The 504146-nt window shown below is 44.2% G+C and overlaps 1 protein-coding gene and 1 pseudogene across 2 annotated transcripts; both read right to left on the minus strand.

Annotated features, from left to right (window-relative positions):
- Positions 1-5388: 5388 nt before the first annotated feature.
- scube1 (signal peptide, CUB domain, EGF-like 1) lies at positions 5389-419164 on the minus strand. 2 transcript variants are annotated; one of them, XM_070901674.1, is made up of 23 exons: positions 419015-419164; positions 415052-415174; positions 347479-347604; positions 270224-270358; positions 163540-163665; positions 157051-157167; positions 149092-149181; positions 133046-133162; positions 112863-112985; positions 74244-74360; positions 73267-73389; positions 65677-65796; positions 61843-61935; positions 57850-57966; positions 49172-49330; positions 41161-41364; positions 39829-39990; positions 34533-34700; positions 19171-19332; positions 14568-14765; positions 13385-13537; positions 6942-7021; positions 5389-6836 (listed from the first exon to the last, which is right to left on the minus strand). In XM_070901674.1, the coding sequence occupies exons 1-23, from the start codon at positions 419100-419102 to the stop codon at positions 6684-6686; spliced, it is 3054 nt and encodes a 1017-aa protein (XP_070757775.1). In that variant the 5' UTR covers positions 419103-419164; the 3' UTR covers positions 5389-6683. The 2 variants fall into 2 exon arrangements, with proteins under 2 accessions (XP_070757775.1, XP_070757776.1); XM_070901675.1 differs by lacking the exon at positions 149092-149181.
- Positions 384332-384570, minus strand: LOC139226069 (U2 spliceosomal RNA; annotated as a pseudogene).
- Positions 419165-504146: the final 84982 nt, after the last annotated feature.

A 504146-nucleotide genomic window follows, 5' to 3' on the forward strand; every position in this document is an offset into this window, starting at 1 on the left:
AATGGGGATGTTCACTGAAGCAGTTAATGCCCACGTGCAGCAAGACCTGGACAACATCCAAGCTTGGGCTGTTATTTGGCAAGTAATATTTGTGCCAGGCAATGACCATCTCCAACAAGAGAGAGCATAATCACCTCCCCTTGACATTCAATGGCATTACCATCGCCGAGTCTTCCACCATCAATGACATCCTCGGGGTCACCATTGATTAGAAGCTCAACTGGAACAGCCATATAAATGCTGTGGCTACTAGAGTAAGTTAGAGGCTGGGTATTCTGCGGAGAGTGCCTCATCTCACTCCCTAAAGTCTCTCCACCATCTACAAGGCACAAATCAGGAGTGTGATGGAATACTCTCCACTTGCCTGGATGGGTGCAGCTGAACATTACTCTAAGACGTTTGACACCATCCAAGACAAAGCAGACTGCTTGATCGGTATTGCATTCACTAGCCTAAACATCCACCATCAGCGTACCAAGGTTGCAGGGTGTACTATCTACAGGATACACAGCAGCAAGTCGCCATAACCTCTTCGGCAGCAACACCCAAACCTGTGACCTCCATCAGTTGGAAGCACAAGGGCAGCAGATGCTTGCAAACACCAACAATGCCAAGACCCTCTCCAAGTTGCATACATCCCAACTTGGACATATATAACCGTTCCTTCATTCTCTCAGGATCCTGGAACTCTCTACCTAATCACATTGTGGGATACCTTCACCACATGGACCACAGTGAATCATAGAATCATAGAAATTTACAGCACAGAAGGAGGCCCTTCAGCCCATTTTGGCTGTGCCGGATGAAAAAGAACTGTCCAGCCTAATCCCACTTTTCTGCTCTTGGTTCGTAGCCTTGCAGTTTACGGGACTTCAAATGCATATCCAAGTACTTTTTAAATGTGATGAGGATTTCTGCCTCTACCACCCTTTCAGGCAGTGAGTTCCAGATCCCCACCACCTTCTGGGTGAAAAAGGTTCTCCTCAAGTCCCCTCTAATCCTTCTTCCAATTACTTTAAATCTATGCCTCCGGGTTGTTGACCCCTCTGCTAAGCACAATAGGTACTTCCTATTCACTCTATCTAGGCCCCTCATAATTTTATACACCTCAATTAAGTATCCCCTCAGCCTCCTCTGTTCCAAAGAAAACAACCACAGCCTATCCAATCATTCCTTATAGCTAAAATTCTCCAGTCCTAGCAAGATCCGCGTAAATTTCCTCTGTACCCTCTCTAGTGCAATCATATCTTTCCTGTAATGTGGTAACCAGAATGGTACACTAGCTGTGGCCTAACTAGTGTTGTATACAGTTCAAGCATGACCTCCCAGCACTTCTATTCTATGCTCGGCTAATAAAGGAAAGTATCCCAGAAGTCTCTTAAACACCTTATCTATGTGTACTGCTACCTTCAGGGATCTGTGGACATGCACTCTAAGGTCTCTCTGTTCCTCTACACTTCTCTGTATCCTACCATTTATTGTGTATTCCTTTACCTTTTTAGCCCTCCCCAAATGCATTACCTCACACTTCTCTGGACTGAATTCCATTTGCCACATTTCTGCCTACCTGACCAGTCCATTGATCCCTTCCTGCAGTCTACAGCTTTCTTCCTCACTCTCAACCACAGGGCCAATTTTTGCATCATCTGCAAACTTCTTAATCATGTCCCCCTACATTGAAGTCTAAATCATTAATATAAACCACAAAAAGCAGGGACCTAGTATTGAGCGGAACCCTGCTGGAAACAGCATTCCAGTCACAAAAACATCCGTTGATCATTACCCTTTGCTTCCTGCCACTGAGTCAATTTTGGATCCAACTTGCCACTTTCCCTTGGATTCCATGGGCTTTTACTTTTCTCGACCAGGCTAACATCCCCAGCATTGAAGCATTGACCACATTTGACGGTCTATAGTACATTCCCATCAGTATGATTGCCCCTTTTTCATTCTTCACTTCAACCCATTTGGCCTCATTTGATGATCCTTCTAACATATCATCCCTCCTTACAGCTGTAATGGTTTCTTTAGCCAATTTGTGACACCCCTCCTTTTTTATCCCCGCTCTATCTCATCTGAAAACCCTGTAACCATAAATATTGAGCTGCCATTCCTGCCCTTCTTTCAGCCACGTTTCAGTAATAGCTATGATATCATACTTCCACATGTCTATCTGTGGCCTCAGCAAATCTGCCTTATTCACTAGAATCCTGGCATTGAAGTATATACCATTAAGCACTGCCAAAGCCATTTGTTGTCTATTTTCTAGCTTTTGTTTCCTCTGCCTTCTAAATTCACGTACTAATTTTCTGCCTTCCATTTCCAGCTTTGCTTCTCTCCCTTCTGAATCTACGCTTAGGTTCCCAACCACCTAGCAAGCTAATTTAAACCCTCCCCAACAGCACTAGCAAACCTCCCCGTGATGATATTAGTCCTGGCTCTGTTGAGGTGCAACCCATCCAGCTTGTACAGGTTCCACCTTCCCCACTGCCTCAGGAATCTAACGCCCTCCATCCTGTATCATCTCTACAGTTACGCATTCGTCTGCTCTATCCTCCTATTTCTGTTCTCACTAGCACGTGGCACCGGAGATTACTACCTTTGAGGTCCTGCTTATTAATCTCTTTTCTAGCTCCCTAAAATCTGCCTGCAGGACCTCATTCCTCTTTTTACCTATGTCATTTGTACCACGATATTTGGTGGTTCAAGAAGTAGGCCCACCACCAAGCTCTCGAGTGCAACTAGGGATGGGCAATAAATGCCAGCCTTGCCAACGACACCAAATCCTGATGAATTATTTTTTTTAAATCAAAAGAAACCCAGAAAATGCTGGAAAGATACATCTAGTCTGTCAGCTCCTGTACAGAGAAGCAGACACTGATTGGCAAGGTCTTTTACAGAACTGAATAAAATAGAAGAACCACGTGTAAAAGTCAAAAATCTGGTGTTCTACTTATTATCACAAAGAAATAGTAACTGAACTTAAATTATGGGCTCATTAAATATAAAATTAAATATATTTGAAATTATCCAATACTGAGAACTCTGTAACAAAGTACTTTGAAATACAGACAGTTGATTAGACTGAATTAAATATTTGAAAAAGAAAAGTTTAAAAAGGAATGAAGAAAGAGCAGGGGAGTAGCTAAGTGGATGGCTCTTTCAGAGAGCCAGCGTGGGTTCAACTGGCCCAATGACCTTGTGTGCTTTAAAATTCTATGCTTCTGTGGTGTATCATTTTGCGTTTCATCCCTGCTATTTAGGTCTGCCTGTACTTGATTGCACTTTGATTCATTCACAGGGTTGCAACCCTATAACTGGCCATTAGGAGATAGGATCATACATTTATTCATTCATTGTAAACCAGTGTCCCAGATAATATATTCTGCATTACATTGCACAAATCAATGTCTTCCACTCACTATGAGCAAAACTACAAGACATCCACTACTTTAGATCTAGCTTCACACAAGGTGCACAGTGACAGTCGGTTTTCAATTGTGTACCATGATACTTCTAAACTAAACATGCAAAAGGTGAGAAAATTGCTATATTCTTGTTGGTTTTTTGTGATGTGGTAAATGGTCGGTGTGGGGTGGGAGGGTTCTTCGAGTGTGAAGAATTGGGGAATGGGGTTCTGACCACATTGCGAAGAGTTTTTGGGGGTGTGGTGTCCAGGTTTGAGGGAATCGTAAAATATGAAAGTATTTGGAAGACAGGTTTGTTGGTCTGTAAGCAGTATGGAATATTTTTGTGAGGTTTGTAAGCATCGATAGGAACAGGTTATGGGATGGGGAGGCACCGGGGACATGATTTATTCCAAAAACAATGCTGAGATTTGTGTCATTGTGTCACATGTTTGGTAAACACAGCAAAAAAGTTTTCCAAACACTTTTTTCGTGAAAACTTTGAATCATCCCTGTGCTGCACGCAGAAAGTATGGATCAATCAGATACAAGTGGCGGTCTGTTTCTGATAAGAAAATCTATCCCTTTAGGAATGAGATTCCACTTCTCCAGCAATACTTAGCGATGAGGCAGATCAAAACCTCAGACATAGTCCCAAGGCTGCCTGCCCAGGTTATAGAAATGGAAAGAGAAACATATTACCTATTTGGCATGTCAATACTTAGAAGCACGCTGACCACAGCTGCAGCAGTCATTAGAATATCAGCATTTTATATTCAGTAGAGAATTTTGTAAGTTTCAAATTCTTACTGTAATTACCTTCCATAACTTTCTCTTTAAGTGAGTGCTGTTTTAGCTGTCCATCACCAGATCTGGCTGGACCCATCAAGCAGTTTCAGGCCTAGCTCTCTGCTAAAATAGCTCACTACTCCAGGAGCATACTGGACAGCAAAGATAACCAGTTTCTTTTCTGCACCAGCAATTGTCTCTTTCTTCTTCAAACCCTTCTTTCTTGCCCCTACAACCTCGCCTCCAACAACAATTACAACACGCTCCCACGCTCTCAATGCTTCCAATGTAAAATTCTCATGCTCATGTTTAAATCCCTTTATGGCCATGAATCTCCCTATCTCTGAAATCTGCTCCAGCCCTACAATGCCCCAAGAACAGATTAAACCAGAACATCCCTGATGTAAGAAAGAATGAACAAAAGTTTAGGGAAAATACAAGTCTGAGCATACTGAACAACGTACAATGCTTTACCCACACAGCTCAGAGGATATTCTAACTTGTGGTATTGATATAAGTAACCATTAGTGTGAATGGTAAAAGTTTCCATTTTAAACAAGATCCTTAAATGATGATGAGTGTGCATATTTCAACTTTTACATTTTAATTATAAAAGTCTACAATGAATTACTATAAAATCAGGCACCAAGTGCATGTTCTAATGCCGCTTTTATGTATGGGATACAGTTCTGCTGAACAATTATGAAATGGGAAGCTGTATAGATGCATGTGAAATTACACACTGGATAAACACTGTCCACTAGTCCTCCAATTTATATTAAAACACTCAATTACTTTAGCTTTTTTAAGTAATCTTTGTAGTTTATTATGAAAATGATTAAACAGACAAAATCCTTTACGTGCCTCCTTTTGAGCTTCTAACATAGAAAATAAAACTAAATAGAGAGAAGACAAGGTAGTCAAAGTAAAATGGGTAGAGCTATAGGTTACATTTACAACGGTTTACAGTGATAAAACTGGCAGTATTAACACAACTGTGTGGATCTCTTACTGTAAGTCTATGACCATTGCCATTTATATAAAGTAACAAAATCTTATTGCAGTTTATACAGTTTGCAGTTTAACTTTTTTTCTATCTACCACGGTAAATATTAACTTAATTTCATATGGAAAAAATTGCCAACATTTGTACATAATTTACATATTGGTAATAAAGCTTATAAAGCAGCATCTACAAGTTTTTTTTTTAGCTTAGGTAAAGTATCAATCAGACCCAGTAACCTAAGAATGGGAGAAAAATAACACAAGAATCTGTAAAACACTTCCAGTTCTGTACAGATAATGAAACTTCAGACCAACAGGATGCCCTGCCTATTCCAGTTAGTAAATCAGCCAGTAGCTTTGCTACCATTACAGCAACTAAATCAGTAGCATAAATACACAAGAGAATGCATCGCTTTTTTAGAAAAAAACAGGGTGTATCCAATTAACATCACCTCTTCATCTATTCAGCTAAAAACAACCAATATGGCTGTACCAAAAAGAGCTGAGACTGTCTACACTGATTTTCTTTATAAGGGGAAGGATTGCCAATCATTCAAGCACAACATTCTGCATTAAGCAATCTATGGTGTTATCAGAAAATATATGGGGAATCATTTATTCTCCTCTAACACCGCTCCCCCCCCCAAGAAATGATAAAAGTAAACGTTAAAATTCTGTGTGAATTTTGTAAAATGTTCTTTTCTTTTATAAAAAAAGAACATTATTATATAAAGAATAAAGTTTGTGCACCTACATCAGAGGTAAGCAAGATTATATTCTCTTTGATCACTCAGTATGGGAGATTAGTATAGCTGCTCCAATTCTGATTTATCTCTGAAGGACAGTTACGAGTCTATACAATTCAAATAGTACTTTAGGTAAGACATAAACCTAAGGAGAATACAATTTAGATTTTTTTTCTAAATTGTTTCAAATACAAACTTCAAGTGCAATTAAAATTCCAAATATTAGTTACATCTTTTTTCTTTATTTCTATTGCATCATTTTGATACTTTTGCAGGTAGTTGCCAATTTCTGATATTTTCCAACATGCTGAAAGAATGTTTTTATTCTACGGGATCTTATTTTTTTTCCCTGTAGAAGAGACCGAAATGAAATTATTTTTAATAGAGGTTATTGACTATTAGAATCAACTGTTCTTTGAACACATAACAAAAGGCAGAAAGATCCTGTGGTGCACAAATTTACAGCCAAAGTTGAATGCACGCAAGGCTTCCTCTATTCTTTCTGCTTTCAAAGGAATATCAACTCCAAGCAGGATGTCTGCTTGTACAACATTATAGCACATCTTTAGTAAAGGTTCTTCACGAAGGAAGAGTGGAAAGAACGTTTAAAGTAAACCTGAAGACTATTAAACAGAACCTTGAATTTTAAGGAGAAAGTGTGACACCAGTGTTGAAGGAAGGGATGCCTCTTTATTCAGAATGCAATAGAACATGTTAAACATCTCCAGCAGCAAAACTACTTGTACGGCCTTAGGAATCTGGACACTTTGGACCGCAGCAGCTTTATAAATGATCTGGGAAACATTTCTTTTGACTCTTGTGCTGTATACTTGAAGTAATTTTGAGGATGTGCCAATACATCAAAGAGTGCTTTGATCAATTTCTTATCCTATATTAAAAATATAATTAAGAAAAACACTCTCATTAGAATTGATAACTTTAAATTTCTACAGCAGAAACATAAGAACAAATGTCAATTTAATGACAAGCTTACTTTAAGAATTTCTTGGTGATTCTCTGAAGCATACAAACGCCCATCTCTGACAATATCTTCTATTAACTGCTGGTAGTCCTCTGATCAAGAAAAAAGAACAATTACGTAGCAACATCCTACTTCAATTTGGATCAATGTTTTTTGAATAGATATTATTTACAACTTCTAATTTAAAAAAAATCATAATATTGCATTGACAGTATCTTTTTTGGGCGGGTTTTTAGTCAATATTGCTTTGAAACTAGCTGGCTGACATCAGCTAACTTATCACAGACAGCGATTGAACAAAGAATCATCTTGGTCTGAATGGCTCAGTATGACACTAGGTAAATTCCAGTAGCAACCTTGATTCTCTGCTCACCCCACCACAAGTTAGATAATAATTGTCATATATACCGTAGGAGATAAGATCCATTGAAGGTAAAATATAATCACAGAGTTGGTGCTAGTCATGTGATCATAGTTACCTTCCAGCTTAAATCTTGTTCTGTAGGATTGTGGCCTGGGAACTTGCAGTCCTGATGGTGGCGAACCGGCAGCATTCACTGTCATTTCACCTTTGAAACTGACTGCAACTTCAGGATTTAACGCATTCGCGGCCTAACGGGGATATCCTGAGATTGTGACCTGTCATCCACTGCTCATCCACAGGCTGCACTGTGGACCCCCAGAGCCGGCAGTTAGTGAAATCACTGATCTGACAAAATCTTCCAAACAAATATCACTGTTAGAAACCCCTTAAAAAGTTAGACTCATTCAAATGAGATATAACAGGGTTTCTAACAATGAGCTAAGTAGTAACTACTGATAAATAATCATTCCAGCCTTGAAAAACTAGTTTTATATTGGTGGAATGTCAAATTTCTCAATTGAGTTAAAATTGATTAGATTTTAAAATTAATTAAAAAAAACATTTTTTTTAAGTTTATTCATGATATTTCAGCTTCTACTTTGACTCAGTGTATGTAAAAAAAAATCTTTATTTTGCTCTCTGTAATTTTTTTTTAAGTGATTATTAGCACTTTCTATTTCCTGGTTCTCGGTCTGAGAATTCCGTAATGTGATTGGCTGCTTAAATACCCCTTGTTGATGTCACAGCAGCATGCACAATGGAATTCCCACTAAACTGCACTGTTCTCAACTGAACATCAAAAAAGCTGAACTTTTCGCCACGGAGATTGCGAGAAGCTTACTTTGGGGCTAGTGGCGAACACTTTTGCTTCAGTGCTGATCGCAAGTTACATGTCCTTTTTCCTGTATCTAATACTGCTGCTAAAACTGGGCAATTGATTACATTTGATCATCTGCTTTCAATTCTCACCTCCCTCAAACACTCCAGAACTTTGGAGGATATTTAAAAACTGATGTCAAGGCAGTTCAGTCATGGGAAGTTCCTGACTGTTCTCCAACACAATAGTGGTGCGGCCCCCTGACCTGCGACAGAACACCTCCGCAGGTTGGGAAGTATACGAGCTGGAGCGACGGGCCCTGGAGCATCGTGGCCCCCCGACCTGCGAGAGAACACAGCCGCAGGTGGGGCAGTATACAGACTGGAGCGACGGGCCCTGGAGCATCGTGGCCCCCCCGACCTGCGAGAGAACACAGCCGCAGGTTGGGAAGTATACAGACTGGAGCGACGGGCCCTGGAGCATCGTGGCCCCCCGACCTGCGAGAGAACACAGCCGCAGGTTGGGAAGTATACGAGCTGGAGCGACGGGCCCTGGAGCATCGTGGCCCCCCGACCTGCGAGAGAACACAGCCGCAGGTTGGGAAGTATACAGACTGGAGCGACGGGCCCTGGAGCATCGTGGCCCCCCGACCTGCGAGAGAACACAGCCGCAGGTGGGGCAGTATACAGACTGGAGCGACGGGCCCTGGAGCATCGTGGCCCCCCGACCTGCGAGAGAACACAGCCGCAGGTGGGGCAGTATACAGACTGGAGCGACGGGCCCTGGAGCATCGTGGCCCCCCGACCTGCGAGAGAACACAGCCGCAGGTGGGGCAGTATACAGACTGGAGCGGCATACCACTACAACTTCCAGCGCAAACTGCTCCAAGTGTGCGACGGCTTTGAGGTGGGCAATTGAGTGACATCATCAGGACCCAGGTCGCCGTTTGGAGGGTGGGTAGGAAGCATCAGTGGGGCCCAGGCACAGAGGAGGAGTGGGAAGGACATGGCGGAGGTGCGGCGAGTGATCGAGGCGGTGGATGATGAGGGATCATGGCTGAGATTCGGTGGGGGATCGTGGCGGAGGTCCGGTGAATGTTTGGTGCGGAGGTGTGGTGGGAGATCGTGACGGAGGTGCGGCAAATGTTTGTGGTGGAGGAGCGGCGAGAGATCGTGGCGGAGGTTTGGCGAGTGTTTGGTGGTGGAGGAGCGCTGAGAGATCGTGGTAGAGATGCGGCGAATGTTTGTGGCAGAGGAGCGGCGAGAGATCGTGGAGGAGGTGCCGCAAATGAGGGTACGGGGCCCAGAAGAATCAAGAGCCCAGGGGCAGGACAGGCCAGCCCACACTGCATATGTGTGCACACTTGGTCTGTGCAGCAGAGCAGGTCTCCAGTTGTCCTGGTTAATCCTTGTCACTGGATAAAGGTCTAGCTCTGTCAAGCCTGTGTGGTGGCTGATGTGCAACGGTCACCACAGGTTAAAAAATCCATGCACAGGCATCTTCCACCCCTTCAACTGGAGTTCAGGCCTGGAACAGCGGGTCCTTCATTGAAACATCTGTGAACTCTCGTGGAAGCAAGTCATTCTCGTTCAAGGGACCGCCTATGATAATCATGATGATGATGTTGCAGGCAAAAACAGTTCCAAGCTCTACTTGAATGCAGGAACATATCTTGGGGATTCAGAAGCACCTTTTTGCTCTTTGAGCACACATTACCATCTGCTCCCATGCCTCAATCAATGCTGATGTTAGAACATGAGAGGGGTGCCTCTCCCTTTAAATTCTTCAAGGGTATATGCTCAAAAAATGTTTGTATTGAATTTTGTGTTACAGATGCCAGAAACAAGGAATGAGCTTAATTGCACGTTTTAAAAATAAAAAAAAAATGATTGCAGTTTACCTCTGAATGCTTGCTCCTTTTTTCTCCTCTAATTTTTATTTTGCCTTTTCCACTTTCTATTTCAGGTACAGGTGAAGCCTAGCACCACCAAATAAATAGTAAAGGTCCCTCTACTCTAGCCCAGCGATGTGCTTCAACTCCAACTTGAAAACAACACCTCCCATTGTGACATTTTTTCAATTGTCAAATTAGTTGTTTGCTATAAGCATATTTTCACCACTGGAAACAGGATAGAGACTGGCAAATTCATTTCATACAAGAACCTTACAGCCAGCAGACAGGAGACTTTCATCCCATTATTCTGAGCTGGATATGAAACCAGAGGTGAAAGTCTAGTATCTAACTCTCAACACTACCCAGAGCTCCCCTCATAATCCTACTTTTTGACATGCTTTGTTTTTTAAAATCTCTTTTATAACTATAAATACTTTTGTTGGAAGTTCTCAGCAGGTAGGGTGGCACCTGTGAAGAGAGAGGTAGTTGATGTTTCGGGCCGATGGCCTTTCCTTAGAGCTGGAGAGGGTTGGAGATGTGGCGGGTTTTGTGCAAGTACAGAGGCAGCGCCTTTTCCTGCCTCTCTGCTTGCTTGGAGCCTGTCGCATCGCTTGCTGTTTCTAGTTCTGATGGGCTGTCGACCTGAAGCATTGACTCTGTTTCTCTTCACACATGCTACCTGACCTGCTGAGCACTTCCAGCATTTTCTGCTTTTATTTCAGATTTCCAGCATCCGCAGTATTTTGTTTTTGAATTAATGTTTATTCGTCTATTGACTTGGTTGCACACTGTTTTTCCCCCCTCTTATCAAACAAAGTCAGTGATGCTTTCTGGGTAACAGTAATTGAGGCGTAACCTAGTCGATACCAGCTCTGAGTTTTTAACCATACGTCTAATGTCTTCGATGCTTTTTAGTGATATTTTGCAAAGCTTTACAATTTTGAGCTAGTTTGTGAATGAATTTTACCTCATAACTTCTATAAAAATAAGACACTACCTTATAACTTCTTAAAATATTCTACCTTATAACTTCTTTAAAAATAAGACAAGCTGAATTTGGAAATCCTAGCTTTGAAAGAATTCTAGCCTTCAAGGGCTGACCCTGGATAAGTAACTTTATTAACTTCTTAAAACAGGACAGTTGTTGAAATAAGCATTCAACTGAATGGTCTAATCTGGATTGTACCTATCGCATAAACAAGACCAAATTCTTGGGACTATGGATAAGTCACGTTATGTAACAAACACTCAAGTGCCAATCACACAAATAAATGACATCTACTCTTTGAACATAGATGATAAACTCACAATAGCCATGTATTGATACAGCAGTTATTAATGCAAGGGTCAGGTAAAAAATAACTAGTGATAATTAACTCGAACAACAAAAGACACTTGTGAAAAACAACCGAAAGGGGTATAAATGTTGAAAGCTCGAATGAGAAATTTAGATTTGCATAAGTGTCTCTCGGCTATCAGAGCTAGGCAGAAGGCATCGTGCCTGCTCTGTGGTCTTCCACTTCTCGGGGATTGAAGGTAACTGCTACCTTGATAATTGATGGATATCCTGCTTAAACAATTTTAAGAACTGTAATACTGTAATGAAGTTGAGATTTAAAAGTAAGATTTTCTGCTAGAAATAAGATTGTAATTTTTATCTTTTTTAGAAATGTTAAAGTTGCGATTGACTGACTCACTAGTTCTTTAAATAAACCTCTATATATGTTAGAATTGTCTCTCATAGTCTTCTGTATCAATAACTCACGTACATTACTGAGGAGACCCCCCCCCCCGGACCCTTACAATATACGGGACCTTACAATCTGGCTAAAACTTGCTAAAATGTGCTATCTGGAGGACGGTAACATTCTCAGGTTACCGAAGAGAGTTGACAAAGGCAGTCAGCGCAACCTCTACCACACCAAGAATTGTCACACAGTGCAGGAAGAGATTCAATGATCTTACAATGTTGGCCAAGGTAAGTCAAGGCACTTTTGCCAATACACATCCTCCATTCATAGCACCTTCACGCACCTTACCTTTAATACTCTTTCTCTGTCAGCACCTGGATGTTAGGGATACTCAAACATGCAAGCTCCATCATTTTTCAAGGACGCATGACTTAAAGGGACAATGCTCCTCCGAACCATATGATGCACATACTCATTAGGGGAAGTACCTATGCCAGTCCCATGCTGATGATAGTGTTCTCTCCTTCCAAAGGAAATGCTCACCAATAACCATTGCCAAAAAAATGCAAACAGAAAAAGGAGCACCAGCAGTAAAAGCTCCGAGTAAGCATGAAGAGGAGCTGTTAGACATCATAGGCAGACAGACTGGAAAGGTATGGTAAAAGGCAAAGTTTGAGGCAAGGTGGTGAGGGAAGATCAGAAAAGGCTTGAGAATACTCATCAATAGGCACTGTCAGCTTTGTGCACTCTCTCAAAATATTGCAATGTTCACACTTGAGCTGCTATTTCTGTAGGGGGATCTGTGATGGTGTCCACAAATCAACAAGCTCTTCTGTTTTTTAGAACATAGCTGGTGCCTTGCAGGAAGAGGCTGCCCACTCAGATCACCACCAGGCACTTCCAGATCTGAACCAGATCTGAATCTGCTGACACATCCTCAACAACTCTGCCATTGCATCTCACCTGCTCCATGAGCAGCCCAGAGACACCCACTGAGGAAAAAGCAGTTAGAGTTGGAAGCACAGAGCACTAATGAGCATGAGGATCTGAGAGAGAGTGTTGTTCCTCTGTGGAAGGTGGAGAAATAGCCGTCCTCAGCTGAGGAGTCTAGGAGCCCAGTGCTCAAAAGTACTATGATCAGAAGCATCAATCTCATGTTGGAGACAGTGAGATGGTTTCCATGCATACATTTGAGATGATGAACTAATGGGGGGAGTATCTGTGCAGCAGAGATCAGCCATAAGTGGAATAGTGTACAGCGCTATCTTGATTTCCATCATTTTAATGAACAACATATTTATTCTTATATAGCAATATTTAGAATGATCAGTATAATTATCGTAATGCAGTGGTGCAGTGTACTGCTCTTCCATGGGATAGATATGGCCAGAGTTTGTTCCTGGTTCCTAACCTTGGGGATGCATCGATATACATTCTCAAAAAAGAGAGCGACAAATAGTTACCACTAGAAGTTATTCTCGTGCACCCCTATTAAGTACTACAGAGGCTTTGCCTCAGATTGACTGCTTTCTCTCACAGTTTGAAGAATGGTGCATAGTTTGGGAGATGCATTTAAAATGAATGGTTTAAAAAGAGAATTGATCCAGTCAAAGTAGAAGGTAAACTTCTTCTAACCACAAGAATAGAAAGGCAGGACATCTTTGAAGTATTAGGTCCCTGTTTCCTTACCATCATACGTAACATATGGAACTTGAAATCCTTTGGCACTGTTCCCCTCATTAGCTTTAAATTGAATCCATAGTTTCCGAGATCTTGAGGTAAATGCTATTGGTCGTTCATAGGTCTGGCAAGTTTCGTAGGTTGTGATAGATGTTGGTGAAGCTGTAAATGAAATAGTGAATAATACAATATAAATTGAGAACTTTCCAAAATCTTAGTTGTTTTCAGTGCACACATCTTTTTTATTTTAAGAACGTTATCACTTTGAGGATCAGAATTCCATTTAGCAGGCACCAAGTGCACATATCATTAAATGGAACCACAAATGGAACTTAAAACTTGTTTTTTTACTTTTTTAAGCTTTTACCTTGGTAGCAGGATGATCACGGTGGCGATGCATATACCTGAGCCTTGCCTACCAATTAGTCACATAGGTTAAGCAGTGTATGGTCCAGCAGACCTCTGATACAAATTTTAGCCTAGTTTTATTTTGAGGAGCATATTTAGAATCTCCTGCCACTTCAATTTGTGCTTTAAAATTCAAACTTTGGAGGACCTAAATTTTACACAGTACTCAACATGATACTCTGCTGAGGAAAAAATGCCTGCTGCAGATCAGTCAATAGCAATGAGAAGAATATTAACTTCTATTCCAGAGTTCATGTGCTCACTGACAAGTCAATGGCAGACAGCAGCTAACAGTATTTCCAGGTGTGTACCCACCCTGAAACAGTAGCTCTTCAAATGATGGGAGAGAGTGAATGATTATAAACAATGAGCTCTTCACAGCGATGTGCTTCTCCCCACCCTATATGATAATGTATGTGAAAGATTTGAAGGGAGAGCTCTGAATTGAAATTATCTCCCTACACACTTTCTTCCCCTTTTCAGTTAGATGTGCTGCTTCTTATTTCTTTGGTGGCTTATGACCTTTTAATAAAAACGAGGAAAATGGGTACTAAAAGAATGAAGAATATAATGGTGTGAAAAGATGCAGAAACTGGGGATCACAAAGAAACAAGGCAATGCAAACAGAATAAAGACAGGATGTGAGGAGGGGGCAACAACTTGAATGGTATTGGCCAATGTATGTATCAAAATATCTGTAACTAATATCATTGTTAACAAATGGTGTTATATAAATTTGGATACAACATTTAAGTAAGAGTAAATGGAGTATGTGGTTACTTACAACTTTTTCTCATCACTAAAACATCTCCACACTCATCTTCCATTGGTAAGAAGATCTCTGGCACAACAATGAGGATTCTTCTCTTTGGTGGTGGATTTATATTCCAAATACACTCCACATTGGAAGGATAGTCTCCAGGATAGTTGGGTGACTCAATGAAGCCTGTATAGTCTCCAAGATTGCCTCCACATTGCTGGTCTTTATGTAAATATTATAAGGCAATAAGATGAACTATTTATTTTTCATACATATGCAAAATAAATCAGCTTAGTGAAATATCCCAAGTGTCAAACAGTTGAATTAAACATTTGTCATCTTTTGAAAGTCAAGAGTCAACTAATGACTCTGGTCTTAAGCTGCTGCTAAACTGATAACTTCGCAGTAGGTCATGCAAGTTCCAAAAATACTAGGGGACCGAGGGTTTAGCGAAAAGGAGGAACTGAGGGAAATCTTTATTAGTCAGGAAATGGTGTTGGGGAAATTGATGGGATTGAAGGCCAATAAATCCCCAGGGCCTGATAGTCTGCATCCCAGAGTACTTAAAGAAATGGCCCTAGAAATAGTAGATGCATTGGTGGTCATTTTCCAACATTCCATGGACTCTGGATCAGTTCCTATGGATTGGAGGGTAGCTAATGTAACACCACTGTTTAAAAAATGAGGGAGAGAAAAAACAGGGAATTATAGACCGGTTAACCTGACATCGGTAGTGGGGAAAATGCTGCAATCAATTATTAAAGATGTAATAGTAGCGCATTTGGAAAGCAGTGATAGGATCGTTCCAAGTCAGCATGGATTTATGAAAGGAAAATCATGCTTGACAATACGTCTAGAATTTTTTGAAGATGTAACTAGTAGAATGGATAAGGGAGAACCAGTGGATGTGGTGTATTTGGACTTTCAAAAGGCTTTTGACAAGGTCCCACACAAGAGATTAGTGTGCAAAATGAAGGCACATGGGATTGGGCGTTGTGTATAGAGAACTGGTTGGCGGACAGCAAGCAAAGAGTGGGAATAAACGGATCCTTTTCAGAATGGCAGGCAGTGACTATTGGGATACCGCAAGGTTCAGTGTTGGGACCCCAGCTATTTACAATATATATTAATGATTTAGACGAAGGAATTGAATTTAATATCTCCAAGTTTGCAGATGACACTAAGCTGGGTGGCAGTGTGAACTGTGAGGAAGATGCTAAGAGGCTGCAGGGTGACTTGGACAGGTTAGGTGAGTAGGCAAATGCATAGCAGATGCAGTATAATGTGGATAAATGTGAAGTTATCCACTTTGGTGGCAAAAACAGGAAGGCAGATTATTATCTGAATGGTGACAGATTAGTAAAAGGGCAGGTGCAACGAGGCCTGGGTGTCATGGTACATCAGTAATTGAAAGTAGGCATGCAGGTACAGCAGGCAGTAAAGAAAGCAAATGGCATGTTGGCCTTCATAGCGAGAGGATTTGAGTATAGGAGCAGGGAGGTCTTACTATAGTTGTACAGGGCCTTGGTGAGACCACATCTTGAGTATTGTGTGCAGTTTTGGTCTCCTAATCTGCGGAAGGACATTCTTGCCATTGAGCGAGTGCAGCGAAGGTTCACCAGACTGATTCCCGGGATGGCAGGAGTGACATATGAGGAGAGACTGGATCGACTAGGCTTATATTCACTGGAATTTAGAAGAATGAGAGGGGATCTCATAGAAACATATCAAATTCTGACGGGATTGGACAGGTTAGATGCAGGAAGAATGTTCCCGATGTTGGGGATGTCCAGCACCAGGGGTCACAGTTTAAGGATAAGGGGAAATCCATCTAGGACTGAGATGAGGAGAAATTTTTTCACCCAGAGAATTGTGAACCTGTGGAATTCTCTACCACAGAAAGTTGTTGAGTCCAGTTCGTTGGATATATTCAAAAGGGAGTTAGATGTGGCCCTTACAGATAAAGGGATCAAGGGATATGGAAAGAAGGCAGGAGTGGGGTACTGAAGTTGCATGATCAGCCATGATCATATTGAATGGTGGTGCAGGCTCGAAGGGCCAAATGGCCTGCACCTATTTTCTATTTCTATGTTTCTATGTGTGAGTCCTTGTGTCAGTTTGGCTCAGTTGCCAGCACTGTCCCTTCAGAGCCAAAGGATTGTGGTTTCAAGTTCCACTCTCGGAGTTTGAGCTCATAATCTGGACTGACACTGAATGAATTAAAGGTGTGGTTTTTCTTAGGTGGTATTAAAACAGAATCGCTGTCGGCCCAGTGTAATGTATAAATCTGTGAGCATACTCACAGATGCATACATTACACTCAGTTACTCTAGTCGCTCCAGATAACTGAAACCCCTCATCCCTGGTTCCATTCTACTCAAGTGGATAGTAAAGAGTCCACGGCGATTGTTAAAGAGCAGGAAATTTCTCCTTCAATTATCACCGCCATCAAAATCAGATTAATTGGTCATTGATATCATTGCTATCTATGGAGCCTTGATGTATCCACAGTGGGTTCCACATTTGCCTATAGAACAAGCGATTGCACTTCACAAACGTAACTGATGAAGGGTTTTGAGACTTTTCTCAGAGTTGTGATAAGAAACTTTATAAATGTAAGTCTTCCTGCAGATAGTAAATGTCAGTGGGCTATTTGATTATATAAAGTACTCCAGATGATCATAACCTGGAGAAACCCAATATCCATATGTGCACCTTCCAACGGGGATCACTTGTTAATGTTCAGGAAGAGGCATCTTGTGTTTTTTAAAACCACCCTCGTTGCCCATCCTTCAGTCCATGTGCAACAATGCCAATTTTAGGAGCCTAACTGCTACCCAGTGAGATCAGCTAATTAAGAGCCGAGTAGGGACTCAACCTGGGAGATTTCTTGCCGGTATGGCTCAGTAACACACTGGACCATTTATTCACTAAGCCAATGTGACAATACAGTATTAAAGGACAGCTCAACCCTGTTTAAAAGGGATTTATATTTCAATAAATTACAACAGCAGGACTGTGAAATATATGGTGTGTGGTAGAGAAACCCAGGGGGTGAAATTGCCCCTGCAGTCAACCAAAACGGATGACAGTGAATGGGCAGGCTATTATACACGCTGCCCGATTTTCTTTTCCATTGAAGTCAATGTGCTACAGTGCTGTCATGTCTGTATGCAAGCTGCACACAAGACTTTTATTTTTAAATAGAGTCCTAAAATGAACACAATTTTACATCTTAAAAACATTATTTTCTGTTGTTTTGAGAATTTTCAGAATACTCCAATCTTTGAGTCTTCTGTTTTAGACTATTGCAAGATCATTTTGTCTTACTCAGCAACTATTTGTCTTAACTCACGCTTCTGCGCATGTGTCTCCTGATGCAAGCGCGGAAGCAAGTTAGGACAAATAGTCTCTGACTCCACCGCCCCCCCAGCACAATTTGCACTAACCCTTTTCTGCGCATGCATTGGAACCGGCCCCGAACACTATGCCGCCTGCTGAGTCGCCGACCACCGAGCCCCGAGCTCCCCGCTGGGCCTTCGAGCCCCGAGCCTGGGGGAGAGCAGTGGGCAGAGAAAGCCAGTGGGAGAGAGAGAGAAAGAGAGAGAGAGGGCCCGGTTTGGGGTGGGAGTTGGGGTGGGGGGGAAGGGGAAAGAAGAAAGAGCCTGTTTGTAGGGATGGTGGGGGGGGCAGAGTCTGTTGCGGGGGAGGGGGTTGTTGTTGGAGAGAGAGCCTGGTTTGGGGGGGGGGGGGGAGGGAGCCTGGTTGGGGGAGGGGGGGGAAGAGAGAGAGCCTGCTTGGGGGGAGAGAGAGAGAGCCTGATTGGGGGAGGGAGAGAGAGCCTGGTTGGGGGAGGGGGAAGAGAGAGAGCCTGGTTGTGGGGAGGGGGGGAGAGAGAGCATGTTGGGAGGGGAGGGGAGGGGAGAGAGAGCCTGCTTGGGGGGAGAGAGAGAGAGCCTGGTTGGGGGGAGGGAGAGAGAGCCTGTTTGGGGGGAGGAGGGTGGGTGGTAGAGCCTGTTCAGGGTGGGAGGGGGAAGAGAGCCTGTTTTGCGGGGGGGAGAGAGAGATGGGGTATGGGAAGGGGGGGGGGTGGGGGGAGAGGGAACTCAGGGAAGACCAATCACATTCTTCAAAATCCCCTTTACACCCACACCCAACATCGTTGGAGTGGATGAAATCCAGAAGTCACAACATTGACACTTCATACCCAATAAACCTGTTAACAATCTGCACACAATGCCTCATCTATGGCACAGAGAGGGTGAGCACTTGCGCTTGGGTAAGGGACTAAGGCTTGGGGAGGGATGCACTTGCTCTGGGATAAGGAGGGACTTCAGCTGGGGAGGGATGTGTCCTTTCTGACTTCTAAAGTCCAAATGGATCATGTTACAATGTGCAAAGTTAGGCTGAGCGGTTTCATTTACACATTCCAGAGAAACTTCAGGGTGTGGCTTATCCTCCAAGGGGAGCAATCAGCAATAGGTCATGTGATAATTTAGAACCAATCAGGAAAACGGCTGCAATTCAGTTGGTACAAATAAACACATCCTTTGTTTTAATGCAGTGAACCAATGTTTTAAACAAGACCCTGAGAATACTATTTCCTCATATATTGGCATGTACTTACTTTTACATTGAGTGACATTTGTGGAACCATCAAAATCTGTAGTTGTGTTTCCAGGACAGGTAATGCAGTAGTTCTGGCCAAACTCTGGCTGATAAGTTGCAACTGGACATCTTATGCATCTGTGTGTGGTGGAGTTGTAATAGTGACCAGGAGAACAATGAACTGTGGAAAGGTTTATGAACGGTAAAAACATTTTCACTAAACGATGAATTATATATATTTACGAAAGTCACAGAACTTTTATACATAACATAACATTTTATTTTTTAAATAACAAAATAAAATCTCAGTAATTGAACCAGGAAATATTCAGGATGGCATTAAAGGTTCCCTGTTGTGATGCTCCATATTGCATGTGAACAAGACTAAGATTTGTATAAATCAAACATAGAATAGAGAATAATTTTTGCCAGAGTGCAATTACCAGACAGTATCCTCGATCAAGGGATTCAGCTATTGTATACAACAACAAATTGCATCTATCTAGCAGCTTTTAATGTGGAAAAAACTTCACAAGGTGCTTCGGTGATGCAAGGAAAAGTGAATGCCAAACCAAACAAGTAGATATTAGGAGGGGTGACTAAAAGCTTGGTCGAAGAGGTCGGTTTTAAGGAGAGTCTTAAAGGAGAGGGAGTTGGCAAAGCAGAGGCTATTCCTTGAGGACTAAGCGGCTGATTGCGTAGCCACTAATGGTGAGGCAAAGGGATGGTCACAAGGCCACAGTCAGAGGAACAGGTGGTGGGGGGCGAAAGATTTGTACGGCTGGAGTTGATTATGAAGCTAGGGAAAGGAGAGGTTATGAAGGGATTTATACACCAGGATGCAAATTTTAAATCTGAGCCATTGGGGGACTGAGAGCCAATATAGTCAGGGAGGACAGGGTTGATGGATGAGGGAGATTTGATAGAGAATAGGATGAGGGCAGCAGAGTATTAGATGAACTGAATTATGGAGGGTGGAGGATGGCAGGCAGGCTGGCCAGCAGAGTATTAGAATAGCCGAGACTGGAGGTGACAAAGGCATGGATGAGAGTGTCAACAACAGATGAGCTGAGTCAATGGGGAAGGCGTGTGGTTGTTATGGAGGTAAAAGTAGATAGTCCTTGTGATGGAGAGAATATGGGATCAGAAATTCAGCTTGTGGTCGAATAGAACGCCAAGGTTGTGAACAGTCTGTTACGACCTGAGAGGGCAATGGAATCTTGGCAAGGGTACGGAGTTTGTGGTAGATGGCGGGTGCCAAAGATGGCTTTGAGCTTATCAATGATTAGCTGGAGGAATGTGCAATTCATCCAAGACTGGGGCCTTGAGTTTCCAATAGGCTGGTATTTCCAGCACAATTCGCCCCAAATTAGCCAACTCAGTGCAAATGATCGAGGAATTTCAAGTGCAAATTATGTCCAGCATAAATCGAGTTCCCACGATCTCTTGCACTAATTTAAAAAACATCGCGCTGGAAGCCGGACCCACCCTTAGATCGAATTAAACACCATTGTGAGTTTCCGCTAATTGCACCCATTTGTAGGCCTTCGAGGAGGCTCTTAAAGTTAAGCTGTTTTTTTTTAGGCGCAAGGACACTATAAGACATGTTTTAAAAGCATTTATATATATGTATATATATTTTTGTTTACTAAGAAATTGACTACTGTACACCAGTGTAACTAATAAATGGTCCTGTACAGTTTTGTAAAGTCATTTTCAGTCATTTAAAAATTGAATTACACACAGGAGGTGGACTAGAGACTTATTTTTTGTGATAAACCCATTTTCAGCTGTATTAATAAAACTGTGTCTGGTTACCACTCTTCAATATATCAAGAGATATTTTTTAATGCAAAATTAAATCAAAAATATATCGTCTAAAATCTGCCCAATTGTGCTGGTTCATAAAAGATTTTAAGTTTGATGATATGCAAATGTGTAGAGCAGAAACATCAGAAATCAACATAAAAAAGCAGATGATCTGGTGGTTATCACATTGCTGTTTGTGGGATCTTGCAGTGTGCATATTTACTGCTGCTTTTCCTACATTACAACAGTGACTCAACTTAAATAAGTGGCTGTAAAGTGCTTTGGGAAATCTGGTGGTCGTGAAAGGCGCTATATAAATGCAAGTCTTTCTTTTTTCCTTTCAAAAAAACTTCTTAAAACTAGTGCAATTTCGGGTGCAATTTGTGCAGGGATCACTGATTGCCCCCAACTCAACTGTTTTGGCATCTCCTGCACAAACAGGCACTGGAATCATTGCATAAAATACAGACAGTTGGCAACCATAAACATGATAATAGTTTTTTCTGAATATGTTCTTCCCAGATGATGACATAGCAGACCTAATCTACGCTGCCAAGGCATAGCCAAGCCACTGTGCAACTGATGAATTTACTAACTGATTTACTAACTCATTGGAACCATTCGATTAGATCAGGGCTGATCTGTATCTTTACATTTACCTTCCTTGGTTCCATAACCCTCAATACCCCCTAACAAAAATATTGTTTTGGTATTTTCAGTTGACCTAGCCTCAACAGCTTTTTGGGGGGAGAGTTCCAGATTTCCCCTACCCTTTGTGTGAAGAAGTGCTTCCTGACATGCCTGATGACCTAGCTCTAATTTTAAGGTTATGCCCCCTGTTCTGGACTCCCCCACCAGAAGAAATAGTTTATCTCTATCTACCTAGTCAAATCTTTTAATCATCTTAAACATGTCAAGTATATTACCCCTTAAGTTCTACACTCAAGGGAATACAGGACTAGTCTATGCAACCTATCTCCATAATTTAACTCTTTTAGCCCTAGTATTATTCTGGTGAATCTGTGCTGCACCCCCCTCCAAGGCCAATATATCTTTCCTGAGGTGCGGTGCCTAAAACTGAAAGCAGTAATTCAGATGAGGTCTGACCAAAGCTCTGTACAATTAAAGCACAACTTCCTCCCCTTTGTAATCCAGCCCCCTGAAGATAAGGGCCAACATTCCATTAGCCTTTTTGATTGTCTTTTGTACCTGTTCACTAGTTTTTATTGACTTCTCTGCATGGAGCCCTAAATCTCTCTGCTCCTCCGCAGTTCCAAACTTCCCACTATTTAGAAAATACTCTCATCTATATTTCTTGGGTGTAAAGTGGATGACCTCGCACTTTCCCATGTTGAACTCCATCTGATATTTTTGCTCAAACACTTAATCTATCAGTGGCCATTTGCAACTTTCTGCTCCTATCTACGCTATTTACTGCACCAGCTAACTTATTGGGCTCAATTTTTCCCAAAGCTGTTTTTTAGCGTACTTGAAGAGTTATGCCCGTTTTTTGGGGGCCCAAGTACGCCAAAAAAAAAATCATCCCAGTTTCCCCATTTGAATCCTTCACTTTGGCGCCACCTAGCCAGTCGTTAAGTTTTGGGGGTGGAGCCCAAGGTCTGCGCCAAAAAGATCGGGTCGTCATGGTAACCAGGGACACCATGCGGGCTGAGACTGGAAAGTGAAATATACAGCCAGCTCGCAGCAATCTGCACAAGCACATTACAGCAGCTTACTGTGATATATTCACAGAGCACAGCACACACAGCTTCCTAACATGGCAGGCAGCTCTCTCGGAATTCTCCGGAAATCTGCCTGGGCTGTTTATTATTAACCCTGCAGTTGCACAATATGTCCACATTCACAGTGTGGAGCTACAAACCTTACAAGCTTACAGACATTACACATCTCCCTCCTTAATGAAGAAGTTATTATAACAAACATCATACATAACTTTCATGTTTATATATAACACAGGATATAAACTTATTTTTTTTCCATATTTACAAATTTAACTTTGCCACTTGTTTTCTGTTTCGAAGAGGATACCTTCGCTCTCGATCAGAACCTTCCAAACATGGTGTCGATTTCACACTCATTCAAGGTTCATCCTGAGGAACGTTTTTCTCCACAGAATTTCCTTGATTTTTATTTGAATTCACTCTAACTTCAGACTCTTCGTTTTCCTGACTCGGACTCAGACTTTCATTCTGATTCTCTCCTGGATTTGTTTCCAGTACATTGGATTTAGGATTTGCTACTGGTATATCAAAACTCTCTGATGAGTCAGAAATAATTGAATCATTCCCACCTTCAACTCCTTCCATGTCTGTAGGTAAAATATGATCAATATGAACAAACCTAACCTGTCCATTATCAAACATCTTTACCAAATATGTGCGAGGACCACATATCTTCACCACTCTTCCTGGTAACCACTTTAACCATTTATGGTGATGGTTCTTCACTCTCACCTTCTGGTTTAATTTCACACTTCTCTCTTTTACTCTACCTCTATCCTGATTTTCTGTCTTAATTGTGTCTCTTCTACGGACTGTGCCAAATTTAGCTTTAACAACGAGAATCTGGTTTGAGGCTGTCATTTGAGAAACAACTCTGCTGGTGTTCTACCAGTAGTTGTATGAGGAGTATTTCGATATGTAATCAAAAAATTAGCCAATTTGTGATCCAATGACAACTGTTGTTTCCTTGGATTTGAATCTAACATTTGTTTAATGAGGGCACGTTTTACAATTTGTACAGTGCGCTCTGCTGCACCATTCGAAGCAGGATGGTATGGTGGAACCTTGGTATGTTTCACACCATTTTTGCTCGTGAATTGTGCAAATTCTTCTGAACGAACTTGTGGTCAATTATCCGAAACAATTTCTTCAGGGAGGCCAAATGAAGAAAATAATTATCGTAAAATGTCCAATGCTTTACTTGTTATTTTCCATGTTACATTAGAAACACCTCAACCCACTTCGAATGGCTATCAATCACAATGAACAATTGTTGTCCTTCTAACTCAGCAAAATCAATATGTAGCCTTTGCCACACTCTGGGAGGCCATTTCCATGGCTGTAATGGTACTGGTGGTGGTTGCTTGCTTACTGATTGACATGTCGTACACTGACTCACGAGGTACTCGATATCTTTATCAAGACCTGGCCACCATAAATAACTGTGTGCAAAACTCTTGGTCAAGCACATTCCCAGGTGCTGGTCATGGAGATCTACGAATAATTTGGACCTGAATTTATTTGGTATAACCATTCTTACACCCCACATGATACAATCTTTATCGACTGATAATTTATTCCCACAAATGAAGAATGGATGTGTATCTTTGTCTATTACTTGGTTTGGCCATCCATTTGCAATATACTCATACACCTTTGACATCACTGGGTCACGTTTGGTTGCTCTACCAATCTCTTCAGCTGTGACTGGCAGTTCATCAATGTATGAAAAATAAAACACTTCTTCCCTATCGGGTGTAACTTGTGATGGGGAAGGCAATCAGCATTATTGTGATCAGCTAATCGTCTGTATTCAATATGATATGTAGATGCTGACAAAATTAAAGCCCATCTCTGCATTTGGGCTGCAGCTAATGTTAGAACTGGGGACTTTGGATGGAGAATTGCTGTTAGGGGTAACGATGGTAAACTTACGACCATACAAGTATTTGTGAAACTTCTTGTTCCCAAAAATTAATGCCAAAGCTTCCCTTTCAATTTGAGTATAATTACTCTCACTGGCACTGAGAGTGCGTGAAGCAAAAGCAATTGGTCTCTCCTCCTCACTACTTAATACATGAGAGATTACTGCCCCAACTCCATATGTAGAGGCATCACATGCTAGCTTAATCTCTTTAGATATGTCATAGTGAACTAACATGATGCTCTCTACTGATTTGCTTTTACACTCCTTGAATGCTGTATCGAACATAAGAACATAAGAACATAAGAATTAGGAGAACAGGAGTAGGCCATCTAGCCCCTCGAGCCTGCTCCGCCATTCAAAAAGATCATGGCTGATCTGGCCGTGGACTCAGCTCCACTTACCCGCCTGCTCCCCGTAACCCTTCATTCCCTTATTGGTTAAAAATCTATCTATCTGTGAATTGAATTCATTCAATGAGCTAGCCTCAGCTGCTTCCTTGGGCAGAGAATTCCAGATTCACAACCCTCTGGGAGAAGAGATTCCTTCTCAACTCGGTTTTAAATTGGCTCCCCCGTATTTTGAGGCTGCGCCCACTAGTTCTAGTCTCCCCAACCAGTGGAAACAACCTCTCTGCCTCTATCTTGTCTATCCCTTTCATTATTTTAAATGTTAATAAGATCACCCCTCATCCTTCTGAACTCCAACGAGTAAAGACACAGTCTACTCAATCTATCATCATAAGGTAACCCCCTCATCTCCGGAATCAGCCTAGTGAATCGTCTCTGTACCCCCTCCAAAGCTAGTATATCCTTCCTTAAGAAAGGTGACCAAAACTGCACACAGTACTCCAGGTGCGGCCTCACCAATACCCTATACAGTTGCAGCAGGACCTCCCTGCTTTTGTACTCCATCCCTCTCGCAATGAAGGCCAACATTCCATTCGCCTTCCTGATTACCTGCTGCACCTGCAAACTAACTTTTTGGGATTCATGCACAAGGACCCCCAGGTCCCTCTGCACCACAGCATGTTGTAATTTCTCCCCATTCAAATAATATTCCCTTTTACTGTGTTTTTTCCCAAGGTGGATGAGTTCACATTTTCCGACATTGTATTCCATCTGCCAAACCTTAGCCCATTCGCTTAACCTATCTAAATCTCTTTGCAGCCTCTCTGTGTCCTCTACACAACCCGCTTTCCCACTAATCTTTGTGTCATCTGCAAATTTTGTTACACTACACTCTGTCCCCTCTTCCAGGTCATCTATGTATATTGTAAACAGTTGTGGTCCCAGCACCGATCCCTGTGGCACACCACTAACCACCGATTTCCAACCCAAAAAGGACCCATTTATCCCGACTCTCTGCTTTCTGTTAGCCAGCCAATTCTCTATCCATGCTAATACATTTCCTCTGACTCCGTGTACCTTTATCTTCTGCAGTAACCTTTTGTGTGCACCTTATCGAATGCCTTTTGGAAATCTAAATACACCACATCCATCGGTACACCTCTATTCACCATGCTCGTTAAATCCTCAAAGAATTCCAGTAAATTAGTTAAACATGATTTCCCCTTCATGAATCCATGTTGCGTCTGCTTGATTGCACTATTCCTATCTAGATGTCCCGCTATTTCTTCCTTAATGATAGCTTCAAGCATTTTCCCCACTACAGATGTTAAACTAACCGGCCCTATAGTTACCTGCCTTTTGTCTGCCCCCTTTTTTAAACAGAGGCGTTACATTAGCTGCTTTCCAATCCGCTGGTACCTCCCCAGAGTCCAGAGAATTTGGTAGATTATAACGAATGCATCTGCTATAACTTCCGCCATCTCTTTTAATACCCTGGGATGCATTTCATCAGGACCAGGGGACTTGTCTACCTTGAGTCCCATTAGCCTGTCCAGCACTACCCCCCTAGTGATGGCGATTATCTCAAGGTCCTCCCTTCCCACATTCCCGTGACCAGCAATTTTTGGCATGGTTTTTGTGTCTTCCATTGTGAAGACCAAAGCAAAATAATTGTTTAAGGTCTCAGCTATTTCCACATTTCCCATTATTAAATCCCCCTTCTCATCTTCTAAAGGACCAACATTTACTTTAGTCACTCTCTTCCGTTTTATATATCGGTAAAAGCTTTTACTATCTGTTTTTATGTTTTGCGCAAGTTTACTTTTGTAATCTATCTTTCCTTTCTTTATTGCTTTTTTAGTAATTTTTTGCCGTGGTTTAAAATTTTCCCAATCTTCTAGTTTCTCACTAATCTTGGCCACCTTATACGCATTGGTTTTTAATTTGATAATCTCCTTTATTTCCTTGGTTATCCACGGCTGGTTATCCCTTCTCCTACCGCCCGTCTTTTTAACTGAAATATATTTTTGTTGAGCACTATGAAAGAGCTCCTTAAAAGTCCTCCACTGTTCCTCAATTGTGCCACTGTTTAGTCTGTGTTCCCAGTCTACTTTAGCCAACTCTGCCCTCATCCCACTGTAGTCCCCTTTGTTTAAGCATAGTACGCTCGTTTGAGACACTACTTCCTCACCCTCAATCTGTATTACAAATTCAACCATACTGTGATCATCGCATTCTTTTGACCACTTCCAATCGACCTGTTTTTTCAAAAGTTCATTCAGTGGATGTAATACTGTAGCCAAATTTGGTAGGAACTTCCCATAATAGTTCAAAAGACCCAAGAATGAACGAAGATCAGTGACATTCCTAGGATTGGGTGCATTTCTAATTGCATCCAATTTTTCCATGGTTGGACGTAAACCATCTTTGTCTACTCTGTACCCTAAGTACTCCACTGAGTTTTTAAATAACTCACACTTATGAGCAGATACTCGTATTCTGTGCTTCTCTAGCCATTTGAGGACTTCATTCAATATGTTATTATGAATTTGCCTATTTGGTGCTGAAATTAGTATGTCATCCAACTAACATACTACCCCTTCAATACCTTGCAAAATCTGGTTCATCACCCCTTGGAATATGGCAGGGGTGGAAGACACTCCAAACGGTAGCCTATTAAATTGATATAGGCCTAGATGAGTATTTATAGTCAAACATGACTTGGACTCCTCATCTAATTCAACCTGTAAGTAGGCATTCGTAAGATCCAGTTTTGAGAAGATCTGACCACCTGTCAGTGTTGTGAACAAATCTTCTATATTTGGCAATGTATTGGGGACATTATCCTCTAGAACCTGGTTTACGGTTACTTTATAATCACCACACAATCTTATCTTACCATCGGACTTCGGTACAACAACAATGGGTGTAGTCCAATTACATCGATCTATCTTACAAATAATGTTCTGGCTCTAGTCTTTTGAGTTCTTGCTCAACTTTCTCCTTGAGTGCATATGGTATGGAATGTGGCTTGTAGTAAACCGATCTAGTGTCCTTCTGTACCCTAACACTCGCCTTGAAGCCGTGGATTGGACTGCCCGTTTTGCAGAACACCTTCGGATACTGCTTGATAACCTCATCCGTTGATGAAGATCTCACTTCCACACAGAAAATCTCACTCCAATCCAGCTTCAGTGAGCTCAACTAATTTCTTCCTAGTAAGGCAGGCTTGTCTCCTTTCACTACTATTAGAGGCAAGTTCTGAAATTGAACTTTATATTTCACCAGTACGGTAATACGACCTACCACAGGAATTTTCTGTCCCGAGTAGCCTCGCAGCTCTATCTTGGATTTCTCCAGTTGAAAATCACGCAATTTGTCGAGGTACAGTGACTCCGGTACTACACTCACGGATGCACCCGTGTCAATTTCCATTGGTACCTTGAATCCCACAACATCTATGTGGATTTTGATGCTTTCCGAATCGCTGTCCATTAACCTCGTGCTCCTGATGATGTTTAACTCTAACATCTCCTCGTCCTGTTGTTGTTCTTCCATGCTATGTAATCTCTTGGGATTTCTAATCATAGCTTTGAACACTGGACTCATAGCTTTAAAAACTGTTTTACCCTTCAGTCGGCATGCCTTCGCAATATGCCCAGTCTTTCTGCAGAAGAAACACTCTGCCTTCACGTGTGGACAACTTTGAGCAATGTGTTGTCTCAGGCACCTATAGCACGACTTCGATGCTCTGGTAGAATTTCCAGTTTCAGAGACTTTCTGCCATGCCCGTCTTTTACTATGAACCTGCAGGTGATTTACCTCGGTTGACTGACGACCGCAATCATTATTTAATTCTCGGGAATATTGTTCGGCCATGCTCATCGACCTCGCTGTCTGACAAGCAATCTCAAAAGTCAAGTCATCCATCATCAATAACTTCCTTATGATCGCATCAGTTTTCACCCCACAAACAAATCTATCCCATAATGCTCGGTTTTGACAGTTTTCAAAATTACAGTGCATCGATAGCTTTTTTAATGCTACGATGTAATCACTGATACTTTCATCAGCCTTTTGATTCCGAATCCAAAACGATAGCTTTCATCAATTTCTAACGGTTTGGAGTTATAGTGCTGCTCCAGCTTCGTTAAAATCTCTTTAAGCGTTGTGTCCTTTGGCTCGTCAGGCACAAGCAGATTTACAAGGATTTCGTATCATGTCGGACCCGCCTCCGATAAGAAAATCGCTTTCTTACGTTCCAACACAGCCCGGTTCGGGACTGCATTGTCTGGAACTTCGATTATGTTATTTGCAGTGAAATACATTTCTAGCCGATCCACATATGCTTTAAAACGTTCCCGGTCGTGTCTATCCCAATATCCCAATACACCTGCCATTTTAATCTCTAGCTGTTCACACCATGTGCTGTATTTTACCTCGGATTTTGTAGCTTTTTTCCAAAGACAGAAACTTTCAAAGTCTCTCTGTTGGCTGGCTGAATCCTTCATCAACAAAATTTAAGCTTTAAATCATCCGAAAAATCCCATCTCAATCGCAAAATGTGATATATTCACAGAGCACAGCACACACAGCTTCCTAACATGGCAGGCAGCTCTCTCGGAAGTCTCCGGAAATCTGCCTGGGCCGTTTATTATTAACCCTGCACTTGCAGTACACAATATGTCCACATCCACAGTGTGGAGCTACAAGCATCACAAGCTTACAGACATTACACTTACCAAGCACATTGAACATTGCAGCAACTTACCTCCATTAAATTATTAAAGTTCCCCCTCCGCCGATGCCAGTCCCGGTCCCCGCTCCTATCTCTGGCCGAATGGCCTCCTCCCTCCCGGTCCTGGTACCCGCTCCTATCTCTGGCCGAATGGCCTCCTCCCTCCCGGTCCTGGTACCCGCACCTATCCCTGGCCAAATGGCCTCCCGGTCCCGGTCCCTGCACCTATCCCTGGCCGAATGGCCTTCTCCCCTCCCAGTACCTGTTCCTAACCCTGGCTGAATGGCCTCCCGGTCCTCGCACTTATCCCTGGCTAAATGGCCTTCCAGTCCCCACACCTATCCCAGGCCAAACGGCCTCCTCACTCCCAGTCCCCGCTCCTAACTATGCCCGAAAGGCTTCCCCTGCCCCCCCACTCTTAACTCTCCTGCTGCTACTGTCCGGGCATCTGCTGCACTGATTTACTTACCAGTGCCGATTTTCTTAACTCACCAGAAGGTTTTTCTACAGAGGCAACATATGCCGGCCTCAGAAAAATTGGAGTAAATCGGAGTTGGCCAAACTTGCCTAACTGGCCAGAATTGGCGCAGGTGTCAGGTTATGTCCCCTATGACTCAAAAAAAAACTAACCTAAAAAAATCATAACTAACTGAGTTATGCTGGCATACATTGATTGGGGAAACTTGTATTTTTTAAACTTAGATCAAAAAAAGTGACGCATGCCAAAAAAACGGCGCAAATCACTGGGAAAAATTGAGCCCATTATTGTCAACATAAACTCTCTAATCACCCTGGAAGATTAGTGACATTTATAGAAGCTAAGCCTCAGTTCCTTCGGTATCAATATACATGTGTTTATTTTTAAACTGCAGCAGAATAAATTTGTGCATTTACTGTCAGCGATTCCTAACACTGCAAGAAATACAGAAACAAAGATTCCTAACACCATGCAAGACCTTCTCCGCAATCCCACCCAAAACCTAGGGAACGGTAGCATAGTGGTAATGTTACTGGACTAGTAATCCTGAGGCTGGGATGGATAATCCGGAGTTCAAATCTCACCACGGCAGCTGGGGAATTTTAATTCAATAAATTAAATAATTCTAGAATAAATAAAAGCTAGTGTCAGCAATAGTAACCCTGAAACTATCGGATTATCAGAAAAATCCACTTGGTTCACTAATGTCCTTTAGGGAAGGATATCTGCCACCCTTACCCTACACGTAACTCCAGATCAACAGCACTGCACTTGACTCTGAAATGGCAGCTCACTTTGGGCAATAAATGCTGGCTTTGCCACATCCCATGAATGACTAAAAAAAACATGACAGGATTCAGATGGTGAGCCCACCCCAGGTGCGTGGAACTGTTGAGCCTGAAGCTAGGAAACGCAACTTTGAGCTGAGAGGAGCCCATGGAGTGAATTATATAAGGGAAGGGAGCTAATCAGAGGTGAGTATTGGAAATTGGTTTGAGATCTAGTATGTGCATTGAGTTAGACACTGGCCTTTTACCTCTGGGGCTGTGTTCAAATCCAGTCCGGACTGATGAGTTGTAGGTCTCATCGATCCATTGGCAGTCAAGGTCCTCGTCAAATGAGTTTGGGCAGTCTTAGTCCAGAATGGGCATGGCTCCGCAGCACAAAATTATCCCTAATTTGAATCTAATTGGCGATGGCCAAAGGATGGTTGGTATGGGAAATGGAAAAAATGCCACATTGGTGCAGTAGATGGTGCTGTTCTGAGGCTGGGGTTAAAGCACATTGTCAGAGCAGAGTGGAGGGAGCTTTGCTCTGCATCTGGCTATTTCATTCCCATCCTTGCCTTGATTAGCACAAGTTAAAAATTAAAAAATAGGAAGTTTAAGCATGACATTCTGAGGGGGGATGGTGAACAGCCAGAAGTCATGATCCATAATGGTACCAACGATGTAGGTAGAAAGAGGGATGAGGTCTTGCAGGCAGATTTTAAGGAGCAGTGGTAATATGATTTATGGTAATTGAGTAAATTAAATTGTGGTTTATTAGTTAGTGATATTCCCAGACTTCAATTCTGTGTTTTGTGCATATTGGTGAGGAAACTGTAATCCGTGTCCTTGTTAACTAGTAAAGGGGAATTTTAACTCTTAATTTTTTATATCCCAGGATACAGAGGGAATGTTAAGGACTGCATGTATTGTAGTGGCAGTTGGGGGTATATGTATATTGTAGTGTTGGGAGGGTAATGGGTTCGGGGTGGGGGGGAGGGAGGGGGAATGGGATGGAGGAGTATTGATGGGAAGGTGCATTGCTTTCGAAAAATCAGAAAAGGAATTGTAGGATGTCAAAGCATTGGGAGGGGCAATCATAGTGTCTGAGGGCACTGGGAAGAAGCCATCAGGCTTTACTAGGAGTGGAAGAGTGGCATTGGGGTATGGCAGCACTGTAGGATTTCCTGGAGTTTGGAACAGGGGTCAAGAGTGTGGGAGCAATGAGAAGGTAAAGTGGGATAGGATGGTGCTGGGAGGGTACATATAGGGTGTGTCAGCAATGGGATGAGATGGCATGTTGATGTATGGAGTGAGAAAATAGCGATGTGGGTTTGCTCAGGTGTGGGAGGAAAGGCATATTGGGAGAGTATGGGAACATTAAGAGCTGGTAGAAAGGATTATGCAAGAAGGGAAAAGGCAAGGGTACTCCGAGTGGAGTGGCCACTCAGTATGTTTCTTGAAAGGGATTCTCAAGCAATAACTTGGGCTGCCTGTATTATTTACAGTACAGCTGAGTATTTTTTTAAGCAACCTCCACCCTCAACATTGCCATTTCAATGAGTGGAAAACTGTGATTGGGTGCACCAATCTTCACAATAGATATTTAGATTAGCACTCGCATTGCACAAAGCTCAGTGCCATGAACACTACATCATAATCTCTGCCTCAGTGTTCAAGTGAAACATTTGTATTCAGAGAGGACGAGGTCATTCTGCAGTTTATGATGCAAGCGTGAGGTTACTGTGTGATAGATGGAGGGTGACGATTGGAGAGTTTGGGTCAAGTGTTGAGGGTTACAAAAACAGGGGAGGAAGCAGGAAAGGGGATTCTTGGGGTTTAGGAGTATAGGATGAGTTTCAGGACATGCGGAAATTTGACAGGGTTTATAGTTGTGGGAGTTGCGTAAAAGGTGCAATTGGTAATTGGAGCACTGGGCATGAATTACATTATATGTGAGTAGTAAGAAAGGCATCCTAGAGTCTGGAAGCAGTGGATGGGAGGGTAGTACCAGAATTTGGAGAAGTCGGGGTAGGATATAAGATGGAGGAGGGGGTTGTGGAATGTGATATTAATGAGATGATGGGGTACAGAAGTATTGAGAATGTGCAGTGCTGCACAAGTACCGCCCCCCCCTCTTGCACTCCAGGATGGAAGTGGAGCGCTTTAGAAAACGGCAATTTAAAAAAAAAGCTTTGTTCTGATTTCCTTGATCATTGGATTCTTTCGCCTGGTGGAAAAAGGGTTCCAAGGCGTTTTGAAAACATTAGCCTGGCTAATGTTAAAAGCTAATGCCCACGCTCCCGAATTTCTCCCCCTTTATGTTTATCCGAAGCTTTCAAAATGTTATTCAATTTTTAATTTGGAACAAAAGAAAAGGTACTGAAATTAGGATGAGGAAGACATTGGGCTGAATTTTCCGTGGTGGTAGTCACTGGCCACACCGGACCTGCCAAATTTTGGCCATTCTGTCCCTAAATGTGTCATGTGCATCCCTCTCTCACTGTCTTTGACTTATGCTGTTTCACCTAAAAAGCAAAATGTTACTATATGTGAAACTTTACCTGATCACTTCTTTCTGTAGCTTGTTTACAAAGAATTTTGAAAAAGTTGAAGGAATTCAAAAATCCTTTTCTACATGAAGAGATATACTCTTCCACTTGTTCATCAGTTTGCCACTTCCCTGACAGATTCCTACTGATGCATGATGGTAAATTCTGTCCATGCACAAAACACACCATCTATCTGAAGCCAACAGAGATAGCTTTGGGTCAAAATGTAATCATCTTATTTTGAAATGTTTAATAACTTTGTTTTTATACTGTGTTTTTTTAATCCATATTCATCAGGCTGAAAAAAATTGCAGAGAGAAACATTTTCGTAATGTGTTTTGAGTGTTCAGTCTCTTTAATTTATAGATTCTTCTGACCAGTCATTCAAGATTGGTTGTTTACATATCCTTTGTCGTTTTTCACTGATAGTTTACTAGTCATTTTCCAGCCATTGTGCTCACTCTTGATTTCGAAATTCCCTTTATCCCCAGTCCTATTTACTGCAATTTTACATTCACCTAATCAACAAAGTAAGACACCTGAAGAGACTCCCAAAGCAAGCGCTCTACTCGGAACTCCTTCACAGCAAACGAGCCAAAGGTGGACAGCAGAAATGCTACAAGTACACCCTCAAAGCCTCCCTGATAAAGTGCAACATCCCCACTAACACCTGGGAGTCCCTGGCCAAAGACCGCCCTAAGTGGAAGAAGTGCATCCAAGAGGGCGCTGAGCATCTCGAGTCTCAACACCGAGAGCATGTAGAAATCAAGCGCAGGCAGCAGAAAGAACATGTGGCAAACCAGTCCCACCCACCCCTTCCCTCAACGATTATCTGTCCCACTTGTGACAGAGTCTGTGGCTCTCGTATTGGACTGTTCAGCCACCAAAGAACTCACTTCAGGAGTGGAAACAAGTCTTCCTCGATTCCAAGGGACTGCCTATGATGATGATGATGATTACATGACAGCAGTGTGCACAATCATACTGTTTTTATATTATGGATAATAATGGCTGGATTTACCTTTTGTTTCACAATCTTGAAATGAGACTGCTGCTTCGTATTTCGTCATCAATCCACCACCACAGTAAAAGCATTGCGTTCGGCCTGGTTCTGGTTGGAATGTGCCGAATGGACATGATCTACAGGGCCTGAATCCATCGGAGGAGAAATGCCCAGAAGAGCACTGGCCTGAAAGAAGGTATGGAAAATTTGCTAAACTTTTTTTGTAGTTGCAAATTTCAAAGGAACACACAAGTAAATGGGCTATGATATTCTGTGAAAAGTTACAATGCTGCAAAGGAACTATGTAATGCAATAGATTAAACATTTCCTGCTACAAAGAAGGGTTGGGCAATGTTAGTTAAAGATCATAATTAAATTGTGTTTGGATAGAACAATAACTACATTCTGAAGAATCCACCACACAAAATTGCCTTTAACTTCACATGTAACCCCTCTCAGTGAGAGAGGTTGTAAAGAAAAGCCCTATATTGTATCCAATTCTTTCTATACCTGGCTTTCAACCTTCTGATACCAAAAGAGACTTTGCTTGCATTTTAAAACCAGAAATTTGAGTGATTGGTATAAGAAGAGTTGCGTACTTGCTGGGTCCAAATATGTTCATCATTCACCTCGATTAGCAAAAATGTTAAATATTAATAGATAACCAGTTACATCCTCCTTATTTTACTAGCCTTGGGCTTGCCATGATGTCAGACACATATTGACACTAACTGTAAATGTAACTTAGATGTGAACTTGTCCAAAAAGTAACTTAGAGAACAGCGTGGTAATGCTCAACACAAATGCTGCCAAAGTGAAGCAAGGTTCAGGAGCTGCTCCACTGAAAAATCCGAGAACGTTTTAAACTTCATTTTCAATCCTTTTACTGGTATTGGAGAGCTGGTGGGGTCGTTGACTCTCGCCAAGATTAAACCTGCACCAGGATTATGCTGCTGGGTGGAGCTCTGTGAATGTTTTCAGGAACAAATCCATAGAACTCTCCTTTTTCCTGGCTACAGATTGGTGCAAACTATAATTTGAGCCTGCTGGTCCTGTAATTACTTTAATCAATTGCAGGTCTAAAAATGCTACCTGTAGGAGCATGCCCTTAGATACACTGGACAAACTTTTGGCACTTCAAGTGATTTGAATTATGCATGGTGCTCAAAATTTTGATTTAGGATTTAATGCATCCAGGGCAGAAAGTGCTCAGATCCCACATAACTCAATCATTGCCGGTCAGTGACAAATCTACAAGATACTTCGTCTGAGTGCTGAACCACAGCATTTCCTCATTAAACTAACAATGGGGGAAGATGTCTGTTTACAAATAAAGGGTTTAGCATTTTGTTACACAAATTACATCAAAGAAATCTTACCCCAATATAGAAACATAGAAGCATAGAAAATAGGTGCAGGAGCAGGCCATTCAGCCCTTCTAGCCTGCACCGCCATTCAATGAGTTCATGGCTGAACATGAAACTTCAGTACCCCCTTCCTGCTTTCTCGCCATAACCCTTGATCCCCCGAGTAGTAAGGACTTCATCTAACTCCCTTTTGAATATATTTAGTGAATTGGCCTCAACTACTTTCTGTGGTAGAGAATTCCACAGGTTCACCACTCTCTGGGTGAAGAAATTTCTCCTCATCTCGGTCCTAAATGGCTTACCCCTTATCCTCAGACTGTGACCCCTGGTTCTGGACTTCCCCAACATTGGGAACATTCTTCCTGCATCTAACCTGTCTAAACCCGTCAGAATTTTAAACATTTCTATGAGGTCCCCTCTCATTCTTCTGAACTCCAGTGAATACAAGCCCAGTTGATCCAGTCTTTCTTGATAGGTCAGTCCCGCCATCCCGGGAATCAGTCTGGTGAATCTTCGCTGCACTCCCTCAATAGCAAGAATGTCCTTCCTCAAGTTAGGAGACCAAAACTGTACACAATACTCCAGGTGTGGCCTCACCAAGGCCCTGTACAACTGTAGCAACACCTCCCTGCCCCTGTATTCAAATCCCCTCGCTATGAAGGCCAACATGCCATTTGCTTTCTTAACCGCCTGCTGTACCTGCATGCTAACCTTCAATGACTGATGTACCATGACACCCAGGTCTCGTTGCACCTTCCCTTTTCCTAATCTGTCACCATTCAGATAATAGTCTATCTCTCTTTTTTTACCACCAAAGTGGATAACCTCACATTTATCCACATTATACTTCATCTGCCATGCATTTGCCCACTCACCTAACCTATCCAAGTCACTCTGCAGCCTAATAGCATCCTCCTCGCAGCTCACACTGCCACCCAACTTAGTGTCATCCGCAAATTTGGAGATACTGCATTTAATCCCCTCGTCTAAATCATTAATGTACAATGTAAACAGCTGGGGCCCCAGCACAGAACCTTGCGGCACCCCACTAGTCACTGCCTGCCATTCTGAAAAGTACCCGTTTACTCCTACTCTTTGCTTCCTGTCTGACAACCAGTTCTCAATCCACGTCAGCACACTACCCCCAATCCCATGTGCTTGAAATTTGCACATTAATCTCTTGTGTGGGACCTTGTCGAAAGCCTTCTGAAAGTCCAAATATACCACATCAACTGGTTCTCCTTTGTCCACTTTACTGGAAACATCCTCAAAAAATTCCAGAAGATTTGTCAAGCATGATTTCCCTTTCACAAATCCATGCTGACTTGGACCTATCATGTCACCATTTTCCAGATGCACTGCTATGACATCCTTAATAATTGATTCCATCATTTTACCCACTACTCTTAGCAATCTGTCTTTCACTTTTCCCAATCTGAGGGGCCAAGTTTTGGCCTGAGTTGCTCCTGTTTTTTTGGAGCAACTGGTTTAGAATGGAATATCTTAGAAATTTGAATTCTCGGCATTTAGTTTGCTCCAGCTCTAGTCAGTTCGAACAGTTTCACTTTGGAACAGAATTTTTTTTTCAAAAGGGGGCGTGTACGGCCACTTACACCTGTTTTCAAAGTTTAGGCAGTGAAAACTTACTCCAAACTAACTTAGAATGGAGTAAGTGAAGATTTTTGTACGTTCGAAAAAACCTTGTCTCCACTTTAGAAAATCAGGCGTAGGTTACAAATTAGTCGTAGTGAATGCGGGGGGGGGGGTTTAAAGGGAAGTTTACAAACATTAAACACTTCAGTTTTACAAATAAAGAGCCATCATCAATAATAAATGATAAATACATCAAATAAATCAACCAATAAATCAATCAAAAAAAATTAATAAAAAATAAAAAAATTTTTAAAAATCAATAAATAAAACATTTTCTACTTACCGACTGCAGCACCAGGAGTCCTCCAACAGCGTGCTGGGACGACCTCCCCCAGTGTGTCTCTGTCAGTGTCTCTATCTCTCTGTCTGTCTGTGTGTGTGTCTCTCACTCTCTGTCTGTCAGTGTCTGTGTTTCTGACAGCAAAGGGAGGGTGAGAAGGGGGGTGGGAGGGGGAGGGGAGAAGTGGGGTGGGAGGGGGAGGGGGAGAAGGGGGGTGGGGGGAGAGGGGGAGGAAGGAGGAGGGAGGTAGAGGGGGGTGGGGGGGAGGAGGAGGTGGGAGGGGAGGAGGAGTGGGGGGGTGGGGGAGGAGGTGGGGGGGTGGGGGAGGAGGGGTGAGGAGAAGAGGGGAGGAGAAGGGGGGGGAGGAGGAGAGGGGGGGAGAGGGGGTGAAGGGAGAGAGGATGGAGGGAGGGAAGGAGAGAGGATGGAGGGAAGGAGAGAGGAGGGAGGAAAGGAGAGAGGAGGGAGGAGAGGAGGGAGGGAGGGAAGGAGAGAGGAGGGGGAGGGAAGAAGAGAGGGAGGGAAGGAGAGAGGGGGGATGGAGGGAAGGAGAGAGGAGGGAGGGAGGGAAGGAGAGAGGAGGGAGGGAGGGAAGGAAGGAGGGAGGGAGGGAAGGAAGGAGGGAGGGAGGGAAGGGGAGAGGGAGGAAGGAGAGAAGGAGGAAGGAGAGAGGGGGGAAGGAGAGAGGAGGGAGGGAGGGAAGGAGAGAGGAGGGAGGGAGGGAAGGAAGGAGAGAGGAGGGAGGGAGGGAAGGAGAGAGGGGGGTGGGGAAGGCCCAAGACTTCGGGCTGGATTTACAGGTAGGTGACATCGGGTCTTGGGGGGGGGGGGGTCGCGGTGCTCCGGGGGGGGGGGGGGGGGGGAGTGTTGCGGAGGGGGGTGGGAAGCGGAGGTTGGGTCGCCGGGGGGGGGGGGGGCAGAGGGAAGCACAGATTGTTGCGGAGGTCCGGTGGGGGAGGGGGAAGAGTCGCGGATGTCCGGGGGGGGGGGGGAAGAGTCGTGGAGTGCGGGTCGTTAGGGGGGGTGGCGGGGGGAGGGTCGCCGGTTGGGGGGGGGGGGGCGGAGGGAAGCAGAGGTCGAGTCGCGGAGTTCCGGGGGGGGGGGGGGTGGGGGGAAGAGCGGAGGTCGGGTCGGGTCCGGTCGGGTGGGAGGAGCCTTATCGACGCAGCCCCAGTGAGGCCATTCGGCCAGGGCTAGGGGCTGTGTGCTTCGGGCCCCTCCCACAGTTTTGGGCACCTGGAGCTACTGCACATGCGCGCCCACTATAGCGCGCATGTGCAGAGGTCCGGCACTGTTTCCCTCCCTCCTCTCCTTCCCTCCCTCCATCCTCTCTCCCTTCACCCCCTCTCCCCCTCTCGCCTCCCCCCCCCCTTCTCCTCCCCTGGCTCCGCCCCTTACAGCTCGTGCTGCGCCGCACCCAGCTCCAGAGGACCTGCAGGGAGCCGGAGAATAGGTAAGTTTTTTTTAGGCGCACTTTCTGGCGCAGCCCGAAACTTGAGCCCTGAGTGAGTAGAGTCCTCACACATTTATATATTGCACTCAACCTGCTGTGACTCTATCTGTTTATTGTGCTTTCTTTTTACACATACTGGCTACACAGTAGCCAGCCATCCTCAAGTATTGTAGTTCCTTTACAGACAATAAATCATCAAAATTATCTGCACTAAATGTGGAATTAATGTTTGTATTAGTCAAAGTTTGTATTAAAAGGCTGACTTTTATATCTTATTACAAGATTGCTCACCTTAGATATTTTTCTGAATAAAGTGACCTGTGTGAGTGAAGATCTGATGTCACTTTTGTAGCTATTGGGAGATGTGGGGATATAAGGACAGAAGAAGGTGGGGGGAATAGATCTCTTATACAACAGTAAGTATGTTAATGCAATAAAAACTGACTATCAAGTCATCTTTAAAGAAAATAAAATGACAATTCCAACAAAAATTGCATTGAGGTTCTTGACTTCGAACGATTGAGCTGCATGCACAATTATAAGCAAAAGGTAGGAACTCACCTCCGCACTCAGACATGTTCCGAGCCCCAGCTATTCCTTGTCCATCGTTGCTTGGACATGGCTCACAGGACAGCTGCCCTTTCGTATCTTGGTAGGTTCCAGGAGGACACAGGAGACACTGGTTGTGCTCTCCGCTATAGTAGCGGCCTGTTTCACAGCTGACTGGATGAACAAGATAAGCCTTGTGAGTGAGTGGAAAGCCTGCATATTCTATCTTGTGTTGTTTCATGATTCATTGTCTCATAATATACACAGGATATCTTCATACTGTGAACCAAAATAAATCCCAGCCGTCACTGCTGAATAAATCACACCATTTGGTTTTGGGAACCTGCTGTCTGACTGTATTTGGCATGAGACCCACTGCTCATTTAAAAAAATTCAAACTATGGATTAAAATGCCCCAAAGATCCGAACATAGGTGGAATTTGTTTGCAATGCATTTTGGGTTGCAGGTGGTTCCAAGAAACCATTGGTATGATGGATTTGACATTATCACAATTACTCAATGTGTCAGACTTGAAAGAGGATCTAATGTCTAGATTTATTTTACTCTTGTTTCAGGGGAATAATAATCCAAAACTTGCATTGATTTCACACAGTTCATGAACAAGGTTGATACCATTTTACTTTTATGCCCAATAATTGACCAAAAATATACCTTTCATAAATATGATATTCCAGAGAATTAGCAGAATTTCAAAAATATAGAAATATTTTTTAAATCTTCAAATAATTGTCCATAGCAAGACATAGGAGGATTTCAGCTTTCATCAGTTATTAATCTAATCTGGTTAAAGACCAGATTTTGATCATAAGGAACCTTAACATCTAAAGTACTAAGAAAAGTTTAAAACAGTGATTGAATAAAATGAATAAAACAGTTTTCATTAACTAATTAGAGGCTTCATTTTGAAATCTCACAGTTGTAAGGCCTCCTATTATACTGAATTGAACAAAAGTCATAAGTCTTGAAATCCCACAGGGTTCTCCTGATCCACCGCCCCAACAATGGTGGAAGATCAGCGGAACCTCCAGAGAAATAGTATAAAATGGGATTCCACTGAAGTTACAGCAGTAGATCCAGAGAACGCCACAGCATTTCCATGTGATGGCCTTAATTCATATCTGCTGTTTTGAAGTTACTGAACAAACACTACCTAAATAAAATAATTCAACCCTCACCACAAACAAAATCAAACACAAGCCACCATCATAAACTCAATTTGTATGTGTAAACCATTTTAAATAATAGATTTTCAGTGTCCCCCAGTTGAATTGGGAATTGGAATCTCTTTATAATGGTCTGCACAATCTTGGAATAATACTTACTGCACTTCCCATCCTGGAGCACCTGACCTGTGCTGCATGTTTCCTGATTTTCATGCATTTTTGCAGGTTTCTGGGCAACTTCGTATTCTGTCCCAGAGAACTGAATATAGAACTGTTGTTTATTAATCGACTTCCTTAATGTTTTAATTGCCGTCTGAAGCTTTTGTTCCATCCTCTTGCGCACACATTCCATGTTACAAGAGTCTAAGAAGGAAAGCAATGTAGAATCCTTCATTAATGGTTGAATTATCTTAAACTAATATTTATTTTTAAACAGTTTATTTTTCCATCTATCAGAATACCAATTCTGAAATCTTGACCAAAGAGTACACTTTATTTAAGCAAAAAGAATCCTGGCAATTGCTAAACCGTATTTAAGTGAAATTGCAAAATTTCACCTCCCTCTCACACCACACACCCTGTTTAAAAGGGTAGGGTGAGAGACGTTCGATTTTCAGGCCTGTCAGTGCGAGAGGTGCCAGGGATTTTGTGCTCTTCTTCAAAGCTTCCCTCTCCCTCTATAGGAACACCTCTGCTCCAACCAGTGCTTCCACTTTCTGGCTGGACAGAGATTAGGAAATCACTATATAGATGGATGCTTGTGAGAATGACCTAGTAGCCTACCTTGATGCAATATCAAAAGAATAATGGGAGAGATTATGAGAATGTATTTTTTTTTAAACACAGAAGAATGCCTTACTAGGAACAGTCGTGGATATGATTAGGTTAAGTAAAATGGGAGGTGGCTCAAGTAGAGCATAAACATCGGCATAGACCAGTTGGCCAAATGGCCTGTTTCTTTGCTGTAAATTCTATGTGATTCTATGCAAGTCCATAATAGCTTTTACAAGGAAAGTGGATACACATTTGTAAAGGAAACATTTAAACGGGTACAGGGAAAGAGCAGGGAATGGGGCTGAGTGAGTAGTTTTTTCAGAGCTGTCATAGGTGTAATGAGCTGAATGTCAAATTTTTGTAATGTAAAACTCCATGATTGTGGTACTTTGGTACATCAAGTCACTGTGCCACTGCCTGGCTGAAAGGCTCCACCCTATTTTAAAAATAGTTTACTCCAAATGACTTGAACTTTGTATTAAGGGTATTGCATTTGCCCTTCCCCCATTGTTCAGGAGATACCAGGGCCTAGAATTTCTGTTCAACATTGCATTCTTGTTGGTGTCACTGCTGGTGCTAATCTACTCTGAAAATGTAAGCGGCGGATGTTGTGATCACACTGCCCACACAGTTACAGCAGCAAGAGGCTTGAACCATCTTGGTGGTCAGGCCCGATTACAACAACAACTTGCATTTATATAGTGCTAAAATGTAGTAAAACACCCCAAGGCACTTCACAGGAGTGTTATCAAACAAAAATTGACACTGAGACACATAAGGAGATATTAGAGCAGATGACCGAAAGCTTGGTCAAAGAGGTAGGTTTTAAGGAGTGTCTTAAAGGAGAATTGAGAGGTAGATAGGTGGGGAGGTTTAGGGAGTGAATTCCAGAGCTGAGGGCCCAGGTAGCTGAAAGCATGGTCGCCAATGGTGGAGCGATTAAAATTGGGGATGCGCAAGAGGCCAGAATTGGAGGAGCGCAGTTTAGCATGTAGCCATTAAGCTGCAAGCACCAAACACGAGGCAGCTGACTGATCAGGAAGGGCAGGAAATCAGCACTTCTATTCCTCCTGGCACTACAAAAAGGAAAGAAAAATAAATTTCAGCCATTTTTGGAAAGGCCTGCAGCAGTCCCTTTATAAACCGCTGGTTAGGATACGTCATGCCAAGCCACGCCACACCACGCCACACCATCTCAAGGACCAATGAACAGGGTGTCTGTGGCGCCATGCAAATCATGGCATGAGAATATTCTCGGGGGTTGTACAATGGTTGTACACAGGCCTCGGGTAGCCACTGGGTGGGACTTAAAAATAAATAAACATGTATGCCACTACTCTGTTTTTCAGCAAAAGTCATCTGCAAATCGGCCCCCATAAATCTTATTTTCACTATCTTTTGGTATTTGGGCTAAGTTAGGTTGAAATCAGTGTACAGTTCAATTAATGAACAATAGGAACAGTTGATTTTGCCCATCAAACCTGCTCTGCCATCTTTGTTAACGATAGCAGCTTTAATCCCAATTCCCTGCCTTTTCTCCATATCCTTTAATACCCTTACTTCCCAAGTAATTAGTCATCTCTTTTTAACACTTCAATTGACTTTGCCATATTGTGAAGAAGCTTTTCCTAAATTTACTTTTAAATAGCTCAGCTTGAATTTTAACATTATGTCCCCGTGTTCTGGATTCTCCTACTGGAGTGAACAGTCACTCTCTATCTATCCTATCAAATCCCTTCATTATTTTAAACATCCTACAATCAGATAAATCCTTAACCTTCTCATTTCCAGTTTTTCATAATAATTCAGTTCCTTGATCCCAGATATCATTCTAGTGAATTGTCGCTGGCCTTCCTCCAAGGCCAGTATTTGTTCCTAAAGTGGGGTGTCTATAGCGGAGCACAATGGGGTATGGTTTTTCATTTCTCAACTCCCAGCATAGTATGCAGTTTCACCTGCCAGAAATGCATCATGGTGAATCGCCCAGGCGCTGCCCGTGATTTCTGTCCATTAAAATTAATGGATAAAAATCAAGGGCTGAACCCTCGCCATTTTCCAAGAATTTGTTTCTGATAGGTGAGGCTCCACACCAGCACAGTGAAAGCTATGCCCTAACATTCCAAAAATGTGCTCTCTCCCATGCTCTGTATAAGTGAATGCTCTGTGCCAGCAAATGCTCTGTGCCCATGCAGTTACACTTTTTAGCTTTCATATTTTCTTGTGATGAATTCCATTAACCTTTTACATTAAATGTAAGAGAGCTGAGTATATCTGAAATAACAAAGACTTTTGTTTAACTAAGCTGTTATTTCTTAAACAAATTTCTGATATGGATTAACATGGGAAATTCAGTTGATATTATGTACAGTTGGATAAAAATAGATGATCTGGTCATCATCTCATTGCTGTTTGTGAGATCTTGCTGAGCACAAGTTGGTTGACATGTGTAGAGAGAAAAGATTGTGGCATCTCAGGTGTGTGTCCTTCATTAGAATGCCTGTCTTTTCTCTTTCAGCATTTTGAGTTTCTATATTTATATAAATGCCAGGCTTGTCAACAGGGGGAGCTGGAGATCTACTTAGTGAACATTTGTGAGAACTTCCGATAGTCTGACTGCAAAACAGTTCTGAATTATCAATTTAAGCTCGTTTGAACACCCCCGCCCTCCCCTCCGGCCTGGGACGCTAATTACAACATGCCAAACCATTACCCTGCCAAACAAAAATGCAGAGATAGCCTATACAATTGGATGTCGTTTCACAATCAGTTAGGTGACTCAATGGACTGACAGGTGTGTTTTCAGTATGAGCATACCTTTATGCCCAGGCTAAATCAAAACTTCATTTTAAAACTACACATTTTCAGATTCTCTTTCTTTCTCATCACTTCTTCATATTTAAAAAAAAACAAAATCTAACTGAATCTTCTTGTACCAAATCCTTCGCACTTACCCATTAGCTCTATTGTAGTCACAGGGGAGTTTAGACCTGCAATAAAGTGAATCTCAGGGAATAATCAATTAGCAGGTCACTATTCATATTTGCCAGTATGAGGCTTCAGTTGAAACCTGTGATTCTAATGTGTTGATAATGGTAGATATTGACCTTAAATGCGGCAGAAACCCTCATCACATTTAAAAAGTACTTGGATGTGCACATGAAGTGCTGTAACCTACAGGGCTACGGAACAAGAGCTGGAAAGTGGTATTCAGCTGGATAGCTCTTTTTCAGTCGGCACAGACACAATGTCGGCACAATGGGCCGAATGGCCTCCTTCTGTGCCGTAAATTTCTATGACAGAAAATAGATCTGTTAACACATAGATGTTGCAACATGAGGTAACTAGCCTGAATCAAATTTGCAGCTCATCATTATTAAGGATAAACTGATATGTTCTGCAAAAAGTAAAGAACTTGCTTGTGCCAAGAATTTATCTTCTCACTTTTGCTAATTAAACTCAGTCATGCAAAATGGCAAACTATAGTTAAAGCAAAGAAGCAACCTGCCTCTCAAGTATATCAAGGAGATGGACATGTAAGGGACTAGCTTGAGGTGCCCATTTATATTTCACTATGTGATGGTAATCTCAATGTACTAACAGCAATGTGTCCAATGTCAGTCGGGTAAGTGATTGACTAGTAAAATATGAACAGGTAATATATGGTGGGCTCCAGATCAGTCAACATTAGGGGGAGATGGGCTGAGCACCACTGCATTAAGATCTAAAATGTCCAATCCTGTAGGGTCTTTTCTCTCCATTTCTTTCAGTAAACTTGTGAATGAGAAACACTGTGGTGACATGGCCCAGCTTGGTTCCCCCTTGAAGCTTGCCTGCCCCTTAATATTGATATCACTGATTTTTCCCTTCCAATCAGCACAAGCTTTGCACTTGCAGTTTACGTCTTCTGAACTCCTGAAATGCATTTATCCCAAATGCATATAATATTTCAATAGTAAAGTATTAACAGTACACAATAAGAGCAAACTTTAATGGGTAGCTAATTGCACAGCTGTAACCATGTAGATATGAGAAATTGAAGTAAAATGTAAATCAGTTCTTTCTGTACTTTCAGTAGGTCATTAAGATGTTCTAAGGGGCGTCTGTGACTGCAGGCTATTATGAGTGATGGAGCATTGATTTAGTGTTTGCATTTTTAGATTTATTTTTAACGATAAAACACCAGTGACCACCACATGAACATTCAGACATTTGCTTTAAAAATCTACTGGAAAAAGTAGCAAATTAATGCCAGCCATGTTGTAGCCAACAGGTCAGGTAACTATATCTGCGGTAGCGTGAACTTCATGCAATAATTCATTGGAACAGATCCAAGCAAAAAACCATAGAGTATGGTCAGACTTTTTTTTTAAACATCCCCCGTTTTGTTAAAATTTACCATGCAAACCAAGTTTTATTGGGGGTGGGGAAAGAGGAAGGAACAGAAAAGAAAACATGAAAGCTCACTTCTCTCTGCTTTCCCCTTTGGACACCTCTACAAAAAGAAAAATGTAAAAAGGCAAGCTCCAGGTAGGACCTTAAGGACAAGAGTACAAGGTCACCTCCCAACAATGGAGTGCACAGCAGCTGGAAGGAAGAAAAAAACTTTCCTGTCAGCAAAAAAAGGTTTGATCAACGATTTAGTGTGACAGAAATGAATGGGGAGAAAAGCCCATGCAATGAGCAAAATTACTCTCGAGCGGAACTTGCTCCTCAAGACTTGGCCTTTTAGTGGAGAAAGGTATTATTATGATGCCCGCTCCAGGCTGAAATCTTGGAGCGCTATCTCGACATCTCAAGATTTTGACATTTGAAAAGAGTGTTCTTAAAAAAGACGCTGCAGATTGCTTTTAAGCAGCTTATTGAAAAGCTTGAGAATGACTGTTTCCAGCGTACAGTGAACCACCTGGTAATCACACTAATGCATTCTATGTGATGGATTTTCAAGTTACAGAAAGTTAAGAAGGAGCACAACAATTAGTTTCTGGATGTACAGACACCTCACAAATCCATCTTTGCATTCTGGTTTTCTTTTTCTATCCATATTAACTATTCAATGTTGATTGCATCACTCACACATCTTCATGCCCCAGCCACTTATTCTGGTTGTATCACTATTGTTGAAACGCATACATATTGTAAGATATCTGATTGTGTGTCGTGTGATCCTTGAAAATCAGGTTGTGTGAGATTGACCTCTTTTTGTCTTAATTATTTCAATTATATGTGAACAACAAAGCAGTAAGAGTAAATGAAAAGTCATTTGGAATCTTTAAGATTTAAAATACTGATAATATTTGGCAAAGGGCAAGGCTCTGGAAAGTAATTCATTTAGGGAGGAGTGTAGCATCCACATGTTGTGAGGAGGCAGCATGAGGCGAGGATTGGATATAAAATAATAATCTTTTCACCCTATTCCTCCCTCCTTCTGTGAAGGTGCTGACTCTTGTTGGCACAAGTTCTCCAATGAGACTGACAGCCCTCTGGTATCTCACCCAAGTGGCCATTTATTTGTAAGCCTAGACAAGTGTTAGCAGGCTATTCAACCATGGAGTGTCACAGCCAGGCCTGATCCCGTCTTTGTCCAATGTCCTTCCAAGTGCACTTTCCAGCATGGGTCCCTGGATAGCAATAAGAACAGGACCACTGTTTGGCACTTTGCTTGCTTTTTCTCTCTTCAGCCGAAATTGGCAAAAGAGGGGCCTATCTGGACATCCAGGCTGGAGTTGGCGGCTGCACTCTTGAAGATTAATGGGGTGGAAGCTTTTTTTAAGTGATCCCCTGACCAATCTGACCACCTTTCTGGGAGAGGGGCTCCCTTTTTCCCCCGCCCCAAGGGAGCCAGCTTCTATCAGCATTTCCATCAGTTTGGCTGAGGATGGGGCAGGGGCGGGGGGAATGCAAATGTGCTGTTGAAAGCCTGCTCCTGGAGGCTCCTTCCCCCCTCACTCTGTGGCAGCGTACCATAGTCGACGTGTTCCTGATGTACCTGCTGCTATTGTGCCCCTGTGGATTTTCTAGGACCTACATTTGAATTTATTTTTTTGTTGCAGGAATATGCCCAGTTTTAAAAACATTATTGTGAATGTTATAATTAAGATGTGGGTCATTAATGCTCGGAATTTTTGGCAATGCAATGTCAGCATCCAAGCAACCCCTGGTTAAAGATAGCATGATTAGATAAAGATAAAACTCTGCCCCAAATATATGCCTAAACCAGTAGAGCACCTTTATTGGACTCTGACAACATTTTCCATTTCCCATACAGATATTTTATGGCCTCTAAGTGAGAATGCCCATTTGGTTCACTTTTTTACTGTGATCCCATGTCTATTTGGACCTGGATTGAGACCAAAGTCGATGTGTTGGTTTCAAAGGCTTTCACAGAACAGAAGGACAATCAGTTTTGAAATATTACTATTAATTTGTTCCTACTGCATCAATGTCCACATATGACCCTTAAAAACAACATTCTTCTGGCTTATTTTCAGCAACTAGATTGACATATTTGTACCTTTTGAATGCCCTGTGCTTTTTGTGTTTGTTTTTGTGGACAATCACATGTGAAAAATATTAATAAATTGCCTATTGTTTTTCTAAAAAGTAATTTATGTCATGAAGTTACTCTTTCTTAAAAAGGAAGGAAAACCTAGAGTAGTTTTTGCCTTTTGTTTTATTTCATTTGCATTATAATTTGAACAATTTTCTGAGGATCTCTCCCTGTTAAGTCACTCCAGTGATGTCAGTTATGGGGATCGCCCCCCCCCCCACGAGTCTCAAAGCATTTCCATTGAGAACATCAGAGTGTAAAACTTCAAACTGGCCCGAAGGCTGCTCTGGAGCCATCTGACCCCAGAAATAACACTTCAGGCTGGGATTACAAAAAGAGTTTGCCCCTCCCCACCCCAGGATGCAGCAGAGGCACTCTGGCTCACTTGGGCACTTCCCGACAAGGGCTGGGGGAAAGAAACCCTACCTGCATATGATGAATAATGGACAAGTAAAATCCCTCTGGTCCATTCAGTTTGTCCCACACAAATTGCGATACCTTGTGCATCACAATGTATACACACCCTATCCCACCCAAAACCATGTCATCCTGGAAGAGGTGAAAAACCCAATAAAAAACCCAAGCTGATTTGGGGGAAAAAAAGCTGGGAATTCCCCTGAGAAAAAAACTTGAGGGCCTCCTCGGCAGAGAATTAAAGTTTTCAAAAAAAACCCCCATCAGACTTCAGTTTATAATTTTCTTGTATAAAAAAGAAAGTACTTTGAATAAAATCTATTTCTCTGAACTTGCCTTCCCCATCAAATTTAATGATCTCTACACTAAGAGCCAAAAGGAGCCAGGTAGCATGATCCATTGTTGATGAGCCTGACGGTTTAAGCAGCTACTGACCTGTCACCTCCTCAGACTTCATTTCGACCTCAAACTCTGCTGTAATGTGCGACACCTCCTTAGATGGGGACTTGCGTCCACGCCTCCTCTTTTTGGAAGAATCACACTTCAGGTTCACAAAGGTCACTTGGCAGTTGTCTGTGCATGGGAAGTGACCTCCTTTGTGTAAAGGAAATTGAAGTGAAAAAAAGAGATATCATAGAACAAGCAACAGCACATACAAGACAAATGTAATAAAGAGGTACTGGGTATTTTGAATTTATAAACTAGAACACACATGGTAATGTACTGTGAGCCTGCCATAATCCTTTCATTGGTTCTCTGTAATAGTGCAATGTCCCTATAGAAGGATCTATGTGGAATATAAAAAATATTTATCCGAATCAAATATCACATTAGATTCTTGACCTGTGACCAAATCCAACCATATAAGTTAGTATTATCTATATTGGTGGCAATTTAAAAGTTATTCTGAATGGTTACTAGAATATAATTCATAAAACTTGTGTAAAGGAATATCAGTAGATTTTTTTTCATGTTTCCATAGAAATTATAAAATGATGGTGGCAAGATCAAGGAATTTTATCTCACTCAGGCTACAAAAATATTTATTGAAAGGTTCTTCTTTCCTTCACCCTCCACTGGACTTTTTTATGCTTGAAGATGTGGGATGTTCACAAAGAAGAATTTCAGGCACCTAAAATTAGCTTCAGGCATAGCATAGCTAGATACAGAGTAAAGGTCCTGCCACACTGTACTACTCTCTGACATTTTCCATAGCAGCCATCCTGTGGTCTTTCTGAGCAAGACTGACAATCTAATACCAGCAAAGGGGCCATGTGTGTTGTTGGCTCATAGCTACTAGAAATTGGGCTGAGAATACTTAAAACTCATTTCACACGGACTGTTTATAGCTAACAGACAGACTAGACTCTAATCGCATCAGTCAGGTTGGATGTGCTCCAAGTCACAAGTCCCCTAAAGTTCTCTTTTTTAAAAAATGTAACATTTTACAACACTTGTTTTCTGCTCAGACTAACCTAAGGTCATCACGTGTCAGCCTTACTGACTATGACATTCAAAAAAGTACAGGGCATTATATTCTCTTACAACTTGCTGTGAAATAGATTGCATATTAGTATAAATTGCCGGGTACAATCATGGGAACCTGCTGCCTGATTGAAATGGAACTACCATCACTGCTCTTAATTTTAGTTAAAACTAAGGAATTATTGATGATTGAAATGGTCTGGAGTGTACTCCAAGGCTGCAATGTCTCTCAGAGTTCAGATGAGTTTTGCTGACACAATGCAAACAGCTTGGCATGTGCAATTTGATATACCACTTATCAAATTTAGACAGCAAGGGTAGCAATGAAGAAAATTTTGAAGAAATGGAATGAATTCCAATCACTAAGTAAACAATGAATAACACACCATTTATATAAACAGGAATATGCTGCTAAATAAAACTGATCATATTGCAATCCCGGTCAGCCAATTCCTTATATTTACCGGTCTCACATCAGTACTACCATCAACTATCTTGTATTGCTCTTATGCAGTGGAGCACCAAGAGAAGTCAAATTAAAGTTTTGATGTTATAGGAGAATAGCATTACGAAGAACATATTGGGCAGCGAGTTTATAGAATAGCTGGCTGGCAGTCAGGCACATGGCAGTAATTGAGTTAAATGCTTATGACAAATAATGTTCTTTTACAGTATAGAGACAGTAGCGTTTGCGAATAAAGCTCAAAGCTTTATTATTCATGCTCTTTTTGAAGAGAGGTCAGTATTGTTCTTCAGTGAATTTTTTAAATAACTTAGGTGCAAGGATAATACAGATAAAGGTGACATTGTACCTGAAGGCATACATATGTTTGGCATTATACTAATACCTGAAGGAGAGGGGTGGACTTTGTTATGCAGTCACACAGGATACAGGAAAATAATAGGTAGAAGCCAGTAATTACACATTAAGGCAGTAACTCAATCTCGAAGTTCTGCAGATGTTTAGAAACACTTATCACAATTGCCTGACTGAATTACTGCCTTGTAACTCACTACCAGACATCATTCGCATTACTGTAAGTAGGAAAATGGCTCAGAAAGCAATAGCTTAACAACTAAATTGCAGAGGTTAACTTTGAATAAAATTTATAAAAGTACATTTTAAAATGCTACATCAATGAACAAAAACGATTTGGAAAGTACAATTTGAATCTAACCAAACAGTCAGTGACTCTTATAACTGTTATAATACAATGATATGCTATTAGCAGCAGCATTTATTTAATTGATTGTGTCTGATGCATTTAGACTCTGAAAATGGTTACCACAATGTACGGAAAATGTGCACTCCAAATTCTTCAAACGACAGAACAGTCCTATTCGTGTAATGATTCAATTGGGAGGCTTTTATTGAAGTTGAAAGATTTATCATATTTTCAGATCTGCATATAATGGATGCTTTGTAACTCAACAAGGGCCGGAATTTACTGAAAAAATAGCAGTGTGTGAACAATGTAATGTGTTATTAATGTGCAAATCGGCCAGCAACTTGTGGTGAGGAAGACATACACCACAATAGCGAATCGCCACATATTGCACCATTCTGCCATTAGTTTCACGAATATGCCATCTCGCCCTTAACCTCCTTGCAAGTTTCATGAAACTGTATTTGCACCTTAATTGGTCATTAAACTCACCACAGAAAGTGAAGTCTAGTAATTAATAGTGCAAGTACCCTTTTAACAGCGGAATAATTGTTAATGACTGCCAATCAACCTCTCTGACCCAGAAAGTGAACAATTAAAATTATGGAGTCACATTCCTTCAGGTAGTGAATTGTTGTTGGGCATTTGAAAAATGTCAAATTTAATTTTTTTTTCTTTTCCTTTGTCTTTTTCCTCTCTCAATCCAATCTTTCTTTCCCTCTCTTTATTTCTCTTCCTGAACTTGATTGTCATTGTATTCACTCACTCTAATTCACCCTGCTTCTCAGTCCTTCCTCTGATTATTTCTCAATCCTTAAATCTCATTGATTAAGGAGATATCGTGTTCACCAAGGTCCCAGATACCCTGTTGCCCTCGATCCACCATTACCAGTTTGCATGTCTAGCAACTTACAGGGCAAAACATATTTTGAGCTGAAGGGTGCAGGACAAAGTCCAACGAACTGAGCAAGTCACGGGATCTTCCGCTCCAGAAAATTTCAGCCCATTGTCTTTGTAAAAAAAGGGTTTTACTTACCTTTTTCTTGTTTTGGGTAAAATCAGAAGAATGTCCATCATATTCTTTACAATAGTGGGCCAGAATTTGCTGTAGCAGAGCATCTAATGGTGTCTGCCATTAGTTAGACTTGCACCTGCACCCTTTAGTTCAAGACATTTTGCAAGGTAAGTTGCTGAAAGTATGAGCAGGGCATCTGGGAAACAGAGCATCTGGGACCTGAATGAACAGGGCAACCAACAGGGTGTGTCCTCAACCAATGTGATTTAAGGATTGGGAAATAAACACAGGAAGGACTGAGAAGGAGGGTGAATTAAAGAGGGTGAATTCAATGTTAAATCACGTACAGATAGAGAAATAAAGAAAGGGAAAGAAATATTGGATTGAGAGAGAAAAATGAGACAGAAAGGAAAAGTAAGAAAAAAATTAAATTTTAAATTTTAAATTTTTCATTAACAATTATCATATTGTTAAAAGGATACTTATGCTTATAATGACAATATTTAATTTTCTGTGGTGAGTTTAATGGGCTTAAGTGAGAGATGCCGTTTTTGTGAAGCTAATGGCGGAGTGGCACAAATTGGACAGCAACATTTGGATTCACATTTAACTGCACATCTGCTCCTCGCTTGAAGTTGTTGTACCATTTACCCATAAATAACGATGAGAGTCATTAACCTTGTCATTACTTTGACAGCAAATTCGGGCCCAATGTCATACTTAAGATTTGATCTTTTATTTATGATGTGCAGACAAATGAAAATGCTTTTACATGGATTTCAATTTTGCAGAGGAAAACCATGGCAGGGCTACATAAATGGTTGGATTTTCGGCTTTTAAGATTTCGGTTAATGATGGCGGTGCAGTCCTGATACCACTTGGAAAAAGTTTGCGCCTTCGTCTGCAAAATTTGGCAGAAAGTGAGATTCAATGATCGGGGGGTGCAAAATCAGGCGTAACACACCCGAGTTTTTCCGCTGAAAATCGTGGCATTTAGAAAACTCTACATTTTGCGCCTGCGCAGACGCGTTCAAATCTTCCTGGGCGCAGGCAAAACTTTAGGGTGCGGCAATTTCCTTTGCGCATGCACAGATGCACTGGTCCACTTCCTTCATAGTGGGAGACATGGCGCAGCAGGAAGGAAGACAGAGAGCATGCCTCTTCTCTGCAGTGGCTGCTGAGGCATTAGTGCAGGCCATAGAGAGGAGGTGGCCTGCACTGCATCTAGTGGATGGAAGGAGGCCCGTGCCCAGTGTGTTCAAAAGGATATGGAAGGAGATAGCCCAGGAGGTGTCAGGGGCAGACACGGTGGTTAGAACGGCCACCAATGCCGCAATAAGTACCCTTCACATTTATGTAGCCCTGCCATGGTTGCAAGATCAGTGTCTCACACAATGTTAAGTCTTTGATGGAGCGACCCCTTCTCTATGTGTTCCAGACCATGGTGTGGGTTGTTGAAGCCACCTGAAAGCTGCAGGCTCACTTCTCCAGCCAGGCCCTCTGCATTCAGGATGCACATATTCCCTTGTCCTGCTAATCATTGTCAACCATCCTCGCACATTCCTCTCATTGTTGATATGCGTTGTCCAAATGTCACCCATAGCTGCTATGCTACCTATTCTCACCTCCTCCCAGTTTTTCCACATGCTCAGTCACCAGCCACACAGATTGAACTGAAAACATTTGTACTTCCGCACAGTGGCAGCTATTGAACTATGGAAGACACATGTGGCACAAGAGAAGGTGGACACTTACTCAACCCTTCTTCTTGCTCTTATTGAGGCAGAGTTATCGCACAATCGGAAGGAGCAGCATCACACCGGAGGCGGACAGTCTGAATCTGCAGGAGCTGACAGAGGTGGAGCAGAGAGTGTTGGCCCACATGGGCACCCCAGCTCACGCGGTGTCCGGCGGCGAGGCCGAGCCCCCTACAGGTAGTGATGGTATGTGAGTGGCATTTGCGATTGATGTGACTTCTTTGACCCCTAATATCAAATGGTCTAGCCCTTTTACATATAGATATCCAATGCCACCTTTCACTTTTCTGCCTGCCCCTTCCCCTGCTACTAACCACATGTCTGTTGCTTTGTGCTTACATATGACCAGCCAGAAGCGCAGCAGCCTTCCCATGAGCCGTTGACATCTGGCTACGTGGGAGATGACAATGGAGGGGAGGATAGTGTGCTCCCTGAGCTTGGGACTTCATCAGTCCCACCGTGTGGGGACACAACATCGGAGGAGCAGGGTAATTTCAAGGTGTTTGGCGGCTCTGAGGCTCCTGGCCTCAGTGGCCTGTAGCAGCATCCAGCGGGAGGGGAAGCTCAGAGGCCCGCTCCCCGGAGAGTAAGTCGGGACAGTAGTCCTGCTCAGAGATAGGCAGACGTGGACCTGGGCTTGGTGGCTATGTCCATGGAGAACAGGGAAATGCACCACAAACTCAAGGGTGCATTGGGTAGGGTCCCGCTTAGCATAGACACACTTGCTGTGAGCATGGCGGAGGCCACCTCACGTATTGCCCGTGCATCTGAGGACTCTAGCGAGCCCATCCTTCCCCGCTCACAGAGGTACATGGGCTCCAGCAGCAACAGTGGAGTCCCAGCGGGGATGGCGCATGCCATGGGTGACGTGGTAGCAACGATCGCATCGCAGGCACAAGCTACACTCCAGCTAGGTGATGTCATGCGATCACTGACTGATGCCATCCTCTCTGTTCCCCACTGTGATGGTGCTGAAGCAGGCCAGCAAGTTGTGATCACACATTGTGCTCCAGATGTTGAAGTTCAGCCCCGAGTATCAGTGATCCCCAGGAAATGGAAGGTGCTGTCCTTCCTCAAGATGACAGCATTCCGGCTCCCATCACTGATTCTCCGACCTTGCACCTAGCGCGGTCCACTCCTGATCCATCAGAGACTGCTGCCGCCGATGCTGAGGCGCAGCAGTCTGCGGCTGGGAATACCGGGCCCAGAGCTGGTCCACGGCATTGTTGTAGGCCGTCCACACTGTCTGGCCACTAATATAGCAGCCTTCAAGCAGCCTTGCTGTAAGCACTGAGGCCTCATTGAGGAGGAGCAGTAGGCATGCGAGTGGATAAAGGGTAGGGAGAGCAAAGCTCACGGCAAGTCTGATTCAGAGATTAAAGTGCAGGACAACATTGTGGAGATGCCCTGATTTTTCTTTATGCCGCCTGTAAATAGGTAAGAGGAATTAATGTACTTCATTGTTGTTGAGTGCGTTACAACAGAACGTTGTATATTATATGGTTTTTTTTGGTGAGTGGAGTGTTTGTTTATTCCAGTGAAATGTGACTTTGACCCTTAGCCATTGGTGTCTTGTGTATCCTTCCAAAGTTCACCGGAGATGTGTCTTTATGGTGGCACATAGCGTAGCCAGTATTAACTCCATCCTTTAGCTTCCTCCATTCAAGAGAACCAATCCATTATGAGCTGGCGATGTGCGGCTCTTGGTCTGGCAGCATCTCCACGCTGCCTCCCCCATGGATGGGGTGACTGTCCATGTGGGGCTTCGCCAGGTTCCTCTTCATCATCCTCCTCCTCCTCCTCCTGAGGTGGGGCTGCAATCCCCACTGACAATGCCTGGCCCCTCATGATGGCCAAGTTGTGCAGCATGCAGCACACCACAATGAATTCAGATACCTGTTGAGGGGAGTATTGAAGGCTACCTCCAGAGCGGTCCAGGCATCGGAATCGCTGCTTGAGCTCCCCAATTGTCTGTTCGATGATGTTGCAGGTGGCTGCATGGCTCTCATTGTAGCGCTGCTCTGCTTCTGTGGTGGAGTTGCGGAGGGGTGTCACGTACCCTTTGTCCCCGATCAGCCAGCTGCACCGTTCCCTTGGTGGCTGAAACAATCATGAGACACTGCTCTCACACAAGTTGAAAGCATCATGTGCGTTCCCTGGATAGCGGGCATTCATTGCAAGGATGCGCTGTGTGTGGTCACACACCAGCTGCACGTTTAGAGAATGGTATCCCTTTGGTTTCCGAATACCTCTGCGTTGAGTAATGGTGCTCACAAGGCCACGTGTGTGTAGTCAATGGCTCCTTGAATCCTCGGGAATCCCGCAATTCTGCCAAACACATATGCCCACTTATTCTGGCTCTCCCTGCTCATTGGGAACTTTATGAAGTCCATTCTACGGGTGTACAGAGCCGTTATGACATGGTAAAGGCAGCGCGTGCTGTGGATTGAGAGGTGCTGCAGCCTGGAAGAAGCCAGAGGTATAGAAGGCCAGCACCACAGTCACCTTCACTGCGATGGGCAGTGCAATCCTGTTGGCGCTGGTAGACTGTAGGTCTCTCTGTAGGAGATGGCATATCTCTGTCAGCACTTCCTTTTGGAAACGCAGCTTTCTCACACACTGCTCCTCAGAGAGCTGGAGGTATGAGAGTTGATGCCTGTAAACCCATGGAGGGGGGGGCGGGGTAAGCCCTCCTCCCCAGATGTCTTCGGCCTCTCCTCATCTGTGGTCAAGAGCCCTTCTTCTATCCTGACACCGTCTAGCAATAGCATAGAACATGATACGCTGGTGAACTAGTAATGCCCCATTAAATTATTTCACTGAAATTGTAAGGACACTGTAATGGCAGATAAAACTACTGCTTTCAAGTTAGAACTTCACGCAGCAGCAGTCAATGTGACCTGCAATTTAGGATCCTCCTCCTTCAATTTAAATACGCGGCAAATGCCGTCTAGTGGTCCGTGGGACCGCCTGGTTTTACAGGCGTCACTTAGGGCCCAATTTTGCAGCCGGAGCACTAGCGGAGAGTTGCACGCCGATTGACATCATGATCTAATTGAAACGAGAGGACAGGATAGTAAGTTTTTGCGCTGCCGCAAATCCTGAGCCGAATTTGCCAGCCAGGTGGTAAAATCTGGCCACCCACCGTAACGCCTTCAGATACCCTCTTCCGCCCCTCCAGAGTGCTACCAGAGGCGCAAGGGAGCCAAAAATCCAGCCCTATGATTTTAAACATCTCCTGATTTTGTAAAAGAATAACTTGATTAATATGTTTTAAGTAGCCAAGCATTGAAATCAATACCTTCATCACTAGAGAGATAATTAAGTGATTTTTAGCTGAAATATTGTGAATCCATAGTAATGGATGATGCTGTACTGGGGGAATTAGGATTGGCAGGGCCACATGTGCATTCCATTATTTTTATTCATTCACTATTTTTATTGACGATTAAGCTATTGCTTCCTTTTATATTTTTGATTTCAAAAATCACTCCAGCCTCAGTCAATATTTGACAGATAATTATAAATTCTGCCTTTGAATTAAACTAGTGGGTTCTCAATGACAAAAAGATATTGGATTGTGTCAGTACCTGTATGATCCTGGTTTATCCCTATACAGGTACATGGTTAAACTTATCAGTACAAGAATGACTCAATCACTATTCCTATTAATACAAGACTATAACATACCTGATATAGTTTGTTTCAGGTTATCCTTAATCTTTTCCTTATTGCGTGGTCGAAGATGGCATTTCGCATCCTTGATCTTGAACCTAGCTTTTTGTTTTATTGGAGGTGCTAAAGGGTCTGAAACAAACAATGGATGTCTTCAGAATCAGAGGACATAGGTTTAAATTAACATGACTGAATTGAAACTTTTGTTGTCCCACAGCATTGCAAAGATGTGGACAGACTTCCAGCAGCAGCTGTTATGTTAGTTCGTGTTATGTCTTTAGATGCTCTGATAATGACTCCACGAGGCAAAGTATTGTACTTCGACTGTAGTGACCTTAGTCCATTTACTATAACTTCAGAGTGAGGATACCACATGGTGGACTCCCTTTTAAACCTGGGTATCTGTGGTATACAGGTGACCCCTGGGCCTCCACCAGTTGCACCCTCTGGTGGTGCCAGCATGGTGTATACAGTGTGAACCTTGTTGATGGTACCTCCGGTAAACAAGTCTCCATCTTATGCAACTATACAGTGACTACACAGAGAGTATATCTATAGTATATATGTATAACAGTTAGCTCTTGCACATACAAGTGGGATAAATAATATGGTTGAGAATGGGATTGGAGGTTATAGTAGGGCTAAGTATAGTCTTAGATGATCAAGTACTTCATGGGAAACAATGGTCCTCTGCTGCTGAGACCATTGGGCAAAGAATATCTGTGAAAAACAGTAAGCCAAGGATGAATAGAATCATATAAATTCAAACGGAGAAAGAGGCCATTATAGCTCATTGAACCTGTGCCATTGCGAGCTCCACACTAGCTAGCTAAAATAGCCCCATTTTCCTGCTCTTTCCCCAATACTTTAATATTTTTTCTTCAAGTATTCATCAAATTACCTCTTGAATATTCCTCAATTACTTTTGGGGTCGGGAGTATTTATGCAGAACTTTCCCTCAGCAGATTAAACAGGAAGATAAAGCCCACAATACATAGATTGTATATGATTTGTGGGAAGGATTGGATGGTGGACTATGTAGTCTTTCTTTTTGTGTGTGTACGCTTCTTCATGCACATCTTCAAAACTTACCAGCAAATACTGTGCGCAGCATTGTACTTGGAAAAATCTAAAGAAAGGCCTTTAAATGGAAATCCTTTCATTGAAGCATCTTACAAGATCCCCTATCAGCATTCTTGTGGTGAACAAGTAATTGTATATCCTTGTGTATTAAAATCAAAACCACCGAAGGGGTAGTTTGGGGGAAGAAGAGGGAAAGTTTGCAAAGTGGTACGCATTCAGTCTGATTTACCATCAATCTTTGTGGTGTATTTTATGGTGCAGGCTTTTCCTGACTATTCCAACAAATATGCTAATCCGCAAAACTAGGTTAGTATCTTGCAATCATTCTGAAGTATCCATTGTTCTTCACATTTTGAACAATGCACACCGCATTGTCCATCCTAATGCAATAAGTCCACACATCCATTGTGTCTGTATATCATTTTGCAAAATTGTCATTGGTTTGCTTAAATGTTTGGGCTTTTGATGAGTTTGTGTGTAACATGTCCTGCCACTTAGTTTATATCACTATAAATTGTCACTTTCATAACCAAGAAAATCTTGCAGATTCCACTCCAAACCTCTTCAGCATGGTTTTCACACTGGTGGGGTGCCAATACTTATTCCACGTAGTTGTGGACCTGCTCTTTTATTAGAATGAACTTTAATGTCCTCAATGTTCTTAGGGACACAAAGTGCATTGTGTGAGCAGGAGGAATCTCACTTTCCAGCCATGCTTCTGGATGGTAAAATTCTTCAGGGGGGTCAATGCGACAGATCTCTGCCTGCTACCTGGAGTAAGAGTGTCGATTCACACCAGGTTAGGTGTAAATTCTACAGATCTCATATTCCTGGAGCCTATCATGCACCTGTAAACATTGCATTAATCAGATTAATTTACCTCAGTAGCATGAATGAACATTCGTCCACTCAAGTGATTGGAGTAGCAACTTCACATTTCGAGACAGGCACACGCATCATAGTCATCATCATAGGCAGTCCCTCGGAATTGAGGAAGACTTGCTTCATTGAAGGTTGCAGGTACAGCAGGCGGTTAAGAAAGCAATTGGCATGTTGGCCTTCATAGCGAGGGGATTTGAGTACAGGGGCAGGGAGGTGTTACTACAATTGTACAGGGCCTTGGTGAGGCCACACCTGGAGTATTGTGTACAGTTTTGGTCTCCTAACTTGAGGAAGGACATACTTGCTATTGAGGGAATGCAGCAAAGGTTCACCAGACTGATTCCCGGGATGGCGGGACTGACATATCAAGAAAGACTGGATCAACTGGGCTTGTATTCACTGGAGTTCAGAAGAATGAGAGGGGATCTCATAGAAACGTTTAAAATTCTGATGGGTTTAGACAGGTTAGATGCAGGAAGAATGTTCCCAATGTTGGGGAAGTCCAGAACCAGGGGTCACAGTCTAAGGATGAGGGGTAAGCCATTTAGGACCGAGATGAGGAGAAACTTCTTCACCCAGAGAATGGTGACCCTGTGGAATTCTCTACCACAGAAAGTTGTTGAGGCCAATTCACTAAATATATTCAAAAAGGAGTTAGATGTAGTCCTTACTACTAGGGGGATCAAGGGGTATGGCGAGAAAGCAGGAATGGGGTACTGAAGTTGCATGTTCCACCATGAACTCATTCAATGGCGGTGCAGGCTCGAAGGGTCGAATGGCCTACTCCTGCACCTATTTTCTATGTTTCTATGTTGCTATGAGTTCTTTGGTGGCTGAACAGTCCAATACGAGAGACACAGACTCTGTCACAGGTGGGACAGATAGTCGCTGAGGGAAGGAGCGGGTGAGACTGGCTTGCCGCATGCTCCTTCCGCTGTCTGCACTTGATTTCTGCATGCTCTCGGCTCTCGAGGTGCTCAACGCCCTCTCGGATGCACTTCCTCCACTTAGGGCAGTCTTAGGCCAGGGACTCCCAGGTGTCAGTGGGCATGTTGCACTTTATCAGGGAGACTTTGAGGGTGTCCTTGTAGCGTTTCCGCTGCCCACCTTTGGCTCGTTTGCCGTGAAGGAGCTCCGAGTAGAGCACTTGCTTTGGGAGTCTCATGTTTGGCATGTGAACTATGCAGCTTGCCCAGCAGAGCTGATTGTGTATGGTCAGTGATTCAATGCTGGGGATGTTGGCCTGGACGAGGACACTGATGTTGGTGTGCCTGTCCTCTCAGGGGATTTGTAGGATCTTGCGGAGACATCGGTGGTGATATTTCTGCTGTACGTGGTCCACGTTTCTGAGCCATACAGGAGGGCAGGTATTACTACAGCCCTGTGGACCATGAGCTTGGTGGCAGTTTTGAGGGCCTGGTCTTCAAACATTCTTTTCCTCAGGTGGCCGAAGGCTGCACTGGTGCACTGGAGGCGGTGTTGGATCTCGTCGTTGATGCCTGCTCTTGTTGAAAGGTGGCTCCCGAGATATGGGAAGTGGTCCACACTGTCCAGGGCCGCGCCATGGATCTTGATGACTGGGGGTCAGTGCTGTGCAGTGAGGACAGGCTGGTGGAGGGCCTTTGTCTTAAGGATGTTTAGCGTAAGGCCCATGCTTTCGTACGCCTCAGTAAATACGTCGACATTAGTTCAGACAATACCAAGTTCCAAGGGTTTGGGAATATTGAATGTTGAAGAGTTGGTGCCAATATTATGGGTTTGTAATCTTTAGTTTATAGTACTGAGAGAAGTGCATTTTTACTTCTGTTAAAAAGGCTGGAGTTTTGCGGCCACTATGGTTCTGTGGTATTTATTTTAAAGTCCAAAAGTTAAGTAAAACAATAAAATCTTAAGTATTGAGAGACTGAAATTGAAAAACAGAAATGCCATTCCAACTCAGTTAGATGAACAATGAGGTTAATGAAAACTGAGGAGTGAAACATTACCTACCCAGTGGTATACTGCATTACTTTATTTCAGACTGACCCTGTTTGAAAAGTTTACCTGCACAGCTGGGTAGAGTTGCATTTCGCTTCTGTGAGGATTTTGTTGGCTGTATTGGAACTCCACAGCTAAAAGTATAGCTGTTTTCAGAATCTAAATGAAGACAAAGATTGTATATTACAGTAAGATGGATAGTAGAAATGAAAGCCCCTTTTTTCCAGCAGATGCATAAATGAAACTTGAACTTTATTTACCTTTCCAATTTATTAAGTTTAATTGCTACTTGCCTTGCTACTGCTGCCCCTCCTACAATCAGTGGGTCCCTCCATATTTCTCCATTCAAAATAAGGACCCCGGGTAACATTTCTCCAGCCCCACAACAATTTTCTGTCAGGCTATTCACAAAGGTACACACTACTTTATTCCACTTCCCCTGTCCTCTACTGCAGAAAAGCACCTCACATTCACTCCTTGCCTTTCCAGATTGTCCTGTGAGATTGGGAACTCACTGTATGGGGAAGTGCAAGGAGAACTGGCTTCCCATCATCAGCATATCCACCCGGGGTGACTTTCCCACCAATATTTTCAACATAGTTTCGCTGGGGTCCTAAAACCGAGAGGCAGTGTACACTTACTTTACACAAAAACCCCTTTTGAAGCCATTACCGTAATGACCACTACCTTATCAGCCAATTTCCATGTTCAGTGAATACTTAATATATCCTCATCTTCATATTGTTGCCTCTATTTAAGATAGGGTTTGTTCAATATAACTGAGTTGATCATATTAAGGATTTGATTGGTATGAAAGAATGTAAGTCTGTGTGTACTGGCCGCAAATCACTCACAGAAACAGCTGTGTGATCACTATCTGTTTCCATTGAACAAGCGCAACCTCATTTTCATTCTGTGTCCCAATTGGTTGTGCCAATATCTTCTCGTTGGTCCATAAACTTGCTGCACCATCAGCTTACACAAGCTTTAATTCAAATTGTTATGATCTGGTGTGCATTGCTTGAAAGAGTGGTGGAAACAGATTCAATGGTAACCTTCAAAATGGAATTGGATATATGCTTGAATAGAAAAAAATTGCAGGGTTTTGATGAAAGAGTAGGGGAGTGGGACTAATTGGTAGCTCTTTCAAAGAACCTGTACAGTCACGATGAGCAAAATGGCCTCCTTCTGTGCCATATGATTTCTAAATACAAGACTGAAGAAAACATTATAGAGTATTTTCACATTATTATTGTGAAATCTGTGCTTCAATTAAAATTGGAGAATGTCACCTACTTGAAAGAAATTGAAATATATTGCAGAACCGTGTTATTAGAAACATCCCCATGTTTTGCTCTAAACTTAGTAGAATCTTTATTGTAGACAGTAGAGATCTTCAGCCTCATTAATTACCTTGCTAATCCTCTCGAACTCGTAATAACTAGGTTTGGCAGTGCTTGAATCCCATTTAAAACTCTGTTCAAGTGCAGCAAGTCAACAAACATTTTAGATTTTTCTAAAGTATATTTATATAGTGGTAAGTGCTAACATTGCATTGTACGCGTGTTGCTTCTAGTTATATGTCTGGTTTGACTGGTAATGTAAATAAGATACTATAGAAGATAGAAGAGCATATGACATCTTCTTGTTATTCTATAAAAAGAAATAACAAGTTCACTGGCAGTGGGGTTGTTATTTGACATGTGAATATATAGCTGGTTCGACTCAATGTTTATGTAAAGAACTTCTGCGTATTCATGGTATTTTCTCTACTTATTCCATAAATAACTATCAATTTCTCTCTCCATATAGATGTTATTTCACACATGTACATTGTCACTGGATCAGCAGTAGTGTTTTGCTTCACAATACATTTTAGATACTTTTCTTAAACAGATGACTGTTGCCAACGAACTGGAAGCTGCGCAGAAGCGTACTGTGCACCCCAGCAACCAGAAGCCCCGCTCCCTTCCTGGTTTTCTCACCATCCCACTCTCTTCCTGGTTTTCTCACCAGCACACTCCCTTCCCGGCTTTTTCTCACCAGCCCACTCCCTTCCTGGTTTTCTCACCAGCCCATTCCCTTCCCAACTGTCTCACCAGCTCGCTCCCTTTCTGGTTTTCTCACCAGCCCGCTCCCTTCCTGGTTTTTCTCACCATCCCACTCTCTTCCTGGTTTTCTCACCAGCCCATTCCCTTCCTGGTTTTCTCACCATCCCACTCTCTTCCTGGTTTTCTCACCAGCTCGCTCCCTTCCTGGTTTTCTCACCAACCTGCTTCATTCCTGGTTTTCTCACCAGCCAATTCCCTTCCTGGTTTTCTCACCAGCCCGCTCCCTTCCTGGCTTTTTAAAAAACATTTTTAACGAACCTACTCCCGTGACGAACTGGCTGCACGCATGCGCAGAATTCTTCCAGTTCATTGGCACTAGTCGCATCCTTTCTTAAATTCTACCCAGAAATGCTGGGACATTCAATAAAATCAAACATCTTGACTACGTCAGCAGGTGCAGGGGTCCTTTTTAAAAAGAAATTGGTGAATGGATGGAAATTACCACACATTTGTGAATTTGGAGCTTTGTACTTGTGGACAAGTTGCCATAATACTCCACTAAAGTGAGGCTGTGTGTGTTTATAGCACAAGTGCTATTAAATCCCACTTGATGCTCTTATTGGTATCTTGCACAAGTGCCACAGTCAAAAGAAAAGGCTGAGGATGGCAAACTCAGATCTATGGGAGCAGAGAATTAAGCCATTGAACAGCCAGCCATTGGTGGAGGAGAAATGTAGCCAGTCGGGGTTGGACCAGAAGGGATTAGCAGCCAACGGATAGGTTGGTATGAGAAATGCATCCAGGGTGCAGGATGCGGGGGGAACAGAGGGGAAGAGAGATGAAATCTTGTCCATTAGTGGAATGGGAGTGGAGTTAAAATTAAACATGGGGAGGGCTGAGGGCTGATATCTTAGATTTTGTTTGGAAGGGGGCTGGTTGAGGGTCAAAACATTGCCTGGGTGGGATGGGAGCTGAAATATTTACCAGGGGTTGTGGTGAGGACTAAAGACTAGTTCAATGTGTGTTTGTGTGTGTGGGGGTGGGAGTGGGAGGGGGGAGCGGGTGACGGGTGAAATAGTTTCTTTGTGGTGGGCAGGCAGTTGACAGCCAGAATCCTGCTTAGTGGAGGGGTTGCTGAGCTAAAAAAAACTTGCTTCACGGAGGGGTGAGGCAATAATCTTGCTCAGTGTAGGGCAGTGAAACCTTGCTCAGTTGGAGGAGGGAGGGAAGGGGGTTCAGAGTTGTGATTCCAGTTTGCTTGTTTGGGGTTGTTATGTTTTTCCCAACCTCGCTGTGACATTCATCACATGACTTTCTGCATCACCCAAAAGTGCAATACTAAATAACTGTTGAGACCACTCACTATATTTAAAAATTAATAGATTAAGATGTGCAGAATCCATGATGTAATGTCAACCTGGTGCAGTTTCTATTGGATGCATTGTATTTATAAAACTGGTGGAGTGGATATTCCAACACACACGAATTCATCATTTGTATGTTATTTAGTAAGATACATTCTTACTGCAAATATTTCATTCTCTAAAGCCTCTATTCATCAAGTATCATCTTACATATTTCCCACATCCCCATTTAACATTTAATAAATTAAATACATATTAAATAAACTTGAAAACTTGCAGTTTGTGTCAACAGATTTACTGTGTTACTGTGTCAAATAAGAACATCAGAAACAGGAGCAGGAATAGGCCATTAGGCCCCTTGAGCCTGCTCCGCCATCCATTAAGATCATGGCTGATCTGTTTCTCCCGCTTCACCAAAAACATTCTAAATCATACCCACTTCCCCACCATGGTGTTTGCACAATCCTTAAAAACAGAGTACTGACCTGCCACAAAGAGGGCCTTTGATGGACAGGACAGAGAGCAGCTCTCTACTCCTCCACTCTTACTGCAGATCAGCTGGACTTTGCGTGCAGTCTTTGCATTTCGGAGACATTTCACCGCCTCTGAGGGAGAGTGAGTTATTGATTACATACAAAGGATTAAACAGTAATCACATCAGTTACCATAGCAGATCGTGACTTTTATTGCAGTTAGAAAGATTCAGAAACAAAACATATCACCTCGTTTAGTGGTAACTAGGTCTGCCATTAGAGGGATTAAAGCCATATACGTGCAAAAGATACAAGTATCCATTCCGGATTAAAAGATAATGCCATAGTTACATCCCTGAATAACATCATGATATGACAACAACTTGTATTTATGTAGCACCTTTAATGTAGTAAAATGCCACAAGGTGCTTCATAGGAGCGTTATCATACAAAATTTTACACCAAGCCACGTACAGAGATATTAGGGGAGGTGACCAAAGAGGTTGGTTTTAAGGAGTGTCTTCAAGGAGGAGAGAGAGGTAGAGAGGCAGAGACGTTTAAGGTGAGAATTCCAAAGCTTAGGGCCTAGGCAGCTGAAGGCATGGCCGCCAATGAAGTTTTCAGAGGGTTGTAGGGCTGGAGGAGGATACTGAGATAGGGAGGTGCGAGGCTATAGAGGGTTATGTAAACACGGATGAGAATTTTAAAGTAGAGGTGTTGTGGATTGGGAGCCAATGTAGGTCAGCGGGCACAGGGGTGATAGGTGAACAGGACTTGGTGCAAGTTAGGACACGGGCTGCAGAGCTTTGCATGAGCTGAAGTTTATGAAGAGTGGAAAATGAGAGACTGGCCAGGGAGATTTCCCCTACCTCAGCGGGTCTGTGGCGGGCGATGTCGGTCGCGGGTCCTAGCCTCGCTGCTGGCTCCAGCCAGCTGTCCAAAATTATTTTCCCCTGATTGGGCTTATTAAGCTTGCCCAGCGCATTTGCTAGCCAATTGAAGGAAGCGGGTCGATGACATCATTTGATGACGCATCATCAGCCAGTTTCCTTAAAGAGACCATGCGCAAATTAATTTTGACAGTTGTGCTGTCAGTATTCTACAGCATTGAGCTGCTGCAAACACTGACATGCACTGTACAAAGGTGCACGCCTGCACTCATGTTCTCCCAAGAATCCCATGCTTATGGAGGGAGTCACAGCACGCAGGAAGGTTCTCTTTCCTTCCAATGGGCAGAAGAGACCTCCCCAGAAGACCAATGCAGCCAAGTTCCACATTGCACAGGAGGACACAAGCAGGGATGTCGTCAGAAGCACCAGCCTGCAGTGGCGCAAACATTTCAATGACCTCAGTAGATCATGAAATGTTACTGCAATGCCACACTTAACTTCATCCTGCTGTGCCACTCATCACATCCCCATCACTTTGCATTCATCACCCTACTCCTGCACATCCTTACCCACACCAACTTACCTTGTACCTCCACCCATCCCTCTCTATCTACATTATCACTTTCCCATCTCATTAGGCACCCCTCACACTCACCCTCATCCTAGTCCAATCATACCAACCAGCAACACACAAGGGTGTTTTATGCAATGTTCATTTAAAGTTTCTGTTAATGTGCTGTCAAACATTGAAATCTTTTTTTTTTTGAGCACTTTGTGTTCTTGGACATATCTGTGTGCACCTTTGGAAGTGGCTTAGTGAGTTGTCGTGAATGGTGAGACATAACGGTACCCCCTGCAATAGTGATGAGTGTGAAAGGAATGGCTTGGGCATTGTAGTGTTTATGGTGTTGGTGGTGCCAACCTGGCGCATCAAGTGGCAGCCAGGGTGTACAGCGTCAAGTGAAGTAAAACACGCCGGGGTGGCGGCCATCCCTGGCAGCAATGTGATATCAGCTGCTGATGCCCTCTGTCCTGTGCAGCATCAGTTGATTGTGGAGTTGTTGGTGCTGCTGGTATTGGGACTGATCATGGTCGGATTCTGAGGCTCAAGGTAAGGTAATTTCAAGGGGATCGATGCTGTTGTAATAGATGGCAGGTGAACTGTCAGTGGTGAGAGAGGTTGTTCCAATGAGGTGACACTGGATAGAGAGTTTACTCCAAACACTTGCAACCTGCATAAAACTCAATCTGTCTTCCAAATGCAGTAAGCAACAGCTTCTGAGCTTGGAAAGTGAACAGCTGTAAGATGGGAGATTTTATAGCACATTTTAAGCTGTCAAGTAATGAGATGATTCTATGGTCATACAACTATCAACCTCCGCAGTGTGGACCCCATGGGCAACCTCATAAAATGTTAAGGTAAGCTCAAAATACTTCTTCATTGGTTGTTAACAAGGTCATAATGACCTGAATTGCTTTCCCTGCCGCTGCGTGTCGGACCTGTTCAATGCTGACAGACCCGACATCTGGGAAAGGCGTGTGGTGGCGGGTTGACAGCGGGGTCCTAACCAGCTGTCAAAAAAAATTCCCACCTAACCCACCACCGAATGCGCCCGCTGACCCACCGAAAAATTCCCACCAATGGCATCGGTTTTTCTAATATTTAATTGGAGGAAATTTCTGCTCATCCAATACTGGATGTCGGACAAGCAATGTGACGAATTAGATGCAGTGGAGTGGTCAAGAGAGGCGGTGGTGAGGCAGAGCTGGGTGTCATCAGTATATATGTGGAATGTGACGTTATGGTTTCAGATGCATTGTGTGGTACGGTAGCATAGTTATGTTATGTTACTGGGCTAGTAATTCGGAGGCCTGGACTAATCTGGAGACATGAGTATAAATCCCACCATGGCAGCTGGGGAATTTAAATTCAGTTAATTGAATAAAAATCTGAAACATAAAAAGTTAGTGACTATGAAACTGCCGGATTGTCGTAAAAACCCATCTGGCTCACTAATATCCTTTAGGGAAGGAAATCTGCCACATTTACCTGGTCTGGCCTATAGGTGACTCCAAACCCACAGCAAAGTGGTTGACTTTTAACTGCCCTCTGAAATGGCGACTCACTCCCACCTTCTCAAGGGCAATTAGGGATCGGCTATAAATGATTACCTCACCAGCGATGCTCACATTCCAGGAACGAATATTTTTTTAAATGATGTTGCTGAGGGGCAGTATGTAGATGAGAAATAGGAGGGGGGCCAAGGATAGATCCTTGGTGGACGGTGTGGGAGCAGGAAGAGAAGCTGCTGTAATACAAATAGGTTTTGGGGCAAAATTAGTAAATTCTAATAAAAGTAAGGTGCACAGACTGCTTAAGGGGGCAACAGACACCAGCAAACCCAAGAAGTATCTACAACAGGCCTGAATTTATAACAATTCTGTTGATTCTAAATGGAGAAAATTGTTGGTGAATGTTTTATAATGCAGCTATATGGAATAGAATGCGTTACAATTATTCAGTTGAAGGGACAGACTTTTGCAAAGTTGTTAACAATGGATTTCGAACCAGTTTCATATCTTTGGGATTCAACAGTCCAACTTTAGTTAGTGAGTGAATGTAACTTAGCCAATTGAATTCTGCTTTATAGCATGTGGTACAATAAGTGATGGCTGATATGCTAATAGACAGGAAATCTGAAAGCTGTGCAAACTATTGTATGCTGTTTAAAAGTACAGAGGGATGCCTTTCATGTACCTCACTTCCTGTTTTTCTTCATACGCCATCAATTTCTCCACAACACATATTTGTTTAAAAGCCACATATTACACGTCATCTTAGAATATTGACAATACACTGTGATGCCAACGACCTATCCATGCAGTTCCAGGAAAACAAGGGACGTGACATTTGGCATGCGAGTCAGCAAAGGTGCCTGACAATCAGTGCAAAAATAACAAAGTGAAATTAACTAGGCAATGGACTTCCCAAACAAATATATGGTGCTCATAAAAGATGAGCAAAAAAAATGAAACCAGAACAATTAGAGGGAGGAGCATGAACCTTTGCTTGTTAAAATAATCGGCAAATTACATAATTCAATCAATTTTATAGGCTTGTTGATCCATTTCTCCCTATAACCACACTGTTCGCAACCTTGGTGTCATATTTGACCCTGAAATGACCACATATTCGCATCATAACTGAAACCACCTATTTCCACCTCCATAACATCGCCCGTCTCCATCCCTGCCTCAGCTCATCCGCTGCTGAAACCCTCATCCATGCCTTCGTTATCTCTAGACTTGACTATTCCAACGCACTCCTGGCTGGCCTCCCACACTCTAGCTACATAAACTAGAGATGATCCAAAACTTGGCTGCCCATGTCCTAAGTCGCACCAAAGCAATGCCTTGATTTCAAAATTCTCATCCTTGTTTTCAAATCCCTCCGTGGCCTCGCCCCTCCCTATCCCTGTAATCTCCGCCAGCCCCACAACCCCCGAGAGGATTCACTCCTCTAATTCTACCCTCTTGAGCATCCCTGATTATAATCACTCAACCAATGGTGGCCGTGCCTTCTGTTACCTAGGCCCTAAGCTCTGGAATTCCCTGCTTAAACCTCTCCGCCTCGCTACTTCTCTTTACTCCTTCAAGACGTTCCTTAAAACGTACCTCTTTGACCAAGTTTTTGGTCACTGCCCTAATTTCTCCTTATGCGGCTCGGTGTCAAAATTGTTTATCTCATAATACTCCTGTGAAGTACCTTGGGACATTTCACTACGCTAAAGGCGCTATATAAATACAAGTTGCTGTTGATGTTATAAAGCCAAAGATTTGGGATTATAAATGCTTTACTCTGTGCAGTAAGGTTGTGTGTATACAATAATGAAAACATGCTTGAAATTCCTGATTCCTTGGTATTTTGTAGATCTATTTCATTTCACTACCTCTTTTATTAAAACATAGGGCATATTTGTGCTGCTCAAGGTGAGGGACACTTGTGCAAGGAAATGTAACACTTCTTAATTTGAGTATTTAATATCAAGTATTTCATGTATAGCATGGTGAAATGCCTAGTGAAAGTCCCTCTACGCTGTTCAAACAATGTGTCTCAGCCCCAGCACTGGCAGAACACCTCACTATACCAATGTGGCAATTTCTATTTCCCAACCGGCCATCTGACAATTAGTGCTAAATTAGGAGCACAATTGTGCCGGGTTGGGACTGTCCTAACTCATTTCACAGTACAGTAAGAGGAGACAGCTATTAAAATAGAAATAAAAAGTGTTTGGAAAACACAGAAAATTGATCGGTATCTGAAAAATAAAGATAGATCAACTAATCAGATGGAACCCTTCTTCCAGATTAATATGATCCCCTTTTAGAACTGAGGGAAACAAGGAGGGAAGGGAAAACAATCTAAATCAAGAGCACAAAAACAATCATTATTTCAGAAAGTGCGAGGTTATGGGCATAATAGCCTGCAAATGGATTTTGAAATGCAGTAAAGAGGTGTGAAGGCATTGGAAATAACCAAAGGGTGAGTTATACAGCTCCAAGGTGAAAGGGAAAGAGGTGGAATTCAAATGTAGAATCTAGCAGAAAAGACAGTATAGAAGAAAATTCAGATGTAAAGTGTTTTTTTGGCACATTTGCATTTCTGTTGAGCTGTGAGAGAGCGACACTCAAGTGGATGACCACAATCGCCACACTTTTCACTCCTTTTTTTTTTACTGTAACAATGCACTGTCCAGCCCTGTTTATGTGCCAAATGAAAGAGCTACTTGTTCTCCATGCCTCTGAAATTGATGGCTGAAAAGTCAGGTCGTAGGTGCAGTCTGAGATGTGGAGTTCATTTCATTTATGTTTATGTTCGCTCAGTGGCAAGAACACTGTGTTGTTGCTGCCAGGGACAGGCAATCAATTAAACAATAACTAGTATTTGAAACCAGAGGGTTGAATAAGATATATGAGAAATTCATACTACTCTGAGTTTGATTTGAACTGAACCCCAGGTCCCTGAGATGAAATCCACTACAGCTGTACAACTTTTGAGACTGAACATATCAGTGCAGCTTGTAAACTTTTACAACATACTTTGTGTTTAGGAATTGGACCATCAATCACGACACACTTTTCTTTTTTCCTCTTTCTCTTAAAGCTGTGCGAGATGACATAATACAATAGCTGACCATTGCCATCAGCCTACACTCTCGCGCAATGACGTACAGTACATTCTACTAGAAACTGTCATTCCCAATAATCCGCTCAGGTGAGAATTAGATCAGGCTCGTCAGTGATGCTCCCCATAGGCAAATAATCTGCCAGCTCTCACTGTTTAGACTCAGATGTTAATAACACCTATGTCAGGCGGAAGAACTGAAGAGCTAATGGAATTGCACCCCTGCATGATTTAACACCTGCAGGACGAGAGGGCTAAGATGAGAAAATGTTAGTCTGCTATAGGTAGCAGATTGGAATGCAGGATGCAGGTTCATGCTCACCATTTCCTGATCTTGTTTGTGCCATTAAGGGGAGGTGCTCTGCACAGCTCAGGCATTTCCCAACGGGAAAATAACTTTAGAAGTTTTATAGACCAAGACAGCTTTCATGCACCTCACAGAAGTCTAGGGGCACCACTATTAGTCTTTTATTCCTATACAAATTTCTAAACGAAATAAATAAAACTCAGAGAGCTGGAGGTATGAGTGTTGGTGTCTATAAACCCATGGGGGGGTAAGCCCTCATCCCCAGACGTCTTCCGCCTCGCATCTGTGGGCCGACATGGCCAAGAGCCCTTCTTCTAGCTTGACACTGCCTGGCAATAGCATGGAGCATGATATGCTGGTGAACTATTACTGTCCCCATTAAATGTTCTCACTCACCTTGTAAGGACACTGTAATGGCAAATAAAAGTGCCATTTGCAAGTCAGAGCTTCACGCAGCATGATGTGCGCAACCACTGCAGTCAATGTGACCTGCGATATAGGATCCTCATCCCTCCATTTAAATATGCTGCCAATACCGCCTGCTGCACCCTGAGAACGCCTGGTTTTTCAGACATTTCCCGGGGCGGGCGTTAAGTGAGGCATTAGAGACGAAATTTGCATCTGGGGCACTAGCGCAGCATTGCACGAGGATTGATGTCATTATCTCAGTGAAACTCGAGAGTGGGGCGGTAAGTTTTTCCGCCGCCGCAATCTATGAGCCAAATATGCCGGTCGGACGGTAAAAGCTGTATGTTCGCCATTACGCCTAGAAAAGCGACCTGAAAATCCAGCCCAAAAAGTCTTTTTTTGTATTTACAAAATGGTTAAAAAAAAATGAGCATTTTATTTATCCTCAGTTTTCTACTTGCTCCACTGGAGCCTCCCTTAGCCATGAATAGAAATTAATAATGCTTCAGTGGTTTTGTGTCTATATTCTACTTGAACAATTTCTGCTCAAAAAAGTGTCAAGACCACTATTATGGAACTAGTGAAGCTGTCCCAGCATCCGTTTGGTATGATGCTCCTGGAAATGTTAAACTAAAAGTAATGAATTTGATTTAGGAAATGTATCCATGTATAAACAAATATTCCAGTGATACCTTTAACTAAAAAGGCCATAAAGTAGTTAAGACACAACATTCCTTTTTAATATGGACTCTGATCAAGTTAACTTTAAAAGACGCCCACCTAATCTTGTTCATTTTAAAAATCCTACTTACCAGCACAATCCTTCTTATTCCAATGCAATTTTTTCCCTGGAGGGCACACGCACTCAAAACTTCCCATCGTATTAATACAACTATAGTCACAGCTCCCGTTGTTAATACTGCATTCATCGATATCTGAGAAGATAAAAGAATTGCATTTCAGTGACTAGAATTCATACCTGAGGTGAGAGAGAAGCAGTACCATTTTATTACTTACATATGTGCTTGATGTATTTAGTCTGTTACTTGATGATTCAGTGATACCAAGTAACAAGCCGCACATCACTGTGCATTTAGAGGCAACTGGACCAGCACAAAATAATTTAAGTATGGGATACTGAAGTGACAAACTTGAATAGAGAAACAATATGGCCTCCACAAATTCCAACTTATCCAAAATGTAGCTGCCTGTATCCAGGCCCACGTTAAGTTCCACTTGGGCCTTTCTCTCCTCTCTCCTCTCCTTCCCCTGATCTGGCCATGTCCCTTTCATCTCTCCAGTCAGGTATTTGACACACTGCCAGGCCAGCCCCCCCCCCCTCAAAATCCCTACTCCTCTGCCTTCCATCTCACCTGCTACTGAGTCAGACTTGAATCCCCTCTGTGCCTCTCTCTGCATTCTCCGATGGGCCCATCATGGCACCTGTCACTGCCTTAAGAGCACTAATCCAAACATCTCCATCCTGCTCTCTCACTAGTGTTGATCACTGACAAAGCCATCTCTGACCACTTTCTTCCAATTGTCACTAGCCCATTTCCCTGCCCCCTTCTAACCCCACTTCCTTCTGTATGCACAACACAGAGAACTCGTTTGCAAGTTGCTTACAACCGCACTCTCAAACTCTGCACTGGCTAGCCTTTGGTCCTCCATTCACCACAATATTTCAATCTTTACTTCAGTATTCATAAACATTTGGATGATACCTTATACTAATCATTGCAGTTTCAGTCCATGTGAATTATAATGCCACCCATCGCATTGAACAAACCTCCACAATGTGTCAGTCCATATAAAGTATAGCCTTTATGGCACAAGCATTCGAAGCTTCCTGGATAATTGATGCATATGTGGTCACAAGTCCTTTCAAAGGAACACTCATCGATATCTAAAATTGGGGGAGAAAAGAAATGTTACCATACAGATTTTTAAAACTTCCTGTCAGATACCTTGGTGCATCTCATAAAGAAACCATAAGACTAACACTTGCTCAATTTTCAAGTAGTGTACAATGAACAGGAGGAAATTATTGGCATTTGGGATACTCACAACAGCAATGTCAATTTTCTATACAAAGCTGGTCATAGAATAAGCAGAACTTCAGTGGGATCAGTGAGACTGAAATGCACTGTACATCAGAATAAGAAATGTCATACTGGTTTTGTCAGTTCACTGGCATCCACTAAGGAGTGCTATTAAACTTGTTTTTTTCAAACCCTGTGCATACAAAATGTTCAAGTCCGAAGGAGAAAAGCCTTATAGAATCTCAATAGTTTTACATTTAACAGCATTAGCATCTTCAGCTGCTCTTGATGCAGAAATGAACAAGCAAATTAGCACAACATATGGAAATGACCGAGTATTCGAAGCCCTGCTGCGGTTGATTGAAAATCCAAGACAAGACAATGGGAGAAAATTATATCCTCAGCTGGTAACTGTGGGCATTGTGCTAAATGGTTCCAATTGGATGGGATTCCTTCTTGTGAACTGTATAATACTTTGCAATTGCCAAATCACATTCTTACTGCTAAAAATAGAAAATGGTGGAAAGGTCGATCAGCATCTGAAAGTTGATGATTTAGGTGCCAACCTGCATTCTCATGAAAGGCGCACAGAAAGCATCAACTTTTCTCCTTCAGGTGCTGACTTACCCACTGTCCAGAATTTGTCTTCATTTGTAACAGTCAGGAGATTTTTGTTTTTACTCACGCACTAAATGATATCGCAGATAGTTGTCTTCCAGCTAAAACTAGAGAGATGTGACAGTTTCTGTCGTATCCAGCATAATAAACGTGTATGTAGACATTGAGTATAAGTAAAGTGACCCATTGGGCAAAGCATTCCTATGTATATAAAGTTTGCGCACAAAAACAACCCAGATCATATATGTAGAATACAAGTGGATTTCTTAGCTCATTGTTCTGTTCTCAGTATTCTGGTGTTTGTCTGAATGAAAATGAAATGCTATTGTTGGGGAAGTTTCTCATTACATCCTGGGACTGATGCAATATAGTAGATGTTCTCTTAAATGGTCATTTTGATGCCTACAAACCCGTGATTTTTCACTGAAATAGGTATGGTCCTCCCGTGTCCTCTGATAGCCCAGGAGGTAGATTTTATCACCTGAAATACCAGGAAGGTTTTGGGTTTGGTTTTCAGTCACATTTCCAACAAAGTTACGGTGTCGGAATGGAACCAGCCCCAATAAAATTCCCATCCAATGTTGTATTTAAAGCAACTAGTCAACTTTATTTCAAAATTCAAGCTTCCAATAACAGGTATGCAGTGACTGGGCGAAATGCCGTGGATTAGCATACTGTCCTTTCACGCTTTGGTTCTGGGTTTGAATATAGATCAGACTGATGGGACAGGGGAATTTTAACAAACGCTGCCTGGCAGATAAACTAACTGCAAAGACTTACTGCCCCATTCTCTGTCGATTCCCACCTGCCACCAATTAAAACAGAACCCTTTTATTTAAGGTGGTTGAGCTGCCTGCCCTGGTTTCCTAACCAAGAGTTAAAACCCACTCCTCTCTGCAGATTCCAAGTGAAACGGGTTTGCATAGGCTGGGACACTTTGTAGTTTGTGTTGTTTGTTAACATTCAAGTATTCAGATTTTGGCACAAATTGGCACTGAATTGCCAAACACACTCAGATCTGGTGTTTAAATGGAAATAAAAATCACAGTGGTGCAGTGTAATTGAGTTGAAGAACATTGGTTGAGGCAGATTAGAAGGAGCTTTACTTTGCATCTGGTTGAGTTATGGATGACCTGGGAGTACTTTGTCCACACTGAGTGCTCAACATCAAAAAGGTTTTTGTTTCCCAGCAGTGCTGTCCCTCAGCTTAACTAACACAAAATAAATTATACTGGATGTAAGCAAAGGAAATACCTGAAGTTACTACCGATTACATTTAAGAGAAATTACAGCATTTTTTCATGTAATCCCAAGCAATATAAAGAGCACATTCGTACTGATTCAAAATTTCAATGACTAGTAACTTACTCTTTAAGACACTTCAGTCAATAAAACCAGCTACTTAGCACTTTCTGGTCAATTCCCCCAGCAGCAACCAATAAATCAACTCCGTGCTGCTTTGCTCAAAATATCCATCAATTTACAAAGCTAGCAGAACAGAATAAAATATTATTAATGGCAAACTGTGTCTGGAGTTAATTACAGAGCAAACTCCCGTAGTGAGTGGTGTGGGTGTTAATGCCCATGAGAAACAGACTGCTGATACTGCACTGCTTTGTCTGGTAGCAGCTGCTCCCAATAAAGTTGCCCAAGGGGGAAGAAACCACTATTAAGTCCAAAACCCCGCTCCTAGTTCCTGTGGTTTTTCTTTGCCCTATCTAAACCAATTACATTAATTATAGAAATGCACATCATGGGATTAAACAGAGGATGCATTTGGGAGGAAAACTAACAGAGCCAGATATTGGATGAGCATTATTAACTGTTCAGAGGTAGCTATTGTATTTTTTGAATTAATTACATGCTATTCATTTAATGGCAAAATGTGAAAAATCTACAACTGAAAGGGAAATTACATTTGCACAATGAATAGTAATAGACAGTATGACGGTGTCGAATAAGTTTTCAGTGTTTACAATTCAGTGTTAGTGTTATGTATAACTCCATACCCGTGGTCACTAGGTGGCGCATTTGTGCTCATCCCTACTCCTCTAACCAAGCTAAAAATGTGCTCCAATCTCTGCTCAACAGATACATTGTGGCTTCAAATCACCTCACTGAAACTTGAGGTACAAACTAATTTTTCACTCCCCTGACAGTTTAAGTCTGCCTGCTCCAGTATCAGCCCTGGCAAAAAATCTCCCTATGAGCATGCCCTCCTACTCGGGCTCTCTGCACCTGTGTGCCCACTCCCCATTTCCTACCATCAGTCTGGCCTCCTGCTCAGGACTCTCCTGGACATCCTCTGCTCTCCTGCAAAAAGCATAGGCCTCACTTTGCCTTCTCACTCAGACCTGCTCACTGCTCTGTTGTGATAACTGCGGCCTTCCACCCAGGCTTGCTCAGGTGCTTCTTGCTGCACTTCAATCTGCTGCTATGGGCACATTCAGCTCTCTTTGTCTGCCTGCTGAGTGCACTCTCTAACTGAGCTTCTTTTGCCCATTTCCTGCTCTCCTGCTAGTTCCTCCCACTTGGACTTGCTTGCCCATACACCCTACAGGCCTGTGAGTGTGGCCTCTCTCTTGACATCTGGTGTTCATTCTCCTTGCCCATTGCTGACAAAATAGCCTATAAATGTGGAGTCCTTTTCAGGCCACAGTGTGCCCTTCCCAAAAATTTATAAATATCCTCACAATTTAAAAGAACTGCAGCCTGTCCAAGGCTTTGCTTCCTCTGAAAATGCCACCTCAAATTTGGTCCCTGTGCTAGTCTCATTCCCCAGCACTTTTCAATTCCTTGAAAATGTAAAATTACTGCACTCCTACAAATATTGCGACTCTCCTAAAAATGCTCACTTAATTTGGGGGATTAGGCCCTACATTTCTCATTACCCACGCACTCTGTGCTCCAGTGGCATGCATGCCCAAACACCTCTTTGCCATGACCCCTGATTTTATAAAAAATCTTGCATAGGGTTCATAATCCATTGAAAACTCCAATGTAAACATTTCCTACAGGAATTGCAATGGTAAAATGTATCGATGATCTGTCGCACCACTATGTAGCACTAGTATTCCCAATGATAAGTGATAACACCGAACTGCAATTATTATTTTCATATTACTAAATGGTGCACTCCTGGGAATTCCAATGTTACATGACAACACTGACCTGTAACCATTACCCATCAATCCATTAGGTAGTGCTGTATTATCTGATCCTCAAAGAATCAGTAAAAAATCCCACAATATCATTTAATAAAAATGGAATTTGACTTATTCAAGCACTGGAAATCACTGACTCTGATGTTATCCCCTATCAGGCATAAACAACCCTATTGGTTAAAACCCTGTATTTTCCAACTCACTGAGAATAATGCCAGCGGAGATGTAATTTTGCGATTATAATCTAATCTCGGGATTTGTTTAACTTATAGCATCAATGGGCAACCCTTCCTCAACCTCAAAGTATCGATTACTGTATTTAAATCTGGGACACCAAAGACTTAACAATTTAAAAAAGATTTTGTGCTCATGTTTTGATATGGAAACCAAAAATGGACATTGTATCATTAAATGATTAATTAAACAATTTTTCATTCCAAACAACGATATAGTTTAGATTTTAAAAGAATTTTTTGATTTGGAGCCATCTCTTTTCTGCTAGTATGGTACGCAGAGGAGTAAAATCCAGTAACAAATACAATGCTGTATCAACACCAATCAGACTTCATCAGGCACACTGATTTAAGCTAATAAATTAGATCTCCAGTGTGGACCCAAATCAATAGAGATGACTTCTCTTTACTGCTCTTCTGCCTTTGTAACTCCTCTAAAAAAATAAATGAGTTCACTTTTTATTTAACATGTACACAAAAAATGCAATAGCGTATATGTAAAAATGTTCATGCTCATGCAGCTATGATTTTAACAGGGATGCTAATGACAAGGCTCTCTCTTCATGTACTTTGTCAGTAGCAATATACTTATTTTTCAAACTATTTCAATTTTGCCCCAAAAGCTGTGTGTGGGGTGGGGCGGGGGGGGGTTGGTGGGGGTGGTGGAGGGGTGGAGATTAATTGACAGTGTCGGTATAACCTAAGAAAATCTTGGTTAATAGGGGAAAGCAGTACACTGAAATGTAAGATGTGGGGTGAGTTCAAAATCTTCCTTAACCAATGCACTGAGATTCCTCCCAGCCATGTAGAGGTGATGAATGAAGGCCACAGGAATAGAAAGCCACCTGAGCTGATCACACACACCTCTCAGTGACTGGATTATGAAAACCAGTGGTAGAGGCCTAGGAGTAGGTCATTCCCAAACCACTTTGTCAGCTCAGATTGGTGCTTGGCATGGGTAGATCTCAAGAAAGGGGATGGGTAGGGAATAAACAAGAATGAAAGACCTTGCATTTATATAGAGCCTTTCATGTCCCAAAGACATCTTAAGACACTTTACACCCAAATAATTACTTTTGAAGTGTAGTCACTTTGTTACATAGGCAAAAACACCAGTCAATTTGCGCACAACAAAGTCATATAAACAGCAATGAGCTACTGGTCAGATAATCTTTGGTGGCTTTGGTTGAGGGATAGATGCTGGCCAGGACACTGGCAGAACTTCCATGCTCTTTGAATAGTGCCATTCCCATTCACCTGAAAATGCAGATGGGAACGCCATTTAACATCTAATCCAAAAAATAAAATGCAATCCAAAATGAATCATCATCTTTGCAAGGTGGGAGGCTAAAAGGAGAAATTGGAGAATGAAAAAAAAAGAAAAACCGCGTTGGCCACATCAGAAACATACACAACAAAAATAGCTTGTAATTTGCCTTGCCTTGTAGTGGTTGGTCAATATGTCTGTAGAGATATCCAAATATGTTTTGGAAAATATGGCATGTTGCCTCTTATTTCCACCACACAACTGCAAGAAACAGAAACCACATCTGAAGAGCTCCACAGCGAGTATGCACACTCTCACCACACATAAACCGTGAGTGTTGGTTTATAGTATCCTCCTGAGGCCTGTTTGTCCTATCATTAAATTCAAATTCAAACCAGATTTTTTTGAATGCCCAGCGCTATGTTGTTTGAAGAAAGTTCAAAATATCTTTGGATCACAACTTGTTGCTTTGTAAATTCATATCAGCCAACATTTAATTCGATGTAAACTCAGATTTTCACTTACATAACATCTCTGGTTTGTGTCAAGGTTTTCTGTGAAGTGTATTTTTTTTTCTTGTCAAGATGAAGGATCTCAGTGCTAGGAGATCGAGCTCTTTTTTTCACTTTTGTCATAGTGTTCAATTAACCCCACAAACAAAGCAAAGGCCCCATGCTCTGTGCAGCCAAATGCTATAAGCCAGTGGTATAGGAAAGAGTATACAATGTGTACAGGCCTATTTTGAAGGAGAGCCCTGATGAGCCAGATCCCTATTTACTGTTCTCCTGGCTTCTTCAGAAAAATTACATTTTTCTGTGAATGGTTTCGGCCTTATAATTTGTTGTTGCTGCTGTTGGGTTTTGTGTTCATGCCCGAGTATAAACAGGGCTACAAGCAACAAAAAATGGAAATATACACACTCTTTCTAAAGCTGCCCCCACTCGTCCAGCAGTATGTTTATCTAGGTGGGTCTGGGGTATGCTCTATACAAAATAATTGAATTTTAACTTTAAAAATGATATATTCTTACTACACTTTTCTACTTCACATTTCATATGTTATAAAATATAAACACAGAACAAATAAATGACATTGAAATTTATCCATATTCAACAAGCCAACTACATCAACACTTTCCCATAATCTACTCGAATAACCATTACACCTCTTCCAAGGCATTCCTATCGTCTTCTCAGGAATACAATTACAACATCTAGGCTGCAGCAGTCATCGTGTTAGAGCTTGGTTTAACATATGTGAATTGAATGCATCTTCATTTCTGTCTTATTTCATCTCTCGAAATGATGCTACTTCCAGTGCCCCAAAGTCCCACTGCAACCCCAGTGAGTGCCTGAGTTTAGTTGCATGGATTGAGGAAAGCACAGCACAGATGTTAGCTGCTTTAGAATGGCGGAGAGAAAGAGAAAATCAAAGATTGATCCTTGTTTTCAAATTCCTTTGTAAAGTATTTGCTTCGTGGGTTCTTTGCTTAAGAATTCATAGCAACACATTGCTTCCAAGAACTAGTTGGTTTATTGACAAAGGTTTAACAATCACACTACACATTACCAGTTTATCCACTAGGCTTACAACTGCATACCTCATCGTGGATGACCTGGATCAACAGACTGGGGTTTTATTGAATCCACGTGACTGGCTAAGCCACAGCTCTACAAGCCTGTGAGCATATTCACAGGTGCATACATTACACCCTGTATGGCCTCACCCCTCTATATCTCTGCAACCTCCTCCAGCTCTACAACCCTCTGAGATCTCTGCCAATCCCTGATTTTAATTGCTCCAACATTGATGACTATGTCGTCAGTTGCCTAGGCTCTAAGCTCTGGACTTCCCTCCCTAAACCCCTCCATCTCCCTCTCCTCCTTTTAAGACACTCCTTAAAACCTACCTCTTTCCTGTCTTAATATCTCATGTGGTTCAGTGTTAAATACCATTTGATAATGCTCCTTTAAATGTTTTGGATGTTTTGCCTTGGATGTTTTACTACTTTAAAGACGCTATATAAATGCAAGTAGTTGTTGTTGTTGTAAGTGCCAGTTCAAAGCAGACGACAGATATTTGGAAAGGGACAGCTGGGTAGAATATGGTCTCTCAATCAGAAATCAATGTATTAGACCTGGGCTGGGGGCTGGTAGTGAAGGAAGAACTAAAAAGGAGAAAAAATAGGAAATCTTAAGATGACAGCATGGTATGGGCTAGAATTAATGATGCCGCAGGTTCAACACTGCAACAGGATATAGAGCTCATTAAAATACATAGTAACAGCTGAAAATGAGATTAATGTGGGTGATCCAGCAGATTATATGTTAGAGTAGGGGACAGAGATCTGATTAAAGTCAGGTATTAGAAATGCTCATATAGTTTTACAAGTGCTCGCAGGAACAGTTATAAACAGGGGTAATCATCCGCAAATAAAATGCCCACGTACTTGGTGGAGACTCGCACTCCTGGGCCTCTCCGGCTACCCATGTGTAGAGACCCACGTATCTCAGGGGCGCATGCGGTTCACAAGCGCCCTGGGATCATGTGGACCAGCCCAACCAATAAAAGAAGGGAGTCCCCATTCATTGAGATGCCGTATGTACGGAAACCCCATCAGCATGAATGGGAATACCCCAAAAAAATACATCTACACATCAAATACATTTTTAAAAATTACATATTTAAAATGAATTAAAATGCCATTTAATACGATATTATTTTTTTTTGAAAAATAAATTAAATATTTTAAAGAGGCTAAAAGTAAGCTTACCTTATTGTATAGGTTTTTTAATGTATAAATGATTGCTAAAAATGTATTATGTTTTTTTAAACTCTTGCATTAGTAAAAGCAGATCTTACACCTGCTTTATCAGGCGTAAGAATTTCACGGGCATTAACTGGGCAGAAGTTGGGCAAATAGTCGGCCCACAGATGCCCTTTTCCCGCGGATACAGATGATCTGGCAAGAAGATTCTTGACAGGTCACAAGTTCTGGGTTTTCATGCCTTTACGGGCACGTGCGCACCTCGTACGCGCCCATAGGGGCCGCAAGTTACGGCCCAATGTATCATGCATACTAGGATCTGCATAAATAGCAGTCATTTCTTCAGATTTTTCCAATTTTGATGAGAAAACTACTTGATTGCACCATCTGATAACACAACCATGATCAATTTGAGAGGAACTGTATGGGCAAACCAATACTCCTTCTCCAAGTCATGTTACCGTAGGCAGTTTAAATCCATTTCCTCACTGCTGAAAATTTATGAAATTTGTTAACAATTGTAAGTTTATTTTCAAACTGAGTTTACTCAAGGTTCCTGGCACTCATTCTCAATCTCATCAATTTCAAATAGTACATGATCCTGCACAGAATCAGAAACACATGAAAAACTAAATGTTAGGAGGTGAAAACATCAAAATCAAAATAATGTAACCAAGAGTTACAGTTCAATTTATATTATTAAACTGGTCATTTATTTAATTGCTTTTTGTGAGACCTTGCTATGCACATATTGGCTGTCGCGTTTCCTATATTACAACAGTGACTATGCTTCAAAAGGTAATTTGTTAGTTGTAAAATGCTTAGTGATGTACTGAGGTTGTGACAGGTGCTATATAAATGCAAGTTCTTTCTTTTACTTTCCCTCCAATACTGTTCTGTTCTTAGAGGCTCTCTTCCCCTCTAAACCTTCCCCAGTTCATACAGCCAATCTCCCTACCCTAGTTTTCCACTTTAACACCTCCACTTCACAGAGTCATTCTTTCCCTCTCTTTTGCTTGCACAAATTGGCTGCTGTGTTTCCTACATTATCACGGTGACTACACTTCAAAAGTACTTCATTAAGTAAAATGCTATAAAAATTCTTTCTCTCTTTCTCCTAAGTCTTTTATACTTAATTCACACTGTGCAACCTGGTGCCAAAACACTGATGCCATTTAAAGAGGTTGCTTCCTTGGTGGTTAGTAGAATTATCACCAGTAAATACTGCTTGCACCAAATGAACATGACTTCCATTAAAATTAATGGATCTGCTCATTGTACTGTAGAACTGACAAGATGATTTGAACTGACCCACGGTGTAAAGTAGGGGATGTGAAGAACTTCACTTATCATTAATTTAACATAATTACTTTTTAAATGTAATTGTTTTGTTTTGGTTAGGCAAAAGAGGAATTGAATGCTGCTGAACCATTGTGAATATCAGAGCATGGAATATTGATCTCTTTTTCCAGGTTATTCCTTTATGGTATTACAGAATCGTATAGAATCATACAACCTTCCAGCACAAAAGACCGTTCGGCCCATCATGCCTATGTGGGTCCTTTGAAAGAGCTATCCAATTAATTCCACACCCTTGCTCTTTCCCCATAGCCTTGAAATTTTCTCCCCTTCAAGAATTTATCTATTTCCATTTTGAAAGTTACAATTGAATCTACTTCCATCACCCTTTCATGCAAAACAAAAAAGAGGTGCCAACCTGGAGAAGCTGCAACACAGGACTACATGCCTGCTAAACAATGGAAGCAGCCTGCTATAGACAGAGCTAAGCAATCCCACAACCAACAGATGAGATCAAAGTCTGCAGTGCTGCCACATCCAGTTGTGAATGGTGGTGGACCATTAAACAATTGATGGGAGGAGGAGGCTCCACGAACAATCCCATCCTCAGTGATGGCGGTGTCCAGCACATGAGTGCGAAAGACAAGGCTGAAGTTTTTCAGTCAGAAATGCCAAGTGGATTATCCATCTTGGCCTCCTCCTGAGGTCCCCACCATCACAGAAGCCTGTCTTCAGCCAATTTGATTCACTCCATATGAAGAAACAACTGAGTGCACTGGATACAGCAAAGGCTATGGGCCCCGACAATATCCCGACTATCGTGCTGAAGAGTGATGCTCTAACAACACTGAAGAAGCTTGACACCATCCAAAACAAAGTAGCCCGATTGATTTGCATCCTATCCACCACCTTAAACATCCACTCCCTCCACCATTGGCGCACCGTGGCTGCAGGGTGCACCATCTACAAGATGCACTGCAACAACTCGCAAAGGCTTCTTCGACAGCACCTCCTAAACCCAGGACCTACCACCTCGAAGGATGAGGGCAGCAGGCGCATGGGAGCACCATCACCTGTAAGTTCCCCTCCAAGTCACACAGCGTCCTCACTTGGAAATATATCGCCATTCCTTCATTGTTGTTGGGTCAAAATCCTGGAACTCCCTTCCTAACAGCACTGTGGGAGTATCTTCACCACGCAGACTGCAGCTGTTCAAGAAGACGGCTCACCACCACCTTCTCAAGGGCAATTAGGGATGGGCAATAAATGCTGGTCTTGCCAGTGATGCCCACATCCCAGGAACTATTTTTTTTAAATTCCTGATCATAACTCGCTGCATAAAAAAAAATCTCATCTCACCTTTGGCTCTTTGGCTAATTATTACTGCCAAATAACAGTATCTACAAGTAGATAGGATCTACTGTAGTTATTGGAGTTGTTAGCTGGGTCAAATATTTGTATATCCACTTACAGTGGCAAACTGAGATCAGATCTGTTCCAAAACTCAGCCCTTTATTTGCCACAGAAGCCTGCCAGAACTATGAGTTCCAAGTTGGTGCCAGTGTAAACCAGACCCTGTCTCAGGCTGATGCCCATTTTGATGTATGCCAGCATAAACAGCCACCAAACCTGATGACTTGTATTCTCCCCACCCTTCCCAGCCACTGGCAATTCTCCCACTTCTTCCAGCTCACTGCATCCTTAACACCAACCTCTGTCCCCACTTCTCAGGTTTGCCTTGGCAGTGGGATTTCAAGAAAAGGTATTGCATAGCAGGAATAAAACAACCACATAAACGGTACAGATGCAGTAACCCTGCCCTGTTTATTTGATTACTGAGCTCAGACTATGGTGTGGTTCTCAGCACAAAGTGTTGCTTCAATATTCCACTCAGTCGGAATTTGCAGAGCAGAATTCTAGTTTGACCAAACTTGCTGACCTGCCCTGAACAGAAACATCAAAGTAGTTAACTCCTAATATTTTAAACCAACAGATGATCTATCCGTGCTGCTTACTGTTCAGTTCTGGCACCATTTTTTAAATAAAACTGCAGCTGAGATCAAAGATTGCCGAGTGTGCATGTGACAAGATTTTTGCAACTGTGTGTGATATGTGGCAATATCTTATGCCACTGTCTGATGCTAACATGATTTCCACCTTTCCTTCAAACTGAATAATCAGCAGCCTATTGAAAAATGTTTATTTTGTGCTTTAAAAAGCTAAAAATTAAAATCTGGGTTGCGTGCTAAGTTGTAATGGATCTTCTGGTGTAACAAAGCTACATTTGTCACTTTCAAAGACTGTGGTTCAAAGGACATCCCCGAGACACTGAAGTTGTATTCATTCCCAACATCCTCCAATCAATCATAGCTACAGTAAAATTATTACATGTCAATGATGTGAGGGCACATTATTTGACAAATGAGGAAGCTCTTGAAACCACTAAAATTACTTGAGGCTGAGTTAAATGAAAGAAGCCTTTAATTAACAATATGTTTGAGTTTAAATCTGCAGAGTTTGTGCTGCAGCTATACGGGGCTCTGGTCAAACCACACCTGGCGTTGTATGTATAGTTCTGGTCGCTGTGACATAAGGGGGCCCTCCAGGCCCGAGAGGTGATACGGAGGAAAGCCACAAGATTAATCCCCAATGTTAGAGAAATGGCCAGATAAACTGGGGCTCTTCAACAACTTGTATTAATATAGTGCTTCTCACATGCAAGCAATGTTTCAGGGTGTCTTTCGGGTGAGACGTTAAACACAGGCCCAGCCTGCCGTCTCAGGTGGGCAACAACAACTTAATTTATATACCGTCTTTAAGATAGCAAAATGCCCCAAGGTGCTTCACAGGAGCGTTATGAAACAAAATTTGACATCAAGCCACATAACCAGATATTAGGGCAGAAAAGCGTGGTTTTAAGGAGCATCTTAAAGGAGGAAAGAGTTAGAGAGGCGAAGAGTTTTAGGGAGGGAATTCCAGAGCTTAGGGCATTGGCAGTTGAAGGCATGGTCAATGGTGGAGTGATTAAAATAATCAGAATTGTAGGGCTGGCGGAGATTAGAGAGATAGGGAGGGACGAGGCCATGGAGGGATTTGAAAACAAGGATGAGAATTTTAAAATCAAGCCAATGCTTAACTGGGAGCCAATGTAAATCAGCAAGAACAGGAATGATGGGTGAACAGGACTTCATGTGTGTTAAGACATGGGCAGCAGAGTTTTGGATGACTTCAAGTTTATAGGGGGTAGAACGTGGGTGGGCGGCCAGGAGTGTGTTGGAATAGTCAAGCCTGGAGGTAAACAAAGGCATGGATGAGGGTTTCAGTAGCAGATGAGCTGTGATAGGGGTGGAGTCTGACGATGTTTAGAGGTGGAAATAGGCGGTCTTAATGGTGCAGGTATGTGGTCGGTAGCTCATCCCGGGGTCAAGTATGACACCAAGGTTGCAAACTGTCTGGTTCAACCTCAAACCGTCACCAGGGAAAGGGTTGGAGTCAGTGGCTAAAGAATGGAGTTTGTGGCAGAAACCGAAGAAATTGGCTTCGGTCTTCCCAATATTTAGTGGGATGAAATTTCTGCCCATCCAGTACTGGATGTCGGACAATTTAGAGACAGTGGAGGGTTGAGAGAGGTGGTGGTGAGGCAGAACTGGGTGTCGTCAATGTACATGTGGAAACTGACACTGTTTTTTTGGCTGATGCCACCGAGGGGCAGCATTTGGATGAGAAATAAGAGAGGCCAAGGATAGATCTTTGGGGAACACAAAAGATAACGGTGCCGGAGTGGGAAGAGAAGCCATTGTCAGTGATTCTCTGTCTACAACAGGATAGATAAGAATGGAACCAGGCGAGTGCAGTCCCACCCAGCTGCATGATGGTAGAGAGGCACTGGAGGAGGATAGTGTGGTCAACCATGTCAAAGATCCCATGGCACTATTTTGAAGAAGAGCAGGGGAGTTCTCCCCGGTGTCCTAGCCAATAGTTATTTCTCAACCAAAATCACTAGAACAGATGAGATAGTCATTATTATGTTGCTGTTTGTGGGACCTTGATTGCTGTGTTTGCTACATTACAACAGTGATTTGTAGACTTCAAAAAGTATTTCATTGGTCCTTCCCCCTGCTACCGCCAGAGCAATCTGGCAGCTTGGCGGGCGGGAGGACACTTACATGCCTTGCGCGCTAGCGGATGTCAGCAGGCGGTTCCCAGTGGTCCTCCCACCCGCCCCGGTAGCGGGAGGCCTAGAGAAAACTGGCACCGAGGGAAGACCGCCCAGAAAACTCGGTGGCAGTCAGCGGCAGCGGGCGGCAACGGGTGGTGAGTGCACCAAGTTCGGGGCCTATAGATAAATGCAAATCTTTTTTTCTTTAGGGTGCTTTATAAGGAGGAAAAGGACCTGGTGGATACTGAGCACAGGGGAAAGGGATGCAGCTGAGTAGCTAGGATAGATAAATAAAGGCTCATTTGATGTGGAAATTATTGAAAGCAGGGTGGAAGATGGCAGGTTTGAGGGAACTGGTTCGAGAATTTCGAAGTATAGAAGCGTAGTAGCTGAATGACTCACCAAAGAATGAGTGTGGGGCAGGGAGAAATCTCGTGTTAGAGCAATGGAGGGTGCCCGCACACATGTAAGGCAGGAGGCAATCATCCGAAAACGGTACCATAGTGGTTATGTTACTGGACTAATAATCCAGAGGCCTGAACTAATCCATAGACATAAGTTCAAATCCCGCCATGGCAGCTGGAGAATTTATATTCAGTTAATTGAATAAATCTAGAATAAAAAGCTAGCATCAGTAATTGTGACCATGGGCTAGAATTTGCATTGCATTGCCGCCCGGTTTCTCAGCGGTATTGGTCGTTTTGGACGAGAACCGGGTCGGCGAAAATGTCCACAGCTGAGTTCCGCCGGCAGTTTCGAAGTATCGCTGGGGAGCGGACCACCGGTGTGCACCATCCATAGATTGTCATTGCCCGATTTTTGGCTCAGCGGTGACCCATAGGTAAGTATAAAAAAAACACTCACGAGAAGCAGCGGAGCTGGGCGGTAGGTCAGTAGCCCTGCAAAAAAAGGTAAGTAAATGGGTTTTTACTAATTATTTTTAAATTCTCTTGCAGTGATTTAAGTGAAAAGGGTCCCGAGAAAGTTTTTCTGATTTATTTTACGTCTTTTGAAAAAATATTTTAGTGTTTTTCTCCTCCTAGGCCCAACCCGCAGCCTCGGTGTGAATTTTAGTAATTATCACCCTTTTTTTTTAAGAATCGCCCAATTGGCCCAAGATTCCATTTTCTGCCGAGAATCGGGGTGTAAGGTCTATTTTTTTCGCTGGGTGGATTTAAAAATTTTTTTAATGGAATTTTTCACCGGTGATAATTTGAGAATCTTAGCGGTATTTTGGTTGGCAATCTGACGATGGCGGATTTTTTTGAAATTCTAGCCCCATGAAACTAGCGGATTGTCGTAAAAACCCACCTGGTTCGCTAATGTCCTTTAGGGAAGGAAATCTGCCGCCCTTACCTTGTCTGGCCTGTATGTGACTCCAGACCCCACAGCAATGACTTTTAATTGCCCTCTGAAATGGTCTAGCAAGCCACTCAGTTATACCAAACCACGAATAAGAACAGCCGTTCAAGAAAGCGGCTCACCACCACCTTCTTAAGGGCAATTAGGGATGGGCAGTAAGTGGCCCACATCCCATGAACGAATAAATTAAAAAAATCATGAAGATAGGATTGGCTGAGACCACGAAGGGATTTGGAGGAAAAAAAAGACAAGAATTTTGAAATTACACGCTGGAGCATGGGGTGACAGTGAAGCTAGTGAAGGGGTGGCGGGAGTGTAGGATTTAGTACATGCAAGGATGTGGGCTGCAGTGATTTAGATCAGCTCACGCTTACGGAGGGCTGAGGCCAGCTAGAAGCGTACTGGTGAAAGTAAGCCCAAAGTGCCGTAGGACCCTGATTTGCATATTTACGCAGTCTCCCGCCTATTTTGGGTGGTAGTGTTGGGCACCCACTTAAAGGCCTGTCTGAATATTTCAGGTGGTCCCCTCCAAATCTTCCTCTGCCAATTACCTATTTGTCAGATGAGTAACAGGCTGCTGACAGTTGCAAATCTACGCCCCCCACCCCCCCCCCCCCCCCCCCCATTTTCATCTCTAATAGTGGCAGTTTTCAGTCAGAGAGGGTGAGACAGTGGATTTTGCAGCACGCAGCTAAATGCCTGAACCAGCTTGGCCAGGAATCATCAAGCTAATAAGTGGTCTTCAGTTTTAGGGCCCATGTCCAGCAAAAAAAGGCAGCTGCATATTCATTATTTTAGCTCTCAAGGAATGTAGGGAAAAATATAGCTAACTGTGATATAGCTAACTCATTCATCGACCCTATGTAAGTAAAACCCATCTATTGGTTTGAAGCCTGCAACTCAGTTTGGTAAAAATGTTTATCCTGTCTACCATTCATAAAGATAAGTGAATTCATATTGACAGCAGGTGATATAGTCCAGTGTGCAAAGCAAGGGTTTGCTATTATAATCATGCTATTGTTCGTTTAGACATTGGACGGTAAAAGTGAATTCTGGATGGTAGGGGATGTGAGGTGTGCTTTTGGGTGTGACCAGTATCAAAACCTTATATGGCTCAGTTTGGTTGATGTTCAATTTTTTTTGTGTGTGAAAATGAGCTTTCTCAATTCTTTAAGAATTGTAAATGATGGAAAAACCTCAAAGCTGAGCTCTTATCTCACTCTTGCCTATTGGCTACAACAAATCAATTTTAGCAGTTTGGTTAGGGGTTCAAATCCAATGATACGCTCAGCTCATTTCAAACATCCTCCAGCTGATTCGTTAAGATTTATTGCATTTTGTTTCTATAGACTTTTTGATTTTGTGAAAGTAATTTGTTTTTAACTCTGCATTTGAAATTTTACAAAGTTTGCCAAAATAAATCTTTAAGTATAGAATTTTTATTTAATCTTAGTGACAATTGTATGTGTAGATTTTAGTCGTCAAGTTTTTTTTTCTGAGGATGTTATGAGAAAAATCAATGTACTGTACTAAGAGGTTTAAGATCAAACTCAGAATTTCTGACTTTAATATTAGTTTTGGCTGTTGTGAATGCAAACTTGTTTGTGAGGCTGTACTCAAATTTTCTGCAATGGGATGGATTCAGTCCACAAACTAGAGGAAAACAAATAAATAAAGTTTTGCCGGCATTCATGCAGTCACGATAATTTTCTTTGACAACATGCACATGATTTCTTTAAAAAAAACAGATGGTTTTAAACAAACATATTCCTGAGTTTTTAGCTTCAAGAAACATTTGCTGTCACAGTAAATTAAGTCAATGAACTTCAAAAAGCATAAATTAAATTAGCAGTTTAGTTAATAGTACAGGTATTACATATGGGTGGGGTGGGAGTTATCTTATATATTGATTAGGATAGTATCTTCACAAATGCTTTACAGATTCTCAGACAGGATCAATTTATGATTAGGCAATTTCATTTAATTTAGCTGTCACCATATAAATGATGCAGGAATGATTGTGAAATGAATAGCACAGTGTTTAGAAGTTTCAAATCAACTAAGTGCAACTATTTCGCTGTATGCAATTGCAAAAGTGAAATTCAATGATGCATGGATTTACTTTACTGACTATTTTATTTATTTATTTTTGCTTGAGTGTCAGAAAAGGAACCGGTCGTTGGCATAGGCAACGCTGTTTCTACATCACTGCTTGCCAGATCCCTTCACATCTGTTTAATATAAATACATTGGACATTCTCTTGTGTTACTTTAATCTCATAAAGTTCAGTCTTGTGATGCCTACTTTAACAGAAAAATAAACTAATAAAGCTTAAAAGAAACATACATTCATTCAAGACTGAACTGTATTGATTAAAATTATATAACTTGGAAAACATCTCATCATCATTATTTATTTTTAAACATATCAAACTGTTAATTATGATTGGGCAGCTGATTATGCTAAATATGCTAAATGCAGAATCAAGGTCAGGGAGTATTCGGTTTGATTCCTATTTTGTGCTAAATTGGACAATTTCAATCTATGGTGAGGGCATTATAATTGGCCTCAAGGAGAAGAGTAGTCAGCCTGGATTCCCATTCTTAATGTACTGTAAAGTGTGTGTTAATGGACATTGGGTCCAGTATCAGGCTTGGCAGTGATGCTTCTGCTCCTATGGTTGCATAGCCTGCTGACACTATCTAAGTTCACTTATAGAATGTCAACCTTGGCTCAGTGCTAGCCTCTGAGAAAGAAGGCCATGCATTCAAACCCCACTCCAGAGAGTTGAGCACATAATCTAGGTTGATACTTCAGCGCAGTACTGAGGGAATGCTGTACTATTGGAGATGCCATCTTTTAGATGAAATGTTAAACCAAAGCCCTGCCTACCCTATGAAGTGGATGTAAAGATCCTATGGCACTATTCAAAGACAAACAGGAAATTACTGGTGTCTTGGCCAATTTTTATCCCTCAACCGATATCACAAAAACAGATTATCTAGTCACTTATCTCACTGCTGTTTGTGAGACCTTGCTGAATTAAAATTGACTGTCACATTTCCCTACATTACAACAGTGACTATGCTTCAAAGTACTTAACTGGGATGTCCTGAAGTCAAGAAAATTGCACTGGATGAAATATGGCCAAAGTCCATTGACCAGTATCCCAGTGGAACCCATCATTTTAGGAGAAAAGGAGGCTTGAGCACTTTAACAAAAAACTTCCTAAACTTTTATATCAATATTAGAAGACTATTTCCAGTAGTTTTCCAAACATGATTCAAAACCAAGTTTAGTCTTTAGAGAAAATGAGGTTAAAGAGTAGGGAAATAACTGGACCAAGGCATGCCGATGTAACTGAGTCTCAATCTAAAGTCAACATTCTACCCTATTTTTAGAATCTCATTACAAATTCTTATGCGCGCACTTATAATGGAAACTGCCTGTGTAAACTGGCTATGTTGTAATTATACCCTGGCAGCAGTGTTTTATTTTCATTCATAGAGTTGCTTGTACCGTGATGTTAGTTCCTGGAAAACAATTACTCAGAGAAGCCTACTCCTATGTCACAAGCCTGAAAATAAATTTGGAGTACAAATAAAAAGCAGAAACTGCAAATAGTGAAAATCTTAAACAAAAATGAAAAACATTGAAAATGCACAGATCATTTGTATAGAGTTACAAGTTAGTGGTTCTAGTATATCCAAACTGTTGAGCTGCCTTTTCTCTTTATAGAAGTCTGGTTACATACTTCCAGCATTTTCTGCTTTTAGCTGAATTTGAAGTATTTGGTTAGAGCTTACATCATCAGTTTGCTATTTCTTCTGCAAATACCTTGGTTCCTCCTGATTGGCTGCTATCCATGTCAATCATGGGGTGCCCTGGACTCAGTACTGGGGACACTGCTGTTTCTAATTTAGACTTGGACTCTGACACTCAATGTATAGTTGCTTAAATATGCAGATGATATCAAATTAGGAACAGCAGTGGAATCAGAGGAGGCAGCGTAGAAATTGCAGAATAAGCAAAACAAAATATGTGAGTGGGCTGAACAATGGCAATATAATACACAGACAAATGTAAAGTAATGCACGTAGAAAAAAATAATGGTCAATACGTGCTCCATTAATGGAGTTGAAATAACTAAGGATGAGATTGAAAGAGACCTAGGAGCTTGAGTAGACTTGATGCTCAACATACCCAACCAATAGAAAGCAGCAATCAACAAAACCAATAGAATGTTGAACAACATAGCCAAAATAGTAGAATACAAGAAGGATTTCTCTTCACACTGTACAGTACTCTGGTCAGATTGACTAACTGAAATTTCCAATGAACCAACCCCCCCAAAAATACTTTAATCCTTATTTCATTGTCTCTGAACACATCTCCCACAACACATACTTACCACAGTCTTGGGCATTTTATTGAACACCATGACCTGGAGTTTCCCCTTTGGATGCAATCGGATGTTAGAGTCAAAAATGCGCTCAATGTACCCAATCATTTTGTTGATGTCAAATTACACTCAAGTGTGCTCCCAATCTCATTAGAATATGCCTAAACTTAAAATGGGCGCAAATCGGTATAAATCAGCATTAGCAATCAGGGCCTAAGGAAATGCTAAACACATAGCAGTATATATTTCTGCTTTGAGTCTTCAAATTTAAGAGCTAGAAATTGCCCTTTGCCCCAGTTGTGGCGGTAACCTTCCGGGGCTTCCTGCGCTGGCCCAGAAGTCCCGCCCCGACACAGAATTGGGCCATACGCCCCTCAAAGGAAACGGATGCTCCACGTAGCGCAGACACGCTACAACGCCGCTCCCCTTCCATTAAAAGGGAAGGCCATTGCACACTCTGCAGGCCCTTTAGTGGCCTCCACTGGGTTACCAGGGATGCGATCGACTGGGCCAGCAGCCCGGCATCCAAAACGGAGTGCTGGGCTGCATGGTGGCAGCCCGGTCGTCGCGAGGGCCCCCATTACTGGCCGACCCAAGAGTTGGCCGACAAATAAAGATGGAGGCTGGGGCGCTAATGACCTCCCCTTTAAGGGGTGCTCGCACAGCAGATGTTCGCCAGCTTCACGATCCGCGGGGCGTTAAGGGGCGCGCACGGCAATGATGTAATTGGCAGTTGCGTGCCACTCTGGGGCGCTATTCACGGGATGTGGCACTTCTGGGACAGCGTCCCTCAAACCTCCGGAGCAATTCCCAGGGAGGCGGTAGCTTCCCCCTCTCCCGGGCAAAAACGCCATTGCGCATCGTTACCGCCCCCCTCCCCCCCCGAGGTGCTAATGGGGCTATAAAAAGGGGCAATGTTGTCACATATGTTTCAACTCATTTAACCATCAATTGGGGAAACATTTCAATTTTTACTGTGACTTATACTTATACCATAAAAATGCATTGAAAGAAACAGAAAATAAGAGTAGATCTCAGTGAGGATAGTTTCTTTAAAAATGGTCAATAAACTGCAATTAAAATACCAGAAAATGACTGTTTCCCGCTGTGTCTGAAAATCTGGTTGCAATGAGAACTCCAAATTAGAGGATACTTGCATTTGAGAACCAGGGGCATGGCCAGTTTTGTGGGTGGAGATTCATTAGGAAGGATGTAAAACATCAAGGAGATTTAATAACATGGGTATTTCACTTACGGCCAAAGTTCTGTGATCTTTTAAACCAGATTTGCGCCCAGATTATAACAACAACAACATGTATTAACGTAGTAAAACATCCCAAGACGCTTCACAAGAGAGTTATCAAGCAAAGTTTGACACCGAGCCACATAAGGAGATATTAAGACAGATGACCAAAAGCTTGGTCAAAGAGGTAGGTTTTAAGGAGCATCTTAAAGGAGGAACATAAGAACATAAGAATTAGGAACAGGAGTAGGCCATCTAGCCCCTCGAGCCTGCTCCGCCATTCAACAAGATCATGGCTGATCTGGCCGTGGACTCAGCTCCACTTACCCGCCCGCTCCCTGTAACCCTTAATTTCCTTATTGGTTAAAAATCTATCTATCTGTGACTTGAATACATTCAATCAGCTAGCCTCAGCTGCTTCCTTGGGCAGAGAATTCCACAGATTCACAACCCTCTGGGAGAAGAAATTCCTTCTCAACTCAGTTTTAAATGGGCTCCCCCGTATTTTGAGGTTGTGCCCCCTAGTTCTAGTCTCCCCGACCAGTGGAAAAAACCTCTCTGCCTCTATCTTGTCTATCCCTTTCATTATTTAAAATGTTTCTAGAAGATCCCCCCTCATCCTTCTGAACTCCAACGAATAAAGACCCAGTCTACTCAATCTATCATCATAAGGTAACCCCCTCATCTCCGGAATCAGCCTCGTGAATCATCTCTGTACCCCCTCCAAAGCTAGTATATCCTTCCTTAAATAAGGTGACCAAAACGGCACGCAGTACTCCAGGTGTGGCCTCACCAATACCCTATACAGTTGCAGAAGGACCTCCCTGCTTTTGTACCTCTCGCAATGAAGGCCAACATTCCATTTGCCTTCCTGATTACCTGCTGCACCTGCAAACTAACATTTTGGGATTCAGGCACAAGGACCCCCAGGTCCCTCTGCACCGCAGCATGTTGTAATTTCTCCCCATTCAAATAATATTCCCTTTTACTGTTTTTTTTCCCAAGGTGGATGACCTTACACTTTCCGACATTGTATTCCATCTGCCAAACATTAGCCCATTCACTTAACCTATCTAAATCTCCTTGCAGCCTTTCTGTGTCCTCTACACAACCTGCTTTCCCACTAATCTTTGTGCCATCTGCAAATTTTGTTACACTACACTCTGTCCCCTCTTCCATGTCATCTATGTATATTGTAAACAGTTGTGGTCCCAGCACTGATCCCTGTGGCACACCACTAACCACCGATTTCCAACCCGAAAAGGACCCATTTATTCCGACTCTCTGCTTTCTGTTCGCCAGCCAATTCTCTATCCATGCTAATACATTTCCTCTGACTCCACGTACCCTTATCTTCTGCAGTAACCTTTTGTGTGGCACCTTATCGAATGCCTTTTGGAAATCTAAATACACCACATCCATCGGTACACCTCTATCCACCATGCTCGTTATATCCTCAAAGAATTCAAGTAAATTAGTTAAACATGATTTCCCCTTCATGAATCCATGCTGCGTCTGCTTGATTGCACTATTCCTATCTAGATGTCCTGCTATTTCTTCCTTAATGATAGTTTCAAGCATTTTCCCCACTACAGATGTTAAACTAACCGGCCTATAGTTACCTGCCTTTTGTCTGCCCCCTTTTTTAAACAGAGGCGTTAGATTAGCTGCTTTCCAATCCGCTGGTACCTCCCCAGATTCCAGAGACTTTTGGTAGATTATAACTAATGCATCTGCTATAACTTCTGCCATCTCTTTTAATACCCTGGGATGCATTTCATCAGGACCAGGGGACTTGTCTACCTTGAGTCCCATTAGCCTGTCCAGCACTACCCCCCTAGTGATAGTGATTGTCTCAAGGTCCTCCCTTCCCACATTCCTGTGACCAGCAATTTTTGGCATGGTTTTTGTGTCTTCCATTGTGAAGACCGAAGCAAAATAATTGTTTAAGGTCTCAGCCATTTCCACATTTCCCATTATTAAATCCCCCTTCTCATCTTCTAAGGAACCAACATTTACTTTAGAGGAGCATGAGGTAGAGAGGTGGAGAGTTTATGGGAGGGAACTCCAGAGTTTGGGACCTAGGCAGCTGAAGGCCTGACTGGTAATGGTAGAGCAATTAAAATCAGGGATGCGCAAATGGTCAGAATTGGAGGATCACAGATATCTCAGAAGAACGTTGGGTTGCAGGAGGTTACATAGATAGGGATGGGTGAGGCCGTGGAGGGATTTGAAAACTAAGATGAGAGTTTTAAAATTGACTCGTTGTCGGACCGGGAATCAATGTAGGTCTGCGAGCATAGGGGTGATGGGTGACTGGGACTTGGTGCGAGTTAGGACACAGGCAGAGATTTGGATGAGCTCAAGTTTATGGAGGGTGGAGGCCGGCCCGGAGAGCACTGGAATAGTTAAGTCTAGAGGTAAAAAAGTCATGGTTGAGGATTTCAGGAGCGGAGGAGCTGAGGCAGGGGCGGAAATGGGCGATGTTATGGAGGTGGAGGTAGGCAGTCTTGGTGATGTAGCGGATATGTGTTCGGAAACTCATCTCGGGGTAAAATATGACACCAAGATTGAGATCCAGCCTCAGACAGATGCCAGGAAGAGGATGGAGTCAAAGACTAGCGATCGGAGTTTGTGTCGGGGACCAAAGACAATGGCTTGGGTCTTTCTAATATTTAGTTGGAGGTAATTTCTGCTCATCCAGTACTGGATGTTGGACAAGCAGTGTGACAAATCAGAGACAGTGGAAGGGTCGAGAGAGGTGGTGGTAGTGAGGGAGAGCTCAATGTCATCAGCATACATGTGGAACCGGATGTAATTTCGGATGATGTCGCCGAGGGGCAGCATGTAGATGAGAAATAACAAGGATAGATCCTTGGGGGACTCCAGAGGGAGCGGGAAGAGAAGCCATTGCAACTGATTCTCTGGCTACCACTACAGGTGTATCTGGGCACAAATGTGGAGGTAACTCCAGGCCCATGTCCTTTGACTCACCACAAGCAACATCACAGGAGATCTGCTAGTATGTGGACATTTTCAAAGACAAAGAATAGCACATGTTGTGTGTCATACTTCTTACAAAAGACAAATTATGGTAACTATTGCAGAAATCCATTGATTGCACCACATGCTCAGGGCCAGATCAGATTACACTTAACTATTCTGATTAGGCAGTCTTTTTATATAAAAAAATTAAGTTAGATCTCTACACTCTCAGTAATCATGATTTATCATTGCAAGTCTGGGTGGTGGCAAAAACCGGGCGATAACTAATCGGCAGCCTGCTTTACACCAAACCCGATTTTCTTTTCCATTGAAGTCACTCAGGCACGGTATGAAACAGGCTACTTATTCACGCTTGCCTGGTTTGCACAAAGACCAATTTCTCCCCCAGCAATTTTGGACCATGCTTAATGATTGCCATGTGTCTTACTGGATGTAACATGGAGCATCACTGTCACAATTAAACTCAGATTTTCATCGTCTGACTTTGTGCAAATATACATGCAAAAATAAAGTGAAATCTGGTGTTGTAAGCTTGTCTAAAGTATCATTTATTTCTGAACGTACAACTCTGCTCTGCAAATAAAGATTTTCTTGAGAGTAGATCTGAATGTTCAGGTAAAAAAGTGTTTTTGGGAGCACAACTATTTACAATATTGAAGGAGTTGGCTTAATTTAGTATTTTAAAAAGAATCATCCTGTCGCCAACAGGAGCAGACCCGAGTAGGCATTACATGACCACCTAATGAAAAAATATCTCGACAATGACAATTAATCGCAATATCCATCTTTTCATCACAGTCTGCTCTAAATCATCTCGTCATGTACTCTGCAGGACCTCAATGTTACAACAGCATTGCTAAATATCTATAGCAGCCTGCACTAAAACACTTGTTTAATTTCAAAGGTGATGAATGCCATATTCCAGAAGCACTGGAACTTGGCCACAGCTGGGGTTGTGAGCCAAAAGCATTTAGTACATTATTGTACCTAAGGGAGCAATACGTATTCCTTCCTGAGAATGTTGCTTCTTTTCCAAGAGTCCATAATGTTACTGGGATAACAGTGAAGTTTATTAATGAAAATCATGAAAAATGGGACATTTCTCAGTAATGTTAATTACCATTATCAGTAAATTCACTTTAGCTGTTATGTTTCCTGATCAAGCAGAATATCCTCAGGTCAGTTTACTTTGAATGGGAGTCAATAAGTTTTTGCACCTTTCCAGCTGCTAACTGAAGCGTGTGGTAAAGCACAGTCTGCTTATTGTTGGCATTTTCCATTGACCAACAAACTGGATTTGAATAAGCAGTTAATTTAGTTAGTACCAGAACTGCAAAAACACTTAACCCTTTCCTTCCAGCTGTTATATCAATGTTGATCATTAGACATTGGGCTGCTTCTCAAATGGTATTTATTTTCCTCCTTTCTTTTCTAATGAAGGTTTTGGCCATACTTACTGTATTTAATCTAATCCAGCAATCCGGTTTTCATATCTGGGGAGATGCAAGCACAATTTCATCACTGACTTCTGGTGAGTTAATATTTAAAAATATCACGTCCAAGAAACCTGAATGTATTAATTCACTCCTCCCTTGAGTAATATGTAATCGCAATGTAAACTGGCTTAAGAAATGTAAATGTACATATAGACACTTGCTAACTCAAAGAATATAATTTAATTATTAGCACAGATGCCTCGTGTAGACTATATTTGACTGTGGGGTTCAGAGTTGATATGACATGCATCAGTTAGTTTAATGCTGCAGCAGGGAAGAATAAGCAATACCCATCCTGCTATGGCTGCTCAGGTAGAATTGTTTTCTTTGGGGGGTGGGGGGCCTTGTTGAGAAGAATTCAGACGGATAGAAGAACTCTTAATTCTTTGTCTTTTTAAAGGAAAAAATGGTATTGATGTTTATACATCACACCTGGTATATATTATGCCTTGTAAGAATAGCTTAAAGAAAAACAATTTTATTAAATTGGGGGGAGGATTCATGGGGCAAAGATTCTCTCCATGCGCTATGTGCAACAAAATTGTAAACTAATTTGTAGAATAGGTTTAAAAGAAGAACAAAGATTTATGAAGCACCGGTCATGACCTCAGGATATTTCAAAGCACTTTACAGCCAATGAAGCACTTTTGAAGTGTAGTCACTGTTATAATGTAGGTAATGTGGCAGCCAATTTGCGCACAGCCAGAGCTCCCACAAACAGCAATGAGATAATGACCAGATCATTTTTTTATGATGTTGGTGGAGGGATATATATTAGCCAGGTCACCAGGGAGAACTCCCCTGCTCTTTGTTGAAATAGTGCTATGGGATCTTTTACGTCCACCTGAAAGGGCAGATGGGGCCTCAGTTTAATGCCTTATCTGAAAGACAGCACCTCTGACAGTGCAGTATTCATTCAGTACTGCACTGGAATGTCAGCCTAGATTTTATGTTCAAGTCTTTGGAGTGGGACTTGAACCCACAACCTTCTGACTCAGAGGTGAGAGTGCGACCCACTGAGCCATGGCTGACACAAGTCTGTATCAATGCCAAGAAACAAGGAAAGGAAATATAATGAAAAAAAGACTTAAACGGCAAAAGCATTAAGGAGGAAAGCAAGGCAGATGAACAAAGGCAGGAAAGAAAATTAGCCTTTGTACAAGAGCTTGCAGTAAATATTCTTCGGCAAAAAGAGATCATGACAATGCAGTGTCCAAATAAATGAGAACAGTTTGTTTTCACCAGTGGTAGAAAAGGTATAACGGGAAATATCTGTGCAGTTAATTTTTCACTCTAACTCTTAGCTTTGCAAAAAATGTAATCCTGTAATAAAAAGTACTGGTTGGTTGTCTGTAGTCAATGAGAAAAATGTACAGTAATATATAATGTGCTGTATTCCATTGGTGAACAAACTCTCGTCTGACTATAGTAACAGTCACATGGTGCAATATACAGCAGCTCTGATCTCACAATCATCTTTATTACCCTTTCACTTACATTACACCATCCTTACCATACTCAGTATATTAGCTATAGAACAATAAATTTTAAAATAAGTTGAAAATAGTTTTATATTGTAAAATGTAACAAATTTCTATCTGAAGGAGCTAATTCATTCTTCAGATTTTGCAATAGTTTTGCGTTTTATTCTCATCATTTATGATGCAAATATGAAGGACAGAATTACTGCCTTGTAACTCAGCTCCAGCCATCTATTATCCTCTGTTACATGAAGGGGAGAGTGACATACAAAGTTGAATTACTTCAGCAATGGGCTTTAGCTACATTTCAAACAGAAAAATGGTCAAGATCAATAAACATGATAAAACACCACATAATGAGATATATTTGTGAGGTTAATAATTCACAGTAACCCTTAACTTTGCAAACTATAATCACACAATAAAAAGTGCTGATTGCTTGTAATCAATGGTAAAAGCTTTATGATTTGTTTGATTTCAATGCAACGGTTCCCCAAAATGCAGTAGCAGAGTTAGCCTGCAGTACTTTTAAGGACGCGTTTATTTGTATTGCCAACATGGCCAACATGCTCCACCCTTTGTTTCTGATTGGTCACCTTGGAGGATAAGCCACACCCTGAAGTTTCACAGGAACGTGTCACTGGAACCGCCCATCCCAAGGTCTCACTGACTTTGCAAATTGTAACTCGATCCATTTTGACTTCCTGAAGCGACAGAGTACAGAACTCCCCAGAAGACAGCAAGGACCAGCCAAAGTGCCTTACCCCAGTCCAAGTGCATCCTTCGACCCCCACTCCCACCTACCATAGATGGGGCAGGCACTGTATATGGATTGTAAACAGGTTTATTGGATATGAAGTGAATAGTGACAGTGTCGTGACTTCTGGATATCATCCATTTCAATGATGTCCCTTGTAGGGGGTTGGAAGAATGTGCTATGTCTTCCCTGAATTCCCTCTCTCCCCTCCGACCACAATGCCACCCCCGCCCCCCCCCGCTCCGTGTCTCTCTCTCTCCCTCAGTCTCTCTCCCCGCCCTTAGCCTCTCACTCTCACTCTCCCCACAGCACTCTGTCTCCCCCACCAGCTCCCCCCCCAGCTCTCTCTCTCTCTCTCCCCCCCCAAGCTCGCTCTCTCTCTCTCCCACCCCCAAGCTCCCTCTCTTACACTCCTCCCCACCCCGCCCTGCCATCGCCACCAGCGGGAGGCTCGGGGCTCGCAGCTTAGTGGGAGGCTTGGTCAGTGGTCGGTCGGCAGGGCAGGCTTGCAGAGGAGCAGCAACAACATGGTCGGACTGATCGCAGGGTCTCACTTCTGGTTCGGGGCCCCAATTCTCTCTTTCCCCCAGTCTCTCTCTCTCCGCTGCCCCCCCCAGCCTCTCTCTCGCCATCGGACCCAGGCCCACCGCCATTGGCTGCCTCCATCGACCACCTCTCGCCACCATTGGGCCCAGGCCTGCCGGGTGGGGGGACGGAAGAGAGTCGGGGCTTCAGTCCTGCTGCTCGCACCTGCAGCATGGAATGATTTGGGCCGGGATGGGGGCGGAGCTTGACAGGGGCGGGGCTTGTCGCCTGTCAGTCAAAAAAGTGTAGTACAAATAGTTAGTCCCTACTTTTAACTACCAGTAAAGATATTTGGTTCAGCCAGAAAGAAGAAATAATTTAGATTTATATAGAACCTTTCACTTCCTCAGTATGTCTCAAAATGCATTATAGACAATGAATTCCTTTTTGAAGTGATGTGCAGGCAAAATGTGTGCTCAGCATAGTCCAACAAACAGCAATGACATAAATAACCAGTTAATCTGTTTTTTCTGGTACAGGTGTGGGAAAAAGTGTTTTCCACTTTTTCTTCAAATATTACTATGGGTCATTTACATGCACACGAGATGGGAGACTGGGTCTCAGTTTAACATCGCATTCAAAAGCTGGTACCTCTCAGTCCTGCACTGACATATTAGCCCAGATTATGCGTTCGAGAGCAGGGCTTAAATCTGAACTTTCTGATGCAGGCAAGAGTGTTACCACTGAGCCAAGACCAACAATGAAATGATACATTGAGGTGAATTTATATTTGACATGCTTAGCACTTGCAAAGTTAATATTTTATCTTTGAAATGCAATACCTGGCTAACAATTATGAGCAGTAAATAAAAACCAGAGCTGGAGCCAAACAAATATCAAGCCATTCGCTTGGAGCCAATCATAGTTGCCAAAGTATTTTGTCAAGATGACTTGTTATTTCATTGCAAAGATTTGGAAAAAGATTTAGAGCTAAGAATTTAACATATGAGTTCTGTCCACTTGTTTAACTCATAAGCAAGGAGCAGAACCTAAACCTACCAAGCGGTTTCGACCCTGAACAGTGATTGCATTTTACTGATGGGGTCAATTCAGCAATCCTTGGTTTGACATCGAGAGCCAATAAAAGTTTCAGCTGGAGCCAGAATTGGCCCCATGGCTCCAGTCTCCCACTTGGCTGACAGAGTGAATTGCAAAGATACCTTTCTCTCTATTTTGGTCTCACAGTAAACACAAATCAATTGTATAATTTCAAAACTTATATGCAGTAAGTAAAAAAATGTAGACATTTACAAGAAAAATCCTTCACAGACTTAACTTCAAAGACATTTCTCGTCTAATGACATTATTGCTTATAGGGCTCATTAACTTGCACAACAGATTTGAATATCAAAACTTCACTCACATAATATTAGAGTAACTCATTCTGTTCTAAAAGATGCTGCTGAGCATTACTTCCAGGGGCCGAAATTGGTCGCCGGTAAGGCCCGCCCATTTCTCGGCGGTCCCCAGGTGGCACGTACCTTTTTGTCGAGTCCTGTCGGGAGCCACTTTTGGCTCCGTCGTGTGAGTGGCAGCGGAAGTCAGCGGGCAGGAGCGGTCGGTGTCAGCGGTGTGCGGCAGTTGCAGGCCTCTCCATTCGGGGATCTTTGGAGGCCCTCCAATGCGCATGCGCGAGATTTGGCAATTTCTTTGTGTGTAGTTCATCCGCCCGCCCACCCACTTCTCCTCAGAGGCAGATTAACATAGAAACATAGAAACATAGAAAATAGGTGCAGGAGTAGGCCATTCGGCCCTTCTAGCCTGCACCGCCATTCAATGAGTTCATGGCTGAACATTCAACTTCAGTACCCCCTTCCTGCTTTCTCGCCATACCCCTTGATCCCCCGAGTAGTAAGGACCTCATCTAACTCCTTTTTGAATATATTTAGTGAATTGGCCTCAACAACTTTCTGTGGTAGAGAATTCCACAGGTTCACCACTCTCTGGGTGAAGAGGTTCCTCCGCATCTCGGTCCTAAATGGCTTACCCCTTATCCTTAGACTGTGACCTCTGGTTCTGGACTTCCCCAACATTGGGAACATTCTTCCTGCATCTAACCTGTCTAACCCCGTCAGAATTTTAAATGTTTCTATGAGGTCCCCTCTCATTCTTCTGAACTCCAGTGAATACAAGCCCAGTTGATCCAGTCTTTCTTGATAGGTCAGTCCAGCCATCCCGGGAATCAGTCTGGTGAACCTTCGCTGCACTCCCTCAATAGCAAGAATGTCCTTCCTCAAGTTAGGAGACCAAAACTGTACACAATACTCCAGGTGTGGCCTCACCAATGCCCTGTACAACTGTAGCAACACCTCCCTGCCCCTGTACTCAAATCCCCTTGCTATGAAGGCCAACATGCCATTTGCTTTCTTACCGCCTGCTGCACCTGCATGCCAACCTTCAATGACTGATGTACCACGACACCCAGGTCTCTTTGCACCTCCCCTTTTCCTAATCTGTCACCATTCAGATAATAGTCTGTCTCTCTGTTTTTAGCACCAAAGTGGATAACCTCACATTTATCCACATTATACTTCATCTGCCATGCATTTGCCCACTCACCTAACCTATCCAAGTCGCTCTGCAGCCTCACAGCATCCTCCTCGCAGCTCACACTGCCACCCAACTTAGTGTCATCCGCAAATTTGGAGATACTACATTTAATCCCCTCATCTAAATCATTAATGTACAGTGTAAACAGCTGGGGCCCCAGCACAGAACCTTGCGGTACCCCACTAGTCACTGCCTGCCATTCTGAAAAGTACCCATTTACTCCTACTCTTTGCTTCCTGTCTGCCAACCAGTTCTCAATCCATGTCTGCACACTACCCCCAATCCCATGTGCTCTAACTTTGCACATCAATCTCTTGTGTGGGACCTTGTCGAACGCCTTCTGAAATTCCAAATATACCACATCAACTGGTTCTCCCTTGTCCACTCTACTGGAAACATCCTCAAAAAATTCCAGAAGATTTGTCAAGCATGATTTCCCTTTCACAAATCCATGCTGACTTGGACCTATCATGTCACCTCTTTCCAAATGCACTGCTATGACATCCTTAATAATTGATTCCATCATTTTACCCACTACCGATGTCAGGCTGACCGGTCTATAATTCCCTGTTTTCTCTCTCCCTCCTTTTTTAAAAAGTGGGGTTACATTGGCTACCCTCCACTCCATAGGAACTGATCCCGAGTCAATGGAATGTTGGAAAATGACTGTCAATGCATCCACTATTTCCAAGGCCACCTCCTTAAGTACTGTGGGATGCAGTCCATCAGGCCCTGGGGATTTATCGGCCTTCAATCCCATCAATTTCCCCAACACAATTTCCCGGATAATAAGGATTTCCCTCAGTTCCTCCTCCTTACTAGACCCCCCGACCCCTTTTATGACCGGAAGGTTGTTTGTGTCCTCCTTCGTGAATACCGAACCAAAGTACTTGTTCAATTGGTCCGCCATTTCTTTGTTCCCCGTTATGACTTCCCCTGATTCTGACTGCAGGGGACCTACGTTTGTCTTTACTAACCTTTTTCTCTTTACATATCTATAGAAAGTTTTGCAATCCGTCTTAATGTTCCCTGCAAGCTTCTTCTCGTACTCCATTTTCCCTGCCCTAATCAAACCCTTTGTCCTCCTCTGCTGAGTTCTAAATTTATCCCAGTCCCCAGGTTCGCTGCTATTTCTGGCCAATTTGTATGCCATTTCCTTGGCTTTAATACTATCCCTGATTTCCCTTGATAGCCACGGTTGAGCCACCTTCCCTTTTTTATTTTTATGCCAGACAGGAATGTACAATTGTTGTAGTTCATCCATGCGGTCTCTAAATGTCTGCCATTGCCCATCCACAGTCAACCCCTTAAGTATCATTCGCCAATCCATCCCAGCCAATTCACGCCTCATACCTTCAAAGTTAGCCTTCTTTAAGTTCTGGACCGTGGTCTCTGAATTAACTGTTTCATTCTCCATCCTAATGCAGAATTCCACCATATTATGGTCACTCTTCCCCAAGGGGCCTCGCACAACGAGATTGCTAATTAATCTTCTCTCATTACATAACACCCAGTCTAAGATGGCCTCCCCCCTAGTTGGTTCCTCGACATATTGGTCTAAAAAACCATCCCTTATGCACTCCAGGAAATCCTCCTCCACCGTATTGCTTCCAGTTTGGTTAGCCCAATCTATGTGCATATTAAAGTCACCCATTATAACTGCTGCACCTTTATTGCATGCACCCCTAATTTCCTGTTTGATGCCCTCCCGAACATCACTACTACTGTTTGGAGGTCTGTACACAACTCCCACTAACGTTTTTTGCCCTTTGGTGTTCTGTAGCTCTACCCATATAGATTCCACATCATCCAAGCTAATGTCCTTCCTAACTATTGCCTTAATCTCCTCCTTAACCAGCAATGCTACCCCACCTCCTTTTCCTTTTATTCTATCCTTCCTGAATGTTGAATACCCCTGGATGTTGAGTTCCCAGCCCTGATCATCCTGGAGCCACGTCTCCGTAATCCCAATCACATCATATTTGTTAACATCTATTTGCACAGTTAATTCATCCACCTTATTGCGGATACTCCTTGCATTAAGACACAAAGCCTTTAGGCTTGTTTTTTTAACACCCTCTGTCCTTTTAGAATTTTGCTGTACAATGGTCCTTTTTGTTCTTTGCCTTGGGTTTCTCTGCCCTCCACTTTTCCTCATCTCCTTTCTGTCTTTTGCTTTTGCCTCCTTTTTGTTTTCCTCTATCTCCCTGCATTGGTTCCCATCCCCCTGCCATATTAGTTTAACTCCTCCCCAACAGCACTAGCAAACACTCCCCCGAGGACATTGGTTCCGATTCTGCCCAGGTGCAGACTGTCCGGATTGTACTGGTCCCACCTCCCCCAGAACCGGTTCCAATGCCCCAGGAATTTGAATCCCTCCCTGCTGCACCATTGCTCAAGCCACGTATTCATCTGAGCTATCCTGCGATTCCTACTCTGACTAGCACGTGGCACTGGTAGCAATCCCGAGATTACTACTTTTGAGGTCCTACTTTTTAATTTAGCTCCTAGCTCCTTAAATTGATTTCGTAGGACCTCATCCCTTTTTTTACCTATGTCGTTGGTACCAACGTGCACCACGACAATTGGCTGTTCTCCCTCCCTTTTTAGAATGTCCTGCACCCGCTCCGAGACATCCTTGACCCTTGCACCAGGGAGGCAACATACCATCCTGGAGTCTCGGTTGCGGCCGTAGAAAAGCCTATCTATACCCCTTACAATTGAATCCCCTATCACTATCGCTCCCCCACTCTTTTTCCTGCCCCCCGAGCATCCCCCGGAACCTCGACCGGTGAATTTGGACTCTGGAACTTGCTCAGCAAGCCTCTACCACCCCAATACCAATGCATTTGGAGGGCGATCGGTGAGATCATGTCCGCAATGGGCAATGCTGAGCAGGATGGGGACCAATGCCGGAAACGATGGAACGATTTGGTGGTGGCAGCAAGAGTGAGTAAAAATTTATTTGCCTCCTCCTGTCTAACGCCAAAAGGTTGTGCGCCAGATGTATGTGTGTGTGGGAGTGTGTGTGGCGGGAATCAGCAAAGGGGCTAAAGGCTGCAACATTTCTTTGTAGAGAAGAAAAGAGCATTCAAGGCATCTAGCCTGAGTGTGATGGGAGGGGGAACAGCAGAGGTGGCTGAATTGAGCAGGCTGGAGGAGCGTGCATTGGCATTGGTGGGTGATTGCCGCCGTGCAACCACAAAGGTAGATGCAGATCCGGTGCCACAGCATGGTAAGGTTATTCTAATCTCCGGTATGAGCGATGCTCATGGCATGAAAGGACATGCAATGTTAAGGCCCGTTATTGTTGTGCCCATGTCGAGATGGAACTCCTTGCTGGCAGAATGTGAGATGGCACAGCTCACATCTCAGTTTGATCAGCATGCCGCCCGCCCCCTCCCCTCCCACCCCGCACCCCCATTACAGACTGAAATGTTGTCCTCTACTTGCAGATGATGACTCGGACAGCATGGATCAAGGCACATCATCGATCTCTGGCCTTCAGAGAAGCCGTCAGGCCCCAACATCTCCCACCCCGACCTTGCCCCCAGCTCAAGACAGCGGATCCTTCCTCCACCCCCCGCTCCCCTCCCTGATCACCCATTTCCACCACTCCCACCTCCACCACCCAGAGCCATGAAGAAGAGGAGAGAGAGGTGGGAGAAGGGCCTGTCTTTGTGGCCCTTGAGTTCGAGGAGCCAGAACAGGATGATAACAGTCTCCTGTCATGTGAGCCAGCTATCCGCAGAACCTCAGCGTTGGGCTCTGAGTTCCTGGGGCTTGGAATGGACTCCACACTGGTGAGCTCTATCAATCGCAGAGGCCGTGGTACAAAGGCAAGCAAGGCACTAGAATCCACTAGGAGTGAGCAACCACCTGAGGATGCAGCATGGCTCTCTGCAATTCAGGAGATGGTCCAGCTATCATGGACGAGTGTGCAGATAGGTTGCGATATGCTCCAGACCATGGCTGGGATTGCTGGCAGCATTGCCACCTTCACACAGCAGCATGATGACAGGATGGACCGGCTCATTACTGTGTTGGAGCGTACAACCGAGACCATTGAGGCGATGAGGCAAGAGATGGCTTTTGGACGCGTAGTGCTAGCCCCCAACCCCACACCCTCAAGGCAGACAGATCCGGAGGAGCAGGAGATCCCGGCATCTTAGGTCATGCCCCCTGCCTTCTCACCAAGACGCACACATCTGCAAAGATCCTGCTGCTCTCCTGCACAACCTCGCCAACCAGAGGCAGTGAGGGGTAGGGGAGTGGCACGTCATGGTGTAGGCGGGACGAGGAAGAGGAGCTTGCGCATCGCTTCAAGGGGTGGGGGGGGAAAGAGAGGTGGTGATGCCGGGTAGAGGGGTGGGTGTTGGTGGTGTAAGTGTTTGTAAATATAATAATGTTATGTAACCTTTGTTATTGTGCACTTGTAAATACACTTACATTGTTGACCCTCTCTTGGTGAGTGTGTGATTTTAACGTCATGTGTGGTGCCTTGTGAGAAACACACATCTGTCCCTCAGGTCATCTGCTTTATCAGGAATATCTTCCCATCCACATATGACTGCACTGTATAATGGGTATGGTCATCAGGCCATCGCAACAGGACAAGGGTTACCAATGCAGCAAGGCTGCCATTCAATTACTCTCACTTTACCTACTTGCAGGGCAGACCTTAAGGCTTGCACTTCAACCCTCTTTTTCCGAAGTCAAACATGGTGGCGTGCCACTCCTGAGATGATATGGTCATCAGTTACATTGCAGTACATTAAATGTATTTCCCGTGTTCCATACCTCATGTACCTCTTCTGACTATAAGTTGCAGCGATGCGCCATTTCAACATCTCCTACCTCTCGCTTATTCAGCCTGACATAATCCCATACCCTTTGCGCAGTCACAATATGCGCCTAAATATGTTCCGCATTAAATGCTCTCATAACTCTTGTAAGGCATCTCCACTGAGCCTTTACCATCTTTCGCTACACATTGTCACTTCGACCACCACACCTTCCCTTCAACGGAGAAACATATCTGAACCCTTTCTGTGCGGGTTAAGGTCCATCACATTACTCTTTATGGGCCCAAGTTTCCACATGATAAAAAACGGGCGCCCCTCCGAGCTGGGCGCCCGTTTTTCGCGCCGAAAACGGCGCCGGAAAAAAACCGCACGATTCTGGAGTGCCCTGCAGCTCCATGTCTGCTTGGTGCGGTGCCCAGGGGGGCAGAGCCTACACTCGCGCTGATTTTGTAAGTGGGAGGGGGCGGGTACCATTTAAATTCGTTTTTTTCCTGCCGGCAACCCTGCGCGTGCGTGTTGGAGCGTTCGTGCACGCGCAGTGTGAAGGAAACATTGGCATTCGGCCATTTTTGTAGTTCTTTGTAGCTGTTTAATTTTTGAACATTTTTTAATAAAAGCACATTGCCATCAGCACATCAGCACTGAGGCTTCTTGCAGCAGTGAGAAGGCTGCAGGAAGCCTCAGAAGTTGAGGCAGCCGTTTCCCGATGGCCTCCCCCCCCTGCCGTCGGGAAATGGCTGCTCAACTTCTGAGGCTTCCTGCAGCCTTCTCACTGTCTCCCTCCTCCCCCCCCTGCCCGCCGTCGGAAACGGCTTCCTCCCCCCCCCCCCGCTGCGTTCGGTCGGTCAGTCGGGCCCGCACTCCCTCCCTCCCCCCCCCCCCCCCCCTGCCCGCCGTCTGGAACGGCTCCTCCCCCCCCCCGCTGCGTTCGGTCGGTCGGTCGGGCCCGCACTCCCTCCCGCCGTCTGGAACGGCTCCCCCCCGCCCCCGCTGCCGTCGGGAACAAACGGCTGCCTCAACTTGTGAGGCTTCCTGCAGCATTCTCTCTGGCTGAAGCACTTTCACACAGGTAGGAAGATGGTTTATTTAATCTTTTCTTTGCTTATAAATTTTTATTCAGGTTGGATTTATTTGTATAATATTTGTATAAGTATAAATAAGGATTTATTATAGAATTTAATGACCTCCCCCCCCCCCACCTCGTTCCCAACGCCTAATTTGTAACCTGCGCCTGATTTTTTAATGTGTAGACAAGGTTTTTTCAGTTCTACAAAAATCTTCACTTGCTCCATTCTAAGTTAGTTTGGAGTACGTTTTCACTGTGGAAACTTTCAAATCAGGTGTCAGTGGCCGGACACGCCCCCTTTTGAAGAAAAAATTCTGTTCCAAAGTGAAACTGTTCTAACTGACTAGAACTGCAGAAAAAAAAATGTGGAGAATTGCGATTTCTAAGATAGTCCGTTCTCCACCAGTTGCTCCTAAAAATCAGGCGCAAATCATGTGGAAACTTGGGCCCTATATGTTGTGAGGGTTATTCGCTCTGTCAGATTTCTTACATCTCTCAGAATAGACTTAGGATCGTCACCACAACAAGGCACGCTGGGTACAGATCTTTTGTGATGAATCAGAACAGATTTTATGAAGTAGTTTCCTTGCAGTACAAAGAAAAACACATTAACAAGGTGATAGTAACAACCTATTCGTTGAAACCTCAACAGCAGGCCACTGAGTCACCGCGGTGCTTGTCTCTTGCTGTGTTCTATTGACCGTAGTCTTTCCTCAGTATGCTCTGTAATCGCACTGCCCCTAAAGTCGAATAGCTGTAACTTTATACCCTTTTCCCATACAAATGTTGTCAGAGCTTACAATAGATCATTCTAACCCTCCCACCCGCTATGTTATATGTAGTGCTTCCCTGAGAATTTCTTGAGGGACTGTGTCACAGAATTATTTAATCAGCCTGGATGGACAAAATGTGACATGCTGAAGACTTTTCACTTATTCATAATTATTTTGCCTTCGCCATTGGGCTTCTCAATGAAGCTCTTTCAGCAAGGTCAAAGAAAAAAAGTTTCCATCAGCCTAGACACATTTCAGTCGCTTTCACATCCAAATTAAACATGACCATCAGCAATAAAGTAAAGCAACATCCACCTAACTTTTTTCCCAGCAGTCCCACTCATCTGCACAATAGCCGCGATGTTTAGCGCTGCAGCACTCAGAGCCCTTCTCCCTGCTGCCTGACTCACGGCCAGGTCAGACCTGATTTTTGCGAGCGATCCTTCTGGCGGGCGACCAGTCGATGTGAGGCCAGCACCCTTGACCAAAATGGGAGATTTGCAGCATGCGGCATGGGCGGGCAGCACGACGGCATGCCGGCGGATCCCTCTGTGACCAATCTCCTGCCGGACGGAGCGTGGACTGCAGATGGGCGGTTCCGGAGGAACTGCCCAGAAAAATTACATTTGTGGCGGACCCTCGGCGGCTGCGGGTGCAGCCTCCACCAATTTCGGCCCCCCCAGAGTCTGATGTCAGGGAGATCCTGAAGGTAGATTGCCACTGGTTCTGACTGTCAAAATCAGGGTGAAAGCACCCCAAAATTCGTGGGAAAAACTTACCGACCTCTTCCTGCTCCCACTCTAGCTGGTTCCATCCTGGTACCATACTGCATGGCTGGAGCCCCTGCCAGTTTCAGACAGTAGGCCCTTTTAATATGAAAATCAGGGTCCATCAATGGAAAAGGAAATCTGACAGGGTGTATAATGGACGGCTGATCATCTACTGCCAGTTTTCCGCCCAGCCATGAAAGTTCAAATCTAACCTCTTGCTGTCTTTTTGTCAAAATGCCAACATAAATATTTCCTTTGAATTCCAAACTAAAATAAACCATCAGTTTATATTCTCGAGTTGTACATGTCACAATTAATACAGGTGTTAGAAATCTCATAGTATGCACCTGGCTATATCCTGCTGCTCAAATTATGGCAAAGATGAACTGTTAAGTTCTTTAGAAACTTAATGTAAGCAAACAAGCATCATTTATCTCTGGGGTTGAACACTGGTTTCCAGGGGTAGAATCACCACCTTAGATGTTTGTTAAGTCACCTCATTTTTGACAGCCATGAGCGAACAAGACAAGTCAGGCAAAACATAATGTGGATGGAAACTTACCTTGGCATGATCGCTCATCTGTCAGCAGCTTGTAGCCTTTTCGACAGCTGCACTCAAAGCTTCCAACCGTATTCCTACAGAAATGGTCACATCCGCCGTTATTTATTAGACACTCATCAATATCTGTGAGGAAAGAAAGAATAAAAGCTCAGTTTGGAAATGATTAATATCATGTTCTGATACTCACTCAGAGAGTTGTTAAACTGTGGAATTCTCTACCACAGAGAGTTGTTGATGCCAGTCCGTTAGATATATTCAAAAGGGAGTTAGATATGGCCCTTACGGCTAAAGGGATCAAGGGGTATGGTGAGAAAGCAGGAAAGGGGTACTGAGGTGAATGATCAGCCATGATTTTATTGAATGGTGGTGCAGGCTCGAAGGGCCGAATGGTCTACTCCTGCACCTATTTTCTATGTTTCTATGTTTCTATACAGGTGCATGTGCGACATTTGAATCAGTGGTGATATTCTGACCCTAGGCTGAAAAAAAATGTTCATTTTACACGTTTCTTCCCCATCCATTATTTACAGATGTAACAATTATATTGTATGAGGCTGCTAATTTCCACTGCTGTGAAGATTTCAACACACCAGCATTGACGATTATTCAGAAATCATGATCATGTTTACTTCCAATTCAAGGCAAATTGCTAATTATTAAAGAGAGCATTTTTTTTTTAATGAGAGGATTCTTCTGCTTTCTGACTGAAGGTAATACTGCTGTTAGTGTTTAAAATGGAGTTCACTTTCCAGTTGTACAGTGACTTCTGGAATCTCATGGGGTGTTATTAAAGCATGATTTATGAGATCTGACAAAATATCTTCCAAAGAATACAAAGTATAAAAAACAATCTGACGTGCATTGTTCTTGCTACGATAATATTGGCAGACTTTTCCTTTCTGATCGTCTCTCTGTGGTAATAGCTCACTAACAATGAGAGATGTTTGGATTGCTTCCTATGCTCTGAAGGCACAGATTTCTTCCCCCACTCCAGTCCTAAAAGAGCTCTCGCAGCATTATTGAGATACATTGGCTCCAGGCACCCAAAAAGTCTGTGACTCATGGTATTTAAATGGGGAGTTAGAAACTGCTTTCTGTGTCAACTGATCAGAAAAAAAAACATATATCTTTACATACTTTTGTGTCACATATGGTCTACAAATCAGACGTTATTTACTGATGTAAAAAAAAGCAATGCCAAGCACAGCTTGTTCACAGATATTTGGAAGTTTGACATTTAACATATATAATTAAATGATCATTTCAGTCTGTCCAGTATGTATGAGGCAATATCTGACTCCCAGACTGATTAAACACCAAGGGCTGGAAATTCGGCAATTTTGCGACCAGGTTTTGGTGCTATTTCACCTTTTTTAACGAAAACCCGGTTGGCAGAAATTTCAGTGAAGTTTTGCGTCTGCGGTTTTCAAATACCGTTGGAGAGAAGACCACTGCTGTGCAAAACTCAAAATATCGCTTTCGCAAACATTTGGCTCTGTGCGTACCCGTATTTTGCGCGAAAAAGACTGACAGGGAAAAAGCTGCATGGCAGCCCTTGGAGCAGCGGTAAGTATGAAGACCTGCAAAAAAGGTAAGTTAAAGTTTTTATTTTTAAAATTATTTTGCGGCGATAAGTGTCTTGTAAATGTTTAGTGAATTTTTTTTGTTTTTTCCAATTTATTTTTAGGTGTTTTTCCACCCTCCCTAGGCCCAACTCACAGAGATATCGGCCTCGGACTAAAGTTGCCCAAATTTGTGGTTTGTGCCGCGAATCCTCGTGCAACGCCGATTTTTACCACTGCGCAAATTAAACCTTGAATTTATGGCCTCATAGCGATAGCAATGTGATAAAGGTAATTTTCTGACTTCTCACTCCTCTCTTGCGAGTGAAATAGAATATCTAGAAGGACAAGGGCAGCAAGTGCATGGGGACACCTTCACCTCCAAGTTCCCTTCCAAATCGCACATCCTGATTTGGACATACATCACCATTCCTTCATCACCGTTGGGCCAAAATTCTGCAACTCCCTAACCTAATAGAATTGTGGGAGTACCTGCACCACACGGACTGTAGCAGTTCAAGATGCCGCCTCACCACCACCTTGTCAAGGGCAATTATTGATGGGCATTAAATGCCAGCCTTGCCAGCGATGCCCACATCCCAAGAATGAATATTTGTTTTAAATATGTCCAATAAAAGCTGGAATCCCATTTGTGGCTGCAATATTTGAGGAATAAAAGTGAAACATATTGGCAATTCATTAACAAAATCTACTCCATATGGCCACACTACATATTCATAGCAAGCCCATTAAAACACATCTTTTAGCTCCTGCAAGAGCACAGTTGACAAATGCACCAAATAGTTAAGTACTAAACCACTTACATGGTAGAGCACAGAAGGATACAGGATTGATCCTTGGTCTGTGCTGAGTTAGCTGATCTCAGCTGAGACAGCAATGTTCACTACACTGACCTATGTCAGGGGTGTCCAACCCCCATCCCTAGCATCACTTGCAGTCTCCCCTGCCGCCGAGTCTTGGCAATGAGAATGGCTATTCAAGCTAGGTAGACAGTGCCCATGGGATACTCCATCAGCACAGTCTTGGTTTCAGAAGAGAAGGGAACAAAAAGAGAAGAAAATTGTGAGTTGAGAACTTCTTAAATGAGCGTAAATTAACATATCTACATTGAAATTAGAAACAAAGAAACATAGAAAAGAGGTGCAGGAGTAGACCATTCGGCCCCTCGAACCTACACCACCATTCAATAAGATCATGGCTGATCATTCCCTCAGTACTCCTTTCCTGATTTCTTTCCATACCCCGTGATCCCTTTAGCTGTAAGGGCCATATCTAACTCCCTCTTGAATATATCCAATGAACTGGCATCAACAACTCTCTGAGGTAGGGAATTCCACAGGTTAACAACTCTCTGAGTGAAGAAGTTTCTCCTCATCTCAGTCCTAAATGGCCTACCCCTTATCCTAAGACTATGTCCCCTGGTTCTGGACTTCCCCAACATCGGGAACATTCTTCCCGCATCCAATCTGTCCAGTCCCGTCAGAATCTTATAAGTTTCTATGAGATCCCCTCTCATCCTTCTAAGCTCCAGTGTATAAAGGCCCAGTTGATCCAGTCTCTCCTCATATATCAGTCCCGCCATCCCGGGAATCAGTCTGGTGAACCTTCGCTGCACTCCCTCAATAGCAAGAACGTCCTTCCTCAGATTAGTGTATTACTTTATCCCTGCACTGAGCTAAACCGAAACAATGTAGTTTTATGTTCTGTTGGCAGAATGAGTCCATGCCATAGTGATTTTCAATTAATGTTTCTGAGTCAAACTATGCAGGACATATTAACAATGTGACAAATAAGTCAAGCAATTGATAGAACTGTGGGAACTTAGCCTAAAGTGGTTTGATTCGAGTGAGGAATGTCAATTGCAGCAGCAATGTTTTTGATCCTATCTGTATACATGATGGAGAAGGGACTTTTTGGTTGTTGTGTGAAAGCTCAATTAATGTGCAGCTTATTGAAACTGCATTAGTTTAGCTCAGCCCTGACCAATCGGAATTAATGTGACATTAGAAGTGCATTCAATTGGGTAAAGATTGGGATTTGTGGACCTTTTCTCCCCAAAAGACTAATAAAGCCAACAGAGAGAAAATAATGTAACTTCATAAAACCATTTAGATAGACAAAATTACCTTGTGTACCACAAAACAATAATTGGAATTAGATATAATTTTCATTATCATGGTATTTAATACTTAAGTAAATGATCAAAGTTATTTACTGATTGCTTTCCCTTCAATTAATCTTACAGCAATAGAATATTTTGATCTCATTGGTGAATTGAATGGAATGCATGTAAAAGGCTGTTTAGAATTGGATAACTACTGTATTGTAGCTAGGTTCATGACAAAAGAGCAATCTAATGCTGTGCTTTTCTAATAATTCTTTAAGGTGACCTCAATGCTCCCCCGATTTGGTTTGGTAAAGTAAACAAGTTCAAGAACTTTGGAGAGCAAAGGGAGGTTGGAGATGGGCAGTAGTTTGCATGGACAGAGGGGTCGAGGGTGTGTTTTTGAGGAGGGGGTGATGACGGTGGTTGTGAAAGCGAGAGAGACACTTGCTGAGAAGCAGGACTCTAATGCCCGTTAGGGAAGGAAATCTGCTGTCCTTACCCGGTCTGGCCTATACATGACCCGAGTGCCACACAAATATGGTTGGCTCTTAACCTCCCTCTGAAATGGCCCAGCAAGCCACTTAGTTGGGTATCAAACCACTACAAAGAATACAACTGCGATCTGGGCATTGAATTAGGACACACAAAAGCATACCCAGCCCTGTTGATCCTGAAAAATCCTCCTCACTAACATCTCGGGACTTGTGCCAAAGTTGGGAGAGCTGTCCCACAACCTAGTCAAGTAAAAACCTGACATAGGTATGACTCTGTGAGTATGTCTATCATCCAATGTTCCAGATTCTTCCATTATCATCCCTGGATATGTCCTGTCTCGCCAGTAGGACAACCCACCAGAGATGGGTGCAAAGTGGTATACAGTCAGGTGGCAGAGGCCCTGTGAATCCTCATTGACGCTAGACCCCATGAAGTCTCATAGCTTCAAGCCAAATATGGGCAAAGAAACCTCCTGCTAACTACCACCTATAACTCTCTCTCAGCTGATAAATCAGTACTTCTCCATCTTGGAAGAAGCACTGAGGGTAGCAAGGGCACAGAATATACTCTGGTTGGGGGACTTCAACGTCCATCACTAAGACTAACTCTGTAGCACTACCACTGACCTAGCTGAAAGAAATAGCTGTCAGGCTGGGCTTTCAGCAGATGATGAGAGAAGCAACACGAGAGAAAAACCAACTTGACCTCACCCACATCAATTTACCTTTCACAGATGCACCTGTCCATGATGGTATTGGTAGGAGTGACCAACACTCAGTCCTTGGAGACCAAGTCCCACATTCACAATGAAGACACCCTCCATTGTGTCACATGGCACTACCACCACGTTAAGTGGGATAGATTAACAACAGATCTAGCAGCTCAAAATTGGGCATCAATGAGGTGCTGTGGAGCATAAGCAGCAGCAGAATTATGTTCCATCACAATTGATAACCTCATGGCCCAGCATATTCCTCATTCCTTCATCAACCCAGATGATCAAGCCTGCTTCAAGGAGTGTACAGGTGCATGCAGGAAGCAGCACCAGGCTTACATGAAAATGAGGTGCCAACCTGGGGATGCTGAATCACAGGACCACATGCATGCTAAACAGTGGAAGCAGCATGCGATAGACAGAGCTAAGGAATCCCACAACCAACGGGTCAGATCAAAGCTCTGCAGTCTTGCCACATCTAGTCGCAAATGGTGTTGGACAATTAAGTATCTACTAGGTAAAGGAGGCTCCATCAACATCCCCATCATCAGCACATCAGTGCCAAAGAGAAGGCTGAAGTGTTCACAACCATCTTCCACCACAAGTGCCGAGTGAATGATTCTTCTCGGCCTCCTCCTGAGGTTGCCACCATCACAGAAGCCAATTCGATTCACTTCACATGATATCAAGAAACAACCAAGCACATTGGACACAACAAAGTCTATGGGCCTCGATAACATTTAGATGTAATGTTGAAGACATGTGCTCCAGAACTAGCCATGCCTCCAGCCAAGCTGTTTCAGTACAGCTACAACACTGGCATCTACTCAATGTGGAAAATTGCTCAGATAAATCATGTCCGCAACAAACAGAACAAATCCAATTCCCAATTATTGCCTAATCAGACTACTCTCAATCATCCGCAAAGTGATGGAAGGAATCATCAAAAGTGCTATTAAGTGACACTTACTTACCAATAACCTATCTGTTCACTGACGCTCAGTTTGGGTTCTTCCAGACATTACAGCCTTGGTGCAAACATGAGTATGAGAGCTGCATTGTAGAGAAGAGGTGGGAATGACTGCCCTCGACATCAATGTAGCATTTGACAGAGTGTGGCATCAAAGAGCCTTAGTAAAACTAAAGTCAATGGGGATCATGGGAAAACTCTTCAGTAGCTGGAGTCATACCTGGCATAAATGAAGATTGTTGTGGTTTCTGGAGATTAAATATATCAGCCCAGTGCATCCCCTGTAGGAGTTCCTCAAGGCGATGTCCTAGGCCCAACTATCTTCAGCTGCTTCAGCAATAAATTTCCCTCCATCATAAGGTCAGAAGTGGGGCTGCTTTCTAATGAATGCACAATATCCAGCTCCATTTGCATTTCCTCAGATAGTTAAGCAGTCCATGCCCGTATGCAGCAAGACCTGGACAACATCCAGGCTTGGGCTGATAAGTGGGAAGTAACATTCGCACCACACAAGTACCAGGCAGTGACCATCTCCAGCACCCCATTCACCACCTTAAACATCCACTCCCTCCACCACCGACATAATGTGCTTACACTATCTACAGGATACACTGCAGCAACTTGCCAAGGCTTCTTTGGCAGTACCTCTCAAACTTACAATCTCCATCACCTAAAAGGACAAGGGGTGCAGGTGCATAGAAACATCATCATCTCCAAGTTGCACTGCAAATCACATACCATCCTGACTTGGACATATCGCTCTTCCTTCATTACCATTGGGTAAAAGTCCTGGCACTCCCTACCTAACAACATTGTGGGAGTAACTTTACCACATGGACTGGAGCAGTTCAAGAAGGCCCAACATCATTTTCTCAAGGGCAACTAGGGAAGAGCAACAATTACTGGCCTTGCCAGTGATGCCCATATCCCAAGAATGAATTTTATTAAAAAATTTACAATGTTATCTAGCATGGGGTCCAAGAAAGGTGATCAGTAGTTTAGTGGCAATGGGGTCAAACAGAACCTCATGGTGAATCTCATGGACAAAATGAATTCGGACAGACCTCTCGGGGGCAGTAATCCCAACTGTGTGGCCTCGGTTATCGCCCCCGAATGGGGCATTACTGAATTGCAACCCCTTTGCTGCAATTGTACAGGGCTTTGGTGAGACCACACCTGAAGTATTGTGCAGAGTTTTAGTCTCCTTACCTAAGGAAGGATATACTTGCCTTAGAGGTGGTGCAATGAAGGTTCACTAGATTGATCCCAGGCATCCTAAGAAGAGAGATTGAGTAGATTGGGCCTGTACTCTCTGAAATTTTGAATAATGAGAGGTGTCCTCTGAAACATATGATTGTGAGGTGGATTGCCAGGATAGATGCTGAGAGATTGTTTCCCCTGGCTGGAGTGTCTAGAACTAGAGGTCATCGTCTCAGGATAAGGAGTCAGCCTTTTAAGACTGAGATGAGGAGGAATTTCTTCACTCAGAGGGTTGTGAATCTTTGGAATTCTCTGCCACAAAGAGCTGTGGATGTTGAGTCATTGAGTATATTCAAGGCTGAGATGGATAGATTTTTGGACTCAAATGAAGGGATATGGGGATAGGGCAGGAAAGGGAGTTGAGGTCAAAGATCAGCCATAATCTTATTGAATGGAGGAGCAATCTCGAGAGGCCGTATGGCCTACTCCTGCTCCTAATTCTTATGTTCTTATGTTCTTATGTAGACATAGACAGACTGATGAAATGGACAGACACATGGCAGATGAAATTTAACACAGAAGTGTTAAGTGATACATTTTGGTCTGAAGAATGAGGAGAGGCAATGTAAACTAAATGGTGCAAAGCAGATTTACTAGAATGGTACCTGGGATGAGGAACTTTAATTATGTGGAGTGACTGGAGAAGCTGGGATTATTCTCTTTAGAGCAGAGAAGGTTAAGAGGAGGTGTTCAAAATCATTAATAGTTTTGATAGAGTAAATAAGGAGAAACTATTTCCAGTGGCAGAAGGGTTGGTAACCTGAGCACACAAAGTGATTGGCAAAAGAAGCAGAGGCGACATGAACTCATTGAATGGCGGTGCAGGCTAGAAGGGCCGAATAGCCTACTCCTGCACCTATTTTCTATGTTTCTATGAGAAAACATTTTGCCACACAGCGAGTTGGTATGGATCTGGAATGCACTGCCTGAAAAGATAGTGGAAGCAGATTCAATAGTAACTTTCAAAAGGGAATTGGATAAATACTTGAAGGGGACAAATTTGCAGGACTATAAGGAAAGAGCAAGGGAGTGGGACTAGTTGGCTAGCTCTACTTAAGAGCTGTCACAGGCACAATGAGGCGAAAAAATGGGCAAATGGCTTCTTTCTATGCTGTATGATTCTATGAAAAAAAACAAAAGGATAGGTTGGGAGAATTGTTTTTTTTAATATATAGAGGTTTATTCGGAATGCCATACCAGAAACAGTCATGAAAGCAGGATGCATATTGGCTTTTAAAAGGGAAGTAGATAAATATTTGAAAAAGATTTAAACGGGTAAAGGGAAAGGGCACGGGAGCGGAACTAAGTGAATCGTGCTTTCCGAGGGCCAGCACAACTGAAATGGTCCAAATAGCCTCTTTCTGGGTTGTAAAATTGTATAGGGGAGAATTCCTGCAACATTCTCCCAATCTTCTGCTGCAACATCAGCGAAAGATCGGCAGAACCCCCGGGGAAACAGCAGAAATGGCCATTTATAATTGTGCACGTGCACATGTACAAAGTGCATTGATAATCTGTAGGGGTTGACTGATGGGTCTGAGCACAGGTGACCTGATCAAAGATGGTGGACCTGATACCAAATGCCACATCAGAGGCACCTACAAAACCCTTTTCCAGGGAGAGTTTGATGACTCTGATTGCTTTGGTAGCAGGTTATTTACATTGAGAAGTGTAGCATAAAGAGAGCCTTAATGTAGCATCATAAAAGCCACTGGAAAAAAATATATCTTGGGTTCCAAAACACAGACGTTTGACCCCATCAAACCAAGAGGCCAATGCCTTTACTTTACAGCTCTGACTTTCAAGCATACCAGAAGGATATTTGAACCTCGGTTCTCCCAGCTCGGGGCATAAATGCTGCACAATTTTCAAAAATGACTTGTTTGCTGACTTTGTTAGGCATGCATGGAAAAACAATTTGTTCCCGTGTTTAATTCAGAAGTCACTGGGGTTATAGACTTGCATCACAGATTATGGTGGTAATCCTTACTTGATTGGCATCCTGTGTTCTCAATGATGAAGTCTGTACAAGAGATTCCACTTTAGATCAGTATCAACACCTTTCAGGCACAAACCAGTCAAGGGCAAAATCGTTAAAGGAATGGGTCAGAGGAGCTGCCCAGATGATTTACAGTCAGCAGCATATTTAACAGTGAACTCATCAGTAATGAACATTTGAGCAGACATTTTTTAATCATGTAGTAACAGGTAGATTACATTTGTAAGTTGCTGAACTGAAACAACTGCTTTTACAAAAGAAGAAAATGAGTATAACAGCGTCTGACAAAACAAGAATAGAAAAAGTCTTAAAGAAACCCATGTCCCAAATTCCTCCCCAACCCAGTGCAGTGGTACAAAGGCAAAATGGATCAATAGTACAAAAATAAGTGTTGCACTGTCATGGCCGTTGAAAAGAAAGAACTTCTATTTATATAGTATGTTACCATGTCGCTCAGAAATATCTCAAAATACTTTATAGAGAAGAAATTGCATTATACAGTTACTATAGTTAGGTGCATAAATGTGATGGACATTTTGTGCACAGTAAAGTCCTACAAACAGCAATGAAATGAATGACTGCTTGATCTGTTTTTGGTGGGATTGGCTGAGAGAAAAATGTATGCCAAGACATGAGGTTTCCTGCTGTTCTTAAAATAGTACTATGGTGGTGACCAGCAATCACCACCAATAAGGTCTGTGGTTTAAGTGGCATACAATTTTCCCCTTCTTGTTGAGAGACAGACAGCAGAAGTGATACCCAAAGACTATTCATACAGCTACATGCAAATTGGGGGCGGGCGCAAAAAAGGAACTTTAGACATTTAAAAGTTGAAAATAATGTTCACTCCCGACCACAAACACTGCACTAAATCTTAATGGTAAATGGCTAAGAAGCTAAGCAAAGATTCACAAATGTACAACAAGCAACATTTGCATATGCAGATGCTGCCAGAAAAAATGAATCTTAGTCGATGTTCCACCTAATAACGACATTGCTAAGAGCTGAAATTCCTGTCTTTGCAAGAAGAAAGTAGTGGCTAAAAAGATAATAATCTCAAATCATTTAAACAAAAATGTTGTCCAATTATCACTGCTAGTCTGTTTTACGTCAGCAGTTTCCTAAGGGTCAAATACCAATTTTTACTCATATCTTTCCTTGCTAAAATTAGACAGGAATTTCAGCCACTATGTTGTGAACAAATTAACCAAGTGTGATAATGCCCACGAGAGGGCAGAATGCCAACATAACTGGGGGATGAATTCCTTCAGGTCACAAAGTCTAATAGCTATTAAGTAAACACTGAGTGAGGTCAGAGTTTGACTGCTCTTGAGGTTTAAGGTCACAAACTCTGGTTTTCGTTCTCTTTACTGCACTTCAATACTGTAGTTGCTGACTGTACATTATCTAACTACACAGCTGTAATTAATTAGAATATTTGGAGTGCTTTCAAACAACCACCATTAATAATTTTAACTTGATTTCCCAAACGGCACGGGACTCTGCAGTTTGCAGTTAGGTATTCTGTTTCTTCATGTTGCAGTGAAAGTTTGAACTGGATTGATTTTTCAGGACCAGAGAGGTTGCACAGCAGTAATTGTCACTTATCACACTGTTAAAAACTCACTTACTCCTGAATGCACCAGTCCTAACTTTTTCAGGTGCTTTTAGTGTGGAATTAGTGGGCAAGTGCAGCAAGTTGCAGTCATTTCAATGCTAAGTCTATCGGTAAGGACAGCTCTTAAACCTCAACAGCACACCCTGCAGAGGAGCGGGGCATCTCTGACAGAAAGGTTTGGATTCCGTGTTTAACTGCGCATGTGTGGACGCCAGAAATTGCTATCCTATTTATCCTATTACAACAATGAACGCTGATGCATTCACCATTATTATTACAGCAAAATCTGGGTCACTATGTCTTTTGCACATGCACTTACATACTCTTCTGCAATCTTTTCAAAGGTGAACTGATATGCTTGGTGAGACAAGGCCAACACACCTGATTTTTCATGGTGAGATTTCAGGGGAGAATATAATGCTGCACCACTGACAAGTGTGAGTCTCATTAACGACTGACTTGCGTTCAAATTAGCTGAATTTCCTGACTTCAGGCAGGGCTCCACCACAGTGCACACCTTGCCAATCTAAATGGCTGCATTGGAGATCCTGGGGGCCTGGCCTGCTTAAGTAGGTTTCTGAAAGGTAGATTAATGTTGGGTAGTGTCACATTTTGGGGTTTCTTGTATCCTTATTACTCTCTCTTCTTTTAGGGTTCAATGTTTCAGACTACACCCTATCAACTGCTTTCAATGGCTTTGATATCTAGGTAAAATTTGCATTTCCAGATATTGAGCAGAGAAGCTTTACCAGATTATCTCTGGTTCTATCCCATGCCCTTGCAAGATTCTCCTGATCTTTGGAAGGTGGCAGAATAACACTTCACTAGACCTTGTTTCAGGCTTTAACTGCCAAAAAAATCTATTAAACAATAATAAAAGAAGCAAATATTAGTAACATTAACATATTTTTACAATAGTTAAGCCTAATTAGCCCCTGTATAATAGAAAATAAATAATGTACAACTTCTATGTTAAATATACTGTAATTAATTTTCTTACATAGTGGTTGTTTTTTTCCCGATTTAAACATAGAAACATAGAAAATAGTTGCAGGAGTAGGCCATTCGGCCCTTCGAGCCTGCACCACCATTCAATAAGATCATGGCTGATCATTCACCTCAGTACTCCTTTCCTGCTTTCTCTCCATACCCCTTGATCCCTTTAGCCGTAAGGGCCACATCTAACACCCTCTTGAATATATCCAACGAACTGGCATCAACAACTCTCTGTGGTAGGGAATTCCACAGGTTAACAACTCTCTGAGTGAAGAAGTTTCTCCTCATCTCAGTCCTAAATGGCTTACCCCTTATCCTTAAACTGTGTCCCCTGGTTCTGGACTTCCCCAACATCGGGAACATTCTTCCTGTATCTAACCTGTCCAGTGCCATCAGAATTTTATATGTTTCTATGAGAGCCCCTTTCATTCTTCTAAACTCCAGTGGATACAAGCTCAGTTGATCCAGTCTCTCCTCATATGTCAGTCCTCCCATCCCGGGAATCAATCTGGTGAACCTTCGCTGCACTCCCTCAACAGCAAGAACGTCCTTCCTCAGATTAGGAGACCAAAACTGAATACAATATTCCAGGTAAGGCCTCACCAAGGCCCTGTACAATTGCAATAAGACCTCCCTGCTCTGATACTCAAAACCCCTAGCTATGAAGGCCAACATACCTTTTGCCTTTTTCACCGCCTGCTGTACCTGCATGGCAACTTTCAATGACTGATGTACCATGACACCCAGGTCTCGTTGCACCTCCCCTTTTCCTAATCTGCTGCCATTCAGATAATATTCTGCCTTTGTGTTTTTGCACCCATAGTGGATAACCTCACACTTATCCACATTATACTGCATCTGCCAAGCATTTGCCCACTCACCTAACCTGTCCAAGTCACCCTGCAGCCTCTTAGCGTCCTCACAGCGCACACCGCCACTCAGTTTAGTGTCATCTGCAAACTTGGAGATATTACACTCAATTCCTTCATCTAAATCATTAATGTATATTGTAAATAGCTGGGGTCCCAGCACTGATCCCTGTAGCACCCCACTAGTCACTGCCTGCCATTCTGAAAAGGACCCGTTTATCCCCACTTTCTGCTTCCTGTCTGCCAACCAGTTCTCTATCCACATCAGTACATTACCCCCAATACCATGTGCTTTAATTTTGCACACCAATCTCTTGTGTGGGACTTTGTCAAAAGCCTTTTGAAAGTCCAAATATACCACATCCACTGGTTCTCCCTTGTCCACTCTACTAGTTATATCCTCAAAAAATTCCAAAAGATTTGTCAAGCATGATTTCCCTTTCATATATCCATGCTGACTTGGACCAATCCTGTCACTGCTTTCCAAATGCGCTGTTATTTCATCTTTAATAATTGATTCCAACATTTTCCCCACTACTGATGTCAGGCTAACCAGTCTATAATTGCCCGTTTTTTTCTCTCCCTCCTTTTTTAAAAAGTGGTGTTACATTAGCTATCCTCCAGTCCATAGGAACTGATCCAGAGTCGATAAACTGTTGGAAAATGATCACCAATGCATCCACTATTTCTAGAGCCACTTCCTTAAGTACTCTGGGATGCAGACTATCAGGTCCCAGGGATTTATCGGCCTTCAATCCCATCAATTTCCATAACACAATTTCCCGCCTAATAAGGATATCCTTCAGTTCCTCCTTCTCACTAGACCCTCGGCTCCCTAGTATTTCCGGAAGGTTATTTGTGTCTTCCTTCGTGAAGACAGAACCAAAGTATTTGTTCAACTGGTCTGTCATTTCTTTGTTCCCCATTATAAATTCACCTAAATCTGACTGCAAGGGACCTACGTTTGTCTTCACTAATCTTTTTCTCTTCACATATCTATAGAAGCTTTAGCAGTCAGTTTTTATGTTCCCGGCAAGCTTCCTCTCATACTCTATTTCCCCCCCCTAATTAAACCCTTTGTCCTCCTCTGCTGAATTCCAAATTTCTCCCAATTTATATGCCTCTTCCTTGGATTTAACACTATCCTTAATTTCCCTTGTTAGCCACGGTTGAGCCACCTTCCCCGTTTTATTTTTTATTCCAGACAGGGATGTACAATTGTTGAAGTTAATCCATGTGATCTTTAAATGTTTGCCATTGCCTATCCACCGTCAACCTTCTAAGTATCATTTGCCTATCTATTCTAGCCAATTCACGTCTCATTTGAAAAAGACAGGCTTTGAAATGATGACTGGATCTTCAGGAATCTAAATATTGGTTCCGTTTAAAAAGATCTAGCTAACACATATTTGAACCAATCACAGGATCTCGAGGGGTTTGGTACCTCCCTTGGAGCTGTTTTCTGTCAAACTAATTTTTGCAACAAAATTTAACAAAAGGGTCTGGAACACTCTTCTATAAGTGAAGTGGTTTTTAACCTCTTAGGTACAGTTGTAAAATTCAGGACGTCAATATTATGCTAAATCTTAGATAAGAATGCTTCATTTTTATGGAGATTTTTTTTGTTTGCATTTTCTGGTAGATTTGCTGCATTTTGCCTCAGGCATTGGTTGGCTTTGTTGAACACTCCACCAATTTTGCTTCCGTCTCCCTCCCCCCTCCCCCCTCCACCTCGTCAGCCCTGTTAATACTTTCCTTCATAATTCTTGGTTGCTGCTATCATTTAAACAGCGCCATATAAAGTGGGGTGTATAAGAATTTCTTTGGTAGTTTCAAAAACACTGCATAAAGAAGACAAGTTAATGAAGGACTAACAAATACAGGTACAATAAAACCAGAGACATTTTGTCTACACCCATCACTACCCTAGGATCTGTGTTTATAGAACCTGCCACATTTACTTGGACATGTCAGAGAAGACCTGATTGCTGTCTGTGCTTCACAAGAGTAGCTGTCACAGGCTTCACGACAACCTGCAGACAACATCTGGAACAGGATTGACTCTTCCCATAAAAGGGAAGGTTGCTACAGTATCAAGCATTTATGCTACTGAACTTTTCTACACCATTAAGGGGAGCAATTTGAAGTACACACGGGTATCAAGCATGTGACAAACAAGAGCAACATGTTCACTATATAAAGAAAGCAAGAGCTGGACAGGATACTGAGCTTTCATCAGATGGCAGCAGTTCCTTGAAAGTAAATCATTTGGGGCATTGGAGCTCATCATATCAACTCTATGACCTACATAAACAGAAAGGGTTTGCACTCAATTAATGTTCAGGTGGTATCCGAACAACAACTTACTATTATATAGCGCATGTAACATGGCAAAACATCTCAAGTATACATAAATATCATTATGTCATTGGCCATGACCCAGAAAACTGCCATGATACTTTCATTGTGCAGCAGGCCACAGCATCTACAATTATCTGAAGGAGAAGAAATACTAGTCTGGGTGTTCCAACAGATATTATTTCAAAAAAATACCAATTTGAAAAAATAAAATACTGGATAGGTGGCTCTTAGGGTGGGCAAGAAATCCAACGGTTTCTCTTTGGAGTCGAGCCAGCAGTAATAGCATAAGGAAGCAGGCAATCGGGCAGGGGCAGTGCGTAGTAAGATGGGAAGATTTTGGTGGGGCTAGGAGGAACATTCATGCTCCTTCTTGGCCCTACAAAAGTCAGTGCCACAGCATTTTTTGAACAATTTTTGGAGAAGCCTACAGCAGTCCTTTTAAAGACTGCTGGCTTGGCCACTCAATGCTCAGCCCCATTGTGGCTTGTTCTGCTCAGTGAAACACCAAAATTGCACCAGGGTCCTATAGATTTATATCTTTAAGTAGGCACCTGCATGTTTCAGATGGGAGTGCTGCTCACCTATTTCCTGGCCAGCCCCAAAATTGTGGCAGAGTATATGAACCGGGCAGTAAGTGCTGCTCATGATTTCTGGCCCAGCACCACCTCAGTCCCACCTAAAATCACTGACAAAAAACAGCCCAAGTATGTGCCAAAGTACTGTGATTGTATACAGTGTTCCAAATGGAACCTTCCAGGCTGCTATACCACATTGCTAAATAATGTGAGTCAACAACATTCATACATTTCTTTAAAATCTGTTAAATAAAGTGTTGAAGTTGATGTTCATGAAATGAATGAATCATTTTGATTTAGAGATAGAAATTGAATTCCAGTTATAAAAGAAATTCTATGAAAAGACTATTTAGCATTTAAAATAAAACAAAATCATTTTGGGGCTGTATTAGCTCCTGTTCACAAAAAAGGGGGAAATACTCTTTTTCTTTGTAACTTCTGAAATAATACAAACACACAGTGGATAATTTTCAACTTCACCATCTGGGTGGTAACTCAGAGTGAATCATCTGCCCACGGTAATCGATGGGTCGAAAATCGGGCGTGCTCCACAATGGACCTCACCACCAGCTTGCTCCCAGGCAGCCAGCTTGTAAATTACTCCCATGGTTTCGTCATTTGTATTCCTTGTAATATTTTAAGAAGTCATTTATTTTTTTAAAGTAGTAATGTTCAAATAAAAGACCCAAACTGTCTTTTTCCTTCAGCTGCTAGGAATTGACGCGTGGTCTTTGTTTGATACAGTTCTGAACACTTGATGTTAATCTCGTCTTTCTTGCACTAAACCTCACCTAAATCTCCCTGAATAGATCTTTACAGACACAAACCCAGCTTGAAAGATTTACGCTCTGCTTGCCTTTCCTAAAGAGATTATCCAAGACAAGCCCTGGGAAGATTTATCCTGTACGACTGCAGAACGCTAGCTGATGTAATTTGTCATCAGCTTTGGGTTTCAGGTGGGGTGGTGGCACATTTAGTCCTGCAATTTCTGCTCTTAATGCTATGAAGAGAAAAAAGCACTCAGCGAAGTGTTGACGGAATGCAATGTTAAACACAATCTAATCTCTGCCAGAAACAGGTGCCTACAAAAGGTCTAGCCTGTGTACAATAGGAATTGGTATATGATCACAGAAAAGCCTCGGACAGGTCTGTACATATCAGTAACAGAAATTTCCATTGTATCACTCTCATGTTTTCTTTGTTACATCTTCAATTTCCTGAAATAACATGCTTTGAAATTTTGATTGAGTGCGTCACATGTGCATTTAAATGTAAACAGTTTCCCTTTGGACAAATCTATTCAGATATTTTTTTCTTAAACTGATCAACAGAAGTAGACTGAATATGGATTCCGGGCAGTAATCCAAACTGTCTGAATACGATCTGTTCGGAATAACTGGATCAGGATTGAACTTTTGTCACAAAAGGTTCAGTCTAATGTGAAATTCTTATTATATTTTGTCATTTATATATTTGATGGTAATATTTGAATAAGATTTCAGCCTTCTCACTACAATTTCACAAGAAGACAGTGGTAAGCATGTGATGGCATTTTTGTTAAACAAGGACAGAACCAGAGGATAAATGGGGCTGGTGGGTAACACAAATTAAGTAATTGTGCTCACTAGGGAGGCGAATCAAGAACCAGGACTGGCTGAAGAATGAAGACCAGGAATGGGACTACCTAATGTGTGGAGGTACTTTGTGAATAAATTGCAAACTGGTGCTGATTTCAGATGAGGCCAGCACTCAGTGTTGTCAGGCTCCTAATGTTAGGATTTTCCTCCATGATCTTGCCAAAATCAAGCGGGACTATAGTGAAGAATGAATGAAAATATATGTGTTGAGGCCCATTGCCATCATATTGCCCTGATCAGGATTTCAATGCCCCCAGCTCCTGCTGAGACTGCTGCTGCTGGTTACTCCTTCCCAGCCTGCTCCATGCAAATAGCAGCAGGGGTCGGGGCCTAATCCTAACCCTAACCCTGTAGGACTTCCCTCTTGCCTACCCCACATAGGGTTGCCATGTGGAAGATTGTAGTAGGCCCTGGATAGCAACTGTAATGGTCCTGTGTTCCCTATTGGAGGAAGAAGGTCATGTAGCAGCCTCCTGTCCCTCCAATCTGGCCCCCAAAGACTTAGCCTGGTTGATCCATTCCCAAGTTTTCACCATCACTTCCTTTAGCCAGCAGACAGGAAAATCAAGCACCAGCAAATTTGACTTTTGACCTGCAGGGAGACAACCTTCGCATTCAAGGCAACCTAAACTGGAAACTGAACTGAATGGTAATTGAAACTCCACCCATCATTATATAAGTTCATAAAGTAGACTCAGAAATAGCAAAACCATCAATATCTTTGCTATATAAATGAGCTGCTAATGCCAACAGAAGAAATAGAATCAGAAATATAATTTGGCTTTGGTTCAGTTCTCTGGATGGATTAATAACTTGCCACAGTATTAACCCATCCAGATCTGAAGGTGTTTTTAAAAAAGATAAAATATTTATTTTCCTGCACTTTGAATAGCTGTTATCATTAAAATCAAAAAAGGTACTGGGAGGGTGAAATTGGGTATTGCCCCGTTTGGGGAGTTAACTTTTAAAAGTTTGAAAAATTAACAGCAGGTGCTAATCATTTCAAACTTTTAAAAAGTTCGGCGTTTGCGCTCCAAGAAGGAAGTGGAGGGCGAAATCAAGCACTTTACTTCCTTCCTGGGGCACAATGGGCAGCAGGCAGGGCAGTGAGTGGAGCAGTGTTGAAAGGGTCCTTTCCTCCCTGAAAGGGAAGGGCCATCACTGCAGGCTCTGCAAAGGAAAAATGACTTACCTTCTCCACGACGGCAGCTGCGATCCCGCGCAATCAGCCCGGCACTCCAGCAGGGTGCTAGGCTGATCGATCGTGGGCAGGAACCCGTGAAAAAAATGACAAGAGAGAAGGTCATTTCTAAAAAAAAACTTACCTCGCCATCTCACCTTTAAGCATCGCCCCCGAAGTGGCCGGATCCCCGATGAACGCCGCCTGCAGCTGTCAGTTTTGGCCCTGCGATGCTGCAGGGGGTGGAACGCAATTTTGGGTCCGGGGCGCTGCGCATGGTGATGACGTCATGATTTACGCGCGAAGGAGATCGGGGTGCAATGCCATATCGCCGCCGCAAAACTCCCGCCGAATAAAGCGGGAGTCGCTGATCCGGCCGCGCCCGGTTGCAAAACTATTTGCGCCCCATTATCACCTCTGGGGGCACTAACGGGTGGTGCAAAGGAGCCCAATTTCGCCCCCCAGACGTTCATTTGAACCATATCTGAGAATACAGACTAGAACAGTGTCAGTAATCCTCAACATACCAATGAAGGGGAGACAAAATGGACCAAGATTTCCTATTTCCCTTCCCCTCTCTGTCCACCAGTAAAGTAGGGGAGGAGTGATGATGCATTTTATCTCTGGTGCTGGACACCCATCCTCATTTTCTAGTCTGCCTAAGATGAGGTCATGAAATGTTGATGAATAATATTTGCTGTTGGCGATCAAAGGAAATGTATTTCATGACAAGGGTACTGATTTTACAATGCACATTTGATTTGTATCCTAAGCAATATTTCTGAATTAGAACTTCTCACCAAAAGGTGGTTTATTTTTGGTGTGGTTTGTTGCACCTGCCAAGATGCCAACAACTATTTCTCAGAGCCTGGCACACCTATCTGGAAATTATCATGGAAACTGCCTTCTCAGGGTATAAGGCCAGTCAATAGGTAAACCTAAAGTTGTGCTATCTGTTGCAGGGATACCTGCAGCATAGGGCTGTCGCATCCAGTGACATCCGGGTCAGCTGTTGTCTAAACCTTGCTTCCATCTCCCTGCGGGCACCATCCTCACAACCATCTCAGGCAGCACTATTTCCAGCAAACAGGACACCATTGTTGGGCTGTTTTGTTATTTGCCTGCAGACTCGTGCCTGCACCCTTCCCTTTATTTTTGCCTGTTGCTTCTTAGTTCCCTGCCTGTTCAGCCATGAGTGAGGCATCTAGTGATGCCTTTCAGGCTTTGCAAAAGCTTTCTGAAGTTTCATCTCCCTGTTGTGAAATTCTTTTTCAATTGTTCTCATTGCTTTAAATTTCACTTACACACAATTTTCCAGTTCCATCACTGGCGTGCCTGAATCTGCACCTGATGCTATGCAAATATGCTGGCCTTGGAAAACTGGATGTCAGGGTACATTTCCATTTCAATCTGTCTAAAACCCATTCTTGCATAAACTACACCAAATACAGAAAATCCACGATTTGGCCTTGAAATTAGCATGCTGCCAAGGAGTCACTTTCTCATCGTGAACTCTGCCTGAATACCAAGATCAAAAGGAGCAATAAGCGTTATCATTTTAACAAAAAAAAGTTCCTCTGGTTCCATTTACTGCTTTGCAATAATCGGTAAAGTTATATAAATGTTTCTTTACAATTTTGTGTGAACTATTTCAGGTAGTTAACAGATCTTTAATCTTCTGAAGGAACATTCAAATGCTGTTGCCATGCCAACTACAGCTGTATTGTGCGCAGTTTACATGTCTGAATATTTACATTTTTTGAGTGCTGAAAAACCATTGAAGGCTGATGATGCATTACAAAGCAAACAGGAACTGACCTTTGCATGTTTTCCCATCAGGCTGCAGTGTGAATCCAACAGGACAACTGCACCGGACTCCTGTTGCGGTGTCTTTGCATGTACGATCGCAGCCTCCATTATTCACAGCACAAGTTTCTGTCAGGAATAAATTCAACATGGAACGCATCTTTGAGCTTCAGCAATATCAGATTGTCTTGTACTTCAAAACACACATGATAATAAAAATTTCATTACCGTTTAACCCTTGGAAGTCTCATCATTAAAAAAATGAAGTGATTTTTATCTAAAAAAACTAAGTTAGAAGGAAAATGCTCTGTGTGATGTACAATGCATTAGAGTTTTATTTCTTTAAGATTTTTTTTTCCTGCTTTTCTTGAAAATGCTGACTCATACTGGAGTACAGTTCCACAGGTGCTCAGGTACCTGACTCAAGAGGACATTGTTCATCTGTAACACTTGACAGTGGGACCAGTCTGATCCCATCACCATCAAAAGTCCACACACAAATAACTGCCAGCAGGGACCTTGAGATAAAGATTAGAGATTAGAGTAGGACTTCAGCTAATTACCTTCATAGCCCAGGAGCACTGATCCCAGTTGTAATGTACTACTGCCTTCCAGCCCAAATGAGCTAACTCATGAAATACTGGAATCAAACCAGAGACCTTCCATGTGTACCTTGATTCTGCACTGAGCAATGCTTTTACAAAATGAGCCATCAAAGGAGCTTTATTATTTTTTTTCTTAATCAACAAAACTATTGAAATTTATTCTTGATAGATGCTAGAAAGCATGATTGTACATTGCATACCTTAAAGGAAATTCAGTAGCTGGCCTTATGGGTAGAATAGAATTAATACCCATAAATGGCACAATTGCACTATGGAACTGAATTAATGTTTTCAGTGGCAGTTTAAGTAATTTGTACCCATGTGTACAGGGAGGGCGGGATCCAGCTAATACACTTCCTACCTGAATTTGATATTGTTTAAAACAATGAAAGAAATGTCAATTCTATGACGGTGGCAAAATCCCTGCTGGAAGACTATCAAATTCTCACATTGGTTTTCAAATGTGGCAGGATATCTTAAAACTCTCCAGTGCATTTTTGGTAAAATTAAAATACATGAAAGCCTGATTTAAAATGAAGTGTTGGAGTGGGGGTGGAATGACCCCATGTTTAAGATAAGTATGGGGAGCCATGGTTTCCTGTCCTTTTGTGAAAAATTATGACTTTGGCACCAAGGGCCTTCATTGTACCATAATTTAAATATTTAAAGTCGTATTATGCAAAAAAAGTTCTCTATTTGAAAGAAGCTCTTAAGAGTTCCAAACTATCGGCTGAGCTATGAACCCTTATAAAATATGCCATTTCGCATCAAATAGACTAACTAATGATTCTCAACAGTTAAAGAACATTCCAAGATATCTAATAGATGCACTATTCCAGCTGGTGATGCTCTGAAATGTATTTTATTTGAAACATTTCTCTGAGGGATTACATATTTTTTATAAACTTAAATTGAATTTCTTCTCTTTCTCTCCCCACCATGAAATTCAAGACTATATTATTTCATTGCATTTTTTTTTACTATTCGTTCATGGGATGTGGGCGTCATTGGCAAAGGCCAGCATTTATTGTCCATCCCTAATTGCCCTTGAGAAGGCGGTGGTGATCCGTCTTCTTGAATCGCTATAGTCCATGTTGTGAACGTACTCTCAGTGCTGTTACGGAGGGAGTTCCAGGTTTTAACCCAGTGACGATGAAGGAACGGTGATATACTTCCAAGTCAGGATGGTGTGTGACTTAGAGGTGGAGGAATTCCCATGCGCCTGCTGTCTTGTCCTTCTAGATGGTAGAGGTCCTGGGTTTGGGAGGTGCTGCCGAAACCCATATATATTAAGCAAAGGGCGCTAATCATGGAGGATAATTCTGTCATTTATTAAGTAAACTCCAGGCTCACATGCAAGTTGTCAGCAAATTAGAATGTGTGCTGCTGGAACAGGAATGAATAGAGACCGTCATCCTGTAAAAAGAATATTCTTCAATTTTATTCATAATACAATTCTACACACAACATAGCAATGAGGAGTGTTAAAAGCTTTACCATGGGCAAAAAGGAGGTGGCTGCAGGGACGGAGGACTTCAACTTAAACTGATTTGTCACTGAGTATTCTGGAGTTGAAGTCAGCCTCACAGTGGACAGACGTCAGGACTTAATTAAGCATTTGATGCGGGGCAAGCCTGGTACACAATACTACATTTGGATTTCTAAAACATCAAGGTAATGGACATGATGCAAACTGCGCTGTGTAGGACCTACCCGAAGGCAGAAGTCCATTGCATACCAGATGGGGACATTCTGACACTGGGACGACACTGCTGGAAGCCAGGACAAAAACATATACTCATTTTGCAGGGCTCACTATAAATGGGTTTCAAACAGACGAGCAGCTGCTGCTGAAGTTCTGCACTTCCAACTGATGGAACCAGCATCCATATTGTGTATCCTCACTGTGGCCAATAGGATCGTGGCAATGTACTCATACATTTTATGGTGAGCCTGTTGCACAGCGTTCTGCTCGTGAGAAACACCTGGGGCTAGAACATCCACTTTTGAGCTTATCGTCCAAAATTGGGCGTTATTTCTGACGTGGGCTTTAAAAAAAGGTTTTCAGATCGCTGGCTTCTCGTCCATTCTTAAAACAACTAGTTTGCATTTTTGAAAATGGGCGTTACTGCGAGCGATATCTGCCGTAAAGTGTGGCCATCCTTAGCAACGGCATGGCAATGCTCGATTCTCGCGATTCAGGAGGTCAAGGGTCATCATGACATGCGCAGAAAAGAAGGCAGAGAGAGAGGGAGCTCAGAGGCACTGAAAGCGTATGTGGCTGTAGTGTGTGCTTGTTTGGCTGTTGTGGGAGGAACGACGGAGATTCACCAGCAGCAAAAAGCCCACTAAGCACCAAGAAAGAGTTTTTGTCCAACAAATAACATATAAAATGGAAGGGATGGAGGAGACCCTGGAGCTGGTAGCCAGGAACACTGGTGGCAGAGGGCTCCCAGTGATCTCGGAGCGCCGCACTGCATCCCAAGGTGACGCACCTACATTGCCAACCACACGAGAGCCAGCAGCAACATTTTGCTTATGGCTCAGAGCATGCTCCCACCTCGGGACCGTCCTCTCCCGTATCTATCCAAGCAGCGCTTTGGCCGTCACTGCCCTCCCCCCAATGAAACATCACCTGAGGACCTCCTCAGCCAGGCGACTTGGAGTCAGGAGGGTAACGGGAAGGAGTAGAGGTGGGGAGGAGAAATGAAGGGGGGGGGGGGGAAAGGATTGGTTTGTACAAAACTACTGATCATTTCAGACTAATGTTCAGTTTAAATGTTTTTTATTTAACAAAACCTTGCAGCACATTGGCTCAGATAGCTGCACCATTACACGCTGGTGATTCCTGAACATAAAAGGGTATAATCACACTTAAATTCAATCAACTTAAACTTTAACTGTCACCAAGGTGATGCCCACCATTGATGTATGACCTGCACACTCAGCAGTGTGTGAGCCTTGTACATAACACCAAAGTTCTTTCAAGCAAAGCGATCATTGATGAGCTCCTGACGTAAGGTTCTTGCAGCTATCATGCCACCATGGGCCCTTTCATGCAGTCTACAGGGGGGCGGGGGCATGGCTTCAGCATCAGTCTGATTGTCTGGCCCGATGTCAGCGTCCGCCTCCTCATCCTCTCTCTGGTGAGGTGGACTGTCAGACTCATCAGGCAATTCTTATCCCCTCCTGATAGCCAAGTTGTGTAGCATGGAGCACACCACCACGAATTGAGCTACCTGCTCAGGGTGGTATTGGAGCTCATCTCCTGAGTGGTCCAGGCATCTGAAGCACTGCTTCAGCACACCAATGGTTTTCTCCACGATATTGCGAGTTGCTCTGTGGCTCTTCTTGTATCTCTTCACCGCCTCGGTGTGGGTGTCACGCAGGGGGGTCATCAGCCAGGTGGTGAGGCCATATCCTTTGTACCCAAGCATCCAGCATTGACCTTGTGGCTGATTATTAAACAAGTCAGATACAGTGCTCTCACGCAGGATGTGCGCATTATGGATGCTGCCCGGAAATTGCGCATTCACTGCTAGTATAATTTACTGGTGGTCGACAATCAGCTGGACATTCAGGGAGTGGAATCCCTTGTGGTTCCTGAAAACCTCAGCATCCTGAAAAGGTACCCGCATCGCGATGTGCGTACAATCTATTGCTCCCTGCACCTTGGGGAAGTTTGCAATTCTGGAGAATCCTAGAGCCCTCTCACTCTGTGCCTCCCTGGTCATAGGGAAGCTGATCAAGTCCCTCCTGCATGCATACAGGGCTTTAGTGACTGTCTAATGCAGCAATGTGTGGCATGCTGAGAAAGTCCGCAAATGTCGCCAGCTGTGGCCTGAAAAGAACCCGAGGCATAGAACGACAGTGCCATGGTGACTTTGACCTCGACGGACAGTGCAGTTCTGATGGGGCTGGCAGGCTGCAGATCTGCCCTTATCAGCTGGCGTATCTCAGTGATAACCTCTTTGTGGAAGCGCAGTCTCCGAAGGCAGATGGTGTCGGGCAAGTCGAAGTAAGAATGCTTCTCCTTGTACTTGCGGGGGTTGTAACGTCTGGTCCTCCTCATCTATCTGTCACTTTGTACATTGGTCACATAATGCAGTGCAGCATTCCTTCAGTGATGTTGAGTCTGCTGCATATATTTGGTCACCAAGAGATGGTGAGAAAGGACAGGCCTCATTGCAGTAACTCTCTGTTTGCCACCGATTGCACACAAACAAGGAATGTCCCGACGAACATACCTCTTCAATTCCAATCGATCACAGTGTGGTCAAGATGTTTTTAGAGATGTTCACATCAACTCCAACGACCTGTAGAGTACATCCGAACTCCGCCGAGGTTGAAGCACAGCAGCCTTTTAAAGGACGCGACATGTGATCTACAACATGGCGTCCATAACGCTGTGATTCGTTCTAGTTAGTTCCACTTTTTGTGGCTGGTTTTTTGAGCAAGCGATATTGTGGACGAAATGTGTGCGAGGTGGTGAAATTGACAATGGGCAATCTCCATGGCCGCTAGTTTGGGTAAATATGCTCTTTACGACAAAAAACAGTGGGCGGGCGTTAATATTGAATCTCTGCGTTAATTCAGTGCGGAAATTAGTGGCTGGGCGATGTTATGGGCATTGATTTCGCCCATTCTGATGATTCCGCCCAAAAAAAGTGGGTGGGCCGTGTTATTTTTACCCGACGTTAAGCACATTGGGAAAGTAACGCTCGGCGATAAGTTTCCGAAAAATTCCCATCAGTTTCCATTTTGTGCCAAAATGGGCGATATATGGGTGTTATACATAATTTCAGCAGTAAAATGGGCGTTAAGTGGGCATTAAGCAGGCAAAAAAAGTGAAGGTTCTAGCCCCTGGTACCCGTTGTTGATTCAATGAAAGCTCAAATCCATGCTTGTAAATTGTCTAACAGTCAACTCGTTACTGTGTTCCCTGTGGGATGGAAGGTAAGCAGCTTCTCTTCTGGGTCAAGTTGGCGTCAAGATTACATGATTGGTGACAGCAGTTTGCAACCAAGTTAATTCTCTGTGACAGAGTTAGTAATCCAATACGTGAACCAGGCAGGTTTGTAGTAATCCAGGGCATTATTAATGATTGGAACTGGCGGGGTACCTGTCACTAATTGCTGGGATTCTTTTCACTTGCTTGCAGATAATCCTGATAGCCAATGCCCAATGGTTAGAGTGGTCCCAGCTGGACAAACAGTGGAAAGCTTTTTAGTGCTCTGTACTGGGAAACTGTGTGCCTTTAGCTGGTTAAACTCCAACAGTAATCCTGCATGCATTTAGAGGTCACAAAGCCAATTGCTGCCTATGCTTAGAGTGTGTCCCTATGGGGAGAAAGCATGCACTTTGCATTGGACAGACAAAAATTCTACTAGTGTAGATATCTCAGCTTCTTGGTTTGGAGACTTTTAAAGATGGTGATGGGTTCCCAAGCACATCAGATACCCGACTAACCAAAAAGGGAAGATGAGAAAAAAAGGATTTGATACAAACTTTGTGAGTCTGTTATCAATATAGGCTCAATGAGGCACATTTCACTTGTATTTGATGTACAATCTGCCATGTTACCAGTTTCAATTCATGGATTAAAGTGGCTAAGGAGGCCTAAAGCCTCAGTGATGCACCTCAACAGAAAAGTTCTCTACTCGACATCAGAGTGGGAAGAGCTACAAGAAATAATTCACACTCGGACTATTACGAGAGAGAGAGCTTATCATGATAGTGCCAAAATAGGACTAACCAAGCATTTAATGTTGAGGTAAAAACTACAAAGTAATCCATTTTCACCTGGTTCAACAGACTGTGAAAGAGTAGGTAACAATTTATATGATGAAGGCAGTTATCACACCAAAATGTTAATACCAGAATGTGAATTGTAACCTCCAAACGTAGATTATCCAAGATTGTTGAAGTGGAACTACACATAGATGAATCTATGCATCTTGTCACACAATAACATGAAAAATGCCATTCCCAGAAAGAAAATCAAGGGAAAGCTAAAAGAGCCAACATAAAATTAGATAATTAAAATAATACAAGGTACAATTGGATGGACATTGCCTGAACCAACATCTAGAAATCCCGGTAGTGTCCAATTATGTGTGGACATGTGTGCTATAAACTAAGCAAAGAGAGATATGACTCACCTCGCTACTTGAAATTGTGCAAATAGTGCTTACCAATAATATACTCTTCGATACTCATTTTGGGTTCTGCCAGAACTGCTTAACTCGAGACTCTATCACGGCATTGATTCGGACATGGACGCAAGAGCTGAATATCAGAGGAGATGCAAGAGTAGCTACTCTCGACAGCATTTGACTAACAATGTGACCAAGGCACTGAAGTCAATGTTTTGAATAGGAAAGTGACTAGAGTGAAAGGAAGATGGCTGTGATTGCCGGAGGTCAGTATTCACAGCCCCAGACATCACTCCAGGAGTTCCTCAGGAAAGTGTGCTTGACCCAACCATCTTCAGCTGCTTCTCTGTTATTTGCCGATGATTCCATGGTGTTCAGCTATTGCTCAATAATGAAGTAACATATGAAAGTAGGACCAGGATAATATCCAGGCTTTAGTGACAAGTGGCAAATAATATTCACACCACACAGGTGCCAGGTAAAGACCTTCTCAAACAAAAGAAAACCCTGTCATCTGATCTTGACCTTCAGTATCACCAGCATTGCCGAGTTCCCCACCATCAACATCTTGGGGAGTTATCATTGATCACGTTGAACTGAACTAGCCATATCAACAAGGGCAGGGCTGAATTCTGTGTACTCCATGACACATGGCACATCTCTTGACCCCCTCAAAGCCTCTCCATCATCTACAAGGCTCAAAACAGGAATTTGATGGAATACTCATCACTTACATGAACGAGTGCAGCCACAATAACACTCAAGAAGCTTATCATCATCCAGGATAGATCAGTTAATTTGATCAATGTCCGTACCACAGGGCTCAGTATTGACTCCCTCCACCACCAGCACACTGTCTACAGTAGGTACTCACCAAGGTTTCTTTGACAGCAGTCTCCTCCCCTGCAACCTCAACCAAGGAAGACATGAGCAGGAATGCTGGGGGAACAACGCACCTCCATGTCCCCCTCCAAGGGACATCCTGATTTGGACATGCATCACCATTTCTTTTTCATTGCTGGGTCAATATTTGGAAGTTCCTAACACCATTGTGGGAGCACCATCAGCACAAGGACTGCAGCAGTTCAAGGAGTTGCCCACCACAATCATCTCAGGGCAACTAGAGTTGGGCAATAAATGCAGCCTTGCCAGCCTCAACAACATCTTGAGAACAAATTTGATTTTTTAAAAAACGAAATAGATCTTGAGCATTCTCCAAATTAGATCTTGGGGTCCTTCATTGAAACATCTGTGAACTCATCTGGAAGCAAGTCATCCTTGTTCGAGGGACGGCCTATGATGATGATTCCGCTTGCCATTGGATTGGAAAGAAATTGCATTTTCTTGATTTCAGGTCATTCCAAAGTGTTTCATAGCCAATTAAGTACTTTTTGAAATGTAGTTACTATTGTAATGTAGGGAAACACAGCAGCCAATTTGCACACAGCAAGATCCCACAAACAACAATGCGATAACTGACCAAATAATCTGTTTGTTTTTTTAAAGTGATGTTGGTTGAGGGAAAAATATTGGCCAGGTCACGAGGAGAACTCTCCCGCTCTTCTTGAAATATGCCACGGGATCTTTTACATCCACCTGAGAGGACAGACAGGATCTCATCTCAGCTGAAAGACTGCACCTCTGACTGTTTCAGTACTGCACTGAAGTGTCAGCCTGGATTATATGCTCATGTCTCTGAAGTGAGGCTTGAAGCCATAACCTTCTTTCAGAGATCAGAGTGCTACCATTGAGTCAAGGTTGATACTGGTTTTTTCCTCACCAGATTGAAATCAGGCCAGAGAGCTGTTATACCATAACATTTTTCATACGTTGTTCTCAAACAGTATTAAAAAAAACTGAAATTTAGGGTCTCATCTGCAGCCACAACATTCCACAAAGTTATCCAACATGCAACATAAGGCATTTCAACAGACTAAAGTGTGGCAATGCTGAGCAAAACATAATGCTCAATTAAGGATCTTGATGAAAATACAAAACGAAAAAGGTCTGATGTCTACTCATCCAAAGTCAGGAGTACCTCCATTGTTTGATTTTGTATTTGGAGAAAATGGTGTATCAACAGACCCAAAGAATATATCCAGAAGGCACCTCCAACACAAAACACTGCTGAGGTAAGGGTTTTATCCCTAACCTCGCTACAATAACAGAACTACTGGGCAAAGTCGTACTGAAAGATACAAAACTCCAATGGGAAGTCAAACAAAGCAAAGCTTTACAGCATTTCAAAGACATAGGGAGGGAATTTTTCGGGGGATCAGCGGACACATTCGGTGGTGGGTCGGGTGGGGAAAACAAAATTTTGACAGTGGGTTGGGACCCCGCCGCCACAGGCCTTTCCCAGATGTCGGGTCTGTCAGCGCTGAACAGACCTGACACGTAGTGGCAGGGGAGGCAATTCAGGTCATTATGACCTTCTTAATAGTCCATTAATAATGTTGAGCTCACCTTTAGATTTTACGAGGTTGCCCACGGGTTCCACGCTGCTTGGGGATCACGTTAGGTGAGCAGATCGGGAGTGTATGACCATGGAATCATCTTTTAACTTGACAGCTGCAAATGTGCTATAAAATCTCCCATCTCACAGCTGTTCACTTTCCAAGCTCAGAAGCTGTTGCTTACTGCATTTGGAAGACAGATTGAGCTTTATGCAGGTTGCAAGTGTTGCAAGTTTGGAGTAAACTCTCTATCTAGTGTCACCTCTTTGGAACAACCTCTCTCACCACTGACAGATCACTTCTGTCATCTCAAGTTCACCTGCCATCTATTTCATCGGCATCGTAGCCCTTGAAAAAATCTCACCTTGGTCATAAGAAACATAAGAAATAGGAGCAGGAGTAGGCCATTTGACCCCTCGAGCCTGCTCCGCCATTAATAAGATTATGGCTGATCTGATCATGGACTCAGTTCCACTTCTCTGCCCGCTCTCCATAACCCTTTATTCCCTTATCGCTCAAAAATCTGTCTATCTCCGCCTTATATTCAATGACCCAGCCTCCACAGCTCTCTGGGGTAGAGAATTCCACATATTTATAAACCTCAGAGAAGAAATTCCTCCTTATCTTAGTTTTAAATGGGCGGCCCCTTATTCTGAGACTGTGCCCCTTAGTTTTAGTTTTCCCTATGAGTGGAAATATCCTCTCTGCATCCAACTTCTCGAGCCCTCTCATTATCTTATATGTCTCGATAAGATCACCTCTCATTCTTCTGAACTCCAATGAGTATAGTCCCAACCTACTCAACCTATCTTCATAAGTCAACCCCCTCATCTCCGGAATCAAGCTAGTGAACCTTCTCTGAACAGCCTCCAATGCAAATATACCTTTCCTTAGGTCCTCAGAATCCCACCATGATAAGCCCTATCAGCTGCAGCACCAGGCACACCAACAGCACCAAGAACAACACCAACCTTCTCCCCAATCAACTGATGTTGCACAGGACAGAGGGCATCAGCATCCGACCACATTGCTGCCCGGGACACCAGCAATGGCCTCACCATGGCCAGATTTATTTCACTTGGCGCTGTACACCCTGGCTGTCACATGATGTATCACTCAACACCAACACCATAAAGGATCCCAAAATGCCCAAGCCATTCCTTTCACACTCATCACCATTGCGAGGGGTACCGTTATGTCTCACCATTCACTACAACTCACTAAGCCACTTCCAAAGGTGGACACAGATCTGTCAAATAACGCAAAATGTTCAAATTAAAGGTTTCAATGTTTGACACTACATTAACAGAAAGTTTACATGAACATTGCATAAAATACCCAAGTACCTACCCCTGTGTGTTGTTAGTTGGTTTGATTGCACTAGGGTGTGGGTGAGTGTGAGAGGTGGCTAGTGAGATGGGGAAGTGATAATGTAGATAGAGAGGAATGGATGGAGGTGCAAGGTAAGTTGGTGTGAGTAAGGATTTGCAGGAGTAGGGTAGGAAATGTAGAGTGATAGGGATGTGATGAGTGGCAAAGGAGGATGAGGTTGAGTGTTGCTTTGCAGTAACATTTTGTGATCAACTAAGATCATTGAATGGTTTGCTTCACTGCAGCCAGGTCCTCTTGACAACATCCCTGCTTGTGTTCTCCTGTGCAATGTGCAACCTGGCTTTATTGGTCTCCTGGGGAGGTCTCTTCCAACCCTTGGAAGGGAATAGAACCTCCCTGCATGGTGTGATTCCCTTCATCAGCACATGGAGGGAGTCGTGGGAGAGACTTGGTGCAGCTGTGCACCATTGTGCAGTGCGTGTCAGTGTTTGCAGCACCTCAATGCTGAAGAACACTGACAGCACAACTGTCAAAATAAATTTGCGCATAGTCCTTTTAAAGAAACCGGCTGCTGATGCGTTATCAAATGACATCATCAGACCCGCTTCCTTCACTTGGCCGGCAAACGCGCTGGGCGGGCTTAACAAACCCCATCAGGGGAAAATCATTCTACACAATGGGCTAGAGCCAGTAGCAGGGTCGGGACCCGCCACTAACATTGCCCGCCACGGACCAGCTGAAATAAGGGAAATCGCACCCATGGTTTCTAATGAATACCACTGTGTCAAACTTTGGTGCTGAGAAATTCACAGCACTGTAGGTGGATGGAAATCCTCTGGCCTTGCGGCATCACTAACTTAGTTTGATAAGACTGGGAATGGAAGAACCAACAGTTACACTTGTCATTTATTAACTCCTACAGAACAGAGGTGGTTAAGATGGGGGGAGGGGGAATGGTGGAGAGGGTGGGGGGGCAGGTCTAATAAAAGTTTTAAAGTATTGAGAGAGTAAGGTGAAAAATTTCCGTTGGTGGCAAGTCAACAACAAGGGACACTGACTCAGGATTACCATTGGAAAAAATGAAGAGGGAAGTCATTTTTCCCCCACATAGGGGTTTTTTATTAAAACCTGGAATGTTTTACCACAAGTAGCTACTAAGGCAGAAACTTTATCACTGTAAAGAAATTTTGGATAAGGATTTGACCAAGAATGGAAAGAGGAGAGGGAACTAAGATTAGAGTTGCCAGCTTTAATTGAAGAGCCAGCACCAGCACTGGTAAGATGAGCTGAATGTATTCCTTTTATACTTCAAATTTTATGGAGCTGAGATTCTGATCAGTTGGCTCCACCGGCATATGTGTGGCTGAGCAGATCACAAGTTCGCTGTTGCAGGAAGACACAGGTCCTGTACCCAATTGTAGGGATGGAGTCACCTGCGTAACCCCGAGTGTGCAACCTGTGCCTGGCAGGGGGGCATCAGTGGTGCCTGAACCTTTGGAAGGAAAATCAATGCCATGCTGTATAAACCGTCACATCCAAACATATGTCCCAATGCTTCCCTACAATCAACAGTGTCAGCCTAAAAAACAAGTTTTATATTCATGTCATCTAACATTGTAGCATCAGCTACAACAACACTCTGCGCACAAAAATTTCAGACAGAAGGCTTCCTAAATATTTCTCACGCTGGTGTGAGCAACTCGTGCCAGTTTGAAGTGCTCTTCTACTTACTTTAATCCTTCTATGAGGTGCTGCCCCCAGTGACTGCAACGTAACAGGAGGGAGACTGATGTGGCTCATTCAAGGGCTCACAAGTGAGGTGCTCATAATCAGCGAGCTCTAGGAGCTTGTGCATGAACGGGCTCAGCTGCAGACTGGGACAACTTGCCACCTGCTATGGCAGTCTGACCCCAGTTTGCTTTCTAGCACCAGGGAAAGCATTCGATCGGGGAGAACTGTTACAAGTTAACAGAAGTGTTGCCATCATGAGAGATGGCATGGTGGCATTGTATTCTGTTCCAATGGCATGGCTGCCCCTGCTACTCAGCTGTAGCTCAACACACCAACTGATTTGCAGAAGAGTAGACTCTAGATCAATGAATAAATGCAGCAACTGAAATGTTGTAAAATTCGTGTTTTCTTTTCAGTTTTATTGAGAACACAGTTCGACACTTTCCCCCTCCAATTCTTTATGCATAAACACATATGTTTCTATCAAGTGAAAGAGTTGGAAGTACAGAGCATTTTAATATTCTTTTTCATGTTGCATCCATTAAGAATTTTGAGCCTGCTTGGGTCAAATAATGGTCTGAGACCTGTCGCTACAATATGTGGTAACACTGATTGACTGTCGACTCAGAAGTACCCATTATCAAATCAAATGGAACTTCTATTCTCTTCATGCTTGGGACCTCTCTCAGTCCGAGACTTGTGTATTATTACCAATTAGTGTTGAATTCAAGACATAACTCATTTCTCATCTGACCCGTGAAGGCTAAGAAAAAGAGAAAACCTTTATCCCTTTGGCCAGACTCAATTCATGCCTTGATTCAGAGGTGAAAGGAGAGTGCACAAATGCACTGTGCTACTCAATTTCTTATTCCTTTAAATCTGTCACAGCACAAATTTCAAAATTATAACAGATGGGTTTTTATCTTCTTTCAAATCATACTACAGCCATCTAGTAGATGTCAGGCATTTTACAAAGACACAGTGATTGCAATGACCACAAAAAGAGGTCTAACCACTTTCATTCCTAATGTCAGGATTCTGAAATTAAAATGATGATTCTTAAGAGGGCTATAATATTTGAAAGACGAATTTTGATCGTTTCTCACTATTCTCAAATAATGACAATGGAAACCTCACAAATTAACCTTAACTAACTAGCAGGTTTAGCAGAGTGACAAGGCTTTGGCAAAGCCCTTTGTTTCAATACCATAGAAAAATGAAAAACGGGAAAAAAACTTGCCGAGTGTCAAAATGTTACCTTCAGAAATAGTTAATACCACTAAACTAATTTGTTTAATGGAGACTAAAGTGCATACATCAATTTGACAAGACTGTACAGTCTGCGCTTGCTGAATTACATGCAAGAGGCATCTGGGTTTTGTCCACTTTAAATGTTTCTTCAACTAAAAAGAGTTTAGAATGAGTGGGAGGACACAATTAAGGTCACTGAACTCACTACAAGCTGTGTCATTGAAATTTCCCAGTATTAACAGAACATTCCAGTTTTTAAAGTGACTCACCATACAGTGACAGAGAAAGTGAGCCTGATGCCCTATTCATGGGCTGGCAACAGAAACACACGGCTGCAGCAGCTCTGGGAAACTAATTTGGTCGCTGGTTTTACTGCAGCATCTTAACTTAAAAAGCAAAATATAAATGTTTTAGATTTTACTCCAAGCTGGAAAACTTAAACGATTTGTCTGCAAATAGACTGCCTGGTTGTTGTTGTTTGAATGAACAGTTGACAGCATTTTAAGAGTCTGAGTAGATGTGAAAACTACTGCAGCAGGTACAGGTCTTAAACAAGATGCCCTCGTTCTTTTAAAGCTGGAATTATATGCTGAGTCTGTACAAGCTACAATAATTATCTTTGGGAGAAAGTACCATTAACTACTTATGAAGTCCAACAGTGGAGATCTATGCAAAAGTTGATATTTGGTGCTTTTGTGGAAAAAGGCCAGGTTTTTAATAAAAAGACCCAACAACACCTTTTTCCTCACTGCACATAGACATGCCTAGTTTCACAAGTATAAGCTATCTGAAAGCGAGGGGTACTCTCAAGGAAGGCAAAAAGTAGAAATCACATCATTTGGGAAAGAATGACTGCTGTCGCTTACGATTCATCTGCACTTTGTTTTCACCACATTCTGGATAACAAAAAACCGTGTTATTTCAATTCCACAGAGAACAGTAAAGGCATATGCAAAACTTGACACTGTGCTGCTTCCCAGTACAGTGCTGCTGTCGTTAGGAATGCAGTAAATAAGGCTAAACATAGAGCACAGTCTCTTGAACTGCAGGGAAAATATACAAAGAAACATTTTAAAAGCTATGTCTGAAATCTGGAAGCGGTTCAATAGAATCATTTTTCAGATTGTAGGCTGCTAAATCTTTGTTTGCAAACAAGAGACAGCATGATCAGAAGGAAGTGATGAGGTCAGATCCTTACTGCTGACATTTAGTTACGTCAGAACTCATGCAGAGAGGTTTTCCCATTCCTAGGATGATGAAATAGTGGAAAGTTTAATTAATTCTGTTATCAAGATCTTGGGGCCAGAGAAAATTCAAAAAGGTTGATTATTGTAAAAATCCAAGATCCATTTTGTCTGCTGGCAGCCCAGTTTGCAGATCCTTCAGCACTGTCCACAGAACTCCCAACAACACTCTGGGGTTTAAAATGGCCACGAGCTACAGGAGCAGCTTTGTAGCCTAAACAAGTGCACCCCAAGTGTTCAAATCTATTGTTTTTCACATAACCAGCATAAGTACCAAAGCATAAATCTGATACTTGGGAGTGATATCACAGTTGTTTTTAATTTGTAGTATAATGGAGAATGCCGTAAGTTAATTTATAGTTACTTCTTTGAATTTCATACTGCGACCATGACAATGCATCCATGCTAGCAGAAGAACCTAGGAAGTATGTAGTTTCATGCAAAGACTTTATTTGTTGTGGCTTGTGAATATTTGACACAAAAAAAATCCAAATATTAAAACTTAGGTTATGGTTACTGGTAATTCTGGAAAGCACAAATTGCAGATGCATAAATAAAAGTAACTACTTGATTGACAGGTGAAGGACATAATAACATTTGCAATGGAAAAGGTCAGACCCTGTTGGCTGACCAGCTGCTGATGCATTGCTTGAGGATTGCCATCATCATATGGTGCATAATAAACTCATTGTTTTATTTTATGAATTTTGGGCAAAGAAGTTCATTGTTTAAAATCACAACATGATAATACTGCAGTCGTCATCTACTTGGACTCTTACTGGCCGTGTCCTTCTGTCAGTCAAGCAGATGTATCCATAAGCCTTGAGGCTCAATTGAATACAACTGAATGTTTCAAGTACATCAGAGAAGTGAAATTGTGATTTTAGAAAAGGAGGCCACAAATTATACTCATTTTTCATCCCGTTAAAAAAAATTCTGAAAATAAAATTTAGGACCATTATCTTAGTACAGATTGTGCATGTTCAAAGCTTTGCAACGACCCATTCCTCTTTGATGTAACTTTCCGTTTTGTGTTTGGGAGGATTTTAGAGTGGAAATAACAATTATAGATGGAATTGCTTAAAAGCCCAGTAATTAGCATCTTTTTGGTGGGGAGGGGGAAGGCACAACAGGAAACAGGAAAATAAATAAGCAAGCCACATTTGTTAAGTAGGGTGGAGATGAGAAACCTTTTAATTTGTGACCTTACCACAAAGATGATGTATGAAAAAAACAACAGACACAAGCGTTAGCACAACAAAGGAAGTGGAAGAAAAGGTTTACCCATGTGCAGCCGCCGTTTCACCCGCTTGTCCACATCAGCTACTGACGTGGCATTGTACTCAGAGCTCTCAATTGCAGCCTCATCCTTCTCTAAAACACAAGTAAGGGGACAAACATGGAGCAGTCGATTAACCAGGAGCCCAATCTTTCTGCCGCCTACGACAGCTGCTTGGCATTGACTAACCAAACAAAAAAAAAAAGAAATCAAGAAGTAAGCCATGAAGCACTAAATCCTTGTTAGAGTGTTAATCCTGTTTGGAGTCTGAAGGAAATCTAAAATATAAAGAAGGAAAAGATAGATTCTTAAAACTACTGCAAAAGAAAACTAAAAGATTATTTTTCGGAAAATTGTCCAGAAACTAAGCATTATAACAAGTTTGAAATGGTGACATAGAAAATAGGAAAATGAATGGCAATGCAAAAATATCATGAGATAATGGAGATAAAAGAGTTCATGATTTTTGAAGACTAATATTGGTCATCAAGAAGTCTTGCAGGGAGAGACACAGAATGCAAGGACCCGGTGATGGATGGACATGGGAAGACAATAATCTTCCAAAGTAACACAAAGTGGGAAAATGGGGGGTAACCAGTCTGCATGCAAACAGGAAAACATCAATCAGGGGCAGCGCTGGTTGCCTGCTTGTCTATGGAACACATCACAACTGGCTAAACAGTCAGGACTAGAAACAATGTTCCAAGGATCGGCCTCGGCAAGAATTGACGTGCAGTCAGTGGGAGTAAGTACATAGAAATGTTAGCAACACAGCCATTAAGGTTAGTCTCTTGTTGATGTGCAAGGGTCTTAGAGAAAGAGAGAGAGAGAGATTATGGAGAGAGAAGTTAACACGCAACATTAGAATATAAATTAAATTGGATTAGACTTATTAATTACATTAGGAAAATAATTCAAAGGCAGAAAAGGAAGGAATGAAGAAGTTAAAACAGGTTCCCTCCCAGTCATTCGGTGGAGGAACACACAGATTCAGTAGGGTTGTACAAATGATGATGCAATAAATAAGAACAGAATGGTGAGAAATTGTAACAATGTAGTAAAGTTCTAGTACTTACACATGCAGCAAATGCAATAAGAAGAAAGGCAAATATAAATAGGCTAGATTTTATTTCAAAAATTAGAAGGCTGCAGTTTTAAGGGTGACATTGCAGAGCATTTGCAATCTTTCAGTGATGTCACAATTCCACATCACTTCAGATGGCAAACATTAATGAGCTGGATGAGTTCGGAAAAGTGTTTCAGTGGCACCACTATATGGTTTATCAAGACTGAGATTTTTTGTTTTATATATATATATATAGAGAGAGAGAGAGAAACTAGTTTCTCCATGGGATCAGGCTGCAATAGAGGCTTCATTTTGTGTTTTTTTTTGTTTAAAAGAGTCACTTATATATCAAAATCAACAATGCTCAGACAAGACAGGCAATCAGGAACCATCACCAGAAAGCAGAGGAAATAAAAGCTTTCCTGAAGGAGGAATTAAATACAGAGAAGTTGGCACAGGCAGTTAAAGTAACATGGATCATATGACCAAGAAACAGTAACCTCCAAGACTGTCAACATTAGCTGACTTTGTGTGTTATCTTACAACATACATAGGAAATTTCAAGCTTTGTGAGGAACAATAAGGACAGAGCAACACACAGAATGTGTATATTTTACCAACATCGGGTTAAAATACAACATTCTTTTTGTTCTCCGTGAAACAACACTTATTCAAAAAAAGTTACATCCTGAACATGAAGATATTGCAAGCAGACACAAAAATGTAATTGAAAAAGGTAAAAAGCACCTAATAAATGACATGGCTAATATACTCCTGTTATGATGCACAGCAAAGCTCCAAATGATGTCCTTAGGCTATTGAGATAAACGCAGCTAAGCTGGACAGATGACATATATTTTCTATAAAATATACACAATCAAATAAAACTTACCTTTGCTGAATTTCAAAGTACTGCATTTAGTTCGATGCCAAAACGATTTCTCTTAAAATAATGCAACTAAGGCATGTTCTAAGTGAAGGCAAACACATTGCGGGCAGGCAGTCTTGGCTCTGAGCAATAATCATGGAGGTGATACACTCCACTGTCACTGAAACATGGTCCTTAGGAGTTGAGCATGTTGCTTGTTATGAGGTGCATGCAATGGTTAATGTTCCAAACCGCACATCAGAAAATGTAATATTAAAAACTTTAGGATCCAGCATACAGCATAACGAAGAGTTATATAATGAGCATAGGGTATAATAGCAAAAACTGGTTAAATATGAGCATAGCTTTAAGTCAGAGCCTTCACATTCTTAAGAGCGTAAACCAAAGCATTCTTTGCATTGGTAGCATATCATTAACATGTCAGACATAATATGGCACATAAAATGATGTTAATAGAATTCAATATAAAGCAGAAAATGATCTTACCTTGCAAAAATGATTGTAGATACGAATCCATAATCCTTTTGCCATTAACATTTCGTCCTGCTCCCCACCACACCGTCCCTCCCTCACTGCCCTCCACAACATCATCTCCTCCCTCCGCCCCCACAACACCATCACCCCACCCCACCACCCCCCACAACACCATCATCCCCTCCACCTCACCCCCACCCCCACAACACCATCCCCCCCTCACCCCCACCCCCACAACATCATCTCCCCCCCTGCCCCCACAACACCATCAACCCCCCACCCCCCCGCTCCACCCCACCACCTGCCCCACAGCCCCGTCCCCACAACACCAACCTCGCCCCCCCCGCCAGTGGCCATGTTTGGTGCAGTAATTAAGACAATTTAGTTTTGCTGTGAACCTTCTTGTGAAAAATGCTATGTGAACTTTTGGTCCAAGTAACAATTTTGTATTTGTAGCTTGCAGGTTTGATGACCAAATAATCATGAACTACAGAAAATATTACCAATTGCTTCTGGGAGCAATTGGGAGCATGTAATGGTCTGGTGCCTGTAGAAAACTAAGGAACAGATGACTTCAATGTATATTCTTAGCACAGCCTGATTAATATCTGGAATGGTCTTTCAGGTAGGATAGTGGAGGCAAGAACTCTGGAATCACTCAAGAGGTCGTTAGATACTGTGATGAGGGAATAGTAGGTTTCTACAGAACTTTAAGCTATATGAACTGATTGGCTTCCCTGATCTACATTTAACTGTGAACTGTCTCATGTTAGAATATTCTCACCACAGAACGTCAGTTATTAATAGTAACAATAATAGGCAGATCATTTAGAAAGTGCTGAGATGTTAATGTAATTGAGAACATTTAGAAGGGAAGTATTAATGCTTTATGTTTTAATGGTTTTGTCTCTAGATTCGTTTCAAAGGTTTCCATGTCAAATCACATCTGTAATGGCACATTTTCTTTTCTTGTTACAATAGTCAATATGGTTTGTAAATATGGCATCAATCTATTTCTTGCGTTGCATTATACTTGAGTAAAAACTGCAATTAGTTATTTTTAGCAATACTTATAAATCAAGTGAACATCAAAATACTTCATGACAGAAATATTCGGTCATGAATTTATAAATTCACACATCACATTACTTTTCAGTGATCATGGTTCTTGTAATTGTCCCAGAGTTCTTTGAGCTGTAAGCCTTTTATGCTGGTTTTAATTATCATTGACTAATGCTTCAACTGAAAAATTAAAAATGAGGTTGCTTGTTTGTAAAATAACAAACTTACATTAAATGTTCCATGGTTTCCTCGTAAATGATCTTGCAAGACAGTTTGGTAGGTTTGTAAACAGGTATGTGCAATAACATAACTAGTAATGCTTAATTTATTGATATAACAGTGATTGCATTTTCTAGACACTGAAGACTTGAAATTACTGTTGCCGATGAATGGCCCGGATTTTGCTATAATAATAACGGTGAGTCTGTCAATCCTAGCAGTTATTACAGGGTAAATCTGACAGCAACTTCTGGTGGCCGCACATGCCCAGTTAAATGCGAAAATCAAGCAGTTGCTGTCAGAGATATCCTGCTCCTCCACAGGGGGCGCTGTTGTGGTCCTCACTGATAGACTGCACTGAAATCACTATAATGGTGTGAACTTGGGGTACTTACTCACTAGTTCTGCACTATAAACGGCTGAAAAAGTTATGGCTGGTACATTTAGGAGTAAGTGAGTTTTTTTATGGCATAATAAGAGATAATTACTGCTGAATAATCTCTCTGGCCCTGAAAAATTAATTTTACAAATGTGGAGTTTCATTCTCTCAAAATCAAATTAACGTTCCAGATTTTTAAAAAATAACATTTAAAATAATGTTTTTTTTACTTTTTCTGTTTGTCTCTTTTATCTCGCTCCTTTAATCCTATCTGTATTATCCCATCTGTACTTCCAAATCTTTAGTTTGCTTTCTCAACATCAGTTAAATGTAATTTAGATTTCCAGCTTTATACTTTCTGGTTTAGACTCAGCGGGGTAGAAATTCACCTCCGCCCAAAACGGGGCGCACCTACCACTTTTGAAGTGTTCTGGCCACAGCAATGGATGTGGCGGCCTATCCATCAAAATTCAGCTCTTTGTGGGTTTTTTTCCAGCAGGGCAGAAGTGGCCTCATCATGGAGGTGGAAGTGGGTGTGGAGCGGAGTGGCCATCACTAGCGGGGTGGAAGTGGGGGTGGGACTGAGTGGCCACCGCTGTCAGCATCAGCGCCGCACTGATGATATCATCGTGCTGGCACGTCACATGTCTCTCCCCTTCAGTTAAAGGAAACGGCTGCTGCTGCATTCATTTTAGTTAGATCCACTGCGCCACCAGGGAAGGTTTCGGCGCCCAAGAGGGGGTGCCAGGCTGCCTGTTGGCAGCCCGGCCGAACTCATAATTGTCGGCTCGACCTGGCAGTCGGTCGACAAAAAATAAAACAGCAGCGCCACCTCCCCTTTAAGGGCAACCGTGCCGCCATTTCATAGAGTGTGCACCGACAACAAAAGCTGTAGGGGGCACCGGCTGACGGTGGCGCCGCTCCGGCAAGGCAATTTCAGATAAGGGGCAATTTCGGTCGGGCAATTTTGCGAGGGGGTCTCCGCCAGATGGTAAGGGGTCGACGCGTGCATGTGGGAAAATGGCCGGAGCGGTCCCGGACACCGCTCCGCTCCTGAGGAAGGGCAATTTACAAAATGGCAGCCTCTCCAAGGAGGGTTGGCGGCCATTCCACGCCGCCCCATGGCCCGCCACTTTCAGGCTGTCGGAAGGGGCAATTTCAGCCCCAGCATGTTTCAGTGAGGATTCGTTAATCTGATTGGTTGAAGAGCCTTGCTGTTACTTGGCCTGCTTACAGATGCCACAGATCCCCTGCAGAGTGTGCGTGCTGGAAAAGATACCAGGAATTGGAAATCTCTGCTGACAAGCCCGCGAATAGTCTGTGGGCAGTTGTCAGCGAGATGAATGGTAAAAGCCGTTCCTTTGCGGCTGAGCGCAAAATCCGGGCCAATGTGTCTACATGACATTCCTCTGGTACATTAAATAAGGCAATGGCTCATTTAAAATGCAGACAGAGGAATGTCATACAAATGTGTTAAGCATTCATCTGCTAATATAGGATTACCAACAGTAATTTCTAGCCTTTAGTGTTCCCCACCATCTCGCACCCTCCCTCCCCCCCAAAAGAAAACATGATACGCTGCACTGTTCTGAAATGCTAAATCTTATAAAGGGCTCGTTGAACTAAGAGTATTATGGTACAGTTTTCCCTTATTACTGTACTTCAGAACTGTTGGTTACAAGCAGACTGAGAGCAATGATTTTGTACAGAATTTTCCTGTGACACCACAAATTTCCATTCAAGTGAATAGGGAAAGTGGTTTCCATTCATAACATCATAAAGTTAGCATCCAGCATTTCCACAAGTGAAACCTCACCTATCAGAAAATAATAAAAATATTGTAAATGCTGTTGGTGGTACAGGGCATACTCATCTTAGGAGTCAAAATGACTGACCCTCTGTGAAGTTTTTTCCAAGTCTGCCCAAGGAGATATCCTGGCCAATAAGTCTCTCGCACAAAGTGCTCTTTTAATCAAATATTTCATATCCAACAAGTCTTCATTTGTTTATCCAGTTTTAAAGTTATTTTTCTCAGTCGTTTAGTACTTCTAACCGAGTCTGCAGAAGGGGATCATTGAAATTCCCATTTATAATGCAAAATTTGTAGGAGTAAATTCCCTGTTGGCCCCACTCAAGGGTGAGCATGGTCATTAAACTGTTGGTACTGTGCTAACTCATCAGCAAGGTATGGTTTTCATTCTGAGTGTTGTATGAAATGGGCACTTAGTACAACAACACGGTGAGTCTTTCATCTCCAGGAAACTCCAATGATATTATTGCACTGCTATCCTGTGTGTCATGCCTTCACAGTTAGATACTAAATATTTCTGGGTCTGCAACAGAATGAAGGCCTTATGGAATTTAGACTTGGGGCATGCGATTGCAAGTCACTGAATATCAATACAAGTACTGCAGAGCTTGGACTTGTACCCACAGTGAATCTGCTAGATTCACTCCAGACATAAAAATACCTTGAGAAAGCATATCAGATTCAATCAAGGTACAGGCTAAGTGCTGCACATTAGATCTATACCCAGAGGTGGCCCAATAGGATCACTCCATCCACAAGCACAAATGTACTACTAGCTCTTGCCCACTCACCCTTCAAAAATAAAATATTTGATAATCAAAACAAAAAACGTTGGAAATGCAAGGTGGATAGAGAGATAGAGACAGAAAGACTTGCATTTATATAGCGTATTTCACAAACTCAGGATGTCCCAAAGCACATTACAATCAATGAAGTACCTTTAAAGAGTAGTCATTGTTGTAATGTAGGAAATGCGGCAGCAAGTAGGTGCACATCAAGGTCCCACAAGCAGCAAGGAAATAAATGACAAGGTTATCTGTTTTAGGTTCTGCTTGAGGGATAAATGTTGGCCAGGATACTGAGAGGACTCTATTGCTCTTCTTCAGATAGTGTGGTGGGATCTTCAACCTCCACCTGAGGCGGCAAACGGGGCTTCAGTTAAATGTCTCAATTAAAAGGCAGCACCTCTGACAGTGCAGTGCACTCTCAGTACTCAGCCTAGATTATGGATCAAGTCTCTGGAGTGGACATGAAACCCACAACCTTCTGATTTAGAGATGACTGCTACACCAAGGCTAACATTTTAAGTGAAACCCTCCATTCATTTAAGATATATTGGTATATGAGGTAGGGACTTTTCATGAGTAATAACTATACAGGTACATTGGTCACTCTTCCCAATCCTCCCCACGCACACCCCTCCCCATCAGTCATGTCCCATTATGCAGGTTGGAGTAGTACCTTCAAGTACCCTAAAAGTAGCACTGTAAATCAACTTAAAGCACACAGAGATGTGAAACAAACTGTTAACCTATATTTGATGTGGAACCCTTCAGTTCAAGTAAGTTAAATTTTACTCCAGTAAGAAAAATTAAACATGGTTAGATACAAACATACCAGTCAGCTTGCGAGGAATCCATGTTATAGGATTAGTATAAACCAATGTGGCTTAAATTTAGTTTATTTTAAAGTCAGAGATCATACATTAACAGTACACGAATGAGAATTTTTCAAAAAATGTGATGCAACATGGAATGATCCTACTTGCTTTAATTGCCATATAGCACAATATGAAAACGTTCCAACATTAGAGCTAGTTTGCTGTTGGAAGACTAATGGGCATCCATTTGAAACTTTAGCAAAAGAGGTCGATACTCAGACTCCCATGAAATATAGCAGCAAAATTACATTACCTGTTAGATTTGCTCATGCAATTGGCAACACAAACTAAAAGAGACTGCACTCCTACAGCATTTATTCAGCAAGCCAGGCTCTTACTCAGTTCATACTGTAGCAAGTTGTCTATCAGTCAGATCTTTAACACATGCAGTAGATCTTCACTTACCAATGCATGTTTTCCCATCTGAATGCAGAGCGTATTTCTGGTGACAGCCGCACACTGGTCCATTGTCTGTGTCATCGCAGGTATGCTGACAGCCCCCATTTCCATAGTTACAGGTTACTGTTACACAGAAAGTGTAGGAAGGCAAAAATGTAAACTCAGAACTCTATTATATAGCTCATTTCACAGATCCATATCTCTTTATAGTTGTATTATACAACCATCGAAAGAGAGACATGATGAAATACATAATTCATGCTTTGAGTGCTGATGTTAATTTGACTTCTGAATGATGAATAAATATCCCTAGTTGTGAACGGAATAAACTTGGGAATTGTTGCCGACTGTTGAGAACTACACATTGTATTTATACTACAGACTATTTAATATTTCAGATTCTTTCCCCAATTTGAAGTGGAGGGGTGGTGAGGTGTGATTTGCAGTATATAAAGAGTGGCTAATGTTTCCTAGAACATGTAGGGCTGCCAACTTTAGCCAAGTCAAAAACTGGATCAGAACAGTGGCAGAGCAAGTATGGGATCATGGCTTAAGTTCTGATATTTGCTTTGCTGTTGATCCAAATTAATTGCTGCCAATTATGATTAATGCTCCCACATAACCAGACACAGGGGAGAAAATTATCTTTTTAAAACCTGCCTTTTGATGTGCAACTTGCATTTTAGGAATTTGTGGACTGCCTACAAAACATAGGACTGTCTGGTCCAAATTGAACATAATGCAATCCTTCTGTAGATCATGTGATGCACACTCCTGATGTTAAATTGGCAAGTCTATGGAATATTGGCTAGATTTGTCCACTTATTAGAAACATTTCAAGCCTCCAGTCCAAAGTAGCAAGATCAGCATTCCTGGAGTGGCAAAGCATCCTGCAAAGAGATATATTCTCATGCTCCATCTTGAGTGGCATCACTGGGTAATGAAATCAGGCGATGTAGGCATCATGTCTTGGCTGGATAATGATGTTCTAGAGAGGTAAATGTTGCTGGTGCTGCTCTGTAACTTTATATTTTCTCTGTTTCACTCCTTCAGACGTCCTTGTATTGTTTGCTACCTCCAATTTGTGTGAACCACCTACTCCCAGGCTCTTGGCAATGCTGGTCTGTATGCACCCAATAGAAGGTGAACAAAATATGGCTCATAATGACTTTCCCTTCCTCCAGGAAAACATCGGTGGGGAGATTTTACAAATGCACACTCCTTGCACCGAGCTTAACCTGTCGGGAATGCATCTCGGGAAATCATGCAGATGCCTCCCACAAACTTTCCATCAATTAAAATGAAATTGAATGGATAGAAAGTCATGGGAGGCACATGCTGCCCTGTGCTGTACTCCTATCCAGTGACACTCTGTGCCAGGAGTATGCATGCATAAAACTTAACTTTGATCCCTACTCATGGCACCTTGAGAGCATGGCTCAGAACAGGAATTTATCATGTGGAGTATCCTACTGCTCCAAGCTGTACGGTTTTGCAGAATACCACCTAGATAACATTTACTAAATGGTTAGTAAACTGTGGTTAGAACAAATGTTAATATGTTACATTTTGTTTCAAAACAGAGAAATAAAAAGTAAATTAACCCTCAAATGACTGAATAATTTTTAGTTTCTAAGAAATATGTATGTATTTCCATCACACATGTATATATATTCTCATATACATACAGATACATACATACATGGCCCATGGCATTTTACAGATGTCGTCGTCATTCTATGATGTCAAGAACAAGTATGGTCTTTGGGGAAGGATGGTTAGAGGGCAGGGGATATTTGGAACAGGGCACAAAGTCATAACACTGTTCCAATTTTAAAATCATACATGATGTGCTTATTCTTATATATTTGCATTATAAATTCTTATGTCCACAATTATAATGGAAATGGCCTATGTAAACTTGCACACAGTAATTACACCTTTCCACCAGCGGTGGTGTTACAGCCTAGATTATGTACTCAGGTACTGGAATGAGGCTTGAATCCACGATCTTCTGGCTCAGAGTGACTGCTACTACTGAGTCAAGCGGATATTTTTTATTCTTGTATATGGCTCAGAGAATCTACTGGAGCCCTTAAAGAGTTCAAGTAGAAGCTACAAATTGTAAACAAAAATATGTTGTTAAATATAAGTCAAGAAGACTGTACAGTGCGTTAGAAGATCATAGCATGGCAAGGAATTGGGGTGATGTCAAAAACCACAAGCAAAAGTCTTGAGTGATTTAAGACATTGGCAGGGATTTTCCCCTTTGCAATTTCAGCAGGGCGAACATTCTGGGGTCAGGATAATTGAAGTATGGTAAGAGCACTCCTGGGGGGATTCCAAACTCCATTGGGGAGTTCTCGGAGGATGGGGGAAAATTCAAAATGGGCGCAGAAAGATTTGAATAAGTAGCATTGCATGGTTGCAGCCTACAATTGACTGCATAGACTAAGGTGGCCTTTTAATTTCTAATAGCTCCCTTCCTGGCACTGTAGCAATCCTAGATGCCCAGAAAGAAGAAAAAGAACAACTTATATTTATATAGTGCCTTTAACATAATAAAACATCGCAAGGCACTTCACAGGAGTGTTATTAAAAAAAAATTGATACCAAGCTGTATAAGGAGATGTTAGGGCAGATCACCAAAAGCTTGGTTGAAGAGGAAGGTTTTAAGGAGCGCTTAAAGGAGGAAAGAGAAGTGGAGAGGTGGAGAGATTTAGGGAGGTAATTCCAGAGCTTAGAATCTAGGCAACTGAAGGTGTTCCTAATACCTAGCATTGCTCAGGCGCAACTAATGGGAAATATGTTGGATGATGTATTCCCATTATTTGTACACCATTAGAATGCATCTACCCATTTTAGGCAGATGCGTTCTACAACCCCATCACTTCTGCTGGAAAATTCTGGAAGTGACAGATGTGAGTTGGAGGTCAGCTCCTGAAGAATTTCTTGCCCACATTCACTGGAGTTATGCCGGTGGGCTGACGTAATTTAACCGAAAATTCTGCCCATCATTTCAACCAAGAAGTGTGTAACTCCTTGGGGAACATTCTTCATAATATGCAGAAATTAAGTAATTTCTTACTTTTTTCCATTGTAGTTTTTTATCGTTAGGTTTGCTGTGACTGATAGGTTTATTTTACTGTACAATGCTGGGGAATACCTGTATCACAAATTCTGTACATTATAGATTTTTGTATTAAGCCTTCAATCACAGGCCCATTTTACAAACTGAAAATGAGCTCACCCGTAATACCAATGGATTATGGGTTACTGGGTTTACTGAAGGCTATAATTTTGGAAAGAAAAATAAATGTCTACCCAAGGGCTCAGTTGAAAAAGGAAATGTTTAATTAAGCCATGCAGACTAGAAGGTCCCAGTTTCAATTTCTAAACTGCTGAGTTAGATGAATTCAGTCACGGTGACAGTAGGGACTCTACAATTGGCCTCCATGCCTTAGATTAGAAAGAGGAAATTCAGTCGGCAGTCTGGTTCCCAGTACCCATTACACATTCATGAAGTTTGAATGAAGACTGGATTGGGCTGAGCTATAATGCCCCATGATTGAATTGAACAATCTGCTAGCATTTCCTCCTTAAGAAATAAAGATACAGGTATTGGGTTGGCAATAGAGGTCTTTGGCAGCCTGCTTATTCTAGATTCAATGGCATCACTGTATCTGGCAGCATACCAAGAATGGAATTTGCTATGATCAATCAACAAAGTCTCAAGTTTTTAAAATTCATTCACAGGATGTAGGCGTCGCTGACAAGGCCAGCATTTATTGCTCATCCCTAATTGCCCTTGAGAAGGTGGTGGTGAGTCGCCTTCTTGAACCGCTGCAGTCTGTGTGACGAAGGTATTCTTATTATACTTTGTAGTGGCTTTCTAGGCCATTTCAGAGGGCACATTGCTGTGGGTCTGGAGTCACATATAGGCCAGACTGGGTAAGGACGCCAGATTTCCTTCCCTAAAGGAATTTAAATTGTGGTGGGATTTGAACTCATTTCTCCGATCATTAGTTCAGGCCTCTGGATTACTAGTCCAGTAATGTAACCAGAATGCTACCATTCCAGAGGTTGATGACCACCTGCACAATGTATGAGTACCAAAGGGCGACAGCCCCCTTGGAACTGTACCCCAGCACATGGCCCAAAATTTCCTTGGACCTGCTCCCACTCTGCCGCCGTGACATCACCGGAAGTATGACGTGAGTAAACACGAGTTTGCATTGAACTTGTGGTGAAGTTACGGCAGTGAAGCGGGAGCGCCTCAGAGGAAATTCCCGGTCTGTCTGCAGGAGAGGAGAAAGGGTGAGAATTGGTAAAAAAAAATGGGAATCTTTCCCAATTGAATGGAGGGGAAAGAAGGAGAATGCTAATTTATGGACTAGAGAAAGTGTGTCACACTTCAGGAAGAATCTCTCAGCATGTTCTGTAACATAACAAAAATTACGAGTAATAAGTGGCCTCCAGTTTGGCCAATTTAGCTGTTGTATTAAACAACAGTTGCATGGTTTTTAAAATTACATTCTGTTTACAATCAAAATCAATTCTAAAAGGTTAAGTTAGCCAAACATTTCACTTCCTTTCTTTTCAAAATCAATTTTGAGGTTAAATAAATCTCTGATCGCTACAACCCCCGATCGAACAATCGCTGCACTGGAATGGGTAGGCCCAAGGCCCACCTGACATTGAGCTGCATAAACCTCTTGGGAACACCAAAGGCAGCTCACCGGCAAAGAGGATTTCAATTTCGGGCCACTGTATTGCTGGCAGTGGCCCTCTGGTGGGTCCTGGGAAAGGGATGACTGCAGCAAGCGGGCAGGGAATGGGTGCAGCAAGTGGGCAGGGGATAGGTGCAGCAAGTGAGAGGGTGCCTGGCACCGGCTGCATTTAGGAAAGCCCAATTTTACAAAGAGGCCCTAAAACAGGCGTTCGGCCTCCTATTTGCATTTGTTTAGGGACTAAGGTCTGCTTTAGCCATGGGTCCTGGATGCTGCGTTTGTTGTCTTTACCAGAAACTCGGATGGACTCCCCCTATTTTCAGGTATTTCCACTCCCAGGCTGTCAGTTGGTGCCCAGCATTCCATCAGTGCTGGTAAACATGGCCTCACCAGGCAGAAATGTCCAACAATGGCAGAAATGAAGCCGGTCTGTGGGTTCTGACCCCTGAAAGCTGGAGGGGAATCCTTCCACATTTTAAAGTGACATCCTGACCTAAGTGGCCAGAAAGGCTGATGGAATTCTCTTCAGGTGGGAGGGAAAATCTGCACTCTCCAGCCATCCAATTATGGTGGCGTTTCCAGAGTCGCGGAGAGAGAATGCCGCAGATGTGCCTCCAAATTACCCAAAGGCTTGCTCTGGAAGGCCCTTGATCCTGACCCCATGAAACTCGGTGAGGTCAGCAGCAGAATTCAACAGCAAGTGTGATCCCAGCCCAACTGTCGAATCGTGCCCCGCTGAATTTTCTGGTCTACCTTTCTAAATAGTTAAGTTGTAAAATAAGGAGTGTATTGAAAGGTTTGCGCAATTTTGTTTTTTTTAAATAAGTGAAAGCGAACCCATTCATATAAAGAATGGAAACAAAATATTTGACATGTAGTTTTTGCAAAATTTCACCCATTTGTTTGTGCCACAAGCATGTGAATAAACAGTATAGGATCCTAGAAAGCTATACCACAGAACGAGGCCATTTGGCCTGTCGTGTCTGTGCTGGTTCTTTGAAAGAGCTGTAGTGATAATCCCACTCTCCTGTTTTCTGTCCATAACCCAGTAAGTTCCTCATCCGCAAGTACCTGTGCAACTCCCCTTTAAAATTATTTATAGAATCAGCTTCCACCACCTTTTCAGGTAGAGCGTCTCCCTTCTAGATCTTTTGCCAATGATTTTAAGTCATTGATCTCTGGTTATTGACTCACTCGCAAGAGGGAATAGTCTTTATATATTCTATCAAAACCTCTCATCATCTTGAAAACCTCGATTAGGTCACCTCTTAACCTTCTCTGTTCCAAGGAGAAATGTTCTAACTTTTCCAACCTCTCCTCATAACTGAAGTCTTTCATCCTTGGTATCATCCTGGTAAATCTCCTCTGTTCCCTCTCTGGACTGGCTAATATTAAATCTCCACTATTATTGCATACAGATGCTACTTTAGAAGCTTTTGTTTTGATTGGGGATTAACAAAGTTCTAAAAAGACAAATGGTTGAAACAATTTGTTTTGATAAGTTTCACACTCACTGTCTGGGCCCTCACATGCAGAATGGGCACTGAGGGGAGATTCTGGAGTTGAGCTCGTTCCTGTGGACCAAACCCTAGCAAGAGTCAATGCTTTTGGGACAGGAAAGCAGCTATAATACACACGAGACTGGAGGAGTTCGAGTACAAAACAGGATTTACTGCATTTTGAGAGGAAAAATAAGGAAAACCCAAAAACGCTGTGTGTCTTCAGAGAAAAGGGAAGATATCCCTCAGCGTCTACAGCTACCTACATGTGCAGTCCCTCTGGTTTTTGGCGAGCTCAAAGCCAGGCCTGCATTCACAGGCCACCCCACCCTTCGGTGTCTCTCGGCAAATATGTGCACATCCATGATCTTTGTTCATACAGTTCATGCCCTCTGTAAAGAAAGCACAGTAGAGGAAGAGAAGAAAAACAATTAGATTACAAATTCAACATATGTAAAGACTTCACCATTCTGTAACTGTCATTGCTACCTCTTGGCTAAAGTCCATCTACTGCTACTAAATATACAATTCTGATTACAATATAACTCTTCCAAACTTATTTTACAGCAAAAGTGAAATATTGGATACAACTATGGTCAATCGTAAAAAATATCAGTTAATCATACATTTCCTTTCCTTTTCTAATTAATACTCATTTTTTTAACTCTGGCCGTGCTCGCATCTCTTTTACCAAGGTAGACAGGCATGTATTTTCATGCTCGCAGACACTTGCTAATGCTACCTTCAGTGATTACTTGGTGACACAGGGTGCACCCCAGGCAGGATATCCTGGTTTGATTCCTCACTGCTCTCTACAGAGAGATCCCAAAGATTCCACCTGTACCTTCCTATCTGCAGAAGCTCAGATCAACGTGGAACATAGTTAACAATTGAACTTCCAACCTTTCCACCCCATATACATAGTGTTGCCCCATGGACATTGGGCCAATCATACTTATAACGCATTTCTGCATGAACTGAAACACAGCTATTCCCGTGCGAATCATTTTTACGAGCTAAATAATTCATTCTTGTCAAATTTATGTGTGCACTATTTTCACAAAGACATTAATCCATTGGACAAAGTAAAAGGAAAGGTGGGACAGCAGAGAAGTGGGGATGGAGGAGGCCGAGGTGGCTGAGCAGATGGCCCCAATCTTGAATGAGTTGTCATCCATGCGATCTTCGGGTCTACTATGAGAGGTGAATAAGGAAAGAGTGGAAAGAAGTAGGCATAGGTAGTGGTGGAGAAGTGGAGTGTGGAGTTCTCTTTTCTTTCCAGAATGAGCTTGCAATAAGAGGAGAATAATAGATACATCGAGTGATTTCTAGTCAATAACTTCAAGCAAGGGCTGAAGGAATTGTTTTAAAATTCTGAAGCTTTGTTCTTGCTTTTGCTGGCATCAGCTGAGGCCTTGGTGATTTTAAACCTGTGCTTTGCACTGCCTATTCTAGCAAAACTGGCTGTGGGGGATTCTGTGGAGTTGTCATGTAGAGACTCAACAACTTGCATTTGTACAACATCTTTAATGTAGGAAAGCCCCCAACGTGCTTCACGGGACCATAATCGGACAAAAGTTGACACCAAGCCAAAGAAAGAGATATTAGGAGAGGTGACTAAAAGCTTGGTGAAAGAAGTAGGTTTTAAGAAGAGTCTTAAAGGAGGAGAGAGGTGGAGAGGCAGATAGGTTTAGTGAGGGAATTCCAGAGAGGGAATTCCAGAGCTTAGGGCCTAGATGATTGAAGGCATGGCCACCAATGATAGGGCATGAATGGAGAATGCACAAGATGCCAGAGTTGGAGGAATGCAGAGTTCTCAGAGGATTGTTGAGCTAGAGATAGGGAGGGATGAGGGCTGCTATGGAGGGATTTGAGCATGAGTAAGAGAATTTTAAATTTGAGGCATTGCAGGACTGGGAGCCAACATAGGTCAGTGAGTACAGGAGTTATATGGACAAGCAAGACTTGGTGTGAGTTAGGATATGGGCAGCAGAATTTTGGTGAGCTCAAGTTTATGGAGGATGGAAGATGGGAGGCCTGCCACGAGAGCATTGTAATAGTCGAGTCCGGACATAGCTTTTGCTATGATGAAGGTTTCAGCAGTGGATGGGCTGAGGCAGAGATGGATGTGGGCAATGTTATGGAGGTGGAAGTTGGCGGTTTTTGTAATGGAGGGGCTATGGCATCAGAAGCTCAGTTGCTAACAGTCCGATTCAGCCTGAGACAGTGGCCGGGGAGAGGGATGGAATTGATGGTGATAAAACAGAGTTTGTGATGCCGCCAGAAGACAATGACTTTAGTTTTCCCAATGTTTAGTTGAAGGAAATTGCAGCTCATCCAGGACTGGATATCAGACCAGTGTGCTGACAATGTAGAAGGGTCGAGAGGCGGTGGTGAGGTAGAGCTGGGTGTCGTCAGCATACATATGGTATCTAACGTCATGTGTTTGGATGATGTCACCAAGGGACAACATATTGATGAGAAATAGTAGGTGCCAAGGATAAATCCTTGGTTCAAAAGTTACTGAAATGGAGTACTGAAAATGCAGAACTTTTTATTATTTTGGAGCAATTTATGCTTTAACAAATGGTGTATTGTAGTCATAATTTTTTGCTTGTGTTTCTACTTCTGTGCAATTATTTTATTTATAAGTAAATTGGAATAGAAGGTTTATCCTGAGCAACACTCCTTTCAAAATGCACAGGAGCAAGTGGCGATGGCCACCTCCTCTCCAGTGCAAGGTACCACGACAAAAGGGTAATTGCTAATTCTGTGTCATTTCATCCCATTCAGTTTGTGCGGCAGGCTGCTAGCATCAGTTCAAAGGTGATCCAAGTCCTTTTATGGAAGATGCCCATTTGCTGTGGAAGAGAGTTAACAATGTTTGGAGAAAACTCAAATTGTAACGGAAACATTACAATTTAAGAAAACACAGAACATGAACAAAAATCATTTGGCCCATCAACCCTTTTCTTTCCACAGACCATGTACAATCTGTTGTTTCATGGATTACCGAAACCTATTAATCACCTGAAGAAGTGTTCAGCAAAGTCTTGAGCTGCCCCTGCAGGGTGATATAAAACAAAACTCCAGAACATGTATCTAACCTTATTACAACATTATTCATCTTTGCGAATTAAACATATTTATCTACATTAGTAAATTGGCATTGCCCATGATCAGTTGATGAATACAAGTTTTTTTAATATTCACGATCATGACAGAATTGAAAGAGAGACTTCAGAAACTCATTCCACAACAACATCAGCAATAGCCAGAGTCTGTAACTAGGAACGTAGGAACTGCTAGACAAAAAAAGACCAAGGTCCATCTAGTTTGTCTTCTACCATCCTGGTAGTCACCAATGATAATGATAATGGAGTTGACTAATTATGGCAATCAATCTCTATCAATTAGTCTACAACAGACCCAAAATGACATCAGGGAAACTGCATCACAGTTCACATACAGGATTTCCAATGTATAGGCAGTTTCAATGTTAAATGTTGACTAAAAATCGTAACAGAAAGTTGGACAGAAAATGCACAAAATTTTTAATAATATAGATATGGGGAGGAAAATTCGGATGAACGCCTCCGACCCGTAATTTTTTAATGAAAATATCTGGTGGTCACGGAGGAATCTACGATTGCGGTCAGGGGCCTTCATTCGCAGTGCAGCATTCCCTGTACGTACTGAAATGCTGGAGTTGCGTGGGCCTGGACCACCAATCACTAGGTAGTATTCTCATTACTCATCCCTTTTTGGTGTGGAAGCGGGTCATCCTCGATACGAGGGACTGCCTAATACTATATATTCTCATTGATAAAAATGGGAACTCCGTTTTATCAAGTTCCCATTACTATCAATGAGAAAAATGTCCTAAAACAAGAAACACAGCATAATAAAATTTTAAAAATCTCATTTAAAATTAATTGAAATTAAATATAATTAAATGTTTTAGAAAAATATGTATTTTTGGACATATGTGTTTTAATAAGGTTAAAAAATAAACTTACCTTAATGGACAGGGTTTTTGACATAAAAATGATTAGATTTAATTTTTATTTGTTTTAAAACTCTTACGCTGGTAAAAGTAAGCTATGCGTCTGTTTTTACCAGATGTAAAAGATTGAAGGACATTCACTGGGCATGCGAGGATGTCCTTCTCCCGGGGATGCGTTCGATCCGTCAAGAGAAATCTTGACAGATCGGTAAAGCCGACTTTTGGCATATGCGCATCACGCCCCGAAAACTACCTTTTGGGAGGCCTTGCCGGGTCCACGTGTACTTTGTACAGACCCAGCGAAGCCGGAATTTTCAGCACATTGTAAATGATCCTACGGCAGCAATTTAAATACATTTTTCATACTTGTGATTAGTGTGGAAAATTTAACCACAGCTTTCCATATGTTCAGATTTCCCATATGCACTAAAAAAACTTCTGTAAATGTGATTGTGCAAGCTGTAATTTGGAAATGTCATTGCCTAGATATTTATCCTAAATCCTTACTCTCTTCTTATGACTTTAGCCTTGTTTTAACACCTTAGTTAAAACAGCAGATAAAGAAATTTCTTATAGACGTTCACACACTAGTATTTGCACAGTGTGTTACCTCAAGGCCTTTGTTGCCAACACTGCTTTGAGCATGTGGATGTAATTTATATTATTATTCATTTTAATTTCTGTGTTAGCAAAGTGTTCAGGTAAAATTTGTACAATTTGGCATGTTAAGCGATATTTCAGCATTGACTTTTCATTTTTTTCTCTTTTGCAGTAATAAATAAGGAAAGGATTCATCACGAGTCCCTTGCAAACTGCAGCAGCTTTCCGATGCAGCAAATAGATTACACTTTAGTACTCAGTATGCTGAGACTTCCCATAGTAACGTTACTCAGCATGGACTTTCTGGACAGATTGCATACATGAATATCTGGTAACAGTTTAGGTGCAAAGCCATAATGTGCTATTGGTGTGCCATTAAGAACTTGGAAAATTATTTAAAGCTACAGCAGCTTATTTGTATCTGCCATTGTCTTTTCATTATCAAAGCTGTAATAACGGGGTTGATTTTAACTCAGGGTGGGATCAGTGCATTGGGGGCCCAAAATGGATGGTGCAGCTGGAAGTCTGAAAGTTTGTGAGGCTGGCTGATTTTAATGACTGGGCCTCGTGGTAATATCTGTAATCGAAGCCAGCAGGAATACTATCAAGGCCAGCAGGCGGGAGTGAGAATTTGAACGTGAGGCGATTAAATGGTCTCCGGCAGAAGGCAAGTACATGAGAAGGTTTCCCAAAAGATGCCAGTGTAAGGAGGGGAGGCAAAACAATTACTTTCAAGGCCCAGAGGATATGTTCAGTTCTCCTCGTCCACAAGGAATAAAAAATATTTATGTCTTGGCCTATTCTGGCCACTCTCCGACATCCCATCAGGTTTCTCTGTTGGGTTTGACTCCGCACGAACTTTCCGTGCATTATTACCAAGCAATATAAATGTAGTGCAAAATCTGACATCAGCTTGGCAGTATTTGTGCGTAAAAGAAACAAGAAACTCAAGTGCATGAATGAGACTGGTGAACACCTCAAAACAGATAACAATGTGTAAAGATTGCTTCCTGAACCAGTGAAAGGGATTTGTTTGACCCCCACAAAACTCGTAACAACCTGCTCAGTTGAGAGATCATTTTCTAGATTCTAAAGGCTGAAAAACTATCTGTGCATAATGATGGCTCAACTCTTTCTAAACTATGTTAATAATCTTCACAGGTAACAAAGCTTCACTAATATAACGAACAAATGGTCAGCAAATTCATTGGAAGGAATGCCCAAAGATAGTCAGCATTCGCGATCTAAAATACTTAGATCATTAATATCTTCTTGGGAAGGTGATATCTTGAATTATGCTGTTCAGAATAGTGTATTTCACATTGTTCTTCAGTGATCTTCAATATCCATGGCACCAAATTTTATAAACATGTTTCAATTTCAGGAATGACAACCTACATCAGAATCAGAAAGAGCAGAGTGCACCTCAGTCACGGGCTCATTTTTCATGAAGGAAGACCATGGTTATAAATACTGATCAGATGTCTAATAAAGGGAGTGGCTGTTTAACAGGTACATGGGTCAAGAAGAAATATAATGACTCTTTCCCCAACTCTCATATGTGAAGGTGTGCGTGTGCATGCATGTGTGACAGAAATGGAAGAGAGTGGGGCTGCTTGTAATTCACTCATCACCATTCATTGAGCCAGGAATCAACCTGCAACCTAATCAATGTGCCTCAGAGAAGGTCAATAAGTATTTAATGTTATTTTTAAATTATGTGCTGACGTTTATGCTGAGTTTCCTCATTAATAATGCTAAACTACATTAACAATTTCTACAGTTCAGGTACAAAGCCATAATGTTGGTGTGCCATTAACAATTTGAAAATTATTTAAAGCTATAACAGTCATACAATATTACAAAACAGACTGTCCCACTTAGAACTAACCTTTTATTCCTCTAAATATTTAGCACTCTTGGTGTCTTCTAAACTAAACCAAACTCACTTTTATTTATATAATGCCACATCACATCTCTCAGAAATGTCTCAAAATTGTTTCATGCAGCAAATTAAATTGAAGTACGACTGTTAGGTACAGAAACACAGCTGCTGTTTTGCACAAGCAACATTTCACAAACAGCAGTGAAGTGAATGACCAGTTCATCCGTTTTGATGAGCTCTATTAGTTGATGGAGAAATGATGGCCAAGACACTCTGGGGTAGAGCTTCCGCTGGTTGCGTTGGTATTTTGCAAAAGATCAAGGAATTTCAAGCGCAAATTGGGATTCCGCAATCTTTTGCGCTGGTTTAATGCGCTGGAAACTGGCCCGCCCACAAAACTGGCCACACCCCCAGATCGCATTAATGACCATGACGAGTTGCTACTAATTGTGCCCATTTGCGGACCTAAGCTGTTATTTTCTTTTAGGCGGAAAAGCACTAATACGCACCTTTTAAAAGCTTTTCAATATTTAAAACAATTAATTTACTAAGAAACTGATTATTGTTCAACAATGAAACTAGTAAATGCTTCATTATAGTTTATTAAAGTTATTTTCAGTTACTCACAGGTGGTAGTAAAAATGCTTATTTTTTTGTAATAAACCCATTTCAAGCTGCGTTAATGAAACTGTAGCAGGTTACCACTCTTAAATACATCGAGGAATAATTTTTAATGCAATTTAATAAAAAAATATGTTCTAAAACGATTGTGCACAAAGCGGAAACTCTACTCCTCTGTACTTCTTTAAATAGTGCAATAGAATCTTTAATGCCACCTCATGTTACTGCACTTTTACAGTCTCCCTTGCTACAATGAAACATACCCTTCGGCATTATCATTAGATATGGCAGGGTCAAGGCATTACAGGACTCAGCCAGGAGTTGGCAGTGGGGCAGATGGTCAATCGTGTGTGGATCATCACCACAGTCGCACATCACTGAGTTACTGAGTTGTAACCCCACTCCTGCATCGTTACCTTTGAACGACCAGTGCCAGTGCACAAGTGGTTGAGGTCTTACTAAATTGGCTATACTTCAGAGGCTTCAGCTGGGAGAGACCCATCTGAACTATGGGAACAAAGAGATGGAACCTCAGCTTAATGTATTATCCAAAAAGGTAGTGGGGGAAATGGACATTTTCCTGCCGCCTATATTAAAAACAGGTAGCTACCAATTGAAAATGGGGGTAGGGGATACTTCAACCCACTTCACTGACACCCAAGGCCCAACTGATTCAATGTTCAGGCAGGCCTGGAAATGAGCAAGCAGTGTAACGTCTGAAACAGGTGGAAGTCTGCTTAAATATGCAAATGCAGCAACTTTGCCAGTTAGTAGACCCAGATTGCAATTTTCAGGTACAAATGGGTGGAGTACTGGACCCCAGAAGACCACTCACAAAATGGCACAGGAAACTCTTGCTGGGACCACAAAAAAACCTCTGGCACATTGCTAACCTGTCCAAGGCCCCCTTTCACTAGAATCACTGACCCCACCCCAGGCTCTAATTATCAATGTAACTATTTGCACTGCACATTTTTTGACAGACAGGCGACAAGCCCCCGTCAAGCTCCGCACCCCCCACCCTTCACGGCCCAAATCATTCCATGCACATGGTGCCAAGAAGCAGGGACCTGAGGCTCCGATTCTCCCCCACCGCCCCCCCATCGCCGGCCTGGGTCCGAGAGAGTTAGGCCTGAGCCTGAGAGCGGTCGACATGGGTCTGATAGCGAGAGAGAGACTGGTGGGGAGAGAAAGATTGGGGGTGGGGTGGGGAGGTGGGGAAAGAGAGAGAGAGAGATGCTGGGGAGGGAGAGAGAGAGGCTGGGGAGAGAGAGAGAGAGGCTGGGGGAGAGAGAGTGAGAGGCTGGGAGGGAGAGAGTGAGAGGCTGGGGGGAGGGCGAGAGAGAGAGAGAGAGAGAGGCTGGGGGAGGGGGGGAGAGAGAGAAAGGCTGGGGGAGAGAGAGAGGCTGGGGGTGAGAGAGGGGCTGGGGGTGAGAGAGATACTGGGGGTGATAGAGATACTGGGGGTGAGAGAGAGACTGGGGGTGAGAGAGATACTGGGGGTGAGAGAGATACTGGGGGTGAGAGAGAGACTGGGGGTGAGAGACTGGGGGTGAGAGAGAGACTGGGGGTGAGAGAGAGACTGGGGGTGAGAGAGAGACTGGGGGTGAGAGAGAGGCTGGGGGTGAGAGAGAGACTGGGGGAGAGAGAGAGGCTGGGGGTGAGAGAGGGGCTGGGGGTGAGAGAGATACTGGGGGTGAGAGAGATACTGGGGGTGAGAGAGAGACTGGGGGTGAGAGACTGGGGGTGAGAGAGAGACTGGGGGTGAGAGAGAGACTGGGGGTGAGAGAGAGGCTGGCGGGGGGGGAGAGTGAGAAAGGCTGTGAGAGAGAGAGAGGCTGGGGGTGAGAGAGGGGCTGGGGGTGAGAGAGATACTGGGGGTGAGAGAGATACTGGGGGTGAGAGAGATACTGGGGGTGAGAGAGAGACTGGGGGTGAGAGACTGGGGGTGAGAGAGAGACTGGGGGTGAGAGAGAGACTGGGGGTGAGAGAGAGGCTGGCGGGGGGGTGAGAGTGAGAAAGGCTGTGAGAGAGAGAGAGGCTGGGGGTGAGAGAGAGGCTGGGGGTAAGAGAGGGGCTGGGGGTGAGAGAAAGGCTGCGGGTGAGAGAGGGGTTGCGGGCGAGAGAGGGGCTGGGGGTGAGAGAGGGGCTGGGGGTGAGAGGGGTTGCAGGCGAGAGCGGGGCTGGGGATGAGAGAGGGGCTGGGGGTGAGAAAGGGACTGCGGGCGAGAGAGGGGCTGGGGGTGAGAGAGGGGCTGTGGGTGAGAGGGGTTGCAGGCGAGAGCGGGGCTGGGGATGAGAGAGGGGCTGGGGGTGAGAAAGGGACTGCGGGCGAGAGAGGGGCTGGGGGTGAGAGAAAGGCTGCGGGTGAGAGAGGGGTTGCGGGCGAGAGAGGGGCTGGGGGTGAGAGAGGGGCTGTGGGTGAGAGGGGTTGCAGGCGAGAGCGGGGCTGGGGATGAGAGAGGGGCTGCGGGCGAGAGAGGGGCTGCGGGCGAGAGAGGGGCTGGGGGTGAGAGAGGGGCTGGGGGTGAGAAAGGGACTGCGGGCGAGAGAGGGGCTGGGGGTGAGAGAAGGGCTGCGGGCGAGAGAGGGGCTGCGGGCGAGAGAGGGGCTGGGGGTGAGAGAGGGGCTGGGGGTGAGAGAGGGGCTGGGGGTGAGAGAGGGGCTGGGGGTGAGAGAGGGGCTGGGGTGAGAAAGGGACTGCGGGCGAGAGAGGGGCTGCGGGCGAGAGAGGGGCTGGGGGTGAGAGAGGGGCTGGGGGTGAGAAAGGGACTGCGGGCGAGAGAGGGGCTGGGGGTGAGAGAGGGGCTGGGGGTGAGAAAGGGACTGCGGGTGAGAGAGGGGCTGGGGGTGAGAGAGGGGCTGGAGGTGAGGGCTGGGGGTGAGAGAGGGGCTGGGGGTGAGAGAGGGGCTGGGGGTGAGAGAGGGACTGCAGGTGAGAGAGGGGCTGGGGTGAGAGTGGGGCTGCGGGCGAGAGAGGGGCTGCGGGCGAGAGAGGGGCTGGGGGTGAGAGAGGGGCTGGAGGTGAGGGCTGGGGGTGAGAGAGGGGCTGGGGGTGAGAGAGGGACTGCAGGTGAGAGAGGGACTGCAGGTGAGAGAGGGGCTGGGGGTGAGAGAGGGGCTGGGGGTGAGAGAGGGGCTGGGGGTGAGAGAGGGGCTGGAGGTGAGGGCTGGGGGTGAGAGAGGGGCTGGGGGTGAGAGAGGGGCTGGGGGTGAGAGAGGGGCTGGAGGTGAGGGCTGGGGGTGAGAGAGGGGCTGGGGGTGAGAGAGGGACTGCAGGTGAGAGAGGGGCTGGGGTGAGAGTGGGGCTGCGGGCGAGAGAGGGGCTGCGGGCGAGAGAGGGGCTGGGGGTGAGAGAGGGGCTGGAGGTGAGGGCTGGGGGTGAGAGAGGGGCTGGGGGTGAGAGAGGGACTGCAGGTGAGAGAGGGACTGCAGGTGAGAGAGGGGCTGGGGGTGAGAGAGGGGCTGGGGGTGAGAGAGGGGCTGGGGGTGAGAGAGGGACTGCAGGTGAGAGAGGGGCTGGGGGTGAGAGAGGGGCTGGGGGTGAGAGAGGGGCTGCGGGTGAGAGAGGGGCTGGGGGTGAGAGAGGGGCTGGGGGTGAGAGAGGGGCTGGGGGTGAGTGAGGGACTGGGGGTGAGAGAGGGGCTGCGGGTGAGAGAGGGGCTGGGGGTGAGAGAGGGGCTGCGGGCGAGAGAGGGGCTGGGGGTGAGAGAGGGGCTGGGGTGAGAGAGGGACTGCAGGTGAGAGAGGGGCTGGGGGTGAGAGAGGGGCTGGGGGTGAGAGAGGGGCTGGGGGTGAGAGAGGGGCTGGGGGTGAGTGAGGGACTGGGGGTGAGAGAGGGGCTGGGAGAGAGAGAAAGACAGAGGTGGTGTGGTGTTGGGTTTTGGGGGGCGGGGGGGGAGAGGTGGGGAAGACAGATCACGCTCTTCCAACCCCCTACAAACGACATCATTGGATTGGATAATATCCAGAAATCACAACATTGTCACGATTCACTTCATACCCAATAAACTTGTTAACAATCCGCACACAATGCCTGCCCCATCTATCGTGGTGGTGGTGGTGGGGGGGGAGGGGGGGGAGGTGCGGAGGGGAGGATGCACTTGGACTGGGGTAAGGCACTTTGGCTGGCCCTTGCTGTCTTCTGGGGTGCTCTGTCCTCTGTCGCTTCAGGAAGTCAAAGTGGATCGAGTTACAATTTAGAGAGTCAGTGAGACCTAGGGATGGGCGATTCCAGTTACACATTCCTGTGAAACTTCAGGATGTGGCTTATCTTCCAAGGGGACCAATCATAGACAAAGGGTGGAGCAACGTGGCCATTTTTGCAGTACAAATAAACACATCCTCTAACTATCGGCCAGCTCAGAATGGGATCTGGACGATTGCTCACCCTCCTATAATCGACAAGCTGCAGCAGGGCGCCTGTGGGAACTCACAGCTCGCTAACTGCATTTCAACATGAAAACACTTTTTTATTTGTTGGAATTGAGATAAGAAAGGGAAACATTGGCACAAACTTGAGTACCATGGCAATCTAAACTGAATCATATTAGATGAGACAATTTATTTTTAGTGACATTTTAGAGATCTATTTTAACTTGTATAAGCAACATACACAAAATGTAAATAAATAGAATTAAAGGGATCCCACATTCTGCACACTCACCCCCAATTTTTCTATTCTTTTCCATTCTCTCACCAAGGCAGTGATTTAGGTTGACCATGGTCTCTTGTACCCTCCAGTACTTCATCCAAATGGATATTCTTCATGTGCGAGCCTGTGCAGTGATTGCTGATGGGCTATTTGACTATATGCAGGTGAGTCACCTTATTTCCTCAACCCATGTCTAAGTATATGTATCCCAAAATAATTCCGATGTGTTTTTACCATTTGTCACCAAATTTCTCCCCTGATCTCTTGAAAGTACTCTCTCGCGCTGGAGTACAGCTCCAGGCCCTCATATTCCTGCAACAGCCCAGTCAATGAGTGTTCACAGGCTATTTAATCATAAAATCATAAAAATAAAAATAATTAAGAAGACCATTCAGCCCATTGTGCCTGCTCAATCAGAGAGCTATATACTGTAAATCCATTCCGCTGCTATTTCCCCATATCCTTTAACATTTTCCTTTTTAAAGGTTTGTCGAATACCCTCCTGAATGTCATAATTGACTTAACTTTCAAAATTGCTTGTGGTACCGTATTTCAAAATTCAGAAAGAAACAAGGGCCTAGAAATTCGGGTCATTTGTGTCTCCCGTTAGCATCCCCGGGGGGGGGGGGGGGGGTGCTAACGTCTTTTCGCCCTGGCGCTGCGCCGCGAACGACATCTGCTACATTTCGTGGGAGCTTAGCGGCGGCAGTAACCCGGCAATGACGATGTTTTCGTCCCTGAACAAAAATTGGGGAGCGGCCCCTGAAGCTAGGGGACGTGAACCGGGCTACAGGCTGCTCGCAGGCTGCTAGTTAAAGGGGATGTGGCAGCCATGTTAACAAAAATGTTGCCGTTTTTCTTCGGAGAACACGATCGTTCAGCCTGGCACTCTGCTTGAGTGCTGAGCTGTTGGCAATGACACATCCGCTCCCCAATGGTCTATGGAGGCCCGGTTCTTACCTGCAGAGTTTGCAGCTTGGGCCCTTCCCTTTAATGAAGCAAAGAGGCCCTCCTATGCTGCAGCACTACACGGCCCAGTGCATAGCGCTGCGTCCCGTTCCCGATCCGTCCGCCGCACTACCACCCCAGAAAGGAAGTGGAACGTGTTATTTTGCGCTCCACTTCCTTTCGGGGGTGGTAACACGAATCTTTCGAGTGGGGTGGGACTTCCGTGCCTGCCGCAGAATGTCATGCCTCCCAGATGTTACCTCCCCCAAACGGGGCGCTTTGCAATTTCTACCCGAAGATCTCTAAAGAGGAGACAGCTTGAATTATAATCAGTTCATACGTTACAGTATTTTTTTCAGGAAAGTGGTTACCCAAGAAGGTGAGTTGTCTACTCCAAGCTAGGGCAGTATATATTGAGGAAAGTTCAGAAGAGATACTGAAGGAGACTGAAAAAGACCAAATTGTGGTGGTCAACTCAGAGATGAACAAAATAGGGAGATTTAATAAAGGAGCCTTAAAAGTCACATATGTGAGGATTGCCTCAAAACTCAAAGACAAGGGATGCTAACTAATGTTCTCCAGAATAGTCTGGGGAAAGGAAGGTAGTTCAGCAAGAAAACAGAGTGTAGATGACTGATTGGTAACCTGGTGTGAGAATAATAATGCTGCCTTCATAAATGACTGGAAGCACTTGCAGAATAAAAAGGACTGGTATAGGAAAGCTGGACTGCTTTTAAAGTAGGAACAAAGAGACGTACGAGGAACATTGAGGCAGCCATTGAAAATCTTAGGGGTCAAAATTCCCCACTGGTGCTAGGGGGCAAATGGGTGGCAAGGGCCGACCGTCGGTGTTAAGCGGCGTCCACGGCTCGGGAGGATTTCAGTAGGCTCTTTGGTAAAGGTGCCAAGAGGTAACGCTGTGCCATCTAATGCCACCCACGTGGTGACGTAATCCAGCGTGCAGCTCCTGCGATATTTGGTTTGTATGGACGCCTAACGGCAAGGCGTCCGTACTGCCTGGGAAAAGTGGATGGAACATCGCGGTGCTCGGGCACATTCGCCCAGAGATCAAGGTAAATTCTTTTCTTTATTTATTTCATCTTCTTTTCATTAGTTGTAACAGTGGGGAAAATTGTGTGTCGGTCGGAGAAGTTTGAGGTTTTTTTTCTTCGCTCCCTTTTCTTCCTGTTTTTCAGCTAGAATGGTGGCAGCCGCCCGTTGCGAAAATCAGTAAGCCTCCTGCGCTCCCGCCTGAGGATGAGTGTGCAATGCCACTTTTTTGCACTGGTGTCTCAGCTTTGGGCGTAAAACCTGAATTTGGCAGTTTGAGCCTGCACCCAACGCCTGGTGACACCGCCTCAAAAACAGCGGTACCGAATTTTGACCCCAACTTGCAGACTAGGCAGTTAAGTGGCAAATGAACTTTAACATCGTTAATGTGACTTGTTGCACTTTGTTAAGAAAAATAGAAACTTCACCTACACATTTGAAAGTAAGAAACTCAATGGGGTAGAAGAGCAAACGGGTCTAGGGATGCAGGTGAACAAATCATTAAAAGCAGCATTGCACGTTAGCAAAGCAATTAAAATGCAAACAAAGCACGGGGATTTATTTCTAGGGGCACAGAATTCAAAAATAGTAAAATTATGTTAAACTTGTATAGGACCCTAGTCAGACTGCACTAGAGTAATGTGCACAGTTCTGGTCTTCATACTATAAAAAGGACATAGAAGCACTGGAGAATGTATAAAAAAGATTTACACGTATGGTACTAGAACTGAGAGAATACAGCTCTCGGGAAAGATTCAACAGGTTGGGTCTTTTTTTTTAGAAAATAGAAGACTTCGAGGTGACCTGATGGAGGTCTTTAAAATTAAGAATGGGTTGGACAGGATAGCTGTGGAGAGCAAGTTTCTCCCACAAGTGGAAACTAAGGGCCATAATTACAAGATTGTTACTAAAACATCCAATCGGGAAATAAGGAAAAATGTATTTACTCGGAGACTGGTTAGAATGTGGAACTCGCTACCACAGGAAGTGGTTGCGACAAATTGCTTAGATGCTTTCAAAAGGAAACTAGACAAGTACATGAGAGAAAAGGAATAGAAATCAAAGGCTGAGATGAGGTAGATGGAATGGGAGATCCATGTAGAGAATAAACACCAGCACAGATTTGTTGTACTGAGTGACCTGTTTCTGTGCTATATAGTCTATGTAATTCTATGTAAATTAATTTAAACTAGGTAAGTGAGGGGAGGAAGGCAGGGAGGAAACCAGATTCCAGATGGGACAGATAATGGAGGAAAATAGTAGTCAACAGATGGATATCAGCACACATACCCAGATAGACATATGTTAACTTGAGACCAATACTCAGAAAATGGGGAACATGAACAGATGTAAATCTATGGTAAGGTGTGAATGCTAGAACATTAGAAATAAGATGCCAAACTGTGAGCTATCTTGGCTGTTAGGAACTACAATGTAGTGGGAATATCAGAAACATGGCTAAAACTAAGATATAGGGCAGAATTTTACGGGAGGTCAGCGAGCAAGTGTTTTTTTTTACAGCTTTTTTCCCAGTTTTTTGATTTTGACAGGTCACCTACCTGCTAGACCTCATCAGTGAAGCTGAGGTGGGAGGTCACTAGTCATTGTTTTAGCTAGAGTTGACAGCTTCAAATGTCAAGTCAAAGCTCTCAGCTGATTGAAAAATGTTCCCTTAAGCATTAGCTTCTCTAAACTGCAATTCTACTACAGATTCAAAATGCTGCAAGTCTTCACACAAGTCTCCCTTCAGTCTGACCTCATTACCTCTCCCACCATTGACAGATCACTTCTGTCATCGCTACTTCACTGACCATCTATTCCGTCAGCATTGGGGCCGTTGAAACTCTCTCACCTTGGTCCTCAGAATCCCATCACGATCAGCTCCAAAACCAGCATCACCAGGCAAACCAGCAGCACCAACAACAACACCAACCTTCTTTGCAATCACCTGATGCTGCACAGGACCGAGGGCAACAGCACCCGACCACATTGTTGCCAGGACGCCAGGGATGGCCTCACCATGGTCACATTTACTTCACTTGACGTGCCAGATTGGCAACACCCCACACCAATATCTTAAACACTACAAATGCCCAAGCCATTCCTTTCACACTCATCACCATTGTGGGGGTACCGTTGTGTCTCACCATTCACTGCAATTCAAATGTGCACACAGATTTGTCCAAGTATGCAAAATGTTCAAAATAAAGGTTTCAACGTTTGACAGCACATTAAGTGAAACTTCACATGAACATTGGTTAAACATACAAGTGCCTACCCTTGTGTATTAGTTGGTATGATTGGGCTAGGATGAAGGTGAGTGTGAGGTGTGGCTAATGAGATGGGAATGTGATAATGTAGATAGAGAGAGGGGGTTGGGTGGAGGTGCAAGGTAAGTGGGTGAGTAAGGAAGTGCAGGAGTAGGGTAGGGAAGGCAGAGTGATGGGGCTGTGATGAGTGGCACAGCAGGATGGTGTTGAATGCGGCTTTACAGTAATATTTCATGATCTATTGAGATCATTGAAAGGTTTACACCAAAGCAGACTGGTCCTCCTGACGACATCCCTGCTTGTATCCTCCTGTGCAATGTGCAACCAGGCTACATTGTTCTCCTGGGGAGGTCTCTTCCAGCCATTGGAAGGGAAAAGAACCTCCCTGTGTGCTGTGACTGCCTCCATGAGCATATGGAGGGAGAGCCTGGGAGAGCCTGGGTGTAACCCTGCACCTTTGTGCAGCGCTTGTCAATGTTTGCAGCACCTCAATGCTGTAGAACACTGATGGCACAAATATCAAATTAAATTTGCGCATGGTCCCTTTAAGGAAACCAGTTGATGATGCAACATCAAATGACGTCATCAGACTTCCTTCAACTAGCTGACAAACGCGCTGGGCGGGCATAACAAGCCCCGTCAAGGGAAAGTCATTTTACACAGCGAGCTGTAGTCATATAGTCAAGGGACCTGTGAGGTAAAATAACTTGATGCTGTGGAAGGAGGAAGCTAGAAAATTAATGATTCTGCTAAGATGTCTCTACTGAGAAATAATCTAAGCTAAAGCTACAGATATGCTATAGACCACCAGGTCAGCACGAGAAGAAGGACAATTTGCTCAATGAAGAGATGAGAAGGTTGTCGGAGAACAGGAAAGTTCTTTCAATGGGAGACTTCAATCAACTAAATATAAACAGGGAAAACTCAAGTGGTTTAGAATCAAATTTGGCAAATGACAGCTTTATAACCCAGTGGGTTAAGAAAGATATAAGAGGTAGTGCTTATTTTAACCTGATATTCATAAGAACATAAGAATTAGGAGCAGGAGTAAGCCATAAGGCTCCTCGAGCCTGCTCCACCACTCAATAAGATCATGCTTAATCTTCCACCTCAACTGCACTTTTTTGCCTCATCCGCATATGCCTTGATTCCTCTGGAGTTTAAAAATCTATCTCTTGCAGCCTCGAATATACTCAATGACTGAACATCCACAACACTCTGGGGTAGTGAATTCCAAAGATGCGTTTCCCTCTGAGTGAAGAAATTCCTCCTTATCTCAGTCTTAAAAGGCCGGCCACGTATCCTGAGACTATGCCCCCAGTTCTAGACTTTCCAACCAGGGGAAACAATTTCTCAGTATTTATCGTGTCAATCCCCCTCAGAATCTTATATGTTTCAACGCGATCACCTCTCATTCTTCTAAACACCAAAGAATATAGGTCCAATCTACTCAATCTCTCCTCATAGGACAACCCTCTCATCCCAAGAATCAATTTAGTGAACTTTTTGTTGCACTGCCTCTAAAGCAAGTATATCCTTCCTTAGATAAGACCAAAACTGTGCACATGTACTCCAGGTTTGGTCTCATCAAAGCCCTGTAGAATTTTAGCAAGTCTTCCTTACCCTTGTATTCCAACCCTCTAGCAATAAAAGCCAACATGCCATTTGCCTTCCCAAATAGTGTGCTGTCTGCAAGCTAACTCTGCGTTTCTTGAACGAGGACATCTCTCTCTGAACATCAACATTTAATAGTTTCTCACCATTTAAAAAATATCATGAGACCGAAATGACCCCTTTTTTTAAAGAGCCGTTGCCGCCTCAAAGAGGCAGTAATGGGGCAGAGGTGCTAACATTTGAGAAATTGCCCTCCTTTATTTTTGTGGCGGTACTGACCAGCAGCGACCCCTTTTCCACCCCGCGTAGGAAATTGTCCCGCGGGAGCGGATCAGCTGCCACCCGATACCCCCGACAGCTTTCCCCGGCAAGAAGCTGCCGCGGCCGCCATTTTATTTTAATATTCGTCCGAGTCCGAAGTCAGCCCGACAATGGTGGCCACGGGTTTGACTGGGCCACCAACAGGCAGCCTGGCACCCTCTTTGGGTACCAGGACGCTGGCCCAGCTGAAACCCTCCCTGGTAGCACAGTGTGCCCAACTAAACTTTGTGCAGAGCTCACAGCGGCCCTCCCCTTTAACTCAAGGGGAGGGACATTGTGACATATCAGTGTGATGCGGCACGTCCGCATTGCGCTGACATCATAAGTGTTGCCATGTTGACCGCCCGCCTTCCCTCCCACTCCCGAATGACTTCTGCCCCTCAGCCGCCCCAAACACCGCCCGGAGAAAAAAAACAACTTTTAAGACCTCAATTTTGCTCAACTCTGCCCCATGGCTTGGGGTGGAGAAAAATCATTTGTATCAGTTAGTTCGCCCGTTTCAGCCGGGTGGCAATTTCGGCCCTTCTATTTTTCTATTCTACCTACCAAAGTGAATAGCTTCACATTTCCCCACATTATATTCCATCTGCTACCTTATTGCCCACTCAGTTAACCTGTCTATATCCCTTTGTTTCCATCCTCCTCACAACTTACTTTACCACCTAGCTTTGTATCATCAGCAAACTTGGATACCTTGTACTCAGTCCCTTCATCGAAATCATTAATATAGATTGTAAATAGCTGAAGCCCAATCACTGATCCTTGCACCCCACCCACTCATCATCAGAGGCAGTCCCTTGAAATCGAGGAAGACTTGCTTCCACTCTAAAAGTGAGTTCTCAGGTGACTGTACAGTCCAATGCAGGAATTACAGTCTCTGTCACAGGTGGGGCAGTCAATGGTTGAAGGAAAGGGTGGGTGGGGAGCCTGGTTTGTTGCACGCTCCTTCCGCTGTCTGCGCTTGATTTCTGAATGCTCTCGGCGACGAGACTCGAGGTGCTCAGCGCCCTCCCGGATGCTCTTCCTCCATTTTGGGCAGTCTTGGGCCAGGGATTCTCCGGTGCCGGTGGGGATGTGCACTTTAACAAGGAGGCTTTGAGGGTGTCCTTGAAATGTTTCCTCTGCCCACCTGGTTATAGTCTGGTAATCTGAAAATGACCTGTTTATCCCTTCTCTCTGTTTTTTGTCTGTTAATCAATCTTTTATCCATGCTAATACAGTACCTTCAATCTCATGTACTCTAATCTTGCTTAACCTTTTATGTGGTCACTTATCGAATGCCTTTTGGAAATCCAAATAAACTACATCCACTGGTTCCCCTTTAGCTACCTTGCTAGTTACATCCTCAAAAAACTCAAATTTATTAAATATGATTTACCTTTCATAAAACCATGTTGACTCTGCCTAATCATATTATGCTTTTCTAATTACCCCATTACCACCTGATTAATAATTGATTTCAGCATTTTCCCGATGACGGATGTCTGGCTAACTAGCCTGGACGTTCCCGTTTCCCGTTCCCTCCTTTCTAGAATAGCGAGGTTACATTTGCTACCTTCTAATCCGCTGGGACTGTTCCTGAATCTAGGGAATTTTGGAAGTTCACAACCAATGCATCCACTGTCTCTGCAGCCATCTCTTTTAGAACCCTAGGATGTAGGCTGTCAGGTCCAGAGGATTTGTCAGCTTTTAGTTCAATTAGCTTCTCAAGTACTTTTTTTCTAATGACATTAATTACTTTAAGTTCCTTGCTCTCATTAACCTCTTGGTTCCCCATAATTGTTGGTATACTTATGTGTCTTCTACAATGAAGACAGATACAAAATATTTGTTTAAAGTCTCTGCCATTTCCTTGTTCCCCAATATAATTTCTCCTGTCTCAGCCTCTAAGGGACCAACGCTTACTTTTGCTTCTCTCTTCCTTTTTCAAATACTTGTAGAAGCTTACAATTTGTTTTAATATTTCTTACTAATTTACTCTTATATTCTATTTTCTCCATTTTAATCAATTTTTTAGTCATCCTTTGATAGTTTCTAAAGCTCTCAGGCTTACTACTATTCTTTGCAACATTAAGAGCCATTTCTTTTAATCTATTACTATACTTAACTTCTTTAGTTAGCCACGGATAGATTACTATTCCCATGGAGATTTTATTTCTGAATGGAATGGATATTCGTTGAGAATTTTGGAATATTTCTTTAAATAATTGCCATTAATGTTCCAGAAAATAAATGAAAGCCATAGCACCCCTGCGCAACAGCAACGACAAAATGATCAATTTTAACATGATCTGGGAGCCAGAAATACCCAGCATTCAAAGAAATGAAGGAACAACTAAACCAGTGGATTGGGAGATGTATTCAACACTACTTCAGTAGTGAACAAGTGAACCCCTTTAAAAGGTTTAATGATGGACATGCAAGATAAATACATAATGGGCTGGGTTTTGCTGTAACGATAATAGTGAGGTGAACAGCACTCACCGTTATTTATATGAAAATCGGACAGTAACTTCCTCCGACCGTACATGCGCAGTTAAACGTGGAAATCCGGAAGTTGCTGTCCGACTCCTCCAAAAGCTGCGTGAAAATGGCATCTCACCATCTGATTCACAATTCAAATGTATCGAATGCTGTGAAGTGCCTGTACTTACCTCAGACATGGATTAAACTCACTAAAAAATTAGGGCTTGTCCATTCCAGGCTAAGTATCATAGGCAGTCCCTTGAAATCGAGGAAGACTCGCTTCTACTCTAAGAGTGAGTTCTCAGGTGACTGTACATCCAATACGGGAATTACAGTCTCTGTCACAGGTGGGACAGACAGTTGTTGAAGGAAAGGGTGGGCGGGGAGTCTGGTTTGCCGCACGCTCCTTCCGCTGCCTGCACGTGTTTTCTGCATGTTCTCGGCGACGAGGCTCGAGGTGCTCAGCGTCCTCCCGGATGTTCTTCCTCCACTTAGGGCAGTCTTTGGCCAGGGACTCCCAGGTATTGGTGGGGATGTTGCACTTTATCAAGGAAACATTATTGAGGAAACGCTCCAGGCTAAGCACCCTTTTAGTGGCATGACAAGTCTTAATTTATGCCAAACAAACCATTTCTGGCATTGAAAATTAATGTTTACAAGTATGGAGTCTCATTTCTTTGGTTTTTAATTATAATTGGAGTCAGGGGACAATAGCAGAATGGATAGCAAGCTGACTACAAAACAGAAAACAGAGAGTAGCAGTTAAAGGTAGTTACTCAGATTGGCAAATGGTGGGAAATGGTGTTCCACAAGGATCTGAAAACAATGGCATACAAAGTGGTCAAGATTAGTGGGAGGACAGAGAATTGGGAAATTTTTAACAACCATCAAAGAATGACTAAAAAAAAATAAAGAAAGGGAAGATAGATTATGAGAGTAAACTAGCAAGAAATATAAAAACAGACAGCAAGAGCTTCTGCAGGTATATAAAAAGGAACAGAGTAGCTAAAGTAAACATTGGTCCTTTAGAGGATAAGACTGGGGTATTAATAATGGGGAACAGGAAAATGGACGAGACTTTGAATCGGTCTTCACGGTAGAAGACACTAAAAACATCCCAATAATGGATAATCAAGGGGCTATAGGGAGGGAGGAACTGAAAACAATCACTTTCATTAAAGAAAAAGTACTCGGTAAAATAATGGGACTAAAGGTGGACAAGTCCCCTGCACCTGATGGCTTGCATCCTAGGGTCTTAAAAAAAGTGGCTGCAGAGATAGTGGATGCATTGGTTGTAATCTACCAAAGTTCCCTGGATTCTGGAAAGGTCCCAGCGGATTGGAAAACTGCAAATGTAACGTGCCTATTTAAAAAAGGAGGCAGACAGAAAGCAGGAAACTATGGATCAATTAGCCTAACATCTGTCGTTGGGAAAATGCAGGAATCCATTATTAAGGAAGCAGTAGTAGGACATTTGAAAAAGCATAATACAATCAAGCAGAGTCAGCATGGTTTTATGAAAGAGAAATCATGTTTGACAAATTTACTGGAGTGCTTTGAGGATGTAACGAGCAGGGTGGATAAAGGGGAACCAGTGGATGTGGTGTATTTGGATTTCTAGAAGGCATTCGATAATGTACCACATAAAAAGTTACTGCACAAGATAAAAGCTCACATAGTTGTGGGTATTATATTAGCATGGATAGCAGGCTGGCTAACTAACAGAAAACAGAGGGTCGGGATAAATGGGTAATTTTTTGGTTGGCAAACGGTAACTTGTGGGGTGCCACAGGGATCGGTGCTGGGGCCTCAACTATTTACAATCTATATTAATGACTTGGATGAAGGGACCAAGTGTAATGTAGCCAAGTTTGCTGATGATACAAAAATGGGTGAGAAAGCAAGTTGCGAGGAGAACACAAAGGGCCCGAAATTCAGTACCGCTCCCCCACCTTTTTGGGGCCAGTAACACCGAAATTCTTTTGTGGCTGGGCCATCCCCTATTCAGCTCCAAAAGTGGAAAAATGGGTTCCAGCGCTAATTAACCCTTCAAAAATTGAATTTTCAGCGGTGTGGCTGTCTTAATTTGAGTGTTGTGACCATTGAGAAATTCAGCATGCAGGTAACATTTTCTAAAGGCTAGTGTTTGCAGCAAGGCCCTGAGGGGGAAGGAGTTTAGAAGGATGTCTAGTGTAAGAGATGCAAGGAGAGCCAACAGGTTCACTGATATGGAGCTGGAGATACTGATGGACAGTGTGGAGGACAGAAGAAAAATACTGTTTCCTGACTTGGGGAGACCTGGCAGAACGCCAGTACATAATGCATGGAGGGAGATTCAGGGGAGGGATCAGGCACCTCCATATATGTGAGGACGCACTCTCCCAGGAGGATGCTGGCCAGTCTGCACCCGGCCCTTCCAGGATGGCGATGGATCGATGCCTCCTAACTCTGGGGCAACGGGGATCCTCCTCCTCCTGCTCCTCCTCTTCCTCAGGTGGTACTGTTGGCTCGACCTCCAGCGGCTGCCCCCTCATGATAACCAGATTGTACAGCATGCAGCAGACTACGATGATTATGGAGACACTTTGATGAGAGTACTGCAAGATGCCACCAGAGCAGTGGATGATGAAATATGACATAAAACACTAATAATTAATAAAACTATATGAAAAGCAAAATACTGCAGATGCTGGAATCTGAAATAAATACACTAAAATTAATGAAACTATTTCCCTACCAAAGGGCCCCAATCGCGGCAAAACTCCAGCGGTGTCACGTTCGAGCACCATCTCGAATACCTCGCGGGGGAAGAAGTTCTCCATTTTTGTAGGTGAAAATCGTTGTGGTGGCCGTTTTCCAGTGGTCCGCCCTCTGATTACCTCACCGCGGGAAACCTTCCTTTACTGCGGCTTCACCCCGCCATTTCCGGCGGAAGTGTGTACCGCTCAAATCCCCACCGAGCTGAATATGGCTCGGGGAGGGAAAAACACCGAACTGCGGTGGCCGATCGATTTTTTTTCCATCGGCTGCCCAAACCCCGCGGCAGCTGTCCCTTCGGGGATGGTGAATTTCGGCCCCAAACATCTGCAAAGGGATATAGACTGGCTAAGTGGTTGGGCAAAAATATTTGGCAGATGCAGTATAATGTTGGAAAGTGTGAGGTTATCCACTTTGGCAGGAAAAATAAAAAAGCAAATTATTATTTAAATGGGGAGAGATTACAAAATGTTGCAGTACAGCGGGACCTGGAGGTCCTTGTGCATGAAACACAAAAAATTAATATGCAGCAAATAATCAGGAAGGCAAATGGAATGTTGGCCTTTATTGTAAGGGAGATGGAGTATAAAAGCAGAGAAGTCCTGCTACAATTGTACAGGGTATTGATGAGACCATACCTAGAGTACTGTGGACAGTTTTGATCTCTTTATTTGAGGAGGGATAAGAACATAAATAAGAACATAAGAAATAGGAGCAGGAGTAGGCCATATGGCCCCTCGAGCCTGCTCCACCATTTAATACGATCATGGCTGATCCGATCATGAACTCAGGTCCACTTCCCTGCCCGTTCTCCATTGCCCCTTATTCCTTTATCGTTTAAGAAACTGTCTATTTCTGTCTTAAATGTATTCAATGTCCCAGCTTCCACAGCTCTCTGAGGCAGTAAATTCCACATAGCCACGACCCTCAGAAGAAATTTCTCCTCATCTCAGCTTTAAATGGGCAGCCTCTTATTCTAAGATCAAGACCTCTAGTTCTAGTCTCCCCATCAGTGGAAACATCCTCTCCGCATCCACCTTGTCAAGCCCCCTCATAACCTTATACGTTTCGATAAGATCACCTCTCATTCTTCTGAATTACGATGAGTAGAGGCTGAACTTACTCAACTTTTCCTCATAAGTCAACCCCCTCATCTCTGGAATCAACCTTGTGAACCTTCTCTGAACTGCCTCCAAAGCAAGTATATCCTTTCGTAAATATAGAAACCAAAACTGCACGCAGTATTCCAGGTGTGGCCTCACCAATATCCTGTACAACTGTAGCAAGACTTCCCTGCTTTTATACTCCATCCACTTTGCAATAAAGGCCAAGATTCCATTAGCCTTCCTGATCACTTGCTGTACCTGCATACTAATCCTAGGTGTTTCATGCACAAGTACCCTCAGGTCATGCTGTACTGCAGCACTTTGCAATCTTTCTCCATTTAAATAATAACTTGCTCTTTGATTTTTTTTCTGCCAAAGTGCATGACCTCACACTTTCCAACATTATACTCCATCTGCCAAAGTTTTGCTCACTCACTTAGCCTGTCTATGTCCTTTTGCAGATTTCTTGTGATCTCCTCACACATTGCTTTTCCTCCCATCTTTGTATCGTCAGCAAACTTGGCTATGTTACACTCGGTCTCTTCCTCCAAATCGTTAATATAGATTGTAAATAGTTGGGGTCCCAGCACTGATCCCTGCGGCATCCCACTAGTTACTGATTGCCAACCCGAGAATGAACCATTTATCTCTACTCTCTGTTTTCTGTTCATTAGCCAATCCTCTATCCATGCTAATATATTACCCCCAACCCCGTGAACTTTTATGTGGTACATTGTCAAATGCCTTCTGGAAGTCCAAATACATCACATCCACTGGTTCCCCTTTATCCACCCTGTTCTTTATATCCTCAAAGAATTCTAGCAAATTTGTCAAACATGACTTCCCCTTCATAAATCCATGCTGACTCTGCCTGACCAAATTTTGCTTTTCCAAATGTCGTGCTACTGCTTCTTTAATAATGGACTCCAACATCTTCCCAACCACAGATGTTAGGCTAACTGGTCTATAGATTCCTGCTTTTTGTCTGCCTCCTTTTTTAAATAGGGGCGTTACATTTGCAGTTTTCCAATCTGCTGGGACCTCCCCAGAATCCAGGGAATTTTGGTAAATTACAACCAATGCATCCACTATCCCTGCCGCTGCTTCTCTTAAGACCCCAGGATGCAAGCCATCGGGTCCAGGGATTTATCCACCTTTAGTCCCATTATCTTACTGAGTACCACCTCTTTAGTGATTGTGATTGTGTCAAGTTCTTTGGGGGCAAAAACACGAAGGCAGAATATTATCTGAATGGCGGCAGATTAGGAAAAGGGGAGTTGCAACGAGACTTGGGTGTCATGGTTCATCAGTCATTGAAAGTTGGCATGCAGGCACAGCAGGCGGTGAAGAAGGCAAATAGTATGTTGGCCTTCATAGCTAGGTGATTTGAGTATAGGAGCAGGGAGGTCTTACTGCAATTGTACAGGGCCTTGGTGAGGCCTCACCTGGAATATTGTGTTCAGTTTTGGTCTCCTAATCTGAGGAAGCACGTTCTTGCTATTGAGGGAGTGCAGCGAAGGTTCACCAGACTGATTCCAGGGATGGCTGGACTGATATATGAGGAGAGACTGGATCAACTGGGCCTTTCTTTATACACTGGAGTTTAGAAGAATGAGAGGGGATCTCATAGAAACGTATAAGACTCTGACGGGATTGCTCAGGTTAGATGCGGGAAGTATGTTCCCGATGTTGGGAAAGTCCAGAACCAGGGGACACAATCTTAGGATAAGGGGTAGGTCATTTAGGACTGAGATGAGGAGAAACTTCTTCACTCAGAGAGTTGTTAACCTGTGGAATTCCCTGCCGCAGAGAGTTGTTGATGCCAGTTCATTGGATATATTCAAGAGGGAGTTAGATATGGCCCTTACGGCTAAAGGGATGAAAGGGTATGGAGAGAAAGCAGGAAAGGGGTACTGAGGGAATGATCAGCCATGATCTTATTGAATGGTGGTGCAGGCTCGAAGGGCCGAATGGCCTACTCCTGCAACTATTTTTTCTATGTTTCTATGTTTCCTCCCCTCCTATAGCCCCTTGACTATCCACTGTTGGAATAGTATTGGCGTCCTCTACCGTAAAGACTGATACAAAATATTTGTTCAGAGCTTCTGCCATCTCCATGTTCCCCATTACTAATTCCCCGGTCTTGTCCTTTAAGGGACTAACATTTACTCTAGCAACTCTTTTCCTTTTTATATACCTATAGTAACTCTTGCTATCTGTTTTTATATTTTGTGCTAGTTTACTTTCATAGTTTATCTTCCCTTTCTTAATCATTTTTTTACTCTTTCTGTTGGCTTTTAAACGCTTCCCAATCTTCTGTCCTCCCACTAGTTTTGGCCACATTGTATGCCCTTGTTTTTAATTGGATACCATCCTTTATTTCTTTAGTTAGCCACGAATGGCTATCCTTTCTCTTATGCCCTTCCCTCCTCACTGGAAACTATTTTTCTTGAGAGTTGTGAAATATGTCCTTAAATGTATACCACTGTTCATCAACCATCCTACACTTTAATCTATTTTCCCAGTCCACTTTACCCAACTCTGCCCTCATACCTTCATAGTCTCCTTTATTTAAGCTTAGTACGCTGGTTAGAGATCCAACTTTCTCATCCTCCATCTAAATTTGAAATTCAATCATGCTATGATCACTCATTCCAAGGGGATCCTTTACTAGGAGATTGTTTATTAATCCTGTCTCATTACACAGGTCCAGATCTAAGATAGCCTGCCCCCTGGTTGGTTCCGTTACATACTGCTCAAGGAACCCCTCCCTTATGCACTCTATGAACTCTTCCTCAAGGCTACCCAGACCAATTTGATTTGTCCAATCAATATGAAGATTAAAATCACCCATGATTATTGCTGTTCCCTTTTTACAAGCCCCCACTATTTCCTGGTTTATGCTCCGACCTTGCATTGCAGGCAATTCAGATAAGTTTCACTAGGTTGATTCCTGAGATGAGGGGGTTGACTTATGAAGAAAGGTTGAGTAAGTTGGGCCTATACTCATTGGAGTTTAGATGAGAGGGGATCTTATTGAAACAGATAAGATACTGAGGAGGCTCGACAAGGTGGATGCAGAGAGGATGTTTCCACTTATGGGGGAATCTAGAACCAGGGGGCATAGTTTATGAATCAGGGGTCACCCATTTACATAAGAACATAAGAACATAAGAAATAGGAACAGGAGTAGGCCATGCGGCCCCTCGAGCCTGCTCCGCCATTCAATAAGATCATGGCTGATCTGATCATGGACTCAGCTCCACTTCTCTGCCCGCTCCCCATAACCCCTTATCCCCTTATCGTTTAAGAAACCATTTCTGTCTTAAATTTATTCAATATCCCAGCTTCCACAGCTCTCTGAGGCAGTGAATTCCATAGATTTACAACCCTCAGAAGAAATTCCTCCTCATGGGAGGCCCCTTATTCTAAGATCATGCCCTCTAGTTCTAGTCTCCACCATCAGTGGAAACATCCTCTGCATCCATCTCGTCAAGCACCCTCATAAACTTATACGTTTCGATACGATCACGTCTCATTCTTCTGAATTCCAATGAGTAGAGGCCTAACCTACTCAACCTTTCCTCATAAGTCAACCCCCGTCATCCCTGGAATCAACTTAGTGAACCTTCTCTGAAATACCTCCAAAGCAAGTATATCCTTTCATAAATATGGAAACCAAAACTGCACGCAGTATTCCAGGTGTGGCCTCACCAATACCTTGTTTTGCTGTAGGAAGACATCCCTGCTTTTATACTCCATCCCCTTTGCAATAAAGATCTAGATACCATTGGCCTTCCTGATCACTTGCTATACCTGCATACCATCCTTTCATGTTTCATGCACAAGTGCCCCCAGGTCCGCTGTACCGTGGCACTTTGCAATCTTTCTCCATTTAAATAATAACTTGCTCTTTAGAACTGAGATGAGGAGGAATTTCTTCTCTCAGAGGGTCGTAAATCTGTGGAATTCTCTGCCCCAGAGAGCTGTAGAGGCTGGGTCATTGAATATATTTAAGGTGGAGACAGACAGATCTTTGAAAGATAAGGGAGTGAAGGGTTATGGGGAGCATGCAGGGAAGTGGTGCTGAACCCAAGATCAGATCAGCCATGATATTAAATGGCCAAATGGCCTATTCCTGCTCCTATTTCCTATGTTCCTATGTTCCTATCAGTGCTTGGACCACTGTTGTTCACTATTTACATAAACGATTTAGACTTGGGAATCGGGAGTACAATTTCAAAATCTGTGGACCACACCAAATTGGGCGTGCAATTAACACGGAGGAGAACTGCGATAAAATACAGGAAGACATAAATAAACTTACAGAATGGCAAATGAACTTCAATATAGATAAGTGTGAGGTGCTACATTTTGGTAGGAAGAATAGGAAGCCACATACTCCTTGGAAAATAAGTGTTTAAATGGGGTGGAGGAAGAGAGAGATTTGGGGATACAGATACAAAAATCACTAAAAGTAGCGCCGCAGGTTAATAAAGACATTAAAAAAGCTACCAAAGCACTGGGGTTCATTTCTCGAGAGATAGCATTGAAAGGCAGAGAAGTTATGTTAAACTTGTATAGAACCTTGGTTAGACCACACTTGGAGTACTGTGCAGTTTTGATTTCCATATTATAAAAAAAGACAGAGGCACTGGAGAACATAAGAATTAGGAGCAGGAGTAAGCTATTCACTCCTTCGAAGGTGCAAAAAAGATTTACTAGAATTATATCAGAACTAAGAGGTTATACCCACTGGGGAAAGATTGAACAAGCTGGGGCTCTTTTCCCTAGAAAAGAGAAAACTGAGGGGTGACCTGATAAAGATCTTTAAGATTCTGATGGGGTTTGATAGGGTAGACATAGAGAGGATGTTTCCACTTATGGGCCAGATCAGAACTAAGGGCCAGAAATATTAGTTACTAATAAATCCAATAGGGAATTTGGGAATAACTTCTTTACCCAGATGGTGGTTAGTATATGGAGCGCGCTACCACAAGGAGTAGTTGAGGTGAATAGCATAGATGCATTTAAGAGGAAGCTAGATAAGCACATGAGGGTGAAAGGAATAGAAGGATATAGTTTTGGGGTTAGATAACGAAGGGTAGGAGGAGGCACATATGGAGTATAAACACTGACATAGACCTGTTGGGATGAATGGTCTGTTTCCTTGCTGTAATTACTTTGTAAAATAAAATTTAAATTTTATTTTTGATTTTATTTTCATTTTTTTAATCTTTTTCTCTGAATCCAACCTTTCTTTCCCCCTCTATTATGCTTTCTGTACCTGATTTAACACTGAATTCACTATTCTAACGTATACTTCCTGGTTCAGATTCTGCACTGGTCATTGGTTAAGGAGATACACAGTTGCTTGCCGTATTCACACAGGTCCCAGATGCCCTGTCGAAGGTGCTGCAATCTTTGGATGTTTGGCTGACAGTAACTTGCCGTGAAAAACTCCATAGAATGTCTAGGGACAAGTGAAATTCAGAACAAAATCCAGTCCAATGGAAATCAATAAACTCAGACTAAACAAACGTGACCGATAGTGGGTCAACAAACACATTGAAAGTGATAAAATCTTTACAAATCTGGCAGGGACAGTGGAAAAAGGGCTCACTGGGATGAATACAAGAAAATGCAGTAACACATTGGTCCCAAATATCTATTGAGGTTCTGCCGAAATGCTGCAGTAAGTTTTTCAGGCGTTGAGGGAACCCCAGAGAAACAGTAAATGGCCAATTTTAGCTATTTGTGGCAATTCTGCAGGGATTCTGCAGATCTCCCACTGAAGTTACAGCAGATGGTTGGGAAAACCTACGTGAAATTCAGGGTCATTAAAAGAGTGATCAGGGGGCAATGAGAGACCCGAAAAGGTCAAGCAGAACAGTAAAAATTCTTTCAGTACCACAAAAGTAAGAGGGTGGTTAGAGAAAAGATGAAAACCATAAAAGATACAGATCTGCTTGAAATGGAAGATGAACACAAATAGTAAATATTTTGAATGATTATTTCCTCCAAGTATTCACAAGGGAAGATGTGAACAATATTCTCTCCCTAAACATAAATAACCGAAGTAAAGTCAATGAGATATAAATGAGATGGAAGTCCTAGGCAGGCTATCAAGTACTCAAAGCAACTAAATCACCAGGGAAAGATGGTATTTTTATAATAAATAAAATGGTATCCTCTGCCATTGCAATTTTGTTCAGATTCTTGATCAGCAATTCTGTAGCCAGAAGTAATCTGAATCTGGGGATTCCTTGGGGCAGGAGTATGGTAGTCTATTGGTTAAGGTACTGAACTAGTGACCCAGAAGTTGAGAGTTTAGAATCCCTCCAAGGCAAGTTGTATTTTAATAAATTTGGTAACTTGAGGGTAGAAAAAACACAACAGGTTCCTAATATCCTTCAGGAAAGGGAACCTAGGTCTAGTCTTTATGAGACTTCAGTCCCACACTTCATCATTGACTCTGAAATGGCTTAAGCAAGCCACTCAGTTATACTCAGGGCAATTAGCAATAAATGCAGCCTTGCCCACATCCTAAGAACGAACAAAAAGTTTAATCCCAAGTACAAGTTGTTGCAGTGAGGCAGGATGGCTTGTATGCTTACGTAAAAAGCATTAAGATTTTTATTATTTTCGTTTGAGAAAAACAGTTTCAAAGTAACATTGGGAATTATGTACAGTATTGCTAAATTTTAAAACTTCTGCTGATTCATTCATGCTTTTGCATAATCTCTTAATAAATCTGTTTTATAATTTTTAGCCTGAGCTACACCGTCTGCTCTGTGGTGTTTTCCATTGGTTCTATGGGATCTGGAACACACTGTGGTAAGCCATATTATTCCCAGCGCGTACTCCAGTGGTAGAAGAGTTCATTGTTGGTCCCAGATATTTTGCACAGACATCAAGCTTTGAGCTTGGCTATGGCACTGAGTCTTGTGCTGAGCTTGAGTAAAAAAATCTGATTTGTAACAGTTCCATCACTATACCTATAAAAGCTTTGCATAATATTGAACTTCCTGAATGTGACGAGCGAGGCCAAGGTATTTTGCAAATTTCCACCCTGTCATCAATTGTCCAGCTGCCATCATTATTATTTCCCTTTGTCACACTGTAATTATTAGTGACAAATCAGTATTAATTTGCATATGCTTCATATCGACATAACTGTCAAATTAAAAGTTTAGTGCAAACTTTAATGTACCTCTTGCTTTTATCCCTATAATTGTATTTTGTTTGTTTAAACTTTCAACTCAATTCTTTCTTTTATTTGTTTCCTCTATATTTTCTCTCTCTCGCATTCATACAAAGACACTTCACTTTCTTTTCTCCACTATCCATCAATATTTTGTGTTTACTTTCTCTATTGTCTACCCCTTGCCCTCTTTCTTGGTGTCTGGGTCACCTATCATTCCTTCACTCATCCTCTCCGTCTCATTCTCTCACACGCATCTACATTTATATACTTCTTATTATCTCCACACCCACTTTCCCTCCACCCCACCTTCCCCCACCCCCCTCCCTGATACTATTTAACTTTTTCATTTGATTCAATTTAACTGGTTAAGTAGCCTGGAATGAAAAGCTAAGAGCCTGTTATCCATTCATCAGTTTCTGAAGACAGATATTTCCCCATCAAAGCAATTTGAAACTGCAAGCAAATAGCGTCTAACAGAGCAGAACAGACTGCATTATGTGTGACAGGCAGAAAGTAAATCTGCCAAATCAGCTTAATGTGTGATTGACCCCAGAATTCAGCTCACGTACCATGCTCACTGGTATTTATGGACATAAAAGAATGAACTAAAACCAAAGTGTTAAAAAGTAAAATGAATAGAAAGAGAAATGTCCAGAAAAATGCCTGGAGCTCTGTATCATTGCTTAATAATACTTTGAAACCTGATGTACATTTTCTGCAGCGTTCTCCCTTTTGTGCGAGCTACCTCCTTCAAGGTTAAAATTAGATTAATGGCCATGTCAGTATTTTGTCATTCAATAATCTGATTGTCTGAAGTTGCCCTGTCAATTAATGCACTGATTGAAGACAAAACTGGCAGATCTTGGACATACAATAACACCATTTTATTACTACAGGTATGTATTGTTTCCACAACAAAAACTGGTCTTTTATAGTAATGTAGTACGATCTTTACAAGAACACAATTCAAAATGTTCAGGAGTGTGAAAAATTACTTTAATAGAAAGAGTGTTTGAAGGTTCAATAAATTCTTAACTTAATGGTGTTTAGCTAACACATACGCAGACAGACAGGATTCTGGTATAACATTTGACAGGACACTGCTGGTCTGAATGACAGCCAGCGAGACTGCATCTGTCATCCAGCCCTGAAGAGGGGTTTTGTCTGTAGGACATAAAATAGACGAGTGTCAAAAAGTACAACTTCATTCTGTCATCATAGGGGGCAAAGATTAGAAATCATGCAAAACTCTGCAGGAGACACTCAGTTCACTGTTTGAAGAGAGAAGTCCTCCTGCTCTTCCCCTCCCCCAACCCTTGGCCTACTGAGGCTATAGTTCAAGATTAGCAGGGCTCAAATCTTTTCAGCAAACCTCACACAACTGCTTGAGCCTTAACAAAAAGCAGAAGCTTCTTTAAAGGAAGTTTTGAATGTATTTTGTTCTACATTTTAGTTTTAAACCTGTTTCTCTACTGCTAGTGGTTAAAGCTGCATCAAAGGACTGCTCAGAATTTGTATGACGGGAGTTTTCCACTTCAAGATACCTCTGCTGTTCTGAATAGGTCAGCTAATTAACCAGGCAGTTTCCGAAGACATCACCTGAGACAGATGCATCTTAAAAAATTCAATGAAGGAGAAAAGAAACTTTGATATAAAGCTTGACGTAAGTGCTTTATTGATTCACTTAACATAACAAATTTGTAGATCAGTTAAAGGGACTGCCATCTTCATCTCCAAACATTATCTGCCCTTTTTCTTGCTGTTTAAAAAAAAGTTTTTCTTCTGATTACATCATATGCAACCATAGAAGCATAGTATTTTATATCACAGAAGGAGGCCATTCGGCAAATTGTGTCTTTGCTGGCTCTTTGCTAGAGCAATATAAAACTAAAGTCACTGCCTTGCTCTCTCACCATTGTCTTATACCTTCCTCTACTTCAAATGTTTATCCACATTTCACTTACAAGATACAGTAGTCTCTGCCTCAGCCACTCCATGTGGCAATGTTGTATCTTGGCACAAAGAACATTTCTCCTAAGCTCTCTCCTAACTTTCAGTCACAATTTTAAATTGATGACTCCCCTCATTACAATTACAGAGGGAATCGTTTCCCTTATTCATTCAATCAAAACAATGAATCCGTTTTTTAAAAAATCGATTAAATCTCATACGAACATATGAAAATGACAGACAGGAAAAGACCAATTGGTCCGTCTAGCCTGTCCCATATAATTGTGATGCCTTATGCATTGCAATACAGAAACTTCATACCAACCCAAAGCCATGTAATCTTCTGGGAGAGACAATGCCTAGGCCAATTAGTGGGGGGAAAATCTGGAAAATTCCTTTCTGACCCCTTTAGGTGATCAGAACTAGTTCAGGGATCACGTTGGGCCTGATTTATATTGCAGAGTACCTGCCTCTTGTACAAGGAAACTTTGCTCCCGTGGAAATAGTCTCTGTATTTAAGTCTCTGCAAGGTTTGTTTAATGTTGCTTTATTCAACTGGTGCTAGGATTGTTATACTGCTGGTACCTTTGCTCTGCATCTATCCATGCTGCACAATTAATGGTTCAACAAAATTTACATGCTATTGGAAGTACAGGTTCAACCTCCGAAATCTGGAAACCTTGGGACTGAGGCCATTCCAGATTTTGGGTATTTCCAGATTTCGGAACGTCTTTCAGACATCCCGAATCCGGAAACATCCAGGCCGAGGTTTGGGTATTTCCAGATTTTGGAACCCTTCAGGCCGTATTCGGGACGAAAAAAAACGCTCGAGAAAAACCTGCTTGGCAGCCCCAAGGACAGCGGTAAGTATGAAGACCTACAAAAAAGATAAGTTAAAGTTTTTATTTTTTAATTCTTTTTCAGTGATTAGATAGTGGTGTCTTGAGATTTTTTAATTTTTTGTCTTTTGCAATTTATTTTGGCGTGTGTGTGTGTCTGTGAGTATGTTGGGGGGGGGGGTGGGGGGGGGCGGCGGGGAAATTATTTACTGTTGCAAAAAAAAACTATTTGGCTCAGCGGTGACCCGTAGTTAGGTTGAAAAAAACTACCCGGGAAAAACCTGTGCTGCAGCCATTGGGACAACGGTAGGTATGAAGACCTGCAAAAAATGTAAGTTAAAGTTTTTATTTTTTAATTCTTTTGCAGCGATTAGATAGTAAAGTGTCTTGTGAATGTTTTGTGATATTTTATTTTTTGTTTTTTGCAATTTTTTTTGTGCTTTCCCTCCTACCAAGGCCCAACTCACAGGGTTAATCGGCCTCGGAGTAAAATTGGCGAGGACTGACTGCGGTTTCCGCTGAATTTAACCGCTAGGCCTTCAAAAAATAGCGGAGTGATTAGCAGTATTTTTGGTGCAAAATTCTGAAAAAATACCGCTATCGCTGTTTAAAAAAATGTTCCGATTTCAGAACATTTTCCAGATTTCGGATGACCCCTCCACGGATCAGTGCGATGTCCGGATTTCAGAACATTCCGGAGTTTGGAACTCCGGATTTGGGGGGTCAAACCTGTATTTCAAAGTAGTCAGATAACTTTGAGTGGGGACATCTGCAGTGTTGATATATGCTTGCTCAAGAATTCTGCCCTTTCTGAGCACTTCAATGCAGATAGTCAAGTGAATGGTTGATATGTGGATGAAAAGGTATACCCCTTCCTGCCACAGCTAACGAGCCCTCTAAAATTTAATAAGACTCTTGCCTCTCCCAGAGTGGCTTTTGAGAGGATCGTACCAATGTCTCTGACACTCACGTTTTATAATGATGTAATAAACTATGTTTGAACAATTATCTAAGCAATGTTCCCTGTAAGCTGCATGGCCCAGGAAACCCATGCAGTTGGTTTGCCTGCTTTTCAATGTAAAATCCATGTATGCGCGGTGTTTTCAATGGCCCGCATAGCCCCTTAAAGGTGCTGCACGGCGCAAAAAAAATTTAGAGGGAACATTGTACCTAAGGTAATTAGACCTGGAATATACAGCACAGAAACAGGCCATTTGGCCTAATTGGTCCATACCAGTGTTTATGCTCCAAGCAAACCTCTTCTCACCCCTCTTCATCTAACTCTATCACCATATCCTTCTATTCATTTCTCTCTCGTGTGTTTACCTAGCTTCCCCTTAAATGCCTCTATGCTGTTCGCTGCAACTACTCCATGTGGCAGCGAGTTCCACATTCTAACCAGAACATAATGATACAACAATAGAGTACAACTTTCTTTATGGTGTCATTTCGAGGAAATAGTTGTACAATGTTTCTGCGAACTGATAGCGGCCGGAATTGCCCTGTCCGATAAGGCCTCTGGCTGCCTGAAAGCGGCGGCTACTGGGTGGCACAGAATGGCTGCTGAGTCTCCACGGAGGGGCCGCCATTTTTTACATTGCCCTTTCTCAGGGTTGGAGCGGTGTCCGGGACTGCTTCACCCGTTTTCCCGCCATGGCGTGCACGCGCTGACCCTTTACCGACCGGTGGCGACCCCTTCCCGAAATTGCCCCGTGGGAAATTACCATTTTGTGGAATTGCCCCGCAAGAGCGACGTTGCCGCCGGTCGATGCCACTGACAGCTTTTTCTGTCGGTGCACTTCTTGTTGGTCAGTACAGCATTCTTAGATTTCTTGCTTGGACAACCACATCAATGTCATTTCCTGCATCTTTGTTCTTTAAACAAATGAAGAGTTTTAGTGAAAAAGGTAAAGTAGACTGTGAACAATCATCTTATCAGCTGCAACAGTAGAATCATTTGTGACCCTCTGGATAGAAAATTGTATAACCAGAAATACTAAAAGTCTGTGACAAGCAGCAGTGAGAGGTCCATTCACAAAAGAGCCTTTTTCTGACCATGAATCATTACAACTGTACAGAAGAAACTAGACAAGGATAAAAACTCATCTCAAACTTTTTATGGTTCAATAAACATTTGACTATACAAGTGTTCAGAGTCAATGGGAAGGACATCCAACATGCCACTGGTGAGCACATTGGACTCAAAGTAGCATATGTTGCAAAGCTTGATCAACAGGCTAAGGAAGCAACATTCTGTTTACTAAGGTTTGCATTGAAGCCTGGAAAATAAATTTATCACATCAAAGAACTTTTCTTTTTGTTGGCTTGAATCAAATTTGCAGTTAAAGTAATTTTATATCTATGTAATGGGGTTAAGCACAGTCTATTCCTCTGCAAAAATCTATCTTTATTTACAAGCCAACTGAAAACATATGGTACTGGTATTTGGCTTCTGGAAAAATAATTTAATGCATTATAACTTGCCCAGTTTGACTGCACGTGTCATCACTTGTATTATTCTCTGCCAGCTATATTTGAGTTTGACTGCAGCTCATGGCTATCAAAGTGCATTCTCACCATTTGCATTTTTCTTAAAGTTGTCAGCCCATAATACAAGAGAGTGAATGGGCACAGGCGGTGGGTCCCCAAACTCCGTCCACTCACACCAGACAAGGATGAAGCATTGAAGCTAGTAGAGGAAATGAAAGACTCAAGTTGGAGGACAGACTCCAACAGCAGCTTTGACATGACATTTTGTTTCTCTTCTTATGCAGTAGGAGCACGAATAACCAGTCACCAAACTAGATCTTAATCTCTCGTGTCACTTCTTTTACTGAAAGTCATGAGAACTCTGCTCCTCAGCAACCCATTCTGACCTCCAACTTCTGCTCCTTTAGAATGACAAGAGGGGAAGAAGAAGGCGAAACAGGTCCTTTGCTTCAAATGCTGCAAGCACTGCATCATATGGGCCATCATTTACCCACCACAGAGCGTGAGTGGGCAAGAGTAGCTGGGATAGAAGACAATGAGGCAAGCATTGATGACCAGAACATCAGGAGTCGTTAACCCTCAGCTCAGGGGCCTTAAGACTTGAATCTGACAGGTTCTGCTTTTAAAAGGAAGACATTTGCAGAGCATCAAGTGTCACTGAGAATGCTCAGACAGTGATTCAAGACAAGTCCATCCTCTCATCTGGTGTCCTATGATGGATTGGTTCACTGCACTGTAGTCCATGTTGGCACATGTGGCAGCTCCAAGCCCATCTGCAGTAGAGGCCCCCATGACAGAGACCCTAAGTGGAGTTAGCTTCAGTCATGGAAGCTCTGACTGCTGCCATAGAGGCCATGGGCTGCCAGAGAGGAGAGGGCTGTCCCCTCTGTCTTCAGCAGGTGAGTTTGACAGGTTACAGACAACCATCTCTCTCAGTGATTTGTTGTTCTAATTATTACCTTCGATCTGCTTTCCTGCTGATCATTAGATGTTGCAGAGTTAATGGCAAATGACAGGAATGTGTTCACATTATGCTTTTATCGCAGGATATTAATGCATGTGTTTCCTTCCCATCAGCCCTTCAGATGCCTGCATATGTGGCACAAGAGAGGCAGTGCCAGGTTGGACCTGCAGCAGATCCATTTCAGGACTTTGCTGCCATGAGATGAGAGTTATCTCAGTTCTAAAAGGCTGCTATGGGAATGTAGAAGCCAGCCACCTTACTCACCTCCGTCACAAGTAGCATGAAGCAATGTTTAACACATCACACACTTGCAAACGAGGAAGCACAGGGGATAGAATCACTCGGCACATGCACAATATGGGTTTTAAATAAAATTATGGGTCAGCTGTGCACCTGGGGAATGCGAAGATCCCAGATGCAAAGCAGAGGAGGACGATTTAGAAATGCGTTACATCCTTTTGCAATGCACAGGGATTTTCTGGAAATCCCAAGGTGCAGGGATGGCAGGTGCAGAATTATTGCATTCACATCAGGCATTAATAGAGTTATCACAACCTATGCCCCTCTAAATAAACAGACAGGGGGCACATTACTGACCCACTGAGAAGTCCTGGCCAACCTTCCCTTTCTGTACAGCACAGCTTTGATTGGCAACTGGACAGAGCAGGGGATCGAGCTGACATACTCCATTCCCTGGCACTAACTGTAGGTACTCTAATTCATAGCGCCAATGTACCATCACATGGTTCAATGAAATGCATTGCATTATGTCCTGCGATTGCAAACAAAAGTTTATTCAACATATTTTCACGAATAAGTTGTGCCTTTAAGATTAAAAATAGTTTTTTAAATGGGAAACTAATAATTCCTCAACAAAGAATAGATTTCCGGGCAGACTGCCTTATCAGAGTTGTCAAAGTTGTTACTTGTGTGGCAGAATCTCAAATGTGGATGTTCTGGTACCACAAAATGGTAAAACAAATTTTCAAGCACATAATTTTCTCTTGTGTTTACATTTGAGGCAGAGAGCTAGAGAAATTAATTTCATATGTGGCTCACTGTTGAAACTATTTGGGCACTTAGAATGTATCAGACTATGAAAAACATCCAACTACAAGACCCTTGACATGACTTCCACAACTCCAAATAAACATTAAGCTTTGCAAAAAAAGTAAACAAAACAGCTGTTAAAATATTCATGCTTGAACTTTATTATTCACCATTTTTATTGGTGCAGTTAAAGTAATGTCCAAGATACTGCAAGTTTAATTTTTAATAAAAACATCTGATACACTCCAAGTTGTACTGCAATGATGTCTGAGAACAGTTTCTACAATTCTGTTTATTAGCAGAGAAATTATGGACGGATGAATGGCAACAGCAGTCAGTTTAATAAAATAGTCTCCTGAGATCCACTGGCAAAGATTGGTTAACAGTAGATGGCAGCAACACAGCATAGGAATTGAGATAGTTCCGTGGAACTGTACCATTGAGTGTCTCTGTGTGACTTGTTTTCTATTGTGGAAATGTGCATCATTTATAATTCTCTCAATGCAGAGCTCCCATCAGCATCTACAGTAGAATGCTCCATGGCTGAACTGGTTGCAGCATATTAACATGGGTGATGCTAGCGTACCTATCACTGGTCCCATCTCCCTTTCAAGCAGTTTAAATAGAACCAATCGAGCACGTAATTCCACTTCAAAAATTATGATTCTTAAAATGAGAGCCAAAACAAAAAAATCCTTTCCTGCCTTATTTGTGCATTTCCTTTCGAGAACCACATGAAGAGGCACCAACGTGAGCTCAGTCTTGTTTAACTCTCTCGATGAATGGCTAACATAGAAGTGAGAAGATATCAGGCAGGTGAGCTGATATCTTTCTTTCTTCTTGTTGCTAAAAACTCTTGCACACTGAATGGGCTAGTTTCAGTAACATGAGGAAATTGCCTTGGAATGCTCTGAGCCACATGCCAAGCACAATTAGAAGTAAAGTTGGACTCCCATTTGCTTTAACTCACTTATCTTCGTTCTGTGAGTTCAGTCGGTTCTTTGCTGAAGTGAACACCAATTGATAGTAACCTAATCCATCTAAAGGAGAAGTGAGCGCCAGCACTGGCTGACTCACCATTCAGAAATCACACTTCCAGACGATCAATTAGAGTAGAACTGACAACAGCTAAAAAAAAAAGTCCTGTAAATATTCTGGCATTTTTAATCAATGTGGGCGGCAGCGGGCAGGAGCTTCTAATCTCGGCCACAAAGGTTCTTGCTGCCCAAGTGCCACCGAGGATGGAGTCGGGCCCATGGAGAGTCGAAGAGCTGAAAAGAAAAATCAATGCAAAAAAAAACTGGAACACATGCAGGGGACTCCATGCAGGTAAGTTGCTGTAAGAAATGTCATTTTTAAATGTTCGGTAACTTTTATTTGCAGGTCTTCATACCTACTGTCAGGGATAGACCAGCCTCCATGCAGCGGTCTTTCCCTGTTTTGGCACCAACTCCCGCCAACACCAATCTGGCATTTTGGCGGGTGGGAGGTCACATGCGACACTTGGCCGTCCGCTGACGTCAGCGGGTGGTTCCCGGAGATTTTCCCCTCCTGCCCACTCCAGCCCAAGTGCAACTGGCACAGGGTGGAACCCGAAGAGGAATGTCAGTGGATCTCGTCAGCGGTCAGCGGTCAGCGGTAAGGCCTTCAATTTCAGCCCCCTAATGTCTCTCGAGCAGTCGGTCGAGGAGGCGGGAGCTCGGAGCAGCGCGAGTCCGGAGTCGTCGAGAGGCCTATAAAGGCTAGCAGGAGTCAGGCAGTTCAAGCAGTCGGTCGAGGAGGCGGGAGCTCAGAGCAGCGCGTGTCTGGGGTCGTCGAGAGGCCTATAAAGGCTAGCAGGAGTCAGGCAGTTCGAGCAGTCGGTCGAGGAGGCGGGAGCTCGGAGCAGCGCGTGTCTGGGGTCGTCGAGAGGCCTATAAAGGCTAGCAGGAGTCAGGCAGTTCGAGCAGTCGGTCGAGGAGGCGGGAGCTCGGAGCAGCGCGAGTCCGGAGTCATCGAGAGGCCTATAAAGGCTAGCAGGAGTCAGGCAGTTCGAGCAGTCGGTCGAGGAGGCGGGAGCTCGGAGCAGCGCGTGTCTGGGGTCGTCGAGAGGCCTATAAAGGCTAGCAGGAGTCAGGCAGTTCAAGCAGTCGGTCGACGAGGCGGGAGCTCGGAGCAGCGCGTGTCTGGGGTCGTCGAGAGGCCTATAAAGGCTAGCAGGAGTCAGGCAGTTCGAGCAGTCGGTCGAGGAGGCGGGAGCTCGGAGCAGCGCGTGTCCGGGGTCGTCGAGAGGCCTATAAAGGCCAGCGGGAGTCGGGCAGTTCGAGCAGTCTGTCGAGGAGGCGGGAGCTCGGAGCAGCGCGTGTCTGGGGTCGTCGAGAGGCCTATAAAGGCCAGCGGGAGTCAGGCAGTTCGAGCAGTCTGTCGAGGAGGCGGGAGCTCGGAGCAGCGCGAGTCCGGGGTCGTCGAGAGGCCTACCGGTGCAGCTGCAGCGGGGACAGAAGGCAAAAAAGTAAAAAGAAATCGAAAGGTGACGTCACAGCCAAGGGGGTAATTGATTGGTAAGTAGTTTTTCCTTTTTCTTTTCTATATCAGTAAGTAACATTTAGCATTGTTGTTGCCAAATTAAGTTAATTTAGGGGTTAAGTCATGGCAGGAGAGCTCAGACACATGTTATGCTCCTCCTGTACTATGTGGGAAATCAGGGACGCCTCTGGTGTCCCTGATGACTACGTGTGCGGGAAGTGTATCCGCCTCCAGCTCCTGACGGTCCGCGTTGCGGAATTGGAGCTGCGGGTGGATTCACTCTGGACCATCCATGATGCTGAGAATGACGGGAATAGCACATTTAGCCAGTTGGTCTTACCGCAGGTAAAGGGTACACAGCCAGATAGGGAATGGAAGGCCAACAGGAAGAGCAGTGCAAGGAAACTGGTGCAGGGGTCCCCTGCGGTCATCTCCCTGCAAAACAGATACACTGCTTTGGGTACTGTTGAGGGGGATGACTTATCAGGGGAGAGTAGCAGCAGCCAAGTTCATGTCACCATGGGTTGGTCTGCTGCACAGGAGGGCAGGAAAAAGAGTGGGAGAGCAATAGTGATAGGGGATTCGATTGTAAGGGGAATAGATAGGCATTTCTGTGGTCGCAACCGAGACTCCAGGATGGTATGTTGCCTCCCTGGTGCAAGGGTCAAGGATGTCTTGGAGCGGGTGCAGGACATTCTGAAAAGGGAGGGTGAACAGCCAGTTGTCGTGGTGCATATAGGTACCAACGATATCAGTAAAAAACGGGATGAGGTCTTACGAGACGAATTTAAGGAGCTAGGAGCTAAATTAAAAAATAGGACCTCAAAAGTAGTAATCTCAGGATTGCTACCAGTGCCACGTGCTAGTCAGAGTAGGAATCACAGGATAGCTCAGATGAATACGTGGCTTGAGCAGTGGTGCAGCAGGGAGGAATTCAAATTCCTGGGGCATTGGAACCGGTTCTGGGGGAGGTGGGACCAGTACAAACCGGACGGTCTGCACCTACGCAGGACCGGAACCAATGTCTGAGGGGGAGTGTTTGCTAGTGCTGTTGGGGAGGAGTTAAACAAATATGGCATGGGGATGGGAATCAATGCAGGGAGACAGAGGGAAACAAAATGGAGACAGAAGCAAAAGACAGAAAGGAGGTGAGTAAAAGTGGAGGGCAGAGAAACCCAAGGCAAAAAACAAAAAGGGCCACTGTACAGCAAAATTCTAAAGGGTCAAAGTGTAATAAAAAGGCAAGCCTGAAAGCTCGGTGCCTCAATGCGAGGAGTATTCGGAACCCAGGAGAGGGCTCTCAGCTAGTTAGAGTGGGTGAGAGCTCAGATGAACAGGACCCCAAGAAAGAATGCAAAAGGCAGGAGGCAACTGAGCAGAGTAGCACTGGGGTAAGTATAAACCACAAGGTGATAGGAAGGGACAATATGTATGAATATAAAGGGGCTGCAGGAGGGGTCAAAACTAAAAATCATGGTTTAAAAACTAGTATTAAAACACTCTACCTAAACGCATGCAGCATTCGAAATAAAGTAAATGAGTAGACGGCACAAATCATTACAAATGGGTATGATTTGGTGGCCATTACAGAAACGTGGTTGCAGGGTGGCCAAGACTGGGAATTAAATATACAGGGGTATTTGACAATTCGGAAGAATAGACGAGAAGGGAAAGGAGGTGGGGTCGCTCTGTTAATAGAGGATGATATCAGTGCAGTTGTGAGAGATGGTATTGGCTCTAATGAACAAAATGTTGAATCATTGTGGGTGGAGATGAGAGATAGTAAGGGGAAAAAGTCACTGGTGGGCGTAGTTTATGGGCCCCCAAATAATAACTTCACGGTGGGGCGGACAATAATCAAGGGAATAATGGAGGCATGTGAAAAAGGAACGGCAGTAATCATGGGGGATTTTAACCTACAAGGATCTCTCGGAGCAGGTGCAGGACATTCTAAAAAGGGAGGGAGTACAGCCAGTTGTCGTGGTGCACATTAATACCAACGACATAGGTAATAAAAGGGATGAGGTCCTACGAAACAAATTTAAGGAGCTAGGAGCTAAATTAAAAAGTAGGACCTCAAAAGTAGTAATCTCGGGATTGCTACCAGTGCCACATGCTAATCAGAGTAGGAATCGCAGGATGGCGCAGATGAATACGTGGCTTGAGCAGTGGTGCAGCAGGGAGGGATTCAAATTCCTGGGGCATTGGAACCGGTTCTGGGGGAGGTGGGACCAGTACAAACCGGACGGTCTGCACCTGGGCAGGACCAGAACCAATGTCCAAGGGGGAGTGTTTGCTAGTGCTGTTGGGGAGGAGTTAAACTAATATGGTAGGGGGATGGGAACCAATGCAGGGAGACAGAGGGAAACAAAAAGGAGGCAAAAGCAAAAGACAGAAAGGAGATAAGGAAAAGTGGAGGACAGAGAAACCCAAGGCAAACAAAAAGGGCCACTGTACAGCAAAATTCTAAAAAGACAAAGGGTGTTAAAAAAACAAGCCTGAAGGCTTTGTGTCTTAATGCAAGGAGTATCCGCAATAAGGTGAATGAATTAACTGTGCAAATAGATGTTAACAAATATAATATGATTGGGATTACGGAGACATGACTCCAGGATGATCAGGGCTGGGAACTCAACATCCAGGGGTATTCAACATTCAGGAAGGATAGAATAAAAGGAAAAGGAGGTGGGGTAGCATTGCTGGTTAAGGAGGAGATTAATGCAATAGTTAGGAAAGACATGAGCTTGGATGACGTGGAATCTATATGGGTAGAGCTGCAGAACACCAAAGGGCAAAAAACGTTAGTGGGAGTTGTGTACAGACCTCCAAACAGTAGTAGTGATGTTGGGAAGGGCATCAAACAGGAAATTAGGGGTGCATGCAATAAAGGTGCAGCAGTTATAATGGGTGACTTTAATATGCACATAGATTGGGCTAGCCAAATTGGAAGCAATACGTTGGAGGAGGATTTCCTGGAATGCATAAGGGATGGTTTTCGAGACCAATATATCGAGGAACCAACTAGGGGGGAGGCCATCTTAGACTGGGTGTTGTGTAATGAGAGAGGATTAATTAGCAATCTCATTGTGCGAGCCCCTTGGGGAAGAGTGACCATAATATGGTGGAATTCTGCATTAGGATGGAGAATGAAACAGTTAATTCAGAGACCATGGTCCAGAACTTAAAGAAGGGTAACTTTGAAGGTATGAGGCGTGAATTGGCTAGGATAGATTGGCGAATGATACTTAAGGGGTTGACTGTGGATGGGCAATGGCAGACATTTAGAGACCACATGGATGAACTACAACAATTGTACATTCCTGTCTGTCGTAAAAATAAAAAAGGGAAGGTGGCTCAACCGTGGCTATCAAGGGAAATCAGGGATAGTATTAAAGCCAAGGAAGTGGCATACAAATTGGCCAGAAATAGCAGCGAACCCGGGGACTGGGAGAAATTTAGAACTCAGCAGAGGAGGACAAAGGGTTTGATTAGGGCAGGGAAAATGGAGTACGAGAAGAAGCTTGCAGGGAACATTAAGGCAGATTGCAAAAGTTTCTATAGATATGTAAAGAGAAAAAGGTTAGTAAAGACAAACGTAGGACCCCTGCAGTCCGAATCAGGGGAAGTCATAACGGGGAACAAAGAAATGGCAGACCAATTGAACAAGTACTTTGGTTCGGTATTCACTAAGGAGGACACAAACAACCTTCCGGATATAAAAGGGGTCAGTGGGTCTAGTAAGGAGGAGGAACTGAGGGAAATCTTTATTAGTCGGGCAATTGTGTTGGGGAAATTGATGGGATTGAAGGCCGATAAATCCCCAGGGCTTGATGGACTGCATCCCAGAGTACTTAAGGAGGTGGCCTTGGAAATAGCGGATGCATTTTCCAACATTCCATTGACTCAGGATCAGTTCCTATCGAGTGGAGGGTAGCCAATGCAACCCCACTTTTTAAAAAAGGAGGGAGAGAGAAAACAGGGAACAGCCTGACCTCAGTAGTGGGTAAAATGATGGAATCAATTATTAAGGATGTCATAGCAGCGCATTTGGAAAGAGGTGACATGATAGGTCCAAGTCAGCATGGATTTGTGAAAGGGAAATCATGCTTGACAAATCTTCTGGAATTTTTTGAGGATGTTTCCAGTAAAGTGGACAAGGGAGAACCAGTTGATGTGGTATATTTGGACTTTCAGAAGGCTTTCGACAAGGTCCCACACAAGAGATTAATGTGCAAAGTTAAAGCACATGGGATTGGGGGTAGTGTGCTGACGTGGATTGAGAACTGGTTGTCAGACAGGAAGCAAAGAGTAGGAGTAAATGGGTACTTTTCAGAATGGCAGGCTGTGACTAGTGGGGTACCGCAAGGTTCTGTGCTGGGGCCCCAGCTGTTTACATTGTACATTAGTGATTTAGACGAGGGGATTAAATGTAGTATCTTCCAAATTTGTGGATGACGCCAAGTTGGGTGGCAGTGTGAGCTGCGAGGAGGATGCTATGAGGCTGCAGAGTGACTTGTATAGGTTAGGTGAGTGGGCAAATGCATGGCAGATGAAGTATAATGTGGATAAATGTGAGGTTATCCACTTTGGTGGTAAAAACAGAGAGACAGACTATTATCTGAATGGTGACAGATTAGGAAAAGGGGAGGTGCAACAAGACCTGGGTGTCATGGTGCATCAGTCATTGAAGGTTGGCATGCAGGTACAGCAGGCGGTTAAGAAAGCAAATGGCATGTTGGCCTTCATAGCGAGGAGATTTGAGTACAGGGGCAGGGAGGTGTTGCTACAGTCGTACAGGGCCTTGGTGAGGCCACACCTGGAGTATTGTGTACAGTTTTGGTCTCCTAACTTGAGGAAGGACATTCTTGCTATTGAGGGAGTGCAGCGAAGATTCACCAGACTGATTCCCGGGATGGTGGGACTGACCTATCAAGAAAGACTGGATCAACTGGGCTTGTATTCACTGGAGTTCAGAAGAATGAGATGGGACCTCATAGAAACATTTAAAATTCTGACGGGTTTAGACAGGTTAGATGCAGGAAGAATGTTCCCAATGTTGGGGAAGTCCAGAACCAGGGGTCACAGTCTAAGAATAAGGGGTAAGCCATTTAGGACCGAGATGAGGAGAAACTTCTTCACCCAGAGGGTGGTGAACCTGTGGAATTCTCTACCACAGAAAGTAGTTGAGGCCAATTCACTAAATATATTCAAAAGGGAGTTAGATGAAGTCCTTACTACTAAGGGGATCAAGGGGTACGGCGAGAAAGCAGGAAGGAGGTACTGAAGTTGCATGTTCAGCCATGAACTCATTGAATGGCGGTGCAGGCTAGAAGGGCTGAATGGCCTACTCCTGCACCTATTTTCTATGTTTCTATGTATCTATATCGATTGGTCAAATCAAATCGCACGGGGTAGCCTGGAGGAGGAATTCATAGAATGCATAAGGGATTGTTTCTTAGAACAGTATGTTACAGAACCTACAAGGGAGCAAGCTATCTTAGATCTGGGCATGTGTAATGATCTCCAAATAAAAGGTCCTCTCAGAATGAGTGATCACAGTATGGTTGAATTTGTAATACAGATTGAGGGTGAGGAAGTAGTATCTCAAACGAGCGTACTATGCTTCAACAAAGGGGACTGCAGTGGGATGAGGGCAGAATTGGCTAATGTAAACTGGGAACACAGACTAAACAGTGGCACAATTGAGGAACAGTGGAGGACTTTTAAGGAGCTCTTTCATAGTGCTCAACAAAAATATATTCCAGTGAAAAAGAAGGGCGGTAAGAGAAGGGATAACCAGCCATGGATAACCAAGGAAATAAAGGAGAGTATCAAATTAAAAACCAATGCGTATAAGGTTGCCAAGATTAGTGGGAAACTGGAAGATTGGGAAAATTTTAAACCACAGCAAAAAATGACTAAGAAAGCAATAAAGAAAGGAAAGATAGATTACAAAAGTAAACTTGCGCAAAACATAAAAACAGATAGTAAAAGCTTTTACCGATATATAAAATGGAAGAGAGTGACTAAAGTAAATGTTGGTCCCTTAGAAGATGAGAAGGGGGATTTAATAATGGGAAATGTGGAAATGGCTGAGACCTTAAACAATTATTTTGCTTTGGTCTTCACAGTGGAAGACACAAAAACCATGCCAAAAATTGCTGGTCACGGGAATGTGGGAAGGGAGGACCTTGAGATAATCACCATCACTAGGGGGGTAGTGCTGGACAGGCTAATGGGACTCAAGGTAGACAAGTCCCCTAGTCCTGATGAAATGCATCCCAGGGTATTAAAAGAGATGGCGGAAGTTATAGCAGATGCATTCGTTATAATCTACCAAAATTCTCTGGACTCTGGGGAGGTACCAGCGGATTGGAAAGCAGCTAATGTAATGCCTCTGTTTAAAAAAGGGGGCAGACAAAAGGCAGGTAACTATAGGCCGGTTAGTTTAACATCTGTAGTGGGGAAAATGCTTGAAGCTATCTTTAAGGAAGAAATAGCGGGACATCTAGATGGGAATAGTACAATCAAGCAGATACAACATGGATTCATGAAGGGGAAATCATGTTTAACTAATTTACTGGAATTCTTTGAGGATGTAACGAGCATGGTGGATAAAGGTGTACCGATGGATGTGGTGTATTTAGAGTTCCAAAAGGCATTCGATAAGGTGCCACACAAAAGGTTACTGTAGAAGATAAAGGAACGCAGAGTCAGAGGAAATGTATTAGCATGGATCGAGAATTGGTTGGCTAACAGAAAGCAGAGAGTCGGGTTGGGTCCTTTTCGGGTTGGAAATCAGTGGTTAGTGGTGTGCCACAGGGATCGGTGCTGCGACCACAACTGTTTACAATATACATAGATGACCTGGAAGAAGGGACAGTGTAGTGTAACAAAATTTGCAGATGACACAAAGATTAATGGGAAAGCGGGTTGTGTAGAGGACACAGAGAGGCTGCAAAGAGATTTAGATAGGTTAAGCGAATGGGATAAGGTTTGGCAGATGGAATACAATTTCGGAAAATGTGAGGTCATCCACCTTGGAAAAAAAAAACAGTAAAAGGGAATATTATTTGAATGGGGAGAAATTACAACATGCTGCGGTGCAAAGAGACCTGGGGGTCCTTGTGCATGAATCCCAAAAAGTTAGTTTGCAGGTGCAGCAGGTAATCAGGAAGGTGAATGGAATGTTGGCCTTCATTGCGAGAGGGATGGAGTACAAAAGCAGGGAGGTCCTGCTACAACTGTACAGGGTATTGGTGAGGCCGCACCTGGAGTACTGCGTGCAGTTTTGGTCACCTTACTTAAGGAAGGGTATACTAGCCTTGGAGCGGGTACAGAGACGATTCACTCGGCTAATTCCGGAGATGAGAGGGTTACCATGATGATAGGTTGAGTATACAGGGTCTTTACTCATTGGAGTTCAGAAGGATGAGGGGTGATCTTATAGAAACATTTAAAATAATGAAAGGGATAGACAAGGTAGAGGCAGAGAGGTTGTTTCCACTGCTCGGGGAGAGTAGAACGAGGGGGCACAGCCTCAAAATACGGGGGAGCCAATTTAAAACCGAGTTGAGAAGGAATTTCTTCTCCCAGAGAGTTGTGAATCTGTGGAATTCTCTGCCCAAGGAAGCAGTTGAGGCAAGCTCATTGAATGTATTCACATCACAGATAGATTAAATTTTTAACCAATAAGGGAATTAAGGGTTATGGAGAGCGGGCGGGTAAGTGGACCTGAGTCCACGGCCAGATCAGCCATAGAAACATAGAAACATAGAAACATAGATAATAGGTGCAGGAGTAGGCCATTCAGCCCTTCTAACCTGCACCGCCATTCAATGAGTTCATGGCTGAACATGCAACTTCAGTACCCCATTCCTGCTTTCTCACCATACTCCTTGATCCCCTTAGTAGTAAGGACTACATCTAACTCCTTTTTGAATATATTTAGTGAATTGGCCTCAACAACTTTCTGTGGTAGAGAATTCCACAGGTTCACCACTCTCTGGGTGAAGAAGTTCCTCCTCATCTCGGTCTTAAATGGCTTACCCCTTATCCTTAGACTGTGACCCCTGGTTCTGGACTTCCCCAACATTGGGAACATTCTTCCTGCAACTAACCTGTCTAAACCCATCAGAAAGGTCCCCTCTCATTCTTCTGAACTCCAGTGAATACAAGCCCAGTTGATCCAGTCTTTCTTGATAGGTCAGTCCCGCCATCCTGGGAATCAGTCTGGTGAACCTTCGCTGCACTCCCTCAATAGCAAGAATGTCCTTCCTCAGGTTAGGAGACCAAAACTGTACACAATACTCCAGGTGTGGCCTCACCAATGCCCTGTACAACTGTAGCAACACCTCCCTGCCACTGTACTCAAATCCCCTCGCTATGAAGGCCAACATGTCATTTGCTTTCTTAACCGCCTGCTGTACTTGCATGCCAACCTTCAATGACTGATGTACCATGACACCCAGGTCTCGTTGCACCTCCCCGTTTCCTAATCTGTCACCATTCAGATAATAGTCTGTCTCTCTGTTTTTACCACCAAAGTGGATAACCTCACATTTATCCACATTATACTTCATCTGCCATGCATTTGCCCACTCACCTAACCTATCCAAGTCGCTCTGCAGCCTCATAGCATCCTCCTCGCAGCTCACACTGCCGCCTAACTTAGTGTCATCCGCAAATCTGGAGATACTATATTTAATCCCCTCGTCTAAATCATTAATGTACAGTGTAAACAGCTGGGGCCCCAGCACAGAACCTTGCGGTACCCCACTAGTCACCGCCTGCCGTTCTGAAAAGTACCCATTTACTCCTACTCTTTGCTTCCTGTCTGACAACCAGTTCTCAATCCATGTCAGCACACTACCTCTAATCCCATGTGCTTTAACTTTGCATATTAATCTCTTGTGTGGGACCTTGTCAAAAGCCTTCTGAAAGTCCAAATATACCACATCAACTGGTTCTCCCTTGTCCACTCTACTTGAAACATCCTCAAAAAATTCTAGAAGATTTGTCAAGCATGATTTCCCTTTCACAAATTCATGCTGACTTGGACCTATCATGTCACCTCTTTCCAAATGCGCTGCTATGACATCCTTAATAATTGATTTTATCATCTTACCCACTACCGATGTCTGGCTGACCGGTCTATAATTCCCTGTTTTCTCTCTCCCTCCTTTTTTAAAAAGTGGGGTTGCATTGGCTACCCTCCACTCCATAGGAACTGATCCAGAGTCAATGGAATGTTGGAAAATGACTGTCAATGCATCCGCTATTTCCAAGGCCACCTCCTTAAGTACTCTGGGATGCAGTCCATCAGGCCCTGGGGATTTATCGGCCTTCAATCCCATTAATTTCCCCAACACTATTTCCCGACTAATAAGGATTTCCCTCAGTTCCTCCTCCTTACTAGACCCTCTGACCCCTTTTATATCCGGAAGGTCCTTAGTGAATACCAAACCAAAGTACTTGTTCAATTGGTCTGCCATTTCTTTGTTCCCCGTTATCACTTCCCCTGATTCTGACTGCAGGGGACCTACCTTTGTCTTTACTAACCTTTTTCTCTTTACATATCTATAGAAACTTTTGCAATCCGTCTTAATGTTCCCTGCAAGCTTCTTCTCGTACTCCATTTTCCTTGCCCTAATCAAAGCCTTTGTCCTCCTCTGCTGAGTTCTAAATTTCTCCCAGTCTCCGGGTTCACTGCTATTTCTGGCTAATTTGTATGCCACTTCCTTGGCTTTAATACTATCCCTGATTTCCCTTGATAGCCACGGTTGAGCCACCTTTCCTTTTTTATTTTTACGATAGACAGGAATGTACAATTGTTGTAGTTCATCCATGCGGTCTCTAAATGTCTGCCATTGCCCATCCACAGTCAACCCCTTAAGCATCATTCGCCAATCAATCCTAGCCAATTCATGCCTCATACCTTCAAAGTTACCCTTCTTTAAGTTCTGGACCATGGTCTCTGAATTAACTGTTTCATTCTCCATCCTAATGCAGAATTCCACCATATTATGGTCACTCTTCCCCAAGGGGCCTCGCACAATGGGATTGCTAATTAATCCTCTCTCATTACACAACACCTAGTCTAAGATGGCCTCCTCCCTGGTTGGTTCCTCGACATATTGGTCTAGAAAACCATCCCTTATGCACTCCAGGAAATCCTCCTCCACCGTATTGCTTCCAGTTTGGTTAGCCCAATCTATGTGCATATTAAAGTCACCCATTATAACTGCTGCACCCTTATTGCATGCACCCCTAATTTCCTGTTTGATGCCCTCCCCAACATCACTATTACTATTTGGAGGTCTGTACACAACTCCCACTAACGTTTTTTGCCCTTTGGTGTTCTGCAGCTCTACCCATATAGATTCCACATCATCCAAGCTCATGTCTTTCCTAACTATTGCATTAATCTCCTCCTTAACCAGCAATGCTACCCCACCTCCTTTTCCTTTTATTCTATCCTTCCTGAATGTTGAATACCTCTGGATGTTGAGTTCCCAGCCCTGATCATCCTGGAGCCACGTCTCCGTAATCCCAATCACATCATATTTGTTAACATCTATTTGCACAGTTAATTCATCCACCTTATTACGGATACTCCTTGCATTAAGACACAAAGTCTTCAGGCTTGTTTTTTTAACACCCTTTGTCCTTTTAGAATTTTGCTGTACAGTGGCCCTTTTTGGTTTTTGTCTTGCGTTTCTCTGCCCTCCACTTTTCCTCATCTCCTTTCTGTCTTTTGCTTTTGTCTCCTTTTTGTTTCCCTCTGTCTCCCTGCATTGGTTCCCATCCCCCTGCCATATTAGTTTAACTCCTCCCCAACAGCATTTTTTTGAATGGTGGAGCAGGCTCGAGAGGCTAGATGGCCTACTCCTGTTCCTAATTCTTATGTTCTTATATGTTCTCTCTCTCATACGGTCTCTTCGGGATAGATTTTTGGTTTCTAGGTGAAAACGGTAGTTTTATGCCAAAATTACCGTTTTCGCTGTGCTACTGTTTTTAGGCCGAACTTTCGGCCTTTACGCATCGGTAAAAGAGGCGTTGCATGGCGATTCGCGGTACAAACTGCGAGTTTCAGCAACTTTTGTCCGGGGCCGGGAACGCTGCGAGGGAGACCTTGGGAGGGAGAAAAAAATAAAAAATAAAATTCCAAAAACATTCAAAAAACATTCACAAAACCCTTAGTTACTAAATCAGTGGAAAATAATTTTTTAAAAAACCTTTAACTTATTTTTTTGTAGGTTTTCATACTTACCGCTGCTGGCAGGGCTGCAACAATAGGTTTGACTTGTTGGTATTCTGGGTGGGACGTACGGGTCGGGAGATTGCCGAAAGTATGACGCAAACACAATCTGCGTTGTTGCACGTTGGCGCATCTCTCCCCGGCGGTACTTGGAAGCGCCGTTGCAAAGAGGTGCCCAAGGATCCCGCCGACCGGGTTTTCGCCGCAGAGGGTCAAATCCAACGAAAACCCGGTCGCAAACCTGCTGAAAATCTTGCCCTATATATCTCGAGCACAAGCTCAGATTTTTGGATATGGATGAAATTTTTCACGAATGGTTAGAAACAAGTTTTACATCGCTACTTTCACCAATTTTTTCCAGGTCAGCTCATTATTGTAATTATTCACAGCTCAAGGTGCAGATTTAAATGTGTGCAGTGAGCATAATAGTGATGGATGCATAAGATTGTGTGCTAGTGAAATTTAAAGGAATGGGGACATTAAAAGAGAATTTTGAAATCATTTGGGAAGCTGAAGGGAGAGGTAACGAACCAGTGACAGGTAAAAGTGAAGGTAAGGGAAACCCAAAGTGCAGGTACAAGTCTGCAGGCAACAAGTGGCAGTGCAGCCTAGCACTTTTTCTCCTGTTTGATGGTTGCTGAAGTGAAGTTGGTGCTGCACCGAGTTTTAGACTGTAGTTGTCATTGCATGTGCCAACCTCATATTGCAAGGTAGCTGGAGGTGTCCTCGCAGCAGATGGTACTGCTCTGCGTCTGTCTCTCTGATGATTCTGGACCCTCTAAAAGATAGTTCCCTACAGCTGTTGCTAGATATGTGTATCGTGCCCTGTGCAAATGGTTGTGGCATCTTAATGAGTGCGGCTAATCAGGGTAGGCTAGCTATTAATCACCTAGGCAGGACTTCTCTCTTGCTGTGCCACTGAAAGCATGACATATTGTGATCGGAGTACATCTGAGGAATCAGACATTCACAAAGCTTAGGAGTGTCACCAGGTTTGCTATCCCAGCTTTGTTTGGGAATTAGAGCATGTGCAAGACTAATTCTCCCAAACACGACAAATGGGGGATTCCTATTGGGGAAACCTCTTGCAGCCAGTAACGGTTCTGGGGGTAACGAAATACAACAATTAGCACCAAGGCTAATGAGAACCTAAAGTGCCAAAATCAAAAAAAAAGAAAATTGGTCAAGAAATTGCTTGAAAACTTTACTTACTGTGCCATTTAAATGAGTTAACACAACCAATTCCCTCGCATACTGATTGTCCATAGGCATAAACATCACCGAGTGTCCTGCATGCATGAGCATTAGCAAAAGGGTGCGCAGAGTGTTCAGTGCCTTATTTAAATATTTTAATGACACTTATGACTTTTTCAGGAGGGCACTTCCTGCCTCAGATTTCCCTACCCAAGTTCAAGACAGTGGCTGAAAGGATTTCCAAAAGGTATTTCCATGCCATAGGATCTTTTACGTCCACCTGAGAGGGTAGATAGGGCTTCAGTTTAACGTCTCATCTGAAATATAGCACCTCCGACAGTACAGCATTCCCTCAGTACTGCATTGAAGTGTCAGTGATCAACTACTTGTTCAAGTCTCTGGAGTGGGGTTTGAACCCATGACCTCTGACTCAGATAGGAGGGCCAGCACTGAGTTATGGCTGACATAAAGCCATAAAATGTGACAGAGAACAGGCAGGACCAAACACTCCAGCAGCAGCAGTTGCAGGGACCAACAGAGGCAAATAACTACCTCATAGACTTGCATAGTGGCCCAGAAATTGCGGTCAGAGGCTTACTTCGGTCGAATGCCTCTGACCCGAAACAATCTATAAAAGTACCTGGTGATCACAGAGGAACCTACGATTGCAGTCGGAGGCCTTCATTTGCTGTGCAGCGTACGGAGAGATGACTTTCCTGTACGAACGGAAATGCTGGAGTCAAGTGGGCCTAGACCACCAATCACTAGGTAATATTCTCATTGATAGAAATGGAAACTCCGTTTGTACGAGTTCCTATTACTATCAATGAGAAAACCCTCCGAAAACAAGAAACACAGCATAATAATTTTTTTTAAAACCTCACATATTTAAAGTGAATTGAAATGAAATGTTTTAGAAAAAGTATATATTTTTTGGAAAAATTGTTCGTGTAAGGTTAAAAATAAACTTACCTTAATGGGCAAGGTTTTTAATATAAAAATGAGTGATTAAATTTAATTTTTATATGTTTTAAAAGAGTTACGCAGGTAAAAGTAGACTATATGCCTGATTTTACTGGGCGTAAAAGTTTGAAGGACATTCGCTGGGCAAGAGTTAGGCAAATAGCCCTATCTCTGTCGCGCGGATGTCCTTCTCCTGGGAATGCGTAGATTCTGTCAAAAGAAATCTTGACAGATCGGAAAAGCCGGTTTTCGCCGCATTCACATCGCGCCCCGATAACCGGCTTTTGCGAGGCCTTGCTGGGTCCGTGCGCACATCGTACGGACCCAGCGAGGCCGCAATGTTTGGCCCAGTATTACATTACAGAAACAGGCTATTTGGTCCAACTAGTCCATGAGCAGTTGTCCTCATCCCATGTGCCCACCCTGCTTCTTTTTCATTCTTGGAATATGGGCATCACTGGCGCCCTAGTTGCCCTGAAAAAGTGGTAGTGGTTTGATACAATTGAATGGCCTGCTAGGCCACTTTACAGGACAGTTCAGAGTCAACCACGGTGTGGGATTGGAGACACAGTGAACCAATGAAGTATTTATGACAATCTGGCAGGTTTTTATTTCCAGATTATTTTCTCTGTAGATTACTAATCCAGTAACATAACCACCATTTGAACGTACCCAAACTGTTCCCATATCACTTCATCTCCCTAACAATAACTTTCATTTATATAGCACCTTTAACATCAGAAAACATCCCAAGGTGCTTCACAGGAGCTTAATATAATAAAAATGGACACTGAGCTGAAGAAGGAGATATTAAGACAGGTAACTGAATGTTTGGTCAAAGAGGTAGATTTTAAGGAGGGTCTTAAAGGAGGACAGATAGCTAGAGAGGTCTATTCTTAAATGTTGACATGGTCTCTGCTTCAATCACCAACTCTGGTAGCGCATTCCACAGCCTCACACGCACCTGTGTAAAACAGTTACTGCCTCACACTTCCTGACACTGAATTTCATCTACCACTTTTTTGTCCATTCCACCATCAATATTCTCTTACAGCTTCCTTTGGTCCTCAGAAATACTTACTAAGCCTCCTATTTTAGTACTGTCTGCAAATTTGGACACCGTTCCCTTGAGACCTTTATCCAAATCAGTGATTTACACAGTGAACAGAAAAATTTGAAGACCAGGCCCTCAAAACTGCCACCAAGCTCATGATCTACAGGGCTATAGTAATACTTGCCCTCCTGTATGGCTCAGAGACATGGACCATGTACAGTAGACACCTCAAGTTGCTGGAGAAATATCACCAACGAAGTTTCCGCAAGATCCGACAAATTCCTTGGGAGGACAGGCGCACCAACATCAGCGTCCTCATTCAGGCTAACATTCCCAGCATTGAAGCACTGACCACACTCGATCAGCTCCGCTGGGCAGGCCACATAGTCAGCATGCCAGGCACAAGACTCCCAAAGCAAGTGCTCTACTCGGAGCTCCTTCACAGCAAACGAGCCAAAGGTGGGCAGTGGAAACGCTACAAGGACACCCTCAAAGCCTCCCGGATAAAATGCAAGATCCCCACTGACACCTGGGAGTCCCTGGCCCAAGATCACCCTAAGTGGAGGAAGTGCATCCAAGAGGGCGCTGAGCACCTCGAGTCTCAATGCCGAGAGCATGCAGAAATCAAGCGCAGACAGCGGAAAGAGTGTGCGGCAAACCAGTCCCACCCACCCTTTCCCTCAACGACTTCCCACTTGTGACAGATTCTGTGGCTCTCACATTGGACTGTTCAGCCACCAAAGAACTCACTTCAGGAGTGGAAGTAAGTCTTCCTCGATTCCAAGGGACTGCCTATGATGATGAACAGAAGCAATCCCAGAGCATAACACTGCTACACCCTTCCAACAACTGAGAACCTGCCTTTAACTGCCTCCTACACTCTGTTTGCTCCTTTCTAACCAGTTTTTGTTCAATTTGCTTCTCCAGTAGTCTCCTGTGTGGTACCTTGTCAAAGACTTTCTGAAGGTCCATGTACACTGCATCGTCATATCTGTCACCTGTTCAAAGATCTCGACCAGATATCTCAAGCACAATCTTTCTTTTTGAAATCCATGTTGGCTATAGATCCAATCCTCCTGGATTGTCCAGGGGTTTCCCGGAATCAACAATTAATCTCTTGGCTGTTGATGCTGGCTACCCAGGAGAAAGTACTTTGAATGTGCTGTAGGCACCCGTGTGCTCTATAGCTCTGAGGAAAAGGAGATTGTAGGTTTCCGATGCATCATGGAAGCTCACTATGATATGGATGAGATGGGGAAATAAATTCCTGCATTATAATGCCGTGATGGGAACTGGCGGAATCCAAGGGACGTTAGGGAAGGAAGGAGGAGGAGCTAGTGTACAAGAACAGCTTATTAGTACAGAGGTGTAGTATGAGTGCAGTGCCATATTTGATGCAGGTAATGGGAGTCCATTTCTAGCTGTGCAATCATTTACTGATTGGTCCTTTTGTACAGGTTAAATGTCAGTGGTTATTAGTGCTGAATTAGTCGTCACAGTTTTCTGCCGCACTTTAAAGTTAGTCAGAGATTAACAAAGACAAACATGGTCACTGGTTAGCAATAATTTCAGATCCAGCCATTCTAATATGGTGTAAATTAAAAATACTAAGCTACTTTCAAGTAACACAGGTGTTTTTGTCTTGGGATCTATCTGCTGTTAAATTGAATTGACTTCCAGCCTTTTTACCATATGCCTGAAATTGCTGTCAGCTGGCGAACTTCTGGGGCACGAAAGTGGTTGGAAGGCTTCATTTTGTGTTTTAAAATTAGACAGAAATTCCACAAGTTTGATGCTTTACCTCCATTACCTCTATTTTCTTTCTGTCTATCTTACTCCCTTTTTTTAAAAAACCTGCCTTTACATCTTAGGTTTAATATGCTAAATTGACTAGCTTTTTGTTCCATGCTTTTTGTGCCTCTGATTACTGGTAGATGGTTACATCCTCACAAAATTAGTGAACATTAAAACATGCATAGGTTATTCAAGGATAGCCAGCACATATTTTTATTTTACAGGCAAGTTATATTTGACAAATTTAAGAGTATTTTGAAGAAGTGGATCGATAAAGGGAATGCAGTAGATATAATATATATGGATTTTCAGAAGGCATCTTATAAGGTGTCTCTCAAGGCTCATCAGAAAAATTCAGGTATCTCGGGGTGGGGGGGGGAGGCGGGCGGGGGGAGGGGGTTGTGGGGCTGAAGGAGATTACAGAGCTTGGGAGGGGCAAGGCCATGGAGGGATTTGACAACAAAGATGAGAATTTTGAAATCGAGGTATTGCTTAACAGGGAGCCAATGTAAGTCAGCGAGCACAGGAGTGAGGGGTGATGGGTGAGCGGGACTTGGTGCGAATTAGGACCACGGGCACCCGAGTTTTGGATCACCTTTCGTTTACATCGGGTGAAACAGAAGAAAAAAATCAGTCAGCATTCCTGCTCCTGGTGAATATCTAATGACCACTGTGAGGGACATGCACACTTCTTAGTTTTCAAGTGAGAATAGAAACAAGTTTGGCTGTGATTTTTTTTCTGTGATAATATAGCTTGATGATGCATTGTAATTAATTATTTATGAATATTTTGTAAGGAAATCATGGCTTGTTGTGCTGAGGTTTGACAGAAAGGAAAAATAAGGAAATGACGAAATATCTTTACTAAAAGATAAGACGAAAAAGATTTGATGATGAAACCTATATTATTGTACAACTAACAATTGAACGTAATCATTTTGAAGCGTGCACTTAAATTATATCTCCACAACTATCCTTTATTAATATTTGTAATAACTGTAGAACCGTAGATCCATAGACATTTAGAGCATAGAAGACTATTCAGCCATTAGCACTGTGCAGGCTTTTTCTAATGGTGTTTTTATTGCTTGATCTAACTGCATTTGTACTTTCAGAGAATTATATATTTGAATCCCGAGGCCTCTCTGTTCATCCACACTCTTCAGTGTCTTTCCATTCAGTGTATACCCCCATTCTTTGTTTCTTTTCTTTCAAAATGTCATACTTATCCACATTAAGTTGCATCTGCTACCTGTTTGCCTATTATGCTAACTATCTACATTTTCCTGAAGTCTTTTACCACCTTGATTGTTTGTCAACCCGCTCGTATCATCAGCAAATTGAGATTGTGTCCCTATACCCAAGTGCAAATCATTTATATATATACTTCGATTAAAAGTGGACCCAGCACTGACCCCCTCGGGTACACCACTACCCCATCATCATCCTCATAGGCGGTCCCTCGAACGAGGATGACTTGCTTCCACACCAAAAGGGATGAGTTCGCAGATGTTACAATGAAGAGCCCGATATTCCAGTCCTGAACTCCAGGGGTGGAAGATGCCTGTGCGTGGATTTTTTTAACGTGTGGCAACTGTTGCACATCAGTCACTACACGGGCTTGACCGCGCTAGGCCTTTATACAGTGGCAAGGGTTTACCAGGATGACTGGAGACCTGCTCTGCTGCACGGACCTAGTGTGTGCACATATTGCAGTGTGGGCTGGCCCATGCTGCCCCTGGGCCCTGTACCCCCATTTGCCGCACCTCCATCCCAATCTCTCACCACTCCTCCGCCACGATCTCTCACCGCTCATCTGCCCCGACCTTCCTGCTCCTCTGCAGTACCTGGGCCCCGTTGATGTTCCTGCCCACGCTCCAAATGACAACCCGGGTTTTGATGACGTCACCCAGTCGCTCACCTCGAAGCCATTGGACACTTGGAGCGGCTCACATTGGAAGTTGTAGTGCCCATGCTCCAGCTCTTATACTCCCGACCTGCGGTGGTGTTCTCTCACAACATCGTGGGCCACCCCGACCTGCGAGAGGACACCACCGCAGGTCAGGAGTATAAGAGCTGGAGCACAGGCCCCTGCAGCATCGTGGGCCACACCACTACCAGCCTTTAACTGTCAGCCTTGGCTCAGTGGTAGTGCTTTCACCTCTGAGCCAAAAGGTCATGGGTTCAAGCATATAATATAGGCTGTCACTTCAATGCAGTACTGAGGGAGGGCTTCACATTCGAAGGTGCCATCTTCTGGATGACATTAAACCGAGGCCCCTGCCTGCCCTCTCAGGTGAATGCAAAAGATCTTATGGCACTATTCGAAGAAGGACAGGGGAGTTCTCCTAGTGTCCTGGCCCATATTTATCCCTCAACCAACATCACTAAAAGCAAATTATCTGGACACTTACCTCACTGTTGCTGTATTTCCATATATTTCTGTGCTGTACATTCGATGTAATTTGTATGTAATTGCAACAGTAATAACATTGCAGAAATATTTAATTGGCTGTAACAGGATATCTTGTGGTTGTAAAAGCCACCATATAAATGCAAGTTCTTCTTTCTGCAATTGAAACAACATCTATTTACTTTTTATTTCTGTCCATGTTTCAACTTTCTATCTATGCTGTTCCCTTTTCTCTTGCACCCTCTAATTCTGCTCTCTTGAGCATCCCTGATTATAATCACTCAACCACTGGTGGCCGTGCCTTCTGTTGCCTAGGCCCTAAGCTCTGGAATGCCCTGCCTAAATCTCTCTGCCTCTCTAGCTCTCTTTCCTTTCTCAAGACGCTCCTTAAAACCTACCTCTTTGACCAAGCTTTTCTCCTTATGTGGCTCGGTGTCAAAATTTTTGTCTCAGAGTAATCCTGTGAAACACCTTGGGATGTTTCATAAAGTTAAAGGTGCTATATAAATATAAGTTGTTGTTGTTGTTCAGTCAACACTGTATAGTCTAGGGCCTAAATATGGTAACTCAGCAACACTCTGGATCATTGGGGGAACAGAGCTTTGGTACAAATCAATTTCCCTAACTGCAGCATTATTGATAAAATTGTGCTCGACCTTGTGCAGCACCCTCATGGATGTCACCTGTGGCAGTGTTTCAGACACTAACAGAATTGTTTACTTCCCCATCATACAGGGAGCCAAACCCTTTTTAGAAAAAGGGTCCTGTTTGTACTTATTTGTTTGGATAAGTAATTTAAATCTAACTTCTATATTTTTTGGTGTTTGAGCTTTATTGTATTTCGATACCCTGTCATATCTTTTTAACTGAAATCTTTCTTGTCCCTCGAGGGCTTTTTCCAGATGGAGGAAGAAATGAGTCGTAATGAGTCTTGTAAAGACAACAAGACCAAACAGGTTGAATGCCAAGCATCCCTAATCTTGTCCTCAGCAAATGACCTTTGTAAAGAATTTATTTAGGTTTAAATCAAGCAGGCAAAATACCCAGCAAACACTTCCAACATAACAAAGTGTTGGAAAGAAAAGGAGAGTTCTCACACTACGTTTACATAGCACCCTGCTTTTGCATTGTATCAGGATCGTTTCAATAGGGTGTCAGAAGAGGCAATTCTAATTAGTTTCAAATTTAAATTGTTTATCAAATTCTATCACTTGATTAAATATCAGAGAAATTATTGATATGAAAACCTGCTTGCATTAGTTAAAAATAATAAACATGTGACAAATGACATAAAAAAATTTTCTGTTTCTCAGTTGGACCATCTGTGGCTGAAAAGGGAAAAATGAGTAGGAGAAAGAGGAACAGTTTGTTGCTTTCTGACAGTTAAATGAACAGAAACAATAATATTGTCCATGGAGTTGTCTAAAGAGAGCACCGTTCTTCCCTGCTCTTACACTGGTGCTATGGATGCTTGGAACAGAACATTTCCACAGGGCTTCCAAGACCTAATTGGGACAATTCTTTCTGTGATCACATTAACAAGTAGCACCTCTGAGCTCTGCACCAGCAGGTTGAAGGAGTGCTAATAGATGCCACTGTCTCACCAAAGAGAGGCAATGAGCCTGCATCCTAAAGGCATCCTCCAATGCATGCACAGGGGAGCTTCAGATATGGGCGCTGCAAGTAGCTGGTTCATATGGGACAGTTGCTTCCTGGAGATGAGTGTCACATCTGGTCACTCAGGCTCCAGAGGAACATTCTGACCCATGCAACAATCAACCTCAACTCACGCAGGGAGCACCTGGTAGAAGTAGCAGACTAGGAGCTCGAGCAAGTAAGTTGGTGGCTCAAAGGATGCACACAGTATTAAAAAGTAGTTGTAGAGAGAATGAATGTATTTTCACGCACCTTACTGAAAGTAAACGTTAATTTCTGAGGAAAATCAAGCCCCAGCTATCTCAGCACAAACTGGGGATCAAACCTGGTTTATACAGCTCAGTTACTGGTCTGCAGAGCCAGTGCTGGGCTGGCTCTTGACTTTTCTTTTGTTATTTTGTATTGTTGTCTAATATTTCTAACAGTTTAAACTGCTATTGTTGATCTTTTCTTTTAAAAACATCGATCCACTATAAAGTTTATTTATTTGTCGGCAATAACAGAACCATTTGGCTACTGTACAAGAAGAGCCTGCCGACTGCACCATCACCCTCAACTTCTCCACAAAACTTCTCCATCCTCAACTTCTCTCTGTCTTCCTCGCACATTCTCGCTCAGTCACACATCCTTCCATTCGGATATCTGCTTCATGGTATTATGGTGCCTGAATGTCATTGTAAATTGCTCATCACTGCACTAAAAACATTGATAATGAAATGAGCGCCAAAAAGTTAGGACTTTGGGCACCTTTAATGAATGGACACCAGAAAAAAAACAAGGATGGAAGTTAGATAGTTCAATTGAATCGACAATATATCAGCACTGAGTTAGAGAAAGGACATGAGACAATCAAAGAACTTGTCCGACAGCATCAATCTTTTTTAAAGCAAATTCATAATTGCAACAGGACAGAATAAATCAGTTAACTTCAATAGATGACATTTATGATTCAGAGAATGTCATGGGTTAATGTTTTTTTCTGCTACATATTAGATACAAACGCAATGTACACTTGCTTATACTTAGTTTCATTTCTCAGAGGAGGATACATTTGTCCATGGTCCTGCTGCCAAGTGGCAGAACTGAAGCAACACTCTACTTCAGATCCCATGGGCTCTTTACTTGTTTAATATATAATATACAGTCACTCTCTGAAACCATATTTTTAGATTTTCGTTCTGGCAGTCAACAGAGCATACAATTTACAATAGTATATCTGTAAACTTGGGCTCAGGTTTCAACTAAGTGCTACAACTTGGAACAAGAAATTTGTCTGCTTAAAATATCTCTCACAAAGTTCCAACGGGATTGCCAACAAGAGACTTAAAAATGAAAAATAGTTGGCGAGTCAGCAAACTGCTTCAGATGTGGAAATTCTAGACAGAAAATCCTGCTTTTATTTTCAAAGTATTGTGCAGGGTGATTTTGTCTCTCCTGCTTGCTGGATAGTATTTTTCACTTTGTAGAAAAGTTTTCTCGTTCAAGTAGCTTTATATTCTTAAATGGCAATAATTTACAGCCAAGAATCTCGAGGTTGTTGCCTGGAATGTGTTTTCAATATTTACTTTTCATCCCATGTGATCCACGCTGATCTCTTTCCCTGCATAAAATTATCGTGCAGCATTCCTTATATCGAGACAAATTGGTCAGAAATAGTGAGCAGTACTTTGTGGAAAGCTGTTAAGGGAGAAAGGACATAAAAGTCGTGTTGCACCTAAAATAGGTTTGAGTGGTTCCCATCAATTCTCAGGTTGCTTTCTTGGCAGATGGGCCTATTTAAAAAAAAATAAAGACTTGCATTTATATAGCACCTTTCATGACCACTGGACGTCTCAAAGCGCTTTACAGCCAATTAAATATTTTTGGAGTGTTGTCACTGTTGTAATGTAGGAAACGCAGCAGCCAAATTGTGCACAGCAAGCTGCCACAAACAGCAGTGTGATAATGACCAGATAATCTATTTTGTTATGTTGATTGAGGGATAAATATTGGCCAGGACATTGGGGATAACTTCCCTGCTCTTCTTTGAAATAGTGCATGGGATCTTTTACATCCACCTGAGAAGGCAAGACAGGATCTTGGTTTAACGTCTCATTGAAAAGACGACATCTCTGACAGTGTAGCACTCCCTCAGCATTGCACTGGTATGTCAGCCTAGATTTATGTGCTCAAGTCCCTGGAGTGGGACTTGAACCCACAACCTTCTGACTCAGAGGCAAGCATGCTCCCAACTGAGCCACAGCTGACACTCCAAATTGACAAACCAATATTGTTTTCAACCACACCAAATAGCTGGCATTTTAAATAATAGCATAATAAAAATACAGGATATATTTGTTTTGTACAATTTTACAGTCAAGATTCGTGGTTACATTTATTAAAATTGTAAAATACATCTTTGAAAATGGGAAAAATAGATTTTGTTTGAAAATAGTAAGCAAACCTAAACTAATCTTACTCTAGCAAGTTTAAATATGATCCTTCATACATATATATATACACACACACACACACACACAGGTATATATATCCAAATAATGTGCCACTGGTATATAAATATTATATATCCTTTAAGACACTCTTAAAACCCACTGCTTTGACCAAGCTTTTTGTTCCTGTCCTAATATCTCCTTCTTTGGCTCGGTGGCAATTTTTGTCTGATTACACTACACTCCTGTAGTGTAGCCTTGGGAGGTTTGACTATGTTAAAGGCACCATATAAATGCAGCTGGTTGTTGGTGTTGGATCAGGTGTTTGAGAACATCGATTTCATCGGGAAACCTAGTTTAGGCTAATGATTTGGATTTGATCTGCAGGTTTTTTCAGGAGCTGCATATTATAATTTGTATTGTTTCTTTTTCTAACTGGATGAAGAATAAATTCCATACAAATTGCATTTTGAAGAGTAAATTTCTAATCAACTTAAAAATAGCTACGGGCACAGTACCGTCTAAGAAATATGAACATTCCCACTCTTGAAGTTATTCATGGTATTGCTTTTGTAAAATATTGTCAGACTCATCTGCTTGCTACAGTAACCAATATTGCTGAAAAGTGTGTACTAGAAGGAGCCGAAACCAAATATCTCTAGACTTGGTCTTTGGAAACTCCTTTATCACAAGCAAAAACTGGGGGTATAACTTCACAGTATTAAATTATAAATCTTGAATTCAAGAAAAAAAGATAAAACATGAGAAAAATATTATCAGAATGAAATGCAGCAATGTAACAGAAAGAGGGATCACTGGGTTAATATATTTTTTTACCTCTGGGTCTGGATTTGAATTCACCCAAGAGTGATGAAATGGAAGTCATTGTTTTACAGCTCCGGGTCCTTAATTGAAATGTTCTTGGACAATCTGTATCTAGTTCCTTGTGTAATATGTCTCATTTAAAGGAATATTAAAATAAACTATAAAGAAGCTGTAAGTTGTGAACACTGGGCCTTTTACTCTACGTCCTTGCATTCATAACTGGCTTTGACCCTGTTCTCTCTGACCATTAAATCAATGTGTATAGATTACCCATGCAACACTTGGAGGATGCAATAATTCCAGAGCATTCTTAAAGCAACATAAGAACATAAGAAATAGGAGCAGGAGTAGGCCACCTGGCCCCTCGAGCCTGCTCCGCCATTTAATAAGATCATGGCTGATCTGATCGCGGACTCAGCTCCACTTCTCTGCCTGTTCCCTATAACCCTTTATTCCCTTATCGCTCAAAAATCTGTCTATCTCCGCCTTAAATATATTCAATGACCCCAGCTTCCACAGCTCTCTGGGACAGAGAATTCCATAGATTTACAAATCTCAGAGAAGACATTCCTCCTCATCTCAGTTTTAAATGGGCGGCCCCTTATTCTGAGACTATGTCCCCTAGTTTTAGTTTCCCATATTAGGGGGCAGCATGCATGAGTGAGGCCCTCCTTCAATGCACCAGCGCCGACTGTGCCTTTCCTTCTAAAAGTATGCTCGTTGCAGCCTCCATAGGTTAATCCCCTACCTCCCCCTCACGGCAACCCTTCTCCCATTTATGCTTGTAGATGAGAGGCCGAGTGGCAGCACAGGAGACAGAGAGGCACCACCTATTAGACCAGTGCCAGGCCTGGAGACAACCCCAAAAACGAGTGGCAGCACAGGAGACAGAGAAGCATCACCTATGAGACTAATGCCAGGCCTGGAGACAACCATAAAAATGAGTGGCAGCACAGGAGACAGAGAAGCACTACCTGTCAGTCCAGTGCCAGGCCTCGATGACACCCTTGAGGACAGCAGTACCGAACTGACAGCATCGAGGACATTGAGGGCTCCAGCCTTGCTGACAGCCTGGAGCGCACTCCATCTTTTGAGGACCTCAGTGATAAGGAAGAGGAAGAGGAGGACACTGCTGGCAGCACCGCGTCACCCACACGGGCCAGCTCAGATATTGGGCGGTCCAATCTCATGCAGATAGTACAGGGGTCTGCACTGGGTGTTGCACCAGGGCATAGAGGGCTGCAGCATGGTGACGGGGCTAGGCAACCTCAAGTGCCATCTCTCTGGGGGGCGAGTCTGCTCCGCAGTTCTGCTGAGGAGGACTCAGACAAGGTCATCAATGTTGCTGCTTATGAGAAGGGTGGAGGCCATGCATTCCCAGATGTTGGGGGCACAGGCAAGGGTGCCAGAGAGGCTGTCGGAAGTGGTGAGGAGCGTGGAGGAGTCCACCTCCAGCATAGTCGACAGCTCTAGGGAGCCCATCATTGCCAGTGTGCAGGCGATGGTGAACTCCCAGATTGTCCGTGCGGACCCGGCTGTGATGCCGCAACCTGTAGGTGACGTGGCAGCTGCCATTGCAGCACAGGCACGAGGGAACGAGCGTATCGGTGCTGATTTGAATGGCCGCGGCCCTGGAAGTGCAGAATGCTCTTATGCGCTCTGGGCAACTGGCCACGGAGCGATAAACTGCTGCCATGTCTGCTGGCTTTGAGACTCTGGCTGCTCTCATGCAGACTCAGCTCGATGCCACCCGACATCTCAATGTTGCCTTCGTGGCTGGGTCCACCTCAGGCCATGGGGGACCTTCCGGTGTGGTCCCCACAGCCCTGACCTGAGCTCCTTCAGATTGGTGATGGTGGTAGTGTGCCACCCTCGGTGAGTGACTCAGGCTCCTTGGACCAGGATACGGATGATACAATCCCTCAGGATCACAGCATCCTTGGCCCCAGACCTGTCAGTCCGCCAGTGCTTCCACACATGGCCTTGCCCAAGCCAAGCCAGACTGTGCCCACTCAGGAGGGTGCTGTCCGGTCTGCAGCTGGGCCTTCCAGGCCCAAAGCTGGTTGAGGGCTTCCTAGAAGGGGCTATAAGGAAAGGGTGAGAAATTAAGTTTTTGGGTAAGTTTTTTGCACTGATTTGGATGATGTCATAAATGTTTTTTTTTTGCACCTGTATCTGAGCAGGTGTATCATTTCAGAGTGGCCAATTATGAATGAAGGCACTCATTGGGATGGCCATGGAAAATAGAAGCTGAAGGGTCATGTGGGGATGAAATGATCTAAATCGAGCAGCAATCAGGCGTCTCTGCATCTTCCTTGCAAGGTTGGGATGGCGATGACATCTCCTGGGTGGGTGGCAACGGGGATCCTGGTCGTCCTCCTCCTCCTCAAGTGGTACTGCTGGCTCTACCTCCAGTGGCCGGTCCCTCATGAGAGCCAGGTTGTGCAACATGCAGCAGACCACCATGAATATGGAGACCCGTTCAGGAGAGTACTGCAAAGCGCCACCAGAGCCGTCCTGGCAATGGAACCTCTGCTTGAGGATCCCAATGCAGTGCTCAATGATGTACCTGGTGGCAGAATGAGCGTCGTTATAGGAATGCTCGGCCGCAGTCTTGGGTTCCGAAGTGGAGTCAGCACCCAAGTGGACAGGGGATATCCCTTATCCACAAGCAACCATCCACAACCATGGTTTGGGCCGGTGAAGACGGCAGACACAGCGCCCTGGCACAGGATGAATGAATCGTGGCTGCTGCCTGGCTACCTGGCATCAACTGTCAGGATCCTACGCTGGTGGTCACACCCCAGCTGCACATTGTGAGAGTGACATCCCTTGCTGCTCATAAAGAGTTTGAGATGGTTTAGTGGCGCCCTCAGACCAACGTGTACAGTCGATGGCACCCTGCACCCTCCGGCCTGCTGCTCCATCTGCTTCTACCTGATCATCGGGAAGGAGATATATTGGACTCTTTTCATACAGAGCATCAGTCACCTGCCAGATGGGCGATGGGCAGAGAATTGGGATATGTTGGAAATGTCTGCAGTGGCAGACTGGAACGAGCCCAGCACTTAAAAGTTGAGAGCTATGGTCACCTTGGTCTCAATGGTGAGAGCTGTCCTCAGCCTTGTCTGAGGCTGCAGATCTGCCCACAGGAGATTGCACTGCTTCCTTAGTATGTCCTTTCTAAATCACAGCCTTCGCAAACATTGCTCATCACTGAGTTCCAGGAAGGAGGACTGACATCGGTACACCCTTTGATGGTCAGGCTTCCTTCCCCCAGGCCTATGCTGGGTCCCTCCAATGCCAACTGGCTGGTCAGCTTCTCCCTGTTCCTGCTGATGTTCCTCAGCCTCTGCAGGCTGCTGCTGGCAAGGCTCCTGGCCCAGTATGTGGTGCGAGGGGTCAGTGTACCTGACCCTCCTCCTCACGCCATCTCCCTCCTGGCCACCCTCTCTACGTGGAGGTCTACGGCCTTTTGCAGGTCCTCATCTATGTTGGGCAGCCATGGCTGCTGGCTCCTTTGCCCGTTGTGTCTATACCCATTGCTGATGTTGTCGCCTTCTCCTGCGTGCCACCCTGCCTTTCGCAATGTGCACAAGGCATTGCCCTGCCAACACTGAGCCCATTCTGTCAGCTGGCTCGACCCTCACAAGGGAGCAGAGAATGAGGCCCACAGGCGCAACTAATTAATGAGAGTGAAAAATGGTTCTAAACTCTCAAAAAGTTATCCAAAGTCCGCTGCAGGTTTAGCAAATCCCTACAGAGAAATCCGAGAAAGTTTCCACAAAAAAACCTGATCACACCAAACCTCCGTTCTCCTCCTCTGGCCTCTCGAGCAGCCTGGCAAGGTGCACAGACCCAACAAGCTGGTGGGGGCACTGTCAGAAAAAAAACAGAGTTTTTTATAGTGAAAATAGGTGATGGGCGGAGTGGCATACCGCAGCGGAAGTCTGGGGTTTGGGTGGAAGTGGACACCGCCCCAAAAACGCCCGCACTGAATATGGGTCGTGGAGGCCAATGGACTGCAACACGGCGGCCACTCAATTCCGCCGCATGGCCGCCACAAAATGGCGCTAACGGCCCTTATCCGGACCCTGAATTTGGGCCCCAGATGTTTATAGCACAGAAGGAGGCTATTCAGCTCATGTGTCTGCACTGGCTTGTTGCTACAGCATTTCAAAAGTAATCAAACTGCTCTCTCCCTTAAAAGATGCAATGGCCTCTACTACAACCATTCCTTTCTATGCTCCAACAATTCTCTGAGTGAAGACATTTCTCCTAACAACTCCTCACTCTCGTAGGTGACAATTTTAAATTAATGACCCCACATCACTGGCTCGTCAACTGGAAGAAATCGTCTTTCCCTATACACTAAAAACTCTCCATAATTTTAAAAACCTCTGCTAAATTTCATCACTACTTCTTTACTCTTGTAGATGCCCTTAATTTGTAAAACCAAAATCCTATTGGCATTTTTATCTACCTGCATTCTCGCTATCAATCATTTGTGCTGTTTGATGATGAATCACTAAATGTAACATCCTCCTCTGAACTGCACATCTTACTGAGTCAGCATTTGCTGAATACAAAAGTGAAGGGTGGTTATAAATGAAGAAACTCTCATCTTCAAAGTTCTTTTTCTTCATTGAGGCTTCTGACACACAACTTTTATTTAAATAGTTGAACTGATTCAGGGGGATCTGACTAAACCGGTTTAAAATAAAGTAATACCATCCCAAACAAGGACCAGTTCAAATACAATAGATACAAAATGCTGGCCTGTGAACTTAATCCTCAAATTTGTTCAACATGCTGTGGCAGGCTTTGCACACAGACATCCAAATGTGATTTTAAAAGGAATCTCCACTGTTCTCTCTTCCTTTCCTTTCCTTCCCTCCCCCCACAGGAAAACCCATCTTCATTGCACTGGTACTAAGCCATGAATTTCATTATAGCCTGTGAAATTCAATTCATTTGTTCGAGTAAGTTTCCTTTCACAATGCACTGCTGAGTGCAATATTATATTCATTGAGTGTTCAACTGGGCTGATGGGAGGAGCTGAAAAGGATGAAGGAAGAGCCTGAGGGATTGAGGCTGCTTCACAAGGTCAACAGACTACATCTATTCACAACTTATTTGAAAGTAATCATTTAGGTCCTTGCCTGCTGAATACCCATGGTAGAATTGATATATTGTTTTTTCATAAAACCTCATCTCAACAGAGACCAAAGAAAACATCATTTTACTTTCATTTAATAGGTTACTTAACTTCACATTTAGCAATAATAACTTTTTCCAATCTCTATTTTTCCAGTTCATAATGCAAGTATTTTAAAACATTTTGTACTCCTAAAATCAGTTATTAAAGCCCTTTAAGCATTTGCTCATAGACTTTTCAACAAAGGAACAGCAAAGATGACATTTTTATTGAACTTGGCACCAACAATCAACCTTCACTTAAAACCCCAATGGTGAACTGACTTGGGCTTTCAAACTCAGAAGTCTCCACTTTCAAACAGCGCTTAATGCCCCAAGAGAACATTCAATCAATTGCCTCCATCTAAAACAGTCCTCAAAAGTACATATGTATGGTATATTTGTGTGCATGTGTGAAGCAGTTTCTATCCTATTGGTTTTGATCAGGGACTAAGATACAGGGACAGCTAGAATCTCTCCAACCAAGATAGCACATCATAGGCTAAATTTTTCTTTCCATGTGGCTAGTGGCAATGACATGGCAACAGCACAAAAGTCACAGGAAATTAGGCAGAGATCACCTTTGCCAGATTTTCATCCATTGCTTATCACACATCATCTTGTGGGGTGATCTACAATACTCTAAACCAAAATGAGTAAAAGTTTCATTTCAGTATGAAAACCAATGGAAATTATATTGAAATTATCTTGGGTCTGCTGTTCTTGTGGAGATTATACTACGTTCTCAGATTGTCCATATAAAACAGTAATTAGGGTCAGGCATGTCCTGGGATAAGAACTCTCTGTTTAAAGGAACACATATTTGGACCACATATGAAAGTAGCCTTGAACACTGAGATGATGACAACAGAATTATTTCATGTCTTTTTTGGTATTTTGTTTATTTTTTATTTTCATTTTAAGATTTATGCAGTAAGATTAACCATTAAAGCAATCCAATCTAGAATTAATAATTCCAATTATGATTTCTCTCTTTGTGTTATTTGCAGAAGGAAGAATTAGTGAAAGGAGGGATAAAATGCATATTCCACTACACCAGAAGTGGACTGCCCTTAGCTATGCTTACTTATATCTAAAGACTCAGGCTCATCCGCCTGGGAATGTTCATGCCAATCTGCATTTTTAGGATGCGCTTTACCAAAGAGCCTAAGACAGAGATGAATCATCTGTTGAAAACCTCCACCAGAGAGACAGTACTGCCACTGGCAGTCAAGGTCATCAAAGCCTGAACTGTTTTCCCTCAGCTCATTCCAAGCTACTACAAAGGACATCAGAAACATAGTCAGAAACATAGTCAGTCCATAGAGCACAGATGAATCAAGCAAATCACTGCTTGTTGTTCGCCATGGCAAAAACTTTCCCCTTGAAAACAAGGCATCAGAATGAGAGGGCATTGCAGTTTCTTTCACATTGTGTGATCACCCAAGCTCCAGGATGTTACTGATGTCACCCAAAATGAGCATCTTGACTCACGCAAACAACTGAATGGCATTTATAAACCACATGGGTTCCTTTTCAATGTCCAGGTAATTGGTGATCAGCAGCATCATGCCCACGTCTACAGGACTATCAAAACATGTGCTTTATCCCTTAAGACAGAGCTAGATCTCTTCACATCGGTACTGCGCCTGATATCCAGCCCCTGCATTCTGCACATGCTCATCACAAAGATGAGCAGATGTAGGAACATCAGACCAGGTCAATCCCACACACCCATGGCATGCGATACACTCACACATTTCTGAATACTCTGCCAATGGAAAATCAGCCCTAAACACTGGAGAACTGATAAATAGTAAATTGTGAAAGCAGGAATTCAGCTGCACTATTGACAATTATCAGTAAAAGAGGGTGCAAACCAATTAGAGAACCTTCGGCAGAACAGGGGGAATATATTTATGCATTTGTACTGTGGCTACTGGTAGCTGAAAAAGCCAGAAGTCCTTCTCAAGTTGTGTGGTGCTCTGGTCAGACCACAGCAGTGGCAGAGGACTGGAATGTGGTGGTTAATTTTAACCTCGAGTGGGTTTCGAGAAGGCGGGGGCTAGCGAGTGCAAAGTGCATTCACTGGCCTAATTTTCAGACCCAAGAGATTTTAACTCCCTGGCCTCATTTAAATGCTGCCAGCATACTTTGTGCAGAAAGATTAGGTGGCTGTTCACAGCCTGCCGGCTCACAGGCAAGTTGCGGGGAAGGGGTTTCAGAACAGTCTCGTAGGAGGGATGGGGGGAGTCGAGGCAGTGGAGGCTGCAACATTCCCGATGGGGAATTAATTAATTTAACTTTCAAAACATTTTCAGTCTACTGAGGGTGTCCAATTTCTGATGATATGAGAGGGAGCAATGTATCTATGTTCTCTGTCTGGTGGTCTCATGAAGAGGAATGTTCTCTAATCCAGGTGAGGATGGTGTACATGCAATTCACATTGGTTTGTTTCTTGTAAAGAGGTTGCATGTTTGTCTGTGGTAGCCGAGGAAGCTCATGTATCTGTCTACGTTAACTGGACTTCATTTTCATTAATACCTAAATTTTAGGGTATTCAGAGCCAAGTGCCCCTCCCCCCACCCGCCCCCCTGCCCCACCCCACCAAACAATCCTGCTATCCCACCCACTAGATAAACATACAAAAATAATGGACAGGAAAGACCACCTGGTCCATCAAGCCTGCCCACACTCATGATGCCTGGACCATCATGGCTAGATACTTCCTAACACCCTCACCCCACCAACCCCATGCAATGGTATAATCTTGTGGGAGAGGCAAATAAGCAGAAAGATACCCCACGGTCAAGTGGAATTCTGGAAAATTCCTCTCTGAACCCCTCAGTCAATCAAAAGCAGTCCAGGAGATTGACCAAATGCATGTTAACTGTACCATCCTTGCTGTCCTGTCCAAAAATATTATTTTCTATTTTTCAAAGCAGTTTCGTTTTTGCAAGCATAAAGGGGTGGCAGAATTTTAAATGGTTATCAGTCTATTCATCCATCCAGATATACTGACACCTGGTAGCTAAAAAGTCTGAATCCAGTCAGAAAAGCCTCAATTGCCTGAATAGAGACCTGCACAAACTTGATCTTAGGTTAGTGCATCATTTTCCACAAGGTCAGAAGAAAGCACCAATTCTGCATCCTTAAGTTTAGACACTAAAAAAAAATCCTTCAAGCTGCTGATTGAACAAGTTTGGTCAGGCTGCATTTTGCTTTCTTCTGCTATTGATTCTCCACAGTGATCACAGTAATTTGTACAATTTCAGTAAAAAATTTTTTTATAAATCAATTCATTATTTCATCATCTCAATTTACTTTTCTGGAATATCTTTTTGCACTTTTGTGTATCTTTTTTCTAGACCTACACCACAAAGTATCCGAAAGGTTGGTGTATAAAGCCATTGACTGGTGAGGCACTAAGCTTTATAGATCGGAAAGATCTAAGGATCAATCCTTCATTATCATCATCATCATCATAGGCAGTCCCTCGAAATCGAGGAAGACTTGCTTCCACTCTAAAATTGAGTTCTCAGGTTCCAATATGGGAATCACAGTCTCTGTCACAGGGACAGAGTGGTTGAAGGAAGGGGTGGGTGGGGAGTCTGGTTTGCCGCACGCTCCTTCCACTGTCTGCGATTGATTTCTGCATGCTCTCGGCAATGAGACTCGAGGTGCTCAGCGCCCTCCCAGATGCACTCCCTCCACTTAGGGCGGTCTTTGGCCAGGGACTCCCAGATGTCGCTGGGGATGTTGCACTTTATCAAGGAGGCTTTGAGGGTGTCCTTGAAACGTTTCCTTTGCCCACCTGGGGCATGCTTGCCGTGTAGGAGTTCCGAGTAGAGTGCTTGCTTTGGGAGTCTCGTGCCAGGCACGAGGACGATGTGGCCCGCCCAACGGAGCTAGTCGAGTGTGGTCAGTGCTTCGATGCTGGGAATGTTGGCCTGAGCGAGGACACTGACATTGGTGCGTTTATCCTCCAGTGGATTTGCAGAATCTTGCAGAGGCAGCGCTGATGGTACTTCTCCATCAGCTTTGAGATATCTACTGTATACGGTCCACGTCTCTGAGCCACATAGAAGGGCAGGTATCACTACTGCCCCGGTCATCAAAATCCACGGCGGGGCCTTGGACAACGTGGACCATTTTCCATACCTCGGGAGCCTACTATCAGCAAGGGCAGACATCGAAGACGAGGTCCAACACTGTCTCCATTGTGGCAGCGCAGCCTTTGGTCACCTGAGGTAGAGAGTGTTTGAAGACCAGGACCTCAAATCTGGCACCAAGCTAACCCTTCATTAACCAGGATAGTGATAGTATGGACGCTATTATTGATCGGTGTATCGTTGGACTGGGAAGTAGGAGTGGGGGGGAAATATTAGCCAGACTTCCTGTTTCTGATCACTGACTGTGTGTCAGCTGTGGCTCAGTGGGTAGCACACTCGCTTCGGAGTCAAAAGGTTGTGGGTCAGAAGGTTGTGGTTGTGGATTCAAGTCTCACTATAGGGACTTGTAACATATAAATCTAGGCTGACACTCCAGTGCAGTGCTGACAGAGTCTAGGCTGCACTCTCAGAGGTGCCATCTTTCAGATGAGACATTAAACTGAGGCCCCCGTCTGCTCTCTCAGGTGGACGTTAAAGATCCCACGGCACTATTTCGAAGAGGAGCAGGGGAGTTATCCTCGGTGTCTTGGCCAATATTTATCTCTTAATCAACATCACTAATACAGATTATCTGGTCATTATCACAATGCTGTTTGTGGGAGCGTGCTGTGTTCAAATTGGCTACCACATTACAACAGTGACGACACTCCAAAAGTACTTCATTGGCTGTACGTCCAGTGCTCGTGAAAGGCGCTATATAAATGCAAGTCTTTCTTTTATCTGGTGACCTGTGCTAGAAAACTGGGCATGTGGTATTTAAATGTCAGGCTTATCAGTGCTACCCTCCACAGCACAATGTCACACCAATATTAAATATTTAGTCTCTCACATGAAGAGCAGGGTATTGGAGATCAGACAATGTCCATAGAACTATACTGCAAACTAAGTTAGTGCAGGAAAAAAGAGGGGACATAAACCGAAAATAATATACCACAAAGCTTGATATAAGCTTATAATCGTCCCTGTATGTGCTACTGTAAATTATAAAACTCATGGCAAAAAGTCCAAAAGGAAGCAGAATTGTGTCAAAAGATTATGAAAATAATATTCTTGGTATATGTAACTAAAATACTGATATTAATTATGTATTTAATCTTTATATATATGTCATTCATATTAATTTCTACCTTAAAATAAATCTTTCACAATGGGAATAGTGCCATGGGATCTTTTCTGTCCACCTGAACAAGCTGACGAGACCTCGGTTTAATGTGCATGTTTTTGCAATCCTGTTTTTGATTTAAGTGATTGATCACAATCGTCCTTTCTGCACCTTTGTCCTGCCAGCCCTTCATTTGTCTTTTTAATTCTGATCAGAAGAAGAAATGTTTACCTTATTTTTGTTACAAACTGAAACAAAAAACTAAAATGAGAAAAAAAAATTAAAGTGGAACGGATTGCAAAAGAAATATAGAAACAAAAAAAGCAAAACAGCCCATAATGTATATAAAAAGGTTAACGGAAGTTAAATGAGAAAGAGAGTGTGGAATATTTACAGGGGAAAATGAAGGAAAGCATGTGTATAAAGAAAAACAAACATGCCCTTCCCCCCAGCCAGAGTAAAGGTCACAAATTAGACTCGGTGGAATGCTTTGCCTCGGCCAGAAATTTCAGTGCAGGAAAACAAGACTACTTGATAAAAATAATAAGAAAAATGTCAGTGTGTAAAGGATAACAGAGGGAAAGAGATTGTGGTACTGGTCATAAAAACATGAAATGGGGAGTAAAGGGTTCTCCATAGTGATGACAGCAATCAATAACAGTACATTTTCTGGGTGGGAAAAAAGGTTAAACATTTCATGTACTCTTTAATAGAAAATTATCTACTTTAATCTGGGTTTTTAAAAAAATGACAGTGGGTTTTAAAGAAAGGAATGTTTTTATTAAGACTTGTGAAAAAAGATAGTAATTATGAAAAGTCCCGAAACAACCCATGACAATCTACTAATCCTCTTTCAGCTACCAATATATATTGTCAAAAGTCTTGTTAGCATGAGCAAAGCCTTGACATTTCTGTTTAATATGTTTGTACCAGTAGTTGGAATGCCTCCAGTAAGGAGCCTCTAGATACCAGCCTGAGGTCTCTTATGTTTACATTACTGAAGACTTCAGTGTTTTGAAATCTCTTGGCACAGGCATAGAACTAGGATACTAACACAGGGAATTGTCACCATATTAGTGCCCTCTATTGCCTGGAGACAAGCAGACATTAAGGAATCATTCTGGTACAAAATCACTTTGAAACCCACAACTGGAATGTTTACGCTGCCAAGTTCATCCCTAGAGTTTAGTCCCTTTTGGATTCACCGCACTGTGAACTTAGCAGGGTAGGTGTGCCTGCAGTGAAATCCCAGCAATCTAAATTCTTAGATATAGTGACTCATGCTTTCTGTCCACTCCCTCCTGCTGGTGGATTTGGGGCAGGTGGGGACATGAAGCTGTTTGGGGATATAGTCTGTCACATTCTTGCCTCTTAGCGCCTTACTCCACATCTTCACCCTCCCCCCACCTGCCATCCCACGACCCCCATTCCCCAGTACTGGGCCTAGTAGGAGTGGGCACACCAGCTGAGTGTGCATATACCAATGAAGTGCAAATGGAGAAACTAAGTCCTCCAACATACGTTCCTTGTGATTCACATTCTTGTTAGGCCTAGACATCCAGCATTCTTCCGATGGCAGTAGGAGCCCCAGTTTTACATTTTGGCACCTGAGCCTCCGTAAGCTTTCGGTGAGCACAGACTGAAGTAGCAGTCCGCATTTTAATTGAAGAAAAATTTAGCTGCAGCTAAATTCTGCACTCATTTTGGCAGGACACAGCCCAGTGGAGGCCGAGGAGCCCACCTCCTGTATTTGAACAATCTTAAGGCCTGAAGCAGATGTGTCACAATCAAAGGGGGGGGGAAGCCCGTCAGTATGTGTGGGTATGAGAATATTTTACTATGTTGGTTGGGTAGTAGGGTCCAAAACAATTCAAGACCATACATATATGATGTGCTCGGAAAACGAAGGCCACCCCACTCTGTCCCATACCCATCGCTGTCCTCCAGCTCTAAAGGGCAGCCACAAGACCTTATAATAGTTACAGGCACCCTGTAATCCGTCTCCCTGACCCTGCTGGCACTTCTAGTGCATCAAGCACTCATCACCAGGAGTATCACAAAGGTATTTAAATTGGATGCAAAATCACCTACTTGTCACCTGCCCACTGTGTGTATAAGCATGCAGTTCACATTCTACCTTATCTTCGGTACTTCTTTCACTTGAGTAGATGAGCAATTTCTAAGAAAGACTTTTCATGAAATTTGCTAAATAGTTTAAAGGAGTGTAATTTGTACAGGTTACTGTACACTGCTTCTGCCTGTGTCATCAATTGCATATTATCATTGTGCAGTACCTTAAAAGCTCAGTATCACACCAACGTTTTCAGTTTTACAAATGGTGTAAAATCCTATGTGTTTGAGTAAAGTAAACCCTTTCTTCTGTTACAACAGTAAAGTACTCAAATATTATGACGTTGTTTAAGCTTACATTTTTCCAAATTACCTTGTACCCCAATTCCTGTACTCTAATACATTCCCCATTGAGAACACAAGCACCTCTTCATAGTCTTCTGCCAGTACCTTTCTATAAATATCCTCTATAAAGGTTACATAGCGAGACTGGAGTGGTTTGATATGATAATTTATTCACCCATTTCTCTTTCCCTTGGGGAAGGGAGTGTGCTTAAACTCTAATCAGCAAACCTCCAGATCATCCTATGGATAAGATATGAAAACTTGCCCTCACCATCATACTATAGTTTCAAAGTCCTATTACATAACAGGACTGTTCTGACACTTACAGTATTTAAGATTGTAAAGATTAGTTGCCTTCCAAAAATACTGACTTGATATAAAATTATTTCAATCAACATTTCAATAAAAAAAGAGCAACTAGCAAATGATTGATGTATCTCCACAATACAAGTATAATGAAAAGCTTGCTTCATTTGCATGCAGTTGATTAAAGCTTAAAACTGTGCTAGTTACAGTGTTTAGAATCTGAATAGGTCATAAAATAAGTTGTTGCAAATCTAGGTAAAATAAAGACTCAGCCAAAGATAAGCTAAGCTAGAAGCAAAGTAGATTCATGGAATGTTTTACTGATTTTTTTTTACAATACTCGCAGGATATGTGAATATTTTTCTTGAAAGCTTTGCAAATAAGAGCTATATATAACAAGCAATTTTATAATAACTGTAGTTGGTGAAAGAAACATTGAACAAAATAGAACTGTAACATTGGACTGTAAATTACATAGCTTGTTTTTCCAGGCCCTTGTAAAGCAGGATATAGTATTAACTCATTTGTGGGTCATGGAGAGGGTCTTGCACCATTTAATCACTGTTAACATTATTTATTTTTTCATTTTTAGTATGTTATCTTTACAATTGGAAAACCTGAAGTAGTTCTCTTGCAACTTTTCCATTTATCCTCTTTTACGATTCTGTGTAGCCATTTTACAACTTTGGTTATCATGAACTACAGAAAATAAACATGTAACCATATACTTGTTTCCCCTCGTCCCCAAAGTTACTTGGTCTCGTTCTCAGTTATTAGATACCCTTATGTCAAGCGCCATTCTCTGACTGAGGACTGTGGAAAAATAATATTGTTTAAAAAGCCAGTCAACTTATTCCCAGGCTCCTACTAATGTTGCTCTTGAGTGTGGCTACTGAGAGTTCAATGAAATTACCAAACATTGACTTACTCTCCAGTTTTTTCTGCTTCAATACTACTTCGTACCTCCCAGGCTGAGATCAAGGCTTTAAAGGGAAGAATGAAAGGACAGAAAACCAACAAAAAGGAATCTCTGGGCAAGTATCAGAGTGATGCTGCCCCCAACCCTCATTTGATGGCCTGTGACATGTTATACTGTGTAGTGTGAGAATGTTTGATTAATTTAGAACTCCAGGCCATTCTCTGCAGAGAAAGGCAATGCGGCATATCTGGCTCGAGGAGCTGACCAAGCTTAGTCCTCTCTATAGTCCCCACAGGGCATGGGAATGAATGCAGGAGAGGACAATGCACTTTAACAAATCTGGTAAGACAGACTATGGAATATTACCAAGTACCTGGTAGATGGTTCATGATGTCACAGCCATGCTGCCTGTCAACCTATCTCACTCATGCCAGGCCCTCGTACAGCATTACAGTTTTAAAAAATCATGCATGCCTGTACCTCATCAGGATATACAGTCAAGATGCAATGTACTATTGAAGGCTTTGGTGCACCCACATCTTCCAAGTGGTTCACAGATTAAAGCTGACTATGCTAACTGTTGCATCTGTTTGATCTAATTCTGGCCAAAACATGAGCTTATATTTTGGTGTTAGGTGGGAATGAGCTACAGGCATTATACTGTGTCTTGTTGTGCTAGAGTGTATGTTAGTGTGAGAGTGTGTGCGTGGGTGGAAAAGAATAAACATGAGAAGGATGGTACTGGTCCTTAGACTGGGAGAGGCTTCTGGCTTCATCTTGCTTTGGGATGTTTTACTATGTTAAAGGTGCTATAAAAATAAAAGTTACAGGAATTATTATTATTCTATGTGCACTCCCTCTATGTTCCCAGTCCCAAAGATTCCCAACATGGTCAAATCAAAGGCATTCAAAGTCTTATAGTTGCAGCACCCTCCTCCAGTTCCACTCTTCTCCTTTCTGTTTTATGCTGCTCTATCCTGCAAGGACAGAAGTACTGTTGAAAATGTTGGAAATAGTGACTACCGTTTATAGTAGGTGCAATACAATGGTCTTCACATGGATGTGTGCACTGAGCATTCCTATCAGAGTTAATCATCAAAAAGATAAAGTCCAGTGCAATGAACGGGAGTCATTCTCCCTAAAATACCTGTTCTAAATCAATGTGATCTCCAAGCTAGAAATTATGTCAGCTGCACTTATCCAGAGATAGTTTCAGCTTTAATAAAAGTTGTGGATTGTGTGACCCAGCAAACTGATGGTGGGCCAGCTTTAAGTCCAAGCTGATGGAGGTCACCATGAGCCGGTCCAGCTCGGATATGTATAGCTTCACCATTGTAACTGGAAAAGAAAACAATTTGTCACAGGAGGTTTGGAGTACCCATAATCGACAGTGCTGACATCAATTATTGGCTTACTTTCCAATAAAACACTGTCCTCCAACTGTTTCTGCCGGAAATAACCAGAGCACTAAAGATGCTGTAACCAGCAACTTTAAATTGGCATTAATGCAAATGGCTAATGGTTTTTGGCCGATATAAACGACAGCCCATTTTAAACATGGGCATTTTAAGTGATGGGGACTGTAGCAAGAGCACATACAATGACATCTATGTGGCCAGGTTGCAGGATATCATGTGTTTGAGTTTATGAATATGCATGAGGCAGCCAGGTTCAGTCAAAAATATTTTTTGAATAAAGCCCTGTTAAGATATCAGTATGCCAACAATTTCAATGATAGGTTGCAGCTGGAATTGCAGTAAACATTCAAATGGCAGTAGGGCAGTCTGAGTGATTTGCATGAGACAGCAAAAAATGTATAACAGGACACAAGGGGCCCAAGTTTCCACACGATAAAAAACGGGCGCCCCTCCAAGCTGGGCGCCCGTTTTTCGCGCCTAAAACGGCCCCTAAAAAAAAACGCACTATTCTCGAGCGCCTTGCAGCTCCATGTCTGCCTGGCGTGGCGCCCAGGGGGGCGGAGCCAACCACTCATGCCGATTTTGTAAGTGGGAGGGGGCGGGTACCATTTAAATTAGTTTTTTTCCTGCCGGCAACCCTGCCCGTGCGCGTTGGAGCGTTCGCGCACGCGCAGTGTGAAGGAAACATTGGCACTCGGCCATTTTTGTAGTTCTTTGTAGCTGTTTAATTTTTGAACATTTTTTAATAAAAGCACATTGCCATCAGCACATCAGCACTGAGGCTTCTTGCAGCAGTGAGAAGGCTGCAGGAAGCCTCAGAAGTTGAGCAGCCATTCCCGACGGCATGGGGTCTGGAACGGCTTCCTCCCCGCCGCTGCGTTCGGTCGGTCGGGCCTGCACTCCCGCCCGCCCGCCGTCTGGAACGGCTTCCTCCCCCCCCCCTGCCGTCGGGCGGGCAGTCGGTCGGGCCCGCACTCCCTCCCTCCTGCCCGCCCGCCGTCGGGAACGGCTTCCTCCTCCCCCCCTGCCGTCGGGAACGAACGAACGAACTTGTGAGGCTGGCTGAAGCACTTTCACACAGGTAGGAAGATGGTTTATTTAATCTTTTCTTTGCTTATACATTTTTATTCAGGTTGGATTTATTTGTATAATATTTGTAGAAGTATAAATAAGGATTTATTGTAGAATTTAATGAGTTCCCTTCCCCCCCCCCCACCTCGTTCTGGACGCCTAATTTGTAACCTGCGCCTGATTTTTTAATGTGTAGAACACGTTTTTTCAGTTCTACAAAAATCTTCACTTGCTCCATTCTAAGTTAGTTTGGAGTACGTTTTCACTGTGGAAACTTTCAAATCAGGCGTCAGTGGCCGGACACGCCCGCTTTTGAAGAAAAAATTCTGTTCCAAAGTGGAACTGTTCTACCTGACTAGAACTGCAGAAAAAAAAATGTGGAGAATTGCGATTTCTAAGATAGTCCGTTCTCCACCAGTTGCTCCTAAAAATCAGGCGCAAATCATGTGGAAACTTGGGCCCATAGAAACAGCTTGTAAGGTGCATACCTTTCCCACCTTCCTCCACAGCAGTCTCTAACAGGGATGAACAAGAGCTGCAATGTTGTGGGACATCATCATCTCCAAGTTCCCCTCCAAGTCACACACCATCTCACTTGGAATGTACTACCATTTCTTCATTGTTGTTGGGTCAATACCCTGGAATGCCCTACCTAAAACACCATTGCGGGAGCACCATCTGCACAAAGATTGCAGTGATTTGAGGAAGAGTCCCACCAGGCAACTATGGATGGGCAAGCGTGCAGCCTTGCCAGCAGCACCAACGTAGAGAACAAATGTTTAAAAACCTGAGAATTGTTTTGCGGATTTTCTGTTAGTGTCCGTAAGGTGCAAATTAAATTGATGGGTTGTGCCACCACTCTCTTGTGAGGAGCACCTGATGGACTACCACATAGCGCAACCATCCTTGTTCCCACTTATAGGAGACGTCTACCGTTGCATCCATAAATTTAAGTACTCAACAGCCTTCGGTTCTAACTATAGACTGTAGATAAGGTAGAACAACTTCCCCACAACATGTGCCTGCAGACAAGGACCTTCTCGTCAACTACCACGACATAGCTAATGCAGATTCCTCCCCCACCCCAAATCAGTGAACACCCCATTGTCGGGTGCATTTCCTCTTCTGAGCTAACTTTGAATGAACATGAGGCTGGAAACTGTAAGTTAGTGAGCAGGTGCAAAGGTCACTGAGCACTGTTCCTGTCACTGGAATGCAGTTGATGGGAAATCCACCCCATTAATATCATTACGGTACGCATAACTCTTGGGCAAAAAGTCTTCAGTTAAATTCAGGGAAAATTAAAACTTTATTTTTTTGTCAAATATTTAGAAGCATTTTCCTTTTTATGACCCAGTAAACTATTATGAGAGAAGAGAGTGAGTCTCGATCTTTTTAAAAAAAAATTCATTAAACAATAAAAATCCAACTTGTGACATTTAGCTGTCATTTTAGAAAAGGCACAGTGAATACAGGGAAAAGATGAATGCTGTGAGTTTGTCACGCTTCTGAAAATAGCCTAAAGAATTGGTTTTGTGCCAGTCTGCCTACTGAACACTGAGCTAGCAGATTGATAATTAAAAAGTTTCAAAATACCACTCATGGTGGCTATATCTTTTGTGTTAAAAATGGCATAAAAGTCATTTGCGCCCCCACAATTTTTTTAAAATGCCCTCAGTGTTTCAAAGAACAGCATTACTGAATTGACAGTATGGTGGTGCTGACCCAGATAAATCCTTTTTTTGTCATAATCATAAATATTCTCTTCATTAAATGGAATGCAATTTGGCAGTACTGCAAAATAAAATGCAACCTTGTGTAATAAATGGCTTCTTTGACATTTTGCAGATTTAAATGTTAGCACATAAAGTAATTGGTTATTAAAATACTAGAAATTTCAACCCAAACTCATCTAACAAGTGGTTCAAACCATATCAAGCACTTGCATTACACACTCTGAATTGGATGAATGGATTTTCTTGTGTGCAGTTAGAGGTGGGACAGTGCGAGTGGATTCATTTAACTATGAAACCATTGCATAACACATCTACTGTAAATTAAGTGAACTAGTTGACAAGTGTTTGTCTACCTTAAAATGAGCGTATCTCTCTTTGAAGTATCATAACACTGCATGCTTTCTCCAGGTCACATAAATCTGCTCATCTGTGTGCGTCTGTTGTAAATATACAAGGAGGAACAGTTTTGCTTTGAGTTCCTGAAAGTGCAACTGTGCTGTAGAACAGCATGGATTTCTTTGAATGTATAAAATCTTCTTTTCTCCCATTCTCCTGTTCACCCTACAGGCTTTTACCAATAACATTCGGCACCAGCACTGGGAGATGATGATGATGATAACTCTCACAGAAGCAAAAAGTAAATTCTCAGACTTAGGGCTCAATTTTCCCCAACCCCTTTTTTCGGTGCACTTACCCTAAATGCGCCGACTTTGCGCGCTGGAAACGGCGCCGAAAAAAGTGGCCCCATCCTGCCCGCTCTGCCGAGACTCCCGTGTCCTAGCGCGGCGTACACAGTGCAGTGGGGGGCGGAGCAACAGCCCAGCGCAGAAAACACTGCCAGCAGTTGTCCGCATGCGCAGTGGAGTCTGCACGCATGCTCCTTGCCCTCCCAGCGTGTCCTGCAGGATGCTCGCAGTCCCTATCCCTGGCCGAAGGGACGCCCTGATGTTCACCGCACCCTATCCCTAGCCGAAGGGTCGCCCTGATGTTCACCGCACCCTATCCCTAGCCGAAGGGTCGCCCTGATGTTCACCGCACCCTATCCCTAGCCGAAGGGTCGCCCTGATGTTCACCGCACCCTATCCCTAGCCGAAGGGTCACCCCGATGTTCACCGCACCCTATCCCTGGCCGAAGGGATGCCTTGATGTTCACCGCACCCTATCCCTGGCCGAAGGGTCGCCCCGATGTTCACTGCACCCTATGCCTAGCCGAAGGGTCGCCCCGATGTTCACCGCACCCTATCCCTGGCCGAAGGGTCGCCCCGATGTTCGCCTGGTGAGTGGGGAATATCCTGCAGTATTTATTCAGGGTCGCTCAGAGTTGTCAGAAACGGAGTGTAAAAGTTGGGAATTTGGTAAATGGGAATTCGGTGCAGAGAGAGGAAGGAGGTTGTTTTTTGGCTTCAATATTTGTAGTGGTTCATGTTACATATTTAAATATTTCATATAATCTACCTATAACTTAAACTAGATCAAGTAATGAGTTAAAAAACTATAAGCTAAGTTGATTAAATAGATGTTGAAAGGTTGTTTCCCCTGGCTGAGATTATCCACTTTGGACTCAAGAAAGATAGATCAGAATAAATGGTGTGAAGCTCGGAACTGTGGTGCTTTAAATGTACTAACCTGCAGCGAATTCTTAACTGCCTGCAATGTTTTTCAGAGCTGGCCACATATGCTGACCTAAGTCGATTTGGAGTAAGTTTTAGCTGGCCAAAGTGGCATAAATGGCCAAAACTGGCATAAGTGGCTGGGAACGCCCCTTTTGAAAAAAAACCTCAACTAAACAAAATCGTACCTAACTGAGTTACTCTGGAGCAAGTTTATTGGGGAAAATGGTGTTTTTTCACTTACGCCAGAAAAAGCAACTTATTCCAAAATAATTGGAGCAAGTTATGGCCAAAATTGGGCCCTTAGTAACTACTGTTGTAATTGCGCACGGCTCTTCTGCTGGGTGAAGCCTTGCTCGACATGAAGGATTAGAGATAAAACAAGGACATTAGGAACCCAATTCTCTAACCCACATTCACCATAAGGGAAGTTCTGTGTCTGCACTGGAGCCTGACACCATTTCCCCTGCATATTGCAGAATGCAAATCTTAATGTATTCCACAATACCATGCTCCCATGCTCCCATGCTCCCAGCAGAGAGCAATGCTCGCAGGACGCATGGGTTGATGGATCAAGGCTACAATGGCGCAGTCCCATCTCCATCCCATTCCCCCTGTGAGCGTGGCTCCCTGTTGGGAGCATGGTAACATGGAAATATCCCTTGAAAGTTAAAGGACAACATTTCAAGAATGATGCTGCAATAGAACGAACTAAACCAGGTTCACAAATAGGAGCAAGCACAAGAAGTGTATTATTAGATTGAAAGCTTAAACTCACTGAACAATCTTTTTGTCGGTGTGACCAAGCTTGTGGAAAGGTCCAAACTTCTTACAAGAAATTAAATATCTCTATTAGTCAAGAAAACCAAAAATCTTACTTCAGCAAATTTTTCAACTGGAATACTGGTGCAGTTTCAGATTGGCTTTCACTTGGAAGTGTTGGGAATGGGAATCAATCATCTAAATGAAGCTGGTTTGTTTGTCCATAATGTGGGATATTTGAAGTCTTTCTCACTCTTGCAGCAAAGGGGCAGTTAGTGCTCCTCTCTTTTCAGCCCTTAGGCGTTGGCCACTGTCACTCATGAGACAGATGCAAAAAATAGCACAAGACACCTGACAATGTTTTTTTAATTTGTTCATGCGATGTGGGCGTCTCTAGCAAGACCAGCATTTATTACCCATCACTAATTGCCCTTGAGAAGGGGTGGTGAGCCGCATTCTTAAATCACTGTCGTCCGTGTGGTGAAGGTACTCCCACAGTGCTGTTAGGGAGGGAGTTCCAGGATTTTGACCCAGCAACGATGAAGGAATGGCGATATAGTTCCAAATCAGGATGGTGTGTAACTTGGAGGGGAACTTGCAGGTGGTGGTGTTCCGTGCGCCTGCTGCCCTTGTCCTTCTAGGTGGTAGAGGTCACAGGCTTTGGAGGCGCTGCCAAAGAAGCCTTGGTGAGTTGATGCAGTGCATCTTGTAGATGGTACACTCTGCAGCCAGGGTGCGCCGGTGGTGGAGGGAGTGAACGTTTAAGGTGGTGGATGGGGTGCCAATCAAGCATGTTGCTTTGTCCTGGATGGTGTCGAACCTCTTGAGTGTTGTTGGAGCTGCACTCATCCAGACACATGGAGAGCATGTGCTTGTGCCTTGTAGATGGTGGAAAGGCTTAGGGAAATCAGGAGGTGAGACACTTGCCGCAGAATACCCAGCCCCTGTCCTACTCTTGTTGTCATAGTATTTATGTGGCTGGTTAAGTTTCTGGTCAATGACGACCCCCAGGATGTTGATGGTGGGGGATTCGGCGATGGTAATGCTGTTGAATGTCATGGGGCAATGGTTAGTCTCTCGCTTGTTGGCACTTGTGTGGTGCGAATGTTATTTGCCACTTATCAGCCCAAACCTGAATGTCGTCTGGGTCTTGCTGCATTTGGGCATGGACTGCTTCATTTTCTGAGGCGTTGCAAATGGCACTGAACATCCCCAGCGAACATCTCCACTTCTGACCTTATGGTGGAGAGAAGGTCATTGATGAAGCAATTGAAGATGGTTGGGTCTAGGACATTGCCCTGAGGAACTTCTGCAGTGATGTTTTGGGACTGTGATGACTGAGCTCTAACAACCACAACCATCTTCTTTTGTGTTCGGTATGACTCCAGCCAGTGGATAGTTTTCCCCCTGATTTCCATTGACTTCAGTTTTACTAGGGCTCTTTGGTGCCACACTTGGTCAAATGCTGCTTTGATGTCAAGGGCAGTCACTCTCACCTCACCTATGGAATTCAGCTCTTTTGTCCGTGTTTGGACCATGGCTGTAATGAGGTCTGGAGCTGTGTGGTGCTGGTGGAGCCCAAACTGAGCATCGGCGAGCAGGTTATTGATGAATAAGTATTGCTTGATAGCACTGTCAATGACACCGTCCATCACTTTGCTGATGATTGAGAGTAGACTGATGGGGCGGTATTTGGCCGGATTTAATTTGTCCTGCTTTTTGTGGACAGGATATACCTGGACAGTTTTCCACATTGTTGGGTAGATGCCAGTAGTGTAGCAGTACTGGAACAGCTTGACTTGAGGCAGGGCTAGTTCTGGAGCACAAGTCTTCAGCACGACAGTCGAGATGTTATCAGGGCCTTTGCTGTATCCTGTGAGTGTAGCCATTTCTTAATATCACATGGAATGAACTGAATTGGCTGAAGACTGGCTTCTGTGATATTGGCGACCTCAGGAGGAGGCCACAGGAGAGACCTCAGGATGTCCAAGAATTTTCCTTTCCTTTTTCTTGTGCAATACCGAGCAGCTGTCCCAGTAGCAGCTTCTGATTATATGGGTATGACTGTAAACTTGGCATGAGAGATTTCAGTTATGAACCTGCATTCTACCACTCTGAGGCATAATGCTTTGGAGGACCAAAATAATGTTCCACTCTATTGCCCAATACAATTTATCTAAATAATTCAGGGTCTTGTGTTTGGCATGTGACCATTACACTCAGTACCACACTGCATTACACTTGAAAAATGCCAATTTCACCACAAAGGGTCAACACTTGAGAAGTATTCATCATACTTAGTGTTATATTACATTGCACTTGAAGAGTGCTCATCACACCTCAAAGTGTCACGTGCTCCAAAAATCCTGATTGGTTAAAATAAGCAAATCAGTGTTACAGTCCCCATGCTTATCAAGAACAGCTGTCTATATTGAGCAAATCATGCTAACCATTTGCCTTTACCATCAGAGTCAATTAGAAAGGCGGTGCTGACTATTTCATGGAATCCTTCATTTAACAGTTCGTTCTATTTCAATAACTGCAGGTTTTCAATCCCTCATCCATTTTTCATCTTTCAGCAGCTGCTTGAAAATTTGTTTTTCTTCTTCTCTCACTTTCCTTTCTTGCTGTGTAATTTCTCTCATTCGATTGGATAAAAGGTCAGTGCTACAGACGCACGACGTCACATGACTACCTTCTGCCTTCCTGCTATCGTCCACCGCCGAGAGCAGGCAAACTAGGTTAAAGCCAAGGGCCTGTTATAAGGTAGTGAGGACTCTCATTCACTTCTGATGATTACCTGCAATATGACTACACAAATAGCAGAACAACTGAGTTTAACAGATTTTTATTAGGTAAGGGTATCAACAAAAAGGCACTTCACAGGAGTTATTATCAAGCAAGATTTGACACTGAACCACTTAGGGGATATTAGGACAGGTGACCAAAAGCATGACCAAAGAGGTAGGTTTTAAGAAGCATCTTAAAAGGAGGAGAGAGAGAGAGATAGAGAAGCTCAGGGAAGGATTTACAGAGCTTAATGCCCAGGCAGCTGAAGGCACGGCCGCCAATGGTGAAACAATTAAAAATCAGGGATACGCGAGAGACCAAAATTGGAGGAGCACAGAGATCTCGGAGGGTTGAAGGGCTGAAGGAGATTAGGGGGCCGAAATTGCCCACTGCCCGAAATGCGGCAGAGATGCCGTCGATATTCGGCACTTTTAAGTTTTTTTGGCTCGGGGTGGAAGTTGTGGCGGCTGCAGGGCGGAAGTGCCCTTGCAGCGGGTCCACCACCCCGACCAGTCATCAGTGCCACACTGATGACGTCGGCACGTTGCTCATGACGTTAGCCCGATGCGGACGTGCGGTGTCGCGCTGGCGCATCACAACGTCTCTCCCCTTCAGTTAAAGGGGAGGGCCGCTGCGAGCTCTGCACCCACTTCAGTGGCAAAGTCTGGGCCACCAGGGAAGGTTTTGGCCAAGAGGGGGTGCCAGGGTGCCTGTTGGCGGCCCAGCCGAATCCTGGGGGCATAATTGTTGGGCTTATCTGGCAGACGGCCGATTAAAAAAAAATAAGATAGTGGTCGCGGCAGTGTGCCCTCCTTTTAAGGGAGGCCAGGCCGCCATGCCACAGCGAGTGCAGCAAACAAAAAGCTGTTGGGGGCACCAACTGGTGGTGGGGTCGCTCCCGCGGGGCAATACCGGGAAAGGGGCCATTTCGCGAGGGGCAATTTCGCAAGGGGGACCCCGCCAGTCAGAAAGGGGTTGACGCGGGCATGCCGCAGCGGGAAAACGGGTGGAGCAGTCCCGGGCACCGCTCCAAAACTCATGAAGGGCATTTACAAAATGGCAGCCCCTCCACGGAGAGTCGGCCATTCCGCGCTGCCCCCATGGCCGTCGCTTTCAGGTGGCCAGAGGCCTTAAATCGGAGGAGCAATTTCGGCCCCTGGAAAAAGGGTAGGGCGAGGCCATGGAAGGATTTGAAAACACTGTTGAGAATTTTTAAATCGAGGCTTTGCCAGACTGGTAGCCAATGTAGATTTGCGAGCACATGATGATGGGTGAACAGGACTTGGTGCGAGTTAGGATGCAGGCAGCAGAGTTTTGGATGAGTTCAAAGGATATGGATTAAAGGCAGGTAAATGGAGTTAAGGTACAGATCAGTCACGATCTAAATGAATGGCAGAGTTGGCTTGAAGTGCTAAATAGTTCCCGTTCCTATGTTCCTAAGCTGCAAAAAAAACAAGCAGCAAGATATAAAAATAAATTCCTGAAGATCATCATCATCATCATAGGCAGTCCTTCGGAATCGAGGAAGACTTGCTTCCACTCTAAAAATGAGTCCTTAGGTGGCTGAACAGTCCAAAACAGGAATCACAGTCCCTGTCACAGGTGGGACAGATAGTCACTGAGGGAAAGAGGCAGTGGGACTGGTTTGCCGCACGCTCTTTCCGCTGCCTGCGCTTGGTTTCTGCATGCTCTCGGCGATAAGACTCGAGGTGCTCAGCGCCCTCCCAGATGCACTTCCTCCATTTAGGCGGTCTTTGACCAGGGAGTCCCAGGTGTCATTGGGGATGTTGCACTTTATCAGGGAGGCTTTGAGGGTGTCCTTGTAATGTTTCCTCTGCCCACCTTTGGCTTGTTTGGCGTGAAGGAATTCCGAGTAGAGCGTTTGCTTTGGGTGTCTCGTGTCTGGCATGCGAACAGTGTAGCCTGCCCAGCAGAGCTGATCAAGTGTGGTTAGTGCTTCAATGCTGGGGATGTTCGCCTGGTCGAGGACGCTAACGTTGGTGTGTCTGTCCTCCCAGGGGATTTGCAGGATCTTGCGGAGACATCGTTGGTGGTATTTCTCCAGCGACTTGAGGTGTCTACTGTACACAGTCCGTGTCTCTGAACCATTCAGGAGGGTGGGTATTACTATAACCCTGTAGACCATGAGCTTGGTGGAAGATTTGAGGGCCTGGTCTTCAAATACTCATTTCCTCAGGCGGCCGAAAGCTGCGTTGAATCTCACCGTCAATATCTGCTCTTGTTGATAGGAGGCTCCCGAGGTATGGGACATAGTCCACGGTGTCCAGGGCCGTGCCGTGGATCTTGATGACTGGGAGGCAGTGCTGTGCGGCGGGGACAGGTTGGTGGAAGACCTTTGTCTTACGGATGTTTAGCGTAAGGCCCCTCCTAGAATGCTGGTACATCCTCCCCTCCCCTCACCCCACCCCTTATACTTTACCATCTCAACATAACCAACGCATTCCTCAAGTTTGGAGGCCCCATTAAATGGCCCAGATATAACGTTATAAACTGCGCATAAACAGGACTCTTTCTCCTAGTAATAGATTACAATTATCAAAAGCACTGATGGAGATTCTACACATGCTCAAAGCAATGTGCTTCTTTCCTCCCCACTGGAAAATTAAATGCTTCTTGGCAATCAGAGCTGGTGCATTCCTGTCAAAGGAGATTAAAATAGACATGGGTTCGTCAGCCCTCTGCCAATTGGGATTGGAAACTTCCCAGAGACCTCAGGGGGAAATGTCAATCCAAGACTGCCAACGGTTCTCATGGATTTCTGTACTGCTTTTGGTCTACACTGCCAAAATCTAGGGTAGTATGCCAGCCTAGTCTCCTCAAGGGACACAAAATGGCATTGTAATCATGCTCCAAGACTAGCAACAATTGGTTTATGGTTCCAGGGGACACTTTTGGCGTGTTCCTTTCCAGTGGCTCTCACTCGCCACCTCTGTCACACTCCCAACTTTTACTTCGTATTCTGAAGTGATTACTTGCACCACATTTTTCACTCTCTCTGTGCATGTGCGCGTGTTTGGTATCGCACATGCGCTCTTGATCTGGTCGCACATGCTCAGTACCAAATGGCTGTGGCATACAACGCCACGCTTTCCTCGGCTCCATGTGGTGAAAGTCAGAGGGTTGGATGGGGGGGCAGGGGGGAGAAGGAGGAGAAAGAGGAGAGGGTATCCAAGGGGGGAAGGGAGAAGAGGGGATCGAAGGGGTAGCCTTGGGGAGCACTTGAATTTGGTTCTAATTGCGGATGCCGATGGCACAACGAGTGGGCAGGCGTTCTGTGCTGGGATGGCAGTGGACTCGAACACTTGCAAAGGAAAATGATATTGAGAGTGAAAACTTTGACTGCCATCCTTAGTTGAATGATGGACATCCATGCGTTTACCGCAAATCTTTTAGCTATGTAACCAGGGCTCAAAAGAACAAGAGAATAATAATTCAAAGCGACGCTTCGGCGGAGCTGTTTTTCCAGCCTTGCTATCTTACACAGCCATAGCTGAAACCTAACAGGAGTTTGTAATCCCAGTCATATCCACAATATCAGAGGGGCCGGGGGGAGCTGGGGTTGGAGGAAGAGGAGAGAGTATCGAAGGGGATGCGGGGTGGGGGGAGGGGGGCTGTGGAATAGGAGAGCGGACCAAGGGGGGAGGGAGAATAGGGGTCAAGGGGGGGCGGGGGAGAGGAGAGGTGATCGAAGGGGTGGGGGGAAAGGAGAGAGGATCGAAGGATAGGTGGAGAGGAGCTCGGAGACAGAGGAGCTTAGAGAGGGGGAGCAGGTCAGGAACTTGGTGGGTGGGGGGGGTGTGGGGAGCACGGTGAGAAATGTGCGAATGTGGCGGGGGTGGGGTGGGGCGGAAGAACGTGATCCAGGTCTAAAGGATGGAGGGGTTTTGAGCATGATCCAGATTGGAAGATAGATCTCATTCTCTAGCCCTCTGTTAGGCCTGGATCATATTTTTCCACCCCCCACAGCCTCTTTACACCTGCACCACATTCTCCCTCTCCTTCCCCACCACCCCGCTCCCCCCAGACCACAGCAGTTCAAGAAGGCAGCTCACTAGCACCCACTCAAGAGCAACTAGCAATGGGCAATAAATAAATGAATTTTTTAAAATGAGAGCATATTCCTTGTTGATCACACATACATAACATTACATTTGTGTGTTATTTGCCAGACTCGACCATTCCAATGTTCTCCTGGCCAGCTTTCTATCTTCCACCCTCAATGAACTTGAGCTCTGCTGCACATATCCTAACCTGCAGCAAGTCCCATTTACCCATCACCCCTGTACATGCTAAGCTGCGCAGCCAGGCAGCTGGCTGGAGGTCCTGGGCAGCCCATTAAAGGGTCCATGCACCCCAAAAAAAATGAGGGGGACATTGTCCACCAAAACCTTGATTTTAAAATTCTCATCCTCATGTTAAAATCCTTCCATTGGCTCAACCCTTCCTATTGGAGCTCGGCAGTGCAAGTGATCCTAATTCAGGAGGGTGAGCCCTGTCTGTTCTCTTAAAGCAGTAGTGTTAGCACTGTGAGCTTGGAATTGGCTGTCACAGTGAATGGATCAAATTACACATTTTGATCTTGATTACTCAGGCAGGCAGGATCCAATTACACATTCTAAACAAACTGCTGGGTGTGTCTTGCCCTCCAAGGGAACCCAATCAGAACTTTGGTGTTCCAAATAGTTAAAGCCACTTTTTACTCCTCTCTTGCAGCACTTTTTGCTCCATCACCAGCTCCAACCTACTCCCCAGGCAGAACCTGCTCTGTTCATTGGCCTGGCTGCTCCCTGGCTTGAGTTTGTACTCTGGACCTAGACGATAGCCGCAACCTCCTCCTTGTTCGTCTTCATCATCAATAGCATTTATACAGTATATCAAATGTCTCAATGCACTTCACAGAGGTGCAAGGGAAAAATGCTGAGCTAGAGAAGATGATATTAGGAAATGTGACCACAAACTTGGACTTTAAGGAGGGTCTTAAAGAAGGAGAGGCAGAAAGGTTCAAAACATTAATTCGACCACAGCACAGTTTTGGACACCGTGTTATAGAAAGGACATTAAAGCCTTAAAGAGTGTACAGCATAGATTCACCAGGGATGGGAAACTATAGTCATGAGGAGCCTTGAGAAATTAGGACTATTTCCACTGGAGCAGGGAAGGCTAAAAGGAGATTTAACAGAGGTTCTTAAAATTATGGAGAGTTTTCATAGAGCAAAGAAGAAAAGAGATAAGCCAGGGTATTATACAACTGTTAGTTGTACCGCAGTTGTGGGTAAAAATTTTTGTAGTAATTTTCTGACTTTATACTCTTGGTGGAGAATCTTGCCAAGAAGGCATATTCAAAATCCCATGATTTTCCAACTATTTAAAATAATTGCTCTGCCTACCATAATTTCTGCCAAGTGTTCTTAGGAAGCAAAGCTACCCACTTGAGGTACTATGCTGAAATATTACATAGAAACATAGAAACATAGGTGCAGGAGTAGGCCATTCAGTCCTTCGAGCCTGCACCACCATTCAATATGATCATGCAACTTCAGTACCCCATTCCTGCTTTCTCTCCATACCCCTTGATCCCATTAGCCGTAAGGGCCACATCTAACTCCCTTTTGAATATATCTAACAAACTGGCCTCAACAACTTTTTGTGGTAGAGAATTCCACAAGTTCACAATTCTCTGAGTGAAGAAATTTCTCTTCATCTCGGTCCTAAATGGCTTACCTCTTATCCTTAGACTGTGACCCCTGGTTCTGGACTTCCCCAACATCGGGAACATTCTTCCTGCATCTAACCTGTCCAATCCTGTCAGAATTTTATATGTTTCTATGAGATCCCCTCTCATTCTTCTAAATTCCAGTGAATATATGTCTAGTCGATCAGTCTTTCTTCATATGTCAGTTTTGCCACCCCGGGAATCAGTCTGATTAACCTTCGCTGCACTCCCTCAATAACAAGAATGCCCTTCCTCAGATTAGGAGACCAAAACTGCACACAATACTCAAGATGTGGTCTCACCAAGGCCCTGTACAACTGCAATAAGACCTCCCTGCTCCTATACTCAAATCTCCTCGCTATGAAGGCCAGCATGCCATTTGCTTTGTTTACTGCCTGCTGTACCTGCATGCGTACCTTCAATGACTGATGTACCATGACACCCAGGTCTCATTGTATCTCCCCTTTTACGAATCTGTCATCATTCAGATAATAATCTGCCTTCCTGTTTTGCCACCAAAGTGGATAACCTCACACTTATCCATACTATACTGCATCTGCTGTGCATTTGCCCACTCACCTAACCTGTCCAAGTCCCCCTGCAGCCTCCTAGCATCCTCCTCACAGCTCGCACTGCCACCCAGCTTAGTGTCATCTGCAAACTTGGAGATATTACATTCAATTCCTTCGTTTAAATCATTAATGTATATTGTAAATAGCTGGGGTCCCAGCACTGCACCCTGCAGCACTCCACTAGTCACTGCCTGCCATTCTGAAAAGGACCCGTTTATTCCCACTCTTTGCTTCCTGTCTGCCAACCAGTTCTCTATCCATTCCCCCCCAATACTATGTGCCTTAATTTTGCACACTAATCTCTTGTGTGGGATCTTGTCAAAAGCCTTTTGAAAGTCCAAATACACCACATCCACTGATTCGCTCTTATCCACTCTACTAGTTACATCCTCAAAAAACTCTAGAAGATTTGTCAAGCATGATTTCCCTTTCATAAATCCATGCTGACTTGGACCAATCCTATCGCTGCTTTCCAAATGCGCTGCTATTATATCTTTAATAATTGATTCCAGCATTTTCCTCACCACCGATTTCAGGCTAACCGGTCTATAATTCCCTGTTTTCTTTCCCTCCTTTTTTAAAAAGTGGGATTAGATTAGTTACCCTCCAATCCATAGGAACTGAACCAGAGTCCATGGAATGTTAGAAAATGACCACCAATGCATCTACTATTTCTAGGGCCACTTCCTTAAGTACTCTGGGATGCAGTCTATCAGGTCCTGGGGATTTATCGGCCTTCAGTCCCTTCAATTTCCCTAACACCATTTCCTGACTAATAAGGATTTCCCTCAGTTCCTCCTTCTCGCTAGACCCTCTGTCCCCTAGTATTTTCGGGAGGTTATGCATGTCTTCCTTAGTGAAGACAGAACCAAAGTATTTGTTCAATTGATCTGCCATTTCCTTGTTCCCCATTATGAATTCACCTGATTCTGACTGCAAGGGACCTACATTTGTCTTCACTAATCTTTTTCTCTTCACATATTTATTACCCCTCTACAATCCATAACGCAGCATGAAATTTGAGAACACTTAGTGAAGCATGAGCTAATCAGGAACAGTCGACATGATCTGCAAAGGATGGGTCATGTTTGAGTAATTTAATTGAATTTTGAGGAAATTAGAGAGTGTATAGATGAAGGGATTACAATTGATGTATATTCAGATTTTCAGCGACATTCGATAAGGTGCGCCATTTGTCGTGATTTTAATTTCACCATGTAAAGATCTTGGTTCGACTTACATTAAAATACTAGTCTTAAGTTAAATTTAAGTCACAATATTCATGGAGCAGAAGTGCTAGGAGATATGAACTAGCTTGTGAAACAGTGCTTCTGGCATTCTTCAACTTTAAACAATGAAAGTGGTTTACACCTTCCTAAAGAACAGATGCAACATTTAAGTGTAGCAGGAACTAGTTTCAGGGGATCTAATGGAGGTGTGCAAAAAATGAAATATTTTGAGTGGCTAATTGTGAAAGATTGTTCCCACTGATTGACAAATTGGTAACGAGACAAAGACTGAGGATTATCATTAGAAGAATGGCGTTTGGTGGGAGCGCTGCATGTTCAGGTTGTTGAAACACCACCAGAAATTTCTATGATTTTTTTAAATATAAATCAGACCATGCCTCCTTTCAAAAGAAGGTGCCTTAGATCACTTGATAAAACACAAACATATTATTCTAGCTCTTGCCCTGCCACATGCAAATGACAACAGGTAGGTGGGATTTGCTGCAGGTCTCATGTCGCCCTTCCTCTGCCAATGGTGAGCAATGCCTCTATGCACCAAGCACTGGGGCCTTCTTGTGGCAGGTTTAGTGGGGCTCCAGAGTGAAAGGCAACAAGGAACCAGAGAAGCCTGTAATTAAGTGTTCCAAAAATGTTTTTAATAAGATTTTGAACATTTTTTTTAAAAAACAGTCTCTTGTTTATTTTTGATGTTTCTAAAATGGAAGTTTAATTATTTAAGTATTTTTATTTGAAAAAAAAAGAAATATTGAAGTTAAATTTTGTGAAGTGGGCTTTAGAATCCAATAGGGCCCTCCCCCTGTTCCTCTACTATTAGGAGGATATGGATCACCATGGCAGAGATGCCACTCATCAGGCATCGTAGGCAGGTTCTGGTCCCTCCATGCTGGTACCCTCGCCTCCCGGTAGGCAGGGTTATTTTACCATGACATCTCAGGAAAGCTTCTGAAAGCTGCGTCTCCCTCACAAAGCAGTAACTTGAGTTGTTCCAGCTGCCAGACATCCACAGGCTGTCTTTTCATATGGAAGATCAGAGCCGATTCCCAAATAAGTACTGCCATCAGAGATTTGCTTTGGGAAAAACCTCAATTCAGTCACCCTCCCTAGCCACCAAAGCACTAATTTGTAGATCAATGCGCTACTTCTTCATGCAGGCATTTCCCCAACTTGCCCCAAATCAGTCCGCTCATATGAAAAGCATTTCACAATCTGACAAACTTTCACCAAGTCTTCCCTTGATGCCTATTATTGTTCCTTTTCAATCTAGCCTCTTATTTCTCATGGTGACAGGAATTCCTGAGGTGGTTGATGGATGATTTGCAGCAGCAAGTTTGGGGGAATTAAAGTGCTATTAACTTGTCTTGGCCGTGAGCTTTCAAGAAGAAAGCAGTACATATCACAGCAAGTGTGCCATCATATAGAATGCAACCTATGTTTGAGAAAACTTCATTTAATGGGGATCATGAATGCCTTCCACTGCTTCTCTGAATATTTATCTGTGAGTAAAGGAATACTTGCAGGAGAAGAAAGGGGGTGAGAGTTTGTGCAATGCCTCTTGTATGTAGCTAGTAAGTTGCAGATGGTGTTCAACACAGTGAGGGCAAAGTGGCTGCAACAAGGGAACAAACGTATTACAGTTAATAGTTACAAGGTATGACTTCTTTCAACTTGAGTAGCCATGTAGGGAGTGCTGGAGGTGGCACTAAAATGCCACGGTCACTTTCATTCACCATCTTGGATAATGTCCTACGTATGCCTCCTTTCCTTGGGCCATAAATCTGGGTCCGCCTTTGATGGATTACAGACAGTAACATCTCAACTAGAGTCTTTATATTTATGGGCCCAGTGCCCGAAAGAAGCATCGTAAGCCACTCTCACCACATTGTTAATCACTCTCAGTACATTGGAGGATTGTGCCTCTGACCTCCACTTTACCTGGCATCTATTAGATCAGCATGGGTGCCACTTATGCTGTCTCACCTATGACCTCAGAATCAGATCAAGATGAGCCCAGCACCAACAACACCAGCCATACCAGCAGCAGCAATCACACCAGCAGCCTTTTCCTCACCCACCTGATGCTCCACAGAAGAGAGGGGTCAGCACAGGGGTGCATCGCGCCAGAGGCGATACCCCCAACACAGGGTATATAGGCAGAGGATGAGCTTCCTGGACATGACTGAGCAGCAGTGCTTCAGGATGCTTAGTCTATTGTGCCAAGTTGTAGCAGATATTTGTAGCCTGCTGGATCAAGACCTGCTGCCCAGATGACCTGGTGGCCTCACCTTACCAGAGGCTGTCAAAGTTACCACTGCCCTCAACTTCTTCGCCTCAGGCTCCTTTCAGGATCGGCAGCAGACATTTTTAGGATCTCACAGATACATCACCCAGGTGACCAATGCCATGTTTCACAAGTCAGCCACTTATGTGAACTTTGCCATTGATGATGTTTGTTACTGAGTGGACGCTTGGCTTTGCGGCTCTGGCTGGCTTCCCACAGGCGTCATCGACTCGACACATATTTCCATCAAGGCACTCCCCACATCACCCAGGAGTGTTTGTGAACCGCAAGGGCTTCCACTTCCTCAATGTGCAGCTTGTCTGCAATCATAAAAAGATCATGCATGTGTGTGCCAGATTCCCTGGCAGCTCTCATGACTCTTTCGTGCTGCGCCAGTCTACCCTCCCTCAGCTCTTCGCCTCTCCAAACAGACTACCTGGTTGGGTGCTTGGAGACAAGGGCTATCCACTAAGGATGTGGCTGATGACACCCTTGAGTAGGCCAAGTAATGAGGCCAAGGAGTGCAAGGGTGCAGAGCACACAGCCTCTTTGGAGCAGAAGGAGGAGTAACAGCTGGAACATGAGGAGGAAGAGCCTGGCCCCTGGCGAACATTATTGTATACTTTCCTCCAATCAGAAAAACAACCGTTCACCACTACTCTTTGCTTTCTATCTCTTAGCCAATTTTGCTTCCACGCTGCTGCTGTCCCTTTAATTCTTTAATTTTGCTAACAATTCAATTCTATTATGTGGTAGTTTGTCAACTGCCTTTTGAAAGTCCATATACACAACATGAACCTCATTACCCTCATCAATCCTCTGTTGCTTCATCAACAAACTCAATCAAGTTAGTCAAACATGATTTGCCTTCAACAAATCCATGCTGACTTTCATTTATTAATCCATACTTTTCCAAATGTCAATTAATTGTGTCCCGGCTTATTGTCTCCAAAAGTTTCCCACCACTCGGACTTACAGGTTCTGAAAATTGTGAACATGCGAGGTAGAATATGTTTAGCCAGATGAGAAATTGATTTCCTTCACATACCAAAATGATTTGGCATACAGTATCAGATACCAAGGCCTTGAATGTTTATGACTAAAGCTGGTGATTGTGTCTGGGAACTCTTCCCAAAAATAAATATAGATTAAAATAACATCTCACACGCCTTTTTTTCTTTTTACTAGGAGACTTGTCCAACTAGATAAAGCACAGAATAAACAACCACAATAAAGCAACATTTATGGTAAAACAGAGATATTCCACATTACACTATAGATATCCACTTAACATAGGCTTACAGAACTTGTATAATGTATGCAAATTGATTTTAATAGTCAGTAAATTTTCTAGACCATTACTTTTATTTCAAATCATGTCAAACTGCATGCATTCAGGAATTTTGCTTGTATAAGATTGGAAATTGTGTTGTGCAGTATTATCATACGATTACTTAATATGTCCATATCACAGAGGCGGTAACCAATTTACAATATCACACAGCACATAAATATTATTTTTGGTCTTGATTTCCCAACATGTTTGTATTTGCTCTGTTGTACATTAATTCGAGCATCATTTATTTGTTTGTTTAGAATTTTAAGGAATTAATTTGTCAGTTTACAAAAACATCTGTCAGTAAAACAGCCTATGAAGTTGGCAAGCATAGTGGCAAAGAGCTAATGATGTCTGCACAGCAATCAAAACATAAGCTGCAGTCCCTCAAAAGTTTGCAAATAGATGTCTAGTAAAGAACTTTGTATATTTTAGATAAAAAGCAAGTTTATTTTCCTTAGTGAAAGTTTTCTTTCTGTTGGCAAATATAGAAAGTCCAGTTCCTTTCTGTATCACGGCAGATGAAAATGAAGTCTATGTCATATCGAGATGCCTCACATGATATGGAGCATTACTGAAGTATTTAAATCATATGAATGCATCATGATTAAGGGTGCCCTGCTTCTCCTGCCTTCTTTCCCCTGCCCAAAAAATACATTTTTTTGAATTAACTATTTTGTAACAAGCCCGAATATTATGCCACCAACTTAAAGTTAATCTGCATTTGAGTCAAATCTCTTCTTTGAAATAAAGCCAACTCAAGCCAAATCCTGCAAAACATCACTTCCAATGTTAAGAATGATAATGGATATAATAAATTCCACTGGTTCCCAGAGATTAATACTGTGCATAAAAAGTACTGGAACAGCTATCAAAAGGCAGTCCAATGACACAGCAATTTAAGAACATAAGAAATAGGAGCAGGAATTGGCCATTCAGCCCTTCGAGCATGTTCTACCATTCAATAAGATCTTCTACCTCAACTCCATCTCCCTGCACCACCCTCATATCCCTTGATTCCCTCAGTATCCAAAAGTCTATCAATCTCTGTCTTGAATATACTCAATGACTGAGCATCCACAGCTCTCTGGGGTAGAGAATTCCAAAGATTCACAATCCTTTGAGTGAAGAAATTTCTCCTCATCTCAATCCTAAATGACCGACCCCTTATTCTGAGACTGTGACTCTAGTTCTATACTGCCCAGGCAGGGGAAACATCATCCCAGCATCTACCCTGTCAAGTCACTTAAGAATTTTATGTTTCAATGAGATCATCTCATTCTTCTAAACTCTTGAGAATATAGGCCAAGTCTACTCAATCCCTCCTCAAAGGACAATCCCTCCATCCCAGGAACCTTCACTAAACTGCCAGTGAACCTTCACTGCACTCCCTCTAAGGCAAGTATGTCCTTCCTTAGGCAAAGAGACCAAAACTGTACATTGTATCCAGCTGTCTTCTCACCGAGGCCCGATGTAATTGTAGTAATATATAGCACAAAAGCTTGTACCCTTTATTCCTTTCACAGGGAGATTTCAGTCTCAGCTGACCCATTAGGCAGCATCACTGAACAGAAGTGAGACATGGTCCCTGTAGGGTGGATGGGAGAGAAAGTAAGTAAATTCAGTGCCAAGATATCAAGATTACTCTTGTTCGTGGCCCAATTACATAGTCGCATTGGTAGAAGTCTAGGAGAAGTTGTTAATGTCTCCGCAAGGGAATGGTGCGTTGTATGGTGAAAGGACAAAAGGGAATAAAATTACATGGTGGCCGAGAGAAAAGGCTCGACAACATAAGGCAAGATTTGATTTGCACTTGCCTTAAAGACGATTCAAATGGCAAGTTTTAGTGTCATGCCGCCCGAGATTTTCAACTACAAGCCACTTGTTTTCAGGCGAGAAACGGGCAGCCAGCATAATCCACAAATTAATGAATGAGATCTTGTCAATGCAATAGAGTCAAATATATAATCAGCAGTTGAAGTATCTCCTCCTTTATACTCAGACTAGATAGTTATTCCACAAATTTGACATTATTGTAATTTCTTTTTGAAACAGAAGCTGAAATGTCAATTAAACAATAATGCTTTAAACTGTGAATTTCATACGTAAAACTAACGGCACTGTATTGACCATCTCATAGGTTGGACTTGATAGGGGAAGCAGACTTTAGAAAGCCAATGCTTTCTCAAGTTCCCTTACTCGGCAAACTGCCGTAGTTATAGAAACATAGAAAATAGGTGCAGGAGCTGGCCATTCAGCCCTTCTAGCCTGCACCGCCATTCAATGAGTTCATGGCTGAACATGCAACTTCAGTACCCCCTTCCTACTTTCACGCCATACCCCTTGATCCCCCGAGTAGTAAGGACTTCATCTAACTCCCTTTTGAATATATTTAGTGAATTGGCCTCAACTACTTTCTGTGGTAGAGAATTCCACAGGTTCACCACTCTCTGGGTGAAGAAGTTTCTCCTTATCTCGGTCCTAAATGGCTTACCCCTTATCCTTAGACTGTGACCTCTGGTTCTGGACTTCCCCAACATTGGGAACATTCTTCCTGCATCCAACCTGTCCAAACCCGTCAGAATTTTAAACGTTTCTATGAGGTCCCCTCTCACTCTTCTGAACTCCAGTGAATACAAGCCCAGTTGATCCAGTCTTTCTTGATAGGTCAGTCCCACCATCCCGGGAATCAGTCTGGTGAATCTTCGCTGCACTCCCTCAATAGCAAGAATGTCCTTCCTCAAGTTAGGAGACCAAAACTGTACACAATACTCCAGGTGTGGCCTCACCAAGGCCCTGTACAACTGTAGCAACACCTCCCTGCCCCTGTACTCAAATCCCCTCGCTATGAAGGCCAACATGCCATTTGCTTTCTTAACCGCCTGCTGTACCTGCATGCCAACCTTCAATGACTGATGTACCATGACACCCAGGTCTCGTTGCACCTTCCCTTTTCCTAATCTGTCACCATTCAGATAATAGTCTGTCTCTCTGTTTTTACCACCAAAGTGGATAACCTCACATTTATCCACATTATACTTCATCTGCCACGCATTTGCCCACTCACCTAACCTATCCAAGTCACTCTGCAGCCTCATAGCATCCTCCTCGCAGCTCACACTGCCACCCAACTTAGTGTCATCCGCAAATTTGGAGATACTACATTTAATCCCCTCGTCTAAATCATTAATGTACAATGTAAACAGCTGGGGCCCCAGCACAGAACCCTGCGGTACCCCACTAGTCACTGCCTGCCATTCCGAAAAGTACCCATTTACTCCTACTCTTTGCTTCCTGTCTGACAACCAGTTCTCAATCCACGTCAGCACACTACCCCCAATCCCATGTGCTTTAACTTTGCACATTAATCTCCTGTGTGGGACCTTGTCGAAAGCCTTCTGAAAGTCCAAATATACCACATCAACTGGTACTCCTTTGTCCACTTTATTGGAAACATCCTCAAAAAATTCCAGAAGATTTGTCAAGCATGATCTCCCTTTCACAAATCCATGCTGACTTGGACCTATCATGTCACCATTTTCCAAATGCGCTGCTATGACATCCTTAATAATTGATTCCATCATTTTACCCACTACTGAGGTCAGGCTGACCGGTCTATAATTCCCTGCTTTCTCTCTCCCTCCTTTTTTAAAAAGTGGGGTTACATTGGCTACCCTCCACTCGATAGGAACTGATCCAGAGTCAATGGAATGTTGGAAAATGACTGTCAATGCATCCGCTATTTCCAAGGCCACCTCCTTAAGTACTCTGGGATGCAGTCCATCAGGCCCTGGGGATTTATCGGTCTTCAATCCCATCAATTTCCCCAACACAATTTCCCGACTAATAAAGATTTCCCTCAGTTCCTCCTCCTTACTAGACCCTCTGACCCCTTTTATATCCGGAAGGTTGTTTGTGTCCCCCTTAGTGAATACTGAACCAAAGTACTTGTTCAATTGGTCTGCCATTTCTTTGTTCCCCGTTATGACTTCCCCTGATTCTGACTGCAGGGGACCTACGTTTGTCTTTACTAATTTTTCTCTTTACATACCTATAGAAACTTTTGCAATCCGCCTTAATGTTCCCTGCAAGCTTCTTCTCGTACTCCATTTTCCCTGCCCTAATCAAACCCTTTGTCCTCCTCTGCTGAGTTCTAAATTTCTCCCAGTCCCCAGATTCGCTGCTATTTCTGGCCAATTTGTATGCCATTTCCTTGGCTTTAATACTATCCCTGATTTCCCTAGATAGCCACGGTTGAGCCACCTTCCCTTTTTTATTTTTACGCCAGACAGGAATGTACAATTGTTGTAATTCATCCATGCGGTCTCTAAATGTCTGCCATTGCCCATCCACAGTCAACCCCTTAAGTATCATTAGCCAATCTATCTTAGCCAATTCATGCCTCATACCTTCAAAGTTACCCTTCTTTAAGTTCTGGACCATGGTCTCTGAATTAACTGTTTCATTCTCCATCCTAATGCAGAATTCCACCATATTATGGTCACTCTTCCCCAAGGGGCCTCGCACAATGAGATTGCTAATTAATCCTCTCTCATTACACAACATGCAGTCTAAGATGGCCTCCCCCCTAGTTGGTTCCTCGACATATTGGTCTAGAAAACCATCCCTTATGCACTCCAGGAAATCCTCCTCCATCGTATTGCTTCCAGTTTGGCTGGCCCAATCTATGTGCATATTAAAGTCACCCATTATAACTGCTGCACCTTTATTACATGCACTCCTAATTTCCTGTTTGATGCCCTCCCCAACATCACTACTACTGTTTGGAGGTCTGTGCACAACTCCCACTAACGATTTTTGCCCTTTAGTGTTCTGCAGCTCTACCCATATAGATTCCACATCATCCAAGCTAATGTCTTTCCTAACTATTGCATTAATCTCCTCTTTAACCAGCAATGCTACCCCACCTCCTTTTCCTTTTATTCTATCCTTCCTGAATGTTGAATACCCCTGGATGTTGAGTTCCCAGCCCTGATCATCCTGGAGCCACGTCTCCGTAATCCCAATCACATCATATTTGTTAACATCTATTTGCACAGTTAATTCATCCACCTTATTGCGGATACTCCTTGCATTAAGACACAAAGCCTTCAGGCTTGCTTTTTTAACACCCTTTGTCCTTTTAGAATTTTGCTGTACAGTGGCCCTTTTTGTTCTTTGCCTTGGGTTTCTCTGCCCTCCACTTTTCCTCATCTCCTTTCTGTCTTTTGCTTTTGCCTCATTTTTGTCTCCCTCTGTCTCCCTGCATAGGTTCCCATCCCCCTGCAATATTAGTTTAACTCCTCCCCAACAGCACTAGCAAACACTCCCCCTAGGACATTGGTTCCGGTCCTGCCCAGGTGCAGACCGTCCGGTTTGTACTGGTCCCACCTCCCCCAGAACCGGTTCCAATGCCCCAAGAATTTGAATCCCTCCCTGCTGCACCACTGCTCAAGCCATGTATTCATCTGCGCTATCCTGCGATTCCTACTCTGACTAGCACGTGGCACTGGTAGCAATCCCGAGATTACTACTTTTGAGGTCCTACTTTTTAATTTAGCTCCTAGCTCCTTAAATTCTTTTCGTAGGACCTCATCCCTTTTTTTACCTATGTCGTTGGTACCAATGTGCACCACGACAACTGGCTGTTCTCCCTCCCATTTCAGAATGTCCTGCACCCACTCCGAGACATCCTTGACCCTTGCACCAGGGAGGCAACATACCATCCTGGAGTCTCGGTTGCGTCCGCAGAAACGCCTATCTATTCCCCTCACCATCGAATCCCCTATCACTATCGCTCTCCCACTCTTTTTCCTGCCCTCCTGTGCAACAGAGCCAGCCACGGTGCCATGAACTTGGCTGCTGCTGCCCTCCCCTGATGAGTCATCCTCCCCAACAGTACCCAAAGCGGTGTATCTGTTTTGCAGGGGGATGACCACAGGGGACCCCTGCACTATCTTTCTTGCACTGCTCTTCCTGCTGGTCTTCCATTTCCTATCTGGCTGTGGACCCTTCTCCTGCGGTAAGACCAAGTTGCTCGTGGGTAATTTATAACATTTGTTTGGAGCTATTTTTCTCTGTGGCCTCTGCCAAACTACCCTGTAAAAGAACCAGGTTTCTGACTGCTTTGAAATCTAGCATTAAAAATACACTGCCACAAACAAAATTTCACTTACTAATTATTTTGCAGGTTGTAATGGATACATATCTTCACAATGTCAAAATCTAATTTACTGACGTTGGAGAAAGGAGGACTTGACACACATACATATATATATATATACATACAAACAAAGGAGATTTGTAAACCATAAAAGTTTTCCCAATGTTTTATGGAGTCTTAACATATTTTTCACACACCCTGTGAACTGGTCTTCAGTTTGCTTTTACACAGCAGCACAGATCTTAACCATGTCCAATTGTTTGTCAGAAGTAATTGTACCTTATGGCAAAAGGGAACTTTTAAATAAGTGTAGCTGAAAGGGGCATTGCAAACAAGTTGTGGCAATCTCTCCTGTCCAGATTGATCAGTTTAACTTAGATATTGTTAACAAAGAGGAGCTAAAAAGTTAAGCCTGCAAGACCATTAGACAGCAACACTGCTATTTATTTTTTTGAATCATTCTGCAGTTTAAAAAAAAAACATTGTTGCACACACACAAAAATTAAAATTCACTTACCTTTCACACACACGAGTCTGTTGGAGGAAATATATTTAAAAAGAAAAGCCTGTACAAGCAACTTTCTCCATTAATGAGCACAGTGGAGGGCGAACACATCTCTTCAGAACAAATTAATCAGTGCAGAATAGCTATTCAAATCAGTCAGATGTAGGAAATATTCTCCATTTTACCAATGTGTTGATCCCTAGTGTTCCATCAGTTACATCTTTAAAAAAAAAATCAAACAGTACTATTCAAGCTATATATCTGGTACTTCCATCACAGTAACTAGGGTCATACTGAACCTGTAGGTCTTGAAATTGCACTGCGTGAATATTTAAGTAAATAATGTTAAAGCAACAGACAAAGGAACTTATACATTAATATTCACATCACAGTTTCTAGTTGACTATTTTTACACCCATTTAGAATTGCAATTCATATATTTGCCTTTAGGAACACATCAAAGATTGGAAATTGTGTTAGTTGCATTTGCTACCTTGCAAAACAAGATCTAAATCTAAATTAGCATCCTGGATCAATTTTTTTCATTAGCAAATAAGAAACATGCGCCTCTTATTCAGCAATGCAATGAACCTCAGATTCATCATTAACATAGATGTCTAATACAAGATACAGCATATGCGAGTCATTGATCTCAAGAGTGTGTTTTGTTTCGCATTCCCCCCTCCTTCCCTAGCAATCCCCTATTGAACAGATTCAGACTCACCATTAGAGCGATGGATGCAGGTATGCTGGTTATCACTCAGAAAGAACCCTTCTTTACATTGACATTCATAGCTGCCCATGGTATTAACACAGATTTGCTGACAGCCGCCATTATTGTCATCACATTCATTGACATCTGGAAATTTGAAAAAAGACAAAATAATTCAGCTTGATATTCAATGGCATTACAATCAGCGACTTCCCCCACCATCAATATCCTGGGGTCACTATTGACCAAAAACTTAACTAGACCAGCCACATAACTACTATGGCAACAAGAACAGGTCAGTGGCTGGATATCCTGTGGCAAGTGTCTCACCTCCTGGCTCCCCAAAGCCTTTCCACCATCTACAAGGCACAAATTAGGAGTGTGATGGAATACTCTATAATTGGCTGGATGAGTGCAACTCCAACAACACTCAAGAAGCTTGACACCATCCAGGACAAAGCAGCCTGTTTGATTGGCACTCCATCTACCACCTTAATCATTCACTCCCTCCACCACTGGCGCACGGTGGCTGCAGTGTGTACCATCTCCGAGACGTACTGCAGCAACTTGGCAAGGCTTCTTTGACAGCACCTCCCAAACCCACAGCCTCTACTGCCTAGAAGGACAAGGGCAGCAAGCGCATGGGAGCACCATCACCTCCAAGTTCCCCTCCAAGTCACACACCATCCTGACTTGGAAATATATCGCCGTTCCTTCATTGTCCCTGGGTCAAAATCCTTAAACTCCCTCCCTACTTGTGGGAGTACCTTCAACACATGGACTGCAGTAGTTCAAGAAGGCGGCTCACCACCACCTTCTCAAGGGCAATTAGGGATGGGCAATAAATGCTGGCTTTGCCAGCGACGCTCTCATCCCATGAATTTTTTTTTAAGTTTAACAAAAGAGTAAGCAGTTTGGGGATACAAATTAAAATATCAACCGTCAGTAAAGACCATGATGGTAAAATTCAACAGCGACAGTGGCACCGAACGGATAGTAGCAGGTCGAGGTCAGGCCCCCGGCAAAAGTTGCATTTTACCCCCATGTTAACATTGAAACATAGAAAGTAGGTGTAGGAGTAGGTCATTCGGCCCTTCGAGCCTGCACCGCCATTCAATATGATCATGGCTGATCATGCAACTTATAGAAACTTAAAGCTGCAGTAATAAGAACATAAAAAGCATGGAATTAGAACAGGCTATTAAGCCCAGTCCTTTCAAAGTATGCATTCTCTGCTCTATCATAAATTCAATCCAACTTATTTAATTAGCACATTAGCGTTGCCTATCCTCCACCCACAAATACATTCATACAGTTGTTTTGTTAAAAAAAAGTGACTCAATACATTACTAACTGGATTTTCATGTCCCTAACTGAATTTTCTCCTCTCACAGGAGGTTGCATAACTGCCGGGGAGAGTTGGGGTGGAGGGCAATGATGCTGTGTCTAAAGTGCACCATTCTGGGATGGAACACCAACTTGCATTTACATAGCACCTTTAATATCCAGATGAACAGCTGATCTCTTCTTGTCCGTCTTTTTCGTCTGTTCATAGTTGCTTTTGCTGAGAGTCCATTTTATATAGACTCTGTGGGAGAAAGTTCCTTAAAATCTCAACTTTTGTTTAAGGTTTGTTAAGTTTATACTTTCCTTCTCCACTCTCAGTGTAAGTTAAACAACCTACTTGTATCTATATTATCCATTCCTCGTTTTAAGGAGGCCATAAAGGCATACAAGACTCTGTGAATATTATCAATTCCCCACAATACTACAGAACTCTAATTTTCCCAAAACAGATAACAAGATTGTTGCCTCTCGAACTTAAAAGTTCTGACGGTTCATCAGCCTTCCAGGTTTCTGAAGTGAATAAAATAAGCACCACAAGTCAGTATGTAGGGAGAAAGCAGAGTGCCATATGCAGTGCTTGCCCCACAGTCATATTATCTATCCTTGGACACCCTTGGGCATTCGGCATTGGAAACCATTTAGCTCTGCATTCAGCAGGCTTTTGCACCTAATGGACATGGTCTCCCATGTGCATTCTGTGCCTCTCACTTTAAAAAACATACAAAATATCAGAACAACAAAAGGTTATATGGCTCAACAACTGTGCTTCATGTATGATCCATCTCGTCATGGATTCTACCCAAATGTTTTTAATTTCCAGAGGAAAACTTCTCCATAAATACTCCCTGGCAATGAAGCAAGATGAAGCAATACATATTCAATTCCATATTTCCATTATTCAACCCTAACTGGCTGCTTTCCACAGATGTATCTTCCCTGTTGTGCTCCATAAAGTGTTTGATAATCACTGACTGTATTTATCCCTATTATCTTCAATCCCATTCCTAACCAGATAATTATACTACTCTTCTCAGTGTTAATCGGGATGGCTATAATTGCCTTTCCTGCGAGTCTCTTCAGTATGTCTGCAACCCTGCGGGGCAAACATTTTAGCAATTTCTAGTCTTATTTGAGGCCTGTTCATTTAGTAAATTGTGTTTTCTAGTTCTATACTCAGAGTCCAATTTAGATCATCTGCTTACAATCTCAGTATCAATCCTTCTCAGCATTGTAAAAAAAAAAACAAACTCATGGACCTTCCCTTTTCTCATATAAAAATAATTGATTCTGAACCACTTTTTGTAACTTGGAGCCCTAAGTCCTGGCGTCATGCTTGCCACCCTTCTTTGGACCTTATTGTGTGCATTAATGTTCTTTTGTAGGTATTGTGCTTGAAAATGCACACAAGATTTCAAACTTGGACTTGCCAGGAATCTGTACAAGGGTAAAATAATTTACTTCGACATCAAAGCAACATAGAAGTTGCATCCTAGTGTTGCATTTGCCTTGTTGATAACAGTTTTACACTAAATAGAAATTTGCAATGAATGGTAAATAATTACATTAAATCCCATTTCTTTTTATGTTAATTTGAAGAAGTATGTTGAAAATAGGAAAAGTGGAAAAATGCTTAAAATAGGATACCTGTGTTTCTTGTTTCAATATGCATTAGTTACATTTTTCCACATGATTTTAGTTACATTTTTCCACATGATTTTACTCTACCATATAAATGAACAGTTTCAGACAATAATTATGTGACTTACCCGAGTTGTAGGCCTTTGCGCTCATGAACTAAACCCATTGACACACTATTACTGAAGCAACCCTCAATACAGTTCAGTTGATGCTATTTGCTTGTCTTGTTCATTCTTACATGTTATCTCGTAAGCTTCAAGACTGAATGAGCATTTAATAACTATGGCAAAAGTACAAACAATGCAGGGTAATTTCCCTGAAGCACACTACAATAGCAATAGTTTCAGCTGAAAATAGACATCTCAACATGCAGAGATGTGCGCAATAGGTGAAATTAACCTTTTGAGTGTCAACATTTTTCTCCATTTTTACAATTAGTAGACTGAAATGTTTTAGTTTATTCAAGTAGGTTTTTCAATTTTTATTGAATTTTCAAGTGTTTACATTCACATACATATTTTATGAACATGTTGTACATTTTGATCACAGTACTTGTGGGGCGAGTACCTTTCCGCATTAAGGCTTTTTGATATTATTATGCCTGTAGTAGGAACACATTACTTGGAGTTGGAGCAATTTATTCTTGGTTCCTGGATGAATGAGAGTCAGGGAATGCTGACTGTTAATTGTCATGTTGGTTGGGATGGATGTCCTTTCCTATCTACGGGCCCAAGTTTCCACACGCGCCTAGAACGGCGCAGTCCCGACCTGGACGCCCGTTTTTCGCGCCACAAAGTGCGCCTAAAAAAATCCTCGGTATTCTCCACCTCCCTGCAGGTCCTCTGGCCCTCAGCGCAGCACGAGCTGTGGGGGGGCGGAGCCAGGTCCCTGCGCTGAAAACAGTGCCGGGACCTCTGCACATGCGCGCTACAGTGGGCACGCAAGTGCAGTAGCTCCAGGCGCCGAACTGTGTGGGAGGGGCCCGAAGCACGCAACCCCTAGCCCTGGCCGAATGGCCTCACTGGGGCTGCGTGAATAAGGCTCCTCCCACGGCCAGCTTCTGCTCCGCCCCCCCCCGACCAGACCCGACACCCGCTCCCTGCCCCCCCCTGCCTCCCGACCAGACCCGACACCCGCTCCCCCCATGCCTCCGGACCAGACCCGACACCCGCTCCCCTCCCCCCCCACACCCTGCCTCCGGACCAGACCAGACCCGACACCCGCGCCCCCCCCCCCCGACTGACTCGACCTGACCCGCGCTCCTGTTCCCGCTCCCGCTCCCCGCCCCCCCGACTGGACCCAAACCGACCCGCGCTCCCGCCCCCCGACCCGACCCCCCCCCCCCCTCACTGGACCCGACCCGACTCCCGCTCCCGGACTGGATCCGACCTGACCTCCCCCCCTCCCTCTCTCTCTCTCTCCCCCCCTCCCTCTCTCCCCCCCTCCCTCTCTTCCCCTCCCTCTCTCTCCCCCCCTCTCTCGCCCCCCCCTCCCTCTCCAACCCCTCTCCCTCTCTCTCTCCCCCCCTCTCTCCCTCTCTCTCTCCCCCCCTCTCTCCCTCTCTCTCTCCTCCCCCCTCTCTCTCCCCCCCCCTCTCTCTCCCTCTCTCTCTCTCTCTCCCTCGCTCTCTCTCTCTCTCCCCCCCCCACCCCCCGACCCGACCCGACCCGAACCGAACCGAACCTCCCCGACCCGACCCAACCCAACGCCACCTACCTGTAAATCTGGTGCTGGGGACGGGCCCTGCCCGAAGTCTCGGGCCGGCCCGTTCAGCCTTCGGTCCCGAAAGGCCTGCCTGAAGCACTTTCACACAGGTAGGGAAATGGTTTATTTAATCTTTTCTTTGCATATAAATGTTTATTCAGGTTGGATTTATTTGTATAATATTTGTAGAAGTATAAATAAGGATTTATTATAGAATTTAATGACTTCCCTTCCTCCCCCCTCCCCCCCACCTCGTTCTGGACGCCTAATTTGTAACCTGCGCCTGATTTTTTAATGTGTAGAACAGGTTTTTTCAGTTCTACAAAAATCTTCACTTGCTCCATTCTACTTTAGTTTGGAGTACGTTTTCACTGTGGAAACTTTCAAATCAGGCGTCAGTGGCCGGACACGCCCCCTTTTGAAGAAAAAATTCTGTTCCAAAGTAGAACTGTTCTACCTGACTAGAACTGCAGAAAAAAAAAATGTGGAGAATTGCGATTTCTAAGATAGTCCGTTCTCCACCAGTTGCTCCTAAAAATCAGGCGCAAATCATGTGGAAACTTGGGCCCTACAAGTGGGTAACTGTCACTGATCTGTATTTTCCTGCCGAGAGTTTGTTTGTAATTTGGGGGAGGGGAAAGGATTTCACCAGGAGCTTCTAGGAACAAATCTTGATAGCTTGGTAGCTCTGTATTTCCAGGCCAACCATTGCTTGCTCAGATTGGGCTATGACCAACATAAGCCTAACTTTCATTTGTAGTGTACAACATTGTAATATCAATTAGTTAAGTTCATATTTAGAAAGGCTTGATTTCTGAAGGGTTCCTAAAGAAATCACTTGATGAGATGGATGCTGTCAAAGGTACTGGGGTCTAATCAGGTGTTTCTTCTTTCCCAGTACTACAACAAGAATAAAAATGTATATTTCTATAGCACCTACAACAAAGAATATTCCAAAGTGCTTCATAGATAGGTAGAATAACCAAAAAAGGTTTGGAGGGGTGACCAAAAGCTTGGGCGAAGCGACAGCTTTTCAGGGGCCTTTTAAAGGAGGAGAGAGAATTAGAGAAGGAATTCCAGAGAGTAGGACCAACTGGGGAAAAGAGAGTTCACAGATACCAGAGTCAGACAAGTGTAATATTTGGGGAAAACATAGAGCTGTGGAAGTTTTGGAAAAATGTGGTGCAAGGCCATGGCATGATTTGAAGATAAGGACCAAGAATTTAAATATAGTTAATTGGGAGATGGGGAGCCAGTGAGGAAAGGAATCATGGCGAGAAAGGTTTAGCATGGGGCAGGATATATGCAATGCAATTTTGGACATGCTGGAGCCTATGGAATGGAGGAAAGGATGCCAGCAAGGGGAACATTAGAAGAGTAGAGTTGGGAGGCAGAAAATGCATGTATAAGTGTTTGAGCAATCAAGAGGCTGAGATAGGTTAGAGATGAAAGTCTTTGTGATGAAAGGAAAATGGATCTAAAACTGAGCTCAGGCTGGAACAGGAACCAAGGCTATAATGATTGGTTGGTTGGTTGAGCTCTAGACAGTGGCCAGGCAGAATCGATGGCATGAGAGTGGAGTTAATGGCAAGGGCTGAAGACAATGATTTTTGTCTTTCCGATGAGCTGGAGAAACTTGTCTTTCATCCAAGACTGGATATTAATTAAGCAGTTAGACAGGTGGTAGTGCGGTAGACCTGTGTATCTTAGTCATCACTGATGGGGTAGCATGTAGAGGCTGAAGAGGAAAAAGCCAAAGATAGATCTTTAGGGGACTCCAAAGGTTACAGTTCAGGGGAAGGAAAATACTGGAGATGCACTGGCCATGTTCAAATAGGTAGCAACGGAACCATGCAAAGTTAGTCTACAAAACTGGATAACGGAGGAGAGGCATTGGTAGAGGATGGCATCGTCAAGTGTTGAACGCTGTAGAAAGTTTGAATAGGACAAGAAGGATAATTCCCTATGGCCACAGTCACAAAGTGTTATGTATGTAACTATGCAATACTTGCCACCAGAAGGCGTGACTGTTGGAATCCTAATGGTCACCTGCACAAGGTTGGCTGCCATGTTGTTTAGGCACTCTGGAGTTGTAATAAAGACTAAGGTCACACTAAGTTTAACTCACAGTACTCAGCCTCGTGGAGTTCTTCTATACACAACAATTGGCGACGAGTAACAGAGTATGAACCTTCATGCAACTATGGCTGCCATTGGAATATTAGAGAGATTCATAGAGGGTGATGATTGGGAAGCTTTCGTTGAGCGTCTCTACCAGTACTTCGTGGCCAACGAGCTGGAAGGAGGCACTAACGCGGCCAAGCGTAGGGTGGTTCTCCTCACCATCTGTGAGCCTAAAATATACGGCCTCATCAAGAATCTGCTCGCACCGACAAAACCAACGGAGAAGGAATATACAGAGTTGTGCACGCTGGTTCGGGACCACCTCAAGCCGAAGGAGAGTATCCTCATGGCCAGGTATCGTTTTTACACGCACCATCGCTCCGGGGGCCAAGACATGGCGGATTATGTCGCTGATCTGCGACGCCTCGCGGGACCTTGTAATTTTGGAGCTGTGTTGGGGCAAATGCTGCAGGACTTTTTTGTGCTGAGCATCAGCCATTCTTCAAAAGCTGCTGGCTGCCGAAACCCTAGATCTGAGCAGGGCCATCGCGATTGCCCAGGCATGCATGGCCACGGACGATAACACCAAACAGATAGCTTCTCAACATCGAAGCTCACTGGCAAGTATTACATAGTTACATACATAACACAAAGAATGTAATTTGTGACTTTGGCTAGGGCTGTATTGGTGCATTGAGAAGGTCAGAAGCAAGACTGGAAATATTTGAAAAAGGAGTTATGGAAGAGAGTGTTGGACCTGGGTGGTGACAACACCTACAATGACCTTGGAGAGGAAAGGGAGGTCAGAGAAGGGGCAGTAATTGTAAAAGGTGGAAGGGTTGAGGGTGTGTTTTTTTTAAGGAGGTACTATTTACAATGTCAGCTGGCATGAGATCCAGGAAAAATAGTTGGGTGATTGGTTGCGTGAGAAGAGGATCAAGGTGCGCTTGGAGACTTCCAGGATTTCATTTTGGATACAACAAAAACAAAGGAATGGCATTCTGACAGATGTTAAAGCCCCTGAGACACACATTTTCTTACTTCCAAGCAAGAACCTCGACAAGCAACTAACAGTGTTTTGTGTTGGCAGCTTGCTATTAATATTGCAGCATGTTTAACAGTAACAGATGAGGACAGATGTACAATGTCAACTCCACCATAATTTTACATCATTTGGAACAACAGTGGTTTGCCGTATATAAACATTTTGTTATGTAAAGCCTGCTGTTGAGAGGATTCAAAATTATGTTTATTGTAAAATTGCAGGGGAATTAATATTATACATCTGTCAGCTTCTTCACTATTACTAAATGTGTTCCTATATCAATAAGGAAGGATCATACATTAGTTCAACAGGAATTTCTTGCTTCAATCAAAAACACATGACAATATATGGCTTCTAAAAGTCTCTAGCATGAGGAGTAAAGGAAGTCACCTGGTGCATGGTAAGAAAATGAATAAAATACGCAAGTAAACCATTTAAAAAAAATAAACTGTAACCCTGTAATTGCACGGTTGCACTGATATTATGGAGCCTCACTGAGGTCGGCAACAGCTTCATTTAATGTCCACATTTCACATTATTCTGACGAGCCCTGCCCCTGGTGTTCCCCCAGATAAAGTGAGCAAACTACTAACCCACTGGGCTAGCCTGTTGAATTTGGATTCTGAAAACTAGCTTCGCATTCTCAAAGTTGATCCCAAACTTTTGCAATAGGCACTCACATCTTTCGCTGCATATCTTCATTGTTTCTTTGCCAAACTTCCCTACCGTATTATTGTATGCTGCTGCAAAGGAACTTGCTGCAGATAAAGTGCTGTGGATGGGGACTCCTTTGGGAAATCCTATTATGATTCATGATTTAAATGAGGAAGACAAGCTTATGAATGAACAGCAAATGCAGGAGCACGGACACCTGAGACATTGGCCCCGATATTAACTCAGAGGATTGGGGGAGTTGAGAGTGAGGGTTCTGATATAGGAAACCCACAAAGAATTTCAGCACCTCTGTCTGTGGCAGTTTAATTCAGCTACCTCATTAGCATTTAACTTTGGGTGTGGCATGGATTGTGGGAGGAGGACCCGCATAACGTAATCTCAGCAGGAGTCCATGGACTCCATATTGTCTGCATGCCCGACACAAGACTCCCAAAGCAAGTATTCTACTCGGAACTTCTACATGGCAGGCGAGCCCCAGGTGGGCAGAGGAAACATTTCAAGGACACCCTCAAAGCCTACTTGTTAAAGTGCAACATCCCCACCGACACCTGGGAGTCCCTGGCCAAAGACCTCTCTAAGTGGAGGAAGAGCAGCCAGGAGGGCGCTGAGCACCTCAAGTCTCGTCACCGAAAGCATGCAGAAAACAAGCACAGGCAGCGGAAGGAGTGTATGGCAAACCAGGCTCCGCACCCACCCTTTCATTCAACCACTGTCTGTCCCACCTGTAACAGAGACTGTAATTCCCATGTGGGACTGTACAGTCACCTGAGAACTCACTTTTAGAGTGGAAACAACCTTCCTCCATTTCAAGGGGCTGCCTATGATGATGATGATGGACTTCACGGATGACAAATCCTCAGAGGAGCTGAATCATTCTGAAGGTGCATTGTCACAGGACTCACACTGACCATGCACCAGCCCAGGTACTTGCACTTTGGTGGGGCCAGTAAGACAGATAGGTGGGTTTTCACCTGGTGATTCACACTTCAGAAATGAGCATGAGCAGATGGTGGAGACAAGGACAGCCATGGAGAGTCTGCATCGAATGCACAGCCCTCTCCAAGCTCTGCTCATCTGGACACAGCTGCTGAACCCCAGGGGCTGTCAATGAAAAGGATAATCATTGAGGAACAGCAGAGAATGTGTGATGTACTGACAGGCCTTCCAAGCACACTGATCATGATTGAAGAGAGAATGGAGTCGTTGGCCTCAAGCATGACTGGATTGATGTTGCAGGGCATTGCAATGATGTCTTCTTGCATGGATAGAATGGCCAGCTCCATGGAACATCAAAGCATCAAATGCGGTTGCCAAAAGAGTTCATGCACACCTTAACCATGTCCGTGCACATTCTGGATGCCAACATATCTGTCACCTTAACTAGGATAACATGTACTTTAACTGTGCCTTATAGCGTTGCACTGATCTGCACCAAAGCACTCTTCAGCAGAGTGGTAGCAGTGAAGTGCAGCTGGCCCACGAGAGGGATGATGGTGAAAGGGAAAGTAAGAGTAAAGCTTTATAATTGCGCAAGGGTATGCCTATGAGAAAACGCTATGTTGTGAAGTTTCTGCTCTTTAATAGAATCACATAATTTGTATTATATTGCACCATTTTCCCATCTTGCCCATTCTTGGTTGCTGGGTGGCAAGTAGCATTTTAACTTGTTTGAAAGGAAAGACATGAACTGATGAGGACAAATTGGCGGGGGGAGGTGGATGTGCAAGAGGTGGTTGGTTGTCTGCCGACTGCTTTGTGTCAGTGATATTGGTGGGTTGTGTAATGCCTGTAAGCTTGTAATGTTTGTAGCTCCACACTGTGGATGTGAATTGTGTACTGCAACTAGAGTTAATAATAAACAGAACCAGGCATGTTCCATGGGCTTCTGAGAGAGCTGCCTGCCATGTTAGAAAACTGTATGTGCTGTGCTCTGTGAATATGTCACAGGTTCGGGGGGTGGGGGGGGCCTGCGGGGGGCGGGGGGGGGGGTTATGGGAAGAGTGGTCATTGCATTTGGTTCCGACATCAGTCCACTTGTGTAACATGAGTGAACCTTGCATTAATAAGGGCATCTGTGGCATCCCAGACAGCAATATGTGAAGCTGGTGCTGGAATACCCTCATAACCTTCCTCCTTCTCCACTTCCTCCTCCTTGAAAGTGTCTGCAGACGATTTCTGTCTTGTTCCTCCTGCAGGTCCAAACCGCGTTGCTGCGCAATGTTATGCAAAGTGCAGCACACCACGACCATTCTGGACACCCTGGCTGATGCATTCTCAAGGGCGCCTCCAGATGTCTAAGCACCTGAAGTGCATCTTCAGCATGCTGATGGCTTGTTCGATCATACAAATGTGACATTCATTGTAGCATTATTGGGCTTCATTGGTTGAGTTTCTGACAGGTGACAACAGCCAAGTTTGAATTGGGTATCCCTTGTCTCCTAGCAGCCACCCTTTAAGTATGCGTGCAGGTCCAAAGACGTAGGGAGGGTGGACTGCTGCAGACGAAAGCATCATGGCAGCTCCCCAGGAATCTTGCACATATCTGCAGAAACTAAAATGTTGTGGTTGCACACCAGCTGCACATTGATGGAGTGGAAGCCCTTGCAGTTCACGAATACTCCTGGTTGATCTGGAGGTGCGCGGATTATCACATATGTGCAATCACTGAAGCCCTGCACCTGCGAGAAGCCACCCAGAGACGCAAACCCGAGTGCCCGCTCATTCTGTCTGGTGTAATCGCAGACAAAGTTCATATAATTGCCAGCCATGGCAAACAATCCAACTTGTCTTATGCATTTGTGGGCCGTCAACTAGGAGATCCTGGATATGTCTCCGACAGAGACCTGGAAGGATCTACATGCAAAAGAATTGAAGGCGATGGTCACTGTGACAGCAACTGGTAACACATTGCCACCAGGTCCAGCAGTGAGCAGGTCATCTTCTAGGAGGCTGCACCACCTGACGTGACAACCTGAGCCTCCTGATGCACCTGTGTTCTGACAGGTCAAGGAAACTCATCCTCTGCCTGCATACCCTGTGTTGTGTTGTGTTGTGGGGAGTGCCTCCTGTGAGTTGCTCCCTTCTGATGCTCACCTCTCTTCTGCTCCCCTCTCTGTTGTCCAGTTTGGACAACAGGGAGGGGAGCAGCCGGCTGCTGCTGCTGATCATATTGTTCCTCGTCCGACGACCAATCTAAGGCAGCCAAGGCGCCACCCATCCTGATCTGATTCAGAAAACCTCCCAAGTGTAGAAGATAAATGCTCAGCAAAAGTACGGTGAACAAGTAAGTAAAGCAAAGTAGCTGTGAGTACTGAGTATTTATTGCAGTATTTTGATGAGTTTTAATCAGCCCCCTCAATTGTCGTTGTTTTCATCAGCGAGTTTTAGGAAGCCACGGAAACCCATGGATGAGATGTTAAATTTAAAATTTTGTTGAAATATTGCTCCAATTAAGCAATTTGCATATGTTAATAGGCAACCCGCCTCTCCCAAAGGGGTTGCGCACAAGCAGCCTAACATGCTTGAGTTAAACGTGGAAGGTGACGGGTTGGAGCTGGTTTTCTGATTGCACTCACATATTTGCCAATTTTAAATGTCTCCCCCACCACCTGCACCCAAACCCACATGCTCTTCCAGGTTAAAATTCCCCTATTGACCATCATTACCCCACTAGCTGTAGACCCAAATACCTGTCAACATGTCATTGGAGATCTGTCTTTGTCTTCTGCACTTGATGAGGGAAGTTGTACCTGAGCTATGCCAACTGATCCAGGCTGACTTGCAGACAACTTCTAGAACAGTGTACACCCAAGGTGACACTGCAGGCAGTGGAGAAAAATCTATTGGCAGCGAAGAAAGTCCTGTGTTGCAACAGGCCTCAGCAGAACCAGGAAACTGCAGTGTCATGGATGTGGACTGCAGAGCAGAGATATAGGAAGAGAATGGAGTGGTCAACAATGCTGGAGGAGGTGGACAGGTTGAGCAGGATGAAACAGAGGACCACGATCAGTCATAAAGTACATTATTGGTGATTTTTACTGGTGCAGTGTCAGTGCCGTGGGCAGGTCAGAAGCCCCAGATTGGAGGGTCACAAAAAAGAAGTGGCAGGAGACGTGGAAGCATAGTTTTAAAGCAATGACACAATCCAAGACTTTGGAACAAAGGGCAGTTAGAAATAGGGTGGCAATTAGACCAAATGACAGGGTTGAGAGTGGGTTTCATGAGGAAGGAGGTGATAATGGTAGTCATGAACGAGGTATGGGCAATGTTGTACAATTGATTCAGATTGTTAATGTTGGCAATAATAGGACTGAGGAGGTGAGTTGGGTGTTCCAGAGCTGAAACAGGAGGGTATTATGGGAGCAAATAAGTGTGTTGAAAATAGGTTTGGTTGAGGAAGTGGTCAGGAAGAGCCCATAGAGACCTCAGGAGTGTGAAAGCTACTTGTAATCACAAAATCGAGGGGATGGCTGTGTGCGAGTGGGGGAATCAATGTGAAGGGTTGGGTTGAAGGATGCAAACAGGGTAAGGCAGTTGGTAGAGGTGGGTGAAAGTGTGTTCATATGGAGATTGAAATTATTGAAGATGAGGAGTTCTTCAGTTCAGAAGCGAAGATTGGAGAGGGAGGGGAGGAGATTTCAATGAGGAAGGTGCCTTGAGACCTGGGTGGGGGTGAGGGGCAAGATGAAGTAGATGAGCAAAATCTTAAAGGAGAGATGAGTAATAGAGATTGAGATGGAGAAGGAGCTGAAGGAATAAGAGAAATGGACCAATGAGGGATCTCAAGATGAGTGCCATGTTCCACTGCAAACATTTTGCAGGGCAGTGTGGAGTGCAAAAGTGGCTACAGATTCATTGAATGGGTTGTAGGATAAGGGGAGGCTCTTTGAAGGGGTTGGTAATGGTGCAAGTAGAGAGAGTGGGATAGAGTGGAGGTTTGATAGATTAGACCCAGAAGAGCGAGGCAAGTGGGAAATGTGCCCTCAGAGGGGAAGATTATTAAGAGTTATTTCTGGAGCACAACCAATGTATTGCACTCAGGTGGGCAAGCCAAAGGACCCAGAGGGAGCCATTTCAATAGGGGAAAAAAATCTAGGAATACAGAGGGAGAGGAGTTTGGTCGAGGAACAGCAGTAGATGGGGCTGGGGACCAGGTGATCATCGAATCATTAGTTGGGGAGGTCCTCACCTTGATAAGCCTAAACATACACCAAAAAAAGTGGCTAAAAAATGTTTGGTTTACTCACTGAAAACATTGAATTGAAATTATGATGTCATGTATCCTGAACTATGCTATCTGACTTTAATGGCCAATTCAGATTCAAAGGTGTCATCTATTCATAACAGCAAGTAGACAGGATCCACATAAAAATCATTCAAGGCCTAATGGGAATAGTAATGAATGTAAAAATGTGCATACGTTGACTGTATTTCACCAGGCCAGTCGTTGTTTTAATGCTGGTCAAAAACAAACATATGCATATTATTGGCTAATGGTAAAACATTGCACTCGAGGAATAAGTGACTCATTTTTAAATGCAAGGAAAAGCTTTAAAGTGGTCATTTGTGATATTTATTTTTAAGGGAAACAGTTTGTAAAGATGGCAGTAAGACACAAAACTAAAACTGGATTTTCCTCCATTCACTTTCATCGTGGCTTTCATTCTTTATGGTCATCAGATAATGCTTTTAATGATCACACACTGACCTACTGAAATCTTTTAAGTTTGTACAAAGGATTAACTTTGTAAACTGCTAATTGACTCTGTGTGTAATGTCTGCACCCTCTTCAAAGTCTATGAGGAGTCTAGACTGCCTATAGCCTCTCCTATCATTCCCACCCCATTCAAAAGACATAGCCTAGGCCAAAAAGTAACTTCCAACAGAAATAGCACATCAACAGTGGGGGGAAAAAATTAAATGAAATCATTGTCACTTAATCCTAAAGACAACAACAGTTTTCAATTATTGTTACAATGCTCCACTTTGTAATTATTCACATGAAAAATAAATGGAAATGGTTTTACATGTTTGCAGAGGCTTCACATAAGGGAAATCTGTTAAAAGGCCCAGTGTCATCAGGAATTCCTCACTTGCAAATAAGAAATTCCTGTTGACAAACATTGCAGATCAAAGATCCCGGTGGCTCACAGAGTAGTCCATTTAGTAACAGTAAAATTCTTTCTGTCAATAATTTTAACGAAAACTCAGAGGGAATACAGAACAGGATAATCATTTTGCACTCACACTGACTTTTTCAGTCAAATTATCGACCAAGGGTATTTCATATATAGAATGATGGCAGACAAAATTCAAGCCTAGTGTTTTTTTTAAATAAAACATTGATGTCAGCAACTTCAGTCCAGGAAACTCCATGCATTTTTAAATGCAAGAAAAAACTTTAAAGTAGTCAGGATGTTACATGCCTGATGTTGACTATCAGGAATTTCTTACTTCCAAGTAAGAAATTCCTGACAAGACTGGGGCTTTAACCCCTTTGCTGCAGGTGAGTACTTTGCAGCCTTGTAAGCATGACCGACACTGAATTTTGATTGAAAAGCCTGGAGCAAAGTGGTTAAATTGCACTGACAGAAAGGGGAAGCTGTGAACCACTTTGGCTTTTATTTTCCATTGGCGCTAGAGTTTATAACCCCTCTAGTTCATTCACCAGACAGGTTCCTTTTAATGGCAAGAAAATGCTTGAACTGAAAGGGATTATTGAGCATATCTGACCTGCACTCAACCTTGCAAGCAGTCCTTTCTTCTACCTTTTCAAATGCTGCTGTGTTTTAATCTATAGTCCAGTTTACTGACTTTAGTCACCCTGCTCACACTTTTTGCAAAAAAGGATCAAAATTATACCTTGTATTATCCAGCAATTACATATGTATACATTTTTCAATTTTGTGACCAATATTTTAAGTATTTTTGGTTTTCATTTGATTGAATAGGGTTATTGGATTTTAAGAGAAGCATTTGTGGGTCAGTAGGAGGGGATTCTTTCTCCGTCCACTTACCCACCTTCCCTGCTATTGATGATGTTTGCCTCTAATTATAAACTAACCACCTGGAAATGAATATATATTTCCAAAAAATCTGTTAAATATCTGATGGATATTGAGATTAAAACTGTTTAAGGTAAACTTAGAAAACGTTGTTCTTTAAAAGAAAATGAGTATCAAAATATCAGTGTTCATCTCAATAAAAAAAATATTGTTTTAGTAGTTTATGATATCATTGCAACCAGACTGAATGACCTTCTAATTCAGTTTCAGCATCTATCACTTGCATTGAATGGATTTGTGGTTAACTAAAAGACAATATCCTGTGTAATCAGAAAGCAAAATATAACCAGCTGGATAGAATTGGTGATAATTATACCAGCCCTGGAAATAATTTATTTACAGTGTAATAAAGCAAAGCAAAGCATATAATAAAATGTGGTTTTCGCAGATGTGAAATGGAAAAAAAATGGATTCCTCATGCGCTCAGGGTTTGGATGGTTGTTATAAAACTCTCAAGCTTTTTTCTCACTTTTTATGATGTCATCTGATCCATTAAATTAGATTACAGCCCTGAATTTATGATTTCCTGTTTTATCCTGCTCTAATTCGTCTGTGAAGTTTAAAAAAAATTGATTGTTAAGGCAACAGTGAATGTTGGTGCAAGCAAGTGTGAGTGTTACTCTTGTGATTTAGCATACTATCTGAGCCTCTTGTTTGGATACAACCATGTAACTCATGCACATACACATGTTCTTCCTTACACACACTATATGCATTCCCTCAGTAGTTTTAGTCTCCTATTTTATGCTAAAAGGGACCTACAACCACATGTACATAAATCAACCCAGAAATCTATGGCTGCACACAACCTTGTGTTACTTCATTAATTAACTATATAGAAGCACCATCATTGGAAATAACAATCTTGTAGTTTTCATGTCATGAAGGCCATATTTTCAAGACCTTTGTAACTGTTCACAGTTCCTTTTTATTAAACTACAGTAACAGTTGACTATATTAAACTGGAGGTCCTATTAAATCAGCAAGGTAAGGATTACATTAATTCCATAAATCTACATGTACAGTTTAAGATTTATTTTAAAAAGGTTCTACTGATCTTTGCTCAGTGTGCAAATAACCGCTCTGACTGCTACAAATGCAGATGTGTAAGATCCCAGACCGGTGTTGGATTTGTTGATTTGTTGATCTTAGCTGAAAGGTTGGTGTAGTGGCCTCAGCATCACCCAGCTAGGGAGGGAATAATAAATCAGCCATTTTTCCCACTTTGGATCACTAGCCAGTAGCCCTCGGCTGGATGTTTGTATTTGACAGGGCAGGATTAGGCTCGGCTGTGATGGCCCCTACAGCTGAATAGCTTACTGACATTCACTGTCCAGATTGATATTTGAAGAATTAGCCCTTCGGCAAGGTATCGGAGGGTGCCCTGTACTTGTGCAGTGATGTCCCAGCATGTGTAGAATTTCTTAAAAACAGTCATTATGAGATCAGTTATCCAAGTCTAATATACTGGTTGCATCCGTGTAGAATCTTTACCTTTAGCCTTTATGTCAAGTAGTCAAATAAACAAGGCTGTAATTTACAAGGCTGTAATTTAACTGAGTGACAAAGCATGCAAAAAAGAATTGGATCAATTATTAATTCAGCAGAGAGTAAAGTGTTTTGGGATAGAAATAAAAATGAAAAATGACCAGATGATGCCCTGACTCAGAAGCAATATGATGGTGTGCACTGAACAGGCTCAATGCCCTTTTCACGTTATGTTTTTATGTGGACAATGCGCAGTTGTTTGAACCTGCTCTGAACACCCCACCCATCTGGAGATCATTACAGCCTTCGGCTGCTACCAGACTTATACCAACGCTGCTGTCAGCTCCCAAAATGTGTTGGGGGAGTAGCTAAGTACAGTATGTTCTAATGCACTGAATTTTTTATTCACTGGATGGGATTTACTGCTTATACATGGTCCTCCAATGCCCAGCTAATTCCAGTGAGTTTCTGGTCACCACTATATAATATGCAACCATTGTTCCATAATATTGTTGTTTTATTTTTGAATAGATAGACAGTGTATCCCTCACTGAGCTAATGGTATTTGTAACGTAGACGCTGAATCCAAATGACGCGCAGCATGAAGAAATTGTAAAACTGCCAAGTCAGAGTAACCATTTTTACAGTGGTTAAAAAAAAATCCATCATCTGTGTTCAATTTACATGTCTAATATACACAGATTATTAAAACTAATACACCAGTTAGCTGCTACTATCACTGTGCATTAGTGCAGAGAAATGCCACTGCACCAGCCTGTCAATCGCCACCTGCATGGAGATATAGGCCCCAAGTTTCCACATGATTTGCTCCTGATTTTTAGGAGCAACTGGTGGAGAACGGAGTATCTTAGAAATCGGAATTCTCCACATTTAAGTTTTCTGCAGTTCTAGTCAGGTAGAACAGTTTCACTTTTGAACAGAATTTTTTTTTCAAAAGGGGGCGTGTCCGGCCACTGATGCCTGATTTGAAAGTTTCCACGGTGAAAACGTACTCCAAACTAACTTAGAATGGAGCAAGTGAAGATTTTTGTAGGCTTGAAAAAACCTTGTCAACACATTAAAAAATCAGGCGCAGGTTACAAATTAGGCGTTGGGAACGAGGTGGGGGGGGGGGAGGGGGGGGGGAGGGAAGTCATTAAATTCTACAATAAATCCTTAGTTATACTTATACAAATATTATACAAATAAATCCAACCTGAATAAAAATTTATAAGCAAAGAAAAGATTAAATAAACCATGTTCCTTCCTGTGTGAAAGTGCTTCAAGCAGGCCTTTCAGGCAGCGGTTTGCCATCGGGACCGACCGACGGCAGGGGGAGAAAGCTGGAAGAAGCCTCAGTGCTTGAGGCAGCGGTTTGCCGTCGGGACCGACCGACGGCAGGGGGAGAAAGCTGGAAGAAGCCTCAGTGCTGATCATGGAAGGGCAATGTGGTTTTATTAAAAAATGTAAAAAATTGAACAGCTACAAAGAATTTGAATAGTCTCAAACAAGTGCATGTGTCCCGTTTATCACAGTCTATCTTTAATTACAGAATGCACTCCCTCACACACAGAAATATCAAGAAAATTAAAATGCAAGCCATTGCAAGGGTTCAATAAACAAATTTTCACTTTTTCTGCAGCACTTTTTAAAATGGCCGAGTGCCAATGTTTACTTCAGACTGCGCGTGCGCGAACGCTCCAACGCGCACGCGCAGGGTTGCCGGCACCAAAAAAACTCATTTAAATTGTACCCGCCCCCTCCTACTTACAAAATCGGCGCGAGTGGTAGGCTCCGCCCCCTGTGCGTCGCGCCAAGCAGACATCGAGCTGCAAGGCGCTCGAAAATACTGCGTTTTTTTTCAGGCGCCGTTTTCAGCGCGAAAAACGGGCGCCCAGCTCGGAGGGGCGCCTGTTTTGCCGTCTGTGGAAACTTGGGGCCATACTCTTGTAATTCTACACTTTGGGCTGCATTGACATATAGCATCTCTGATGCCATCTCAGGTTCAATTAAATATTTCTAATCAGACCTTTTCCATATATATCATCTGAAGAGAATACTTTTTTCTCCATCAATTTTCTTCCACTTCCTTCCACTTGTCTTCAGAGGGTGTTGAAACCTTGCTGGCTACACTTCCAAAAGCATCAGTGGCTCTAAGGTACCTTGCCTAAATGGCCATTATTCATGCATGACCCTTGGCAGTGAATGGCAGTAGCCTATTCATCCACAGAGAACTGCTGAATTTAACACTGTGTTCCCCAAAGTCCACACATGCACACTTCCAGAATAGGTTGATGGCAATGATCAGGTTCAGGGACCTGGGGCAATTTTAGTCCCTCTAATCCAGGGGCACTGAGTGCACTTAACAATGCTTTACCACTTAGCCCAGCTGAGATCAACTAACTTAGCACAGGTCACGTCTCGAAGCTGAAACCTTCCTGGTCTGTATTGCTCAGCTACTCACTGGCTAGCTATGTTGAGCCGTCAGAGGAGCCCATGCCAATGTTTCTTTCAAATACTGACCAAACAGCTGTGCATTTTCACCAGCTTTTGTTTTTATTACAAGTATATAATGAGCTTTGTGGGTCCATGACTTAATGGATTTGCAGTTGAAATGTGAATAAACTGCCCAGCTTTTAAAGGAAAAAATTAGCCATTTGTCTATGAACACTAAAGAGTTCTATGAAGCCTCATTATGGAAGAACTGGCATCTTTTAATCACGTGTGCATGATATAACACCAAGATTATGCAGGTTGGAGCTTGAAGCCGCTATTAATTAAACATTGTCTAAATGTCAGGTGTGATTATCAGTGGAGCAGCTATAGCACGGTGTTGGTCATGGCAAGTTGGAGGATACACTATTTCATGACAGAAGCATTATACCACCCAACTCACACAGAGTAATCTACCTATTTGGACTTCATGCATGGAAATTTATGGGCTGCATACATCCCAAAGGCAAGAGGCAGTAAATATTGGTTTGGAGGTGACAGGCTGTCAGAGAAGTAGGACCCAACAATCCACAGGCCATCAATCTCAACACAAGAGCTGGATCAGCTGGTGGGAACCTCCATTGCTGACCCTGTCAAGTATCGGATCCAGGGGGAGTTCCACAATTACTTAAATAGATCATTTTTTGTTAGGTGAGGGTTTCAAGGGACATGGAACAAAGGCAGGTAAATGGAGTTGAAGTACAGATCAACCATGACATAATCAAATAGCGGAATAAGCTTAAGGGACTGAATGGTCTACTCCTGTTCCTACTTCAAGATTCTTGGTGGGTGCCCATGCCACTAATGGCGCATCTCAGCCATCCACCAAACCTGGGGTGGGCAGTAGAAGTAGCACTGGCTAATCGCTCTTTATGCTCACAGCCTCGCAATTTTCAACGTGAAGGGGTTGCTTCCTCCTTTATATTGGATTTGTTCTTCAGAAGTCCAGGCCAGAACCCAGGGTTGGACTCCCCCAGTTCGACCCCATATCCAGCAGCCAGGAGGCCAGTATATCACCTTGTACCAAATGAATCACAGACTAGAGCCATTCCAACTCCCAGCATGGGAGTCTCCTTCCCCCATCACATACCTTCTGACGCAAGATACCATAGGGTAGATGGAGGTGCTGCACCAAACAAACTCTGTGAATATGAGCAGCAGAGGCCAGTACCTAGTGTATCCAGGTTCGAGCTGAATTCGCAAACCTCCTGCTCTACTCCCGTCTGACTTACAATAGGATTATTTCAGACGCCCATTGGTTTTCAGGGTCGTGATTCAATATGGGTGGTTGTAAAAGAAGGTAGGCAGATGGGGGAAGGAATGCTGGAGAAGTGATAAGGAAGAAACAAATGTTTGGGGTTGGAATGAGGGAGGGAGAGGGCTGCAGTCTGGGAGATGTTTCAGAAGTGATGGACCTAGAAATAATTTTGGCAGATGGGAGCCTGATAAGACTTGGTGGATGGCTGGACTTTAGTAGCACTCATGGGTGGTGTGGCATGGAAGTACTCATGCGGTGGGCTGTGATGTCTGGGTCGACTCAGGAAGCAGAGTGCAATTGATGTCTGGAGTACTTGATATTAGCCTTGGCTAAGTGATAGCATTCTTGTCTGAGTCAGAAGCTCATGGGTTCAAATCCCATTCCAGGGACTTGAATGCATAATATAGGGTGACATTTCAGTGCAGTACTGAGGGAGTGCTGCACTGTTGGAGGTGCTGTCTTTCAGATGAGATGCTAATCCAAGGCCCTGTCTGCTCTTTCAGGTGGATGTAAAAGATCCCATGGCACTATTTCAAAAAAGAGCCAGAGAGTTCTCCGCAGTGTCTTGGCTAATATTTATCCCTCTAAAAACAGATGATCTGGTCATTATCACATTACTGTTTGTGGGACCTGGCTGTGCACAAATTGGCTGCTGCATTTCCTACATTATGACAGCGACTACAGTTCAAGAGTGCTTCATTGGCTGTAAAGTGCTTTGGGACATCCTGAAAGGCTTTTCTTCCTTTTAACAATCCTTGGGAATAAAGGTTAATTTTCTGAAATATTCACTGTTCTTAGTCAAAGGAAAAGATATATATTTTTGGAAGTTATTTTGAGTAAATCAGTAAAGGATCGGGCTCCTGGAAACTTCAGTAATGTATAGAAACCGTTTTTCTTCATTCTCAGGCTATGGTTGGCTCTAGCAAGGTTGGCATGTACTGCCGATTCCAAGTTGCTCTGATGCAACTGAGTGGCTTGCTCGGTTACTTCAGAGGGCAGCTAAGAGTCAACTACATTGGTGTGAGACTAGAGTCACACCGAGACCAGGCCAAGTAAGGACAGCAGTTTTCCTTTCCTAAAAGACATTAGCGAACCAGTTGGATTTGTACAAAGATTCATGGTCGCTTTTACTGATACTAGCTTTTGATTTCTAGATTTTTTTTAATGAATTAAAATTCTCAAACTATTATGGTGGGATCTGACCTCACATTCTCTGGATTATTAGTCCAAGCCTCTGGATTATTTGTCCAGTAATGGAACTACTAAATCACCGTATCCTCAATTTTTTTTTGCCTTGGCAACTTTCTCCCCTTCCTTTCCCCTCCTCTCCTCTGCTTGAAATGTCTGGGATAGATTTTTGTCTTTGGCACTTCAGCATAAAACATTACCTGGATGTAGTGCCAAGAGGAAAGTTGGGCGAGGACAATTGCACACCAGTAATAGAACCATTGCTGTGGTATGGTTCCATACATGCTGGTTGCTCTCCAGTGCCATGCCCATGTGACGCTTATTCATGTAATCACATGGGCATGGCACTGGAGAGCAACCAGCACGTATGGAACCATACCACAGCAATGGTTCTATTACTGGTGTGCAATTGTCCTCGCCCAACTTTCCTCTTGGCACTACATCCAAGTAATGTTTTATGCTGAAGTGCCACAGGCAAAAATCTATCCCAGACATTTCAAGCAGAGGAGAGGAGGGGAAAGGAAGGGGAGAAATTTGCCAAGGCAAAAAAAATTGAGGATACGGTGATTTAGTAGTTCCATTACTGGACATATAAAAGGAGGGCAGGAAAAAGATTGGGAGCGCAATAGTGATAGGGGATTCGATGGTGAGGGGAATAGATAGGCGTTTCTGCGGACGCAACCGAGACTCCAGGATGGTATGTTGCCTCCCTGGTGCAAGGGTCAAGGATGTCTCGGAGCGGGTGCAGGACATTCTGAAATGGGAGGGAGAACAGCCAGTTGTCGTGGTGCACATTGGTACCAACGACATAGGTAAAAAAAGGGATGAGGTCCTACGAAAAGAATTTAAGGAGCTAGGAGCTAAATTAAAAAGTAGGACCTCAAAAGTAGTAATCTCGGGATTGCTACCAGTGCCACATGCTAGTCAGAGTAGGAATCGCAGGATAGCGCAGATGAATACATGGCTTGAGCAGTGGTGCAGCAGGGAGGGATTCAAATTCTTGGGGCATTGGAACTGGTTCTGGGGGAGGTGGGACCAGTACAAACCGGACGGTCTGCACCTGGGCAGGACCGGAACCAATGTCCTAGGGGGAGTGTTTGCTAGTGCTGTTGGGGAGGAGTTAAACTAATATTGCAGGGGGATAGGAACCTATGCAGGGAGACAAAAATGAGGCAAAAGCAAAAGACAGAAAGGAGATGAGGAAAATTGGAGGGCAGAGAAACCCAAGGCAAAGAACAAAAAGGGCCACTGTAAAGCAAAATTCTAAAAGGACAAAGGGTGTTAAAAAAGCAAGCCTAAAGGCTTTGTGTCTTAATGCAAGGAGTATCCGTAATAAGGTGGATGAATTAACTGTGCCAATAGATGTTAACAAATATGATGTGATTGGGATTACGGAGACGTGGCTCCAGGATGATCAGGGCTGGGAACTCAACATCCAGGGGTATTCAACATTCAGGAAGGATAGAATAAAAGGAAAAGGAGGTGGGGTAGCATTGCTGGTTAAAGAGGAGATTAATGCAATAGTTAGGAAAGACATTAGCTTGGATGATGTGGAATCTATATGGGTAGAGCTGCAGAACACTAAAGGGCAAAAATCGTTAGTGGGAGTTCCTCCAAACAGTAGTAGTGATGTTGGGGAGGGCATCAAACAGGAAATTAGGAGTGCATGCAATAAAGGTGCAGCAGTTATAATGAGTGACTTTAATATGCACATAGATTGGGCTAGCCAAACTGGAAGCAATACGGTGGAGGAGGATTTCCTGGAGTGCATAAGGGATGGTTTTCGAGACCCATATGTCGAGGAACCAACTAGGGGGGAGGCCATCTTAGACTGCGTGTTGTGTAATGAGAGAGGATTAATTAGCAATCTCATTGTGCGAGGCCCCTTGGGGAAGAGTGACCATAATATGGTGGAATTCTGCATTTGGATGGAGAATGAAACAGTTAATTCAGAGACCATGGTCCAGAACTTAAAGAAGGGTAACTTTGAAGGTATGAGGCATGAATTGGCTAAGATAGATTGGCTAATGATACTTAAGGGGTTGACTGTGGATGGGCAATGGCAGACATTTAGAGACCGCATGGATGAATTACAACAATTGTACATTCCTGTCTGGCGTAAAAATAAAAAAGGGAAGGTGGTTCAAAAGATAGTATTAAAGCCAAGGAAATGACCTACAAATTGGCCAGAAATAGCAGCGAACCTGGGGACTGGGAGAAATTTAGAACTCAGCAGAGGAGGACAAAGGGTTTGATTAGGGCAGGGAAAATGGGGTACGAGAAGAAGCTTGCAGGGAACATTAAGGCGGATTGCAAAAGTTTCTATAGGTATGTAAAGAGAAAAAGGTTAGTAAAGACAAACGTAGGTCCCCTGCAGTCAGAATCAGGGGAAGTCATAACGGGGAACAAAGAAATGGCAGACCAATTGAACAAGTACTTTGGTTCAGTATTCACTAAGGAGGACACAAACAACCTTCCGGATATAAAAGGGGTCAGAGGGTCTAGTAAGGAGGAGGAACTGAGGGAAATCTTTATTAGTCGGGAAATTGTGTTGGGGAAATTGATGGGATTGAAGGCCGATAAATCCCCAGGGCCTGATGGACTGCATCCCAGAGTACTTAAGGAGGTGGCCTTGGAAATAGCGGATGCATTGACAGTCATTTTCCAACATTCCATTGACTCTGGATCAGTTCCTATCGAGTGTAGGTTGGCCAATGTAACCCCACTTTTTAAAAAAGGAGGGAGAGAGAAAGCAGGGAATTTTAAACCAGTCAGCCTGACCTCAGTAGTGGGTAAAATGATGGAATCAATTATTAAGGATGTCATAGCAGCGCATTTGGAAAATGGTGACATGATAGGTCCAAGTCAGCATGGATTTGTGAAAGGGAGATCATGCTTGACAAATCTTCTGGAATTTTTTGAGGATGTTTCCAATAAAGTGGACAAAGGAGTACCAGTTGATGTGGTATATTTGGACTTTCAGAAGGCTTTCGACAAGGTCCCACACAGGAGATTAATGTGCAAAGTTAAAGCACATGGGATTGGGGGTAGTGTGCTGACGTGGATTGAGAACTGGTTGTCAGACAGGAAGCAAAGAGTAGGAGTAAATGGGTACTTTTCGGAATGGCAGGCAGTGACTAGTGGGGTACCGCAGGGTTCTGTGCTGGGGCCCCAGCTGTTTACATTGTACATTAATGATTTAGACGAGGGGATTAAATGTAGTATCTCCAAATTTGCGGATGACACTAAGTTGGGTGGCAGTGTGAGCTGCGAGGAGGATGCTATGAGGCTGCAGAGTGACTTGGATAGGTTCGGTGAGTGGGCAAATGCATGGCAGATGAAGTATAATGTGGATAAATGTGAGGTTATCCACTTTGGTGGTAAAAACAGAGAGACAGACTATTATCTGAATGGTGACAGATTAGGAAAAGGGAAGGTGCAACGAGACCTGGGTGTCATGGTACATCAGTCATTGAAGGTTGGCATGCAGGTACAGCAGGCGGTTAAGAAAGCAAATGGCATGTTGGCCTTCATAGCGAGGGGATTTGAGTACAGGGGCAGGGAGGTGTTGCTACAGTTGTACAGGGCCTTGGTGAGGCCACACCTGGAGTATTGTGTACAGTTTTGGTCTCCTAACTTGAGGAAGGACATTCTTGCTATTGAGGGAGTGCAGCGAAGATTCACCAGACTGATTCCCGGGATGGTGGGACTGACCTATCAAGAAAGACTGGATCAACTGGGCTTGTATTCACTGGAGTTCAGAAGAGTGAGAGGGGACCTCATAGAAACGTTTAAAATTCTGACGGGTTTGGACAGGTTGGATGCAGGAAGAATGTTCCCAATGTTGGGGAAGTCCAGAACCAGGGGTCACAGTCTAAGGATAAGGGGTAAGCCATTTAGGACCGAGATAAGGAGAAACTTCTTCACCCAGAGAGTGGTGAACCTGTGGAATTCTCTACCACAGAAAGTAGTTGAGGCCAATTCACTAAATATATTCAAAAGGGAGTTAGATGAAGTCCTTACTACTCGGGGGATCAAGGGGTATGGCGTGAAAGCAGGAAGGGGGTACTGAAGTTTCATGTTCAGCCATGAACTCATTGAATGGCGGTGCAGGCTAGAAGGGCTGAATGGCCTGCTCCTGCACCTATTTTCTATGTTTCTATGTTTCTATGTATGAGTCCCGACAGTGAGTGTCGACAAGTTTCCTCACCCATCATCCATTCCTCAGCAGTGGTCTGTGGTTAGCAATTGGGAACTGAAATCCCGAGTGATTTTCCTCTACCTTTAGCCATGTCGAGACCACTTTGCTGTGCAACTACTGCCTTCATGACCGAGACCTACTAAATCAGCAGAGACCAAGGGTGGAACCTTCCTGGTCTTTACGACTCAACTAAACAGCTTGACCAGCTGAGCCATCAGGAAGAATTGCATTATTTCATGTTCAGTCGAAAAAGTATTAAACAAAAATAAATATCAATTCAAATTAGGCCCTAATTGCTATAACAAAAACAAACAAATGCACTCTTCAACATATAACATTTGGTGATTTTGTGTAATACACAAGTTCTAGAAACATGAGAGGAAATCCTAAATCCATATTCTCAAGTCTCTGTGGTCAAGTAGGTTTGTAAATGAAACAAAATAAACAGAAAGAAGTTGAAAATAAAATCAGAGTTATCACTGAATACTTTCTGTTCAGAAAACTAAGTTGCCCTGTGATACGTATTCACACCAGAACGCAGCTTAACTACTTTGCTGTCCTGGTGTTGTGACATTCAGTTTTTTTGCAGCTTTCTTTCAACCCCCTACCAACCCATCCGTATGCTAAAGTCAAAGGCCCTGGGAAACTTGGCTCAGATTAACCCATACTAAAAAACAAAGATTGCTGGATTCAAAGGAAACTTTTTCCCCTCAGTCTCTTTTCTTTGAACATTATGCATAGCAATTGACCAGAACAACCTCCAGAAAAAATAAATTCATCTATATCCTCTCGCTGGTATAGCAAACAAAGACAGTAGCAAGTAGCACGAGGCAGGATCTATCAATAATACTTGAAAAAGGAACAATAGTCTGCCAGCTGAAAGTTCTGAGCAATCCCTGCAACTCAAACTCTTCACCGACAACATATTTGGAACCCAAAAAGATAAAGGATTTTTAAAAAAAATCAGTTACAAGTTCAAAATGTTATTTGTTATAAACTCAGGTTAAGAGCTCACACCATGCAGAATTCGGAATCCCTGCTACTTATAATATGCAACAAAATGAATAATACAAAAAGACAATAAACTGTGTGAATGCAAGAAATCTCCATCAAAGGTCTTTAAAATTGTCAACATACTGTATGCAGCTGTCTCCAGCAAAAGGAAAATAAATATGTTAAAATCAAAAGGAACAAGACTGTACAATAGCCTTCTTTAATCAAGCCATTGACAATGCAATCTTAAACCAATTAGTGTTGCAATTTGTTGACATTAGGCATCTGGAAGTTAATGCAATGACTTCCTACACCCTTGTAGCAAGACCGGAAAAATCACTTGCTCTTCTCTGCCCTTTAATTCTAACTACAGGACTTGCAGTTAACATTCTGAGGAACAGTCACAAACCACTTCTATATTTGCCTTTAAATGAATAAGTCTGCTGTATAAATCTAAAACTATTGATTTTGTTTTAATCTTTTGTTAATAAAATTTGTTTTCCATCTTTAAAATCTGTAAGTAATTATTCTATAAGATTTCACAGACGTAGAGTTTTTAAGCAGGTCTACTTGTGGTTTACTTTAGGCTGCAATAGTAACCGCCTTTCCTTCCAGAGGATTGAATTATTAAGCAACGATACAGTAATTGCGCACTCCCAATAGAGAGTAGTAGTTGAAAGAAAGCATAGGGCTATAACACTGTAGCACCATTTAATGACCCAGGCTCACTTCAAGTCAGCTCCCTGATGGATTTACTTACAATTAACTGATACAACAATCAACCAAAAATCCTATGGTGCTTTATAAAATAGTTCAAAAAATACATTTCCAAGAAAAAGAGACAGCAGCTCTTTTTCTTTTTTCTCTGATATTCAGTGAGAAAGAAAGACTTGGATTTATATAGCGGCTTTCATGACCACTGGATGTCTCAAAATGCTTTACAGCCAATGAAGTACTTTTGGAGTGTAGTCCAAATGTGGGAAACACGACAGCCAATTTGCACACAAGCAAGCTCCCACAAACAGCAATGTGATAATGACCAGATAATCATTTTTTTTATGTTGATTGGGGGATAAATATTGGCCAGGACACTGGGGATAACTCCTCTGCTCCTCTTCGAAATAGTGCCATAGGATCTTTTACGTCCACTTGAGAGAGCAGATGGGGCCTCGGTTTAACATCTCATCCGAAAAATAGCACCTCTGACAGTGCAGCACTCCCTCAGCACTGTACTGGAGCGTCAAGCTAGATTTTTTTTGTGCTCAAATCCCTGGAGTGGGACTTGGACCCACAACCTTCTGACTCAGAGGCAAGTGTGCTACACACTGAGCCACGGCTGACACTATTACACTGACAGTACTATAAAAAGGTTAAGAATGTGGCTCCAGTAGATGTAAAATAGTTCAAAATCACTGTCTGCATATTTCAGTGGCCTTGCTTACAATAAAGACAAATCTAGATTGACCCAGCAAAGTTCCAAGTACAGTAATCAATGCATCATCCATGGATACTTAATGACAGCAATGCTAGTGAGAACTGGGTACCCTAGTTTGCACACTGGCTTTTGCACTTTCTACTGGGGTCATACAATAAATGGATTTCAATAGTCACTAGCTGATTTCCATTGTGCATATGGCATCACTAAATCGTCAATCTCACTGCAAGATGATTGGTCTGTGACAGTGATGGAGCATTTTACAACATTGGGGCACAGTAGACAGAGCAGGTGATTTGTGTTGTGTCTGAACTGGGAATGCTCAAAGATGACACCCGGTGCCCAACATTGGAATGTTCTCCATACCTTAGAATGGTTATCCCTCCATTTGACCAACCCAAATATTCACCAAGGTAAATAAAATGACTGCAATGATGCTGATGCACTAGGCTGTTGGACAGTTAGAACTGTACCTCTTCCTTCCTCTGGGGAAGTTAGGTGTATAAGCCAAACCCAAAAGCATTTGTACAGGAAGAGAAGGAGACAGAGAGAAGGCATAAGGCACAGTGCTGTTGCAGCTGCTAACTTGCATCATGGCAACCAGTTATTATTAATACACAATGTTCTCTGTTCTATATTCAGAGCAGTATTCAGAGCTTTTTCCCAAAATTGTTTCCAAAGTTTACATGGGTCTTCATAATTGGCACACGAACAAAAGTTCCTTCAGTTGGTGGAGTGAGATAAAGAGCCCAGCAAATTTTTACTGGCAATTTGGGTCTGGCCATGCGATCTCTTTACTCACAAGTGGAAAGAATAATATGGAAAACAGATTTCTTTCCCTCCATGTAGATAACGGACAAACTCCTGTCGAGTTTGTAGATCTTTCCTTTATAAAACAGAAAGTTAAGACTACATTTTGCACACCAGGCAAAACAAGCTTGTGTCAGCCCAAGGTGCAACAGTTGGGGACGGGCCATGCAATGCAAATTTTGCAATCAAATCCCTTCCTCTGATTTGAATAAGCTACTGATGAAGGAAAAAGATGATAAAACAAACAGGAGTCCACACTTATCTACGTTAATACTACGCAATTCACAACCTGGCCAGACGCACATGCCACACTCTGTGATAAAGCAGAACTCATCAGAGATATTCCAAGGTTGATCATCCAACTTTATGGCAAACTCCACGAGTGCCAGACCCATTGTGGTAGTTAACATAAGATTTGAATGCTGGTGGGAAAAACTCAATCGGGATGGTCTTTAAATGGAGAATTTCTCACAACCTTTTCTGTTAGGCTGCATTTCCATTCATCAGTGTGGGGTCATAATCAACAGGGTATAACTCGATAACAGATGCCGAGTGAAAAGAAAGCTCCTGAGAGACAGGTTTCAGAGGGGCAGAAACCTGTAGACTGATCCAGCAAATGACAGAGCAAAACCACAGAACCTCTTGGAGACGTTTACTCTGCAGCTGACAAGGGAGGTGAAAGATAAAGTAGCCAGGCAATTGTTTGCGGACATGACTTTACTCAAGGATGTTGAAGAACAGTTTGAATTAATGACCAAACTGATCTTTGGCAATACGTCTGAAAGAAATAATTTATTGAAATTCATATGTGAATTCTTCACTCACTTTTCTGACAAAGCAGGACAGCCAAAAGATCAAATACTCTACTGACACAGGAGAGACTGCTCCCATTGCCTTAGCTCCTGGTCGCATTTCGCTGGTGAAAAGAGTATCAGTAACCAACATGTCAAGGAGATGTTAAGAGGAAATATTTTTGAGCCAGCTTTGCACATATGGGCATTTCCTGTAGTCATAACCTCAAAGCCATCAACAACTGAAGATGGAATGATGTGACTGTTGAAGACAAATACCTGATGCCTCAAGTGGAGTGCCCATGAGATTTTCTATCTAAAGCCACATAGATTAGCAAACTGGACCTGACTTCCAGCTATTAACAAGTGGCTATATATTCTGGCAGCAAGTCTAAGGCAGCCTTTCGCCCCAGTGAGGGTTGTTTCAGTTCAAGTAGCGTACTACCATTTGAGCGTTGGAATACTTCTACTGCATTCCAGCTTCTTTTAAATAAAGTACTAGCTGGTCTGATTGCAATTTTTGTGTAATGCACTTGGATGATATTGTTGCAATGTCACCTGCAATGCTTCCAACCCACTGCTTTGCTTCCACATGATTGTCCCAAATCCCAGGGACAAGGTCATTTCCATATTGGGGGATAGGAGCCTGTAGTGACACAACTGACTTGTCCATTGAGTTGAGAAGGCAGAATCATGGAACCTGCTGCTCCAAATGGTGGCTAAAATTTAGGGTCAGCCAGAATCTCCAGATTCGCTCGCTTGTGTAAGTCCTAAAGTCAAATGGTGATCAATCCCTCTAGGATAAATTACTTTCACCCTGGAAATTCACCAATGCCTGCTCTTAGCAAACATAGGTATTGCTGGGCTTATCAGAGGTACACCTGGCCAGATTTCCAGGGTATCCCAGGAACACCCCATGACACGTCCGCAAATTATTACCAGGACGTAGAGAGCAGGCAAAAGTGCCTGCCCCCGCCCCAATTGCAATTTTTTGTGACAAGAAAATTCATAGCACTTGAGACAACGGTCACAGGCAGTGGTCTTGCAAACCAATGACCTTTCACAGTCTTTAAGGAACAAGCAAAGCAAATCCTAGGGAGGGACGCCACAGAGGATATTGAGGAAAAGAAAGTATGAGGGCATGTGCCAGCTGCAGGTTTGTGATGAAGTCAATTTTCTCTTCCTTCTCAGCTTATTGTACTCCGTATTCACGATTAACAATATTGTGAAACTCATCTCCTCCTGAGCTCCGTTCATCACAAAACTGTTGATAACTCTCTTTCTCATTTTCTTCTTTCGATGTGCTAATAAAAAGAAAACAAAGGTCTTGGTACACGTGACCCTGCGAGCACTCCACAGCACACACTAACACTCATTCTATCCCTTTCAAACACCAGCTCAGAACCATTCATTCTGGAATGACCCACTGCCATTTAAGTGCAATTCAGTGACCAAGAGGTGGCCAGCCGAGATCCCTGCTGGGTTTAAGGAGCATAGATCCGGTGGTAGGCCTTCCCACTCCACTTTCCCTGCTGCGGGGTAGCATAGTGGAGGAAGGTCCTACTACTATGTCTTTTGGCTGTGTATGCCGTAACAAGCTGAGAAAGGATGCAGTGTCACTTCTGTAGCAAGAAAGAACCATAGGCATAGTTGGCAATAGCATCACCAACTAATCACAACATAGAATCGTAATTGTATGTACGGTATGCTCACGAGTGCCAAATGCAGGCCGACCCCCACCCCCCCACCCGCCCCCCCGCAGAGGAGCAGCAGGCAGGTAAAAGAGCTGCAGCCCAGCCCCTGCTAGGAGCAGCACGAGCAGCACAGAGAGGGTGGCAAAGGCAAACAGGACGACTACATTCAACGTCACAGGAAAGCAGGGAAGTGATTGGCTAGTGAGCTTTTCTCTCTCTTTTCTTGCTTTAAATTAAGGGCCTTAAATTAGGGGCTGGGATTAAAAACTAAAAACTAAATCTAATTAATTAAATGCACTATAGATGGCAGGGCAGATGATGTGTCACTGTTGCAACATGTGGAAGCTGATGGACATCAGTGAGGTCCATGGCGACCACATCTGCAGCAAGTGTCTGCAGCTCGAGGAACTTCGGCTCCGCGTCGATGAGCTGGAATCCGAGCTACAGACACTATGACACATCAGGAAGGGGGAGAGTTACCTGGACGCCGCAATCCAGGAGTTAGTCGCACCGATTAGATTAATTAATTCAAATTCGATCCGTGGTCAGGGACAGGAGGGTGTGACTACAAGTGAGGAAGGTATGCAGACTCAGGATGGAGTGATGGAGAAGCCTCGGCCCTTGCTCTTGTCCAACAGGTTTGAGGCTCTTACTCCCTGTGTGGATGAGAGCAGGGACTGCAGGGAGGATGAGCAAACTGACCACCGCACCGTGGTACAGGGGGCTATTCAAATGGAGGGAGTAAAACGAAATGTTGTAGTGGTAGAGGACAGTAGCATTAGAGGGATAGATAATATTCTCTGCAACCGACAGCGTGAGTCCCGAAGGCTGTGGTGCCTACCTGGTGCCAGTGTTAATGAAATCTCCTCAGGGCTGGAGAGGAACTTGGAGTGGGAAGGGGAAGATCCAGTTGTCGTGATCCACGTGGGTACCAATGTCATAGATAGGACAAAGAGGTTCTGCTGAGGGATTATGAGCATGTATGGGCCAAATTAAAAAGCAGAACCACAAAGGTAATTGTTGTGTATAGAGGAAGAGTCAGACTGAACACTGTGAGCTCAAAGTAAAGTGTGACCTTAGTCTTTTATTGCAGGTCTCCAGAGTGCCTCTCCAACCTGTGAAGCCTCCTTAAATACCTATGTTCCCAAGGGATTATGGAATCTCTTGGGTCTCCAGGGGATGAGCCCTCTGATGGCTGTTCAGAGTAAATACACATCCACATATATAACAACACTCCCCCCAAATTCAACTAATTACAATGTGAGTTGATCTGGGGCCCTTCTTACCCTGGTTGATCGTCTCGGTGTGAAAGCTGGTGTTGTTGAATCATTTGTTGGGCACTCGCTGGGCTGCTGTGCAGCTGGCCTTGCTGGGCTGCCTGGTGTGTTGGGCCCTGCAGGGCTGCTGTGGATTATAGGTTCTGCTTCGTGGTCAACCGTGGTGCCGGTTGCCATTGGTGTGTATGTTGGGGGATCAAAAAGGTAGGGTCCAAGGTGTGTTGCTCAGGATAGTCCGTGAATCTGAGTTTGATTTGGTCCAAGTGTTTCTGGCGAATGAGTCCATTTGAAAGTTTGACCCGAAACACCCTGCTTTCCTCTTTGGCTACGACAGTGCTGGGAAGCCACTTGGGACCTTGTCCATAATTTAAAACAAATACAGGATCATCGATTTCAATCTCGTGCGACACATTTACGCTATCATGGTAGGCATTTTGTTGAAGCCGCCTACTCTGACCTGTTCATGTAGATCAGGGTGAACTAATGAGAGCCTTGTCTTAAATGCTCTTTTCATGAGCAGTTCAGCAGGTGGGATCCCAGTGAGTGAGTGGGGTCTCGTGCGGTAGCTAAGCAGGACTTGGGATAGGTGAGTCTGCATTGAGCCTTGTTACCCTTTTCAAGCCTTACTTAATGGTTTGCACTGCTCTCTCTGCCTGACCATTGGATGCTGGTTTAAACGGGGCAGATGTGACATGTTTGATCCCATTACGGGTCATGACTTCTTTGAACTCAGCACTGGTAAAACATGGCCCATTGTCGCTCACCCGGACATCGGGTAAGCCATGTGTGGCAAACATGGTCCACAGGCTTTCAGTGGTGGCAGCGGACGTGCTAGCCGACAGTATCTCACATTCAATCCACTTGGAGTACGCGTCTACAACCACAAGGAACATTTTACCCAAGAACGGAAGAACGGGCCTGCAGAGTCGATGTGTATCCTAGACCACAGTTTGGAGGGCTAAGACCATAAATTTAGCGGTGCCTCCCTGGGTACATTGCTTAAATGCGAGCATGTATTACATCTGTGAACGCAGGACTCTAAGTCCGCATCGATACCAGGCCAGCACACGTGGGATCTGGTTATCACTTTCATCATTACGATGCCTGGATGGGTACTGTGGAGGTCATTGATGAAGGTGTCTCTGCCCTTCTTGGGGACCACTACTCGATTGCCCCACAGAAGGCAGTCTGCCTGTATAGACATTTCATCTTTGCGCCACTGGAACGGCTTTATCTCTTCCTGCATTTCCACTGGGACACTGGACCAGCTCCCGTGAAGCACACAGCTTTTGACTAGAGATAATAAGGGGTCCTGGCATGTCCAGGTTTTGATCTGCCGGGCAATGACAAGTGATTGCTCACTCTCAAATGCTTCCATAACCATGGCTAGATCTGCGGGATGTGCCATTTCCATCCCCGTGGTGGGCATTGGCAGCCTACTGAGAGCATCGGCGTAGTTGTACATGGACAATGTGAGCGCCCATCTCTGGATGCAGGCCGATGTGTTGGTATTTATCCCTTTCCTCTCGGAAAACAGGGATATAAGTGGCTTATGGTTAGTTTCCAATTCGAATTTTAGCCCAAACAGGTATTGATGCATTTTCTTTGCCCCATAGACACAAGCTAACTCTTCTTTATCAATCATGCTGTCGGCTCTCTCAGCCTTAGACAGACTCCTGGATGCATAAGCAACCGGTTGCAGTTTCCCGAAATCATTAGCTTGTTGCAATACACGCCCAACGCCATATAACGATGCATCACATGCTAGTACCAAACGCTTACATGGATCATACAACATAAGCAATTTGTTTGAGCAAAAAATTTTATCGCTTTTACAAAGGCATTTTCTTGGCTTTTGCCCCAAACCCATTCGCCCCTTTTTCGTAGTAAGACATGTAGTGGTTCTAGCAGGGTGCTGAGACCCGGTAAGAAGTTACCAAAGTAGTTCAAGAGTCCCAAAAACGACCGCACCTCCATCACGTTCTGTGGCCTCAGTGCGTTCTCAATTGCCTCCGTCTTTGCATTGGTGGGCCTGATGCCATCCACCGCAATCCTCCTTCCCAAGAACTCCACTTCAGGCGCCAGGAAAACACACTTCGAGCATTTTAATCTGAGCCCCACGCGGTTGAGTCAACTAAGAACCTCCTCCAGGTTCTGCAGGTGCTCGACTGTGTTCCGACCTGTGACCAAGATGTCATCCTGGAAGATCACGGTATGTTGGACCGACTTCAGTAAACTTTCCATATTTCTCTGGAATATCGTCACCGCTGATCGGATTCCAAACGGGCATCTGTTATAAACAAAAATACCCTTGTGCGTGTTGATGCAGGTGAGGGCCTTCGATGATTCCTCCAGTTCCTGTGTCATGTAGGCTGAGGTCAGATCCAGCTTCGTGAACGTATTTCCTCCCGCCAGCGTTGCAAAGAGGTCGTCAGCCTTTGGTAGTGGGTATTGGTCCTGCAGAGAGAATCGATTGATAGTTACTTTGTAATCGCCACAGATTCGGACGGTGCCGTTTCCTTTGAGGACTGGGACAATAGGACTGGCTCACTCGCTGAACCCGATGGTGAAATGATGCCCTCTCGTTGCAGCTGGTCTAGCTCGATCTCTACCCTTTCTCTCATCATGTATGGTACTGCTCTCGCCTTGTGATAGATGGGTCGCGCCCCCAGAATTAGGTGGATCTGCACTTCCTTGGAATTTTCCGATGCCTGGTTCGAAGAGCGAAGGAAATTTGTTTAAGACCTTGGCACACAAAGTTCCAGCGTATCTTTCCCAGCCAGCTCCTGCCGAGTAGCGTGGGACCACCCAGAGTGGTAGATTGTGCACCGCTCCATCGTAGGAGACCTTTATGGTAGCACTGCCGATTACAGGAATCAGTTCTTTCGTATAAGTTCTTAGTTTCATGCGAACTGGAGTTAAGACTGGCCTTGAGGCCTTGTTGCACCATAACCTTTTGAAAGTATTTTTGCCCATGATGGACTGGCTTGCGCCCGGGTCCGGCTCCACTGACACCGGGAGTCTATTTAGTTCAACATTCAGCATTATTGGGGGACAATTCGTGGTGAATGTGTGCACCCCATGTATCTCTGCCTCCTCTATCTGAGGCTCTGGTTCGTCGTGATCCTCCGTGGATTTGTCCTCCTCTGCAACATGGTGGTTTGCAGGTTTAAAAGGATTTACAGCTCACCTGCACACTCGTTGAGGTGTCCCATTGTTTCACAGCCCTTGCAAACGTACTCTTTGAATCGGCATGAATGGAAACTATGATCACCCCGCAGCGCCAAAAAGGTGTTAATGGCCTTGCATTCATCGCCCTTGATGATGAACTCTGAGACATCTGCGGATGTGCAGCTGCAGGTATATGTGACCTGCCCTGTATGTTACGATTCGAAAACAACATCACTTTGTTCACAGTACTTGTAGCTGCACTTGTGTGCTGAGAGATTTGCTTTGTATTGTCACTGGTAGCAATGAACGCCTGGGCTATCACTATGGCCTTACTCAAGGTTGGGGTCTCTACAGTCAAAAGTTTGCGAAGTATGGTTTCGTGGCCAATGCCAAGTATGAAAAAGTCTCTGAGCATGTGCTCCAAATGTCCTTCAAATTCGCAATGTCCTGCAAGGCATCTTAGCTCGGTGACATAACTCACCACTTCCTGGCCTTCAGGCTTTTTGTAGGTGTAGAACCGGTACCTCGCCATCCGAACGCTTTCCTTCGGGTTCAAATGCTCTCGGACCAGTGTGCACAAATCGTCATACGATTTCTCCGTGGGTTTCACTGGAGTGAGCATTCTTCATGAGGCCATACATTGGTGCCCCACAGACGGTGAGAAGATCGCCCTTCATTTGGCAGCGCTCTCTTCCCCATCTAGCTCGTTGGCCACAAAGTATTGGTCGAGTAGCTCCACAAAAGTTTTCCAATCATTTCCCTCCGAAAATTTCTCCAGGATGCCCACTGTTCTCTGCATCTTTGGGTTCGCTGTCTGTATCTCATCGCCAGTTGTTGTGTATGAAGAAAGAGTCAGACTGAACACTGTGAGCTCAAAGTAAAGTGTGACCTTAGTCTTTTATTGCAGGTCTCCAGAGTGCCTCTCCAACCTGTGAAGCCTCTTTAAATACCTGTGCTCCTGACTCCAGGGATGAGCCCTCTGGTGGCTGTAGAGAGTAAATACACGTCCACATATATAACAGTAACAATCTCTGGATTACTACCTGAGCCACGAGCAAATTTGCATAGAGTAAATAAGATCAGAGAGTTAAACACGTGGCTCAAAAACTGGTGTGGGAGAAATGGGTTTTGGTTTGTGGGACACTGGCACCAGTACTGGGGTAAGAGGGAGCTGATCCATTCGGACGAGCTCCACTTAGACTGTGCTGGGACTAGGGTCCTGGCCAATCAAATGACGAGGGCCGCAGAGAGGGCTTTAAACTAATTAATGGGGGGAGGGGGGAGGATTCAGGTGAGCGAAAATTTTAAAAGTCAAACAATAAGGAGAAGGCAACAGAACAGGGTAGCACTGGGGGAAATGAAAACCAGAGCATGCCAGGAAGGGACAGAATGTATAAATATAAAGGTGAATCAGAAAAAGTGGGGTCAGAGCAGGAAAAAATGGTAAAAAAACAAATTTAAATCTCTTCAACTGAATGCACATAGCATTCGTAACAAAATAGATGAGTTGACGGCATAAATTGATACAAATGGGTATGATGTGATAGCCATTACAGAGACATGGTTGCAAGGCTGGGAACTAAATATTCAAGGGTATTTGACAATTCGGAAGGACAGACAGAAAGGAAAAGAAGGTGGGATAGCACTGTTAATGAAGGATGAGATCAATGCGTCAGTGAGAAACGATATTGACTCAGAAGATCAGGATGTTGAATCAGTTTGGGTGGAGATAAAAAATAATAAGGGGAAAAAGTCATTGGTGGGCGTGGTCTATAGGCCCCCCAACAGTAGCTACACTGTTGGACAGAGTATAAATCAAGAAATAATGGAGGCTTGTAAAAAAGGAACGGCAATAATCATGGCCGATTTTAACCTTCATATTGATTGGACAAAGCAAATTGGCCAGGGTAGCCTTGAGGAAGAGTTCATTGAGTGCATCCGCTTTCCGGTGGCCAGATGCCGTAACGAAAAGAGCAATTTCGGCCCCCTATTCTATTGGTGCACAAGACTTCTGAGTCTGACCTTATATGTATCCAAGCACTATTAATAGAACTTTATAATTTGAGGGGTAAATGCAACAAAGGACAACTTGAAATGTGTTGAAGCGTAGTGCAAATAAAGGGGGAGGTAAAAATTGAAATCAGAAATTTTCCATTGATAACAATCGCAAATATCTATATTAGTGATAACAAATCAACCGTAATGACTTGCTTCTCTCAAGGGTATTTTTACCTTTCAGCTAATATATGGAGATTCAAGCCATAGTTAATTGTGTGGTAAATCTGTAAAGTTAAGGGCCAACATTACTGTCTTTGATAACTCTAGGAAAAAGGCAAATGACTAAAAAGTGATATCCAGCCCCTATTGGACGGTTGTTCCCAAACGAGACAGTGATTATTTATTATTTTTACTGATATCTATTTTGTTAAAACAAAAGTTAAGACAGGAATTTCAACCCAGTGGACACTACAAAAAGTACTAAAAAGAATTTTTAAAATAATAATTTTAGCTTGTGTAAAAATCAGTTTTAAAATTTCACTTATTTCAATTTAGGTACGTAATCTTACTTGTATAATGTGTTATAACCACTGAAACATCTGTAATTAGTATTTTGATGATGCTTTCACAAGGGATAGACTTTTGAACATCTGAGTAGAGAAATTACTTTTGATGGCATTCGTGACCAAATACTTTTTGCATTCACATGATATTCTCTGTCGGCTATTTTAACACATATTAAATGGGTTAAAGCTTCCATTAAAATAATGGACAAAGGCAGGCTAGCAGGAAATTCTGGATTTTTATGAATTGTGTCGAACATGGGTACAGTAAATGGGACATCAGTCAAAAGTGTACAAGTGAATGATACCGTTCCCGTGCTCTTTAAATGGAAGTCGATCTCCAGGTCATTTCATGAAAAAGATTTTTATTCATTTCTAGAAACATAGCTCAAAATATCAAGGGGCAGATTTTCGGGTTTTCTGCTCCCATTTTCGCCCCGGAGCAGTGGCAATAGCAGCGGTGAGGCTTTCGGGGCGGGCGGTCAGCCTCCAGCACCCCACAGGGATCCTTGGATCCGATTTTGCGGTGGCGCGGAGTAGCACCGCCCGGAAGATCTGCGCTAGTGTGCAACGCCCCGATTACGACACTGGCGCAAGTTTTGACTCTTGCCCGACCCATACGCCCCGCAGCGCGCCCCACAGTGAACGCCTGGGAAATCAGGTGGTCCAACGATACCGGCTGCAGAGAGGTAAGTAATGGACACCTAAGGTAGCTTTCTCTTTTATTTTTTTTTGCGATTTGTGTTGTGGTGGCGAGGTCAATGTTTTTGTGGGGATTTTTAGGTTTATTTTCTCCCCAGATGTCTTTCGGACGCTCCCGGCCCAGCTCTTTAGCTCGGGATTTTCCAATGCTAGCGCCCAAGAGAGGTGTACTGTGCCCCCTGACTCAGGGCCCAGCTGCCCAAATTTACTTACTGAGGAGCAAACATTACTGCCCTGCCGTCATTGCCATCCTGAAATCATCAGAGCTGAAAATCCAGCCCCTTGTACATCACTTTAGTGGAGGCTGTGTAATTTGACCCAGCAGTCAACCAGTGTCCACCATTGCTAGTGACAACGTTGTAGTCGTAGCACAATCTACTCCAAGTCAGAAGGTTGTGGATTCAAGCGCCGCTCCACAGAGACATGAGTAGGCTGACAGTAAAATGCAATACCTGAGAAAGTACTGCACTGTTGGTGATGCCATCCTTCAGATGAGACATTAAACTATGACCCCCATCTGCCCTCTCAGGTGGATGTAGAAGATCCCAAAAAGAGGAACAGACAAATTCTCCTGGTGTCCTAAACAACATTTATTCAAACCAATACAAATGATCTGATTATTTATCTTATAACAGTATGTGAGAATTTGCTGTGAGTAAATTGGCTGTGCATTTCCCTACATTACAACAACGACTAGCCTCAAAAGTATTTCATTCTCTGGAGTGTTTTGGGACATCCTGCAATCATGAAAGGCACTATAGAAATGCAAGTTTGTTCCTTCTATATGCACCACAGGTAAGGGAAAATATTTATTTAAAAGGTTTAAAACCATTTCTATACACAAACTTGACTGTAAATATTATGAAGAATAATACAACTCAACCATGCAACTAAGGGTGAGGTTGTGTCGGTTCTGGAAAGATTGCTAACTGCCAGCACATAGACTCTAATCTATCGAATAGACTGGCTAGCTAATGTAGTTAACTTGTCAGCTATCAAAAGATTCTAAGCCTAAATGAATCTCAACAATTTACATGAATCTCATACACTGATCTCAACTGTAAATTGATAATCAGCAAACCAGTTAACACTAAATTGTTGTGATATAATACCCGCCCTCCTATATGGCTCAGAGACATGGACCATATACAGTAGACACCACAAATTGCTGGAGAAATACCACCAACGCTGTCTCCGCAAGATCCTGCAAAACCCCTGGGAGGATAGATGCACCAACGTTAGTGTTCTCGATCAGGCCAACATCCCCAGCATCGAAGCACTGATCACACTCGACCAGCTTCGTTGGGCAGGTCACATCATCCGCATGTCCGACACGAGACTCCCAAAGCAAGTGTTCTACTCGGAACTCCGACACGAAAAGCGATCCCCAGGTGGGCAGAGGAAACGTTTCAAGGACACCCTCAAAGCCTCCTTGATAAAGTGCAACATCCCCACCGACACCTGGGAATCTCTGGCCCAAGACCGCCCTAAATGAAGGAAGAGCATCTGGGAGGGCGCTGAGCACCTTGAGTCTCATCGCCGAGAGCATGCAGAAAACAAGCGCAGGCAGCGGAAGGAACGTGCGGCAAACCAGATTCCCCACCCACCCTTTCCTTCAACCACTGTCTGTCCCACCTGTGACAGAGACTGTAATTCCTGTATTGAACTGTACAGTCACCTGAGAACTCACTTTTAGAGTGGAAGCAAGTCTTCCTCAATTCGAGGGACTGCCTCTGATGATATTGTGATACAACTCAAATGTTTTATAACCTACTAATCATTTCATTAGTTAATCACACCAACTAATTGTTTGCATACTATGGGGTAGAGTTCCTGCTTGTTTCCTGTAGTTTTGTGCCCAGATTTTAGTGCAGACGAACCAGCGCAAAAGATCGGGGAATTTTAAACGTGAATTAGGTCCAAAACAGTTTATTTTGGGGTTTTCCAAGGTCCTTTATACTGGTTTTAAGACTCAATTTGACCGAATTAGGTGCCGCTCACAAAACTGGCAATGCCCCCAGGTTGGCATTGGAAGTTTCTGCCAATTGCATTGGTTCAGGAAAGCTCTTCAAATTGAGTTCATTTTCTTAGGCATATCGGCACTAGAAGGCAGGTTTTAAAACATTTTACATTGCAAATAAAAATTAATTTATTCAGTTATTAGCTAGTGCACACACCAATGAAACTAGTGAATGATTCAGTACAGAATATCTTTTAGTCATTTTCAGTGATTTTAAATCTGGTTACTCAAAAGGTGATGTACTGGACACTTATCAAAAATGCTTATTTTTGGTGATAAACCCATTCTCAGCTGTATTAATAAAATTGCACCAGATAGCCAATGTTTTCAGTCCCCGCCACAAACTCCATTCCCTAGCCACTGACTCCATCCGTCTCCCCAACTTCTATCTGAGGCTGAACCACACCGTTCGCAACCTTGGTGTCATATTTGACCCTGATATGAGCTTTTGACCAGATGTCCGTAGCATAACTAAGACTGCCTATTTCCACCTCCATCTCCGCCTCTGCCTCAGTTCATCTGCTGCTGACTATTCCAAGGCGCTCCTGGCTGGCCTCCCACATTCTACCCTTTGTAAACTAGAGGTGATCCAAAACACAGCTGCCCATGTCCTAACCAGCACCAAGTTCTGCTCACCCATCACTCCTGTGCTCGCTGATCTACATTGGCTTCTGGTTAAGCAAAGCCTCGATATCAAAATTCTCATCCTTTTTTTCAAATCCCTCCATGGCCTCACCCCTCCCCATCTCTGTAATCTCCTCACAACCCTCCTGAGACATCTGCGCTCCTTTAATTCTGCCCAATTGAGCATCCTTGATTATAATCGGTCAATCATTGGTGGCCGTGCCTTCTGTTGCCTGGGCCCTAAGCTCTGGAATTCCCTCCCTAAACCTCTCCACCTCTCTACCTCTCTTTCCTCCTTCAAGACGCTCCTTAAAACCTACCTCTTTGACCAATCTTTTGGTCACCTGCCCTAATTTCTCCTTATGCGGCTCAGTGTCAAATGTTTTATCTCATAATACTCCTGTGAAGCGCCTTGGGACGATAAAGGCACTATATAAATATAAGTTGTTGTTGTTGATACCACTCTTAAATACATCAAGAAATACTTTTTAATGGAAAGAAACAAAAATAAATAATGATGTTCTATTTTTCTGCCTGATTGCACTGATTCGTGGAAGATTTTATGTTTGTGATTATGCATATGCATTTTGACAGAAACTTCAACTGTAATCTAACCAGTGCCATTTTGGGCACATTTGGGGAGCAATTTCCTAATTGCACCCAAAGCAGAAATTCTACAACTCAATATTTAAGTTTAAGTGCTGCTAATTAGGATTCTGAAGTTAATAAACAATTAGTGAGTGACTTGTGGTCTGACTTCTTTGATGATACTGCAAGAAATGGTTGAGTCACTCAGCAGCTTTCACGGATCCTAATTGGAGGTTGGGAGAGTAAATGCAAATACAACCTGAAATGGCTGTTAAGACAATTTGGTGAGCCAGCTCTAGACATCATTCACTACCAGGTGTAGACAGGGCAATAAGCCAGTCAGTTTCTTGATGAGCAGTTAAAGTTATGGATGGGTCTGGTACCTCGATAAGTATTTGTCACAGTCCTGATCCCTGTTCTCACACAGAGAATATAGTGAAATAGAACATAACACTTTCTGAAGCTTTAAACTGTTTTCTGAGGCATAGATAACAAAGAATTTGGAGATCCTTAAGAGCTGATTTTAACTCGGCCCGCCCAGCGGGAACCTAGTAGCCACGTGGTTAAAATGGCAGTTGGGTGTTTTCTGCTTCTGCCGTTATTTTAACTGCCGTATTTCAGCAGCATTGGGGCTATCCACTGTCATCATCATCATAGGCAGTTCCTCGAAATCAAGGAAGACTTGCTTCCACTCTAAAAGTGAGTTCCCAGGTGACTGAACAGTCCAATGTGGGAATTACAGTCTCTGTCACAGGTGGGACAGACAGTCGTTGAAGGAAAGGGTGGGTGGGGAATCTGGTTTGCTGCATGCTCCTTCCGTTGTCTGCATTTGGTTTCTGCATGCTCTCGGCGATGAGACTCGAGGTGCTCAGCACCCTCCCAGCTGCTCTTCCTCCACATAGGGCGGTCTTGGGCCAGGGATTCCCAGGTGCCGATGGGGATGTTGCACTTTATCGAGGAGGCTTTGAGGGTTGAAATGTTGCCTCAGCCCACCTGGGGCTCGCTTGCCATGTAGAAGTTCCGAGTAGAGCGCTTGCTTTGAGAGTCTCATGTCGGGCATGAGGACAATGTGGCCCGCCCAACGGAGCTGGTCAAGTGTGGTCAGTGCTTCGATGTTGGTCTGATGGAGAACACTAACGTTGGTATGTCTATCCTCCTAGTGCTCCAACTCACTCTCAACAAGCTCCCCACTGGAGTGGAACTAAACTATAGACCAATGGAAACCTGCTCAACCTTCGTCGCCTTAAGGCTGGATCCAAAGTCGTCCCATCCTCTGTCATCGAACTACAGTATGCGGACGCTGCTTGGTTCAACGCACATTCAGAGGCCAAACTCCAAGCCATTGTCAACATCTGGGCCCGATGATGTCATTCTGACCATGACATGATTTTTTTTCTTAGGTTCATGCAAGTTGCACACAGTGCTGGAAACACCAGGGAAACTGAAGAAGCTGAAGTACATTTGATTTTTTAATTATTTGATGTTTCCTTTTGGGCCAAAAAGAGCAGGATTGCACATCCTGGCCCCGAAAGGAAACCTTAGGTCTCCCCTCCCACTCTCCTGACCGTGATCACTGCAGGAGCACGCCTCAATTACCTACTTTATGTCAGGGACTACTCCCTTGGATCGCCAATGGTGCCCTCCTGCCATTGGAATTCTGCTCCTGCCTGCCGGCCAGGTAGAAATTCCCACCGGTAATAATGCCTGAGAATTGAAATGGCCCAGGCTTCATGCTGGCAATGTTATGATGTTTCATCTTCTCCCACCCCCCCACCACCCCCACCCCACCCACTCCACCCACTCCACCCCCCTCCCCCCCGGCACATGCTGCTCTCTTGCCACAAATTCTAAGATGGTCATTTCAAGCTCACGCTATGGGACACAGTTATAAGCAAAGAATTGCTTCTTTGCACAGAAACTTGGACAGGCAATATAAACAAGTGAACTGGCCAAATCGATTGTGTAATTATCACAGCCCCAAAGTCTCCAAATGCAGAAATGGCACCCAGTGTTATACAAGTTTTTTAAATCTTCTGGGGAAGATATACAGCAGAGATTGATAATGTAAATTGGAGAGATTAAGTAGTGTAAAATGTATTAAGAGCAGATTATGCAGTAGAGATGGATGCAAAATATGCAGCAACTTTCCAAGGCTTAAGCTCAAATCCCACACTGATTCTGGTCAGTAGATACTAGCAAGTGGAGACAACCCAATAAATTGACAGTTGGCATGAATGCAGACTATTCAGAGTCTATTAGCATATAGGATCCTTAGCTTTATAAATAGAGGCATAGAGCACAAAAGCAAAACCTTTATAAATCACCAGTTGAGCTTCAGCTAGAGTATTGTGTTCAATTCTGGGTACAATGGTTCAGGAATGATGTCAAGGCCTTGGAGGGGGTGCAGAGAAGAATTACCAGAATGATGCCAGAAATGAGGTATCTGTACTTTAGTTATGTGGAGTGACCAAAGAAGCTGGGATTGTTCACCTTAGAATGGAGAAGGCTAAGGGGAAATTTAATAGAAGTGCTCAAAATTAAATGCAATTAAGGAGAAAATGTTTCCACAAATGTTTCTCAGATTCTTGCGAAACATGGTCCATAGGATTCCATTGCCTGGTATTAGCAAAGCACCACCAAATAACAACCAGCTGAGCCCTAGATAGGGCCCCTTACAGAATTACACTTCAAATAAGTAGTATTGTGTCTAAAATAAGCATTGTGGAACACGTTAAAATGCTATGTATTTGACAATGAAAAGTGCTTCCCTTTATTGTCCCCTTCCCCTCCTATCCTCCAAACTGCTTAAAAGTATCTTACTCTGACACTTGACTTTTCAAAACTTTTTTGAGGATTACAAACATTGGCTTCATCTAATTGCTACGAGTAGAATCAACAAGAACAACTTCAAGATAACAGTCAAGTGTGTTTACATCCTCCCACTTTGCTTTTATGGGAGATCTTCATCTAAATGTTTAATTTGCACTCATACATAAACCTAGTACGAAAGAGGGAGAGGAAGGCTGCAATTAATGTTGTTCTTTGGGACTGTTAATATCATGATCTTGATCAAAAATATTATCTCAAAGTGCTTTTGCATTGGGTTTGGTGTAGTGCTCAGCCCATCAGCTCCTAACATGCAAGTCTTTTGCACATAGCAACAACCCCAAAGTAATCTTTTCGGGTCTGCTAGGGCCAGTCGTCAGGAACACTTACTAAACCAACTTAACATATAGCATATTCACAAAGTTTACTATTTTAAAGTAAAAAACTAAAAATGATCCTTGAATTTCTATTCTGATTATAAAATGTGATATACGTTTTTTAAATATTAGCAAAGTTAAGGAATATATAAATAACCAAAGCATTTATGAATAAAAGCCAGTCATATTTCAGGACTTCTGATACTTTTACATCGTTTGGTGCAGTTTGGAAAGTAAATAATGATCCACAGAATTCATGATGTCGACAGCTTGAGACAATGGAATAAGTCAGAAGACAGCATTGCGAAAATATCTTTCACAGTAATGTTAATAGAACCCAGACATAATCCCCACATCAAGTTAATTTCCATTTAAAATCAAAGTTTGCCTGTAAATTTCTTCAACGTAATTCTTATGGTATGTGTTTTATAAGTAAAATATGTGATGAGGAGCAATTGAATACAATTTATAATCACATTTGTGGTGCTTGACCACACTAAACTTGTGATTGCAGTGCTACGAACATACAGGGCAGTAGATTCATGCGGTATACAAGTAATATCCTTTGGCATGGCATCATGCATTTCCTCCCAAGTGTTCACTTGCTATTAAAGATTAACACTAGGGACTTTGTGATGCAGTGGGTTATATGTAGGCCTTTAGCCTCTGAGGCCTTGGTTCCAGCCCAGCACAGACCGATGCATTGATGTATCCTCAGTGTAGGGACGACAAAGACTTAACTTGAAATTAATTTGCACAAATTCAACCCAGTCCCCAGTGGACATGGGTTGATAAACTATTCTTCAATTTGGTACATATCAGCCTTCTCACTCAGATGTTGCAAATGTAGAAAATAAACATTTTCTCCTAAGGTTAGGGATGAGACATGGGGGCCGAAATTTACCTTTGCCCGAAACAGGTCGTACCTTCCACTCCTGAAGTGTTTTTTCCGCCGTTTCAGATGAGGACGCCTCTTTCGGTAAATTCAGCTCTTTGGTGTTTTTTTTGCAGCGGACCGGAAGTCGGTCATAATGGGGGCAGAAATGGGGCAGTAAATACTCTAGAGGGCCGGAAGTGGAGGCGGGATGAAGTCTCTGCCGCTGTCAATTAGCAGCGGAGTGGCGATGACGTCATGACGCGCTCCCCCTTCACTTAAAAGGGAGAGCCTTCGGCATTTTGAAACTTCGGTCCACTGGGCCACTAGGGAGAGTTTCAGCTGGGCCAGCGGTCTGGCATCCAAGAGGGGGCCTGTTGGCGGCCCGGCCAAACTCAGGGGCATAATTGTTGGGTTGACCTGGCAGTCGGCCGACAAAATAAAATATGGCGGCCGCGGCAGTGCGGCTTCCCCTTGAAGGGCCGCTGCACTGTCATGACTCACAGAGTGAAAGCAAAGTACACTGACAGATAAAGTTGTCGGGGGCACTGTGTGGTGGGTTAATGATTTTAGCAGATGAATTTCGCGGGAGGTGCGATGCAGATGTGTGAGCTCAGCAGCGCGACCTTTGATGACGCACTTAGGACGGTCGACCGCAGTGGGGTGGAAATGGGGACCACTTGAAAAATCCCTGAGCTAAATTTCGCTGGCGGCGGCCATTGGACAGGAAGTCGGCGGCCGCTCAATTCCGCCGCCTGGCCGCCGCTTTCTGACGGTAAGTGGCCTTTTTGGGAGGCTGAATTTCGGCCCTACGCTGTTGTGATAGATTCAGTAGTTGCTTTATACTGCATGTGGCACAAGCTATACCTGATCTGGGAACACTTAATGACATTGGGGTTCTTCAATGGAACATTACATTTATGCTATTACTCCAGGGGGTCTGTCAATCTCCTGCTGGAGAACCCCCACATAAATTCCAGGTTTGGGTGCTACAAGGGGACTTAGTTCCATTTCCTAGGGGTAACAAATTGGACATCAATTACTGCAAAATTCACCATAGGTTGCATTCAATAATCCTGTGCTCCCTGGGAGCATGGATTGGAGAACTGGCATCATTGGGTTTTAATCATATCTCTCAACCTATGCTCCCTCTGATCTGAGTGTGTATGAGATTGGCAAATGCACCTGTGTGTTACTAAAACAATTAAAACATGTGATAGCTTAAGAAAAAAACATTAGAGTGGCAGGGCTTAGGTAGTTTGGGCCTGAGGATATTCACAAGCTGCAAAATTGAGTGTCACTTTTTCATGATGTGTTTAAGCAGCATTTCAATATTTGGCAAGGCTTTAGCCCTCACCCAAAATTCATTTGCTTTCACAGGGTTAGGTTATTACGGAAAGAAATCTTCTCAAAGTTACTTGCTATATTTGTAAACATAGCAACATCATCAAGTGATAATGCCATTGTGAAGTTAATTACAATTTTATGAAGGGAAAAGAATTGGTTAAAACTGTTATACAGCAAATCCTGACTTCTGGGATAGTCAGTGAGCAGCTGAGCCATGCAGACCAGAAAGGTCCCAGGATCAACTACCATTTGGAGTTAACTGATCTCAGCCAGGGCTGCAGCACAGAGGCTACAATTATATCTCTGGGCTAGGAAGTGGACAATCAGCTGCAGTTCCTTATTATAATCGCTATCCAGCAACCCTTGCTGGAAGTACATGTGCAAACAAGATCAGGCTCGACTGTCTCTTGACTACCTCTCCTAACATGGTCCTCGACCATGTCTGTTCTATTTCCTGCTCTCACCCCTTCCCGTCCCTCTCAGAACCACAACAGGGTTCCCCTTGTCCTCACCTTTCATCCCACCATCCTCCACGTTCAATAGATCATTCTCCAGCGTGATACCATCACCAATCACATCTTCCCCTCCCCTTTCTTCTCAGGATTCCAAAGGGACCGCTCCCTCTGCGACACCCTGGTCCATTCCACAGTCACCGCCAGCACCCCCAGCACCTTCCCGTGCAAGCACAGGAGATGCAACACCTGCCCTTTAATCTCCTCCCTTCCCACTATCCAGGGCCCCAAATACTCCTTCCAGGTGAAACAACAATTTACTTGTACTTCTTTCAATTTAGTATACTGTATTCGCTGCTCATGATGTGGTCTCCTCTACATTGGGGAGAACAAACGCAGATTGGGTGACCGCTTTGCAGAACACCTCCATTCAGACCGTAAACATGACCCAGAGCTTCCGGTCACCTGTCACTTTAATTCCCCGCTCCACTCCCAATCCGACATCTCCATCCTCGGGCTCCTACACTGTTCAAATGAAGCTCAACGCAAGCTTGAGGAACAGCACCTCATCTTTCGTTGAGGCACTTTGCAGCCTTCTGGACTCAACATTGAGGTCAACAATTTCAGACCATAACCTCTGGCCATCTTTGGCTCCCTTCCCTCCCCCCCGATCTTATATATTTTTTCTCTCACTATTTCCAATGGCAGCTGGTAATTATTCCACCATTCACACCCTATATAGACAAACCTTTTTCTAACTTCTGCCATTACCATTTCAAGTCGGCCAATCATCCCTTTTGTCTCACTAATCTCTCCTGCCTTCCACCCTATCACAGACCTTCCCTTTTGTTCTTTCTTCCCCTCCCTCTTTCAGTGCTCCTTATGAATCTGTTCTTTTCGAACATTCGCCAGTTCTGGCAAAGGGTCATCGACCTGAAATGTTAACTCAGTTTTTCTCTCCACAGATGCTGCCTGACCCACTGAGATTTCCAGCATTTTCTGTTTTTATTTCAGGCTCGACTATGATGGCCTCCACACTGAAAACAGAGGCTAAAGTTTTGGGTAGAAAAATGTCTTATGTACATAGAGCCCATACTTGCCTCACCCTCTCCAGATTCTTGGAGCTAGCTGTTGGATCATTTGGGGGCTCGACAAGGTAGTTGCAGAGATGATGTTTCCACTCATGGGGGACTCTAGAACTAGGGGACATAGTTTCAGACTAAGGGGCCGCCCATTTAAAACTGAGATGAGGAGTAATTCCTTCTCTCTGAGGGTTGTAAATCTGGAATTCTCTGCCCCAGAGAGCTGTGGAGATTGGGTCATTGAATATAGTTAAGGCGGAGATAGACAGATTTTTGAGCGATAAGCGAATAAAGGGTTATGGGGAGCGGGTAGGGAGTGGAGCTCAGCCCAAGATCAGATCAGCCATGATCTTTTTGAATGGCAGAGCAGACTTGAGGGGCTAAATGGCCTACTCCTGCTCCTATGTTCTTATGTGAGGGAAAAAGCCCAGTTTGGGAAAGAGTGGCCCGTAAAGAAATGAGCTGAATCCCAGTGGAAGGTGGACAGGGCAGTGAGTGCCAATTCCATGACTCTACACACAACATCTCAGTGTCACAAAATGTTTAATGATCTCACAGGTCCACTGAGGAAAGAGAAGTCAGCAACACCTTCAAAAATGCAATGTACTAAGCATATCTACCATTTTTACTTACTCTCTCACTCGTTTTGCTGCAGTACTTTAAGAGCTCATCATGATTGCCTAGGAAGTAGCACATAGACCCTTACTCTCTTGCCTTTATCTGGAAGTGTTTCTTAATTCTTGCAAGCATTTACCCCACTAAAATCCTCAGATGATATTTAATTGCTTGGTTCATACATCTATCACCACCCGATTGTGGTCCGCATGCTGGCACTTGGCTTTGACTGAATCTCATGGCAACCAGAGAACATTCTCACATTTTGCATTCCTTTAAAAGATCACCACCATAACAGCAAAGCAAGATTGGCAACTGGTAGAGGACCACTGACCCCCACCCTCTCATCCCATATAAGGAAGAAACTTTGGAGGTCATAGGAAGGCAGTAAACAGAGGGAATGAGACATGGGGAAGTCGGAAGCTAGGTGTCAGTTGCAGGGTCATTGTGAATCCTGCTCCTGTGTCTTGTTATCCAACTGTACTCCACACAAGCTATCAGCACACTAGATCATGAAATCCTGGGAAAGAAAAAACTTGCATTTATATAGCACCCTTCATGGCCTCAGAACATCCCAAGGCACTTTACAGCCAATGAAATACTTTTGCAGTGCAGTCATTGTTGTAATATAAGTCCATTCCAACTGAAATTCACATGAACTCTGCTCCTCAGCAATCTGTTCTAACGTTTATTTCTTCTTCTTCCTACTTTGAATGTATCGGACCAAAAAGAAGGATGAAGAACGAGGCCAACCTGCTCCTGGCTCGGCCATCACTTTACTGCACACGCCATTCATCACTCTCGCCCTGCCCAGCATCACGTCAGAGACACCCAGCTTAGGGCCATTAATAACTAAACAATGAGCCGACGGTATGTGCACAACATGATGCACAGAGCTCAAGTGGGTTGGACGAATTGCACATAAGAACATAAGAAATAGGAGTAGGCCATTCGGCCCATCGAGCCTGCTCTGCCACTCAATAAGATCATGGCTCATCTTCCACCTCAACTCCATTTGCCTGAACTATCCCCATATCCCTTGATTCCCCTAATATCCAAAAATTTATCGATCTCTGTCTTGAATATACTCAAAGACTGAGCATCCACAGCTCTCTAGGGTAGAGAATTCCAAAGATTCACCACCATCTGAGTAAAGATATTTCTCCTCATCTCAGTCCGAAATGGCCGACCCCTTATTCTGAGACTGTGATCCCTGGTTCTAGACTCCGCAGCCAGAGGAAATATCCTCCCTGCATCTACCCTGTCTGGCCCTGCGAGAATTTTGTATGTTTCAATGAGATCATCTCTTATTCTTCTAAACTCTAGAAAATGTAGGCCTAATTTACTCCATCTCTCCTCATAGGACAATCTCCCCAATCCCAAAACCTTCATTGCACTCCCTCCATGGCAAGTGTATCCTACCTAAGGTAAGGAGACAAAAGCTGTACACAATACTCCAGCTATGGTCTCACCAGGGCCCTATATAATTGCAGTAAGACATCTTATACTCAAATCCTCTTGTAATAAAGGCCAACATACAATTTGCTTTCTTAATTACTTGCTGTACCTGCACGTTAACTTTCAGTAATTTGTGTACAAGAGCACCCAGGTCACTCTGAATATCAACATTTCCCAATCTCTCACCATTTAAAAAATACTCTGTTTTTTTATCTTTCCTACCAAAATGGGAGCTAGGAGCTAAATTAAAAAGTAGGACCTCAAAAGTAGTAATCTCAGGATTGCTACCAGTGCCACGTGCTCGTCAGAGTAGGAATCACAGGATAGCTCAGATGAATATGTGGCTTGAGGAGTGGTGCAGAAGGGAGGGATTCAAATTCCTGGGACATTGGAACCGGTTCTGGGGGAGGTGGGACCAGTACAAATAGGATGGTCTGCATCTGGGCAGGACCGGAACCAATGTCCTAGAGGAAGTGTTTGCTAGTGCTGTTGGGGAGGGGTTAACCTAATATGGCAGGGGGATGGGAACCTATTCAGGGAGACACAGGGAAGTAGAATGGGGGCAGAAGCAAAAGATAGAAAGAAGAAAAGTAAAAGTGGAGGGCAGAGAAACCCAAGGCAAAAAGCAAAAAGGGCCACATTACAGCAAAATTCTAAAGGGGCAAAGGGTGTTAAAAAGACAAGCCTGAAGGCTCTGTGCCTCAATGCGAGGAGTATTCGGAATAAGGTGGATGAATTAACTGCACAGATAGCAGTTAATGGGTATGATGTAATTGGCATCACGGAGACATGGCTGCAGGGTGACCAAGGCTGGGAACTCAACATCCAGGGGTATTCAACATTTAGGAAGGATAGACAGAAAGGAAAAGGATGTGCGGTGGCGTTGCTGGCTAAAAAAGGAAATTAATGCAATAGTAAGGAAGGACATTAGCTTGGATGATGTGGAATCTGTATGGGTGGAGCTACCGAATACAAAAGGGCAGAAAACGCTAGCGGGAGTTGTGTACAGACCACCAAACAGTAGTAGTGAGGTTGGGGATAGCATCAAACAAGAAATTAGGGATGCGTGCAATAAAAGTACAGCAGTTATCATGGGCGACTTTAATCTACATATTGATTGGGCTAACCAAACGGGTAGCAATGCGGTGGAGGAGGATTTCCTGGAGTGTATTAGGGATGGCTTTCTAGACCAATATGTCGAGGAACTAGAGGGCTGGCCATCCTAGACTGGGGGATGTGTAATAAGAAAGGACTAATTAACAATCTTGTTGTGCGAGGCCCTTGGGGAAGAGTGACCATAACATGGTAGAATTCTTTAAGATGGAGAGTGACACAGTTAATTCAGAGACTAGGAAATGTAACTTCGATGGTATGAGACGTGAATTGGCTAGAATAGACTGGCGAGTGATACTTAAAGGGTTGATGGTGGATCGGCAATGGCAAACATTTAAAGATCACATGGATGAACTTCAACAATTGTACATCCCTGACTGGAGTAAAAATAAAACGGGGAAGGTGGTTCAACCGTGGCTAACAAGGGAAATTAAGGATAGTGTTAAATCCAAGGAAGAGGCATATAAATTGGCCAGAAAAAGCAGCAAACCTGAGGACTGGGAAAATTTTGTAATACAGCAAAGGAGGACAAAGGGTTTAATTAGGAGGGGGAAAATATAGTATGAAAGGAAGCTTGCTGGGAACATAAAAACTGACTGCAAAAGCTTCTATAGATATGTGAAGAGAAAAAGATTAGTGAAAACAAATGTAGGTCCCTTGCAGTCAGATTCAGGTGAATTTATAATGGGGACCAAAGAAATGGCGGACCAGTTAAACAAATACTTTGGTTCTGTCTTCACGAAGGACCTCCCGGAAATACTAGGGGACTGAGGGTCTAGTGAGAAGGAGGTATTGAAGGAAATCCTTATTAGGTGGGAAATTGTGTTTGGGAAACTGATGGGATTAAAGGCCGATAAATCCCCGGGGCCTGATAGCCTGCATCCCAGAGTACTTAAGGAAGTAGCCCTAGAAATAGTGGATACATTGGTGATCATTTTCCAATAGTCTATCGACTCTGGATCGGTTCCTATGGACTGGAGGGTACCTAATGTAACACCACTTTTTAAGAAAGGAGGGAGAGAGAAAATGGGTAATTATAGTCTGGTTAGCCTGACATCAGTAGTAGGGAAAATGTTGGAATCAATTATTAAAGATGAAATAGCAGCACATTTGGAAAGCAGTGACGGGATCGGTTCAAGTCAGCATGGATTTATGAAAGGGAAATCCTGCTTGACAAATCTTCTAGAATTTTTTTGAGGATGTAACTAGTAGAGTGGACAAAGGAGAACCAGTGGATGTGGTGTATTTGGACTTTCAAAAGGCTTTTGAAAAGGTCCCACACAAGAAATTGGAGTGCAAAATTAAAGCACATGGTATTTGGGGTAATGTACTGACGTGGATAGAGAATTGGTTGGCAGACACGAAGCAGAGAGGTGGGATAAACGGGTCCTTTTCAGAATGACTAGTGGGGTGCCGCAGGGCTCAGTGCTGGGACCCCAGCTATTTACAATATACATTAATGATTTGGATGAGGGAATTGAGTTTGCAGGTGACACTAAGCTGGGTGGCGGTGTGAGCTATGAGGAGGACACTAAAAGGCTCCAAGGTGACTTGGACAGGTTAGGTGAGTGGGCAAACGCGTGGCAGATGCAGTATAATGTGGATAAATGTGAAGTTATCCATTTTGGTGGCAAAAACACGAAGGCAGATTATCTGAATGGTAGCAGATTTGGGAAAGGGGAGGTGTAACGAGACCTGGGTGTCATGGTACATCAGTCATTGAAAGTTGGCATGCAGGTACAGCAGGCGGTGAAGAAGGCAAATGGTATGTTGGCCTTCATAGCTAGGGGATTTGAGTATAGGAGCAGGGAGGACTTACTGCAGTTGTACAGGACCTTAATAAGGCCTCACCTGGAATATTGTGTTCAGTTTTGGTCTCCTAATCTAAGGAAGGACGTTCTTGCTATTGAGGGAGTGCAGTGAAAGTTCACCAGACTGATTACCGGGATGGCAGGACTGACATATGAGGAGAGACTGGATCGACTGGGCCTGTATTCACTGGAGTTTAGAAGGATGAGAGGGGATCTCATAGAAACATATAAAATTCTGACGGGACTGGACAGGTTAGATGCAGGAAGAATTTTCCCGATGTTGGGGAAGTCCAGAACCAGGGGACATAGTCTAAGGATAGGGGTAAACCATTTAAGACTGAGATGAGAAGAAACTTCTTCACTCAGAGTTGTTAACCTGTGGAATTCCCTACCGCAGAGAGTTGTTGATGCCAGTTCATTGGATATATTCAAGAGGGAGTTAGATATGGCTCTTATGGCTAAGGGGATCAAGGGGTATGGAGAGAAAGCAGGAAAGGGGTACTGAGGTGAATGATCAGCCATGATCTTATTGAATGGTGGTGCAGGCTCGAAGGGCCGAATGGCCTACTCCTGCTCCTATTTTGTATGTTTCTATGGCCCCAAGTTTCCACATGATTTGCTCCTGATTTTTAGGAGCAACTGGTGTAGAACGGAGTATCTTAGAAATCGGAATTCTCGTCATTTAGTTTGCTCCAATTGTAGTCAGTTAGAACAGTTTCACTTTGGAACAGAATGTTTTTTTTTTTAAAGGGGGGCGTGTCCGGCCACTTATGCCTGTTTTCAAAGTTTCGTCAGTGAAAACTTACTCCAAACTAACTTAGAATGGAGTAAGTGAAGATTTTTGTACGCTCGAAAAAACCTTGTCTCCACTTTAGAAAATCAGGCGTAGGTTACAAATCAGGCGTAGGGAATGGGGGGGGGGGGTTTAAAGGGAAGTTTACAAACATTAAACACTTCAGTTTTACAAATAAAGAGCCATCATCAATAATAAATGATAAATACATGAATAAATCAACCAATAAATCAATCAAAAAAATTAATAAGAAATAATAATTTTTTAAAAAAATCAATAAATAAAACATTTTCTACTTACCGACTGCAGCACCGGGAGCCCTCCAACAGCGTGCTGGGATGCCCCCCCCCACCCCCAGTGTGTCTCTGTCAGTGTCTCTATCTCTCTGTCTGTCTGTGTGTGTCTCTCATTCTCTGTCTGTCAGTGTCTGTGTTTCTGACAGCGAGGGGAGGGGGAGGAGGGGGGTAGAGGGAGAAAGGGGGGGAGCAGAGGGAGGGAAGGGGAGAAGGAGGAGGGATGGGGGAGAAGGGGGAGGGGGGAGAAGGGGGGAGAAGGGGATAAAGGGGAGAAGGGGGAGAAAGGAGATGGGGGAAAGGAGATGGGGGAAAGGAGATGGCGGGGGGAAAGGAGATGGGGGGGAAAGGAGATGGGTGGGGAAAGGAGATGGGGGGGAAAGGAGATGGGGGGAGGAGATGGGGGGAAGGGGATAGGGGGAAGGAGATGGGGAGGAAGGAGATGGGAGGGGGAAAGGAGAAGGGGGGGAAAGGAGGTGGGGGGGGAAAGTAGATGGGGGGGAGGGAGATCGGGGGAAAGGAGATGGGGGGGAAAGGAGATGGGGGGGAAGGGAGATGGGGGGAAAGGAGATGGGGGTGGGAAGGAGATGGGGGGGAAAGGAGAAGTGGGGGGGAAGGAGATGGGGGGGGAAAGAAGGGGGGGAAAGGAGAAGGGGGAGGGAGGCTGAACGGGCCGGGCCCGAGACTTCAGGCAGGGCCCATCCCCAGCACCAGATTTACAGGTAGGTGGCGTTGGGTCGGGTCGGGGGGGGTGGTGGGAGGGAGGTCGGTTCGGTTCAGGTCGGGGGGAGGGAGGTCAGGTCGGATCCAATCCGGGGGCGGGGGGGGGGAAGCGGGAGTCGGGTCGGGTCCGGTCCGGGGGCGGGGGCGGGAAGCGGGAGTCGGGTTGGGTTGGGTCCGGGGGGGGGGGGAAGCGGGAGTCGGGTCGGGTCCGGGGGCGGGGGCGGGAAGCAGGAGTCGAGTCGGTCGGGAGGAAGCAGGAGCTGGCTGTGGGAGGAGCCTTATTCACGCAGCCCCAGTGAGGCCATTCGGCCAGGGCTAGGGGCTGCGTGCTTCGGCCCCTCCCACACAATTTCGGGCGCCTGGAGCTACTACACTTGCGCGCCCACTGTAGCGCGCATGTGCAGAGGTCCCGGCACTGTTTTCAGCGCAGGGACCTGGCTCCGCCCCCTACAGCTCCTGCTGCGCTGCGCCGAGGGCCTGCAGGAAGGTGGAGAATCTGGAGGTTTTTTTTAGGCGCACTTTGTGGCGCGAAAAACGGGCGTCCAGGTCAGGATTGCGCCGTTCTAGGCGCGGCTCGAAACTTGGGCCCTATGTTTCTCCACAGTATATTCCATTTGCCATGTTCTTGCCCACTCACTTAGCCTGTCTATATTCCCTTTAAGGCTCTTTGTATCCTCCTCACAACTTATATTCCCACCGAGCTTTCTATCATCAGCAAATTTGGATATATTACATTTGGTCACCTCATTCAAATCATTGACATAGATTGTGAATAGCTGAGGCCCAAGCACCAATCCTTGCACACCCCACTAGTTAGTCTGCCATGCTGAAAATGATCCGTTGATTCCTACTCGCTGTTTTCTATCTGTTAACCAATCCTCAATCCATGCAAGTATATTACTCCCAATCTTATGAGGCCCTAATTTTATTTAATAACCTCTTGTGTGGCACCTTATCGAATGAAGTAGAACAAAAGGAGGAACGCTTTGCTGGCTAGTGGATCACAGGGTGTTGCCCTGTGACTGCACAGAACCCCAGAATGCAGAGATCACTGGTCTTGCTTTTAAGGGATGCTTGCAGAGCATGAAACTTGCATGCAGTCACGGAGGATGGTGTCCAACATTCAGCAGCAGATGGAGGGTCAATCCCACATTTCTAATACCTTGGATGGTTTTGCAGTGTTACAGTCTACCTTACAAAATGTGGGAGCTCCAAACCATTTTGCAGTGGAGGCCCCCAAAGATAGATGGCCTGAGAGCAGTATGTGATTCTGCCCTGGAGGGTCACATAGCTGCCATCGAGACCATAGGCACTAGATTAGAGAACTGCATCTTCCAGCCTCAGCCAAGTTGCACACAACAAGGTTCCACAAACAGCAATGAGATAAATGACCAGATTTATTGCAAAGAGGATGGAGTATAAAAGCAGGGAAGTCTTGCTATAGTTCTACAGGGTATTTCTGAGGCCATACCTGGAATACTGCGTGCAGTTTTGGTTTCCACATTTAAGAAAGGATATACTTGCTTTGGAGGCAGTTCAGAGAAGTTGCAAGGTTGATTCCGGAGAGGAGGAGGTTGACTTATGAGGAAAGATTGAGTCGGTTGGGCCTCTACTCATTGGAATTCAGAAGAATGAAAGGTGATCTTATCGAAATGTATAAGATTATGAGGGGATTTGACAGGGTGGATGCAGAGAGGATGTTTCCACTGATAGGGGAGACTAAAACTAGAGATTAGAATAAGGGACCACCCATTTAAAACTGAGATGAGGAGAACTTTCTTCTCTCAGAGGGACAGAAATAGACAGTTTCTTAAACGATAAGGGAATAAGGGGTTAGGGGGAACGGGCAGGGAAGTGGGCCTGAGTCGATGATCGGATCAGCCATGATGGTATTAAATGGCGGAGCAGGCTCGAGGAGCCGTATGGCCTACTCCTGCTCTATTTCTTATGTTCTTATGTTCTTATCTGATTTTTAGTAGTGTTGGTTGAGTGATAAATATTGGCAAGCACACTGGAAAACTCCCCTGCTCTTCTTCAAAATAGTGCCATGGGACGTTTTATGTCCACCTGAGAGGAAAACAGGACCACAAGGCAGCAACTCCAACACTGCAGCATTCACTCAGCACGGCACTAGCATTATAAAACCTAGATTATGTGCTCAAATCTCTTGAGTGGGGCTTGAGCCCATGATCTTCTAATTCAGAGGCAGAAGTGCTACCAAAAATCCAAAGCTGATACCAATCAGCAACAAATGCATAAATAATGAGTAAAAGTGGAGGGCAGAGAAACCCAAGGCAAAAAACAAAAAGGGCCACTGAATATAAAGGGGCTGCAGGAGGGGTCAAAACTAAAAATCATGGTTTAAAAGCTAGTATTAAAACACTCTACCTAAACGCACGCAGCATTCGAAATAAAGTAAATGAGTTGACGGCACAAATCATTACAAATGGGTATGTTTTGGTGGCCATTACAGAAACGTGGTTGCAGGGTGGCCAAGACTGGGAATTAAACATACAGGGGTATCTGACGATTCGGAAAGATAGACATGAAGGGAAAGGAGGTGGGGTAGCTCTGTTAATAAAGGATGATATCAGGTCAGTTGTGAGAGACGATATTGGCTCTAATGAACAAAATGTTGAATCATTGTGGGTAGAGATTAGAGATAGTAAGGGGAAAAAGTCACTGGTGGGCGTAGTTTATAGGCCCCCAAATAATAACTTCACGGTGGGGTGGGCAATAATCAAGGGAATAATGGAGGCATGTGGAAAAGGAACAGCAGTAATCATGGGGGATTTTAACCTACATATCGATTGGTCAAATCAAATCGCACGGGGTAGCCTGGAGGAGGAATTCATAGAATGCATACAGGATTGTTTCTTAGAACAGTATGTTACAGAACCTACAAGGGAGCAAGCTATCTTAGATCTGGTCCTGTGTAATGAGACAGGAATAATAAACGATCTCCTAGTAAAAGATCCTCTTGGAATGAGTGATCACAGTATGGTTGAATTTGTAATACAGATTGAGGGTGAGGAAGTAGTGTCTCAAACGAGCGTACTATGCTTAAACAAAGGGGACTACAGTGGGATGAGGGCAGAGTTGACTAAAGTAGACTGGAAACACAGACTAAACGGTGGCACAATTGAGGAACAGTGGAGGACTTTTAAGGAGCTCTTTCATAGTGCTCAACAAAAATATATTCCAGTGAAAAAGAAGGGCAGTAAGAGAAGGGATAACCAGCCGTGGATAACCAAGGAAATAATGGAGAGTATCAAATTAAAAACCAATGCGTATAAGATGGCCAAGGTTAGTGGGAAACTAGAAGATTGGGAACATTTTAAACGACAGCAAATAATGACGAAGAAAGCAATAAAGAAAGGAAAGATAGATTACGAAGGTAAACTTGCACAAAACATAAAAACAGATAGTAAAAGCTTTTACAGGTATGTAAAACGGAAAAGAGTGACTAAAGTAAATGTTGGTCCCTTAGAAGATGAGAAGGGGGATTTAATAATGGGAAATGTGGAAATGGCTGAGACCTGAAACAATTATTTTGCTTCGGTCTTCACAATGGAAGACATAAAAACCATGCCAAAAATTGCTGGTCACAGGAATGTGGGAAGGGAGGACCTTGAGACAATCACTATCACTAGGGGGGTAGTGCTGGACAGGCTAATGGGACTCAAGGTAGACAAGTCCCTTGGTCCTGATGAAAAGCATCCCAGGGTATTAAAAGAGATGGCGGAAGTTATAGCAGATGCATTCGTTATAATCTACCAAAATTCTCTGGACTCTGGGGAGGTACCAGCGGATTGGAAAGCAGTTAATGTAACGCCTCTGTTTAAAAAAGGGGGCAGACAAAAGGCAGGTAACTACAGGCCAGTTAGTTTAACATCTGTAGTGGGGAAAATGCTTGAAACTATCATTAAGGAAGAAATAGCAGGACATCTAGATAGGAATAGTGCAATCAAGCAGACGCAGCATGGATTCATGAAGGGGAAATCATGGTTAACTAATTTACTGGAATTCTTTGAGGATATAACGAGCATGGTGGATAGAAGTGTGCCGATGGATGTGGTGTATTTAGATTTCCAAAAGGCATTCGATAAGGTGCCACACAAAAGGTAATTGCAGAAGATAAAGGTACGCGGAGTCAGAGGAAATGTATTAGCATGGATGGAGAATTGGCTGGCTAATAGAAAGCAGGGAGTCGGTATAAATGGGTCCTTTTCGGGTTGGAAATCGGTGGTTAGTGGTGTGCCACAGGGATCGGTGCTGGGACCACAACTGTTTACAATATACATAGATGACCTGGAAGAGGGGACAGAGTGTAGTGTAACAAAATTTGCAGATGACACAAAGATTAGTGGGAAAGCAGGTTGTGTAGAGGACACAGAGAGGCTACAAAGAGATTTAGATAGGTTAAACGAATGGGCTAAGGTTTGGCAGATGGAATACAATGTCGGAAAGTGTGAGGTCATCCACCTTGGGAAAAAAAACAGTAAAAGGGAATATTATTTGAATGGGGAAAAATTACAACATGCTGCGGTGCAGAGGGACCTGGGGGTCCTTGTGCATGAATCCCAAAAAGTAAGTTTGCAGGTGCAGCAGGTAATCAGGAAGGCGAATGGAATGTTGGCCTTCATTGCGAGAGGGATGGAGTGCAAAAGCAGGGAGGTCCTGCTGCAACTGTATAGGGTATTGGTGAGGCCGCACCTGGAGTACTGCGTGCAGTTTTGGTCACCTTACTAGCTTTGGAGGGGGTGCAGAGACGATTCACTAGGCTGATTCCGGAGATGAGGCGGTTACCTTATGATGATAGATTGAGTAGACTTGGTCTTTACTCGTTGGAGTTCAGAAGGATGAAGGGTGATCTTATTGAAACATTTAAGATAATGAAAGGGATAGACAAGATGGAGGCAGAGAGGTTGTTTCCACTGGTTGGGGAGACTAGAACTAGGGGGCACTGCCTCAAAATATGGGGGAGCCAATTTAAAACCGAGTTGAGAAGGAATTTCTTCTCCAAGAGGGTTGTGAATCTGTGGAATTCTCTGCCCAAGGAAGCAGTTGAGGCTAGCTGATTGAATGTATTCAAGTCATAGATAGATAGATTTTTAACCAACAAGGGAATTAAGGGTTATGGGGAGCGGGCGGGTAAGTGGAGCTAAGTCCACCGCCAGATCAGCCATAATCTTGTTGAATGGCGGAGCAGGCTCGAGGGGCTAGATGGCCTACTCCTGTTCCTAATTCTTATGTTCTTATGTTCTTATAAAATTCTATAGAGCTAGAAATTTGCCAGTGTGTCGCTATTTGTTTTTTAACGTCATGTTTGTTAAAAAAAACAATAAAAATTTTGCCATAAATTTGGCCAAAAGTTACGTCTGTCGATAAAAATTGGCGTAGCTGGAGGATTCCTGTTGGAAACCGCCGTGCGGGATAACTTTACCACGAGGCTGATGTCGCCAAAAATACAGGGGAGAAAAAACAAAAAAGAATTCCAAAAATTAAAAATTTAAACATCAGAAAACATTAACAATACCCTTAAGTAATCAATCGCTGAAAAATATATATTTTTAAACTTCAACTTATCTTTTTTGCAGGTCTTGCTACTTACCGATGTTTGAGGCTGCAACGCCTGCTTTTCTCATGGGTTGTTTTTTCACCCGAGTACCGGCTCGCCAAACAGCAAATTTAGGCGGTGCGTTTTTTTTACGTATGGCTATCTGCTTTTTGCCGATATTTTGAAACCGCCATTCTTAACCTTTGGGGAATTTTGTGAGGTTTGTTTTAACGACAAAAAATCATTTTAATGTGAAAAAAATCTCGTTACAACTTGCATTAGGCTGGCTCATTTCTAGCCCTATCTCTGCTATTTCGATAATGGCATTAATCTATTTAAAATAAATGATTTTGTGAAAACAGCAGACAAAAGAATTTATATGATGTATTAACCTATCCATCACTAATGCCTCACAGTGCAATTTTATCCATTAAGATAAAATTTCTCTTCCAACAACAGGAGAATGCATATTTTCCTCCATAGTAAATTATCCACTAATAAGCTCCTTTCTTAGATCACAAATGTAAATGTTTATGTTCCTGCTAACTTACAAAAAACCACAGGCATACACCCATTTTGTCTAAAAGTTCAGTCCATGAGATTCAGTGAAAACCCTGAAAACAATGACTTGGATCTTTTAATTTCCTACAATTGTTGTTAATGTTAGTTATGTCAATTAGCAAATGTCGAAAATCTAACCAGCAAATGACATTGCTAATGATGAAGCAGAGACTTTCACCGCCCGATTTTCTTCTCTTCTCCATGCCCTAGATTTAACACACATATGCCAAAGATTAAAAGTTTGAATAGACTGAAAAGATTTATGAATATAAAAGGAGAAGCTGGCAAAGTAGGACTTCGTATCAGTACACAGAACACAAGATCATGGGTATAGGAGAGAATGCTGTCAACACTGGCAGGTGTGTATCTGATGGAGAGAAGTAGGAAAGAGTCAATGGGCTCAATTTTCCCCAGTATTTGCACCATTTTTTTTGGAGCAGGCTGCTTTTTGTGGCCTAACTTAAAAATCCCCAGTTTCCCCAATCAATTTGCACCAGTGTAACTCAGTTAGTTACGAATTTTTTAAGTTAGTTTTTTTTTCAGCCAATGGGGGCATAACCAGCCACCTATGCCACTTCTGGCCATTTAGGGAAGTTTGGCCAGCTGAGAATTACTCCAGTTCTGATTCGGCCAGCGTATGTGGCCTCTGCAGAAAAACCTTCCCTAGAGTTAAGGAAATCGGTGCAGGCAAGGAAAGCGGTGCAGCAGATGCCCGGACACACTGAAAGAATTGAAAAACACACAGCAGCAACTTACCTCCAACCTTCCCCCAAAGACTGTCTGGTCCCATTCTCGGTCCCCACACACAGAAAGGCTGTCCAGTTCCATTCTCAGTCCCCAGTTAGAGAGAGAGAGCCTTCGGGCGGGCTTGGAGGTAAGGTGCTATGTATTTTTCAATTTTTTTCATGTGTTGGGAGGTGGCTGTATGCTTCTGTGTCCCTGATTACCATGGCAGCCCGATCTTTTTGGCGCAGATCAAGGCTCCACCCCCCCCCTCGGGTTAGGCCATGCCAAAATGAAGAGATCCAACGGGGAAACTTACAACACTTTTTTTTTGGTGTACTTGGGCCACAAAAAACGGGCGTAACTCTTCAAGTACGCCAAAAAAATGCTTTGGGGAAAATTGAGCCCATTTATCCATCTCGGATGTAAAATACCTGCTATCGGCCAGCTCACAATAGAAGTGAAGCCCAGAAACTGACAAAGTCAGTGTATCATTTTTCATTTGCCAACATGTGGAAGAGCACCTAGACATTAAAATTAGATTGTACAACACAACACTACTGAACACCTCAGCAATGTGGCACATGGTGGAAGCGCATCAGGAAACTGAATGCATTTCACCAGCTTTGTTTTAAGAAGAATCTTGGATGTTCAATGGACAGATCGTGTAACCAATGAGGAAGCATTGTGCCACAGGGGTCTTCTGACCATGGACTCAAAAATCAGACAGAGACGTTTATGGTGGTTCAGTCAGGTCATCAGGTTATCCTGTGGTAGAAGAAACAAGGTGTGTCTGGATTCCACCTGGAGGGTAGACAAGGCATGGAGGATAAAAAGAATGGCCTATGTAAGGACAATCAAAAAGGATGCTGCCACCATGGAGACAACTTATGATGAAAGCAAACATCTTGCTCTGGACAGAGCAGTGGAAGAAATTATTTGCTTCATGTGCCACTAGCCACAGAAGACTCGATACAAACCTAACCAAAACAAGGGATAGTATTTGGAAGTGCTGGGTTCTGGAATCACTCAGTGGGTTTGAGTTCTGTGGCCTGAATGTGCTTTGGAACTGGCAGGGCTCTTGGTGGGGAGGGAGATGGGAATACTTACATGGTGGAATGGGAGGCCTGGGAGCTGGGGTCTTAGAATGTAAAGCATTGAGGGTCTGGAAACATTGGTGATGGTTGGAGTATTGGACAATTGAACATACTGGTGGTAGGTGCACTGGAAGGGGACTGAATTGTGGGAGCACTGAGGGCAGAACAAGGAGCAATTAGGGGAGTGGGATAGGGACTGGAAACACCAAAGTGGCCTTGGAGCACTGAAGAGGCGATATAAGTTCTGGGAACACCTGGAGGAATGGGGAAAAGGGGATTGGTATAGGTGAGAGGCTAGGTTTTGAGCTATTTGAGATGTCGAGTTGATTTTTAGGCTGAATCAATCTTTTTTTCAAATTGTTGGTCAACCTTTGCGAGTCTTCTTAGTTGGTGCATATGCCGCTGGTCCCAGATGGATCAGAGGATTTGTGAAAGTGAGGAAACAGGTTAGAGGGTGAGAGTGTCTTTGTGAGTGGGAAGGGGAATGCTTTTGTGAAGGAGGAAGAGTGACTGTTACAGTCATATTTGGAGAAGTAATGATCTGATTTGTCCGTTGAATATAGATAAAGCCAAATGGCACTTAATTTCCCTATAATTTTTTGGATGAAAAATAGATCAGTGAATTTAAACGCCATTTCAAATGTAGGGTAATGTATCAGGTACTTCAATAATTTTAGGTTTTGAACCTAATTTATTTAATGACTGGGATGTAATCACTGTGCATTTCCTCGCACTCATCATAGGCTACAGTGCTTGGAATGCTGTGGCCTGCATTCACCCCTATGAGTAAAAATAAGCATTTTATTCTGAATTGTTTATTTTTTATGGTTTCTTATGTTATAAATGTTACTTTTCCCAGAAAATTTCAATTAGGTTCAAAATTTAAGGTGGTAGTTTAAAATAACTTGAGAAAATTATTTTAATGTTTTAATTGGTTGCTATTCGTCAGGTTGAGAGCTACATGAATAGTATGTTTCAGGAGGTGGTCACCCCGCAGCTAAGGAGTGCGCAGGCAGAGAGGAAATGGGTGACTGCCAAACAGAAGAGAAGGACCAGGCAGGTAGCGCATGAGTCCCCTGAGTGCATCTCGCTCTCCAACCAGTATTCTGTTCTGAGTACTGGTGAGGACAATGGTTTATCAGGGGAGTACAGCCAGAGCCAAGTCCATGGCACCATGGATGTGTCAGCTGTACAGAGGAGAGGAGGAAGACCGGGAAAGCAATAGTGGTAGGGGATTCGATAGTTAGGGGAGCAGACAGATGTTTCTGTGGCCAAAGACATGACTCCAGGATGATATGTTTCCTCCCTGGTGCCAGGGTTAAGGATGTCACTTAGCAGATGCAGAACATTCTGAGGGGGGAGGGTGAACAGCCAGAGGTCGTGGTCCATATCAGTATCAACGAGATAGGTAGAAAGAGGGGTGAGGTTCTGCAGGTAGATTTTAGGAAAGAGATTAAAAAGCAAGACCTCAAAAGGTAGTAATCTCTGGATTACTCCCAGTATCACGCACAAGCGAGAATAGAAATAGGTGGATAGAGCAGATGAATGCATGGCTGGGCTTAATAACTAGGGATATAGAGTACAAAAGCATGGAAATGATCATGAACCTGTATAAAACACCGGTTTGGCCTCAACTGAAGTATTGTGACCAATTCTGGGGCACCACACTTTAGGACGGATGTGAAGGTCTTAGAGAGGGTGAAGAAAAGATTTACGAGAATTATTCCAAGGATGAGGGACTTCAGTTACGTGGATAGATTGGAGAAGCTGGGGTTGTTCTCCTTAGAGCAGAAAAGATTGCAAGGAGATTTGATAGAAGTGTTCAAAATCATGAGGGTTCTGAACAGAGTAGATAGAGAGAAACTGTTTCCATTGCTAGAAGGGTCAACAACCAGAGGACACAGATTTAAGGTGATTGGCAAAAGAACCAAAGACGGCACAAGAAAAAACTTTTTGAAGCAGCGAGTGGTTGGGATCTAGAATGCATTGTCTGAAAGGGTGCCAGAGGCAGACTCAATCACTGCTTTCAAAAAGGGAGTTGGATAAGTACCTGAAAGGGCGGGAGAGTGGGACTAGCTGAGGTGCTCTTTCAGAGAATCGGCACGGGCTCGACAGGCAGAATGGCCTTCTTTCGTGCTGTAACCATTCTATGAATCTATGAGTCAGAATCAGCACTACAGTATTGTAGTCCTATGTTCTCTTTGAGCATAGCTCCCTGCTGGGAGTGCAGACTACAAATAAAAATGGAATGGAAAAATCTATTTTACTTTTGTCTAATTTTCCTCACTAATGCCCTTTGTTATACCATGATTTCACATTGAATTTCTGGCGGTGTCATCCTGAAGGTTTAAGATTTGTACTTGCTTAAAGCAATACAGAGCTGACAGAACTGAATTACACTGCAATTTCCACACCATTGTCTAATCGGAGAAAGCAGAGCACTCAGTAAGTGTGCTCTGATGCACGTGCAATGCTTCACACTCAAATATCCAAATTACATTTTTACTGCTAGCAAAAACCAAAGGACATTAGAAAGGTTAAAATTACATTTTAAAAAGTTCCAATTAAGTATGTTGGAACTTTTTGAAGTTCATATCACCTTGGTGCAAAACCAAAAGCTTTGCAAGGTTACATCTTTAGGTTGTCTTACGTATTGGCACTAATGATATTATGGATAGAAGACCATTTGTTTAGCAGGATTCCTACAAAAGCCTCATTGATACCCTTCAGCAAAGGGGTGCAAGAGAAGTAGTCTCTGGGCTATTAGCCGTCATGTCCAGATCAATGGCGAAGAATAGCTGAATCGTGAGATTCAACATCTGGCTTTGGGACTTCTGCAAAAAGAAGAAGCTTCACTTCATCGATAATTGGGAGGTGTACGCTGGACAAGGTAAGTTGTTTAGAAGGGACGGCCTCCATCTTAACTTCGTGGGAGCAAAAAGGCTGGCAGAGGGTGTTGAGCATGCTTTCAGAAAGCATTAAACTAAGTCAGAACGGGGATAGTGCAGATCAGTTCAAAGTTAGTGATAACGAAATAGATGCTAAGCATGAAGATGTACCAGGTAGGAAGCAAATAAGAATTAATAACTTTAAGAATTTAGATGGGAGACCTTTAAATTGCTTTTATGTAAATGCAAGGAGTGTGAGAAGCAAATTGTTAGAATTGCAATCCTATGCTGTGGTGGAGAATTTAGACATATTGTGTATTTCTGAGACATGGCTAGATGACAATGATGGCACAGAAATTCACCTGAAGGGTTTCAGAAAGGAAAGTTAGATTAAAGGGGAGGTGGGGTTTCTATTTTTATCAGTGAGAATTCAACAGCTAGAGAGAGACTTGATATTGCCTCATCAGGCTCAGATGAAGTTATCTGGGTTCAAGTAGACCAAGCTCACAGGCAGAGATTAATTATTGGTAATTGTTATAGGCTCCCGGATCAGACACTTGAATATGATGAGTTATTATGGAAACAGATCACTGATACTTTTAATATAAAATGACACCTTTGTTTGGTGGGTGATTTTAATTTTCCTGGCATTCAGTGGCACGATGGTTTTACATAAGAATTAGAAACAGGAGTAGGCCATCTAGCCCCTCGAGCCTGCTCCACCACTCAACAAGGTCATGGCTGATCTGGCCGTGGACTCAGCTCCACTTACCCGCCCGCTCCCCATAACCCTTAATTCCCTTATTGGTTAAAAATCTATCTATCTGTGATTTGAATACATTCAATGAGCTTGCCTCAACTGCTTCCCTGGGCAGAGAATTCCACAGATTCACAACCCTCTGGGAGAAGAAATTCCTTTTCAACTCGGTTTTAAATTGGCTCCTCCGTATTTTGAGGCTGTGCCCCCTAGTTCTAGTCTCCCCAACCAGTGGAAACAACCTCTCTGCCTCTATCTTGTCTATCCCTTTCATTATTTTAAATGTTTCTATAAGATCACCCTTCATCCTTCTGAACTCCAACGAGTAAAGACCCAGTCTACTCAATCTATCATCATAAGGTAACCCCCTCATCTCCGGAATCAGCCTAGTGAATTGTCTCTGTACCCCCTCCAAAGCTAGTATATCCTTCCTCAAGTAAGGTGACCAAAACTGCACGCAGTACTCCAGGTGCGGCCTCACCAATACCCTGTACAGTTGCAGCAGGACCTCCCTGCTTTTGTACTCCATCCCTCTCGCAATGAAGGCCAACATTCCATTCGCCTTCCTGATTACCTGCTGCACCTGCAAACTAACTTTTTGGGATTTGTGCACAAGGACCCCCAGGTCCCTCTGCACCGCAGCATGTTGTAATTTCTTCCTGCTGTTGTGGTGGGAAGTGCAGCTGAAAAATGTATTGAAAATATACAAGACTGTTTCCTGACTCAACAGCTTAATGAAGTAACTAGGGAAAATCATTTATTGGATCTAGTATTTAGTAATGAGCCTGACTTTGTATCAGGCCTCCATGTGGGGGGATATCTGGGCAACAGTGATCACAACATTATACGGTTCTAATTGACTAGTAAAACTAAAGTTACTGAGAACCTGCAACTCGTGACGGATTTTAGAAGGGTAAACTTCTCCAAAATGGCAGATGATTTGGGACAGGTAAATTGGCTAACCCTCCTCGGTGGTGATGCGACCAATGTTGAATATAAATGGAAAGTTTTTACGAGTAAGATTAAAAATGTGGTAAACAAACATGTACCCAAAATCAAAAGAAGGAAATGTGACTGACTGGGTATGTACAAAGACAAATAAGATGTAAACAGAAATGTTTCTATATATAAATTAAAGAAATCTAACACTCAAATAAATAGAGTCGAATACAAAGAACAACTAAAGAAAACTAAAGTTGCTATTAGATCAGCAAAAAGACTAATGGAAAAAAAGGATTGTAAACAAGTGTGGCAGTAATGGGAAAAGCTTTTTTTAGTTACGTATGTGAAGAGTCAGAGAACTATCAAAGACTGTATTGGGCCACTGGAATGTGTTCAAGGACAGGTTACACATGACTCACTGAGTATGGCGGAAAAATTAAATGAGTACTTTGCATCAGTATTCACCCTTGAAGATGATGTTCAAATATTAGAATTTAATAATATTAGTTTTACTACTAGTAACATTAATATAGTTAAGCATATTGTTTTAGAAAGAACTAAGAACTTCAAAATAGATCGAGCAGCAGGGCCGGATGATATCCACCCGAGGGTCCTCCGGGAGATGGGACATGTGCTGTGCGAGCCCCTGGCCTGTATGTTTAATAGCTCACTGCATTCTGGAATGGTTCCTACAGATTGGAAGGAGGCTAATGTAGTCCCCATTTTTTTAAAAAGGTGACAAGGCAGATCCGGGTAACTATAGGCCCATCAGTTTAACATTAGTAATAGGGAAGATGCTTGAAAGAATCATTAGAGATTCAGTATATGAATACTTGAAAGGAAACGACATATTAGGACACCCAACATGGCTTCATAAAAAAAGAGGTCATGTCTCACAAATCTATTGTAGTTTTTGAAGAAGTTACAAAGTTGGTGGATGAGGGAAGCCCAGTAGACATTGTCTACTTAGATTTCCAAAAAGCTTTTGACAAGGTACCACACAAGAGGCTTCTCTATAAGATCAGAGCCTCTGGTATTGGGGAAATATAGTGAGCTGGATACAGAACTGGCTGACAGGACGCAGGCAAAGAGTAGTTATAGATCGATTTGGATCTATTTGGAGACCTGTCACCAGTGATGTCCCACAAGGATCAATGTTGGGACCGTTGCTTTTTACTATTTTTAATAATGATCTGGATTCAGGGGTTGGCGGCACAGTTTGTAAATTTGCAGCTGATACCAAGATCTGTGCAAGTGCTAGAACTGTAGAAGAGGCTCATCTGATTCAGGCAGATCTTAATGTGTTAGGAGACTGGGCTCATGACTGGAAAATGGTGTATAACTTAGATAAGTGCAATGTTATGCATGTGGACAGGGCAAATGCTCAACATTCATACACCCGCTAGGGAAAGGCATTACAGATGGCGGAGCTAGAAAGAGATTTGGGCATTCTACTGCATATATCCTTAAAGGTACATGAACAATGCTGTGCAGCGATAGCTAGAGTAATTAGGGTGTTGGGGTGTATCCATAGGACAATTGAGTATAAGACGAGGCTTCCTGTTTTGTCTTTGTACAAGATCTTAGTCAGGCCGCACTTTTGGTCTCCTCGCATGGTGGGCGATATTGAGGCTCTGGAAAGGATGTAGAAGAGGGCCACTAGACTAATTCCAAGTTGAAAGCATCTTAGTTGTCAAGATAGGTTAAAAGAGTTGGGACTCTTTACCTTAGAGCAGCATAGACAGGGGGATATGATTGAGGTTTATAAGATAATGAAGGGAATAGATAGTGTTCCAACTGACTGTTTATTTAAATTAAATAAGTTAGGCAGGACCAGGGTACACAAATTTAAGTTGTATAAGGTTAGATATCAGGAGGGGGTTCTTTTCACAGAGATTGGTAGACCTCTGGAACAAGCTGCCCTCTCATGTGGTGAATGCAGACTCACTTCAAGCAAAAGCTGTATTTGTTTCTGGCTGTGGTGGAGGTGAACCCTTATCGAAGGTAGGTACTACAGGGAATTTAATGGCCAGAGTGATCTCCTGGACTAGTTTCGTACGCCTAGATGGGTCGGAGAGGAATTTCCCAGATTTTTTTCCCAAAATTGGCCTGGGTTTTTTAATTTGGTTTTTTGCCTCTCCCAGGAGATCACATGATTTCAGGTGGGGTGGAGTGTATATGTTGTGATACACAAGGTATCGCACTTTTGTGGGACAGGCTCGATGGACCAGATGGTCTTTACCTGTCTGTCATTAACCGTATGTTCATATGTTCATATGTAACTTGTGGTCCCAGCACTTCATTTCCAAATTATACCATATTTTATGCCAATCTGGAGCTGAACTGCTTTAGTTTGATGAAAAATGTGTGGTTTGACTAAGTAATCAGATTTGGCTGCTCTGGTTACAATAAGATACTCCAATGCCCTCAATACAGTAAGGTTACCAGCACAAGTGAGATGCTATAAACACCACCACCTTACTCATAGTAGGACTACTCTACCTAATCATCAATGATGCCCTTAATTTCTAAGGAAAACTGAGCACCTGGTGCTGTGGCCAATTTCAGTTGGTATCACACATATGTTTAGTCTTATGGCTAGAAATTCATTATAGCCCAGGAATCGGCGATATAATTAGAAAAGCTGGAGAATTAGCTAATGCTTTAGACTGCTTGCAAAATTTGTTCTCACTGTTCAAAGAAATTATTGGAGCATTAATTCAAGTCTTAAAGCTCAAGCTCATTGGCGTTACACTCAAAGGGTGGACCAATACTGGGTGCAGTCTAATCACAAGTCATAATTGCCACAGGCTTTCTTTCAGTTCTTAAAAGGGAGGTTCATTGATGCTGCAGAACCTCATTCTCAGCATTGCTGGTTATGCAACTGCCTCAGCAAGCAGCAACAGGTCAAGGATGACTGAAGCAGCTGTACTCATGGCAGATCCATGGCCCAGGGAGAGAGCCTGCAGATTCTGCGATTAAGCATTGGAGGTGTTGGTGTTCGCTGTGGAGAGACGGAGGGCCGTGCTCTACCCAGCCAGTGACAGGAGACCCTCGCCACAAGTCTTCCGCACCACGTGGAGTGAGGTAGTGCAGCATGTCTCAGGCAGCACTGTGGTCCCCAGGGCCCACGCACTGTGCAGAATGAAATGTAAAGACCTCACTCAGGTGGCCAGGGTGAGTGAATGCTTCAACAAATGATACAAATCACAGCCTTCACACACTGCCCTAAGCACCACATCCCCGGTACTCACCCTCCAACAATGTCTACCTATCAACACTCACACCCATATCTCACACCTCGCATACAATGACAGCTATTCAACTATGGCAGGCACATCACCTAAACACATTGCTCCACACTCACTCATAAACTATCCTTTCTCTTGCAGGCCAAGGTGGCTCACAACAGGATGGAACAGAAGTGGACAGACGGGGGACAAGCTGACACCCAACCACTGTCTGCGCTGGAGAATACAGTACTGCAGATTATTGGGTGCTAAGTGGTGGGCGCCGTGGCCACTGGTGACATTGACACCCTTGGGGACAACAACGCTATGTTCATCCCTATTCCTTCTTCTCAATCCCATTTCCCCCTCACTCCACAAGAGTTTCGCGCTTTCCAGCTAATCATGCCGTATCTCCCTCACTGCAGCCCTCGCCTCACCTTAACCTGACTCTTGTGACCTTGTGCTTTCAGATAAAGAGCAAGCACCTAAGCAGCCTGCCGGAGGGCACGGTAGAGAGCGAGTTGGGAGAGGAGGAGGAGGAGGAACACACTGCGTCACTGCATGTCTCACCTGCAGGCACCAGCTCAGATATTGGGACTACGTGTTCTTTAGAGGCAAGTTAAATAGAGGGGTCTGCATTGGGTGAAGCACTGGGGACAAGTGAGCTGCAGCAAGGCCAGGGGGAAAGGGTAGTGCGGGGGCTAGCTCCCCGGAGGGCAAGTTCGCTCATGAGTTCTGCTACACAGGACTCAGATAAGGGCCTCGATGGGCAGGTGTTTTGCAGAAGGGTGATGAGCATGCACTCCAAGAAGATACGTGCAATGGCAAGGGTGCCCAAGAGCTTCTCGGCAATGATAAGGGGCATGGAGGAGTCCACCTCCAACATTGCACAATGCTCTGCGCACACTATGGAGCCCATCATTTCCAGTCTGCAAAGGATAGTCAGCTCCCAGAGAGACTGTGGTGACCCAGACCTGAGGCCGTGTGTGATGGGCGATCTGGCAGCTTCCATTTCAGCACAGGCAGAAGCGGACAATGTCTTAGTGCAGTAATGCAGTCTATGCTTGGTGGCATTCAGTCTCAGACTGCTCTCATGCAGTCTCAGCTTGATGCCACAAAGGCTCTGACTACTGCCACTGTCAACCGGCCAACAGATTGCTAGGGATGCTGAGATGCTGCCCCAGGGGAGTGAGTCAGCGGAGCAAGAACCTGCTCTCCTCTCTCAGGATGACAACATTCATGCTCCCACCATTGCCACGCCGACATTGCCCTTGTTGCTGGCTGTCATCCAGCCAGCTCAGACTGCTACCACCCATGCTGAGATGGTGCAGTCTACAGCCGGGCCTTCCAGGCCCAGAGCAGGTCGAGGGCATCCTGCAAGGCCATCTGCAGTCTCCCGCACAGACGGACATTCAGCAGCCTTGCACCAGCCCTGCTGCATCCACTGGGCCAACACTTCAAAGGAGCTCGAGAGTAGGGAAAAGCACAGTAACGAGAGGCACTAAGGGATTGCACAAGCGCGAATAGTTGATGTTTTTGTTGTAAATATGTGTTCACTGATTTTTGATAAATTTATTAATTCACTTACTATTCTTTTGTGGTGTGCATTATTCCAGCTTTGCGCTATGATATGGCCTATGACAGGGATGGAATATTGGGGATGTGGTGAGCAATGGGGATCTGGGGTTAATTCATTCGAACTAGTCTGATGAGGCAGTCACGGAGGGACTGCTCTTCCGGAAGGCCGTTTGAGTGGCTGCCTCCTCCCTCGCACCTGTTCCTCGTCCTCCTCATCCTCCTCCTCCGCTCCCTCCACCTGAGGTGATCCTGCAATCCTTGATGGCAAGGGCTGGGTCCTCATGATGGCCAAGTTGGATGAAGGCATCATTGCTGTAGCCAGCATAGCGGGCATTGACATTGAGGATTTGCTGTCTGTGGTAGCACACCAACTGCACAATAACTGAATGGTATGCCGTTACGGAAGATCTCAGGATTGTTATGCGGTGCCCGCAAAGCCGTGTGGGTGCAGTCAGTAGCGCCCCTGCACCATGAGGAATCCCGCTATCCTGGCAAAGCCACATGCACGCTCATCCTGCTTCTCTATGGTGATGGGGAAGAAAATGTAGTCCTTTCTCCTACAGCAGAGAGCCTCTGTGACCTCCTGGTTACAGCACTGGATGGTGAACTGCGAGATGTTGGCTATGTCTCCTGTTGCATACTGGAAGGATCTGTTGGCAAAGAAATTGAGGCCGACGGTGACCTTGAGAGAGCCGTGGTCACCCTGATCTGAGGCTAGAGGTCTGGTTACAGAGGGTGGCAGAGTTCTGTGACCACTTCCTTGGTGAAGCGGAGCCTTTTAATACACTGCTCCTCACTTAACTGGAGGTAGGAGTGCTCTCGGAATACCCTTGGAGGGCAAGGTAGCCTGTTGAGAGCCCTGATGGTCCTCCTCCTCCTCCCTCTGGCCCCATGTTCCAGTCTCTCACAGTCTCCACTCCCTCTGCCATAGATCCTGGAGGACGAGGCCAACTGCCAGTGCAGTTCCCATTAATGTAACCAAGTGTAGCAGTTTGATTTTTTTTAAAGAATAAATATAGCTACTTTTTGGTTGCCATAGCAGTCCTGTTACTAAATAACGTTGAAATTACAGAACGAGACTGTTGCACTAGGTGAAACTGACAAGAAAGCACTGAAACTCCCCTAACTTACAGCTGTGACTTATTACTGATGATCCCTTTAAATAACGTTCCTGGAGCCAGCTCCTGTTGCTTCACGCCAGCTCTCCCTGTCGCTGTTTCCTTTAGGTGCCAAGGTAGGTGGCGACAATCAATTTTGCAGATCAGGCGCTCAGTGAGTGTTACATACTCACTGATGTTACAATCCACCTGGCGTAGATGCTCCTGCTGATAACTGTTAGTGCCGGTGCTGCGGGGGGGGGGCGGGGGCGGGGTGGCTTGGCATGCACCGTTAGATTCGCCCCACCCCAGTGACAATGATCTAGCGCCCTATTAGTACCACTTGCTGGCACTAGCGGGAGGCCCTAAGGTACAAAATTTTCCCCCTAAGACTTTTTTCTGCCTGGGTAGAAATAGGTTTTGCACTGAAATGAAGGGAAGTGTTCTATTTACAATTTTCTGAGATAAGCTCATTATCATAATTATTTATAGCTTCAGATGCCAACTTTGGCGGGAGCAGAAAATTGCAAGTGAGGTAATTGTGCTACCAATCATAGCTCTGAGTTAACAGTTTGTGAATTCAAGCCCCACTCCAGGACCTAAGTACAACACCAACAAATAACATTTTGGGATAAAGTATATGAATAATTTCAGACATGGAGGGGCCGAAATTGGTGAAGGCCCCCGCCCGCCCAAGTGCCGCCCAAAGGACCGCCGATGGCCACCGAGGTACCTGACGGTACTTTGGGTGGGATTTTCATCGAAAAGGTCCTTCAAAGGTCGTCGGGCGGCAAAAGAGGGACTTATGCCACCAATCTGCATGGCAGCCAGCGAGAGCTCCCAATCTCGGTAGCAAAGGCGTTTGCCACCCAAGTGCTGCCGAAGATGGAGTCGGCCCCATGGAGGGTCGAAGACATGAAAAGGAAAAGCATTAAAAAAAAACATCGGAAGACCTTCAGGAGACCCCATCCAGGTAAGTCCCTGTAAAGAAAGGAATTATAAAATGTTTACTCACCTTTTTGACAGATCTTCATACTCACCGTCGGGGACAGACCAGCCTCCAGCCAGCGATCCACCCCCGTTCTGGTGCCGATTCCCGCTCGCATCAATAAGACATTTCGGCAAGTGGGAGTCCGCTTACACCACTCGGCCGTCCGCTGACGTCAGTGGGTGGTTCCTGGTGGTCCTCCCCTCCCGCCCGCTCCAGCCCAAATCAAAAGTGGCACTGAGCACAACTCGAGGAGGAATGTCAGCGGCAGTCAGCAGCAGTGGGCGGTAAGGCCATCAATTTCAGGCCCGATGTGTGGTAAGTGCAACATGCTTAAAAGGAAAAAGCTGACTTTGGATCCCTCAGGCACTGGAAACAGGCTCACCTGCAATTTCCGCAGGGGTTCTTCTGATCTCCCACTGTAACCTCAGCAGATCATTGGAAACCCCGAAGGAAGAGAAAGCAGCCGTTTGTGCCATTTTTCTAGGGTTTCTACCAATTGTCTGCTAAAGTTATGATAGGAGATCGGGAAAACCCCCTAGAAATTGCAGGAATCTGCTTCTACATACTGTCTCATCCTTTAGTACTTTTAAACTGCAGATATCCCGTGAATCTCCTCTGTTCTAGTAAAACCAGCCCCAATTTTTCATATCATTTTTCATATCTGTATTTCACTAAATCAACCTGCAGGCTCAGCAGTAAGTCATACTCAAAGGGAGTATGGGTCAGAGATTAAGGCTACAACATTTTAGTGTGGATTCTCCAACCTGTGCTCCCTTTGAATGTGATTCACTACTGAGAGCTTAGCGAACATTTATCCTATTTATTCTTCACATTAAGTGCAGTATTCAGGATGTATTTTAAGGTACAGCCCAACAATGGGCACTGTATAAACACAATATCACACTGGAAAGGGAAGTGTGTTAATTCTGACTACCTTATTCACAATAACAGTCAATGCAAATTAAGGATCTTCCCACTCATGAAAGTACAATGGAGAGATGCAGTTACTGTTGCAAGATAATTTTTATTACAAGTCTTTACATTGTAAGCATTTGACTCTCACAGAATATTTGCTCTATTGAAGAATGGCAAGCGAAGTTAAAATTGCTTTCTATTTTCACCTTAGGAAACAAACACTGAACATAAATCACAGGCAAACTAATGATTTTAGGAAGTGATGTCACTTACCCAGACAGTTATGGCCATCGTGCGCCAACATAAAGCCATCGTAACAAGTACATCTGTAGTTGCCTGGAATGTTGATGCACTCATGAACGCAGCCACCATTGTAGTCATTGTCACATTCATCAATGTCTGAAAGACAGTTAGCAAGACATACTTCAGTAAAGCACAGGACACATCACACATAAAAAGGTAGCCAATGGTGATGGAGACAGGCACCACCGTGAAGGTATTTGATAGCCCCAGTGAAGCTGAGTTTCCAATTCAAGAGTACAAATAATCTACAGCAAACATCTTCCACAAGTGCACAGCTGTGAAAAATAAGAATGGGGAAGAGATGAAAGTTCAGGATGAAGAACAGTCACAAAACACTATGTTACCACAACTATATGGAAAAAAAACTGCTGCAGAGCTAGTCATTAAAAGAAATTGGCAAAAGTATCACCAGTTATAAGTCAAAAGCATAAACGTTTCTGAATATAGAAGTCTGAAATTGAATTAAAATCTATTTTTTGTTAAACAAGAAATTTGTTTAAATTTATCCTATGTAATCTGTAACATTGGCATTACTGTTAGCAATATTAGCAAATGAACACCCAACAGATTTGCATGGTATTTCACTGTCCAATATTTTTAATGGTGGTGTTAACCCTATTATTTTAAACCTCTACAAGCTCTGCGTAACCCACAGATACCAGTAAGTAAAGTACATAAATGAATGCTTTAAACATCTTGGGCCCGAACTTGGTCGAAGCCAAAGCCCGCCCAAAGGACAGCCGAGAAACCGGGTAGTACTTTGCCAGAATGATCCTTCTAAAAGAGATGGCAGTACCGCCCGACGGCAAAATAACGGCTTACGGCGTCAATCTGGGTGGCAGCTCTCAACCTCAGCGGCAAATGCGCTTGCTGCCCAAGTGCCACTGAGGATGGAGTCGGACCCAGGGAGGGTGGAGGAGCTGAAAATAAAAACCATTACCAAAAAAAAACACACATGCAGGAGACCCCATCCAGGTAAGATGCTGTAAAAAAAAGTTTTTTTTAAAGATGTTCACTAATCTTTTTTTGCAGGTCTTCGTACTTGCCGTCAGGGTTGGACCTGCCTCCATGCAGTGCTCCTTCCCCCTGCTGGCGCCGACTTCCGCCCGCACCAATCTGACAGCTTGGCGTGCGGGAGGACACTTGCATTACTTAGCCACCAGCAGCCATCAGCGGGCAGTTCCCGGCGATACTCCCCTCCCGCCGGCTGCAGCCAAAGTGGAAATTGGCACAGAGAGGAGACCGGCGGCAAAACTTGGCGACAGTCGGCAGCATCCGGCGGCAAGGCCACCAATATCGGGGCCATAGGCCCTGCATTTCCTCAAGGCCTGCAGAGCAATCATACTCATAGCAAGGTGTGATTTCCAACGGGGAGCTTGTTAACGGTAAGATGAAACATTGCAGTGAGGAAGATTGAGAAGTGTGTTGGTGCGATGACAGAGCCTTGCACTTGTATTAGGTCTGTGGTGGATTTATTGGTAAGAATCATAGCTTGCATGTCATCATGAAGCAGGCGGAGAATGGTGACAAACTTTTGAGGACAGACGAACTTGAGAAGGACACTCCATAATCCCTCACAGTTGACAGAGTCGAAGGCCTTTGAGAGGTCAAAGGAAGCCATGTACAGTGGTTGATGATGCTTCCTACATTTCTCTTGGATTTGTCGCACGGTGAAGATCATGACCATTGTGCCCCTTAGTGGGCAGAATCTGCATTGCAACTCTGGGAGGAGCTCTTCAGTCACTGGGAGGAGACGATTGAGGAGGATTCTTGCGATGAATTTCCCTGTGGCAGACAGCAGGGAAACTTCTCTGTAATTACAGCAATCAAACTCGTCACCTTTCTTGAAGATGGTCACAATTACAGCGTCTCTGAAATCCCTTGGCATGCTCTCCTCCTTCCAGATAAGAGAGATGAGGTCATGGATTCACTCCAAGAGTACTTCTCCGCCATGCTTTAGTATTTCGGCGGAGATTCCAGCTGCTCCTGAGGCCTTCTTGTTTTTCAGTTGTCGGATGGCCTTTTCAACATCATGCCAGGCTGGGGTTGTGCTGAGGTGGTGGCGGGTTGAATGCTATGGAATGGAGTCAAGGACACTCATGTCAAAGACAGAGTCTTGGTTAAGGAGATCTTCGAAGTACTCCTTCCAGCGGGCACTGACTGTCCTTGATGAGCACCTCCCTCTCCATTCTTAGCTCTCAGTGGTTTAGGACCTTGAGTGCTTGGGCCGTAGGTGGTCTTGACTGCGCTAAAAAATTCACGCACATCGTGATTGTCGGCTAGTTTCTGGATCTCCTGCGCTTTTTTCATCCACCATCTGTTCTTTAGGTCACAAGTTTTTTGTTGGACCTCAGCCTTCAGTTGTCTGTAGATCTGCTTTCTTTCACTCAAGTTGTGGTGGTGTTTCCAATTCAAAAATGCCTTGTGTTTGCGATTTATTAGCTCCCGTATCTCCTGGTCGTTCTCATCGAACCAATCTTGATGTTTTCTGGTAGAGTGACCAAAAGTTTCTTCTCAGGTGCTATATATGGTGTACTTGAGTGCAGACCAGGCACTATGGACACTCTGCGGCTCCAGTTCATTGGGAGTCGTCAGGTTGACTGTGAGGTGTTGACTGAATAGGGCTTTCTTTGCAGGGTCTTTGAGTGCTTCAGCGTTGATTTTTCTGTGGCAGCATTTCTGTTGCCGCCGCTGTTTTGGGGCTACGTTGATGGAAATAACAGAGCGGATTAAGCGGTGGTCAGTCCAGCAGTTAACAGCTCCTGTCATGGCGCGGGTGATGCGGATGTCCTTGTGGTCCCTCGCTTGGATGATGACGTAATCTAACAGATGCCAATGCCTGGAATGAGGTTGTTGCCATGAGGTCTTGTACTTGTCTCTCTGACGAAACAAGGTATGAAAAGATCATGTTCTAAGCATTTTGTCAGGAGGAGGATACCATTGGAGTTGGTTTTCGCTACGCCTTCCCTGCCAATCACACCTCTCCAGAGGTCTGTGTCCTTTCCAACTCTGGCATTAAAGTCACCAAGGAGAATTAGCTTATCGCCTGTTGGGACTCGGGACAGGGATTGTTCAAGGCTGGAGTAGAATTCCTCTTTGGCCTTGTCCGTAGCTTCCAGGATTGGGGTGTATGCACTGATGACCATAGCATAATGGTTCTGGATTAGAGTGAGTCGAAGGGTCATGAGGCGTTCATTTATTCTGTAAGGGAAATGTCTAAGACGCGGAACTAGCTCATTTTTGATGGCGAAGCCAACCCCATGGAAACGGTGTTCTTCTTCTGGTTTGCCTTTCCAGAAGAAGGTGCATCCACCACCTTGTTCCTTAAGCTGACCTTCTCCTGCCCGCCGTGTCTTGCTAAGGGCGGCGATGTCAATGTCGATGCGTCTGAGTTCCCAGGCAATGAAAGCAGTACGATGTTGAGGTCCTGATGTTTCAGGTCCCGAATTTCATTTTAAAGGGTGGAAGATGTCTGTGCGTGAATTCTTTTACTGCTATCACCCCCCTTATACACTGTACAGTCTGCTGAGGCCTAGCACCTTGTGTCTTGTCAGTGTGAAACAAAGCATCCTTATCCTGTTCTTTCTCACCTTATCCTCAGCTTATAATGATGAGCAGCACCACAGAAGATCCACTCGTATATATAGATTTGTAGTTAGTGCGCATTTTGCTTGTCACAATTCGAGTGTCATATATACAAATTTCAGGTCACATTTGCACCCTGCCTTTGTTACCTCTGGACTTGACTATTCCAATGGTCTCCTGGCCAGCCTCCCACCTTGCACCCTCCGTAAACTTGAGCTCATCCAAAACTTGGTTGTCCGTATCCTAACTCGCACCAAATCTCATTTACTCATCACCGCTGTGTTTGCTGACCTACATTGGCTCCCAGTCCAGCAACACCTTGATTTTAAAATTCTCATCCTGATTTTCAAATCCCTCCATGGCCTCGCCCTTCCCCATCTCTGTAACCTCCTCTAACCCTACAACTCTCAGCTGCCTAGGTCCTAAGCTCAGAAATTCCCTTCCTAAACCTCTGCCTCCCTACCTCTCTCTCCTCCTTTTAAGATGTTCCTTAAAACCTACCTCAATCATCCAACCTGGTGAGCCACCATTGAGTTCACACAGGAGAGTCAGTTCACCTGCTCCGTGTGGGGAAAAGGACTTTGTCTCACCTGTTGAAACACCAGTGAGTTCACATGTATCTGCACCAGTGAGTTCACAACTCTGCAGTTATTGCTGCTGTAATCACATTCAGGACTGACCAAACTTTTGGTCACATGTCCTAATATCTCCTTATGCGGCGCAGTGTCACATTTTGTTTGATAATGCTTCTGTGAAGCGTTTTGGAACGTTTTACTACATTAAAGGTGCTATATAGATGCAAGTTGTAGGCCCCAGTTTCATGTTGAGCAACAAATCACAACTGAATATGTAGAGAACATATGGATCAAGAGCAAGGAAAGCCGCTCGATAAACTACCAGTCACGACAGCAACAAAAAACTAAGCAACCAAATCACTCGATCTTTTTGAAAGTTACCAATCCCAAACTGGCAAGTAACAGAAAGCAACCAACCAAATCTCTCCAAAACATTTGCAAGGCTGGTTTGAGCTGTCATCTTGCATTTTTACCCAGTTGAAATTTCTGTAAAAATTATATTCCTAACATAAAGAAATCCATTAAAAATAAACAATTCAGAACAAAATGTGTATCTTTACTCATAACAGTTGACTGTATGGCATTGTGCTCCATGGAAAATATTTTCTTGAAAAGGCTTGTTCTTGTGTTGGGGGCCCGAACCCAAGGGCGATTTGGAGTACGAGGGGGCTTGAATTATTGGGCTGGGCTTTGACGACCATTTTTTCTGCAAATGTTTTTGTTTCCTTCGATTGGATGTCAATCATGGCTAGCCTGTTCCGCCTGCATTCTGACTCCAGAACACAGTTAAGAATCCCTGATTTTTGAGTCTGAAAATACCACAAGACAGCTGAGTTTGATTGAACTTGCTGTTTGTAAATTCTGTCGCCAACAGTTGTACTAAAAATATATATCATAAATTTAAGTTTTGTATAAAAGATTAAAATCGTCTCCAGATGGGTTGAAGCAAAAAGGGCTGCTGAGTTACACCTTGTGGTTGATGGAAAGGAAGAACATATTCCACACGAACTTGCATAAGATAGCTCTCGACTGGCTGTAGACCTACATAACCTGGCTTCAATAAAGACACTGGAAAAATGGGTGTCAATCAATTTTAAGGCTGTATTTGAAGAAACCTATAGTTGGCAAGCAGTCACACCAAAAGTGTGGTTCCAAAAAAGAGGATTATAAAAACAATCATGTGGCTCTCTACCTTGCTGCATCTTCCAGATTACTTCCTGCATAGCTGTTCTGATCCCAAGAGGAAATCATGTGCTACATCACTACTCTTGGCCATTGAGATATCTAGGTGGCCTCAGCAAGCCTGAACCAACCATGAATTTTCGTAAAATTTTTGTTAAGGGGTGAGTATAGGATAGACCTTTGTTTTCTAATAAGGGTATGGATTCTGGGAATCAGAAAGTTTTCTTTTTATAAAAACTGAGATTTTGTTTAATTCTAATGCTGTACTTTTCTGGTATATAATAAATAATTATTTTCTTTATAAAGCTATGATTTATGCCTGGAGTTTCTTATTAGGGAAAATAACCCAATAAGTTAAATATAAAATGTCAATTGTGCAAGGATAAAAAGGGCATTTCCCCAAATGAAAGAATAAAATCACATTACGTCTTTTGTCCCTTCACAATGCAATGATGAAAAAGCCTGGAAACCGACTAATTGTTTTGTTTCAAAAGCTCAGAATAATGTAAACCATAAATTCTGGATATTATTTGAGGTAATTGATGTAAGTAACTATATAATCTGTTTTTCTACGAAATTTATATTTATTACAGGTTGGACCTGTCTGGTTTGGTACCCCTGGGAGCTGACCAGTGCTGGACCAGAGAATTTCCCGAACCACGGGAGCTCAACTGGTGACAACGCTGCTGACAATGACCCGGACACATTCTGCGCATGCGCTGCACAGAAGCCTACTGCGCAGCATTTAGTCATCCAGAATCACTCTGTTTTTTTAGATCCTCAGGCCCAGCAACGCGCCTCAGTCAACTGCCTGCCCTTCCCTTCCCTTTCCTTGCCCGGCCCGCTTACCTCAATGAACACCAACACCTCAAAAAACCACATACATACACACAAAAAAAACGAGATCGGAGATAAAGTGGAGGATAAAATCAAGGAGAGATGCTGACCCTTATCCCACGATCCTACTCCCGGCGCGAACAGAGCCTAACTGGTGGAAGCGGCAGCCTCCTCGCACCGAGACACACACACACACACACACACACACACACACACACACAACCCCTCCCGAGATCCGCGGCGGCCCACACACACACACACACAGCGGTTCTTGCAGCGTGGAGTGTGCGATGGATCCTGAGACGGAGAATCAGAACTGGCCTCCCTCATCGACACCCAGCCCACCTCCGGGCAGGTCAGAGCGCTTTGCACAATGCAAACTGCACAGACACAGACCCCGCCGAGAGAGCCAAAGAGACAGCGAGCTGCAGGCAACGCCATTGTGCAACATGGGCGCGCTCGGTGTCTGTGGCTCCCGCTCGCAGCCTGTGGGCGTGGTCCCCAGCATCAGCAGAACCCGTACTGACTGACAGCTGCTCCAGCCAATCGGCGCGCACACTCACTGACTGACAGCCGCTCCAGCCGATCGCTGCACACACGCACCGCAGCAGCACCCCGACCTAGCCCGGCCCGCACACTGCAACACCGCTTAAAGGGGCAGTCCACACTGGGACTGATGCTGGACCAGGGATGTTTCTGGAGTAGAGTCCCAGACTAGAGAGGTACAATCTGTACAGCAGTCAAGTATGTATTTGCTGTTCCAGAGACAGACTCCTCCCACTCCCCAGTCACTCCCCTCACTCTCTCGCGTTTGTTTTTTAACCATGCAGGCCTGGTTTAGGTACTGGGAGTCCCTAGGCTCCCCTGCAATCTATCAACAATTTTTTTTAAGTCTGAAGTAGTGGACGGGGGAATGTTTATGGATGTTATTTATATGGACTTCCAGAAGGCATTTGATAAAGGCCCTCATAAGAGACTGTTAGCCAAGGTTGAAGCCCATGGAATTGAAGGCAAATTTTTGACCTGGTTAGGAAATTGGCTAAACGGCAGGAGACAGGCAGTAACAATAATGGGAAGGCACTCTAATTGGTAGGATGTGACTTGTAGTGTACCGCAGGGATCTGTGTTGGGGCCTCAACTATTCACCGTATTTATTAAAGACTTAGATGATGGCATAGAAAGCCACATATCCATATTTGCCGGTGACACAAAGATCAACGGCATTGTAAGCAGTGTAGATGCAAGCATAAAATTACAAAAGGGATATTGATAGATTAAGTGAATGGGCAAAACTGTGGCAAATGGATTTCAATGTAGGCAAATGCAAGGTCAACCACATTGGACCTAAAAATGATAGAACAGGCAATTTTCTAAATGGTGAAAAGCTAGAAACAGTGGAGGTCCAAAGAGATTTGGGGGTCCAGGTACATAGATCATTGAAATGTCATGAGCAGGTACAGGAAATAATTAAAAAGGCTAATGGACTGCTGACCTTTACACCTAGAGAATTAGAATACAAGGGGGTAGAAGTTATACTGCAGCTATACAAAACCCTGGTTAGGCCACACCTGGAGTACTGTGAGCAGTTCTGGGCATCACACCTTAGGAAGGATATATTGGCCTTGGAGGGAGTGCAGCATAGGTTTACCAGAATGATACCTGGACACCAGGGGTTAAATTACGAGGCGAGATTACACAAACTAGGGTTGTATTCCCTGGAATTAAGAATGTTAAGGGGTTATCTGATCGAAGTTTTCAAGATATTATGGGGAACATATAGGGTAGATAGAAAAAACTATTTCACTGGTTGGGGAGTCTAGGACTAGGGGGCATAGTCTAAAAATTAGAGCCAGACCTTTCTGGAGTGAAATTAGGCAACACCTCTACACACAAAGGGTGGTAGAAGTTTGGAACTCACTTTCGCAAAGGGCATTTGATGCTAGATCAAATGTTAATTTTACATCTGAGATTGATAGATTTTTGTTAACCAAAGGGATATGGGGCAAAGGCGTGTATCTGGAGTTAGGTCACAGATCTTATTGAATGGCGGAACAGGCTTAAGGGGCTGAATGGCCTACTCCTGTTCCTAAGTTACTGTGCATTAAACCTGATCAGCTACTGAACACATTACCACTTGTTCCCATTTGCTTCACCACTTTACTGTACCGATGAATTAGTCATATAGTCCTGTTACTGCTGAGAATATGATAGAGAAAATAAAAGACAACTTGGATCAGAGCAGACCGTCATGTGAAGGTTTCCTACTTGCATGCTTCAAATGCTTCCTGGACCATCTACTTGATTACCTCCCAACCCCGAGTAATTGCCAGCCCACATGACTACCCACTTAGCCTGACTGCTTTCCAGTTCATCTATCAGTTCCAATTGCTTTCCAGCTTACCTGCCTGCCCATTCAATAGGAGTGGCTTCTAGCCAAATGGAGTGGCCTGCCATCTAGTTCTCACCTGCCTGGTCCAGGTGCCTGTTGACAACTGATTCCTCTGTTTACCCTAAATACTTTTCAATTCTTCAATTCGCTTGTTGGCCCCAAGTGCTTCCTGGGTCAGCTGCCTATCTGAATGTTTCCTATCCCACCAAAATATTAACAAGGGGAGAAAAAAAAATCAAGAGATGAAAGAAAATAGGAACAGGAATAGGCTGTTCAACCTCTTGAGGAGGAGAGCAAAGGTGAATAAAGGAAGAGTGAGGAAAGCGTGATGTCAGAGAGTGAAGTGCAACAGGAAAGTCAGAAATAAATAACTTGCATTTATATAGAACCATATCACTTCCTTAGGATATCCCAAAAGACTTTACACCTAATGAGAAGTGTAAGAGTGAGATAAAGTGAGAATTGAAGAAGCAAGAAGTAAAAGGATCTTTCCTGGCTGTCCTATTGAGTTACCATGCTCTGTTTAACATCTGCAACTATACTCGTTTCCAGTTTCTTCTTTGCCACTTTGACTTCCCTTTTGGCATGCTTCTGGATTCTTCCCAGTCAAATTAGGGCCATGGCAAACTGTGAGGGACAATGTAGAACACAGGCAGATAGGACAGTGAGCAGATATGTTCTAAATGCAGTTCAACAAAGACAGATAGAAGGAAGAAATTGCATTTATTTAGTGCTTTTCATATCCTCAGGATGTCCCAACGTGCTTCACAGCCAATGAATTATTTTTGTAATGTACTCAAACATGGCAGCCAATGTAAGATCAGAAACAACAGCAAATGAGATAATTGACCAGTTAGTTCATCTGTTTTGATGGTGTTGGTCGAAGGAAGATGTTGGACATGGGAAAAAGCTCCCAACTCTTAAATAATGCCATGGGATTTTTAAATTCTTTTATTTTACACCCACTTGAATGGCAGACAGTTCATAAAGAACAGAGATTAAAAATAGAATGAGTGGAGAAACAGAGGACTGGGGTTCAAGATACACAGATCTTTATGCAGGTGAAAAAAGCCACAAGGACAAAATGGGATTCTGGGTTTTATACACATGGGGGCATTGCATATAAAAACCAAGCAGGTGATACTAAATCTGTACAAGACACTGGTTAAGTCACAGATAGAGTCACATGTGCAGCATCCTATTGCAGGAAGGATATTGGAGCAATAGAAAAGGTGCAACAAAGATTTATAGAGAATACTAGGATGAGAGGATATACGATGAGGTACTTGAAAAACCGAAATGGTATTCACCACAGCAGAGAAGCTTAAGGGCAGATCTAATAGAAGGATTCAAAGTTTTAAAAGAGATTAAGAAGAGTACATAGTGAAAGACTATTTCCACTGGTCACTGAATAAGTGGCTAAATTTAGGACTAATGCTAAAAGCATAAAGAGGGGTTAATATAAAAAGTTAGTAGAATATGGAATGCATTAAGCTATTGATCAAAGTCAATCCCAGCATTTGAGGTGTCTTCCTGTGAGATCCAAAACCAGACTGTGAGGTGGATTTGCAGAAGCATCAGCTACAGAGAGGAAGGCTCCAGCCTACACCAACCTGGAGGAGAAATCAGCCTTATGATTGCACACCTCATTGTTAAATCTCCTCGTATTATTAATGGATTAAGTACCTGGTATTGAACAAGCTGAATATGTGGCACTGGCACCGGTACGTTCACGGCCTTCCGTGAGAGGTGGGCGCCAGAGGGACTGAAGTGCATCATCACCCCCGGCAACCAAATTTTAATTTGATCATTTAAGTTTAAAGTTTAATTTGCCGGTTTTAGTGCCACCCCGCCTTTTAGCCAGGGGGCACTTGTATAATTTCTGTTTTTAGTGCCCTAAAATAACACCACCTAAAAAAAAAGGTGCTGAAAAAAATGTATTTTGGTGTTTTGGTGTGTGACCCCCCCCCCCCCCCCTTGCAGAGGGCATTTGTTTAAAGTGTACAATTAAAATAGTTGAACTGATAATGTAAAAAGGAGCACTGGAAAATTTATTTATGTGGCACTGGACTTGTCTAGAACATCAAGTCACAAGCTGCCCTGTCCTTGCACCACTCTACAACTTTTTTGGGGGAACAAAATAAACGTTGGATCAAGTGCCCCCCGATCTGAGGGACACTCCAGACATTTAACTGCCCCTTTTAAAAAAATGTTTTTGGTTTCTTGTGTTTTTTTTTGTGATTTTTTTGGGGGGCATTAAAACCATATATTTTACAAGTGCCCCCTATAAAAGGGGAGGGGGCACCACTCTACAACTCTTTTGGGAGAAAAAATAAACATTAAATCATGCCCCCCGATCTGGGACACACACCAAACATTGCACCACTCTACAATCTTTTTAGAGTTTATCTGAAACACATAAAACATTAAACCGTGCCACCCGACCTGGATGACACACCAGACATTTACAAGGCCCTTTTTTTCTTTTTTGTGTTTTTTTTTTGTTTTTCTTTTTTTTGGGGCACTAAAATCACATTTTTTCCTATAAAAGGGGAGGGGGACACTAAAAGCACCGGCAATTAAAACAAATTAAACTTTAAAACATAAAATAAAATTAAAATTTGGTTGCCGGGCGTGACGATGCACTCCAGTCCCTCCGGTGCCCACCTCTCGCGGAAGGCCGCGAGCGTACCGGTGGACACCGTGTGCTCCATCTCCAAGGACACCCTGGCGCGGATGTACGCGCGGAAGAAAGGCAGGCAGTCAGGTTGAACGACCCCCTCGACCGCCCGCTGCCTGGACCGGCTGATGGGCACCACTCTACAATCGTGTATCTCACTAGCCCATATGTCTTGCATCAGTGGCTGATTAATCATCCCAATTCTACTGATTAGAGCCTAGAAATTACTGTTGCCAATATTAGCTGGTTAACACTCAATGAGTTTGTATGGGATTCCTCTGTCTTTTGTTTTAACAAAGATGTTAACTCATTTATTTTAGATTAATTAACTCCTCTGCTAAAATAGCAAAGAATGCCATACAAACACGTGAAGCATTCATCCGCTAATTTCGGCAACAATGGCCCTGAAATTTCGGTTGGAGGCTTCCTTCGGACAGAACGCCTCTGACCCGAAATTTCTCTACAAATGTACCTGGTAGTCCCGGAGATGCCTTGGATTCCGGTCGGAGGCCTTCATTCCATGCGCTTCGTAGCGCGTCCACATCTTCTAGATATGGACGGAGAAGCTGGAGTCATGTGGGCCTGGACCACCAATCACGAGGGTACAGTATTCTCATTGATAATAATGGGAACTCCGATTTTACAAGTTCCCATTACAATCAATGAGACTAACCCCCTAAAACACCCAAACACAACATAATAATTTTTTTTTAAAACACACATATTTAAAATTAATTAAAATTAAAGTTAATTAAATGTTTTAGAAAAAAATATATATATTTTGGGAATTGTTTTATTTGTTTTAAGAGTGGACAGGGTTTTTACGATAAAAATGTGTATTTAAATTTTATTTTTATATATTTTAAAGCTCTTACGCTGGTAAAAGTAGGCGCTTTGAAGGGCATTCGAGGGGCAAAAGATGGACAAATAGTCCAATCTCACCCTCGCAAATGTCCTTCCTGCGGGGATGTGGAGGATCTGTCAAGAGATGGCTTGACAGATCAGAAAAGCTGGTTTTCGGCACATGCGCATTGCGCGGCAAAAGCGGCTTTTGTGAGGCCTCGCCGGGTCTGTACATATTCTGCACGGATCCGGCAAGGCCGGAATTTCAGGGCCAATAATTTCTGGGTTTATGAGAGAGATTTGATCAACTTTTGATTCAGTAACATTACGAGAATGGATATATAGTTATTGCTAAAAAAATTGTAAACAAGAACATCTTACTAAAAAAATCCAATCCAATCATATAGCACATTCACTTGACATACACCAAAGCAGGTTAAACCTCTATATAAAAATACTCAAAGGAACAAAATGAGTACAAGACAACATTGTAATCTTTGCGGTTAGATGATAACAATAAACTCTTTTCAGCTTATGACATCAACTAACCTCTCAGTTAAATATAATTCCCAGCCATCCATTATTCTCCAAGTACACTCCCAGAGAAACATTACTCTATTTAATGCCCCATTCACATTGCTAGGAAAGTAGTTTTGCAATGCAATCAAGTTCCCAATGTTCTGCATTTTTTTAATTGTTCTTGGAATGCTAACAAGGCAGCCTTTATTGCCCATCTAGAGTTGCTTTGAGGGTATAAAGCATCAACCAAATAATACGGCACTGGAGTTATACGTAAGCCAGACCAAGTAAGAGAGGTAGTTTCCCTTTCTTGAACAGCATTAGTGAACCAGTTAGATTTTCCAACAATCCAGCAACTTTCAACGTACTCAACCCACATAGTGCGAGGTTTATTGAATTCAATTTCACAACTTGCTATGTTGAGATTTGAACTCGCAATCCCCCAGATTGTTAGTCCAGAACCAGAACCACTAGACTGCCATACCCAAATATGAGCTAGAGAGTAACAACATCTGACAGAAGAGCTGAAAAGATGCTTAACCCGCCCGTAGCAAGAAAAAAATGATAAGCCCAACAGCAGACGGCAAATATGAGAAGTATTTTCCTTTACTGCTGACTACACTTTACCTCTTGAGGTAAAGAACAAAGTCATTTTGCAAGGCAGCACTGTAATATAAATAGGGTGTAAGTGCCATTGTCCTGTGCAGAAAGCGTTGGGTGACAAAATGCATATTAGATGCACAGCATTTCATATGCAACAAGCTTCTTTACCCATTACACCAATCTTGCATTATAATACAGTACGCCCTTTCAAAGAAGCTTTCCTACCTTATAATGAACACTTCCTATCAAATATTATAAAGAATGTATTTAAAAGTAAACTATTCAAAATTTAGATGACAAAGCAACTTTGTAGTTGTTTTCAAAGAGAAAAAAATTTTAGTAGCCCAAAATAAAACAATGCCAGAAGTCTGAAGCATTAAATTATATTCATCTGAAGTCACTTGCACTTGTTAATAAAGAGAATTAAAACTTTGTGTTCCTTCTCATAACACTGCAGGTAGAATGTTCCCAATGTTGGGGAAGTCCAGAACCAGGGAAAAAAGTCTTAGGATAAGGGGTAGGCCATTTAGGCCTAAGATGAGGAGAAACTTCTTCACTCAGAGAGTTGTTAACCTGTGGAATTCCCTGCTGCAGAGAGTTGTTGATGCCAGTTCATTGGATATATTCAAGAGGGAGTTAGATATGGCCCTTACGGCTAAAGGGATCAAGGGGTATGGAGAGAAAGCAGGAAAGGGATACTGAGGGAATGATCAGCCATGATCTTATTGAATGGTGGTGCAGGCTCGAAGGGCCGAATGGCCTACTCCTGCACCTATTTTCTCTGTTTCTAACCTCCTGGTGAGTAAGAGGGCAAAATAAACTTTGTGTAAATTATGTGCTACTTTTCTTCTTAAAGAAATGTTGGGGGCAATATTTAAATTGCTGGCCATCCATTTCTCTCTTGAAAAGCAGAAGGCCAGCAGTTGAAAACAGGGGAGGAGCCTCGGCAACCCCATTGATGCCCAGGGCCTGCCTCATACAATTTGGAGGCAGGCCCGTGAATGGACGAGCAGCGCATCCACTTGAAGCAGGCATAAAGCTGTGTAAATATGCAAATTAGGGTGGTATGACAGCACGAATGGTTCCAATTGCAAATTTCAGGGACAAACGGGTGGAGCGTTAGCTGTGCATGCTCCGCTATTTGTAGCAGGCATTGAGTAAGCCAACCTGTGGTGCTTAAAGGACAATCAGTGGGGAAATCAGTCAAACAAACAATGCATTCAAGATCATTTTTTAAGCAGCATGTTTCAAAGCCAACCAGGGAGAAGTTATTACTCTTCATAATCACGAACAATGAACCAGAAATACTGAACTGGTATTGTACAGACTAAACATATGCATTTTATGTGAACAGTCAGCGTGTTTAAGCCACCACAATCAGTGCTGCTCCTAAGTTTCTCCTCCTCAGTATCGCTATCAGCACCATTCACAATGCAAGAGTTTAAACACAATGGGCAGGAATTCGATCAAAATCAGGAATTCCTACCTACACTATGCCATGGTGTTCAATCCCTCACAGCGGTGACAGGAGGTAAGGGGCCAGCAGGGATGCTGAGCAGGAGGAGGAAGAGGACCTCAAGTTGAAAACAGAGAGTAGCACATCCCATTTGCCGATGATTTTAAGTGAAGGGATATACTGAGCAGTGCAGAAGAGCAGAATATGGCAAAAGGCAAAAGGTAAAAGGTAAATTACGCAAGTTGCCAAGGTAGTACACAATGGATGCAAGAATGGCATATGGGAATACAATCTAAAAGCAAAATATTAAACGGGATGGATAAACCAAGAGATTCAGTGGTCCAAATACATTAAAAGTCTTTAAAAACTACTTCAAAAGGTGAAAAGGCAACTAAAAGGGTAAGTGATGCTGTACCTCATCACAAAATATATAGAATGTATAAGCAAGTACTATTGTTTGTGAGACCTCATTTAGAATATTTAGAATATTGAATCACAATCAATGCATCGGATCAAAGCTGTGCAGTCCTGCCATATACAGTCGTGAATGGTGGTAGACAGTTAAGCAGCTAATGGGGGGAGAAGGCGGCTCCATGAATACAACACTGACATCTAGCCAACAATGTGAAAAAGTGCCCAGGCATGTCCAGCCCTCAAAAAGCAGGATAAATCCAATCCGGCCAATTATTGCCCCATCAGTCTACTCTCAATTATCAGCAAAGTGATGGAAGGGTTCGTCAACAGTGCTATCAAGCAGCAATTACTCAATAACTTGATCACTGATGCCCAGTTTGGGTTCTTCCAAGACCACTCAGCTCCAGACCTCATTACAACCTTGGTCCAAATATGGATAAAAGAGTTGAATTCCAGAGGTGAGGTGAGAGTGACTGCTCTTGACATCAAGGCAGCATTTAACCAAGTGTGGCATCAAGGAGCCCTAGTAAAACTGAAGTCAAAGGGAATCAGGGGGAAAACCCTCCACTGGCTGGATCATACCTAGCACAAAGGAAGATGGTTGTGGTGGTTGGAGGTCAATCATCATAGTCCCAGGACATCGCTGCAGGAATTCCTCAGGACAGTGTCCAAGGCCCAAATATGCTTCATCAATGACCTTCCCTCCATCATAAGGTCAAAAATGGGGATGTTTGCTGATGACTACACAATGTTCAGTGCCCTGTACAATTCCTCAGATAATGAAGCAGTCCATGTCCGCATGCAGCAAGACCTGGACGACATTCAGGCTTGGGCTGATATGTGGCAAGTAACATTCGCGCCACACAAGTGCCAGGCAATGACTATCTCCAACAAGAGAGAATCTAACCACCACCTGTTGACATTCAACAGCATTACCATCACCGAATCCCCCACCATCAACATCCTGGGGGTCACCATTTACCAGAAACTTAATTGGACTAACCACATAAATACTGTGGCAACAAGAGCAGGTCAGAGGCTGGGTATTGTGCAGCGATGTCTCACCTCCTGACTCCCCAAAGCCTTTGCACCATCTACAAGGCACAAGTCAGGAGTGTGCACCCCAGCTTCAACAACACTCAAGAAGCTGGACACCATCCAGGACAAAGCAGCCCACTTGATTAGCACCCCATCCACCACCTTAAACAGTCACTCCCTTCACCACCAGTGCACCATGGCTGCAATCTGTACCATCTACAAGTTGCAGTGCAGCAACTCGCCAAGGCTTCTTCGGCAGCACCTCAAAAACCTGCGACGTCTACCACCTAGAAGAACAAGGGCCACAGGTGCATGGGAACACCACCACCTCCAAGCTCCCCTCCAAGTCACACACCATCCTGTCTTGGAAGTATATCGGCATTCCTTCATCATCGCTGGGTCAAAATCCTAACAGCACTGTGGGAGTACTTTCATGGATTGTAATAGTCCACCATCTTCTCAAGGGTAATTAGGGACGGGCAATAGATACTGGCCTTACCAGCACCACCCACAGCCCATGAACGAATAAAAAAAAAATGCTCAGTTTTGGAAAGATAGAAAATATGTACTGACCTTGGAGAAAGTCCATTGACAATTCACCTGGGAATAAGGGATTTATTAGAATGAGAAAGGAGGCCAAGTTGGGTTATATTCCCTAGAGATAAGAGGTGAAGGGGTCATCATTGAAGTGCTTGAAATAATGAAGTAAATTGACAGGATAATTAAGGAACAAAAGGACATAGCTGGCTTACTTTGGAATTTTACAATTAAGAGTGAATCCAGAAAATAATCTTTAAAGGAGTGCACAAATGTGTAATGCACTTCCCCAGATGTCTATTGATGTACAATTAATTGAAGTTTTTAAAAGGGACATAGATACTTAGGGATAAAATTTGGTACTGCCCCATTGAAATATACAAAATTCTTACAGGGCTTGACAGGGTGGGAGGATGATTCCCCTGGCTGGGGAGTCTAGAACCAGGGGTCACAACCTCAGAATAAGGAGTCAGCTATTTAGAACTGAGATGAGGAGAAATTTCTTCACTCAGAGGGTGGTGAAACTGTGGAATTCTTGACCCCAGAGGGCTGTGGAGGCTCAGTCTTTGAGTATATTCAAGACAGAGATTGATAGATTTTTGAATATTAAGGGAATCAAGGGATATGGGAATAGTGCAGGAAAGTGGAGTTGAGGTCGAAGATCAGCCATGATCTTATTGAATTGCGGAGCAGGCTCGAGGGGTTGAATGGCCTACTCCTGCTCCTAATTCTTATGTTATGTTCTTAACACTCGCAAGCACCAGGTGCAGAAGTCTTGCCTCTCACGAGAAATTGGGATTACTGCCTCCGAAAGGAAGTGGAGCGTGAAATCAAGTGCTCCACTTTCTTTCTGGGGCGGTAGCGGGGTGGACGCCTCTGGAGCGGGGCGCATGGCTCAGCAACGCTATGCATTGGGCTGCATAGCGATGCTGTGTAGGCGGGGCGCTTCCCTGAATTAAAGGGAGGGCCCAAATTGCATACTCTGCAGGAAAAAGGTCCTACCTGGACTACGGGGGAGCGGGGGTGCTGTGCCAACAGTCAACAACCAATCGTGGCACAGACCACGCGTCCAAAGTGGCAAAGGGGCGCACAAAGAAATCGGCCAATTTTTATACCACCTCCCCATTAACTTTCGCCTGATTAGCGGCCAGCTGCCTGGTACGCATCCCCTGAAGCTGTCGCTGTCATCGCCCGGGGGTGATACCCAAGTTAAGGTCCGGGATGCTGCGCATGGTGATGACGTCAGCATTGCTGGCGCAGCAGAGCGGGGCGCTATGTGTTATCGCCGCCGCTAAACACCCACCGAATTTAGCGTGAATCATTAGTGGTGCTGCGCCCGGTCACAAAGTTGTTTGCACCCCCGGGGGAGCTAACAGGAGGCGCACAAATTTCTCCCCCATACTTCAGAAATATTGTTGTTAAGGGGCATGCAGAAAGGGGGCACAACTGAGTTGCCCTGGCTCATATATGGTGGAGCAAGCTCAATGGGCCAAATGGCCTACTCCTGTTCCTATGTTCTTCCATTGGCTGAACTTTAAAATCCAGCAGTTGACACAGGGTGGTAGGAAACAAGCCTGCACCACAATTCCCAGCAAGGTGGGTTTCTGATCTTGGCTAGGTTTCCTGGCAAAGAAGGTGTCCGATGCTTTCCCTGTGGGAGTGATGGAAAAATCGACGGACAAGTCATCCTGTGATTACATTCACAAGCCTCAAGGCTTCAAATCAGCCTGCAACATAAAAAAAACCCTGTATGTTGTCAAAAGCTAAACATAGCCAAAGAAAGCATAGAAATATTTCAGCTCTGGCACGGCTTTACAAAATAAATAAATAAATACGTCTAGTAAGTGTTCTGCAAGTATTTTTTCAGCTAAATTTACATTAAAACCTATAATTAATCAACAAATGATCAGTAGCAAAGTAAAAATACATTTTAATAGTTCCCAGATTGACTTTCCCTCTAATTTCTTAAGCTAACCGGATATTTTGTTAACATTTATAGTATTTGTTACTTGTAATTATTTCTCAATCAATTAGCATTACAGCGACTACGTTTTCAGTCTGTTGACAATATCATGGTCAGTATCGTATTTGCCTCTGTGCTGGCAAGACAAGGAACCCACCAGGCTCAAGGTGGCTAACAGTAACTCTCATAAAAGTTATTTCCAGAGGGGTGAAAGTAAACTATACCTTCATTTTAAAAAATACACATTGCTCTGGCCATAGCTATCTGGTCAGTCAGTGTGTTACATGGCTATGCTATGTATAACTGACCTTCATGATGTTTCCAGTCCATGTGGGTCTGTGTCCCAATGTTCCCTTAAAGATGCTGCTACCTTTGGTGCTTTTGTAGTTCATTTAGCTGAAGACCAACAGCAGAATTATAGACTTACAGCATCATAGGGCCGCATATTTTATTGTACCCACATTTACAAAACCTCCTCTCTACAGAATTCTCATTTGCACACGTTAACATGGCAGTAGGCTCATCAGCAACAAAGTCTGTTTTTTATATTAAAAAAACACCGAAGTTGCATGTTCAGAGCACGGTGGGAAATTAAGCTCAGGCCATATCATTGCTACCTTAGTATATGAGTTTTTCAACTTGGGGCAATGAGCTGTAGTATCTAAAGAATTCCCTTATCACTGAGCTCTGCAGTTTGATCTGAATTCCACATGTATCCATTGTAGAGATATATATTTTTTAAATAAATAAAATTTGAAAATACATTCATTAAATTGTAATCCAAATTAAAATTATTTTGGTCAGTTTTTCTTAAACTAAAATAGGGAGAGAAGGGATTTTAAAAACAGTCTCACCTGAATTTAAAAGCAAGTTAGATTCCAAATAAAACACACATTTTTAAATATTGTACCTGTTGCTTATACAAAACAATTGAGGATTCAGACCAAGATTTTCTTATGCATTCCCGAGATGTCCTGGAGAGAGAATCCCCAATCACAACATAGAACAAAATCATAAGGAAATTACAAGATCCTACACAATACAAGAGTCCAGTGATCAGAATATTCACTTCCACTGATAAAGCAATAAATCAACCTGGCAAAATTCCATTCTTCAGCCAGATAAATTTCTTCAGTGAATCCAGGAATAAAATTAAAATGAATAGTGAATGAATGCTAATGAACAGAAGCATGGGAGGGAAGTATATCCTGGAGAGGAATGCATTGCAAGGAAGAAAATGAAAAGATTGGCACTTTGAATTACTTAATATATTTGTCTGAATGTAATTTTTAAACCCGACTTTCAAAGTTGCTTTTATTTCCATCAAAGGCTTATTAAGAAGGTGGTACATGTAACTTGGGCTTATATGTCATCTAGGATCTTACTTGTTATATATGTATACTATAGATATACTCTATGTGTAGTCACTGTATAGTTGCATAGGATGGAGACTTGTTTACCGGAGGTACCATCAACAAGGTTCACACTGTATACACTATGTTGGCACCATCAGAGGGTGCAATTGGTGGAGGCCCAGGGATCACCTGTACACCACAGGTACCCAGGTATAAAAGGGAGTCTATCATGTGGTCTCCTCACTCTGGAGTTATATTAAATAGACTAAGGTCACTGCAGTTCAAGTACAATATTTTGTCTTGTGGAGTCATTATCAGAGCATCTAAACATAGAAACATAGAAACATAGAAAATAGGTGCAGGAGTAGGCCATTCAACCCTTCGAGCCTGCACCGCCATTCAATAAGATCATGGCTGATCATTCCCTCAGTACCCCTTTCCTGCTTTCTCTCCATATCCCTTGATCCCCTTAGCCATAAGGGCCAGATCTAACTCCCTCTTGAATATATCCAATGAATCCCCTTTTACTAATTTGCCACCATCTAGATAATATTCTGCCTTTGTGTTTTTGCCCCAAAAATGGATAACCTCACATTTATCCACATTATACTGCATCTGCCATGCATTTTCCCACTCACCTAACCTGTCCAAGTCACCCTGCAGCCTCTTAGCTTCCTCCTCACAGCTCACACCACCTAGTTTAGTGTCATCTACAAACTTGGAGATATTACACTCAATTCCTTCATCTAAATCGTTAATGTATATTGTAAAGAGCTGGGGTCCCATCAGTGAGCCCTGCAGCACTCCACTAGTCACTGCCTGCCATTCTGAAAAGGACCCGTTTATCCAGACTCTCTGCTTCCTGTCTGCTAACCAGTTCTCTATCGACGTCAGTACATTACCCCCAATACCATGCGCTTTATTTTGCACACCAATCTCTTGTGCGGGACCTTGTCAAAAGCCTTTTGAAAGTCCAAATACACCACATCCACTGGTTCTCCCTTGTCCACTCTGCTAGTTACATCCTCAAAAAATTCCAGAAGATTTGTCAAGCAGGATTTCCCTTTCATAAATCCATGCTGACTTGGTCCGATCCTGTCACTGCTTTCCAAATGCGCTGCTATTTCATCCTTAATGATTGATTCCAACAGTTTCCCCACTACTGATGTCAGGCTAACCAGTCTATAATTACCTATTTACTCTCTCCCTCCTTTTTTAAAAAGTGGTGTTACATTAGCTACCCTCCAGTCCATAGGAACTGATCCAGAGTCAATAGACTGTTGGAAAATGATCACTAATGCATCCACTATTTCTATGGCCACTTCCTTAAGTACTCTGGGATGCAGACTATCAGGCCCCGGGGATTTATCAGCCTTCAATCCCATCAATTTCCCTAACACAATTTCCCGCCTAATAAGGCTATCCTTCAGTTCCTCCTTCTCACTAGACCTACTGTCCCCTAGTACATTTGGAAGGTTATTTGTGTCTTCCTTCGTGAAGACAGAACCGAAGTATTTGTTCAATGGGTCTTCCATTTCTTTGTTCCCCATTATAAATTCACCTGAATCTGACTGCAAGGGACCTACGTTTGTCTTCACTAATCTTTTTTTCTTCACATATTTATAGAAGCTTTTGCAGTCAGTTTTTATGTTCCCTGCAAGCTTCCTTTCGTACTCTATTTTCCCCCTCTTAATTAAACCCTTAGTCTTCCTCTGTTGAATTCTAAATTTCTCCCAGTCCTCAGGTTTGTTGCTTTTTCTCGCCAAATTATATGCCTCTTCCTTGGCTTCAACACTATCCTTAATTTCCTTTGTTAGCCATGGTTGAGCCATCTTCCCCGTTTTATTTTTACTCCAGACAGGGATGTACTATTGCTGAAGTTCATCCATGTGATCGTTAAATGTTTGCCATTGCTTATCCACGGTCAAACCTTTAAGTATCCTTTGCCAGTCTATTCTAGCCAATTCATGCCTCATACCGTCGACATAACTGTCATGTATCTTACATTATTATATATAACTGTATCCTAACATGCTATACATGACTGTAATAAGATATGACCTGTAACCACCAGCATACCTTACCACCAGGGGTGCACTTGCAAGAGACAGGTATATAAGGACAGGTCTCAGGCAAGTGCAGCATTCCAGAGCTGTGAAATAAAGGTGCAGGTCCAGAGTGACCTTGACTTCACTACATGCCTCATGTGAATCTGTACTGAGGGGACAGGACTTTACAGTGGCGACGAGTTACGGGATTACGGAATCCATAGAATGGCGAACAACGGATCAGATGAAAAGTACAATGTGGGAGACAATTTGGAGGACTTTATAGAAAGGCTCCAGCAAAGCTTTGTAACCAAAGACTGGTTAGGCGACGATAAGGCAGACAAGAGAAGAGCCCATCTCTTGACCAGCTGTGGCTCGAAAACATACGCTTTAATGAAGGATCTGTTGGCACACGAGAAATCAGCAAGCAAGTCATTTGAAGAATTGAGCACACTGGTAAGAGACCACCTGAAGCCAGCGAGCAGCCTACACATGGCCAGACACAGGTTCTACACCTACAGACGCTGTGTGCGCCAGAGCATACCCGACTTCATGGCGGAACTTCGGAGGTTGGCTAGTTTATGTGAGTTCTCCGATGAACTGAGGAGAGAAATGCTGAGAGACTTTTTCATTGAAGGAATAGGCCACGCAGGCATATTCCGAAAGCTGATAGAGACCAAGAACCTGACCTTAGAGGCAGCAGCACCGGTTGCACAGACATTCTTGGTAGGAGAAGAAGAAACGAGGTTGATTTAGAATGCAGGTACGACAACTAACGAAATATCGGAACAAGAAGTTCACAGCACTAAACAAGCTGCTATCCCCACATACAGACAAAACCGGGAGAACAGGCTCTCGACAGCAGGCAGAAGCCATCAAGGGCCACAGGTTCGGCTGTTCACACTTCATCAACCCACAATGCGAGCAATCAACTACAAACTGAGAGAAGCTCAAGAGAGATCAGCCAGACGCAGCTCATTCTTTGGGAACACTTTGAACAATGGAACAGGTCTGTGCTGGAGGTGTGGGGGTGGGCACTCATCAAGGGGATGTCGATTTCAGCAGAAATTGTGAATATACAGGGCATTTGGCCCGCATGTGCAAAATAAACGGCAGCTCGGCTGGTATACGAATCGGATGGGTCGGAAAACGGACCAGAAGATGGTGGGGACAGTACCCGGGACACCGATGTACAGCGGGTCAACACGATCAATGGCTGCTGCTCCTACAACAGGACGCCTCGTATAATGATGAGGGTCCTACTCAACGGGATATCTGTCAACATGGAGCTGGATACGGGAGCAAGTCAATCTCTCATGGGCGCTCAACAATTTGAACAACTGTGGCCGCATAAAAGAGACAGACCAAAACTCACAAGGGTCGACACCAAAGTAAGGATCTATACCAAAGAAATCGTACCAGTCCTCGGCAGTGCCATGCTCTCTGTCACACACAAAGGGACAGTGAACCGACTTCCTCTGTGGATTGTCCCCGGAGACCCCCCCAGCACTGCTGGGGAGAAGCTGGCTGGCAAAACTAAACTGGAAATGGGATGATGTCCATGCCATGTCATTAGAGGAACGGACCTCCTGCTCAACAGTTATAAAGCAATTTGAACATCTCTTTCAGCCAGGTGTGGGCACTTTCAAAGGGGCCAAAGTCAAAAGCAGATTTACCAACAACACTGCGGAACCAGAGGCAGACTACAATGTGGAACTCACACCACACCTGGTGGACAGACAGAGGGAACAACCTGAGGAAAGGGCAATTCCAACAGACAGCCCAGGCGAGCCAACAACAATCACACCAATCGAAACAGACAGCCCAGGCGAGATACCAGCAACCACACCCAAAGAAAAACAGACACCAAGGCAAACAACTGAACCACAACTCAGACGCTCCACGCGAGAGCGTAGACCACCTGAGAGACTGAACCTATAAAGACAATAAGACCTTGGGGGAGGGTGATGTCATGTATCTTACATTATTATATATAACTGTATCCTAACATGCTATACATGACTGTAATAAGATATGACCTGTAACCACCAGCATACCTTACCACCAGGGGTGCACTTGCAAGAGACAGGTATATAAGGACAAGTCTCAGGCAAGTGCAGCATTGCAGAGCTCTGAAATAAAGGTGCAGGTCCAGAGTGACCTTGACTTCACTACATGCCTTGTGTGAATCTGTACTGAGGGGACAGGACTTTACAATAACATTACTGGTGTGCACTAATCAGAGGGCTAAAGAACTGCATTGGTGGAGAACTGCTCAGCTCTTCACCCGAAGAACGGTGCACAGCACAAAGGAGCAGAAAATACATGTTAAAAAGTGGAGGGAGAAAATAAACTGGTTACGGAATGTATTTATTATAAGCAATATCAAGAATTAATAACAGTAATTAATTATTCCTAAAAATGCATTTTCATTCTTGGACGTATTCTACTTAAAAGATACGACTGATGTATATTATTGAAATCCAGATCTTTGATTCATGCATTAACTCTTAGCCTATATGGAGACAACAAACATTTAATTATTTATCCCTGTTGTAACTCAATTTGTTTGCAGTTTTCAGCTATAACTTCTTCCTTTCAGCTGCCATTATTAATATCCATCAGTCCCATAAATTATTATTTTCAGTCCATGATGCAAAGCAATATAGCAAATGGCAGCAAACACAATGGGAATGGTTAATGAGAAATTCATAGCAGTAACCCATAAATTTCAGCAGTAAACCAAACAGCAACATTCAGCAACCCAATCACCAAAATAGAAAAATAATTTTTAAAAACCCTGCAACAAGCTCCCAAATGACTGTTATTCTCTATTTAACCCACATTTATTTACAAAAAAATCTCCTCTTTCTTCATTCTCCCTTCACCACATCAGCACATGGAATCCCTGCGCACCCCTTCCCTCAACGACTATCTGTCCCACCTGTGACAGAGACTATGGCTCTCGTATTGGACTATACAGCCACCTAGGAACTCATGTTAAGAGTGGAAGCAAGTCTTCCTCGATTCCGAGGGACTGCCTATGATGACATGGAATCTAAAATGTCCTCTTTGGTTGGGAGGGGTGGGGGCACATCAGTCCGTATCCATCTCCACAAGAACCATCAATGTGCTTCAGTTGACAAAGAGGCACATTGGAGCCGTGCAGAAAGCCAACCAAGACTGGTAAAGCTTTCGCTCTTGGTTAATCTCCCAAGATGACATGATTACAGAGACGTGGTTGCAAGGTGACCAAAGATGGAAACTGAATATTCAGGAGTATTTTCCATTTCGTAAGAATGGACAGAAAGGAAAAGATGAAGTAGCTCTGTTAATAAAGGAAGAGATCAGTACAGTAGTGAGAAATGATCTTGGCTCGGAATTTCAAGATGTAGAATCAGTTTGATTGAAGATAAGAAATAATAAGGGTAGGAAGTCACTGATGGGAATGGTCTACAGGCCCCCAAACAGTAGCCACATTGTAGGACAGAGTATAAATCAATAAATAATAGAGGCTTGTAAGAAAGGTACAGCAATAATCATGGGTGATTTTAATCTTCATATTGATTGGACAAATCAAATTGGCAAAGATAGTCTGGAGGAAGAGTTCATAGAGTGTATGTGGGATGGTTTCTCGAAATAGTACATTGTGGAACCAACCAGGGAACAGACTATTTTAGATCTGGTACTGTGTAATGAGTCTGGATTAATTAATGATCTCGTAGTGAAGAAAAGTGATCATAGCATGGTAGAATTTCAAATTCAGTTTGAGCATGAGAAAGCTAGTTCTCAAACTAGTGTCCTGAACTTAAATAAAGGTAATTATGAAGGCAGAGCTGGTTAAAATGGACTGGGAAAATATATTAAAGGATAAGACTGCAGAAAAACAGTGGCAAACATATTTCATAACTCTCAGCAAAGATATATTGCAGTGAGAAAGAAAGACGAAGAGAAGGATGAACCATCTGTGGCTAATTAAGGAAGTAAAGGATGGTACCTGTATCAAATTGAAAACAAAGGCATACAATGTTGTGAAGAACAGTGGAAGGTCAAAGGATTGGGAAATTTTTAGAACCCAGCAAAGGACGACTGAAGAAAACGTTAAAGAGAGAGAAGATAGCTTATGAGAGTAAACTAACAAGAAATATAAAAACACAAGGTAAGAGCTTCTACAGGAATATAAAAAGGAAGCGAGGAGATAAAGTAAATGTTGGTCCCTTGGAGGATGAGACTGGGGAATTAATAATGGGAAACAGAAAAATGGCAGAGACTTTGAACAAATATTTTGTATCAATCTTCACGGTAGAAGACACTAAAAGCATCCCAATAATTGATAATCAAGGGGCTATTTTGGGGGGGGACTTAAAACAACCACTATCATGAGAGGAAAAAGTACTCGGAAAACTAATGGGACTAAAGGTGGACAAATCCTCTGGACCTGATGGCCTGCATCCTAAGGTCTTAAAAGAAGTGGCTGCAGAGATCGTGGATGCATTGGTTGTAATCTACCAAAATTCCCTGGATTCTGGCGAGGTCCTAGCGGAATGGAAAACTGCAAATGTAATGCCCCTATTTAAGAAAGGAGGGCAACAGAAAGCAGGAAACTATAGATAGATCAGTTCGCCTAACATCTGTCATTGGAAAAATGCTGGAGTCCATCATTAAGGAAGTAATAGCAGGACATAATGCAGTCAAGCAGCGTCAGCATGGTTTTATGAAAGGGAAATCATGTTTGACAAATTTGCTCGAGTTCTTTGAGGATTGTAACGAGCAGGGTGGATAAAGGGGAACCAGTATATGTCATGTATTTGAATTTCCAGAAGCCATTCGATAAGGTGCCACATAAAAGGTTACTGCACAAGATAAAAGCTCATGGGGTTGGGGGTAATATATTAGCATGGATAGAGGATTGGCTAACTGACAGAAAACAGAGAGTCGGGATAAATGGGTCATTTTCAGGTTGGCAAACCTAACTAGTGGGGTATCGCTGGGATCAGTGTTGGGGCCTCAACTATTTACAATCTATATTAATGACTTTGATGAAGGGACTGAGTGTAATGTTGCCAAATTTGCTGATAGGTGGGAAAGCAAGTTGTGAAGAGAATGCAAAAAATCTACAAAGATATATAGATAGGCAAAGTGAATGGGCAAAAATTTGGTGGATGGAGTATAATGTGGGAAAATGTGAGATTATCCATTTTGGTAGAAAAAATAAAAAAACAAATGTATTATTTAAATGTGGAGAGATTACAAAATGCTGCAGTACAGAGGGATCTGGGGGTCCTTGTACATGAAACACAAAAAGTTAGCGTGCAGGTACAGCAAGCAATTAGGAAGGTAAATGGAATGTTGGCCTTTATTGCAAGGGGGATGGAGAATAAAAGTAGGGAAGTCCTGCTACAACTGTAAAAGGCGTTGGTAAGACCACACCTGGAGTACTGTGTACAGTTTTGGTGTCCTTATTTAAGGAGGGATATACTTGTACTGAAGGTAGTTCAGAGAAGGTTCACTAGGTTGATTCCTGAGATGAAGGGGTTGTCATACGAAGAAAGGTTGAACAGGTTGGGCCTATACTCATTAGTGTTTAGAAAACTTAGAGGTGATCTTATTGAAACGTATAAGATCCTGAGGGGGCTTGATGGGGTAGATGCAGAGAGGATGTTTCTCCTGTGGGGGAATCTAGAACTAGGGGGCATAGTTTTAGAATAAGGGGTTGCCTATTTAAAACGGAGATGTGGAAGAATTTCTTCTCTGAGCGTCGTGAATCTTTGGAATTTTCTACCTCCAAGCTGTGGAGGCTGGGTAATTGAATATATTTAAGATGAAGATAGACAGATTTTTGATAGATAAGGGAGTCAAGGGTTATGGGGAGCGGGTGGGGAAGTGGAGTTCATGCCAGGGTCAGATCAGCCATAAGCTTATTGAATGGCGGAACAGGCTCGAAAGGCCAAATGGCCTACTCCTGCTCCTATTTATTATATTCTTATGTTCTTATGAAAGTGAATCATGACTAGATTCCAAGTTAGGAGTTCAAAGCTCTAACATTATAGCGATGAGGCTGCTTACAAGTTTCTTTTAAGGTTCTTTTTTTAATCTCATAATATTCCTGTGAAGCACCGTGGATGTTTCACTATGTTAAAGCGCTATATAAATACAAGTTGTTGTTGTTGTTGTTACTCAAAGATCACTGCCAATAAAAGAAACATTGGCGACACCATGTTCACATCTTTCTGTAATTCCACTTCAAAATGATACTAATCATTAATATTGCAGGAATAGTCTTGAAGCTGTTATTTGCCTTGTCCGTTCAGTAAAATTGACTTCAGATCAAAGTCTGATTAGTAAATAACTGATTAAATTTTTATTTTTAAGTGTTTCCTTGAAAGGGAAAACTTTGCAGGGCTATGGGGAAACAACAAGGGAGTGGGACTAATTGGGTAGCTCTTTCAAAGCGCCGGCACACACACGATGAGCCGAAAGGCCGCCTTCTGTGTTGTATTATTCTAATGATTCTTGATTCAGAGAGCTGTGGCTTGTTTACTAAGCTGTGGCACTAATCAATCCAGTTTTGGGGCTCATGGAGAACTATCCTGAAAATTGTTATTTATCTACAAAAAACTAGATTTTAACAAAGGCCAATGTTATTATGTGAATATAATTTTAATTTTGATCTTTAAGAACATTTTTAAACAACAGGTGAAAAACAATAAATGTACTTCAGTCAAGGTTAGAGAAACAAGCTTTGAACTGACTATTTTTTGCTAAGTGTCATTTTTATGAGAATGAGTGAGGTTTTTTATTAAGTCCACCTCACAAACATATATTTCTTGCCCTTAAGAAGACCCCAATTTTAAGGCCTGAAAAAAAATTAAACATTAAGAAAGTTAGAGTTTCCTGAGGAGCGCAACTTAAAAGCAGAAAAAAATGTTGGGAGTGTGCAGAACCATATTCTGAAATTACAAACTTTAACTGGAAATTTACAAGCTATAGGATATGATTAGTAGAACAGCATGGATACTATTCACAGTACACTTCAAAATTATATGAACAATTACCACTGGGCAGGAACTCAGTTTTCAATTTATTATTTGGCTCGTCCACTAAGTAAAATTGACTGCAGATGAATGTCCGATAAGTAAATAACTGATGTAAATCTCAAAGTACTATTCTTGTTCTTGAATCACTATAACACTGAATTCACAACGGAAGTAAAATAAGGGCTGTGCTTGCCCCACCACAGGTGAGCGTGTGCCGATAGTGGGGAAAGCTGAATTAATCAAACTTTGCAAGGCTAGCTCCTCCTCCCAATTTTAATAGGCTCTCCGCACGTAGAATATGGGTGCAGGAAGCCTGGGCAGCAGTGCATTTGGTTGAGGGGCGAGAGGCAGTGGCTCATAATGAATTTCTGTCTGCTTTTAAAAAAATGGAGATCTTTTGTTCAGTAGAAGGTGGTATGCTGCAAAGGAAGGTGGTCATGCAAGATTTGTTACATAGGAGTTGCTGCTGGAAGAGATGTGCAAACTCTCCATTCAATGGCATTGTCTTGGAGGGGTCCTGGTGCATGAGGTAGAGCAAGGGATGATGACCTTCTTTGGAGCAGAATTGCAAGATGCCTGGATTATGGTTGCATAGTGAAAGCAATCTTCCAGGTCCCAGAGATCTGGGAGAAAATAACAAAGAAGTCTTCAGATATCAGAAGCAGTGCCAAGCTCAGTTTACCCATCTTTGAGCACATTATTAACACTGGAGGTTATCACACAAAATTATGAGCTGAAGCTCTCTCGGGGAGGTAGCTTGTAAAGCATGGAGAGAACCCTTTTTCGTTACGTTTCTTGTAGAAAAAGCTATTGGGTACATTTTTTGTGGACCACACAAATAGCTTGCACTGTGATGCGTAACATGCTCAGAGCCAAAACAGAAATTATAGCCGCGATGTCGCCTACTGAGACAGGCTAAGTGCGGCCGAGGTAGGTGGCGGACTGCGACCCCGCTCCCGGTTGAAGTGATTTTGCCCTGATTGGGCTTGTTAAGCCCGCTCTGTGAGGTTCCTGGCCAATTAAAAGGAAGCAGGTCTGATGACGTCATTTGCTATCGCATCATCAGCCGGTTTCCTTAAAGGAACCATGCCCACATTCATTTTGACAGTAGAACTGTCAGTATTCTGCAGCATTGAGGAGCTGCAAACACTGACAAGCACTGCACAAAGGTGCACAGTTGCATCCAGGCTCTCCCATGACTCCCCGCATAAACTTATGGAGGGAGTCAGAGCACGCAGGATGGTTCTCTTCCCTTCCAATGGGCAAAAGAGACCTCCCCAGGACACCAACAGGACCTGGTTGCACATTGTACAGAAGGGCACAAGCAGGGATGTCATCAGGAGGACCTGGCTGCAGTGGTGCAAATCTTTCAATGATCTCAGTAGATCATGAAACGTTACTGCAAAGCCACACTCAACCTCATCCTGCTATGCCACTCATCACATCCCCATTACTCTGCCTTCCCTACCCTACTCCTGCACATCCTTACTCACACCAACTTACCTTGAACCACCACCCATCCCTCTCTCTCTTTCTACATTATCACATCACCATCTCACTAGCCACTTCACACTCACCCTCATCCTTGTCCAATCATACCGACTAACAACACACAAGGGTAGGCTCTTGGGTTTTATAGCCAATATTGATGTAGAGTTTCTGCTAATATGTTGTCAAACATTGAAAGCTTAATTTGGAACATTTTGACTTCTTAGACAGATTTGTGGCCAGCTTTGGAAGCGGTGTAATGGGTTGTCATGAATGGTGAGCCAAAAGGGCACCTCCCGCACTGGTGATGGTGATGAAAGGAATTGTTTGAGCATTGTAGGGATGCTTTATGCTGCTGGTGTGGGCTGGTGCCAACCTGACGCATCATGTGGCAGTCAGGGTGTACAGCATCAACTGAAGTACATCTGGCCATGGTGAGGCCATCCCTGGCCTCCCGGGCAGCAATGTGGTCAGGTGCCAATGCCATGTGTCCTGTGCAGCATCAGTTGATTGCAAAGAAGGTTGGTGTTGGTGCTGCTGGTGTTTGGGCTGATCGTGGTGGGATTCTGAGGACCAAGGTGAGTTTTTTTCAAGGGCACTGACACTGCTGGAATAGATGGCAACTGAAGTTGAGATGACAGAGAGGTTGCTCCAAGGAGGCGACAGTGTGTAGGGAGTTTAATTCAACCTTCCAACCTTCCTAAAGCTCAAAAGTGTATTCAAAATCCTGAAGGCTCCAGATTCTAACATTTGAAAGTGAACAGCTGTGAAATGGTAGCTTTTATACCACTTTTGCAGCTGTTACCTATTCAGAGCAATGGAGAACCATTGAAAACTCGACCGACTTACCTGACGTGATCCCTCAACATCGTGAACCTCGAGAAAACATTGTAAAAATGGTTAATAGGTGGTAAAATGTTGTTCAACTACCTTTAAACATCCGCTTAACTATTTCAATTGGCTCACCCGCTGCTTAGTGCCGGGTCTGTAAAGCGCAGGCATACACGGCACTTGGGAAACTTACAGGGAGGCTGGTTTAAAGTGGGATACAGCCCCATTGTCAATCTTTTAGATTTTGACAGCAGACCCGTCTCTGAACCTGTCCTCTGAGCGCCAGCAAAGTCCAGCCCTATATATGTGCTGCATTGTAATGGGCTCACACAAAGTGAAATGCAAGGTGGCTACCCTGGTGCTGGTCTAGGCTTTCTTCCATGGGAAAGGCAGTTTGGGGGCTACGATGTGGCGGGAAACCCAGGAGAATGGGATTTCCGCAGGACCTGCTGACTAATGGCAGAGCCTGATTTGCATCTGAAGCCTCTGTTTCCCAACCACAGCCAGCCAGATGTGGGGGTGGGGAGGGGACAGGAAAGATCAGAGCAGGGCCGGCCTCAAGATCATCCGGGCAGGGATGGGGGGGGCAGGAGGGAAGATTACGATCGTGGCAGGGGTGGGAACATTCCTGGAAGGCGATCAGAGGCCTCGTGAGGAGGTCTCCGATTATGGGGCATGGGCTAGGCCGGGTCCCTGGATCCAGGAGGTAGGTATAAATGCACCTACCTCCTGGATGCACCAGTCCTCACCTTGCTGTAATCACCAGGTTTTGTGAAGTGTGTAAAACCCAACCAGATAGAGTTAAAAACAAAACGGTAGTTAAAGAAGAGGCTTCCAGCCTCAGTCTAAAATGTAAATTGACGTCCCACCTCCTGGCAGCAGTTTAGCGGCCCGCAATCCCCTATCCCCATCCCCAAGTCCCGCCTTTGTTAAAACCGGAAGTGGGCGGATTCAGGTCTGGATTCCGACTGTTAACAATTTAATTACCCCCACACTCCAAACCCACCCGTTTTTCAGGTTAATATTCTCCCCTATATGTCTTGTGCATTTTTTCAGGAGAAAGCTGCACATCACTATCAGGAGCTCAATCACATCAGAGATTGAAACATTCAAACCTGTGAACCTCCAGCAGCCGTCACATGATTGAGGAAAATGTATTTTGGGGCTAAAATCTGTGGAAGGAGTACAGGAGAGGAATTTGGAGGCATAGTGCCACTGCACAGAAAATATCCTTTTGTTAATCTCGTTGTTATTCTTACTCAGTAAAACAACGACATACTCTGCACAACAGAATCATGGCATAAAATCTAGGCAATATTCCTCTGTAAAAAGATATTCCCTCCTGGAAACCATTGTAACGCATCTTCCTGTTCCCTCCTTATAGGATTTTCTTAATGATACATATGCTTATCACTATAATAAATCACACGTGGCCCATTGCTGGAGATGATCACATAGAAACATAGAAACATAGAAAATAGGTGCAGGAGTAGGCCATTTGGCCCTTCGAGCCTGCACCACCATTCAATAAGATCATGGCTGATCATTCCCTCAGTACCCCTTTCCTGCTTTCTCTCCATACCCCTTGATCCCCTTAGCCGTAAGGGCCATATTTAACTCCCTCTTGAATATATCCAATGAACTGGCATCAACAACTCTCTGCGGTAGGGAATTCCACAGGTTAACAACTCCGAGTGAAGAAGTTTCTTCTCATCTCAGTCCTAAATGGTTTACCCCTTATCCTAAGCCTGTGTCCCCTGGTTCTGGAATTTCTCAACATCAGGAACATTCTTCCTGCATCTAACCTGTCCAGTCCCGTCAGAATCTTATACATTTCAAGAGATCCCCTCTCATCCTTCTAAACTCCAGTGTATGAAGGCCCAGTTGATCCAATCTCTCCTCATATGTCAGTCCAGCCATCCCTGGAATCAGTCTGGTGAAGCTTTGCTGCACTCCCTCAATAGCAAGAACGTCCTTCCTCAGATTAGGAGATCAAAACTGAACACAATATTCCAGGTGAGGTCTCACCAAGGCCTGTACAACTGCAGTAAGACTTCCCTGCTCCTATACTCAACTCCCTTAGTGATGAAGGCCAACATACGATTTGCCTTCTTCACTGCCTGCTGTACCTGCATGCCAACTTTCAATGACTGATGAACCATGACACCCAGGTCCCGTTGCACCTCCCCTTTTCCTAATCTGCTGCCATACAAATAATATTCTGCCTTCATGTTTTCGCCCCCAAAGTGGATAACTTCACATTTATCCACATTCTACTGCATCTGCCATGCATTTGCCCACTCACCTAACCTGTCCAATTCACCCTGCAGCCTCTTAGCATCTCCTCACAGCTCACACCGCCACCCAGTTTAGTGTCATCTGCAAACTTGGAGATATTACACTCAATTCCTTCATCTAAATCATTAATGTCTATTGTAAAGAGCTGGGGTCCCAGCACTGAGCCCTGCGGCACTCCACTAGTCACTGCCTGCCATTCTGAAAAGGACCCGTTTATCCCGACTCTTTGCTTCCTGTCTGCCAACCAGTTCTCTATCCACGTCAGTACATTACCCCCAATACCATGTGCTTTGATTTTGCAGACCAATCTCTTGTGTGGGACCTTGTCAAAAGCCTTTTGAAAGTCCAAATACACTACATCCACTGGTTCTCCCTTGTCCACTCTGCTAGTTACATCCTCAAAAAATTCCAGAAGATTCGTCAAGCATGACCTTGTGACCTTTAGGTTTAATGTAAACTCCAAAAGTGAAACCTGCAGGAGGTGCCTGCTTTATATAGGGAGGCAGCACGAGGTGCAGTAATGTGTGCCTCCTGGGCTTTCCCCATCTGTTGGCTAGTACATGTAATTACATGGTACAATGCATGGTACAGAGCATGGCTGCAAATACATCACAGCACTTCCCCCCAAGTCTTAGATGCGGTTTACAGATCGAGCCTGACCGGGGGACTGCGCTCTCTGGTTGAGCATCTGAGTTGGACGCTGAGTTTGGGCGGCCTGACCGGAGTGTCGCTGCCTTGTGGTGCTGCGGCTCTGGTTGGACTGTCCGGTGCGACGGGTTCTCTCTGTTGGTGAACCGTCGGTTCTATTGCTTATGGTTGGAAGTCGATGTCACTGTAGTCATCTCAGGTCAAGCAGACATCGCATTAGCCCAGCTGGGGGCACTTCCCCTGTCTGCCGACAAATTTAGCTTATTCACGTTGTTTGGCGGGTGATTCCGAAGTTGTGAGTAGAGTAGCTTTGTTTCTTCCTCTCTGGCCATATATGCCTGAGCAATCAGGGTGGCTTTGGCTAAGTCCAAGTCTTCCTCCGCTAGCAATTTGCGGAAAATCCCTTCATGCCCGATTCCCAAAACAAAGAAATCTCTTAACATATCTTCAAGAACTGTCCCAAATTTGCATGACCCAGCAAGACGTCTTATAGCTCAGCGATGAGCGCTGCCACGTCTTGGCTTACCCTGCGCCGGCAGGTGTAGAAACGTTACCTCTCCATGAGCGCACTACGTTTCGGCTTTAGGTGATTTCGAACTAGCTCGCACAGTTCTTCGTAACTTTTCTCAGTGGGTTTCGTTGGGGGCAATAGGTCCATAACCAATGCGTATGTCCGTGATCTGCAGGCCGTGAGGAGGACAGCCCTGCATTTGCTGGCATTCGAGTCTCCCTCTAAGTCTTTCACGACAAAGCATTGATCCAGCCAGTCAATGAAGTCATCCCAGTTTTCCTCGACGCAATATCATTCGACGTAGTCAATGGTGGCCGTACCTGCGTGTTAGTATCCCATCCTCGTCGCCAGATGATATATATGCTTATCACTATAATAAATCACACGTGGCCCATTGCTGGAGCTGATCACCTTGTGACCTTCAGCTTTAATGTAAACTCCAAAAGTGAAACCTGCAGGAGGAGCCTGCTTTATATAGGGAGACAGCATAAGATGCAGTAATGTGTGCCTCCCGGGCTTTCCCCATCTGTTGGCTATTACATGTAATTACATGGTACAATGCATGGTACAGAGTGTAGCTGCAAATACATCACACCTAAGATGAGGTGCTAGGATCTGGTGGCACTCAATTTGTGTTGCCTTTACAGCAGGTTGTATCAAACACTACACCTGGCCCAAGCACCATCACTGATCTTAGGACATTTACACAGTGATACACTGGATAAATCACTATTTATAGATGAGGAAGAACAAATGGGACTGCAGAAGTGCCAAGCATGGGATGGCAGCCCTGCTTTTTTGGACTGTGGATCCACTGATATTTGGGCCATCTCATGACTCTACATGCAAAGGTACAGAGCCAACTTTATCCATTAAGGCCCTCACTAAACAGCAGAAGCTTGCCACCACACTTGCTCCTCACTTAGGAATCATCGAGAACAAGAAAATGGTTAGGAAGTAAGGGAATCATAGCTTATAGGGTCACAACAACAAAAACAACTTGTATATAAATAGCTCTTTTAATGTAGTGAAACGTCCCAAGGCACCTCACAGGAGTATTATGCGATAAAAATTTGACACCGAACCGCATAAGTAGAAATGAGCTCAGGTGACCAAAAGCTTGGTCAAAGAAGTATGTTTTAGGGAGCGTCTTGAAGGAGGAACGAGAGGTAGAGAGGCGGAGATGTTTATGCAGGGAGTTCCAGAGCTTGGGGCCGAGGCAACAGAAGGCAGGGCCACCAATGGTAGAGCGATTATAATCAGAAATGCTCAGCAGGGCAGAATTAGAGCAGTGCAGACATCTCGGGCGGTTGTGGGACTAGAGGAGATTAGAGAGAGAGGGAGGGGTGAGGCCATGGAGGGATTTGAAAATAAGTGTGAGAATTTTGAAATCGAGGCGTTGCTTAACCTGAAGCCAATGTAGGTTCTGAGCAATGTAGGGGTGATGAGTGAATGGGACTTGGTGTGAGTTAGGACAAGGGGTGATGGGTGAGCACAAAATAATAATAGCCATTCAGCAACTTCTTACTTCAACCATCCAGAAATACCCTAAGTCCTCCTGATGCTGCATCCAATTATTTCCGAAATGATTCCAGGGTTTCTGCCTCCACAAAGTTTATTCCATACATTGACCACTCTTTTTGTAAAGAACTTCCTGTTATCAAAGAAGATGTCTGCCGAAACCCTCTACCACTCATTTCGATAGTTCTGCCCTCATGCAAAAGACCAGCTCAAGTGAGTTTCCTGGATATACGCAAAAAATGCACTGACGTAGATTTACACCCCAAAATTTCAGTATCGCATAGCTGAAATTCACCTGATGCCAGCGTAACTGATATTTCTGGACTTTCTTGGCAATTTTTTTTTTTTTTTTTTTTGAAATTCGTAGCCAATCGTTCCAATTCTTTGTCAAATCACAAACGCCAGAGGTCACCTTGCACACGCCAAGGATCACTCTGTGCCAATGCTCTTAGCCAAAAGGCCTAGAGCCACTGCACCGTTCCTGGAAGTACTGCAATACCAGGTTCGTGCCATGGAGGTGGATGGGTCAGGTCCCCCACACACCTCCGTGGAGGTGGATGGGTCAAGCCACCCCACCCACCTCCTGTTTCCAAAAAAGCAAGCATATACCTTCCTGATCCAGGGAGAACTACCCGGAGGTCATGGTGGCTACTCCCCTGTCAGGCCAGCCACGCACGATCCTAGCCAAAAGGCCGAGAAGCGATGGACTTTCTGGCAATTATCTTCGAATTTTTTCTTAAATTTTTCTTACTGAGGCTGGCACTATACTTCACCAAAGGGCTGTCAGCCTCAGTGCACATTCTATTTTTCAGACCCACATGTTCGTTAAGATTAAGCAGTTCCCAGTGGACCAATCCCTGTTCTGGAAGAGGAACAACAGAGACAGGATGCTCAGAGAGTGAGGTGCCATGACCGAAGACTGCTGCCCTATTACCCCAAGTGGTGGAACTGCATTTTTCGCATCTTCACGTGTAGGCAAATGAGCGTCGCAGGAAATTTTGGCTCAAGTTTCCATCAGCAAGATCGGTGCACAGACCAACATAAATTTCAGCGCATTTTCTGCAGGAGTGTGATCCAGGAAATCCGGATCAGAGATCTAAGGAGGTACAATTCCTCCTGCTGTTAATTTTTGTGAAACAATCAGCGCGAGTACAAAACTAGAAATACCATTTTTACGCATGCCAATATTTTTCAACAAAAACAATTAACAGAAATAAAGAATTTCAGCTCTTAAGTGTCTTGGTTATGAAGATGAACAGTGATATAGCTAGGAATTGTTTTGCTGCAGTGAGTGTTTTTGCTTAGTAATGCAGTTTACATTATCACATCACATTTAAATAAACAAAGACAGTAGCCTGGAAATTACTGTGTGCAATGTTATATGAATGCTTAATTATTTAAAATTTGTTTGTGTTAATTTTTTCCCTCTGCTATTTCAATGGATGCATTAACCCGTTTAAAATAAACAAGTGAATGCTCTACTAAACTTGTGGAGAAAGGAATTTGATCCAAATGCGTTAAGCATTCAAAGGATATCATTCACTGTAATTTACAGGTTAGTGCGCTTTAAAAAAAACACACACATGCTGCCACTTCCTCTGGACAAATTAGAGATGTACATTTTGATGTTTGCAATTATTTCAGAAACCACTTCTAAATTGCCACCAACTGCTTCATTTCTACCTCTTAACCTCTTAAATTAAGAGGAAGTGTACACTCCAGCCTCTACTTAAGCCAATTAACCAAGTCAATTGTGCTTCTCCCACCATGTTTATTCCACATTCCTGCAATATACAAAAATAATTTTAGCTAACATTGCTAAGAATTACACAATGCACATTAGAGCTCCATCATAGCTTAAAACCCAATGCAGCTCAACTAGAATCATGAGCTTCAATACAAGCTTCGAATTCTGCCTTGGATGGCTAATTTGTAATGACCATAAGAACATAAGAATATAATAGGAGCAGGAGTAAGCCATATGGCCCCTCGAGCCTGCTCCACCATTCAACACGATCATGGCTGATCTGATCATGGACTCAGATACACTTCCCTGCCTGCTCCCATAACCCCCAATTCCCTTAACGTTTAAGAAACTGTCTATTTCTGTTCTAAATTTATTCAATGTCCCAGCAACCACAGCTCTCTGAGGCAGCGAATTCCATAGATCCACAACCCTCAGAGAAGAAATTTCTAATCTCAGTTATTCTAAGATTATGCCCGCTAGTTCTAGTCTCCCCTATCAGTGGAAACATCCTCTCTGCATCCACCCTGTCAAGCCCCCTCATAATCTATACGTTTCGATAAGATCACCTCTCATTCTTCTGAATTCCAATGAGTAGAGGCCCAATCTATTCAACCTTTCCTCATAAATCAACCCCCTCATCTCCGGAATCAACATTGTGAACTTTCTCTGAACTGCCTCCAAAGCAAGTATATCCTTTCATAAATATGCACGCAGTATTCCAGATGTGGCCTCACCAATATCCTGTACAACTGTAGCAAGACTGCCCTGTTTTTATATTCCATCCCCATTGCAATTAAGGCCAAGATTCCATTGGCTTTCCTGATCACTTGCTGTACCTGCATACTAACCTTTTGTGTTTCATGCACAAGTACCCCCAGGTCCTGCTGTACTGCAGCACTTTGCAATCTTTCTCCATTTAACTAATAACTTGCTCTTTTATTTTTTTCTGCCAAAGTGCATGACTTCACACTTTCCAACATTATACTCCATCTGCCAAATTTTTGCCCACTTACTTAGCCTGTCTATGTCCTTTTGCAGATTTTTTGTGTTCTCCTCACACATTGCTTTTCCTCCAATCTTTGTATCGTCAGCAAACTTGGCTACGTTACAATCAGTCCCTTCTTCCAAGTCGTTAATATAGATTGTAAATAGTTGGGGTCCCAACACTGATCCCTGTGTCACCCCACTAGTTATTGATTTCCTATCCGAGAATGAACCATTTATCCTGACTCTCTGTTTTCTGTTCGTTAGCCAATCCTCTATCCATGCTAATATATTACCCCCAGCCCCGTGAATTTTTATCTTGTGCAGTAACTTTTTATGTGGCACATTGTCAAATGCCTTCTGGAAGTCCAAATACACCACATCCACTGGTTCCACTTTATCCAGACCCTGTTCGTTACATCCTCAAAGAATTCCAGCAAATTCGTCAAACATGACTTTCCCTTCATAAATCTACGCTGACTCTGCCTGACCGAATTTTGTTTTTCCAAATGTCCTGCTACTGCTTCTTTAATAATGGACTCCAACATTTTCCCAACCACAGATGTTAGGCTAACTGGTCTACAGTTTCCTGCTTTTTGTCTGCCTCCTTTTTTAAATAGGGGCGTTACATTTGCAGTTTTCCAATCTGCTGGGACCTCCCCAGAATCCAGGGAATTTTGGTAAATTACAACCAATGCATCCACAATCCCTGCCGCTACTCCTCTTAAGACCCTAGGATGCAAGCCATCAGGTCCAGGAGATTAATCTGCCTTTAGTCCCATTATCTTACTGAATACCACCTCTTTAGTGATTGTGAATATGTTAAGTTCCTCCCCCCCTATAGCCCCTTGACTCTCCACTGTTGGAATATTGTTAGTGTCCTCTACCGTAAAGACTGATACAAAATATTTGGTTAGAGTTTCTGCCATCTCCATGTTCCGCATTACTAATTCCCCGGTCTCATCCTCTAAGGGACCAACATTTACTCTAGCCACTCTTTTCCTTTTTATATACCTATACAAACTCTTGCTCTCTGTTTTTATATTTCGTGCTCGTTTACTTTCATAGTCTAACTTCCCTTTCTTAATCATTTTTTTAGTCATTCTTTGTTGGCTTTTAAACGCTTCCCAATCTTCTGTCCTCACACGAGTTTTGGCCACATTGTATGCCCTTGTTTTTAATTGGATACCATCCTTTATTTCTTTAGTTAGCCATGGATAGCTATCTTTTCTCTTACACCCTTTCCTCCTCACTGGAATATATTTTTCTTGAGAGTTGTGAAATATCTCCTTAAATGTACACCACTGTTCATCAACCATCCTATACTTTAATCTATTTTCCCAGTCCGCTTGAGCCAACTCCGCCCTCATACCTTCATAGTCTCCTTTATTTAAGCTTAGTACGCTGGTTAGAAATCCAACTTTCTCACACTCCACCTGAATTTGAAATTCAATCATGCTATGATCACTCATTCTAAGGGAATCCTTTACTAGGAGATTGTTTATTAATCCTGTCTCACTACACAGGCCCAGATCTAAGATAGCCTGTCCCCTTGTTGGTTCCGTTACATAGTGCTCAAGAAACCCATCCCTTATTGCTGCGTATGCAATAACTCAATAGGCTTAGTACCGTGAACTCAAATCAGGTGCAACCTGACTCTACTTTATTAGCTCGCAAAGTGAGGATTAAACAAGGAGGCTTTCTTTATATACAAGGGCTGCACGTGTGTGTCTGTGGCCCAATGACCTCCGATGGTCACTCCCCCTGGTGGCAGGTTAACCCAGGCATACATACATTACATCATTCTCCCCCCACCCCCAAGATCTTGGTATCAGTCCTATTTACAAATTGAGACGGTCCGGGGTTTTCCGCTCCCTAGTTGATCGTCTCAGTTCAATTCCAGATCTGGGTGAGCTCTCCGAGTCATTCATGACTTGAGGCTCGGTAGCCGATCTAATGGGAGTGGCAGTGTCCATGTTGGGGATTGAAGGTCCACATTCATTGACAACAGCAGGGTCTTCTGATGGCTGAATATGAATCGGTTGGTCATTGATGGCGTCTTCTTCAAGCTGTTCCGGTTCGTCTGTGTGCCGCAATTTCATCTGATCAATGTGCCTCCTGCACGTTTGCCCATTAGTGAGCCTGACAATAAGCACCCTGTTACCTTCCTTGGCTGTAACAGTGCCAGTGACCCACTTGGGGCCTTGATCATAATTTAGCACATACACGGGATCATTAATAGAGATGTCGCGTGACACGGCAGTGCGATTATGATATCACTGCTGATGTTGACATCTGTTTTCAACGTGATCGTTAAGATCAGGGTGGACAAGCGAGAGCCTGGTCTTGAGACCTCTCTTCATCAACAGTTCAGCAGGGGGGACCCCATTAAGCGTGGGGGGTCTTGTCCTGCAACTAAGCAGTATGCGTGACAAGCGAGTCTGCAAAGAACCGTGAGTTACGCGTTTCAGGCTTTGCTTGATGGTTTGGACGGCCTGCTGCGCTTGACCATTGGATGCGGGTTTGAATGGTGCTGACCTTACGTACTTGATACCCTTGAGTCTCATAAACTCTTGAAACTCCAAATTCGTGAAGGACGAACCTTTGTCACTCACATCGATGTCGGGCAGACCATGAGTGGCGAACATGGCACGAAGGCTCTCAATAGTGGCTGTGGATGTGCTGGATGTCATGATTACACATTCTATCCATTTGGAATACGCATCCACCACCACCAAAAACATTTTGCCCAGGAAAGGACCTGCATAGTTGATGTGGATCCTCGACCATGGTTTGGATGGCCACGACCACAGACTTAGCGGAGATTCTACTGGTGTATTGCTTAACTGCATGCAAGTGTTGCACTAATGCACACATAGCTCCACATCAGAGTCAATGCCAGGCCACCAAACGTGAGACCTGGCAATGGCCTTCATCATCACAATACCGGGATGGATTCTGTGTAAATCCCGTACAAATCTCTCCTTGCCTTTCTTGGGCATAACAACACAATTACCCCATGACAAACAATCAAATTGAATGGATAGTTCTTCTTTGCGATGGTTTTAAGATTTGGTCTCATCACACACTTCCCTGGGAATGGCCGACCAATCACCACTAAGGACACAACGTTTTACAACCGATAAGATCGGATCCTGGCTGGTCCAGGTCCTCACTTGTTGAGCAGTGACAAGCAACCCTTCACTCTCAAAGGCATCCATGACCAACAGTAGGTCTGCGGGCTGTGGCGTTTCCACCTCCGACTTGGGCAACGGTAAATGGCTCAATGCATCGGCACAATTCCCAGTGCCAGGTCTATGGCGAATAACGTAATCATAGGCAGATAATGTCAGCGCCCACCTCTGGATGCGGGACGACGCTTTGGTATTGATACCTCTATGCTCTGAAAACAAAGATATAAGCGGCTTGTGATCAGTTTCAAGCTCGAAACGAAGCCCAAACAGATACTGGTGCATCTTTTTAACCCCATATACACAGGCTAAAGCTTCTTTCTCTACCATGCTGTAGGCTCTTTCCGCTTTAGACATGCTTCTCGACGCGTACACAACGGGTTGTAGTTTGCCAGATTAATTGGATTGTTGGAGAACACAACCAACCCCATGTGATGAAGCATCACAGGCCAATACTAAATGCTTGCATGGGTCATAATGTACCTGATACGTCCTTACTATACAGTATAAATGCACACGAGGCCCATGCTTGAGAGAAGGTCAGTCTGTGACCTGTCCTTTATGCCTTAGCACTCAAGTGATGGGGGTGGGTGGAGCTTCCCCTTTTATACCTGAAGGTCCAGGTTAGGAGTGTCTCTCCCAAGTTCACCACCTAGTGGTCATTGTTCTCACATTGTACAACTTAGGTCAGATTATACATGGGTTACAATGCTGGTTGAATACATGACATCATCTCCCCCTCCAAAGTCTTACTGGGATCACAGGTTAAGTCTATCTGATGGTTTACACTCTCTTGTAGAGCGCCTGAGTTGGGGCTCTGGTTGTTGGGCGCTGGCCTGAGTGTCTGCTGTTTGCGGTGCCTCAGGCCTATCCGGATTGCCCACAGTGACTGGGCTCTCCTCCCTTTGGTTCCGGTGTTCGGTCACCTGTGGTGGAGTGAACTCTATATCGTGTTCTTCCTCTGCTTCTTCTATGGGGTTGCTGAACCTCCTTTTTGTTTGATCCACATGTTTGCGGCAGATTTGTCCATTGGTAAGTTTAACTACCAGATTCCTTTATCCCTCTTTGGCAATCACAGTGCCTGTGAGCCATTTGGGCCCTGCAGCGTAGTTGAGGACAAAAACAGGGTCATTTACATCTATACCTCGCATCCTCGCATTCCTGTCATGGCAGTCATATTGTGACTGGCGCCTGCTCTCGACAATTTCTTTCATGGTGAGGTGGATAAGGGATAACTGGGTGCTGAGCGTCCTTTTCATTAGCAGTCTACGGGTGGAGCCCCTGTGAGCGAGTGTGGTCAGGATCTGTAGGCCAACAGGAAGCATGATAAGCGGCTTTGTAGGGAACCCCCTTGGATTCTGAGCATCCCCTGTTTGATTATCTGCACTGCTCGTTCTGCCGGGCCGTTTGAGGCCGGCTTGAATGGTGCCGTTGTGACATGGTTAATTCCATTGCTTGCCATGAAGTCCTGGAATTCAATGCTTGTGAAGCACGGGCAATTGTCGCTGACCAAAACGTCCGGTAGACCCTGGGCGGCGAACATTGCCCGTAGACTTTCTACCATGGCAGAGGATGTGCTTGAATTTAAAATGTCACACTCGATCCATTTGGAGTAGGTGTCTACTACAATCAAAAACATTTTTCCCATGAAAAGACCTGCGTAGTCCACATGGATGCGTGACCACGGCTTGGCGGGCCATGGCCAAGGGCTAAGGGGGGCTTCCCTGGGCGCATTGCCCAGCTGGGCACACGTGTTGCACCTGCGAACACAAAGTTCCAGATCTGCGTCTATCCCTGGCCACCAAACGTGTGACCTGGCAATTGCCTTCATCATGACAATGCCCGGGTGCTCATTGTGGAGTTCTCTGATGAACACCTCTCTGCCCATCTGGGGCTTGACTACGCGGTTTCCCCACAGTAGGCAATCGACCTGAATCGAGAGTTCATCCCTGCGCCTGTGAAATGGTTTAAATTCCTCAGGGCATGCTCTGTACATGGCTGCCTAGTCCCCATTCAGGACTCATTTCTTGACTAGAGACAATAGCGGGTCTCTATTTGTCCAGACGGGCTGTCACTGGTGAGCCTTCGCTTCCGAAAGCTTCAACAGCCATGACCATCTCAGCAGCATGCTCGGTAGCCCCCTCAGTGGTGGCTAGTGGGAGCCTGCTGAATGCATCGGCGCTGTTTTCGGTGCCCGGTCTGTGCCGAATTGTATAGTCATAGGCGGCTAATGTGAGTGCCCACCTCTGTATGTGGGCCGATGCGTTTGCATTTATGGCCTTGTTGTCGGCCAAAAGGGACGTTAGGGGTTTGTGATCTGTCTCCAGCTCAAATTTCCTGCCAAACAAGTACTGGTGCATTTTCTTTACCGCATATACACATGCGAGCGCCTCCTTTTACTACCATCCCGTAACCCCTTTCTGCCTGGGACAGACTTCTGGAGGCATAAGCTACCGGCTGTAACTGACCCATGCTGCAACACACACCCGACACCGTAGGACGACGCATCGCACGTTAACACAAGTTTCTTACATGGGTCATATAGCGTTAACAGATTGTTGGAACATAACAAATTGCGTGCTCTATTAAAAGCCCTTTCCTGGCTGTAACCCCCAGACCCATTCGCAACCTTTGCGAAGGAGCACGTGTAGCGGCTCTCGCAGCTTGCTCAATTTGGGAAGAAAGTTACTAAAATAGTTCCGGAGCCCCAGGAATGAATGCAGCTCCGTCGTGTTAAGGGGTCTGGGTGCTCTCTGGATCGCTTCCGCCTTGGACACAGTAGGTCTGATCCCGTCTGCTGCTACCGTGGCTTGAGCAGTGGTGCAGCAGGGAGGGATTCAAATTCCTGGGGCATTGGAACCGGTTCTGGGGGAGGTGGGACCAGTACAAACCGGACGGTCTGCACCTGGGCAGGACCGGAACCAATGTCCTAGGGGGAGTGTTTGCTAGTGCTGTTGGGGAGGAGTTAAACTAATATGGCAGGGGAATGGGAACCAATGGAGGGAGACAGAGGGAAATAAAAAGGAGACAAAAGCAAAAAAACAGAAAGGAGATGAGAAAAAGTGGAGGGCAGAGAAACGCAAGACAAAGAACAAAAAGGGCCACTGTACAACAAAATTCTAAAAGGACAAAGGGTGTTAAAAAAACAAGCCTGAAGGCTTTGTGTCTTAATGCAAGGAGTATCCGTAATAAGGTGGATGAATTAACTGAGCAAATAGATGTTAACAAATATGATGTGATTGGGATTACGGAGACGTGGCTCCAGGATGATCGGGCTGGGAACTCAACATCCAGGGGTATTCAACATTCAGGAACGATAGAATAAAAGGAAAAGGAGGTGGGGTAGCATTGCTGGTTAAAGAGGAGATTAATACAATAGTTAGGAATGACATTAGCTTGAATGATGTGGAATCTATATGGGTAGAGCTGCAGAACACCAAAGGGCAAAAAACGTTAGTGGGAGTTGTGTACAGACCTCCAAACAGTAATAGTGATGTTGGGGAGGGCATCAAACGAGAAATTATGGGTGCATGCAATAAGGGTGCAGCAGTTATAATTTGTGACTTTAATATGCACATAGATTGGGCTAACCAAACTGGAAGCAATACGGTGGAGGAGGATTTCCTGGAGTGCATAAGGGATGGTTTTCTAGACCAATATGTCGAGGAACCAACGAGGGGGGAGGCCACCTTAGACTGGGTGTTGTGTAATGAGAGAGGATTAATTAGCAATCTCGTTGTGCGAGGCCCCTTGGGGAAGAGTGACCATAATATGGTGGAATTCTGCATTAGGGTGGAGAATGAAACAGTTAATTCAGAGACCATGGTCCAGAACTTAAAGAAGGGTAACTTTGAAGGTATGAGGCGTGAATTGGCTAGGATTGATTGGCAAATGATACTTGAGGGGTTGACTGTGGATGGGCAATGGCAGACATTTAGAGACCGCATGGATGAACTACAACAATTGTACATTCCTGTCTGGCATAAAAATAAAAAAGCGAAGGTGGCTCAACCGTGGCTATCAAGGGAAATCAGGGATAGTATTAAAGCCAAGGAAGTGGAGTATTGTGTACAGTTTTGGTCTCCTAACCTGAGGAAGGACATGATTGCTATTGAGGGAGTGCAGTGAAGGTTCACCAGACTGATTCCCGGGATGGCAGGACTGACCTATCAAGAAAGACTAAATCAACTGGGCTTGTATTCACTGGAGTTCAGAAGAATGAGAGGGGACCTCATAGAAACGTTTAAAATTCTGATGGGTTTAGACAGGTTAGATGCAGGAAGAATGTTCACAATGTTGGGGAAGTCCAGAACCAGGGGTCACAGTCTAAGGATAAGGGGTAAGCCATTTAGGACCGAGATGAGGAGAAACTTCTTCACCCAGAGAGTGGTGAACCTGTGGAATTCTCTGCCACAGAAAGTTGTTGAGGCCAATTCACTAAATATATTCAAAAAGGAGTTAGATGTAGTCCTTACTACTAAGGGGATCAAGGGGTATGGCAAGAAAGCAGGAATGGGGTACTGAAGTTGCATGTTCAGCCATGAACTCATTGAATGGCGGTGCAGGCTAGAAAGGCCGAATGGCCTACTCCTGCACCTATTTTCTATGTTTCTATGTTTACCCTCATCCCCAGGAATTCTACCTCTGGAGCTAGGACCTACCCGGTCCAGTCTGCGTAGCACCTCCTCCAGGTTGTGGAGGTGTTCTTCAGTATCGTAACCCGTGATGAGGATGTCGTCCTGAAAAGCCACCGTCCCTGGAATCGACTTGAGGAGGCTTTCCATATTTCGTTGGAAGATCGCGGCGGCCGAGCGAATCCCAAACGGACATCTGTTGTACTCAAACAACTCCTTGTGTGTCGTGATGGTGGTCAGCTTCTTCGACTCACTTGCCAGCTCCTGGGTCATGTAAGCTGAGGTCAGGTCCAATTTTGAAAAAAGTTTGCCACCGGATAGCGTCGCAAAGAGGTCCTCCGCTCTCGGTAGTGGGTACTGGTCTTGGAGTGACACCCAATTGATGGTGGCCTTGTAATCACCACATATCCTGACCAACCCATCCGCCTTGAGCACCGGCACAATCGGGCTCGCCCAGTCACTGAATTCGACTGGTGAGATGATGCCTTCCCTCAGCAGGCGGTCCAATTCGCCTTCTATCTTTTCCCGCATCACGTACGGCACCGCTTTGGCCTTGTGGTGTACTGGCCTGGCGTCTGGGTTTACCTTGGCCCCCATGAAAGTGCCAATACCGGGTTGAAATACTGAATCAAATTTGTCCAGGATCTGTGAGCATGATACTCGCTCCACAGAGGAAATTGCATTGACATCGCCCCATTTCCAGTTCATGACAGCAAACCAACTCCTCCCCAGTAGTGTGGGACCGTCCCCCGGGACAACGCAGAGTGGCAACCTGTTCTCCGAAGCTTTGTGGGTCACAACTACCGTGGCGCTGCCTAGCTCCAGAATGATCTCCTTTGTGTATGTCCGTAGCTGTGCGTCAATCGGCGATAATTTTGGCTCCTGGCCTTGGACGGCCACAACTTTTTGAACTGTTTGATACCCATCAGGGACTGGCTGGCCCCCGTGTCTAGCTCCATTGATATTGGGATGCCACTGAGGAGCACTTTCACCCTTCTCGATGGCATCCTGGTGTATGAACTGTGTATGTGCTCCACATGAACTCGCTGAACTTCAGCTTCCAGCGATTTACCCAGTGTTCATTTCTGCAATTTCTACATGTATTTTGCTCATCTCTGCAAACTCCGGCTGAGTGTGTGCCTCCACGCCTCCAACATGAGCTGTTGTTGGAAACAAAAGGTCCCTTGCCAGTCGATCGTCCCTGACTGCCCTGTGACTGTCCTTGAGTGCGCCATTAACAGGTGTTGATGGTCCCATTACTGGCCACATTGTCCCTTGCAATAGCATGAATCGCCGTTCAGCTTGCCATTGTCTCTGTTGAACTCCCCCTCTGGGTTTGACTACATGTTGGGGCATGCCCAATTGCCCTTATCTGCCTAGAGAACTGTGTGCTCCTTTAACAATGTTAAATCTCTGTCCCAACCATTCCTTAACATAGTACCTCTCATCAGTTCTGCTAGTGGCCATGCTCGCGTGGTTTAATTCCCAGTTTCTCGTCGCCATTGATACATCCTTACTATACAGTATAAATGCACACGAGGCCCATGCTTGAGAGAAAGTCAGTCTGTGACCTGTCCTTTATTCCTTAGCACTCAAGTGATGAATGTGGGTGGAGCTTCCCCTTTTATACCTGAAGGTCCAAGTTAGGAGTGTCTCCCACAAGTTCACCACCTAGTGGTCATTGTCCTCACAGTGTACAACTTAGGTCAGATTATACATGGGTTACAATGCTGGTTGAATACATGACAGTACCAGAAATTTGTTGGAACAAAGCAGATTTCTAACCTTCATGAAGGCCCTGTCTTGAGATACACCCTAAACCCAGTTGTCACTTTTTCTGAGCAGCGTGTGCAGTGGCTCTAATAATGTGCTCAATTTAGGTAAGAAATTACCGAAGTAGTTGAGAAGACCAAGGAATGAATGCAGCTCCGTCACATTCTGGGGTCTGGTGCATTTTTGATGGCCTCTGTTTTCAAGTCCATAGGCCTGATGCCGTCTGCAGCAATCTTCCTTCCCAGGAATTCAACTTCCAGTGCCATAAAGACGCACTTTGAACGTTTCAGCCTGAGCCACACTTTGTCCAGACGACATAGAATCTCTTCCAGGTTATGCAAGTGCTCGGCAGTGTCACGACCTGTGACCAGAATGTCATCTTGGAACACCATGGTTCTAGGCACAGACTCCAGTAAACTCTCCATGTTTCTCTGAAATATAGTTGCAGCCGAGCGAATTCCGAAAGGACAACTATTGTAAATGAACAGCCCTTTACGCGTATTAATGCCCGTAAGTTTCTTCGATGATTCGACAAGCTCCTGTGTCATATAGGCTGACGTCAGATCCAATTTGGTGAACGACTTTCCCCCGGCTAGCGTTGCAAACAGGTCATCAGCCTTTGGTAATGGGTACTGTTCCTGTTTCGAAACTCGGTTGATCGTAACCTTGTAGTCTCCACAAATCCTGACGGTGCCATCACTCTTCAGCACAGGAACAATGGAACTAGCCCATTCATTAAATTCGACCGGTGAAATGACCCCTTCCCATTGGAGTCTGTCCAGTTCGATTTCAACCTTCTCTCTCATCATGTACGGGAGTTTGTGATGGACGGGTCTTGCATCTGAGTTCACGTGGATCTGCACCTTGGCTCCCATGAAGTTGCCAATGCCCGGTTCAAATAGCTAGGGAAATTTGCTCAGCACTTGAGCACACAAAGTGTCATCCACCGATGACAAAGCTTTAGTATCAATCCAGTTCCACTTTATTTTTTCGAGCCAACTCCTGCCAAACAGCATTGGACCATTGCCTGGAACGATCCACAGTGATAGATCATGAACCGCCCCATCGTACGACACCTTGACTTCTGCACTGTCAATCACTGTTATGAGCTCTTTGGTGCAGGTATGCAATTTTGCATTTACTGGACTCAGCTTGGGCTTCACAGCCTTGGTGTCCCATAGCCTTTCGAAAATCCTCTGACTCATAATTGACTGACTCATACCCGTGTCTAATTCCATAGATACCAGCACGCCATTCAATTTTACTTCAATCATTATCGGTTGGCTCTTTGTCAGGAATGAATGTACACTATACACTTTCTCCTCGGGTATCTCGAGTTGCATTGCGGGATCCGCTCCGGATTGGTCATCATCATCCACGTGGTGTGTTGCAGCACACTTGCTGAGTTGCGGACACATCCGCTGAAGGTGCCCCATTTTTGCACAGCCTCTACAAATATACTGTCTGAAACGATACTGATGAGGCCGATGATTGCCCCCACAACGCCAACAGGGTGAAATCGGATTCAAGCCCAATGGCGGACTTCAAGCAGCTACAGGTTTCGCAAACACAGTCGGGTAGGCCTTGCCAGGTGCAGCTCTGCCAACCGACGACACAATCTGGTGCACAGTACTTGCCGTGGAGTTCCAACTCTGCGAGGATATCTGCTTTGTACTCTCGACCGTGGTCAGGCAAGCCTGGGCGATCGTGATGGCCCTGCTCAGATCCAGCGTCTCCACAGCCAGCAGCTTCTGCAGGATCACCTTGTGGTTTATGCCTACTACAAAGACAGCGCACAGCATGTCTTCCAATGCAGTTTAAAACTTACACGGCCCAGCGGGACGTCTCAGGTCGGCAACAAATTCCGCCACGTCCTGGCCCTCAAAACGAACATGCTTGTAAAAGGTTTGAGATGGTCCCAAATCAGAGCACACAATTCCTCATAGGTCTTTTCCATTGGTCTTTATGAGGCCACAGATTTTTGGACCACAAACAGTGAGGAAAACCGCCCTGTGCCTAACTGCGTTAGCATCTTCATCCATCTTGTTGGCCATGAAGTACTGGTCGAGGCGATCTGTAAAATCCTCCCAGTCTTCTCCCTCCACGAATCGCTCCAGGATTCCAGCGGTGCTCATTTTTTGGTGTGTGTGTGAAAGTTTATATTTTGCCTTGTCACCAAATATTGTGCATGCAAATAACTCAAAAGGCTTAGTACCGTGAGCTCAATCAGGTGCGACCTGACTCTACTTTATTAGCTCGTAAAGTGAGGATTAAACATGGAGGCTTTCTTTATATACAAGGGCTGCACGTGTGTGTCTGTGGCCCAATGACCTCTGACGGTTGCTCCCCCTGGTGGCAGGTAAACCCAGGCATACATACATTACACTTATGCATTCTATGAACTCTTCCTCAAGGCTACCCTGACCAATTTGATTTGTCCAATCAATATGGAGGTTAAAATCACCCATGATTATTGCTGTTTCCTTTTTACAAGTCCCCACTATTTCCTGGTTTATGCTCTGACCAACAGAGTTGCTACTGTTAGGGGGCCTATAGACTATCCCCACCAGTGACTTTTTCCCCTTATTATTTCTTATCTCCACCCAAACTGTTTCAACATCCTGATCATTTGAGCCAATATCATTTCTCACTATTGCAGTGATTCCATCCTTTATCAATAGAGCTACCCCACCTCCTTTTCCTTTCTGTCTGTCCTTCCAAATTGTCAAATACCCCTGAATATTTAATTCCCAGTCCTGGTCACCTTGCAACCACGTCTCTGTAATGGCTATCTCAATTTGTCTCAATTTGTGCCGTCAACTCATCTACTTTGTTACGAATGCTACGTACATTTCGACAAAATGCCTTTAAATTTGGTGCAACTGGATACTTTTAAAATGTGACTTCACACTGCAATGGAGTTATACTACACTCTGTCCGAGACACTACATGTTAAGGTGCTCTCTCACCTTCTGGATTGTGAACTCTTGAAAATCAGATCAGGGACCTGTTGCGTTGCTCCTTTTAATACATATCAGGAATCACTTTGCAGAAATCCCAACATTTATATGATTCCAGTTTTATTGATATAGTTCCTAGCTTCCTTAAACTGATCTGTTCATGCCTATACATTTAACTACTATATGTAGTAGCAATGCCCTGTACATACCAAATACTTATATACATTAAGTTTTGGATGCTATGCCATTGCAGTTGTTGGTGAACTTGTAGTTGTTGGCCTGTTGATCCTATTCATACTAATTAGTTGTGAGATAAAACCAATACAGAACTATCTCCCGTTGTAAATTAAACATTTAAAATTAGTATTAGAACCATTTGAACTGGGGAGTATAGTGTTCATTTAATAATAGAAAACAAAATAGGTAAATTTCAACAACAATTCTGGAATAACTATTCCATAATGCAATTCATCGGTGTTGCTATGAAAGTGGACAATATAACTTAACCAATTTTAGCAGTAATCTAAGACTGTATTTGTAATACAAAATAATCCTTTTTGATCAGAACAGGAGGCAAGGATGAAAAGCTTAAGGTTAGTAAAGTTTCTGATAGAGCCAGTGGTGGTAATAATGGAAAGTCTATTTTCCATGACAAGAACTTATTAACAGGATATATTGAAATACAATAGATTGGTTTATCAAAATCCCAGGCAGGTAGACTGACTTATGGTCTAAAGAAAGCCTAATAGAAGAAAGCAAAAATAATTCTCATGGACCCTTAATGATCAAATCAAGCACATTAATTGTTGTCAGTGCTGACATTAACATTCAAACTCTAGGGCATTTGTCCCGGAACAGACAACAACTGTTTCAAATTTACACAATACCTCAGATCTCGAACCATAGTACAAACTGACCAGGTTCAAAGACAATACCAAACTTTATTTTGTGTGTGTGTTTGTGGGTGGGGGAGGGGGGGAGCTTATTCTGAAGAGGCAGCCAGAGAGCTGCAAAATGAGTTTGATACAATACAAAAGTGAGTCGAACAGTGGCAGTATTCCATACAGGAATTTTAAATAGCATTTCGTATGCACACTCCATGAATTGTGTCAAAATTCCTAAAGGTGGAATTAAGAGATCCAGCAGTATTCTTAGTCTTGATACTTAACAGGGTTGAAATTGTGTGGCTCTTTTTTGTGCAGCCCCGCTGTAAATTTTGCTGGGGACCTCAGTCTGTCCCTTACAAGGCTGGTAAAGGGGTGGAGCTAGGGGCAGCAGCAGGGCCAGGAATTCCCAGTTTAGGAGTTCCCTCAGCCCATCCTGTAAGAAGCCTGGAGGCTGGAATGTCCAGTGAGCCTCCAGAAGGATAGAAGTGAGCTCCAGGTCAGAGAAATGGCCTGGACCACTGAAGATACATATGACATGGTTCTATCAGCCCCCTATATAGGAGTTGAGGGAAGGATCTGAATGGGGTCAGGATGGTGGGGGGAGGGTTCCCCTCCTCTATGGCAACCTGGCACTGAAGTTTCCAGCAGCATTGTCTAAGCAGGCACCAAAGATGCACCAATAGTGGCATGGTCACACACTGGCCGCATGCAAATTAGATATCACATTTTCCACTGTCAGTGCTGGAGGCCATTACCAATTTCAATCCTGGGGTAACTACTAGGAATGCTCCTCAGAGTTTTGGGACAACATATCCAATCATGAAAGAGCAGTAATCAATAAAGCAATTAAGATTCTGATCATAACAACCAAAATAGTAGAATGCAAGTCAAAGTCATGTTTAAATTATACAGTACTCTGGTCAAACCGGTTTTCAGTTTTGGATACTGTTGAGGGCAGTGGTTCCTCTGGGGAGTACAGCCAGAGCCAAGTCCATGGCACCATGGGTGGCTCAGCTATATGGGGGTGGGGCAAGGGGAAAAAGAGTGGAAGAGCAATAGTGGTAGGGGATTCGATAGTTAGGGGAACAGATGGCACATTTGTAACCGCAGACATAACTCCAAGATGGTATGTTGCCTCCCTGGTGCCAGGGTCAAGGGTGTCACTGAACGGCTGCAGGACATTGAGGGGGAGGGTGAACAACCAAAGGTCATGGTCCATATCGGCACTAATGACATAGTTAGAAAAAGGGATAAGGTCCTGCAGGCAGATTTTAGGGAGCTAGGAAAGAGATTAAACAGCAGGACCTCAAAGGTAGTAATCTCCATATTACTCCCAGTGCCATTACAGAAATAGGAGGATAGAGCAGATGAATGCATGGCTGGAGATATGGTACAGGATGGAGGACACGCCCCCTTTTGGAAAAAAAATTCTGTTCCAAAGTGAAACTGTTCTAACTGACTAGAACTGGAGCAAACTAAATGGCGAGAATTCCGATTTCTAAGATACTCCGTTCTACACCAGTTGCTCCTAAAAATCAGGAGCAAATCATGTCGAAACTTGTTTGCCATGATGTTATAGCTGTTACTGAGACATGGCTGAAAGAAGGGCAGTAATGACAGCTGAACATTCCTGATTACAGGATTTTCAGACAAGATAGAAGGGGGATAAAAAAGAAGGGGGGGGCTCATAATATTAATTAAAGATACAATTACAACTGTGAGGAGGGATGATATGTTAGAAGGATCATCAAAGGAGGCCATGTGGGTTGAACTGAAGAACAAAAAAGGGGCAATGACACTGGGAGTGTACTATAGACTCCCAAACAGTCAGAGGGAGATAGAACAGCAAATAGTTAGGCAAATTTCTGAGACGTGCAAAAACAATAGGGCAGTAATAGTACGAGATTTCAACTACCTGAATGTTAACTGAAATAGATTTAGTGTGAAAGGTATAGAGGGAGCAGAATTCTTAAAATGCATTCAGGAGAACTTTTTAGCCAGTACGTAGCAAGCCCAACAAGAGAGGGGATGGTTCTAGACGTTGTTTTAGGGAATGAAGCTGGGCAGGTGGAAGTAGTATCAGTGGGAGAGCATTTTGGTGGTAGTAATCATAATTCAGTTAGATTTAGATAAAGATAGACCAGGAATAAAAGTTCACAATTTTGAAAAAGCTAATTTTACTATGCTGAGATGTGATTTAACTAAAGTGGACTGGAAACAGAAAAAAAGGGAAGCTTATGACAGATACCGAGGACTCAATACAGCAGAAACCCTAGAGGAGTATAGAAAGTGCAGGGGTGAAATTTAAAAGAAATTAGGAAAGCAAAGAGAGGGCATGAAAATATATTTGCAAGTAAAATCAAGGAAAACCCCAAAATGTTTTATAAATGCATTAAGAGCAAGAGAATAACTAAAGAAAGAGTAGGGCCTATTAGAGACCATAAAGTGGATAAATCCCCAGGCCCAGAGCAAATATATTCCAGGCTGTTAAGAGAAGCAAGAGAGCCAATAGCAGAGGCTCTGACCATCATTTTCCAATCCTCTCTGGCTACAGGTGGGGTGCCGGAGGTCTGGAGAACTGCTAATGTTATACCATTGTTCAAAAAGGGAGGAAGGGATAGACCGAGTAATTACAGGCCAGTCAGCCTAACCTCGGTGGTGGGAAAATTATTGGAAAAAATTCTGAGGGACAGGATAAATCTTCATTTCGAAAGACGTGGATTAATCAAGGACAGTCAACCATAGATTTGTCTGACTAACTTGATTGAATTTTTTGAGTAAATAACAAGGAGGGTCGATGAGGGTAATGCGTTTGATGTAGTCTATATGGATTTTAGCAAGGCTGTGAACAGTATTTAGGACCAAGGCTGCAAACAGTTTGGTTCCGCCTCAGGCAGAAGTTGGGGAGAGGGATGGAGTCAGTGGCTAGGACACGAAGTTTACGGCTGGGATCGAAAATAGTAGCTTCAGTCTTCCCAATATTCAATTGGAGAAAACTTCTGCTCGTCCAGAACTGGATGTCGGACAAGCAGTCTGAAAATCTAGAGACTGAGGAGGGGTCGAGAGAAGTGGTAGTGAGGTAGATCTGGGTGTCATCAGTGACATGTGGAGACTGACAAGGAAAGGGAATACACAATAAATGGTAGGCCACTGAAAAGTGTAGAGGAACAGAGGGACCTTGGAGTACATGTCCATAGATCCCTGAAGGTAGCAGGACAGGTAGAAAAGGTGGTTAAGAAGGCATCGGGATACTTGCCTTTATTAGCCAAGGCATGGAATACAAGAGCAGGGACAGTATGCTTGAACTGTATAAAACACTAGTTAGACCACAGCTAGAGTACTGCATGCAGTTCTGGTCACCACATTACAGGAAAGATGCATTAGAAAGGGTACAGAGGAGATTTACGAGGATGTTGCCTGGATTGGAGAATTTTAGCTATGAGGAAAGATTGGAAAGATTGGGGTTGTTTTCTTTGGAACCGAGAAGGCTGAGGGGAGACCTAATTGAGGTATGTAAAATTATGAGGGGCCTAGATAGAGTGGATATGAAGGACCTATTTCCCTTAGCAGAGGGGTCAATAACCAGGGGGAATAAATTTAAAGTAAATGGTAAGGGGTTTAGAGGGGATTTGAAGAGAATTTCTTTCAGTCAGATGGTGGTGGGGGTCTGGAACTCACTGCCTGAAAGGGTGGTAGAGGCAAAAACCCTCACATCATTTAAATAGTACTTGCATATGCACTTGAAGTGCCGTAATCTATAAGGGTACAAACCAAGAGCTGGAAAGTGGGATTAGGTTGGATAGCTCTTTGTCCTCCGGCACAGACACGATGGGCCGAATAGCCTCCTACTGTGCTGTAAATTTCTATGAGACTACACCTTGAATGCTGTGTTCAGTCTAACTACCAAGAAATAAAGTAAACACTTGCATTCTGGAGACAGTGCACAGATTTCTCACAAAGATAACCGAGTGCCAGAATACTGTATTGAGAAAAGACGGCAAAATATTCAGCTTTTCGCCTTGAAAGTAGACAACTAAATGGTGGCTTCATAGAGATATCCAAGATAGTACAGAGAAGAGATGACAGTAGCTATCCTTGACATCAAGGCAGCATTTGACTGATTATGGCACGAATAAAATCTATAAGGGTCAAAGGGAAAACCTTCCAGTGGCTGGAGACATACCAGATGCAAAGGAACACGACTCCAGTTGTTCTCAGGGAACCATTTTCAGCTGCTTCATCAATGGTCTTCCCTTTGCCAGAAGGTCAGGAGTGAGCTTGTTCACTGAGGATTCCAGTGTTCAACTCCATTCACAACAACAGCAACAACTTGTATTTATATTGCACCTTTAACAAGGTGAAACATCCCAAGGCACTTCATAGGAATATTATGAGATATTTTTTAAAACTCCTTCAATAATGAAGCAGCCCATACCAGCCTGCAGTAGGACCTGGATAACATCCAGTCCTGAGCTGACAATTGGCAGGTTACATTTTCATTACCCAAGTTCTAGGTAATGAACATATTGAACAAGAAAAATACCTAAACATCTCGTCTTGATCTTCAACAGTACCACCATCGCTGAGCCCCACACCATCAACATTCCGGAGGTCAACAGTGGTCAGAAGGTGACTGAATTGGAAAAGCTTATTTTATTTTGCAGCAGGACCTATGCTCATAGAAACAGTTCCCAATGTGAAGATCGCAACTTTAGTGAATCCCAACAAGAGTTTAGGTTGCAGCCGGCTGTGTGAGACCTCTATGTTAGGATCCAGCACCACTGGTAACTGAAGTGGACACACCCAGGTTCTTAGTTATTTCTGAATTCCTGGAGGGCTTATTTCTTCTACAGTTTAATTCCATTACTCATATTCTACTTGCACCACGTAAGTAGGAAGTGAGCTGGCTGCTGAATTGGAAGCCGGTGACTGCTAGGTATTTGGGATGCTTGTCTGAAATAGGCATTAGGCACCTGCCATATGCAAATTGGAACAGGAATGTTGGTTTAGCACCTCTAGAGTTGACTATTCCAGCGCATTCCTGGCCAGCCTTCCTAGTTCTACCCTCCATAAGCTTGAGGTCATCCAAAACTCTGCTGCCCATGTGTTAACTCGCACCATGACCCATTCACCCATCTCCACTTATTTGCTGACCTTCATTGGCTCCTAGTTAAGCTACGCCTTGATTTTAAAATTCTCATCGTTTTCAAATCCCTCCCTGGCCTCGCCCCTCCTTATCTCTAATCTCCTCCAGACCTATAAACCCCCTAGACCTCTGCGCTCCGCCTATTCTGGCCTTTTCAACATCCCTAATTTTAAATGCTCCACCGTTGGCGGTCATGCCATCAGCTGCCGAGGCCCTACGCTCTGGAATTGCCTGCCTAAACCTCCCCGCCTCTCCACTTCTCTTTCCTCATATAAACATATAAAATTCTGACAGGATTGGACAGGTTAGATGCAGGAAGAATGTTCCCGAAGTTGTGGAAGTCCAGAACCAGGGGTCGCAGTCTAAGGATAAGGGGTAAGCCATTTAGGACCGAGATGAGGAGAAACTTCTTCACTCAGAGTTGTGAGCATGTGGAATTCTCTACCACAGAAAGTTGTTGAGGCCAGTTTGTTCGATATATTCAAAAGGGAGTTAGATGTGGCCCTTACGGCTAAAGGGATCAAGGGGAATGGAGAGAAAGCAGGAATGGGATACTGAAATGCATGATCAGCCATGATCATATTGAATGGTGGTACAGGCTCGAATGGTCTACTCCTGCACCTATTTTCTATGTTTCTATGTTTTCTTCCTTTAAGATGCGCCTTAAAACGTACCTCTTCAAGCAAGCTTCTGGTCATCCGCGATAACATCTTCTTACATGGCTCGGTGTCAATTTTGGGGAGATAAAACTCCTGTGAAGTGCCTTGGGATGTTTTATTATGTTAAAGGTGCTATATAAATATAAGTTGTTGTTGTTCTTTTATGACACCGATCAAAATTAGTCTGTGAATAGACAGATATGGTGACGCACACGCTCCACCCAGTTGTTTTGGGTCTTAAGCGACCACATGCAGTCCCTCAAATGATAGCCAGAAAACTTTTAATTGTCTAATTTCTGTGCAGCCAGAAGGAGCATGAGTACTCCTCCTGGCTCTATGAAAGTACTACAAGCCGATGCCAGCCCAACCCACACCCCTCTGTCTCACCTTCCCCTACCCCTGGGACCTACTGGCAAGCCAGATTGGCAGCAGAGCTGGCCAAAATTGGTCACGTTCCAACTGGAAAGCTGCATCAGGAATGTCCTATTGGCATCCGCAGTGCGCCGGTTTAAAGCAAAATGAGGCTTGAGGCCCATTTCTAATCAGGCCTCAGGCCTACATATTTGAGCACTTGTTCCAACCATGGTGCCCATTTTGTGCAGGAATTCAGCAAGAGTTGCCTATCTCCCCCACTAGTGGTGGACTCTGAGCCTTGCCTTTCTCTGTCCTTAAAAAGAGGAAGTATTTCTGTTCCTGGGAGACAGACAGAGAGATAAGTTAGAGTGCAACTTACAAGTGACAGATGCAGATTCACCATGACATTCTGCTTTACTTTAGGTGCTAACTGTAGTTCAGTGATGGCATTCCCACCCAAGTCAGAGGTTGTGGGTTCAAACCCCACTCCAGAGACTTGAGCACATAATCCAGGCTGACACTTCAGTGCAGCACTGAGTGAGTGCCGTATTGCCGGAAGTGCTTTCTTTCAGATGAGACATTAAACCAAAGCTCTAGTTATGCTCTTAGGTGGGTATAAAATATCCAATAGCACTATTTAAAGAAGAACAGGGGAGTTCTCCCGGAGTCTTGGCCAATAGTTAACCCTCAACCAATATCACTAACACAGATTATCTCGTCATTTATCTCATTGCTGTTGGTGGGACCTTGCTGCATCCAAATTAGCTGTTGCATTTCCCTAACTTAAGAGTATTTCATTGATTGTGAAGCACTTTGGGACATTCTGAGATCATCAAAGGTGCTATATAAATGCAAAGTCTTTCCTTCTTTCTCATGCTATTTGACCAGATATAAGCAAACAAGATTACAAAATCCTCATGTCGCTCCTACTGAAGGTCACATGAACGCTGCTCCTCGGCAATCCATTCTAATCTCTCTTCTTCTCCTCCTCTAGATGCGACAGAACATGAAAGAAACAGGAGGAGGATATTAAAGACACAGCCACCTCTGCTTGCAGCCCTGCCAGAATTGCATCGGATGTGCATTCACTCACACTCTCCCTCTCCAGCAATAACACAAACGGCATTAGGGAATAAGCAAGACTGTAATGCACAAGGTGACACACAGAACAGGAGTGGACAGGAAAAGCTGGGGGTGAAAGATGAGGAAGAAAGCATTGCTGGCTAGGGGATTATACAGAATTGGCCTTGCTTGGAGAAGGTTATATCATCTGGAGAAGGTCATATCATCTGGCTGCAACAGCCTTAGTGACCATTTACAGACAACCATCTCTCAAGGCTTCACTGGTCTGATTGGTAGCAAAGCAGACCTAGAGACACCAGTTTCCATGCAGAGCCAATGCCCACCCAGTACTAGTAGCATGGCACTAATGTGTTCCCATGACGCTGCTGTCTCAGGATAACAGCACGTATGTGTCCTTCCACCCTCTTCCTCAAATGCCTGCACATATAGCAGAAAGAAGTCAGGGCCAGCCTGCCCTTGCAGCAGCACAGGAGATTCAGTCTGCAGCATGTCCATCTCAAGACTTATTGCCAGTAGATGAGGACTACCTCAGTCCCAAGAGACTGCTGTGAGAATGCAGCAGCCAGCTACCTTGCAGATTCTTGCCACTCAGCTAACGTCTAGAAAGGACACAAGGCTAGAGTTAAGAAGACAGACATCAAACACTTGCACCAACAGAGGAAAGAGTCATTTGGCACACACATTAAGGCCTCTATTTTCCACTTGCTAGATTTTTGGCGCCAGCGCGTATTAACGTATGATTTTTTGGGGTACGTTTGCACCAGAAAAAAAAATCGGGACTTTCGCCAAAGAAATATTTGAATTTGGTACCGCGCTCTCCGAAGTTAGTCTGGGGGGCAGAGCGTCAAGTCTGTGCTAAAAACCCTCTGGGCATGCATGAGAAGCTGAAGTTGCCAGGGCAACCATAGACGCTGAAGCAAGCTGATGCCTGCTTCCCTGAAAGGAATGCTACCCCACCGCTGCCGAAAGGGCCACAAAGGACCTCTCTCCCTGGCTGGACCTGCTGCCAGCGCTCCCCACCGGATCTGCTGCCCGGGATTGCAGTGGGTCCAGCCGGTGGGGAGCAGTCCTTTCGGATGGGGATTGCAGCAGGGGAGCAGTCCTTTTGGCCCGGAAATCTTCTTCCCTTGCTCCAAAAAGAGTTCCCTGTGAAAAAAAAGGTATTTTATTCTGTATTCTTATTGCCTCGCTCCTGTCCACTTGTGCGCCGTGTTCTACATTAGGATGGAGAATGAAACAGTTAATTCAGAGACCATGGTCCAGAACTTAAAGAAGAGTAACTTTGAAGGTATGAGGCGTGAATTGGCTAGGATAGATTGGCGAATGATACTTAAGGGGTTGACATTGTATGGGCAATGGCAGACATTTAGAGACCACATGGATGAACTACAACAACTGTACATCCCTGTCTGGCGTAAAAATAAAAAAGGGAAGGTGGCTCAACCGTTGCTATCAAGGGAAATCCGGGATAGTATTATAGCCAAGGAAGTGGCATACAAATTGGCCAGAAATAGCAGCGCACCTGGGGACTGGGAGAAATTTAGAACTCAGTAGAGGAGGACAAAGGGTTTGATTAGGGCAGGGAAAATAGAGTATGAGAGGAAGCTTGCAGGGAACATTAAGATGGGACTGCAAAAGCTTCTATAGATATGGAAAGAGAAAAAGGTTAGTAAAGTCAAGCATAGGTCCCCTGCAGTCAGAATCAGGGGAAGTCATAATGGGGAACAAAGTTAAATGGAAGACCAATTGAACAAGTACTTTGGTTCGGTATTCACTAAGGAGGACACAAACAACCTTCCGGATATAAAAGGAGTCAGTGGGTCGAGTAAGGAGGAATTGAGGGAAATCCTTATTAGTCGGGCAATTGTGCAGGGGAAATTGATGGGACTGAAGGCCGATAAATCCCCAGGGCCTGATGATCTGCATCCCAAAGTACTTAAGGAGGTGGCCTTGGAAATAGCGGATGCATTGACAGTCATTTTCCAACATTCCATTGACTCTGGATCAGTTCCTATGGAGTGGAGGGTAGCCAATGTAAACCCACTTTTTAAAAAAGGAGGGAGAGAAATAACAAATTATAGACCGGTCAGCCTGACATCGGTAGTGGGTAAAATGATGGAATCAATTATTAAGGATGTCATAGCAGCGCATTTGGAAAGAGGTGACATGATAGGTCCAAGTCAGCATGGATTTGTGAAAGGGAAATCATGCTTGACAAATCTTCTGGAATTTTTTGAGGATGTTTCCAGTAGAGTGGACAAGGGAGAACCAGTTGATGTGGTGTATTTGGACTTTCAGAAGACTTTCGACAAGGTCCCACACAAGAGATTAATGTGCAAAGTTAAAGCACATGGGATTGGGGGTAGTGTGCTGACATGGATTGAGAACTGGTTGGCAGACAGGAAGCAAAGAGTAGGAGTAAATGGGTACTTTTCAGAATGGCAGGCAGTGACGAGAGGGGTACCGCAAGGTTCTGTGGTGGGGCCCCAGCTGTTTACATTGTACATTAATGATTTAGACGAGGGGATTAAATGTAGTATCTCCAAATTTGCGGATGACACTAAGTTGGGTGGCAGTGTGAGCTGCGAGGAGGATACTATGAGGCTGCAGAGTGACTTGGATAGGTTAGGTGAGTGGGCAAATGCATGGCAGATGAAGTTTAATGTGGATAAATGTGAGGTTATCCACTTTGGTGGTAAAAACAGAGAGACAGACTATTATCTGAATGGTGACAGATTAGGAAAAGGGGAGGTGCAACGAGACCTGGGTGTCATGGTACATCAGTCATTGAAGGTTGGCATGCAGGTACAGCAGGCAGTAAAGAAAACAAATGGCATGTTGGCCTTCAGAGCTAGGGGATTTGAGTACAGGGGCAGGGAGGTGTTACTACAGTTGTACAGGGCCTTGGTGAGGCCACACCTGGAGTATTGTGTACAGTTGTGGTCTCCTAACCTGAGGAAGGACATGATTGCTATTGAGGGAGTGCAGTGAAGGTTCACCAGACTGATTCCCGAGATGGCGGGATTGACATATCAAGAAAGACTGAATCAACTGGGCTTGTATTCACTGGAGTTCAGAAGAATGAGAGGGGACCTCATAGAAACGTTTAAAATTCTGACGGGTTTAGACAGGTTAGATGCAGGAAGAATGTTCCCAATGTTGGGGAAGTCCAGAACCAGGGGTCACAGTCTAAGGATAAGGGGTAAACCATTTAGGACCGAGATGAGGAGAAACTTCTTCACCCAGAGAGTGGTGAACCTGTGGAATTCTCCACCACAGAAAGCTGTTGAGGTCAATTCACTAAATATATTCAAAAAAGAGTTAGATGTAGTCCTTACTACTAGGGGGATCAAGGGGTATGTTGAGAAAGCAGGAATGGGGTACTGAGGTTGCATGTTCAGCCATGAACTCATTGAATGGCGGTACAGGCTCAATGGGCCGAATGGCCTACTCCTGCACCTATTTTCTATGTCTATGTTTCTATGATTCCTTTAGTTAACATATGTTTTTTTTTTGTGGGGCTTATGGGCAGTGTGCGCCGCGCTGAAAGAAATCGTGGACGACCAAAATCGATTAAGTCCACAAAAATGGCGCCGGATCCCGTTTTGACTTGGGTCAGCACCAAAACTTTTTATACTGCCGCACATGGTCGGCACCAGCATCCAAACGTTGGCGAAAGTTGGAAAGTGAGTATTTCACACCAAAAAACGTTTGGACACCGCAAAACAACGCACACTCGTGATGAAAATAGGGGCATAAGAGTTTTCATTAAACTTATGGTTCAATTAAATTATGTACATGCAGGTGTTGTTTTTGGCAAGGTTTGTGTCATGGTTACTGCTTGCACTATTACAAGGTGTGCCACTAGAGGGCACCGCAGTGGGAGACTTGCAGGTTATCTGTACAGGTGTGCCTGGCCTAGTATAAAAGGCAGGCCACCATATGTGATCCTCACTCTGGAGTTATCAATAAAGGACTAAGGTCACTACACTTCAAGTACAACACATTGCCTCGTAGAATCATTATCAGAGCATCTAAAGGCATAACAGTTTGGATGTGGCTTTGATAAGTTGGTATGAACAGGCATGATGTAAAGTGATGTGCACAGAGAAGTGTCTGTGGATGAGACAAGATGTATACAAGGCTCTGGGCAGATGGAAGACCATATCAATTCCTTTATGGTTCCTTTAATAAAAGCTTCTTGAGTCCTTAAAACCTGCTCCTATCCTTCATCAGTCCCCAGCAAACCTGGGCACCCATTTTATATCGGCATGATTTATATCTAACAATAATTAGGCAGTAATAATAGAAAATGGAATGTATAGCATAACCATGTCACTTAAATATGCCTGACAAATATTTTGGCTGGTATCCAATGTAACGGGTTGAAATAATAACCAAGAACGTTCTCACGTGCTCACTAGAAGCCTGGAGGAATGAAAAATACTAACAGTTCCAGATAACTTTTTTCCCAGTCTGCCAAAGACATGACACTCCCTTGCGCGCTCACCACCCTTCTACAAATAAACACAATAAGATCGGCAACCATAACATTCGATGAAAGATTATAGCTTCCAGTTGTTGAAATAGTCAAATCAAAGATCTGTCTGTGATGCTATGTACTTCTTCAGTAGCAGTAATACGTTTTTACAACTGAGCTAACACAGACTACACAAGTTTGAAGCTTTACTTGCCCATCAAAGGCTCAGCTGTGGGACAGACTATCAGTGGTGATGGTTGTGCTCTTCCACATGAGACAAGTCACTTTGGTCTAGCCTTTGTGCCAGAAATCAAAATGCCAGAGCTAGAATAATATTATTTTACACTAGATAACTATAGTATAAACATTGATGTCGATCAAATCACAGGATATTTCATGTTGAAAGCATAAGATCTCCAGACTTTCTTACATAGTATTTTACAGCACAGAAACAGGGCATTCGACCTAACAGGTCTGTGCCGGTGTTAATGCTCCACACAAGCCTCCTCCCACCTTACTTCATCTCACTCCATCAACATATTCTTCTCCCTCATGTACTTATCTAGCTTCCCCTTAAATGCATCTGTGCTATTCGCCTCAACTACTCCTTGTGGTATCGACATCCACATTCTCACCACTCTGAGTAAAGAAGTTTCTCCTGAATTCTTTATTGGATTTATTCATGACTATCTTATAATTATAGCCCTTAGTTTTGGACTCCCCACAAGTGGAAACACTTTCTCTACATCTATCCTATCATATCCCTTCATTATATTAAAGACCTTTATCGGGTCAATTGGACAATTGCTCAAACCACAAACAATGTTGTGAATTCTGCAACCAACTTCTTAATGTCACAGCATATGGAGGGTACATGCTGGCACTTCATTGTGTTCCCATTATATGAAATACATATCTGTATGAAGAATTTTCACAATACACACATCGGTCTTCGGAATATAATATCTTGGAATCATGTAACACCTATTAAGTTATTGTTAATTAATGAAGCGAGTGTTTATATCTTGATATTCCTTTCCTAATAGGATAAAGACAGTAAGCTGTTAAGTCAGAACTGCGTTTAATGTGGCCTATTCCTTTAAGCCCACATTATGCAACTGGATCAGAGTAGAAATACAGGCCCAGAAAATCCACAGGCCATTGATCCCAGACTCAGAGCAAAGATCTGCTCACTGTGGTCCAGGCCACAATCCAGGCATGGACCCCCAGGTGAGCCCGACATCCACCGTTCAGTGGGCCAGTACTTCTGCCCTCATGTGAAATAACAGCCCACTGATGTTCTGGCAGCCAAGAACGAAAAAACTCCTAGCCTGGGAATTCCAGCTCTTGGCCACATTCCTCCTTATGTTGTTGACCTTGCTTGAGATGGTTCTACAAACAAAACCCCCAGAAAGTGCGGAGGAAGGCTGGGATCTGATGCATCCATGTCTTAATATAATTTACAGCCCATCTGCCAGATTAACAATAGGACTATACTGAAAGGGCTGCAGATATTCAGCTCCTGAATCTTTTACTTACTCACCAACACTTTGTGGGAATGTGGTCTAAATAGCTGCCCTCTGGAGGTCAATTAGATGCTAATTGTGGTTGCTGAAAGAAGTTGGTTTATATAAAAATAATGTCCTGAAGGAAAATGCTGCCCCTTCTTCTGAAGCTAGGAGGAATCATTAGTTGATTGGCCTCCTAATGCTATAGACTGAATAGCTGCTTGCAAATCCCTTGGAAGGAAGCCAGATTATCAAGATCATGCTAGCTGGCATTGTAAATGGTTCCATCTCCTTAGAGACTGACTCCCTCAAAAGAAAACACCCTCAAACCCCTCTGTCCTTGCCAACAACCAACCCATCTCCAACCTCCCTTTCCTCTCCAAATTGTCATCTTCCAAATTCCTGCCCATCTTTCCCACAACTCCCCATTTCAGTCTCTCCAATGAGGTTTCTGCCCCTGCCAGTGCACTGCAATCACCCTAACCAAAGTGACAAATTACATTCTCTGTAACCCTGGTGCATTATGCCTCCTCCGCCTCCTCTTCTTTGCAGCTTTTGACATGGTCGACCACATCATCTTCCCCAAGCACTTCTCCCATGTTGTCCAATTGGGTGAAACTGCCATTGCTTGGATCTACTCTTACCTATTCAATCATAGTCAGACCCATCTGCAAGGGTCTGCAAGGTTAAAAATATTATTTTACTTCTATAAACAAGAGCAATGAAACAAGAAAAATTATAAATGAAAAAAATCACCTACAGAGGGAAGCACAACTGTACAGAACAAATCTGCACCAATCACTGGGGAGGGATTTAGAGTATACAGGTATAACATTGCAAAATGTCCCTCACTCTACCATCAGTTACCCATCTTACCACCACTATTCTTCGGCTCCTCAGAACTCTCACAAAATAATTTGGTCTTCTTACTGCAAAAGAATCTAAAAACATATATTTTGGCATTTCTTTCAGTCCCCCAAGTCCTCCTGCAGTTCAACATCCTTTCCTACCTCCTGTAAAACACTCGGAAATGCTCTTCTACATGGGGAGTGCTAAATTAATGCAAGATAATCATTTATGCAGTGCTGCAGATAGAACAGAAAGTTTTAAAAATATGTTTGAATGTGTATGCCGATAAAGAGAAAAATGAATTTTAAATGTAGCTTTTAGACACATTAACATTTTTGAGGAAATTCAGATTAGAAAAAGAAAAAGTTATTTGTAATGTTTATCATTTAATTCCATTTCCCAAATGAAATTGTAGATGGGTGACCTACTCCCTGACCTTTGACAATTCCACTCTCAAAATGAAGGCTTCCAAGAATGTCATGAGTTGAGATCCTTAAATGTTCATTTTTCCTGCTCCCACCTGATAAGTACCTCATGTCCTCTGTATCTTCCTAGACAGCCTGACTAAGATCAATAATTCTATGCGAAGGATCCTTGCTTATGAGCACTCCAAAACAACTAGTTTTGCTGGTGTGACCGATTCAGAAAACCAGAACCAATACTTTTTTTTGCATTTAGCACGCTTTAGGGAGAGGCTGTAAAATATGTTTAGAAAAAGTCAATACTTTAGTTAGAGTATCAAAATCGTCCGACAAAAGTAATGTTTGTACACCTGGGCGAGAGAGCGAGATTGGCACTATTCTCAGTGAAAGAAAATAATTCACAGTCATCCCGGAGGTTAGAGGGATTCGCTTGTATAACCGGAATAGAAAAATGTTCAGGAGAGGAAGGCAATTAACTAAACCAGCAGATGTTAGTCTCCAACTTTACCTTCACATTGTTTCCCATCTCCTTTGTAGCCAGGTTTGCAGATGCATTTGTAGGATTTGGGCGTATTTTGACAGATTGCATCGATGTGACATTCGTCTGTCCCTACGGCACACTCATCTACATCTAGAACCAGATAAGAAAGATACAGCATCAAGATTCCATTAAACAACCAGAGACACGACACGAGCGTTAAGAGAACAGGTCACATTTGTCACATACATGATGCGAGAAAAAGAAACTAATGAGACAAAAGGAGAAGTGGTCGATCTAGATTTGTAAGTAAAGGGCATGCGCAATGTCACATTATTCCTCTGCATTAATGACTTTACATCCATCTTTCTACAAGAACTCCAAAATATTTTTGAAAAAAGGTGCAATCGCTTTGCACGGTTTAGATACTGACACTTGGGATCCTGTACTATTGCTTGATGACTTCTGAACTAATTTAAATAAATACGGAAACTGACTGAGGCTAGCCAACATCTGAAATAGTTTCATAGAATTTGCAGCACAGAACTAGGCCATTCGGCCCAACTGGTCTCTGCTGGTGTTTATGTTCCACATGCGTCTCCTCCCACCCCACTTCATCTAATCCTATCCGTATGTCCTTCTACTCCTTTCTCCCTCATGTACTTATCTATCTTCCTCTAAAATATATATTTAAAGAAAAACAGAACTTTAATGCTTATCCCTAGTAAGTATGCAAAAGAGCCCAACCTATAGCTGTTCAAAATATTCCTATTTCATAAATTAGAACCTCAATCTTTTAAAAATATAAACATAACCCCGTTCCGACTCATACGTGTCTGAGCTTAATATAGATTGTTTTCATCAAAGCTTAGTCATTTGTTGGCATCACATTACCAATCAATAATTGGACCCAATACATTTTATATAATAATAGGTAGCGATTGGCACAAAAATCCATACAGAACTAAAGTTGCATTCCATAATACATCTCAGTATGCTTGGTGCCAATATCCAAATTACATGTGTTTTTCTAAAACTGGGACAATACAGATCAGTAACTTTGAGACACGAGTGCCCCTACAGATCAAAGCAGTAACTAACAATGTGTAAACTGCCTACACTTTGGTGAACTGTTAAATGCATCAGTGGCATTTAGATTTAAGACAGAAAAGCGACATAAATGCAACTAAAACAATAATGATAGGGAAGGTTGTCCATATGCTAACGATTTGTTTTAAGTCATTAGATTCCCAAATTCTGTTGTTCGTCCTTGAACTATTACTAATAACAGTCGTGTGCACAAACTATGATATGTTCTGGTTTGCACAAGTTCAGTCAGAAATGTACAGCTGTTGGAAAAAAAAGTAGTTTCTATCCGCCGTTTCTAGTCGAGTGGTATTCCCATGGGGCCAATATTACAAACGAATGGGCGGAACCACTGTGCAGCTTGCGAGTGATCAGTGTGACAGTGCGATGTTATTCTACGGCTGCTGGAGGCCAAACACTGAATGGGCAACAACAACAAAAAATGCCGAACTAGGCAGCAATGTCTTTTAAATATACACGTCTCCTTCTCATAAAAAGGCCCCCGGGGGCTTTACATAAATAAAATAAAAAATCGGGATTCGTGTTTCTGCGAAACTAGCCTCTTCCGTGGCCAAGTCTACTTAAATGTACTGCACCTTGAACTTTATGAGGAAACCAGGGTAATTAAGAGGCAATGTTGCGTTAAATTATGATTATTTTGTTTAAATCCGTCTTGCAGTTGCCAGGGACAGCTTTTGTTTCATCTCTCACTAGTAAGTGAAAGCAAACACCTTGAGCTGTATAATAATATTTATCATAAATAGATTTTATTTATCAGAACAGTAACTTATGTACGGGCTCAAAGCACGTCAATTTCGATCAACTCCGCTTCATGAACTCCCTCGTAGCTGTTACAGCAATGCTTTTAGTAATCCCACATTATTTTTTTTATACAAAAACTTATGTTGTTTTTTTAAGAAACAGCAACCGTTACTGTCAAACATAAAGTTAGAATTTGATGTAGGCGGTTATAAATAACGCCTATGTATTCCATTCCAATAATAGTTTTTTTTGTATTCGGGTATTTAGAAACTGTGGTTCTATAATAAACATATAAAGAAAACCCGCGCGAGTCATGAATTGGATGTACAATGCTATCCTGATTTTTGGGGTGCATCTGAGATTCCAGTCAAAATAAAGCGTGTAATGAAACTAACTTTACAAGCATGTCCGTTGAAAATTGACGGCTCTTGTTTTGGAAGCTGATTTAAAAAAAACATAATTTAAGTCCATATTTTATAATCTGATTTAATGGTCAGCCTACGGAGATCTGTCACATTATATCATCCGCCTTCAGGTAGCCAGTGCTATTGATTGATGGATTGCTGTCAATAAGGCGGCTGCATTTGTTGGGATTTGACTAGTAATCGATTTATTCATGGTATAATGATCCATCTGTGTCTGGGACAGCCATTGTCGTTAGTTCCTCGTTGAGTCTGTCCTCCAAGAGTAAATACGAGAAATAGGGCAGACAGCACACACAGTGTACCAATAAACTACGAGCCGGAGGGTTTATTATTGCATCTCAAGATTCTGTTGTAATGCATGTTTTAAGATAAGATAGCCTCGATCTGTCTGGAGGGTTCATTGATACTGGATTTAATAGACTGCAATGGCTCATTACATGACAATAATGGCAACTTAATGAGCGTTAAAACGTTACGCGAGTCTTGAATGAGTACGACCTCATTTATTCAGAGACAATTATTCAACCCCCCCTTACGGAAACAATCGCTTTCTTTTTTAAAAAATCAATTGAATTTGCCGGCTCAGTCAAGTCTAAACGTAGTTTCAGCTAAATGAACTCGGCAATCCGAGAGTGCGCGCCTGCAGGAGACGTATGCAGTGAAGCAGAAAAGAAAAAGTGCCTTGTCATATTTTGACTCATTATCAAGTGCTTCTCTCATATGGTTTCTCCGGACTTGACAGCTGGGTTCCTTGGCACCGCCGCCGCCCTTAGAATTACTGCAAATGAGTCCAAAGGGGCTTTTCATTCGGGCTTGAGGGGGTCATTCCTCGGTGTGTTAAGCAATAAGTAAGAAATCCTCCCTTTCTCTTCAGGGGATGTTTGCCCTGACACAACACGCAGAATGCACTAGAATTCCGTGCCCAGATTAACTCCTAACTAATGCAACTTTTAGCAAGGTTAAAAAAAATATATGTTATATATTCATAGCCGAGCACAGATGGCATATTTCATTGGAGTATATATAATACGATAGAGCTTATTAGCAAAGAATAACTCTGCGATACATCATTCATGTCTGTCATAATCTAGGAGAAGCATTAAAAAATGAAGCCGATTCTTCTGTCTGAGTTTTCAGAATAACTACATTGAGCAAAAGTTAAACACAATTCTCAAACCCCACACAAACTTTAATAGAAAATCTCTAAACAGTTGGTCTCCAAAGATACTGAATTCGTATACAAAAAAAACAGATGAATGTTTTACTAATATCAATGACGTTGAAACTGTTAAAAACTTGAAAGCAGTCCCAGATTAGCATTAAAATGCAAAACGGTCACAATTCAAAGAACTGAAAGAAATGCTTACTCCTTTGTTCCGTTCCCCCCAGGTACTGTATTTTTCTCCTTGACTCGCAATAAAGTAATGCGCTGGTGGTGTTAATGACTTCTGAAAGTTACAAATATTGTCTTGCAAACAGGGTTAGCTGCAGATTTGAACATGTTGATTAGACGCAACTGGGAACTGCTAAAGTCCATAAAAAGTCCACGATATAAAGAAAGATTGCAATCCTGGATTCGGTGGCAGCACTTCATATTTCCCTAATTTCTAACAACTGACAAGTACTCAGCCTCTTCACCAAAAACAGGATGAAATTCCCCCTTTTACAATTTGCAAAAAAAAAGGTTACAGTAAGAAGGTTCAAATTTCGGAACTCTTACCTGCAAGCCCACTAGTTCCCAAGGACCGGCAAGTATTTAACAGGACGAAAAACAAACAAAAGTGCCATGAAAAACAAACAGTCCCCATAATGATATGATTCGATCCTTGGTGTTTCTTTGATAAGACGCGTTTGGACTGAGAAATTGACGAGCTGACAGCCTCATTTTCATGCGAGAACGTCAGGGGCACCGGCGCGGGCGCGCGAGCTCGGGAGCGCGAGCCAGCCGGACCTTCCCGCCGCGTTCCAGCGGGTGCACGCCCGTCCAATGGCGTCGCTGCTCATGGAACGTGAGCGCGGGGGCGGGGGAGACGAAGTCGCGCGCAGGTAAGAGCTAGCTTCTATGCCCATTGGCGAGAGGGGCTAAGAGGCGAGGGCACCGCAAAAAGCGTCAGTGCCGGGCCAGCGTTCAATAATGGAACTTTGTCCGGGCCAGCGTTCGATAATGGAACGCTGTCCCAGACAACGCGCGAGGTCCGGGACCTCTCACTGATGACAGCTGGCGCGAGCTCGATCTTTTTTTCCCTTCCACATCTGCGCGTGCCCGGAGGTAAAGGTTGCAACGAGTGCACATCTAGAAAAGCGCGAGCTTTGTTTCTGCACGGCTGGCAGAGATCGCATGGAGGGGGAGGGATGGTGGAAGAAGTTTTATTTTGGGGGGGGGGCGCACACTTTCAAAGGCGCGAGTTCTGTTCTGAATGGCACCATTCTCATCACTGAGAGCAGCACTCCAGGGAGCTTGTCTGCTTATCTCGCGGAGTAGTGGGTTATTATAACTCGCCACTATCTCTGTGCCTGTCTTTCTCTTTTTTTGTAGCGGTGCAATTTCTCAGTGCTTCCAAAGCCAGGCTGCTGAGATCGCTCCTTTGCCCCTATTTTAACGGCTGGAAAGCTGACTTGCGTCGGATCTCACTCTTTCCTTGCATCTTCCCCGTTATCTTGGCGACTGCTGAGATTTTACAATCCGCTGGTGAGGAATTTCCAGAGCTGAGCCAATTCGAGTCGACAAGCGTCAGTGTCCAGCTCCAATCTCCTTGACAACCAAAGGGGAAGTCGTGTGATTTTACCCTAGAGGTCAGAACAAAGGAATATGGTTTAACTTGGAACAAATATAATAATAGTTTTTTATATTCACACAAGCAGTTACGTAGATGTAGTTAAGTCTTTTTGGATGGGGGTAAGCTATGCTATTGCCAATCTTATACAATGCCATTATTAGTTACTAATTCAACTGATGGTTTAGAGTTAAGTATTCAAAAATTTGGGTCAATGAAAACAGATCAATAACAGTAAGAGATGCAAACGTATTATCAAAGTTACTGATTTATTTGCTGCACTGGGTTCCTTTTGCCGCAGGGGAAGGGGGATCTGAGAATAACATCAAGGAGATGAAAGCTACTTCTTCTCCCCGAGGTAATAATTAGATCAATATTCTTGGCGAAGAGTTAAAGTCATTAATTCTGTGCGGACATAATTAGCCATTGATTATAGGTTCGCGTCACTGCAACGTTTGGATGGATGTACTGATAAGTTCACTATGCTTTCCAAATTCGTTAACTAAACCGAGGAGATTTGCAATTTCCTCAAATTCAAACTTCAACTCAAACCAGCATGATATTGGGCAATTTTATACTGCTCCATTGGAAACAAAGCAAAAAAATTGTCCCGTTATTACGAGGCCCTTTAATTTTTAAAAGGGGGCTTATGTTCGTTTAGTTAAGGTCCCGTGAGGCATAAATGTGAACGTTTATCTCAAGTAGTGAAGGTTGCTGATTTGTGTCCCATTTTTGGACTATATGTTTCCAATAAACAACAACTGCCATTTATATAGGGCCTTTAATCTGAAAAAATATCCTATTGTGTCTCATAGCTAATCAGCTAAAAATGGACGTGAAGCAAAGGAGTTATGAGAAGTGCTGACCAAAAACGTGGCCAAAGAGGTGAATTTTAAGGAGGGTCTTGAAGTAGGAGAGGACGGTGGAATGGCGGATGGTTTGGGGGAGATAATTCGAGAGCATGTGGCCTAGGGGACTATAGGCACCATGGCCAACAATAGGGTGCAAAAGAGGCCAAAGTCTCAACAAAGAATTCTTTGTAGGCCAAAGGAGGTTACAGAGATAGAGAGGGGCGAGGCCTTTCAGCAAACATGAGCATTTTAACTTGGATGCTGTGGGGGACCAGAATGTAGGTCATCAAGGGCAGGAGTGGCAGATGAGCAGTATTTGTTGGAGGAAGGAATACGGGCAGAAGAGTTTGGGATGAGCTGAAGTTTAGAGTGTGAAGGATAGGAAGACAAGCGGGAGAGCATTGGAATTGTCCAGTCTGGCAATGACAAAGGCATGGATGAGAGTTTCAGCTGATGGGCTGAGGCAGGGGTAGAGGCAGGCAGTGTTAATGGGGGTGGAAGTAGGTGGTCTTTGTGATGAAGAGATTATGGGATGAGCAGCTCAGCTTGGGGTTAAATAATATGTTGAGGTTGCAAACAATCTAGTTCCACCCGAGACAGTGGCCAGAGAGGAGATGGGATCGGTGGCAAGGGTATGGAAATTGTGTTGGGAGCTGTAGATGATGCTTTGGGTAAACCCAATGTTTAACTGGTGGAAATTGCAGCTTATCCAAGACTGAATATTCAGCAAGCAGTCTGACAACACAGAGGCTTGGAGGGGTCAAGTCAGTTGGTGGACAGGTGGAGCTGGGTGGTGTTAGCATTCATGTGGAAGCTGTCCCAATGTCTTTGGATTATGGGGCATTCTGTAAATGAGGAAGGGGGAGAGAATAGATCCTTTGGGTGGTGGGGAAAGAATAGATCCTTTGGGTGGTGGGGTAAGGCGAAGAAAGTCTCCAGAGGTGGGGGAAAGAAAGAGAAGCCAGTTCTCCAGATGCTCTGGTTACTATTGGATAGGTAATAGGTAACAGGGAAACAAGCCACACAGTCCCATTGAACTGGACAACAGAGAAGAGGCGTTGTCGGAGATGGTGTGGTCGGCCATGTCAAAGGCAAACGCTGCAACTGTCTGAAATAATGAAGACATTTAATTACTAAGTGAAAATAACAAAAAGTCTATTTGCAGCACTGTGCTTTTTCATGGCAAACTACTGACGATACAAGGTTATACTAATGTACTTGGTATGAAAGGGAGCTCTGTGCCTGCTTTTTAAAAACATAGTTGAAAGTGTTTCTGTTCATCTCGTGTTGAATGCAATTGTTCTCCTAGCCAATTAACGAGTTCATTGGAAAGTGAAATCGCAAATGTAAATATTGTCCTATTCTTTGTAATTAAAGAGTCATTATCCATTTAACTGAGGCGGTTTCCACATGCAGGTGGAACTGTAGTATGTTTATTTTGCTGAAATGGAAAATTGCATCAGGACATTTGTTTCAGTTCAAGCCCTTGCAGAGATCAGAGCGAGCCGCCGCTTCAGTTTATTTTAACAAGTCTTGCAGGTTTCCCTCGGAGCGTGTCGAGCACTGGAGAGAAAACTCCTGGTGCTATAATTGCATCCATATACACAAAACATCCCTTGCTTCCGCAATACCTTTCACCATTCAACCAGATTTAATTTGCTGTCCATTTGCACACATCCTTATGCTTTCATTTAAAAAGAGTGACACTTCTGAAGGTTTAAATTGACAGTCCGCAAGATGACAATGAAGAGAAATAATCTATTCTATATTTATACAAATTTCGTCTCCCAAGTTTGAGCCTCTGCGCCTTTTGAATAAGGTAGCAATTTATTTGTACATCTTTTTATTCGGTCCTAATCATGCCTAGCAAAGTCTTTATAAACCTTCATCCCAGTACACGGGCCACATCAATATACCCCCACTTATTAAACCACAAGTCAAACATGTACATAGCAACGGGCGTAAGATAACGTATTAATTTTAATTGCACGACGTGTGCACAATACGGACAGAATGTGTGTAAACCTGGTGAATAATGCGCGCTGAATGAATGAACCATTACCAACATTGCTTTTCCCACGCTGGGACCAGGCTCCTATTTCTTGCAACTGTTAAAGCCGTGCGCCTCCTGCCGATGACCAAGGGAGGGTTCAATTGGGTTACAGGTGGGACGAGCACAAAAAAAATGCATGCACGATCGATCAAAGTTTCAAGAAATACAGAGACGTTTTCAAAAAAAAACATTCAACGGTACGGGGGGAGGAGAGAAAGAGATGTTTTAATCTGCTGGTGGAATTCTACCATTCAAAGTGATAGAACCTCATCACAATGAAACCATCATAATTTTGTAAGCCCAACAGATGCTCCCGTGGTCACATTGTCGTCTCAAAGTGCACTTTTTCTCATTGTTAAATCCTCGATTCAGCAGCTGGCCTGTAGAGCCGGGAAGTCACAAAGGTATCTTTTACAAAAATCAACAAATTGGGTTCTTATTCTCCGTGTATGTCGGAGGCAACACACCTTATCAGCAGCCATTGGCCTAAAACAATAAAAGGGGAATACATGTTGTTAAAGGGGTATGGCACATTTAGGTGGTTGTAGCAGAATTTAGTTTGAATCGCAGCATAATGCAATGTGCAACTTTTGCAGAAAGCAGATCTTGTACAATTGTTCTTTTCCTATCATTTGAATGAATTATTCCAACCCCTTATATGACATTCCGTTATAGCGCCATACTTCATATATATGTATATATTTGTAAATACAGCACATTGGGTTTTTCATATTCCCTTTTGCCATGAAATATCTGGTTATATTATTCACAATATTGTGTCTTTATAACTTATTTTTATAATGCAGCTATCTACACGCACATTATATAAATACATCTGTATTGAATAAAAGCTTTGTATCAGGCCTGGGTATCACGACTCTAATGGATCCCATCGAGATCGGCGCTTTCAGAGCACTTCATTACCTCCACACAAAGGAAGAATGGCGCGATTGAAGAGTTCTCCAGGGGAAAAAGGCGTGAAAATCACAGAAACGTCTGCTCACTTTGAAAAAAAAAGTGTGGATTTACTAAATGGAAGGCCGCAGGAGGGCTCAGGCACATCAGGCTCCATTCATCAGTCCCATCGTGTTGGGAAAGGCCCTATACAATCCTCTTACCAATGACAGTATAATAAAACAAGGCAGAAGGGTTTTTTTTCTGCCCCGGAGTAGATCAGTGCAATCCGCGTTTTGAATGAGGAGCAACGAACTGTTTAAATTGCTATTTACATTTCCAGCTGTTTAACTAGCGATTTGTCCATCTTAATAGCTCTTTCAGCTTTTAAACAGGAAAATAGCCATTCTCATGATTCAAAAGTGAAACCACGGTTACTCCAGTCTCCGACCTATTGTAAAAAAAAGTTAGATTCCTCACCGCCCCCCCCCCCCCATTATTGCACCTTCATTTTCTTATCAAGAGAAAGTGTCATTTAATTTTGAAATTGAGTGATTCCTCAATGGGTCTCCGCTACAGATGTCTTAAAAAATGAAATCACCTACGGGCCAAATTCCTCTAAACGAAGAAAATTGTAGAAGAATATTATTTGGCAATGTTTTTGAAACGGTGCAACATTAGTAAGTGCCCATTGGGATTTTGTTAACTACAGCAAAAGTATCAGTAAATCACAAGTATCTTTTTATGCTTTTGAAGCAGCTAATGAGCCATTTCGCCCCTATACATTTTCTAAAAGTGCAAAAATCCAACTGTGGAGCCCACAGGTTTTGGCAAAAATGTCTCAAAGGCAGCTGCAAAAGGGCCTCTCAAGCAACACTGTGCTTATCAACACACTGTGAGTGTTGGAAAGCACAGTAATAGATCACTGCAGCAACAACTTGAATTATATAGCATTCCTCACACGCAGAAGAGGACTCAGGCTGCATTACAATAATGAGGAAATGGATACAGTGGACCCTGAGCATGGGGAATGGCGATGCTAAGATGGGAAACTGAAAGCATTATAAAAGATGATTTGAAGATGGTTTTGAAAGGAAGTGGGGAGGGGCGGCAAGATGTAAGGAACTGAGTGAGGAATTCCAGAGGGTAGGAGTGTAGTGGCTGAACAAGTAGCCACCGAGAGTGAAGTGGAGGGAGCAAGGGGCAAAGAGACCTAGAGTGTTAGAAGAGGAGATGGTCCATGCAGGGACATAAAGCAAGAGAGCAATACCAGTGACATCTGCAGTGGAGAACTCTCTTATATAATCCATAGCCAATATCACTCATAAATGTTTCTGATCCTGTTGTGAAAGTTTTACATTCAAAACTCCAAGATACAAATCATAGCCAGCTTTAACTCACTAGGAAAATAGTTACAGGTAATCATAATAGAGGGATTCTACACTATCATACATGTCCATAGTTCTATGCTCACAGAGATCAGTGTGCACTGTGAAGAAGTATCCTCCATTAGTGGCAATGGAGTAGTAAGTACTCTTGAGTCAGAAGGCTATGGGTTCAAGTTCCACTCCAGAGACTTGAGCACAAAATCTAGGCTAACACTCCAGTATAGCACTTGTTACTTTAGCACCCTGTGTTTCTGCTTATTGAGAGCTCTAGTTTGTCAATGTGATTATAGCTGTTCCTTATTAGCATACTGCGAGTTCTGCAGAGATATCAAGCCAAGATTGCATTGTGTATTCATGAGGCCAGTCATCCATCCTTCATTCTCTTTCCCTCAAAATAAGAGTATCATGCATAGTCATAGAATGATACAGCACAGAAGGAGGCCATTCGGCCCGTTTTGCTTGTGCCGGTTCTTTGGTAGAGCTAGTCAATTAATCCTGCTTGCCTGCTCTTTCCCCAAAGCTCTTTAATTTTTTTCCCTTCAAGTATTTATCCAATTCTCGTGTAACTGTTACCATTGAATCTGCTTCCACTTCCCTTTCAGGAAATGCATTCCAGATCACAGCAACTCGCTGCATAAAAAAATGTTTCCTCTTCCATATGCTATTTTAAAGGCCTTCTCAACTTGTTCTGCCACCGGCAAAGATTTGTGTACATACACCCACAGGAGTCTCTGCACCCCCTTTGAAATTGTACCATTTAATTCATATTACCTCTCCTCATACTTCCTACCAAAATGAATCACTTCACACTTCTCCATGTTAAATTTCATCTGCTATGAGTCTGTTCATTTTACCAGTCTGTCTATGTCCTCCTGAAGTCTGTTACTAACCCCCTCATTGTTTACCACATTTCTGAATTTCCTATCATCTACAAACTTTGACATTATGCCCTGTATACCTAAGTCCAGATCATTAATATATCATCAAAACAAGTCATGGTCCTGATACTGACCCCTGGGAGACAACATTATATACTTCCCTCCAGCCTGAAAAACAACCGTTCACCACTACTCTCTGCTTTCTGACCCTTGGCCAAATTTGTACCCACACTGCCACTGCCCCTTGTGGTACTTTGAAAAACGCCTTTTGAAATTCCATATACACATCTACCACACTACCCTCACCAATCTTTTCTGTTACTTCATCAAAGAACTAACTAAATAACTCACTAAAAGCCAGTCGTGAGAACACTGTATTTTTCTTCCACTGGTTACATACTATTTGCACATAGATGGAATATTAGCCCTTCCTATTTAGGTATGCCATAGGGTTGGTGGAAGATGCTTGAATGGTTGTATGTAAATGGCGATGTGCCTTGGGGAAGCCACGAATTTGGAAACACTGTTGTTGACTGGTAATGCTGAGGTGTTTGTAGCTGTATGATGTTCCAGGGCTTCAGTCACTTCTTTACTGGAGTAGTACACAGCACAGCAAATTACTCCTGGGATGTCCCCTGTATGTGTCTTAAAGTTGAGCAATACATTCCTTGCGATTGGTATTGTAGTGTGGACGGTTGACTGTCCAGCATGTTTTCATGCAGCAGGTGCACACCTGATATGCTTGAGTCTTTCAGGAATTGAAAGCAACAGCTCATTCATCATTTATATACATATATATATATATATATATGCTCGTTCATCATGCCCAGAGATCTAATGCTATTGCCTGGGGTAGTACAATGGTAGTATGTGATATGACTCAAGTGTCTGATGCTTTGTGTTTCCAGATGTAGCTCTCTACTTCCACCATTATATTATGCCTAGTAATGCTCACTAAACCCATGCTCTTGGTAAGACATTCGTGTAGTACTGACCTGCGTTTCTACTACTCACAATTCATTATCTTTATTCTCCTCAGTAACTCCAGGTCTGACTTGAAGTTAAATGCACATCTTTTTATTTGTCTCATCAGCTGCAGAATGCTGCATTAGTTCCTCCTTAATGGCTTTTAACAAGACCTTATTATGTTAAGTTAACCTCTTTTTTTAACTTTAGACTGGCAATTTCTACTCCTGTTTTTGTGTAGAGCAGCGCGGAAAACAGACAACTCATCCATTGGCGCTTTCCTCAAAAATGTACCATTTGTTACTCCTGGCTACTTCTACATTAAGATTTATGAACAAAGAAATGTCATGGCCCTTAGCGTTAGAATATAAGAAGATAAGAATTTCTGACACCAGGAAAAGGTCAATAGGCCCATTAAGCCTTTCTCTTTTTCAGAGATCAGCCCCACTTCCCTGCGTTCTCACCATAACCCTCAGTTCGTTTGGTCTCCAAAACTGCATCCAATTGGCTCGTCAATCCAATTATATGGTCCTCTTGAATGGCCTTCCTCAGTAATTTATTCCACAACTCTATTACCCCTTTCTTGAAAAAAGTTCTGCCAGACCTTCCTTCCTATTTCTGATTTCATAATTGTTAGCCTGTGTCCACTTTTACTTGAACCCTTCAGCATGGTGAGCAATTTGCCTGCGTCAATTCCTTTCATAAGCTTTTAAAAAGAAAACAGACTAAATTTCCTTAACCCTGCTTCAAAAATTAAATCCAGAGTCATCATTGATGCATACCTCTGTATCATCCTAACATCCATAATATCCTTCCTATCAATTCTTCCAATGGCTCAGTAAGATTATTCAGTGAGCAGCTGAGCCTACCAGACCAGGAGAGTCCCAGATTCAATCTCTAGTCAGTCTGAGTTGTCTGATCTCTGCTGGGATTGCAGGGGAGGGGTAACATTTGAATAGTGAAGGGCAATTTGGCCAGGGTTCTCGTTCTTGATCTCCAGCTATTGACTCCTGATACAAGTGTGGATGTATGTGTTTTGGGGGAAATATTTTTTTTTCATATCCTCAGGGCAACCTAACTCACTTCACAGCCAATGAAGTACTTTTGAAGTGCAATCAATGTTGTAATGTCGGCAAACATGGTAGGCAACTTGTGCATAACAAGGTCAAACAAACAGCAATATGATAATTGACCAGATAATCTGTTTTTTTTAGTGGTGTTGGTTGAGAGATAAATTTTGGACAGGATACTGGGAGAATTGTCATGCTCTTCTTCAACTGGTGTCATGACAACCACCTGAACATGCAGACAGGGCTTCAGTTTAATGCCTCATCCAAAAGATGGCACCTTTTGACAATGTAGCGCATTTTTCGTACTGGGTGAGGACAAATGGGCTCGACTGCAATGCACTCTGTGGTCGAACAGCCTATTAATACTGTCAAGGCTAAAACACAAATAATGGTAATTTGGGTGAGATACCAGAGGGTGAATAACAACACCCATGGAATCACACCATAGCAAGAAATACATGCCTTTGTGGGAGCGGGAGAAAAACAAAAAGAAAACTTACACAAGTAAAAAACTATTCTTCCTATTATTGGCTGATGGGACCAACATTAGGTACTCCAAATAGGGTCAAAGCAATGCCTTGTACAGAAACAATATAATCTCTAGCCCTCTACTCTTGCAACCCAGTTTGTTTTTTTAATTATAGCTAAGCACGGTAGTTATTTTTATTAGATAAGGGTATTGAGGAATATGAAGCTAAGACAACTCAAATGGAGTTCAGGTACAAATCTGCCATGAACTAATTAAATGGCAGAACAGGCTCCAGGGGCTGAATGCCCTACTCAACTCCAGTTCTTACTGATGGATTCATAGATTTACCCATTATAATCCCTGAATCTCTTACCACTGTTTCCTTTAACACACACTCCTTCTTTTGCTCCATTTCACCCATACTAATTTATACTTATTGACATTGACCTGCACCTTTTAGCTATTGGAGCAGTTACCTAAAATATCTAATCCTTCTGAATCTGCTGCAAGATTCCTGTCATTTGCTCTACTTCTTATTTTGGTATCATCTGCAAATAGAGAGATTTTTCTAATTGTGCCCACATTACTTAATAATTAATAAAAATATATTAAAAGTAGCAAGGTACCTAAAGCCAACCCTGTATATCCTCTCGTAAACTTTTTCCAGCTTGAAAAGTTCCTACCTATCATTAATCTATGCTTTGTGTTTTTAATGCAGTTTTCTATCCAATAGCATATTTTGGCTCCTATTTACGACTCTTTACCTTAGCCGTGAATTGATGATGTGAAAAGATTTTGATAATCCTCGTGTATTATATCAATTGCATCTCTCCTGTCCAACACATTAGTGATAAAAAATACATGTCGAGGGCTAGTTATTTGTTGCGATTTTTGAGTAAATTCGCCATTTAAATGCAATATTTTTAATGTGTGCTCTGAGGTCATGTTCCATTTCATCATGTCTAAGGTATAATTGAAGTAAGTATCTTAAGCATATTTTGCAGTTGTATGTATTGTCATGCAATGCCAACACATCATAGCAAAAAGTTCTGGTGGTTCCTCATGGGAAGCATAACCCAGTGAGTCATAGCATAGGACTGGACTGGAAGCCATTTAAAAAACAATCTTTTACAGCACTAATATGTTTTCTATTTTATTAAGAGAATATGTGCCTAACCTGTCACTTGATAAATATTTCACCTTATTTGCACATCTGTTGCATAAACTGTCGTCAAGGTGACCAGACATATGTCTGGCAAGTTCCAACTGAAACCCAGTAATGATCAGCGCACATTCTATCCTTAAGAAAGTACTGCGCACCTTCAAAGGAATTTCAGATAATGCAAGCCCTTTTGTTCAGGATTCTGGCATCCATTGTGGTTCAATCAATATGGGTGATGTGCATCGAATGGTTTGTATTTAAATGTCTTTTAAGGATTTAGGCCTCAATCTAATTGAACAAGAGCATTGGTTAATTCTGAAACTCCATCTGTAAATATATATCTTTTAAATTGTTTAAAGGATTATGGATTTGATACTACACAGGAAAATAACAAAAACACAAATAGTACAGATATTACAGATCCGAATGAATGATTACAACTGAAAGAACTTGCTTTTCTCTCATTGGATGAAGTGGGAATCTAAAGGGATATATGATGAATTAATATCAACTGGAATAAATAACAACACATTTCTAAATTCATACAGTATTGCCTATTTCAAAGACAGCCTCTGGAGTAAAATATAGGTGTTGCTTCTTATTGGAATTAACCATCACTTCACAGTATTACTAGGGAGTTCTACTGCAGTGAAATGATACCGTTTTTGCATCGCATGAACATATAAACCTCAGAATGAATGAAGAGTGGAGTTGTGTTGAGGAGTTAGTCTAATCCCTTGGTCTTCACAACTTGTAACTGCAAGTGTTGGCAATGCAGACAGGCAACACATTCTTTAACTTAGTCTTTTTTTTAAAGACTGCGCGTCCAGATTTTTTAAAAGTTTATGTGATAATAAACTGAAACACTCTGAAACCTTCATCCAGGTCTTTGTTGCCGCTAGACTAACTTGACACTAAACATGGCTATCAAGTCCATGAGTCAAATCTGTTGATGCCCAGCTGAATTCTATTATGAGAATGATCACCGATACACTTTTATCGACACCAACATCTTGGCTGCCAGTGAGTGCAAACATCGCACCACCACACCTACGCCGCGAATATGCAGTCTCCAGAGAATACAATTGCTACACCAGCAAAGACATGCCAATCCAGGTCGACTTGAACAACCTACCACCAACCTGTCTCAAATCTAGGGGGCCATTTTGGACCATCGCTGAAGCCCTTCAGCGATATCCCCTCAGCCTTGATGACTGATGGCAAAATGCTTGGAAGAACTGTGACATATGGAATGGATTCCTTATAAAGGACCTCATAGTGCAACCTGAAGGATCAAACCTTCCCCACAAACAGTGCACATCCATTAACCACCTCAGAACGGGCCATGGTAGATGCTGCCACCTTCTCCATAGGTGGAAGATTAAAGCATTGCCATCATGCGACTGTGGAGCTCCGAATCAGACCCTGGAGCACATCATTGAGCACTGCCCTCAGAGGAAATTCGCAGGCAGCCTACAAGATATTCACGCTGTTACACCGGAAGCTTTGGCCTGGATATCTGACTTAGATATTGATATTTGATTTGCTTTGCTACTACCATATGAAAGAAGAAGAAGACCTTTAGACTTAACTATTCCAATGCACTTCTGGCTGGCCTCACACATTCTACCCTACATAACCTTGAGATCATCCAAAACTCGGCTGCCCATGTCCTAACTCGCACCAAGTCCCGTTCATCCATCACCCTCGCTGATCTACATTGGCTCCCAGTTAAGCAACGCCTCGATTTCAAAATTCTCATCCTTGTTTTCAAATCTCACCTTGGCCTTGCCACTCCCTATCTCTGTATTCTCCTCCAGCCCCACAACTGCCCGAGATATCTGCGCTCCTCTCATTCTGCTCTCTTAAGTATCCCTGATTATAATCGCTCAACCATTGGTGTCCATGCCTTCTGTTGGCTAGGCCATAAGCTCTGCAATTCCATGCCAAAACCTCTCCACCTCTTTATTTCTCTTTGCTCCTTCAAGATGCTCCTTATATCCTACCTTTTTGACCAAACGTTTGGTCACCAGCCCTAATTTCTCGTTATGTGGCTCAGTGTCAAACCTTTTGGGGCCGATTTTGATCAAGGCCTCCGCCCGCCCAAGTGCTGCCCAAAGTGCCGAGATACCAGGCAGTACTTTGGGCGGGATATTCATCACTGAGGTCCCTTGAAGGTCGGCAGGCGGCAAATGGACGACGTACACCGCCAATCTGGGCAACAGCAGGTAGGAGGTCGCATTCTCGCCCAAGTGCCACTGAGGGTGGAGTCGGGCCCACAGAGGGTCGAAGACCTGAAAAAGAAAATCATCAGTAAAAAATTTAAAAACTATCGGAAGACCTTCAGGGGACCCCATCCAGGTAAGTCGGTGTGGAATTTTTTTTTTAAATGTTCACTCACCTTTTTTTCAGGTTCTTCATATTTATAGTTGGAAACAGACCAGCCTCCACGCAGTGGTCCATCCCCATTCTGGCACCGACTCCCGCCCACTCCCGCCCGCATCAATATGGGAGTTCCGCGGGCGGGAGATCAGTTGCGCCACTCGGCCGTCCGCTGACGTCAGCGGGCGGTTAGCGGCGGCTCTCCCCTCCCGCCCGCTGCAGGCCCCTCGAATGTGTCACTGGGCGGATCTGCAAGAGCAATGTTAGCGGCAGTGAGCGGCAGTCAGCGGCAGCGGGCAATGAGTTGATGAATTTCAGCCCCTTTGTCTTATAATACTACTATGAAGCATCTTGGGTTGTTTTACTATGTTAAAGGCGCTATATAAATACAAGTTGTTGTTATTATAATAAAAATTAATTAATATTAAGAACATAAGAAATAGGGGCAGGAGTAGACCATTCGGCCCCTTGAGCCTGCTCCACCATTCAATGAGGTCATGGCTGATCGTCTACCTCAACTCCACTTTCCTGCACTATTCCCATATCCCTTGATTCCCTTAATATCCAAAAATATATCGATTTCTGCCTACTCAAAGACTGAGCATCCACAGCCCTCTGGGGTAGAGAATGCTAAAGATTCACCTACTCTGAGTGAAGAAATGTCTCCTCATCTCACTCCTAAATGGCTGACCCTTTATTCCAAGATTGTGACCCTGGTTCTAGATTCCCCAGTCATGGGAAACATTCTCCCTTCATCTACCCTCTCAAGCCCTGTAAACATTTTGTATGTTTCAATGAGGTCATCTCTCATTCTTCTAAATTCTAGAGAATATAGACCTAGTCAACTCAATCTCTCCTCATAGGACAATTCCTCCATCCCAGGAATCAGTCTGGTGAACCTGTGTTGCACTCCATCTATGGCAAGTATATCCTTCCTTAGGTAAGGAGACCAAAACTATACACAATACTCCAAGTGTGGTCTCACCAAGGCCCTATATAATTGCAGTAAGACATCATTACTCTTATCCTTTGTAATAAAGACCAACATACCATTTGCTTTCCTAATTGCTTACTGTATCTACATATTAAATTTCAGCGATTCATTTATAAGGACACCAGGTCCCTCTGAACATCAACATTTCCCACTCTTTCACCATTTAAAAAATACTCTGCATTTTTATTTTTCCGACCTAAGTGGACAACTTATATATTCCATTCCATTATATTCCATTGCTCACTCGTTTAACCTATCTATATCCCCTTGCAGCCTCTTTGCATCCTCCTCACAACTTACCTTCCCACCTAGTTTTGTATCATCAGCAAACTTGGATATATTACATTTTGTCCCCTCATCCAAATCATTGATGTAGCTGGGGCCCCAAGCACCGATCCTTGTGGTACCCCACTAGTTGCAGTCTGCCAACCTGAAAATGAGCTGTTTAATCCTACTCTCTGTTTTCTGTCTGTTAACTAATCTTTAATCCACCCCCAATCCGATGAGCTCTCATTTTTTTTAATAACCTCTTGTGTGGCACCTTATCGTATGGCTTCTGAAAATCAAAAAAAACTACATATACTGGTTCTCCCATATCTATCCTGTTAGTTACAATCTCAAAAAATCTAACAGATTTGTCCACTACGATTTCTCTTTCATAAATCCGTGTTGACTCTGCCCAATTCTATTATTACTTTCTAAGGATCAAACCTTCCTTGCAAACAGTGGAAAATTATCAGCCGCCTCAGATTTGGTCTGCCACCTTGTCCATAGATGGAAGATTAAAGCATCCCCATCATGCAACTGTGGAACTCCTAATCAGACCCTGGAGCATATTATTGAGCACTGCCCTCAAAACAAATTCACAGGCAGCCTACAAGAAATCCACGCTGTTACACTGGAAGCTTTGGCCTGGATATCTGACTTAGCTATTGACATTTGATTTTCTTTGCACCATACAAAAGAAGACGACTTTCTAAGTGCCCTGTTACCATGTCCTTAATAATAGATTCTAGCATTTTCCCTACTACAGTACTGATGTCAGGTTAACTGGTCTATAGTTTGCCATTTTCTCTCTCCCTCCTTTCTTAAGTGGTGAGGTTACATTTGCTATCTTAGAATCCACGGGAACCATTCCAGAATCTGTGGAATTTTGGATTTTGACAACATTTGCATCCACTATCTCTATAGCCACCTCTTTTAAAAGCTTAGGATGTAGGTCCAGGGGATTTATCGGCTTTCAGTCCCATTAATTTCTCCAGTACTATTTCCTTCCTAACCCTAATTTTTTTCAGTTCTTCATTCTCATTAGACTCTTGGTTCTCCATTATTTTCGGATTGTTTTTGGCATCTTCTTCCATGAAAACAGACACCATGGGGTGGAAATTCGGAACCACCCATTTTGAGGCGTTAATCCATGCGGAGTGGTAAATATAACACCTTTAAAAAGTTTGCGCCTCCTGCCGAGAAATTTGCTTGAATTGGACCAAGAGCGGAAGGAGGCGGTAAATCAGTCTTTACACACCTGACCTGGAGGGCGCGACCGAAAATCTTCGTGCTAAATTCTGGAAACCATTGCGCATGCTCCAAAATGCAATTCACATCCCGGGAAAAGCCAAGTCTTAAAGGCGCGGCAAGGTAATTATGCGCATCCACAGTTCCACCCCCTCAATGTCTTCAGAGCGGTGAAATGGAGGTGCAAGGAGGATGACAGCGAGCATACCGCTTCTCGGCCAAGGCACTTGAAGCTTTGCTTGAGGCAGTGGAGAGGCGCAGCAATGCACTATAGCCTGGAGGGGTCGAAGGCCACCGCCAAGGGTAATCAGAAGGCTCTGGAGGGAGGTGGCCCAGCACATTTCCACCTGCAACACGGTGGCCAGAACAGCGACAGAATGTCGCAAGATGTTCAATGACCTCACTAGGGTCATCAGGATGAGTATCCTTTCCATTCACCTTGCAATGCATTCATGTGAGCCTCATTATCTCTCAGGCTTTGCAGTGCCTATCTCTTCTCTATGTGTACCAGGTCATGCTCCTCATTGCTGGAGCCACCCTAAAAGCTCTCTATCGCCTCATCATACATGCCCTGCCCATCCAGGCATCTTTCCCCTTCTAGCTCCCAACTCAGCCTGAGGCCACATACCAACTCCTTTTAACTCCTCATATACGGTCACAGATCTTCAGCTTCATATTTACTCATAGCTCTTTGTCCCTCAATCCCACTGCTAACACATCCACTGTGCACTGCCACGCAGGCTGAGATACAGATATGCACACCTTGCGACATTAGTATCGAGTCACTTACTACAGACACATGTGGCACATGAGTAGCTACAGACCCACTAAAGTCTTGTTTTGGTCATTGCAGACCAAACTTGTTAAGTCTTTAGATGCTCTGATAATGACTCCATGAGGCAATGTATTGTACTTGAACTGTAGTGACCTTAGTCCATTTAATATAACTCCAGCGAGAGGATCACACATTGTGGCCTGCCTTTTATACTAGGCCTGGCCCACCTGTACAGGTAACGTACAAGTCTCCCACTGCAGTGCCCTCTGGTGGCACACTTTAGTGACCATACAGCTGATGTACAAGTTTCCCATAGTAGTGCCCTCTGGTGGCACATCATATGTAATAGTACAGGCAGTAACATGTCTAGATACATGACATCACTCTCCCTCAAGTCCTTAGTGCAAATCGCCTTGGTACATTGATTGTGCTCTGGGCTTAGCTCTGTCTGGTTGACCCTTGGTGGGTCATTTCCATCTTGGGTGAGTAGGTGGTGTTTCGCTGGCAGTAGAGATGCTGGTGGTTTCTGTTTGTGAGTCCACGGCCACTCCATTCTCTCCCCCCACATATAGATTTTGCTGGTGGCTAGTTACATTCATATACATTTGTGGTACAGTTGTGAGGCAAGTACATTTGACTGGTGAGGTATATACTTGATACATACTTGGACTCAGTGCTCGTGTCAGCACCGGTGCGTGAGGACAAACTAGTTCCAGAATTGCTGGGTGGTATCCAGGTAGTCTGGTGGTGGCACGGTACCCAGCTGGCAGTGGGAACCTGCTGGCTCAAGTTACCTGCTCTCGGAGCCTTTGCCGTTGCTCCTAGCATTGGGCAGTTTCACAGATGCCTGTGACCCCCCTGTCTTTTCCTTGTGCCTCAGGTTGCTGCTGCTCCCTGAGGGGCAGTCATCTGGCAGTGTGCAGGGAACTGCTGACTCGCTTGCCTGGGCGTTCTTTGGGTTGGGATCCTGGCTGGTCCCGGTCCTATTTGGGAGGACCGTTGCAGGTGACCCTTCATTCCCGGGTGTAGCCTTACGGGCGATAGGGTCTGGGGGCTGCACCTTAGTGCAGTTTGCTCTTTCAGGCTTAGTACCATTGGATGCTTGAGAGGTGGAGTCGATCAGGGGCAGGGTATTGATACCGGTGTCGTTGCCCTCCTGAGATCGCTTGCTCTGCAGCTTGTCTATTTTAGCTGTTCGTGGCCACACTCTGTGGTGCATCACTCCGGTCCCAGGGACACAGGTTACAGAATCAGGTAGCGCACTAGACCTGTGTGCTCCAGATGGATGTTTGCCCGCTACATGATCAGAATACAGTTGAAATCCTACATCGCACAACATTTCATTACTCATTGTAGATAAACTGTATCTCCGAATGCAATCACATGACTTTTCTTTGCTTATTACGTATATAAAACTCTGATCATCAATTACAAGCTTTACATTTGACTCACAGTTGCTGTTACATTGATTGAGAATGTGGAACTGTCCCTTTAAGTGTGGTGGGTTGCTGGCCTCCTTTACCCCAATCCTCTTCTTCGTTTGATACCACGTGTTGCTCCATGATCGCTGGACCTCGTGGTCTGACCACCGCCATCTTTTTCTTCAGCGCTTCACCTCGTGGTTTGGGCGCCATCGTTTTTCCATCCATGATGTCGATTGCTGTAATCCTCTTCTCCCCGGGTTCTGCCACCGAAGCTGGGAAGTTGCCTCTGGATCCGATTTTCTTTCTCCGGAGTCCTGCCACTCGAGCCTGGAAGGTGCGTCTCAGCTGGATCATCTCCACACAGTCATGCTGAGCGGTCTGTGCTTTGGGTGCTGTGCTTGTCTGCTCTCTGGTGCCGGATCCAAACTCCGTGGGGGCTTGCTTTGCCTCTCAGCACGGGGGATGTGATCGCTGGAGGGGTGAAATCTTCCCAGCTCCAATGGATCTTCTTCATCCACCTTCTTCAGAGTAGCATTGGTCCATCACCTGCAACAATCCACAGTGGTAACTTGTGCACCACACCATCATGGAGTACCTTTTCTTCCGCACTACCAATGACTGGGATAAGTTCATTGGTTTAGGTGCAGCTTTGCCTGAACCGGGGCCAACTTGGGTGGTTCAGCTTGATTGTCCCATAGCCTCTCAAAGGCTTCTTGATTCATTACTGACTGCCTCGCCCCCGTGTCCACTGCTATGAAGACTGGAACGCCGTTTATCTCGACTTCCATCCTCAACGGAGAACATTCTGTGGTGCAGGTAAACATGCCGTACACCTCATTGTGGGGCTGAGCTGCCTCTCTGACTATTGCTTCATAATCCGCGCTGGATTCATGGCCATCTGCAGACTCTTCATCAACACAGTGAGTCATATTTCTTTTACACATTCGCTGGAGGTGGCCCTTTGTGCTGCAGCCTTTACACACATCGTCCTTAAAACGGCACTGGTGAGCCCAGTGATTCCCTCCGCAATGCCAGCATGGTGCTACTCGATTAGCCCCCCTTGGCGGACTCTGAGTTAAAGGACTCAGAGACCTGTTCTCTCTCCCCTGAGGAGATTCACGTTCTACAGTCCAGCCTCTGAAAGGCACCATTCTGTGTACAGTACTTGCCGGGTTTGAGTCCTGAGGATGAGTCATCCGCCTAGAACCTCAGGTCGAGGTCATGAATGCCTGGCTCGTGGTGATGGCCTTCTGCAGTGTGACTGTGGTATCTGCAGATAGTAGCCTGTGAAGAAGGCCCTCGTGGCCGATTCCGATGACAAAGATATCCCGCAGCGCTTTGATGAGGTGGTCACCGAAATCACACGGTGCCGCCAGCCTCCTGAGGTCTGCAGCATATTTAGCAATTTCCTGGCCTTCAGGCCGCCAGTGGGTATAAAACCGGTGCCTGGCTGCGAGGATGCTCTCTTTGGGCTTGAGTTGCTCCTGGATCAGCATCACAAGCTCCTGGTGCCGGCAAATCCCTGACGAGGCCATAGACGGTGGGCCCATAACTGGTTGGCAGGATAACTCTGCGCTTATCAGCCAGTGTGGCCGGGTTGTCGCCTGCCAGGTCGTTTGCTGTGAAGAAATGGTTGAGCCGCTCCACAAAGGTGTCCCAATCATCACCATCAACGAACTGCTGCAACGTGCCAAGGTTAGCCATTTTCACGTGAAAGTCCGTAATCTCGTTTCCAATTGTTATGTCTTTAGATGCTCTGATAATGACTCCACGAGGCAATGTATTGTACTTGAATTGTAGTGACTATAGTCCAGTTAATATAACTCCAGAGTGAGGATCACACATGTTGGCCTGCCTTTTATACTGGGCCTGGCGCACCTGTACAGGTAACCTACAAGTCTCCCACTGCAGTGCCCTCTGGTGGCACACCTTAGTGACCATACAGCTGGTGTACAAGTTTCCCATAGTAGTACCCTCTGATGGCACATCATATGTAATAGTACAGGCAGTAACATGTCTAGATACATGCCAAAACTCAGCCACAATAGGCGGGAGCAGTAGCGGACGGGCGGAGGAGAGCCTGAGCTCCAGGACTTCACCGAGGTGGAGGAGAGAGTGCCGCCCTCATGCATGCACCAATTGTGGTGGTAGCGGCCGGCAAGGCAGAGCCCCTGCTCGACAGTGACGGTTTGTGAATGAGATGGGTGTTTTCTGTGACAGCCCTGACCCTTGAGCCCACATGCCTTACAACATGTAGTTCCAAAATAACGATGCCCCTTCCTTCTTGCTTTCCTGTCCCCTCCTCTGCAGCTAACCACACTTCTGTTGCTTTGTGCTTACAGATGATGAGCCAGATGAGCGGCAACCTGCCCGCCAGCCATCTTCTTCACACGACAGGGAAAACGAAGAGGAAATCGAGATCAGTGTGGCGACAGACCGAGACCCGTCTTCAGTACCAGTGAGTGGGGAGACCAGCTCGGTGGAGGAGCCCAAATTCCTGGTGTTTGTAGATCCAGACGCTCCTGGCCCCAGTGGCCTGCAGCAATGACCAGCGCGAGGGGAAGTTCGGGGGCCAGTCTCCAGCGAGTAGGTCGACCCAGGAGTCCTGCTCAGAGACAGGCAAATGAGGACCTGGATTTGGAGGCTGTCCAGGGAATCCATGCAGGTACATCACGAGCTTATGGGTGCATTGGAGAGGGTCCCGAGAGTGTGGATGCACTTGCTGTGAGTGTGGTGGAGGCCGTCTCAGGCATTGCCCATGTCTCCCAGTAGTTCAATGAGCCCATCCTTGGCTGGCTAAACTGGGAAATGGGCTCAATGAGCGACAATGGAAACCCAGAGGTAATGGCGCGTGCCATGGTTGAAGTGGCAGCAGCCATGACATCACAGGCTGAAGCCATGCAAGGTCTTCGTGATGTGATGCAGTCAGTGATTGCTGACATGCACACTGTGATTGCTGCGTTTCAAGCTTAGTCTGCTCTGATACAGTCTCAGAGTGATGCCATGCAAACAATGACTGTTGCCATCCTCTCTGTCATCCCCACAGTCGGACGGGGAACAGATAGTGCCGCAACAGGCCAGCTTGCAGATATTGCTCCAGATGCTGTGGCTCCGCCCCAGAGGAGTGGCAGTGGGCCACTGGAAATGGAAGGTCCTGTCCTTCCTCAGGAAGACAGCATTCCAGCTCCCACCACTGCCATTTCGCATTTGCACCTGCCACGGTGTGCACCCCAGCCATCCGAGATTGCTGCCGCCCATTCTGAGGCAGTGCTATCAACAGCTGGGCCTTCCTGGCCCACACCTGGTCCAGGGCGTCCTGCTGGTCCAGACATAGAGCAGCCCTCAAGTGGCCTTGCTGCAGGCACTGAGGCAACATTGAGGAGGAGCAGTAGGCGTGGGAGTGGGGTGAGGCAGAGGGGTGGTAAATGCCTGCAGAAGATGCAGTAATCACATGTGTGCCCATGGGAATATGTCGCTGTTGACTACGAATGGTTGTCTAAATCTCTCTGGTGTTCTTGCACGCCTGCTGCTGTTGTAATGGGCTGTGGCTGAGATGGCACATGGATACTGTTGCAGAATGAGAACTGGCAGTGGCGTTTGTACATATGTTTTTCATGGTGATTATGTATTCTGGTGTTTGAAGAGGCATTAGCTACAGCTTTTATTATTTGTGGGTGTGGGGTTTTTGGGGTTGTTTGATGGATGTAAATAAAATGTTATTTTGACCTCAGCCTCTGGTGTATGACTGTGGATTTGTGACGGAGATGTGGCACTATCGTAGCACAATGCACAGTCCAGAAGGCATTTGACAAGGTGTCACACAAAAGGTTTCTGCACAAGATAAAAGTACACGGGGTTGGGGGTAATATATTAGCATGGATAGAAGATTCACTGACAAACAGAAAACAGAGAGTCGGGATAAATGGTTCATTCTCTGGTTGGCAATCAGTAACAACTGGGGTGCCGCAGGGATCAGTGCTGGGACCTCAACTATTTACAATCTATATTAACGACTTGGAAGAGGGGACTGAGCCTAGTTTGCTGATGATACAAAGATGGGAGGAAGAGCAATGTGTGAGCAGGATATAAAGAGGCTACAGGAGGACATAGACAGGCTAAGTGAGTGGGCAAGAATTTGGCAGATGGAATATAATGTTGGAAAGTGTGAGGTCATGCACTTTGGCAAAAAAAATCTAAGAGCAGGTTATGACTGAAATGGAGAAAGATTGCAAAGTGCTGCAGTACAGCGAGACCTGGGGGTGCTTGTGCATGAAACACAAAAGAATAGTATGCAGATACAACAAGTGATCAGGAAGGCCAATGGAATCTTGGCCTTTATTGCAAAGGGGATGGAGTATAAAAGCAGGCAAGTCGTGTTACAGTTGTATAGGGTATTGGTGAGGCCACACCTGGAATACTGCATGCATACTGCATGTTTCTGTTAAGTCCTGTCCCTGCAGCACAGACTCACACGAGGCACATGCTGAAGTCAAGGTCACTCAGGACCAGCACCTTTATTTCACAGCTCTCGAATGCCACACTTGCCTGAGACCTGCCTTTATATACCTGTGTGGAACAGGTATGCAGTATCTCCTGCAAGTGCACCCCTGATGGTAAGGTATGCTTGTGGTTACAGGTCATATCTAGTTACAGTCATGTATAGCATGGTAAGATACAGTTATGTACAGTAGTGAGATACATGACATCACCCTCCCCCAAGATCTTATGTCTTTATAGATTCAGTCTCTCTGGTGGTCTACGCTCTCGCATGGAGCGTCTTAGTTGTGGTTCAGTTGTTTGCCTTGGTGCCTGTTTTTCTTTCGGTGTGATTGCTGGTATCTCGCCTTTGCTGTCTGTTTCGTTCAGTATGATTGTTGGTATCTCGTCTGGGCTGTCTGTTGAGATTGCCCTTTCCTCAGGTTGTTCCCTCTGTCTGTCCACCAGGCGTGATGTGAGTTCCATATTGTAGTCTGCCTCTGGTTCTGCAGTGTTGTTGGTGAATCTACTTTTTACTTGGTCTACATGCCTCCGGCAGGTTTGGCCATTGTCCATTTGTCCCACCAGTAGCTGTTTCCTTCCCTGCTTGTTACTGTCCTTGCAAGGCATTTGGACCCCTGCCATAGTTTAGCGCAAACACTTTGTCCCCTATCTCATTCCACCTCCCCCTCGAATTTCGGTCATGGTACTCAGTTAGCTTCCTGCACTTTGCCTCAACGATTTCATGCATGTCTGGGAGGATTAACGAGAGCCTTGTCTTCAAGGTCCATTTCATCAATAGTTGCGCGGGGGGAACCTCAGTCAGCGAATGCGGACGAGATCTGTATGCCAGCAGCAGTCGCGACAGGCGTCCCTGCAGCGTGGGACCTTGGATTTTAAACATGCCTTGTTCAATGATTTGCACTGCTCGCTCCGCCTGGCCATTGGAGGCCGGCTTGAATGGTGCTGTCTTAACATGATTTATGCCGTGGTCAACTATAAAATCTTGGAATTCTACGCACGGACCATTATCACTGACCAATATGTCAGGAATGCCATGCGTTGCAAACATGGTTCCAAGGCTCTCCACAGTGGTGGAGGTGGTGCTCGAGTTTAAAATGGTGCATTCGATCCACTTTGAAAATGCATCGACGACTACGAGGAACATTTTGCCCATGAATGGGCCCACATAGTCTACGTGCACCCGTGACCACGGTTTTGTGGGCCAGGGGCTCAGGGGGGCCTCCCTGGGGGCATTGCTGAGTTGGGCACAAACGATGCACCGTCGGACGCAGAGCTCCAAGTCCACATCAATGCCAGGCCACCAGACGTGGGATCTGGCTATGGCCTTCATGAGAACGATCCCCGGGTGCTCACGGTGGAGCTCCCAGACAAATGCCTCTCTGCCTCGCAGAGGCATAACTACTCGGCTGCCCCACATCAGGCAGTCTGCTTGAAGTGACAGCTCATGCATGCGCCTATGGAAAGGTTTGATCTCCTCGGGGCAGGCATTGCAAGCCTCTGCCCAGTCACCGGTTAGGACACATCTTTTTACTAGGGATAACGTGGGGTCACTGGTCGTCCAGGCTCTGATTTGGCAAGCCGTCATGGGCGAACCTGTGGACTCAAAGGCATTGATTACCATGACTATCTCACAATCCTGTTTGTCAGACCCTTCCATGGTTGCCAGGGGTAGCCTGCTAAGCACGTCGGCACAGTTGTCTGTGCCTGGTCTGTGCCTTATGGCGTAATTGTAAGACGCCAGGATGTTTGCCCACCGTTGAATGCGCGCCACGGCGTTGGCGTTTATTGCCTTGCTCTCGGATAGCAGGGACGTGAGGGGCTTGTGGTCAGTTTCTAACGTGAACTTGGCCCCGAAAAGGTATTGGTGCATCTTTTTGACACCGTACACGCACGCGAGCGCCTCCTTCTCTACCATACCGTACCCGCGCTCCGCCCGTGAAAGTGACCTGGAGGCATAAGCAATTGGTTGTAATTTACCCTCACCATTGACATGCTGTAAAATGCACCCAAACCCGTATGCTGACGCATCACATGTAAGAACTAGCTTTTTACCTGGATCATAAAAAGCTAAAACACTGTTGGAACATAGAAGGTTGCGTGCCTTATTGAAGGCGCGTTCCTGGGTGTCCCCCCAAAACCAATCGCACCCCTTTCTGAGGAGCACATGGAGAGGCTCCAGCAGCGTGCTCAAGTTCTGCATAAAGTTCCCAAAGTAATTGAGTAGCCTGAGAAAGGTGCGCAGTCCCGAGACATTCCGGGGCCTGGATGCTCGACGAATTGCTTCGGATTAGGATTCTGTTGGGCGGATTTCATCAGCGGCAATCCTTCTGCCCAAAAATTCAACCTCAGGCGCAAAAAACAGACACTTGGATTTCTTAACTCTTAGGCCTACCCGATCCAACCGCTTTAGTACTTGCTCCAAATTGCAGAGATGGGAGTCGATGTCCCTGTGATGAGTATGTCGTCTTGAAACACAACCGTCCCCGGGATGGACTTGAGCAGACTCTCCATGTTGCACTGGAATATAGCAACTGCCGACCTGATGCCCGAATGGGCATCAATTGTACATGAAAAGGCCTCGATGTGTGTTGATGGTGGTGAGTAGCTTAGACTCTTCGGTTAGTTCTTGCATCATATACGCAGATGTGAGATCTAGTTTCGAGAAATGTTTTCCTCCAGCCAATGTGGCAAATAAGTCCTCCGCTCTGGGCAGCGGGTATTGGTCCTGTAGGGAGAATCTGTTTATGGAACATTTGTAATCCCCACAGATTCGTACGAATCCATCAGGCTTCATGACTGGGACGATGGGACTTACTCAGTCGCTAAATTCCACGGGTGAGATAATGCCTTCCTGCAGAAGCCTGTCCAGTTCATGTTTAATCTTTTCCCTCATCACATAGGGCACAGCTCCAGCCTTGTGATGGACTGGTCTAGCATCCTGTGTGATGTAGATTTTAACTTTAGCCCCTTTGAAGGTGCCCACACCTAGCTGAAAGAGATGTTCAAATCGACTTAGAACTGTTGAGCAGGAGGTCCGTTCCTCTGACACCATGGCGTGAACATCATCCCATTTCCAATTTAGTTTTGCCAGCCAGCTTCTCCCCAACAGTGCTGGGAGATCTTCGGGGAAAATCCACAGGGGAAGTCGGTTCACCGTCCCTTTGTGTGTGACTGAGAGCATGGAGCTGCCAAGGACTGGTACGATTTCTTTGGTATAGGTCCTTATTTTGGTGTCGACCCTTGTGAGTTTTGGTCTGTTGCTTTTGTGCGGCCACAGCTGTTCAAATTGTTGAACGCTCATGAGAGATTGACTCGCTTCCGTATTAAGTTTCATGTTACGGGTATCCTGTTGAGTAAGACCCTCATCATTATTGGAGGCATCTTGTTGTAAGAACAGTGGCCATTGATCGTGTTGATCTGCTGTACCTCGGTGTCCCGGGCACTGTCCACACCGTCTTCTGGTCCGCTTTCCGACCCTTCCGATTCGTATACCAGCCGAGCTGCTGTTTTTCTGCACATGCAGGCCAGATGCCCTGTATAGTTGCAGTTTCTGCAAATGGCATGCTGAAATCGACACCCCCTTGATGAGTTCCTTCCCCCACATCTCCAGCACAGACCGCTTCCATTGTTTCCGAAGGATGAGCTGCGTCTGGCTGATCTCTCTTGAGCTTCTCTCAGTTTGTAATTGATTGCTCGCATTATGGGTTGATGAGGTGTGAACGACCGTTCATGTGGCCCTTGATGGCTTCTGGCGCCACTGCCTGCTGTTGAGGGCCTGCTCTCCTGCCTTTGTCTGTGTGTGGGGGTAACGGCTTGTTTCACGCTGTGAACCCCTTGTTCCGATGTTTCATTAGTTGTTGTACCCGCAGTATAGATCAACCTCGTTTCTTCTTCTCCTGCCAAGAATGTCTGTGCGACCAGTGCTGCTGCCTCTAGGGTCAAGTTCTTGGTCTCAATGAACTTTCGGAATATGGCTGCGTGGCCTATTCCTTCAATAAAAAAGTCTCTCAGTAATTCTCTCCTTAGTTCATCGGCGAACTCACATAAACTAGCCAGCCTCCGAAGTTCCGCCACAAAGTCGGGTATGCTCTGGCCCACACAGCGTCTGTAGTTGTAGAACCTGTGTCTGGCCATGTGTAGGCTGCTCGCTGGCTTCAGGTGGTCTCTTACCAGTGTGCTCAACTCTTCAAACGACTTGCTTGCTGGTTTCTCGGATGCTAGCGGGTCCTTCATTAAGGTGTATGTTTTCGAGCCACAGCTGGTCAAGAGATGGGCTCTTCTCTTGTCTGCCTTATCGTTGCCCAACCAGTCTTTGGTTACAAAGCTTTGCTGGAGTCTTTCTATAAAGTCATCCCAATTATCTCCAGCATTGTATTTTTCATCTGAGCCATTGGTCGCCATTCTGTGGATTCTGTGATCCCGTAACTCGTTGCCACTGTAAAGTCCTGTCCCTACAGTACAGACTCACACGAGGCACATGCTGAAGTCAAGGTCACTCAGGACCTGCATCTTTATTTCACAGCTCTCGAATGCCACACTTGCTTGAGACCTGCCTTTATATACCTGTGTGGAACAGGTATGCAGTGTCTCCTGCAAGTGCACCCCTGGTGGTAAGGTATGCTTGTGGTTACAGGTCATATCTAGTTACAGTCATGTATAGCATGGTAAGATACAGTTATGTACAGTAGTGTGAGATACATGACAGTTTCCATATTTATGAAAGGATATACTTGCTTTGGAAGCAGTTCAGAGAAGGTTCACTAGGTTGACTTATGAGGAAAGGTTGAGTAGCTTGGGCCTCTACTCATTGGAATTCAGAAGAATGAAACGTATAAGATTATGAGGGTGCTTGACAAGGTGGATGCAGAGAGGATGTTTCCACTGATGGGGGAGACTAGAACTAAAGGGCATGATCTTAGAATAAGGGGTCGCCCATTTAGAACTGAGATGAGGAGAAATTTATTTCTCTCAGAAGGTTGTAAATCTGTGGAATTCACTGCCTCAGAGAGCTGTTGAAGCTTGGACATTAAATAAATTTAAGACTGAAATAGACAGTTTCTTGAGTGATGGGGGTGGGGGGGTGACGGGTTATGGGGAGCGGGCGGGGAAGTGGAGCTGAGTCCATGATCAGATCAGCCATGATCTTATTGAATGGCAGAGCAGGCTCGAGGGGCCTTATGGCCTACTCCTGCTCTTATTTCTTATGTTCTTATGTTCTTATTAGTGGCATCCCTCAGCTTCCTCCATTTAAGCAAACCCATCCATTATGAGCCAGTGCTGCGTGGCCCTTGTGCCAGCCATTGGCACGCTGCCTCCTCCGTGGCTGCTGCTGGTCATTCTTGTCTTGCTGGACATTCGGGATCTTGCCAGGCTCCTGTTCCTCTTCCTCCTCCTCCTCCTGAGGTGGGCCTGCAATCCCCAGTGGCAAGGCCTGGGAAGCATGCAGCACACCACAATGATTAGCGAGACCTGGTCAGGGGAATATTGAAGGCTGCCTCCAGAGCGGTCCAGGCATCGGAATCACTGATTCAGCAGCCCTATTGTCTGCTCGATGATGTTGCGGGTGGCGGCATGCCTCTCATTGTAGCGTTCCTCCGGTTCTGTGGTGGGGTTGCGGAGCGGGTCATTAACCAGGTGGCCAGGCTGTATCCTTTGTCCCCAAGCAGACAGCCTCGGCCTTCCCGTGGTGGCTGAAACAGTCGTGGCACAGCGCACTCCCGCAGGATAAATGCATCATGTGCGATTCCAGGATAGCGAGCATTGACTGCGAGGGTGCACTGCGTGTGGTCGCACACAAGCTGCACATTTTTGGATTAGTATCCTTTTCTGTTTCTGAATACCTCCGCATTCACGTGCGTGCAGTCAATTGCTCCTTGCACCCTAGGGAAGCCCGCTATCCTGGCAAACCAACATGAGCGCTCATTCTATTTCTCCTTGGTCATTGGGACGGTAATGAAGTCCATTCTACGTATGTAGAGAGTCCGTGTGACATCGCGGATGCAGTGATGCACTGCGAATTGTGAGACGTTGCATATGTCCCCTGATGCAGCCTGGAAGGAGCCAGAGGCACAGAAGGTGAGTGCCACTGTGACCTTCACTGCGATGGGCAGCGCAGTCCTGGTGCCAATGTGAGGCTGCTGGTCTGCCAGCAGGAGATGGCATAACTCTGTAACTACCTTCTTTTGGAAGCGCAGCCTTCTGACACACTGCTCCTCGGACAGGTCCAGGTATGAGCGTTGCCGCTGGTAAAGCCGTGGGGTTAAGGCCTCCTGCCCCGACGTCTAGGGGCTCTTCTCCTTTGCCCGCCGATATAGCCAACAGCCCTTCACTCTTGACGCTGCCTTACAAGAGCATGTAGAATGCGACGCTGGTGGCATAGTCATGCACGGATTAAAGTTTTCAACTTCAGTTGTTAGCAAGCTGTAATATTATATGTGTCTGCCGCTGCAAACTCGGAGGCTCACACACCGTGCTCTGTGTAAACGTTGCTCTGACTGTGACTTCTAACGGAAGCGCTTTCTCATCCCTTTAAGTAGCCACCAGTTAACGACTATGGAAGTTTGAACCAACTGTTTTTTCAGGTGTGATCAGGGGCGGTCGCTAAATGAGGTGGCTGCAATTAATTTAGCGAGCAGGGCGCTAGCATGGTTGCCTATTTATAAATCCCTCCATGGCCTTGCCCCTCCCTATGTCTGTATTCTCCTTCAGCCTCACAACCCGCTGAGATTTCTGTGCTCCTCAAATTCTTCCCTCTTGAGCATCCCTGAATATAACTGCTCAACCATTGGTGGCCATGCTTTCAGCAACCAAAGCCCCAAGCTCTGGAACTTACGCCCTAAACCTCTCCATCTCTCTATCTCTCTTTCCCCCTTTAAGTTGCTCCTTAAACTCATCTCTTTGACTAAGCTTATGTTCATCTGCCGTAATTTCTTCTTATGTGGTTCGGTATTAAATTTATTTGTTTTGTCTTAAAACACTCCTGTGAAGAACCTTGGGATGTTTTGCTACGTTAAAGGCGCTATATAAATACAAGTTGTTGTTGTTGTTGTTGTTGTCATTGCACCAAGACTGATGTCATGATCTGACTGAAAGTCAGCAGCCAGGCGCTAACGTTTAGCGCCGCCGGTAAGCCTCAACTAAATTTTCCGGTGGGGCGCTGCAAGCTGCGGTGTTGGTTGGTAAGCTATTATGCTTCCATTAACACATCGCTAAAAGTAAAATACCTCTCTAATAACTCACTAACTGAGGTGCTAGACAACCGAATTTCCACCCCCAAGTATTTGTTTAATTTCCCTGCCATTTTCTTATTTCCCATTATAATTTCTCCTGTTTCAGCCTGTAAGGGACCCATGGTTATTTTTGCTAATCATTTCCTTTTTACATACCAATAGAAACTGTTACAGTTTGTTTTTATGTCTCTCACTAGTTACTCTCATTCTGTTTTCCCTTTCTTAATCAATTTCTTGGTCCTCCTTTGCTGAATTCTAAAATCCTCCCAATCCTCAGGCTTACTACATTTTGGCAACATTTAAGGCCTCTTCCTTTAATCTAATATTATCTTTAATTTCTCTAGTTAGCTACAGGTGGACCATTTTTCCCATGGTGTTTTTATTCCTTAAGGGAATATATATTCGTTGAAAATCATGAATTATTTCTTTAAATGTTTGCCATTGCTTTTCTACTGTCATATCTTTTAATCTAGTTTCCTAACATACCTTAGCCAACTCACCTCTCATACTTATGTAGTTTCTTTTGTTCAGATTTAGGACTCTAGTTTCGTATTTAACTAAATCACTCTCAAACTCAACATAAAATTCTATCATTATGATCACTGCTGCCCTGAGGCTCCTTTACTACAAGGTTATTAATTAACCCTGTCTCATTGCACAATACTAGGGGCTAGAACCTCCACTTTTGAGCTTATCACCCAAAAATGGGCATTATTTCCGGCGTGGGCAGTAAAAAAGGATTTTCAGATCGTCGGCTTCTCGCCCATTCTCAAAATACCCAGTTTACATTTTTGAAAATGGGCGTTACCACGAGCGATATCAAATGGGCGGTAGCGTTAAATTTTTCTTACATTCTGCCTAAAATGTGGCCATCCTTAGCAACGGCATGGCAACGCTCGATTCCTACGATTCTGGAGGTCAAGGGTCACCATGACATGCGCAGAAAAGGAGACAGAGAGAGAGGGAGCTCAGAGGCACTGAAAGCGTGTGTGGCTGTGGTGTGTGCTTGTTTGGCTGTTGTGGGAGGCACAAGGGAGATTCACCAGCAGCAAAAAACCCACTAAGCACCATGAATATAGTAGGAACCGAGTTTTTGTCCAACAAATAACATATAAAATGGAAGGGATGGAGGAGGCCCTGGAGCTGGTAGCCAGGAACACTGATGGCAGAGGGCTCCCAGTGGTCCCGGATCGCCACACTGCACCCTAAGGTGACGCACCCCTATTGCCAACCACATATGAGAGCCAGCAGCAACATCTTGCTTATGGCTCGGAGCACGCTCCCACCTCGGGACCATCATCTCCCGTATCTGTCCAAGCAGCGCTTCAGCCGTCACCCCTCCACCGCCCCCGCCCCCCCCCCCAGCAATGAAGCATCGCCTGAGGACCTCCTCGGCCAGGTGGCTTGGAGTCAGGAGGGGAAGGGGTAGAGGTGGGGAGGAGAAGCGGGGGGGTGGTTAGTACAGAAATACTGATGATTTCAGACTAATGTTTGGTTTAAATGTTTTTTATTTAACAAAACCTTGCAGCAAATTGGCTCAGATATCTGCACCATTACACACTGGTGATTCCTTAACATCATTATATTCACACTTAACTTCAATCAACGTAAACTTTAACTGTCACCAAGGTGATGCCCACCATTGATGTATGACCTGCACACCCAGCATTGTGTCAGCCTTGGAAATAACATCAATGTTATTTCAGGCAAAGCGATCATTGATGAGCTCCTGATGTAAGGCTCTTGCAGCTATCATGCCACCGTGGATCCTTTTATTCGGTCTACAGGGGGTGGAGGCATGGCTTCAGCATCAGCCTGATTGTCTGGCCCGATGTCAGCGTCCGCCTCCTCGTCCTCCTCTTCCTCTCTCTGGTGAGGTGGACTGTCAGACTCTAAAGGCAATTCTTGTCCCCTCCTGATAGTTGTGTAGCATGGAGCAGACCACCACGAATTTAGCTACCTGCTCAGGGTTGTATTGGAGCTCGCTTCCTGAGTGGTCCAGGCATCTGAAGTGCTGCTTCAGCACTCCAATGGTTTTCTCCACGATATCACGAGTTGCTCTGTGGCTCTTGTTGTATCGCCTCTCGGGCTCGGTGTGGGTATCACGCAGGGAGGGTCATCAGCCAGGTGGCGAGGCCATATCCTTTGTCCCCAAACATCCAGCATTGACCTTGTGGCTCATTGTTAAACAAGTTAGATACAGTGCTCTCACGCAGGATGTGCGCGTCATGGATGCTGCCCGGAAATTGAGCATTCACTGCCAGTATAATTTGCTGATTGTCCAGCTGGTTGACGACCTTCATGGAGTGGGATGCCTTGCGGTTCCTGAAAACCTCAGCATCCAGAAAAGGTGCCCGCATCGCGATGTGCGTACAGTCTATTGCTCCCTCCACCTTGTGGAAGTTTGCAATTCTGGAGAAAACTAGAGCCCTCTCACTCTGTGCATCCCTGGTCACAGGGAAGCTTATTGTGTTCCTAACACAGATGAGACTGCACACAGGGAGGTTAAAGTAACAGTGACCTCAGTCTTTATTAAGACACTCCAGAGTAAGGAACAGGCCTCAGGGGCCGGCTTATATACAGTGCTCCCAAGGGATGCTGGGATCCCTTGGGACTTCAGGGGATGTGCTCTCTGGTGGCGGAATATGGGAGTGCATGCTTTACAGATACACAACATCACTCCCCGCCAAAGTCAACGTGAAAACTATTTACAAGGTGAGGCGGTTGGGAGCCTTTCTTTCCCTGGTGGACCGCCTCGGTACAAGTGTCTGTCCTGGTTGTGTTGGCTGTGTCCTCGCTGGGCTGGCGTGTTGTTGGCCCTGCAGGGCTGCTGCGTGAGCCTGGCCTTGCTGGGCAGTTGGATGTGATGGGTTCAATTTCCTGGTCCGGGGTGGTGTCGTTGATCCTTTGGGCATATGTTGTGGGCTCGAAAAAGGTGGTGTCTGCTGTGGGTTGTTCAGGGCAGTCTGTGAACCGCAGCCTGGTTTGGTCCAGGTGCCTTCTGCAAATTTGTCCATTATCTAGTTTGACGACAAACACCCTACTCCCTTCTTCAGCTATCACTGTGCCCGCGATTCACTTGGGACCATGTCCATAGTTTGGAACATACACAGGGTCATTCAGATCAATTTCCCGTGACACAGTGGCGCGACCATCGTTTACATTTTGTTACTGCCGCCTGCTCTCTACCTGATCATGCAGGTTGGGGTGGACCAACGAGAGTCTGGTTTTAAGTGTCCTTTTCATGAGTAGCTCAGCCGGGGACACCCCTGTGAGCAAGGGGGTTCTCGTGCGGTAGCTGAGCAGTACTCGGGACAGGCAAGTTTGGAGTGAGCTTTCTGTGACTCGTTTAAGGCTTTGTTTGATTGTTTGTACTGCCTGCTCTGCCTGCCCATTGGAGGTTGGTTTAAACAGGGCCGAGGTGACATGTTTGATCCCATTGCGGGTCATGAATTCTTTAAATTCGGCACTGGTGAAACATGGCTCGTTGTCACTGACCAGTATGTCAGGCAGGCCGTGGGTGGCAAACATGGCCCTCAGGCTTTCAATGGTGGCGGTGGCGGTGCTTCCCGACATTATTTCACATTCAATCCATTTTGAAAAAGCATCCACCACCACCAGGAACATTTTACCGAAAAACGGGTCCGCATAGTCGACATGGATCCTCGACCATGGTCTGGAGGGCCAGGACCACAAACTTAGTGGTGTCTCTCTGGGCACGCTGCTCAACTGAGCACACACGCGGCATTGCCGTACACAGGACTCTAAATCAGAGTCGATACTGGGCCACCACACGTGGGATCTGGCTATCGCTTTCATCATTACTATACCCGGGTGTGTGCTGTGGAGATCCGAGATGAACGTCCCCCTGCCCTTTTTGGGTAGCACTTCGCGGTTACCCCACAACAGGCAGTCTGCCTGAATGGACAGCTTGTCCTTTTGCCACTGGAACGGCTTGATTAGCTTTTGCATTTCAACAGGGATGCTGGCCCAGCTCCCATGCAGTACACAGTTTTTTACGAGGGATAGCAGAGGATCTTGGTTGGTCCAAGTTCTAATCTGGCGGGCTGTGACAGGTGATTTATCATTTTCAAACGCTTCCATGACCATCAACAAGTCTGCGGGCTGCGCCACCATCAACAAGTTTGCAGGCTGCGCCATTTCCACCCACGTGGTGGGCAATGGTAGCTGACTGAGAGCATCCACACAGTTCTATGTGCCTGGCCTGTGGCGGATGGTATAGTTATACGCTGATAGCGTGAGTGCCCACCTTTGTATGCGGGCTGAGGCATTAGTATTTATCCCCTTGTTTTCAGCGAACAGGGATATGTGGGGCTTGTGATTGGTTTCTAGCTCAAATTTGAGGCCAAATAGGTATTGATGCATTTTCTTTACGCCGAACACACACGCTAATGCCTCTTTCTCAATCATGTTGTCGGCTCTCTCGGCCTTAGACAAGCTCCTGGAGGCATAGGTGACAGGTTGCAACTTCCCTGCAGCGTTAGCTTGTTGTAATACGCACCCGACTCCATACGACGATGCATCACATGCTAGCACCAGTCTTTTACATGGGTTATACAATACAAGCAGATTGTTGGAGCATAACATTTTTCTGGCTTTCTCAAAAGCAATTACTTGGTATTTTCCCCATACCCAGTTCTCACCTTTATGCAATAACACATGTAGGGGCTCTAAGAGGGTGCTTAACCCCGGTCAGATGTTACCAAAATAGTTGAGGAGTCCCAGGAATGACCGCAGCTCCGTGACGTTCTGTGGCCTGGGCGCGTTCCTGATAGCCTCTATCTTGGCGTCTGTGGGCCGAATGCCATCCGCTGCGATCTTTCTCCCCAAAAACTCCACTTCTGTTGCCATGAAGATGCATTTCGACCTCTTCAGCCGCAGCCCTACGCGATCCAGTCGCTGGAAGACCTCCTCCAGGTTTTGTAAGTGCTCGACGGTGTCCTGACCCGTGACCAATATGTCCTCCTGAAAAACAACTGTGCATGGTACCGACTTGAGTAGGCTCTCCATGTTTCTCTGGAAGATCACTGCAGCTGACCAAATTCCAAACGGGCATTTGTTGTAGATGAACAGTCCCTTGTGCGTGTTGATGCAGGTGAGGCCCTTCGAAGACCCCTCCAGGTTCTGTGTCATGTACGCCGAAGTCAGGTCGAGTTTGGTGAATGTCTTGCCTCCTGCCAGTGTCGCAAATAGGTAGCGGATATTGGTCCTGTAGCGAGAGACGACTAATAGTTACTTTATAATCGCCGCAAATCCTGACCGTGCCATCACCTTTGAGTAATGGAACAATCGGGCTGGCCCACTCACTGAACTCCACTGGGGAGATGATGCCCTCACATTGCAGCCTGTCCAGCTTGATTTCCACTCTCTTCCTCATCATGTGAGGTACCACTCGCGCCTTGTGGTGAATGGGTCGTGCCTCTGGGACCAAGTGGATCCGCACCTTCGGCCCGGAAAAGTTTCCAATGCCTGGCTCAAAAAGGGAAGGAAATTTGTTAAGAACCTGGGTACATGAGGCCTCATCGACATATGATAGGGCTCGGATGTCATCCAGTTCCAGCGGATTTTGCCCAGCCAGCTCCTTCCAAGCAGTGTGGGGCCATCGCCCGGGACAATCCAGAGTGGCAGTTTGTGCACCGTGCCCTCATAGGTGACCTTGACCATGGCGCTGCCGAGGACAGTGATGAGCTCTTAGGTGTACATTCTCAGTTTCGTGTGGATGGGGCTCAGGGCTGGTCTGAGTGCCTTGTTGCACCACAGTCCCTCAAACATCTTTTTATTCATGATGGATTGGCTAGCGCCACTGTCCAGTTCCATGCCTACGGGTAAGCCATTCAATTTTACATTTAGCATTATAGGTGGACATTTCGTCGAAAATGTGTGCACCCTGTGTACCTCAGCATCTGCCTCCTCTCTCTGAGGCTTAAACTTGCTTTGATCCACCATGGACCGATCTTCCTCTGCCACGTGGTGGTTAGCAGGTTTTGCAGAGCTTGCAGCTCATTTGCAAGCTCGTTGGAGGTGCCCCATTGTTCCACAGCTCTTGCAAACATACCCTTTGAAGCGGCACGAATAGGCTTAATGGAAGCCTCCACAACGCCAACAAGGTATGAATTGCCTTGCATTCATCCTTTGTTGTGGACCCTGAGTCATCTGGGTCACCTGAGCCCTGCTGGCAGTTGCAGACTCGTGGTTTCTGCCCTGTACATTTCTGCTTGCAAACACAGTTCCAGTTATTTTATGAACATTGCTAGATTTGTTTGGCGTTATCACTGGTGGACATAAACGCCTGTGTTATTGCAATGGCCTTGCTGAGGGTCGGTGTCTCTACAGTCAAAAATGTTCATAGGATGGTCTCGTGGCCAATGCCCAGTATAAAAAAGTCTCTGAGCATCTGCTCCAGGTAGCCATCATAGAAACATAGAAACATAGAAAATAGGTGCAGGAGTAAGCCATTCGGCCCTTCTAGCCTGCACCGCCATTCAATGAGTTCATGGCTGAACATTCAACTTCAGTGCCCCATTCCTGCTTTCTTGCCATACCCCTTGATCCCCCTAGTAGTAAGGACCTCATCTAACTCCTTTTTGAATATATTTAGTGAATTGGCCTCAACAACTTTCTGTGGTAGAGAATTCCACAGGTTCACCACTCTCTGGGTGAAGAAGTTCCTCCGCATCTCGGTCCTAAATGGCTTACCCCTTATCCTTAGACTGTGACCTCTGGTTCTGGACTTCCCCAACATTGGGAACATTCTTCCTGCATCTAACCTGTCTAACCCCGTCAGAATTTTAAATGTTTCTATGAGGACCCCTGTCATTCTTCTGAACTCCAGTGAATACAAGCCCAGTTGATCCAGTCTTTCTTGATAGGTCAGTCCCGCCATCCCGGGAATCAGTCTGGTGAACCTTCGCTGTACTCCCTCAATAGCAAGAATGTCCTTCCTCAGGTTAGGAGACCAAAACTGTACACAATACTCCAGGTGTGGCCTCACCAATGCCCTGTACAACTGTAGCAACACCTCCCTGCCCCTGTAATCAAACTCACATTGTCCTGAAAGTCGTCTTAGCTCGGCGATGTAGCTTGCCACTTCCTGACCTTCAGATCGCTGGTGCGTGTAGAACCAATACCTCGCCATCAGCACGCTCTCCCTCAGGTTAAAGATGCTCCCGAACCAGTGTACACAACTCCTCATACGACTTATCTGTGGGTTTCACTGGAGCCAGAAGATTCTTCATGAGGCTGTAGGTCAGTGCTCCGCAGACCGTGAGGAGGACCGCTCTCCTTTTGCAGCGCTTCCTTCTCTGTCCAGCTCGTTGGCTGCAAAGTACTGGTCTAGCCGTTCGACATAGGCTTCCCAGTCCTCACCCTCCGAGAACTTCTCCAGGATGCCCACAGTTTGCTGAATCTTTGCGTTGGATTCGTATACTCATCGCCAGTTATTGTGTTCCTAACACAGATGAGACTGCACACAGGGAGGTTAAAATAACAGTGACTTCAGTTTTTATTAAGACACACCAGAGTGAGGAACAGGCCTTAGGGGCCGACTTATATACAGTGCTCCCAAGGGATGCTGGGATCCCTTGGGACTTCAAGGGATGCGCTCCCTGGTGGCGGAATATGGGAGTGCATGCTTTACAAATACACAACAAATCTGATCAAGTCCCTCCTGCGTGCGTATATGATCTGTCTAATGCAGCGATGTGTGGCTTGCTGAGAAAGTCCGCAAATGTCGCCAGGTGTGACCCGAGGCATAGAACATCAGTGCCGCGGTGATTTTGACCTTGACAGACAGTGCAGTTCTGATGGTGCTGGCAGGCTGCAGGTCTGCCCTTATCAGCTGGCATACCTCAGTGATAACCTCTTCGTGGAAACGCAGTCTCCGAAGGCAGGTGGTGTCGGGCAAGTTGAGGTACGAATGCTTCTCCTTGTACTTGTGGGAAGTGTAACGTCTGGTCCTCCTCATCTGTCTGTCACTTCGTACATTGTGCACATAATGCAGTGCAGCGTTCCTTCGGCGATGTCGAGTCTGTTGCATGTATTTGGTCACCAAGAGAGGGTGAGAAAGGACAGGCCCCATTGCAGTAGCTCTCTGTTTGCCACCGATTGCACATGTACAAGGAATGTCCCGACAAGCACAGCTCCTCAATTCCAATCGATCACAGTGTGGTCAAGATATTTTCAGAGATGTTCACATCAACTCCAACGACCAGCAGAGTATATCCAAACTCCACTGAGGTTGAAGCACAGCAGCCTTTTAAAGGACGCAACATGTGATCTACAATATGGCGTCCATAACGCTATGATTCGTTCCGGTTAGTTCCACTTTATGTGGGCGGTTTTTTGAGCGAGCAATATTGTGGCCGATATGGTGAGACGATGAGCGATCTCCATGGCTGCTAGTTTGGGTAAATAAGCTCTTTATGACAAAAAACAGTCGACGGGCTCTAATATTGACTCTCGCCGTTAATTCCGTGCAGAAAGTAACGCTGGGCGATATAATGGGCGTTGAGTTCGCCCATCCTACTGATGCCACCCAAAAAAAGTGGGCGGGAGGTGATATTTTTTCTTGGCATTAAGCACATGGGGAAAGTAACGCTCGGCAATAAGTTTCCGAAAAATGCCTGCCAATTTCCATTTTGTGCCAAAGTGGGCGATATATGGGCGTGATACGTCATTTCAGCGGTAAAATGGGCGTTAAGTGGGCGCTAAGCAGGCAAAAATAGTGGAAGTTCTAGCCCTAGATCTAAAATAGCAAATTTCCTAGTAGGCTCCTCGGCATACTGATCAAAAACTATTTTGAGTGCATTCCATGAACTCTTCCTCTGCACTAATACTGCAAATTTAGTTTGCCCAGTCTATATGAAATTTAAAGTCCCCCATGATTACTGCATTACCCCTGTTACATGCATGTCTAATTTCCTGATTTATACTCTGCTCAATACAATAACTACTGTTAGAGGGCCTATTAACCATTCCCACTAGTGTTTTCTGCCCCGTGTTGTTTCTTAGCTCCATCAAAACTGATTCTACATGTTGTTTTTCTGAGCCCAAATCCTTTATTTCTACTGTCTTTATCGCCTCCCTTATTATCAGGGCTACTCCCTCACCTCACCATCCACTCCTTTTCCATTCTGCCTGTCTCTTCTAAAAGTCTAATATCCTGGAATATTTAGTTCCCAACCTTGGTCACTCTGCAAACATGTCTCTGTAATGGCTTTTAAATCAAACCGATTAATTTCTATCTGCACTATTAATTCATCTATTTTGATGTGAATGCTTCATGCATTTAGATATAATGGGCCCAAGTTTCCACATGATTTGCGCCTGATTTTTAGGAGCAACTGGTGGAGAACGGACTATCTTAGAAATCGCAATTCTCCACATTTTTTTTTCTGCAGTTCTAGTCAGGTAGAACAGTTCTACTTTGGAACAGAATTTTTTCTTCAAAAGGGGGCGTGTCCGGCCACTGACGCCTGATTTGAAAGTTTCCACAGTGAAAACGTACTCCAAACTAAAGTAGAATGGAGCAAGTGAAGATTTTTGTAGAACTGAAAAAACCTGTTCTACACATTAAAAAATCAGGCGCAGGTTACAAATTAGGCGTCCAGAACGAGGTGGAGGGGGGGGGAAGGGAAGTCATTAAATTCTATAATAAATCCTTATTTACACTTATACAAATATTATACAAATAAATCCAACCTGAATAAACATTTATAAGCAAAGAAAAGATTGAATAAACCATCTTCCTACCTGTATGAAAGTGCTTCAGGCAGGCCTTTCAGGACTGAAGGCTGCACGGGCCGTCCCGAGAAAGCCCGCCCCAGCACCAGATTTACAGGTAGGTGGCGTTGGGTTGGGTCGGGTCGGGGAGGTTCGGTTCGGTTCGGGTCGGGGGGGAGAGAGAGAGGGAGGGAGAGAGAGGGGGGAAGAGAGGGGGGGAGAGAGAGGGGGGGAGAGAGAGGGGGGGGAGAGAGAGAGGGAGGGAGGGAGGGAGGGAGGGAGAGAGAGAGGGGGGGAGGGAGGGAGAGAGAGAGGGGGGGGAGGGAGAGAGAGGGAGGGAGAGAGGGAGGGGGGGAGGTCAGGTCGGATCCAGTCCGGGAGCGGGAGTCGGGTCGGGTCCAGTGGGAGGGGGGGGTCAGGTCGGGGGGCGGGAGCGCGGGTCGGGTCGGGTCCAGTTGGGGAGCGGGAACAGGAGCGCGGGTCGGATCGGGTCTAGTCGGGGAGGCGGGGAGCGGGAACAGGAGCGCGGGTAGGGTCGGGTCCAGTCGGGGGGGCGGGGAGCGGGAACAGGAGCGCGGGTCTCATACCTGTTGGTCAAAGACAAGGGCCGAGGCTCCTCCATCACTACATCCTGGGGCCCCCGTGTCTTCCGGACTCACAGTCACATCCTCCTGTCCCTGACCTTTGACAAAATCTAAAGAATTACTTAATCTAAGGGTTGCGACTGCTGCCTGGAACAAAGTCTCCAGGTAACTCTCCCCCCTCCCTGATGCCCCGCAATGTCTGCATCTTGGACTCAAGCTCAACAACTCTGAGCCGAAGTTCCTCAAGCTGCAGACACTTATCGCAGATGTGATTGTTCGGGATCTCGCTAATCTCCACAAACTCCAACATGCTGCAGTTATGGCACACCACCTGCCCTGCCATCTCTATGTAACCGTCGTTACTTATTTGATTAGTTATTTTTTTTTAATCAATTATTTTAGTTTTATTACTTAATTGGTTTGTCTAGTTTCAGTTACTAATTTAATAAAGTAAAGTTATAGCAATTTATAGTTTTTTTAGCTAGCTTAGAGACTACACCAACTGTAATATTCACCAACCAATCACCTACCTACTGCCCTGTGATGTCACTCCTTGATTTTTCTGTTTGAAGGCTCTTTATATCATTGCTGATCCCACTGTTCTCCCGCTGATCCCATTCCCCCCACCGCTCCTCTCCCGCTGATCCTGCTGCTCTCCCGCTGATCCTGCTGCTCTCCTGCTGATCCCATTCCTCCCGCCGCTGTTCTCCCGCTGATCCCATTCCCCCGCCGCTCCTCTCCCGCTGATCCTGCTGCTCTCCTGCTGATCCCATTCCTCCCGTCACTGCTCTCCTGCTGATCCCATTCCTCTCCCGCTGATCCCATTCCTCTCCCGCTGATCCCGCTCCTCTCCCGCTGATCCAGCTCCTCTCCCGCTGATCCCACTCCTCTCCCGCTGATCACATTCCTCTCCCACTGATCCCGTTGCTCTCCCGCTGATCCCATTCCTTTTCCGCTGATCCCATTTCTCTCCTACTGATCCCACTCCTCTTGCCTCTGTTCTCGCTCCGCTAGCTGTAAAAAATTAAATGTAATAAATTAAGTTGTATCTTGATAGAAGCATCCATGCATGGACCTCTGTTTTCCCGAGTGCAGATCAGTATGGTGCCACAGCACTATAATTTGGTGTTACCAGCTTGAATTGTTCTAACGCAGGCATTGATGTCCAACGCCAGCAACTGTGTGCTAACACTGGGGTCTTCAATGTCACAAGAGCTTGATTCGGTTTCCTCCGCCACACCATTCCAATGTAATAGCCAAAGTGTTTTTTTAAAGGGACCAACTCGTCATATTTTGAATGGTAAAGGGGTGATTATTTTTGGGAAGAGTTTATACAGCTTCAAATGCAGATTGCATTGTTTAAATTATTCAAAGATGTTGTAAATGGGAAAAATGATTTTACAGATTTGCAGTCCACACCATCTCGGGTAACACCAACCATGATAGTGGTTTGTTTATTTTTGGAGTGTCTGGATTGCGAGCCTAAGGTTCCGTACAACACAGCCCCTTTAAGAGTTTGCACAACCATACTTGTAACTCCAATTTAACTATGTGTTCTGCTATAATCACAAACAAAAGTACATAGTGACTTCGTAAAATAACGTTTTCTGAATGAAAATCTAAAAAAAATTAAAATGAATGCAGCACAGCTAACTGAACCATGGCAGTAGAAAGGCACACTTTCTATTTCTTGCCCATCTGTTCTCAGGAATCTCAGTTTCCAGGTCTTTCACTTACAACATGTATATCATGAAGATGAGATTCATAGAACCATAGAATGATACAGCACAGAAAGAGGCCATTCATCCCATTGTGCCTGTGCCCATCGTCCCCATTGGGAAACCTGTACTGCAGCTTAACATGATCTTAACCCCAGGTTAGTGGCAGATTTACGTGGAATTCTCACTCTGCTGCTGTTCAACCCATTCTGTGTTATTTTCTAAAATAACCCATAAGGAGACCAACTGAAAACCAAACAAAAGAGCTTGCTTTTAAAGGGGCACATCTAATAAAATCCTTGACCATAAACCAAAGGAAACATATAAAACTTAAATAATAATGTTATTACTATTATCCATTATGCACCCCAGTCCCTACGGTGCCCACCAGTCACAGAAAGCCATAAATGCTGCGGGTTCCTTCTCCAGTGCCACCCGGGTGCGGAAGAAAGGCAGTCATAGCGACCACTCCTATGGGCCGTGCCACTCTGTTATAATGCTGCTGACTCACCGTGGCACTGCCACAGGAGATGTTTTTATTTAATTAAAATTTATTTGTTCACAGGACGTGGGCATCACTGGCAAGGCCAGCATTTATTGCCCATGAGCCACCTTCTTGAACCACTGCAGTCTGTGTGGTGAAAGTACTCCCACAATGTTGACTTTGTCATAGCAGTTTGGTACAACTGAGTAGTTTGCTCAACAATTTCAGAGGGCAGTTAAGAGTCAACCACATTGCTGTGTGGCCTAGTACCAGGTAAAGATGATAGATTTCCTTTCCTGATGGACATTACTGAACCAGTACTGATACTAACTTTAAAATCCAGATTTATTTAATTAACTGAATTCAAATTCCCCCAACTGCCAAGGTGGGATTTGAACTCATTGACTTATTAGTCCAGACGTCAGAATTACTGGTCCAGTAGCATAGCCGTACCCTTATGTTATAATATTAACATTTCAAGAAACCTATCTCCAAAGAAAGTGTAGCCGAATGTGAACAGAAATAAGTGTTGGACTACACATCCACAATTTGGAGACGGCTCACAATAATAAAGCAAATATTCATTGTAAATTCTAACACAGTGAAGGTTCTGATCCAAACGCCTAACTGCAGCTCCCTCCAGTGACCGAAAGTGGATAGTACAGCACCTACCTTCCTTGGATGGCAACGTGTGATGACATAATGCGGAGCTTGGGTTAACAATTCTGTTGGGTGTAATTCTGGAGGTTTCATCACATGACCTCCTGCCTCTAACTGCCCCGCCCAGTCAAATAACCTTTTTTCCCCATCTCCAATATTATTATAACTAATAAACAAAAATGTTTAAAGAAAAAAATGTCTTAATTTTTAAAATATCTATTTGATTTGTTTCTTGTTTGTTTGCAGTTGTGCCCTGGAGAGTAATCTTTAATTCCTGAAGACTCCAGAACAATCCCATAGGGATAGCAACCCTATGTGGTCCCCGCAACAAACTCTGTTCCCTAGCCACTGACTCCATCCCTTTCCCCAACTCCTGCCTGAGGCTGAATCAGATTGTTTGCAACTTTCGTGTCACATTTGACCCTGAAATGAGCTGTCGACCATATATCTGCAGCATAACCTATTTCCACCTCCGTAACATCACCCATCTCCACCCTTGCCTCAGTTCATCTACTACTGAAGCCCTCATCCATGCCTTTGTTACCTCTAGACTTGACCAATCCAACTCCTGGCTGGCCTATTCTACCCTACGTAAACTAGAGGTGAGCCAAAACGCGGCTGCCCGTGTCCTAACTCGCACCAAGTCCCGCTCACCCATCACTCCTGTGCTCGCTGACCTACATTGGCTTCTGGTTAAGCAACGCCTCGATTTTAAAATTCTCATCCTTGTTTTTAAATCCCTCCATGGCCTTGCCCCTCCCTATCTCTGTAATCTCCTCCAGCCTCACAATCCACTCAGATGTCTGTGCTCCTCTAATTCTGCCCTCCTGAGCATCCCTGATTATAATCACTCAATCATTGGTGGCCGTGCCTTCTGTTGCCTGGGCCCTAAGCTCTGGAACTCCCGGCCTAAACCTCACCGCCTCTCTATCTCTCTTTCCTCCATCAAGACGATCCTTAAAACATACCTCTTAGATCAAGTTTTTGTTCACCTGCGCTAATTTCTACTTTTGCAGCTCGTTGCCAAATTTTTCTTGCATAATACTCCTGGTAAGTTTCTCTACATTAAAGGTGCTATATAAATAGAAGTTGTTGTTGTTGTTATAAAACCAGCACCCATCTCATGTATTTGCAGAATTCCTGCTTGCTTTCTTGCCTTCTTTCAAGTCACCTGCACCTTGAAAATTCTTGGCATCTTCTGACCACTCCTGCTGTAACATCATTGGGAGTCAACCAGGAGGGCTACAAATTAAGCCAGATACGCTGGGGCCCAGCCTGACATTGGAGTTCCCTATTGTGGGTGGAACCTTAACCTGCCCCAAATAAGGTAAATGGAATAAAACACTCAGCTTTAGAGTTCCTGCATCCCCTGTTGTGGGTCAGTGGTGAGTCCTGGTGTCCCTACCCACTGAAAGACAAAAGTATGGCTCTCCTGGTGATCCAGACCAGAATCACGGCCTGGACTCCTGAAATAATGGGCTGAATTGTAATCTGAGGAGCGCCTGAGCTTGGGTGCGGGCGAGGTTTAAACCGACAAAATTGACAGTGCACCGGCTCCAACCCACTGACTTCTGCATTTCACTCGAGCGCGTTAGGCTGCGTGTGTGCAACCTCCTTGGGAGAGGCAGGTTATCAATTACTATATGTGAATCGTTCAATTAGAACAATATTTCAACATGCTTTTCACTTTAACGTCAGGCCCACGGGTTTCCCAGGCTTCCTGAAACTCGCCAGTGAATGCAAGGCAAGTAAACAGCGGCAATTGAGCCGGCTGAATCAATCTCATGGAAATATGCCATTAAGTACTCAGATCTGCTCAACCACACTCTCCCCACCTTTGATGCCCTAGTCCCTATTAAAACCATTACTCTCTCTCACCCTTGTCATTCCCTCTATACGGCCCTCATATTTGCCATCTTAAATCCAAGGGACGTAGACTTGAATGGATATGGTGGACAACTGGTTTAGCCATTCACCGCCAGATCTAGCTGGACCACATAAAGCATTATCGGGTCCTGTAAGATTTCACAATCTCTGGCATTAAATTTGACAGTGAGACAATTCTTCTAAAACAATTGGAACAGTTTATTAAAAAGAACACATACACATGCACATCCACCTTAGTTACAACAGATACGATGAGGTTATAATAAAGAATGATATATGTTACTTCCCTTTGGCTGACTGGTTCAGGAGAGAGAGAAAAATCTTTGGCTGAGTTCTTTATACCTCTCAAAAGATATTGTCCCTCCGAAAGCCTCGGGACTGGACCTTGGTTCCAGGGCAGTTCTTTATTGGCTCTCCTCACACATGTGGCTGTCTGGCCTGGCTCAGCCATCTCTTGTTAATTTAAATGGCTTTCCAATACACAAAGCCCATACGGCAACTCTGTGGGCTTCCATTTTGTTTCTTTCAAAACTCAGCCCATGCTGGCAAACTGTGGGCTTTCATTTTGTTTCAACACAAACAGGCCTTTCCGTATAACCTACACTTTTAACATTTATACATACACAGAATCAATTTTAATCATTAATAAACACTTTTATTCTTACAAATCCCCACCTTGAGGGGGAAATATCCTTATTGACCCCTCATATGGTTTATCTCCTCAGGGATCACATATCATAAACATTGAGAGGGAGAGAGAGAAAAGTGGATGGCCTGACTTGGTCCCCACCTCGTAAGGTGTAGGCCACGTAGGGGATTTACTATAGTTCAATCACATCTCCAGCAGAGACTCTCCCTTTCCCGTATCTTCAGTGCACTGTTGCTTCTCACAGCACATTAATGATTGATGATGTTCATGAGTCATGCTGCAGCTCCCACTTCTCCATCTTCCCTTGGCTTCGGCTGTGGCCGGTATCATCCTGACAATCGTGAGGATCCGTAACATAGTCTGTGGGAAACAAGATCAGTGCACTATTTACTCTTTGGCAGTTTTTAACTGATTAATGTGAAACCACTTCTTGTACTTAACACCCTTTTTCCCCGGTAACTGAATCAAATAGACCGCGGGGTTCAATCGGTCTATAATCTTATGCGGTCCCCACCACCCAGACTCAAAGGCAGCTTCTTTTTCCCATAATTTGGAATAATTACTGAGTCCCCCACCTCGTATTCAACGGGACGTACTTTCTTGTCAAAGTACTTTTTAATTTGTCTTTTTGACTTCCCGAATTTGGTGGCCACAAATCGATTGATCTGATTGATGTGATCTACCACTTGTTCCAGTCTATTAGAACTACGTGGTTTCATTGTCAGGGGACTTATCCCTGTTAGTGTTAGCTGGCCTGGTGTTCTCATGAGCTTCCCCATCATGGTCTGATATGGGGAGACCCCTGTTGTTCTATGAGATGTGGACCTCATTGCCATTAAGCACATTGGCAGCATGCTAGCCCATTGAGTGGGGTGGTCCGTGCACAATTTTTTTAACATTAACCTGAGGGTCCAGTTCCCCCTTTCGACCCCTCCGGATGACTGGGGGTGGTGAGAAATATGCAATTTGTGTTTTATCCCCAACATTTCCTGCAGGTGGGGAAAAATTTTACCGGGAAAGTGTGAACCTTGATCGCTGTCCACTTGTACTGGTACTCACCACCTACAAAACACATGATTCAATAGTGTTTGGCTGCTGTGATTGCGGTGTTGAATTAAGTAAATATAATAAATTTGTTGTGGGGTAGGGTGGAGTGGGGTGTTTTTTACAGTTATAATTATGATTTCACACAAATGTTCGGATTAAATGTTTTTTATTTAACATTACCTTGTTGTGCATTGTCTCAGATAACTACACCGTTACACACAGGTGATTCCTAAACATGAAAGGGTATAATTAAACTTAACTTGAATCAACTTAAACATTAACTCTCACCAAGGTGATGCACACCATTGATGTATGAGCTGCACACCCAGCAGTGTTGCAGCTTTGTAAATAACAACAACATCCTTTCAAGCAAAGCGCTCATTTATGAGCTGCTGACATAAGAGTCTTGCAGCTATGTAGCCACCATGGGGCCTCTCCTGCAGTCTAGAGGGCAGCGGGGGCATGGTTGTCTGGCCTGAGGTCAGCACCCACCTCCAGGTCCTCCTCTTCCTCTGTCTCCTGAGGTGGACCGGCAGTCCCTTCTGGCAATTCTTGTCCCCTCCCCATAGCCAAGTTGAGCAGCATAGAGCCTACCACCACGAATTGGGCTTCCTGCTCAGGGTGGTATTGGAGGTCGCCTCCTGAGTGGTCCAGGCATCTAAAGTGCTGCTTAAGCACTCCAATGGTTTTCTTGACGATATTGCGAGTGGAACTGTGGTTCTCATTGTATCGCTTCTTGGCTTTGGTGTGGGTGTCATGCAGGGGAGTCATCAGCCAGGTGACAAGGCCATATCCTTTGTGTTACATATGTAAACTTGTATTTACTCTGTACAGCCACCAGAGGGCTCATCCCCTGGAGTCCCAAGAATCCCATAATCCCTTGGGAGCACAGCTATTTAAGGAGGCTTCACAGGATGGAGAGGCACTCTGGAGACCTGCAATAAAAGACTCAGGTCACACTTTACTTTGAGCTCACAGTGTTCAGTCTAACTCTTTCTCCATACACAACAGCTGGCGACAAGATACAAATAGCGAACCCAAAGATGCAGAGAACAGTGGGCATCCTGGAGAAATTCTCGGAGGGAGATGATTGGGAAACTTTTGTGGAGCGACTTGACCAATACTTCGTGGCCAACGAGCTAGATGGGGAAGAGAGCGCTGCCAAATGAAGGGCGATCCTTTCACCGTCTGTGGGACACCAACGTATGGCCTCATGAAGAATCTGCTCACTTCAGCGAAACCCACGGAGAAATCATATGACGATTTGGACACTGGTCCGAGAGCATTTGAACCCAAAGGAAAGCGTTCTGATGGCGAGGTACCAGTTCTACACCTACAAAAGGTCTGAAGGCCAGGAAGTGGCGAGTTATGTCGCTGAGCTAAGACGCCTTGCAGGACATTGCGAATTTGAAGGACATTTGGAGCACATGCTCAGAGACTTTTTCGTACTTGGCATTGGTCACGAAATCATACTTCGCAAACTTTTGACTGTAGAGACCCCAACCTTAAATAAGGCCATGGCGATAGCCCAGGCGTTCATTGCCACCAGTGACAAAATGAAGCAAATCTCTCAGCACACAGTGCTGCTACAAGTACTGTGAACAAAGTGATGTTGTTTTCGAATCGTAACGTACAGGGCAGGTCACACATACCTGCAGCTACACGTCCGCAGATGTCTCAGAGTCCAGCATCAAGGGTGATGAACGCAAGGCCATTAACACTTTGTTGGCACTGCGGGGATGATCATTGTTTCCATTCATGCCGATTCAAAGAGTATGTTTGCAAGGGCTGTGGAACAATGGGACACCTTCAACGAGTGTGCAGGCGAGCTACAAATCCTGTTAAATCTGCAAACCACCATGTTGCAGAGGAGGACAGATCCACAGAGGATCACAATGAACCAGAGCCTCAGATCAAGGAGGCAGAGATACATGGGGTGCACACATTCACCACGAATTGTCCCCTGATAATGCTGAAGGTTGAACTAAATGGACTCCCGATGTCAATGGAGTTGGACATGGGGGCGAGCCAGTCCATCATGGGCAAAAAGACTTTTGAAAGATTCTGGTGCAACAAGGCCTCAAAGCCAGTCTTAACTCCAGTTCGCATGAAACTAAGAACTTACATGAAAGAACTGATTTCTGTAATCGGCAGTACCATAAAGGTCTCCTGCGATGGAGCAGTGCACAAGCTACCACTCTGGATGGTACCGGGCGATGGTCCCATGCTGCTTGGCAGGAGCTGGCTGGGAAAGATACGCTGGAACTGGGACGACGCCCGAGCGCTATCGCCCGCTGACGACATTTCATGTGCCCAGGTCTTAAACAAATTTCCTTCGTTGTTTGAACCAGGCATCAGGAAATTCCAAGGAGCAAAAGTGCAGATCCACCTAATTCCGGGATGCGACCCATCCATCACAAGGCGAGAGCAGTACCGTACATGATGAGAGAAATGATAGAGATCGAGCTAGACCAGCTGCAAAAAGAGGGCATCATTTCCTTGATCGAGTTCAACGAGTGGGCCAGTCCTATCGTCCCAGTCCTCAAGGGAGACGGCACTGTCAGAATCTGTGGCGATTACAAAGTAACTATCAATCGTTTCTCCCTGCAGGACCAATACCCACTACCAAAGGCCGACGACCTCTTTGCAACGCAGGCGGGAGGAAAGACATTCACGAAGCTGGATCTGACTTCAGCCTACATGATGCAGGAAGTGGAGGAATCATTGAAGGCCCTCATCTGCATCAACACGCACAAAGGTCTTTTAGTTTATAACAGATGCCCGTTTGGAATCAGATCGGTGGCGGCGATATTCCAGAGAAACATGGAAAGCTTACTGAAGTCGGTCTCGGACATCGTGGTCTTCCAGGACGACATCTTGGTCACAGGTCAGAACACAGTCGAGCACCTGCAGAACTTGGAGGAGGTTCTTAGTCGACTCAACCGCGTGGGGCTCAGGTTAAAAAGCTCGAAGTGCGTTTTCCTGGCATCTGAAGTGGAGTTCATGGCGCCTGAAGTGCATTTTCCTGGTGCCTGAAGGAGGATTGCGGTGGATGGCATCAGGCCCACCAACGCAAAGATGGAGGCAATCGAGAACGCACCGAGGCCACAGAACGTGACGGAGCTGCGGTCATTTCTGGGACTCCTGAACTACTTTGGTAATTTCTTACCGTGTCTCAGCACACTGCTAGAACCACTGCATGTCTTACTACGAAAAGGGGACGCATGGGTTTGGGGCAAAAACCAAGAAAATGCCTTTGTAAAAGCAAGAAAATTGTTATGCTCAAACAAATTGTTTGTATTGTATGATCCATGTAAGCGTTTGGTACTAGCATGTGATGCGTCGTCATATGGTTTTGGTGTGTATTGCAACAAGCTAATGATTTCAGGAAACTGCAATCGGTTGCTTATGCATCCAGGAACCTGTCTAAGGCTGAGAGAGCCTACAGCATGATTGAGAAAGAAGCGTTAGCGTGTGTCTATGGAGTAAAGAAAATGCATCAATACCTGTTTGGGCTAAAATTCAAATTGGAAACTAACCATAAGCCACTTATATCCCTGTTCTCCGAGAGTGAAGGGATAAATACCAATGCATCGGCCCGCATCCAGTTGTCCGTATACAACTAAGCCATCCGCCACAGGCCAGGCACAGAAAACTGCACCGATACGCTCAGTAGGCTGCCATTGCCCACCACGGGGGTGGAAATGGCCCAGCCCGCAGATCTAGCCATGGTTATGGAAGCATTTGAGAGTGAGCAATCACCTGTCACTGCCTGGCAGATCAAAACCTGGACAAGCCAGGACCCCTTATTATCTCTAGTCAAAGGCTGTGTGCTTCACGGGAGCTGGTCCAGTGTCCCGGTGGAAATGCAGGAAGAGATAAAGCCATTCCAGTGGCGCAAAGATGAAATGTCTATACAGGCAGACTGGCTTCTGTGGGGCAATCGAGTAGTGGTCCCCAAGAAGGGCAGAGACACCTTCATCAATGACCTTCACAGTACCCACCCAGGTATCGTAATGATGAAAGCGATAGCCAGATCCCATGTGTGGTGCCCCGGTATCGATGCGGACTTAGAGTCCTGCGTTCACAGATGTAATACATGCTCGCAGTTAAGCAATGTACCCAGGGTGGTGCCTCTAAGTTTATGGTCTTGGTCCTCCAAACCGTGGTCGAGGGTACACGTCGACTAAGCAGGCCCGTTCTTGGGTAAAATGTTCCTTGTGGTTGTAAACGCGTACTCCAAGTGGATTGAATGTGAGATAATGTCGGCTAGCATGTCCACTGCCACTACTGAAAGCCCGCGGGCCATGTTTGCCACACACGGCCTACCCGATGTCCTGGTGAGCTTCCAGTGCTGAGTTCAAAGAATTCATGACCCGCAACGGGATCAAACATGTCATATCTGCCCCGTTTAAACCAGCAACCAATGGTCAGGCAGAGAAAGCAGTGCAAACCATCAAGCAAGGCTTAAAGAGGGTAACTGAAGGCTCACTGCAAGCTCGCCTACCCCTAGTCATGCTTAGCTACCGCACGAGACCCCACTCACTCACTGGGATCCCACCTTCTGAACTGCTAATGAAAAGAGCACTTAAGACAAGATTCTCATTAGTTCACCCTGATCTACATGAACAGGTAGAGAGCAGGCGGCTTCAACAAAGTGCTTACCATTATAGCGCAAATGTGTCACGTGAGATTGAAATCAATGATCCTTTATTTGTGTTAAATTATGGGCAGGTCCCAAGTGGCTTCCCGGCACTGTCGTGGTCAAAGAGGGGAGCAGGGTGTTTCGGGTCAAACTTTCAAATGGACTCATTCACCATAAACACTTGGACCAAATCAAACTCAGATGCACGGATTATCCTGAGCAACCCATCTTGGACCCTACCTTTTTTGATCCCCCAACATACACACCAGTGGCAACCGGCACCACGGTTGACCACGAAGCAGAACCCATCATCTACAGCAGTCCAGCAGGGCCCAACACACCAGGCAGCCCAGCAAGGCCAGCTGCACAGCAACCCAGCGAGGGCCCAACAAATGATTCAACAACACCAGCTTTCACACTGAGACAATCAACCAGGGCATAAAGGGCCCCAGATCGACTCACATTGTAAATAATTACACTATTGACTTTGGGGGAGGGGGGGTGTTGTTATATATGTAAACTTATATTTACTCTGTACAGCCACCAGAGGGATCATCCCCTGGAGTCCCAAGAGATCCCATAATCCCTTGGGAGCACAGGTATTTAAGGAGGCTTCACAGGTTGGAGAGACACTCTGGAGACCTGCAATAAAAGACGAAGGTCACACTTTACTTTGAGCTCACAGTGTTCAGTCTGACTCTTTCTCCATACACAACACTTTGTAACTAAGCAGCCAGCATTGACTGTGTGGCTGATTGGTAAACACGTCAGATACAGTGCTCTCATGCAGGATGTGAGCATCATGGATGCTGCCCAGAAATTTAGCATTCACTGCCATAATAATTTGCTGGTGGTCGACAACGAGTTGCACATTCAGGGAGTGGAATTCTTTGCGGTTCCTAAAACCCTCTGCATCCCGAAAAGGTCCCCGCATCGCGATGTCCGTACAGTCTATTGCTCCCTGCACCTTGGGGAAGTTAGCAATTCAGTAGAATCCTAAAGCCCTCTCAATCTGAGCCTCCCTGGTCATAGGGAAGCTGATAAAGTCCATCCTGCGTGCATACAGGGCTTCAGCGACCTGTCTAATACAGCAATGTGTGGCATGCTAAGATATATTGCAAATGTCGCCAGCTGAAGCCTGAAAAGAACCCAATGCGGAGAACGAAAGTGCCGCTGTCACCTTGATCTCGACGGACAGTGCGGTCCAGGAGGCTGCAGATCTCTCCTGATGAGCTGGCATATCTCACTGATAACCTGTTTGTGGAAGCGCAGTCTCCGAAGGCAGGTGATATCTCACAAGTGGAGGTAAGACTGCTTCTCCCTATGAATGCGGGGGGTATAACGTCTGGACCTCCTCATCAGTCTGACACGTCTTACATTGGGCACACGATGCTGTTGAATGTACCTTCTGCCATCTCGAGTCTGCAGGATGTGTGTGGTCATCAAGAGAGGCTGAGCAATGACAAGGCCCATTCCAATAGCTATCTGTATTACACTGATTGTTCACAAACAATGAATGTCCCCAATAAGACACCTAAAGTAAATTCCAATTGTCCCAGTAAGATAAGATGTTTGTTCAGATGTTCACCTCACCTCAAAACACCTCCAGAGTACATCCAAACTCCCCGAGTTTGAAGCAGAGCAGCCTTTTAAATGATGCGACCGGAGAAAATGACGTCCATACCCCTATAAATAGTTCCGGTCAGTTCAACTTTTTCACAGAGGTTTCCTTGGCGAACGTAATTGTCGGTGAAATGTGTGCAAGGTTTCAAAAGTAAGGATGGGCGATTTTCTGGGCGTTAGTTTCAGCAAATGTGATCTTTATGTCAAAAAACAGTGGCCGGGTGGTATTATTAAATCTCGGTGTTAATTACGTGCTGAAAGTAACGCTGGGTGATATTTTGGGTGTTGGTGTCACCCATTCTGATCTTTCCGCCCCAAAAAAGCGGGCGGATGGTATTATTTTTTATTGGCGTTACGTACATGCCAAAAGTAACGCTCGGCGATAAGTGACCGAGAAATGGGCGTTACTTTCCATTTTGTGCCTAAATGGGCGATATATGGGCATTACACCTCATTTCAGAATTAAAATGGATGTTAAGTGGGCGGTATGCATGCAAAAATAATGGAAATTCTGGCCCCATATCCTTTATCCTCCAGCATCCAACTGTGACCTTGTTGCTCACTCTTAAACAGGTCAGAGTCAATGCTCTCACGCAAGATGCGTGCATCATTGATGCTCCATGGAAAATTTGCATTTACTGCCATGAGTATTTGCTTGTGGTCAACAACGAGCTGCACATTCAGGGAGTGGAATCCCTTTCGGTTCCGAAACATCTCTGCACCCTGTAAATGTGTTCACAGGGTGATTTGCGTACAATCTATTGTTCCCTGCACCTTGGGGAAGTTTGCTATTCACAAGAAACCCAAAGCCCTCTCAGTCTGTGTCTCCCTGGCCATAGGGAAGCTTATAAAGTCCATCCTGCATGCGTAAAGTGCTTCAATCACCTGTAGAATGCAGCAATGTGTGGCGTGCTGAAAGATACTGCAAATGTTGCCAGCTAAGACCTGAAAGGAGCCCGATGCGTAGAAGGAAAATGTCGCTGTAACCTTAACCTCAGCGGGCAGTGCGGTCCTGATGGTGCTGGTAGGCTGCAGATCTCCCTTAATTAGCTGGCATATCTCACTGATGACTTCCTTTGGAAGCACAGCCTCGTAAAGCACGTGTTATCGGACAAGTCCAGGTATGATCGCTTATCCCTGTAAATGCATTGGGTGTAAGGTCTCCTCCTCCACAGCAGTCTGCTATCTCTTTGATTAGGCACATAATGCTCTTCAATATACCTTCTCCCATCTCTATTCTGCAGCATATGATTAGTGATCAATACTGGTTGTGAAATTACAGGCCCCATTCGGATCAAAGTGCGCGAGGATAGGAGGGGATGTGATTTTCTCCTTCAGCATGGTGAATGCCTGAGCCTAGGAATCTGTCCATTCCCAAGGGACGTCCTTGCGCAGCAACTTGCGAAGTGGTTCGGCAATGTGCGCGTAGTGCGGGATGAACTTCAGATAGAAGTTGCAAGTGCCGAGGAATGATGAAAGTTCTTTGACGTTGGTAGCCTCCTGCATTTGCTGGATCACGTCAATGTTGACACCTTGTGCTGTGCCTCTGTAGCCCAGAAAGTTTATTTCTCCAGCAGCGATGGTACACTTATCGGCATTAAGTGTAATGTTATGTGTAGCAAGTCTAGCCATAACTGCATGAAGTCACTGGTCGTGTTCTTCCATTGTCCGTTCCTGGACGACAATATCGTCAAGCAGATTGAGGGCTCCCTCTATGCCTACTAGCATAGTAGTGACAATCTTCTGAAATGCATTTGGTGCAGAAGCTAGTCCATAGGGCATGCGTCGATACTGATACAGACCATCATGCGTCGTGAATGCCGTGAGCGATTTGCTGTCCTCCACTAGGGGTATTTGCAGGTAACTGCAGCACATGTCGAATTTCGTAAAGACTATTGAGCCGTGGAATTCTGAAGACAGTTCGTTGATGGTAGGAAGAGGGTACTTGTCGGGGATGATAGCCTTGTTAACCATGCATAGGCGGATCGCCCCATTTTTACGCCAAGCAATGACTAAGTTCGAGATTCAGGGTGAGGAATTGATGCTCTCAATGATTCCCTGAGATTCGAGTTGCGTTAATTCTGCGGATACTTGGTCGCGAAGCACGAATGGGAGACGGCAAAATCGCTGCGTAACCGGTTTGATGGAAGGGTCAGCACGGGGATGATGGCAGAATTTTGTTGCAACTCCAAACCTTGTGAAGATTGAGGGCTACTGCTTGTCAAAGTCTACTGTGTACAGGTGTGCCTGTTGGGTCGTAAACTTTGAACCCAAGCTTGTCAAAAAGGTCAACACCCATGAGTCTTCATCCCTTCATGACATAAAAGGAAAAGTTCTCCAATGTTATATCCTTGTAGTATATCGGGACAGATATGACCCTAAGTACATTAATTTTGGAGTCGGAGTACGCATGTAGAATGGAAGTTGTGGGCTGCAGTTGACAGTGTGTGAAGTCGGTTTTTGATGTGGAACCAAAGTAAGACTCAACACACAAGTCTGATAAAGAATCAAAATTAATGTTTATTTGTAAATACCTATTGCTTGGCCAAGGGAGAACAGCAGTATGGTAGAGTTCACGCAACTCGTACCATGCCGACTCGACTTTGGCCAAGCGATAGATATTTGCAAATAAACATCAATTTTGATTCTTTATCAGACTTGTGCGTTGAGCCTTATTTTGGCTCCACATCATATTTGGCAACGAGGATGGGATACACCAGGAGATGGACAGACGATCATTGCTAGAACATGTTGGAGTGAGTAAGCTTAAAGTACCATTCCAAAATTACATGATTTCTGCGATGACAAGACTATCTGTCAACTGGGTATTCCAAACTGTAAAAGTCTGGTAAAGAACAAATTTGTTGGCGCATGAGTATGATGAGTTAGATTAAAGCCATTGATTTAGTTTAAAGTCATTGATAAAAACTGTGTTGTGCAAGAAGTATACCGGTGAAATAAAGCTCAGAGTTAACTTAGAGGTTGGATTAAACTACTGATTGGAGAGACGTGAAGTCATCGGACAGGTGACGTATATCGTCAGACCATATAATGGCATCGGGGAAAGGATTAGACTGGGGTTCGGACAGTTCCCTTACTAAATTCTATGCAGATGACTGAAAGGGTTAATCGACAAAATGTTAAAAGACGGGTGGGACCCATCACAAGAACCAGCCGATCAAAAGGCTTGGTAGGAAAAGGAGAAAACTAACAGAGCCCAGAAAGCCGGTATGATTATAGTGCGACAGTTTTTACAATTTAGTGACAAGATGAAACCCAAAATTGAGGAATTAAGGCAATCAAGGGAAGAAGTAAAGAAACAAAGAGGAGAAAGTCCTCGTTTTAGTGACCCGTGCGTATTGTGAATAACGGATAGTTATGATTCAATGAAAAGGAAAAAAGGGAAGATTATGTTTTTCTTTAAGTGTAAAAGCAGAGAGGTTTAAACTGAAAAGGTGTAAACTGTGCAATGAAAGTTGACATTGATTGATGGTGTCTGTGTTTGGCGGCTTTCGAAACAAAGGAAGTTAACTCTTTCACAGGCAGCTGTGAACTCGGTTTTAATTCAGTGGGCGCTACCTTTTGAATACTAGAGATTTTCTTAATTTAAAGACAAGATTTGTTCCTGGGGTAGAAGGAATTTTAGGATCAGTTTCTCCAGGCCCTTAAGGACCTGGCAAGGGACTGAAAGTCAGCGGCCCCCGCTCAGAGCGAAAGCAATCCTCGGATCCACATTACAGCATTGTTAGGGGGCTGGAAATGTGACATGTTAGTGGATACAGGCGCCTCTGTCTCAATGACAGATATCCCCCTACCCACAACCAAACGGACAGTTCTAATCACAGGGGTTGGAGGATCTGCCACAAGGGCACACCTAAGCAAAATAATTTTATTGGACGTGGCAGGGATTATAATCCCCGCACAATTGTATGTTTGTCCCAATAATGAGGGTACAATATTAGGAATCGATCTCCTGGAACAAGTAGGAGTGTTGATTGATGCACAGGGGAAGAAAATAGTTTGGAGAAGCCCAAATGGGCACAAAACTACTACCTTCGGGGAACAAAATAAATTGGACAACCATGTGAAGATGGGGAGCGTACAACTCCTCACCAAGGATTGGGATACATTAAAAGGGTATGGCCTCGTGTGTCTGCAGATTGATGGAGTGTGGGCACGGTCCAAACTAGATTGTGGACTGGTAGAAACCGACCCAATCATTGTCCCGGGACCCGAGCACAACCCTCATAAACAATATCCAATCAAACCTGAAGCCAGGGAGGCAGTCAAACAAATTGTACAAGATCTGCTGGACAGTGGCATACTCTGGGAAGCTAAGAGCACCACTAATTCACCCGGGTGGCCGGTAAAGAAGCCGGACGGCTCATACCGGCTGACTATAGATTACACGGCTCTGAATAAAGTGACACCTCGTCAGCATCCCCATTGTAGCTGGCCCAGCCACAATCTTTAATGGATTGAAACCCGAATATAAGATATTCATAGTGCTTGACATAGCCAATGGATTTTGGTCCATACCTCTGGTTCGGGAATCATAGGACAAGTTTGCCTTTACTGTAGGGGACCACCAGTATACCTGGTCACAGGTGCCACAGGGATTCCACAATAGCCTGGCAATATTTCACCAGACTATGAGTCGAGCCCTAGAAAAGGTGGACCTAACTCCTTACAGAAGCACAGTCCTGCAGTATGTGGATGATCTGCTGATCGCCTCGGAGGATGAACGGGGAAATCTTAGAAACCCTACAAAGGGTGGGATTTAAAGCCAATCCAAAGAAAGCCCAGATCGGACAGACAGTGGTACAATATTTGGGACATGAGATATCACAGGGGACTAGAACAGTGTCTCAAGATAGGAAAGAAGCTATCAGAATCAAGCCCGCCCAAAGGCAGTCCGAGGGGTACGGAAAGTACTGGGACTCTTTAATTACTGCAGAAACTTTATAGCCAACTTCGCAGCAATTGCAGAACCAATACAGAAACTGGTTAAAGGGGGGAAACCCTCCCTAGAAAGTGTAGAGTGGGGCCCAGAGCAGGAAACAGCATATGGTAATCTGAAGGAAGCCTTAATGTCTGCACCTGGCCTGGGATTCCCGAACATGGACATACCTTTCCACATTTACTGCGAAAATGAGGAAATATTCTATGGGGCAGTGGTCACTCAGATGCATGGGGACAGGATACATCCTGTAGCCTATTACTCAACCCAACAGTCACCCGTGGCGGTCGGTCTGTCCCAGTGCGTGGCAGCTCTGGACGGTGCAACGTGGTTAGTGAAAGTCAGTGAACTGGTAGTGATGGCCGGGGAGATTGTACTGCACACTAAACACACTCTGATAGAAATGCTCAACATCGGGAAACTAAGATCCGTGTCCAATGTACGCAGGGCTAAATGGAAGGCAGTTTTACTCCCCCATGATGATCCGGGAAAATGGTACGAGACACAGGGGAGAACCTGGCAGAGGGTCTCCTAGCCACAGGTGAACCCCATGAGTGCCACGCCCGAGAGTGGAAAGACTCACCTGGTAATATAAGTGAGATCCCACTCGAGGACCCCGATTTAACTCTTTATGTGGACGGGTCCCGCAAATATATCCAAGGGACCCCACATACAGGATGGGCGGTGGTCAATGGAGCACTTGACACCGTCTTAAGTGGGGGACTGGACGGAGGATTTTTTGCACAAGTAGCAGAGCTCACTGCCCTGACAGAAGCCCTCCAATTAGCTGAAGGCAAGCGGGCAAATATCTACACAGGCAGCCGCTATGCTTTTGGAGTAGTCCATGACTACATGATCGCCTGGGGGAGGTGGCGGTTCGTCACCTCAGGCGGGGAGGCCATCAAACATGAAGGCTGAATTAGGCTGCTATTAGATGCGGCTAGTAAACCCGCCGAGGCGGCGGTAATAAAGGTCAAAGCCCACCAGAAAGTGGTGGACGTTGTCGAGAGAAGAAATGAAGCTGCAGACAAGGCTGCGCAGGAGGCAGCAGTTTCGTCCGAAGTGAGGGAGGAATCAGTAAGTAATATGATTACTAAAGAAGATATTGACATTGTAAAATGACATGCAGATGTAAGTGATGAAGACAGAATGGAAAAGACAGGGAGGGGCACCAGATCCAGACTCCATGTGGAGAAAGGATGTTAAGGTGGCAGCCCCCACTTGTATAAGAAAGACGCTCATGGAACTGCACCACGGCATTAACCATGCCAGGAGAAATGCTATGATCAGTAGTGTCTCTAGACATTGGTGGTGGCCAGGCATGGGACGAGACATTGCTAAATATTGACAGCAACGCATTACATGTGCCCAACATAATCTGGGAAAGGCCATTAAAATTAGAATGGCCCATCAATCACGGCCACGAGGGCCATGGGAGAATATACAAATTGATTTCACGGGACCACTGCCAAGCTCTAGAGGAAAGAAATACTGTCTAGTAATAATTGATTTGTTCACACGGTGGGTGGAAGCTTTTGCTACTCGAAACTGTACTGCAACCACAGTAGCTCGTATCTTAGCTGAAGAGGTGATTCCCCGCAGGGGCATCCCCACCCAAATAGACACCAATCAGGGAACCCACTTCACAGGACAGGTGGTAAATTACTATGCACCACATTGGGTATTAAAAAAAAATATTTCACATCTCCTACCACCTGCAGAGTTCGGGGATGGTAGAATGGATGAATCGGACAATAAAGACAGCCCTGTCAAAAGCCATCCAAGAAACCAGACAGGTTTGGGCTGAGCTGCTGCCTGCTATCCTGACGAAACAAAGGGCAACCCCTAACCGGACAACAGGATTAACTCTATATGAACTCATGACTGGTCGGGCGATTACCCGAAGGTATAATCACAGGAGGGTCCGATGTGGGCCCATTGCGGGATCAGATTAGGAGATATGTAATGAAGTTAAGTAAGCAACTTAAGGATATGAGATAGGAAGTAAGAGAACGACAGGCAGGCCGGGATGAACAAGAAAAGTTAGAGTCCCCGGTTGATCTTCCCCAAGTGGGGAGAAAGTAATGGTTAAGGGGCTACCGGGACGAACCAGATTCGCGCCGCGGTGGTCGGGACCATACGAGATATTGATCAGGGGTGACATGTGTGCATATGTGAATATGAATGGAGTAGGAAGGTGGAAAAATTGGTCCCAGTTGAAAAGCTACACTGACATGTAGTGGATCGCCCAAGGGTGTCCACCCCTTTTACAGGATGGCCTGGCGGATGACTGTTATGGATGATCCAGACAACGGATCAACACTACGAGGAAGACCCAAGAATAATTGTGGGGGATGGAATCCACATATCGGGGATCTTTCGGTCAGAAGGAGGTCTGGTGGACTTTGGTCTGCCACCGAATGGCACCACCCAAAGGTGCAAGGGGGGTCCAACCAAAAATGTTCGGAATCTCTGTGCTATCCCACCGAATGGCATGTATATCCTGTAACCTTGCTAGTGTCTCTATAGCGATCGTAACTATTATTGCGACCATTATTATGACCATAAGGACTTTGAGGAATCTTATGCAAAAAAAATGGAAGAATACTATGACATAGATTCACATGATAGAAATCATAAGCCTAATGTCATTACGGTATGCGTCAGGGCAGAACGAACATTTCGACCCAGGTATTACAATTGCATTTATAAAGACGGGTCATGACCCTCGCCAATAATACAGGTGAGATGGGCAGGCGAGTGGCCACTATTGACGGCATCGCCCGCCTCGCCAACACCACCAAAACCGTTAGAATGTCCCATACATACCGCAGGACCCCCAAGCGGGGTGGTCCTGAGAACGGAGGGAATCCTATTGTAAAATGTACACCATGAGATATTACCTGTAATAGTAAACCTGACGGACATAGGGTTACCAGAAAAATGTGACCTTAAGGTACGGACATTGTACACCCGAATGCTTAAGATAGTTTTGAAAGAATCCCAGCATGCCTCAGGGGCATCCAGATACCGGAGTCCTTTGAAAGCGGGTCAGACCCACAGACAGAAACGAGGTCTGATCAATGATGTCTTAACAGGGGTCATCACGGGAACCTCATTTATAAATGCCCTAGACATACAAGCTATACAGGAACAATCAGAAAGCCTTAAAGACACAGTCAGGAAGTTGCTGCAGAGGCAGACAGACGCAGCCAAAGGGGCTGCTCGGGAAGGCAATGGGGCAGCAGGGAGCTTAGTCAAAGGGATTACAGTCCTGGAGGGCCATGCTGCCACCATTAACCGCCTGATTGATCGAGAATTTAATGCAGAAAAGGCAGAGGTTCAACGAGACCTCTGCCACACTTATGGGGGATGGATGATTGGGCAGGTCAGGGAGAACCTGGACCAAATACACAGGGGCGAAGTCCCGGACTGGATTAACAGCACCCACCTGTTCCGCCTAGCACAGCACCCAAGGTCACTGGACGCGTGCACCATGAAAGGAATGACAAGAGTCTTTCCGGTGATAGGCGGATGCACAGATTCACATTCTGCCCTGGTGGGGATGGTCCTAATGTTTCCAGTAATGGCAAAGGGAGCGTCTGGACCACACCCCCCAGTTTGAGGTAGAAAACTTCGGGCTAATCCGGGGTGAAAACGACATGTGGTACTACCCAATGGATCAATATGCGATCAAATGGAACGAACCACGAGAGGGGTCTCATTATCAGGGTGCCGCAGGGTAGGAAGCCTAACTATATGTCCACATCCAGTAGGCTGGGGAAGCGAGTATGGGTGTGGATTTAATCAAACCATTAGGTGTGTCTTAGAAATAAGCCCATCAGAATCCGAATGTACCCACTCAGCCTACCGCGGAAAGGGGGAATACTATGTGGTAACCAACCAACCAACTTATGACTATGGTTTTTATCAATGTAATATCACTAACCCCAACTTCTGCTTCACCCCGAGGCTACTGGTAACAATCGGACGAGCATGAATGACGTATATCCATGCTCAAGAAACTATTACCCTGAACCTGACTGATGAAATTAAACAAGATTTGTACCAATATGAAAGTGAACTGGTTGCACCAATACCCCACCTGCCCGAGGACCTGAGAGACATAAATGATCCTCTGCTGGCAAGCATAAAATGATATCACGTGCTCAAACAGGAGCTGTGCGAACTGGGCAAGGACATTGCAAAAGACCTTCAACGTACCCACTGGTATGAGAAAGCATGGAACTGGGGACTGAACTTTAATATCCATCCATGGATACGTACGATTTCTCACATATTGGTGGCAGTTCACCTGATTTTGGCACTGTGCTGGCTGATAATGACATGTGCAGTTTGTAGGAAGCGTAGACATAGGCAGCAAGCTAAAGCAATCACTCGTATGCAAGAGAAAGATAGACTGTTGATGCATGGGGTAATTTAAACCCCGGTTAAGCGATAGACCTCCCAAACTTAGCAGCAGATATCACCGCAAAATGGGATGGGAAGTCTAAAGCATTAGCTAGCTTAGCTCTAGTGGTCTCATGGGCTGGGGTTAGCCAGGGACAAAAGGGGGAATTGAAGTGGGATTTTTAGAAACCCACCATAGTGCAATAAGTGTTGCAGTCTTGGAAATGTGTTCAGAAATGGACAAGCAGTAATATAGGGCCCAAGTTTCGGGACGCGCCTAAAACGGCGCAGCCCAGACCTGGATGCCCGTTTTTCGCGCCAGAAAGTGCGCCTAAAAAAAACTACCCTATTCTCCGGCTCCATGCAGGTCTTCTGCAGCCGGGCGCAGCGCAGCACGAGCTGTTGGGGGCGGAGCTAGGTCCCTGCGCTGAAAACAGTGCCGGAACCTCTGCACATGCGCGCTACAGTGGGCGTGCATGTGCAGTAGCTCCAGGCGCCCAAAACTGTGTGGGAGGGGCCCGAAGCACGCAGCCCCTATCCCTGGCCGAATGGCCTCACTGGGGCTGCGTGAATAAGGCTCCTCCCACGGCCAGCTCCTGCTTCCTCCGGACCGGACCCGACCCGACTCGACCCCCGCTCCCCACCAACCACCCCCTCCTCCCCGGCGACCCGACCTCCACGATTCTCTCTCCCCCACTCTCCCCCCCCCCCGCAACCTCCGCGACTCTCTCTCCCCACTCCCCCCCGGACCTCCGCGACTCTCTCTCTCCCACCCCCCCACCGGACCTCCGCGACTCTCTCTCACCACCCCCCCCCCCCAGACCTCCGCGACCCCCCCCGAGACCCGACGCCACCTACCTGTAAATCTAGCCCGAGGTCTTGGGCCCAGCCGTTCAACCTCCTTCTCTCTCTCCCCCCACTCTCTCCTTCCCTCCCTCCCTCCTTCCCTCCCTCCCTCCTCTCTCCTTCCCTCTCTCCTCTCTCCCTCCCTCCTCCCTCCCTACATCCTCTCTCCTTCCCTCCCTCCCTACATCCTCTCTCCTTCCCCCCCTCCCTATATCCTCTCTCCTTCTCCCCCTTTCTCCCCCCCTTCTCCCCCTCTCCCCCCTCCCCCTCCCCCCTTCTCCCCCCTTCTCCCACTCCCCTTCCCCTCTTCTCCCCCTCCCTCTCCCTCCCCCCTTCTCCCCCTCCTTCTACCCCCCCTCCCCCCTCCCTTCTCCCCCCCCACCTCCCTTCTCCCCCCCCCCACCTCCCTTCTCCCCTCCCCCCCCGCTTCTCCCCCTTCCCTCGCTGTCAGAAACACAGACACTAACAGACAGAGAGTGAGAGACACACACACAGACAGACAGGGAGATAGAGACACTGACAGAGACACACTGGGAGGGGGGGGCCGTCCCAGCACGCTGTTGGAAGAGTCCCGGTGCTGCAGTCGGAAAGTAGAAAATGTTTCATTTATTGATTTTTTAAAATTTTTTTATTTTTTATTAATTTTTCTTGATTGATTTATTGGTTGATTTATTGATATATTTATCATTTATTATTGATGATGGCTCTTTATTTGTAAAACTGAAGTGTTTAATGTTTGTAAACTTCCCTTTAAAACCCCCCCATTCCCTACGCCTAATTTGTAACCTACACCTGATTTTCTAAAGTGTAGACAAGGTTTTTTAGAACGTACAAAAATCTTCACTTACTCCATTCTAAGTTAGTTTGGAGTAATATTTCACTGTCGAAACTTTGAAAACAGGCGTAAGTGGCTGGACATGCCCCCTTTTGAAAAAAAAATTCTGTTCCAAAGTGAAACTGTTCTAACTGACTAGAACTGGAGCAAACTAAATGCCGAGAATTTGAATTTCTAAGATACTCCGTTCTACACCAGTTGCTCCAAAAAATCAGGAGCAACCGAGGCCGAAACTTGGGCCCTTAGAGTTGCAGGATGGGTAACAGAGGAAAAACATGTTAAGTCATTTTTGCCTGGCAACAATTCGCAAGGCCAATCACAAAGCAGTTTATCTGCAAGAGGATGTGGTGGCAAGTTTAACAAAGATAGACATTGAATAACAGGAAACATGGCTTGTGCTTCATAGCGAAAATGTAAAAAGCCACCAATGTAATGGAATTGATGACACATTGGGGTTTTCGGCTTTATATTCTGTACTACTAGAAGCCAAAGTCAAGACGACACGGTACAAGTTGCGTGAACCCTACCATACTGCTGCTCTTCCTTGGCCAACTGATAGGTATTTGCAAATAAGCACTTTTATCAGACCTGTGTGTTGAGCCTTATTTTGGTTCCACATCAGTTTTGTACACAGCCTCGCTCAATGTGGAGACTTTGGCTCCAAGGTCAATGAGGAGGCAGCAGGGCGTGCCATCAATGTTTACCTCACAGTCCTTGAATTTGCCCGAACTGATGTGCAAAATGTCACTAACAGTGTAAATCATACTGGGTTTATCACTATTGGGGTTGTCCACATGTCGAATATGCTGCGATGAGCGACAGATGCTAGCAAAATGGTTAATTTTACCACATGCAGAGCATTTCTTCCCACGTGCAGAGCAGTTAGGACTCTTTGCTGAGTGTGATTTGTTCCCACAGTTAAAGCAGTGGAAGTTAAGCCCGCAATCCATAGTGGGTGGCTTATTACTAGCCCTGGGTCTCTGCTGTGATTTCTGCTTTGGACAAACACCTTGCACATGGGCTGTAGCTGAAGTCTGCTGCACAGGGGGAGCAGGGGATCTGATCGCTTTTGAATCGGAAAGCGCTGATTCGATTTGGATGGCCAAATTAGTTGCTTTGTCCAATGACAATTTGTCATTCTCCATTTGCAAGCATTCCCGAATGCAGGGATCGTTGTTTTCTCAATAATTGATGCCTGATCATTTCCTCTGTAAGTGCTCCAAAGTTACACTGAGCAGCCAGTTCAGTTAATGTAATGATATGGGGCTAGATTTTCCATTATTTTTGCATGCGTACCGCCCACTTAACATTCATTTTAACGCTGAAATGAGGTGTAACACCCATATATTGCCCATTTAGCCACAAGATGGAAACTGACACCCATTTCTCGGTCACTTATCTCCAAGCGTTACTTTTGGCATGTATGTAACGCCGATAAAAAATAATACCGCCCACTCCCTTTTTTGGGGTGGAAACATCAGCATAGGTGAACCCAACTCCCATAATATCGGCCAGCGTTACTTTCAGCACGTCATTAACGCCGAGATTCAATAATACCGACCGCCCACTTTTTTTTGTCGTAAACATCACATTTGCCAAAACTAACGCCCAGTATATCGCCCAGCGTCACTTTCAGCACCTCGCACACATATCGGCCACAATCTCGCTCACCAAAAAAACTGCTGTGAAAAACTTGAACTGACCTGAACTAATCACAGCGGTGTGGATACCATTTTGTAAATCGCAGGTCGCTTCATTGAAAAGGCTGCTTCAACTTTGGGGGAGTTTGGATGTACTCTGGAGTTCTTTTCAGATGATGTGACCATCTGAATAGACATTTTATCATGTGGACGATCAGATTTTACTTTAGTTGTCTTAGTGGGGAAATGTATTGCTTGTGAACAGTCGGCATTACACTTAGTTATTGGAATGGGGCCAGCCATTTCGCAGCCTGCCTTGATGACAACGCAGATGCTGCAGAGTGCAAATGACACAACATCTAATCCACAGCATTATGTGCCCAATCTAACTCATGCCAGACTGATGAGGAGGACCAGACCATGCAACCCCCGCACTTACAGGGAGAAGCAGTCTTACCTCGACTTATCCGAGAACACCTGCCTTCGGAGACTGTGCTTCCACAAAGTGGTTATCAGTGAGATATGCCAGCTCATCAGGGCAGATCTGCAGCCTGCCAGCACCTTCAGGACCTCACTGTCCGTCGAGGTCGAGGTCACCGCGGCACTCTACACGTCGGGTTCCTTTCAGGCCTCCGCGGTCGACATTTTCACTGTATCTCAGCATGCCACACATTGCTGCATTAGACAGGTCACTGAAGCCCTGTACGCACGTAGGATGGATTTTTATCAGCTTTCTTATGACCAGGGAGGCTCAGACTGACAGGGCTCTAGGATTCTACTGAATTGCTAACTTCCCCAAGGTGCAGGGAGCAATAGACTGTATGCACATTGCCATGCGGGCACCTTCTCAGGACGCAGAGGTTTTTCGCAACCGAAAAGGATTTTGTCATGTATTCTACATGGCTACTGTTGGTACTTTCAAAAGGTGTGCCACCAGAGGGCACAGCAGTGGGAGACTTTTAGGTTACCTATACAGGTGTGCCTGGCCTAGTATAAAAGGCATGCCACCAGGTGTGATCCTCACTCTGGGGTTAACAAATGTTGAGGCGGAATCTATATTATAGAATATGACTCGGAGACCCATCAAGTGGAAAACACACAAGTTTATTCTACGTATACAGAGACTCGGCCGAGTTGGAGATCAGTGCTACAAGCTCCGCAGCCTGTTTCCCCCGAACTCGCCGGCTGGTTCCGGCCGCTCCATATTTAAGCTCACAAACCACAAGAGCATGCGTCATTGTGGTTACAATGGAAAAAGAAAAACATTTCACAATAAGGTACATGAGACCCTGGGATCAGCGTTTAGGGCATTCGGTTCCTCCTTGTCAGCAAATAACATGCATACATCTGTTTTGTACTGCAACCATACTTTGTCATACTTTTCCTTTCTCCATGACTCAGACTCAGCAGACTTTTTCGGCTAAGACTCAGCAAATTTTTTCGGCTAAGAATCAGCAGACTTTACTTGACCATTTTAACTTCCCCAGCATGCATAGAGCGGGGTTTCTAAAAATTCCCACTACAACAAATAAAGGACTAAGGTCACTACAGTTTAAGTACAACACATTGCCTCGTGGAGTCATTATTAGAGCATCCAAGGACACAACAATTGGCAACGAGATTACGAACTTTCACGTGAAAATGGCTACCCTTGCTATGTTGCAACAGTTCGCCGATGGTGATGGTTGGGACGCCTTTGTGGAGAGGCTCGACCATTTCTTCACAACAAATGACCTGCCAGGAGACGACCCGGCCACACTGGCTGACAAGCGCAGAGCTATCTTGCTAACCAGTTGTGGGCCCACCGTCTATGGCTTCATCAGGGACTTGGTGCCACCAGCAAAGACAACGACCAAGATGTACAAGGAGCTCGTAACCCTGATCCATGAGCAACTCAAGCCCAAGGAGAGCATCCTCACAGCCAGACACCGATTTTACACCCACCGACGGCGTGAACCAGGAAATCGCGAAATACGCCGCAGACCTCAGGAAGCTGGCGGCACCGTGTGAGGTCAGCAACCACCTCAACAAAGCGCTGCGGGATATTTTTGTCATTGGAATCGGTCATGAGGGCCTTCTTCATAAGCTACTGTTGGCGGATACCACAGTCACCCTGCAGAAGGCCATCTCCGTGAGCCAGGCATCCATGCCCTTGACCTGCAGCTCTAGGCAGATGACTCACCCTCAGGACTCAAACCTGGCAGGTACTGTGCACAGAGTGGTGCCGTTTAGAGGCTGGATTGTAGAACGCGAAACCTCTCAGGGGAGAGAGAACAGGCCCCCATGTCCCTTAGCTCAGGATCCGCCGAGGGGGGCTAATCGTGTAGCACCATGCTGGTGTTGTGGAGGGAATCACAGGGCTCACCAGTGCCGTTTTAAAGACTATGTATGCAAGGGCTGCAGCACAACAGGCCAGCGGATGTGTAAGAGAAATATGACTCACTGTGTCGATGAAGAGTCTACAGATGGCCATAAATCCAGCGCGGATTATGAAACAATAGGCAGAGAGGTAGCTCAGCCCCACGATAAGGTATATAGCATGTTTACCTGCACCACCGAGTATTCTCCGTTGAGGATGGAAGTTGAGATAGATGGCTTCTAGTAGCTTCTAAAGGTAAAATAAGATTACAAGTTTAAGTAAAACTGCAATATTAAACAGATAGGATTCTTGTAGGCTTAAGCAAAGACAAACAAGCAAGCTAGCTTAGTTAATTGGACAGCTAGTAAAAACAGTTTCCCGAAACAGGCCAGTGGTGAATCAGCTAGGAATAGTATAAAAAGAGGGGGCTTGGTGCAGTCTTGCTCGGAGTGCAGTGGCAGGTCAGAGTGCAAAGGTAAGAGTTTGGTAAATGGGAGCAGGAGGTGTTGCTTTTTCTTGTTTTCCCCACCAGTGCTGACTCCCCGACCTGGGAGGAAAAGAAAGCGAAATGTGACATCATAGCAAGAGGTTCGGGGATGTCGGAGTGGCCTATAAGGGCCAGCTGGTGCAGCTGCAGCAGGGAGAGAAGGCAAAAAAGAAGTAGAAAGAAATCGTAAGGTGACATCACTGCCAAGGGGGTAAATGATTGGCTGGTGATTGGTGAGTTTTTTTTATCAGTAAGTAACCTTTAGCATTATTGCTGCCAAATTAAGTTAATCTAGGGGTTAAGTCATGGTAGGCGAGCTCGGACACATGTTATGCTCCTCCTGTACTATGTAGGAAGTCAGGGCGCTTCCAGTGTCACTGACGACTAAATATGCGGGAAGTGTATCCGGCTGCAGCTCCTGACAGACCGTATTGCAGCACTGGAACTGCGGGTGGATTCACTCTGGAGCATCCACGAAGCTGAGAACGGCGTGAATAGCACGTTTAGTGAGTTGGTCTTACCGCAAGTACAGGTTACACAGCCAGATAGGGGATGGGTGACCAACAGGAAGAGCAGTGGAAGGAAGGTAGTGCAGGGGTCCCCTACGGTCATCCCCCTGCAAAATAGATACATCGCTTTGGGTACTGTTGAGGTGGATGACTTATCAGGGGAGGACAGCGGCAGCCAAGTCCATGGCAGTGTGGGTGGCTCTGCTGCACAGGAGGGCAGGAAAAAAAGAGTGGGAGAGCTATAGTGGTAGAGGATTCTATTGTAAGGGGCCACAACCGAGACTATATGTTGCCTCCCTGGTGCAAGGGTCAAAGATGTCTCGGAGTGGGTGTAGGACATTTTGAAGAGGGAGGGTAAACAGCCAGTTGTTGTGGTGCATATAGGTACCAACGATATAGGTAAAAAATGGGATGAGGTCCTACAAGCTGAATTTAGGGAGCTATGAGCTAAATTAAAAAGTAGGACCTCAAAAGTAGTAATCTCAGGATTGCTACCAGTGCCACGTGCTAGTCAGAGTAGGAACCGCAGGATAGCTCAGATGAATACATGGCTTCAGGAGTGGTGCAGAAGAGAGCGATTCAAATTCCTGGGAAATTGGAACCAGTTCTGGGGGAAGTGGGACCAGTACAAACCGGACAGTCTGCACCTCGGCAAGACTGGAACCAATGTCCTAGGGGGAGTGTTTGCTAGTGCTGTTGGGAAGGGGTTAAACTAATATGGCAGGGGGATGGGAACCAATGCAGGGAGGCAGAGGGAAGTAGAATGGGGGCAGAAGAAAAAGATAGAAATAAGAAAAGTAAAAGTGGAGGGCAGAGAAACCCAAGGCAAAAAGCAAAAAGGGCCACATTACAGCAAAATCCTGAGGGGGCAAAGGGTGTTAAAAAGACAAGCCTGAAGGCTCTGTGCCTCAGTGCGAGGAGTATTCGGAATAAGGTGGATGAATTAACTGCGCAGATAGCAGTTAACGGATATGCTGTAATTGGCATCACGTTGACATGGCTCCAGGGTGACCAAGGCTGGGAACTCAACATCCAGGGGTATTCAACATTTAGGAAGGATAGAGAGAAAGGAAAAGGAAGTGGGGTGGCGTTGCTGGTTAAAGAGGAAATTAATGCAATAGTAAGGAAGGACATTAGCTTGGATGATGTGGAATCTGTATGGGTGGAGCTACGGAATACCAAAGGGCAGAAAACGCGAGTGGGAGTTGTGTACAGACCACCAAACAGTAGTAGTAAGGTTGGGGACAGTGTCAAACAAGAAATTAGGGATGCGTGCAATAAAGGTACAGCAGTTATCATGGGCGACTTTAATCTACATATTGATTGGGCTAACCAAACTGGTAGCAATACGGTGGAGGAGGATTTCCTGGAGTGTATTAGGGATGGTTTTCTCGACCAATATGTCGAGGAACCAACTAGAGGGCTGGCCATCCTAGACTGGGTGATGTGTAATGAGAAAGGACTAATTAACAATCTTGTTGTGCAAGACCCCTTGGGGAAGAGTGACCATAATATGGTAGAATTCTTTATTAAGATGGGGAGTGACACAGTTAATTCAGAGACCAGGGTCCTGAACTTGGGGAAAGGTAACTTCGATGGTTTGAGATGTGAATTGGCTAAAATAGACTGGCGAGTGATACTTAAAGGGTTGACGGTGGTTAGGTAATGGCAAACATTTAAAGATCACATGGATGAACTTCAACAATTGTATATCCCTGTCTGGAGTAAAAATAAAACGGGGAAGGTTGCTCAACCGTGGCTAACAAGGGAAGTTAAGGATAGTGTTAAATCCAAGGAAGAGGCATATTAATTGGCCAGAAAAAGCAGCACACCTGACGACTGGGAGAATTTTGTAATACAGCAGAGGAGGACAAAGTGTTTAATTAGGAGGGGGAAAATAGAATATGTGAGGAAGCTTGCTGGAAACATAAAAACTGACTGCAAAAGCTTCTATAGATATATGAAGAGAAAAAGATTAGTGAAAACAAACATAGGTCTCTTGCAGTCAGATTCAGGTGAATTTATAATGGGGAACAAAGAAATGGCGGACCAGTTAAACAAATACTTTGGTTCGGTTTTCACGAAGGAAGACACAAATAACCTTATGGAAATACTAGGGGACCGAGGGTCTAGTGAGAAGGAGGAACTGAAGGAATTCCTCATTAGTCAGGAAATTGTGCAAAGGAAATTGATGGGATTGAAGGCCGATAAATCCCCGGGACCTGATGGTCTGCATCCCAGAGTATTTAAGGAAGTGGCCCTAGAAATCGTGGATGCATTGGTGATCACTTTCCAAAAGTCTATCGACTCTGGATCAGTTCCTATGGACTGGAGGGTAGCTAATGTAACACCACTGTTTAAAAAAGGAAGGAGAGAGAAAATGGGTAATTATAGACCTGTTCGCCTGACATCAGTAGTGGGGAAAATGTTGGAATCAACTACTAAAGATGAAATAGCAGCACATTTGGAAAGCAGTGACAGGATCAGTCCAAGTCAGCATGGATTTATGAAAGGGAAATCATGCTTGACAAATCTTCTGGAATTTTTTGAGGATGTAACTAGTATAGTGGGCAAGAGAGAACCAGTGGATGTGGTGTATTTGGACTTTCAAAAGGCTTTTGACAAGGTCCCACACAAGAGATTGGTGTGCAAAATCAAAGCACATGGTATTGGGGGTAATGTACAGAAGTGGATAGAGAACTGTTTGGCAGACAGGAAGCAGAGAGTCGGGATAAACGGGTCTTTTTCAGAATGGCAGGCAGTGACTAATGGTGTGCCATAGGGCTCAGTGCGAGGACCCCAGCTCTTTACAATGTACATTAATGATTTAGATGAAGGAATTGAGTGTAATATCTCCAAGTTTGCAGATGGGTGGCGGTGTGAGCTGTGAGGAGGACGCTAAAAGGCTGCAGGGTGACTTGGACAGGTTAGGTGAGTGGGCAAATGCATGGCAGATGCAGTATAATGTGGATAAATGTGAGGTTATCCACTTTGGTGGCAAAAACAGGAAGGCAGAATATTATCTGAATGGTGACAGATTAGGAAAAGGGGAGGTGCAACGAGACCTGGGTGTCATGGTTCATCAGTCATTGAAAGTTGGCATACAGGTACAGCAGGCAGTGAAGAAGGCAAATGGTATGTTGGCCTTCATAGCTAGGGGATTTGAGTATAGGAGCAGGGAGGTCTTACTGCAGTTGTACAGGGCCTTGGTGAAGCCTCACCTGGAATATTGTGTTCAGTTTTGATCTCTTAATCTGAGGAAGGACGTTTTTACTATTGAGGGAGTGCAGCGAAGGTTCACCAGATTGATTCCCGGGATGGTGGGACTGACATATGAGGAGAGATTGGATCAACTGGGCCTTTATACACTGGAGTTTAGAAGGATGAGAGGGGATCTCATAGAAATGTATAAGATTCTGACGGGACTGGACAGGTTAGATGCGGGAAGAATGCTCCCGATGATGGGGAAGTCCAGAGCCAGGGGACACAGTCTTAGGATAAGGGGTAGGCCATTTAGGACTGAGATGAGGAGAAACTTCTTCACTCAGAGAGTTGTTAACCCGTGGAATTCCCTACTGCAGAAAGTTGTTGATGCCAGTTCATTGGATATATTCAAGAGGGAGTTAGATATGGCCCTTACGACTAAAGTGATCAAGGGGTATGGAGAGAAAACAGGAAAGGGGTACTGAGGGAATGATCAGCCATGATCTTATTGAATGATGGTGCAGGCTCAAAGGGCCGAATGGTCTACTCCTGCACTTATTTTCTTTGTTTCTATGCATTCCAGTCTTCATGGAAGTGGATACGGGGGCGAGCCAGTCAGTAATGAATCACAAAGCCTTTGTGAGGCTATGTGACAATCAAGCTGAATGACCCAAGTTGGTCCCGGTTCAGGCAAAGCTGCGCACCTCCACCAATGTACTTATCCCAGTCGTATGTAGTGCGAATGTAAAGGTACTCCATGATGGCGCGGTGCAAAAGTTACCTCTGTGGATTGTTGCAGGTGATGGAGCAACCCTGCTTGGCAGAAGGTGGATGGAGAAGATCCATTGGAAGTGGGAAGGCTTCAACCCTTCAGCGATTGATGTCCTCCACGTACGGAGGCACAGCAAGCCCTCACTTGACGGTGGCTCCGGCACCGGAGAGCAGACCAGCACAGCACCCGAGGCACAGACCGCTCAGCACGACTGCGTGGAGATGATCCAGCTGAGACTACCCGAACGTACCTTCCAGGCTCCAGTGACAGGACTCCGGAGGAAGAAAATTGGATTCAGAGGCGACTTCCCAGCTTCGGTGGCAGAACACGGGGAGAAGATGATCACCGCAGTCGACATTGTGGATGAAGGAAAGATGGCGCCCAAACCACGAGGTGCAGCGCTGATGGAGCAACACGTGGCACCAAACGGAGAAGAGGATTGGGGTAAAGAAAGCAAGGCTTTCTTAAAGAAGGCCTGCAACCCACTACAATTAATGGGACAGTTCCACACACTCAAGCAATGTAATATCAACTGTAAGTTAGAGACAAAATGTGTAACTGACGATCAGAATTGTGTACATGCAACCAGCGAGGAAAAGTCGCGCGATCGCGATCGGAGCTATAGAGTATCCACAAAAGGTAATGAAAAGTTGTGCGAGGTAGGATTTCAACTGCACGCTGCCAATGCAGCGGGCAGACATCCATCGGGAGCACACAGGTCCAGCGAGCTACCCAATGCTATAGCCTGTGTCCCTGGGACCAGAGTTATGCACCATGGAGTGTGGCCACAAGCAGCCAATACACACGAGCTGCAGAGCAAGTGATCTCAGCAGGGCAACGGCACCGGTATCGATACCCTGCCCCTGATCGGCTCCACCTCTCAGGCACCCGATGGCACCAACCGCCATGAGCCTGAAAGAGCAAACTGTGCTAAGGCACAGCCCCCAGACCCCATCGCCACCAAGGCCATACTCGGAAACGAAGGGTCACCCGCTACAGTTCCACCAAAGGGGACCGGGACCAGCCAGGATCCCAAACCAAACAACGCTCATGCTAGCGAGTCAGCAGTTCCCTGTGCACTGCTAGACGACAACTTCTCAGGGAGCAGCAGCGACCCAGGGTGCAAAGAACGGACAGGGAGGTCACAGGCATTTGTGAAACTGCCTGACGCTAGGAAACACAGCAACAGCACCAAGAGCAGGCAACTTGAGCCAACCGGGTTCCCATTGCCAGAACTGGACATCGCGCCGCCACCAAACTGCAGGGAAACCATCCAGCAGTTCTGGAACTAGTTTGTCCTTACGCACCGGTCACCGTATTGATAACGTATCTCACCAGTCTAATGTACGTGTCTTACAACAGAACCACAAATGTAATGCAAACTTGTTTTTCTGAACTTGAATGTATATGAATGCAATGAGCCTCCAGCATAATCTATATGTGGGGGGAGGGGGGAGAATGGAGTGGTCAGGGACACACACAAATAGCAACCACCAGCACTCTGCTGCACAAACCACTCACCCAAGATTGAAACGACCTGCCAAGGGTCAACCAGATAGAGCCCAGATAGAACTAAGCCCAGAGCACAATCAATGCAGAGGCGATTTGCACTAAAGGCTCAGGGGAGAGTGATGTCATGTATCTTACATGGCTACTGTTGGTACTATCACAAGGTGTGCCACCAGAGGGCACAGCAGTGGGAGATGTGTAGGTTACCTGTACAGGTGTGCCTGGCCTAGTATAAAAGGCAGGCCACCAAGTGTGATCCTCACTCTGGAGTTAACAAATAAAGGATTAAGATCACTACAGTTCAAGTACAACACATTGCCTCGTGGAATCATTATTAGAGCATCCAAGGACACAAGAGATTTCACTCCCTGAAGGTCCAAATCGTTGTCAACCACAATCAGATAATTATTGCAGTGAATGCCAAATTTCTGGGCAGCATCGATGAGGCTCACATCCTGCTGTATCTGACATGTTTACCAGTCAGCCACAAGGTCAATGCTAGATGCTTGGTGACAAACGATATGACCTCGCCACCTGGCTGATGACCCCCCTGCGTGATACCCACCCACACCGAAGATGAGAAGCGATACGAGAGCCACAGATCCACACACAATGTGGTCCAGAAAACCATTGGTGTGCTTAAGCAGCGCTTTAGATGCCTGGAGCACTCAGGAGGGGAGCTACAATACAACCTTGATCAGGTAGCTCAATTCGTGGCCATGTGCACCATGCTGCATAACTTGGCTATCAGGAGGGGCAAGAATCACCAGAAGGAACTGATGGTCCACCTCAGGAGAGAGAGGAAGAGGAGGATGAGGAGCTGGATGCTGACCTCGGGCCAGACAATCAGGATGACTATGCAACTATGCCCATGCCCCCCCTCCAGACTGCAGGAAAGGGCCCGTGGTGGCTACATAGCTGCAAGACTCTTACGTCAGCAGCTCATAAATAAGCGCTTTGCCTAAAATAACGTTGCTGTTATTGACAAAGCTGACACACTGCTGTGTGTGTAGCTCAGACATCAATGGTGGCCATCACCTTGGTGCCAGTTAAAGTTTAAGTTGATTCAAGTTAAGTTTCATTATACTCTTTCATGTTAAGGAATCATCAGTGGGTAACGGTGCAGCTATCTGAGACAATGCGCAACAAGTTTATGTTAAATAAAAAATATTTAATATAACCATTGGTCTGAAATCATAAGTATAACAGTCAAAAACACCCCACCCCCACCCCACAACACATTTTAGAACATTGACATCAATCAAATGGTCAATATGTCCAGCAACACAGGACATGAATGCAAACCAACAAGGTGGCCCCCTCTCCCCATACCTTACAACAAATTGCATACATTTCATTTCATAGGCAGTCCCTCAGAATCGAGGAAGACTTGCTTCCACTCTTAAAATGAGTTCTTAGGTGGCTGAACAGTCCAATATGAGAGCCACAGTCCTTGTCACAGGTGGGACAGATAGTCGTTGAGGATAACGGAGGGTGGGACAGATTTGCTGCATGCTCTTTCTGCTGCCTGCGCTTGATTTCTGTGTGCTCTCGGCGATGAGACTCGAGGTGCTCAGTGCCCTCCCAGATGCACTTCCTCCACTTAGGGTGGTCTTTGGCCATTGACTCCCAGGTATTGGTGGGGATGTTGCACTTTATCAGAAAAGCTTAGAGGGTGTCCTTGTAACGTTTCCTCTGCCCACCTTTGGCTCGTTTGCCGTGAAGGAATTCCGAGTAGAGCGCTTGCTTTGGGAGTCTCGTGTCTGGTATGCGGACAATGTGGCCTGCCTAGCAGAGCTGATCAAATGTGGTCAGTGCTTTAATGCTGGGGATGTTGGCATACACCGAGATGGACATATAACAAAGCCATCACCTGCGGACATGCACCTCACTTTCCTTCCCCCCGCTCTTCTTCTCCTCATCTCTATCCCTTCCCCTCCTCACTCCACGCCGCATGGCTGAGGCGCTCCTCAGGCGGTGCCTCATTGGGGGAGATGAAGGCAGAGTCAGTGGTTGCATGGATACGGGAGCGGGGAGTACCGAGGTGGGAACATTCTCGGATGCAGAAGCAAGATCTTGTTCCTGCTTCGCATGTGTCGTTGGCACTGGGGGTGCGGCACCTAGGGTTGCAGTGCCGCACTCCAGGACCACTGGGAGGCCTGTGCCACCAGTGTTCCTGGCTATCGCCTCCAGGGCCTCCGCCATCTGCAGAACATACTTCGTCATGGTACCGGAGATGCTGGCCAGCTGTAGGGATATGCCCCCAATGCCTGGAGGATCTGGTGACCTACGTCAACAGTCCTTCTGGACAACTCTATCATGTCGCCGCTCTCATCTGGCGTTCGTGGAGCAGACCTGCTGTGTCTACGAAACCTTTGCGGGGTCGGTGCCGTCCTGGGGACAACTGGGGCGCCCTGTGGTGAGGTGGGAATGGCCGGAGGTGCAATAATTGGCCTTGGGGTCGAATGCCTTCTGGAGCCTAATGATACTCCTCAAAGTCCGCGCTGGCATTCATAGAGAACGGACCCAGCAGATTGACGGGCGAGAATCAGAGCTCCTCAGCACCAGATATAGGATCGTCCGGTGAGTCCGGCCCCGCGCCCCCACCTTCTGGGCTCGGTGGTCTTGCCTGGGGTCGTGCTGCTGGCTGAGCCGCAAAACACAAATGAGGTTATTAGAGGAGAAAGGGGATGCTAGGGTCACAAGCTGAGTCCAGCGCTACACACAGCATATGCACGACAAAAGCACCACCGCTATCAAAATCATCACAGACATCACATTTCATGACCATCTGCATTGCAATGATTCTCATGAGGCCAGCATTATTTAGAGGACACTTTTAGCAATCATCTATCATATATTATTGTTCGGATATGAGTTGGTGTGGCATCTATTGACTTTACATCATGCAATGGTGTATACTTTACTAATGTGGCATCACTTCAGGTTCTGCAGCTGCTTGCGTGGCTGACCGGGAGTGGGTCCCCATGAGTGGGAGCACCCGCTCCTCGATGTCAGTGAGGTCGATGATGACTGGTGGCCCGCCACCCGTTCACCTCTGCTCGGCCCTATTCTTGGAAAGCTTCTTCTGCAAAAGGTAACAACAGCACGACATGGCATGAGATCATTGCATGACATCATTACTAGGTACTGTCACAGAGACTGATACAACACATAACCGACTGATGTAATCATGATTATAATGAAAATGATCATTCTTTACCTAAAAATGTACACCATGATCGCAGGCTTTGAGTACAACATTCCCAGTAAAAGTGAAAGACCTCACATTTGATTTTAGTCACTCATGACACTTACAAATCAAATTATATAAATATATAAGTACATGTAAATAAATGTAATACTTACTCTGGCGGTACCGACAAGATCGTTCCATCGCTTGCGGCACTGGTTGCCCTGCCGCACCTCATTGGTCGCTGATGAGACTACCTCAGCTATCTTGGCCCATATCTTCTGGTAGACCTTTGGGGTGGGCTTCCCACGCCCTCCCTGTATCAATTGACCTCAGAGTGACTTGACCTCCTGCATGAGGGAGGCATTTGCCTCCTCCGAGAACCTCCTCGCTCTCTTTCGTCCTCCCATTTTTCCTCTCCCAGCTCACTGCTCTTGCCAGCGTCAGTCTCCACAGCATGTTGGGTTGCCTCCTCCACTCCCTCCATTATAGGCACCAAATTAGATTAAATATCTGGCTGGTAACAGCTAACTTTTTTCTCACAATTTTGTATAAAGCTCGAAACTCTCCCTCCTACCTCCCAAAGCAACCAAACAAGCACCCACACCACACCCACACACGCCTTCACTCTCTCTCTGCTTCCTTTCTATCTGTCTCCTCTTATGCGTATGTAATGATGACCTCTGACCTCCTGAATCGCGGGAAACAAGCGTTGCCTTGCCGTTGCTAAGGACGGCAAAACTTTACAGCAGAAGGTCAGAGAGATTTAACGCTAACGCCCATTTCAGATCGCTCACAGTAACGGCCATTTTTTAAAATGGAAACTAGGGTGTTTGAAAATTGACGAGAATACGCCGATCTGAAAACCCATACTTACTGCCCACGCCAGAAATAACGCCCATTTTTGGGCGATCTGCACAAAAGTGGAAAATCTAGCCATACTGTTTGATTGGTTCATCATTCCCTTGTCCCCTTTCACAAAATTGGTATCTCTCCATCACAATACTTTTCTTTGGCCCAAAATAGTTCTCGAGGGCGCTTACCATTTTGTCGTAGGACTCTGTGTCTTCGATTTGGCCAAAGCTGCGTTGGCCTTCAGTGCTGAGGCAGTGGATAACTATTGCATAGCGTAGAGCTGGTGTTACGTTGTTGCTATCTAATCCAGTCGCAGTGATGTATGTAGAAAAACTTTTTATCCATCTCGGCCACGGAATTGGAAGGTCCCCAGGTGTGGAGAGGAAAGGCGGGGGGGGGCGGGTAGGGAGTTTAATTTGAGTCAACCTCATCGCCAAATTATGTTGTGTCTGCATAACTAACTGACAAATTGAGTCAGGAGTAAAAGTAACTTCACTGTGCTTTTATACAACCCAAAATGGTGTCACAAACCGGCATGAACCAAAATGAATACAGTAACTGTGAATAGCTCCCGCAGGGTCCTAATGCCCGTCCAGTGAGCTGTCACAAATAAATAGAGTATGAACACAACAAGTAGCATCTGCAGTGGGAAGGAGGGGCAGGCCAAGAGGGAACCAGGAACAATGAGCCAGCTTAGTCGATTGTTGTAAAAAGGAAACTTTCAAACTCCAGCCTTTTAATTATATTGCAACAAAGAAATGGATTGTAATTCTGATTACCAAACTCATTGTTTTTGTCAATATTGTGTTTGAACTTAGATACCCTGAATCCAAATTCCATTGAAAGCAGAGTATGGATGTCCAACTGCAGAAATTGTAAATATTAGTTTTGTAACACTATTTGAAACATCAGAATGTGTGATGTTTTTGGTGCCGGGCATAATACTACCAATCTGAAGCTGGCTAACTGTCTTTATTCTGTAGTGTGGCAGAGATATAATTGAGTCTAAGGATACATATAGATCACATGGCATTGCAAAAGAGTACACAAGCCAGGCAGTTATGCTAAACCAATATAAAACACTAGTTCGGGCCCAGCTGGAGTATTGTGTCCAATTCTGGGCACTACACTTTAGGAAGGACATGAAGGCTTTGGAGAGGGTGCAGAAGGTACTTTTCAGAATGGCAGGCAGTGACTAGTGGGGTACCACAAGGTTCTGTGCTGGGGCCTCAGCTGTTTACATTGTACATTAATGATTTAGACAAGGGGATTAAATATCGTATCTCCAAATTTGCGGATGACACTAAGTTGGGTGGCAGTGTGAGCTGAGAGGAGGATGCTATGAGGCTGCAGAGTGACTTGGATAGGTTAGGTGAGTGGGCAAATGCATGGCAGATGAAGTATAATGTGGATAAATGTGAGGTTATCCACTTTGGTGGTAAAAGCAGAGAGACTGACTATTATCTGAATGGTGACAGATTCGGAAAAGGGGAGGTGCACCGAGACCTGGGTGTCATGGTACATCAGTCATTGAAGGTTGGCATGCAGGTACAGCAGGCGGTTAAGAAAGCAAATGGCATGTTGGCCTTCATAGCAAGGGGATTTGAGTACAGGGGCAGGGAGGTGTTACTACAGTTGTACAGGGCCTTGGTGAGGCCACACCTGGAGTATTGTGTACAGTTTTGGTCTCCTAACTTGAGGAAGGACACTCTTGCTATTGAGGGAGTGCAGCGAAGGTTCACCAGACCGATTCCCGGGATGGCGGGACTGACATATCAAGAAAGACTGGATCAACTGGGCTTGTATTCACTGGAGTTCAAAAGAATGAGAGGGGATCTCATAGAAACGTTTAAAATTCTGATGAGTTTAGACAGGCTAGATGCAGGAAGAATGTTCCCAATGTTGGGCAAGTCCATAACCAGGGGTCACAGTCTAAGGGTAAGGGGTAAGCCATTTAGGACCAAGATGAGGAGAAACTTCTTCACCCAGAGAGTGGTGAACCTGTGGAATTCTCTACCACTGAAAGTTGTTGAGGCCAATTCACTAAATATATTCAAAAAGGAATTAGATGTAGTCCTTACTACTAGGGGGATCAAGGGGTATGGCGAGAAAGCAGGAATGGGGTACTGAAGTTGCATGTTCAGCCATGAACTCATTGAATGGCGGTGCAGGCTCGAAGGGCCAAATGGCCTACTCCTGCACTTATTTTCTATGTTTCTATGTTTCGAAGAAATTTACTAGAATTGTTCCAGTGATGAGGGATTACAGTGGATAGATTGGAGAAGTTGAGGTTGTTCTCCTTAGAGCAGAGAAGCTAAGAGGAGATTTGACAGAGGTGTTTAAAATCATCAAAGATTTCGATGGAGTAAATAAAGAGGAACTGTTTCCAGTAGCTGAGGGTTCTATAACCAGAGGGCACAGATTTAAAGTGTTTGGCAAAAGAACTAGAGGTGACATGAGGAAAATTTTTTTACACGAGTGGTTAGGATTTGGAATGCACTGCCTGATAGGATGGTGGATACAGATTTATCGTAGCCGTCAAAAGGGAATTGGATAAATAATTGAAGGAGAAAAAAATTGCAGGCATATGGGGAAAGAGCGGGGGAGTGGGACTAACTGGATTGCTCTTCAAAAGAGCTGGCACATACTTGATGGGTCAAATGACCTCCTTCTGTGCTGTACTATTCTATAATTCTACATGTTTCATAGAATCTTACAGTAGAGAAGGAGGTGATTCAGCACATCATGCCTGTGCAGGCTCTTTGTAAGAACTATCCATTCTCTTGCTCTTTTCCTATAGCCCTGATTATGTTTCCTGTTAAGTATCCTACATGGTTACTGCTTGTACTATTACAAGGTGTGCCACCAGAGGGCACTGTAGTGGGAGACTTGTAGGCTACCTGTACATTTGTGCCAGGCTTAGTATAAAAGGCAGACCACCATGTGTGATCCTCATTCTGGAGTTACATTAAATGGACTAAGGTCACTACAGTTCAAATACAACACATTGTCTCGTGGAGTCATTATCAGAGCATCTGAAGACATAACAATTGGCGATGAGATTATGGACCTTCACGTGAAAATGGTTAACTTTGGTACGTTGCAGCATTTCGACGATCGTGATGATTGGGATGCCTTTGTGGAGTGGCTTGTCCATTTCTTCACAGCAAACGACCTGGCAGGCGATAATCCGGCCACACTGGCTGATAACGCAAAGCTATCCTGCTAACCAGTTGTGGGCCCACTGTCTATGGCCTCATCAGGGACTTGCTGGTACCAGCGAAAACAACGACCAAGACGTACGAGGAGCTTGTAACGCTGATCCAAGAACAACTCAAGCCCAAGGAGAGCATCCTCACAGCCAGACATCGGTTTTATACACACCGACGGCCCGAAGGCCAGGAAATCGCGAAATATGCTGCAGATCTCAGGAGGCTAGCAGCGCCGTGTGATTTCGGCGACCACCTCACCGAAGCGCTGCAGGATATCTTTGTCATCGGAATCAGCCATGAGGGCCTTCTTCATAATCTACTATCTGCGGATACCACAGTCACACTACAGAAGGCCATCTCTGTGAGCCAAGCATTCATGACCTCACCTGCGGCTCTAGGCGGATGACTCATCCTCAGGACTCAAACCCGGCAAGTACTGTACACAGAATGGCGCCTTTTAGGGGCTGGACTGTAGAACGTAAATCTTCTCAGTGGAGAGAGAACAGGCCCCCAAGTCCCCTAACTCAGAGTCCGCCAATGGGGGCTAATCGAGTAGCACCATGCTGGCATTGCAGAGTGAATCACCAGTGCTATTTTAAAGACTATGTGTGTAAAGGCTGCAGCACAAAGGGCCACCTCCAGCGAATGTGTAAAGAAATATGACTCACTGTGTTGATGAAGAGTCTGCAAATGGCCATGAATCCCGCATGGATTATGAAGCGATAGTCAGAGAGGCAGCTCAGCCCCACGATAAGGTATATATGGCATGTTTACCTGCACCACCGAATGTTCTCCGTTGAGGATGGAAGTCGAGCTAAATGGTGCTCCAGTCTTCATGGAAGTGGACACGGGGGAGAGGCAGTCAGTAATGAATCAAGAAGCCTTTGAGAGGCTATGGGACAATCAGGCTGAACGACCCAAGTTGGTCCCGGTTTAGGCAAAGCTGCGCACCTACACCTATGAGCGTATCCCAGTCGTTAGTAGTGCAGATGTAAAGGTACTCCATGAAGGCGTAGTGCACAAGTTACCCCTGTGAATTGTTGTAGGTGATGGACCAATGCTACTCGGAAGAAGGTGGATGGAGAAGATCCATTGGAGCTGGGAAGATTTCACCCTCCAGCTATCACTGTCCCCCGGGCTCAGAGGCAAAACAAGCCCTCACCTGAGATTGATCCGACACCAGAAAGCAGATCAGCACAGCACCTGAGGCACAGACCGCTCAGCACGACTGCATGGAGATGATCCAGCTGAAAAGACCTGAACGCACCTTCCGGGCTCCAGTGGCAGGACTCCGGAGGACGAAAATCGGATCCAGAGGCGACTTCCCAGCCTCGGTGGAGAAGAGAATCACAGCAGTCAACATCATGGAGGGAAGAAAGATGGCGCCCAAACCAGGAGGTGAGGCGCTGAAGAAAAAGATGGCGGCGGCCAGACCACGAGGTGCAGTGCTGATGGAGCAACACGTGGCACCAAACGGAGAAGAGGATTGGGGTAAAGATAGCAAGGCTCTCTTAAAGGAGGCCTGCAACTCACCACACTTAAAGGGACAGTTCCACACTCTCAAGCCATGTAATAGCAACTGTGAGTTAGATGTAAAATGTGTAATTGATGATCAGAGTTGTGTCACGCAAAGAAAAGTCACGCGATTGCGATCGTAGCTTATTTACAATGAGTAATGAAACATTGTGCAATGTAGGATTTCAACTGCATACAGTCAATGCAGCGGACAAACACCCATCAGGAGCACACAGGTCAAGCGAGCTACCCAATGCTGTAGCCTGCGTCCCTGGGACCAGGGTGATGCACCACGGAGTGTGGCCACATGCAGCTAATATATACAAGCTGCAGAGCAAGCGATCTCAGGAGGGCAACGACACCGGTATCGATACCCTGCCCCCAATCGGCTCCACCTCTCAGGCACCCGATGGCACCAACTGCCATGAGCCTGAAAGAGCAAACCGCGCTCAGGCGCAATCCCCAGACCCTATCGCCACCAAGGCCACACCCGGGAATGAAGGGTCACCTGCAACGGTTCTCCCAAATGGGATTGGGACCAGCCAGTATCCCAAACCAAATAATACCCAGGCAAGCGAGTCAGCAGTTCCCTGTGCACTGCTCAGGGAGCAGCAGCGACCCGGTGCACAAGGAGAGGACAGGGGGGTCGCATCTGTGAATCTGCCCGACGCTAGGAGCAACGGCAAAAGCCCCGAGAGCAGGCAACTTGAGCCAACCGAGTTCCCACTGCAAGCACTGGGCACCGCACCGCCACCAGATTACCTGGACACCATCCAGTAGTTCTGGCACTAGTTTGTCCTCGAGCACTGGTGCTGACCCCAGCACTGACTCCAAATTTATTCCAAGTATGTACCTCACCATTCAAATGTACTTGCCTTACATCGTGTAAATGCAAATTTTTTTTTTGGACTTGAATGTATGTGAATGTAATGAGCCAACGGCACAATCTGTATGTGGGGGGGGGGGGGGGTGGAGGGGGGGAGAGAATGGAGTGGTCATGGACACACAAACAGAAACCACCAGCACCTCTACTGCCAACGAAACACCGACTACTCACCCAAGATGGAAACGACCCTCCAAGGGTCAACCAGATAGAGCTAAGCCCAGAGCACAGTCAATGCAAAGGAGATTTGCACTAAGGACTTAGGGGAGAGTGATGTCATGTATCCTACAATCCTACATGGTTACTGCTTGTACTATTACAAGGTGTGCCACCAGAGGGCACTGCAGTGGGAGACTTGTAGGTTACCTGTACAGGTGTGCCAGGCCTAATATAAATGACAGGTCACCATGTGTGATCCTCACTCTGGAGTTAACAAATAAAGGACTAAGGTCACTACAGTTCAAGTACAACACATTGTCTTGTGGAGTCATTACCAGAGCAATTGAAGACATAACAATTCCTTTTCAAGTATATATACAATTCCCTTTTAAAAGTTGCCATTGAATCTGCTTTCACTGCTCTTTCATGTAGTGTATTCCAGATCAAACAACTTACTGCAAAAACAAATTTCTCTTCATCTCCCCCGATTTTTTGCCAATGTAAGATCTATCATATTGTTACTGATCCCCAGTACCAATAAAAGAAAAACTTGCATTTATATAATAACTTTTATTTATATAGCACCTTTAACGTAGTAAAACGTCTCAAGGTGCTTCACAAGTGTTACAAACAGATAACTTTGACACCGAGCCACAGAAGAAATTGAGGCAGATGATCAAAAGCTTGTTTAAAGAGTTATGTTTTAATGAGCATCTTAAAGGAGGAAATAGAGGTAGAGAGGCATAGAGGTTTAGGGAGGGAGTGCCAGAGCTTAGGGCCCAGGCATCTAAAGGCACGTCCACCGATGGTTGAGCAGTTATAATGAGGGATGTTCAAGACGACCACCGGATGTCTCAAAGTGCTTTACAGCTAATGAAGTACATTTTGAAGTGTAGTCACCGTTGGAATGTGGGCAATGCGGCAGCCAACTTGCGCACAGCAAACTCCCAGAAACAGCAATGTGATAATGACCAGATAATCTGTTTTTGTTATGTTGATTGAGGATAAATATTGGCCAGGACACCGGGGATAACTCCCTTGCTTTTCTTCGAAATAGTGCCATGGGATCTTTTACGTCCAGCTGAGAGGGAAGACCGGCCTTCGTTTAACGTCTATTCCAAAAGACGGCATCTCCGACAGTG

The sequence above is a fragment of the Pristiophorus japonicus genome, chromosome 15 (genome assembly GCF_044704955.1).
Source record: "Pristiophorus japonicus isolate sPriJap1 chromosome 15, sPriJap1.hap1, whole genome shotgun sequence".
Lineage (NCBI taxonomy): Eukaryota > Metazoa > Chordata > Chondrichthyes > Pristiophoridae > Pristiophorus > Pristiophorus japonicus.

Coding starts and splice junctions, on each gene's coding strand:
- scube1 (XM_070901674.1), bottom strand. CDS start 419,102: ATGGGGACTGTTTGTTTTTCATGGCACTTTTGTTTGTTTTTCGTCCTG. Junction 157,168..163,539: donor AAACCAGAGGGACTGCACAT/GTAGGTAGCTGT, acceptor TCTGTGTAACAG/TAACCTGTAACTATGGAAAT. Junction 149,182..157,050: donor AGATGGGAAAACATGCATTG/GTAAGTGAAGAT, acceptor CTTGTGTTTTAG/AGAAGGATGAGGCTGCAATT.